Raw genomic sequence first — 576,716 nt, forward strand, 5'->3', positions numbered from 1 at the left:
AAACTTCAAAAAATAAATTAGTACTGGCATTGAGGCCAGTCCAAAATTTTCATGGTATTTCAGTCCTTCTCAGTCAGCTTTGAGTGCTTATATAAGACTGAAGTAATATATGTTTGGTGTGGGACTGGTTGGCAGGAGGATATGAATTTATATTTAGTTATCAAAGAACTCTGTCATCCCAGATTGATATAACCAATGACATCTTTCTTTCTTCCTTTTATGGCTATTCGTGTTTTTTACCACTTGAGTTTTTTTTCCGTGTTAGCAAAACGAAAAAGAATCAAAAGGCTCTTGATCTAAATCTTTTATTTGTACTGGACTGAAAAGGTATTGAGTTACTTTTATGACAATCAGTACCTGACAGATGTAACAATTCTTTCTAATGCCCTTTATGCAATGTTTCTTAATGTAAAAAATAGCAAAACAAAGGAAAGAAAATCTGGGGCTTTGGTTTACCTCCTTGTCTTCTTAAAGAAGGTGAAGAATTGAATTGTCACATGTGAACTGAGACTACATCCTGCAGCTACAGAATGTAAAGAGAATTTAAAGAAATCTTTAAAAAAAGTCTTACATAGTATTATCAATTCCTATATAAAATAATTTAATATTTTAAATACTTTTTAAATAATTTATCTGTATTTAAAACTAAGTTTTTAAAATTTTGTTTGGAACCTTTTTGACATTAACACTTAAATAATTTTCTTTAAAATATTAAAAATTCTTTTTAAATATTCAATACATTTCAATATAAAACCAGAAAAATTAATATACATTGTTCACACATAGTATTGTACATGACACCTGAGCTCTAGAGTGAGCTTTTGAATTTGTCAGGCAAGTCATAGCTTAGTTGTGATGAACCACTTCTTATTCTCTATCTGGACTCTTTAAGATTATAACAAATCTTTACCATCGATGTGTAGACTTTAATATTATATACACATACTGTATACAGTATTAATTTCCATCTCTATGCCCAGAATTGTAAATAAATATTGTTTTCACAGCATTTAGATCAAAATATTGTTTAGCGCATACACAAATATATTTAAGACACACACAAGTTGACAAGAACTATACCGATTTTGCTCAGCTCAGGTACAGGAAAATTTAACTTATAGGTGCCAAATAACATAATGGAGGAGTCACTCTTATACTTAAAATGTATAATAAACAAATTACCAAATCTTTACAGGTTGTGTCAACAGTAGGAAAAGGAGGGTTCCCTTGTCCCCTTGGTGCATTTTCATTGACCCTGCCAACGATCGAGGCAGTGTGGGCAGAATGCTGGTGTCTCACAGCCCCTTTGGCAGCACCCAGAGGTCTCTGACACTTTTACCAACTCACTGGGACAGACTCTGGCAGGACTTCACATCAGGCCAAACTCTCCAGTTTTTAAGGGTAGGCATGTCTGTCACAGAAAATGAAGTGTACTGTCAAATTGCAACTTGCTTTCTTCATCTTCCTGTATTTAGAAAGATGATTCCACAGATACTGTAAACAGATTTGGGTGGAAAGAGAGGGACTCTCATGCTTCCTCTACCACATACATCATGTACTATGAGTGCAATAGTTGTGTCCCACTGTGCAAGGCATTCCTCAGAAGTCTTCATTTTTCTTTGAAATGCTATTCTCCAAGAGGACCCCAAAACTTTACAGAGACTAAATGGAACACTCTACATAGCTATTTAGGGATACTTTAGCAGGAAAAAAATACCAATGCAAATCAACATTCTCATCAGGAAGCCTAGCCTGGAAAGATTACCCAGAAGAGGAGCACATGCCACATGATATGTGCAGTTATTCACAAATGAACAAATCTCACCTTTCAGAGTTTGCACTCATAGTTTCCCATTCATATGCAATCTATAAACTAGAAACTATTTGCAGGAATTGTTACATGGCTTATTCTTAATAGTTGTTCCTGAAAACATAACTTCTTCACAAGTAATTCTGACACATGGTTTCAGGATGAACTTACAAGAAGGTTTTGAATGTTTCACTTGCATCTTTAAAGTGTGAGATTCAAAATGCACCTGCAGGAAAACAGAATTCACAAATTTGAGAAATACCTTGCCTGCCTTTCACTCCTCCTACTCTATCTCAGGCACAAAGGAGCTTGTACAAGGTGTTCAGTCAGGTGAAGAGTGGTACCTGAGGTGACTCTGGGCTTGTTTTCCATGAAATTTGATTCTCCTGCCTTCACGGGAGCAGACTCTCTATTATTACCTAGGGAGAATAAGCATTACAGCCACTTTATTTTAACTGATCTTAGAGAGAAACTGAAGCTTTGAGTTTATTTCACAGTAAAAACATGGTACAACAACAGGCCTCTGTTTGTGTCTCTGAAGACCTCAGCCAAAAAATTTGGTTTCTGTAGGATAAAGGAAGCAACCAGTGCTAACCCTCTCCCACATCTTTTACCACTTATAGCACTGGGTAGGAATACAGGTGTGCCAGTGAGGAACTAATTCTCAGCTCTTTTGTACACACAGTTTCAGGTCCTGGTATTCTCAGCTCGGCCCTTTTCATTAAGACATCAAAGTGACATCAAAACTAAGCATATATTGACAAGATAATTTCAGGACCAAAAGTAACATAAAATGCTGAACTACTAGTTTTACCTTTGCAAAATCTGTCTAGATTTAGGAAAAATTATCCTTAAGTTTTAACCTTTCCTTGGATGTATCTGCAGTGTGTATATATAAATATATGTTTATACAGTTAATAGTTTATATCAGAAGCAGGAACCTTTATTATTCATTAGTACTCATCTGATGATAGACTGAGCAGAAAAGGTGCAGTTTTCTTGTAAAGACAATGTTAGGGTGACTCAACAGAAGGAGTTCTATAAAAGGCTAAGCATACAACAGATCAAACATTTAATTTTTAAATAAAAACCTTGATCTCAGAATGTAATGGTTTTTGTTGCTTTAGATTTTTCATTTATGCTTAAGCCTGTACAAGACGTTGAGTTACTTTTTCCACATTGGAATCCACTTAACAGTAAAGAGACAAGCACAGAGGTTGGGTTTTTATAAATAAGTGATGATGAAGGCATCTTAAATCAATTTTTTTTTTTTTTTGATAGTTAAAATGGTTATTAGTTGAAAGAATGCCTTTCTGGGGAGAAGGAAGGAGTAGTAAACACTGCAGCAATTACTGTGAAACCTGTCTTAGAATTCAAGCCAAATTTCTAGGTCAAATCCAGAAAGATATGGAAAGACAAGTTCTGTGGTGTGTCCTCTGAGCTTTCAGGTTTCTAGTGTCTCAGACAAATTCAAAATCCTGAAAGACATATATGTTGTATACAAAGTGCATGGAGGAAGTTACAGTGTGAGTGAGGAGCTGAAAAGCTACATAAGACATTTCTCCCTTTGCTCTGTTTGAGCAGCCATTTGGATTTAATCCTCTCCTAAACGTGTTTACCATCACTCAGTCAAACAGATAAGATGGATGTGCAGTCCTTTATAAGAAAGTCTGGAAGAAGTGCCATTTCTGGCATTGCCTACCTCTTCTTTTGGAACAGCCAGTTCAAACATGTGTAAGAGGTGGTGGTGCAATACCCTGTCATTCTGAAGGGACTTGCAGCCACTTGGCATTTTCCATAAAAGAGTCCTCAGAGGAGCTACACAGACACAGCCCAGAGAGAAACTCTTGGCTTCCCTTCTGAAATGGTGCCATTCTTCCAAAAGGAGCTCAGGACCAGAGAGCAGGGGGCAAAAGAAAGCGGACAATGAGAAGCATTATACTCAAAAACAAACAATCAAAAGACCCCACATTCTTATTTGCTACATACCAATCAGAGAAGCAGGTTTTAGTTAGGAGTTAAGCAAAATCTTTAGACACAGCCTCTACAAAGTTTGGTGCTGACATTAAAATACCAATTGTACAAATGATTGTGAAGACTGAAAAGGCCATCAAGCAGAGGCGATCCACTACCGAGGCTGCGAATTTCCATTCATTGCAAATGGCTTCCTCTTCATCCTGGTCTCTGAATCGGTTTGCAATGTACCTGACCTCTTCCAAAATCTTAGCCAAATCTGGGTCGCCTTCAGAGGGGTGGCCACTGTGCAGCAGGTTTTCTTCATCTGTTGGTGAGCAGGTCATCCTCCCACAGATCACGCCTGAATCAGTGGTGGGTGTGCAGTGAACCCCTTCCAGCCCCCTGAACCCAATGTAGAGCATGTTGCCATTACTGGATTGCTGTCCACTCACAGTGTTCATCTCCACACTGGACAGGCTGCAGCGACGCTGTTTATGTTGACAGGCCGGACGCACTTTCTCTTCCCCCGGTCTTTTCATCCTCAGAAACCAAGCACACCAGTTCAGAAGGATGATTCTTGTCTGAAAGGAAATGTTTGAGAATAAGCATCTCTTCACACAGCCACTGTCTCTGGTGCTGCTGGTATTCAGGCAGCTGCGGTGACTGGTCCATGGTCTCTGCTTAGCCTGCACCTCATTCTAGAAAATGGTGCTGGAGTTTTCCAGCTGATTAATTTACCAATTACTGGGGTTCTTTTCTTATTCTAGCAGTGACATTGATTGCCTCAGGCTATCAGTACTGGGACTCCCCCCTCCCCTGATGGGAGTGTTCACAGAGTTAATTCTTCCTGACACTTGAACAGTGACATGGCAGCTTTTTCCACCTTTACTAGAAACCATGGGTTAGACAAATCCAAACCAAACTCTTACTGAAGAAGAGTTGATTTTTAATAGTCTTAATTACACTGCTTTGGATGGTAGTTACAGTTCTTTTTCTCTTATTTGTGCTCTAATACTAAATTCATATCCATTACTGTTTGGGTGGGGCCGCTGAAACAGATTTTGGACTGGACTGGACCAACAACCTTTAAAATGTTACGGCTCTTTTCTCACATTGTGTTGACAACAGTTGGTTGCAGATTTTAGAAAAGAGATCTGGATACAACATAAAGAAAATATGGGAAAAATTACTTTGATTTATTAAAAAAATACTTAATGGCTCATTCCATCTTTTTTTTTTCAGAGTTCTAATGAAATATTATTGTATCATGTAATATGCAAATGTATAATTAATAATAGATTTGGTCCATTTATTCTGACTGTGGACTGTTACTCAGAGTAGATGTTATATCCATGCAAATATCCCAGCCAGAGACAGGTCTTGCACTCAGAACAAACCAGGGAATATCTCATTATCTCTTGTCCTCAGGGTGCTGCTGTATGCACATTCTTTGCAGCCAGTAAGGATAATGATAACTCATTGTTCTAGAGAGAAAAAAGAAGAAAGATCTTTCCATCTCCAGAAAGGCCTGATGCTGCCATGAGCTGGGTGAAGTCAAAGGAGGGGACATTTAGCTGATGACAGCAGCGAGTAGTAATCTAATACCAGCAAGATGTTCTCTGTAAAACCCACCCTTCAAAGAAGGACATTATTAAAAAAGTCTTACAGGCTTCGAAAAAAATACTTTAATTCTTTAGACTCTACAGATGCTCTTGAACAGAGATATAAAGATCAGGGTTTTCAGAGCAAATTCCACTTTAACAGCCATCTTTAAGAGATGCTTTTTAGGCTGTGGATGTTTCTGTTTGGGCAGCAGCTAAGTATGTAGCAGCTGCACAACTGCACCTCAAGAGAAGTGTATTTCATACATTTATCATCTCCATCAGCACCTTACTCTGTTCTTCTACCTGGTTCACTTCTAACATCTGGAGCTTGTTTGAAAATCACCTTCATTTATATATTTAGGTTTTAACAAAATCCTGAGTTGCATGTAGCTGTTTTGAAGGATATAAGAAGTTAGTGGGGGTATATCCATTCTCTCTTGCACACAAAATTTTTCTAAGAAACCAATTACATGGAACATATCTGGACACCTCATTTCTGGTGAAACTGCTTTTCCAAACAAAATGTCTGGGAAGGGTTTATAGGTTTTTAACAGTAAGAGATAATCATGGGCCACTGGATACTCTTTCACATCCCTGAGCTGGACATTTATGCAAAGGATAGTGAAGGAAAATCAAACCTTACCCATTTAGGCATTTTTCCTCCATCTGGATCATGATGGTGGTATTGCAGAACAATAACAGTGACAACAACAGAAAGACCGACAATAATCATAGTGCTGGCAAAATACTGAGCTGCAAAATAAAGAAATAATGACAGGAACATACTTTGGCTGATATAGCTTTAATAAGGAGTGTTTTAATATGCATTCATAACATTTAGTTCTTTTTCTAGTGCATTGCTACTCTAGGTACTTTTGAAAGATTTCTCAACAGCAGAAAGATCAGACACTATTTTGAGGGGATAGCCAGCATTTAGCTGTTGGTTTTGTGGAACTGAGCCTTTTCTAAGAAGCCTTGACACAGGCTGCCTTCTAACTTTCTTTCAGCATTATTATATAAACTGACTAGTACTTGTTTTGAAAAGTTTCTCTTTTTGTTTGAACTATTACAGTGGGAAGATTTAATTATGTTTAACTCACGTATTGCGATTTCCTAATTGGAATTAGGAATACAGAACAGTCTGGCCAATTGTGTCAAAACTGCAACAAATTCCTCCATGGAAAATTGATTCTCTTATGCTTTCCCCAAATACATTCTCTGTTTCACTGAGAGCAGAGGGCACCCATCAGAGCCTCTCATCAATTGACAATATTTTTCTAATTCAATTGCAGTCATCCATTGTACAGCTGGTGATCTGCCTTAATGCTGGCCTTTGTGCAAAGTCACTGCACCTTGTTTGCTAAAAAAATCCAAGTGACTAAAAGCTTACCAATTAAGGGCACAGAGTCAGAGGTTGCTGGCATGATTTCAGCCACAAGCAGCATGAAGACAGTGAGAGACAATAAAACTGTTATACCTGAAAAATGAAGTATGAAATCATATCAGTAGCTTGTAATTACAACAAGGAGAGAAACAAAATGAATCTGTCTGCAAGATGCAACCCCACTGTAACCTGCTCCAGCACGTTAGTGGTGCTCCTCTCCTTCCTTGAACTGCCTCAAGTCCAGGGTTGCAGTGCTTCAAACCAGTAACAATGCTGGCACAGACATGGATATTTTTACATCCTTGTGATGGTTCAACTTTTATCATCATTAGCTAATTAGCTGAGGCAAATCAAAGCAATTCTTGCACATTAGCTTTAGAAAAATGGTGTGAATCTGAGTATTTGAGCATGTGACACTTGATTAATTGTCGTGGATGCTACGGGTGGTGTAATACATAAATTTCTTCAAAAGCAGATTTGCTGCCTTGGACAGACTCTGGTATCCTTTGATATTAGTGTTGGGTTCTCCAGGGGATTGTGCCCAAGCAGTCTTGACTGTTGATTTTTGGAGTTCAACTTCTGTTGCTCAGTGATGTGTTCCCATCTTTCTGGAAAAAGACTTAACTCTTTTCTCAGAACTAACTAAAACAATAAAGAGTAATTATTGGGTGAGAAAGGATTAAGGAACAAAGAATTCATCTTAAGGAGGCTATTACTCCTCAATTAAACCATATTCTGAAGAAATGTCACTTTCTCTACCTTTAAACAACAGTGTTTACTTAGTAGAAGTCAGTTCATTTGAATTTTGTATGGGATAAAAGGTTTCTTTACATAGTTAAACTCCATCTTAAAGATCAATTAGTCAAAACCAAATTTGTTTCACAAACCATTGCTTAAGTTAAAAGTCACTATAAAAAGTAAAATAGGAGCAATTACAATTAATCTTTCTGACAAGGCACCATAGGCTCTTAATACGACTCAATATTAAAAGGAATTATTAAGAACAGTTCAGTATTAAAGTGTTCAAACATGTGTTTGTAAACTTAAGCTTTACCTAATGAATGTGAGATTCAGCAAATAAATGTCAAAAAATGAAAGCCTGCTTCTTAAGGAAGGTACTCAGGAATTGTTTGTGCCTCTGCTGGTTCAGCATCAAACACTAAAAATAACTTGTGAGCCAGAACAGGACACACAAACTATTCCTCTTGCCTAAGACTGTTTAAAAAGAAACTTTAAAAGGACAACTTCTTTTGGTTTAGTAATATTTACAATATCCTATGAATACTTTACCTAGTGAGATCTTTTCCCCCGAGTCTGCTGGAAGCAGGAAAACCAACAAGGCAAGTGCTGATATCAGGACACAAGGAATGAGGAGATTGAGCCCGTAATAAAGAGTCCTACGTCTCATGGTAACTGTGAAAGTTACATCTGGGTAGGGCTCTTTACAACATTCATAAAAGCTCTCAGTTCTCTTCCCAGGAACTCCTGTGCAGGAGAAAAGAGGAGGAAAACTAGAAATGAATGTGAATAAACTGTACATTATAAACTGTTAATTTTTTTAAAGGATAAATGTAGTTTTCCAAGTTTTTCTACAGGTAGAACTATTTAAGCTTTATTCTCACTTTTTCTCAGATGATAAAGGAAAATCAGATAAAAGATACTTACAGAACTCAAGCAGCAAATCTGTCTCTCTTTTTTTTTTTTTTTTTTAGTGTTGATTTGCTTCTGAGATCTGTTCTTAAGAGTTTCACATGCCACTGGCTCGGTCATTTATAATTTAATTTCCATCTTAATTTCCCAATCGTTACTCCATCCATTTCAGCACTGGAGACAAGGCTGCAAGTTCACAGTGTAAATAAGGAATTGAGAACTTACCTACTAAATCCCACTCTCCATTTGAAATATAGCCAGATATATCTGCTTCTTGCATTTGTAAGTCCAAGGACCAGCCTCCATAAGTCCAGGATCCAAACTTCAGGTTACATTTCTGAACATCAAATGGAAACCAGCGCACATCTATGTAGCATGAGCTCTTAAATATGCCTGGGTGAGATTTTAAACAAGAACACTTCATTTCAATGCTTGTTCCACACAATGTCATGTTCATTTTGTTCTACATTGTGACTTCTGTTTTTCATTTACAAAGCATATTTAACCTCAGTCCTGGCTTGACATGTAAAGAGCAAAAGTCAGTCATAGAGAAGGGAAATAACTGTACCATTAATGTATTAATGTTATTAATTATTTTTAAAGATACTCTTCCATTTTGGCACATAGTGGAAGAATATTCAGAGAAGAACTCAGATTTAGATACAGTATTTCAGGAAGAAATTAAGCAGAATATATAATCTTTCTATTTCTTTTACTGAATAAAGTAACAAATTCTGAAACATAAGAAACCTTGAAATATTTATTTGCTGTTTTATTAGATATATATGATCTTGATTTACTCAGGAAAGCTAGCTTCTTCTTTTTTCCTTGTTGAATGAGACCCTGTCCTTCAGCAGCTTTCAGAACGGAATTGAAATTCCCCTCCAAATGGAACATCTTAGGAGAGCATCTTAAATCAAGAAGGAAACCCCTGAAACCCTCTGGACATCTTAGGCAGAAAACCTAATTTGTCTGGAAAGTATTGGCTCTACTGCTGCAGTTTGCAAAATTCAGATGCTAGGAAGAGTTTCTTCTAATGATTACGCTAATTGAGTTGGAGAAGAGAAGCAGTGCTCCACTGCTATACATCCAGACCAAAAATTGTTTTGATGAAGCATTCATTGAATCATTTCAAATAGAAATGCATGCAAGATGTTACTAAGCATCTTAGTGTAAAGTTAACATATTAATAAAAGAAACACTAAAATAATGAAATAAAAATTTATTGAGGCATTACCATGGCTTTAATAAACAACATCTTTTTATAGTAAGAACTTCCAAACTTCTGAAATTGTGCATTATGACAGAATAATTTCCATAAGTGTAATAAAACATGTCTTGTATGATGATTTTCATGCAAAGGTGTTAACCATATAACCATAATGCATCTAGGCTTACACCTATCAGATGATGCTAGCTAAACAAATAAAATGTAAGAGAATTTATGGCAAATGTGAAACCACACCATATACAAGTAATCTGTCAAAATTTATGACATGCAAACAGCCTACCTGGTGGCAGGTATTGGCAATGTCCTGAAGAATTGACTAAAACATTAGTGTGAAAAGTAGCATCAAATCTTTCATCAGCACTAGAACAGGGGAAAAACAAAATGGGTTATTTGCTCTTTGACTGGCTGAAGAATGTCTGAGACAAATCTCTTCTCATAAAAGGACTGAGTTTTTTCCTGCCATCAGTTTTCTGTTGCCTCAGAGTAATTGGCCTGATACTTCTGCATTTGCTCCTGATTAAGAACTGTAAGGAAAGGTCAGCCATCTCACCTGCCCACTAGCTTCATTATAGTGCCTTGGCTCTATTGATTTCCTTTTGGAAAGTAAGCACTTTTTAAAAACTTCTCAAGCAACTGTACAGGGAAATCTGTTCTCCAGCTGTCTAGGTTAACAGCAGCTCATGAATACTGAGGAGATGGATACTCCAGTGTCTGTGTCTTCCTACCTCTTTGCATGGCTGAACATTATTACTACATGTCATACATGAGACCCTTTAATGCAGCTCCAGCCTTCATTATCTACCTCAGAACCCACAAAGTGTGTTCAGACAAGAAAAAAAAGCAGCCCTATTTGAGGTGTCAGTGTAGTGGTGTGGCCAGCACTGCCCTGGTGTGCTGCCCTTACAAGTCTCTAGAAAAAGAATCACCATGTCACTTGGAGAGTGCTCCAAATTATGAACTGGCATCTATTGCCAAGGAATATCTCAGTTCTGTCTGGCACTATGTCCCAGCAATTTACCAGGCATTTACATTTTAAGGACTTCTATATGGGAAACAAAACGAGACACAGGCTACTGTATTTGTGCTGTTGTACTCTCCAACCTGTCACCTTGTGGGGTGGGTTGGCACAGGAGGCAAATGCAGAGGCAGCTGTAGTGGGCAGGGCAGAGGAGTGACACAAGCCTCAGGGTGCAGAGGCTTGCAGCAATCTGGACTTTCCAAACCTGTGCATCTCCAGGTTGATTGGAACACTACAAGTCTCTGATGTCTCTTTACCCATTAGTGATTTAGTATCTCATAATTTTCTAATTGTCTTTTAAGGCATCATCAGAAAAACAGAGTAAAAATCTGAGATGGTCATAAAGTGAAATATTCATAGCTCTAGCAGAAAATCAAGTATATTAAAAAGTGTTTCTTAGCAGGAAAACCCTTATTGAAATATTCTTTCTTTGAAAAGAAGAATTTAATATTTGATCTATTCTAATGCAAATTTTGTCTCAGAAGCTAAAATAAAGCATCTGTTATTTTAGCCTTTTTTAATTTGCATTTTATTTTCCCCTTATGTATTTGAAGAACTTTGATTTTAAAAAGTATCTGGGTTGGCTTGTGAAATTTGCAGACAAGAAAAAGCTAAATCCAAATAATTACTTGCCCATCTGGAGTTGCACTTTTTCCTGTGGTGAGCGGAAGGCTCACAAGTATTGAAAATATTGCAAGTATTTAATTGGAACTTTGAAGAGAAGCAGAGAAGTCTCAGTACTGTGTATGTATGATGGCTGATTCTAGCACACTGAGGGGAAAAGGCAGCTGCCTTTTAAGGCCATTGGACAGTGTAAGCCACTCCTTCAGCTTCACAGCTCATGGCTGGATTCTCCCTGTTTGTGTTGCAGCTCCTCTTCCAGCTGGAGCTCTAATTACTCTCCCTCCACATCTTGGCTGCCTGTTTTTGTGATATTTGTAAGAAACTGGTGCTGCAAAAATCTCTACTGATTGCACTGCCAAATCTGGTAGAGGATACTGGGGAGAGGGGCAGCAAGATCACACACACATTCACACAGGCATGGATGGGTCTCATTTCCTTAAGAAACCAGACCTGAAGTCCTCCAACAAGGTTCTGTATTAGACAAATAATTGCTTTGACTTCAAATTAATAAGGGTTAGATGATGGAATTCAAATAAGCAGTCAAATTTAGGATGTAAAATTATCCATGACACACAAATCACTTGTTAAGTGGAAATTAATGACTCCTGGGTTAGGTTCTGCTCTCTTCCTCTGGAGTGGAGGGCAGTTAAACACCAGGGAGCTGATTCTAAGACCTTGCTGCTGTTCTTGGTAATTGGCAAAAATAGAATTTTCACAAGAACACAAATGATCAAGGAACCTTGACTTCATTGCCACATGACTTTGCCTTTCATGGGCACATTCTTAAAAAAATATCCAGTGGTAGTCAGATTCAAGTATGAAATTCTTTTATTCTGAAAAAGGAGTGTGTGTTTTTCTGTGCTGTGCTTCTGATCATTTTTTGAAATGCACTGCTTCTGTTGGGAATGCACTAAGTAGCTTGAAGAGACTGGGTTGAAATGCAATGTAATGATAGAAAACCATTTCTGGTACATTTCCTCTTCAGGAATACCACTTGAAAGCATATACAGATTACAGGACATTGAGATGACAAAGCTGTACCTAGCAGATAGAATCCCACTGGGGACCTAACCTCATGTTTATAAAACTGGAAAAATGAAACTGTTAAAATGAGATGTACTTTCCAGAACTTTTGTTATTCTGTGAAGTACTGAATACTATGTGGCCATTTGGAAAATAATTCCACCAGAAATGTGCACTTTTAATAAGTGTAATTTAAAGTGGAAGACAGTTGACATGACACTAACACAGTCAATTCTGGAATTTGTACAAAGGCCTAGATTTTTCTTCCTCAGAAAAACTACAGATGAACTGGCCCTGCTCTCTCCACAATAGACTGGATGTAAAATTTAATACAGCTGCCACAATTTCCCTGTACTAGGCTGCAGCAAGATGTGTAAGAACTCAAGACATAGTGAAACATGCATTCATTAAAATGGAAAGTGAATTTATAGTTCATTAATTTCTCTATAACTGCAGATGCATGTCCCTAGTGAAGCATAGAAATTGAAAGCATCTATCTCAAAATGGCATGTCACTAGAAGGAAGCATCATAATATTCCCAGTGTAATTTCATACAGGAATAAGAATTTATTTTAAATAGCTTTGCTGTCTGACTAAACACTGCATAAGATTTTAGGATTAAATATGTGTTTGTAACAGAGAAACTGTAGAATAATTATTTCATGACTGAGTCATAGTTAACAATCTGAAGATTTAAAAACTTGTATTAACCAGAAAAATGGTGGTTTCAGTTTTCCAGGTTATTGTGACCCTTCTCATTCTATAAACCACTCCAGCTACAGTTAGCATGCATATATTAATATCACTAATTTCTGAAATATTACTCTTTATTTTGGATATACTTAAATACTGAACCCTAAATCATCAGGCACATTGCAAGTCTCTCTCAGGTATGTGATATGTATGAGGAAGAACACTGTCATAACTCAGTATTTTGGAAATCACTAAATTGCTGTTATAGAGTACCAATTTTATGGTATTTGCTGTGTGTCATTCATCAGGACAATGGAAATGAAGGTGTCATTTGTCAGATTCTCCCAAGAACATTGTCATTTATGGAATCAAGGTAGCTAGGGATAACTGTTCAAGAAAACAAATTTGCATTGAAAACTACATTAAGATTAATGTTTCAAACAAAATCTGTCTCAGCTATCGAGCTATTCCATTTTGTGTACAGAGCATTTGAAGGGGTTTTTTTTGGCTGTTTGTGGACAGCTTGCCACACTTAAACCAGAGGTGAGTAATAACCTTGGCAGGCAGTTGCCCTGAGTGTGGTGAACTGCACTGCAGCTCCCCCAGATCACTCAGTGTCAGCTGTGCCCCTGGGCCAAGCACTTCCTCAATGCAGCCCCTAGAGAAGGACCCCAGTGCCTGGCAAATGCTGCCACTGGTGCACTTATCCCATTATTATTATCCCATTATTTCAGTGCAACAGCCCCTGAACATAAAGGAGCTCACCAAAAGGCAAACAGGAGCAGAACTGCAGCCTACATTGGGCACAGCTGTTCTCTAGGTCTTGTTGCAACAAAAAACAGCTCCTGAAGTGGGAAGGGGAATCAGGTTGATAAGCACAGCAGGGTGTGTTCTTATGAGACACATGGCAGAGAAGCAAAGGAAAGAACACCGTCAGGAAGACAAAAGGTTCATGTCATCTGCACAGGCAGCAAAACAATGTACCCTGGCTACCACAGAAGGGACAGTGCTCCATGTACAAAGCAGATGGAAGTTCTTTCCAGTACCTGGGCAACAGCACACAAGCCCACAACAACTGCAGCAAAAGGCAACTTGCTATAGAACAGGCAGCTCTCAGTGTTATATATTTGAACTAAATAAATTCCACAATGGGAATTACCATGTAACAGTACAGCCAAAGAATCTCTCAATGTCAGCCAAAGGTTCTGCAGTGGATTGATGGCAATCTGTCTGTCCCTGAAATAGGCCCAGCTCAGAACAGTTTGACAAGGAGAACAGCAAATATCCCAGCTATTTTTGTAGCAAGAGGGAAGAATAACACCAGAACTGGACATGGAAAAATGCAAAGATCCTTCCTAGCAATTACTTTTCCTGTTTGTAGTGAAACCCAAACTACACCCTGACAAGCAGATAAACATCAGATTTGAATTCACCAGTAACCATTTAGACAAAAAAATTTCTCAGAAAATTATCACCATCCATAGCATTAAACAGCATCTCATAAAAGCTACTCATTTAGAATGGTAGCAAGGACAATATTGTTATTCACAAAGTATTTGCAAATATGTCCTTCTGTTCTGTGAACAGGAGACTGGTAATTTTCCAGTATTCCAAACACTTAGCAAGTTTTGGAAAGTTATTTAAAAATCTAGGCATTTTGATGAGATGAATGTGTCATTTATGTTGCCTTATCTTTGTGTTTGGACAGGGTGCTAGAAAACTTAATGTAGACTCTCTTTCCCAGGAAAGCTTGGAGCAGTTGAGCTTTCAAGGGATATTTTCCAAGTCTATAATTCTATGATCTTCCCTCCATCCCCCCACACACACACAAAGAAAAGTGTGTCTACCTGTTATAGAGAAGAATATCGGGCTTCCAAATCAGTCCATCAGGAAAACGGACATTCTTCACTCCCGGGTATTCAGACACATTCCACTGTAGATAATGATCTGTCCAGTACTAAGCCATACACACAAAATATGTTAGTTCATCTCATCCACTGGCTTACTGTAGTTCTCTAGGGACTAGATGGGCTGAAACAATAGGTGTTCTCTTGTTTAGCTTTGGGGAGTGAAATGTTTGAAAAGAGGCCACCTAGAGCACAATGGAACTCATAAACCCCTCCTTTTCAATTCCCACTGCAGTGCATATAACAGCCTAGGACAGATTTGGGGTGCTTGTGTTTCGTTGTTCACACTGTCTCAGGTGCCAGTTTGGGATTGAACTGCTTTTATAATTCATACAGTAACTTCCATTTTCTTTATTTTCATAGACAACTTTGTTTTCTGTGGTTGGAAATTCTCATGTTGTAGTACCTTGCTAACAGCCATGGGGTAGAGCAGCCAGCCTTCACTGCTGACAGAAGGTGACTGTGATGGCACAAGGTTAATGCCAGCAGAAGGTCTTGGCAGCTCCTAGGGTGTGGCCTTGGGCAAACTCTGAGGCAGGTGCTCCATGGCACTGCTGGGTGCCACAAGTTTCCTCCCTGGCTGGCACTTCCTGCACTGGACGTGGCTGCCCTGGGGCTGCCTGTGTTCCCTTCAGCCCAGGCCTGGCTGCTGGCACAGGGAGGCTGGCACAGTCACACCAGCAGGGCTTTGATCTGAGCTCTGCACTGCTAAATCCCACACTGTGCCATTGAAACATATGGTGGTGCACAACCATAAACAAGAGCAGAGCCCCAGACTGAGCCAGCTGAGCACTGTGGCAGCAGCAAGCTGCTTACCTCCTGCACTCCAGGAAAACAGTAGCATGAGCTGCTGTATTTTCCTGAAATTGAGGTTGTATATCACTCCTTACTATGCAAATGACTTGTCATGATACTAGGGTGGTTTCTGTTGTGCACCAAGGGTATAAGGAATAAAGTTCAGTTCATTTTACAAAATTTACAAAATTTTCTCTTATGTCTATGGTTCATTATAATGCACTTCTCCGTGTCTCCATTATTATGTTATTTACATTAATTTCACTTGGCTGTAGGCATCACATAACTTACAGTGAGGATTTGTCCAGATTTCCCAAGCTGTTGCAATGCTAAATGTTAATTTCTTAAATGTAAACTTATAAATGGGTGAGTAAATGTACAACACTCACCCCTCCAGTCCAGTGGTCCTTGTCAAAATGTTTGTTAGACATTAAGATCAGGAAAATTAGCAGTGGGTATCATGGAGGTAAATGTTATTGGTCATTCCCATGGGGTATTCACATCAAACTGATCTATGTAATTCCTTGTGTTACTGTCACAGGCAAGTTTTGGTTTGATGCACCAAGTCCCCAGTTACCCTCACGCTGCAGGTATTCAAATCCATTCTTGTACCTTTACAACACCATAAATGACCATTTTGATGCATTCAGCACAACTAATAACATTCATCATCCAGCTTTATGTGAAGTGTTTACTATACTTAATCTTGGCCTGTGCTTCTATATTTATCTCATTCATTTTTTACAATGAGTTGGTAGCAAAACCAGACAAAAGATCTGAGTCATGCACTGTTTTTTCCTTTAGCTTTACAGATAATAGTTTTTTATGGAAATCTTCAGTTGTTTGGTTCTGTTCATAGTTTTTGTTTTCACAGTTCTCTAGTTAAGATACATGTGTTGCTCACAGCTTCTATAAGCTCAACAACTGCTTCTCCTTTTTCGAGAAGTTTTACACGCATTTTCCCAGTAAACTGTTTTACATGAACTTCCTGGTTGACAAATGTCACTGTAATTTTTTTACCACTTCATCTTTGTGTAATGTAGAAGTCCAGAGATGCCAGGACACGTCTGTTTTCCCCAAAGGCCAGCAGTGTAAGCAAATAAGCTGTGTGGGTTTAGGGCACTTGAAGCCGTGGCTCTCGTGGCTGTGGGTGACTTGTTCTCAGGAGCTGCCAGGGCAGGTCACTCACAGTTGTGGTGGCAGAGCCAGGACTGGCAGGCTGTGCTCACTGCCAGCTGAATGCATCCTGGATATCAACATATCCAATCATTTCCTATCCCAACTTACGTTAGGAGTTACCATGGCCACTACCCTGCAGCACAGGGTGATGCTGAGTGACGTAAAGACAGTCCAAGGGCAACAGAAAACTTAATATTCAAGCCTGTGTTAGAGATAACGTTAAGCAGATTTTACAGCTGCTCTGTTAGCCCTGTGTACAAAGTGCTCACCCATCCAGCAGGGCATCATCTGCTTCATTTTGCTTTAACTTTAGAGCTACCATTAAAGGAGCTGAAGCATCTTAAGGTATCGCTTTTAGTTTGGATTAAAATAGCAAAGAGCTCAAGGTGCTTTGGTTAGTACCAATCTGTGTGACTAAGCAAGGCTTCTGCTATAACTTAGATCAAGTTTTAGATTTTTGATGCTAAATAGTATTGCCATGGAGATAGTGGTCAGATGAAATAGTCTGCATATATAAATACTAGATTTATATTGCCCTTTCTCTCAAGTTATTTTTTGTATTTAAGTATTTTGGGGATAATTACATAAAATATATTTAATATACATTGCTGATTATACGTACATATATATCAAGGAATGCAGTGGAGAGGGATTTCAGGGAAAAACTTATTTCAGATCATTTAGAATAATAAAATTACATGTTTGTCTTAAGCATGCTTTGAATCTGCCTAAAACACCATTAATAGACAGTTAATACGCAAACACTTTTATTTGTTTGTGTACACAAGCCATGAGGAGTGGCTACATTTTTTGTAGCAACCAAGTGATCTGTTCATTGCAGTCTCAATGTGCTTCATATCCAATATGTACTAGGTGAATAAATCAAAAGAAGTACAGAATGTATAATATAATAAAAAATTTCCTAAGGGGAGGAAAAACACAAACTCAAAAAGGATAAGGACGCTGTGAGATAAAAGAGAAGGAAAATAAATTACAGCCTCTTGAGTATGAATTGTTCCCTTTTACTGGTAAGAAATCATAGCAACTATGGTCTTTGTAGCTAAAAGCCAAAAACATATTATATTTGACAGTTTTAATCTTGCTGTACAACAGGCCTGTAAAAAAGCATGAATTGAGTGCTTCTTCCATGTCAGATTTTCTTTGTAAATATATGGAATAGCCGTGCTATCCTTACAGGTCATCAGAATAGTCCTTCATTTGTTTCCCAAGGCCTACCCCAGTGCAAGCAAGGTGCTCTATCTAAAATGTTATAATAAAAGAAAACCTAATGCTTTAAACTGAATGAGCTGGTAAAAGAAACTGAAAGGTCTAAAGTTTCTGCAAAAGCGGTATGATTGTCTGGAATAACAGATTAACCCAAACAGTTCAGTTTCTGTAACACTGATGGGAATTCAACTAATGGCAAATTCTCATCCATGCTGTTATAGATGGAGAAAACTCCACATCACCCTCTCTTTGCAGAGCTAAAGACAAACTTAGAGTGCAAATCTTTGTGGATGCATTAGGACTCCACAGGAGTAGCATGCTAAGAAGCACCTTGTTAATTCTGAGTCATAAGGTAGCCTTTCAGAGAAAACATTTCAATTTCAAAGTACTCTCACAAAGCTCTTGAATTGTCTATTATCTGTTCCTTTTATTAAAAAGAGAGTAAAAATTGACTCCTGCCCAGTAATGCTGGCCATGAGTTAATGAGGACAAAGTTCTCTTTTGTATTATCTAGTGGGAGGAAAGAAAATCTGACATGGAATTAGGAGTCAACTCATATTTTCTTACAGACCTGAAAGTTTTTGAAAATTCAACTCCCTCACCAGATTAAACTCTTAAGACTGTAGGGGAAAAACAAACATACTTTGTATCAAAACTTACCATTTGTAGCCAAATATTTGTTGTTAATACTTGATTCTTTTCATCCTGGAGGGAAGGAGGAGAGGAAGAAAACAAACCACAGCTTATTACCATTAAATACATTTGACTATTATAAAATAGCCAGCTGTGCTAAAGTACCTTTCCAGGCAATGGGAATCACTGGCACTCACTGGAACAGAAGTTTTCACAGGTACTTTTTAATTTCAATTTCATATTACCAGTCAGTCAAACGGTTTCCTGGGGGTATCCTTCTGCCAGACTCTTCCCTGGGGCTCCTTCTTAAATAAAGAATCTCCAAAGGCAAGGCAGATTACAGTAGGGGCTGCCTGTATCACCTTTCTTAGGAGCAACCCTCTCACTGATTAACCTTATCCACCAGACAAATGCAGGCAGTAGAAAAAATAATGAGCAAAGTGTGGCTAAGCTCAGCTGAGGTGTGTTGAGGCTGTTCTGAGGAGCTTCTCAAGGCAACCACGTTCCATGTCAGTGGAACTATACCAAAACTGTTGCATCAGCTTTACCAGAAAACTGTTGCCAGGGCAGAATTTTATTACTCTCTGAAGGCCTTTCCCCTGGATTCCTGTGGCTGTTTGATGTAAGTTCAGGTGACACAGCAGGCATCTAAATGTTGAAGTTGTAGGCTTTAATTCGTTAGTGCTCAGACACAGGAAAATACTGGTGACCTTTTTCTGTGGAGGTACCATATCAGCATCCACCTGGGTTGTGTGAAGCTAATGGAATATACTACATATGCAATCAGTATTCCACATTTTCCAACTTGAGCACACAATCCCTGTACTGACATCAGTCAAAGCTCCATTTACAGTCTGAGAAAGTGTCAGGAAATTCTGTCACCTGTACAGCCTCAACTGCCAGAGTTGTTCATATGTCTAGACCTCATATGTCTACACCTCTGAACTTAAATCTGTCACTCTTGAACTTAAATGTCATTCCTAAATGCCAAAAAAATGACCAAAAATATTTAATCATATTTCGTACAATAAAACCCCCTTTTTAATAACACACTTTACTAAAGTTCAATATTTTTCCTCTTCTGCTCTTGTTTTGTGAACTACTAACCAAAAAGAACTCCTGAGACTTTTCATTGCAACCATTTTAGATCAGCACAATAGTAGGAAGTTATGCAGCATGTAAAATCAAATACTCTGCAAGAGACAGTGGCATTTTTAAAGCAAGAGAAACCTTTTGAGAAGCAGCATCTGTAAATGTATGACAGTGTTACTAGGCTGTGTATAACCACAACTAAATATACAACATACAAATAGAAAGATTTTAAATAAAGATGGCAATGTGCATGAATAAAGTCTACCTTCATGCACAGTCCTACCTTGCTTTAAAACAAAAAGTAAAATAAAAAAATAGAAATAATCACAGACCACAGCTAGTCATTCAGCACTTTTCTTCTCTATTTTATGCTTCATCACCTCCATGAATCTTTTACAAAACTATCTCAAGTGAACAACTCATTTAAATGGCGTCCTGGAGAAACAGGTCTCTAACCATTTGGTTTCAGAAATCCATTATTAAGCTCCACTGAATCTGTATGGTGAAGGCATTGCTGAGGATGTCAGCCAGGCAAAGCAGTAATTAACTTGCACTAGTAGCTGTTATTCTCTAGCTGCATAAACATTAATTTGGAACCTTTCTCAACAACCTGCTTAGTGTTAGAGCACTACAAAACTAGTTTGTATGGGATCTTTAATTCATGAATGGAGAAACAATCCTTAAGAGATCATTCATATCACCATGAACTAAAGTCTATTGAGAAGGGTTGCCAGTTCAGGGAGTGTAAAACCTACGTGTTTCTATTCCTCATAGACAATTTGCCATGAGATGGAAATACTGCCAGTGATAACTTATTGAACAAAGCTCAACAGCATTTTCTCAAAGCTCTGTGTGCTGTCCAGGTGAACATGACAAGGTCCTGTCAGGACATAATGCAGTGTCCTGGCTCAGCACCTGAGCAAGGCTGAGAGCCCCATTGCTGGGTGGTTTCTCTGCACAGCCATAACTGGCTCCTCAAAGGTGCAGAGCAATTCAGAACCCATTATGTTGTGGGAAGCCTGTTTCAGGACGATTAGCTGAATGCCATGCATTCCTGCATGGTTAAACCCTCAGTTAAACTCTCATTTTATTCCCAGTGTGATCTCTTTCTACACATGAATGGCCCCAGCTTCAAATTAGTGATGTTTCAAAAAGTCCTTTTCAGCAGCCAGAAAGAGATTGTACTGAAGATGAAGTGTTGCTGGTGCTTGAGCAGATGCTGTGCCACAGGGATCTGCTGGGAGGGCCTGAGCCCACAGCACAGGCATGGGAACTATTTTAGGAGTAGCAGGAAGGAACTCTACTATCAGTGCACATCACAGACCCAGGACAGAGAGCTGCCACTGAGCACTCAAAGTAGCAGAGCCGAGGGGGACAACAGACTTTTAAACCAGCTGTGCTGCTGGCAGCAGGATTCAGCTGCCTGCCACTGCCAGGCTCATGGCAGAGTCATTGCAGGTTGGCATGCAGGACACTCTGCAAGCATCTTTTGAAAGCCAAGAGTTATTCTGAAGTGTGATCTTTCAGTCAAACTTAGCTCAAAGAGCCTATTCTGAGAGCACTGACTCAGATGTGACTTGCACTGTGAAGACAAGCCCTAAATAAAGATGGCCCATGCTGTTTTCATGGTGTTTCTTTCTGTTATTTGAAGCATTTAGAGCCTAAAAGAGGGTTACGCACGGACTAAGTAATTTCCACTTGGATCACTATATTTAAGGTTCTATCAGTGTTTGCATCATAAATCCTACCATTGCTCCTCAGCTATAAAAACTTTACTGCCTGCTGAGTTTATAGCAGTGTTTTGAGGTTTTAATACTGTTTGTTGGAGCAAACAATTTCCAACATTTTAGTCATTATTGCATTGACTCATCCATCACTAGAGGAAAGGTTCTGATTTTAGAGTGTTTGTCACTCTCTGTGGCCCCAAGTGAAGCTGGTAAAAGGTGGGGCAGGGGACATCCTGCAGGGTTTCTCCCTGCTTAGGAGAGTTTTTTGGACACTGTTTTAAATGTTTCACAGCAAACTATATTAACACTCTTTTCAACAGAGTTGTGCAATACCTCCCCATAAAATGATGGATGGGCTTGAAGTGCTTCATAGAACTTCACCAATTTTGTAAACACACAACACTTTATGTGTTTTGAAAACAAAAACAAGGAATCATAGAACTTCACCAATTTTGTAAACACACAACATTTTATGTGTTTTGAAAACAAAAACAAGGAATCATAGAACTTCACCAATTTTGTAAACACACAACACTTTATGTGTTTTGAAAACAAAAACAAGGAAGCTCCTATTACAAACCCTTTCTGCTATAAAGGAGGAAAGAAAAATGGCTTCACAGTATAATCTGAGATGTTGGAGAATCTTCCCAATAGAGAATGAGACTAGATACTGCTTCATGTTGTTCAGATTGGTGTGGGTTTTCCTTCATACCAGCTGCTTTAAGTTCCTTGCTGTTCAGACAGTACTGGCCAAGTAGCCCTGCTGATGGAGAGGGAGGTCTCCTTGGCACAGTGGGGGGTGGGTGGAGGCTGCTTTGCTCATCCCTATCCTAACTGCAGTCAAGATCTGAAAGGATAAATGGCAAATTGCTACTGGACTGCATGTCACCTTATTTTGTGGCAGTGTGGTTATTGAAGGAAAAGTAGCTGACATCAGGAGACTTGAATGGTCCTTCATTCATTTTTGAAAGTAGAGGTAATAATTTCTGCAAGTCTTTGAAGGAAATTGCACTGTCTCCATTCTTCCAGTTCCCACTCCTGGTTTTGTCTGTTTTTCCATTTATACAATCCATGATCACCTTTGGAAATACACTTACCAGAGTCTCCAATTATCCTTCCCTTACCCTGTATTCATCAGAATATATAAAAGAAGAAATAGAAACTTGATAATGCTTTGTGAAAAGTGTTAGCCTACACATTATAAACTCTGTAATGACATCTGTAGACTTTCAAATGGATTTCAGCACTTGTAGCATCCACACTAGAAAAGCTACACAGCAGCTACAAGGGGGAAAAGAACTAAAATAAAACTGCATGCCTAGAGAGTGGCATGCACTGATATGCAGCATCTAGCAAGAAACACATATTTCCCAGGGACTAGCATAAGGTGATATCCTGACCAAAATCTATGAGCTGTAATTTCTGCATTTCAAATTTAGATTCTTTACTTTTTACGTGGTTGAATCTCACCTAAATGACAGAAAAAGTTATGGCTCTTTGAACTGGGATTCAATTACTTTGAACCTTAATAAAGACTTTGTAAGAACATTTTAAGGCATCACTTGTTACACCATAATACTATGCTCCTGATTGGTAACCTCTAGCAAAACTGAAGCTAATAATTGTCATCTGAAGTTAACAACACCCTGACAGCTGGTGAGAAACATGAAAGACACTTTCTTTACTGATTTTCACTTTTGTGTGCTTAAATGTCATGCTACTGAAACCAGCAGGTTAGTCAATTCATTAGCTCTTATTGTCTCAGCACTTGCTCATTAAACATTCTCAACATCTTCTGATCCACAATGTCAAATTACCTGGGCCTAATGACATTTCCCCCCCTCCCATCATTTAAAATCCTGTTATGTTTAATTTTTTGCTTCACACAGCTTGGGGTTTTCTTCCTGTTCCTTTTTAGGGTCATGCACTGAGCTCACTAAACTGTATCAGCTGAAAAAGCCTGAATTCCTACAGGATTAGTACTGAGGGGATGGGCTGGAGGGTAAGTTAAGCACTCATAAACTTGCCAGGTGACAAAAGATTGATGCTGTGTCCACACTTCAGGCAGCCATAATGGCAGGATGAATCCAAGATCCTCAAAAGTCATGGAGAGTAGTGAAAGGGCTGCACTTCCCATCCCTGCCCATGGTGCTGGTGCACAGCAGCTCCCTGTGGGGCCAACCTGCAGGAGAGGCCAGAGCAGTGTCTGCTGCAGCTTCACCCACCTGCAGCCCTGGGAGCACCATAGTGACCGCTCAGTCTTTCCACGCTAAGTCACCCTGGGGGTCTACTGCAAATATCCTCCCCATGTGCCAAGGTTAGAGCTAAACTTGTCTATTAAAGGTGCTCAGGGCTTCTTAGTCATGCAGGCAAAATTGAATTTTGCTCTCTTAGTGGTGAGACTAAAAATCAGTTACTTAAAAAAGCCATGCTGGTGCTTCTGCAGGGCCACTGAAATGAAGACTGCAGCTGCTGGCCAAGGACTGCCCCTCATCACCCATAGGTGTGGGCTGGAGTTGAGGCCAGTCTTGATCTGGAAGAATGCAGTAGAGGGAATTAAGGATTTTGGGGAGGTTTGTATAGGAATAAAAAGCCAAACAAAGAGTTGTCAATGTGAAGAGGGTTGTTCAAGCAATATAAAGATGAAGAATAAGTCAGTGTACGTGATTTGTGACATAAAAGATTGAAATTCCTGATGCCTCTTTCCCACCTGACTTCCTTTTCACCTTGAAAGGAATAGGCCTTCACTTCTCCAGTGGTTTGCCATAGACCTTTTATACAGTAAAATGGTTTTGACTCAGCTTGCAGCACGTATTTCCAATTATGCAGAAAATGCTGTGTAAACAGTTATTACCACTGCATAAATAATATTAATAATATTCCATGATCCAGCATGTGAGATTCAACATCAGGAACAGATGACAGAATGTTTTCTTAAAAATAGGTGGAAAACACAGAAGAATATTCAATAAAATGTCAGAAATTAAAACCATAAATTTTTACTGTTGCACCACAATTTTTGACACCTCAAACTTAAACACACATTTTTATTTGGTGTTTTGACTTTTGCCATACCAGTGATATTTTTGTATAAAAGCAGAGCTCAGGCGTTCATGACTTAATTTTGTAGTGGTACAGCCTCCTGCTGGGAAAGCCAGGCTCCTTCAAAACCACAGCAACTGTTGCAAACTCTTGTTCATCCAGAGTCTGAACAGCACAGTCAGGATGCTGTGCCAGTTCTGCATGGCCTGGCCTTGGGGTGTTCATGTAAAATGAGGGCCACTCCCTTTACATCAGCTGCTAATTTACCCCGATTCTGTTGGTACAAAGAGTCCCCTGGAAGCTTGTCTATTTTATTTTGTACTCAGCCCTAAGCAGTGATGTTACTGAAAGGTGAAGATGTTTAGGACATCACCCTCTTTCCCACATTCTTGCTAGGTAAATTTAGCCCCGAGGCACCTCCACAGCTAGGGTGATCCTTGCCTGACTCTTGCCACCCAACTCAGACTCTGCTCCTTCAGACCTTTAGGGATAATTGCAGCTGTGCTCAGGATTTAGTTAAGTACCTCCTGCAGCATTAAGATGAGTTTTATAGTGAAATCTCCAAAACTCAGCCTGAAAATATCTTCATTACTTGGTGAGCTTCTTGATCTTTGATTTAATTTTTTCTAGCTTTTTTTAAGCAAAGAATTAAACTATAAAGGCCAACCAAAATGTGAGTAGTTAATTAAAATGAAATTTGAAAACTTCTCTTCTACTGAGCTCTTAGGTTTATTAGATTTGTGATGGATGGCACACAAATGGCTCTTCATGCAATCTGCATTCTGGGTCTTTGCAATAAAGACTGGCTCAGGAGAATTGCTCCTGACTGGGAAAAGTGGAGTTTTGTTGATAGAGATAACACAGACTGGCACAGATTGCTGCCATTATCCATTTTGATTTTTTAGGAAAGATGACTTTGGACAGTAAATTTAATGCAGAACAAGGCAATAAATGGCTACTCTGGGGCTGAGATATTTAATTGTTATATATGGGTGTCCTGGTTTTGTAAACCTGAATACAACAGACAAGTATGCTTCTGCTTAGAGATAAAGTTCTGTGAAAGTTGAAAGGTTTCTGAAGTTAAAATGCTAAAAGAGTACTAGAGCATTCTGTGCTGCTGGGATAGGAGTAGATATTCATTTTTGGTGTTTTGAATATCTCTCTTTTTTTTCTTAAAAATAAGAAAAATACAATTTGAATTTTACCCTGGTTAAGGTTGAGTTTGGAGTATGAGATAAGGAGTCTGATTCTGGTTTCACCTAATTCAGGTGAAATCTGAGGGGGGTTGTTTGTTTTGCTTTATTTAATATTTGCTTTTTTAAAAAAAAATTAAAATTTTCAGACACTGTGTCTGAAAAAGGCCAGCATTTTCTCCACAACTCATCTTACATGCTTTTTTACAAAAAGCATTTGCTTTCTCCACAATTTCTTTATATTGCTTTAAAAGAAAGGCAGCTTACTCAGACCATACACAGGTCTCCCCAGACAGATGCAAATCCATGACAGCAAAAAGCTGCTGCATAAAAAGCATAAAAGAGTGACCTTAACTCTGAGCAGAGTATCTGTATGAGGAGCCTTCTCAGGATATAGGAAGGTCTTTGTGTTCCAGATATGCTCGATTAGGTCTGAGAGTTGTGCTGCCATTGGCTGCACCAGGGCTTTGTCCTGGCGATGGGCTGGAGAATTGGCTTTCACCGAGTTCCAGGAAAAAGAAGCTGAGATTTTAAATATACGTGAGAGCCTCCTGATGTACCATTTTTGTTACCATGGGGATGTAATTGTAACAGCAGTCTGTCTCTTTATTTTCAGTACATCATTGTTAACAAGAGATTGTATTTAGATATGAACGCATTCATCTTTGCAAAGACAAGCAGGGATAAGGCATATGAAATGAGCAGAGTACAGCATAACTAATCACATACATCAGCACATCTTGCGTGAAAAAAACATTTTGAAGAGCAAGTTGCATTTTTCAAGTTACCTTATGAATTTCTCTTTCTTGATTAATTGTAGGTTTCACTGAGTTCAATTTTTGAATATAGCATAGAGCTTAAAGTGCAGTTAAATTTCTTACAAGCGTGCAAAGTAATAACTGTCTTCTGTTGCTTTATTTACAAATAATTCTTGATTCAAGTGTATTTTGTAGCAGACTCCCGTTGAGAGGACTGAACCCTGAGTTAGTGTTAAATACTGGCTCTAGGTGCTGATTACCATTGCCTGTCTGACACAGATAGGTATCCCAGCTCTGAACACATGCTGGAATCTGGGAACTACCAACAGTACCACAAGATAAGAACAAACAGTAGAGCCCCCATAGCCCACCCATTACATGGTGTTAAAACCAGAGGGAATCAAAGCCTTTGAACTTCTTTTATTTTCCTAGAAGTTAGTTGCAAAACACTGAAATTGAAAGGTCAGGTCGTTACACTTAAATGTACAAGCAGACTGAAGTGGATGGAATTTCTTCAAGGAGAAGAAGAGAAAGTTATGAGAGAACAAGGAGCTGAACCCAAAGGTGTCTCTTCCTCTCCCTGTATGTGATCAGGGCACACAGCTCCAGCACCAGCCTGCTGCTGGTGTTCATCTATCCTACTTTTGTGAGTAACAGCAACAAAAATTTCCACACCTGACCAGAGCATATTTTCCATGATTTAGCATTAGCTGAAACCTTTGAGGAACACCAGAGCCACAGAGGCGTCTTACACAACCACAAGGAATAGCTATGTGCACTACAAATGGACATAGGTAAAGCCAACTTCAGAGGGTCAGATAGCAAAATGCTATTACTTATCCCAGACAGTCTCTCTAACTATACTACAGCCTACCTCCATCTTCCCAAGTATAGGAAAATTAAGCAAGGAGGAGTTGCTCTAAAATTCCTGTGATATATAACATTACCCATTACCTTGGATGTCTGGGTTCTCTCTTCAATCTAGGATACAGCACAGACATCACTATGGCAATTAAAATACTTCCTGGGGAAGGGCAGAGTACAAAACACATTGTTTATCCTTCTGAATGTCCCTGCAACTCTTGACACAAAAGTATTGCTAAGACACTTCAATAACTCAAGATGAATCATATTGCAGAAGTTCCAGTTATTCCTCTAATGGACACATTCAAGAGTCTTCTTTTAAGGGTCTTCATTTCCTGCTTTCCATGAAAATCCATACTGCCCCCACTTCTCTGATATGCCTGTAGAGAATCACTTACAAAGGCACTGAAAAACTGTGAGCTTAGCTGAGAGGAATACTTTGATGGAAATCAACCATATCTCTGTTTCTTCACAAATGCAACAAGCGTCATGACTGAAATGTCAGAACACCTACACGGTCCTTCAGGCTGCTTTTTCCACAGCACAAAAGAGCAAATTCTCCTCTGTGAAAAGATTATTTCTGTCTGTGGGGACAGAGATGGAGTGAGCACTCCAAAATCCATAAAAATGCTCATCTGAATTTCCTGAGCTCTGTCAGTGCTCATTACTTTTTCTCTCCTCATTCTTGCATTTAGTAGTTTTGGAGATGGTGGGTAAGAGGCCTCGTTCCTTCCTTCCTGCCTGCCTTCCTCTCGAACCCTAAACCAGCACACCTGTGTAGTTACTGAGAGTAATTAAGGGGATGCCAAGCACAGAAATGTGCAAACACTTCTGACTGAACGCAGAAAACAAGCCAATAAAAGTTCAAAGTAGCAGCCCTGTATAATTAACCATATGCGTGGGTCCCCCAAGTCTGCACATGGTTATTGATCATCTTCCCTTCAGGGGAGTTTTTATGAGGAGCACACAAAGAATGAGGAGACAGGATTATAAACCTGCAAATGTGGCTTCGCATCACTACCAGAAGATTTGGGAGAGATGAACTGGATGAATATCATATTCTTATCTTGCTGCTAATGAGCAGCAGCAGCATGGCTTCATGCCATGCTCTTGGTGCTTCACAGTTGGCTGTTGTTTAAGCCAAGGTTACCAGCCTTTCCTTTATACAAATCAAATTCTAGGTGCAGTAACAGGCATGAAAATGCAAGCACAAGTGAAGCTTAAATCTGAATAGACGTTTACTTCAGGCTGCTTCTGGTAATTCTTGGAAAATAAATATTTTAATTTTGAATAAAATAAAAATAAATTGGTTAACACCGTAAAGTAAATTATTTAAGTAATTTAAATTCTAAGTGAATTTTAAAAGATTTTTTTTCTAAATGAGTGCTTGTACAGATAGGCTCCCTGCTGCCTACACATTGTGAGCTCCTTCCTTCCTTCCTTCCTTCCTTCCTTCCTTCCTTCCTTCCTTCCTTCCTTCCTTCCTTCCTTCCTTCCTTCCTTCCTTCCTTCCTTCCTTCCTTCCTTCCTTCCTTCCTTCCTTCCTTCCTTCCTTCCTTCCTTCCTTCCTTCCTTCCTTCCTTCCTTCCCTTCCCTTCCCTTCCCTTCCCTTCCCTTCCCTTCCCTTCCCTTCCCTTCCCTTCCTTCCCTTCCTTCCCTTCCTTCCCTTCTTTCCCTTTCTCTTTTTTGTAACTCACAGATATATTTAGATCAGTTGAAATGTTTAGTAGTCTATTCAGGCTACTGAATATGGTGAAGAGTTCAGGAGAAACTGAAGAATTCACATCTGTATCAGCTAAATTTGAAGTAATTAACATTTGAATGTATTTATGTTAATATGCTGTTCAGAGATACACAATTGTTTGCTTCCAATCCATTGACAATACTTTTTTCAACTGCTGTCAGCAATATTGGATTTTTAAACGACTGGAAACTTTTGATAGCATGTGCTGTGCTGAGAGAAAAGCAGGCAGTGTATCCTCAGGGCTCTGAGAATGCAGCCCTGAGCAGAGCCAGAGAGCAGGGACAGAAATACCACCTTGCTTTAGCAGCACTTCCTGCCTTCCCTTGCCATCGTCCCCAAAACTGCTGCAGCACATTCCTGCCAACTTGTAGACCCACACAGATCACACTACAGGAGTGGGGCTGAGGCCGTGATGGTTACTTGGGAGCTGCCACATAATTCACCCAGCCCACAGCACCCTCCCACAGCATTTCCAAAAGCCTTCCCAGAAAAGAAATGTGTTCAGCAGGGGCAGCCACCTGCATCTGAACTCCCTTCTCGGGCATGTTGACACTGCAGTCAGAGGCAAATCAAACCCAGGAGGAGCCAAGGCAGGTCCCATCTCCCTGTGCCCAGAAGAAGAGGCTTTCCCAAGGAGCGGCAGGTTTATGGAGCATGTAATTGGTGTGTGTGAGCAGAAAGCAAACCACACACACAGGGCTCCTCCTCGGCTGGGACTGAGCCCGCAGCTCTCCCAGGAACGTGGCAACAGGGAAACAAACCATCCACCAGACACAGGACTGCAAATCCAGTTAGCACTTGTGCTCCAGGGAGCCAGATCCTTGGCCAGTGCACGTCAGTGCTGTTCCACTGGCCAAGTACTGCTCTTTCAATCTTCCCATACAAATAACTACAGACAGTAACAAGCTGCTCCATATTGGTCAAAATAAAACATGTGAATTTGTGTATCAAATAGTGACATCCTAATTGTTTAGTATTTGATCATGGCAGTCTTCTTAAAAAGGAGGAACAACTCTGAATATTACAAGGAGTATATTTATTTCAGTCTCAAACTTCTGTAATTAAAAGCTTTCTTTAAGACCAAGTATTATCCAGATCTGACTCCCATCTTGCACTGTAATTTTGTTTCATTAGCTGATTACTGAGGACTACTAATAATTACTGGATGATGTGACTTTGCAGATTCTGTTATTCTAGTAAAAGGCCCTGTGTAAAAGGCTTTATGTGCTGGTCCCTGTGCTCTGCAGCAGTGTCACAGAGGAATCTGTTTCCTAACACCTTATCCATGTTTTTCACAGGAGGGTTACAAGCCCTTTTCATCACAACCCACACAGAAGTAGATGTTTAGTCACTTTTTAAGTTAATGGGGCGTCCATACCAATGCAGTTAGAAAACAAAATATGAGGTACTGAGTTTTTATGATTCAAACTCATTATTTGTATCATGCAGAATAAGAAAAATGTCTGAGAAACTGCTTCACTTTACTCATCTTAGAAAGAAAACCCACACAAACAGAAAAACCCCAGCTGATTCATATTACAAAGAAGTTCCAAACATCTCTCCTGTGGAACCAGAAAGCAGAATAGAAGTTCTGATTTTCACATACAAAGAACATCTCTAATGTCCTCAAGTGAACTATTATCAGAAGGGTTTTTTATAGCTTTAGTAAGTCCTTTTTTCCTTCCTGCAAACTGTCTTTAATTAGTGTATATTCATTGCTTCCCATTCCATCCTACACATCGTCCTGTGTTTAAAATATCTTTGCAGATCTAACACTGTGTGAGGAGATTAGGTGAAATGCTGATGGAAGAGTTAAAAAATCCAGAAGATATTTAGAAGCATGGGAAAGATGGACAAATATGACAGAAATAAGGTTGTGGTATATATTTAGTATATTAATAGCTCACCACAGTAGGGTAGGGAGAGGTGTAGTCTGCTTATCAGAGTATTTTAGACTCTTGCCTGATCTGTTCTTCAGATTTCATGGAAAAATAGAATACTGTTTTCTGTTATAATCCAGTAACTTTCATGGTATTAAACTAACTAAAAATATCAGAAGGCATATCCCAGCACCTTTCCAGCTTTCTAAACTCTCAGGAATAAATTATGGTGGACTGGAAATGGCTGCAAGATAAAAGTGCAAACAGTTTCTCCCTTTAGCATGGTGGAAAAAAAGTTGAAGCAGCAAACTGAGAAAAAAATAAAGCTTTGAGAGATTTTTTCCAATGTACACAAATGAATGCTAAAATTAAAAGAATAATGCAGATTTGATGAGCTTCTGCCCCAGCCATTGTTTGCAAAGAGGCTGCTGAGGTCTGATAAACAGCTTAGGAACTTCATTAGCACCATTTTTCAATGAGCCTCTTGATTTGGTTGTTTTATTCATTTTTCCAGATTTAAATTTCTTTTTTTTTTTTCCCCTTTTTGGCGGGCAAGATGATTGTTTTTTAGTCTGTTTCTTTACAGAAACTGTTCTGCTTCTTTGAATGACAGCATAATTTATTTTTCAAAATTTCAAGATATTTGACATTTCTATCTTGCCCAGTGGGTCCAGGGTATTGGATTGCAACTACTGAATTGCTGATCTTTATGCAGAGGCTTTGCAAAGCCTTGCATGTAAGTCATTGTAGTCAGCTGGATCACTTCACTGTGTAAAACAAAACAAGGACAAAAGCCCTTGAATATATAAAACTAAGTCATGCAAGTAACCAAGGGCAATGTAGGATAAGCAAACTTTGACTAAGTTCACATAAATGTAAAAAAGTTTGCATGCTTTCATTTATCCTTTGGTCTGCACAAGTGAATTGAACAGCCTAAAGGAACAGGATTTCCCTTGAGATTCTGCTACTGTTCACTACATACAAACAACTATTCAGCGCTTTTCTTTCCCCTAACTAGAAATTTTTTAAAAAGGGAACAGGAAAAATGGGAAAATAAGCAAAAGCTGTTGTGTAGTAAATGATTTAATTAGCCAGCAAGTGTCTTTGGGAACCATGAAAGATTCCTCTCTAAATAGTGTTATGCAATTTAAGTGAGAATTTGAATATTCACGTACATAAGTAGCTTAATTCAGCTTTCTTAAATAAGTTATTAAATGTTGATTCTAAAAAAAATAACTAATTTATGATCAGAGTAGACCGAACTGGTCACACTCCTACCCACCAAAATGTTTGTCCGTGAGTCTTGTTGAAGTCACAAGCTATGATGGTATTGATCCCAAGTTTTGCAACTAGAATCAAAGCTAAAGCTCACTTGTGTTTCTTGAAATACATGACATGTTAAGTGAAGAATCAACACAGGTAGTTTTGTGAGCAGTTTAGGCTAATCTAAAATCAAAGTATTGGTCATGTAGAGAACTGACCCCTCAAAATATGATAAGGTGACTCTCACTCAGAGAGGCACCGGTGTGAGCCCAGAACCAAGAGAGATTTCTGCCAGTAGCAAAGGCTGAGATCAGCTTAGGACACTCCTAAAGTGCTGCCCCAAGTTCCACATAGAAAGCTGATAAAAATTCTAGATTCCAGCCAGAAAGCTGAAAAACTTAATATATTGAGAGTGAACCACTGACAGCTACTCTTAAGAACGAGTTCTGCCATGTGGGTTTACCAAGATTTCATTCTCTAGCTTTCTGCTATGTTATTCAGAAATATACACACCTTGTGTATATGGTCAAGAAATCTGGAATACTTCACCAAAAGTATATTTTTTATTATTATTATTTTCCTGAAGAAGAAAAGGTGTCTCATTTTTCTAGAACTGTTTTTTAATACTGCTCCCAAGTTGAAAAATAGGAAGTTATACTTAGATGTTAAGAAAATCTACCATGATGGTAGTTGAATACTGACTGCCCAGGAAGGTTGTGGAAACTCTTGCTGCCAAAGTGATCAGCACTTGATTGGACACAGTCCCGAGTAATATGATCCATTTATGACACCTTTGCAGTAGGGAGTGGACAAGATGACCTCTAGAGGCCCTGTCCAAACTAAAGTAAGATTGTGATTTTTCTACTCATTTAGATAGCAGTAAAAATTGTGTTTGATCACTCTGTACCTCAGTGTATTCCAGTTCCTCATGCTTGTGTCTCAGAGCAGTCATTTGCAGTATAAATGTGTGACCACTTAATTTCTAAGGTTTTGTCTTCTGACTTATGGGGATGAAACACCCTCTGATATGTTTCTTTTAATTGTATTAACTTACAGTTGATACAGATATGTCTATTGTAAAAATGCCAGGCTAGGCACAAACTTCCCCCCCTTAGGCTCACTGCATTTGTTTTTCTATGCCATTCACTATTCTGTATGAGATGTAGCAGAGTAGGAACAGCACTGCTTCTGTGTCTTTTCCTAGCATTCCCTCCAAACCAATAGGCAGGGGCTGATCTCTGATACTATTATTGGGATGGATGTTACAAGAGAAAACAACATTGTTAGAAAGTATTTACCTCCATAGAGTGTTTAAAAATGTGGTGGCGGTAATTTTTTCCAGTGTGGAAATTGTATCATATCATTATAGTTCAATAATCTGTTTCTCAAAAATGTATATGCTGGAAATTTTCCCAAGCCTAAGTTAGGTTAAGATTCCATGCCAGCACTGAAATACCAGACAAGCAAAAGTCAAAGACTGGTTTTATGTGCAGATTGAGGGGTGAGAAGTAAAGAAAAATAAATGTCTCTACATCCTATTCTTTATTTTTACTGCCATAGTACTGAAGCTATGACCATCCATTAGCCCCTCTTCCTCTCCTTCCACTAAGATATGCCTTAGTCTTTGTCTCTTAAGATTTTTCTTTTTGAAGTCCACTCTTTCAAACCTCTTACTTTCCATTTTGCATCCCATCTCTTCCATCTAAATTCCACCTCTTTTCCAAATTCTTTTGCTGTATCTCAGCCTACTAAGTACTCCCACTTCCTCTCTAAGCACTCCTTTGGTTTCCAAGCTCTCCTCTTCAGTCATGCATCCCCAAACTGCATTTTCTTCATGCGGCCACTGCTTTTCCTCCCCATTTAGAAACATTTTGTATAATTTACTATGCCAGCTTGTATTCTCATTAGACAATTAATTAACTCTATTTTCTAGTGAACTCCACTAAGCTGGGGCAATTGGCACTTACAGATCCCTCATTATGCACTGCTGATAGTAGCATGCATATTAATGTGCAATACCATTAAAAGAAAAACATATCTACAATGACGGGGTAGAAAATTTCTAGTTTTACTAGGACAGGTTAAAACCAGAAATACAAGGTAGGAAACATCCATTGTATTTAGAAATATTTCATATACCATCTCCCTTTTCCTGTCAGCAGAGTCAGAGTGGAATGGAAGAAACTTCACCTAAGGAACAGCAGCAACCAGGATCCAGCCTGGCTCAGTCTGTTCTGGCAGGGACTTGATGGATTGGCTCTGGAGAGGTCTAACTCCAATTAGACTCAGTGGCTATCAGCTGAGAAGCCATTAAAATGAATGTATAAACCACAGGAAAGTATGATGGTGACATGTTTTGTTTCTAGCTTGTTAAGCCAGTAATTGTTATTGCAAGTAGCTGTCATTCCCACCAGCATTTGCTTCTTGTTGACAATGAAGAAAACTCATTTGTTTTATAGCGTAAAGCTTAATTTACTTCATGGTTGGTTTCTTTCTTTGGCTGTTAATCCCAGGTCTTGGAGAATGAAATGCAGTGAGTTTTATGGCAAGCAGAGCTGTAACTAAACAGCCAGCACAAAAACGAAGGTTTCTGACTGACTGTGAAGGCTGATTCTTGAAAGGCACACAGGATCAAAAGCTACCTTTTAAATCATATTAGCCAAGACTGCCAGTCATTGACTACGCCCAGACTGGCTAGTGATCTGTGGATATTTGCTTTTCATTTTGTATGGGTTTAAATTAAATTTGACAACTCCAGAAGAAATTAACTCTGTATCTTGAACTTTAGGCATCTGATGGGACGATAATGGAATTTTGAGGTTAAGTACATTTTTAAGACTTTAACTTCCTTATTAGTTGTCATAGCTAGTTGAATGCAATAAAAACAAATACTGTAAACCCACTTATATGCTGAGTTCTATCCCTGTGCCACTGTGACAGAGCAAAGCTTAAATTAGTCATATTTGAACCCAAAAAGATCCTACAATGCATTGTACAAGTACAGCACAGGAGATACCAACCAGGTGTGGTTGTAAATACAGTAGCTATTTAAGCATATAGAATGTAGCAATCTTGTCTACATAGCAAAGGAAATAACATAGCTTGGATTTTGGCTGGGATTTCCTTTCCCCTCCATCTTCCAAAATAGGCAGCTCTTAAATGACCACCAGAAATCAAGAACTTTGGTTTTGCAAATCCCTCCCAGACTATACTGCTCGTTAGTTCTAAGGACAGTTAAGCATTTGAAAGGCAAAGTGTCCGTTTTGAGCTCCCCTTGAAATATTTTCTACTGCTAAACCTGTTGGGAATTTCTGACAAGAGATCTAAGAAAGAAGTAAGTCGTACTTCTTAAGTTTAGTTCTTTAAAGATGCAGATAAAATTTGGTATTGTGTCTTGAATTAGTTGTCCTTTTCAATTTCTTATAATCTTCCTTTGCTGTCTCAAATGTCCCTTCTAGGAAGGAAAAATCCACCCTTTAAACAGTTTCCTAGAAGGTTACAGACTTACCACATCCATAATCTGCATGAGGCTGAGAGTGAAATAGACAGTGAGTGGCTGGGAATCATTTGCAACTGGTCGCTCCAGGGGATTGTAATTTTTCAGCAGCTCCTTGTAAAGCTTCCTTTGAAACTCTCCTTGCAGGGACTCTTTGGGCACAGGAACAAAAAGATAAATAATAAGGATTCTACATCAGAAAAAGCTCAGGCATGCTTTTTCACTCCTATCAGATATTATGTGCCAATTATTACACCTGCTCCATTCCCAGAAAAAAAAGCCACTGTATTTCAAATAGTTCATTAGCTACTACAACAAAATCCTAATCACAAATGTTCATCCCTGCCTGTAAGGGGGATTACCTCTTTGATCATTTCTTGACTGGCCAGGAGTGATATATTCTAAATGCTAATGATGCTTTCTCAATGTATGCACCCTTCCAGCAGCAAGAAGTGATGGAGAGGAAAGAGTCCCTGTGATTTGACACCTGTCCTGGCATAGCTATAACCAGAAAAGCAGAACAGGGATACGGCTGAGAGCATCAGCAAGACAATGGAAGAAAAATGGCCACAGGTTAGACAACACTGCTCTCGGGCTGCCTCAGACAGAGAACTCTTTGAGGCAAGAGTTCTGCTTTGTTCTCAGTTCATGCAGTTATAAATGAAGTGGGTAGGGGGTTCCTGGCAGAGATGATAGGCACTACACTAATATACATGCCAACATTTGGGGATTTCGGTCCTTTTTACACTTCAAATCCAGGGAGGATGCTTATTCTGCCGTCTTTCTTTGGAGAGAAGGAGTAGGTCTACACGAATGGAGCAGAGCAGACCAGGGACAGAGACAATTTTCAAATGAAGAGGAATGTGCGACAGGGTAGAACAGGTGCTCTGGATGTGAGCCCTCCCTGTCCCACTCCAGACGGACTTCTCTTCCCAGTTTCCTAATCCTCAACTCCCCGCACAAAAAGCCGCAGCCTCTGTCTGCCCTGGGACAAGCACCGTTGACAGAGTTCGTTCCCCCATCCCCACCGTCCGTCCTTCTCCCGTGTCCCTTCCCGGCCGCTCCCAGCGCTGCCCGGGACGGGGCGAGCCCCGCCGCAGAGCGAGGCTGGGAGAGGGCAGAAGGTGACGGCCGGAGCCGGAGATCCGCCGTGCCGGGAGGACCCGGGGCCGCCGTCCCCGCCCGGCCCGCCCGCCCCCCGCGGTCCCGGCGCTGCCCCCGGGGCCGGCCCCACTCACCGCGCACGAGCCCCGCCGCCGCCAGCAGCCACAGCGCCAGCTCCTGGAGGCCCATCCCGGGAGAGCCGGCGCCGCCAGGGACGGGCACGCCAACAGCAGCGGCGGCTTCTCCCGCCGCCGAGCCCCGCCAGCCCCGAGCCGCGGATCGGGGCCGCTGGGAGCCGCCGGGAGCCGCTGGGAGCCGCCGGCGCCCCGGGCACCTCTGGCAGCTCGGCCCCTTCCTGCGCCCGCACCGGAGCTCACCCTACGGCGCCGCCGGCCCGGGCGGAGCGGAGCGGAGGGATGCTGACGGCCCGCCTCCCCGCCCTGCCTCTCGCCTGATGGATTTCCCTCCCTTCCCTAATCCTCGAGCGTCTCCGGGCCGGAGGGGAGGGAGCGGAGCCGCTCGCAGGCTGCTGCGGCAGCCGGAGCGATGCGGTGCGGCCGGGCGAGGGGGGCCCGGCATTATAGAGCCGGGAGCGGGGGCGGCCCCCTCCCCTGCCGGGCAGCCGCGCCCGCCCGCACCCGCTGCCCTCCCCGAGCCCCCGGCGGCACCGCGGGGAGCCCCGGCTGCTCGGGGCCGGGAGGGCAGCGGAGGGGAGCCCCGGCTGCTCGGGGCCGGGAGGGCAGCGGAGGGGAGCCCCGGCTGCTCGGGGCCGGGAGGGCAGCGGAGGGGAGCCCCGGCCGGCCCGGGGAGCACACCCTGCCCGCGCTGCCCCAAAAGCCAGAGGGCATCAACCACCCCCAAGCCCCCCACCGCTCCCCGGCCCTTCTCGGCACGGGGCATTCTCCTTCCCATCGGCAGCGGCTGCTGGTGTTGTGGGAGGCGTGAATTAGCCCGAAGAGCAGCAGAGTGCCCCGAGCAGGATCACCCCTGCCGGGGCCAGAGGGGCAGCGGAAGGGGAAGGCAGCCAGGGCACGGACCAGGGCAGGAGCAGTCCTTGCTGCCCTCAGCCAGAAGCTTGGCTTAGGTCACATCTAGTGGGGAGAGCAATGGCCACAATGATGTTGCACACATTGCTATTAAATCCCCCTCAGAGAGCTGGGGGCTCGGGTGCTGGATGTTTTTTCTAGATATGGGGAAAAAAGCCATGGCCGAGGGGCATTGTGTTCAGTGCTTGACAAACATGACAGTAAGATGGTGGCTGAGCTCCTGCCTGATACAGGTAAAATGCACCACAGTTGGAAAGCAGGCCTAGAAAATTCAATGTGTTTTGCTGATTGTTTGGTTCCCATCTGCAACTCTAAGCGCAATTTCGAGACCATGGATGGGTTATTTCTTTCAGTCCAAATCCCTGCCTTTCAAATCCAGTTGGTATATTAAATGAATGTCCTAGACAGCTGCACTTAAAAAAGAATGGCATTGAAGATGTTGTCATTTGCAAGGGGTAACTAAGTGCCTGTTTTTCAAATGACCATCACACAGCAGTTTATTTAGCCCATGTTAATACTCAGCTTTAAAAATCGAGGTTATCTGTATTGGCTTAAGCACTGACCTAATTTATGTAGCTACTGTTTAAGTATTTTCAAATGTTGAGCACAAAAGCAGATGCATCTTGGGGCAACCTGAGTAGTTCAGCAATTGGCTCATCGTGTGTTCCAGCTGTCACATACAGCAGGACCAAAACCTTCTGCTATTCAAATGAGCCAACATGCCAGACAGCTTTACCGAGGAGTGGTAGAAACCAGCAAGTGGTAAAGCTAACTCTCCAAAAGCCAAGTAATAGCTGGTTGTTTTTTGGGTTTTGGTTGGGTTTTTTTCCATGAGATACTGACCTTTTTGGACCAGCCAGCAGACAAGAGCGAGTTGCTAGGGGAGCTCTGTGTTATTTGCAGAAAAAACAAGTGCTATTATTCATTTGTACTTCCACCTTTCCCTGGCAGTGCTCTTAGTATCTGGATTTTTGCCTTGTCTCATTCTGGAAAGAAGGCTCATTTTCTTTCCCCCTTCTACTGTTATCCACTGCTGTTTTGGCACAGGTGCCCCAGATATTTTTGGGTGTTCAGTAAACAGCATGAATTGTTCAGGCAAGAAATTTGGAGAGGAAATCTACAGTTCATGGCTGACCTCTACTGTTGGCTCTTTTTTTTGCTTTACACTTTGCTTTGTTGACAGCTGCCTCACCTCTCTGTGATGAACACAGGGTCTCAAAAGGCAAACCCTTCAGGAGATGGTGCTGAAACCCCAAATTCCTGTAGTATAAGTAAGGAAATTATAATTTTTAACTATTTCTTTGATAAATCTTGATTTATGTTTTGTCTGCAGCAGTCTCATTTTCATCGGATGTTAGCAAATTGAATTTTATAGGCACTGAAGGAATTCTTTTGAAATTCTTTAATAGCAATCAGCACCTCAACTCCTGGATTAAACTGTGTTCAGTCAGATGCATTCTTACTAAAGGTTTTACCTTTCAAGTCAGAGAGTCTGCTGTGAATGCACACAACTGTCAGGAAAAGGTCTTATCTGCTTTCTGTAGACATCTTGGCTAATAAAAGTTAATTTCACAAACATAGATATTGTGTGATACTAGCAAAGAAAGGTTAGAAAACAGTATACTGAAGTCCTCTAAAAGCCTTTATTTATGGCACTGATTATCCCTGTAGATTTTGGTGTTTACAACTTAAAAGCAAGTGGTACAGCCTGTGGCCAGCAGAGGCTTTCTTTGCCTGCAGGGCCCACCCGAGACAATACCCACTCTTCTCTGAGCTTTGATTCTTCCCTCTCTGCTACCCAGCCAGGTGATTTGGAGGCAGCTGTTTCCCCTCCCTAGACAATAACTTCTTAGGCACATACACGGGGCATAATTAGAGACAGCCAATTGTGTGTCTGTCTGTTTGTGAATAACCAATTGCTCAAGGACACAACATTGTGCACATATCATGTCACATATATCAAGGTCAGGCAGAGAAAGTGTGCGTGGTAATAGTGTACATCTAGTACCGGTGTGCTGTCTATTTCTTCTTTATCTGATAAGCAAAGAAATATGTCAATGAACAAAAGGCTTCACTCAAGTGCTATTTCAGGTCTATTTTGAGTCTGAGAGAAGCACAGAGCTACTAGAGAAACAGCTACAGCATTCTGAATTAGTGTGTGTATAGAAGAGACCCTCATCATGACTGTAAGATGATTGTTTATACCCAAAGACTCTCCTCCCAGTTCAGTTCACAAGGCTAATCTCGTACGTTGGTCAGTGACAAGAGCCAGGGACTGAAGAACATTCAGAGTGACTCGTGCAGTCATTACAAGATACTGCATTTCCCCAGAATTGCAAGAAAGATCCTCTTTTTCTCTTTGAACAGATTTGCAGGTGAACAAAATCGTGCATCTTCATGATGTGACACTGTGACAGGAGATGACAAAATAGCTCTGAGAAGAGGCTGATAGTGAAGAAGTGACCATCTTGTACTGTATCCATCTACAGTGACTGCAGCCCTTTCTGACTCTGATCTAATTATTGTGCAACTGCAAGGACCTGAGGCTCCATATCAGGAAATAATCTGCTTTTCCTTCTTTTTTGAGAAATAGGTAAGATAGGCTAGGATTTTAAATGGTAGCTTACAGCACATGATAGATGCCCACATTTTCTTGAATGTTATTTAAACAATTGTTCTGTTGTTTAAAAATAACAAAGCTGCAGCCCTGCCACTTTGTAAAAAGTAATTTCAGAGAGTGTTTCTGAACACTGCTCAGATGTGAGGAACAAGAATTTGTCAAATTTGCCTAATGACTGCGTAACTAATGAGTAAGACCTGTGATCATTTCTGTAATGCAAACATTTTTCAAAATTCATACTTGTCTTTTATTACTGTTGGCATAAACTCACATTAACATGTGAGCAGCACCACTGTGTTCCTGTGAATGAAACATCTCAAATGCTGTAACTGCAGAGACTTCTCAGCATATCTACCCTACAGGTGCTTTTCTCTGCCCAAAGAAATAACACACATTGTCACTGACATCATGCTCAGCACGTTTGCACTTTGATTTCTGTAAAAGGAATTACTGTTCCTCTCATTTCAGCCTCTGTCAGGTCCTTTTGATGCATTTTGTAATTCCAGGGCTTGGCATTCATTTCTCACTGACATACAAGTCACTTTACAGAGTCACTTTACCATCTTTTTGTATGAATGTGAACAACAGAAAGTTGACAAAACTGCTTTTCTTCACCCTGGTTAATTTTAAACAACTACATAATTTAGGGTTCATGGAAGGTAATTAAAGTTGATGGGAAATCTGCATTTTAGGCCTACAGCTTTAACAGATCCTCATCTATAAGCATCTGAAGATCAACTTTACTTATCTTGTCCTAAAGCAACACACTAGAAATTTTTCTGTTCTGAAAAAATTACCATCTGCTGCAATTTAAATAACTAACATGAATTCCAGAAAAATGGTCATTTGGTCTGTAAAGACCATTCTAATAAGGCTTTTGACCATAAAGCTAAGCTCAAACCCTTTCAAAGAGAGAATGTTTTAGCAAAACTGAGAGAGAATTAATTTAAACTTTGGACTTATATTTGAGGCAAGGAACATGAGACAGTTTTGTCTTGCAAAGCCAAATTTCTACAGCCAAGATTTATAAAAGGAAAACCATTCAGAGTGCCCTTGTCTGCTAGAGAGTACTGAATTTCGGCCTTTAGAATCCTCATGGTTAAGTTTCAGTTCATCAAACACATACATTTTCAATATGACTTTGGGGAGAAAGAATATTTAAAATTTTGTCTTTAAATGCATGGATTATAAATTTACAACTGTATTTCTTACCTTGCATAAAACCAGCACTCCCTAATATTCCTTCCTAACTTCTGCAAAATCTCAATATCACTACTAAGGACAGTCCAGTCCTTGTACGTTTATTTTAACCAATCACTGGTGAAGCTGATGTTTTTCAAGCATGTACAACAACAAACATCATGTTTCATCTTTTATTTGAAATTAGATTTAGTGCTTTCTCTAATTGCCCCTCTGCACTGGCACAGCACACTGAGAGAAGCAGCAGGGCTACAAAGGGCTACAAAGGGCAAATGCCCCGGTGAGTCACTGGAGACAGGGAGAAATTCAGAGAGAGTCCAGAGAGGAATTCAGAGAGGAATTCATTGCTCGAAGCACCTGAGAGTGGCAGCCAGTCATGGCTCAGTGCAGAAGGCTCTCTCCAGCCAGCTGGTGACAGTCCTTCATGGAAACTGTTGGAAATGGGAGCATTCAGAGAATGGAAACAAAAATGAACAATTTTTGCTGTCAGAACACAGCATATTTGGAGGCTGTGGATCCTTTAGAGGCAGGCAGAGTTTCAAAATGAGATTCCTTACTGGACTCAAAGGAGCTCTGAAAGCAGCTGCTAGATTGTTTCATTGAGGAAGAGCTGTGGACCTCTGGGGGAGGAACTGAAACTACTTTAAATGTAGGGTTTGATGGAAAATTCACGACAAGCAATTCAAACCACTAGATAAGATCTATTTTATCTGGATCCATAAATACAGACTTCATTGATGTGTTTGTGGAGCACCGAGGATGGGCTGTGGCTTTGCCGTGCTCAGGAATGGGGCTGTGTTTTTCCACATGGGCAGCGCAGCGTGGAGCCGCCGTGCTCCGCCTGCCCAAACAGCAAATGTGAGCAGCACAAAGCGCCTGCTGCCTCCTGGCTTGCCGGAGTGGCCAAGTGTGGGAGTAGTGGATCCCTCTTCCAGCTGGGCTTCTGATGTTATTGTTTGTGACACAGTCAGTGGGACTTCTCCCTCCTCATCGCTGTTTCCAAGCCCAGCCGGTGCCCGCGTTCCATCAGCTGCAAGGCCGGTGAGTGGAGGTGGGTGTACCCAGCGCCAGGAGCGCGGCTCAGGGAGCGGTGACAAAGGGAAGTGACAAAGCTCAGCTCAAGCCCCCCGAGCCCAGCACTCCCCTAACACCAGCCCCTGCTGATCAGCCGGAGAGGGGGGCTCGATGTCAATGACTGTCGTGTAATCACGTATTTAAGGAGCACATAGGAAATACAGCCCTCGGTGGTCTGTGATTCATCTCCTCGGCACTGGAGAACCTGACAGAGTAAACGACCAAGCAAAGCCCCAGCAGTGATGTCTAAAGAACCATTTAATGAGCCAGCTGGGGGTGAGCAGCCACAATAGACACATGCACAGGGGGAAGACTTTGCAGTATTAGACCTGCCTTTGATTTTGGTGGTAGTTAGCTCTCAAAATAAAACTTCTCTTTTCCAATAACATCAAAAGGGTTTTTGTTAATCATGACTGAATGCAAATTGCTTTCAGTGCATTTTTTTTTGAACTAGATTTAAAAGACCATGGATAGTTCATACATTTATTATGGACAATTTTTTTCTAAAATGTTTTTTTATTATGACAGAGAAGATGAAAAAAGGGAGAATGGGGACAGAGAGGGAGGAAGCAACTGTCTGGGTTGTTTTCAATGCTTCTAATTAGGTAGGAGGATTTTTCAAGCTTGGATAAGCTTTCAGGTATTTGCTTAAACATTTGTTTTGCAGAAGAAATTCTAGGCCACTGATTAATTTAATGACTAATTAGGAGTTTAAAAATATGATAAAAATAAAGTTAAAATCTGACTTAAAATTTGCCTACTAATTAGACCAACATGTTTGGAATATCTTCTTATGTTCAGAGAGAATTTTGCCTCACACACCTCTAGGAGTGTATTTTTCTGCACATCTTGCTAATGCAGATGTAAGAAATTAAATCCTTAATTTTATAACTTGATTGGTCTAGAGTTTGATCTGTTTGCTATGCTATGGGAGCATGAGAAAAATTTTCACGGTTACCTGAGCCAGGCAAATATAAAAAGAAGCTTACAGCAGCTTTCTATTTTTGCATTTCAAGTTCATTTTTAACTGGAGATGTTTGTGTACCCAGATCCCTTTTAATGAAACCAAACTTTCAGAGATTTGTCTGGTTTTGCTCTCTACATAGAACATCTACTTACCTAAAACTGTGTTTCCACTTTCACTAATTTACATAAGTAAACCTTAATTTTTAATTGAAACTATTACTCCTATTAAATCTTTTGGGATGCCTAAATAAAAATTCCATGGGTCTCTTTAATGGCTGTAATTCAAGGCTATCTTTTTATCATGGTCAAAATTGTTCTTCTGGATTCCTGGGTAATGGTGAAGATAATGCAAAGTGGCAGGTCAGAGGCAACAATGACATTGCTCATGCCAGGCTGCAAGGATAGCCTGTAAGTAGCTGAGATGGCTTGAATGTTTGAGTAATAATTTAATTTATCTGTTTGTTGATGGGTTGTTTGTGGTACTGATTTTTATAATGCAAAAATGTCAATGTTTTCATGATGATGATCATAAGAAAATGTCAGTACATTTTTTTTAAAGCCCTGCAGTGATTTAGAGCCTATGTCATACTTTTTAAAGAGATTCTGATCGCCTGGGAGTTTCAATCTTAGGAGGACCCAATAAATTTAAATGCCTAAAAGTGAGTTGTCTAAGCAGGTAGCTGCATTTTATTTTCAGCAATAAAATAAAAAATAAATTGCCAAACTGTATTTGAAAATTTTACCCTACCATTGGTATTAATTTTAGTTTTTCAAGTTCAAATATTGTGTAACGGACACATTGAAACAGTTGATTTTGAAGTTGTGAATGTCCAAGTCCAGAAACAGCCACTTGGATGTGTTCCAAGGGCATTTCCCCAGCTTTCCCCGGCACAGGGAGCCCAGCTGAGCAGGCTGTGTGCAGGGCGGGCACAGGTGCTGCAGCTGCCCGGGGCTCTCCGGTGACACTGCCCAGGCGGTGATCCTGGTGTTCCCTGCACAGCAGCCTGGCAGGGACACGCTGCTGCTCCCGGCTGAGCTGCCGGGCTGCTGGCAGCCCGGGGAATGCTGCTGTGCCTCACACAGCTCCTGGGCTGCTCTAGGTGTGCTCCTGCCTTTTTACCCTGCTGGACAGTTGGTGTGCTTGATGCATTGTATTGCTAAACTGAACCCCAGATTCCAGTTTCATGGGAGCATTTTCCTACTTTTGAAGAGGAAGTGACAGCATTCCCTTAGGAGGAGGAGAACAGAGTTGTTCTGTGAATGTGGAAGTGCCCAGGTGATGAAGGGCAGGATGCTGACAGGTTTCCCACCTGAGAGAGACTGACTGGGTTTTAGGATTAAGAAGAGGAACAGAAGAGACAGACGTGCTATTTTGAGAGCATTGTCTCTCTTAATATATATATTCAATTTTTCCCCCTTTTTGAGTTGAACAGGTATCTGCTTAGCTAATATGGCTTATCTTTAGTGAAAGTATTAACTGCATTTGGGTTAAACTTCAGTGATGTTTGTTTTGTCAGGAAAGTAAGTAATCACAGAACTGCTGGTTTCGGGGTTGTTTTTTTTTTGTTTTGATCACATCTGGGAATTCATAGAGCATCTTATTGTTGGTGTTAGCACATATTCAGGTTAATAATTTAGGAAATGTACTCCTGTAATTCACAAACCAGTGAGGATTCTTGAGATATTTTCAATGCATCCAATTTCCTCCACAGGGACTGGATAGACCATGAAGAAAATTAGAATTTCCTTGTCAAAGGTGGGGCTGAGACACAAATCAAGTTGGAAGATGACGGCCAGGTAAGATTTGAATTTTTCTCTTTGAACATTTTGCTAGAGCCACCTGATTCTAGAGAGTCTTCCTTTAGGAAAATTCTATTAAATAGAAACAAAATAGGATTGAAATGAAGTTTGATAAAATATTTACCAGAGCTCTGCTTCTCAATCTCCTCTTCAGCACTTTAATGAGGAACTAACAAAAGGAACCCGAATTCATTCCAAGCTGTGGTACTAAACTGTGAGCTCCCCAGTTTCATTAAGGTGCCTGGTAGGTACAAGTGGGAAACTTGGAGCAGGCTCTGAGCAGTACATGGGTGGAGAGCCATCCAAGGCAGAGTGGTGAAGAAATACTGGGAATACATGCAGGACTCAAGCATGCTCTTCTCCCTCCATTTGTGCTAAAGGCATCCAAGCCCTGTCTATCTGGAGTGTCTTATAGAAATGGATTCAAAATTCACTAGGAAAAACGAGTATGATTGTTTAAATTGATGCTTGTGTTACTGGTGGAATTGAGTCTTAATAAGAAGGCATGTTTATGTGTATGGCATAAACTATCATTATTTAAGTATATGATCATGGAATCATGGAATATCCTGAGCTGGAGAGACCCACAAGGATCATCAAGTCCCGCTCCTGGCCTTGCACAGAACTACCCCAGGAGTCCTCATGGGTCTGAGAGCATTGTCCAAATGCTTCTGGAGCTCTGGCAGCCTTGGTGCTGTGACCACTTCCCTGGGGAGCCTCTTCCAGTGCCCAACCACCCTCTGGGTGAATGATGACATTGCAAAGGCGTTGCTATTTCTAACTGCAGATTATCCTATGTACAATCAGTTTCTGACTTTTCTGGATGAATTCTGTAAGGTTAAGCATCTGGGACAGAAGCATTCATTCCTCTTCCTGAATCCTTTTTTAAGACAGACCAAAGAGCCTGTTCTTTCTATGAGTAAAAAAATTATCACTGTCTTTAAAAAACATTCTTTTCTCCTGGGAGAAAGTTTTATTCATCACAAGTTGGTTTTATTTTTTTCCCCCTTATAATAGGGTGTTATTTATAAAAGTTCTTGAAGTGAATCACAGAATTCTGAACTTTGAAACTCTCTGCAAATAGCAATGAAACTTGCCTTAAGTGTAAATGAGCAGCGATTTAAATATTAACTATCAGTTGATATTTCACATTGCTTCCCACATACTCATTTATAAAACAGTCAAGCTGCAAGCTTTGTATAAATAGCATTTACTTACTGCTGTGGTTTAATTGAAAGTTTGATGTTTGAGGATGGTTAGGACTGGTGGTGACTGTTACACTTGCTGTGTCATCGCTGTGCTGTGTAGTCTTGAGAGATGACTAAAATGAATGGTGTGCCACTCCTCTAAGCTGAATTGTTATAATCCCTATCTAACAGGGATATTGTAAACCTGATAATTGTTTTATCATACAGCAAGGTTGTATTGGTGTGGTTACACAGGAGAGTGCAGCAAGAACATGTTTACACAGTTCTTCTGCTTATGGGAATTTGAAACCATCAGATTCCACAGTGGGTGAATTAAAGATAGTGGCTAACCAGACTCCATTAATAAACAAATTAAATTGCCTTGAGTAAAGGAAAAAAATAGAAAGAATGACCATTACTTGTCTGGAAAAATATTCTGCAGTATTTTTTTATAAGTACTAAACTGGGCCATTAATGTCTCTCGTACCTTTTTTTTTTTTTTTTTTTTTTTTTTTTTTTTTTAACCGTGTGCAGAGATAGGGATTTGACTGATTGTTACAAGAAACCTTAGGGGGAGTAATACATGTTCTGAGACTATGGGTTGTTGGCCAATAGTATAATTAAAATCAGAGTTACTGAAAGGTATCCAACAGCCCAGGTGAGCCAAATATTTAAAATATATTTTGTGCTTGTGAAAACCAGGTTCATCATGCACAAAGTGACAATTTGTTTACATGCAAAATGTAAGATATATTTTAGATGCCGCATGTAAATATGCATAGACATTTCAGTGTTACCCACTATATGCTTCTGTGAGCCAGAGTACAAAGAAGAGTTGAAGTTGTTAACCATTTGCAATTAGTCACAGTCATACACATTGCCAGAGAGCCAGACCCTCTGCCAGTGTTCCTTCAGGCCTCCCTTGTACTGCTCCCTTGTGCCTGCTCATGAAGCAAAAGGCTCTCAAGTGAGCACTCCTGGGCACTTTACTTATTTATCCTTCTACTTCTGAACAACAAAATATCTTCACACTGAAAATCTGCTGTTCTGTTCCTAAAGCCATAATATTCCCTTGAGCTTTCCAGATGCAAACACAGATTATTATCTCAGTGTGCAGGTGACTCCATTCCTGTCTCTGTGAGTTAAATCTTGCCTCAACTCCTCAGTTGTTCCCCTGTTGCTCAGTGAGGACTCTCTGGAGCCAATGACAGGGAGGAGGAGCTTCACAGACAACATTAAATGTATGAGGTCTTTTGGCCTCTGTCTGGGCTTTGCTCTTGTGTGTCAGACAGATTTTGTCTTATTTGTGGAGTTTCTCCTGCTTTAGTGCTTTACTGGGAAGCAAGCTGTAGTATGCAAGGGGAGGAGGAGTTTTTGCCCTGCTCTGATGTTTGCCATGTGGAGTTCCTGCCCATTTGTGTCAGGCAGTGCCAGCCTATCCCCAGAAGACTTCAAGGAGACTCACCCTTAACTGAATCTCTCTGTTTGCCCTGGTTAATGGATTTGTCTTAACAAGTGCTGTCCATAAGGTATAATCTTTTGACTTAGTGAAATAATTTGTATGACTTTCCCTGGGGCTTCCTACCTGCTGAAATCCTTTTCAGAGCTGTCAGTTCTTGCAGACATGCAGCTTGCCTGCCTGCCTTTGCCTGACAAGAATAGTGACATCAGGTGGCAGTGGGGCCTCAGGGACAGAGTAATGCTCAACTCCTTTGTTGCTTTTTACTCATTATATTTTTTTTAATTTAACATGGTGTGGAAGTTACTGCAGTCTGGGCAGCCTGATAAATGTAAATAATTGATTTACCACTAGGTAGTTTACTGAAATAAAGGGCACAGAGCTATAGACAATGGCCAAACTAGCCCAAAATCTATCAGGAGATTCAGGATCCCACCACTGTGCTCTCTCTTGTGATGTCAGTATTGGATTTTCCTTATCTCTCCTCCCTCTGGAAAATGGAGATATATTACTAAAATAAACACTGATAATATTATACTATTCATTTTTTTGTCTTGTTAGTCCACAATAACTGGAAACACAAAATGTTAAATAATGGTTAAGATTTTGCTGTTAATGAAAGATCTTCTCCAAATTAAATGATTCTATGATTCTAAGATACCAGGAAACCATACTAGAGACCAGCAGTCCCTTTTGTTTTAAAACATAAGACATTATACATCCAAAGAGGTAAGCAAGCAGTTTACACTGTGAGCTGCCACATTCATTTTAGGAAGATTAATCTCACAAAGGAAAGCATATGTGGAACTGGGTCACAGCACTTCACATATTCAAGCTTGTGTAAGATACAAAGTGATCAATCCCCGTAAGATCTTTGTAAAGTGAGCAAGGTCTATTATTTATAGTAGTAAACAGGCTGGCGTTTATCTTTTCAAAACATGGCAGTGGCATTAAGTATGTTTTAACTTTTGTTGTTTCCAGTTATTTGCATTTTAAAAGCTCTGCTTTGAATCATGATACCTTTCTTGAATTTAATGATTTATATAAGACAAGTTACTTGGAATGTACTGACATTACAATTCTCAAAGCTAGTGAAGAATGAGAGAGCGTGGACAACATGGAATTCAGTGTTCTTTATGCAGTATATGTACTCTAATATGCAATTATTGAACCTCTAAGTTATTCTTAGCAGAGATGGCAAGATTACAAAGGCCACCTGGCAGCGTGGGTACCTGCCTTGCTGTCCTGATACCATCAGGAAGTGGCAGCAGAACAATGAGACAGCACAGGCACTGAAATATGTCTTCATTTGCAGTCTGCCTCAACTTCAATCATGTAGAATGGGAGCCTGTTTACTGCACTGGCATTAGAAAATGAGCCTTAGCAGAAGCTGAAGTCAGGTTTAATGAGAGTAACTGTTTGGAGTATATGCAGCAGTGCATGATGTGTTTTATTTTAATTCCTTCCTACTAGAAACAAATCTTTCTCCTCTCTCACCAGCAATTCCTACTCACCCTCTCATACATTTCGGGTTTTTGTATTATGACAATTGCTACATGGTTTTCTTCTTAAACTTGATCCTGCTTCTCTGTACATCACTGAGCTCAAAGCATTATTTCGCTGATCTGTGCCAAAAAAGTCATGGTTCTCTCTCGTATTTTGCAATGTTTGAGGCCATTCCACTGTACTATTTATTGAGATAATCCTTGCATGGATTGAGAGCAGCTTTTTGTGCTGGGCCCAGAGCTTCATCTGGTAGTGAGTGTTGATGTTATCCTGTGCTCTTTCAGCCCAAGGCAGTCTCAGAGCAGGAGGCAATGCTGGAGGAGCCTCTTCTGCACATCTGCAGCAGTGTGAAAGGCACATTGCTCTTTGAGCTGTACATGATTAAAGATCTAGTGCTTTAGAACTGTCCCCGAGTTTTTTTCTAGGTTTGAGGGTTTGTTTGGGGTTTTTTAAAGGTTTGTGTTGACCAGAGTTCTGCTGACAGAACAGGCAGCAGAGAACTTTGGTCCCCCCTCAGCATTCTTCATGGATTCTCTAAAGGAGCATCACAATCAGTCTCAGAATATTTTACTTAATTAATCATCTGCCTTTATTGTGATTTTACAGAGTGACGTCTTTAGATTATTCTTGGTTTATTCTTCTTTTGTCAAAGTACACGGTAAATACTTCCAGCCCCATCCCAGTGGGATTGCAGCGTCTATGGATCACACCGGTAGAGACCCGTCCTTCACTTGCCAAGAGTAACAGTGACACCCTGTGGCAAATTGAGTAGAGGCCGTGCGCCCAATTTCCTGGATTTCTTTCAAATTTGCCTCTGAATTTCCTACACCGCGGGGAGTGTCACAGGAGGAATTCCTCCTCTGCACACAGGAGGGCTTCATCAGATTGTCATCCGTCTCTTATTAGACGTTTCTGTTATTGAAAGACATGTCTAATGAGCACTTTAATTCTCAGATACAGAGAACACTCTGCCCCAGATGGCCAGATGCTCGTGGAGGTGGAACACAAAACAGAAATTAAGAAAAGAAGAAAATTTTGTATTTCAGTTTAAATTGATGTTACAGGAATACACTGATCTTCATTATCATTCATACTGCTGTTCTCTAACATGGAAACTGTCTATTGAACTATATCAGATTGTAATGACAAAGATATCCACAATATAAAGGTATCCGCAACACAAAACTTACTACATAAACAACTGCATGTGGAAGTTAGGGTCATCCTTTGACCTTCTTACTTGCACCATTCCTTTGGTTTGTTTAATCAGTATAAACAGCACAATTGCTCTGTAATTACTGACATAATTCTGATCTCAGCCAAGTCCCTCACTGCACAGTACTATGGTTCTATTGTGTTATCACATGCTAATGTAAAAGCCATGTACCCCAGATAAACATTCTCCAATGAGTTTGACTTATGACACTCAGTATGTGCTACATAGCTGACTGAACAGTATGGTCTGCACACTGCAAGTGATTTGAGCCTCATGCAGGTGAAATAGCTGACAAAAGAAAGATTTTAAAACTTCATGAGAGCAAGTGGTGTGGTTTTGGTGGTTTTGTGGGTTTTGTGGTGGTGGTTTCTTTGGGTTGGGTGTTGCTGGTTTTTAGTAGGTTTTATATGGATGTAGGAAGGAGAAAAAAAATAAGAAATATTGAGCAAATATCCCTGTGAAGCTTCATTTGAATCATCTGTTATACATAGATTGCCCTAAAAGACTAATGAAAATGCAGGAAAGAATGTAATAAATGTTTTATGTTTTGTGTCCTTGCTGTGCTTGAAATTTAAGGCTATTATGTCTTGTCCCAGTTTAGGTGTCTGGGTGTCAAAGCAATCTTCTTTTAGCAGTGGAATAGACTGCATTAATCAATGGCTTATTCTTAAAAGATTGTTATAAGCAAGTTACAGAAGTGTCTGTGGGAAATATTTTAGGTAGAGTTGGATCTATTTCAAAGTGGAGAGGCGGATGGAGCAGATGACTTCCTAAGGCTCCTCCCAGCCCTTCCTTCAGTGAGTTTATGGTTGTGTCAGTGAACTTCATGATTTAAATAGTATTTTGTGCACATCTAGGATTATACTTTTCCAAGTTTCATTCTGTTGCTCGAGTGCCATCCACACAAACAATACCCCTTGTTCCTTTTGTGGGCTTGGCAGGCTTGCACTTGGTGCCCAAACTCGAGACTCACTGCATGAGTACTCGTGCTGAGAAAAGAAAGCACATTATATCCACCACCTTGGTGTCCCTGAAGGACTGGAACACAGGAATCTCATTGAACACCAGCATGGAAGGAAAAAAAAGGGGCAGCTCTGCTTTCAAACACTGCTGTTTCCTTCTATTTAGCTTTACAGCATCTCTGCGGGTCAGTTTTCAGAATCAGTTTCCGTTTGGCAAAATGAAGCTTCCATAGCTCAGTGTCTGCAGCACTGCCCTCGTGGCTTCACAGTTGTTCCCCTGAGGGGATGCTGTGTCTGAGGAGAGGATTTTGCCCTAACAAGTCAAGATTATCCGAGGATACTCCAGTCCTCCGAAGCGACTCTAAGTTCTCCCTTTAAGGACTCACTCATCACACAGGAGCACTCCCTGGCAGACAATGTCCATGGTTGACCCTGGGCCTTCCTCCACTTTGCTTTTTAGAGTTTGAAGACACTGCTTAGCAGTAGGTTGGTCTTATTTTATTTGGGCTTTTATTTATTTGCTTTAGCAGAAATTGAGGGGGAAAAAACCCCATTTTTAAGACAAAAAAAGTAAAATTGGATAGAGTTTCATGTGTTGTCATATCTGTTGTTATATGTGTATCAGTCACACAAGATTTTTACAAGAGAAACAATTTATTAAAGCCCTATATAAATTGTTTCTGATTCCTTCTATGCTTGTCACATCGTACCAGATTTTCTCAGGTACAGACTTCGAATTACAGAATTAAAAAACTATTCTGGTTTTGGTCTGCCTCTCTTCATTTCCTTCTTTGTAATTTTTTTTTTTTTTTTAAGTAAAATACCAACGATAACTTCTCTAATGCACATGGCTAAATATTTAAGAATAGATAAGAATACATACATGAAGTAAGATTGAATTTTGAAGACAATTCCTGAGAAATATCTACAAGCATTTAATTGTCTGTCTTTAGGGAACTGGGCTTTCCCCTTAGCCACTGTAAATATATTTCACAGGACATGGATGATAACAAAACTGCCTCGGTTATTCCTGGTTTGTATCAGAGAGCATTGGAAGCCAGAGCTGTAAATGCTTAATGTGTCTTTGAGACTTCAATGACTTTCAATTATAGAGGAAGTGAATATAAATGTAGGTGTTAATTCTGTAAAGATATATGCATTCATTTGATTTTTACACTCTACATTGACTTACTGAAGGTAATGATGGTAAGTTCTTGAAGCAGTTTTTTTAATTCTTTGTTTTATATATGGTGACTCCGTGGACCAAAATATCTTTTATGGAAGTTATATTTGCCACTGATTTTCCAACTAAAAATTTATTTTTTCCAATACAAGCTGAATGAAAGGTCCATTAAGGGCAATGTAGAGACATCCTATTAATTTATTTAGGTTAACAGTAATGTAAATTCTGTGAATTAATATTGATTCACAGAATAGTATATTAATTACTATTCATAGTATAAATTGATAGGATGCTGGATAAAGTCTTTTATTTTTCATGAGGGTTTAATCCTGCGTGGCTTACAAACATAAGGAGCAATATATCATGCTATGAATGAGGAAGTAAAAGTAACTTTTTTTTTCCTATCTAGATAATATGCCACATGGGTGCTGATATTCATTATTTAATCACTTCTGGGAATGGAAATTATTGTCTGGAAATAATGTGAATGCAATTAGCAATTTGAGTCTGCTAAATTATTAAAGTCTACTTAAATATGATGAATCAGGTTTTTTTACTTCATTGAAAATTTCTAAGGAGATCATAAACTGCATTTTATTTTACAGTCTCCAAACTGGGTTAGATTATAACCTTGTCTTTAGTTTTCAAACCTTTCTAAGTTTTTGTCAATATAATGAAGCCAGTCACAGGAACACATGCCCAGTAAAAAAATATTTTATATACATCTTTTACTTTGTTTCAACTCCCCTTGGTTATTAATTTTAGAAGGTTACAATACTTAAGACCACGTAAATTAAGTTTCTTATGTTGTTTATAAATCATATTAGTCTACAACTTCATTATGCAACACTACCTAGTTTTCACACATATTTGCACACCTAAACAAAGATTTTCTGATGGTGTTTAGATTTTGAAGATTGGTCTGTTTAGTGCCAATTCTGCCTTCCCAGGAAGGCAATAGTAGAGAAAGTCACTGTAAAAATATCCGTTGATTTCAACTAAGTAATTTGTATCAAGGTGGAGAACCCTGCCAAATTCATATAAAGCAAATGATAGCAACTTGTTGGTTTTTTTTTTCAAAGGTGGAGGGGTGCAGGTGCATATAAAAGCATAGAGCTGCCTGATCAAGCCTGCAAAACTAGAATGCCTTTAGCAAGCTAGGTGCCAGCTTCACCAATGGATTACTCCAGTTTTACACAGTGCTAAGTTTCCTGACAGCAGCTGGAGTAGTGCAGTGGCAAAGCAGCACCTCAGCTCCAAAGGCTCATTGCCAGTTATCCATCAACTTGAATTTACTGCTGTGAGCAAACACCTGTGCAGCAGCAGCAGCAGCAGCAGCAGCAGCAGCAGCAGCAGCAGCAGCAGCAGCATGTCATTTGGTACATGCAGGAAATTGGCATTACAGACTGGAACAACACTAGAGTCTGCCTAATTAGCCAGGTAAACACTAATGTCTCAGACAAAACCTTGCAGTCATGGTCCAGCCTCTCCCCATCTTGGAACCTCCTGCTTCATTTGCTGGATCTGCTTCTGTAGTTCATCTTTGTCCAGCTTCATTTTTGCTTCTAGAACTTGCCGTAGAGACCCAATGCTCTCATAGATAGCTGCAAACCCTAATTGCAGGTGAGAATTACATTAGTTCATCATGAGGAGCAAGAGTATCACATCATTGCTATCAGAATGCACTTCCATAACTCTCTGCCTTGCACTAGGAACACACCAAAAGGTCTGAAGGAGAATGGGGTGTAACTGTGTGCTGATGGCAGGAGTGCCTTGATGGCAGGCCAGCTATGGCTGTGCCTGCTCTGGAGAGAGCACTTCTAACCTGGTTGTCACCCCTTATTGCTCTGCTTTTCACACTTAATGAAAATCCTTCTTAATGCCACAGGTGTAGCCATTACATCTGCCCCAAAAGTATTTAAATTGCTTTGATATGAGCAAAGACATTTTGCATATTAGTATGAGTCACCACAATTCAGAATAAAGAATAAAGAACCATAAATAACTGTGGTCCTACCAGCGTTAACTTCAGCTTTCATTTCTTTTATGTCTTCATTTATCTCATTTTGAAGTTTGACAATGCGAATATTTATCTTTTCTTCAGTCTGTTTTGCTTCATGTGCTTCCATGGTTATCCTCTGCATTTCTTCTATTCTCTCAACTTTTTCTGCCATTTGGTTGAATTTCATCTCAATGCCTCTCTCATTCATTTCCTGCATGTGGAATAATGTGGCTTTTTAAAAATATTAAATAGATACTGATTAATCATCTTTTATCTGGAATTCAAAATGTAAGGAATTACAGTTTTTCATAAAATCATTTCAAGTTACTTGAGTAGTGTAGGTTAAAATAATGATCTATTTAGCAGTAACCAGATTCACTTAAAGATTCTCAGGTTGTAGGTATTACACTTGATATCGATGAAGAGACTTAGGCAAGTTCTGAGGCTACCTGAAAATCTCACTCAAATAACATCTCAATTACATAATCTTAATTATTAATAATGCTTTTGAGTGCTTCCCGAGAAGTATTACAGGACATTTGAACGAAACTTACAGTGCTTTCCTTAAAAGTTAGTGAGAGTTGGTCGATTTTTTGCACTAGTTCTTTTTCAGTCCTTCCGTGTTCCTGTTCCAACCAGCTCCGTGCGGACAAAATCTGATTGCTGAGCTCCTCAACAGCATCTTTTAATCTAGGAGGACAATAGAAATTAGCAGATACAAAAGAGAAGAACTGGTCATTCAACAATGACTTTTTTATGAACATATTCATAAAAACACAAAATGGCAATTTATTACATTCTTTGCACCTTATTAAGGTGAGCCTATGAATTTTAAGGCTATTAAGATGGATATGGTAACATTGGTCTAGAAAATAAAGGTGAAAGTTCACAGCGAATTTATATGAAACACATTACAAAATTTGAATCACAGTAGATGAAAATTCATTGTGACATTGAAAACAGAATATGGTCATTCATTCAGATTATAAAACTTTATGTCCATATGTATTACATCTGAGAAAAGATTTGGTAGCCGCTTACTCTGGTGACAATGCTGGTTCCTGTAGCTCCACTTAGAGCCTATACCCATCTCAACTTTACACCTACCAACTGTGCCAGTGAAACTGTTTTTTATCTCCAGTGAATATGTGAAACCTGGATTGCATGAGGACAGTGATAATCAGTAAGAAATGAGGATGTGGATGGCTTATACCAGGACTGCTACTGAGTGAAATGCCTGGAGAGAAGTTAACATCTGAATTGAATATAATGACCCCATGTAATGTCTGGTAGTACAGAATATCTTATCACTAATAATTTAGGCATTTCGGTTATATTCATGTTTGAAGGCAGTTTAAAGCAATAGCACTCTCTGAGTGCTGTGCCTTGCTTCCTCTTGCTTCAGCCGAATTTTGTCCCCTGCTCTGGACAGCCACCTCCAGCATTCACTGCTTTGGACAGTTCTTGCAGAAAGGCACCAAGCCACTCTGACAAAAACCCTTAATTGTGTCCTTTAATGTAAGTTCTGCCTGAATACTTAACTAGGAATTTAACAACTTAGAATTGCCTAAACACATTATGGGCAGAATTCTTCGTGAAAGCAAGTCCCTCTTGACCTCTTGACAGTCAGCTTTTGTAATATCTGTGGAGCAAACATATGTATTCATAGAGGTTCCTGCTTTTATGGGCCTGAAGATTACACCAGTCAGACTGGGAAAACTGAGGGCAAACTGGGAAAACTGAGGTCCTACTCCCAAGGTACACAGCAGCAGCAAGGCTTCCCAGGCAACTTACTTTGTGTCCAGGACTTGCAGCTGTTGGTTGCTCTCTTTGTAGGCAATCTTCAGCTTTGCTTCTTGTTGCATTATTGATTGCTCTACTCTGCTCAGCAGATGAGAAATCTGAAACAAAATTCAGAATTTACTATTTTTCAAAGCATTTCATCACAGTTTCATTTGGAACATTTTCACAACAGTAAAGGAGGTCTTACAGAGAGCTCACATTTGCTAACATTTCAAAAATTATTGAATTGTGTATTTTACTTTGTCATGAAAATATACTATCTCTCAATATGAAAAAACCAGCATTTTGAAAACTGTTTTTTGGGGCTTTTTTCTCCTTAAATAATGTGAATAGTTTCATCTTGAAAATCTCTGCCTGGTACCTCCTTGAAACAGGCTGAATTTGCATGATCCATACATCTCCAAGTTGCCACATAACCAGAATAAAGAAGTGCCAAAGCACTTCACCAGTACTGAGGGATAGGCTCCAACACTTTGTGTACAAGGGCCACTGCAGTGATAGAAGTGCTGGGTTTAACTGGGGAGAGGTCATTACTACAAGAGGATATTTGTCACCAAAAGAACCATCCCAAAGACTCTTCTGGTTCACTACAAGATCCATGACAACAGGTTCCTGGAATGCTAATGTACTACACTGAGGCTTCTGAGAAAGGCAAGTGGATTTTAGCCATTTACCTACCGCAAAATGAAGATGTAAAATACTTTTGTTGACCAAGAAAATGGGAAGGCCTTGAGATGTGACATTAAGGAAAAGGATTCTTCATATCTCCAAGTCTCTGCTTGTATCTAGTGCTCACTTCCATTCTCAAACCCAATGGAAGAGAAACCTGACAGACAGATTAATGGATTCACAGAACCCAAAGCCAGTTTTGTTTTGCACTCCTTCAAAAATTGTGTTCAAATACATGTAGTATCATCCTGGGAAGGCCAAAATATACAGGAAAGACACAGAGGCTTGCATTGCTGTAGTTTTGTTGAGCATGTGCCTTTAGGTACTAATCCCTTGTACACCATGCTGCAGGCAGAAACTAAGGACCTTTTTCAGTTAGAGCAGTAAGTAATGCCTCTAGGTACCACTGGTCAATGTCATAAGGACTGTGAGCTGATAGACCTCTCCATTTGCAAATCTATGACCTCCCAGGAGAATAATTAACAGTAATGGAGTCTGTGTGAATTAGGCTAGAACTCTTACCTGTACAGGGATTGCCTTGGTCTAAATACCATACCTGTATTTCTGCCTCTTTGATTTTAGATTCTAAGATCAGCTTGGAGGTGTGTTGGTCTTTACTTAGACTCTGAAGTCTTTCATACGTTATTTTATGCTCTGCAGACAGCCTGGCTAACCCAGCATCACACCTGTTTGAATAGATAAAAAACAAAGCACCAGCCAAATAGAATATAAGGTCCAGGCTTTTTAAATGATCCATTTCATACTGGCCATTTCTGTGGAATTCCTGGCTGGCTAGGGAAGCAATGTCTTTGAGACTGTAAGAATGTTTAATACATCCCATACTGTTCAGCATAGTGCTCCCAAATAGGCCTTGAGGTCAGCTAGTCTGATACACAAATTGCATTTTTCTTGGCAGTGACATGATACAGGTAGGCTGTGTTATCACACAGGGAAATCACATCAGAAATGCAAAGATGCAGAATTTCATTTCCGTGTCCTTTTGTCATACCCCAGAAAATATCTGATAAGGCGTGTATGAGTTCTCCTACATGATCAGTAACCTAAATAACTGAGGACCATTTTTTCGTTATTATACCTTTGCATTTTTATTTGTGAAATATATATTATAGCTGTATACAGCTAATATGAGTAGTCAACAATGTGGGGCAAATTTCATCGTTCTTAGTCTTTATTTAGGTAAATAAATAGATTGTCATTGAAAGAAATGGCAATTTTGTCTCAGAAAAGGCTATAAAATGAAGTCCTGGAACATAATAATTATTGTTTCCTTTCTTCACACTGGAACACTTCTTGATGCTGTAACATTTTCAGGATAAATATGCTATAGAGCATGTGTTCTTTCTACCAGATTTTAAAAATAATTTGATCAGGTGGATTTCATCTACAGTAATGCAGTAAGAACATTAACTGAGCTGTAAAAACATGAGTACTGTGATTTCAGGAGTAAGACCTCTGTGAAGTATGACTCATATATATATATTTTTTTTGCTAAGGGAAATATGTAATCATCAGTGTTACCAAATTTGATATAGGAAACTGATGAGGAACAGACAGCAGTTACAATTTGGGGGAGAAAAAGGCAGTAAAATGGAGCAAGCTGAGGCATGTTACGTCATTACCTAAACCAATGACATACTTTGTCATCTTTTCAGTCACCTTTCAATTTGAAAGCTCCCATTTCAACATGCATTTTTGTCCCCTCAGCTACAGGAAGTGCCATTAGTGACATGAAGGGAAAGTCACAGCTAAAATGACAAATGGAGCATCTGCTTATTATTATGGTACACTTTCAATATGAAAATAATCAGGAATGTAAAATAGCACATAGGCATTATAAAACTTGAGGAAATTAATTTCTAGTGTGGCAGTTCAGCATTGTGAGACCCATTAGTGGTATCTGCAGGAAGCCTGGCTAGGGTTTACATAGCAGTGAAAAGCTTGTAGGGCTCACAATCAGGCAGTTTCTTTAGAAAGATGAGAGAAGCCAGATCTCTCCATGTTGTTACAATCAGAGAGAATCAGAGGAATGGATGGAATCATCTTGCATCTCGTCACCAAAAGGTTGTGGGCTCCAAAAAATGGTTAGTTTTGTTTCTCTGAGGCATGGCAGAAAACATAAAAAGCAACAGCTTTGAAGCTGTGAAGCAAATGTAATCAGCAAGCACATGTAATTGTTTTTATAGTAAATTAGTGTTTTGGATTTAATCACAGAGCATCTCTCTTCTTCACGGAATTCAGTTATGTGGTCAAAGGGTTCATGTAGTTCCATGGTAACTGAAACATTAAAATTCTGACTGTGTGAATTTAATGTCCGCCTGGTAGGCATAGGTCAGATTATTTTGGTTTACCTTCTATATCTATTGTATGTACTCACAAACACATGATTGGTTTTGACCTGAAAGAAAATATTAGTGTTCAGCATGAAGGAAATCAAAAGACAGGTAGTTGCTCCATTCAGTATCACTGGGGCATAGGTAAAGTGAGAGCTGTGCCAGTACTCTACAGCTGGCTGCAATATGCATATGCTGTAATGGTATGGAGAGAGCTTTTAATGTTCCTGGTTTATTATAATGGGAGACGTTCCAATTAAAATGCCAGTGTTTCAGTGAAAAACAAGTGGCTGGAGAACACGTAGTGAAAAGCAAGTTGAAATGCTCAGTGGGGGCACTGGGCAAGAGCAGCAGAGCTGATGGATTGTGCTGGCCTGGGGCAGGGAGCCCAGAGCTGCCCTTGTGCCACCTCCCACACAGCAAGGGCCAGGGAGCAGCACATTTATTGTTCTTGGGGAGCTCGTCAGTGTGGTGCAGCCCAGATGCATCAGACTCACAATCTGTGCAGCAGGAAAATCTGCCTACGTGTAATGAGTCCAGGTTGTCTGAAATGAATCAGTTCTGTAATGTAGATAAAAAAGCCATGTATATATGCAAAGTAGGCCCAATCTGAACACACATGGTTGCCATTTCTCTGGATGTTTCAGCTCTCAGGAAGCTTTTATGAAGAGCTACTGCTATTGTTCCAGCCACGCTGCTGGATTTAAACTTTCCAGACAAACGCTCATTATCCACAAGTAATTATCTAAATAAATGATAAGGCACTAATGAATTTTATAATCTGTTATCACTAGAAAAAGAATTGGTAAATCTGTATGTTATAAAATTGACAACATAAGGGACAGGAGGCTGGAGAATTTGATCTACTGTCATCAATCTAATTTTCTGCTAAATGTGTTGCTGAATTTTATAGAGATAATATTTTTTCCTTAAAATAATAATAATGCTAATTTTTAGCAATAATTCAGGGCTGTGATAACACTTTACAAATTCATCAGTAAACTGTGCTTATTGAGAAAGGATCCAGAGACATGAGCTGTAATGTGTATTCTGTCATCTTCTGATAGCAATATTAGTTGATTCTGTGATGTGAGTGAGGTGTGTTGGAATCTCACTCCTGCAGGGCTGTGGGGACTGTGATTTGAAGTTGTGCTTCAGAACTGCATGTGCATGTAGGGATCCCTTGTTCCCATCATTAACAGCACCAGCCCTCAAGAAATAATGAGACAGTTGTTGGATGATATATTGACGTGTTACAGAACAGTTGGTGTTAGGAAATCAACACCCTCTCTCCAATATTGAACTTAATAGGATGTTTAGTATGCATGAAATTACTGGAACTGAAATTTGGCCAGAATCCTAAGATAGGCACTAAAGTTATTACATGACAAAGGGCTCAGGCTCAGGGATTTACTGTCTAAACTGATTCCCACTGTCCTTCTGCACAGCTGTCCAGCTGCCAGTCTGAGTAAACACTGTACTCAGAGCTACTGCAGCCTGAGCCTCTCAATGTACCTTCACTGTGGCTGAAAGGTGATGCACAGGAAGTTGGTAACTCACAGTAACTTGATCGTGTTTCTAATATTTCACTCTGAACTCATCTGGGAGCTAGCACCACTAGAGGTAAAAGTACTCTAAGTGAGCAAAGTGTATTTCATAGAGGGAACATTGGCTAAAGTAATCAGGAGGTGTTTATCTCAGGAAAGTCTCTGTATTGTGCCAAAGGCACAACAAACCACTGTCTTGACCATAATCTCCAGCTAGTTCTATAATCATTATTCACTGGAACACTGATTGCAAAGTAGAATATATTTGTAAATAAAGACAAATAGCCTTCTCTCATAGAAGCATAGGATGTAAAAGGGAAGGTGGCAGTTAAAAGGCAATAAACTGATTCTCTTACAGGAATGAACACAAATAACCTGCATTCGTCACACAGTCTGACATAAGGCACATAGGTATAATCTCATACAATTTGCAGATAAATTGCAATCCAGGCACAGCACAAGGGTGGTGCCCTAAGGAAATAAAGGAAGAAGCCTTGGCACAGGCTGTGCCTGTTCCCACCCTCCCACAGCGAGTACTTGGGCCAGGACAGGGCCCTGCAGTGACACCCACATCAGCATGAGTTTCTTCTCCTGAGTTCCCTGACCGAGGGCAAAGGCACCACATTTTGCCTCCCAAGGTGTCAGTAACAGTGCTGACCCACACAGAACCTCTCTCAGGATGTAGTATGATCTTAAAATATTTTTATAGAAAGAAGCAAGAGGACCTAAGCATGTACATTTTTGGGGAATTTCTCAGAAGATAGATATGTGTATGTGTATCTGTCTATAGGTTTTTCCATCAATTTTCTGATTGGAAAAAAAATAACTAGTTCATTTGTGTTTGCTAAAGGATAGTGCATAACTTACTAAATGTTTCATTCTTTTGGAAACCTCTCTAATGTATTTTCTACAAAATGGGCTATGAAAGTTACAGTAGAAGCTTCAGACAATTGAGTAATTCATGTGAAAACCTTAGTTAATGAAAATCCTTCTCTGATTATTTCTGTATGCTGTTGAAGGTTATCACTAAATCAGGTGACTTGCAGAAAAGGAAGCAAAATTACCTGTACAGTATGGACAACAGGTCAAATTCAGGACAAGTATAACTCCACCAAAGTTATTACCCAAGCAGCTGTAGGCCAGGTTATGTCCTTTTCCTGTAGCTGTACATTTCCTCTTTTTTTTTTTTCCTCTGTCTTTTGTGTTCAGCTTTACAGGCACTTATGCAAATGTTGCTGTGCTGGGGTTTGTAAATGTGTCATTGATGGCACAAGGGAAGTCTGTGTGGCCACAGAATTGTAACCTCTGTAAAACCTCTGTTATTGTACAGTTTTCTGTTCCTTATGTGTCATGTAGCCCATGTGGGATTTAATATGGCTAACCACTAACTGAATGTGTAGATTTTTACTTCTAAAATATATGCAAAAATGTGCAACTATTTTGTTCTTCACAAGTGCAGATTGTTCTGTGCTGCCTTTATAATTGTGCTAATTAACGTGTTTCAAAGACACATGAGTCTAACCAGTACTTTTAAAAAGCTGAATCAAAACCAAATTTGCAGGGAATTTGAAGTAATTTATTTAGAACTAATTTCAGGAATTTTAGGAATTAAGGGTGATGTTGTCAAATTTAATATGCAATACTGGAATGCAAAGTATTATTATTCATTTCCTTGAAAATGCAGAAAAAAATTATCCTTGGAATTTTGCCAAAGTTGAATTCAATCCATTATCATTAATACTTCAGGATTAAAACAAGATAAGATAGCCCCAAAACACAATCCCATGGGGACTTTTACCTTGCAACTCTTCCCCGAAGATCTCCTAGGCCAGAAAGCTGCCGCATTTCAAGACTCTTCAGGGTAGAATTTGTTCCATAGCTGAGATTGTCTCTGACACGTATCTGTTCCTGCAGCATCTACAGAGCATTCATATGCAAATAAAAACTCAGTATGGCACATTTAATGTACACTTGAAATGTCACTCATTATTTTTCAGTAATTCAGTCTCCTCAGATACCATTTTATTATTACTTTAGTCAAAGCTCTGTCTTGTAATGTACTAAACCAGATACCTTTTAGGTGTTCTATTATTTCTTCTTATTAGTGTCCAATCTGCTCGCAACTACTGAAATATATATAAAGTATAACTTGACAGTGAAATAGAGACTTAATTTTTTTTCTGCTTTCATTTTCCCCACCACACCCCTGTTGTTCAGCAGCAGAGGTCAGACATGAAGTCATGTGTCTGCCTACAATTAGGTCATAAAAATGAGCACTTGGGTTTGGTTACTTCGTGTCGTCAGTGAGTCGGAAGGGAAAGAAAGTTTATTATAGAGCCAAGGCATTTCCTAGTGTTTATACAGCACAGCCTTTGGACTGAAGTTGAGCTGGGTATTAGTGTCGCATTAATTCATTTTTCAAGATTTTCCAGTGCAGCTTTTGAAAGCAAGCTCATTGGAACCACAAAGGCTCCTGTGTTTATATGCTAATATCCTGTGCTATTTTCATAGCCACTGAAAGAATTATGTAATTTGCAAACACTTTTTCAAGTTGTAAAAACAATTTATAAGCTTACAGGATCTTTAGACCTTGTCTGACCTTTACTTATCCTGTGGCAAACTTTGTTAGGAAATTAGAAGCGAGGAATAGCTGAGATGGCGTTCGTGCTGTGCAACATTCTTGCCATACCTCGATGTCCCGATTGAGCTGCCGCACTATCGCCGTTATGTTTCGGATGTGTTCCTCCAGGAGTTGCCTTGCCAACCGGTCACCCCCCCCTTTGTTCTGCATTCTGTGCAGCGTGGAAACAATGTCCTCCTTAATGCGAAAAGCGTGTTCCACAAGGGCCGCCGTTGTTTTCTCATGGCTGAGGATTCTGTCCTCCAGCTGATCCACCAGGCTGGCGGATGCCAGCGGGACCGCAGTCAGTGCCTGGCTGTGCAGAGGGATGTTTCGGACCCGTCTGGAGGGGAACAATATCCACATCTTGTTAAGTTCTCAGACAAAACTCTGCAATGCCTTTGCACTGTGACACTATCTGAGTACTGGCAGTGCTGGGGAGAAGCCCCAAAATACTCCCTGAGAGAGCACCCAGTGCTACAAATAAGTGGGTGCTGTGTTGGCTACCGTGTGTCTTGTACAAATGCAGGTCAGACTTTTTTTGATACTCTTTAAGGAAGCTTACAAAAGCATTGGACCTTAAGGAAAGGACATTAGCATAATAAAAGTACAAATCAGAACTCTAATTTGATTAAGAATACAAATTCAAACCTTTCTACTGAGTTTCGAAAGTAATGTTATTTGTCTTTACAGGTTTCAGGCTTAATCAAAGCTGTAACAGTTCAAAGTAGGTATTGTAAATTAAATGAAAACAGATCAGGATTTAAAAGGAGTAGCTTGTGTCAATCCCTTTTCAGTCTCTATAGCTACCCTGTAATACCCTACAGAAACTTGTTCTCCCATGAACTGGACAGGAGCATATGTGAACATAGAAACTAAGGTGAGACCAAAATTATGACAAGCTTCTCATAGTCTTAGAAGTTACATTTCCCCCCCAAAATAGCATACATTTGGGTACCTTGAATAATTATCTAGATTTTTGAATAGTGCTCTGCATTGCATAGCTTCCATGGAAAGCAGTGGAGCTCATGGGTGCTGAAAGTAATAAAATGAGGCTGCTAATGCCTGCAACCTTTTCCTGCCACTATGTTCTGTAAAGAACAACAACATTTTCAGAAGCATAAGTGGAGGATGCAGGTTTAACGCCATTATGGAAGGGGAGATCTTTTTTCTAGGAACTCTCTTTTTTACTGTGTATTCTCATGTTGTTTCCTGTTAATGAGCCAAATTAGCAGTTCAGTTTGACCATGATGATATTGATTGCGATATATGAGGAGTCCAACAAAGGTCAGTTTTGGCTCTGTGTTTTCACAGCTCATTCCATGCTATTCAAACACTGGCTAAAGTGTTCTTGGACTTCTAGTCAGTGAGACTTAAGCTATTTAATTTCTTTGGGAAATGGCTAAGAAAAGCTGAGTAGGGACTTGTGATTTGGGCTATGATTTGAATGTCTATGGTATTTCACTTTGCTTTGCACACTAATGCCAAAGTCCCAGGTCACAGCATTATGGTATATAAGCAAGTATATATATGTATATAATTAAGTATATATCTATATAATTACTGTATATAAGTAAGTATATATGTATATAATTAAGAGATACATAATACTCTGCAATATGAAGATTTTTGTTTTTATACTCCAGACTGTACCTTTCAGAAGGGGCAAGAGTTGGGAAGATTGGGCTTCGGTGGGCCATTCTCTGGTCAATAGTTTATGTCTGTTGAAAAAGTACAAACTGAATTATTGAACAGTTTATATCTGGTATTGAAATGACTTAAAGCTTTTGCTTTCAGTGCACCTTTTAATAAAGTGTATATTGTGCTGACACCGGTGATCGTGGCTTTCAAATATTGCTAATGCAATAAATGTAAATTGAAACTAATGCAAAAGAATGAAGACTAAAATCTGCTAAAAAGCTTACTATAGTGAAAATTATACTCTTGAAAAGCCAAGGTTGACAGCCTTGAAACCAAAATCTGCTATTGACCCACAGAATTGGTTTGGCAGGGCAGAGGTAAACAAAGTTCTTGTCCCCAGTCTTCTACATCTCTGACATCATTAATCAATGAATAGTAAAGTAAGGTCTACAGGATGATCATAAACCTTAAGAAAATATTGACTGGAGAAACAAATACAAGTGTTTCATGACTGCAGATTACTGAGATGTTTTTCTCATAAAAGCACTGGCAGTCAGAAACCTAAATAAAATGCATGACACGAGCATAGTTTATCAAAATTGAGTCTTGTGTTAATTTGTCTTCAAATCTAAATGACCATACTTTATATTGTAAGTAAATTTTTCTGTGGTAAGGATATAAATTCTGGTTTTAATTTTTAGACAAGCCAGCCAGACTGTGACAGACATTGCAGCAGAGTCAATCTATTAAATAGCTTCAGAAAGATATTTTAGTGTCTTGCTGTGAGACCAGTACCTGGCTCAGCAGCTTTGTCCGCTGACAGAAATTAATGAGAAAGATATTAGCCTTAATCCGGTCCAACTAATCTCCCCTACATAAAACAAAGAAATATTTTTAAGTATAAAGAGAAGTAGTATGGCCTAAACCTCATCTCCTTGGGAACCTAAAATTCTCACTGAAAAATAAAGGCTGATGCATGAAAAGAAGTTTACGATTTCTGATGAAATCCTGTGCAATCTGAGAAAAATGGGGTTATGGAAATTCAATAGTGGAATATCGATAGTGAAGAAGCAATAGGGCTACCCTTTGAGATCTCAAAAAATGCAAAGCGTGTTTGTGCTTTAGAAATGTATGAAAGCACTGCCTGAAAGCAGAGAGCAAACATTGTCACAGTGTGTGTGTTCTATTTATAGCACGGTGCTTCAGAAACTACAAATTAGAGAAAAAAAAACAGTTTTAAGAGAAGCTGGGTTGCTGAGCAGCAGTGACACCAGCCAGGAATTCAGAAGGTCTGAACTGAATTCCTTGCTCAATCTCTGATCCTGTTGACTTTGGACAAGTTATTTCCATGAGTAATGACTCAGTTTCCCTATCTGTAAGAGACATAACCATACCTACCTCCTTGTTTAGGTTCTTACATGGCTGTAAGTAAAAAGCACAGTATAGGAGCCGGGGATCATTGTGGTGACTTCTGCATTCAAAGTCCTGCACAGACACTGAATGTCCAGTCCTGCAGTCTGTTCCTCACACTCGTCATGTCTCAGTTGTTGGATTTTTAAGGAATGCCAGCACTCTGCGAGGATCCCTCCTGGTCACACCACCAGGCACCCAGTTCTCAGTGAGCCTGACACCTCTGGCCCTTAACACATTTTAGCCATCTTGATGCATTGAAGCTTTTAAGCACAGTTTAGCTGTAAACACAGCAATTATCCCACTGATTTGGGAAGAGCTGTGTGTACTGCAGCAGCAAAGCACTGGATGCTACCTAGAAAAACAAAGAACAAATATTAAAGTCTGTACATCTAGAAGCACCTTAGTGAAATTTAGTGAAATACACCTTATAAAAAACAGCCAAACAGTGCTTTAGTCTCATGGCCTTTGGTACTCATTTATTATCAATTGGAAAACAATGTTTGCAGCAGACTAAGCATAGGTTTGCATGAGCCTTAACTCTTTCTGACAGCCTACCATAAGAAATGCAGCTAAATGCAAATATCTGGAGTAAGTGTGGACATGAAACAAAAATTACACAAATGAACTTCTCATTTATTTCTCTTTGCTCAGTACACAGCGAAGCATCTCATCATCAGATATCGGATTTCTTGATCTGATCCAACAGAAAGGATCTAAGACCTTGATTGGCAGGTGTATGTACAGGTGATGTGCAAAACTTTCCTGCAGTTTGGAGATATCTGCAATAAACAAATAGTTGTCAGAACTAATGACAAATTTCTTCTCTATGAGTGTAATACCTACTCAGACTAGTGAATAGAAACTCAGAGGAGTATAATTTCACATGGCTCTTTCAATGGCAGTAAATTGGGATCAAGTAAGATACCAGTTGAAATACTGGCTACAGGTGCTTAAATTTTTTTTAATGTTGTTTCCTGCTGGATACTGCTATAAGAAATTTAAGTCATGACATATTAACCCTGTAAATTTGGGTTGACTGATTTAAGTTACTGAATATTCCAAATATACTTGTCACATGGACAGGATAGAAGTTTTTTCCTGTTTGTAAACAATATGCCTGATTACCAAAAATAACAGTTCACTTGATACTTAGGCAGGTTTTGCATACAAATGTGGAGTGCTTCCTAAGCATTTCTTTAAATCACTGACATGAGATGTGTAAAAGCTTGGGAAAAAAATCATCCATGGAATGTGATGAAGAGACACTTCTAGCAATATGCAGTTCACTCCTTGCTGTTTGTGTGTGGCTTCCCTTCCCCACTTCTCAGACTGCCTTGCATGTTTATTTTGTGTGGGATCTCCATTTCTCCTGCTTTGAAGGATAATCATGTCTGTAGTGTTCAGTTTCCCATCTCCCATGATAACCTACAACTACTGCTGTAATGTCTGCGCACCTCGGAGTGTTTTTCACATTCATTCTCACAACATGCCTGTGAGGTAGGAAGCATTATTATTCCTGAAAATATAATTTCCTTCTGTTGCTGGTAGGGAAGTGAAGCACGGGGCGGACTATGTGACTTGCCACAAGTCACACGGGAACCAAAGCAGACTGAAATACCTGCCTAGGCAAACACTTTAATCGCTCTTTTCTTCTCAAAATAGAAACGCTTTGGTTGCTGCACAGGGAGCGTGTGACGGCACCACCCCGGCAGCCGCCAGATCCTTCCCATGTTACTCTGAAGTGCGCTGGGGCAACGCTCGGGAGTAAGAGAAGTCCCTGTGCTGCAGCTCATGGAAAGGGCCGGGCGAGCCCCCGGCAGCGCCAGGGAGCAGCGGAGCCGTGCGAGCCCCGTGCGCGCTGTGCCACGCGTGGACAGCCATGGGGCCGGGGGACTCCCGGCAGCGCGGGGACTCCGAGCCAGGCCGGGGCCCTCTGGAGAAATGGGTGCGCTCGGCCCCGGTGCCGGCCCGTGCCGAGCCGCCCCGAGAAGGGGGGATCGCGGCGGAGCCCCGCCGGCATCAGGCCGAGCGCCCTGCCCTGCCCCGCCCTGCCCCGCCCTGCCCCGCCCTGCCCTGCCCTGCCACGCCCTGCCACGCCCTGCCCTGCCCCGCCACGCCCTGCCCTGCCCTGCCCTGCCACGCCCTGCCACGCCCTGCCACGCCCTGACATGCCCCGCCACGCCCTGCCACGCCCTGCCACGCCCTGCCCTGCCCTGCCCTGCCCTGCCCCGCCCCGCCGGGGGTCCCAGTCCCGCGGTGCGGGGTCACCGCTGGGCGGGCGGGGGTAGCGGGGACACGGGGTGTGGGACAGCCGACAGGACCCCGCGGTGCAGACACCGCTCCACGGCCATGCAGCACGGGGGACAGAGCCGGGGCAGGCTCTGCGCTCACTCACCGGTGCTGGCTCCGGGCAGGGCAGGGCTGCCCGCCGCTCCCGCGCATCCCCGCCGCCGGCCGAGCCCCGCTCCGCTCCGGGCTCCGGGCGCGCCGCCGCCGCGGGAGCGGCCGTTCCCCAGCGCCGGGACCGCCGGTGCGCGCCCGGGGCTCCGTCCGCCCGCCCTCCCTCCCGGCCGGCTGCGCGGAGCGGATGGGATGGGATGGGACGGGATGAGATGGGAGCGGGGCGGCCGCCGCAGGCCGGGCTGCAGGAGCGGGAGCGGTTGCCAGGACGCCGTCACCATGGGAACGCGCTGCCGCCCTGGCGGGGGGAGCCCTGCGCATCGCCCCCTCCTCGCCGCTACCGCACGGCCGTGCCCGAGCCCGGGGGAGCGGGAGGGGCCCGCAAACAGCGGCGCTCCCCGCGGCTCGGGGGCCGAGCGGTGGGCACGGAGCGGGGGCCGAGCCCGCGCCTCCCCAGCAAACGCGGCCCCCGGACAGAAAGTTCCGTGTGACAAACAGCGGTGACTCCGAGTTTCTGGTGGTGCAAAGGAGCCCAGAGTGTGACTGAAAGCAGGGGTTTTCCAGAGGGTATAAAATATATCAAATCCTGTCAGAATACAACGTTATTAAAATAAATGACAAATATTAGTCTTGTTTATAAATTTTCCATGTTACGTTTTCAAACAAGAGCTAACATGCGGCTTCAGTAAAACTTCATATATCACAGCAAATAAGATCCATCTGCTTGCATAGCAGAGGCGTGTCAGCTCAGAGAAAGCATTACTGGAAAAACAAAGTCCACAGAGGAGGGTGTGTCTGCCTTCACTTTTGTTTCCTGCTTGTGTCATTCCTTGGACTTTGGTACAACCACCTTGGGTAAACAAAATGTAACTGAAATCCGAGAAGAACTTACTGCACCAGTTCACTCTGAAATAGCAGATTGTCTCTGATTTTAGTTAAAATCCATGTGACATCCCATACTGTTGTATAAGAAAACCATTGCAGGACTAGGGATCTGGTAGATGTGAAGGATAAAAGGATTATACCACGCACACTCTATTGTAAAAAGCAAGGTGGGGTCTGAATCCACACTGTGATTGACCTATTTATTTTAAAGTCATTCCCACATCAAAGGATTAGGCCAGAGAGAAAACATGCCACAGGTGCTTTGAAAACTATGAGAGTCATAAGACTGTAGGATAATTCAGCTTAGAATGGACCTCAGGAGATCCCTTGTCCAACCTCCTGCTCCAAGTGAGGTTATTGATGAGGCCAAATGCAGTGTTCAGAGTTTTACCCAGCCTACTCTTGAAAGCCTCCAAGGATGGAGACTGTCCAGCTTTGGTGGACAGCCTGTTCTCATGCTTGTTGGCTGCTGAGGAAAGAACATTTTCTTTATATCTAGTCTCTCTTGTTTACATTTGTATTGTTGTCTTCCCACTATGTGCCACTACAAAGAGTCCGAATTTGCCATCTTGATGACTTCATGAGAGATACTGGAGGGCCCTGCCAGGCCCCCAAAGTCTGCTTTCATCAGGCTGAGCAAATCCTCCATCCTCAGGGATCCAGCTCCCAACCAGCTCACTGATATACACAGCTGTATTCCCTGACCTGGCAAGTATCTAGACTAACTACATGTCCCTCTGTACTTTTTGTGCACCTGTCTGGTGGCTTTTCCTTGCTAAAGGACCGCTCAGATACCCAGTGTTTTCTTGAGTATGTATGTCTGCAGAGTAGGGCTTGAAAGCAAATTGTTAGTTAAAGCAAATCAATTGAAGTTATCTTAATTTAAAAACATAACATTTGTACCTCCTACTGCAGTCTTGAGAATAACATTAAAATGTACCTCCATGCTCAGCTCTCAGCCTGATTTCTCCCTCTGGCACTTCTCTGGCAACAGTGGAGGCCAAGAGATAGGGACAGGACATGTAAATTCTTTTCTGCCCTTACACTCTTTCCAAGGCATCCACACCACCAGGATCTGAGGTGAGTGGTCTTTGGTTTGACCATAGGGATGCTCTTTTCATCTTGTGTTATCAGAGACCTTTATTTTTTGTACTTGTATCACTTTCTTGATGTTTCTAACTAAAGCAGTACTAAATTGTATCTTATTACATCTTCAGTGAAATTCATACTGAACATGCAGATTTATTTTCTTAAAGGAAAATTCATATCAGACTCTTTTTATCAAGGCACAACATCAAGAACATTAATTTACTCTGGAGTCTTCAACTGTCTCACTCATTAATTGAGCCCCACTTAAATAATCACAGAATTACAAAACCGAGCAATTCAGGCTGGAAGTAGAAGCAATTTTGGCTTCTCAGAGGGAATATGGTCCAACTTCCTGCTCAGAGCAAGGCTAATTTTGATGTTGGATCAGGTTGACCATCATGGCATAAAGTTTTCATCCTAAAAGCTCGTGTAATGTTGCAAAAAATCCCCCTCTGAGGGAAAAAAAATTCCTTGTAATTTTGTTGTTGTGAACATACGAAGCTTAACTGAATTCAGTCACAGGAACACAGGAGGCAGAACTCCTCGGTTACCAAGTCTTTGTGGACTTCTTCCAGGTTTATAGCAGCCTTGCAAATAACAGCATTATTCATACGTTTTGGTTTGCAGTTGGAGAAAAATTCAACTCCATGAATTCTAAGTATCTCTAACATCTCAGACTCATCCTAATCAGATCCCGAGTGAAAGAGACACATGCTATTTTTCCTTTAAAACCCTCAAACCAAGCAGTGGATGTAACTTTGGTGGTGATTTTGTGGATGTAACTTTGGGCTGGTGACTTTGTTGCTGTATTTTTTATTCCAGTGGTACTTTGGATGGACATGTTGAACACTTTCAAGGCATGTTTTCTGAACAGGAATGCTGCTCTCATTTGAGACCAACAACAGAGAGGAAAGAAGACATTTTACTAGGCATAGAGAGTTAAAGAAAGTTACAATGACTATACTATTTTCCCACCTGTCCTAATCACTGAAGTGGTTTCAACACATTTTAAGTCATAAAATTCTGCCTTTGTTTTATACTTGCCTATTTGTTTCTCCCTTCCTATATTTCACAAGAAGAAATTGCTGAATCCATTTTTTATTTCCTGTAAGTAGAATTCTACATGCTCCAAGTGTAACTGAAGGCAGAGTGTAACCATCTGCATTTTAGAAGAAAATATTACAATTCACAAGTGTCTGTTTATTCTTTGGAAGGCAAATACAAGAAACTAAACTACACTGAATTTTTAAGGTTTTCTTAATCTAATATAATTTGTTTTTCTATTACACAAGTCCTTCATCTTTGTAAGAAATACCAGACCATGTGGTTTTCTAACAGAAAAGAATGATGTGTTGTTAAGGGTATTAAGCCTTATTTTAATAGCTTTCAGGCATTAGTTAAATTATTAATTAAATTATTCTGGTCAACAGAAGATAAATATGTGACTTACAAAATTTATTTCAATTGTAGTCTTTAAGTAAAAGAAAAGCACCAATGCCTTCTTTTCCCTTTGCTGTCATTTTTAGCCAGTTAGAAAGCAGTCAGAGCAGTGCTTATTTCATTCTTTCACAATTTCTATTTTTTTTTCTAGATTCACTGACTTCTCATAGGAGTTAGTTCTTTCTGAAGCCACAATGATGTTTTTAGAATAGAGAGCAAGGGAAAGCTTTATTCTGTGGCTTTTCCAGAGATAAAGACCTTGTTCTTTTTTCAGTCATTTAGTCTTTCCACAGTTTGGCACTGGGCTGATCTCTGTTTGGTGCTGGCACACGGTGTTGCTCAGCCAGTGGGTAGGTGGAAAGGCACGTGTGAGTTGCCAGCTGCACCATGTAGTCACTTCAGTGTGTGCTGAGCCTGGGCCAACCCCTGCAAGTCCCAAATGCAAAGCTAATAAACCTCCTGAGGCATGGAAGTGAAGCTCGTTCTTAAATATTTCCCCAAAGCTTAGCACTAGTGATCAATATCAGGAGAATCAAGCAGAGCAACTGTTTGCAGCTAGAAAATATCCTCAAAATAATCCTTGATGTTAGCACTTCTGTGCATGAGCTGTAGATGTTACTAACCAGACAGACTGTCAGACAATACATGAGCTGAAAAGAAATGATGGGAGCTCTTGATACAAGGAATTTTTTTAAAATCTTTTTTAAGTTAGGTCTTTGAAAGGTATCCTGTCCATACCAATGTTTTGATAGAAATGCCATCACTTCTAAGTTTTGTGCATCATTTAAAAGTACAGGGGTTCCTCTTTGCTAGAACTCCTCAATATGAAGATGTAGGTTCTCAGAGATGAATTGTACATTCTTGGCTGGAGGAGCCCAGGCATGCAGACCATTCAGGCACACCACCACTGACATTCAAGGGGAAATGCTTTCCCCTGCTGCTGAGCAAGGATGTTGAATAAGTATCATTCAGTTAATATAGGCAGCTTGGGAATTAGATGTTTATCATTAAAATAAGTAGAATGTTTAAAAGCATGAAAAGAGTTTATTGTGAATTAGACTGTGCTTGGTTCACCCAGTGCTTAGCAAAGGTTCATGCAGATGCACAGCACCAGTTCTCAGCTCCAGAAATTTTGTTCAAAGTCATCTTGTAGCCCATGTGGAGGAGATGGACCCAGTACCAAACATTCATTTCAGTGAACTCAGGACCAGTTTCTTGATTAGCTGGCCAGTGTGGATGCACTTTTAAACTATTCTTCCACAGCCTTGTTTCTCCTTATTCATAACTTGTTATAAAGATGTTTCTATGTATGTAAACACACATACATACAAATATACATCTTTAGAAAATTTACCTGTACATTAAACAGACTCATATCCAAAGCAAATAGAAAAACCTACAAAACCTGTATTGATTTTCTATCTTCTGTTGGCCCAATATACATACACTCTCTGGACTCTTGCAGGACTGTTCTCACTGCTTTTTATCAGTCTCATAATTTTATGTAACATTTCCATGTTCCAATGAAATACTAGGCAAATTATTTTTGTCCTATTTCCATAAAACTGCTGTACTCACCTTCTGTAGAGAATCAAAGTGTGAAACTTATCTCCTGTGAAATTCTGTGCACTATTAGCACTACCAGATATATTTTTGCTTCAATAGCTGCTGCAGGTCATATTTGCCACCCAGCTGTTTTCTCAATGAAAATATTCCCTATCTCTCCTATCAATGTCAGCCAACATCCAAGTAATCCCAAGCTTCATATGATCAGTGATTATACAGTGTAAGCCCAGTTGAGCTGAGAAGTCTTTTGTTTATTCTTCAAAACCAAGGATGAAACATGCCCAAAGGACTGCTGTGTTTCACCCAAACCACCAAAGTCTGTGGGACATGAGAGGGGGCAGGTAAATAGTTGAAGTTGTGTCTCATTTCTGTGTTGTGCACATCAGGGTGGTTTGGGTTTGTACCACTTGATCAGCCATGTGTTTGATGTCTGCACCCCACCACACCTGTCCTGCAGTCACTTCAGTGAGGACAAAGCCACAGCGCTGTCCTTCCTCTGCACCGGCAGATCTGGCTCAGAGACACCAGAGCAGTGTTCTCCAAAGAGCCAGAAGTGAATCCGCTTATGCCTAATCTCTAAATCAGTGTGGACATGAGTCTTTATTTTGTTCATAAAAACAATGAAAATCGAATACATATATTGTGTACAAACTACTCCCTATTTTTTCCAATAGCTGCACTTCTTTTTAGTCAGAAATAAACTAAACCCCAGTACAATCTATTGATAAAAGCCAGGATCTTTACCCATTAGGAATGGTTTTCAAAGTGGTTTGGAAGCAGTATCAACATATGACTCGGGGTCTGGCTGTTGTTATGACTGTTACATTATGCTGATCCATTTTATTTATATTCTGCCTTAGAAGCGGCGTTAGAAACCCCTTAGAGCCAAAGCAGGGTTTCAAGCCTGAGGTGAGTGTTAAGAGGACTAGAGTAGTCACTTGGGGCGGGTTTGGTCGCCCAGAAAGCGCAGTCCCCCGGAGTTGCACAGGTTGTGTTCTGGCCAGGAGCTGAGCAATGTGCAGGAGATGCCTGCGGGCACCCGGGCTGTTCCGCGCCGGTGAGATGCCTGCAGCACTTGTTTGAGCATCCGCCCGGTGACGAGGCGCATCCATCGTGCTCTCCCAGCCTTTCCAGGGATGAGCAGCACCGTGTAGTACCGGCTCTGTGGGGGGGCGGGGGGAGGGTAACACAGGCGGCACTGCGGGGGTCCGGCCGCCCCGCTGGCCGGAGGGCTGTCCGCTGTGCGGCGGAGGCTTGTCCCGGTGTCTGTCCCGGTGCCTGTCCCGGTGCCTGTCCCGGCGTCTGTCCCGGTGCCTGTCCCGGTGCCTGTCCCGGCGTCTGTCCGGTGCCTGTCCCGGTGCCTGTCCCGGCGTCTGTCTCGGGTGCTCCAGGGGCAGTGACCGCCCGGGCCTCGGGATTCCCTCCGGGAATGACGTCCCGGCCTGCGGCCATTGGCTGTGCCGCGGCGAGTTCTCCATGTACGGACACACGGCCCGGCCCGCCGGGACAGCCCCGGGACAGCCGGCCCGGCCCCGCCGGTCCCCTCCCGTCCCTTCCCGCGCCCCGGCCCGTCCCGGGCCCGCCCCGAGCTGCGCGCGCGGGAGGGCGGAGCCGCCCCTCTCCTCCCCTCCCCTCCCTCAGCCCGCCCGTCCTCCGTCCCGGGGCGCCGGCGTGTCTGGGCACAGCCGCGGGCAGCGCCGCGCCGAGGAGCCGCGATGGTGAGCGGGGAGCCGGGCAGGGGCCGAGCGGGGCCGGGCAGCCGTGGCGGGGCGGGAGCGCGGTGTCGCGTCCCCTCGCGCGGTGCCGGGAAGGGGCCGCGGCAGCTCCGTGTCCCGCTCCCGGCCGGGGAGGGCTCGTGTAACAGCGCCGGCCGTGGGGAGCCGGGCCGTGCCAGGCACTGGCCGGGGGCCGGCGGGCGCTGCGGAGCCGGGCCGGTGCCCTCAGTGCCGCCCCGAACCCGCCCGTCCCATGGCGGGGCCGGGCAGGGCCAGCCGCCTGTGGAGCGACCCGCCTCTGCCGCCCTCGGCTCCGGACGGGTTTGGGTGTCCCCGGGCAGGGGGAGTCCCCGGGCAGGGGGACACCACGGCGTAGTTCAACAACAGGTGACGCCTCTGGTGGAGAGGGCGCTGCCGGAGGGGTCTCGGCGGGCACAGCCGTGCCCGGTGCCCCCGCCGTGCCCGGTGCCGGGGTCGCTGGGGTCCCCTCCCCGGGGCCGGGGCACTCTGCTCTGCCGCACAGGCGGCTCCCGGCCCCGGGGGCTGGGGCACGGCCGCTGCCGGGGCTGTTGGTGTGACGAGGGGACGCGATGTCAGGAAAACACTCCAGTGCAGACCGAGGGAAAATTGAGGTTCGGCAGGTGAACCTGGCTTGTCTTTAGTAATTGCCTCCTGATGATGGATAATAGCTTTCATCCTGAAGTAATCCACATAACGATTATGTCTACCTGTTACACAAGAACTAAGAACAAGTGGTGAAAAATCCTAGGGGGTAATGAACTAGGCTAAAATCCATAACTTTTAAACAAGTAAGTTACTTGAAACTGTTCTAAAGCAGAGTACTAAAGATCTGAGTGTTGAGATACTTGAAAAACTTCTGCAGTATTTCTGATAAAGCTTAACTAAGCTTAAGGTTTAGAGACTGACCAGCCTAGTTCTTGTGTGTTGAGAGCTTCACTCCCAATACCTTTTCCAAGATGCCTTTCTTATTGCCATTGCCTCTGCTTTGACTTCCTGAGGCAAGTAAAGTTGTACCTGGTTACATCTATGTGGAGCACAAATCCTTGTTTTAAATAAAGCATTGCAGAAGTTAGGAAGCTAAAACTTCTCTTGAAGTCAGGGGTAATGATGCCAACCAGCTCTTATAAACCTGTTTTTGGTCAGGAGCTTTGAATAAGATAGGTGCTTGTGTTCCCTGGGGGTTGGTTGTTTTGCCAGGTGATTCAGATCAACTCGTCAGCTTTAATCTTTGGCCCTCCAGTGCCTGCTGTGTCACAGACACCTGTGGCACATATGGGCTCGTGGGCAGAGCCTGGGTCATTGCTTGGACTGCTGACAGGTTAAATGGGGTTGGAAGTCTTTGTTGCAGGTGCTTCAGATGTGTCTGCCCGGTATTACCTGTGATACTTTGAGATCAGTCTGTTAGTTGATTTGCTTTGGGCTCCATTCATTTATTTTTGATGAAAGGTTTTAATCAAAGGAGTTTTTGTAAATAGATATAACTAACTGGCAACATACTCTGTGATATTTACATTATCAAAATAAGAGAATTACTTTCTGCCACAAAATACACTTTTTAGGGGTGTATTCAGACAGTTATTCTCCACCTTTTAATTTGATACTGAAGTGATTTTTCACTGTGATCTCTCAAAATAATATGAATTGTACTTTTAGATTATTGGTAAGTAATTATTACAACAAAACCAGAAAATAATGTTTTTCAAAGTGTTGCTTTTTCAAATAATTATGCCCAAACACCATTGTTTGATAGTCATTAGAAGGTAGTATTTTGTAACTTAGTTGGCAGAAGGATTGCCTGGCAGGACTTACAATGACTACTGATGAACATGAATCATGCTACTAGTATCCTGAAACTTTATACTCATTCTCTGTGCTGTATAAAAAACCTTACATTATTCCCCTTATTTTTGTCTTAACAGTTTTGATGTTTGGAGGGTGAAAGAAGCTGAATGTTTCAAGTGCTTTTTGTTTTCTAAATCGAGTCTTTTCTGCCATATCTTCTTCACTGTAGATCTCAGAGTGATCCTTTCCTGTTCTGACAGGGTGCCCAGGGCAGGGTGCTGAGTTGCCACTGGCACCAGGTGCTGTTGGTGCCTCTGGGGCCATGGCATTGAGCAGATGCCACTGTCACTTTCCTGTCACTGGCCTGTCACTGGTGCCTTTGCCATGATGTGCTGCCCCACCCAGCTCAGCTGGCACACTGCAGCTCTCTGCCCTCAGCAATACATCTGCTCCTTTTTGCTGGTTTATTTTTAATCCAGATCAATATCTGTGTCAAGTTAACAGGGTGGTTTCAGGAGGAAATCTGCAAGCATGGGGTGGGTGAGCTGTTTCATGGCTGTGCATGGCAGTACAAGGTGGGAATGAGCAACAGCAGGGCAAAACTGTAGTAAAGCTGACAACTATAAGGAACATATGGCAGCTTAAAATTTTTCTCTTGAAATGCATCTATTTTGTTACCTCTGGGTTTCAGTGTTTTAAATTCAAAATGGAAAAGTCCTAACAGCTTAGCTGAAGCTTTTAAGTCTTCAAAAGCTGTGCATTATGTCAGTGCCAAGTAGTCCCACTCTAGTGAAGGACTATATCCATAATATGCAGGAAGCCTCATGGTGGAACTAAGCTGGAGCTTGCTCGAAAGAGCAGCATATGGTCAGCTGAACTTCTGCTGTTATACTGAGAGTTAGAACCTTCATGTCATGGGTGGTTCATGGAGATGCATTGGAGGATCTTGAATTGGGTAGAGAATCTGTGCCACGTTACAAAAATTATCTTGGACCTTTCATTTAAAGTAGCACTGTAATCTTCAGGGAAAGATTGTTCTCCTGAGTACTATCAGCTGGCTTTGACTCTCCTAAGGATAAAATTTTGAATGTCAATCAGCAAGCATTTTCTAAGGCATAAACTGCTACTATACTTAGGAAAAAGTCAACCACAAAATCAAATAAATGACCCGCCCCAACAACAACCCATCAGTGATCAATTTTGCCTGCTTTTGCATAAACTCTGTTCAAGAGTACTTCTGTTGAGGTTTTGTACCAATTTATTGGGCAAAGTGAGAAGGGAGAGCTCCCAAGAGAAAGCAGGATCAGCAGTATCTGGATTAGCTAACACGTTGTTGAGCAAGCCAGGGTTGTCTAATATACTTATGTTCAAAAACAATGTGTTTCTATGTTACCTTTAACCAGTATTTCAGTGCTAAGCAATTTTCTGTAACAGTGCAGTCAGTATGTGCATTTTATCTGGGTGTACTTGGTGTCTTCTTGGTTCCACCTCTTCAGTAAATATGGAAGGCTGATTTTTTAAAAAAGAACCTTTTTTATAGCAGTTTGACATCAGAAGAGGGCAGATATTTATAGCCCAGTCCATCAAAAAGCTGAGGATGTCTTAATTCCATGTAGTGCCTATGAAAGTCTGCAGAAATAAAAAACTGGGTTAGCCTTGCTGGCCTTTAGGATTCAGTCCTGAAGTAGTGAATATGTGATGGGAACTGGGACCTTACACTGTCCTAAGTCTCTCTTTTCTGCAGGGAAGTCACAATCAAGACAGTGATGCTTCTGTATTTGAAGGGTGCTTTTCTGTCTGGTGCTGCAGACAGCAGCCTCAGCTCAAAGCTTGCTTTCTGCCAGCTGTGGGATACTGGGGAGGGTAACAGCATGTGCTTTGCGTTATGTCTGGAGGTGCATTAATGGAAAATCTTCCAGCTATATGATGTTTCTTTCTGGCTGATATATAAAATATACTAAAACACAGTAATACTTGATGTGTTTTGTTTAGGCTTGCATTGTGTGCATGCTTGTTTTTGGTTTTAGTTTAGACCTCTAGGATTATGGATATACTGTGTATGTTAGAGCACTTTTTCAGAAGACACTGATGTGTGGAGAATGTTTCTCAAATGCAACTTTTGCAGCTGAAACCTGAACATGTGATTGTATATGTATGCACCTCTTAAGCAGTTTTCTCATCATCTCTTTTGCCTTCCAGATATGGGGTTTTTTTCCTGTTCTACATACATAACTTATGTATTATGGAGGAAATGGGGTGGCAGTGCTATTAGTAGTTTACCTAAAGTTTTTGCAGCCACTTTTTCTTAACTTAAAGGGATAACATTCACCAGTCTCACTGCCTTGTTCTTAAGGCATTGCTGCACATGTGGCATGGGTGTAGTTAAAACCAGTTTTGTCATGGTTAGCACATGGAGTGTTAAGCTTTTATGAGTTAGTACTTAGTACTGTTCCCATCTTAACATGGGAAGTATGTTACCTTGCTTGAAACACTAAGAAGTTGTACGTCTCTTTAGAGAACTGTTATTATCACCTTTTGTAATAATTTTAATTATTTTGACTTGATCAATACCGATATATTCTCTTCTTAGTTGTAGGAGCTAGTCTAAAAGTGTCATTGATCTAAATGGTCATGCACTGCTCTATCCAAGGTATGTTATAAAGAATAAAGGCTTTGTTACTCCTAATTTCAGCATAAGGAATTCCTGCATGTTTGGATTTGTATTCTAATATAGTATGCATGTATACATTAGTGATACTAATGTATAGAACATGTAAATAAACATCCTCAGAGTTGCAGAAGAATCCTTTATATTAATAAAGCCTAACTTACTTGCTGCATGTTGTGATGAGAAAGGGAGCAAAAAGATGGGTGGTTTTTCCTCCTGGGCTCCCAGCTCTTACTTTGCCAGGCTAACCCTGGGAGTGAGTTTCCTGTAGTTACCTGAAGAGTTCTGACACGGTTCTTTGTAGTTCTGCTGATGGAGACCAGCCTGGGTTTGGCCTGCAAGTTGTCAGGCTTTTGCTTACCCTTTGGTTCTGGTCATTGCCACAAGAAATGGCTTATAAATGACAAATTCACCTGCTTTCCTTTCCAGTTTCCTAAAGCGCTCTTGTGATGCAATCCTTCAGTCTGCTTTCTTTAGGAAGTTGCATTCCAGATCGAGGTGTTGTGTGGCTACTGAAAGGCATTAAGAGCTGTGTTAGAAAGGGATTTTGCATCTGGTTAACAAGGGGTTTGTTCTGGGAGTTAACCGTGCTAGACTAGAAGCAGTAAAATTGAATCAATTCTTGGAACTGGGAGGAGTGTGTTAGTATATGTGTGTGCTAGAAAAATAAGGATTTGGAAAATACTTCAGTTCCTTTGCAAGCACAGAAATCCAGGCATAGGCTTTGATAAGGAAGGGTTGGCTTGCATTACTGGTAGCTCTTTGAATTAAGCCAACTTTGTACTAACTAAACTCTGACCATGAGTATGAGCAGCAAAGTTTACCTCGGCACAGAAGGCTAATAAACCTTTCAGAGAAAATCATATAAAGGTTCTCTCACACATTTTCTCATCTGTTGAACACCATTCACTTCTTTACTACCTGTGGTCTGCCAAGTAGCTTTTCTGATTGATTCTGGTCGCTAGCAAATGACCAGTGTTGTTTTAAACTCTGATGGAAGTGGGTTTTTGTACTGCCTGTGTATGGGGAAGTATTCCAGGTGTATGGGATGCCTGCTGACTTTTGGAGCTGCTGTTAGTCAGAGGACTCTGGATAGCTGTAGTGTATTGATTGGCTTTTATTATTTCTACTATGGCTTTAAAAGTATTTGTAAATATCAGACATATGACAGGCAATAAGAATTTTTTCCCTTCAGGTGAGAACTGAGAGCTGTCTCTGAGGACTTGCTCAGACGTTCACCTCAGACTCAGCCTCCCGTGGCACTCCTGGGGCAGCTTGGGTGTGAGGAACTGTAATTTAGTCAGACCTTCCTGAGCTCAGTTCAGTCTTTCCCATCTCCTACTCCCTTCCCCACATTCCTGAGATGCCAATTACTGTCCTGCCCAGGAAGTATGGTTGTCACTCCTCTCCTGACTCATCCTCATCGTCTACCTTTCCTATCCTCCACCTACTGCTTTCCTCCCTCACTTCTTCAAAGCTGTGAATCCCCCCTGGGGTGCCAGGTGTGCAGTCAAGTCCTGGCAGTGCATGGGATCCGTTCTCTCTGCTTGACTGAGTCATTGCTATGATCAGAAAAGGTGTCTTGGTCTGCAGCTTTTCCACACCCTGAGCCTCACAGGTGTTTTCTGTCCCTTCTGTTAAGTGTGCTTCGTGTAAATAGCTTTGGGGTTTGATGGTGTCCTCTACACAAGCAAGTACATCTAAACCCCAGATTCTGTAATGTAAACAGCCTAGGAAGAAGGGTATGGTCAAGGTGTTTTTCCAAAGATATAGCAGCATTTAATTGATACAAAAATCAGTCATGAATTAGGTTCATAAACTATAAAATGTAATTAAAAAAATAGAATTTAATTTCCTTAGTTGAAACTGGAAATACTTTTTTAAACAAAGCAAACGTGAGAGCTGACAAGGAAAGCAGTGTTGGCAATTGGATCGTGAGTCAGAGCTATCAGAAGTGATGCATATTCAGAAACCTACTTAGAATGTGCTTTTAAAGTACAAAGGCTTATCTATTAACATAACTTAGTAATTGCGAACTTGAAAGTTAAAGTCAGATATTAGCAGACCTTGAGTGTGCTTTGTGATCAACACTGTCCTGGAAGTGTCAAAAGGATTTAAAATAGGTCTGGTGCTCTGCTGTCCTGTCATGTGTGTGATTTTTCAGCTGCCAGAAGTGTCTGGTGAAAGCCACTTCTGGCTTTCAGGGGATCGATGGAATGGCTTTGGGATGGAGTGATGATAGATGTTTTTCTTTAGACTTCTTGAAAAAAAGGGGACATAAATAGTTTATGCAAAAACATGTGCTTCTAGAAGCTATTTTCATGCTTTTTTTCAGCAATCTGAAGTCTAAATTAGAGGTTTTTGTTGGCATCCTTCAGAGGATTAGCAGTCTCGTAGTGACTTGCTGCACTTGTCCCTGTACAGGAAGTGTGGGGTTTTTTTCCTTGCCAGCTCAGAACCACTCACTGAATCACTGTCATCAGCTGAGCCTGAGTCTGTAACCACTTCTTGGTCAGCCTTGTCTAATTTAAGTCTTGAGGTCATATTCAAGTCTGAACAATGCAGCCTGATACCCTCTATAAAGCAAGCAAAATGTTTTCAACAGCTTTAAAGTCTTTCCTGCTTGTGTCTTATAAAATGTACTGCCTGATGTTTGATCTTGCACCCTAGGACAGTCTTCTGTTTTCAGTCTGACATTCCACAACATTTGTGAGGCTTTAAATTCTAGGCAGTTTACCAATGTGCACTGTTATCTTTTGCAGTGATTGATGTCTTTTCCTGTGCTTTGAGTTGGATATTGCTAATAGCAGCAATACAGAAAGATGGAAGTTGGAACCCCTTGTTAGTAATGTGTTTGCAGTGCCAAGCGGTAGTCAAGAGCTTGTCTCATCTTGTTTTGTTTTGCCTTTTTTTTTCCTGCCTCGAAGGATACAAGTCTGCACAAATGCCTAAGTGCTTCCAAATTTGCTTTTGCAATAACTTGCAGCCCTGTGTTAGTCCCAGCTTTGTAAAGAAGTGCACAGATGCAAATTGTGTTTGCTGCTGCCAACGCATTTGGAGTCCCTGGGGTTGTGAGCCCTGGACTCTGGTAGCTCATTTGGTGTGGAAGCTGCTGCTCTCAGGGGTTGTGGGATCATTCTTGAGGGGAAATGTTTACTTAGGTACTGTAAACATCTCTCAGTTGTTGTGCTCCTTCTGCCACACACTGGCATGGTCACCTCCTGGTCACTTGGGGTTTGGACTTACTGCAGGTGTTTTGAACCGGAAAAAGCTTCTTTTGCTGAGTGGAAGCTGTTCTTGAGGCACACTGAAGGAGAGCTTTCATTAAACCTAATCTTAAAAGCCCTTTCATGGGACTCAAAAGCAAGTGCATACTTCTAAGCCTTTGTTTCGTCTTTCAGTATTTGGGGAGCATTAGATTTGTCCATTTATTAATTCTGAAAGAGTTTGTTTTCCCGTTCTGATACCCACCTGTATTCAGTTCATACCTAAAGAAAGAGAAATGTGTATAAGCTGTCTACGTAGTCTGAATTAGTAGATAAATCTATGGTATCTTCTGGTAAGGCAAAAGAAACTTGGGTTTTGCATAATTATTTCTGCTGTCTGGCTAAATATAGATTGTTTTTGAAGGAATCAGTGACAGCATGCAATCAGCTAGGAAAAAATAATTAGTCATGGGAATCCATAGTTATGTTAGACCCTTGTGTCTTACTTAGTTCTATATTTTTGTTGACTCTTGATAGTGCCATTTTTATGAGAGCAGGTTAAATTAAATACACTGCTCCTGTCAGGAAACTTCTGATATCTTTCCTACTATAATTTGAATTCAGAATTTGGCTACAATGAAAGCTGATCTGTTACTAAACATGACTTTATTACATGTAGTCTCTGTACCATGAAATACCCCACTTTACATGTAAACTTGATTAGTTTCTGAATTGCCTGAATCCAAGAGAACAAATATTTGACTCGGCTAATTAAAATATAGTGCATCCACTAAGAACATAATTACTTCAGCTGGATTTATTTTCTCCACTTAAAAACTGTGCCTTATTCACAGTCATGTTTCCAGGACTCGCTGCTGAGTTGTTGGTAGTCTCCAAAGCCTTTTTCAGTGCTTCCCCTCAAGTATACGCTGGGAACTGCTATATTGGTTAGTAATTGCTAGATTCAGCAAACCAAAATTTCCTACAAAAACATTCTGGTCTTTGCAGGGGAAAAGCAAAAATAGCCTCTCAGAGTAGGGCAGTTTGGATGTGTTCAATTTTTGAGGGGATCCTGGCTGGCTTTTTGTATCCTGCAGGACTTGAGTAGACTGAAGTAAGGTGCCTTTTGGAATTGATTGGCCCTGGTAGAGGGGGAAGCATCAGCCTCCTGCTATGGAGGAGCAATGTAAACCTGCTGAGAAACCTATTGCAAAAGAGCAAAAACTGTTACTCTGTCCTGAGCTGTACCCAGACTGTCGGCCATTATTTGTTCCACTGTGGCTGTTGGCTTTGCAAAGTGTCTCTTCCTGCTCTTTCCTGGGGTAGCTGGGAGTTCGTAATCCCAGCTGTCTGCAGCCACCTTTGCTGGTGGCGCTGGCACACAGTGCTGCTGTGAGGGGGGATCTTCTCCCAGCCGAGGGTGGGGCTCAGCAGCCCCTTGGGCATTTGGTGGCCAGTATTGCCAATGGCTGAGGGCAGAGTCCTGGCAGGAGCAGGGCTTCAGAGCCCTGGCACGACCCAAGGCCCATGTTGGTCATTCTCCTTATAGGAAGAGGCTGCTAGCAAGTAGAGCTTAGAGTAGCTTCTACAGACTGCTGTTTGTTACGTTTTTTAAGAAGGATTAGACTTGACCCAGGGAAAAAAGAGGACTAGAATGTTTTGTAACAAATGGAGATAGTGTTATGGCTCTGTGTATGTCTGTGGAGGTCTGAGCTGAGATCTGGCCTTTAATGAGCAGAATCTTGAGCTCCATTTAAGCAGAGTTGGGAGTGGGGAGAATGACTTCATTTAGGAGAGGCTGCTGCTTTTGCTGTGCTTTAGTTGTTTTTTGTCTCAGCATTGAGTTGCAACCACAGAGTTCAAAGCATGAACTGTTTTCAGATGAGAAGGAAAGCAGGGAAAGGTCTTCAGCAGAGCAAGTCAGGTCAGAAGTGTACCTGCAAGTGAAAGAGGACTAGGCAGTACTGAGTATCCAGTGTCTGAAACTCCAGATAATGTTGAGTACCTCTTTCTAACAACTGAGCCTGGTTTCTTAAGCAGCTTAGATATTTGTCTATAATTGTCACTCTTGTCTCTCATCATTCTGTAATGTGCATTCTGCATAGCAATAAAGGACTAGATTCATTGTGTTGGAGAAAATAAGAATTTGCCCAATTTGATGCTTGCTCTAAATAACAAATCAGCATACATTCTGGTATGTGGTCAGCAAAACTTAGATTTGATAAAACCAAAATGGCCTCTGTTGTGGTTTTAAAAAGTATATACGATAAAGGAGGGGAATCTGTTCTGGCTTGAAGCTGCCTTCAAACACACAGAATGTGTTCTCTACAGCCTCCAGTGACTCTGATCTCAGTGTCAGGAATATGTAATGAAGTGTGTGAGGCTACAAACTGGATGAACTTCAGTAGCACAGAAAGAATGGATTATTTCACATAATTGCACGACTATTGGTAGTTAATTATTTCACAGTAATTAATTATTTAATTATTAATTATTTCACATAGATAGGACTATTGATAACTGGCAGTTCTAATGGTGGAAGGAATGCTTGGTTTGCCAGTTCCAGTGTCATAACCCAGCTGACTGCTCCAGGAGTCTCAGTGCTGTTCCCATGAGTACTATTTGTTAAAGCTTTTCTAGTGGTAATAGGAATTCTGATTCCAGGGTTCTTAATGCTTGAAATACCAGCACACCCAGTCCACAGAGACCTGATCTCAATATGCAGAATAAGTTCATGACCAGCAGTGGTTTCTTCCTGTCGTTGACTTTGTGTTTTTATTCTTGGACATTCTAGGAGCACTTGAGAGGAAGTGTGGCAGTGGCTGCTTATTCCCATATTTGGTATTGTTCTGGACAGAATGGACATCCCTCACTAAAGGAGAGGGCTGTTCCAGTGCTCCTGGACAATCTAACCTGCCTCCAACCATGGCTTAATCTTGCCAGAGTCACAGGGGTCCATTTCCTTCACAGTTGTGCATGGTGCAGTTTTCTGCCTGGAGTTACAGTGATGTTGGTGGGGTCCCTTCAGATAGGTGGGCCTGACTTCACAATACTAAAAGCTTTATTTCTGTGGTCACAAATCCTTGTGGAGCTTCTGTTGGTCTGTACATTAATGGTGTATTTTATATTATAAAGAGTTGGAATTAGTGAGTGTTAAAGAGTACTTTAGTGAAATGAGCACTCAAGTCTTTAACTGTGGAAAAAGAAACAGTATTCAGAACATCAGCTCACTTGCATCTCCAAACTTTCTCCTTGGTATTTTTCCTGACACTTTTACTGTAAAGGGCTTGTGTCTTCTGTACAGATTTAGGGGTAATGAGGAACCCCAAGCCTTTAATCTGCTTTCTTAAATAGTCATTATTAAAGCCATATAGGGAAAGAAGCAAATACAGTATATTTCAGAGAAGCATTGTAATCATTTGCAGTATAGGCACTACTTCCCACTGGAATAGCTGGCTACCATATCTGCTTCCATGCAATTCACCAGTAAAAAGACAAACTAAGGACTGCAGAAATTAATCTTTATTTTATTAGTCCTGAGATTGACCTTTTCTTGTTCTTAATTATTACAATCTGTACTTGAACTGAGACTAAATAAGTTCAGCTGCATGTGTCAGAAGGCCTAAAATTAATCCTTTATGGATACAGTCTTGACAGAACTAAAAAACTCCAGCTCTGAATAAGAAAGGAATGTCTGAAATCGATCCAGAAGAACAGAACATAATACAGAGTTTTAAATCCCTGTTTCAGTGCCACAGGATAAGTTTATAGACTTGAACAACTGGTCTTTTCCCAGAGCTGAGCATTTCTTTTGGAGAGAGGAATTTAAGAGCTGTTTATTCTGAAAAGAGGCTTAACGGTGTGAAAGCTGGCAAGTGCTGAAGCGAGTCTGTTTGGGCTGTGCTGAGAGTACAACCTGTACCCTTATGGTGTAGGCAGGTAACTTCATAAACCACTGAGGATGTTCTGAAGGTGGAAGTTCGTAATGGAGGAGTGTGTTGTTACCACAATTAATGAATTAGTCATGGAGAGCTATTTAGTCTGACACACCTCCAGAGTGTTCACCTACTGAAATCAGGTTCTCTTTTGTTCATTTCTTAATGATACAGCAGGCTGAGGTGTTTTTGCACCTGAGGCCATTAGGTGACTTTTTCACTTGACTTGTCCCATCTGTGGGTCTGTTCTGAGGCCAGAATACTTTTAAAATGAAGCAGTTAAAAGGCTTTACCCTGCAGCTCTGCGGGGTCTTCTCTGAGTGTGGCTGGAGTCCAGCCTGGGACTGGGAGGGGCAAAGTGAGCAAAACTGGTCCTGTCAGTTTGACTGTAACTCGCTTATTGTGGTTTGTACTGGGTCTCTGATACTCAAAAATGGGTAAATAGCTCTTAACTTAGGGGGGGGGAGACTTCAATCAAAAATACCAGTATTAACTTTTACTGTTCTAGAAACACTTCAGATGTTGGGGAGTTCTTCCTAGTCTGCACTTCAAAACGTGTAGGTGGAGAGTCAGTAATTGTGATGGTAACTCCCTGTGGTGAGGTAGCTGTGGTCATTCATTTTACATCTGAAGCATAGAATATACATTTTTATTTCAAAGTTATTTTGCCTGGTAACTATGCTGAGATCTTAAAGATAGAAGTCAAGGTTGTTATGGTGTTTGTTTTGGATTGGTTTTTTTCCCCAAAGCCTTCAAAAAAATTTTATCATCTTGCTCTTTACAGGTGTGGAGTAGTAGGTTAACTCTAAAATACTAATCCTGTTGCTGTTTGCTCATTGATAGTGCAGGTGTACAAACAGGAAAAGAAGAAAACAAAGGGGAAATTAATATCATCTGATTGCTAAAACAAAGAAGCTCAAATTTAGTAGCTAAAATTATGTTCAGGCTGGTAACAGGATACAGTGAACAATGACATTACATTCTGTAGCTAATTGTGTCCTTTTAGGGCTTGTTTTGGAATTTTACTTGACCAATTGAAGCTCATCAGGGGAGAGAAGCCAACCTCATTTAAATGAACCAACCTACTTTTTTTTTTTGCATCACACCTCAATGAGATGCCTAGGCTATTATTTTTTTCTTTGTATTTTTGAAGACTTTGGAATATATTCAAGAACTAAAACTAACTAGTTTTTGGGGTTTTTTAAGGTGGTGTTTTAAGTCAGGGCAGGTCAGGACACTGTATGTATTAGAAGTGGCAGATGGGAGGGTACTTTTCTGTTGTTCTATCCATTTGCTACTGCACTGTGGTAAAACATACAGTTTTGCCCCCTTATTCCTGTTCTGCCTTCCATTCTCTAGAGTGACAGTGTGGGAGAACCTCCTGAAGTACCAAAGCTGTGCAGAGCCTTTGTGATCACTCTGTGGGTGTTGTTTTGTTCTGGTGCCATTTTAATAAGGACAGAGTGGGGAATATATCTGAGGCATGTCCCTGACAGCTGCCATGGACTGTGTTGTGGAGCTCTCCTAGGAGCCTGAATTATCTATAGTGGGAGAGAGGGCTGCAATCCTCTGCTGGTTTTGGCAGATGAAACTACATCGTGCCCTCTGTGAGGGAAATGTGACTTGGGCCACGGTAGGCTGAGGGACAGAACTTTGTTGAACAGGGAAGAGAATAAGGGAAATAAATCTAAGAGGGAATGGTGCAATGGTCTGGGCTGGCAAGATGGTGGGAGCCTAGGCTGGTCCAGGCAAGCTGCTTCCAATTTCCATGTGAAGTTCTGCTCCTTCAGCTCTATCTTAGTAGGGTCTTTCCATCTGTTTATAAGCCTTTAATATTGCTGATGGAATTGGTTCAGTCTGACACCTTCTCTGATTCTAACCTCCTCTAGGAAATGTGTATTTGTCCTCCTACCCACAGATCAGCCATGCGGCCTTGAAATATTTGCCTGACTCTCAGTCTTAGCTCTCACCTTCTACAGTTGCCTTCCTCTTGCCTTCCCTTTTACATCTTTAACTCTCAGCAAGCCTTTGCAGAGGTCTGTTGTCTTCAGCTGCAAATGCCAAAGGACATGCTCCGCTTCATTGCAGACTTTCAGTGTGATTTGGGGGGTTTATCCTTTAAATGTTATCTGTAATGATGTAATGTGATGTCTAAGTTATGCTTTTACTAGTAGTTCTAAACAGGTTTAGGCTTGCTCAGGCAATGGTGTGTGTAAACATTGGATCATTTTTCTGGTCCTTTTTAAAGTGCAGATTTTCCTGGCAGTACATACAACTGGGAAACTTGCAATTAAATATGTTGTATAAAGGCAAAGAAGTTCTGTTTTGTACTTTGCAGTATGGTCATGGAGATGAAAATTCATGTACAGATGTACATTTGTAATTCATGAACATGATTCTGTGAATGTCATGTTGTTACTTAAATGCCTGGATATAAAATGTGTGACTTTAGCAGTAGATTACAAATAATTTTTTATCTTCGTAGTAGTCCTTACAGCTACTGCTGTTGAGTGCTGGACAGTTTTTCAAAGTGCAATAAAAGATACAAAAAAATTGGTACATTAGTACTAAATAGGCAGAACATCCCTGAGGATAGATCTCTAGTAGGAATCTGTGGAATAGCTGGTGTCAGGTATTGCCTGTATCCCACAGACCGCAAGTGTGTGTTAGAAGATACAGGAAAGCCTTTCTGTCATGCAAGCTGTCACCAAAGGATTTTAAAAGGCAGAGCGTTTTTGAACCTGCTGTCAACACTATCTGGAAGCAATACAACTTCTTTACAGCTGGACTCAACTTTTACTTGCAAAATGTTCCATGGCACCTTTTTTCACCACGAATAACCAAAACCTCTGACAGTTTATTTGCAAGGTTTTGTCCATTTTGATAGCTAGTTTTGCTAAACTGGCAATTACTGACTCATCCATGACTAAATTACTACTGTTGTTCTCTAGAAATCTGGGCTTTACCTGATGCTCTCCCATACAAGTGCTATGTAAATGAGCTCTTGCTAAACATTGAGATATGACAGGAGCAAATTGCAAAGCAAGATAGCTGCAGGCTGCCTCTTATTCCTCTTACTATGTTTCAGCAGGAAAAAAATGATTCTGGCAGTCAGACATTGCCAAAGGAGTTTGCAGAAGCACATCTGCATATCTAATAGTCTGATTCTTTAGTCTACAGATTTTAAGAGATGCTTTCCTTAACTGGATGAGACATGCTTAGCTGTATAACATAGTTGTTCAAATTAATGTTTTGTAAGGGAAAGAAGGAGGCACAGGCAGATGGCTGGGATGGTTGAAGATGATCACACACATGCCCAATGTGTGATGTATTTTTTCACTGTATGATACATAGAACTGTGCGTGTTTTGTAGAAAACAAACTTTTCTCACTTATGCTCGAGTTTATTTGAAGTATGGTAATTACTCTGGATGTATGTACAGACTGGAGAGTGAAAGGCTGGAGAACAGCACCATGGAAAAAGGGACCCGGGGTCCTGCCTGGTGGCAATTTGAACATGAGGGCAGCCACAAGGACCAGGTGTGTCCTGGGGGCATCAGGTGCCAGCCAAGCAAGGGTGGGATTGTCCTGCTCTGCTCTGCTTTGGGGCAGCCTCACCTCCAGTGCTGGTGGCAGTTTTGGGCACCACAATATGGAGCTGTTGGGGTGTCCAAAGCACAGCATGAGGATGGTGAGGGGAAGCCGTGAGAGGAGCAGCTGGGGGCACTTGGTCTGTTCAAGCTGGAGGACACCAAGGGGGCACCTCATTGCAGGTACAGCCTCCTCGTGATGGGTAGAGGAGGGACAGACACTGATCTCTGCTCTTTTCACCAGTGACAGGGCCCGAGGGAATGGCCTGATGTTGGGTCAGGGTGGTCTAGTTTGGACCTTAAGGAAACGTTCTTCACCCAGAGGGTGGTTGGGCAGTGGAACAGCCTCCCCAGGGCAGTAATCACAGCACCAGCCTGACAAAGTTCTAGGAGAGTTTGGTCAACACTCTCAGGCATGTGGTGGGACTCTTGAGGATGTCCTATACATGGAGTTGGACTTTGTGGATCCCTTCTAAGTCAGGATATTTTATGAATCTATGGCTTTAGGAGAGGTTTTGAGAATGGGAATGAAATTTCCAAACCTGTGTTGCTAAATTACCAATCTCAGAGCTTCAAATCTCACCTGATTTAGTGAAAGGGCTAAAGCATTCTGTGTCTTGTGCCTTTACTCCCTTTTTCAGCTTGTGCTTTAAGTCCTGCAGGGCACAGTGACCTCAGTGGCCCCACTTCACAACAGTGGTGCTGCACTGGCAGGATTGAAGCTGCAGGAGATGATGTGGCTGTGAACTGGGAGCTTTTGCCTAACTTCACTCCTGGTCTGCAACTGCCTCTGAATGCTTCACTAATGTGACTAAATGTGAGAAATGCAATCCAAAACCAAACAGTCTTCCAGCGAGTTAAACTGGAATGAAATTAATAAATATCTGAAATATTAGAATAAGAACTTACAGTACTGCATAGAAAAACTTAATAGGAAACTGGGAAGTGGGATTATTCATCTACCTATGGAAAGACCAAACTAGATGAGGCATTCCAGTGCCCATAGGCTTTGGGTTACGTTTCTGCATTTAAATGCAACAGGACTTACAGTAGGGGTTATTTTGTGCTGCTTGTAAACAATTTACAAATTTTATTAAATAACAGTTCCTGCTGCTGTGTTTTTATTTTGAAAAAATGTAAAGAGTAAACCCCGAGGTTTTCCTTAACATAGGTGATTCTGATAGCTTTCATTGAATGGGTTATTAATGAGGAATGAGTTTGAAATACTAAAAATTGTGCTCTCAATGGCCACATAGCAAAGACTTGCAAATTAGTTTAGCTGCTGGCAGCCTTCAAACCTTGCTTGTTAAAAAAAACAACTGTGTAAGGAGTTCCTCTGGTCTTGTTGGATTTGGACTTACTGGACTTAGTTTTGTTGATACTCTTTTGTCTGTGTTTGTGTAAAGTTATCTTGGAAGATATTTGAAGATCCAGCTCTATAAGGAGTGGAACAAATTGTCCATTTCAGTGGGACAGATTAGGTGGAATCTGTAACATTTCAGTTAGTCATCTGAAATGTGCAGACAAGGAGGGAAACATAAGATGGGTGGACTGTGTCCTTTTTTTTGAAAAATTTTCTTTTTAAAAAAGGACACTATCCTTAAAAACAGGCTGCCTCAAAATTGTCTTTCCGTGCAGTCTTGCAACTGATAGTTGGCCTAAAAACTTTTTGCAGAAGCCAACTGTTTTCTTCTCAACAAAACCTTACTAGGCATAAATAAAATTGGCAAGTTATTACAGATACCTGGATATTTCATGATTCTTTGTTCTTTTTGGATTGTATGTTCATAATTAGAAGAATTTTGCTTTTGAAAGCCTCAATAAGTTTCAGCATTTTAGGTGTTGAATAATTCATGATGAACTTTGTTTACACACTGTTTATGTCCCAGAGAACCTCAAGCAATTTATTTAAAAAAGACTTTACCACATTCCTTTATTCAGAATTATCCTCTGGTTAATTACATTTGGCAAGCTCTGAGCTGTGTTTATGTAAGGACTGGTACTCTGCCGAGCCTCAGTGAGGGATGCCTGAATCCCAGTCAGGACTGGGAGCTGCCTGTTACGGATGGTGCTCGGGAAGCCCTGAATTCCCGGTGCTGCAGAAGCCAAAGGCCAGCTGAGACAGGAATGAATGTGCTCACAGGTAAAAGGGACAGACCCGGGCAGCTGGGCAGTAGCAGAATAAGAGATTGATCTTGGGCAACTTGAAAATGGAACAAAACTCTTGGTCCTTTCCAGCAACTACAGTAAAAGCCCTGAAAATGTGTCTGCAGGTTTAGGGTTATCCAAATGGTAAGACAGCATGTTCAGCCCTTAGTCAGCACTGGGGAAGCCTGTAGAAAGTGTCAGTGTTTTTTAAGAAGTTGGTTTTGGTATTGCTTCTGGAATGCTCCCAACTTTTCTTGCTTTCCTCTGATTCTCATTCTAACTTAGGGGTGCCTCAGTGTTTCTAGGTCAGGTGTGAGGAAGGCAAAGGAACTAGTGTGGAAGGAAACTGAATTGGAGTGATTTGTCAGAGCTAATTAGAATTCTGCCCAGAGTTGTTATAAACAAGGCAGAGTTGAACTGCGGTGGGCACCTGTTCATGGAGGATGTGTGTGCACCTTGTGCCTCGCTCACAGCCACGGTGCTCAGCCAGGACACCCTGACCTGCTACAGCCTAAAGGCACAGCTAGAGGTACTGCATTTGGGTTGCTCTTTTAGCACACCACTTAAAATTGTATTTGTTAGGCAAGATGGAGTTAAAGGTAGCATTTATACAGTGGTTGAAAGATTTTAAGCTGCTCCCGTGGTCCTGATGGGGTCCTAAGGAGTATGTTGTATATCAAGCTGTCAGGTAAGCTTAGGAAAAAGCTACTTGAGCGCAAGTTCTTCATAAGCCAGAACTTTCTTTTTAAAGAAACAAAAATCTTGCATGTGACATGGAATGTAGAAAAAGGTAAAGCTGCTTTATGGGTCTCGCCAGTGTAATGAATTGCAGCAGCCAAAAGTTAAAGGATTTTGATAGTCTGAGCATCTGTTCATGTCCAGGTTGTTTGGGGTGGAGGGAAGGAGACACCTATTCACTGAACAATTGTCTTGTCTGAATCAGAATATTATGCTTAGATGAAAAAGTAATTCAGCTGGTTTTAGTTTATATTTTAATTCATATTATTTCAGGTTGTGTGGGTTTGAGTCAGAGGTCTGAAACTGAATGAGTTTAGAAGTTGAAAGCAAGGTACATCATAGGCATTTCAGTTTAGTGTGGGTTTGTGTCCAAGTGCTGCAAGCCACAGTCTTCAGCCACAGTTCAGCATCTGAGACTTCAATTGTTTTTCTCAATTACTCCAATTTTGAAACCTTGTGATTTAGCTTGAATTTCACCTGTTCTGGGTTTTCATTATGAAGTTTAGCATTTTGCTGAAGACATAGAAACGGGAAATTAAAGGGAAAAGAAAATGCAGCGTCACACTGCACCACTACAGAGGTTCTCTGAACTAAAACTAGAGTATTCACTGCAGTGGTCTGGAGCAGTTTTTCCTCAAAGCTGACACTTGGCTTTTTACTTGGTTTCCCCTCCAACAGAAATCATTGGAATCTTCTGCATATTTATGATGCTGATGCTGAAGTGGAAGGTTTAAAAGACATTTAAATTTTGTCTTTTGCATAATAGTGCCAAGTCAGTGATAAAGTTACAGGTTTTGTGAAACAGCTTCTTTGGCTGGCATCTGTGGTCAGAGCATAATTATGCCAATACAACATCTATGAGACTGAATCTAATGCATGTCCTGATAGCATCAGTTTCTCCTAGCAAATGGAGGAAGAAATTTGAAAGTAACTGTAATAAAAGCAAGTGAAGTAAACTGACATATTGATTAAATGACAATAAACCAGTTATTCAATACAACTGGAGTGTTACCTGCTGATTTTTTAATGTATTTCTTCTCCAGGCTGCCCTGGACTAAATACTCAAAGCTGCTTTATAAAATTAGTGAAATGATAAATATTAGCTTTATGAATAATATGCATATGGAAGATAATCTGGTTATGAGAATCTGTTGTGGGCATTGGACACTAAATGGGATGTGCTTGCCTTGGCATAATGTAATTATTGGTTAAAGTAAAAACAAAGCCCTGGGAAAGAATGAATGATGCTGTGCATGAGGTTTGCCTCCTGATAGAGGTGAATGTTCAGCTGAGAAAGTGGATTAGTGTCTGCTTGAGTCTTTGGCACAGTGTGTGAGATTTGTTGGTCTGATGTTTACTGCTTCTCCCAAGATTTTTGCCTCCTGTTGGCTTTTGATTAACTTTTTGGGAGTTGAAGTGAACTTGTAAGTTTGGTCCACTGGCAAGATGTGTAACTTATTCCTGGGGTGGAATGCTCAAACGAATTAGTGTTTGTATTTATGTAATAATTAACCAAGGAAACCTTTGTATCGGAATACACTGAAATAAATATTAAGGTCGGATTCTTTTAAAGTTAAATTAAAGGTTTAGTCAACATATCAAATAGCCTTATTTCCCACAGTGTCTGAAGTAAGATCTGATTTTTGCATGAGTATCAAAACATGACAGCTCATAAAAAGGACTCGTGTTGAGCCACATGTGTGTTACCACCCAGGTGCGGGCTCTGCTGTAGGTGAGTGAGCACCACTCCCTGAGCCTTTCCCTGCTGCTCCCAGTTAATGCTGCCAGAGGTAAACAGGAAGCTGCTGCAGTCCTGGAGCTTTTACTCCCTTTACTCAGCACTCTGTGAAATTAAAATAAACATAGAAAGCAATTTTTTTATCAGAACCTCCCCCAGAGTGGAGTTCCTCCTGACCCCCCAAAGACACTCCTCTAGCCACTGTCCCGTGAGAGGAGTTGGCAGCTCCAGTGCCATGGGGATATTGGTGTGTGGGGAGCACCCCTGAGTGAGCAGGGAAACCTTTCAGCTGGTCCTGCACGTCCCTCCTGCCCCTGGGCTGCATTCCCGGAGCTCTCCTTGTTCAGGGAGCCCCCCCAGCACAGGGACCTGTTCGGAAACACTGCCCTGAGCCCCACGGCTGAGCACAGCCCGAGAACACGTACCCAGCTCTCACCAGACATGAAAGCAGACGTTCTTGAAGCCAGCTACTGGGGAAAATCCTGTGTAAACCTAACAGTATGCATTGCAATTCTGCAAGCGGGTCTGCAGCTGATAAGCTCTTTATCACAGGCCCCACCCTGGGACACAGAGCGGTGATTGTCTTGTCCTGCCCCGTGTTCCCCGTTGAAACTATGCATACGGGAGGGAAGATCAAAGCAAATACCTCAAAAATAGGTGAACTTGAAACCGATGACCACACTACTGCCCAGGTTAAGAAAAGCAGTTGACTGAATGCCTTATTTGTGGTATCAGAACAGTTAAATGTTACAACTCTGCATTGCACTAATAAAGTTTGGTGTTGTCAGCACAAAGGTGATTTTTGGTACATGCTGTTGAAAAAACAGTCTTGGCCACCGTTTTCTGCTGTGTTGCAGCTTTTGCAGTTTCATCATGCCTGTTGCAATAGAGTGTTTTTCTTTAGCCTGAACTGCCGCAGGCATGTGACTACATGACAGTCTCCACTTAGAAAAAAAATATCTGTATTCCCTCTGCTTTGTCAAAAAGTTCAGAAAATGGCTTTTTTTTAAAAGGAAAAGAAATAATAATAGTTAAAAAAAAAAAAACAAAAGAGACTCGGCAGTACTTTTTCCAAATAATTTTAAATTTAGTTGTTATTCAGGGATGATTTGGCTAATGCTTATTTTAGGAATTAGTCTTTCAATTTTTGTGGAATTGCTGCATACTGTTACTCAACTAAATCAAACTGTTGGCATAAAAACATCTTGTTTGATTTTCTTGGTTAAAAGCAATATTAAAATAAGGTCTGTAGTCTGCCCAGTGTGTTGTATTCTTACAATCCATTAGTAATGGGTGTGGACAAGTATACCCAACAAAATATAGATGTTCAATAATTTTATTGAGAAGTTAACTAAAAATACAACTGAGTCTGAGTTTTTCTTTTGGCGTTATGGTATCTTTCTGCTTATAGTTAAGCACTGAATTGATTATGTAAACGTTTGTTATTGGGAATGAGACTTCTCAGTCGTTTGAAGGTGCTGGTGACATCAGTGGAAATGGATTTGGTAGATGCAGAGGGTGTAAATGATGTAGCTGGTATTGTTCAGCTGCAGTGAAGTGCTGTCTAAATGGTGGTTTAACAGAAGCTCTTTTATTCCCTGGAAATCCTACAAATTCTGCAGTGATTTTTCCACCTTTTAATACTCGCAAAATGTATTTATCCTTTCATCCTTCAGTGTTGTCTTGTTGAGTTATCAATTTAAATGCTAAGTAATTCAGAAATACTGCAATGCTCTTAATTTGTATTCTGCATAGATAAAAAAAAATAAGCAAAACCTGTACCTAAAGAATAAGGCTAAACCAATTATTTTTCTTTTTGGAATATTGCCTTGCCCTACTCTGTTTTCTGGTGGGAGAGCGCTGTGGCACAGGGAAGGGATACAGGAGAGTCTGGGCTGAGCAGGCATTAGGGTGCTGTTGCTGATACTGGTGAGCTGCGGCACGGACGGTCCTCAGCCTGGAACAGCCATCCCAGAACTGTCCCTGGAGACTCCGGGAGTGCCCAGGCGTTTCCCAGCCAAACCCTCTGGCACAGGGTTGGCAGCCCGGGGGATGCTGCCGGGGGCAGACTTTGGCCTTAAACTCTCGGGGTAATGTCCCGCAGTATCGGCCTGATGAGGAAACAAATGACTTCAGTTACCGTTAACAAAAGGGTCAGGAGAAAGGGAGCAGGAACGGCTGCAGCCCTGCAAAGAGCGCGGTGACTGAACAGAAAGGAATTCACTGCGGTGATTGTGGCCTGAGATTCCGAAAGCTGCGAGATGGGGCAGGGGAGTGAGTGTTGACATCAGCTAGAACCGGGCCTGGCTGGGATGGTATTTTTGTAATGTGCCAGGGCTTTTACTTGCTCCGAAATTTTCCACTGGCACTGGCACAGAGCAGGAGCCCCAGCATCCATCCACATGCTCCCTGCTCCGGGCGTGCTGCGGGGCTGGTCCCACGCGTGGAGCCTCTGAGTCACACTGCTCTGAGATTCCTCCCTCTGGAGAGCACATGGGCAACTCCCAGTGCACTTCAGTTTATTACTTAGTTTCAGGATGATCCAGGAAAAATATTTTCAGTCGTCTGCTATAGCAGAGGCAGTGTCATGTTGTCTGACTCTTCTGGTGGAGTTTTCAAATGACATTTTTCAATTAAAGACCATAATAATACTATGTATAAGGCACATGATTGCTTACACCCCTTTGAAACCTGTCTTTAATGAAGAAGAGTGGCACACACAAAATCTTTATAACACGTTAAGGATTGTCAGAGCCAAAATGAAAATGTTTGTTGTAATTTATCTCTTACATTTCTTAAATTGCGTGATAGGTATATACAGATGTAAAGTGCATATACAGTTCACAGATGAAGGGTTAGTGTGTATGAATGCTGCTCGGTGCACTGATTGCAGTATAGGGGGGATGGTGCTGTACATGCACACACATACATGGACTAAAAGTTGCTATCACAAGGCATCCAAGGCCTACAGTGATCCACCAGTCCCAGGAAATCGTGCTGCTCGTGCCACAAGGAACAAGTCAGGCTTAGAACACCTCTGGAGACTGTTCAATAAGTTAAATAAGACAATAAATGTCTAAGAGCAAGTCAGCCATATTAAGTTGTTAACATTATTGCATTTCCTTAGGAAAATTACTTCTTGGAACATCAGGACAAAGCCACCCGACGAGCTGTGGGATAAGGAAATAGGAGTTCACAATTCATTAACTGCTTCCCAGTATCTGCCTGCAGTCTCTGCAAATTGTTTCAAAATTATGGGCACCTTTGCACGATCTGCTTTTGAGCTCATTCCTGTCCTTATTTCAGTCTGTTGTGTAGCTGTGCCTTATTAAAAATAATCTTTCAAAACTTTCACTGAAAGTTAATACTAATGTAACAGATAAGCCTTGTGGTCAAATACTGAAGCAACTTCTATTTTGGCAATCTATTACTTATTTTAGAAGAATGCCAATGTCGTTAATGGCTCCTGAAGATGAGTACGATTTGTAAATCCTGTAGACTCCCATCCGTGTTCTCATAACTCCTGTTGTGTTGGAGCAGGCATTTGCTGTCCAGGTGAGCAGGCTCTGGTTGCAGTCTCGTCCCCTCCTCCCGGCCCTGGCTGCAGGGGGGTAGAGCCCGGCTGCTCCCTGGCTGCAGGGACGATGGTGGGGAGCTGCCCTGGGGCCGGGCCCTGCCGGGGCAGCAGCACCTGCACAGGAGCTGATGGGAGCAGCAATTGGAGCACTGGGCTCTCCCACAGCCTGCGGCCAGCTCCGGGTCAGTCCTGCAGGTCGTGTTGGGCTCAATCTACCCATCTCAGAGCAAACAGTGAGAACTCATGACTTTACTCCCCAGATTTTTTTTTTCTCAGTATTATATTTCTTTAGCTTTTTTTTTCTTTTCTTTCTTTTTAATATTAACCTAGTAGTAGTTTCCATTCCTTAATACATTTTTGCTATTTTTAGGTCTCTGTTTAAGATGCCTATCTTGCTGCTTAGATGCTCAGTATTTTTGCTTTGCTATTTCCTCAAATCTTTAAGCACTGCTTTTTGTCTCCCTTAATATTTTCTTCATGTCAAATTCAAATAAATGGCCTTTTATCTTTGTCCATCTTGCTGCTTCTGCTGTCTTCCTTTAATTTCCTTTCAGAAATATGGTCACATCATTGCAGCCAATAAGTATTTTTTCTAACATAAGATATACAAGAGCTATTTTGGAGCACATTTGTTCCCTATAGCTTCTCTGTTTTGATTATCGCAGTCAAGGACCAGAATCACATTAAGTATTTTTGCAATATTTTCTGGGAAAAGCAGACCCTTTCATTTTTTAGAAATATGTGAAAGATGCCTCTAAATGGATTAGAAAACTTTGCTAATTTTGACAGATGATATCATTGCAGAAAACCGTGGGTTTATTTTCTTGTTAGCTGGAAAAACTGATACAAATTATGTATGTATGGGACTGGTGATAGGCCTCTTTTGGCAGAAGAATTGATGTCAAGTCTAAAGTAAATGGCGTGCAGCTTTGTCAGTTTTGTGGCATCTTTGGCTAATGTGTGCATGTGTCTCATTTACTATTGTATTCATAATACTGAGCTGAGGAGATGAGTACATGGTCCAGAACTACAAGGATTTTGTGCAGTAGTACTGTGTCAGTTGAAAAGGGGAAGAAAAGGTCCTGCTTGTGATCATTTGACACTCCTACTCCCTTGTGGAGGCTGAGAATCCTTTCTGCACTGTGATGGGACATTGATGTTTGCCACCGAAAAAAGCTGTCAGAGATTCAGAGTGGCAGTTTTCCCTTTTGTGGAAATGAAGAATGATTATTGATGGTGTGTAGGTGGTTGTAGTTTAGTGAGAGTTCTGATGGACAAAGAGTATCAAGGTTCTCAGGCACTGAGTATACAGTCTCTTCTGATCACTTGTTTTCAGTGTTTTATTTTCAGATGTTCTATTTTTAAACACTTTGAAATACAAAAATATTTGCTTTTTTGTCCAGTTAAAAGAAAACCCATGTTGTGACACAGCATGACTCTATCTTTTTATAGCTACATCAAATATGTGTTGCTTAGGATAAAGTAAGAATATACAAACAATAATAAAAGCAAAAGTAAGAAAACAGCAGTTGCTACTGTAACACAAGGTGGAGGGCAGCAAAAAAGAAATTCTGTAAATGTCTTATCTTTATTTATTCATTCCATACAAAACAACGATCTGTTTTAACATATTGTACTGCCAGTACCAAAAGTGGTGCGGGAAGCATAGACAGTATTTAATACATAGAATATATTTTGCATCTCCCTTCTCGGTACTAATGTAGCAGTTGTGTTAATCTGTTAATGAGTGGGTGTTGAGGGACAGCGCAGAGCGAGAGCGGGAGGATTTTGCAGGTTGGGATGCTGGGGGTGCCGGGGGGGCCTGCCCCGGGCCAGCCCTGCCCTGCCCCGCCGGCTGCGGGCCCGGCTCACCGGGTCAGCCTGTGACTCGTAAATGTTATTCTTGTCAGTGCACAGCAGATCTGATTTTGAGCCTAAACCAGCAACCGAATGAATTATAACATCTGACAGCAGTGTGGTACACGCCTTTAATTGCAGCCTTGCCAGTGCTGCCTCCGCTCCCTGCGCAACGTCAGATGCCGGGGTTGGGAGCCCGGGGAGAGCCTGGGGGAGGCCTGGCAGCCAGGTTGTTCTGCTCTGCTGTTTCCACTTCTGCGGCTTTTAGCAGCCTGTGAGATGTGTTTTTGTTTTGGGGCTGCTTTTTTGTTTTGGTTTGTATTTTTCCTAATCTGCCGAGCTCATCTTTTTCCAGCTGCTCAGGCATTGTTAGTGCTGACACAAAGACTTTCATCTGCTTATTTATTGTACACTTAGACCACACCTTTAACCGAGAAAACCTGAGGGAAGCCAAGTATCCGTCTGCTGACACCTGAGCCGCACGGCTTGGCCCGGGGCTGCACCTCGGGCTCCTTGGCAGGTCTGACCGTGTCCCAGGAGACCTGCCTTGTGTCTGGAAAGGGCGGAGGGAGAAGTGTCTTATGTGCTGGATACCAGAGGGCAATTAGCAGCTGGGAGAATTAGCCTGAGTGCACCCTGCAAAGCAGGTTCTAGTGGACACCGGGTGACTAGCTCAGGTGTGAATGGTCTCCAGATTAGAGTGCTGCATTTTTTTCTCGATAATGGAATGCTCTGGCTAAAAAAAGACCTTAAATTCTCAAGAAACAGGCAATAAGAACAAATCATTAATGTAACTTTTAAGTATATAGCCTTGACTTTTGGGAAATACGCAGCCTGGAGTAAGATGAGTTACTTTTATAACTGCTATGATGTGAAGTACATGGTTATAGTAGCAGTTGGAAGTGACTGAATTTGTTAAATTCAGGTTAGACTCTGTAGTCATTGCTCATGCTTGGAAGGGCAGGAAGCTGGGAGTGGGTGGCGTCCTCTAGACAAAACACTCATATGTTGCCCGAATAAAGCGGTGGTAGCCACTACACCTGACTCTGACTGGTGTTACCTTCCTGGAGAAGGAGTGAGAGCAAAACTTGACCACGGCTGGTCAGGCACTGCTAAAGCTTGGGCTTATTTCTAGATCCCAGGGAGAAGTCTGACAATAATCTGATGGTGATAATGTGCTTCTCTGCACATTTGAATATAAAGCCGTGTTTTGAGAGGAAAAGGGTAATTCCAAACTGCTGCGAAACTGCCATTTAAATTGAGTTACAATTTTAATGTGATGGCACTACTTAGTGCCATGACTCTCAGCTGTCTTCTATGCCACTGTTTTACTGGGTGTTTAGGCTGCTGCCTTTTTGTTAAACCTCTCTGCGGGGTTTGCAGTGTCCGTGGCTCAGTTTTGGTGGCTGCTGTGGTTAGAGCAGGGCAGGAGCGCAGGGCAGAGCCGCTCTCAGGGGAGCTGGGCTGCCCTGGCACTGCCCTCATCTTCCCTGCTGGCTCCCAGTGCTTTTGGGGAAGAGCCCTTTGGCCTGGTGCTGTGTGTGCTTAATCACAGTCAGCAACAGTCAGTGACTTGCATAAAGCTGCTGTTTTGCAGACAGTGTGCACATTTTCCATGTATCCCATGGCTTTGCAAGCTTTGTGCTCATTGAGCTCACTGGGTCTGATGCCATGGCTTCCAAAGGGAAGCTTGATTGTTTTCCCAGTCTCGTTTCTTACACGTTTTCTGTGGCTTACTGCATTATCTGGTACTAAACCACATCCTGTATAGCTTTGTGAACGACCTAATTATCCATATTTATGTTGATACTGTATCTTTTTGTCTATCCTGCCAGTTCCTTTTTCCAAGTGTGATATCACAAATAGCTGATGAATATACTGAAGGAAATTATGCTTCTCCATTGGACTTCTGTTTTCTTCAAAAACCCAGGCTTCAACTAATATTTTCAGTCATATGTTTTATGACAATTTAAAAAATGATTCTTTGTTTTCTCGTGCTTTCTGATAACCACTTCCATTATACAGATAGAAAATTTACATGGTTCACACAAGCTAAGCTATTTATTGGAACTCATGTACACTTGTGGACGTTCAAGCAAATTGCTGAGATTGTGTTTTCAGACATTTTTATCTCTGCTGTACTATATTTGAAAGCACTCTTGATATAAGTTTGCAACTGATCTGCATCAGAGTAGCAATGACTGGAGGCTTAAGAGAAAACACACATAAAGCCTACAGCTTCTGTGCTGTCTGCAGTATCAGGGTTTTGAGGAAATTAACTCCAGGTAAAAATCCCAGTGGTCTTTATGTCAGTGGACATGAAGCCAAGCTGTAGGCCTGGTGTACCGCTTGGTGTTAGCACAGTTGTGTGGGTCATTTGCTCCTGCAGAGCTGTGTACACACCAAAGTTACCCCTCTGTAAGTTCCTGATGTCCCATTTCAAAATACCAATGCAGCTGAAGTGTTCAGAGTGCCTGAATTTTCTTCTTCAATCTGTAAAATGTTTGCAGAATAAAATCATGTATATACTTTATAATAATAAATTGCTTCTATTCTGGTGAATGTGACTTGATCCCAGATGAAGTACAACAGAGCATTGTAGTTAAATCACATTGTTACAAATTGTAGCATTCAAGAATAAGGGGAATTTGCAGAATTGGCGTTTTGTTGGCCGCATCTTCCTTGACAGCATACTGGATCACTTCTCAGTGTTAAATGTGGTAATTCCAGCATCACTAATTTCAGTAATTGTGTAAGCAAAAATTAAGTAGAAAACAGGAGATCAGAACCCCATTAACATTGACTACCAGGCTACAGAAAATAGGTTTGAGTTTGGAGAGAAGATTTATAGCTGAATTAATAGCCTTGATGTTGACTGGATTTAAATCTGTTTGTGGGTGTATCCATGGAACCAAACTACTGTTCAGATCAGCTGGAAGAAAAACAGATTTTGATTCAAGTACAGCATGAAATGTCACATGTTTTAGTAGCATCCTGAAATAGTAGTCTCTGATGTGGGGAGAGTATCTATTTAGATGTCACTGAAGCATGGTGACTAACAGATCAAAAGGGACTGTGAAGACATGCAGCCGACAAGCTGGGGTACATAATTTGCAGAACATCCCTGAATACTTAACTGCAGCAGGCTCACAGCTTCCCTCCCAGGAACAGCTTATGTGCAGCTTTGACTTAAAAGACTGAAAAGAATGAGGAATGCATTGTGGTGATGGTAATTATCCTCACTGCTAATAGTTACAATGTAGGAGTGTAATTTTTGCATCCTTAGCTTCCAATAGCTGCATCTCAGTTGGAATAATTGGAATGTTTTTCTACTAGATTTAAAAATGTCTGCCATCTGAGATCTGTTCTGTGTGTAGGTGGTCACAAAACCCCATGGAATTACCTTCTAGTTTTGGAGGGCAGTGCAGTTCTTTAACAGTGCGGAGCAAGTCAGCTGACACCATTTCTGTATGCTTTCACAGAATGCCTGCATCAAAGAACAGAATTCAGTAAAAGAAAAACATTTGGGAACTTGGAATTAGGATAATGGTTTTCAGTTATTTAGTGCTGATGAGAAATGTAGTAACCTTTGTGATGTTGATTGTGCTTTCCTGCAGGGCAGCAAAGGACACTACAGATACCACTGGCAGAGCCACAATGTCAAGCACAGCGGAGTGGACGATATGGTCCTGCTTTCCAAAATCACTGAGGATTCCATAGTGGAGAACCTGAAGAAACGATACATGGATGATTATATTTTTGTATCCTTTGTTGGTTTTGTGGGGCCTCAAGGCCTTACTGAGTCAATGTGACACTAATTTTATGTACGTATTCTCTTTAAGCAGATTACTCAAGGATGCTGAACATTTTATGTGGTGCTTCACCTGAGATAACAGAAAAACTCAGCTAATTATGAGGGTTGAAAATTGGATAGCAAAAATTATTTTAAGGTATTCTTTTTAGTATGTTGAAGATTGTACCTCCATATATTTATACATTCATGTGACCCCTGAACCCTCCTGAGGTAATGCTACTTCTAAGAGCAAGAATTAATAGATTTTAGGTGTGTGTACATTTATTGATGCATTGTCTTCCATACCTCCAAAATTATAATACTTTCAAAATAGCATTTCTTCTGTGACATAACCCCATTTACAACTTATTCCAAAATTGTTAGTACTGTGAATCATGGGATGATGGAAACAGATGAATATGTCAACATGTGTAGATCTTCAGTGTTTTCACTTGGATTTTTTTTATGATTAATGAAAATGAGAAAATTTAATACCTGAACATGCAACCTAACAGGAAGAATAGACGTCAGTACCCAAGACTTGCTTTTTTTAAAAAAAATCATATTAAAGCAATTCCTTAAGATAAGAATAGTCACTATTTTATTTTCAGCTTTTACAATGTAACATGAGCTGCAGTAATGAATTTGGTAAATTCTAGTCAGTGATTATATACTAGAAAATTATGCTGTTCCTTCTGCTTTAGCCAGGTTTTCATACTTCCTAGTTGTATCTGCAGAATAGTTTCCTTGAAGAGTTTAACATATTTTAGCAGAAAGAGGAGGAAATATAAGATCTCCTGGCTGTTTCCATATATTCAGATGGTAAAGAGCTATGTAGCAGCTCAATTTAGCAAGGGCTGATAGAGGAAAGTTCATGTTGCAGTTGTTTCCATCACGAACTGCAGAGGTTTCTAATACATGTGTGAACGTGGGTTTGGATCCTCTGTTCACTGAAGTACCACACTCTTACTAAAATTGCTTTATAGGAGCATGATGAAGTTTCACAGCATTTGCCAGACTACAGCACAGGGACAAGCTGTAGAATCCTTCCTGGTAGTAACAGGAGTGCTTTTGGCCCACAGAGTGCTGCGTGTTCCTTGCAGTGTGTGCACAGAGACTTCAGTGCTCTGTGCAGGAGAAAGAGTTCTGCTTTCTCTTTTTTTATGAAAATAGTGAGAGTAACATGGAGATGATCTTTCTGCTAAAGTTCGAATAAGGGTGTTTTCCAAGGGGTCTAGTGGTCACATTGAGGGGTCAGTCTTACCTCATGTAGGAAGGAGGGTTCCTTTTGCAGTTCTGTAAAGGCTTTTCATTCAAAGATGAAGATCATCTCTTGAATATTTGAATTGTTTGCGTGTCCACCAATGAACGTTTCTCAGTTCTACATTGTACAGAGATGACGGAATCATCCCAGAAAATGCTGCTATTGTTTACCAACAGAAAACTGTCATTTCAAGTGTTTATACTGACACAATGAGTAATTGATCTGTTATATCCAAGACCCAGATGTTGTCACTCTTTTTGAATTAAATTAAATACGTATGAAGAAAGCATTGCAAATTAATATTAGAGAAATGATGTTCATTGAGTTACAGTTCTTCTCTAACATGTTACCTTGCCTTGGCACCACAGTAGGAAATTGCTACATAGGACAAACCAGCAGGGTAGATTTGTTATTTCTCCTACTTTGTACAGAACGCTTAGATAGCAAGTTTGCCTGTGAACAATTCCAGGTTGTTAATAAAACCTGCAGTACAACATCTGGGACCCATAGGTGTGGGCTCATTGCTGACTCCCAGCTCAATGAAAAATGATACTGATACCTGTGAATTACTGTCAGGTAATGTGTGCACTGTAGCTGTAGTTCCAAAAGGTTTATGAAGTATTTAAAATACAGAGCATGTGCAGCTGAATGCAGAATGATGAAATACTGTATTAAAAGTATTGCAAAAAATCTAATAATGGCTTGAAATTGAGTGTCTTGGTACAGGGCAGCCTTCAGGAGAGAACTCTGAGGGACTGTTAATAGTTTCACTCATAAAATAACACCACAGACTGAATTACCCAATACCCCCAGCACCCCCAGTGCATACAGCTGAGTAATTGTCTAATTTAGCTCAGCAGTGGCCGTTTCCACCCAACTCTGCTTGCTCAGCACTGTCCTGTGAGATCAGAATGTGTCACTGCACTGTATTCTGCAAAGGTCAAACCAATATTTTCTAATACTGACAATATGACCTCTTCAGTTACAAAGGACTAAAACCAGTTCAGATGTGCCATTTCCTTTCTGTATTTTTATTCAAGGTGTGTCATGCTTTGGCCTTCAATACATGTTTCTGTACTTAGCTTGTCCTAAAATAAGATAATACAAAAATATTCCAATTGAATGGTATGTTTATATTCTTGTAAGCCTGCTAATTTAATTTTTATTAACAATCATTTTAAGCTGTGGTGGGTTTTACTATTATTTGAAGTATTATGTAATAGATGGAAAAGTTCTTTGTCACTAGTAGATGATACTCTATGAAACTGTTGTTACCTTAACTTCTTTGAATGCAGACATACATTGGCTCTGTATTAATCTCTGTGAATCCTTTCAAGCAAATGCCATATTTTGGTGAAAAGGAGATTGAAATGTACCAAGGAGCAGTAAGTAAAGCAGTCTAAAATATTGTGCAGTATTCAGGAACTTAGAAATATTGTTCTGCACAGTTTATAGCACTTGGAAGCATTTGTTTCTGGATTTGCTAGCATTGTGCTGGCCTGGGAGAACTTGGCAGATAATCATTGCCATAGACTGAGTCTTCAGACTGAACTCCCTGCAATGTAAGATCAATATTTTAAGAAAATACTTGTATTGATTAGGTCTAATCCATATTAGGTATCTCTCCTTGACATATCCCTGCTCCTGTAAAGGCAGTTTTTAAGCTGTCATATGCACAAAATGGCCATTAGTGGATTTGGTGACTCTGATTTCAGAACTCTAACTGGACAAGAACAATAAAGAAATGAGGTGCCAAAATTAGATGCCACTTTTGAAAATAGAGCTTAAAGAATGAGTCAGCACAAGAACATTAGGGACATAAAATTCAATTTCCTGCTTGAATTGGACATGCCCACTCAGGGAAGCTGTTGGGTTTGGATGGCCCAGGGGATGAAAATGGGACCCGAGGCACCAGGCTCTGAGTGGCGCTGGGCGAGAGCATTGTTAGCACATGAGCACTGGTGGAATAGGCTTACTTAAATTGTGTGAGTTTCCTTTGGACAAGTAATACATTTTCAGCAGAAGCCATTTTTAGAACAGGGTATTTCTAGGAGAAAATTATGGATTAGAGAAAGTTTACTAACAAAGTCTAGAGACTTTGGTTTGTTTTTATTGAATGTACCAAAGAATTCTTGGGGAAAATTCACTATAACATGCTATTCAGAATTATTTTTTCCAGAGAAATAACTCTTCCAATTTAAATACAAATTTATTTTGCTCTTTTTGCATTTTTTAATACTGTCTTGAAAAATTATTCTTTATTTCCCCTTCTAGGCACAGTATGAAAACCCACCACATATTTATGCTCTTGCAGACAGCATGTACAGAAACATGATTATTGACAGAGAAAATCAGTGTGTCATTATTAGGTAAGAAAAAGATTGGCAAAAAATATTTTATCTTCTTATGGTGTTTTAACCTGAAGAAGCAGAAAAGTTTATTATGTCATTAAAAATCTGTCCACGTTCATATTTTGGGATTTTCTGGGATAGCTAAGTATTTTCTGACTCTCCTTTTTGTTTTCCAGTAAAATCTTGATGATAGCTTAACCGCAAGAAGTCTCTTACTCACACAGCCAGCTTCTTGTCCAATACCAAAATTACAACAGCTTGAATGAGTACATGAGGGGGCTGGATTAACAGCTGTACAGCCAGAGACTGTTAAATCCAGCAATCCCACATGGACTGCATTTATCATGGCCTTTTGTTCCTTTTGGAATTTTACTTGCATTCACTCAGAGACAAAAGGCGAGAGATACTGGGAGATTAATCGTCTTCACTATTGATCCATTTTAATTAAGTGATAGAATTCACTGTAGAATTATTACTCAACTTTTTAATGACAGGCATTATTTAAGTGACAATCAAAGTGAATTTTGGGACCAGAGTTAGGCTTTGTTCTCATCTGTGGGTTTTGGGTTTTATAGGTGGTGTGTGATAAAAGAAATGTGTGGAGAGCAAGGACTGCAGGATCCTGCAGCTGGGACCCTCTGCCTTCCCTTGCGACAGGGCTGCTGGGGAGGTTCAGTGCAGAGCACCTGGAGCTGCCCTTGACCTCCCAGGGCTGTGCAGGGATTTTACACCTGGGAAGGCCAAGCAGATGCTAACAGTGTGCTGGGTCCAGGGAGGCCCTCCCTGCTCCTGGACCTCTGGGACACAGGAAACAAAAAGCCCAGAGCTCTCCTGCCTGTCACTGGGATGGCTGAGCTGTTCCCTGAGCTGAGTCTTTCTGGAAAACTGATGCCTTTTGCTGTGCTGAAGTTTACTAGGCACATGTAGTCAAATTGAGACCTGTTAGGAATGGGTAAAATTGGGATTTTGCTTTTGGCATAAAGCAACATCCCAGAGAGTGGGATGTTTCATGTGAAGCTAAATTTACAGTGAAAATCTTTGAGCTGTTGTGGATTGTGAATAAAACCCCTACTTTTTGATGCTGTGCTATGCCCCACCATGCAGTGCATGCAGAGAGTCACATTGTGAGAGAGCTGAGATGCAGATCTGAGATATGAACTTGGAGTTTTAATTTTACATGAGAATTCTTTTATTTGAACTCTGGATGATACTTGAATGCTTTTTGGAATGTACATTTCGTATGTGCAGAGTGAAACTTCTCTCAGTGTGTGCACAGCCTATTCAAAGTCTGCAGGTGTTAATTGAAATCTACTGCAAAACTCAAACAAGGAGGATCATGTTTGCAAGGGACATTTCAGAGAGTTTTTTTCCTTCATACACATTTATTTTTCCTTTGATACTTTTACTACAAACACTGTAGAAACTGTGGGCTAGACTTACAAGTAGTTTTCATTATGATTTTGGGTTTTTTGGGACACTGGTTCACAGCCAGGTGACAAAGGCTAAGTCTGGCCTCTGTTGCATATGGCGCCTCAGGAATGAAGACAGAAGGATGGGGAGGGGGCAGGTGCACACCTGCTGTGTCCTCCACTGTGTGTCTGTGTGCTTTGGGCACCTGTGGGATCTGCCTCCAAACCTGGGAGGGGACATGCATTCCACAGACGAGGTGTGTGTTTCAAGCAGGTGAAGGGGGCTCCCCAGTGTAGGCAGAACACCTTTTACCTGGACATTAATTCCAAATGTCTTTGGACATTGATAGGAAAACTCATCCTCTTCAAAAGTCAGTGAATGAACTGGGAAAGCAGATCCAAAAGAAAATGCAATTCTCTGAAAGTCTAGATAGATGGCAACCAAAAATAATCTCTTTTCATAGCATAATACTAATTTTAAAAGAAAAACTGTTACCAAACAACCTTTCCAAGGCCAGGGAAGGCTTTTTCATTAGCTGAGTAATTCCAGCATGTTTGCATATGTATTAAGAAAATTACATGTGCACAAGTCTAATCATAGCTGAGCTGCTTTGCATGGCTGCTGCAGAGTAAATAAACAATGAGGTTATTCATGGGCTGCCTCAGGGCTGGGCTGAGCCCAGGGGCAGGGTGTGCTTAGGTGGGAGCAGTGCCCCCAGGTCCTCCCTGCCTCTGTGTGCATGGGCCAAAGTGCAGAGCAAGTTCACCCACAGGGGTAACACGGCTACACTGGACTTTATTTCTCATTCAGGTGATGTTTTACTGAGGAATGACATTTAATTTAGACCTTTCTTGAACTAAGCTCGTCAGGCAATTAAAACAGTGTTGACATTTCCCCCCTATTTGGTATGGCAACCCTTCCAAACTATCAACAAGGAGTTGTTCAGTCAAGATTTTAATTACGAAGAATTGTCTCTTGTGGCTTTTAGTTCCTTTTGGGCAATCACTGTCATTTAATTGAGAGAGTGGAGGTTATGGTTAGTGTTTTTCTGTTATGTAGCAATAAATGCATTTCTTCAGAGTGTTGTTAAGGTTTTACCTTTCTATAAAGCTGAGAACTTTTTTTCACTGTGATTCTGTGATCCCTGCCAGGAGATGTTGCCATTGCTTTAAAGCAGTTTTTCTTGTTTGCAGTTTTAGATTACATTTGCCATTTGCGTGGCAACATTTGAGTCCAGGAAAGCAGTGTATGAAGACTGCATGTCTGAAAACACTATACATCTTCTCTACTACAAATAGGTGTTAATGAAAAGATCATTTCCACCCGAACTGCTTTTAGTGAACAGCTCATGTCTATCCTAAATCTATTAAGTTCAAAATTCAGTATGAGATTTCTAGTCAGCTTCTGTGTCTCAACTTTCCAGAAGACTCAAATGACTGATCATTCTAAAACGTCTGGGGAGAGCCTGACTGGAAATATGGCTGAATTTTAATAAGGAAGTGGTAGAAACACTGTAGTCTAACACTGTAAGAAAAGTTAGGTTAAAGCTCTGATTCAGAAGGGAAAAATATTTCACTGAAATCATGCTATTGAGGTTTCTCTGAACATAATTGCAGAAATTAAATTTTCTGTGTAAACAAACTAAAAAACTTCTCCAAACACAGCAGAGTATTTTACATACACGGTGTTCTTTACCAGCAGATGCAAGAGTTCTTTATAAATATTTGGTACTAAAATTTCTGCATTATCCTGGCGATGTAGATAAGCATCACTTGTATTGTTCTACAGCCATGGATACCATATTAAATGGCACTCAGAAAATTAATTTTAGAGAAAAGGATGATGCTGTGTATCGGATCTGGCTTCTCTAATTACTGATTGCTTCCTCTGGGAAGGAAGCAAGGAGCAAAACAATTCCCTTCTGTGTTTGTAGTCTTATTCTGATTTCAGCTAAGTATTAATTGATTTTGTGGAAGAAAATGTCATTTTTCTGAAGGGGCAAATAATGCTAGAAGAAACAATATATCTTTAAAGGCATTGTAATTTTTGTTAGTGATTGAGATTTTGTGCTAGTTTAAAAGTCTCTGAGAAAATTGTCAATACCACAATTCACTTTAAGCTATTGTAAGAATTTTTTCAAGCTCTAAAAACCTGCATCAAACCTACTTCAAACTACCAAGTTAGATGATTCTTACATGTTCTTAAAATAGTTTTAATAGCAGCAGAGCAGTAAGATTTATATGAAGCAGCTGCAGGAGAACCATTTGGCAGGAATGCCACAATTTCTCTGTTCCATTTGAATACCTGAGCTTTACTGGGGGCAGGATACCATCCCATCAGATAAAGCTACTTTGGTTCATAAATAATGCATCCTCTTGTTTTATTCAAGTTTAATTGGAGTAATTTGCTGGTCTTTGATCAATAAAAACCTAAAACTGAAAAACAGTGCGTGCATGCATAAATCTAAAGCACTCTGGAAGGCATTTTTTTGGCCAAATTAATTTACAAGAAAAGAGCATTTCTATTGAAACAGAGGCTAACAATAAAACAGAGCTTTATTGCTCCAGGTCAGTTCTCTGGCAGACACTGTGGAGTAAGAAATACACGCCACACTTAATTTGAGCAAGGAGGAGAAGAAAATGGATGCATTGAAGAAAATCTTACAGAAATGTGTTATATTTTTACTGTGTAATAAATAATACCTGATCAGATTCATTCAGTGTTTGGTCCTGGATCCTCCCCTGTACTCAGTTGAAAACTGCAGTTTGTAAGCTCAGAGTATGATTCAAGTTCACTTGGTTTGTCTGGTTTTACAACAGGAAGAACAAATCTACTGCCAGCAGATTTTGAAGAAATGTTATTTTAATTATTGAATACTTATGATTTGAACTTTTAAAAATAGTTTGCCATTCATGAAACTCTGTCCCTGTGAATGTGGTAGATACGCATAACACAGGCTTTTCTGATTGTTGGGAAAAGGTGACTCAGAATAATAATAATAATCATGGTCTGTGCTCCACAGATGGATGCTCAATAAGTACTTTTTCACTCTTTCAAGTTTTCAGCTTGATCTGTAAAACTGTAGTCAGGAGAAGACAAAAGCATGAAAACATTTCTGGGAAAATAATTAAAAAGAGCCTTGTGGTATTTCTGTATTGTTTGGAAGCTTTAAAGATGTAAAATTACATTTGCAGCTTGGCGGTTTGGGGAGTTTTTCCAGAATGAAACCTTTAAAAATGTGTCTGTTAGTCATGCTGATAAGGAGCTCTGAGTTGTTCATTCTCAGTGAGTCCCTTTCCTGTACAGGACATGCTGATGTTTCTTTGGCAGATGTAGCTAAAATTTGTGCAGGAAAAGATGTGCATTTGATCCATATCCAGGAACAAGTGGGCGCAGGATAGAAGAGTCAACAGCGTTCACTGAAATTACTCAGGAGTTTAAAGATAGCATGGATTTTCACAAAAGAGAAAACTATTTTAGCTCTTTTTGTGACATTGAACCAACATCTGTGTGTTGTTCTTTTTGCTTTGGTGTAGTTGTCCAGGTCAAGGGAAATGCATTAAGGTCAGAGCTTGCACCAAGGTTTACGAAGTCTGGAGGAATTCAGTTGAAATGAAGGGAAGAAGCTTTAAGGGATGAAGTGAAGGGAGGTTGGATTGTCTGGCATGCCAGTCTTCTTTGCCTCTTGAGAAACTTACTGATTGCAAGAAGGCAAAGCTGCTGGTGTTGTAAACACCATTCACCATTGAAGTGAAATATTATAAAGGAAGGAAGGAAGGAATTGTGAGAGCTAGTACGGGATATTAAGACTTCTTGTACCCTGTGTCGAGAGGCATAGGAACAGGAAGGTAGTTCTTCCGTCATTCAGGATGTGATTAATAATGCCTCATTATTTTATTCAGGAACACCTAAAACAAAAAACTACTAAAATGAAATGGGTATCTGGTATGGCATGCACAGCTCAGATTTTCAAATTAGTTTTTGTGTCAAGTCCTGAAATCCCCCTAAGTAGAGATGGGAATTGAGTCTTTAACACACAAATTCTCTTTTTAGCCTCTTGCTTTAAGTAGACATTTCTCAATGTACATACTTTTCTGACCTTGGTGTCTCACAGAGGTTCTGGTGCCCATGCAAGATGGTGAATTCAGAGTTCTGTACTCACAAATATGTCCCAGTATAGTGCTACCACACTAGATCACAGTCTGTATTGCCAGGTTACTCAGTCTGAATGTGGTGTATTTAATTAACGTACCTCACCTTGGTGGACAAGATGAACTTCAAAGTACCCCACTGCAAAGTTACTTAAAAACTAATATGTACATTTTTGTGTTTCTTTTTCTATAGTGGGGAAAGTGGTGCTGGAAAGACTGTAGCTGCTAAATATATCATGAGTTATGTCTCCAAAATTTCAGGAGGTGGTCCTAAAGTACAGGTGAGTAGATACACAGTAGTACTGAAGCATAAGCTTAGTCTAAAGATTCACTTGAGAGGTGCAATGACTAAGGGTGTTGGGGCACACACTGGCAGATAAGAGGCTGTTTTTACCTTGAGGATGAGCAGCCAGAAACACGTGGGGGTCAGAGCAGAGAGCCCTGGGCAGCTTTGCTCACCTGCAGGATGCTGTGTGGGAGCCAAGGCAGGGACAGGCACAAGGGCAGGATCAGCTCTGCTCCAGCTGCTGTAGTCCTTATCCTGAATTGCATCTGCAAAATGGGTGGGTTTTGTCTTTCTCTTTGTTTTGTTTTGTTTGTTGTTGTTTTTTTTCCCGTTAAGTGGTAAGAGGTACTTTAATTGTTCTAAACCAGATTAAGAATAACAATCAATCCTTTTAGTAGATGTGTGGTTTTTTCCTCCTGTGTTGGCATTTTATTAAAAATTGACCTGGCTTTTTGGATTCCTGTTGCTTCCTTTAAATTTTTAATTTGTATGTATGCATCAAAGAGGCACAGCAAAAGCATCTTATTTTATGAGGCTACCTAGGCAAAATTAGGGTGTGTGAAAGCTGCCTGAAGAATAAATAGTTTCTTTTGTTAATAATTATGCTGTTAATGTCTGTTCTATCTTAAAACTAAAGTTAATTGAGTGAAAGAGCCATAAAAATTCCTTTAATGACATTTCAGTGTCAGTCCTTCACTGACAGGCACTGGTAGGCAGTGGCTGCTTTTACCAGTCCATTCCTGTTGAGTGCTTACTGTAATTTTTACTTTATTGCAGTCTCTGATGTTGGGTGTTTTTTCTGCATAATTTTGTGCAACAGTGACACTGGAACCATTGTAGAGAATAACTCAGTAACCAAGAGAATGATCCAGAGAGAGTGCATTGTGTTATTTTTGCAGTAAATATAGTAATACTTTATAAGTAAATGTTTTGTTTTGTTTAAAAGAATCCAGCTTTTTGTGCAAAATTGAAAAATACTCTTAATAATTACAGAGTTAGGATTGATGAGGTTGGTAGGTTGCCTTGAGCACTTCCTTTGAAATAAAATTCCATCTTCTTTTCACAGCCCAGCATGCACTAGGTTTTTTCCAAAGCTGATGTCTTCTCCATGATTTGAGCTCCCAGGACTAGATAAAGAGACAATAGTAACACATGACTTTGCTTTCTTAAGACAACTGAGTACCATTATCAGTGATCCCAAAACAGATTGCTGAAGCAGTTGCAGATTCCTAAATTTCATGCTACTCTGACTTCGCTGGTTGTGGTTCCAGATCCCCCCCAAAAAATTAAATGCTCATATGTAAGTGTGGTTTAAAATGAAGATGATGGAAAAACCAGATCAATTTATCGGCTGTGTTGCTTGGCAGAACAATGCACAGAAGAATCAGGTTTTAGCCTCAGGAATTTTGTGTAATTCTGTAGGATTTTCCTCAAAAATAGGAACTGAAATGTCTGAAAGAAAAATAGTTGGATTCTGTTCCTTATATGATCAAGAGAATTTTTTACAAATGCGGGATTTCTTGCCTTTTTAATATATAATTTATATGACATGGGGTTGGTGGGTTTTGGTTTTGTTTTTGTGGTTTTTTGGGGGTTTTTTTTAGAAAATCTGTAAGCACTTTAAAAATATCTATTTCTGAATTTGCATTTCTTTTGTTTCCTAAAATCTTAGCATGTTAAAGATATTATTCTGCAATCCAACCCTTTACTGGAGGCCTTTGGGAATGCAAAAACTGTGCGGAACAACAACTCCAGCAGATTTGTAAGTCCCTGCACCTTCGAGATGACTTTACTCTTCCACCTTCTGTGCTATTACAGAGACAGGTTTCAGGGGTATAATATTAATTTACTGCAGGAGAGGTAAATCTGAATAAAGTATAAAGTGTATTTTGAACAATGGGAGACGTCAGAGGCTTCTGTTTCATTCTGTACAGGTTGTGCGTTTCTTCCTCTATGTGTACTGGGGACAGCTTTTGAAGTACCAAGGCTGCAGCCTTTACTAATATTATACAGGCAGTAGGCAGGAATTACCTTCAGTCTGTCATTCCAGAAGAGTCAGGATAATCCCATGAAATGACTGCTGACTAAATTGCACACCACAGTTCCATTTTAAAAAGTAACACACAGGCTTTAAAAGTTTGAGATGTGTACCTTGGCTAACATGAGTGTTAATGCAGTTAATGTCTCCCTGAAAGCAAGAGATCGTGGCTTTGCTTTGCTTCCAGGCAGAACAGTTTGCTGTTGTCAGTCTGTTGAACTGGCTTGCTGTGTAGGTGAGCCTTGTGGTTTCCTTTGTACTAAGCAAGAGTCTCAGCAGTAAGAGAAGCCACTGATCTCCTCTGTACGTTTGCATTTAAATGGGATATGTTAATGTCAAGCTGTATAAATGCAGAAAAGACGTGGTGGGTCAAGAGTCTGAGCTCAGGTTGTACCTTGAGGTATCTATAAAGATGAAATAACCTTGTAACCTTGCTTGGAATGCAATACAAATGCACAATTTTGAATTTACATTTACTAATCATTTAACAGCTTGAATTATTTCTTGCAGGGGAAATACTTTGAAATACAGTTTAGCCCAGGTGGAGAACCAGATGGAGGGAAAATCTCCAACTTCCTCCTGGAAAAATCTCGAGTTGTAATGAGGAATCCTGGAGAGAGGAGTTTTCACATTTTTTACCAGGTCAGAAATGTCTAAGTCGTTTTTGAGTTATGTAAAGTATTCTAGGACCTGTTTTCTCTTTTTGATTGAAAAGTTGTTCTGAAAGCAGTGAGATTTGAGTGCACACTGCAAAGGTAACCTGTCGCTGCTGGGATGCTCAATAGCATGGTGAGACACCATCTGCCATAGACCTGCCTGGCTGCCTGTCAGCTCCAGAACAGAATACTGCAGCATTTCAAAGCCTTGCTTGGAAATTCATTGTGAACTCCCATATGGAAAAGTCCAGAGGAATATAACAGAAAATTAGAACTTTACAGCAGATTCCTTTTTAAACTGGCCTACATATATATATATAGAGAGAGAGGCCAGTTTATATATATAATATATATATATATATACACACGTCTGTATTGGCCTGTACATCTGGTGAAAGAGAAATTTGATTCTCAGTTTATTTTTTTTGAGATAGTTATGACAATAGTCTTTGTTACATTGTCCAAGTATCCCTTTTTTTGTGTTTAAAAAAACTTTACTGGCCTTCACTGGTGTTTGATGGGCATGTTCCTCACCTGCTAGAGTGCTGCTGATCAAGCTCTACAAAACTAGGGCCAAGACAGAGCTTTGTAAGTGACTGTAGCCAGCTTCACATACAGTAGAAGTGCCATTGCCAGAAGGGAAAGCTGAGTTGGCGCTGGAATTGCTCCAGGAGATGTGTGCTCTTCTTTTCTGAGGTATATGTATAATTTGCCCTGTCCTCCTGCTTTTCCTGTGGCCCTGGAGAAGTTTTTTGACATAAGGGTTAAAGACCATGGGGTTTGAGCTCTGTTTTGAGGTTTGTTCCTCCCTGGTGCAGCCATGTCTGTGCACGACTGCATGATCATTGCCTGGGTCTGGAGAGTGTTCAGGGTGCTTGTCCTCACAGTGAGGGCCACAGGTGATGCTTTCTGAATGTGTCAACTCTGCCTGCCTTGCAGCAAGTGTGGAAAACATGTTGCTGCTGAGGATTTAGGGAACACATTGTGGATCAGAAAACCCACTTTGTCTTTTCTTAAAGGTTAAAGGTAATGGAAGGCATTCTAGGCAGTCACATTTTTAGCCATTTATTAGTTGTGAAGTTAGAACGAAACCACTTGTGAGAATGAGATTGAGAGGCTAGTCTTTTGGATTGAGCAATTACCAGAAGGTAGGAAGGATACATCCCTGGCACAGCACCAGCAATATCTCTCCCTGAGTAATTTCCCTGAGTAATTTCAGGCTCAGTCACCTGTTTCTGACCTGCTCACCTCTGCTGGAGACTCCTGGGTGATACCTAATTTGGGGGTTTTTATTCTGCAGCTAATTGAAGGGGCCTCCTCAGAACAAAAAAGCAGCCTTGGCATTACCAGTATGGACTACTATTACTATCTGAGTCTCTCTGGGTCCTACAAAGTCGATGACATCAATGACAAATCAGATTTCCAAGAAACACTGGTGAGTTCTTTACCATATGATTTGCGTAGTGGTGGATGTATGTTTATTTCACTGTTCATTTTTAGCAAAGACATTGGTCTGTTAATGTGAGAATGAGAAATTAATGTAGATATAACTTATTCTAGTTGTATTTTGCCCTGAGGAGGAGTTATGTTAACCCTGAAGACAGGCTTTGTAGAAAAGTGTTGTGATTTTCAGTTTGTTCTTTTTCGCAAGGGCGCAAATTTAATGAAATTTAACTTGTACAGATAATCCGTAGTATGAAAAATGTGAAAATGCAAACACAGTGAAGAACTTGCATTAGAATAAAATTATAAAAGAGTGCCCTGTTTTAGCTGAATTCCCAGTGCTGGGTGACCTTCCATGCTTATTTAAAACAGGACAGCTGAAAAGCTGGAGAAAGGGAGTGTGAAAACACAGATCAGGGATCTTTATCCAGCACTGCTGCCAGTTCATTGTGTGACCTGCCAACTGCTGGTGTCCTGTTCTTAGGAATTTACTATTTAAAGTAGGTGTATTAACACAGTTATGTATGTAGCACATTTAAAAGCCTAAAAAAATAATTGTTACTGTTGTATTGGAGTTTATTTGGTGTTTTAGGAAAACAGTTTGTTGAGAAGACATTCTGTAAATTGTCCTGTATTCTGAGCTCCAAAACCCAGGGGTGCTGCATTTCTAGTAAGTGGCTGAAATTCACAGCCTGAGCCAGACACTGGGCTGCTTTTTACAGTCATTCAATACAGCTTCACAATTCTTAGTCTTGGTGAGTAAACTGACCGTGTAGAAGGAATAAAATCATTGTCACTTAGGTTCATTGTTTCCCAGTTTGCAATGAAACTATTTATTTTTAGTGTGACACTTAAAAGCAGGTGTTTATTTTTTCCAGAACTTATTTTGTTATTACATCTTCTAAAAAGTGTAGATGCTTCTGTATTTAATTTAAAAAATACAGAAATGCTGAAGGAGGACATCTGGTACCCTTTGAAACTTCATTACAGCTTTAATGAAATTTGGTTGCTTTAGGAACCTGAAGTGCTTTGAATAACTCTGCTTTTTAACACCAAAATTTTAAAAGGACTTCTATGACAAGAGTCTTTGACTGATGCAAATTTGTTTGGTTTTCTTCCCAGCATGCAATGAGTGTGATTGGGATCTTTGCAGAGGAGCAGGCATTGGTGCTGCAGATAGTGGCAGGAATATTGCATTTGGGAAACATCAGCTTCAAAGAAGTTGGCAACTATGCAGGAGTGGAGAGCGAGGAGTGTAAGTACCTCTGGAAACTGTTAGAGGAGCAGCAGTGGGCTGCAGCCCAGATGGCAGAAGGTGAACTGCAATTTAGAGCTGCTTATCCAAACAGAGCATCGTTCCTTGGAGTCTAAGGCTGCCAGTTGAGTCTCTGCCAAAACCAGGTGCTGAGCCCCCTGTTTTGTCTTGTAAAAGGCCACTGACTTAACAGGGGTGTGATTTTGAATTTGAGAAATCCTGTTCCAAACTTTGAGTATGAAATAATAAGAAGGGCTTGAGCTCTGCTTCTTTCAGTGCATCAGCACACATTTATAAATCTCTGTTTATGATGTGATTTGTGTCGCCTCCCTGTCCTTTGAAAGGAGCTCCCAGCTGTGGGTGTCCCTGGGCCCAGGGTGTAGCTGGTGCCCAGGCACCCGTGCAGGTGTGTGCACCCGTACAGGTGTGTGCATCCATACTGTGTGTGCATCTATACAGGTGTGTGCATGTGCTTTGGAAACAGAGGTTCAGAGCTGAACTGAAATGCAGACTTTACATTCTACAGTTGGTTTTCCTGTCTCGAGTTCCTCCACTGATACCTCATTGTTAGCTACAGCTACTGAGTAACTATTTCTTTACAATTCCCTTTCCCACAGTGCCCTGTCCTTGCCTCCCTCAGCACTGTTCTGGATGTGCTCTGAATGTGCTCTGTTCTGTAGCAGCTGGGCCCACAGCAGCAAGGTGTTGGAATGTTAATAGACTTGGAGTTTTAAATGTTTTTGTTGTGATTTACACCCTGCATCTAATGTGGAATTATGCTACTTGGATAGTTTAAGGACAGAGTGGATAAGCACAACATACATAACAGTACCTTATACAGACCTGTGTGTTCTCTTAATTCTTGGTTCAGAATGGGTCTTATGTTTAGGAAAAATGCATTTGTTTAGTTTTAGATACTTTATCATAACTAACTTATCTTGTGTAGTCAGCTTCACACTCAACTGTACTAGCACTCTGCTGGTATTTGTTTTATGAAATTGGGAAATAAAAATTACTAATTTTTAACCTTCCTAGTCTCTCAAATTACGAAGTTAAGTGAACCCAAAGAAAAACATTTTGTGATGTTGTATTTATATGCCTTGCGCTTCAATTTAAATCACGGTGTTAAATCTTTTAATCAAATCAAAGCATTTAAAAGCCATACAAGATGGATACAGAGTGGGTTGCATCAAAATAACAAATGGCAAAGACATGAATTGAAAAATAGATCATTGGAGGTGAATGTGTTTCTGTGGTGAGCTGTGTCCACCATGTTTCTCCTGCTCTCTGGGATACAAATACATACATTGTGTATGAATAATACATGACAGAAATTAGAAAGTAGAATGAATATCAAACTTACACATAAAGATACTGATTTTAAAGAAGCCAAAGAAGAAATAGTCATGTCTAGCACAGTTTCTTCACATTATGAAGATGAAAGTTGGGCTCATATCTCTTCTCAATTAGTCCTGCCCCCAGTTTACTGTTCATCCTAACCAACTAAATAGTAAAGCATTTATAGCCTGCAGAGCCATGAAAGATAAAGCACAAGGAACAACCACTGGTCAGTCCTGCTTTGTATAGGTCTGAAATAATAAAAAATTGAAGAGTTTGGTCAATAGTGTTCTTGTTGTTATACAGCCAATTGCAGAAAACCATGAAAGCCATTCTTTGGGACACCAAAATCTCTACTCTCTTGCTCTGAGTCAGAATCAAATCTGTGCAGACCATTCTTGACAGCCCTTTAGATAAATACGTCTTTAAAACTGCCAGTGATTGCTATCTGCTCTAGTTTTTGATTATATTAATAGATAAAAAAAGTTCTTATTTGCTGGAAATCTTCCATGCTACAAATCATGGCAAATAATAGTACTTCTCTCTTGGAAGGAGAAAAGAATTTAAACTGTCCCTCTTTACACCAGCATTATATTGAAAGGGTTGTTTTTCACTTCCTAGAAGCCCAGGAAGTGAGCCCAGTCTTTTCAGCTTTCCTTCACAGAATGTGTTTAAAATTATTCCACTGAATGCTACTGATGACTCTTTGAGGATCATTTTTTCAGTTACATGCATATTCTTCTTTATAATAATTTCCAGACTGTAACTTTATGGTCCCTAACTAGGGAAAACAATCAGGCATCTTAAGAATGTGAAGTTATATCAAGTGCTGGCCAGCTACTCTTCCCTTACAGTAAATCATTAGCACTGGGAAGGGAGAGTTTCTGAGCTCTGCATGGTGCTCCTTGCCATTAGACTGTCTTCATAAATTCCTATCAGTAGTATTGGTTAAGCATTTTTCCTGGCATCTCAACAGTATATGTGAGCATATCTGGTCTATAGTTGCTTACATTCTTTCCCAAGTTAAAGCATATAATGATTGACCTTTTCCTGTGCTCCTCAGCCTGAGTTCTCTGAATTACCAGAGATGTTGCCAATGACTCGACTTTGTTTGTGTGGTTCCTGGTACTCCAGAGTAAATTTAATCAGTTTGCTGATGGTAATAAATCATATTTTAGAAAGCTGGTGGTTATTTCCAATTTTGAAAATACTTTTGGAATAATGTACTAAAGGGTTTAATGAAGTCATGCTGTGACATTACAGATGTGTAAAGTGCAAGGGGCTGCTGCCTTAGTGATTATTTTACATCTTCCTCACAGTAAAATAGGTCTGATACCAATGGAACATGGGGGAGACACTTAGAGTTAATGTAGTTTAGAGGAGGTGCAATACCAACTCCGTAAGTTTTCCTCAGGAGCTGTTTCTGTTTGCTTTCAAGACACTTCTGTTTTTTCACTCCCTAGGGTGTGTGAAACTGCACTAACATCTGCACCATGTGCTGAGAGTGCAAGGAATACCAGACCCAGATGTATTTTTGTGTTGTACTTTTAAACAAGGGAAAACAGAATTGGAAAGTACTTACAGAATAAGGGATTAAAAAAATAAAAGGCAAGGTAACTGAAAACTTTTTGCAGTGTCCTAACTTATAAGAAGAAAGGATATTAGGAAGCAGATAGCCTACTTTTTATTACATTTGAAATCTTTCATGTTTTTACAAAGAATTTTCAATGGTGTCAATTTTGTTTCATGTGTGAGCTCTACATTTTATTTATGTCTCCTCCAAGAGTGATTTGTTTGAACCACACAGTTCAAAACTATGTCCTGTGGCAGCTTACATGTTTGAAGGATTGAAGGTACAGAAATAACAGACTATTTTACTTCAAGGTGATTTATCTTAATTGAAATCCATGTAAATAAAGAGTTGGAAATGTCCTTGAGGAGCATAGGGAAATTATGAAGACATAAGTCACTCCTCTTTTCCTTTTTAAGCTGCACACTCCATGAATTTTCTTGTTATTTGAGATACAGTTTTTTTTTTCCTTTGTTCTGTATTTAGTCTGTAAGTCATAATCCAGCAGGCCTGATCTTTCTTGCAGTTTTAGCTTTCCCTGCTTTTCTCCTGGGAATTAACGAGGACCGCCTGAAGGAGAAACTGACCAGCAGACAGATGGAGAGCAAGTGGGGAGGCAAATCTGAGTCCATTAATGTCACACTGAATGTGGAACAAGCCTGCTACACCAGGGATGCACTGGCCAAGGCCCTTCATTCCCGTGTGTTTGATTACTTGGTGGATGTAAGTTGGATTTGCTTGATTCTGCTGAAGTAATAAAACAAGTTCAAGGGCACTGGGAATGTTCCTTGCAGGCCTGTTCTTGCCTGTCACTGCTTTGCCCAGGCCTGCCCAGTGCAGTGGGAGTGTGACCATGGATACCAAACACAGGGCACTGCCTCTGACACCAGCTGTGCCTGCAGGCTCCTGCAGTCACTGTCCCATGGGGGATCCTCATCTCCTTCCTGCTGGCATCTGGACTTCTCTGAGTGTGACTCCCCCCTTCACAGCAGAGCAGAATTAGTTGGTTGTGCTCCTCTGATCCCACTTCCCTGCAAGGAGCCCCTTCAGCTGGATTGGCAGTGGAGCCAGGGGCCAAATTCCATTCTCCATGCTGAGATGGTCTCCTGTTCAGAGTGAGACCCTGGGCTGGAGCTGGGAGCCCTGGATGGAGCCCTGGATGGAGCCCTGGGTGCTCCTGGTGCAGCAGGGATCTGCTCTGTGGGGGCAGTGCAGTGAGCCAGAGCTTCCCCCCTCACAACAGCCCTGTCATCCCACTGGACAGCCCTGACACACACAGTGAGGTGAAGAGACTCAGTGTGCCCTCAGCAGAATTCATCAAATAGCAGACTTAAAGCTATTCTTTTGCTGTTGGCTCCTTTTATTTAACTGAGCCTATTACAGTGAAGAGGAAAGATTTTTATAGATAGTAGATCCAAAGGCTCACTGACCTGGAAAACAGAATAACATACTGTTCATTTCCTAACTGTTAGTAACACTTTATTAAAAAGTGAAGGCAAAGTAACCTATTCTGTACATTTGTATTCAATTAGAATCTATTATTTTAAAAGAATTTTAATATATATATTTAAGAATATTGATATGTTTTAATTGTATAAATTACAGTTTATGTTTTGTTTCTGTTTTGTTAGTCTATTAATAAGGCTATGGAGAAGGACCACGAAGAATATAACATTGGTGTCCTTGATATTTATGGCTTTGAAATATTTCAGGTATGACAATGGAATACTTGGGGTTTGAGGATATCTGACCTAGGCGAGTTTTTTTGTAATTTAGAGGGGAGAAAATTTAAATCAGAAAAAAAAATCACAGATCCTATGGCCAGAATAAAAGCAAAAAAATCCCAACTCATCTTCCTGGCTATTGTGATCTTACTGGTAATGTCTCACTTAATAAACATGAGGTATTGAAGACACTTCAAAGAAATGAAGTCATTGATCTTAAAAGAAAGATCTGAGATTCCACAAAAGTCTATAAAGTCAGCAGCCCATCTGTCACTGACAGTGTTTCTTTGAAGCTTATTGCCACCATAAGAACTAAAAATTATTGTATATAAGGCAGGAGACTGATTTTTACATTGTTTCCTTTTCTACAGAAAAACGGTTTTGAACAGTTCTGCATCAACTTTGTAAATGAAAAACTGCAGCAGATTTTTATTGAACTGACACTGAAGGCAGAGCAGGTAACTGAACATTTATTACTTCAGAATTCACAAATGACCTATGCCTTTTTCAAGTGGTGGAAAAATCGAGGTTTCATCATCTGTTAACAGTAAGATCTACCTTGTTAAGCAAGACAAAGGGAAAGAAAACAACCTTTGTTGTTAGCTGACCCTAAAACTCTAAAGCACTCAGCTGCAGCATTTGTTGTGTGATGGGGTGGTGCAGCAGCCAGTCCACCCCACGGTGTGCTAATGCAGTCAGATGACTGTGCCCAGGCGTGCTGCAGAGGCTGACTCATGGGCAGGCATGGAAAGCTGCAGCCTGGCTCCATCCCTGGGCTTCCCTTGGGCATGACACGCATTTCCTTGGGGATACTTTCCTTCATTTCCTCCACACCTTTTTTATTTAAAAAATAAATATATACGTATGTATGTGAGAATGAAATAGATCAGAGAAATACAAAACTAACGGTGAAAGTGTTTGCAGTTCTCTGCTCACAGTCTTACTGCCAAATCTCACTTTTTTGTTTCTGCATGGGAAGGCAGACAGGATGCAGCTGAGACAGGAGCCCTGTGTGCAGCGTGAGCTCAGGGCTGGCACCAACTTTGGGACAGGGTTTCCAGGAATGCCCAAACACAATTACAATTGGCTTTGTGGGAAAGTAACCAGTCATGGTGGCACTGGGTACACAAGTGATCTGCAGAGTGTCTCCTGAGCCCTTCTATGTGCAACTGACTAGGTCAGTGTAACTCAAATTTAATAGAGATTTTCCCCAGTCTTTCTTTAGGTGTCTTTATAGATACAGCAGTTGCATACAGAAATAAAAAGCTGCATCTTCATTTCGTGTACATTTCTGAATGTGTTGTCTGGGGGATCTGATCCTCAATGTGCTTGTCACAATCTTAATTTTTAAAATAGATCAGGATGTGGATACTTAGGTGCACTGTCAAGAGACTGTAAAAGTCATTTTGTTACTATTTGCAAAGTGCTTTGACAATAAATGGAGTTGAAATCTTCCTGCTGTTGTCAGTAACCACGGAAGGGCTATGAATGATAAAGGAATGTGTGGGGAGAACAGAGTAGGATTCCGATTCATCTTTAAGGCAGCAGAGAGCTGGATTTAACCATCAGTAGGGTCATTTCTCCCACCTCCACTCAGTCATACATTTGGCAAGTCTTCCTGAACATGAGTGCTGCAGAGTTTGTGTCTGTGGAGTGTGTTGTAAATCTAGTGCTACATCTACAGTGCAAAGGAATGTTTGCATCTGTTTCTTTTTACTTAACAGGAAGAATATGTACAAGAAGGAATTAGATGGACACCAATAGAATACTTTAACAACAAAATAGTGTGTGACCTTATAGAGAACAAAGTGGTAAGTATTTAGAGCCAACAGGTGGAGAAAACAACAAGATTTTTTTTTCTCTTAAATATTTGGGCAACTGCTTTTTCTGTAAAGAAGGTTCATAGGAAAATGCAAATACTGCTGTTCAGTTACTGAGTCATACTAAATCTATATAAAAATCTTACATAAGATGTTTTATAGGAGCCCTAAGATATGTCATGTAAGATACCATCCAAAAAGAGAACTATACCATAGCATGACTGACATGTGACTAAAAAACAAAGTAATGGGTTGTATCCACCAAAATTTATCATGACCTTACTGACAATCTGTACATCAGATAATGCTCTTTGTGTCTCTGGGAGATGTAATTCAGTTTGGGGAAGCTACAGCACCACCTTTCCTTCGTGCTGCTGTTGCAAATCAAGCAGAAACAAATGAAGAGACAGTATTGTAGAAAAAAGAAATTTTGTGGCTTTGCTCCACAGACTGTTCTGTAGTCTCAAGTCTTTATGTTCTATTTTGGGGCGACAGCAAATGTTGTCTTCAGGTCAGAAGTAGGGTGTTCTTCAGATAGTTCTTCAGCCTCATGTAGGCCAGAACAGTTGCTGAAAAACTGGAGTGACTTGTGCTTAAATGCACATCAGATTTTGTCCATTTTCTGTCTGTATGAGGATACCTAGGAAGAGAATAAGATTTCCCTCCCAATCTCAGATATTTAGCTCTAAGTTTGTCAAACTACAGCATGTCCATTTAAATACTTTCCTCAGACATGGGTTTACTCTTTGGAGTAAGGAAAGAAACTTTAAACAAATGCTGAATGCTTTGATTTTTTTGTTAATGTGGTTTTTTTCAACAGTAATCACTGTTTCCTCCATTTCCTACTGTCATCCCATGAAGTGTCATCTCTCCTTTAAACCATTTGCATATTGCTGTAGAAGTTAATCTCAGACGATTGGAGGGAAATCCTTCCTGACTGGGCCTCTAGTGTTTTTGTAGCAAATACAATTTTCTGTTTGGGGGAAACAAGTCGCATCATAATTTTTCCCCCTCACTTGAGCTGCTGTTGTTGTTCCCCAACACATCAGAATCCCCCAGGGATTATGAGCATTTTGGATGACGTGTGTGCCACAATGCACGCCGTGGGAGAAGGGGCTGACCAGACACTGCTCCAGAAACTCCAGATGCAGATTGGGACTCATGAACATTTCAACAGCTGGAACCAGGGCTTTATCATCCATCATTATGCTGGAAAGGTAATGTGGAAAATCATCTCTGAATCCTCTGTAATGTATTTCTGAGGAAAGAGAACAGTAATGAGAGGAAGGGGGAAGGCCTGCAGAGGGCTGGCTTGGTTTTCCACAGGCAGATTCTCTCAGGAGACAGTGTCCCTTCACAGTGTAGGGAGCTTGGGACAGAAATGCCTTCACAAATGGCCTTTGCTGGAGAGAGGAGTCTGGGCCTTGCTGCTCCCAGAACCAGAACTTAAATGTAATAAATTAGTGTCCCATGACTTTTAATAATTGTAATCTCATTTGTTTATTACTGTAGCAGTAAAGAATTTAAAGAATCCAGATATAAAAATGATGTTTAGGTGATGACATACCAATAAAACTGGGAATATAATGTGCAGTTCTAGCTTGCTTGGTTTTATTTCTCAGAGTATTCATTGTTTTCTGCAGTTAGTAACAGTAAATCCTTACTACACAAAAATTTTTCTTAGTAAAATTCAGTATTAAATTCACTTATCATGTTCCATTCACTAGTTCCATGAGTTTTTTAGATTTGACTTTAAACTGAATTTATATTTAAGGATTAAACTCCTTTGTTTGTTGTGAAAAAGTTTAATAATACATGCCAGGATTTAGTGCTCATTGTAGTATCTTAAGTTTTACCAGACTAACCAAAAAGTACAGAACAGCAACTGATGATGGCAGAATTTAAATTGTCTTTAATTATTGGGTTCTCAACCTACCACAAACAATCCATTTCCACCCTGGCCCAGGTATCCTATGACATGGATGGATTCTGCGAGAGGAATCGGGACGTTCTTTTCACAGACCTGATTGAGCTCATGCAGAGCAGTGATTTGTACGTAAGCAAAACTTGTTCCAGCTCCGGAGCCGTGGTGGTTGGGAGGGGCACAGAGGGCCTGGCCTCCCTGCTCTGCACCTGCTGACCTCTGTAACCCTGCCAATAACCCAGCAGAGCAGCAAACTGCGTTACCCTGGCCTTCATTTCTGCAAATTGCACCAAGGGAGGCACTGCAGTGTCAGAATCAAATGCTGTAATGGCAGCCTTCGTTGTGGCCTCAAGCAAGGCCAGCAGTACACTGGCTACCCTCTCAGAACAGGCACTTTTTTGACAAACAAAGTGACATTTTTTTGTGATGCATTTTAATTAATTGATGCTTATTTTTTAAGAAGTGTGCATTTCTTCAAGTCTTCTAGATGTCTGGTGTCATGGCTTTCAATGCTCATTAAAATAGCAAGAGGTCTCTATGAGGAATGAGGCCCATGGGAAGTACTAATCTTAAAATAGATTTGATATAACTCAGGATTAAGAGTAATAGCTAATTATATTCTGCTCAACTATCAACTTCTACAGCATATTCCTTGACATGCCTACACTGAATTGCCTTTTTATGCCAACCCTATTTTATCAATTCTTTCCTAGGCCTTTTATAAAGGCTCTGTTTCCTGAAAATCTTCAAGTGGACAAGAAGGGCCGTCCTACCACTGCAGGCAGCAAAATCAAAGTATGTCTCCTTTTGCAGTGTTGGTGTGTGTGTATATGTAGTTGTGTGTTTGTGTATGAATAGCTAAATAAAAATTTTAAAGTATTTTCTTTTTTTTTCTCTTGATATTTTTAAAGATACATATTAGGACTATCTTCATGGCAAAAAGATGCATTGTTTCAGCATTGTTAGAGTTGTTCTGCCCAGCATCAGTGTTCATTAAATGTTGTATTCAGCTGCATCCTGTCACAGTGAACTGTCAAAACTAGCAATTGCATAATGAATGCACTTGCATCTGCATAATTAATGAGCCACCTCACTGCGGTGAACTGCAGAGAGCTGGTCTCTTTACAGTGCAGAAATCCTGATCCAACACCCACCCAGTCAACAGCAGCCTCTCTGCTGACCACAGGGTGCCTTGCCTGAAGCAGCAAGTGCTACAAGGCCAGAGTCTGTTTGGAGACTGATTGTAGAATACACATAGATTACACATGACTTTGCAAATCAGTATTTTACCAACCTCTTTTCTCACACTTCACCCTGGCAGGTTCAAGTGATGCGTTTGCTCCATATTGTTATATAGAAGTTAAGTGTATTATATAGCTGGAGATAATGGTGCCTTCTGTTTCCTGATAAGTTTATTATGAGGTGCATATTATCCCAGGACACTTTGGTTGTTGGAGAAAGACCAAAGGCGACAGTGTCTAGCCAATGGAATCATCAGCAGATGGTTGATAATTGTAGAATTCCCTCAGGATTTACTCTGTTCAGCTCAAATTCTGTTCCTTTGTTTCACAGAAACAAGCCAATGACCTTGTTGGCACCCTGATGAAGTGCACACCCCACTACATCCGCTGCATCAAACCCAATGAAACAAAGAAGTCTCGAGACTGGGAGGAGAGCAGGTATGAATGAGCAGAGTGTGAGGAGAAGCAGTGCTAATGGTCAGAAGAAGCCAGAAAAATTAATAATTTGTAAGTGTACAGCCTGCAAACAGAACTACATTCTCTGAACCATCAGAAATGAAACCTGGCATGACCTCTCCTAAACTTTGAAGTCAGTGGTGGTCACTTGGTCCAAGTCAGCACTTAGTGTGACTTGGCTTTTCTCCTGCCAGTTATGAATAACCAACATTTGCATGAGTAACACAACCAGTATATTAAAGACTCAGTTTTCCATGTAGAATGTGCACATGTATTTTAATAATACACCAAATGTATTATTATCACTTCTAACTTTGGCTTATGCTTTGGAAACAGCTTCTATTAAAAAGTTAAAAAGCCAGTAGGATATCTGTATCTGCTTTTATGTATCAAACCTGCCAAAAAGTGTCTATAACCAACAATGGAGAAGGTTCCTATTTTATCTTATGTTTAATTAGCCAACTCTTTAAAAAGAATTGACTGGAATGTTATATCAGGTAATTATATAGACATTACATAGATGTCTAAATGATCAGTTTAGTTTATCACATCTATTTTAAGTCGTCTTTAGCTACATGGTGCTTATGGCATCTTCCTCTTCTCTGGAAAAGGTGCTGCTCTTTTTGCACTGAGATAGGTGCTCAGTAGGATGTGCAGACTGTGTGGGGGCCTAATGTAGGTAGCATTCATTACCATGTACCAAGTACTTCTGAGAATAGTAAAATTGCTGATGAAGCAAGTGGTTATTTTTATCACGGCGAAACAGCTTGCAAAGTCTGATAAAAAGCATTCTTGGACAACCCCAGCAGAATTCCCTTCCTGCCTTTCCAGCAGACCAGCACAGTCACATGCAGATGGAGAGCACTTACAGAAGCTATTGGGACTGCACTTCAAAGTCTCAGTGAGGGCTTGGCAGTAGATGTAGACCCTCTTTACCTTTTCCACCCTGAAAATCCAACTGTGCAGCACTTAATTTTCTACTGACACAGGGGACCAAAGGAGGAAACCAAGTGATCGTGGGAAAAGTATTTATAAAACTTATAGTTAAAAATTGAGGAGCTTTTAAAATCAATCATTTGCATATTGGGAAACAGGCCTGTTATTGTGGAAGGTGTTGCTAGGAAACCAGTGAAACAAATCCAGTCCTGAGAAAAGGACAGCTTTCAGGAAACCCCTTTAGGAGCAAAAACGGGCAAGATTTCTTCTTGTTTTCCCATAATGAGGATGGTGTGTTATCAGTACCTGCTGTATTTGCCAAGTGAAATACAAAGGATTGTATACTATCAAGCTCAGACAGAATGAAAGTGCTGCTTACAATGGTAATCCTTCATCCCTGTTTAAAAATCCCAACATTCTCCCATTTCAATCTGTGATTGCCCATCATTGTACTAGGACTTCACTGGGGCACTTAGTGACAGCTCTGAGGAAGAAAATTTATATGCATGTGACAATTCAAAGTTAAGCTTAATATTGTTTCTCAATTTTACTGTGAAAAAGATCAGAGGGAAATAAAAAACATAACTGAGTTTGTGATACCTTGCTGATTGGTTGAATTTTAATTTGTTTTGCTTTGTTTTGTTTTATTTTCTTGTGTGGTCACATAATGCTGCATCATACACAGGCTGTCTTAGTCAGTGTAATGGGAATAGCAATTTGCTTATTAGAAGCAGGTTACTAGACCATGAAAATGTAACTGAAAAAGGAAAAAAACCTTTCACAAAGCTGGTCTTACTTCATGCTCACAGAAGCCATGGAACTCCACCTTTCTGCTGCTGTTGAGTAACTCCAGAATATTTAGCACTAAAACACAGACCTTGTGTAATATCCAAACCTTGTATAATACCTTAGTTAGTCCAGAAATTGGGGTATTCTTGAAATGTGTTTTTGTTCAGGTCCTGGCACAGCCACTTGGACTTGTATTCAAAACTGCTGCATTAGCTGAATTCCCAGACCCTGACCTGCTTGAGGTTCTGCCTGGAGGGAGATTTTCAGTGTGTCTTTTCTCAGAAAGGAAAGGAAAAAAACAGAAAAATGTCTCAAATTCTCTGGTGCTGGACACTGATACTGGCAGGACAGTAAGAAAATGGGAGTAGTACTGTTGCTCCAGTGCATTATTCCAGATGTGAACAGGAGGGAAAGCTATAAACAGGAAAATGTATTTTTGTCCACCAACTTTGTACTGTACCAGAATTCTTGGAGTGGGTACAAAATATACTTTATTTCTTGAACACAGGAAGATTAAAATGTGTAGTAGTCTTTATTTTAAGCTAAAAGAGCAGTATCACTCATCATTTAGTGAAATACCTCTCAAAAGTGGTCTTCAAAAACAAGAAATAATGAAGTGATTTTGTCATTTGTAGCAAGGGATTTCAAAAGATTTTTCCCTTCATACTGAGTCATTTGAAAAAAATGTCTGAACAAAAAAAAATCAATGGGCAGTACATTCTATATTCAAATTTAACTTTCCAAAATAGCTAAAAAAATAACATTGAATTAACTGGGAGTGTTTCAGGATTTGAAAAATCTTTGGTAAAATCAGAGAAATAGTAAGCAAAACAAAATTAGGTGGCTTCTTACAGGCTCACTTTTTAAAAATTATATGTAAACAGATGCTCTTTTATATGCTCTCTCTTAAACTTGCATAACTAAAATCTCAACTGTTATAATTCTGTCTGGAAGCTAAAGCTTTTATACTTTGCCCTATAGAAGAACAGCAACAGAGTGAAAAACTGAGATTGCTTCTTTCAACGCATGACTTAGATGAGAAAATAAGGAAAATGAAAATAAAATCAGCAACTGACATTCTTCAAATCAAATTACCAAACAATAAGTAGTAGACTAGCAGGATATGTAAGAAACACAAAAACATAAATGTACCACGGGTCTAGAAGGAGGAAAAAGTGCCAAAGCTTTTTTGTTTTGCTGTTTCTGTGCTTTGCATTTCATGGGCACATACTTGTTCCCTAGTTAGAACCTAATTGCTTGGTGTGAGGCAGCTCTGATGGTGTTGGGATAATGATGCTTCAGTTCCCATGTGCAGCAGAGTTCCTCCCCAGCCATTAACACTTTCTGTGGGACTGGTACCAGCTCAGCTTTTGTTTGTAATTTAAAATGTGCCATGGTGAGTCACCCATTGCTGGATTCAGCCAGTCTTGTGCCTGCCCTGGAATCCTTCCTTTGCAGCATGGTAGAATTAGGAGGAATTCTAGCTTTTCATCACTATGCTGATGTGGCTTTCTTCTTTCTGATTGTTTGTGTAGTGAAGGTTTGGCGACTGGGGTTTTTTCCCAGCCATCAGATTTGGTCTTTTCTCCATAACAATGAGGAAAAAAATGTTACTGTGTTGCTGTTTGAGCTATGTAAAGCATAGGAAAAACCTACAGTAAGAGAACACAAAACAATTTCCCAATCCCTTGGATACCAGCTGTGTAATTGTATAAGTAATAATTACTTGGCCTTTTATGGATTTTATTATTACCTAAGAAATTTATACACAAATTATTTTGGAGATGGGAAGTTAAACTAGGAAAAATGCTAAGGTTAACTTGCTTGCATGTATTTCAGTGCTGTAGTTTACCTGCCTGGAATATCTTTCCTATCATGCAGTATGCAAAGTAATGTGCAAAAATAGATTCATTTACCTGTGCGTGAATTTTAGCAATCAACAGTTAAACATGATTCAGCTGTTTAAGAATGCCTCAATCCACAAGTATGCTGAAATTAAATGGATTTTAAGCCTTGCGTTGTTTTTGTCCCCAGGGTAAAACATCAAGTAGAATACTTGGGTCTGAAAGAAAATATTCGAGTCAGAAGAGCTGGCTACGCCTACAGACGGGTCTTTAAGAAGTTTCTGCAGAGGTGGGTGACACTGGTTTAGAGGAATTGCTGTAAACAACAGTAGGGTTGTTTACATGATGAGGACAGAACCAAGAAGTTGCCGGTTTTGAAACCTTCTCATTTCCCACTTAGCCATTTCTCCACGTGGGCCTTCCTCAGTTATCTTGATTACACAGGGATTTCAAAGTGCTTTAAAGCCTGGCTTTGTGTTATTGGAAGTACTTCATCTTTTCTGTAAACTTGCCTAAGGCCTCAGTGCTTGTAGTGCTGTGAGAGGGTTCCTTAAAGTTACAAAGAGTTGAAGGAACCGCTGCAGTGCCTTTGAAATCTGAGTATCCAGCTGCAAGCCCTTGTCTAAAATGTTACTGCTCCAGCTCTCCCCACAGCAGACAGGTAAAGAAATCCACAGCTGCCATTCAGCCACTGCAGTGTACAAAGTAACCTCAGCTTACAGTGCTCCTTATCCTTCCACTGGTGTTCCAGCAGCTGGGAATGGGTACAAACCTCTGCAGCTGCTCCCTGAATGAATGAAAGCAAGTCAGAGCTCTGGAATCCTGTTCTCGGTGTCCTAGGACCAGCTGTTAACATGATTAACTACCTCCACTAGCTAATGAAATCCTCGTAAATAAGAGCAGTTTCAAGATTTATACAACATTCAACTTCTGTTTTGCAGAAACTGGAGACACTCAGCTAGTTAGTGCCCAAACAGGCTTTATGTGATAAATCAGCTTTTGTTGGAAGTCTTTGCATTAAATTTGAGAGTATCAAACAAAAACCCAATCCGTTTTTGCAAGGAGTGGAGTGTAGTTAATCAGCACAGAACAAAGCCATTAGTAATTCTTCATTATAATACCAAGAATATTATAATAATGTAGTAACAGTCAGACCTAAAATCTCTGAAAGTATGGACTTCATTTTCATTATGGAACAATTTTAAATTCCTTTTTCTTCATGACCTTCAAGCCCAGACATATAAACATGAATATGCTACAGGCTGTGTTACTTAGACTGTTGCTGAGACAAATAACAGATTTATACTGTGTTAAATCTATCCTGAACACAGATTGTGAGGGCTGGGCAGGCCCTGAGAGCTCTGCACAAAGGAAAGCTACGTGCTACTTCAGGATCCACAGGCAACTGAAACTCCTCTTAGGGAATTCATCTTTTTGTTTCAGATTAATTAGCTTTGTTAAATTTAACATTTTGTTATGAGTAAAACTCTTCCTGCACCCTTTCTGTTCACAGTCGTAGCATCCAGAACAAGCTCTGTTCTGACCCCCTGAGTCAGTGTGAGTAAAAGCGGGCTGAGGCATGGGATGGACAGGAAATGCATGCTTGTACACTTGTTTTCATTGGGCGTTCCTTGGCAGCTCCATGCAAGTGGAGATTGCTGGGCTGAATAGACTTTTATGTACAAAATTTACATTTGCATGCAAAAAGCCACAGTCACTGAAAAGGCCTGTGTGTTCCCGAGCATAACTAATCTGAAAGCTGAGCTCCCACTCCCTGTTTAGGCATCAGACCTAACTGCTTACTGGGAGTTTGTAATACCCATCTGGGGGGCAGTCATGATTTGAAATTGTTTCAGAAGCATGTTAAGAACACATTCAATACTCGTACTGAAATCATCTGCAAGATCAGTTTACACAAGCCTAATAAACCTGGGTTCATGGATAGTGACATGACTGGTTTCATGGGAAGCATGCACAAGGACACTGAAGTGCCATTGCTAAACAGCAGTGAACAGTGAGAGTTGTCACTCTGTCAGTTATCAAACTGAAATGCTTAAATAGTGCATGTTATGGAATGATCCGTTTGTTCTGTCCTGTGGACTTGTCACACCAGTAAAATGTATGAAGTTAATTTGATGAAAAAGGAGAATTTCAAATTTATTCTGCTTTGTACCCAAGAGCTCTACATATTTTAAAAGGTATTGAATCACATTTTCCCCCTTACAGCTCAGGACATATAGGAGACAATTTGTAGCATGCTGAAATGTCATGTCACAGTCTCTTGTGTGGAAGGGAGCAGCTTCAAACACCTTTATTCACCTCAGCTCCTTTACCTTCAGACTTGGTTAGACCCACCTACACAGCTGCACTGTTGGCAGTACATGATGAGCCTGTAAAAGAGGGTGGTAAATAAATGAGTTGGGAGTTACTTTAACTTACAGCTCCTTACTGGGGTGCATCTATTTATCCCATAATACTGATAAATCACATAAATATCTAAGTGACACATTATCTAAACACAGATTGTGTATAATACACTGCTGTATTTAAGGTGGTGTAAGAGCTACTTTATTAAACTGTCCAGGAGAGTACCTGAGCATTTGTTAACTGAAAGATTTGAACATGAGAACATCAGTGGTTTGAATCCTACTGAATCATTCACAAGTTAACTCTCTTCTAATGCACCTTCTGTTCAAAGGTATTTGGGTTTTGTGATACATTTCTTTTTAACTGTTTACTATTTCTGTTTGTGTGGTATTGTTACTTTAAATTGCATGACAGTGTTCCTGCTTTATTCCTTTAATGTATTTTCCAATGATTCCTTGTCTGATTTTTGAGAACATTTTATTAGGAGCTGCCTAAACCATCTTAGGAATTATAACAGACCGACCTCCATACTTAATCACTTTTTTCATGTGTTGAATAATTTTACTAATAAGCATGATTTAGTTTACTTAAGTATGCCTAAGGCATTAAAAGGAAATTGTCAAGAGTAAAGAATATAAGATTTTGGGGAGAAATTTGTCTCAATGTACTTAGCTGTTCTCCAGTGTTACCCACAGACATGCTGGGGCAGCAGCTTTAGCCCAGCAGTGCTCCTTTGCTGGGCAGTGGAAAGAGGCAGCTTTGTAACTCCAGCCTGGCAGTTCCAAAAGCCCAAGTGAAGGCTTGGAAATGTAGGCAGTTTAAAAGGGGCTGCAACATGGGCATCTCCTTCATTCTCAAGGCTTACAGAGGTCACCATGAGAGAGAAGGCTACATGCTTCTTTCTGTCAAAGCCAAGTTAGAGCAATTCCCTATTCCTGGGCCCTTTGTGGGGCAGTTCCCAGCATGCCTTCAAGGCAGCACCAACATCACTGTTGCTTCTTTCTTGCACCAGAGGCCAAGGCAGAGGCTTCCTGGGATAGAGCCAGCACTGGCTCCTTCCTAAATGCAGCCCAGCTGCTGAGCAGGTGGGTTAGGAGGGCAAGCTGGTCACCTGCTCAGAAACAGGAAAGACCTTTGTAAGAATAAGACAGAGTGAGAAGGCTTGAGTGAGAAACTGGATGTGTGTTTGGGAATCAGTTTAGAATACCAAGGATGCAAGTACTCAAATCTGGACCATAGGTCATTGCTGGTGAATGACTTTGCCCCAGACTTAAGCAGATTCCAGCAGAACTTCATGCAGTGAGCTGATGCAGTTACTAGACAGCAACTCAGCATCTGGAAATGGGAGACTCCAGGGCACTGTTGTCCTTCTCAGTTGTTTGGTCTCACTAAACAAGAAACATCTTAATACTGTGCATCTTGACACACAGCAGGCTCCAAGTCCTTCAGCCATTGTCAGCCTCCCCCAGGGTAGTGCTGGCCAAGAGTCAGTGGTGTGTGCTGCTGCTGCTGCTGCTGTTTGACCACTGGTTTTAATCTCTTCTGCTTGGTGGTTAAGGTATGCCATTCTGACCAAAGCAACCTGGCCCTCGTGGAAAGGAGAAGAGAAACAAGGAGTCCTCCACCTGCTTCAGTCAGTCAACATGGATCCTGACCAGTACCAGCTTGGCAAGTCCAAAGTCTTCATCAAAGCTCCAGAGTCTGTAAGTGTGCCAGAACACAATTCTTTAAATATCCATTGTCTGCTAAATTTAAAGTCCTGCCTACTCAAATTGAGCATGGTATGGTACCTGCTGAGGTGGGGGAAGTGGAAAACTCTTAAATAAGCTGAGCATGTCTATCATAGAGGCTGTATAGAGGGCACACTACATAAGGCCATTGCAGAGTTTTGGCACTTAATATAAAGAGAATTAAATGCATCAAGAAGAAGAAAAATGGGCTATGAAGATGCTTTGACATCAAGAACATTGGTCCTCTTGTAACAAGAACTACTGATGAAGGTAGAATAGTCCCTGGGGATGGTAAGGATATGTTACAGAGCACAGAGTAAATCAGTGTTCCAGAATGACTGCAACTTGAAATCCCAAAGAGAACATTAGGGAGGCATCACAAGGCTGATTTTATCCTGTGGCTACTAAATCATGCAAAATCTATTGGAAAAAAAGTTTTCTTACTTTGCTTTTCAGAAAAGTTGTTAAGGAAAATCTGTGCTCTACTCATCCTCATGTATTCCTGATGCATCAGAAGCAATGGGTATTGTTTGTGTAGCACATCTTGCAGCTGGGCATTGGTTTCTTGGAGCTTTGTCTGAAGTTACATGCTAAAATAAAAGCTGAGCACTTCTGTGGCTATCATTTGCTGTTCCAGGAACATATATTTTTCTCTGTAGAACAACAGTAATTCAGGCAATGATACTGCTGTGTCCAATCATGTGAGAAGGTATATGTTACAGGCAAAAAAAAAATGAGTCCCCAAGTCATAGTAGAAAATTTGTTGTTTCTGCCACAAAAAGAGTAAGATACTGTTCAGGAATAATGGGATTTACATTCCTACCTACATCTAAAAGACACGTTTATACACCACAGCATATAATGCTTGAGATGTTGATTATTACAGTACTTCAGGTGGCATACTGACAGCATCAATATTGTCACTGTAACCTGAATTGCACAAAGGCTTGGTCATGGCCCTGCTGCAGCTGAGGATGTTTTTGCATCAGGAGCTCTTGTGCCTGTGCTGAAACCCCAGCCAGTGCTTGTGTTCAGGAAGAGATTTTTAAAATTTTTAAATAAGTTTGCTGTAGATGGCGAATTGCCAACTATGAAATAAGGTGTTATGGGTGGCAGAAAGGTTTCATTATTTACATTTCCATTACACACCTGAATAAATAACTCTGTACAGGAGCAAGTGGGGTTCTGTAGAAATGGTTTGCACCAGATCGAGTTTCCTTTTTCAGATCAATATGAACATCAGTGTTTTTCTAGATTTGCATGGTTTAGAGCAGCAAAGTAAAAAAGAAAAAAATCCTGAAGCCCAGGTTTGTTTCTCCATGTACTTGTTTTTACTAATTTTATCTCTTGAAAGCTAGAAGAAAACTCCTGTGAATATTTAACACACAATGCAGGGAAATAATAAGCAACAGTCATGTCAGTGGACTGATTGAATGCTGCAATTTAGCCAAATGCTTGTGCTCCTGGTAAGACAAAAACCCATTTAAGTGAAGTATGTAAAAGGCTATAGTGAATATGCTGTATCCTACAATAATTATGAAGTTGTTCTAATGCATTGAATTGACATGTATTTTAATAGGACTCGGGAAATTCTCAAAAAAGGGGGTGCACCTTCCATTCCTGTTTAAAACAGTATTTTCTCTTGATTTCTGAAATTTTAGACCCAAAAATCTTACTATGTCATATTTGTGAATTATAAGGCCATAGTTACAAGTCCTGCAGCAGCTGACAACCTTCAGTGGTGAGAGAGAAGGGAGCCAGTGGACACAAGGGTGTGAAATTCAGCCAGGAAAGAAAGCTGCTTGTGAACAGTTCTGTTACACATTGCACAGATACCCACAAACACGGTAACATTCTGACAAGGGAAGTAGGAATTTTGGAGAATGTGTGGATGGAGGCTGAAGAAATGGGCAGTGGAGAACCTTGTGTTGCACCAGTAGAATATTTCAGGGAGAATCCATATTCCTCTTCCTTCATCATGGGGTATGGAGCTTAATGGGTAGACTGGTAAGAGCCACAGCCACTCAAGCATCAGAGGTTTCTTGCAGAAGAGCTACCTTAACATTCCAATCTCAGATCTCACATTTGTGGAAAAGGCACCAGCTTCCATCTAGAGTGAAATCCACTGGAGAGTTGTTGAAAATAGAATACAGCTTTTTCTTGAACTTTGCATGTAAAATGTTTGACTCACCCACTGTTTCCTTGTACAGCTGTTTCTGTTAGAAGAGATGAGAGAGAGGAAGTACGATGGCTATGCCAGGGCCATCCAGAAGGCCTGGAGGAAATACGCGGCCAGGAAAAAATACGTGCAGATGAGAGAAGAAGGTAGGTCAGAACTTCTGATGGCAGGGACTTCACACACACAGGGTTCCAGGAACAGAAGGGAGGGACACAGAGGGGAAGGAAATTTCTCCCTCTCTGTAGCAGAAGTTGCATTGCAGGTAAATGTCTCGGAGTGATTGCACTTTGTTGGACCCCTAAGGTTGATGCTCTGCATGCACAGATCTCTTGGACTGCCCAGTGTTTTTTCTCTCAAATCAAAGCCAGACTTAGTAGGACAGAGATAGCACAGATGCTGCAGGGGAGGCAGAAATGCAGGATTTGAATCATCTGTAGTTGATAAGATCAATCCATGGACTCTCCTGGGACTTAGTTGTTTGTGACCTGGGCTGTGTGAATGAACCTGCTGGGTTTGGAAGGGTTAATCTTTAATTTCTAGCAGTGAGTGAGAAGAAGTTCCAGAAGTGCACCCAATTAACCAGAACTACTGAGCTTGCCATCAGTATATTTCATTAGGAATGGATTAGGTGATGACATATATCTTTATCTAAAGGATTAGTAGCAATGCCTCACTGTTTTTCTATATTAGATACACTTTGGTTATCAGCTCCGAAGAAATTCTGTGTGAAACAGTTGGCTCTTTGAGAGCATGACTTTACAAAATTTAGTAGATACTGTTAATCAATGTTTGTGTTTTGTATTTAAGCATCAGATCTGTTGCTGAACAAGAAGGAGAGAAGACGGAACAGCATTAACAGGAACTTTGTGGGAGATTACATAGGCATGGAGGACCGCCCCGAGCTCCGCCAGTTTGTGGGCAAGCGGGAGAAGATCGATTTTGCAGACACTGTAACTAAATATGACAGACGGTTCAAGGTGGGTGGAACAGCAACATCCCCTAAAGATGAGTTGTGCTGCAAGTCAGAGTTGTCTGCACCATCCTGAGCAGGAACTCCCAGCTCAGGGTCACCCCATGCAGCACAGGGCTGTGTATTTTCAATATTGTGTTTCAGAGCGTGAAGCGAGATCTCGTCCTCACTCCCAAGTGCATTTACCTGATCGGGCGTGAGAAGGTAAAGCAGGGCCCAGAAAAGGGCCAGGTGAAGGAAGTCTTGAAGCGAAGGATGGAAGTGGAGAGAATTCTTTCTGTTTCTTTAAGGTCAGTACCTGGAATGTATTTTTTCCATTGACAGAGCAATTTGTGTAGGACAGGGAAAATAAGTTGATTGATGAAGTGGGAATTGAAAGCTTTTTTTTTGAATTTGCTTGCTTTGGGTTTCAGACTTGCTTCAGTAACCTTCGAATTTCCAATTTATCCCTAGTCACAAAATCTGCTATTATTGAAGAGAAGGATTGTAATTGTAATTTTGATAGCACATGTTTTTTTGCTAACAGTAATTACTGTAAAATTACTAAGTAGTATTCCTGTCTCTCAGAAGGGATTCTTTCAGCTATTCCATTATCAACTCCTGAAAAAAAACAAACCTGTTCTCAGAAAGCAAGCATGTTCTCTGTAATCAATGCTGCTTGGACTTCGTTATGTTTTTAAAAATTAACCATGAGTACTCTGCAAATGTCATTATAGTGCTGGCTGTATTTGCTGATGACATTTTAAACTCAATGGTGTATGCTCTCATTCCCTTGCAGCACCATGCAGGATGACATTTTCATTCTACATGAACAGGAATACGATAGTTTGCTCGAATCAGTCTTCAAAACAGAGTTTTTAAGCCTCTTATCAAAACGATACGAAGAGAAAACGCAAAGAAAACTACCTCTGAAATTTAGCAATACGTGAGTTATGGCTTTTTTTCAATGGGCTTCTAGGGATAAATGTTTGTTCTTGGCTGCCAAGGCAAATGAGTGACTGCAACTTGAGTTTATTTACAATAGGAAGTAGCACAGTGTATGGGCAAGGAGAGCAGACTTTGTGCTTGCCCTGTCAGAGTAACAGGTTAGGATTTACCGGGGCCAGTTGACACTTCCCACTGTGTGTGCATGGAGAGCTGCCTGTGTTCTCCTGACTGTGGCACCAGGGCAGGGCTCTGCACAGCCACTGCACAGCTCTGCTGGCTCCTGGCAGGAGCAGGAGCATCCTCTGCAGCATTTGAGCAGCACCAGCAGAGGCACTGGTGGCTCAGGGCTGATACATCTCCTACTTGCACCTTTGCACATTTTTGTTCAAAGCTCACTGTCCTCTCCAGGGCATCTTAAACTTCCTTTGAGAAGCCCTACCAGGAAAGTTAAAATGTCAGCTAAGAAGAATATTGTTTAAAAAAGCACGGAAAAAATATTTAATTAGGTGATTATGTCAGCTGAGTCACTCATGGAATGCAGATTCTTAGTCTAAGCTTTTAATTTGATATTTCTAAATTATCTGCTGCCAAGCAATACTACTTTGATTTGATGTAGCAGTTCTGGGGTTTTTTTCATTCGTGTGTTCACACACTTCTGTCAGACTTGAAGTGAAGCTGAAGAAGGAGAGCTGGGGGCCCTGGAGCAGTGCTGGTTCTCGACAAGTGCAGTTTATGCAAGGCCAAGGAGATGTAGCCATTCTCAAACCAAGTAATAAAGTGCTGCAGATCAGCATTGGACCAGGGCTACCAAAGAATTCCCGTAAGTACAAATTTCCTCTAGAAATTAGGGGATATAAAATCAGAATGGTTGACTTTCTCTGTCCGTGCTTGGCTCTAGCCTCACCATGTCCTTGATTAATTTCTCTGTAAAGACCCTAAGGAGTTCCTTGCTGCTCTACAGCTGTCAGTGTTCTGGGCCTTGCTTACTGTAGTTGCAAGATGGCTTTGCTTTATATCCTGAGGCTGAACTGGATCACAAAAGGGAGAGTATCCCAAAGTCATTCTTTTTGCACCTAATGCTTTATAACAGCCTGACAAAGCCTGCAGGCATCAGATTCCTTATTGCTGAAGATCAGCTCTTCCTGATCACAGAGCAAGGGGTCTGGCAGCCAGCAGGACCTACCAAATTAATGTAATTGTGAAGGTGTAACAATGAATGTTGCTGGTTTCTTCTAGGTCCTACTAGACGGAACCTTACCCAGGGCAGAGGATATTCCAGTAGGTCTCAAAATCAGACTTATCCTATGAGAGCTGCACCACCTCCTCCAGGTAAGTCCTGTTAGCTTGGGCAAAACAATTCCAAATGAAGGCCTTTGGTTTTCTCCTGTTGTCTGGCAATTTTTACCCATTAAAAAGAAATATAGTAACAGTAACTCTTTAAAAGATCCTGCCTGGAAAGCATCTGTTTGTAGGCATTTTATGAAGTGTCTTCCTGGATATTCCCCCAGAGCTGTCCTGCTTGACTTGTTCAGACACTTGGTATAAGCCACAGAATCCAAACCTGACCCTGTAGCCTTCTCCACTGTGAAGGGTCCAGGCTCTGTGCTTATCAAGCCACAGACAATGCTTTCCAGTGAAAATGCTTTCAGGGCCAGCACAGCACAGAATGCAATTCGTGTCTCATTGTCCTGCCCTGTCAGGCATGTTACAACTCCTGTGTGCCCCAGTGCTGGGACGGGGCAGCTGTGCCAGTGAACAGCACGGCTCTTTCTGCAGGAGACTGATGTCATCAGGGTGTTCCACTTCTGCCCTGGGCAGATAAGATTAACTTTGCTTGTGAACTCACAGGGGAGAACAATATTCCATTGACCCAACTTTTCCCAAGAGGTTTTTTTTTTTACTTACAATGCCAGAGTACTTTCTTTTTAACAAAGAGTGCTCTTTCAGTCAGCTGCTGTTTATTAAGAAGCACAATGCTAATGGTGGAAGTTAGGGGTGTGACCAGTCTCAGTCACCAAATTAAATAGACAATTCCAAATCCTCACAGCTGTATGAGTCAAACTAAGGACTGTGTGATCTGCCAGAACTAGTAGTGAAGTGGGAAATTACTGTAAGAACTGACCTGTCAGCAAACAGAGACAGTGAGTATTTGTACAGCATCAGTTAAAGCAAGGACAGTCTGGTTTATACTTTCAAAATCTCTTTGAGCAGTTTTATAGCTGGGAGGATTGTTACTGCTGAAGGTAAGTGCTATGTTGACCCTCAGGCACTGGGCTGTCACATTCAAAAGGTGACTAGAAGGCTTTCCTACAAACTTGTCTGTAGGTTACAGTAACATGGCTTGTTGTTTTTTGAATGTTAAACTGTCTTGGAAAGTAGCCACACATAGCTGGAAAATCAAAATTGCAGACAGGTGTGACAAAAGAATTCCAGTTAAAATGTCCAGATTTTCAAGTTTGAAGCCATGTCATGATTTGGGCAAATTTCTCCTTGAAAGTCCCGAACAATTATCTGGGTTCTGCTGTTTTCACATCTTGTTTTGAAATCAGTGGTGCAGTAGCTGAACAGAGTGTTCCATACGGTTCAGAATAACCCAAACCTGTATTGACATCACCATAATGTATGTGCCATGCTGGCTTGGATTGCAAAGTGGGGTTTACAAAGGAGTTTATGACCCTTAATTTCTTCCTCAGTACCCAGAGAACATCAGAAGCAAAGACCAACTGTTACAGGCAGTGGGGTTTTCCCAGGTGCTGTGATTATGAATTCTCTTCTGCACAGCTGTACTTTCTGCTAATGTTTAGCAGGAATAATTACAATGGCCGAAGAGAGGGTCACCCATATAACTGAGGAAAGTGATTTTTCATAGAAGCATAGCTCCTGTTTTGTTCCATAGGGGTTTTAGGAATGTAAAGCATGTAAGCTTGTGTTCTTTAGGCCCTGATAGCTCTTAAGGCTCTTTAGCTATTTGCAGTAGCTCTTTAGGCTACTGCAAGTAGCTCAGACATGGGTGAGTTTGCTTTAAATTCAAGTTAAAGGCATAATTCTTTATTTAAAAGCATATATCCATGTCAGTCCTAGAAAATTCAAACTCCTTTTAAACTATCCAAATAGCATCAAGGCATTATTTTTAAACAAAACAAGAAAAGAGCCCAAACACCCCCCCACCCCCGCATGCTTGTTAAAAAATAGACAAGTATTTATAGAAACTTAATAAAAACAGTCAAATTCCTTGAGTATGTGGTAGACTGAGTCTGAACTTCAAAATAAAAAGAAGAAATTCTGGGTAACTTTGGATTAACCCTTATGTGGATAAAATGTTGTGCAGTGTTTCAGAGAGTTGGTGGTACCATGTTAGCTAAACTGGAACTCAGCTGAGAGCTAATCATTGTGCTTGGAATACCCAGGGTACATCTGAGCAAGAGTCCATGAAGTTGGGACCCCAGAACAGATTGTCAGCAGACCAGAAACTGGATATAAATCAACATTTCAACATGATTTTGGGTTTGGGTTCCTTGATAGGTGGGGCTCTCTGACAGCTGAGTCTGACAGCTAAGCCATCAAAGGTTACCTTTACTGAGCTGGAGTTTGGACTGCATACACTCACACTTTATTTCCTTCTAGGTCAGCAGCAAAATGGAGTCATAAATCCCCCCGAGTCTGCAGCCCATCCCCAGATCCCAGGAAATCAATGGGCCAATCAGAAGAACCTGCTGTACACGAATATGACACGACCAGTTTTACCGCAGCAAATGTCAGGAGGATCAGGCAAGATTTCACAGCAACCACAAAGCTTGGATTTCTTGAAAGTACCTGACCAAGGAGCAGCTGGGTAAGATTTTGTTGACTCTGATAAAAAGATGTCCATTTTTGCAAAAAGTCTTACATACTCAAACTGTTCATGACTGATATACTCTGTGCATGAATCACCAGGTTGTGCTATTGAGCTGTACTCAAAGGTATCATCCATTCCATCAGATTCCAAAATATACTCCATCCTACATCCATAGGAGTAAAGGTAAAGCAGCTCTAGCTTAATTCCTTAAATTTGAATGTTGAAGGCCTCAAAAAAATTTAAGGGTTTTCAGTGACCCAACAGTTTCTACTTCAGTTCAGCCCTTACTCCACTCTCTTGTAGAACATTAGTGCAGCTAATGTCTTGAGTGTCACTTAATTGTCAAAGACTGCTGCCTATTCAGCAGTTCTAGGAAAAAAAAGAAAATTTAATTTAGAAGAAGCAGTTTGATGGAATCCCATGATCTGCATGAATAGGAGTTCTTGGAGCCAGCAAAAGTGTATTTATTTTTAACCGTATCAAGAGCAACTTTTTGTTCAAGCAGCCCTGTCTTGGGTGTCAATTAGCAGCCAAGCTCCTTAGCAGGTGTTGTGCACTAACTTACCCTGGTGGCCTAAGCATTCTTTTGCTGTGTGATCTAACAGGCTGCTTATTAAGTAGGTTAGTTACAATGTTAGTGAGCATTACACACCTCAGTTATCAAAGTTGACAGATTTTGAGAATTGAAAATACACAGGGTTCCTTGGGAGGAGCTTTCTAGTTCCTAAACATGGAGCCCTCAAAACAGGGTTAGGCATGTAGAGGTCTTTGCATTATACTTAGTCATGTTACCCCACTGTGCCAAGTGTCAGCCATGATATTTCAGGCATATTTAGAGCTTTTTATGTTTAAGATTAATCTCCAAATAAGGAAGAAATCAGAAAGAAGTGGCCACTGCTACTTATTTTACCATTTTCCATCCCATCAGCACATGTTAAGAGGCACATTTCCATCTTGTAATAACTTCCATGGATAGTGGTATTTGAAATGTTATTGTCACATGTCAGCTTCTTCCTAAACTCTTTTACTAACATTACTTTGTCTTGAGACTACAGTTCATGTAACAACAAAAAACACATTAGCCATAGGATAAAACCAAAACCAAACATGCCAGATGTTCTGCAGCAGTAACAAACTTAAGGAAAGTACTCTTAGGAAAGTGACATTCCCAAGGCTGTCTTCCTGGGCATTATGAGCTCCTTTGTTAATACACTGAAAAGAAACATAACTGTATTCACCAGTGGATTTCAGACACATTTCTGTGCCTGTTCCTTTTCAAAAGGAAGCTGAGAGCTAGAAGAGATGTGAATTTAGTATCTCAAAACCACAGCCATATAGAAGTAGATACAATTTTTAAGAGTAGAGTTAGGTTTATTTTTAGCAAAGCTGCCAAGAAGGATGCAGTGGTACCAACAATCCAGTACAAGACCAAGATTAAAATCAGCAGACTCCTTCCCCAGCAGTAAAACATCTCATTTAAGATACTGTAGTTCTACCGTAGCTGCACAAAAGCTGAGCTATTTTTCCAAGACTTGTGCTGAATTCCTTCATTTCCATACATAGGTCTAAGGTTTCACAGTGTCTCCTACCCTGAGATGCTGAAGAACAGGAGAAAAATCTCTCCCCTCATAGATACATTGAGAACTGAAGTGCTGTTATAATCCATATTTCAAATCTTATTTTCTGGTGCACTTCACTACAAAGTTAGAATTAGAGGTTTATTGACAAAACTAAGCCTAGGACTTCATGTAACTGTTTTACAGAACCCTGTTCTGTAAAAGCTGTGTTACGTTATCATGGCATTACATGACATGATCACAATTCATTCTCCTCCACATCATTACATTTTTAGTCATTCAGGACATATATTAATAATTTTAAATTGACATACTGAGTCTAATACCTGTTCTCTCTTCCAGCCTTTATTAGCTGATGAGCTGGCAAAATGCATTTCTTCCCTCTTTCCCCTTCCTAATCTCTGGAGTGGTCACAGCTGTGACAGTTTGTGCAGCATCTCCCCTGCTGCTTCAGAGTTGGCTGTAACAGAACAAGTCCATAGATGGCCCTGGAATCTGAGGCAACTTAAAAGAGATGCGAGTCTCTGTTACAGCTTAGTCACAAGAATGGTAAAGTAGCAAGCCTGTGAGCTAGAACTTTGTTTTTGATACTGAAAACTAAATCACTGGTGACGGGGGCAAGGGGAGAGACACAGCCTGAGCTGTGTAGACACAGAGATATGCATGTGCGTGTGCACATTTGCTTCCATTGCAGCCTGGACACTAAATGTGATCTAAGCATTTGAACTGCTGCTGGGAAGTACCTACTCCTCCATTTCCACAGGAAAGAAATGACACCTCTGTCCCTTTCACAGGGAAACCTCACACTGCCACATTTAATGGTTGTGACATTGAGGACAATCTGTTTTCCCCTGTTGTGTGCTGTTGTTTGAAATGATTTCCTCGGGAGGTGTTAGAGTGACTATCCGTGCCGTGTCCCCGCAGGGTGCGCAGGCAGACGTCGAGCCGCCCGCCCCCGGCCGGGGGCCGGCCCAAGCCGCAGCCCAAGCCCAAGCCGCAGGTGCCGCAGTGCCGCGCGCTCTACGCCTACGACGCGCAGGACACGGACGAGCTCAGCTTCAACGCCAACGACGTCATCGACATCCTCAAGGAAGGTACGGCACACGGGGCTGGGCTTTGAGCCTGGGGCCACCAGGGGTCAAGGACGGGCCTTTCTGCTTCACCTGCTCCTGGTTAGGGGTGCACATTTCCAGCACGGCTCAGGGGGCAGAGAAGCCTCCACCTCAGTCCAGCCTCTTCACTCGAGAGCATGTCAGAGACAGAGCAAAGAACTGTCACTGGTACTGCAGAGCTGTAAACTTAGTGAGACACTAATTCTGTCACTGGCTCTAGAGGAAAATTAGCCTAAACCATAGCTGCAGCACAAGAAGCAGAATGTAATTAACTAGTTCCAACTCTGGGTCTCCAAAGCACCCTAAAGGCAAAAGGATGTGGCCGGGGATGAATGCATTTCACAAATCCTGTCCCCTCATTTCTTCCCCAGAAGGCTCTCACTGAGTGGCATAGCTTTGCAAGGTTGCACCAAGTACAGAGAAAGGCTTCCAGAGCCTCACTCACCTTGCTGTCCTTGTTTACAGATCCTTCTGGCTGGTGGACGGGAAGACTACGAGGGAAACAGGGTCTGTTTCCCAACAATTATGTCACCAAGATTTAAAAGACTGTCAGAGAAATTGGTGTAAAGGTACCAGTGCTTGAAGATGTTCTCCCTTGCCTTCAGGACACTGTTCCTCCAAGGTCTGCCATTCTGAGCAGTATTTTCACCAGTAAATTGTGTATGAGCAGGAAGAGTTACCCACAGTACAGACTTTGATCTTTGTCTCAGCACCACACAGCAATGAACTGACCAATTATTTATTATATTTAAAACCTGGTTTAAACGCCTGGTAAGTGAAGAATGCTCAAACCTACCATCTTCCTGAAAGATGATTTACAGTCTGGAACCAGGGACTTTGGAAGGGGTGTGTTTAATAAGTGCCTTCAGCTGAATATCATAACCTTTTTAATTATCTACTGAAGATAATGTTAAATGCACATTTCCTCTAATGCAGATCATTCTGGGGAACATGTTAATAAGTATGCTGCTACATGTCAAAAAGATTTAGGCTCATTTGGGATATTACCATCTAAAAAACTACTGTGATGGTCTATTTAAGTAATTCTGTACAGAGATGTAATGGAACTGGTTTGTGTTTGCAGGTGTGTTTAGGGACTCCAACAGGCACTGTAAGAATTTAAACAGAAAATTACATAGTACTGTATGCTAAACAATGTTGCCTTCTTCAAGATTTATATAATAATATGGCTGGCCCATGATGGATTTATGTTTAATACTCTACCTGTTATAGAAGTGTCTTTATGCAGAGCTGTACATTTATAGAAATAGTTATATACTGTATATAAAAACTGGTTATGATAGAAACATGTATAAATGTATAATGCAGTAGTTTACTGTTCTTATGAAGTAGTACTGCTAGAATTTTTATGCCAGGTACTTACAGATATGCACTACTCCTTCTCCTTTTAAATAGCAAAAGCACAGGTGTTACTGCCCAAGTCTGATTGCCTCCCCCAGCAGAGTGGCTGTTGCTTGCCCTGCAGTTCTGAGAATTCCTGCTTTGCCTTTTGAACCTCCATAAAATAAAACACAGGAAGATCAACAGGTTTGTTCTCTTGTGCAGTTTGTTCTCACATATATAAACAGATCCCTTTACAACACTGGCTTCAGGATTTTACTCCACTGACTTCTAAAGAAAAAATCCCTTTTGTTTTTCCTATGTCCAGCTGAAGTGCTCTGCATTTAATTCTCATGCTAAGAGCAGCTAAAAAGCCTTGCATATGTTGGTATTAAAAAGTTGCATGATCTTTAAGATACAGCTAAAAATCTTGAATCCCTCCTGCCTAAACCACTGCCAAAGTCTATCTTAGGTACACAAATTCCATCTTCTATAGAAGCTGTTTCTGGGAGTCAGAAATGAGGACCTCAGTCCACGGGAGGAACAATATCCACACAAGGAATGAAGCACATTTTTCAGAATATTCACCATTTGCAGCAAATGCTAGGCTTACTTATCCCAGGGGAAAGAGAAATCTGCTTGAGGAGATAAACCCCAGTAACTTCACCATCCTTCCCCCAGGGGAGCACTGAGGTCTAGGTCAGTTCTACATCAGAGCCAGCACACTCATCAAGAGGAGATGCTGAGCAATCATAGAAAAAGCTGAGTGTGGAAGGCAGAGTACTGAGTTCAGTATAACCTAGAGACTATCAAAAGGTCTCATTTAACATTACTTATACAAGATTAATTTAACAAATAGACATCCATGAGGTATTGAGGCAGAAGAGTTGCATTACTTACATGCTTGTATTCCCTGAGCATACAGCTACTGACACTTAGATTGGAAACAAAGACAAAAGCAAGCAAAAGTGTCAAGTGACAAGAAGAACTGCCTTGTGCTGGGTTTGACTCTATAATCCCAGGTACAGAGGTTTATTAGAGAAGTGGGAGGGTGGGAAGATGTGGGCAAGTGAACAGGTAATGAAAAACCTAAAAGGCTTCTTTTCAGGAAGTGGAGAAGGTTCCAAGAGCTGAGCTGCTTTCAAAAGGTCTCATGGCTCCCAGTTTCACACCTGTATTCCCTGCACAGCTGTTAGCATTACAGGAGATGTCCAGTTTTTCTACCTTAGCTCCCTTTTCTTAAGCACACAGAGAAACACAAAGATTTACAAGGTTAATACCTGTTAAAAATAGCCTACATCCTTCCCCAAACTTGAAGGTGGCTAACTACAAAAAAAGAAATAAATTTCAATATACTTTCCTTGGAACAAGGCATTGAAGTAAAGTACATATTTAGTGTTCTTTAAGGTACAACAAGAACTATGCACTGTCTTCCTCCTCTTTATGTTACGAGTGAAAATAATAACTATAATGCAATATATAAAGCTTGGAGATTCTCTCTGGAAACAACCACAGAGAATAATCAAGCCCATTTAACTGCAAGTTGTAACCATCACCTACTCAAGTCAAATGTCCCACTTGGACATTAGATTGCAAACATGTAGGTTGTACCTTAAAGAGTCACACTCCCAGTATTTAAAAGAAAGGAGTTTTATTTTTAGATAGAAAGCGGTATTACAAAGCAAATCTAAAACGTCACCTTCTGCGTGAGTGGGAACTGTCTGAGGGAGGCTGGAATGCTATGTACAAAAGCAGGAGACAGACAAAGTGCACGCCCCACCAGGCCGTGCCTGCCCAGGGCTTCACAGGAGTGATGCAGCCAGATCCTTGATGATCTCACTGTTCAGCTGAGGGATGGTGCTGATGGTCAGTAGTTTGCTGCTTGCATACTTGTTCTTGATAGCCTGCAGAGTACAGAACAGAGATACAGAAGTTTCACACATACACTATTTATGCTTAGGCAGATCATTTTGGGTCAGTTTGCCTGCTTGGAAAACAAGCAAAGCAACAAGGCTGGCACTGAACCAGTTCACAAAGTAACAGGAGCATAATTTGTCTAAAAGGTTTTGCTGTTAACATTCATGCAAGAGCCTCTCACATGCTTGTCAGAACAGTGTATGCTTTAAGGTAATATACAGAGTATTTACCTAAGGAGCCACAATATGCAGCAAAGCTGTTTTTTAAAACATTAGACAAAGAATTTAAGTAGTTATACTTACAGTGTATTTTGTTAACTTCTCATTTACTTTGACTACATTCTTGGCCATATGTTTCATGGTCATCACAAGACCATCTTCTGCATAGCCAGTGTAGTACTGCTGCTTTGTACCCTGCAGGGAACAGAAACAAACTTGAGATTTGTGAAGAGGGAATTGCTGCTCCACAGTCACTTCAGGCACCAAACACCCTGAGCTGATTCACGGCTGAGCCTCCAGTGCTGGAAACAGTAGCTGTCAGTTGAAATGACAGATCCAGAGTAACCCGATGTGCAGAAATCTGAACACATCAATGTCAAGGACCATGCTTCTAGACGGAACAGAGGATAAAAAAGCAACTAGCAGCTGAATTGCAACTCACTACTGATGGTCCGTAACTTTATTATCCTACATGTACTGCAAGAATTATGAAAATCTACCTTTCCTTGCAGTGTAGCCTTAAGTAACTCAGTGCCTTCACAAGAAAAATCCTTTTGGTATCCCAACATTCACACAGGAAAGGATTTTTTTACTGGTACATTCCTTTTTCTACCTTCCACTATGCATCAGGCTGTCCAACCACCATCCCAGCACCAGCATTGTTACCAATGTAAACACAATTTTTAAAGTACTTTTTAACTGCTTCAATTCCATTGAGTGAAGAACAAGTTTGATTAAAATAGTCACCCATTTGTTATGTCCCAGAATCTTCTGAGACAGGCAGAGTGCAGCAGCTGCGATCTCTGAAGGCCGGTGGTGAACCATGTCATAGTCTATCAGGGTCAGCTCCATCAGGTATTTTGCTAGAGTGTGTTGCTTAGCATCAGCCTACAAGATTGAGAGCTTGTTAATCCACAGTTTCACTTCACTTTAGCATAATCACTCAGAATTGCTTACTGTGCTCAAGAACAAAACAAAAATAGCAGATACTACAGTTTAGGGAGCATCCTGTCTTACAGACATCCCTCTCAAAATCGAGACCAGCAGCCATCTGGAACTTAGACACAAAGTCAAGTGGGGGATTTTAACAGAAAACTGCAGCATCAGGCACTGCTGTGCCCAACTAGGGACAGCAATGCTCCCTCAGTAATGCAAACTAGGGGAGAGGAGGTGTAAAATGATTTAAAGGAGAACCTTATTTGAGTTACCCAGTGGTTTGCTGAGGTGATTGAAGCCCATCTCAAGAGTGGACAGTCATTTGAATATAACTACTGAGGTGGAGAAAAAAAAGGGTTGGGCCATAGAGAAAGCTTATCTTTTGATTCTTAAATAGCACAATATTTGCAACCAGAAGTTACAAAGAACTACAACACCGCTAGTGTTTAATTAGTAAAAGTACTCTGATCATTAGGATTAAAAAGATTAAAAGCAAGGGGCTCTTAGTTTAACAGTACAATTCCTGCCACTAAGGCTGAACACAGGTCTCAGTAAATAGATGTGAAATAGTACTGGCTGCCACAGTGACATTGTCACGTTACTCCACACGGTGGAGTTTCAGAGCTGAGCATTTCTTCATCCAGCATTTAAGCTGGAGGAGGTAAGATCACATGATCAGAAGCCATCCTGAGAGGCTTTACCAGTACAGGAAAGTGCTACACAATGAGGACAGGTACTCACCTCCCCAGCTTTTGATGCTCTTCTTAAGAAGTGAATTGGAAGAGGTCGCCCCAGGTCAAAGTTTAATTCTTTAAGAATAATCATCTCCATTTCTCTAATTTCACTACTGGTGTAAGCATTGTCGGTAATGTAAACAAAGTCTGCTATATCAGGAGACAAAATCTCTTCATATTTTGAAGCTACAAGCAGCGCTGTTACGCCCACCAGCTGAAGCTTCTTGCGAGGTACTGGATGACTCTGCAACACAGACATTTAAAATGCAGGCCCTGAAGTGTCAAACTCTAGACAGTCAGATTCATATTTATCAGTTTAGAATACCACCATGACAATGTTCATTACTGTAAATGAGGTTTTCACTCTAGTCCAAGGTGTCTGTAAAATGACAGGCTCAAAAAAGGCAGCAGCCTCAGTGTTAAGTTGCTGCACCATAACAGCTTTTATATACAGAACAGATTTTGTAGATCGTTAGGTTTTTAAAAATCCTGAACTCCTTTACAAGCACAGTTAACTGAATAATTAGTGTGCACAAACCTGCAGGAAGCGATCCATGATGGCCACACACATGTAGAGCGTCTCCTGCAGGAGGCGGAACCTCGAGTGCACCTGGACCAGCCAGTCCACCAGGATGGCGCGCATGCGGCCGTTGGTCACCCTGCCGTCCAGGTAGTGCGGCCGCACCGCCTGCTGCAGCTGTGGGGACACGGGGACAGTGGGGACACGGGGTCAGGGCCACACAGCCCCCCTGCCCCGCCAGGACAGCCCTGGGGAACCCTACCTCGAGCTCCCGCAGGTACAGGTAGATGTCCTTCACGTAGTCACTGCACAGCTGGGGGTTCTCCCAGTCCTCCGCGTCAATGTCCTCCACGTTGTTGAGCAGCACATCAGAGAAGGCTTGGCACAAATCCTCCTCTTGCATTGACACATCCATAGGGACAGGAGACAAAACCTAATGAACGGATCGTATCTGTTAACACATCTTACGGATCTACTGTTTAAGTTTCAACATTCCTTTGCTTCCATGTTCCACCAGTCACTAATGCAATTTCTTTCCATGGAAGCTGAAACTAAGCTTGGGCTCCAGTGCAGGAAGTTTTCACTGAGATACCACAAAGAGAATCCCAAGATCTTTTAGTAACTACCAGCTAAAGCAGAAACTTCATCCAACCGCTTATTCTGCCACTTGAACTGTCAGCCTTTAAGTACAACATGCATTAAACCAAAACCTCGGTTAGGAGGCTTTGCTTTTTCAGCAGAGGAATAAGATGCAGCCACAGATAAACTATTGTGAAGGTAGAGCTCAAAGTTGCAAATCAAATTTAAAACTGGAACAGTATCATCACTTCCTACCTTTGGAACATCAGCTTCTTTGTTTACTTGATTTACAGCAGCTGGAGCTTTAGGCAGTACAATTCCATTTGTCACCTTGCTAGGTCCTTTCACAGGCTTTGTGGATGCTTTGGAGCATTCTGTTTTCTGTCATGAAAACAATTATTATTAGTACAGAGCAGTAATCCAAATTCTCTCTGTATAGAGATTTTAAATGTTCTTTTACCTTTGATATGTGTGTTCCTCTTGTTGCAACTTTATTTCCTATTTCTTCTAAAGCAGCCCTTCTGCCAGTCACGTGAGGTTTTGCTTTACTTCTAAGGTCAGACACAGCATTCTCCATCCCTCTAGTGATCTAAAATGAAAAAATGCAAAATTTTGAGTCACAGACCAACAACTTTCCAATACCTGACTCCGTTACAGACTTACCCCCACTGTACCTGTGTGTACCTCTGATGCATTACTCAAACAGCTTTTACTTCCTAGCCAGTCACATCCGTTCAGAGGAACAAGTCTCCTCTCCAGGTTCAGAGCACTGTACTTGTGAACGGTATTGTAAAATTAAGCAAAGCACCCTATCTTACACTTTTTACCTTTTTAAGGTCAGAGTGCTCACCTGCCTATTTAACTCTATTATACTTACACTTTGTAACGCTAGCAGCGCCCCCCAGGGGATTCATAAAGCAAGTTTATCGTTACATATATGCCATATAAATTAAAAAGCTGTACTACACACGCAAAAATTATTTTTCTTTGTTATGCGCAGCAATGAGACAACGATGCTTCAGGATTTTCGTGGAGTTCAGTTTAAACCATCAAACAGACATTCACCACAGAGGAGAAGCTGCCGTAGTCCCTCCCTACACCTCCCCCTGTAGCAGCTTTAGTTTTCGCACTCCCGCATCCCCCCGTTCGCGGGGGAGCCGCGGGCGGCCAAGGCCAGGCCAGGCCGAGGCGGGAGCGGCGCCCGCGCTGCCCGTGCCGGGCCCCCTCCCACCGCTGGCCACAGCTCGGCCCGGCCGCCGCCCCCGCCCCATTCCGGGGGGCCCGGCCAGTGTGAGAGCCGAGAGCCGCCCCCGGCCCGCACCCCCGCCCCATTCCGGGGGGCCCGGCCTGTGTGAGGGCCCAGAGCCGCCCCGACCCGCGGCCCCCCCGCCCGCCCGAGGGGAAACACCGGCGGGGCCCCTCGGCCGCCCCTCTCTCGCCCCCCACCCCGGGGCTGCTCCTCTCCGCCTCCGGGCCGTGGCGGTACTCACAGGGGCACGGCGCGTCACGGGCAGCGCCATGGGCACGGACAGGACGGGGGGGCCGCTGCCGCCGCTTCGCACAAACCGCTCCGCTCCCAGACAAACCGTCGGCCGCTCCCTCACGCTGCCGCGGCTCCCTTTAAACCCTGGCCCGCGCTACTATTGGACAACTTCGTACGATGCACGCGTCCGATTGGTCCATCCGCGCAGGCCCCGCCCCAGCAGGAAACGGCCGTAGCCGCTTCCGGCGGGCGGTGCAGCGCCCCCCGCAGGGCCCGGGGGAGTTTAACCCCGAAGGCGCCGGAACGGCGGGAACGGGCGCTCCCCACGGGGCGGGCAATGAACGGTGCCCACGGGGAGGGGGTTACGGGCGCTCCCGGCTCGGGGGAGGCGGCCGAACCGGCAGGAGGAGGTTCAATAACAAGTCCCGAGATCCAGGAATTTCAACGCTTCCGCCGTTGCCTAAACCGACAGAAAAGTTTACTTAAATTTTTTCTCCCGTCTCTTACAACTCAATTATCCTGCTAAATGGAGTTATCTAACTTAAATTAACTCAGTAATTAAATTATGATCTTTCGCTATGAGAGTTTTTTCTTGGGGAATAACTGCAGTAATTAATACGTGTAAACGAAAACGTTTAGGGATCAAGATTTCAAGAGCAAAACAAGGGAAAGGGAAAAAAATTGCAAAAGAAACACACATTTTGAATGATACCAGTCTAACATTTTATTTATTGCATACAAAAGGATTTCTTTTGACAATGGAATTTTATATGAAAAGTAATTTGATGCATACTGTTGAGAATCTTATCTTCAAAGATGCTGCAGAAAACTTAAGGCAATGCATCTAAGCATATAAAGCACAGTAAGTGGTGGAAATTCTCAAAATGACAAGCCTATTCCTTCTCCTTCCTTAAACTATGGTTAAGTCACAACCTTCTGGAACAGAAGTAAGCTGCAGCTTTTTAGCCCCTGCAATAGCATTAAGATCAGAACACTGTGATTCCTGACAAATACCTAAGTGTTCAGCATCACATTACAATGTTATGCATACATTTAAAAGCAAGACAGTATCAGTAGCTATTATATAACAAATCAATTCAGGGATCACTAAAATACCTCTAAGTACCAGGCACTCAAATTAGACCCATAAAATATTTCCTTAAAAAGAAAAAAAAAATCCCCTAATCCTGTGCTTCTTTTGTCCAGTAAGGAAGCCAAAATAGAATCTATCACATACCCAGGGGCTCAGTTACTTCAGAGTCCCTGGGTTTTTTTGTCCTGTATCTCTCAAGTACCTTCTTGGAAACTCTTAGAAATTAGTATCATCAGTCTTCAAGCATTAGTGGTCAATTAATTTCTTTTCACTGGAAAACACAAAGTCTGTTCAGTCCTTCCAGTTACTTTTTATTCATAGCAAGGAATAAATTAATGTAGCTTCAGCTTGGCAGTCACTTTCAGTTTCCTACAGCCAAAATGTTCAAGAAGCTTTAGCATAAACCCAAGTCAGGTTTTGGAGCAGTCCAATCGTGTTGCCTCTCTCCCATACCCCCCATCACACAAGCACAAAGTGGTTTTAAGTTCAGTTTTAGCAATGCAATTAAGCTTGAAAAGGTCAGTTTATCTCACATGCTGGAATTAAATTTCTGTATAAAGCCTCAGTGCCAGAGGTGTGAAGTTTGTTGCCAGCAATAGACACTGTACTTGCAAATGCTACTATTAACAGGTAAAAAAAAATAAAAGGGAAGCAGCTTTAACCATACAGAAACAGGCATCAAATTAGATAAGGTAATATTTATAAATGGATTTTTTAGTGTAAACATAACAGTTTATCTTCTAGGTTTACTGTAAACCATTTTACACTTACTCTGATCATGAAAGACAAAGACAAGAGAAACTGAAGGTATTTATTATTCAATCCACTCACAAAGCAGGTGGCTTAATGCAAGCTAAATTGACATGTTCATATATGATCCCCAAGGAACATCCTTTCCAAAGTGACAGTAATACTGTCTCGATGTTTTTGCACATTTGCATTTTGCAATGTTGAGCACATTTAAATAAACTAAAATCTATTGGATGTGAAAGAATGTTGATGAGCAACTTGAATCCTGATATGAATTAAAACCTCCTTCAAAGGCAAAATGTTAGTACATTATAACTTAATTCTATATACTATATTATGCAGCAAATCTTAACTATAGAAAATATTTCAATCAGTGATGGACTGTTGGTAATTTATAAAGAGGGAATCTATGATCAAGGCAAAAACTAGGGAACCACATAATTTGTGTCTCAGTTTCTACAGGAATTTACAGGCTTTCAACTTACTAATGAAAAATAAAAACAAGAGACAAGTGGATTTAGCTAACTTTATTAACTTTAAATCTAATAAAAATCCCAAGACAAGCCTGGAATCCTTAGAAATTCTATGAAGTCATGTATATAAACCCAAACAAAAACCCTGCAGCTTTAAGTCCTTATTGAATGGTTTTATATTAAAAAAACACAAACCAACAAAACCCAAACAAATAAACAAAAAACACAGCCAAAAAAACCCCAAAAAAACCAACCCTCAATGTGCGCAGATACTTCAACTTAAGTTAGCAGAAGACCAAACAGATTCTAAGCTCTTTTTCCATGTCCCTAATAATTCTTTCAATCTGCAAGTATCTACAATCCAGCTAACTGAAATCAACATTTAGTGTTCACTAAGAGCTGTTTCACAGCAGCATATATTTAAGTTAGGGATTCAAATTTCTAGACATAGAAGAAAATGATAAATACAATCTGAACAGCAGTCTAAATGTTTAATATTGACATTCAAATATATCTGCATTGTGCTGAAATTTTAAAAACAAACACAAAAATCTGATCAGACAAAAACTCTGGTGATGAGTATGCTATATGTATCAGTCAAACTGAATATAATTAATATTCTGTTCCCAGTATTAAGGATGTTATTTGACTCATAACTGATCTTGTAAATATACAGCAGCCATTTTTTCCTAATTAAGGAATGTCTCAATACATAATATTATCCTTTTCTAGATGATCTTTATACATTTAAACTAAAATATATATGATCGATTAAATTAAGGAACTCAAGGTTAGTAATGAGTGAAATCATACTTTCAAAGCTTGATACTACATAAAACAAACCGAAAAACAGACCACACAATTCTACTTACTAAAGCAGCTAATCTCGCCTGCAAGTTTGGGGTCACAAAGCCCATAATATGTGCAAACAAATGCAATACAAGGGACCATGCAAAAATACAGTAATGAATTTAAAGAAAAAAATGTAAAACAAACAAACAAATTTATAAATACACTGAAACTCAACTGTCTTCTACATAAACTGTAGGTCTAGCATTAGTTGTACCATATAGCAGAGCCAGCACTCTGGGTTCAATGCTTCCAAATCTGCGCAGGTAAGTCATGCCATCTTTGGTTGACTGCAGTACCAGGAGGATGAGAGGGAGCAAGAGGGAGGACAAGAGTTCTGGAAAGCAGTGTCAACTTTCACTAGGCAGCTGAGCCTCAATGTCCACTCTGCAAATGGGGCACTTCTTGTTAGTAATCAACCACTGATCTACACATACTTGATGGAAAAGGTGCATACACGGAAGGCGCCTGTTGTCAGAACACAAAAACATCAGTGTTAATAAAGCATTTCCATATCAACAAACCCATTGGAAAAAACATAGTGTGGGCTTTGCTACTGAGCTGTTTTCCCACAGGTTTCACAGCCTTTCCAGCTGCACATGCATTCTATCTAATTTCAAAAAGAAATGGATATGGGCAATGAAGTCAAGCATCAAACGACTTCTGCTGTATTACACTGATTTAAACCTGCTGGAGTTTAAGCAGCACTACTTCAGGAACACTGACAGTCCTGCTTAATTCAGGACATCATCTTGGGCTCATGTTATAACACAGGCAGCCAAACTGTAGAAGACTCTGATAAAATAACCTACACTCTACCTAACAACAATACAGACTGAGCAATGCGTATTTTCAGCTGCACCTTGTTTTACTTTATTAGTTCAAGGACAGTAGTTACCTGTAACTGTTAACCTAAGCAGTACTGCAAAGTAGTGCACCAGATCCAAGAATGGTGTCAAAGCCAGAACATTAACATTATATTCTGTTATTCAGTGTTATTTACCTGACATCTTCACCTTCCTCCAATATAGACAAACAGATGGTGCACTTTTCCTCTGTGTCTTCCTCTGTTCCTTCCTCCCCATCTTGTTTGCAGTGCAGTTTCCTCTGTGAGAACCAATCAGTTGTTACCTTATTAGTAGAGATGACATTATTGACAAACTGAGTAAAATCTGTTTCTGATACATATTCAACACATATTTCTTTGAAAACATTTTGTAATATTTATTAAAATGTATTTGAGCCAAAATGAATCAAAAACCACCACTTGGGGAACAAAAGCCAGATATTTCAGATTTAATTTTTGTTAATTATAAAAGTCTACTGGACTATCAATTTCATAGTGCTGCAACCAGTCCTTTTACTTATTGTCTATTAAATATCTTAATTTCATCCATGTAGAGGCAAACAAAAAATCCTTTCAACCTAGTGTCTTGTCACTATTTATCAAGTATGAAAGAACAGTGCCATGTGGATGGGACTGTGTATTATCATAGACTGAACTCCAACTGAGAGACAACCTCAGTTGTCAAATCTTTGCAACCCAGTTCAAAACCTCCTGGTGTTCCTGTCTTCCCCATGTGTCCAAAGTAAAGGTTAAATTGATACATACCAAGCAAGTAAAGCACTGTGAACTGTTTACTGCAGACACAGAGCCTTAGTCTGTGAGCTACCACTGAAGTCTGTTGTTTGCTATTTCCAGCAGTTATTTTACTACTCACAAGGCTACTTGTAACTACGGGACAAGTTAATCATATCAAACCACTGCTGTTTATCACATCACAGTAGCTCTTTATCTAACAAACTAATTTTAAATTTTCCTTGTGAAACAAGTGGCATTGTAAGCTTTGTTTACAATCCTTGAAATTTTGAGATACAGAAAACATGCCCTCTCTGAAGCTAACATTTCTGCAGATTTAAGCTAACCTTTAAAATTATTACAAGTTCAAAAAAATATTACAGACAGGCCACAATTTGAGAAATCCTCACCTTTTTGTATTTATGTGGATATGTGCATCTTTCTATAGTTCCCTGTGTTGCTCCACGATTAACATTGCCTAGTCGTTCCTCCAAGTGAATCAGCTCCTAAAAGTCATGAAGGAATAAACAGTATAAAAACTATTATTTCAACTACACTGAGGAAGTATTAGGTTTTTTCTAACCCATTTTCATTTTTAGAATGACAAACTCTTATTTCCTGAGTTAATTAAATATAGGCAAAGCCAAAAAGAGTATGTTGTGTGGGAAAAGTGATGGGCTTCTGCAGAAAAACCCACACAACACTGTCTGATATTTTAAGTTCTAGGCAAATACTATTTTACTACTAAAAAATGAGTTTGTCAGCTAGAAATGGCTATCAGTATGTTCACATATACTTCTGTGTCTACTGAGGAAAAGGCAATTAAAATATGCTTTGTAAATATTTGCCTTCTAACAGTCATTAAGGCTTTGAAGAAAAAAAAAGTTGCTTAAGTTGAAATACAATGACTGATTTATTTTTCTCCAGCAATGAGTTTCTTAGAACCATGAGATATCACTGAAGAGGTTTTCAGTGGTCTAGGTCATTAACTCTCTGCATCTGATACCTTTTATGTTCTCCTGGTTTTTTTTTCCTTCACTCCATTTCAATTCCTGCTCTATACAACAGCACAGCGCTGGGAGTGTGCCAAGTTTCAGCCTCACTTGGAGGATCCTGGCACAATTACTCAAACACCACTGCCTTCTCCCAGAATGTCATGGGACTACTCAGTCCTACTGATGGCTGGTTGGCAGAGCAAGATGTACTGTCAGGTAATTGCCACCTAACCTGCATTGTCCACAGGGCACCTTCTCCTAACAAACTTTTCAATGTGCTTTTGTCCCACTCCACAATGGCGAGGGCATTCTGTAAGTAAAGGGTGTTTTCTTTATGATTCTTTTCTATCTATGTATAGAACTAGCTCTATCATATATCCCCCCATATTCCCTCATGACATGTTTTGACATATATCTACTTTTATTCTATTACAAACCTCAAAATTGCCCCTGAAAGGGCCTCTGAATGATGTTCCATCCAATCCCGATGAAATGTAACGGATGTGAGGGTAGCCCGCCATGTCTGGTACCTATTCAAACAGCAGATGTTAAGTTAAACCTATTCAGAACAGTTTCAGTATTTTACTGTTCACTTTGAAAAATTTAAATTCCTTTTGCTTTCATTGAATCACTTTTTATACTCCTCAGCCTGAGCACACAATTCCAACTGACAGCACAACACAAACACCACTCTGACACATCTAAACATAACCAGAAGCAAAACAGAAGTGAGGCTAGATCCTCTCCTGTGATCTCTCCACATCTGCATTACAATTCCCAAGTCCCAAAATCTCAATCTACATTATATAAACCACAAGTATCTACCTATTTTTGTAAACGGCTAACAGCTGTAACCTAACAGATACATATGAAGTTATGAAAAGGACTCACTATTCTCAAACACAAGCTTTTGATACCACAGAAGAAACAAGACTAAAAAACCCAATCTGGAAAAAGCAGCCAATACTCTTATCTGACTCAAAAGAACTGAACATCTTCAGACACACTTCAAATTTAGAGGCTGATAAAAATTAACACTCAAAAGTCACATCTAAAGTCACAGTTAACTCCACATACACTCTGCATTCAAGCATCCACTAAACCTCCTTGCACAGCAAGAGATATAAGCAGTGAACAAGAGACCAGTGTCCAGTGCTATATCCCACAGGCCCTTCAAGCACCAGCACGCTTCATAAAGCAAAACTGAAGGACAGTTAACATAGCAGGGACCACCTCCACTGCAGGGCTGCTGCATTCCTTTTTTACCCCAGCAAGATGAGTGAAAATGGTATTGACTTCTTGTCAGGAACATCCCAATAGCAAATTTTAATGAACAGGTAAAAAAACCCAAACTGATCAGCAGACTTGGTTTACTTAATCCCACAGCACACTGACAGAAAGACTGCAAGCAGCAATTCACTTGGAAATACTTGAGTACCATTTTCCCTTCTGTGCTATCAGCTGATAATGTCTCTGCTGCCGTATATGACGGCTCAACGCTCATCTCATGAGGCTGTCCACAAATCAGATATCCCAGGTACTATTCATGAAGTCACACATTCACATGTTGCTCTTCTTTCCATCAGACACTTCCAAATTTAACATACATAAAGGTGTAAAACTCAATGAATGCATTGTGGAAAAGCACAGATCTAGACAAAGCTACCCACATGAAATAAGAGACCAACAAGCTGCCTTTCTACAGTTTTCAATTCCAGTCTTTTAACTAAAAGCTGACAGGGATAGACAAGATTCCTGTGCCCTAAATAATTCTTTTCCAGAAAAGAAAGGCAGAATCTGATTATTTTAAAGCAGTTTACGTGGTGCCTGTTAAATGACAATGCAGTGCCAACATCCACCACAAATACAGCCACAATACTGGTCTTAAATGTTAACAAATCAATAATAGAAACCAAAGATGCATATTCATGTGCACATTGAAACACCTCATGTAAGTAATATTTGTGGGTATGATAGGTCTTACTGTTTGACAATATTAACTGTGGCTGTAAGTAAGGAAATTTGGGGGAGCAGATTAAAAATATGCTGATTTGTAAGAAGATTTATGATTCATTCTGCATTTTAGCGTGTAATTGTACTTCAGCTTCCAATTACAGCAAATGCAGTTAAAGAACTAGGTCATTCACTCACACTATGAACATACTTATTATGCCAGGTTTTCACTAGGCATAGATCTATCTGGCATAATTTGGAAAATTTTATTGTGTATTTTAACACTGGAAATCAATGGCCACCACTCAGAGGAAGGGAACTCCTGACAAAACTTAACCCAAGTCTCAGAAGTGGTATTCAATCCCTGCTTCTTATTGATCAGGATTTGAAATCAGTCTTTTGGAAAACAATCCATCTAATAGTGCAGATATTGCACCATTACAAGAGGTACAAAGTCACAGATGTATGGCTGTAATTCCATAATTACAGTTCCAATTGCCTCAGCAGTCAGTTTACCAACTGCAGAGACATGCACCTGGAGAGGTGTTCTATTTGGAACAAATTCTGCTACTGGAGACTAAGAAATCTACTGAATTTAATTTGAACAGTAAAAACCCAAAAATTGTTCAGAGCACCTACCACAACAAAAAAAAATTACTGAACTCAAGAGCACAGAAATCTTATGTGGGATAATATGTTTTCATGCTAATAAATGGGCCATCACATTATCCTGATGGGGATGGCATAACACCTCTGCAAAATTACCTGAACATACATAATGTACAGGCTCTTTTATAAAATACCCTGAGAGCACAGCTCACATTTCTGGTCAGGTAAAATGCTACTCTGAAAAAAACACCTCTAAGGACAAAAAAATAAAACAGTTCTTTTACACATGCAGAATAAGCAGTCTCCTAACACAGCAAAATTTTAAACTAAAGCACATTAGTGACTACAAGATGGAGAAAAGATTTGCAGAAGAGAACTATCAATAATACCCAAGTAAGAACAGTCTTACTAAAATCCCTTTGACAGTTACCACCAAACTTCAAATACAAAAAGATTTCAGCTCTTGAAGAGCTTCACCCACAAGCAGAAGTTAGTTCTCAGTAAGTTTTCAAATAGAATGTAAGAAAAAAGGAAAAGGTTAAAGCTAATGAAGAATATAAGGCAGTTAAAGGTAATGCCAGTCTGCACTAAGTGTTTGTATATATTCTTTTGGATACAGTCAAATCAAAATATAGACTGTAAAGCAATATATTCTGGACCTGCAAATTCCAGCACAAGTCTGCCAAGAACTGCAGAAGTATCATTTGTTTCTTGTTTTGCACTTTCTATTGATACTTTCCATGACCACAAAAATCTGCAGTAACTAAAATAATTCAAGGCTAAGTCTGAACCATTTACAACACAAACATTCTCAACACTTGGAAACATCTAACCTGCAGGGAAGGCTTTCTTTCTTGCTACTCTCTCCTTTAAATACCCTCTGTCTTTGCAGGATCTTTCTGCTTTTCAGTTGCCAGTCAGTGGAGAGATTCCTGCCCCTATCTTGTCCACCCCAGCCTCCATGGTGCACCTTAAGTATGATTTCATCTGCATTAGAACAAACCTCATTGGAAGCCTTTTCAGTTAATTAACTGCTCAGCTACTATCAATACACAAAAAGTAATAAAGCTCGTAATTTAATGTCTTAAGCCAAATACAAAGAGAAAAGCTGCAGTTTTCATAGAAAATCATTGGGTGAAGGAATCCAATGAAATATCATCTATTGCAGAGATAAAATCCAATGGTACCTGTGCCTTAGACACATGAAATGAGTGCTCCTCAATAGCTTTTATTCTACAAAAAAAAAAAAAAATGAACAGTAATTCATGCTTATATTAAGAAAAAAAAAAAAAAACTAGAGGCTTTTTCTTAAAGATGCAGTTCTATTTGATGCAGCTAATCAAGGCTATTTCAAACCTGAAGTTCATCTTGAACTACTCTTACTACATAAAATTACAGTCTTAAGTGTTCAGATTGTTGTTGGCTTTTGGGGCACAGAACAGCTGCATCTCAGAGCTTCAACACCTCTGTGACTACACTGAGCAATATTACTCTGACCAGCACACAACTACCATAATGTGCTGGGACCTACTGGGCTACATATCCAAATCCCTAAGGATTTTCACAACTAAGTGTAAAGATAGCCTCAAAATACTTTGAATCAATCCACAGGTAAAGGAACAAAACAGTTAGGCTCTGCAGTAGAAGAAAAAGGGGGCACAGCATATTGAAAGCTGGATGTGAAATACCTGAGAGAGATTAAGGTACCATAAAAAAACTTTATGTTTGGCTTGAGGCTTCTCTTCTTGTTTTGGGGGGGGAGGTTGGTTTGTTTGGGGTTTTGGCTTATTTTTAAATGTGATCCAAAGATCTCCCTCAGACTGAGAAGCTGCAGGTCCACAGATAAATTAAGGAGTCTTCTCAAGCCTTGCATCATCTCTAGAGATATTCATTACACCATACCAAGCAAACTACAAAGTCCAAATCATTTTCCCCACCACTCCTCATCCCTGAAATTCACATTCAGCAGGACATTATTCAAAAGGGCAGAAGGAGCTGGAGTCAGGAGTCTGGGACACCATACCCCATAATAAATTACAGAAATTGCCATCCTGCCCACCCTGATGTGGTAAACAGTGCTAGAACCCCAAGTCAAAAAGCCTTTCATTAACAGTGCCAAAGGAGCAGCCAAAGGAACCAAGAGCAAACAGAAATAGAAGTGGCACCTAACAATAAACACTGGTATCACAGAAGAACAGATAAAAAGCCTTTGTGTCCTGCATCCTTCTTGTCTGATGTTCCATTAGTTATGTTATGCACTGATCTTCACTTGAGTCTCCCTAAAAATGATCAGTTAGCAAAATGGCTATTTGTCCAGAAAGTATTTAATTCAACAGCTCTTTCCTCAGTACATACAAGGCCTTAAAACAGTAACAAACACAAAGTCTAAGCCATGGTCACAAAGTAATTACATTAAATCAAGAGGGAAGCAGCCTGACCCTTGCATACACAGATATGAAGAAAGCCCTTCCTAACTGCTTTTAATCTTGGACTCCTACTGAAACAACACTTAAACAGGTAGAAGTCTTTTCAACCAAACTAGTAGAAAAAGAGATTTTGTTTCCCCAACTCTATTTGGACTGTCAAAGCTGCTGAACACTGATTATCTTCCCCCACGTATCTTTATCATTTTGTCTCCCTGAGGATTAAAACTGCAGTCTGCATTCCAGCACTGAGTAGATAAAGATTTCGTCATCTAACTTAAGTCAGAAAGTGATACAGAGTACTAATGTCATTAAAGCCCAAATAATCCATCATGTCCTTTACAGTCTGGTAGTTTGAAAGGGTTTCAGTACTCCACATAAAAAAGGCACACTGCCAATTGTGCTGCAAGCCATTTCACACATTGGATTCAATACTAATGAAATTCTTAGTTGAGTGACTGCATCAGTTAATTTAAAAGACAACTCCCTCTCAAAAAAAAAAAAAAAGAGAATAGTTTATGATATCTGCATAAAAAAAGATGACTTATGAAATCTCTATTTAGTACCCTCTGTACTTGAAGAAAGCACTCCTTAGAACATTAACAACTTTGCAGAGGGGCTCTATTCACAGTTCAGGCTCTCTTCCCCCACGCCTTATTCCTAAAGTTACAAAGAAAAAAAGCATGTGACAGGTGCAAATAATCTGTTGCCTGAAACAGCACTTTTGTTTAAAATCCAGTCAAGTTTGTTAGATGAAAAACTTCACTGACTACCTGGTCTCTATTCAAAGTAAGTTTTGCTGACAGATCCGCTGTACTCACACACACACACGAACAAAACCTGTGACTTTCTTTATTTAGAGTCATCAAAAGGCATTTGTAATGCTTTGAACTCATTGTATATATAACTTCCAGCAGAGCTCCAACCTGTCTTCATGTTCTTCTAGTGTGTGAATACACTTCAGATTAGTCAGAGTCTACACAACTTCAAAGGCACAGAGCTGGATCTGATCACAGCAAGGTTCAAACCAGACCACAAACACTCGAGGAAGGGCTGCTTGGAGCACTCTGTTCATGATGGAACCTGCTGTCAGTGCAGTGTGTACAAAGCCCCAGAACACAACCTTCAGTTTCACTCAGCCACTCAGTAATTACTGTTGTAAGGATCAAATATCCCTACATAAACACTTGCACAAGTTTCTGTAGACTTAAAGATCCTTACTTCATCTGCCACTTTTACCAATTAGAAACTGCAGTTACCAAGCAGAAAGGCATAAATCCCTAAAATATTTTATCACACCTTTAGGAAATACTTCTGAACATTCCCCATCATAGCTTTCTTCTCTACTGCTAAAAAGATGAAGAAGAGTGGCATCCCAACTATTTGCTTATATAACATTTTAGCTGTAGGAATATCCCAATTAAAATTAAAATACAATTAAAAGTTTCTCATCACACTGTAATATAAGGATCATCTGAACTCTAAGTTTCTAGAAACTTCACAACAATAACTGAAGTAAATCCCACAGATAACTTACTAGCCCTGATGAAAATGAGCTAGAACAGGCACAGATTTAACTTGTTACCTCTTAACACAATTACAGTTCCCTGAACTATTAGGAGGGAATCTAAAGCAGCTGATGTTACCTGTAACAGTACAACACATGAAATAAATATGAGAGAGTAAAGCCATCTTTCATCCACTTGAAAAAGCAGACACCTAACTGAAGAATGCAGAAAAAACTTAATTTGAAGAGATGATGCACAGGAGAAGGTTATGCAGTAAGAATCTCATTGGCTACACTAAAATATCAAATTCTAAAGACTGCTTTAGAAAGTCTGTGCTAAGTGTGTGAGCAGCACCCACGAATGACCAGCCCTCACACATCAGGGAGGGACTCAAGGATCATCATATCTGGTGGTTAAAGAGTGAGGAACAGAGCAATGCAAGACCAGACTGGAGACAGTTACTACAGTTTGGTTGTAAATTTACAGTTCAAGCCCTAAATGTCAATTCAGGCTACTAACAGAGGAATTTTTAAAAGATGAGACTTGTAGGGTTTTTTAAATTATAATTTTAGCATTCATTTACAAATGAGTTGGCAAGTTTGATTAGATTAACTAGCTTTAAGAGAATTAAACATTATTGCTTGACCACACAGAAACACTAAATATACTCAAAGTAAATTTGTTTCTCAGTGAATTTTCATTAAACAAAATTAAGAGAAATTTTAACTAAACCCAAAAGTATTCTTTCAAAAATAATACCCTGTAACAAGAGTAAAGATACGTTGGTCTGTTTTGGTTTTCTACTGTAGATTAAAAAATGTTATGTAACAGAGGACTACCTTATCCTCACGCTTCCTGCAGATTATAACTCTTCATACTACAAAATAATATACTTTATCACACAGAATTAGGTTGATGAATAATAAATATTATTTGAAAACTATCAAATCTCTGGATGGAATTCTAGTTGTGTGTATACACACCTTAAAAAGAAAGTATCAGTGCTAATGCCCATGCATTGGGTGGGAACTTGGCACCTTTAACAGTCCAAAACTCAGTAAAGAATAACCTGAACTTTAAAAATCAGATGCAGAGGGTCAATGCATTGCAATGCAAGTAACAATTTAGTTCAAGTATATTTCACTTTACAGGAGCTGAAGTTAGAAATGTACATGTCCCTGTACTGTTTCCTCTACTACACCATGGGCCTGCTCAAGCTCTCTTGCTGGGAGTAACACACAGACAGACACAGTGAAATATTTCCAGTTAAGCACTTTGCAGCAATGTATACACATCTATTTTCCTGACAAACAAAATCAAAATGACCAATGATCATAATTTTCCATAAGTTATCTCCTTACCATGAGAGGAAGAGCCCCTATTTGCAAGTGATGCAGTCGAGGAGGTGCATGGTAGTGGGCCAAGTGAGGATGCAAGGGCCCTGGAGGGTAAGTAGCCGCAGTCACACCAGCTTCAATTCCTAGTTCCCTGTCACATGAAAGAAAGTGGCATTACAGTAAAGGAACAGCTTGCCTCCTAAGTACAATCCCACTGATTTGGAGAGCCTACAGCACAGTACAGCTACAACAACAGCTTTATGTAAAATATTTAACCACATTTAAACTTTGCTAAAAAATCCTTCTATCATAACTAAAAGTTATTTTTAAATAACTGCAAAGATTTAGTATGAAAAAAATGAGACAACTCCACATTTACTGTGCCCAGTAATATTATTCATGTGGAGTCTTCTCTGCAGCACACACTATGGGAACTGCAGCTGTCATGCATGCACCTCTTCAGTAATGGCTAAAAGTACTTTTTTTAAATAATAAATATATTGTGGAACATAAGTGCATGCTTCATAAGTGAGCCTGATGCAATTGTAAGTAAGTCCAAAGAAAGACAGAATATACTACTCTGTACTACAAGATCTTAAAAAGCACTAGAAATATATTTAAGATGCTGAGTACTCAAAGCAGTATTTCAAAGCCATATCAACATCTACAAACTTTAAACTAAAGGTACATGTAGCACCTTTTAAAACTACAGCCAGCATTATCAGCACTGTGATCAGCACATTATGGTCTCCTGTCCAGAGTCCCAAGAGCTCAAACAGTGTCAGATTACTCACCAGGCAGATCTCTCTGGAGCTTGTCGAGGATGGGAAGACATAGTCTGAGGCACGTGGATGTGATGCCCATGACCATAATTGGGATGCATTCTGTGAGGATGTGGAGGAGGCCGCTCATGAGCACGTCTAAACAACAAAGAACAGCCACAATTAATCTCACCTACTTTTTAGCATGAAGAAACCAACACCCATAACCAAGATGTTACAGACCAAGCCACTACAGTGCCTTTAAAATAAGAAACTTACCATGCAGTATTTTAATTTCTACTTTAGATATAAGTTACAAACTAATTTTAACACAGATTTCACATTCAAAACCAGCTTCAGCTACAGTGACCTGCCCTTCACTTGGCACCCACAACTACAGAGACTGAAAAAGTGTTTAATCCTGACCTCAAAGGACAGGTAGGAAAGGGAGGGCCACATGACACTCACGCTCAGATTCACTGTCATTCACAGCTCTGCTGCAGAGTATTTATAGTAAAACTATACAACCGAAAGTAATTAGGGGAAACTTAATACACTAATCAGAGGACATTTTCCTTGAAACATATTTGCATCATAGCTCAGGTAAATGGGGCACAGTTTTTATCCATGCCAGCTGGTACAGAACAACTATGGATTTGAAAAAAAAACTTAACTCCTGCTGACTGATTTCTGATACTTTCCCATTTTCCACTTTACCTACTTCACCACAGAAAGAAATGGATTAGGATCCTTCTTTTCATTGCTTTCAATGCAGAAAGGATGGTTTATTATTCAACCTAAAAACCTGGATTTCACCAAAAGCAGTATACCTTCTCCAGGTTCAGCACCACCTTAAACTACCTGACAAAGTAGACCAGACATCTTGCAAATTTGCATATCTAGAGAGGCAAAAATGTACTTAACAGCAAACTATTCTAATCACTGTAAAGTGACACTTGTCCAGAGAAATCTGTCAAGCTTGTATAAATTTTGTGAGAACTGTTCATTTTTTGCTGTGGTACAGACTAACACAGGAACAGACCTATCAGCAGAACTGATTTGTAGTCTCATCTCCCTTCAGTTTATCAAGTAACTATGGGGAAAAAATCTGGAAGAACACAATTTAATTTTTAAAAAAAGGCAGCAAAACAACTTCCATAGTTTTGTGAAACTTGAACATCATGTAGACTCATTTTCCCTAAACCAGGTCTTAATCTAAAAGAAACATCTTTAAAATTACAGAAATAATGTATAAATGTAAAACTCCAGGCTGTCCATCCCACAGTCTTTATGGGTGTGTAATTACCCAAAAAATTAACAGAAAGCCCATATGTTATACAGATGCAGTGCTTTGATACATGACAGTGAGAAGAGGACTCTAACCATTCTCTGCTTCCAATCCTGAAAAGGTACTATACTGTTAGACAGGAAGGATACCAGAATTTATGATGTATTGTCCAGGCTGTCCAGCTTGAAAAGGAATTCCTGCTTACTATCCAGAGTAATGGGCAGGAGAAACAAACTCCCCTTATCTTCCATGCCCCCTCTGTGCCTTACCTTGAGACACTACTGAGAGATGTGACAGAGCAGAGTCAGTCCTAACACCCACAGGACTCTGACGATTTGTAAAGACACTTCTTACCATGGTTTAACACTAACAGTTCCTTCCTAACCATGCAATTAACAGTTTGAGATTCACACGCAACATTTTACAAACCTGAGGGAAATGAATTATATGTTTAGATATTGCTCTGAGTACATTTGTGACATACGTTGGGTGTTGCATCATTCTTCTTCTCTGGACCTCCATCCTCTGGATCACTTCATGAGGATGTAGCCTCTGTGCTGGAGGTGCTGTTGCAGGGATGTGATGGGATATTGGCTGGTGTGTTGCAGGGAGATGCTGTGGTATTGGAGCAGCTGCATTGGCTAAGGGATGAGTTGGTGGTGGAGGTGGAACAGGATGAGAAGATGCATGAGAGGAGATTGAGGGATGAAAGGGATGAACCGGATGAGGGATAACATAATCCACTTGAGGTGGAGGTTGTGGCTGTGGAGGAGGGTTTCCATGAGAGTGAGGACATGCAGAAGCTTGATGGTGAAGAGGTCTGGTCAAGGAAGCATCTGCAATGAAAACATCAGGTGCTTTTAATTTGGTCAATTGCAGGTTCTGACTTAAATTTATTTTAAGACATATCTTCACACAGGTGTTTCAGTATTATTACACCAGTTTAAACAGTGGCAACATGGGAATATGTGTTTATGCAACTTTTAATAAAGTGATTTTAGCAATATACCTTACAAGAAACCTGTATTTTCTGCAGCCAAAAGCATTCTGTTTTCCAATACTGGCAAAAAGAAGAAAAAAAAAATAATCTGTGTGATACCAACTGGAAAAGGTACATAGAAAGATCTGGGTTGGAAGGGACTTCAAAGATCACCTTGTTCCAAGCCCCTGCCATGGACAGGGACACCTTCAACTAGACAAGGCTGCCCCAAGCCATGTCCAGCCTGGCCCTAAACACTTCCAGAGAAGGGGCAAACACAGCTTCTCCAGGCAAGCTGTGCCAGTGCCTCACCACCCTCACAGGGAAGAACTTCCTTAAACCCAATCTAAATCTACTCTCTTTCACTTAAAGCCACTCCCTCTTGTCCTATCACCACATGCCCTTGTCAAAGGTCCCTTTTCAGCTCTCTTAGAGCCCCTTTAGGCACTGGAAGGTGCTATAAGGTCTTCCCAGAGCCTTCTCTTTGCCAGGTTGAACAATTTCAACTCTGACTGTCCTTGGAGCAGAGGTTGCCCAGCCCTCTGAGCACCCTCACAGTCCTCCACAGACTCACTCTAACAAGCCTGTCCTTCTTGTGCTGAGGAGCCCAAACCTGAAGCACTATTCCAGCTGGGGTCTCGTGAGGGAGGAGTAGAAGGACAGAATCCCCTCCCAATATTACTTTACATTTGTTGTTTCATTTTTAAAAATGAAGGAACTCCTTCCAGGTTCACTATTTACAGAGACAATAAATTTTTTTAAAAAGTCAAAATCAAACAAATGATTCTGCTAAACTGATCTCACTGGGGGGATGGGACAAAAGACCAAGGAAAATGAAATAAAAAGCCAGTACTATAATACAAAGCAGATGAAAAATATTTTCATAGTAAATACAGTTTTAAGTCTCAATGTTATTATGGTCACTCATAAGAAAATATTTTAACTTTACCTTGGTCCTGTTCAAATCCCCTAACCATTTAAATTATTTAACGTGGGTTTTGCTAGGCCAGCTCTCAGCTCAATGGCAGCCGGCAAGACCTGCCTGGGCAGTGTGTGTGGCAGCAGTACTCCCAGGGAGAATGCATGTAGTGCCACCTGTACTCCCAGGGAGAATGCATGTAGTGCCACCTGTACTCCCAGGGAGAATGCATGTAGTGCCACCTGTACTCCCAGGGAGAATGCGTGTAGTGCCACCTGTACTCCCAGGGAGAACGCATGCACGGCAGCAGTACTCACAGGGAGAATGCATGTAGTGGCGGCAGGACGAGAGCGAGGCCTGTGGCGGAGGCTGGGGCTGTGGCTGGGCCACGATGCCCGAGCCGTAGCCGTCGATGGCCAGCGCCTGGCTGGGCCCCGCGCCCGCCTGGTGCCCGTAGAGCGCCGTGCGCGACGAGGAGCCGGGGCAGCACGGGTCGAATGCTGACGTGCCGTGGAAAGCGCCGCTGCCGTGGCTCCTGATGCCGCTGCTGCTCAGGTCTACTGGCAGTGCCTGCTGCAGAAACAAAATGGCTGTTCTCAAGCCACCCTTCAGACTTTGAAAGCAAAGTCACAATTCAAACATCAGATTTAAAAAAATAAAAAATAATTATCATCACAAGCAACTGGGATCCAAATTTTGAAGTTTTACCACTTGACTCTGGATTACTCTTTAAATGTGGTTTAACATTTCTTATTCCTAGATTCGTGAATCTGGTGAGAGACTAACTTCCTTACACTAGATTCTGCAAAAAACAAACAAAACCCTCACTGCCCCCCAGCCAAACTAAAAGCCTCAACAAAATCCCCTACAACAGATAAATAAGATTGATAGTTCTGCTATCTGCTATCAAGATACTGTAATTAAGCACAGTACTGTTCCCTCTTATGACTCTATTGTTTTACAGCTGTGACTTCATTACTGAAAAAGTCTTAAAAACCAATTCTTATAGAGGAGCAACTCTTTTATACTTTTTATATACAACACATTAGGCTTGGTATTTTTCTTCCCTCAAAAGCAGCTCAATGATTTGCATTGCAAAACTGCTATGATGGGCAGAATATTTCAAGGTAATTATGTTTGGTTTGCTGTGCAGTCACTCATCTTCAGCCACGAAGAGGTCAGCTTTCAACAATTACTTGAAGGATTATATCTTTCTGTAAAATTTCAGGGTTTTGTGTTCATACGTATTACAGCTCAATTTTTCCTTTTAGTTCCCTCCTATAATGCCTGATGCAGCGCAAGAGAGTAATTTATTATTCAGCATCCTTATCCTATTCTCTCCTATCTGGAACAACTTGAAATCCCAAGTCACAAGGTGTGATGGTGAGTCACAAGGATTAAACATGCCTGCTCGTGGTAACTGGTGCCAGAACTGCTGCTTGCTCCACACGGGGCGGGCACGGGAGGAGGCCTCTCCACAGGGCAGCTGGAGTCACTGAAGGAAGGGGACAGCGGGACTGCTGGGTGAGGGTTGTGGTGGTGATGGTGGTGATGCTGGAAGTGGTGGCCATGCTGCTGAAAGCAGCTTGTATGTGGGTGTCCCAATGCATGGTGAGTCTGTGAAGGTCCTCCACAAGGAGAGTGCTGGGGGCAGCACGATGGTAGCCTTGGCATGGCCGTAGGGCCAGATTCCAGTGTCGAATTAGATGCAGCTCTTCTTATTTCATCTTGAAGACAAAGTTAATATTGAAGTAAAAAAAATTAGTAGAGCTGATCACTGTAAAGCAGTGTCTTAAATAGAAACAAAACACCATGTACCTCACAATTTAATATTTAACCAATTGAAAACCAGATCTGGACTACAACAAAAACTAGATACAAAAAGTAAGACTTAGCTATACCTGTCAAATGAAGCAAAACTGAATGGTTCAGGTGGAAGTACTCATGGCAACCACAGAAGGACATGAACTGACACTTGCTTTATTCCACAAATTTAAGGCACATCATTGGTAGGGAAAGGAGAGATTGTTCCTCCTAATTGTGGTTAGTGTGCAGAGACCTCAAATTCCTGTGAGCTGTGGTCCACTCAGGGTAATTGTCCCTCACCACACTTGCAAACACAGCAGCTTTGTTTCAGTGATGCCATGAGTGTTCCCTGTATATACAGCTCTGTATAAATGTGCTCCCAGTGGGCTATCCACAGCAGGAGACATACTCAAGGAATCCAGATACATCCTTCACTGCCTTACAACACACATTGAAATAACACCTCTGTAACACACTGCAATGAGAGACTTAATTCCCAGTGAACTACATTCCACCTCCTCAAAAAGCAAGGATGTGGTTCGTTATGTACAACCATGTCATTCCAACAGGCATAAGCAGAAAGCTCCAGCAAATCTCCTGTATCTTTACGGAGAAATCAATGGTCTTTTTCAGATTCCTGTCTTTTCAGCTTACTACTGTTAGGATCAGTACTAAAAGTTCACATGGCATTTAATTTAGAGAAGGCTGATTAATTTCCTCTACTTCCTTCATACTGAGAGGCAACACAACAGCTCAAAGCTCTAATTCTGTACCTCCAGTTGAAGTGCCAGCAGTGCTGCCACTGGGGAGACTGGGAGCGGTCTCTGGTGCTGCAGAGGGCTGGCTGCTGGACACGTTTGGAGCTGCATCAGAGGCCTGCTCTGAGGTAGACGTACTGGAGCTGGTAGTGGAAGCAGAACTCACGACCTGCGGCTCCACTCGAGCTGATGTGGTTGGCACAACTGTCGGCTCTAGTGAAATAAAAAAGCTTTCATGTTCTTTAAGGTTTAAAAGCTGCTGAGGCTTTTTTATTGTTGCTCCTGCTCTTGATCTATTTTACAAGACATACTCAATTCTGGCCTGGCCAGAAGCTAAGAAAGTCAGAACACCTGACAGGCTTATGTGTGGAAAGAAAATTAAAATTATCTTCTTTTTCTCTCTCATGTTTCTTTAACCAACTCAAGTTTTAATAATTAAGATAAAAATCAATTCTCAACCAAATCTGACATTTAAGTTTTATTTACTGAATAAAAAACCACTATATAAAAGAGATTAAATTATTTTAGTACTTTATGATAAAAACACTTGCTAATATCCTCCATAAATCCACAGACAAACTACTCTATGATTAAGTATTACCCTTATAACTTTTTATTGCCTACAAAGAACATAAAAACTTTTAGATCATGCACCAAGAACAGCAAAACATCTAAACTAGCAGTACTACTTTATAAACTTTGACCATTCCAGATGCCTAGTACTAAAGGTTTTAGCAAGATAAGCTTGGTTTCTAGTCTCAACACATGCTAAAAGCAGATTATCAATATTTGAGACTTCTCTTAAAGGTACATACCTGTTCATGTTACATATTGCAAAGCTAACAGTGAGCAATATATCCTGGAAATCCAAACCACTTGATGAATCTTGTCCTTTACTAGATAATTGTAAACAAGTTAAAATTTAAAACTACACTTGGTGGCATAATTAGAATTTAGTTTGAAAAAGACTTTGACTATAAGTTTGAAATTTCTCTTAAGTAAAGAAAGGCAATGACATGACTAAGAATATAAGATACCATAAAAGGGAAGATTATCAGAAAAAGCTTTTTTTTAGTAAAATACCGTCTGCGTGGATATTGGGGGTAAAAAAAGCATCAAAAAACTTCAGATACATCCGTTACACAAAGTCTCAAAATAAAATATGAGTAGTTTAAGATTTCTCTTTATATCTAGTAGGAGTATCAGCAACTTAGTGAGCAAAAGAATAAATATATCTTCTCTTTGCAAGTCTTCCAACTCATCACATTAAAAAAAACATGACCTGATATCTACATTTAAATTCCTCTTACTTCTAATGTGGCCTTCCAATACACTAATTTTATTTTTTTAAAGGACAACATTTTGGGTGAAATATATTCATGTTTAAATTCAGAAAACAAGAGTGACTTTATAGTACACGTAGAGCTTACAATGAGGAGTGATGAGCCAGTGCTCAGGTCAGGGGCCATCCTGAGCTCCCTCAGGCTCCCCACCAGTCTGAGACTTTCACCACCAGCCCTACAGACACCTCTGATTCTTCCCTGCCTAAATCAGTGAAAAACAAGGGGCTTGGTCCATGGTGAACTACTAGCTAAGAGAAACTGAATTTCTTAACACACCGCCCAGACATGAACCCAGAAGATAAAAGTAGACAGGATCCTTATGCTCAAGAAAGAAGCCAAGCAAGTTTTAAGACCAGTATCTTTGATAAAACAAGTAAAGTTGGGATAAAATGCACAGCTGGGTTTTACAGTGTTAATTCAGAAGTCTGATCATTTTACACTAATTCATGTGTGAAATTTGATGCCTAAACCCAAAAATAGTACTCCTTAAATCCTGGAAGATTCATCTTAGGCATTTCCTTTCTAAGGCAGGAGAAAAAGCTAGTCTTTAACACACACATTACAGAAGTGTATTTTAAAAATAACTTGGTTTCTGAATACAAGATTAAATTCTGTAACATGGATTTTAAGAGTAAATTAAAGCAATAGAAACCTTTACTGCACCCCTTCAACAACAGAGTTGTTGGAATATTTCACAGTAAATCCATTAAAAAAATAACCTGTACATCAACTCATCCTCTACTTTAAAAGCCATTAACCAACCAAAACTATTCTCAAGCCTTTTTGACTCTCCATCCCACCCCAAAAACCATGACAACTTGAAGAATTAGATATTGCAAGATACTAAGCTTGCAATCCACTCAGGGACAGAGCCACAACAGGACAAAACTTCTGTACACATTACAAGTAACATGCACCCAAGGAATCCCCAAAACCACTACCATAAATGTGCAAAAACATACATGAGCTTCAGTTTTTCCTTCTCCCAATTTTTTGATAATTCAAAAGTTGCTCTTACAATTTTCAGCAGGAATAGACTTATTAAGTGCCAGCAGGTTTTAATATTAGGAACCAATGAAAGGTTACAGTTTCAGAAACGTAACACACTTCACTAGTTTAGGGTTGGGCTTTTTCTTTTTCTAAAAGTTATTTTTACTTCAAGGCCTGAAAGAACAGCCACTATTCCAAAGCATAGGCAATGATAGACTTTCCTTTTATAGTGCTGTATTGAAGTAAGTGCATATTTTTCAAGAAGTAGTTCCAACCTGTTCTGTAATTTCTGCCTGGTGAGTCAGCCCTCAGATACACACCCAAGGCAGCTTTGGAAGAAAAACTGTATCTTTGAGATCTCAAAGACCCGCTGAAAATGGCTAAACTTTAAATTTTGAAAGGAAGGGCACAAGAGGATTTTCTGACAGGCTTGGAAATCAGATATCCTCATAGAAGGGGACCCTGTATCTGTTGCAATTAACTCCAGTGCCCATCCCGCTCCTGAAGAGATTTCTCCGACAACTCAACTTACCATCTTCATCCACGGTGAGGTCCACGACTTCGGCGGCGTTCTGCCGCAGGGGCTGGATGACGGTGGAGACGCGGCTGCGGGATCGCGGCTCCGCCGGCCGCGCGCCGTGAGAACCGGAGCTCTGTCCCCAGTGCGACCTCGAGTGTCCCAGCGCAGAGCGAGACCTGCACAGAGCCCGACACCTTAGATACTGCCCTGCATTCTGCCATCGTTAACTTCTCCTCCTGTTTGAGGAGCTACTCGGAGCTTTTTTTATTATTAGAAAAGCATTTTGTTTCATTGAGATACCCCGTGATTCCACTTTCACCAAACACACAAACTATGGCAGCCTTTACCAGAGAACATAAGGACAAATGCCCAGCATGGAGAGTTTCAAGGTCTTTAAACCATGTCCCATGTACATGCTGCTAGCTTTAAAAAGAACAAAAATTCACTATAAAACCCTACAACCACGGCCAGGCAGCAATTTTAGCTGAAGTTGTTTTAGCTTTGTAAATAGTAATTGAAGCGTCTCCAGATCCTATACTACTCCTGTGCAGTCTGAAACAGCAGGTCTATAAATGATGAGAGAATTATTAAGACAATGAAAATTTGTAAACATTAAGAACTTTTGCACGTTAACTTGTGACAGAGTACTTTCATAATTTTATGCTTCAAATTTCCAGAATATCTTGACTATATAAAATCTCTGGACCTTTCCCTCTAATATTATTTTGCTCCTTCTCTTTGGAGAATAAACACAGCTTTTTGTGATACTTAAAACTAAAAAGCAATGTGGCTTGAGGAGGGGAGATCCTAAGCCTGTAACCACACCTAAGGAAAGGGATGGGTTTATCTATATATATTGTAACACATAGCACCCATTCTGTCCAGTTTAGCCATGCAAACCCTAACACTCAAGACAAGGATCTCTGGAGTGTCCATCCTCTTTGGAGCATACAGTCTTTAATTAAGGGAACAATATTCTTACAGTATTGTATTTACCATTTCACTCTCAAAAAACTTTGTCTCTCCAGTATTTACATAAATCAAGTGGCTCTCATTTTCCAATTTGGAAAAACAATGTACTCAGACTTCAGAAATTCAGAAGAGGAAAATGTGAAGAAAAGGGAATGACTTCACTAAAAACAAACAAAACCCATTGCACGAATCACCATGGAGCTACTGCTGTTTTGGCTGTAGCAGTGCAGAAGGTGAGGGGAAAAAAGAATATTTTTCAAATCTTAAGGTTATTACAGAAAACGTATCTTAGTGGTACTAGGAATATACAAAGCTGTTTATTTTTTAAAAGCATCTGGCTCTAGGTAGGTTTAAATTTGAAGTTTTCTTCAAGGAAGTCCACTTGAATAAATTTTGTAAAATCTGAAAATATGGAACAAAACTTCAAAGATTCTTGGAAGAACAGGAGAGCATGTACAGCAGCAGCAGCTTCAAAAAAGTAGGCTGCTTTCCTGAAAAATGCTCTGCTAATCCCTAGATAGTCAACTCAGCCTACACATGCTCTCTCTAGGATCTCACTGTGCAGCTTTGCTTCCCCAAATTCTGCACATCAATCACACTAATACAGGCACCTCAACAACTCCAGATTAGCTCAATTCTCAAGCTTTGGCAAAATTGTGCTTTGGGGTTTTTGTCCTTACTTTGTCTGGGGGTTTAGGATTGGGGTTTTTTTTATATTTTATTTTATTTATTTGGTTTTGCTTGGTTCGTTGTTTTAGTCTTTTTTAATCAGAAATGCATATTGTGCATTCTGGTTAGAATTCCAGAGACATTACCTTATGGACTTTTAATGACAAAACATTGTGAGAAACTTGACAACAAGCAAAACTTTATTAATACAAAGAGATGCAAATCTCACCTGTAGTTTTCACCAACTGTGACAATCTCCACTTCACTGTCTGTTGAGGTAACATTTATTTCTTCATTAGCAGTGACTTGGGGAGTGGAGGATGCTTCAATCACCACAACATCTTCATCAATGCTTCCTGATGGGGAAAACGGAAGAAGAAAGTTTCTATATTTCATTCAGCAACTGTCATTAAAAGAGACTATTTCTCATAGATTTAAAATATATGTAGGCAGAAAATTCCACAGTGTATGTCAAAACCTTGGGTGCAACTGTCAAATACATGACCTAATTATTAAAGGGAGCAATTCTGCTGTAAACGCTGAAGCAAGAGGAAGGAAGGAGACAGAAGACTGAGTGTGGGGTAGGTACGTAAGCTTGCATTACAAGCATTGAAAGCAATTACTGTCAATTTTATTATCTGTAACACCAACAAAATTCAGTCATTCAATATAAAAACAGAACAAACTTGCAAGCCAGCAAAGTAGTCATCATTTGTTATCACTAACAGCTTTTTTAAAAATGTTTTTATAGGTATCAGTCTCAAGGCTAAAATTGACAACAGAAGAATGATCCACCGACCAGTTTATATTTGTAACAAAATCCCTTGGTGTTTACAAACACTTTTGTATCTAGACTTTTTGTGGCATTCACAATCTGTATTAGACAGAGCAAGATAAAATAAAACTAAGAATGATAAAAAACAACAACCAAATCCCCAAAAGAGACAAGCTTTCTTAGGAGACAACTTCTACTTCAGGAAGAATGGTTACAGTTCCAGCCTAACAAGCAGACACACGAAATACTTCTCTAGAGCTGCAACACTGGCAGTGAGGAGTCTGAGCTATCTACAAGACTCAAACTGAGCTACGGATTATTCACTGAGCACAAAACAACTTCCTACAAAAACGAGCTGTATAGAAATCTCAAACTATCATTTTGGGTTTTGCAAATTGCTTCAAGGAGATGCTTGAAGAATGTGGTCTCATTCAAGTCCATCCTGTATGGACTGGATACTTTACCCAATTACATGTTGGGAAAAATTATCCATTTTTATTTTTAACAGTTTTTCTGCTTTGAAGAAAACCCAACTGCATTACCATTATCCAATAGCCTTTGTTTCTGACCATAATTATTCCAGAAAGATTGCTGGCTGAAGATGTAAAGAGTGATGCTTCCAAACACTGGTACTAAGAAAACTCAAGCAATTGGAAGTAGCATGGAACAAAATTAATTCTCAGAACCTGTATGAAAATTTTGGGAAAAACTAAAAATACTGCAAAGTCTAAAAAATAAAACAACATTCCAAAACTTAAAACACCAAAAGATGAATTACTTGGAGTGAAAGGCAGCAGCTAAAGCCATCATCACATTCAGAAGAATGTAAACACTCTGCCTATCAGGGGCAAACAAGCAACAGCTCCCCTACATTAAACTATCTCAGCTGCTGTCAGACAAAACTACCCGGCCAAGCAGCTGGGAAAGGACACTGAGAAAACCCACAGCTCCTCTCGATCCTCCAAACCTGCACTTCTCTAAAATATAATAAGCTTGAGAGCACTCCTCAGAGTCCACACAGGTCCTCAGGCTCAGTGTTTATTGAAATTTACAACAGATGCAAAAGTAGAAAGATTTAGGCTTAAATATGATTTTGTTACTTCACAAAACAAACAAGTTCTCCTTGAGGACAGACTCATCTGCCATGTAGATCTATACTGAAATTCACCCAGTGTGCCCCTCTACTGAAATTGTGACACAAGTTTGGCCCATGAAAACCAAAAGGAATTCTTACTGAATATCCACACAACTCAAACATCTTTCTCAATGTTTGCAAGCTCATTTTATTAAATTATTTTTTTAAGCACACCTTAGCTGAGAGGTGATTGTACCAACTACATAAATCAGACTGTAGAAAACTGGCACTGAATGAACCAGTTCTATGGAAAACAGTCAAAGTTGCTCCAAGTAGGATATAGCACAGACACAGTTCAGACACAAGCAATTTCCTACTGTCCATGCTTCTAAAAACCCCTTCCTAAGTCAAAAGCACAAACTGATGAAGCTTTCGTGCCATGAAGCACTTTCCTGTACAAGGAACCAATACTTTCTTCAAAATTAAGCAGAAAAACAGCTCCTCTGACCTATGTAAATATTTATTTTATACAGTCCTCCATGATAAGGTTTAATTCACTTTTTCCTTTTAGCACATACCAGTCACTGGCCAGTCATCTTCTGTCTGTAAAGAACTCCAAGCAAAATTTAAAGCATGAATACCTTACTCATCAATGCATCACCTAAATGGCTGAAGCTGCAAGAAGCCAGCTAAATCTGGATAATTACAGAGTTAACTATACTATTCCTGCAGTTCTTGAGGGTTATCTTGCTTCAAGGAGAAGAGTCACTGGACTGTTGACAGCAGAACAGTTACACAGGTCTAAGAGATGAATTTTGTTCTACTTTTAGAATAATACCTATGGCTACAAAACAAACAGAAAATCATCCTCCCGCAGGCACACATTATTTCTCTGTCATCTTATGACTCACAGAACACAGCAAGCAAATTATACTCTAGTTATTTGTGAGTAAATTAACCTTTGGGCCACCACTGAAAGACTCAGTTTGCATTTCAAGTGAGCTACTTAAAAATAAAACTTCTCTTGAAAATCACACAAGGATTTTACTAGTTTCCACAGAATTTGGGGTGCTTTTCTCCCTTCTCACATCTGCAAGTAATATTTCACAGGGTACACAAGGCACCAAATTTCAGTTTGCAAGTTTTTCATTTTCCATTCAGGCCTTTCAATAGCCATTAGTAATTAAGTTTTGTATGTGACTATTAATCAGAAATAATCAATAACTTCTTTACCTAAGTTTTTCCTCTCTCTTAAAAGTCTTTTTTATGATGGAAATCTAGTGCACAGCTGGTCTAGGGAAAGGGATAAAGTGCACATGCTTGAATCCAAATCTGAACATGTGTATAACTGTAATCCTCCCTTTAAAATAAAAACACATTCTCGTCCAGGCCTTACCTCACAAAGACAGTAAATCTGCTATAATAAAGTGCTTTATTAAGCAGAATAAATTTATTTTATTATAAAAGTTTTAACACTGGACTCTGAAGTCCAATACTTAGATCAGTAAATGACATATGTTTCCCTAGAAAGTTGTAATATTACTTCACAATAGAAATTGCTATGTGCCACTGATAGACCAACTTGCTGGGAAGCAAGCTTTAGAATTGAATACTTTAATAATCCAGAAGTTGTAAGCAAGAGACTAAGCTTTGCTCAGTATAACACGTATAATATACATAATTATACTACTATTTAACTCTAGAAGACCATTTAACTCTAGAAAACCATAACTCCAAGATCAATCAATCATCATCTCCGTAAGTACCCCACCAAAGGCATAAATAATACTGCTGTAATACCCAAATTTATGTTTGGCTGGCTGTTACCATTCTCAGAGGGTATCTTCACATCTGTTTTGCAATTAACATGGAGTTTAACCAGTCTGAATATTACATGTAAGATAATAAAAGATTTGTACAATACACAATTTCAAATGAGACAGTCTAATCACGTCTTAAGAGAAACCAGAAGAGATTTAAAATCAGCAGTCAAGTTGCAGTGACAGAGATGACTTATTTTGAGTTCCAAGCTTTCACTGGATCAGACCAAGAGCCCACTCCAGCACACGTGCTCTCTACCAGTTGCAGCAGGCAAAAAACCATGTAGTCAGAGCAGAAAATTCAGGCTAAAAACTTTAATTAAAGCTCTCACACCACCCAGCATTCACAGCAATGCCACAGACGTCAGAGCACACTTTCCTGTCCAGTCATTGCTCATGGACAGCTGTCAATAAGTGTTGAATCCCTTTCTGAATGTGGGACTATGTGCCCCTACAGCCACTTATGCTCATGAATTAAAGATAATGACTTGGATAGTAATTCAGCTTGAAATGAATACAATTACATCCTGCTAGTTTTAATGCGTACTGTCTCCTTTCCCTCTCAAATGTCTTGAATTAGGTATGGGTGGCAGCCCTGCTCTGAGCCCACTAACCCTGTTAGCATAACCCCACTGTATGAGGAGCATCCTCTGTGACAGAGCTGGTCACGGATTTGTTGGCTCTGCTCTCGTTCTCAGGCTCTGAAGGTCCTGTGACCCAAGCAGACAGACCAAACACATTTGTGCTTTCCCTCCCTAGATGTCTCAAGATTCCTGGGCGCCAGGACAATCACTCCCTTCCCCTGGTGGCCTTGAAGGTCCCAGGCAGGAGGCCAAGCAGGTGTTGTTGGTGGCGCTGCCACAGCGCAGGGGAGCCGGACAGCGTCCGGAGCACTGGCCAGAAAATCCAGCAGCTGCAAGCCCCAAGTGGGAACCTGGACCAGAACTGCAACACCCTCCCCTCACTGGTGACAAGGGACACCTCTGTCATCATCGGCTTCCTCTGAGGACTGAGTGAGTGACTCATGTTCTTTTATATGGTTTTTGAGTGTTACATTGATAAAGCAAACCACATGTTAAGATTTGACCTGATCTGCAGAAGGTCCAGCTGATTAGAAATTTTAACTTAGTGGTAGTATAAATTTGTATTATGCTACTTACAGATTGTATTACATCGACTCTACCTATAGAAATCCAGTGCCATTCTACTCATAAAATCCTGCTAAGAAAAGAGAGACTTAATTGTAACTAGGATTTAGTGCTGTCAACATTCCGACAAGAACCTGCCTGTTCCCTTAGGGTTGTGTGACAACAGTTTTTCGGTACCTGAGACTTACTTGGAATACACTTTCCAATAGCTGTGCATGATGGGAAAAATTTTCCAAAGCACACAAATTGCTTAGGAGTCTGCACCCTGGTGGAAAAGACAGTCAACCACAGTTTAGGAGATTTTGTCCAACTGTGAGCCATGCTAATTCAAATCTGTACCAACTGTCCTTAACCTCGCACTAAAATCAGTCCTATGGGCAATGCCACAACAAGCCAATTCTACAAATAGCATCTTTTCAGCACAGAAAGCTGCAGCAGGGCTGAAGTGAATTCCACACTAAATTCTATTACTGTAACTATTTAAAGCCCCGATTCACAGCAGATGGATATAGCAACACTGATTAACGTCCACTGCTCACAAAGCCAGGTGCTTCTTTCCTCACCACTTCTCAGCTCTTCTCTGGTAAGCAGCATGGTAAACAGGATACTTATACACTTCCTTATCCACTAATGCTATTGAGATAAAGGGTTGGAATTATGAGCTGCATCAGTTGGTGTGAGAAAAGGACTGCATGCTGCAGCTTGTAGGAGGGATTAAGTAAATGAAAAATAATCAACTCTAACAACAGGCAGCTCATTTCCACTTAATACCTGTTTATCTTAAACCTGTTAAAATAATCTGAACACGAAGCAGTATATGCTTAACATTTTCACCAGCTCATTGCTTGTAGAATATTGAATGTCTATATTCAATGGGTTTTTTTGTGAGACAGACAAAAAATGTTAGAGAATCTAGATTACAGTAGTTAATAAACACTGCCTTATTCTAAGCAGCTTCGAACAAAATTTGGAGCAGCTTCTCATCAGCATTACATTCCATGAAAAGAAAAAGTTGTCTAGCATTAGTTGTTCAAAAATATAAAATAACATGTCAGACCCCGAAGGAATCATAAGTTATTAGGTGAACAATTTATGACAATGCAAAACTCTACACACCTTGTTTTTTTCTAACAGCAATTTGCCGTTTTCCAGAGTTCTGCCTTATTGCCAAATCAGAATATGTAAGGTTAAAAATTTGTTCCAATTTAAGCTTTTGCTAGATTTCCCTCCACAGACTGCCTCCAAAGAATGGCCCCAATCCTTTAGATCCAAGATGAAAGCCAAACACCTGCAGAAGTAGAACTTTTGTGTCACAACATAAAGAGCAAAAGCTGAATTTTGCCACCTTTCACAGGCAAGGGTGGAGGATTATTTCTGCTGGTGTGTACACAGGGTTAGAGAAAGGTTTCTGCATTACCCAAACAAAACACCAAAACAAAATTCATGTTTCCCAGCAAAAATGCTGCTGCTTGCTGTCATTTCAACTGCAAGGCCAGTATTGCAATTGAAACCAAGTGATCAACACAGAAATTCGAATATCCACCCCTGTAAGGGTCATTAAACTGCACACAGCTGGTTTTACATTGGCCTTATGCCCCCACCTCCTGTCTCCCCTGAAGGAGCTTCAGCTGCCCATCCCAGCTGGATGAGAACAATGCCTTCTATGGCACACAGTTGGTAGAACAGTATCATCTAGGCCCAGGTGTCAGGATGTACTGTTCACACTCTCACACTCCAAAAGCACAACGTTTCATCAGATAAATAGCTAAAGCCTTAACAGAACAGGAGGAAAAACTCCATATAATGCTATTTGGGTTTTGGTAAAGGCTTTGTTAAACAACCAACCACACCTGCACATCTCCATTCATGTGATTTTTCCCAAGTTAGCCAAGTTAATTTTATTAATTTTAAGAACTTGCTAAATACTTGTTTGGTTAAAAAGGTCTGCTGCTTTAATTTCTTGGAACAGTCAGAAAGAAATGGTTTTCAGAACAGTCTAAACTAATTTAACTTACTAGTTCTCTAAATGCACTGTATCTTTAGTTAAACATCAACATCCCAACAGAAGTAGTATTTTCTGCAATATCCTTAATACAAATTGCTACTCGCTGGCCTACAAGACTAATCACATCACTTTGAAGCCTGCTTTTAAAAAAAAAATCAGTTATTTCCACATCTTTTTAAACTGTATTTTATTTTCCAATTATTATTATTATTCCCCTCTCCTAAGTCTGTCCTCTAGCACCTCTACATATATGTCCCAGGCCTCATATTCTTAGCAGAAGTTATTTGTCCTTCAGCACACTGTAAATTCAGCAGACATGTGCCAATGTAGAGCAAAGAAATTTTCCCTAACATTAACAAGCTCGTGTAGCATTACTATCAATACAAGCCTTTCCTCATATAGAACAGCCCATCATGCTTGCTCACTATACAGAGAAGTTGCATAGCTGTTTTTCCAGCTGGCCCCATTTCTGTCCTAATTAACTCAATAACCAGAAATGCCTTATATAACAGCACAAAGCTGCAAAAAATGTTAATCACATTTTTATCTTGCTAAAAATAAGACACTTTCACAGAGGATGTCTGCTCAACTTCCCATTATATCTGCAATGTAAACAAAATGCTAAAAAAAACTTTCCATCAATATATATTTCCACTGGAAAAACCCCCACAGTATTCACACACACCAAACCAGAATTGCTTTTCAGCTCCCTGCAAGTGCTGGTCCTGGAGTACAGACAGGGCAGGACACAATCCTTAAAGCAGACCTTCCTCTAGTTACAACTCATGTCAGTATTCTAATCTACAATTAATTGGTGCAGAACTAATCGATTTTTTCATCCATGACATGAAAATGAGCACTTTCATTAATTAAGTGTGCTTTTCAAGTAGTATAAAAATTAAGCCACTGGACTTTTCCACATCTGTGTGGGGAGAGTTGTTATTGATCCTACATCATTTTAGTTACAGAAAACTCCACCCTCTCTGAAAATGGTAAGAAACCATTACCTTAGAAACAAATATGTTAACACAGTAGTTTCACAAATTGGCTTTTCATATAAATGTATGCTTATCCCCACACATTTATTATTTACAAATCATATTCTTCAATATAGCTACACATGCATGTCAAATGTAACTTTTTTAGGCCTAATTAATTTCTATTCCCACAAATATGCATCAAGATAATTAAGGCTGTGCAATAATTGTTTGGTTTCATAGTTATATATGCCTAGTACTGCATAAGTAAGACTTTTGCATTACAAATTTTACTTCTTGTATTTAAACACCACAAATTATTTCATACTGCAATGAATAACAAGCAATAATTGTACCAACTAGATTTTGGTACTCTGGTTCTGTTCAAGCATAAACCCTGCCCTAACACGAGCATTCACACTTTTTTTTTTTAACCTGTCCTATATTTTGTATTTTCAGCCACATTTTCTTAGAGGAATGATCAGCACAGCCTGAGATATGGTTTCACTTATTAAAACATATTTGTCACTGGATAAAACACATGGTTGCACAGATTAACACCATGCTGTGCTCTATCTACTTCCCTGTGCTCTCTAAAAAGCTGAACTAAAACAGAATGCACAACTACTTTCACTTGGCAAATTTAACATGAAAGGAATCTGCCAATTAACAAAAAAACCACAACAAACCAGGAAAAACCACTCAAAACAAAACAAACCAAACAAAAACATCCCCCAAAAAGTCTTCCTCCAAGCACTCAAGAATTCAGACAAGACATATTAGGAAAATAACTGTGTAAGCCAACTGCCTTGCATTGAGTTTATCTGGGTAAAACATTTGGTATATATGCAATAGTTTTGTCTTATTATCTTGGTACTAAAGCTACCTTCAACTGACTCATATCAATGGACTTTTTTCCTCACATTCTTCTAAGTTGTCAAGTGCAGTTAAATATTAGCAGATATTTCTACACTCTGAAAATAGAATTATTACCACAATCAGTTCAAAGCTAAAATTTTAACACAATTCAATGTCTAAAAAAATAAAAATGGATCAACTCAGCAGCATATAACTAATCAGACTGAGCAACCTTCCACTATGTTCTTTAGAAACCATTAATTTTTACATTCAAGATTTTAGATTCGCTATAATTCTACTGTAAGATCTGAACATACTTCCTCCCATCAAGAACTTACGTTGCAATGTTCACAGTACTTGCAATAAGTCTATCTGTACTATTAAGTTCAACAAAAACTGCTCCAAAGAACTTATAGAACAGCCTATTGTACACAGTGAAAGATAACTAATACAGAATACCTCAGGAATTTAGTTTTACCTGAAGGAACAGCTGTGCTGTTCTGGTGGTTTTCACCAGGGGACACAAACAAGTCTTCCTCCCCTTCAGTAGATGAGCTGGAAGAAGATTCAGTACTGAGATCATTCTCACTGGAGCTGCTGGAGCTGGGGAGCAAAGCGTACTTCCTCCGAGCCAACACTTCCCGCTTTTTCCTCTGCATTAAAATTCGTTCTTTTTGGTTCTGCGTCCGCTGTGATGAGCTTGTTTTCACAACTCTCTTCCTATATGGCAGTCTTCTTAAAGAATTGTTGTGAAAACAGGGCCTTTTCATCAATAACCCAGGAACAGAGTCTGCCTCAGTCCGAGGCCACTTTTGTGACCTTGCACTGTGAGTTCTGCTTGGAGTATTCAACACAGCCTGAGGGTGTCTCACAGGAGCATCTTTTTCTTCATCAGATGTTACTGTGTCAGAGTCTCCAAAATGCAAGCTAGATGAAGGTGAAGAGATACAGTCACTAAAAGAAGAATCATTGTCTTCACTCTGTGTTTCTAGATGCTGTCTCAATCCCAAGATTCCTTTATTTTCTTTATCAGGACAGTTTTGAGTGTATGAAGGACCAGCCTGCTGGCTCTTGCGTTTTTTCCGCACCACGATACCTTTTTCTTGGTCTGTGTGGTTGCCATTCATGTCCTTTTGCTTTTGAGAATCACCACACAAGTGAGAGAACTCATTCCCTACTTTACTGGCAATCATCTCAACTTCTTCAGTGAAGTTTTTGTCTGCCCCAATAGGCTCAGGGTTCAAGAGGATCCCCTTCAGACTCTCCTGTCTCTTTGGTGCATCAGAAGGAACTTCACTCTTCATATCCGCTTTTAGAGTATAAACTATATTACATTCAGGAGTCCATTTAGACATGGAAAGATTTAAGAAAGGCCTAGAAAATAAAACAGATAAGCATCAAAAAAAGAAGCATTAGATTTTTCAAAAGCAAAGCTAAAGCTAGAGAAAATCCATTCACTGCTAGGATTAATTCCCCAGTAGGAATGACAAAACAACAGTAACCAAAATACAACTGTTTCAAAATATTAAAAATACTCCTTGACAATGTAATTTTTCATTAAGACAGAACTCTTATAATTTGCATTGAAGGGAAGTTCTTATGCTCAGTGAAAACACTATCACTTTCACTGGTCTATGGCACCTGCAAAACCAATGCTGTTTGCTTTACTGATACTTAAGCATGCCAGTTACAGGCTACTGCTTATAGAAGTTGCCTGAATTTTGGCTGAATAGGTCCCACAGCCATCAACTAAAATGCATGCTTATTAAATAAGGCCTGTATCTTGCCCTGCAGCAGAACACATGGACAGTAAATGTTTCAACACAATACAGGGGGTTGTATGGTGTAAATTAGGCTATAAAAGTCACTTACTTAGAATTCATCATTCTTTTCTGACATGAAAATGAATGAAACATGAGAGATTTTGAACCATTATTTTTTTGGGGCAAAGCAATAAAAATCCATTTATTACTTTGAGTCTCTCTTAAAAACCCCCACACATTAGCAGAACAGTGTACAAAGCTATTTTCAGTCCATGTACTTTTGACTCTTACCCTAGGACAGAAACTGAGTATATCACATCATATGCAGGCACTATTGGGCAGGTTCCCCTCCCTGCCAAAATATAAAGCTGCCAATGTATAACATTAGCCTCAAAAAAATACTTTTGTACTCTAAGACACAGACAACAGTAACCTCAGTAATAGATCCATGTTCAATCTGCCTCATCTGACATCTCTGCCTCTGGTTTGAATTCCCAAAAGGGAATGATGAAACAATTTGGTTCCCACTGTGATAACTACTGGAACTCTTCAGTGTAACTAATATCAGGGGGTTTTATGCCTCAGCTGAATAAGGCTATAGTAGATACGTGACAGCTTACAGCAAGTTGTGCTGAACTACCAAAAGGCTGCTTCACAAAACATGCGCAACAGTGCCCTAAGTGGAATAAGGCTGCCCAAGCAGCACAGCTGGGAATATGCATGAAGCCACAAAAAACACCTGAGTTACCTAGAAACAGCAACAACAGCCACCAGAGGCACCGTGACAGGCCTGAGAGGTTGGTCTGAAAGCCTCACAAAGTTCAACAAGGCTAAGTTCAAGGTCCTGCACCTGGGCTGGGGCAATCCCAGGCACAAACACAGGCTGGGCAGAGAGAGGAGCGAGAGCAGCTCTGGGAAGAACTTCAGAGGGTGTTAATGGATGAGAAGCATTACATGACCTGACACTGTGTTTGCAGCCTAGAACGTCAATCATATCCTGGACCGGCTCAGAGAAGTGCGGCCAGCAGGTCAAGGGAGGGGATTGTCCCTCTATTCCACCTGGACAAACACATCCAGATCTGCAGCTTCCAGCATAAGAATCTAAAGCTGCTGGAGCAAGACCACAGGAGGGCCATGAAGATGCTCCCAAGGGTGAATCATCTGTCCTATGAAGACAGACTGAGAGAACTGAGGTTGTTCAGTGTGGAGAGGAGAAGGCTCCAAGGAGACATTACTGCACCTTCCAGTGCCTAAAGGGGCTCCAAGAGAGTTTGAGCAGGACTTCTGACAGGGGCATGTAATGACATGACAAGGGAAAATGGCTTCAAACCAAAAGAGGGCAGACTTAGATTAGATGTGAGAAAGAAATTCTTCCCTGTGAGAGTGGTGAGACACTGGAACAGGCTGCCCAGAGAAACTGTGGATGCCCCATCCCTGGAAGAGTTCATGGAAAATCTGGGCTTTAAGCAACGTGGTCTAGTGGAAGGTGTCCTTGTCCATGGCAGGGAAGTTGGCAGTAGATGACTTCTAATGTTCCTTCCACACCATTCTATGATGATTCTATGATCTGTGACAGGTTAAGCAGCCCTGCCTACTCAGGTCTATAATCCTCTTCCTGAATCTCCCAACTCTTCAAAATGCTAATGCATCCTCCTTACATGCAGTGTTAATATTTAATGCCCTCACTTATTTTGTCATACAACATATCAATACAAGACTGAGGCTACAGAATAGATTTAAATAAGATTTTTTTAGACTGTTTCACAAACTGACGCTTTCAGGAGCAGCTGTGAGCTAGCTTTTCCTAAAAGAGCCTAAAGAATTACTTATTTCAGTTTGCAATGGGTATAAACTGATGCACCACCCCAGGCAGCCTGTGTTCTCTTCACAGCCACAAGCAACTAACAACTACTACACTCCACGTGATGTACCCTGGAATAAAAACTTTGCAAAAGGCATCTATGCTGCAGAACTGACACCTACAGAAGCTGTAAGTTGACAGGATCTTTCCGGAGATCAAGAACATTTTGGATCCCAGAACCTCAGCTGAAAAGCCCCATTTGAATGTTCTCACTGGAAATCCTACAAACACTTATAACAATTACTGTTAAATATGAGGCCTCCATCCTCTGTTAACTAAGTATTGCTGTTCTCTATTGGAGAATTACAGCTGATAGGCATGTCTCACATGCAAGTCAAAAGCTATATTCATGCGACTTGGAATAAACCTCCTCTTGCCAGTATACACAAGGGGTTCTCACTGCATCAAAGCACTACTTTTTTTACAGCATTAAGTTTTAGTGGAATGTACTATATAAGGCTATATTTTTCTTTAGGGCTGAAAAAAAAGTTGCAAAATTGGAAAAAAACCTTAGAATAAATATTGGGAGTGCAAAAAGCGGAGTTCTGCTGTCTACCCTTCTCAGCTCCAGCTCTTAGACAGTCCTCACCGTGCTCATCCAAACCCCCACACACTTGCACCATCTTTCTTTGAAAAGATTAAGACATCCACTTCATCCAATTTCTAATAAGGACAGGAATACAGCATTCAGATCTTCCACAAGCACACAGAGAACAAGCAGCACACCGTCCTTTTTCTGATCCTCCCAAGGTCACCTTTTAGCTGTTATTTATGCACCACTGTTTTACAGAAATGTAACAGTCTAGTCAGTCTCCACACCAGCCCAAAAGCAAGCCAGACCCTCCCACAACAACACTTCTGTATTTCATCATAAGTTTTTTTAGAAAATCCACAAAATATTTCAATTTTTGGGGAAAAACTTTTTATTCAGAAAACTTGAAGTGTCATAACTTGCCAGCATATACTACATGTCTAGCCCATACATGACTGTTTCCTATCCTTTTAACATGGTAACTTCAGAATCAAAGACAATTGACCCCTTAATTTATTTTTAAGAAATGAAAATCTGAACATTTTCTCATTACGAGAGCACAAGCAGGGGCTGATTTACAAAGGATTCTGTTCTACTCATGGGAGTGCTACCTCCCCTTTTTATTGTTAAACTAAAGCGGAGGAATCTCCATCAGTATGAAAATTCTTCACGCTGAATGTGATTATCTTTGCAAAAGCTCTGTTTATTTTAGTGCAGAGGCCACTGTGCTGAAATACAGATATAGCTATTTAAATTAGAGCAAAAAAATTAGCACAATGACATATACATTTTGAGAAACCTCAAACTACTGTGAAATGACCAAAACCTGAAATTTTCACACAGTGAAAACTGGTGCATATGAAACTTTACTGGCTTAGTTTGATTCCAACAGGCAGCCTATATACACTAGCCAGTTAATACAGATCCAAACATTTTGTACATTTTTACCCTTACAACCATGGAAATTCAACCAAGTAATGAAGAACTCTTCATTTTTGCTACAGAGGCTGAAGGACTGCTTACTCACAGGAGAGCTGCTGTCTTTCCACCACAAACTTACACAACAGCTTCAACAGGAACGGTTTTGAAGTGAATGACAGCAATCAACAATGAAAAATAATCCATTAATTTGCTATATAGAAATGCTATTGCAAACTTCCAAACAAAAAATGTGACCAAAAAGAGACAAAACCTGGACTAGATTACAATCTGTTTTAAGTATCTTCAGTGGTTAGCCATAAATACCCGTTTTTCTTCTGTACAGAAGACAAAATTTAAGAGGGACTACAAAAATTCTATGAAAATAATTAAGTCATTAGAATGAGATCATCTGCTGTTAAAACATTTAGAAGTTCCTACAATATCTACTTCTAATTAAAAGTAGTCTTCAGCAGCTTTTTCAAGCAGCAAGATGAAGTAAGTAAGCTCAATCAGCATTAGTGTTCCTCCTTCCTACTCAAAACATTTGCCTGTTGACTTAGTCCCCCATGTCTCCTCTCAAAGTTTTGATTTACTATCTTCTTTTAAGCCATTCTGACTCAATGAAGAGCTGTTAAGACAGCTACCTGAAAACTATAAATAGTTATTTTAAGTTCCCCTCTCAGGTGTATGACTATTTAGAATTATGAAGAGCACATGACTTTCATCCACTCTTTCTACCACTTAAAACCATTTATATTAATCATTCCAAGACATACAGCTGTGCAAGACAATTCATGCAAACTGGGAAGTCCCTGGAAATAGCTAAGTCAAAAAACAAGGTTAAAGAGATCTTTAGAGCAAGTTTATGATCACATATCAAACCAAAACACATCTGAGTTGCAAGATGGAACACAGGATTTCATCATTAATAATTAATTCCTTCATAAGCAATCAAAAAGTATGTGGCATTATAGCACCATAAAACAGTAAAATGCTTCATTACACAACATATAACTCAGTTTTTTGGTATAAACTTGGTTGATGAATACGTGTGACCTAACCTATCATTATCCAGAAAATGTATTTTCAGCCACATTCTGATATATAGTCAACTCCCTTCACCTCCTAGAAAAAAAAAAAAAATCTTGCATTTCTTGTCCCTTTATTCAGTTCTAACTCATTTTCTTTGCATATGGTCACTGAACTCCCAACTAACTTTTAAAACTAATTCCCTTCCCTGATATTCAGCTTGTATCAGCTTTTACTTTCAACACTCTTACTCTGACAAGCTAATACTTGTACTGTTAAATTCATGAGAAAACCTTTCTTTCCTCTCATTAAAAAGACCTATTGCTATCCTTTCAGCAAAGCTTTTCCATTAGATATATCAAGAAAGAGGAAAATGAAAAAGGTTATAAAATTCATACAAGGCCTTCAGCAAAGTGAGAAAGCCCAAGCACTGTTACTCTCCAATCTCAAGTACAGGCAGCAGAGCAAGACCCATTCCTGCACGACCCTGACACACGGGGGGCTGACAGAAGGCTTAGGAGCCACTTCAGAAGTTGGACCCCCAATCCCATGGAGATCAAAGCTCAGGGCTACCATCCCCTGCTGCTTCAACAAAATAAGGAACTCACTGAGCAGATCACAAAAAAATCCCACTCATTTTCCTGAAGGAGGAAGACCTGTCTTATTCATTTCATTTCTACCAAGCAGGGACAACCTGCATGCCTGTACAATGCAAAATGACAAGAAGAAAAACATCAAATATTCAGTTCCACTATCAGGAAAACAAGTGCAATCAGATTTCAAAATTTTATTGCATTCTTCTTCATTCAGTTGCTCTTCACTTTTTATCACTTCATTAGAAAAACAGGGTTCTTTTAAAGCTTGTTTTAACTACCAAATTTTAGCATCCTACATATTGCTCTTCTAATCTTTGATAGAAAATAAAGCAACTGATAAGTTAAAGATCTGTGGATTTTATAAAACAGCATCAATCAGAAAGTAATCTGAAATTCCATAGTGTTAGTATTGATAATATGTAGCTTTATTCACAGAACAATATGAAATGCCATTGCAAACCATTCCCAATTTCCTTTCTGTGCTTTAATGCAGACAGAGCGATGACTCCATTTTTGAATGACAAAATTACTCGACAATTCTCTGAGCAGAATATTCATGTTCTGCCCTATAGAAAGGTAGAGAATTTCAGAATAACATACATAGTATGAGTTACTAACTGCATGATAACCTTCTGGAAAAAGGTTCTTACTTACAGACTCCCAAAGGCAGCCCACTGCATCCAGCCCAGACGAAAGGTTTGTCTGTGCTTTGCAGAGGTGCTACAGCTACAGGAGCCACAGCAATGCAGGGAGGCTCATCCACTCCTTGCAGGCAATTCTAGGAACCACCACTGGCTTGGAAAGTCTACTCTTCAAGTGAAACAAGGTTATTTCAAGGTTAATAATAACAAGGTTATTTAGCAGTATCCTTATTAACTGTTGCAAAGCCATCTCAAAGTCAGACCACAGGAACTGTACCATCAAGTACTGTAATGAACTGGATCCAACACCCAGACTGGCAAACTCTCCTTAAATCAATCCCCTCAAAAATTCCTCTGGGACCTTCAAGGTTTGGTTCCTGACACTTAAGTCAATTCAGTTCATTCAGCGATTATCTTGAAACAGAAATGCCAGGGCACCTATAGGACAGCTACAGAATGCCTCTGTTGGGCCACGCTGCCATTCACCTCTGAGGCTGAACAGCACCGCACTCCTGGGGAGAGACCTGGAGTGTCTGTCTCACCTCTCCCAACAGAATCCAGCACAGGACAGACATGGACACAAGAGCTCTTCAGGACAGGATCTATGGCCTGGCTCCAGCTGGAGCAGACAAAACGCACAGAGCATGTGCAGCCGGAGGCACCTCCTGTCAGATGGTGAGCTCAGAGCAATGCTGCAGAGCCCTCCCGGCACGGGTGAGCTGCCCTGCAGTACCCTGAGTCAGTCCAAGGCCAGAAAGGCACCCAAGGAAACTCCAGCCTGGATCAAGCATCACCATGCACACACCTGCCTGGACAAGGACTCTGTCTGCCTTTGCACAATGGGTGCAAGCAGGTGGATTTGACAAATGTGGTGCTCACAAGCACATTCTTCAGTCTAGACATTTCTGTGCTCTGTCCTAGGCTTAAACCAGTTAGCTGCATTAACACTATGTAAATCATGGGTTTAAGATAGAAGCATTATGATTTGCCAATTGGGAATGTTTTGGCTTCAGTGAACTCCAAGACAAACATAAGAGCATTGAACTTGGGAATAAAAAGTCATAGTTTTACAAAATGATGACAAAATGCAATTTTTTTTAAATTGGAACTTAAGATCTTAACTAAGAATTTTGTTCCCTGAGAAGTTCTAAGTTACACAGCCATCAAAAATTATTTAAAATTTTGTTTCTTAGCCCCCCTGGTGTTTTTGAACTTTGAGGTATGTGTAATTCTTCTTGATGTAGTGTCATTTTGCAAACACTTCTCGATAAAGGTTTGAGCAGCAATGTGAAACACGATCTTTGCCACAGCTGCTAGTAAGAACCCTTCAAGTGAGAATTGTTAAATTAACCATTAGGACAGTTTTATGCTGTTCTTCAGGAAACCTCCGAGAAGTAGCTGATTTTACAGATCTAAACTGGGCAGATCTGCCAGTTTCAGGGGAAAGGACACTGCAGTAGCCTTCTCCTCTCTGCACCCAGCAGAGACAAAAGTAAACATTTTACCTAACAGCAGTCAAATATTAAGACTAAACTGTATTGGGGGGAAAAATGACAGAAGCAAATTGCCCTTACTGGCCTCTTGCTAGTAAAGCCATGAACCAGCCCTCTCAGATTTCACTTGGAAAACACTTAGTATAGAAGACATCACTTTAATTTAGATCAATTCCTTTCCCTAATAGCATAAACTATATAAAACAACAAAATAATCCTGTTTTATCACTACATCTGCAGTGGTTTGGCTGTTTGAATGTCAGCAAGGTTAAAAACATGTATATTGAGTAATATTGTATGGGGCAGATGTACAACTTAAGGAGAGAGTAATTACTCAAAGTTGTAGTCTCCTAAGCTTTGTCAATGTAGCTGCTTCCAAAGTTTACAGAGCTCATATAAGAAACACAACATGTATCCACAGGTGAAGTCTTTTAACTAGTTAAGTCCCTTCAAGGTTAAGTACAGATTGGTGTTTTTCTTGGTGGGCTCAGGTCAGGCCGAGCAGAGAACCCTAATGGGGCAGAAGGAAAGGAAGAGAAGAAAATGTTTCTTTCACCAACCCAAATTTTTGCTGACAACTCACTTAAAGGAGGTTGCACATCAGGAAACCTGTGAGGAACCTTTCATACAACATCTGCCATGGCAAATCCATCTTCCTGTTCTATCCTCATTGTCTACACGTGAATTAAATCATCCAGTTCCTCATCCCATCATCACTTCCCCCTCAATTTTTTCCTGATTTATTCAACTACTTGACATCACAGGCCCTATAATACATCAGCTATGAGGGAGGGCACTACCACCTCTATCTTCTCAAAAAAATGTCCTCACCATTAGAGGAAATATAAACAACAGAAATGAAAGTGTGTACATCTTAGGAAAAATAAGGTAGCAACTGCTGTCAGATAAATGTTACTGCACCACAGCCACCTCCAGTGAAAATCAACTGCTAGAACTGATCTGGTTATGTAGGTCAACAAAGTTACTAATTCAAAGATAAAGTGCGAGACACTGTCATGTTAAGATACACTCTTAATACACTTTTACAAAAGTCATTGCTTCATAAAAGACATATTTCTGCAAGGTCAGAATGTTCTCATCCATACTTTAAAAGGATGTGCAAGATATGCATGAATCCTGTGAGCTGTTGTTCACCTTCAAGCTCCCAATACCAGATACAACCTCAGCTGCAGCTGCCAGGGCTTCAACTATCAATAAAAAACACCAGATCTTTAAATATGTGAGACTTCAAGAGTTTTGAAACAAGCTTGGTGCTTTATACACTATTATTTAATTAAAGTGAAACATAAAATGTTCCTACAGCCTTTCCCACCTAATGAATTCCATAGGTGATTCCATACTGTGGATGAGTGCCCTGGACAGGTGACCAGATGGTCACTCTGTCAAATAAACCAAGATTATCTCTTTCCCTATCAATCCTTGCACATCAGCAAGAATCATCCTTTCACCAGAATTCTGTTCCCTCCCTACCCCAAGACGGTCCCTTTATCCAAAAAAGGCAAGTGCAAAATCACTTAAATTGCTCTGACAGCAAGAACTATGGATACGTGAACAAGAAGATGCATTTTCTGATTTTAAGAGTGGCAAAGCACCGTAACTATGTAAATATCAGTTTTTCCCAAAAAAGCTTTCTACTAAGTATCCAGCATTAATATATCGTCGGAATTTTCTACAAGTTACAACAAAGACAACGTAAGACCTTATTGTGCACCTGAAAATCCAGCTTTTCTTTAATAGTTTATAATACTGTAACAAAGACAGGCCTACACAATGAGCTGTCAATTCTTATCTTTTTGAGCAAATCTTTGTTTCTGAAATAACTTCATTAGAATCAAACTATTCTAATTACAGCAAACTCTTACCTCCTGCATTACGTCCTCTTCTAGAGAAGTACTTGGGTATCAGGAATTAAGGGTCTCGTTTTATCAGCTAAAGCAACCAGGCCTTGCTTATGATTTAATAAAATCACTTCAAGCCATGGAAGAACTTACTCAAAGAACATGAAAATTCCATGAGTGCACGCTCAGCCCTAATCACAGAAACACAGACACCTAAAAAGTACATACCCTCAACACCTGCCCATTGCAACAGTGACAAGCCCACGTACCCCTGAAGATCCCGGCCTACATCGCTGAATGAACGCTACTTCCTTGTTTATGAGACAAAAAACACCTGAAAATGGTGATTTTTTTTTTAACCTGGGTTAAGAGAACGCTAACTTCGCAAACAAAACAAATGACGTCATAACAAGCCCTATTACGCACAGAAATAGAAACTCATTTCCCTAAGGGGAAAATTTGTGACAAATTTGTGACAAAACCCCGGAGAGTGCCGCGGCTGCCCGCAGCGAAGACACCGCTTTGTGCGTCAACGAGGCGCTGAATAAAAAAGGAAAAATACATTCTGCGTGAAGTTCCCACCCGCCGCACAGCCCCGCCGGTCACGGCTGCCGTCAGGGCGGGGGAAGCGGGGCAGCCCCGGCCCGGCCCGGCCCGGCCCCACCCGGGTCCCGCCGCCCCCCGTACCTGAGACTGCGAGGCCGCGGGGGAAGGGGCGGGTGCCGCCGGCGCCCTGCGCAGGGCCGAGGGGTAGAAGCGGCCCCGGTGGGCGCCGCAGTGACCCCGCGGCGCTGCCCGGCGCGGCTGGAGAGGCCGCGGCGTCCTCAGGGTGCCGGTACGGGCGCTGCCCCCGGTGCGGTCCCGGAGCGGCCGCTGCGCCGGGCGGGCCCCGCTCTGTTGTGGCGCAGCCCCCGCCGCTCCCTGCCCAGCGCAGCGCGACACTCGGCGCTGCTTTACAGCCGCCCGCAAAGCGCACCGCGCCGGCGCGCGCCCCGCCCCCCGCCGCGCCCCCTGCCGGGCGGAGCCGCCACTGCGCGGGGTCCTGGGGACGGGACGGGTCAGGGCGGGGGCCTGAGGGGACGGGACCGGGTCAGGGCGGGGGCCTGAGGGGACGGGATGGGGTCAGGGCGGGGTCCTCAGGGTTGGGACCGGGTCAGGGCGGGCTCCGGAGGGGACCAGACGGGTCGGGACGGGTTAGGGCGGGCTGCTGAGGGGACAGGACGGGGTCAGGGCAGGGGTCTGAGGGGACCGGAGGAGTCGGGACGGGGTCAGAACGGGCTCCTGTGGGGACCAGACGGGTCAGGAAGGGCTCATGGGCGGGCGGCACGGCCCTGGCTGCCGTCGCTGCTGCTGCATTTACGCGGTTGTGTGTAAATGCCTAAAGCGGGGACGTCGGAGCTCGGAGCAGGCTCTGCTCGGTGGAGCGGAGTGATGGGACACAAGGCAACGGGCAGATGCACAGAAAGTTCCACCCGACCTGAGGAAGAACTTCACTGTGCAGTGAGCGAGCACTGGCTGGAACAGGCTGCCCGGGTTTCTGAGAATGGACGCGGTCCTGTGCCGTGTCCTGTGGGATGAGCCGGCTTGAGCAGGGAGGTCAGATCACTGTGGTGCCCTCCAACCTGACCCTTTCTGTGATGTCCCCTTCTAGGACTTGTCTAAAACATCCATTTTCTGCCCAGCGCTGTGTCTTCCCTTGACACCGCAGTGTCTCAGGGCTGCCTGTCCTGGGGCCACTGACAGGTGCAGCTGCGAAAGAAATGCCAACAAATCCCAACTCTCCATCCCAGCTCCTTAGAAATAGGAATTTATTTGCCTTTACTGCACAGTGCAGTCACTGACTGGGGGTGAGGTGAGTCTTCCCCCTTTACATTACCGATGTACACACAAACTGTAAGGACCCTGTCCCTTACAGTGGCTGTGTCTCACACAGACAGCACAGCAAACACCACAGCTTGGGGAAGGCTCTCACACAGCAGCAAACCTCAGTGTTTGCTGACTCTGCAACTGCCAAAGGCCAGGATATCTCTCTGCCAGAGATGACCTTTTGTCAATGTCAGGGTACACATTCCAGCTCTAGGTTAAAACACCGGATAGACAAGGGTCGTACACTGTCAGTGACCAACAGCTACATAAACCCGAGGCTTTGGAGCAGAAAGGTCTGGTCCACCAATAGCTGATCTTACAACACACTGCACTGCAGAGTCATCAGTACACAGCAGTTCCTACGTGTTTCAGAGGAGCTAAACAACCTGCATGCATCATTACAAAAGAAATGGTCACAGGGGAAAAATGTGTGTTGACACTATTAATTGCATGAGTTTCTGAATGGAACTTCCCTAAAGCTAAAGTGAATAAAACAACATGGAAGTTAGACTCTACTTCAGTATATGTCCAAAAGTGTACAAAATGCAAAAAGTGCTATAGCACATAAATGATATGGAAATAAAGACTTTTTTAGCTTTATGTGTGAAATGAGAACACAGGAAGAAGTGAGACCCACATGGGTGGGGAAAAAGAATCACAGGTTATTTCATGCAGTTCCATGAGGAAAGCAATAATTCATTTCAGTTTGCAATAAAGACAGTAACACAGGTTATCCAGCATTAACTTGCTACCTTTCTCTACATATTTCTTGTGGTGTTGGGTAGTTTTCTAAGTCATGTCACATCCAGCTAATTTCAGTAAACAAAGACACTGAGCCACAGACAAAATAACCAATGAAACTGGGGAGAATGAGAAGACAGCAACAGAGAGTGGGAAGGTCATATCATTCCATGGAGGTCACTAGTGGCTTGACTGTGTAAGCAATTTTAATATTTACCATTAAGCACTAAATCCAAAGCTGAAATACTTTACCTAAAAATCAGCCAGGGAAAAAACAATCAGGACAATATACGGGAAGAAGTGAATGACCCTGAGGACTAATAGAAGCAAAGAGAAAAAACATCAAATACAAAGAATGTGCACTTGAATGTTAACGACTAAAAGTTTTGGGTATTTGTCAGGTAAAAGGCAGTTGGATGTGAACTTCAATTACCAATGTAATTAAGTAAATGACCATCAGTCAACAACATGATGTAGACATGAAAAAGCAAACATGTCTGTATAGTAATTTAGTCTAAATAATTTTCAAAGTGCCATTGCAAAAATTATTCCTGATGTGGGCTTGCAACTACTTTATGCAGCTTTTTAAAAAATATGTATCCAAGGAAGATGAACTCTAATCTTAGTGGGACACTCAAGAAAACACAGTCTAGATAATATGAGAGGAAGCTAATAAAATTTGGCTGGATTACTTTAAGAAATGAGACAGAGGCGCAGTGTGAATAAGCTGAGCAGAGACTAATACCAATAAAAATCCACACCAACTAGTTACATTTTTAACTATTTATGTAATAACTGAACACTTGTGCCAAAGGAGACAGAAAGGCAGTTCTTGATAGAGAAAATGTACACAGTCACCAACTGTAAGAGATACAAAAGACAATTTCAAAAACAAAAACAGTGGCTAAGATTTTCAGTTCACAAATTAAAAAGCAAATGCAGTCGGTCTTGATTTTCTCCCAGTGCAAAGTCACAGCGGCCAAATGATCTGTAAATGTTCTAACTGTGTTCTGTAGACCTTTCTGTAACATAAAGGCAGAGTTTCTAGGATCTTTATTGGCTAAAATTTCCTAACAGCTAATTCAATATGGACCACTAGCTGACAAAAATCCAATAAGTTGTGGGCCAGCTGCCCTTAAACAAACTCTTGGTAAAAATCAGTTCGTCCATTATTGACTGGTTTGACCATTATTGACCTAATTTTTAAAGAAAAGTGATGTAGAAAATATTTCAGTGTCCAGAATTATTCACTATTTAAATAAAACCAACCTTCTATCTATGCCCTTTCATGTAAGTTATTTCTGCCATTATTTTAGTATGTTGCATAGACAGACAGTTGTCTTGAAGATAGATTATTGATTCCTTGGAACTAACCAAAACTTTCTCCTTCTCACCCTTCTTAGGTACAGAAAACCAAAAGATTAAATGGAATAATATTAAATCACTAATACAAATTTCAGAATGGCTTTCAGGCTGTGGTGTCATCCGTTCACACTGAACTCTTCAACTTCTTCTAACTACAGCTGAACAAAACCATTTATATGCACACCCCAGGGCCTGGCAGAACTAAAGACATGGAGAAAAAACGATCTTACCCAAGATCAAAACACACCAGCCAGCAGGAGATTGCACTTTACATTTTTGGCAAAAAGACAAAAAAATGTAACCCTCTTAGCCTGAGGTACCTTCAGCAGCTTGGCTTCCTGGCCGGACACAGCTCTGTGCAGGGCTGCTGGAGCCGTTTGCTGGCTCAGAATGAAAGCAAGGCTCAGCTTTTTCCAGAGGTGAGCACCAGCTTCTGGAACACAGGGCCACAGCCCCAGCGGGCTCGGGGCCAAGGGCCGGCCTGCACTCTCTGCTCTGAGCCCTGCCGGCTGCAGCCTGCGGGTGGCCAGGACAGGATGGAAGGGCCCAGCCCTAAAACTCTCTCCCTAGGGAGGAGTGTGGGTCTGTCACACACACTGCTCGGGGGAGCTGCCACCTGCAGCCAGGGGATTCATCAGCCCATCCTCCACATTCACATCAGGTGTGCTTGTGGAGATTTAACACGGACCACACATGAACGTGTATTTAAATGTTTGTATGAGCTAAATCAACTTACTAGTAATATTAATAAAATGTAAAGCCCCTTGTAATATGTTGTGAAGATGATACAGAAAACGAGATAATACAGAAACATTTCTGTGTTAGATCACAAAAACTTTGGGATTGATACTTGGATGATAAACAGTCACAGCTCCAGTCAGCCCAGATGAAGATCTTACCAGTGAAAATGGGAGAAATAGGGAAGAGATAAAAAATCCTAAAGATTTCTATTATGAAAAATTGCTACTAGGAAACAAGAAAAGAGTGATCATTTGCAGAAACAAAAATAAAATTTGATGGTTGTCTGTGCTATACATTTTCTGATGGAAGTTTTTGAATGTGATTGATCAAAGAGTTTTCAAAATAACATGCACCACTCAAGTAATTTATATTATTAAGATATACAGAAAAAACCAAATACCCTGCATTACAGTCTAATGTTGATATAGAAATGATCCACCAGTCACTCGTTTGATTTCATGTTGTACAGCCTGATAAGGCTCTGTAAGGTTAGAAACAGCACTTTCACAACACATGACTTCAGAAATCATGCAAATCCCCACTAAGGTCCCACAGTATCTTTCTGAGATTATCTGACAGCTTAAGTATTTAAGTTGCCATATAATTAAGAAGGTGTGGTGTATATAATTACTTGGAAATAGCTAGTTTGTTGACAGCATTTTTAATAGTTCTTTTTCTTATTCAAAAACAAATATGTCACCAAGCTCTTAGCAGAAAGATCATGAGATATTCCTATTTATTCTTTCAGTGTTTGTACAATAATGGGGCCAAATATATTTTTGTGCTTTAATGATGAACCAGTGGCTATTTTTAGAGCAGTAAGGTTTAAAACAAACAAAAGCATCCTGCATTTAATGATCTGACTTTACACTAAGAAATTCAATAGCCATTTCCTAGCATGTACCTATAGTTTCAGTGGTAAAATACAGGATAATATTTGCGTTTGATTTACAATTGGATTTATCTTCTTTTCCTTGCTGTTCTCTAGAAGAATTATAACAAGAGCAATTGAGAGATCAGAAATTCATTCCTACAACCTCCTCTGATTGTTCATCATGCAGTACATCAATAATACATCAAAAAGAAAACTATACACTCAGAGTCGAAAAAGCTATTTTTTATAGCAGTGATACATATTAAATTATCCGTGATTTTTTAATCTAAAGTGTATCTATTGTCAGTCATTTACTGAAATGTCTCAAAAGTGCAGTTAAAAATTGTAGCAACCAGGCAACCTCACATGAGAACTGGGGCAAGACTCAGTGTCTTTCAAAATAAAAAGGATTCTTCCTGTTAATTCAGCATCAGCCCAGCCTCACTCTTTTCAAAACAGTTAGACTGAAAAAGGAACTGAGTCACTGCATCACAAATTCCTGTAATAACCAGCTTTCATGTAGTCAGTCCCCAAAGTAGATCCAAAAATCTGTACTAGAAACTTGGATTTTGGAAGCAAACAAAAAAAGTTTGTTAAAGTTGTTATTAAGTAAAGTTAAGAGTGAAAACACAGACTGTAAAAGTCAATTTTTAAAGAAACAATATGTTAAGCAGAGAAGTACATACATCTTTGTAATAAAAAAGAGAAACGTGTTTCAAGTGAGACAGAGTTCTGTTTAACTGTAGAGACTGTATTTGGAGGTGACCTTCCAGCACCCCAAACCCCTCCCCTTTTCCTGAAGCAACATCTCTTTTTTTAGAAGGGGATATGGACAAATGGGTGGGGGTGTGAAGAGAAGGAAACTGGAACAGCCTGTTGATTCTAGTTGAATGCTCTAGCCAGGTTTCTTTACAAAAAAGAGGCAAGAACTACTTGTCTATGTTTAAAAACACTGAATAGCCCTTTATTTATATAGAGCCCAGACACACTAAAACTGCAGTTTTAATTAACTCAAGAATTCAGGTACCAACTGCATGAAGCCATTAAAGAGATGAGAAAAGTGGTGTTTGCTCCTGCATTGTGCTTCCGTGTCAGGTTGGGAACAGACTGGGCAGTGGAGCTGGAACTGGGATAATCTACACAGAAAAACCCCACAAGGGTATAAAGGCCAGGGGGAAATGTGACAAATCTAAGGACATTCACCCCTCCCAGTTCTCTCACAAAGTAGACAAAAAACAATTTACAGGAGCACAGGGCTGTACTTGTGTAAATCTAATATCTGAGCCAAACATTTCTCCTCTTTCTTAATCAAACCCTTCCACAAATTTCAGAACCTAACCTAGAAAGCAACATTTATTTTGAAAACTAGCAGATGTTTCAAGAAACTAGTAAAGGACTGAGTGTTTTTCTTTAGGAAAAAAAACCAAACAACACAACAATCAAACACACAGGAAATTAGAATTCAGTCAACTTGATTAAAATTCCTGGATAAATTAAAAAATATTTGTAGACACCTGAAAAATAACAAAATTATAAATAACAACCAATATATTTTGTTCATGACAGTCTATCAAACCAGCCTAGTTTTTTATGTCTGGTTCTACAGACATAAATAAATTGAGGATCTTCACTTCAGCAAGGCTTCCCTGTTTCACTGACATTTTCATAAGAAAGATATGGAAATTTGATCTGAAAATCCACCAGTTTGATGCAAAACTGGTTGTGCTTCAAGGATCGCTATTAACAGTTTAATATCAAAATGCACAAATACTAAATTTACATCAAACAAAATTTCTTGTACACTTCTATATAGTAATCTCTGTGCAAAAAGGCTTAGAGACCACACTTATAAACCTGGAGCTGACACCTGGCTGGGAGGTGCTGCAGAGAGGAGAAACGAGTAGTTTGAAGTCATTGCAACAGGGGGATGATGATTCTACAAACACAACTGCAAAGTTCTTCACTTAGCAAGAAATCACCTGCACAGAGAAGAGTAATTGTAATAAACTTGCAGAAAAGAAGCCAGTAGGCAGAGTGGATCACAAGCAGAACACATCAAGTTCATGAGGCTGGAAAAGGCATCCACTCTGCTGAGATGCATAATCAGAGTAGCAGCTGCCAGCAAGGTAACTTTGGGAAGACTGGGTGGGAGCTAGAGGGGTACAATAACAAAAAGTCGCGTGTTTCAGAACTGATTAAAAGAAATAATCCCTGCTTTTAATATAAAACCAACCCAAAAGAGAAAGACTGAACAAAAATATGGTAACAGTCTTAATTTGTGTGACAGGGTGCCACAAAAAGAAAGGGAACATTGTTCATATTCATTAGGAATAAATCAGCTAAACTGCAGCAAAAGGTATTTAATCTAGACATCCAAAAATGGAGAGTTAAGGGCTAGACTAGACTGCTTGAGGAATTGAGGAATGAGTGGAATCTGTTTTTAAGGCTTTAAGAACAGGTTATGCAAACATCCTTTGAGGTTGTTTTCATAATAGTTTATTGTGCATTGAGGCAGGAGGATGATTGAGAATCCAGGTAAGGTCCCTTCTGGCTCTTTTGGCTGCATTTTATTTGGGGAGGGGATGTGTTAAGTGTAAAGCTTTAACATGACCTCAACCAACAAGCACTGAGGTTCAGGTATGTCAAGAAATCCCTTACAACCAGTGCAAGTTATTTGTTATCCCTCTCATCTTCTTTCCAGAAATGAGACACACTAAACTTGCCTTCACTAATACTGGAACCCACACAGGGGGTTTTAGGTGCATTTGCACAACAGTTTACCAGAGTAAACCTGACAGTCCTGATTAAAATTTTGCTGCACTGCTGAATTCAAGGTTATGTGAAAATAAAATAGGTCTTTTTCCATACACTCACAAAAATGTTTCTGTAGTCTAAAGTTAAGCCAGCGTTCATCTATTAACCTCAAAGTCAATCCTATTATGTTTGATGTTAATACAAATGTTGTCACAAAAGACAGTGTAATCAAAAATATATATTCTCATTTAAGATTGTTCTTTTTACAAAAATCTTGGTATCAACTGCAATAGCAGCATACCATAGCTAGACATGCCTGCAGTTACCAGTCCAAAGTGTACTTTAAGACTTCTGTGCATGTCTACCTTTTAAATACATAGATTTTAGCCTTTGTCAACTGATAACGCCTTATTCAAAGTATTACTTCAGGTGATTTTGAAATGCACATCCAAGTGCACTTTGAAAAGAAAAAGAGAGAATGGTGTAACAAATCCCTTAGGATTCAGAACTTAATTTGCACAAAAGGTTGTTTAACAAAGATTTGTTAAATAAAACAAACATTCATTTTTAATTTTTTATCTATATGTAATTTCTGAACTAAAGAAACAGAAGAAGAGGACTGTTGTGACTTCAATTTATAGGTACTTAAATTCTGTCTCATTTGAAGATTTAGTAGAAGCTTAAAATCTGTTGTTAACAAAATAATTTCAAGCATTCCCTACAGAAAATGAATGAAATGGAACTAAGAGGTAACATCTTCCATTACCTGGTACAAATACAGCCTAATAAATCAAAAGAAGAGGTACTTTGGTAAAAATTTAAAACATTAGTATTGTGCTTCTGGAATACTTCCAGTAACAAACAGTTACACAAACAGATGAACTGTTCATTCCCTAAAGTCAGACAAGTCAGTGGTCAGAACGCACAGGGAGCACAGAAGTGGTGAGGCTGGAAAACACCCGTGAGCTGATCGAGTCCAGCCTGTGGCAGAGAGCAACAAACAACGTCAGCTGGACACGGCACCAAGTGCCTCCTCCGGTCTTTCCTTAAACACCTTCAAGGACAGTGACTTCACCACCGCCCTGGCCAGACGGTTCCGATTCTAATCACATTTTCTGCGAAAAAAAAAAAAAAAATCTTCCTAATGTCCAACCCAAACCTCCCCAGGTGCAGCTTGAGGCCGTGTCCTCCCGTCCTGTCGCTGTTCCTGGAGAGGAGACCGACCCGCACCCACCACCTCCTGTCAGGGAACTGTGGGCAGTGATAAGGTCACTCTGAGCCTCCCGTTCTCCGGGCTGAGCACCCCAGGCGCTCCTGTCAGGACAGGGTCCCCCGCCCGTTCCCCAGCCCCGCGCCCTCCCCATCCCCGGCTCTGTCCCCATCCCCGGCTCTCTCCCCATCCCCGGCTCTGTCCCCACCCCTCAGGCGGTTCCGGCTCGGGCGGGCCCCGGTCCCCGCACGCGCAGGGCGGGCCGCGGGCGGGGCGGGCGCTCCGGGCCAGGTGCACCGCTCCGCGCCTGCGCAGAGGCGCGCGCCGGCCGCGCTCCATCCGGGCACCGCGCTCATTGTGCGCGCGGCCGCCGCGCTCGCCCGCCCGCTCTAAGATGGCCGCCGCCGCCTCCGCTCCCGCCGCCGCCGCCGCGGGGGCGCCTGCGGCTCCGGCCGCGCCCGCCGCGCCGCCCGCCGAGAGCAAGCGGATCAGCGACCTGCGCGTCATCGACCTCAAGTCCGAGCTGAAGCGGCGCAACCTGGACATCACCGGGGTGAAGACGGTGCTCATCGCCCGGCTCAAGCAGGTGAGCGCCGGGCGCAGGCCCTGCCCTGCCCGGCCCGCCCCGGCGGCCGCTGTTCTGGCCCGGCTCCGGGGGCGGGGCCCGGCGGCTCTGCCGCTGTGCCGGTGCGGGGGGCGGGACCCGTCCCCGCCGTGCCGCCGGTGCCCGAGCGAGGGTCCGCCCCGCCGAGCCCCCTGCGCTGTGCGGCCCCTCGGGCCGGGCCGGGCCGGGCCGGGCGCGGTGTCCCGGCTGGCGGAGCTCTGCCCGTCCCGGCTGGCGGAGCCGGCGGGGCTCTCCCCGTCCCGTCCCGGCTGGCAGGGCTCTCCCGGGGCTCTGCCCGTCCCGGCCGGCGGGGCTCTCCCCGCGGCCTTGCAGCCCGGCCCGCCCGCCCCACGGGTGCCAGAGCCCGTCCGGCCAGCCCCGGAGCAGGTTGTTGCTGAGGGGTGTTTTTGCTTCCCACTATCCTGTTCCTGAGCTGCCCTTAATGCCATTATGGGTGTCGTTGTGGCTCTCTAATGTTACGTTTCCCAAGAGAAACGTGTGGATCCTTGATAACCTCTACTTCCAAAGTGTCCTTTTAACAGCTGAAACTATTAGCCTTTATCATTAGCGTTCCCTTGCTTTAACAGAAAGGTTAACACAAAGTGTTTTACCAGACATTGTTGAGATGCTTAAAGAACTGTTTGGCTTACCTGCTGAAGTCAAACTGTCCAGCTTTCCACTGAAAGCTATTAAAAACTGTATTTTTTTGTCTTATTTAGGCTATTGAAGAGGAAGGAGGTGATCCAGATAATATTGAAATAAGTGTTTCAGCTGACACACCCACCAAGAAACCAACTAAAGGCAAAGGTTAGAATCTGTCGATATACTTTATATTCTTACACAGTCTCTTTTTTTTGCATTTATCACCTTAAAGAAGGACTGTGGTCTGTAGTTTGGATGCAGTTGTGACTTTATAACTTCTGTCATGAAAGACATCCTTTGCCGTGTACATACATTCACTGTATGTAGATAGTGTTTGGGGATGCTGGAGCAATAAATAGTGAGAGATGTATAGATGGATGGAAGATGGCCGGGTTAGGAGGTGGTGGCTGTACTGCCCACAGCCCTGCAGAGCCGTGCTGTGTGTGCTGTGGGTGAGCTGGGGTTTGGTGTGTGCTGTGCTCAGAGATCCTGCACCTGCTGTGTTACAGGGCCAGGGTGGAGCAGGAGCTGCTGTGGGGCTCTCTGGGGTGTCCTGTCCAAAAGGTTCTGTGTAACAGCAGAGGTTCTCCAGCCCTGAGCAGGTGCTGGACTCTGCTGGTGATGAGGGCTCTGTGGTAGGGAGTCACTCCCTGCAGAGGGCTGTGTAGTGTGGGTGTATTAGCATGCTCTCTACTGAAGACAGGGTTTATAAACATGAATTTTCTGAATAGGCGTTGAAGCCTCGCAGTGAAATGTCTAATTAAGAGATTTTAGTGGTTTTGTTGTGAGAAATTAATATTTAAATTTTGTGCTGATCTGTTTGGGAATTATTTTTTTCAGATTTTTCAGCTCTGTTTTCTTTTGCCTGAGAATTTAAATACTGTTTTGTGAGTTTGGAGTCTGGTGGATTTTGGTTTGGGTTTGTGTTTTCAGTTGTTTTGGGAGCATTATCTATTAGTACTGGGAAAGGACCTGTCTGCTTTATGCACAGCATTCTTCACTGAACAGACACACTGAGAATGTTCACACGTGTGCTACAGGGACCTGTTTTGGACATGAGCAATCTTACACTGCTGTCTCTTGTCATGGGCTGAGTTTTGTGGTGAAAGTGATTATTCAGTCAGTCTGGTACTGTGAATGGTGAAGTTAGTAAGAAAATCTGTCTGCTTAGAAAGTTTGACTAACTTCTTTGCATTTTTCACACATTAGAGAAGTGAAAGGAAATAAACTTTCAAATGCGGTTTCATTATTTTTCTATGACATTGCTTTATTCCCTGCTTTAGAAAGGTGACTGCTGATTAAGATAACTGCATGGAAACTAAATAAGGAAACTCTTCCACAATTTTTCATACAGAGATCTAAATGTCTCCATGTTCTGCTGTGACAAACACTTCTCTTAATCCTCCTAGTCTCCAAACTAATATCATGATATGCATAATGTTCTCAGGCTGGCTCCTTGGCTAGTTTGGCTGCTGCAGAGCTGGTTTGCCAACCAGTGCTGCTGCTGCCTGGGGCAGGCCTTCAGCAGCTCTTCTTGCCACCTCTCCTGTGCACCAAATCCTGATGCATACACATGACATGTGCCTTCTTGGTAAACCTCAAAGGAAAGCACGGGTTTTGTGAAGTTCTTATCAGTTCACTTTGCAAGCTCAGGAGTTTTTCGTCATTAGTTTTTGGATTACAAAAGTCTGATGAGCAGATTTTGTGCCAAAAGTATGGGGAGTTTATGGAGGAACATGAAAAATTCACTTTTTAGTCTAGGGGAAATATTTTTTTATTGTATTGGTTTATTTATGACTGTATGAAATAATATATTGTTTGATTTTTAGCTACTCACTGTGAGGTGTTTTTTCCTCCTAACTGATTTTGCTGACAGATTGATCCAGGCGTTTTTGCTAATGCTTGTTTCCCCCCCACCCTACAGCTTCAGACTAATACTGATGGGTCTTTAATTATTTTACTGCTGGACAGCTATAAAATTAATGGCATTACTAGTTCTGTAGTATTTTTCCCTGTGCTATTATTGCTGTGCAAGGGAGGGTAGGAGTATAAGATACTCACTTACAAAGAAAATACATATTCAAGAAGGCCAGGGAGTGGAAGTGATGACTAAACCTCCTCATAGCAGCCAGAAGAGGAGGCCTGTGGGAGGGAAGGAAGAAGGTTGTCCTTCAAAAAAAATCACAAAATGTGTCAAGTGGCTGTAGGGTTTAGTTCTGAAAGTCTTCTGTAACCAGTTTAGCTGGAGCTCTTAAGGTCTGTGGAAAAAGTGTGGTGTCTGATTCTCTAGCACTGTCTGTTCCAAAAATCTGATCTGGAATATTGAGACAGGCCAAATTAGAGTGGGAATGGGCTGTGGGGGGAGGAATGATACATTTGTCTTTCTTAGCTTTTTTTGTGTGTATGTTTACAAAAAGAGAGAAGAATACTCAAAAGACTGAGTGGGACTTTATTTCATACAACTTAAAAAATACTTGTAGAAGGATTCTGTAATCCAGCAAGAATCCTTGATCAATCCTTGTGCAAAGTTAGTTGAAATTTAACACTTTTTCCAGATGCTACTTTAATGAAATATAGTTAGGATAAAGAACTCTAGAGCAGCTAATCAGAAGATTATACAGATATATAGGTAAGATCAGTTGGTTTTGCCAATTAAAATTTGAAAGGAACAAATGCCAAGTGCTCCTTTTTTAAGTGTCTCAGCTGTGCCTCTCCACCCTAGAATTTAGTAGCTATGGAAGAATTTCTCTTTTTGTGAAAAGATGGCAGTTTTTGGAAAAAGCTAATCTTTTCAAGCCTGACCATTTTGCCACCTAGTCTGGTATCTAGAGGAAGTTATCTTACTACTAGTATGAAATATTCTTCAGATGTTTCTGATATGAATGCTCCTTTGAAGGATCTGCAGTCAAAAAAGTTGTTGAATGTTGAAATACTAAAATCAGTAATTGAGAGTTGCTTTCCTGATGAGTTTTGGAATTAGCGTCAGTGAAGAACAGATATTAGGCTGATCATTTTTAACTTTGGAGGATTAATATGAGCAAAGATGTTTATTTGCTGCTCTACAAGTTTCTGAGGCCAGTTAGATACCTGTTAGTTTGTCTTAAGCACCAGTCTAGTTTGCAGCTGAATTTCCAGATTGACAATACTGTTTCTTGGATCAAAGGCTGACAACTGACAGTGGCTGGCTTGTACTATTGCCCAAATAATTTTAAATTATTTATTTAAACTGTTTAGTTACTTAAATATAAGAAGAAAACAAAGTAAACTAAGTTGTACACTTGGTTTTCACAGACCCTTCTTTCTAAAAACAATGAACAACTAAGAACTGTATCTTTTAGACACAGTAGAAGACTTATTTATTGTTGTATCTCATTATACCATTTCAGAATTAGAAAAGGATTGTTTATTTTTGTTAATATTGTGGTAAGTGATACTTTTCAAATTGCACTAGAGCTCTTAATGCTATAGAGTGTTTATTCCATTGTGAGGATTTACCTCCTCTTTACCTCTTATCCCGTGTTTTTGATGGATCTTTAGCATTAGGTGTGACAGAACCCTGTTGGGAGTTTCAGCAGGAATACCAGAAGAAATACAAACACTAATTCTTCCAGAATTTTCTGATGAGTGTGTCCCTCTGCTTCTGCCTGAGATGCAAATATCTAATTCAAGAGCTGTCCAGAATACACTCTTCTGTAATTCTGTAAATACTCATGTAGCCTGAATTTCTCACATGGAGGACCATGAACAGGTAGAATAAGCTTTTGTTACTGTGAGGCTTGTAAAGGAAATGAAAGCTAAACCTGCATAATGTAAAACCAACATTTTAAAGATGTTCTAATTCTTCTACTTACTTATAAGGAGAATATCTGGTCTCTATGTAATAGTCTGTTGCAATTTTATGGTGTGTAGCAATTGCCCGTTGCCAGAAAAGGGATTGAGCATGGCTTGTAGAGGAGTGCCATCACTCCAAGGTAAATGAGTGTTTGTCTTGTTAAACACCCAGGTGTGTGGTGAATGCTGCACACACACTGACACTTTCAACAGCCACTGCTTGGATAAACCTGTACAGAAATTCAGGTGTTGACCACCTGTGTGACTGGAGACCAGCTGTGCCTGTTGCCTGCAGAAGGTTCAGCTGTTCTGGCTCTGTTTGTTAACTCACCCTTGAATAAGTTCAGAGAAATACTCGTTTTCAGTAAGGTGTTTGTTGCAGTCTGATTTTAGCAAGGTGAATTTAAGAGCCAAGTGTGCCTTTAAATAGCCCACGATAAATGGATGTCAGTCAGACAACTATTGAATTTTTGTGGATGCTGGCTTTTTGGCAAGGTACTGTACCAACATCTGAAAACTGCCTGTATCAGAACCTTGAATTGCCACTCTTGAGCAATGTAACTCTAACCCAGAGCAAAGTAACCTGAAGCACAGAACTTGAGAGGGAGAGCCAACTTACACCACGTTCTGGCTTGAAGTTGAAAAGTGAAGGTCATTGTTCAGGTCTCCTTATGCCTTGGTGTAACCTTGGTATATAATACCTCTGGTCCTCAGAGTAAATGGGACTTGCTACAAAGACAACAGGCATAGTAATGAAGGAGTCATGAAATCATTCCTTAGTCTAGTAGCAAGTAAAAGACAAACAGTTTCATTACTGAATGCTGTAACTTGCTCTTGATGAGGATTAGGCATTAAAATGTAGTTCTCTAGCTGCTATTGCATAATGGTGGGGCTAACTTGAGGTAGCTTTGCTATTGGTTTGGTTTTCTTTTCTGTTCCCTATAAAGTCTCAGTTCTAGTCCACCAGCCATATCTCCTCAGGCAAAATAAATTATTTAAGTAGCTTTCATGATAGTCTATGCTAGAGAGTTGCTAAATGTGTTGAGTATCTGCCCTGTGTGCTTGCCTGTCTCTGTGGATGCTTAGCTGGATATGGGATGCAGGAAAAACCTGATCTTTCAGGTTTAACAAACAAACTGAAATGTGAGAGGGTTAAACAGAAAGCAGTGGAATGTGTATAGAAAATCCCTGCTGTTTCTCATTGCTTTTTATTTATGTTGAAGATACCTGGGATCTGTAGATTCTATCACAGAATGCTAAAAAGCTGGCTTCCCTTAGCATACCTGTGCAGGTGGCTTTTTTGCACCAAAATCTCACAAATCTGTTGCATTACAAGTATAAAACAGGACTTTCTGTGGATTTGGGAGTTTTTTGTTTGTTTGTTTTTAAGTGAAGTAAAATCAGTGACACTGACTTTAGATGTGAAAATTTAAATCTCATGTTTTGCAGTCACAGAAATAGCTTCTGCCTTGTGCCTTTTCCTGGAGATCAGTTTGTGCCTGTACTGAAAACAGCAATGTGCTTTTTTCTAGGAGTGTGATCAGAGTGCTGCCTTTCAGGGAAATGAGTAAAAGCAACTGGAATCCAGGCAAACCCCAAACAACAGTGTCTCCTCTTGCCCTGTAGTTGAGTGCTTTCCAGTTTTGAAGTGCATTTAAGAACTGCATATGAAAGACCACGGAAATTAATGGCTGAAGAAATTGAGTATTTCAACTAGCAGAGATGTCTATACTGCATTGAACTTTGGCTTACGGTTTTCTTTTATATTCCTTTGGAATAACTATAAATTGGTTTAGCCGTTCGTTAGAGGTTGAAGGGAAGAGGGAAGATGCAATGCCAAAAAATGCAGCATTAAGTGCTAGTTATGACTGCTATCTCATTTGCATTTGAATTGACACTAAGTTTCAATAGAAGATACAGTAAAGCCACTTCCTCACAGAGCTGCTTCTGTACCTTGTGCTGCTGCAAACTGTTGCATAGGCTAATCTTTGATAGACTGAATCAGAGACAGAACGTTCTTCAAAGGGTGTGTTTGTGTGGTGATGTTTCTGTCTAGTGTTCTGAGGTCTTGTTTTTCAGAAGAGTAAAGGAATGCCCTGGGATCCAAAGGGCGCTGTGTCTAGTCAACATCCCCACAGAGACATCTCTAATAGGGAAAAGTGTGCCTGTGCTGGAAGAATAGAATTCCTCAATGGAACAGGCACTTAATACAGTAAAGCAAATGTAGAGAGCAGAAGTGCTTCACCTACTCAGTTCTTCTGCCTCCATTGATCCTTTAGTGAAAAACTCTGAAAAAGATGGCTTGGAGAGGCTTGTAATTGCCATGCTTGTGGATATTCAAAGATGCAGCTAAATAAAGCCCTGAGATGTTCCATTGTCCTTAGAACTTCACTGTAATTTTCAGCAGGCGATCGGGTGGACTAGATGACTTTTAGAGGTTCATTCTAACCTAATTTCTCAGTGATGTTAGTTATCCTCTAAAGCAAGACCTTTCCAAAGTCATAATGTCTAGTTAACCTCAGTAATTCTAGAAATGTTTAGTTTCTAGTTCAATGTTCTCCTGAATTCCATTGTCACTCAAAATAGAACGATAGGTATTGAGGTCACTAACTTGTTTATTGAACAGCATTGATTGTTCATTCTCGCTCAGCTGACATTTTATCTCCTTATCTTAAAAATTACTGGTTTTAGAAGATTATATTATAGTGAATAATAAAGCTAAACTTAAACAAGTAGAGAATAATAAATATAAATCATACCATCATTTCAGGTAAAAAGCAGGAAGCTGATGAATTGACTGGTGATGCTTCAGTAGAAGAGGACTCTTTTGTCAAGGTAATAAAAGTATGTAAAAACTTTTCCCATTTTATATTTAAGGTCAGCGTTTGACTTCAGTTAATGAAAAAGCTTCCATTTTCTTTGTGGTAGTTTATGTGGAAATTTGAAGCATTGTTTTTACAGTGTGATGCCTAAGGGTGTAAAGCTGGGTGGGTTTTAAAACGTGATATGAATTTCATGATGCATGTAAGACACTGATCCAGCAGTGAAACACTGATGCTAGCAGTGATTTTTTTCAGAATAAAGCTAATACTTTTAGTTATACCAAGTATTTGTGTTCACACCAAAAGGAAAGTGAATTGGAAACTCAAGATGCAAGTGATCAAGATGCAAATGATGAATTGAAAGACTCGAAAGAATCTGTTGAAGATGAGAACTTGAATTCTAAAGGACTACCATCTGCAGAAAAGAAAAGATATCATGACGTGGAGCCAGTGGAGACAACAGAAGATGTGGAGAAGGATTCTGAAAGTCAGGTACTTGGCTATATTTTACATGAATTTTTATCAGCAAAATGTACATTTTTGTTAGCGTTTGTTACTAGGATGTCAGAATTAGTTTTTCAGTTTGCCTTGCTTATCTCTAAAAGATAGTTTTTTTCTTTTTATTCTACTTTACACTTTTCTTTGTATTTGCCTTGATTTGTATTTGAATAGTCCTGAAACAAATGTGGCACTGACTGATAAAATTCTACCAGAGTCCATACAGAGTTAGTTCATTTAGGTCCTTTCCCCTTTTACTGGCAGTGGCTTGTGCCTTTCAGTTCAGTGTTCAGATTCTTTACATCAGAACTGCTCACTGATGTTCACATTGTTGAGTGTGTATCCACTTAAATGTTTCTTGAGCTAACGGAATCTCTTGACCCTCTGAATATTTGAGTGTTTTATAAATAGTTTGCTTATCTAGTCCTTTTTCTATTTCTATAGGAAAATGAAGGTCCAGACATAGAAGATTACCCTTTTCCAACTGTCCATGTGAGTTCTAAATCCATTCTGTTAAGCTGATTTTCATGTCTGTTTAGTTGGAAAAGATCACTTTAGACTGGTTTTTCTGTTCCAGTGTGCATGTTAGAGTCAGATGTAAGACTATAAAGGTAAACAAGATGGGAAGCTTTCATTCAAATATTTAATTATGCAGATAATTGTGATACCAAGTAAGTTGACCTATTTGAAGACATAATTCATGTCTACAACTGGGGAGTGTTCAGTGCATAAACTTCACAAAGAATATATTTCACACTCCCTTAAAAACACATCAGAGGGCTATGCCAGCTGCTGTTGTAGTACCTACAGCTTGTACAGGAGTTTAGAACTTCTGTTTAATGTAGAAGTTTGTCCTCAGAGAATGTGGTGGGGGCAGAACTGGGTGTGGTTGTTCAGGTTGCTTTTTGATATTAATAGTAATATCTGGTATCTCTAAGTTCAGAAAATCATTCTGAGTTACATGGAACTGATGTCTGAAAAGTGACATCTCTTACAGCATCTCCTGCTCAGTAAAACTAATGAGAAATAAGTAAATACCTATTAAAATCAGAGTTTTGTTTTTAAGTATTTACTGGAGGGATGCTACCTAGTTTCTGACTTCTCTTTAGAGCTTTTAAAGCTAATGATGGACTGCTTGCATTTGTCTGAAAGTAGTAATCAGCAGCTTGACATCCATTCTGAAAGATTTGGTAAGACATGGAATAGTTTAGAAATGTCCCATTGAGTTAAGGGGGTAAGACAATATCTGCATGCCCCAACAAACTGAAACTGAAAGTGTTGCAGGTAAATGCTAAATTGTTTCATGAAGAAGTTTCATAAAATTTTTTAGTGATTTGACAAGGGAGGTGCACAAGTCTGGTTTCTGGATAATCTTTGGAAACAATTTTCATTTCAGTATTTGCCTTCATGCAATAGAAATTCTATGAAAAATACAAACTGTTCTGCTTAAAGTTTCAAAATAGGAGACATTTAGTGTTGACTTCCTTTTCTTGCAGGGCGGGGAAGATGAAGAAAATGAGAAAGGTATGTCTAAAGTTTAATAGAGTTCAGAGGTCTTACTCTGGTAGAGCAGGCTACTTTTTCTTGTAATATTCAATCTCTACTAATACTAGGCTTATCTCCAGCACTAAGTATCAGTTGTCTCCTCATTGAGCTCAGCACCTGGAATCACTGCAGTCAGTTTATTTCACTCCTAAGAGTTACTTTACTCTTAAGAGTTGATTACAGTACCTATCAGTTACTGTGGTGGATGTATAATACACTTGCAATACTATGATTCTTAATAAAAACCCATAGTATTCAAGGACTGATTGTAATACACGGTAAGTGTTGATGCCAAAGCCTCCAACTTGCACTGCAGTAACTGATGGTGAGTGAAATGCTGCACTCTCACACTGAAGTTGAGCACCCCACAAATGTATGGACCATCATATGCTTGGCTGACTGTCACTTAGAAATACCAGTTGTACATAGGATGGTAAAACAAGTGTTTGAAAACCTGTGGAGTGGCTACCATTTTTTAAGCTGTGCTCATTAGTGAAACTATAGAAGGAATGTCATGCATTTGGGCAAACAGACTTCCTGGACAGAAGTCATAAGGATTCTACAGAAGTCATAAGGATTCTACATTTTGTGGACTCGAAAGGACATGGAACACCATCACTTTACACAAGGTGGAATAAACACATTACTGAAGCTACAGGATAAAACTCCAGACTCCGTGTTTACGAGGGACCCCATGGCCGAAGTCTGTCATCTGTGCAAATCCAAGAATACAGCTGGAGATGTCGCTGTGGGACTGAGATGGAAAATCTCTCCAGTGGATGAAGACTGAGGACCATTTGTCTACGAACTCTGGATTAAGGCTCACCCATCCGATGCAGCAGCCTTGTACAACTCACTTGACTGCCAAGCAACTGCTTGGACAGGAAGGAGAACACCGTCGTGGAAGATTGGCTGGAATTCTCCAAGACTGTAATTCTTTTGGATTTGGGAAGGTTAGAAGTTCTGGAGCCAGGAAGATTCAAAGACAGATTAAATCAAACTGTGAACATCCAAAGCAACTATGTTCTTCTGGAATGCTAAATCCTAATCTGGAAAATGGATACTTCTTATGAAGAACGGGTCTCTCAAGGATGGAACCATATTCTCCCTCCTAATGTTTTGGTATTTGTCTCTAGAAAATGTGTTTTGCCATGAAGAATAAGTGATCCTGGGTAAAGGATTTATATTTGTGTTGATACACCTTGTGTTTTTTTCTAACCTTCCATCAGTGCTAATAACTGGCTTTGTATTTTCTAGGTCCTATTCTAGCTTATGCATATGAAATTGTTTAAACTTCTTGTTTTGCCATATTTATTCCTGTTAAATCCTCTTAGATAAAGCAGGTTCTGGTGATGGTACACAAGAAGTATCTAAACCTCTTCCTTCAGAAGAAAGCCTAGCTGAGGCTGATCACACGGCCCATGAAGAGATGGAAGCTAACCCCTCTGTGAAAGAAGCTGAGGATGATAACATATCGGTTACAATCCAGGCCGAAGATGCCATCACTCTGGATTTTGATGGTGATGACCTCCTAGAAACAGGTAAAAATGTGAAAATTACAGATTCTGAAGCAAGTAAGCCAAAGGATGTGCAGGATACCATTTCACAGAGCCTGGAGAAGGAAGGCAAGGACTATGAGATGACTGAGAACCATAAAGATGGTAAGAAGGAAGACTGCGTGAAGGGTGATCCCGTCAAGAAGGAAGCCAGAGAAGCTTCAAAGAAAGCAGAATCTGGAGACAAAGAAAAGGATACTTTGAAGAAAGGTCCCTCGTCTACTGGGGCCTCTGGTCAAGCAAAGAGGTTTGTTTTTCTATGTCAGTTCTTTACGATACTGAGTACCAGCATTCAATAAGATCACTCTACATTAAGGGGGTAGCAGCAAGAATCTTATAATTAGTATCCTATGCTCCTGCCTATAGGTTTTTTGACCGCCATAAGTTACTTTTTAAAATTCAAGATCTTCGTATAGACACTATGTCCTACTGATTGCATTGTCGAATTGTCAGCATTTATTTATTTTTTTCAAATTGACGATTTTTTTAAATGTCCTTGTGATGATGGTAATGAACAGCTATCAGTTCTAAGAACACAAAATGAAGTCAAGTCCCCGTCCTGAAATCTGGAGAAGATTGCCATATGTCCACTGAATAGAGTTGTCAGAAAATCTAGATCTTCAGGCATCTTGGGGAAAATCAGTGCAAGAATCCATAAGGGAATCATTTGTTCAAATATACAGTCTGGCCCTTTTTCATTTTTATTTTTTGAAATGTTAACTTGTCTGTTAGTGTTAGTAGTATAATATACAACACCAAATTCTGTAGTTTCAACTTTTTTCTGATTTTTTAAATTTGCTTCTCTAGCTCTACTAAGGAATCTAAAGAAAGCAAGACAACATCAAAGGATGATAAAGGTAACTATTACAAATTCGGGTAGTATTGCCTTGAACTAAATGCTTTCCTGATTGAGAAATTGCTTGCCATGTAATAAAATGATTGAACTCAGCCATCTGTAGTAAGTTATGCTAGAGGTACAGTAATCATTAGCTATATGTATGTGTCCTTGTATTTTGTTTCTCCTTATGCCAGGTTTGTCATAAGATCAAAAATACTTATTCTAAAGACTCGATAAAAATATATTCTTCTGTTTCAAAATACTTTTGGAAGCAAATTCCATTTAACATTTCCCAAGTCTTTGTTTTGATGAGAAGCTATAATTTTCAGATAAGCCTGCTGTAACTTACAGCAAAACAAGCAAAAAATAATTGCAAGGACTTAAATGTAATGCCAATGAAATTTTTTGTTGTTTGTAATTCTAGCTTATTTTTTAAATAACTGAACTCTCAACTCAAGTGCTATAGCTGAGATGCAAGCTTGCAATCTGTGGCTGTTTAATGTATTAAATTTGAACCTATTTTTCTGCCTTAGAGTTTCCATCTGTTTCCATTAAACCCTGTATTATGATTACAAATTTGAAGAGTGAGCCTCAAGAGCACATTAATGTCACCAGTTACACTGATGCTTCATGGTTGAGCAAATGTATTTGTGTGAGCTCATGTGTCTCCTTATTTTGCCTACACCCTTTCTGCCAAAAACCTTTGTTACAGAACCTCTAGCATGATACTAAAAGATGAATGAAACTATACCTGATAAATGTATTGAGAGGAAATTTTTGTGGCAGACATAATTAAGTCTTCTGTAGATGTCTTTTCATGCCAGTTACATGCTTACAATGAAACTGAGAGCAGATTTGCTGTGTCTTCACTTATGTAGCATATGTGATAACTGTAATAGTAACTGTTGTAAGGCTTTCTTAATATACACAGCCAAAGCCAGGACAGTGGCTCTTTATTGGTATTTATTAATGTGCTAAGGGTATCACAGAACCATAGAGTCATATGAGTTGGAAGGGACCTTAAAGATCATCTCATTCCAATGCCCTGCCATGGGCAGAGACACCTTCCACTATCCCAGGTTGCTCCAAGCCCTGTCCAGTCTGACCTTTAACACTTCCAGGGATGGAGCAGCCACAGCTTCTCTGGGCACCCTGTGTCAGGGCCCACAGGGAAAAATTTCTTCCTTATGTGTCTAAACTAATATCAAGATAACCTTAGTATTAAGTTATCTGAGATGTGTTGCCTTTTGCTCTTAGTTGATCTTGATGCATTGAAGAACCAAAACAGTGCTTTTTTTTCTCAAGATGGTTAAATTATCTTTTAAAACTCCACACGTCACCAGATTTTCCAGCTGTGTAGACAGAGATCTAGTTCTGGTCTTGCCTGTAGGACTGGCTACTTTTTAACATATTCCAAAACAGTTCATACATTTAGCAGTAAACAACAACAAGTTGAACTACATAACTGAAGACTAAAAGATAATGGGAATGAGATTACATGAATCTCTTGAGTTCTTATTGCTGTGTTGTTGCAAAAATACCTAATATATGGAGTGGGGGGAGTATTTAAGGCACATAATGTTTTCCAGCTTTTATGTAGTATTTTCTTTAGTATGTGGGAAATAATTCTGGTGGTTGTATCCAGTTCTACATCCAGTAGTATTTTTTAAAAACTGCTCTGGATGAAGCTGATACTTCAAGAAGTTGTGGGAATTGACCACATGATTCTGGAGGCTGGGATTATCCAAGTCTCCTGTATTTGCCTTTCTGCTGTCTCTGGTAACTTGAGCAGTGTACAGACATCATGACAATTACTCTGTGAAAAAAACCCACTATTTTTATGGATAGTAGCTAATGATAAGAGCCAGATGTTGAAGCTCAGTGTACATACCCAAATGAGGAGTGCCTTTAACGAAGACTTGTTTTATTTTTATGTCTCTGTCCTTTGGGTACAAGCTAGCCAAGCTGTTGGTCTCAATACATGGTGAAATTAATGAAATCTTATGGCATATGTTTGTTTTTTTTTTTCCCTATAGAAGTCTTTACAAGAAAGGTAACCAGATATACAATTACTTAGAGGTAACAGGCTAAGTTTCTCTTTTCAGCAACACTTTAGTATACTTTAGTTAAATATTCGTGGTACCTTTGTCTCCTTAATTTTTTGGCTGTTTTGTAAAACTTGTTTCAGGAAGCACGAGCAGTGTTAGTGGTAGCAGTGGAAGTTCAACTAGAAACCTGTGGGTTAGTGGACTGTCTTCCAACACAAAAGCTGCTGACTTGAAAAATCTCTTTGGCAAATATGGAAAGGTATTTCATGGGGTGTGATACCATGTGTGTGGTGTGTGTCTCTTCCCCCTCCTCTATTCAGTTACAGAGATTGAGTAGTACTTGATTTAAATAAAGGTTTGAGAGGAAATGTCTGACCAGTGCAATCTAAAACCCATATTGCAGCAGTAAGAGTGTATGCTTACAGGAAGAACCATATGTTTATTTTATAAGTTTTTCTTCCTGTGGAGGTAAGATAAGTACAAAAGAAATTTCACAAATACTTGAATACTCTGGTCAGGCCTGGCTTGTAAAATAATAATGGCTATATTCCTTTGTAGCAACTGCATTTAACCATGAGTGTAAGATAATGTACTAACTGATAAAATTGTAATACAAATAATGTTTATAGAACATCCTGCTTTGGGAGACTGTTTTTAAAACATGTTATGAAAGCTTATGAATGGGAAGAATTGGTAAAAAAACATGACATTTAATGTATGATGCTTTAGGGACTCTTTCAATGATTTAATGATTTATTTTTTTTTTTACAGTCTGCTTAAATTAAGTCTGTTTTCCCAATTTTGGTTAATTGAAACATACAAATTCCATAGAACAATGAGGAAATCTTGAAAGCTAAGCAGTCTTCTAAACCCAGGGTTCTCATTTTCCCAAAGGAGTTGCTGATAACTATGTGAATTTGTAGTGTTTGTGTAAGCCTGTGCAGGTATGGCATTATTGTATCTTGGGAACTAGTTAGAACCTGAGCACTGTTAATATCAAGTATGTGTATTGATTATGGCATATCTGATTTTTCTAATGAATTTAGTAGGTGGTTTTATATAATGTATTCACAGGTGTAGACACCTGAGAGTCTTATTTTGTTGAAACTTCCAGTTATTTGACTATTTTCACTGTAAAGCTGGTTGGAACTTATTTTTAGGTAGCTTCCCAGTTTTAAAACTGATAGGGAAATATTTAATGACTATACCATGGCAGTTTGCTAGAAGAATAAAATTATTGCCTTTAGAGCATGACTAGGTCAAACAGACTGGCTCCAGTGGCTACAGAAATTCTAGCAAGGAGGAGGAACACAAAGCTTAATACCTTCCCAGGAAGCAGATGTCAGAGCTGAATGTTAAAATAGCTTAACTGACTCACTTGCTAGATGGCTTTGAAGGATTGCCTCCCTTATTAAGTTACAATATAATACTGGTTATACCTTCCTTCCATTAATTGGCAGCTGCTGACTTCTATTGTGGTGGTTCATCTGTCAGAGATGAACCAGCAAATTCAGCTCTGTGGTGTTTGTGTGAATGAATTTTTGACAATAACTGAAAAGAGGCATTTAGCTAATGGGCATGAGGGAGGTGACTGGTCAAAACAGGATGCAAGCATTAATATGCCTTGATGTGCAAGTTGGGATAAAGTTCTCAAAGGACTTTGAGGACTTGAGAGTGTCAGTCAGTCTTTCTAGTGGGGTGGGAATTCTGTTGCTGCTGGGATGAATTTGTTTTGTTTTCTTAGATACTAGAGTAAAATTTGGAATACCATAGCTTCCTTAGTAGAAATGTCTCTCTCAGAACGTGAATTCTCCCTGTTTGCATAGGTACTTGGTGCAAAGGTGGTCACAAATGCACGAAGCCCAGGGGCAAAATGCTACGGCATAGTCACAATGTCCTCGAGTACAGAAGTGGCCAGGTGCATCGCACACCTGCACCGGACAGAGCTGCATGGACAGCAGATCTCTGTGGAGAAAGTAGGTTTCATAACATGAAGACTTCTCCCAAAATAGGCCATCTTTTACAAGAATCTGTATTAATCTCTTTGCTTTTGAAAAAATAAAAATAGGTGAAAGGTGATCCCTCCAAAAAAGAACTGAAGAAGGAAAGTGATGAGAAATCTAGTTCGGGTAGGAGCGTAGGAGATAAGAAGACGACATCAAGTGACAAAGCCAGCAAGTAAGAAATTTCACATCTTCCAAAATTGTGAAAATCCTCTAAGCTGAATGTCGTCCCTCATTGGATTTTTGTGTTCTTTTTCCTAATAAGAACTCCATCAACCAAAAAAGAAGAAAAGAAATCAGAGAAATCTGAAAAAAAAGAAAGTAAAGAAACCAAGAAAACAGAAGGTAAAGATGAGAAGAGTGATAATGGAACAAGTGGCCCTAATCAAGAATCCACTAAAAAAACAGAAGAAAAGAAAAGAATAAGTATGCCATACAGCCATATTTCCTCCTATTGAATCTGTGTGTCTGACTTGTCTTGGGGCCATGTTCTTGCTCTTACTGGAAACCAGACAATTAAACACCTGTTCTTTTTTAGCCTCCCATAACACTTCCATTACTTCCATACTTTATACTAATATTTAATTACAGGTGTGTGCTCATATACTTCTCGTACCAGTACCAGTTCACTTCAGAGATTTAGAAATTTCACTAAAGGGAGTTTCTAATAGGCAAATAGAGATAGTTGTGTGTGTGTTTTTTAAACCTTCTTTTATTTCTTTTTTTTTTTGTTTCCCCCCTTCACTAGGTGGTAAAAGCCCAGGTCAAGTTGTAGTTTTAGACCAAACAAAAGGAGACCAAGGCCACACTAGGACAGTTAGAAGGGGAAGGTTTGATAAAGTAAGTATCTATAGATTTGATGCAATCCTTACCTGATTTGATCCTACCTTGCAGTTGATATTTGCACTGGAGTGTCAATAAACTATCAGTAACTGTTAAGCTTAGATAGAAGCTTTGTATGCTTTGGGATTGCTAAGTCATTAATGATACGTGAACGTAGCATCCAGAAATCTCCCTAAATGAATGAGACTTCTGAAATAACCATTGTAATCTCTATCTATAGCCACAGATATTGAGGAACAAAGAGCGTATTATTCAAGATAAAGTGAAATTCAGGGAATACAGGGGTAGAAAAGATATCTTGCCTTTTGAAAAGATGAAGGAACAGAGATTGCGAGAACACATGGTTCGATTGGAAAGAATACGACGAGCTGTTGAACTGCGAAGGTAGTAATCCAACTTTTTGCTAAAGGCTATTTTATACATTATTGATCAGATACTATATTTAGAAATCTAATCAGAATACATTCTGTCAAGCCTTCTAACCAGATGTTAAAGTCTGGGACTCTACCTAACAGTATCTTTCTGTGAATTAACAAACTCCAAAATTTTTGTGTAATCTTTTAATAGCTATATATGTACACACACAGCTTAGATTTTGTTACAGTGGGGGGTGTATCTTATAAATGTTACTGCATGCCAGTCTTCTTTTTGGAAAGGTGAGAAGCAGATTAGGAGACAGGGCCAAAAGTAATATTTGGGATTTGTTCGTTTGTTTTTAAATAGAGACTGTTGTATATCTGAATGACAAATCAAGCATAATAAAATCTTGACCCTTTAAATAGAAGGACCAAATGGCTACACTGTTCTATTCTGCTGTTTCCATATGGCCAAAAGCTTGTGAAGAATAGTTAAATGAGCTGTGTTGTTAGCTGGGTTTCCCTAAACAAAGGGAAACAATTCCTAAACAAAGTAATTCCCAGCAAGCATTAAGCTTAAAGGATAAAATCCCTTTTGGGCTTCCTCTAGGCTATATTATGGGAGGTAAAAAGAAGAAAGCAAAATGAAGCTGTTCAGGAGCCTGCTAACCTGTGCAACTCAGAGTGATCATGATTGGCTGTCTTACTCTTAAGTAATTTTTTGTTAGCTTGAAAAGGACAAGAGCTAAAATAGCATTTATTTTTTAAATCCAATCATATTCTTGCCTACTGAATACTGTTGTTACTGTGTGCCACATGACAAATGAGAAATCTAAATTAAGAATAAAATACATCAAGAAATGATTCTTGAAATAACTTTTCCTATCAGTTGTCTGCTAATGGTTCTGTAGATAAGCTAAAACTACTTTGGCTATTTGGGGCTAAGAGGAGTATACTTCTGGTGCAAGGACTTCTGCAAAGAGCTTACTCTGAAGTAGTTTTTGAATGTCTGTGCCTAAGGTCATGTTAGTTTTGGATGACAAAATTTTTCAGATGATTTTTCTGCTACCTCTTTTTTTTTTCCTTCAGGCGAAGAGAAATTGCAGAGCGAGAGCGGCGCGAGCGAGAACGAGAGCGGATCCGGATAATGCACGAGCGAGAGGAGTGCCTGCAGAGGGAGAGGGAGCGGCTGGAAATTGAGAGGCAAAAGCTGGAGAGGGAGAGGATGGAACGGGAGCGTTTGGAGAGGGAGCGTGTTCGGATTGAACAGGTGGGCACAGTTGTGCTCTGCACTGTGCAGGAGCTTTTTGGAGGATGGCCCAGTTTGCCCTTGCAGGGAATTTTGCTTTTCACTCTTCTACTCGGTCCTTTTTTCTTTCATAAAACCCAGCCAAACATTACATAATTCCCAATGTGTAACAACGGGAATCTTCATCTTGTTTGCTTGGGAGTAATTTGATGTAAAATGCTTGCTACTGTAGCAGCTATACAAGTCAGTCTCCAAACATGAAGCACAACAGATCACTTTGTGTATACCACTCTTCCATAATTTAACTAGATTTTTCCTGTAGAATACCACTGCAGACTTCCAAGAAGTGTTTCTGGGCAATAAATACAGTAGTAATACAAGAAATTATCTGGAGATATTTCCATGTAACAGCCAATAGCATCTCCAGATCTGGTCTTCTTTTTTAGAGAAATATTCCCTTGTGCTCTTTAATCTTAGATGCTGCCCAAGGATGAATTTTATCAGATAACCTTTAGCAGAAAACTGTCAAGGAATAAGTCTGTATCCTTGCTAACTGTTCTCTGGGTATCTCTAGTACAGACCTGCTCTGTTTGTGGTTCTTTTCCTGGCAGGAACGTCGGAAAGAAGCGGAGCGAATCGCGCGGGAGAGGGAGGAGCTTCGGCGGCAGCAGCAGCAGCTCCGCTATGAACAGGAAAAGAGGAACTCCTTGAAACGTCCACGGGATGTAGATCACAGGTAAATCTCAAACTGTTTTTTTTTGCAGTAAATAATAAAAAGAAGCAGCTCCAAGCCTCGTATCAGACTTGAAAATGTATTTGTACCTGAAGCAGGTCTTCACAGAAGAACTGGATTTCTGGTATTTGTTTGGTTTGACATTAGTTTATAACAAACATGAAACACTCCTGATCTGTAGGAGGGAGCTTTCTCTGAAATTAGAGAAGCATCTCATGAATTAATTCTTATTGAGTGAAAAAAACCTAATTCAGAGCATTTGCTGAGAAAAGCTGCTCTGCCTTAATAGCTGAAACTTCTAGCTTCTGCTTTAAGAATTCATATTTCTGCTAAATGGATGGTTAGTTTTGGGTGTTGTCTTAAATGATTTTGTCCACCACTCTTTAAAGAGTCTGCCTTTGTCAGTGGCTTCACAAAGGTCAAATGAGCATTTCCTAAAATAGACCACTGACTCAACGATTTTCTGTGTATTAGGCCTTGATTTGGCTACATGTGACTGATGAGGGTTCCTTTGTTTTGGCTAAAGGAGAGGAGATGATCCCTACTGGAATGAGAGTAAGAAGATGGCTCTTGATACAGATGCACGTTTTGGCCATGGCTCAGATTACAGCCGCCAGCAGAACAGGTTCAATGACTTTGATCACAGAGAACGAGGCCGATATCCAGAAGGTTCTTCTGTTCCATCATCTTCTTTTGATAGGTAAGTTTAGATAATGGAACAGGTATTTTTCTACCAGCATCTCTGTGGAATTCACTCTTAACTGTTCAGAACTGAACATGGTGCTAAAGGCTTTACACAGTTCCGACATAATGGAATTGTAATACTGTCCTGACATGTCTTGTGCCTTCAGGACTGGCCACTTTTATCATGGATTCTAATCTGCTTTTCTCTGAGCACTTTAAATTAGCTACCTGATGGCCTTTTTTGTGAGACATTTCAAAAGGATTTTTGCAATTATTCCTTCCTCTTTCACATCTAGTCACAAGTTCCAGTGGATTACCCGTGTAATTTACTGTGCAGTACATGCTGGTTCCAGATGCAACTTCCTGGTTCCATTAAACATCTCCAGTAATCACTAGTAAAGCTAAGACCACATAATTGTAGCTTCTGGAATTCTGCTTTTAGGTTGCAGTGAACTAGAATTGTAAATACAATTCTGCCTTGAGAAATCTAGCATTCCCGGTTTCGTACTGGGCAAAAAGGCGGCCCCAGAGTTGCCTAAATTACACTGACCAAAATAGGAACAAATAAATGCATAAAGAAATGTTTAACTGGCTGTTGGAACTGAAGCTCAAAATTACAGTTGTAGAAATAAATACAATTTGGGGTGGGAAGGATATTTGATTTCTATTCCACATATATAGTAACAAAGAAGTAATACAAAGATGAGAAATATTTTATATCCTTATGTGCTTACACGTGCAGAGAAAGGTGAAAACAGGAAACAAGCAAATGACTCTTTCCTGCTTTAACAACTTAGGCGAGATCGTTTTGTAAATCAAGGTGAGGCAAAAAAGACTCGCCCAACAGCACGAAGAGAAGAGCCAGGGTTTGAGAGGTATCCCAAGAGCTTCAGTGAGTCCAGAAGAAATGAACCACCCCAGCCAAGGAGTGAACTGCGGGACACGGACAGGCGGGAGGTGCGAGGAGACAGGGACGAGAGGAGAACAGTGATCATCCACGACAGACCAGAAATACCGCACGGCCGACACCCCAGAGAAACCGGCTCCAACCCACCCCGGCAAACAAATTGGAAGAGTGAGGGAAGCATAAGCACAGACAAACGGGATGGCAGGTAAATGTGCTGACTTACCAGTGAAAATACTGATTCTTGTAGAATTTATCCATAGCAGCAATTCCTCAAGATTTAGTGTCTACAAAGAGAATAGACCCTCCTAAAGAGAAGTGTTGGAAGAAATACACAGGTTGTTAAATGCTAAATCTCATCTAGGAACTGGAAGCTGACTCCCAGCAATCTGTTCTTAATCATGAGTAGTAACACAGACTTAAGGAGGCTTTTTGTAGAATGCAGATGTAAACAAGTAGCATGTGAGCTTTAATTATTTAAAAAGCCACACAGATCTAAAAGAATGTTTCTAAGAAGTCAGCTGTAGGTTGCTAGGCACTACAGGAATCTCTGCTGTCTACATGTGCTGTGATTTGGTACCAGTTCAAGAATACTGAAACCCCAATTTTGATGGAAGCAATTTTTACAGAGGCGAGCGGCCGGATCGGTCGGGCAGGGACGTGTCGGGCCACGTCAGGGGGGCACCTCCCGGCAGCCGCAGCAGCGCCTCCGGATATGGAGGCCGGGAAGGAGAACGGGGCGTGATGGGAGAGAGAGGTGGAGGACAAGTGAGTCACCTTCTTGTGTGTTTGTGTGCCTGAAGGAGAGGCTGGAAAATGCAGACTCATGCTGGAAAAATGACCATATAGCATCATCAAAATGATTCACAAGCATTCTGCCTGTTTTCAACTTAGTTTTCTTTGTGTTAAAGGTTCTTTTTTAATAACCCAAGAAATTGCAGAAAAATTACCCTATTCTCTTTGTCTGGCATCTTTATGATCAGAATGGTACCTGAGAGAAAATGTGATTAAGCTTTTGAGAATTTGTTGTCACCTTTTCATGGTTTTAACCATACACTGCCTGCTACTTTCAGTGCAGTTTTCAATTGTAATTTGTAATGTGATCCTGAGCAGAAATCCTTCTGCAAGACTTGTCTTTAAAGACTACAGATAAACTCACTATGCTGGTAAATCCTGAAGCATTTAAAAAGTATTAAATGTTCTTCTTCCTGAGTTTTATGCCAGTGATAATGAGATCAGGGCAGAATTGGGAGTAAAGCGTGAGTTTGTGGAACTTCACTGCCTGTATACCCACACACTGTCACTGCAACTACGTTTCTGTTACCTAGAGTTGAAAGGAATATTGTAAACATGTGTGAGCAGCCTATGGACTGAAATCTTAAAAGGGGCTGGACTTGTGTTTATTCTATCAGCTGTAAGCTTACCTTTCTTGACAAACCTGTTTCCTGTAGATAAATCAGCCCCTTCTTTGTGAGAATGGCTGACTGTCCCTCTCTCCCCAGCACTACAACGAGGACAGACACGTCGTAGAACGGCACAGTCGTGAAACTGGACCAAGGAAAGAGTGGCATGGACCTAGTTCTCAAGGGAGTGGCTATCATGACACGAGGAGAATGGGAGATGGCCGTGGAGGAGGGGGCATGATGGCTCCACACACAAGGTACAGAAACCAGTCCTTCCTCTCCATTCCCCACTGAGCCCCTGCAAGCTTTGGTGTCCTTAGGAGGTGCAGCAGTGTGGGGAGCAGCAGGGGCAGTCCCCGTGGCTGCAGCCTGGCCAGCACAGGCTCCCTGGGGTGTTGCTGCTGGCAGTGTGGCCCGGCAGCACAGCAGTGAGGGGCTTGTGCAAAGTCTCTCTTCCTGCATGTTTTCAAGTCTCTTTTGAGACTTAAAGTTTAACAGTTGAGTGAGAGGAGATGTAAGAATGTTATTACCTGTGTACCAGTTTAGGTATGTATCGTAACACTTTTTTTAAAACTTCTGTTTCCAGTAACTCTTCACCCATTAATAGAGTTGTACAGATCACAGGCAATTCCATGCAGAGGGGAAGTGGCTCAGGATTTAAGCCATTTAAAGGTGGACCTCCACGAAGATTCTAAGATCTACACTTGTTTGGTTTCAAGATAACTTATTGAAATCTCTTGTAAACTTTCTCTGATTAAGAACAGGAAATCTTGTCTGGAAATCCTGGTTAAATTTTTTTAATTTAACATGATTATTTTCCTCTCAATTTTGGAGGCATTTTAATAGTTACGTTGTAATTTTGGATAGTTTTTGTGTATCTTTGATAAGCATTTTCCCTGAGGCACTAGAGCTATGTATAAAGAAATTGGAACCAAAATATTTGTTAATTCTGTATAAAAGAATAGTTTGCAGCTGTGTGCTAGTAGTTTGATTTGCCAACATTAGCTCTGTGGTGTCATGCTTTAAAGTTAGCAACTTCTCACAACATCCACAATAACCTCCATTTTGAAGGTTGTCCAGGCTATTATCTCTGCTTTCTAATTTGTAGAGAAATAAGATTTGTTCTTTCATTACTGGGTATTATGTAACCTATTTTTGCAGAAGGTACTGTTACATTGAGTGCATTTATGTGTATTCTTGCAAATGTATTCTTTTGAAATAAACCTTCATATTCTGTATAGCTTCTAGTAAGTCTTTAAAGCAGTTTTTGGGGAAGGAAGGCAGAATTAAACAGACATGCTGGTATGGTAAATCAAAGCATGGGTGCCATTAGATTCTAACTAAAACTTGTCTCCTTCGCTGTTACTGAACTGAAAACTTAGAAGCACATTTGCTCAGAGAAAATAGATTAGAACCAAAAATAGCAAAACACTCAAGCAAGGTCCAAAGAAATAACTTCAGTTTGCTCTTTGTGTTTGGCAAAGCTCTGTGGAAGTTTGAGACAGCTGGGGTTTTACACCAGACCACCACAAACTGTTCACTCTGCTTGGAGACTCCTGCGGTCACTCCCTGATGTGGCCTTGAGCAAAAGGCTGCATCTTGTTAAGCCTTTTGGTTTGGGTCAGCATGGAGGGGTCTGTGTTAAACCCTTCTGGACCAGGCCCAGACAGAAATGCCAGGCAGCCAGGCCAGGGCTCATTTATCACCCAGCCAGGGTAAAGGCTGCTGTTCAGCAAGGGAGAAAAGCAAATGAATCCCATTTGGAAAAGCTGGGTGGTGGGTGGTTACCCAAATGAATAGGGAACTCCTAGCAGAACAGAAGAGCTTAGGAAACAGTCCTTGAATAAGAGCTGGAAGTGTTTACTGATCCAGACTGCCTGTAAAAGGATTTAGGTTACATTTTTTAAGGCATGAGGCAGTAAGAAGACGCTGATTTCTGCTTGCTGTGTGGAAGAACTGCTCAGCACCTGCAGTGTTCCAGGGGAATTAAGAGCAGAGCAGAGAATGAGTTGGGCTACTTCTTCAAAACCAGTTTAGTTTTTCAGGAAAGATGGAGGAGAGAGAAACCTGCTGTGTAACAGCATTATCTCTAATTAGTCTTATATTGATATTCACATCTGACAAATATTTAGGTTTAAACAAAAGAAATGCACTGTCTCAGAAAGTGTGTCACTTACCTTAATATATTTAATACATCTTGTTCAATTCTTGAAAGAAAAAAATCTAAGAAGTTTAATTTGTTGAGTTTTACTGCAGGAGTTTTCAAGAGAAAGTACAAGTTCCCAGTGCATTTTCAAAAGTACTTGTGCATTTGGCTGCAGTCTGTGCTTTATCAGGTGTGACAACACACACAAAACAAATATCTGCTCCAAGATTATAGTGGCTAATGGATTGAATGTTTAGTCTTAAAAGACAAAGCTATAGGGAGGTACAAAAATAAAACTTGACATGTACTTGGTTCCCTGTAAAAGTCTAGATGTGCATTCCAACAGTTAAAGTTGAATCAAATTAAAAATGTGATTGTGCAGGTGTAGCCATTTCACTTAAAATACTAAAACTTGGATTATGGGGAGAAAACCTGATTGAGAACAAGTTGCTGAAACCTTTGAATTTATAAGAGCACCAGAAGTCTATCCTTTTCTTTTCCAGAGTGGGGTTTTTGTTGGGTTATTGTGTGTTGGGGTTTTTTAAGTCTATCATCCAACCTTTATTATTAGGAAAGAACTTAAATATCTAAATGAAATATTTATTTAAGTTTGCTCACTTAAATTTATTTACATACAATGAGTTTCAGAAGACTGTTAACCAAAATAAATCTCAGTTGGGTAAAGACTTTGAACTAGAGAGAGGCTGATAACAGGAGACACTATTTAAAAGGTTAACAGAATTTAACAGCTTTGTGGTACACAAACAAAAAGGGGTATTAAGAGATACAGAACTGGATTTCTCTGAAAATTATTTGTGTTCAAAATTATTTTAACAATTTACAAGGAAAATGTTATTTCCTTATAGTCTTTAAAAACACATTAATACAATATAAACAATTAAGGCTTTTAAAATGCAAAACATTCAGTAGTTGAACTTGTAGATGCCATTACAGTGTTGGATAATGGTGTAACATGAAGAAAAGTATTTAATTCACATACATTGGTACAAATGCTACTGCATGACTAGATTTATTGTGTCATGCACCTCTAAAATACAAGTTAAAAAAATTAACTTCTCCCCTCTCTTGGTAAATCCAGAGTCACTTTCATGAGCTTTATTTTGCATTTCCTTTTAAGACTAGATTTAGAGATCAGGTAAGCATGGGGTGACTAACAGACTCACAGCTAAACTGCTGATTTAACACAGGAATTGCACAATTCTTGTGGCATCTTGAAGACATTACTAATCTGGAAGTATTTTGGAACTTTTCTAAAATATGTCAGGGTTTTGTGTGTGTGGCTTTCTAAAAAAAATTTCATTGTAAAAAGACCCAGTCAAGGCAGTTAAGACAAACATTTGACTTAGCACTGGAAAACTTGGAGTGACTTCTGTAGGATTAATTTTTGTATGTCCCATCAGTCCTTTCTTCACTAAGCTTCCATGTATGTGTAAAAGGTGATTATTACAAGTGGTACAAATAAGAGCTATGCAGCTGGTGACCAGACAAAAAGAGAATTGAAAATTATGTTAAAAAAAAGCAAAACAACTTTGATAAGAACTTAATGTGCTGAAAGCTGTAATATAAACCAAAACTGTCATTTAACATTAAAGCTCTATCAGGTTATTGTGGGGAGACTGCTGACAGTATTTCTCACTCCCTTATAAAGAAACTGCTATAAGGAATTAACATAATACTGAGCAATAGATTTCTGTGGCACAGCACAAATACTTGATACTTCTATACTTCTAAGAATTGCTGGGAAAGTTGTGAGGCTCAGCCTGTAAACAGTGACTTCACACTGCAAAAACACAGGGAAAAAACATTCCCAGGTGCTATGACCTGTCCAGTACAATCTGATAGCAACCTGCATTAACTGGGGATGTTTTTGCAAGTACAAAGTGTGTATCTAAATCAAACCCTGCTTATTTCATCAATGTCTGGACTGTAACTCCCTGATCAGTCACATATGTTACACCACTGGTGATTTCAAGAGTTATCGAAATACAGGTGAAGAAACCCTTGCTACAATAGGTTTGTCCCTTGAAATAATTTTATCTGTGGTCACTTTTTTTAAGGGGTTCTCTAAAGTATGTAAGAAATCCAGAAATACAAGCATACTGCTGTAACCCGAGTATGTGGAATGCAAGCATGTAATTATTGTAACTATTGATGATAAAAAAGCAAAAGCTGGATTACAAATAGTTTAAAGTCCACAAGCAGGTTCCTTGGTTCACTGTGTCTATCTGCAGTGTCTTGAAGACACCATCTACTGCTACGCTTTTCCAGCAAAAGAAGGATTTTATTTCCACAGCAATATATTTCTCCTGTAGTTAGTAGATCAGTGGGAATATCTACCCATGGAATTGGCCAAAATCCCCATCCTGGTACCTCACAGAGAACCTGGTTTCAAACTCAGTGTGAAGGGCTTCACTAAAACTCAGTTGTAAACAAAACAGTAACTAAGATAAACCAGTTTCTAGCTCTGGTTAATCTGCAATAACAAAAGCCCTAAAATTGATAGACCTATTGCTGGCCTGATAACTAAATACTAAAAAGAAAATTGTCTGTTTTACAAGTTATTTTGGAGTTCCCCAAAACAAGAGATGAGCAAACCCAAGGATGTTCCCATTACTCAGCTGATTTAAGTTCTTGAAGTGATTTAAGACACACTGGTGTTGCTTCTAATTACAGTTCTGACCTTTTTCTTGGCCAGTAAGCAGGAACAAAAGCCATCACAAGGTTCCTGACAAAAATAAAAGTTATCCCAGCTTTTTTGGAAACACATTCAGAAGAAATCTTAAAATGCTAAAACTAAGGTGAAATTTTCAAAACTGCTTAGCATAAACTTAACTTTTCAAAGTTACAGCTGAAGTTTTAACTCAAAAAGCCCATCCAAATTTTCCTAAGGGCTTCAACAAGGAAGGAGAGCATGAACTTCAAGACAGACCAAGTATCCCATTATTTCATCCAGCTCTGTGGTGGAGAACTTCAGTTTGTCTCAGCTCAAGGCTTTGGCTCGTGAGACACTATTAGATCAATCCCCATGTTTCACAATAGGTATCACTTAGGGTGGATGGGACCTAAACTGAAATTGGGTCAGCACTAAAGGAAGTTCAAGAGAGTAATTTAAAAAAAATAATAAAACTTAAGCTGAGTTTGTGTTCCCTATCCATCCCCAAAATCTCTGTCCATTTGGCTGAGTGTCTGACTCTATCAAACACCCCCATTTTGCTGACTTTTGGCCCCAGGAGCACTGGCCCAGCCCCAGCCCCTGCTGCCCTGCGTGCACAGCTGGGCCAGGGGGGCAGCACGGGCAGTGCCCCAGCCCTGTGTGCACTGACCAGAGCAGCAGCTGCCCTTGATTGCAGCAGTGTTACACTGTTTGTAAGCACTGCTGAGACTGAGCTTGCAAAAGTGCTGAAACAACTTCTGAATTGTCCCCTAGGGTTTCCCTAAAATAGCATTATTATGTTGCACAATTTTCTATTCTGTAGAGTCAAACGTGGGATCTTGACTTTCTAATGATAATTAACTGAGTATTTAAAGGTTTTAACCTTGAAAAATAAGGAATTGCACATTTCAGCACATGAAGCTTCTCCATGAACAAAAGTAATCCTACAAACAAGAAAAGGAATGGGGAAGACAGATTTCAGCAAGTTCTCTAGAGAGAACTCTCCAGCAAAGAGAGCTCAGAGTGATAGGAGCTCACATTGACCAAAACTGAACACGAGGCAACTGACATTTAATAAGAATATTTGGGCAATCAGAGGATCAGCACAGGTAGTCCTGACTCTAAAGCACAGTGAGAGTGAAGAGCAGTGTGTCCAGGGACAGACACTGCCAACCTGCCAGGAAATGAACCTGCTGGGCATTACCTAGGTGAGAAAACGCGGCCACTGCACGCTGTGCCACAGCTATTTGTGTCCAAAATAACAGCAAAGTTAAGGACAAAGCCTTAAACAATCTCAAGAGGTAGGACAGGGACTTCTGTATTCCAGCCTCTCTTTCCTCCTTAGCATTTCCCTATGGCACTTCCCCCATCAAAGCAGATCACAGCCAAGCCTAAATCCATTGCTTTTGTCCTGGCCAAGCTGTGAACAAGAGGGAGGTGTACAGGAACACCAAACATCAGACAGACTCTGCCTAAATGATGTGGTTTGAGAAGGTGTCATTCACCTCTTCCCATCTTTCAGTCAACACTAAGAGTGTTGAGTGAAACACAAGCCACTAACTCTGGCTAGTTATGCTGGATAAAAAAGGATGAGCACTCATCAGGATGAAGTGCCATTTTCAGGCCTTGCACGTGACATTTCCTATCATATGCTGGACTGAAGGAACATTTTTTAGAGTTGGATTTTTCTTGCTATCAGGGTGTTCTTCATCATAGCACAGATGGAAAAAACAGGAGCAGTCTATGGCAAACAAACTACAGGTGGTTATTTTTGTTTTTCTGTAGTATGCTTTCTTATGGGGATTCTGCATCAATTAAAGTGCATTTCCTGAGTCACCTGTTTAATGCTGCAATCTCTAAAAATCTACTTTTATATAAAATAAGCTCTTAATTCAGTATGTTGTGTTGAAGGATGTAGTTTGTATAGATTTCTCTAATAAGCATCCTAATGCAAAGACCTGATCCAAGCAAAGACTTTGTCAAGACTTTGTTACAGAACCAGTGAAGCAGGAACAAAGAATGTTTCAGTTAAAAATATATCAGCTTTACCTTTCACTTGAGTACTTCCTGCTGAATTCACAAGAAAATTTCATTTCAAGAACTCAAAACTGCCTTTTATTACATACCGGAAAATGTTTTCAAGAGCTTGTGTTTACAAGTTTGAAGAAACATGACAATAATGTGAAATACCAAGTAAGAGCCTGCCTGGCAATCTGAGGTTCCCAGCAGAGCCTGTGCTTCCCTTGGAGCTTGTGTGCCTGTGAGCCACAAGATCAGCTCTGCAGAGACACTCTGAACACATTATTTCTTATAGGAACAACAGGGACAGCTACAAAATGTAGTTTTTGCATTGTGTTTAACTGAATTTTCAGGAATGCTAATTTTGTTCTCTGGTGTTACAACCCTTCTTTGGATCTGCTTTGTTGGGTTGCAGATTCCATGAGTGTGACAAGAAAACTGGTGAATTCGAGCATTTGCAAAGTGCCTTATAGAAAAACATCTCTATGGCAGTGCTCAGTTTTTTGCTAATCTTAAGAATACTTGTATGTAGCTTTATATGTCACAACTATAATGCAACAACAAAAATTCTATGATTTTGTTTTCTGTGCTAGCATTTATCTAGTGGAAAACTAGTTCTACTCTACTTTTCTGGACACTTTCATATATATATTATGTAGGAATTTGCAGCATGTGCATGCTAAATTGTATAAATATATTTAAAGTACAAATCTATACCCTTTTGCCAGAACATGAGCTGGAAAAAAAGAAAATAAAGAAAAAAAAAAAGGCAAATGAAGTAAACAGAAGTAGATATTGTCTTCCTGGTACTCCAAGACTATATTGTGCAATATTGTTTTCCAAGCTCACTTCATATAGATAAAAGCAATTCTTTTCAGGTTTTTTGATCCTCAGATACTGTCAGAGATACCAACTGTGACAAGTGCTTTTGGAATGGTTACTCCCAGTAGGGCATACATTAAGCTTCCAGATGAATTTCATTTTGGGTATTAGGAAGCTCAACTGCTTATAACTTCTGCCACTAACAAGTTCAACCCATGCAGCCCTAGATTTCAGGAATTCTTTACCTTTTTTCCAAAGCTTCAAGACCTGTAAAGAAAAAAGGATATTAACAGAGAACAGCATGCCTTCCATCTCAAATACCCTGAAACCCTTTACTCCTCTATTGAAAGCAACTGAATTATCTGGGAGCTGGAACTTCATGATGAGCACTACATTTAACTCTTCTTCCTGTGACCAAATGACCATAGTTCCTCTAACTACAGTATATCAAGTTTCAGGCACATAAGTCTAAAACTGGAAATGTCACATGAATTCTTCTAATACAAGCAAGTATCTTAGGCAAAGAGATAAACTCCATAGCCACAACAGCTACATTCCTTCCAAAAGGAGTTAAAGTGGCAATACTGTCACTGAAAATAATAACAAACACTTAGCTTGACATATTTATTTTTCAAGGTCAATAAATAAATGTAAATACACAAATTTGGAAAAATCTTAGTTACAGAATGTTTTTAAACAACATTCTGGCTTAAAGTCTCTGTTATTGACACTATTGGAATAGTTTCTCATCTACTTAAAGTAGCTAAGTCATTATGTTGGTGATCCTCCATCAGATTAATTTGTTTGAAGAAGTTAGGCTGCTGCAAAGGAAAAAAGACATCAACCTTTGCTTTGACATAAAAAATTATCTGAACTGCATACATTAAGTATTAAAATTACTTCTCTGGGCATGACTTTTCTAGAGAAGATATTTTTAAATTTACAGTTTATATATTAGAGACCTCCTACTGTTCATTACTTCATCATTATAAAAGGGAAATCGTAACAAAAGTGGAAAAAAATGAAAGAGGAAAAGGCATGGAAGAAAAGTGATACAAATTGGCCCTTGTTGGTAAGACATTCTTCCTTTAGCTCATTCTCATTCTAGGTTGGTAACAGATGTATGTGATGACTGGTTGCCATCAGTGCAGTGACTTTGCTTGAAATAATTGTGAAGTGGCTTTTTACTGGTGACTTGTGTTAGACACCCACTTTTCTAGACATTCTCCAAACACCTGGAAGCAGGAATGTCATATTCCACCTTAGCTTGCCCAGGTTATTCTGTGTGAACACTAAGGCTTAGAGCACAGATACAGAACTTGTCCAGGAGAAGCAGCCTTTTTCAAAAGTATCTACAAATTGCTAAATAGAAATTTTTATCAAAAGCAAGAAGGTAATTGTTATTGAGTTAATGGAAGTGGAGGAAGATTTGTGGTTCCCTCAAAATTCATCAAGTGTTCTGTTTCTGCATTCTATAAATACTACAAGACACAACATGTTTATTTGGTTCCCATAAATTAGAAAAATCTGGTTTCCAAAAATTCTAAATTAGTGATTTAAAAAACAAAATATTACACCTGACCACCTTTCAAACTATCTCAGAGAGCAGTTTCACTCCTCTCTCACCCCTTCAGAAGTGTGCTTTTTTTAAGAATACATGATTTATAAAACAAACAAAAAAGTGTGGTTTTAACTACAGTACACTTGCTTAAATACACAAGTGGACACGTTAACGTCATGTTGAAGTTCAAGGTACTTCTGGATAAAAGGCAGATAGTTAGTTATTTTAACTCTGCATTCTTATATAGAATAACGATTATTATAGACTTTAGTATCCTCTCATCATTCATCTATCATATGGAGAGGTCAATAAATAAAAGCTTATCTGGTCCAGTTTACCTACAAGAGAAAAAAATAATAAAAGGAAAAGAAGTTACCTATAAAATTACTTGTTTAAACCCTGATAATGTCTGAGTTGCCATACCCAGTTTGTAGTTGCAAGAAAAGCAAACGATATTCATCTTGCTTTTTAATAAATGCCCCATTTTTTTGATGACAATTTTTGTATGCTGCCTATCAGGTCACATATTCTTGGGGCAAGAAAGCTGGCCAGAAGATGCAGTGATAGCAGTAACAAGTATAAATCTGGGTTCAAAAAAAGAACATACCAGATCCAGAAGCAAAGAAATCTGGACACACTGAGGAGGCAGTGCCCAGCTGTTATTTGGGCTCTTGTGTCGTGGAGACTATACCCAGCCTAAGATATAGTTTCATACTATGGAATTAACACAGAACTCCATTGTGCTCGTGTACAGACTTCAGGAAAAAGCCTTACACAAAATGAATTACCTTTGTTTAGAGTAGAAGATAAAATAGCTTACTAACTGATGTAATGAGTAATGGATGTCACTATGACACAGGACTTGCCATGAGTTGTGTGTTCAGCTACAAGGTGCAGTATTTCTTATGACTAACTCAAAGCACAGCCACATCCAACTGTGATTTGGGATTCCCTCTTGAGCAGCACGCACTATGACTTTGAAGGAAGTCTGTCTGATTGTTACAAAGTCATCCATCCTCTCTTGGAACATGAACAAAATCCATGGGGTAATCAGGCACAGGCGGCATGTAACAGGTTTGTCTTCCTTTTTACTCCTTGTTTTTGCTTCTGAGGACATGCACTTGGCTCCAGGTGGAATCCCTTTTCTGTTACAAGAGAACACAGCTGTTCTTCTCCTTCTCCCTCTCCTTCTCTCGAGGCTCTTTGCGTTTGCGTTCGTTACTGGCCGATTGTCTTGCGCTGGCTGGAGAGGCAGCACCTTGTACCTGCTGTGTAGGGAAAACAACATGGGAATAAACCCAGCACCACTGCAGATACAGCCTGAACTGTCACTGTGTGGTCAGGTTCACAAACAGAGAGATTAAATATCATGCAAACCAGCAGAATTCAGGTAGGGGTTTTTGGTATACCTACTCTAGAACCTCCACAAAACTGCATATTTCTTGAAAATACAGTCAGCTGAAAATATATTTCAAGTTTCATGTGTCACTTCTGTTGTGTCCGCATATTCAGATTCAATAAAATATGGTTTCAAGCATATTCTGGCACTTCTGTGTTATTGTACTGGAATTTTTTCTTAGTTTCTCTTTTAAGTATATAATCCACATTTCACTATCTGCAGACTAAAGGTGCTGGTGTGGACAGTGTGATAATGGTAAGGCAGCAGCTTTTTGTGACTAAAAACTCATTAATAACTTGGCAAGGGGGTTGATATACAAAGGCAACATAAGTTTTGTTAATTCATCATCTATTCCCTCTGTTACCCATTCATAGCTGCAAATGAGCAGGCTCTTAATCCTGTTCAGCAGGTTCTTCAGTTCCTTCTGCCCTTGGCAGCCAGCAATAATGAATCTGTGGTTTAGATAGGTACTGCTATTAAAGCAACGAGCAGTGCAAGTAACAAAACTTACCTGTCAAAATTCTTGTTTCATGCTTAACAAATTTATCAGTTAATGGTTCTGAATTACTTCAGTTCAAAGATGCAGGCTTTATAGAAATTATTTCTTATGTATTTGTAAATAAAAGCAGTTCTGGAAGTCGTCAGTGGTTAAGAACTCTCTAAATCCAAACCACCAACTTCATATTGTCTTTGGCACAGAAGATTCAGTTAAATTGCACTTTTGCATAGACATGTGCACTAATCACATTTTCAGATGATTTTGAAATCAACTGCTTATGGGTATGGGATGGAAAGGTGTACTGGGATAAACTGGGAATTGCCTAATTTGGAACAACAGAATAGAGTCACATGAGATCACATGCTTATTCACCTAAAAACGTACAGCAACAAACTTCTGCAAGATAAAATAAAGACAAAGCTTTATCAAAAATTTTAGTAAAATGCTCTTCTGCAAGTAATGTAAAATACTAGTAATGCCATCTTTGGAACCTGATATATTAATTCATACCATCATTCCAAATTAAGCGGTATAAATGAAACCCTAATTTAGAAGGTTAAGCCTGCTTTAAAGTATTTAAATGTTTGTAGTTGCCATATCTACATGTATACTCCAACAATTGTAGCATATTCCTAAATATTCCTATATTCACCTCAGGCAGAAATCTGTACAAGCACCGATGTGTCTATGCAATTATTAATACTTTCTAAAAGTGATGATCATATTCTGTAGTAGTGTTTTCTTACCTGGACCTGAGCAGCTGCTTGTTCTTGTTCCTGATAGTACTGAGAAGCTCTCCTGTCCTCCTCTTCCTGGAGCTTCTTTGCTAGCTCTAGATCACTGATTCCTTCTGGGATCTGTTCCCAGTTAATATCTTGATTCTGCTGCTCTTGTTGTAGAGACAATGCCATCAGATAATCCTAAACAGTAAACTTGTTAATTAATGCTCTTTCACAGGAAAAAGAGTCAAGTCATATCAAGTGAATTTTTCAGCATGTGCAGCTACACAGTACCACCACTTTTCTCCTAGCCTTATCTTCAAATGGAGGTCAGGAATTTGTTTCAAAACCTGCCCATAACCTCAGCTGCAGAAAGACTGAGAACAGATACTTTACATGTCTGCTTTCACAATCCCTAAGCTGCAGTACAGAAAACACAAAAACTAATTAAAAATGTTTGCTTTCAGGTTTAAATTCTGTTACCTAGACAGCAGCAAATTCTCTCTCAGATTTTTATATTTATTAAGAAGCATCTTATTAATTTTCCCCCAATATTTAAAAAACATGAATGGTGATCACTATAAAATTGTTCAGAATGTAAGATTTCCAGGGAACTTTGTATTGCTCTGCACTTGTGCATTAACTGGTACCACTTAGCTCCACCTCAGACATGGTTTTTGCAACTCTGTGTCTCAATAGGAGTAACAAACAGCCACCATGACACACAATCTGCTGTCAGGTTTGTCCTACATTCAGCCAAGTGGGCAGCAAAAGGCAAAGCTCAGCTGTGACAATGAGCTGAAGGGAGTTTGTTATGTAGGAGGAAGTTCCTCAGTCCACTTCTGTTTCCATATTACAAAGCAGAGGTGACATTTTACCTGAGTGAGAACTTTACAGAAGTGGATTCTGAAAGATTAAAATCCCACTTTCCAAACTATCTAGATTTTCCTCCCACAAAACCCTATTAATTATTTCAAGTGGCACTTTTGGGAACCCCAGTCTAATTACCTAAAGGAGTTTTATAGTCCCACATATGCATGAGTATACACACATACAGATCTGTGGAATTACACATAAATATGACTAAAAATCAGTACTAGTTTAGAGTGGAAAAGCAGAAATCCAGTACCTGATCTATTTGATCCTGCTGCCCTCTGTAGACAGTTTCAGGGTCTGATGGAGGCCGCAGGTGGAATTCAGAGTCACAGAAATTCCCGTCACCATCCACATTGTGAAGGCTTTCCCACACCACCTTCTCCTCTGTAAGAAAGCCCTGGTCTGTCACCAGCAGGTAAAGCTGACCCTATACAGAAGAACAAGAAAAACTTGTAGAACTAAAAAAAAAATTACTTTTTACAATCTTAAGTAGCAGAAATGATACAAATGTTGCATTCCAATAAAACATTCATTAAGAGTTTTTAGCAAGTTTAATAATTAAATGAATCAGCAAACAGCATTAAACCACCGGATACTAGTATTCACTGCTAAATTAACAGCCACACAATTTCTGTATTCTATCTTGCAACTCTTCATTCTTAATGAAAGTTCATATTGACTAGAAATTAACATAAAACATTAATATATATATATATGAATGAATATACTAATATATATCCATCTACATACCTTAACAGCTATTTAGAAATACACCTAAGAAGAAGACTTAAAAACTGGCAACAAAAACTTTAAATTCTAAAGGCAAGTTATGGAAACAAAAGTGATCTTTCCAAACAATCCAAGAGGCATTACCTCAAAATGGCCACACCTCAGACTTCATGTTTCATAATGAGCTTTGACAGAATCTGAGGTCTGTGTTAATTGAAAGCTCTAAATTAAAGATTCTTGCTATGACTTATCACCAAAACTGCTTTTGTTGTTGGCATTTTAGTAATTTTACAGTTCTGTAAGACCAAATTTTTTGATTTCAAAGTCTGAAATTATAAAATGGGCTGGTCTGGAGTGAAGGAGACGATGTTAACAAGTGCAGATACCAAGGCACTGGAAGGATGAAATGTAAGCTCAGGCTGAAGGAGTGGGAGAGGAGCTGAAATCAAAGGGAAATAACTGAAGTAGGCCCCAGGTAAAAGGAGATGGTGCTTTATGTCTGAGGGACAGCAAAGGAGCCCAAAATACCCATTTAAATTTCCATTTATATCAACCCATTTATTTCATCCTGCCTTTTAAATCAAGTTTTTAGGATTATACTCCAAATCAAGAACGCTGTCACTGACCATATACAGCACATTAAGACTGAAGCCTCCATTAGTATTACTGAATGTACCAGATCAATACACGCAATACAAAACTTGTAGCACTGGTTTAGCTGTAAAAATCAAGGCAGTTTATTGTGACATCCACAAAAATTTGGTATTTGTATTCCAGCAGCACACAAAGGGTTCTCCAAGATCACTGTGCTAAAGCTGCACCAAAGCAAGAGGCAGATCCTGTTCTAATGATTTCTAAGGCTAAACAGGCAAGAAATGGAAACTCTGTTCATGCCCAACACATACAGAACGAGCTCCCTGAGTTCTCTGAAGTCATTAAATAACTAGGAGAGATGCTGAAATTCCAATCACATCTCGTCAATCCCACTCTGTTTACAGCCACCCCTCCTGGGGCTGGGAGGTCACTTGATGTAACAAAAATATTATCCGAAGACTCACGTGCAGCAATTATTCCAATATTACCTAATACCATAACATGGACATATACACAAGGCCAAAGAGAGCAGATAGAAAACCCAACCCAAACAGGTAACACTGCTGTGTGTTCAAGCTTGGGAATGGGAGTTAACCAGCAAAGGGGATTCACAGACATAAACACAAGTGTCAGCACCAAGTCTGATCACAGAACATGTTCTAAGAATCATCTGTCTCTTGGAAACCTGATTAAGAACTGAATGATACTCCTGACACTTAAGATTACCTGAAGAAAATAAAAGGAAGTAATTCTGCAACATTTCCAGTTTGCACAGAATACCTATTTCACAACATTTTGTGTAGAAGTCTTCAAAGCGATGTAAAAAAATCCCAGATATTTTAAGATAAAATGTATTTGAACTTCTACATTTTATTTTGAACAGTACATTGTCTGAAAACCTAAAAAAGGGGGTGATGTGTGTGCCTCTCAGGTTTTCCTCTATTATGCCCATACATTTTTAATTACAATCCATAAACTGTGTAGCTTGGTATTACTAAAATCATGAAAATATGACTTTTCCTATCTCCAAACTATTATAAGCTCAATTTTACCACACACAAATATTACAGCATATAATTGCCTTCATGGAAGTAGAATCTAGTGTCTAAGGATGGATTAAAGCTAACACTTGTTTGAAATAGAGAACTGTTTCAAATCTTTAATACAATTCATATTCTTACTTTGTAAGAATTTTTCAGTTGAACACTGATTGTAAAAATGTCATGTTAGAATAAGTAACAGAGAATAAATGTAACAGAGCTCCCTAATGAAAGGCAATAAACTGCATTACATATCACCACATTATATACCTGAACACCAGCACTGCAATTCCAATAACAACTGCAAACCCTAAAAACATTCTGCTTCACTTGAACAACGCTTAACAAACCAACAAACACAGGCTCCCCAGTACCTGATAAGAGACAGAGTTCCTGTTCACATTATTGGAATGAAAGAAAAATGGGAAACCACAGATCAGAGATCCGAAGTCATCTTTCTCTTATTTTTAACTAATTTCTCTGTTCCCTACATCATATTAGTGTAATTAAATTGAATCCCACAAAAAACCCAACCAGGACCCTGACAATATTGCTAATATTCACAGAGCCTTTGGCATTAATTTCATATATAAAATAAGAGGAGTTGGCTCTTTTGCTGTGAGCTGTAATGTGCTCTCACCATGGGTTCGTTCCTTCCATGTGCAACAAGAAAACAGAGGCTCTATCTACACACCGGCTTCGTGGGCACAGTTTTAATGCGGGGCACGTTCTGTTCCCAACGCTGAAGGCACGGCCACATCCAGAGGCACACCCAGACTGCAGCGGGGAGCGAGCCGAGAAAGGCCTTTTATCCTCTGACCTTCGCGCTGCCCCCGAGCCGGGGCTGCACCGAGCCGGGCCAGGAAACAGCCGCCCTTCCCCGGCACTTCCCACAGCCCGGCCGGGCTGCCTGCGAGGGACAGGGACAGGAACAGCGCCGGGGGACAGGGACAGACAGCCCCGAGGGACACGGACAGACAGCCCCGGGGGACAAGGGACAGACAGCCCCGGGGGACAAGGGACACGGACAGACAGCCCCGGGGGACAAGGGACAGGGACAGCCCCTGCCCGTGCCGTGCCGCTGGCCCCAGGGCAGAGCCCACCAGCGCTCCGAGCTCGGGCAACTCAGGTAACCACTGCGCGCAAAAATGGCTTTCAGATGCCCCTCACCGAGAACAGAATCGACGCTTCACAAAATATTTCTACCTACAGAAAAATCTGAACTGACCATTTCTAGAGTATTACCAGCTTATCTTTTAGATTTGTGTTTAAATGTGGGGCTTTTTAACAAGTACCCAGTCTCATGGGTTAACACTGCCCCCCAAAATACCAGCACATAATAGACAGCAAAAATATCTACTAGTAACTATAGTCAATAGGGAGTAAAACAATAAAAGAAAGTCTCAAGTCCATAACTACTGTAGACACAGTCCACTTTAACAAAGTTATGATTAATTATTTATCCTAAGAATCAGTATTTAGATATTGTAGACCAATGCCCAGATTTTATAGTTTCACATATAGAAACGTTGAAATAAAGCTGAGGATAAAGCAAGATTATTGTCCCGAACAGGGATGTCTCAGTCTTCTGGTTTGCACAAAAAAACCCTCTCTGACATGCACAGATATAGGCTACAGGGGATGGTACTAGACCTCCTTAACTTGGATAATTTCATCATCAGATTAAATAATTAAGATTAATGTTTCTAAACTACTTGTTCTAATGCCAATTACCAAGTTTCCAGCAATTCAGAAAACTGAAGAAGAAAACCAAACACTCATCCAATAGCTCCATACAGTAAAAACAAAACATTTTAAGCTTTATGTTTTGAATAGTATGTAAATATTCTCTTGGACTTCTGGATCAGATCCCTTTGTTTTTGTGAACGTTGATGAATGAGTGCTGTTTTAATTTTTCTCTAACAGTTAAAACATTCAGATATAGTAATATTAAAAGGATCTTTTAAAGAAAGTACATACTATTGAATTCAGAGTAACCCTCAGCATAAGAACTGTATACTTACTAAGAAACTGAAAAATAAACATGTTTTTAAGCAGTTGTATTCATTGCCTCTACAGTGCCAATCTTAAACGCCTAAGGAAAAAGTGCAATTATTGTTACAAAATACACTTTGTATTGGAATAAAAGTATCTGTTGAGTTCTGAAGCAGAAACACAACATTTATAACACAGAAAACACACATACTTAAAAATCCAAACAGGTGTTTTGATACTTTTCAGTAAAGAACACAGGTTCTATTACAAACAAGTCTGTGGGAAAAACGTTCCAACTGAACTAAGATCTTCTTACCAAACTGATCCCCTCTTTACAGTCCTGTTTTTCCTTGATCTAGGGAATTATCATTTGATGTATTTATTATCTGCATAATGAAAAGCAAAGGCAAAAAAATAAAATCACATTTTTAACTGCTGAAAATTATTACTGTATAATCACATGAGCCTAGACTATTAATATGCAATTAAAGGGACAGGAAGTAGAAAAAATGATTACTTGGGCAAATGGACAAGGAATGGAAATCCAAGTCCTTTTACTAAAATATTAGCCTTAAAAACTCACACTGCACTTAAAAAATATCCCCAGTGTATAAGTCCTTGTATCAGCTGTAAATTAAAGCTGCCAAATAAAAGTTGAAGCATTAGCTTAATTAGAATAATAATCACTAATTACTCAAGCTGTGTTTCTAAAAATACACCAATTTTATTACATGGACATTATTATTAAATGTGTAATTCGGTTTTGGTTAACTTTATAGCTGCTTTATTTATACATTCCCATGTATTGGTTTGGAGGGGAAAGAGGGAAAAGCAGTATTAGAGAAAGACAAAAAATAATTGCATCATTCTTGTCCTAGAAGTTCTACACCTCCATTTTCCCTGGCATACGTTATGTCTTGAGTTTCCCCAATGGATGGGCTTTTCTCCATAGTCCAGCTACTGCTGACTACTGCTCAAACTGTGAGGAAAAACTCCATCTGCAGAGCAAGCACTAAACCCAGGAGATGTAGTTGGAGTGAAGCAGTTGGAAAAAAATCTCAACTCTGTAGCAACAATGCATTTGGCATTCGTATGAGTATCCTTGAGGTCCAAAAATTTCTGGATAGCTGCTCTTGGCTAGAAGCCCAAATTAAGTCTATTTCTGACTTGATACAAAAGGCCCCCTAGATGTATAGCTACTGCAAACAGCTGGATAGGTTAGAAGAAGGCAAAAGAGTTACTGCTGCCCTTTAAAAATAAATTTAAAAGTTATTTTCTATCTTTATTAAAAAGTTTCTTGGTATCTCAAATTCTGTCATGTACCACTCAGCAAAAATCCAAATCAAAATTAATACTGTTTACAAGCAATAACTTCAGGAACTAAAACATATAAATAACATGGAAATTAAACACTAACTACAAGGGAGGTCCCTATAATGACTGTGAAAAACAAGAATAATGGCCTCTATTTCCAAACTTAGCATTTCAGAATTCTAAGAATTCTCAAAAAGCACAAGATTAAAACTATTGTGATTTAGCAGCAGCAAACCTTAAATATACAAACAACATTCTTTTTCAAATATTTTAACTTTTTATTTCTTAGGACTTGTATTTAGTTCTTACAGGTAAAACTCAAGACACAGATTCTTAGTCATTGCCTTAACCTGTTCTGTATTCTTAATATTGGCTAAGGATATTTAACTCATTGAAGTGTTGCATTTTATTTCTATACGGAAAAAGGATCTCAGCTGAGAAGTACATGTTTACAAGTATGAAGCTGATGAAGCACAAACACACTCCAGATTCTGGCCTTTAATCTAAATACTGGGCTGGAAAAGACTAGAAAGAGCATATTGTTTTACAAAACTAGTGTGTATTTATAATCCACAGGTGAAAGTGATACTCTTTGACTCTAATACAAATAATGTTTTAGATTTTAAAGGCTTTAATAATAGCACAAAACCACATTATTTCCAGGAGGATGTATGTGCTTTATCAGGAATAGCCTTTAAACAAGGTAAAAGAGGTATGCTGCACCTCTAGATACCATTTGTACCCAGAAAGTACAGGTGTACTTTTACTATTTTCTTTTTTAAAACCACACTATGCTGAGGTTGGGGTTTATTCTTTCCTCCCTGCTTCACAATGAAAGCATAAAACAGTGCACAGGATTGCTTCACGAGCTACCACCAGCTAATCTAAGAACTAAATTTAGAAAAGCAGAGAGTGGAAAAATCATACTCAAAATTGTGATATTTAAATGAGGTGCATCAGGAACTGTAATATTTGACCACATAGAAATATATTTAATAGCTTTTGGTTATTTAAATGGAAGAAGAGAGGAGAAAGAGCCTTTTACTTATGCTACTGCTTTAAGAGAGTGGCATTGGTATGCACAGATTTAAAACACATCTCAGATTACTCTAATCAGAAGACCAAATGTGTTACCTGCTTGTAGTTAATCATTATTTATGAGGACTGCTCAGACCTTTAGCTTAGCTTAGGAGCAGTTACTCAAAATGCCAAAAATTAGCTTTGACAGTCAAGATTAACTAACAGAGGGAGGAAAAAAGGACTAATAGTGACAAATGAAAGTGTAATTCACATGAGGTACATGACATTATCATATAATGCCAAAACCAGTGGTTTCTTAACTTTTTTGCATGATACACACCTCTTCTTTTTTCCTTTTATTTACATTTTCCCTAAGTAAAAGTGTACATGAAATTAAAGTCTTATTAAGTAACAGATAACCAAAATATAATTTTTAGAGCTCTATACAAGGGTAAAAACTCATACTCTACCATCCCAGCAAAAATAAAGTTGTTTTAGCATGAAGATACTCCATAAATGAATGTAAACTTGCCAAGCCAGATTCTCCATTCCATAGAGGAAGGAGTCCCAGAAGCACTAACCAAGCTGACACTTGCTTTTTGTATTCTGCAATACTTCTTTCACAGTTGCCACCATTTTGCTTCCCCAGATACAGATGAAAAATAATTTTTAAAAATCTCTTCCCTAACAAAAGGAACCAATATTGTAGCTCATCTCAACTTCTCCAAGCATTTGGCATTTTGTACATGGACCTATTCATCTACTGTAATGCAAATGTAATGCAAACTTTTAGATCCTCAGAAACAAGAAATTAATTAAATTAATCTTACTATGCCAACCACAAACAGCAAGAAAATTTAAGCCATGTAAGAAACGTACATAACTATACATAACCACAAAAAGTTAACACAGGGAGTAAACTGAACATAAAGGGAAAGGCTACAAGAAGACTTAAAGTAGTAATGAATCCCAGTGTCTAAATCACTGCAATCAATAATTCCTAAGTAACATTTGCTGCAGACCTTACATTCACTGTAAGCCATATTTACATATAACAACCTGGAATTTAATCTTATTTCAAGACAGTGAAAAACCACGACTGGCTTTGAAATGAGCACACAAAACACAATAAAGACAAAAATGTTGGATGTACCTTGTATTTGGTCATGGTGCTAAAATGGTTGTTCCTGAAGAACACACAAAGTTCTCCCTCCTGGACAGCTGAAGTCAACTCACACAGTCCATGGTATGTCAATTGTGTTGCTGTGTTATTTAGGAACTGCTCAGCTACAAACCCTACAAAAGCAGCACATACTGTTACATGTGGCTATTACACACTTGCTAATACAAGACCTGGTAACAGTAGTAGTATTTTTTTCTATCTCCCCCTACATCCCCATATTGCCACAAGCCTTGGGGAACACATTCAGAGAGGGGACAAAGCTTCAAAGTTCTGAAGCCACAGCATTATAAACAAACCTTCTCAAGTTCAGAAATGCCATATCCACTTCTAATATTACTCATATTTTTCATTGTTGTAATGGAGTATATAATTAATATTCTAATTATAGGAGATAATACATAGCTAAGTTGAAATCTGAATGCTGCCACAATAGAGGAAATTCTTGCCAGCTTTTGAAAAAGTGTATTGAATAGATCAAGGGAATGCATCAGAGAAGCTGAGAAGACAGGCACAGTGCTGTGTGCTTGCCTGGGGAAAGCAGCTCAGCACACAGAATGCAGCTCTTCCCACTTGTATCTCTACTCAGCATGACCCACATGGAAAATATGTAACTCAGATTTGGCAGAGCACATACTTTGATAAAATACAGAAAAACATTACCTACCTTCGCTAACCAGTTCACTGTTTTCTGACTGTTTACAAGAAATGATCTTCTCCACCAGCTGATTGTAACTGCAGTTACCAACTGCTTTTACTATGTCAGCAACCTGCAGCAGGAAGGAACAACATGGAGAATTTACCTTTGAGAAGAACAGAACACAACTGCACACCAGTGGCAATTATTAGTAAGACACTAAGAATTCAATAAAGAGAGGATATTATTCCCTTAAAAAACCTAGGCCAAAACATTTTAAGCCCAGAGTGTTACACATTTTGCTATCTCAGATCCTATTTTGAATCTTTCAGTTAACCCTTAGCATCAAAAGCTAAGACACATGGAGAACATGGCATGAGCTGGATCAGCTGGGCCAGGGTAAGAGCACAGCAACTCTCACCAACAAGGCATGAAAAGAAAAACTCTTAGGCACTATTATTCCAGGAAAACTCACCAGTTTCCCCCTAAGTAAACAATACCACTTTATTAAATAATATAGTTAAAATAAATTACATGTTTGGTAAAAATGCAGTTCTCTCCAACCAGTTCCACTATTCTCATTTCTCAATAGCAGTGACTAATAAATCAGAATTAAAAAAAGGAGGAAAGTAACTTTGTATTCCTTCCAAATGTTTTCTAACAAGCTTTCAAAAATGATGACTGGGACACCATATCTGGGGCAACTTGCTACTTCCCTCAGAAAAACAGTTCTCCTTTACAGAGTCATAGAAGGCTTTTAAAGTAGTTTGACTACAGACCCAGGCTCTGCAAAGCTCCTGCACTAAAAAACACATAGTCTGTATTCACTTCTCAATTTTTCTGACTAGATTTAAAAATTCCATTAGCAATATTTCATTATTGACTTGTTAAAATTTGGAAATACCTCCTCTCCCACCATCAGCATCCAGAACAACTTTTTTTTTTTTTTTTTTTTTTTTTTAAATAATTGAAACAGAATAAGTTACCTGAGGGTCCACTAACCATCCATGGTACAAGGGGATATCAAGAAGATCAAACACTATGCATTCAGGTGTGTATTCAAATACTCTGACACCTGTGAATTTCACATTGACATCCAGACCCGTCTGCAACTTATGCAGAATTGCCATTGCATCACTCATATTCTGACAACAGAAAGGAAAAAAAGAACAGATGACTCAATAGGGCTTTGTATACTTGGTGGTTACTCTCATAACTCTTCATCATTTAGTACTCATAAACTCAACACTTCAAAATAATAATAAAAAAAATAATTAAAAGGGTAAATTACCTAAACAAATGTTTCAATGCATATTCACATTACACATTGTGCTAGAATATATATGAAATGCATGAATCTCCTTCCAATCAACTCTACCTGATCGTTTCTTCTTTTATACCCACAAACTAGTTTTAAGCAGTTGTGATTGCTTTTAGGTCTATTTCCCAAAGCCATAAGCCAGATGTTTGCAAGAAAACTGAATTACAAGGGAATCTTCAAGGGACTTTTCTTGAGGTTTCCTCTCCCCTTTTAAGCCTTCCCTTACAAGTCAGGCTGAAGCACATAATGAATGAACAATAAGACCTGCACAGACTCACTTGCCAACTCTACTTTCAGGGTTCAGTACTAAGAATCTTAACTGTTCACCACTCTTTTTCTTTAATAAAAAAAAATTTGCTATCTTATTTTGGGCATACCTTTAAATGGCCTGTAGATTCTACTGTAGAAACAAATCATGAAAGTAGCACTTATTATAGTAGTGAGCCCAATGGAATCCTAAGGGGAATTATCAAGTTATGAAGTTCCATTCGCAGAAAGGAAAGATGAGCCAAAGAAAATGTGCTTTGAGAGACAGTTATCTTGAATCAACAGATTAAAAAAAAAATCCTGATATGCAGGAAAAAGAATTTTCCACTAAGTGAGAAAAGCCCACAAAGAGTATGGTCAGAATGTCTGCGCAAAATATTTGGGGAAACTGAGGCACTTTTTTTGTTTGTTTGGGGGTTTTGCAACATTCTGTTGTTTAAGAGGAATTCAGGCTTACGTCAATGGGAAAAAACCACGACAAAGACCAGAAATACAGATTGGACAGGAGATGGAGACAGCAAAGATTCACAGACTGAAACCACTGATGGTTAAAGACAGCTGCTTCTGTTGTCTTCTGATCAGAATCTGCACTTGAGCATGGCTGCTATAAATGAGAGTTTTAATGCCTGTAGCCCTTTAACTGCCCTTTAACTGTTCTGTCAAGTTTCCATGACCAGGAAAGGAACAGCTCCCACTAGGTTAGTACATTTTGCTTCATCTTACCGACAACTTTGTTGTGTCACAAGGTTTAGAATTTAGCAAGAATTTGAAGTAGTTCTCAAGACCAATTTCAACTTTTAAGTTTTTATCATCTTAAAAGCAAAGCAAACCAAACCACCCTAAGAAGTGCATGTCATTAGTAGGGATCACACATCAAACATAAAAACCTGTCCGAGATGTTTTGAAAGAAATTTTGCCAAAATCTTACTCTGCTGAATGAATAAGGAGTCCAGAGTAAGTCAGCTTTAGCTGTCCACAAATTCAGATCATACATCTACAGACAATCGCTGCATTGACTTTTTAATGTTTACTTTGCAAACAAAGCAAGATTACATCAAACGGACCAGAAAACCACAGAAGTTTCTCACTACAATTGCAACATTGTCACTTCTACTTTAGCTATTTCCACACCTTCCAAACCACTTAGAACATTTCTACAACAGGAGGCTTCTTTGAAATTACACAGTTAAAAACTTAAGGTATGTGACATTTATGTAACAAATCCATATATTTGAGCATAAGAAAGCTATAGAGGTTGTACTTTCACCAGGCATAATAGTTTTCATCACCCTCCTGTGAGTTGATTATAGCTATAACCTTCTACAGCACAGAATTGTGTGGGCAAAAAATAGCCAATTTTGTTATTACAAAAGTAATTCCTATAATCTGATACAAATCAATCTCAAGTTACTCGATTTGGTTTTCAACATTGAAGGAGAACAGGAAAAAATGACTTAAGAATAAACAGAACTACCTTGAAACCTTACACCTATTAAAAAATTTGAATTCACTTTTCACTGAGTAACCAAAAAACCAGCTATGACTACGGACAAAACTTGGAAAATACATACTAAATCAATAATTTTTAAAACTAATGGCATTATCTTTAGTATGGAAAGACTTCTGTGATGACATATGAATAGCAGCCAGTGCAAATAATATTGCCTTCCATACCATGGCATCAACCTCTTTTTGCCCACCACAATTAAGAACACAGATCTCTCTTACTCAGTTTACATCCTCAGAGAAGGTCTGGCAGGCACCACAGAACAGAACAACTGAAGGACATGTAACAGGAGACTTCAAAAAGCAACCTCCCTGTTATATACATTTATCAGTACCTTTGTGTTACAGTTCCTCAATAAAACCCATTTTACTTCATTACGCTCCTAACAAGTGAAAAAAACCCCAGCATGTCTTGTGTTAATAGATACTGAGTTTTTCTTCACTAATAGCACATATATAAAGTTATTACTCTACTTCAAGCCCAGAAAAAACCAAACTACAAACAATGCTCTGTATGCTTCTAGTCTTTAACAAGGTGAGAAACGCTATGTGAGAAACATAGTTTTAGTTTCCTCAGACATAAGAAACTGTGTTTTAGGAGCAGCTCCTTACCTGCTCATAATTAAGTCGCTGAATTTCAGATATCTCTTTAGGTTTTGCATCAAGAATGTAGTCTCCTAAAAGAAAGCAAAAACGAAATTCAATTTATTCCACAGTCAAAGCTTCAACATTTCTATGGAAATTTCTGACTGAAGCTGACTGATAATAAATACCATGACTAGAGTTTTCTACTGAATTAATGAGAACACATTGTTTTATAACCTGAATTGTAATTATAGAATAAAATATGAATATAAAACCCAGTAAGATCATATTAAGAAATAAAATTCAAATGGCCAACACTGTTACTACAGCAACATTTCATAATCTCTTGGGGCATCATACCAATCTCTTCATTATTCAAAAACTGACCTCCCTCTGTGCCTCAGCTTAAAAATATGAAAAGGTCAAACTGTTCACAGTAAAGTATGTCATTCTGTACACAATTTAAAAAGGCAACCACTTATCCTGATTGATACCACAAATGTTTTGCCATGTTTTATACACCAGTAATTCTATAAAACTTGTTGTGCTGGTTTTGACTGGAGTATAGTTAAGTCTCTCCACAGTGCTGGTGGGGCTGTGCTTTGGATCTGTGCTGGACGCAGGGCTGATAACACAGAGATGTTTTTGTTATTGCTCAGCAGGGCTCACACAGAGCCAAGGCCCTTCCTGCTTTTCACAGGGCTGTGCTGGTGAGGGCTGGGGGTGCACAGGAGGCTGGGAGGAGGCACGGCCAAGACAGGTGACCCCACTGACCACAGGGATGTTCCAGACCACAGGACATCATGCCCAGTATATGAAGGGGGGGAAGAAGGAGGAAGGGGAACGCTGGGAGTGATGGTGTTTTTCTTCCCAAGTCACCACGTGTGACAGGGTGCTGCTCTCCTGGCGATGGCTGAACACTTGCCTGCCCGTGGGAAGCAGTGAATTAATTCCCTGTTTTGCTCTGCTTTCCCTCTATTGAGTCTTCAACTCAACCCACAGGTTTTCTGGCTTTTACCCTCCCCATTCTCTACCTGATCTCACTGGTAGGGGAGTGAGCAAGGGGCTGCCTGGGCTTAAACCACAACACTTGTACTCCACCTTCGTCTACAACACAAAGGTAATAAATTAGTTAATAGTTAATCAACACACTGAGGTTCAAGATTTATAACATTTTTAGAGACTAGTATCCACTTTCCAGATTTTACTTCAATGTTTTTGTACTTATTCCTTTGCTCCATTACTAAAAATATCATTATAGGTTTCCTAATCTATAGTCTTTTAACTTGAAAGTAGTTGAAGGCTGTTTTGTTGGTTTTGGCAGGTTTTTTTAAGCTGTAGAAGAACTGTAACTGCTAATTCTGTTGAGTGAACAGGAACCTAAATAATTTGAACATAATTTTATTATTCAATTTAGTAAGATAATACCAGAAGCTAAAATACACCTTCAGGAAAGAATACACATCTAGACAAGTGGAATTATGTAGTGACTTCAGACAGTGTTGTGTCATCAATGCAATTAGAAGAAATGTTTAGACACAGGGTGCAAGATTTCTTTTTTTTTTGGGAAAATTATGTAGTTAACTTTTTTCTTCAACCAGAAGAGTCAGCAACTTGCCTCTGAAAAAAACAAGCTATGTTCTTTACAAGAAAAAGAAAGAAAATATAGTAAGGGCTTTCTTCTCCTGCTTAAGAAAAATGAAACCTAATCTATTAAGTTCAAGCATTTTATATTAGTCAGGCTACAAGGGAAGGAAAAGTGATACATACAGCTTAAGTATATCACAACTGCATTTTTAACACCTTGATCACCAGGGGTATTAAAGTTCCAGCCCTGTCAGATACAAAGAGCTGTAGTTTTGCTGAACGCTGAATGTGATACCAGAGTAGTGCCTGCAAATAAGACCCAAATCACTGTGAGGACTACATTAATTTTTCTTGTTATTTTAATTGGGCCATAGTTCCAAAGATTAGAGTTACTACAGACAATTAAAGACAGAGCTGACTTACTACATTCTGTCAGCTATAATAAAACAACACTGTAAGAGACATGAGTAATTTTAAATCTGTCAATGTGTTGGTGCAGTAAGCCACACCAACAGCATCAACTAGGCCAATCACTTTGGAAAGCAGTGCATAAAACTTCCAAAAACAGTTAAGGAAAAGCATGAGTAACTGAATACTGTAAGTATTTTTCTTGAATCAAATAAAAAGCTGAATAAAATAGTAAATAAATGAAACAGTTCTATGCACTACAAAGTACAACATACAAGTGAAAGCAATTTATTGCAATTACTAACCTAAGTATTCCATCAGCTGCTCAGCAGTTATGATTTCCATCATTGGTGGCAGTTTAATCTGTCAAAGGAAAAGTATATTCTCTTTAAACAGCAAAATACTACAATTTAAAAAGCATGGTATTTCTAGACAGAAGACTTCTGATTATATTTCCCTCACCAGTTTATAAGGCCATTAGCATAATGGACCACTATTAAATAGCAGCCACAAGAAAAGATTAAAAAGGCATTTTGGTTTTTGGAGAACCCACATGCACACAGCACTTCCTCTCCCCTGCATGTCTCTGCATAGTGTGTCCTTCTCCCTCCAAAACATTTCTCCAGCTTCACAGGAGCTCACACCACTCTCTGCAGTGACTCAACTACAAGCACTCAGAATTAACAGACTGGGAACTGTTATAAAAATTTCATCTTCCTCAAGTCTTTGACTCCCTACCTTCATTAAAATTCTTAACTGAGTATTAGCTCAAAAAGTTCCTGTGTACAGACAAAGTCTGTAAAGGATCTAATGTCATAGCTGGTGGGACAGGGAAGCCAAAGACTTGTGCAGGTACAAGGAAATGACCTCCCAGCCTCTCATCCCATGTTCACATTCCAAGGATTTGGTTTTACTTCACAAAGAGCAGACCAGACACACAGAACTCTGTGGTGAAGGTTCCATTCCCCTCTTCCCTGAGCTATTCTCACCATCATCACCTGCTAAATCAAACCACCTTGGCAGAGCTAAAAGCTTCCTGCAGTCTCATCTCTTCCAGCATCCTGGGTAAATGTTTTGGATGAACACTTCAATTTACTGCACAAAGAAATGCAACAGCCAAAGCACAAACACATACTAAGACATGCTTCTGGCAATTTGAAGAAATATCACAGGAGGATACAGACTTTAAAAATAGTGCACTCAATTTTTCTCTGCATAAATGTGAATTTTATTTTTCTAGAGTTTGGGGTTGGTTTGGCTGGGGGGGTTGATTTTTAAGCTCTTTTCAGTTTCTGATTTTCTCATCCTATCACCCACCAACATCTTGCCATTCGAAGTCTAGAAAAGGTATTTATTATATTGGGAATTTTTTAAATCAAGTTCCTCAATACTGATCACTGCTCTTCTTGACACATATAGAAAGACATGATGTTAACTCATGTTTGAGATTTAATCACCTATTTTTCTGGTTGTGGAGAAGGAAGAAGTAGAAAAACCAGGAAATGGAGGAGCAGCATACATAAAGCCTTTGATGCAGCACCCCAAACTCAAATATACAGGATAGTAACACACTACTTTGTTCACATGGTGATGGAGAGGGTTTTCAGTATGAAAACTGAGCTATTTTAATAACTTTGCAGGGAAAATGAGGTGTGATTGGTAAGACAGATACATCTGTCTTATCAATTTTAATTATATTTGACAAAAGGTAAATGTGTTAAATATATGAATTCACAAGAAGTTTCATTAAATTTGGAAGAAGAAGGAGACTCAAGTTAATATGGTTTTGTTATTTATACTCTAAGAAATATGTCCCTACTTGGGTTAGAGTTGACATATGCCACACACAGATGAACCCAGAGATGGTGGGCATATAAAGCTGGTAGTACTGGGATCTGGGAAAGGAATTAAAGAAGGAAAATCAGGCGTGTATGCATAGGCACATGGTTTTTTGAAAATATTAAATGAATGACAACTGACTGCAACTTACAGAACATAACTCTTCCCAAAATTAATGCTCAATAGGCTAAATGCTTTCATACTCTTTGATCCTGTTCACAATATTCATACTGAGTATTCACACAAATATAGTTTATTGAGCCAGGTAAACAATAGGACTAGAAGTTCAAAAAGCTGCTTCTTAAACTTTCAGCTGGGACTGGTAGCATTCAAGTCTTAGCAAACACTGTCTGTGCACAGCCCTGAGCTGGGGCTCACCCACCTGAGGCACAGAACAGCATCACCCCACCAGCCCTGCCTCAAGTGCTACAGCACAGATGTGCCAGTACTACATGAAGGAAAATTAGCACTGCTCCTTCAACTGTTAACTGGGCTCCTGTGAGGATTCTTCCAGGACTGAAGTTGGCTCTTTTTATTATTTATTTAAACCATTTGTATCAGCTCAGCCAGCACTGCTTGGGGGTTTCTGCTCTGCACCACATCTGGAACCTCCAGAAGCATGTTTACCTGACAAACACCAACACTAAAGCACAATTACATGACCTACCTATATTTGAGCTCTCTGCACAAACAGCACAACATATTATTTATATCACTGGTTAACAAATGGAACTTTCCCTCACAACTGTAAAGCTAACCATTTATTTTTTTACTGCAAAACAGCAAAGTGGTTCTAGGATCTCTCAAAGCTGGATATTTTAGCAAGCTACTTCTCAAAATTAATTGCTTAATTAAATGCTAAGCAAAATTAATTGGTTACTTCATGGCATAATTTTAGGGCTGGTAGGTGTGGACCCTTGATCACACCTTTAAAGTGGGCTAATGGGGTTCCAACACAGTTCTAAGTACTTCTGAACAGAGCTGACATTTCCCAGATATCCAGAGCTTCACTGCAAGCACTTAAGTGGCAGGAAATGTACAGTGAAGAGGAAATGGGAGAGAAAAATACCTTAGAACTTAAGGGAGAGCATCACACAGAATCAGTCATTATCCAGAAAAATCAACAGAAGGAAACAACGTAAGCAACAGGAGTAGAAGGTGCTGTTGTCCATAACAATCTATTATTTTGAGGGGCACATTTTCTCAATAGGTTTCAATGTTGAGTTGCTAGATCTACCTTAATTCCACATTTTAGGAAAAATGCATTTCCTCAACTCCCACCCATTTCCTGTACCCCTTTACTTCAGTTTCCTGGCCTTTTGCCCTGATGGCTCTTTCTAACGCTAGCTACATTTTATTTCCTACACTCAGTAGTCCTTCTCACACAACCACAGCATGACATACAGTTAAGGCATATTTTAATTAAAAGACAAGAGTGGTAAACAAATTTTCAAGTGGAATAGATTGTCTAATAAAACTTACACAGTTTCTATGAGTTAGACTACAAACACCAAACTACCTAATATTAATTCTCCACCCTATTCTTCCACACTACAGAAAGGCTTAAAAAATAAAGTGATACAGTTATCCTCATGCACAGCGGATAACACTTCTGAAAATACTATGAATATCCAAAGGGTCCAAAAATTTTTCTAATGGCTTATATAATAAGTCTTATATAAGACTTATAGTCTAAAAACATGTTTATCTCAAACATGCAATTCCTCTGAACATGGTGTTCCAGAGAGGTGAGGGTAGCTCCAAGTAGCTTTGAAAAAAACCAATTAATATTCTTTGCAAATAAGTGCTCCTGGCCTGGCAGGAACAGCTTCTCGAACCTTCCCAGGAGCGGCTGACAGCGTGTGCTGCCCCTCCACGTCCCCAGGCAGGCGCCTCGGTGCCCCGGGGGCGGGCAGAGCTCCAGGCTGCGACCAGCGGGCCCAGCCCGTCACAGGTGCCGGAGGAAGGGAGGCTGCCAGGCCCGCCGAGCAATCTGTGCCAACCGCGGCCATACGGGCGGGAGGAACAGGAACAGGGACAGGGACAGCACAGCTCGTGTGAGAGGCCGGTGCCAGCCCCCGGAGCGGCCACCGCCACTGCAGCCCCGGGTAAACGGAGATCTGCAGGAGCCTGCCGTGCTCAGCTCCTCTGCAAAAGGCCATTTGTATGGAAACCTAACACTGAGAATGTCTCACTAGAATTTTTTACTCCACCTCTTCTCTGCACATCAGTTTGGATACATCTTAGCAAGGAAGCGATTATATAACATTTTACTTACGTAATTATTATGATACCTAAATAGGTAATCCATAGCGCCCTAAAAGTTACTAAACTTTTAGTACAACTAGGTGTGTAGGGAACATAGCTCTTTCCATTTGTTGAGAGGATTATGACACAAAAAAACTTTCAAAGACATTCTCAAATATGCTGACTGACATTGTTCTCCTACATAAGGACAAGATATTCCATATGCACTCACTTCTCAAGGCAATATTAAAATATTATTTGTATTTAAGTTGTATAATGTTTTCCCTTTGCTTCTTATATGTTTCAAAATCTTCCCTGGACATTTCAGATATGTCCTTTCTGTGTAACATGTTAAGGTTAAGAGTTCTTCAGCTACAAAACATCACATCCTACCGAAGGAGCACAGAGCAGAACCACACGGCACCTCACCAAGCTTTCAGCATCTGATGATTGCCACATTCCCCCCGCCCCAAACTGCCAGAAGTTATCAGAAAGCGCTGCATGAACTACACCTAACAAAGATCACAAAAGGCACTTAGAAAAGCCAACTTTGCATTGCTAAACTTAACCACATAGTGAGCCACAGGCCTGAGCAAAAACTGAGCAATCTCCAGATTAAAATAAACTGAAAAACAGTGTGCTACACTGCATCAGAGGGTACAACTCATGCTTGTACATACATTTAAAAATGCTTCTTTCCATCTCTACTTCTGCTTCATTTCCATCACATAAGTCGAAGTGGTTACAACACTGTTTTGCACAACAGCTGTTCTGCACAACAGCTACTTTTCCAAGTTGGTATCACAGTGCTTTTGTTTTTCTTCTTAGAACAACATTTTTGTAACGCTCCTGTGGCAGAACTCCTTGGCTCTCCCTCCTACAGGCTAAACTGCAAGTTACACTTAGACAGGCAGACTGCAAAAACACTTCAAAAGAAAAGCAATTTCATAATTTTAATATTTAAAATACAGCTTCTGCAATCTGCCACCTCAAAGTTCTACGTATCCTTTGAAAGTAGTGGATAAAAGAGAGGGAGCAGTTTTATCACAAGCTTTAACACAAGTTCCAAAACCTGGTATTTTCAAAATGGAATTTGAACAGTCACAGTGGGTGCTACTATTTCAGAATTTCCAAAACCCCCACTGCCAAACCAGTACTGCAATTAAGTTGGCTGAGACCAGATCTATCCACAGGATGACCACAACTCTCAACCCTGGAAAGATGATGGCTGATACAGGGAATAGAACCCAAAGTATAACTGTTTAACTTCTTATTCCCTGCTGTGATTCTCTTTTCCCTCTTCACCTCTTTCTTACGTCCTTTTTTCCCCATTACGTGTAGCTTCTTTTCACCTAATATGTACTGTGGTATTCTCACTGTACTTTGATCTATTTTCATCTTTCAGTCTGCCTTCTGTTCCCAAATTATAATTACTGGACCCAATCTAGTGCTCATCTTGGTTCAGGAAGAGTGAGAAGGTGGATGTCCATCCTCAGCCTCCACACATAGCAAGCTACTGCCAGTGATGTACAGATGAGCTGCCAGCCCAACCACTGTCAGCCAATGTGGTTCTCAACTATGAACTGGGGAAAAGAAAGGCCAATTTGTAAAGGCAGTAATTAGGAAAATCAATTACAAGCTACTACTATATACAACCAACTAACATGAAAATCCTCAAGCCTATAAATAATAACTCGTGATGACAGTTTCACCAGTTAAGCTGCTTGTCTGCAACTCATGTAAATTCTGCTGAGGTTTTACACAGACAGAAGTATAGAAAACTTCCTGTAATCTGAGCAATAAGAAACAGTGGGGCATTCCCAAGGGGTATTTTGGTTTTTGCCTATTTATAAAACTGATTATTACCTTAATTCTCACTAATGTAATGTTTGATCCCAGCAGAATGTCAGTTAAAATTCTGACTGGAGAGCAGCAGCAGAGGGAAAAGGAAGAATGTTAAAGAACAAAACCTCCAAAAACTTGAATTGAAACAACAGGACCAGTGCTGTCCCATTTATATCTTTTATTATATCAAAGATTAAAAAGGAAGATCCTGTAACTAGTCATTTCTTTTAAAATGCCACCACACAAAATAAGGAATGGTAGGTTTTTCAAGTCACCCCCAGATTCTAAAGAAGGAGCACAGAAAGCAAGTGATCAAGACTAAAGCCTGTGACAACATTCACACCCTCTCGAGGATAGCAGAACCTACATAAGGCAATACCTTGAAGTCACACACAACTTCCCTCTACTGCTCTTCCTGATGCTTAAGTAGCAACATCACTGTACCCAGAGTTCCTCCTGATGTCTGAGCTATTCTGCTGAGAAAAACGTGTAGAAACTGTAACTCCACCAACAGCATTGATCTTCTGCAGTTCTAAATCTTCTGCACCTAAACAAATTTCTTCTCATAACATATTTCCATTTTGACCTTTTCCTAAGTCACCTGTCACACTGCTAACAACCTCTTCCTCTTACAACACCAAATTTCCTCCCCTTGCTACTACAACATAAAAGCTATTCCTGTAAAGCTTTCCTATTTCAGGACTCCATTCTATCAGCTCTTCAGTCTTCTGGGGCTGAACTGCCAGCATTTCCTGAGATGTGCCCCTCATCCTTGTTTTGCAATGCCCACAACCATACAGCTTCCCTCCAGCAGATGCTCCTTTCACATAGGCACGTTAATAACTGCATTTTGACTTAGACTTTAATTACTTAAAAGATTGGAAAAAATATTTTAAGACTACAGGAAGCCCACATCTACAATGGCTATGGAACATCAGAACTTCCAGGTCTCAAACCTGTAGTTGAGCACTCCCAATTTATTCACTAATTTAAATACAATCTATACTGCATAACTGTATGAATGTGTCCCCATTACTCAGGCAGTTGTTTGTACAAAACCAAATTTTGTACAATTCTGCATTCTGTACAACTCTATTATTATATGAACAATACTTTATTATATGAAACTAACCTATTTTCCAAAAATATCACCTATGTGCTCAGTGCTATAAACAGTAATCTCTACTTACTAGAAACCTGTATACATCTGGAAAGTATTACATATTACATTTTGTTCAGGTTAGTAAATATCATCTAGATAATTTCATTTCTGTTTTAAGACAACAGCGAAGTAAGTCAATATAAGACAGCAGCATCTCAGTAGTATACTGGCAGCATACTGCACGGCAGTGTTTATTTTCCAAGTTCTATATGTGAGACGTGTGCTTAACAGCAGAAATAAGCCTGGGTATTTCTTGAAAGAAACACGGAACGGTTTGGGTTGAAAGAGACCTGCAAGATCATCAAGTTCCAACCGCTCTACCGTGGGCAGGAACAGAACACCTTTTACAAGAGCACGTTGCCCAGAGCCCCAACCAACCCGGCCGCGGGCCCTGGCGGGGATGGGGCACCTGCAGGTTCCCCGGGCAACCCGTACCAGGGCCTCATCGCCCTCACGGGGAAGACTCTTTTCCCTGTATCTAAACTTGCCCTCTGCTAGTTTAAAGCCATTCCCCCTTGTCCTATCGCCACATGCCCTTGTCAGAAGTTGCTCTCCAGCGTTCCCGATAACGCCCTTGTGACAAACAGCACGAAGTTCCCGCGGTGCCCTCACGCCGAGGAGCCGCCGCCCGCCCGGGCCCGCCATGGCGCCCGCCCGCCCGCCGGTACCTTCCAGGCCAGGAGCAGCACGTTCATGATGGCCAGCAACGGGCAGGGGCCGTTCTCGTTCTGCGTGATGACGGGCGTGTTCTCCTCCTTCCAGCGGACCCACTTGATGTGATAGACCGACTGGCCCGGGAAGCGCTCCTTGGAAGCGGAGAGGAGCTGGGCGCCCGCCGCCGGCCTGTCCCCCTCGGGCTCCGGGGCCGGGCCCCCCGAGGAGGCCCCCGCCACCACCGCCTCGTCGGCGTCGCTGTTGAGCTCGGAGCTGCTCGGGCAGCAGGAGTGCAGGTTGGAGAAGGACTCCAGCGAGTCCAGGCTGCGGGACTCCTCCCCCGGCGGGCTGGGAGCGCCGCTGCTGGCGGAGCCGGCTCCCGCGGGACCGCTCTCCGGGGCGGGCGCCGCTCCGGGACCCTCCGGCCCCGCCAGCCCCGCGCCCTCCGCCGCCTCAGCGCCCTCCGCGGCCCGGCAGGGGGACGCGGTCCGCGGGGCCGCGGCGGGAGCGGGGGCCGGCGGAGGGGAAGGGCTGCGCCGTCCGCCGCCCTCCTCGGCCTCCCTGCAGCCGCCCTCGCCCGCCGCCGCCTCTCCCGGGCGGAGCCGGCCGGCAGCGCCCCCGCCGCCCGTCTGCAGCGAGCCCGGGGGCGGCGGGGGCTGCGCCAGGCTCTCCATGCCCGGCCCGGCCGCTCCGCTCTCTATCGGCACCGCAGCGGCTGCGCCTCCGCCCGCAGCGCCCGCGACGCCATCACAGCGCCGGCCCCGGCCCGGCCCCGCCCCGCGGGAGCGTGCGGGGGGAGGGGGGGGGAGCGGCCGCGGGTCACGGCGGGACCGGCCCGGCCCGGCCCGGGGGGGGAGAGACCGGGAAGGGAAACAGGGGGGCCCGGCTCGCCCCAGGGCCATCGGCGCCTGTCCGTGCGCGTTCTCAGACAGCCGTGCTTGAAACAATACGGCTGTGGTGTGAGTAGAATAGATAACTTCAACAATTTGGTTGAATAGAGTAATTGAAAGAGAGGAATTTAGGTTACGTATTAGGAAGAAATTCTTTGCTGTGAGGGGGTGTGGCACGGGCACAGAAGCTGCAGGTGCCCCATCCCTGGAGGCGGCCAGGTCCGGGCTGGGTGAGGCCCTGAGCAGCCCGGTCTGGGGGGAGCCGTTCCTCCCCATGGCAGGGCTGGAGCTGAATGTTCCTTTAGATCCAATCCCACCCCTCAACATTCTGTGATTCCGTAAGAATTAATGTGGGTGTGTTATTCAGACTTTACCGCGATGAGCCTCTCCTCTCCCCACAGAAATCTTAAGCTTTTAATCACAAATCTTAAATAGTCTTGGGGTGATAAGGACTTATCCTCTCATTTCATTCTCAGCAGTTAATTTGAACTCTGTAAACACTTGCATCAACTTCTGCAGCCTTACCCGAGGTACATTCACTGCATTCTATGTGCATTTCCATAACAATTTTTCTCACCTGTATCTGTGTTCAGAGGGAAGTTGTTTTTTATTCTGACGTGGCAATAAATATAAAAACCTGACAGTAAACTGAGAAACCTGGCACAAACCCTAAAAAATAAATCTTTGAGATGGCCCAGTGGATGGAAGAATTAGCATGACAGACAAGAGAGGAAACGTTTTGTTCTCACATCTGTATTTCCACGGGAGGATTTTCCTGTACCCTTGAATTGTGGAGGTTGTTCAAGAGAGTCCCAGAATGACAAGTCCGTGTTCACTGGGGACACTGCAACACTTCACAACATGCAGAGAGCATCGGGAGAAGTCGGTGACTAAAATAAAACTCTGAAACTAAGTAAATTAGTTCGTGCAAGGAAAAAAACGTGTATCTGGTAAGGGGATGAAGGAAACTAGAGTAAAACGCTGACAATCAATGACTGTTCTGCACGGAAAAGCCGTGTACCGGGCCGGGGGACACAGCACCGTGGGTGTGTTGTTACTCGGGTGCGCTGAAGGCTCCGGGGCTCCGGCCCGGGGCGCGCCGGAAGCGGCGGGCGAGGCCCCGCCCCTCGCTCAGCCCCGCCCCCGGGCGTGTCCAGATGACCCCGCCCCTTCCTGCGGGCCCCGCCCCCTGCGCGCGGGGCGGGGCGCTCTGGGCGTGTCCCGCGGCCCCGCCCCCCGGCGGCGTCTGTCGCGCGCGCGGGCGGAGGGAGCGGCGGCGCGCGGAGCGGAGGGAGCGGGGCAGCGCCGCCGGGAGAGCCGCCGATCCCGGCCCAGCCGCGGCCGTTCCGTGGGCGGGAACAGTCCTCCCGAGCGGCGGGGGACAAAGCGGAGGGAGGCGCCCGGCTCGCCCCTCCCCATCCCGCCCGGCGCCGGTCTGGGGCGGATGTGCTGTGGGTAGGCGGCGGCGACGGCGGGGCCTGCGCCCGGCGGAGATGGATCTGGCGGGGACGATAATCCTGCTGTGCTCCTGCGCGGCGGGCGCTGGAGGTGAGGAGCCGCCCGGCCTCGCGGGGCCCTGCTTTGGGGCCGTCTCCCTTCCTCCCTCCCTCTTTCTTCTCTGTCTCTCCCGTCTCCGGCGCTCGGGGCCGGGGGCGGCGGGCCCCGCTCTCCGGGGCGCCAGGGCCGCGGCTGGGCCGCCCGCCGGGCTCCCCGTTCCGCCCGCCGCCTCAGCCCGCCCGGGCCTCTCCCCGCCGCCCGGGGCCGGCCTGGCGCCCCCGCCCCTGCCCCGGGACTTTCCCGGCGAGGACCGGGTCAGCTGCTCTCGCTCCCCTTCCCCCTCAGGTCCCGCTCGGCCGTGTTTGTTTTCCCCCCCCGGCCCCGCTGCCGCCCCTCGGGACTTCCCGCCCGGTCCCGCTGGCCGCTGCCCGGCTCCTTCCCTCGCCCCCGCCGCCGCTTCCCTCTCCCGACACCAGGAAGGACGGGCAGGTGGAAAGTTCAGCTTAAGGAAATAAAAGACGAGCTCGGGCTCTCCCGCAGCGTGGCCGTGGCTCCAGGAGGGTCTCCCCTCTCCCAGGCCGGGCAGGACTCCCCTGTGCTCCCGGGGCCGTGTAACTGTCCCGGCTCCCGTTAGGAGCGGGTTGTTCTCGGCGTTGGGGACTGGGCACTTTCCCCACGGCGCTCAGTAATGTTTAATTGGCCAAGTCCTGGCAGGGAAAATAGTTTCGACTTTGTACAGAAGAAGGGTTTCGGGAAGGGTGGACTTGGGAGGGTGTTTCTAGAGAACTGTGGGTGGAACAGCTGATAAAGATTTATTTCCTCTATTTCATTTGGCACCTCTCCGAATATCTGGGCTCTGCCTCTGTGCGCATCAGTATGTCGGTTTATTAACAAAGAAGCTGGCGCTAAAAGCTGGTCTTGCACACATCCTCGAAAAGTAACATCCAACTATGGGAAACTTCAGCAGGTTGTACTTGTGAGATAAAAAGCAGGGTGATTTGCCTGGTCAGAAGCCATCCCGTTATTTATATGATTAGGCGTGGGATACACAAAAGAATTTAGGTTTTTCTTCATAAATTCGTGTAAGCTATCGAGATATTTCAGACTTAATGGTTGGCATGCTTTCAAGGCCTCTTTGTTTTCTGAAGTAAGTGGTGCTGGCGCAGATCTAACTCAAAATAGTTCATTAACCAGTTGTGAGGGTTGTTTTCACTGTTTAATTCCAGGCAGGCAGTTGTGCCTTAAAAAATCGTAGTAAACATGTAAAGTGCATTCTTCCAGCTGTATAGAAGAAAGTTCATGAAATGTATTTCAGAAATTCCTGTTAGTTTTTTTCTTTGAGAGGAGAATGGGCACCTTCAAAATTTCTGGGCACTGGGAAGCACACCTCACTAGCAGGTGGCAGAAGTGCATGTCTTTGGTGTGTAGCAGTGCAGGTAAATCTTTAAAAAAAAGATTAATAATGCTGTATAGAAATCTAGTGATAATGCAAATACACATCTTTAAAATATCCAGTAGAACTTTTATGGTAAAAGTCTGAATTATGGAAGATTTCCCAGAGTTGTGTGTTAAACTAAAAATGGCCTTTTAAGTTTAGAAAGGTCTATTTTACCCGTGTTCACACTTGTAGAGTTTCTTATATACAGTAAATGTTTATTGAAAAATAGAGTTCTTCATTTGTATATTTTTCCTTCTAGGCAGGCCTGAATATCTGGGTGGAAAGGGCAAGTTCATGATTCTTAAAGAAGAAGTTACTGTGAGAGTAGTGCAAACTGGAAAGAACTGAAAAGAACCCAACAATTTACGTTTCATTTATGTGCAGTGCATCTGGCCTCATTAATTTTACACAGATCTTGAAGCTAAGTTACATTTATCTGTAAAATTGTCTGGTTTTAAGCCACAGAGGTATTAAATAGTAATAATTTTGGAAATTTCATTAATCTGCACTTGAAAAAAATTAGGGGTTTGTATGTTGGGTCTAAGATTGGATTTTTATGGGATACCTGAGTTTGAACTCTTTCAGAATTAGCAAGGCTTTGTGCCTGTGTACTGTGCAGGCACTCTTCATACTCTGTTGTAATAGTCTTTAGATATAAAGGTATAGATTAACAGAACCAGCTGTAACATTGGCTCACAGCTGAGTATGAATCATAAAATCAACTTCTAAAAAATGGTGCAGCATAATTTGGATGGCTTATTTGAGAAGGTTTAGTGAAATCTCTTTGTTTTGTTTAAACATTTATTTTCCCTTGTAGTTTATATTGTTCTTAAAATCATGTGAGGGGAGTGCAATCAAAAGCAATCAGTAGTGCTGCTGCACTGGTGAAATGTGCTGCAGTGTCTGTCTTGGGCTGCTTTGTTGGTTTTGGTAGGTTATGTCTGTGTGGTTAAAGCAGACACATTATCAGAAGTTTGGCCAAATAGCCCCAGAAACATTCTTGATGAGGTATTAGATCACTTCTAGTGTTCTCTTCTTCTTTCTTTGCTTCCACTGCATAACTATTACCTTCATAAAACCAGTGGTCCAGCAGATCAGTTTGAATACTCTTTAAATAGTATAAGAAGGAAAAGCCACACAATTTATTTTGTTCCCTTTCTGTTAGTAATTAGGGAAAGCAAGAATTTAGCTTCTGGTATGTGAAGTCTGCTTCACATAAGGTATATGTACCTTGACTTTTAAGAGTTCTTTTTTTTAAAAGTGAATCTCAGTGTTTTCCCCAACACCCCTGGAATTGCTTGGCTTAAGAGATCTATTCCCTCACTGGTGCTGTCATGAATTTTGATGTGTGTGAAGTGGTACTTAAGTTGGGTAATATTATTGGCAGCTTTTTGTAGCACGCTTTGTTGCACGTGATGAAGATGCAGGCAGGTATATTAATCAGTACTTAATTATCCATAAATAATGATGTTCATAGAGGAATGGAAATAACTAACTTAACCTCTTCTTCTACCTAAGGGTCGTTAAAAAAAAAAAAAAAGGGGGGAAGGGCAATAGCAAACACGAAGGAGAACTGTTGAGGCCTCTGATAAGCTTGGATTAAACAAGAGTGACCATGCTTTGGCTCGCTTGATCAAATGCTGAATATCATTGTGAATCTATGATAGTTTGTTGTCACTGGTACAACGTGCTGTTTTTTTGGCTAGGGCTTCCAAGTTGTATCTTATTGTCTTGTGCTGCTGGGTATTGAGCTGCCTGTTTCCCAGTGACATGGGAGAAATTCTGCTTTTTTTCTGGACACATGGGGGAGTTGTGGGAAGGCATTTATGAGCTATCAGCAGCTGAGTGATTTAGTTGTGTTCTTACTATAAATTGAGAAGAACAGTAGCCTTCATAAATATGGCAGCACTCAGCCTCCAGCATTTATTTGGAGTTTAAAATAAAAACATTATGGTTGATTCAGTGTCTAGTCAAGACAGCTGTCAGATGGTTGCTTCAGAAATGCTTATGGTAATTAAAAATAAATAAAATCAGGTGTTTAGGTGGTTGCTTTGAAATACTGTTGCCCAAAAGCCTCAGACTGCAGTTTGTTTATACTTTTAAAAGATCCAAAGGTTCGTTTTTGCAGTGTGGCAAAGCCAGTGTATTGAGTTACTGCTGTCTGGTGGTCCTGCCCTGGGCCTGCACTCCCACCTCTCCTCTGGCATGAGAAGTCAATCCAAAGAAAAAAAAAACTGATCAGTTCCTGCCAGATGCGTAACTAGAGTCGCTTTATTGAGCAAACCCAGGCCTGATGGGGAAGAAGAACTGGGACTTTGACAGGGTGGAGAGGAAGAGGGTCAATAAAAAGCAGACATCTGCTTGCACTGGTGTTGCCATACTGTCTGACCGTGCCCTGAATTGAGGCCTCAGTGAAGGGAAATGATCCTGACTTGACTTCTTGATTACATGTTTTTCTTTCACCAAAAACTCACTTGACCAGAAGAGAGAGAATATTTTTTCAGCTGAACCTAGTGCCAGTGCAAGGGAAGAATGGAAACAGAAGAGATGTAAAAGGGAGAGCGGGGCCTGCCCTTCTGCTGGCAGTTTTGAAGCAACAGCCTGAATAAATTCTTCAGAGAAGTCCAAGTCAGGAGGTATATGGTAGAATTTCTGGCTTGCTAAATCTGTATGCAGTGTACATTCTTCAATGTCCCATGTAAAGGGAGCTTTTTCGTAAGATAGATAAACTCTGTGTTGAAAACAACTTGAAGCAAATGTTGCTTTGATTATCTTAATTAAAATTATAATAATAATTCTCCACAAGATGTTTATCACATACTGGCATTTTAAATCTGCAAATTAGTGATGGTGCTTGTAGTAATAAGACTTGTCTGGTGAGTTAACTTGGCTTCTGAGCAATTTCTGATACTCTGTCAAGTCGTATTCTGTGCTTTTTTCCACCCCACTAACAAACTTGAGTTGTGCTTGAACTATCTGCATTTGTCATGCAAGTCTTAATTGAAGTGTTTTAATTCAAACTTCATGTTTTAGAACGGTGCATGCTTGATTTATCCTCTTACAGGAAGTTAAATGTTATTCTCTTTTACAATGATGTGTATAAAATTAATAGATATTTATATTTACATGGGTAAGCTTTCAGTTCTGTTTATTACTAGTCATTTTTTTGTGCATGGAGCTAGCTTCCATAAAAATTTCCTCCAGAATCTTCACAGACACTGAGATTAGTCTGACCAGCCTGTAATTCTCCAGGCCCTCTCCTTGAAGACGAGGATGACATTTGTCAGGAGCTCTCAGAAGGGTGATAGAAGCCTTGAAATGGGTATCAGGCACTCCTGGATGCATCCCATCTGATCCCATGGCGTTCTGTATATCCGGGTGGCTGAAGTGTTTCCTTGCTCATTTCATCTGCTGCGGGTGCTGCTTCTCTCCTGCAGACTGGGCAGGGCTTGTCTGAGGGGAGAAGCTCGTCATGGTTTTCTCTGGGGAGATAACCAACCAGGGAATCATTTAGCACATACCACCAAACAACTGTTACATGTGTTTGCTCGCCTTGTGCTAGGAAGCTTACAGCTAAAATCACATGGATGATCCAATTTAGCCTCTGCATAAGGCTGGATAGAAGGTGAGAGTACATGCCTCAGACTCCTTACCTGTCCAGTGGGATTTGTTTGTTCACAACAACAGCAACTGTAGATACTTCACAGCTCTCCGGGGATCCTGAAGAGTTGTATATCCGCATACACAAAACATCTTTCACAGGGACTGGCACACTGAGACATTTGCCTAAATGCTTTGCCTGATTCTGTTTAAAGTAAGCCCTTGGGAGTAAAGCTTCATTCCTGCAGGGAATTTGTCATAGGAAATGCCACATCTAGTTTAGCAAGTCTTTAGAAGACTATACTGTCAAGTTCAAAAGCCATCCCCTTGTCACTCTCTGGTGTCTGCATCCTGAAAGGTTTCTGTCTCCTAGCTTAGTGTTCAGGTGAAGTGTAATGTTTTATTCCACCAGATTGCCTGGAAAGGCATCACACTGTCTTTGTTTTGTTGATGGCAACATGACACATGGAATTTGTAGAGCAGTTCCCATAAACTACTCTATTTACATGTTCATGGTTCGATGTTTCTTACTTTGGGCTTCCTTAACTGAAAAGATCTTTGTCATACAATATTTGTTTAAAAACCCAACCCCCTAGTTTGTCATTTACAGAAAATAACAGCAGTAGTTTGTAACAGAGGTTGGGGTCTGGTATGTGCTATCATAATGATTTCGTGGAGTGTGCCACTTCCAGATTCTGTGATAGACTTCTTCTTTTCGATGCAGTCTTCTAATTACAGAAACTGGAGCCAGCAGTTCTACCTGCCTCATGTACCTCAGTGAAGTTTTCTTTCCAGTTTAATGAACTTTTGCCTCAGAATCCTCTGTAGATTCTTGTGTTACCAAGCTTGAGCTACTTATTAAGATACCTTTGTGGAGAAGATAATCCCTTTTGGTAGGTATCTGGTTTGATTAGAGGGAGAGTGTGATCAGAGTGCAGACTTTGAACGCTGTAATAATGTTGATGTTATAGAGGCTTCTGGAAGTGAAACTGTTCATTTTGAAGCCTGACGTCCCTTCTTGGAGAAGCCATAATGCTCTAGGTGGTATGCAGCTGCTCTGCTTAAACAAGAAGAGAGCAGCAGGAGTGTTTGTGTTAAGTCTTTGCCATGAGAGTACTTAAAACATAAGGAGTTATTTAAGTTTTGGAGAAAAGGAAAAGAAATTGTTGTTTCCCTGTCTAATCATGCCAAGTGTATTATTTTTTTTTTTGTCAAGAAGAAAGATCTTTGCTTAAAACTCTCTCCGCTTTTCCTTAGCAGAAAGAACAGCTATAAAACTTCTAATGTCAGTAGTTTTTTGCTGTCTTGTCACAGTAGTTAGCACTTAAAAACTATTCTTTGTGACTCGGTTAAATGCTGTCTCTCATCTTTTCACGTGGTCATGAGACCTGGATCGAGTTCCAAGTGTTATTGGGTCTTCAGTAAGTTGTCACACTTCAAAACTTTTTTTCTGGGTGCCTGAAGCTGTTCAAAGCCTTATCTTGCAATACTGAGAAGAAAAATGGTCTGTAAGAATTTAAGGAGTGCATTATTAAAAGCTTCCTACCATAGAAAATTTAAAGATGATTCTGAAGCACAGAAGTTTACACATTCTGCAGTGTACTTACTCTCTAGTTTTGATCAAGTTCTTAAAGTGAGTTATTAATATTGTATTCTAGATTCCAGGTTCATTTAACAATTAAAAAAAATAAGTTTTAGCCTACATCAGTTAATTTTGAAACTTGTTTCCTTTAATGTTGACACTCCTGGGTCATACACCTGGAATAGGAAAGCATGTATCTGTAGTCAGACACATGTACATTGTGCATGGTCTCAGGTCAGTCTGGCTGGGTTTATAGAAGTTCTTGGGTTATAGGAGTTGTTATAGTTCATTTTGGAGGGATTGTGTTGGAAATGATGAGAGAAACAGCTGACACAGACAACATCCTGCATCCTCAAAACTGCCGCTAGTTACTGAGACTTTGTAATGGTCCTGTGTCTTACTGGGATTAGAATTAATGTAGACTTCCTTGAACCACACATTTTAAAGATGCCTAAGAGGCTTTCCTTTCTGGAAAGCTGAATGAGAATGGAGATATATTTTGAGACTGAGAGGAAATTAGAATGAAGTTTTGTTATTGGACTGTATTTGCAGTTACCAATGAAGAGTCAACATTTGCAGAAGCTTACAGTACTGTGAGGAAATTTGAATGTGATTTCTCTGCAGTATAGCATTAATTGAATTTTAAACAGATACAGCAATATTATCTTATGCACATGGCTGCTAAATGCAAGCAATGCATTTGCAAGTATTAGTTTACTTGGTCCTCTTTTTAGATATCTGAAGAAAAATACCACATGTAGTCCCTGAGAACTCACATTTAGGTTGGCTTGAAGTTAAATTGATTATGAGATACTAATTTTTCTTCTTGCATAATTCAGAGTTCTTCTGGTTTTCTCCACAAGTTTTACTTTGGGGTCTTTTTGGTGATTGGAGTCTCTTCCTTCATCAGGATAGGAGGGTCAAAATCTTCATCATTTTCTGCCATGAACTCACATTAACATGAGTCATAAATATTACCCTGGAAGGAATTCTGCAAAATAGACTGAAATGAATCCACGTCTCTGGAGATACATTTTAATAAAACTTTTCCATGTGGTAGAACATTCCATGTGATCCAAAATGTGTTGCTAGGTGGCATGATTTGCTCTTAATTTCCCTGGATATTTCACATGTAGAATACAAACATTCTGAGCAGATATTGTGGTGTCAAGACTGCAGAGTGGAGTTGGAAGCACAATTTCAGGGAACCTGAAGAAAGATATTCAGCTGTTGCACTTCTTATTTTGAATCAGGAGTGCCTTTCTGAAACATCTCTCAAGCATTCCTGTTGACAGTGATATTGTTTGCATTGTGGGGTAGTTTTGGAGTAAATGAACTATATTTGTTTTGATTGAAATTCAAGGGGAGGATGCTTTCCAAGGTCCATGTGATGCACTTATAGCTGCAGATAGTGTGTCGTGTCTGTGGGATGGAGTAGAATGAATCTGATTGTACAAAGGAGAAAAAGATAAGTTAAAATGGATATAATGTGGAATTTGGGTCCTTGTTACCAACTGCTTTGCATCACAGGTCTGCCATGCCTGGCAGTATGGTTATAACCTTACTTATCTCTGTTTTTCAGGCCAGTATGGAAATCCTCTAAACAAGTACATTAGACACTATGAAGGACTGTCCTACGATGTGGATTTGTTACACCAAAAACACCAGCGTGCCAAAAGAGCAGTAACACATGAAGAGCAGTTCCTGCGCCTAGATTTTCATGCCCATGGAAGGTTAGTGAGATTTTAAAAGGTGTTTGCTCTAAATATTTTATTCATGTGTGTTTTAATTGTAGTGAGATGTAAAGGATGAAATACAACCACCAGAATAACATCAGCTAGAATATACTACATTGCACTGTTTGCAGTTTCTGTGAAGTATTTTCTGTCATGTCCAGTTTAGGTATGAAATTGTTACTTGCAAGCGCTTCTTTAAACATCTGATGGTAACTGTTAATATACCTTAAAGCTTAAATAATGGAATCATACTCAGAACAGAATGGTAGTTGATTCTGAGTTTATAATGTAGTTTTGTGTTCCATATAGGTTTGTTTGGTTTTTTCTTTGTAGTTTTTTGTTTTCTTTTTTCTAAGAATTGTGCCGAAGTGCCTCAGGAGATTTAATTGAGAAAAAGTAACATTTCAAATTGCATTTGAAGCAACAAAATAGGCCAAAAAATGTTCCAGTTTGTGTGTACTGGTGTTACTTGATTTTTTTTGTGCTATTGTGAAATTAAGAAATTATTTGACATGGGTAAAGATGATTACTGCTACAAGACATGCTTTGCCTTGCATTTAACATATAAGATCCAGTACAAAAGTTAGATATTCAGTGTGACCAACAGAAGTATGATTTATAGGTTTTCACTTAGGAATTTATAGGTTTTCATCTTAGGAAGATCTCATTGCAATTTAGAATTGCCTGCTTTTTGTATAACCCAGGAGAAGAAAGTTAAACGGGAAGAAAGTTAAAATATTTCTGTCTGTATCTTAGTTCCTAATACTCTCTCCTTTGCAGCACCAATCTCTTAATATATTTCAGGAATGTGTAATGCCCTTGTTTTTCTTGTTATTTCAATTACAATTTAGCTATTTAGAACTTGATAAGTAATTGTTAGTCATATGTAGAAACAAAAGAAGTTTAACAAAAAAAAGTAAACCCACATCTCCTGAATCTGTTTGGAATATTGTTTTATGAGTTAAATGTTTTGTTTTTGTGCCAGCTTGTCATTTCTTCGGGGAATGAAATGTTGTTCCTGGAGGTTTATGATGTAATGAATGAATTTCAGTGCATACTCCCAGAAGGTCAGCATTAGGGTTGTATTTCTAAATGCCTTAGAACTACAACACAAATCCTGAATTTGAAGTCCTGTCCTTAAAGCCATGTTTTCAAGTGTGATTTTAGTCCAAGGAATTTCATTGTTTAAAGAAGAGTCATACTGCTGCTGTCTCTGTAACTTCACTGGCAGTCTCTAGTTTTTCCTATTAAATTGTTCTAATAAACAAGACTGCAGAGTAGAATCCTTCAGAGGTTTCTGGCAGTGTAAACCTCTCTACTTTTAAATCTCCAGCCAGGTTGTAAGACAGTGAAGTTATGTTTGAGTCTAATGCTGCCACTTCTAAGCTGCAGGCTGGAGGATAATTTAGGCTCACTGAAGTGTGCACTGCTGCAGAGAGAAACAGGCCCAACCACATTCCCAGCATCATCCTTGTGCTAGCACTGCTGGTGTTAAAGCCATGCAAGGAATAGCATCTAGGAATTAATCTGTCTAAAAATTATTTGGTAAAAAAATCAGTGTGACTTGAAGGAGTGATAGAAGAAGGATGAGACCTTTCTTTCTGGGTGCAGGCCACATATCAGGCCACTTGAGCAGGTTCATCTTGTCATTGATAAAGATCCCATAATAATCTTCTGTAAGGGAGAGCTGCTAGCTTAGCCTTTGAGTTCTCTTTGTGGTGTGAGGATAAACCTATCCTCATCCTGTAAAAATGGTAGTTGCACCTAGGAAAATGTGATCTAAAAAAAATTTCCTCTCACTTCACAGGGGAAGACCAGACTTCAGTCCATCAGGTTTATAAATATTTTGATAGCAGCTACTGTTACTCATGAAGAAAATTTCGGTGTTTATGTGTGGAATTGATCCTAAATCCCTATGGTCTGAGGCACAAATCCATCATTAACTGAGGAGACTGGAAACTGACTGTAAGGTCTAACCAGTCCATAATTCAGGATTTTGGTAGTTTCCTGTGGCACATCTAATGCTTCCTGCCAAAGAGAGGGTGGTCAACAGGATGTAAATTTAGTCCAAAGTTCCTGTTAATCAATTTGGATGTGTTCTTACAAAATATTTTCATTTTGCCTTAAATATGAAGGAAGGATCAACTGAGTTGGGTTTTGCTTCATGTAGTCCTGTTTATTTGTTTTGAAGGTGTGTAGCAGTTTGAGAAGCTGTATAAATAGGATTGGCTTTTGTAGTTGCAGCTGGTTTATTGTGAATAACTAAGTGATTTATGTCATCACTGAGAAGGACAAAAGTAAAGCCTTTCTATCAAGTATTTGAGTTATTTTGTGTGAAGGTAGGAAATAAAGCTTTTGCAAAACACTTGAACTATTTAGATACTATTTAAAGTGCTGTGGCATTTAAATACCTGATGGTGAAACTTAAAGGCATTCAGTCAACATGAGAGTTGAGATTCTGAAAACTTACACCTGATCTTTTCTGAATGGCCTTTTACCAAATGGTCCATTAGGCTTTGTCCAGGTGTAGTGGTTTTTTGGCACACGGCTGTCCAGCTTCCATCCCCTTAACGTAATAATTCCAGTGAACAGCTTCTGCTTGTGAGGACTGAAATGACAGTCTTGTATTTTGAATTGGATTCCGATTAAAATGGCTGCATTTTGTAGCCAGGAAACAATGGAAAAGCTGTCCTAATATTTACTGTTGTTCTCTGCTGGCAGCAGCAAGGGAAGCTGGGCCAGTGGTTCCCAGGCTGTGTCTCTGTGACCAGTTGGAACTTCTAAACTTAATCTTTCGTGTGTGCCAAAGGAAGCACCTGCTGCTCACGTGGCCAGGCAAGATGGGAAAGTGATTTGGCTGCTTATTTTTCAGTGAGGTTAATCGGTTCTTCTGCTCAGTGTAGAGGCAAATTTGCTGTAAGAAGGAAGAGTGCAGAACTAAGCAGCAGTGGTGAGAGGGAGGAGGCAGCAGCAGCCTTTTCTGTGGCAGTGCTGACATATACCAGATAAACATTCATCAAACTTACAGTTTCATTGTCCAGAAAACGGCTGGCAGCTACCAGTATTTTAGGATTGTGGAAGTAGCATCTGTTCTTTTCAGTAGGCTGTTTGGATTTAAGAACTGTATCTCATAGTAGCCTTCTGTTGAAAAAGGAAAAAATAAAACCACAATTGAAATATTACGTATTTATACCAAATTAAAGGGACCATTTAACTATGGGCAAATAGTTTAATAATGAAATAGATACTGAAATGATGGCATTAAACCCAAAGCTACCTTTTTCCCACCAGACTCAGTAATTCCACAAATGAATCACTGAGAAACCTTGTCTGTTTAGCCTTCTTCTGAAAGTTGGATGCCACACAATGTACTGCTCAGCATAGAAATTTTTCAAAATCTCTGTTATTTGGTAATGTTAATACAACTTGTTATGGTAAATGCAACGAGCTAGACTGAACCAGCCACACTATTCAATGCTGAAATACTAACTTAGGACAATTAAAATTGCTGAAACTAAGCTACAAATCCCTATTAATTCTTTTTAATAGTAAACAGTGTATTAGATTAATTGGTATTATTGCTTCCCCAGTCATGCAGAATGTGCTTATTTCTATAACGCTTCAACTTGGTAGGAATATAAAGGTTTGAAATGCTCCTGATTGTGTATCAGAGCTCTTCCACCTGCCATTTCATATGGAGTGTTCTAGTGTGAGTTAATTTAAGGTGCCCTTTGAGTCCGGAGAGGGTTCACACAAAGTTAATGAGTGCACAGAGTTAATACCAGGAACTTGGTCAATATAAAACAGTTTGTGAACCCACCCCACAGCCCCCCAAAAGGCAAAACATGAAAAAGTATGTCTGTATATTGTTTAACTCTATTTTCAATTAACTTTTTATTTAATACATAACTAGTAACTTATGCTTTCTAATTCTTTGCTTGATCCTGTTAATTGTCCATCCACACCCACTTTCACTCCTAGATTAGTTGATGACTCTTGCTTGGGAAAGGTGCCCACACAACTTGAGTGAAAGTTGAATTTTCAAGTGGTACTTGAACACATGATAACACCTGCTTAATTACCAAATTAAAGATACATTGGTAATTTCTTGCAGATGTTTTACAGTTTGGCCACATTTTTCTGTAGATTTTACCTAAAATTTTATTTTTTGAGAAATACTGTAAGTTGTTTAGACATGTTTGTAGGAATGTATGGTCTGTACATGGTCATTATAGGAAAACTGTGGACCACAAAATTTCAGTTCTTAATTAAGTCTTAGGGTGATTTTTTTAAATTCTTGATTTTGTAGTAATCTGTAATCCTTCATATTTCCCTCATTATTCAGAGCTGCTAAATGTGTTTAAACAAGATAATTGTTGGCCATATTTGAGTAAGTTATGAAAACAAAGGAGGATGCCTGCAGAGAAATAATACTCGATAAGCTGAATTTTAAAAGTGGTGTTGTGCGTATTGTGCCATGCTGAGATGGACTGAAGCAACTGAGCTAGTTACTCTTGCATTGATCAGGATTTTATATTGTCAACTTAAGGTTTTTATTACACTAGATGTTCTTTTTATGGCATTTAATTAAAATACTTTTTACATTGTGCACACAGCACAGTGCTCAATTCATGGAATGGGTCTGTCTTCTATGTTCTATGAGCCTGTCAGAACAAAAAGCAGATTCAGTATTACTGGACTAATCTGAAAATATATGTTGTGTCTCTCAGTTCCATGTGCACTTAAACATACCCTAAACAGCTCAACTTCTTAAATAGTCTGGTTTAGTGGTCATCAAATAGAACCTACTGGTTGGCTTTGTGAGACTTAGGAGAATTATTGTCATGAATTTTACTAAGTGAATTTTTTGCAAGATTCACTTACGGCAACTCATTTTAGGCTGTCCTGCATTTGAAAAGGAAAAAAAAAATTGATGTCTTTGGTTCTTACTGTAGTATTTTTAGTATTATTCACTGCTCTGTGGCAATTCTTCAATCATTACCTATCTATTGTACCTTTTAAGTTATGTACCTTGACAGATAACTTGTCAGACAAGACATCTGTGAATCAGGTGTCACTTCCTACTCCTGTTTTGTCAAAAAAAACCCAACACCAAATCCACCCTATGCTGGTACTTGTAGGTAAAGCAGTTTTATCTTGCAAAGAATTGGCAAGCAGGGTCCTAAGTTCTTACACATCTTTTAACTGAAATGAAGCAAGAAAATTCTGTGGGCTGAATGTCTTGCATTTTTTGAGTTTAGATACAATGAGCTGGATTATGTGTAGCCCTCAGGAAAAAAGGCATTTGATGTTTGACTTGGGTTTTTCTGGAAGATACCTAGTACCAGTGTTGGACTGGTGGGACAGCCCAGCCAAGGTACAGCATTTCCACTGTAGTGCTGAAACTGGTGTTAATGGTTTACAGCTCTGCTCCTTGGCCAGCAAACTTCTGTAGACATAGCCATGCTCTGAGAAAGTCATGTTCTTACAGTGGAAAGCAGTATATTTGAGTGAATGTACCTAAGCTATGTGCTCATATTATCAGCTAATGGGTTTATCTTGTGTCTTTCCTTGTTGAACTAAGAAAGTTTCTTTCCTAACTACTTTCATAGTTAGAATTAATGTAATCACTTTGCTCATGCTTTTATTCTAGTACACCTTTACCTGTTTTCTGTTTTTTGGTATCTTGTTGTTGTTAGAACATGGCATTGCATATAAATAGTCAGCTTTATGTAGATACAAATGGGAATGTTATTTTCACTAAACAGGAAACCAGGTAGTCAACTCTGTACTGAACTTCCCAAGGAAGCTTTACTGAAGGGGAAGAAATTTTTTTCCTTTTACTGAAAGGGAAAAAAATGTCAACCTTGGGTAAAGGCTGTTCTGCCTTTAAAATCTGTACACTGTCCTTTTCAGGACAGAGAGATACTTTCTTAGAGTGTAAATTAGCCAACATACAGCTTCTTGTAATCCTACTTGGATGGTTTCTGTTATCTGAGCTGCCTTGTGTTTGCAGCTATGTGTATCAAGAGTAATCAGTGGCAAATGCTTTGGAATGAAGGCTGCATCCTCATTGTGGTGTTCTAGAATACCAAGTTCAGCAAGTCAGACTTCTGAAGGTCAGGAAAGACATCTGAGTAACCACAAGCCTTATCCTAGAGGTGTTAATGGAAAACAGACATCAGTTGCAAGCATTCTAGCTGGGATGGCTGAGTGTTGAAATACTGTCGAGGTTGGGATTTGCATAAATACTTACTAGGGGATGATTCTATGTGCATCTAAGTGGATCAAAGAGAGAGTGATAAACCTGGAGACCCTATCGTGTGCCGCTTCAAAGATAAGTTTTCTTTAATGTAAGTAGCAGGGCTGTGGGAATTATCAGTTAAGTGATAAATTATGTTGTGTGGGTTTAATAGCAAGTTAAAAGAATAAAAAAAAAATCTTTAAGTGTGATGGTTCTGTATAATTGTGGCTGGTATAAATCCAGTATTAGATTGTTAAGTTGCCTTCTGTTTACTGTAGTTCAGAGCTGGAATGAGTCTGACAGTCTTGTGGGAACTGAGTAATTGTGGGATGCCTCATGGAAGCAGTTAGAAAGTCAAGCTCAAGTTAATATCCCCATCCATTTATAGACCCCCCCCATTTCCATTTTTCCAAGAAGAGAGTCTTTGGGTTCTTATGTAGGAAAAGTAAGGATAAAAGACTTGCAACTCAAGCAGAACAGTGTTTTCTAGATGCTGACTAGTGAGGAGGCTGATGGAGCCACGGCTGCGAGGATTTTTCTGGTTCCTACTGGGAGGAAAAGACTGTGAACCTAAAAATGGACTCTCCTTGTACTGAAGTCATATTACATACTGCTGCCAACTCATCTCCTTCAGTTTCCTTTCCCCAGCCACTTCTTTCGGCTGTGGAGCTCCATCTTTCAGCTCTTTCAGCTCCATCTCTTTTTTTCCCTTTCTCCTCTCTCCACAATCCCCTCTGGTCACTTAATGATTCTGTGAGCCTGTCACCAGTTACAGCAATTTGGCTGAGGAAAGGCAGAGAAGGGAAAGTACCAAGTGCCCTTTTTGTATGCCACATAACAGCTTTTTCTGCCAGTTTTGTGAAAGTCTGCAGACTTGGTACCAGTGACCCAATATATTGGACATTGCATTGTGGTGAAATCACTGATCTTAGAAAATAACTCATATTAAAAAGAAATGGAATAATAGATTAGGCATTAACTCTTGCATGTAAGCCTTTATATACCCTTTACTAAATGTCATTATATATAAATATGGCTTGCTTTTTTTATTCTTTCAAGTACTTGCTCTGATTAGAGTGTAGGATCAACATAACTTGAGCCCATGGGAAAGTATTGGGTCTTAACTAAGTGTGATGCTCTCAACTGTAATTTTTAATTATGACTGAATTGCTGTGTTACTTGCAAATTGGACATAGTCTCCCTGAGGTAAGCTAAAGAGAAATAAAAATCTACCTCTTTATAGCCTTTCAGGTACTGCCATTCATATATAAGATGTAGTTTATTACCAAAGCAGATTATGCGATTTTATGTGTGTGTATAGATGTGAAAGTTTTACCAGAATTCTGTCTGCAACCATATAGGAACTAAGTAGTGTTCTCTTTACCATATCAGTTCTCAGATCTGTGGAAGACAGAAGCAGTAACACATAAGCAAGGTCAAAACTTGGTCTTAATTGATTTAATTCTATTCTAGAGATCACTACTGCTGGGAATTGTCTTCTGTGACATAGAATGTGTGTAAATAAAAGAGGCATTTTTCTGAAATCAGTTAATCTTCTGCCTGGTGTGTAGCTAGGCTAAGGAATATCTTAATTTGCACTGAGAACTCTGTGCTTGCTGTAGAAATTGTAATTGCCAAAGGCTTATTTGAAGCTTCCTGTTTCTTCCATTGTGGCTAGTTTAGAAACCATATTCACTAATGAAAACGAGAGATTTATTTAAGTTCCTTGGAGTCTCCTATCCTTAGAAGAGTCTTGAAGTTACTGGATTTAAGCCAGGGTAGAATTTATGTTTGAAGTTTGGTGATGTGCTGAAGTTGTTAATTATTGGAAGTAGAGATGAATAGATGTTTCTTTACTCCTCCACCCTCCTCAGCCCCTTTCCTCCCCACAGTCCCAAGTTGTCTCTTCCCTCCTTTGGTGGGGGAGAAGTAAAGGAATATTTGTCAATTTTTTGTTATTAAGAAGGTGAATAGTCCAGACAGATAATCCTGTTCTCATGAAGCATGTTTGAATTATTAAGAAAAGACCTGTTTAAAAATAGCTGACAGATAAGGTTTTCTAATAGTTTAACTAAGTTAAAAAATAAAATACAGAATTGTTAGTATGAAGCACAGCTGAGGGTTTTTTTTGTATTTAAAATAGTGCAAAAAGAGCTAGTTTTATTAAAAGATAGGTAATTGGCAACATGGGTTAGAATCTGTAGTGTTTATTATGTAGCAATGTGGAAAGCCAAGGAGAGGGTGAGAATTAAAGGAGAATAAATGGAGGCTTCCTAGATTTTAAGCTGGTGAAACTTTCAATTTGCTGCATATAACTTCTAACAGTCCATTTTGAAGTGACATACAGGTAATGTTGATGGAAGGGTATCCCACAGAAGGAACAACCATTCCCAGCTTCATTAACCTCCACTGATCCCCTGTTTCCCCCAGAAGTGAGTCCTGGAGTGTTGGATGTGTAGGCAGAGCTCAAGGCTGGCCCTAAAGCCTGGTCACTTGGCCACCAAGGGTAGCCCATTATTGCACCACAAGTGTCCTGCTGGTTTGTAACGGTGAGAGCAGCACCTGAGGATACCCTGGGCGGCTTCACAAATCAGGCCTAGGGCTCATCCAGCCGTGGTGGTCTCAGGGTTACAGTAAATCACCAGCTTTCAGCTGAGATCAGGTCCTGGGTTTTTTCCCCTCACTCTGCTGGTATAGATGGGAGTTAGCACATCAGAAGTCCTGCATTCTCTTGCCCTGTGTACTTCAAAGCCATACAGAATTGCTGATGCAGTTGAGTGTTAAAGACAACTTCTTCTGTTTTATTTGAAACATACATGAATGCAGCCAGAAAAATGTAATTTTAAAGCAGTGGTGAATGCACTTCTGAAAGAAAAGTGCTATATAGAGTGAGGGTTTTTCACCTCACTATTTTTCATGAGGAAAGATAAGAAGTCTTCTATCAAATACTAGAGAAGGGAGGAGAGATTCTAATGAGTCCAGGATCTCTTGCCATTTAACTTCACTTCAAATGCACTGAGAGTCTGATTCATTCTCAAGTGGGAAGACTCAGTCACAGGGAAAGCTCAAATTAAAATGGAGCTCAAATCTATATAATACCCTGAGCAGTGTATTGCATCCAAAGGGAGTATAACTTTTTCAGGTGCCTGAATGAAGTTTGTCATATTCTCATTAGTGTTGGCCTTAATTTATTTCTACCTATTCGTTGTTAACTTCTGCCCAGGAGAGCCACATGAAGTGCCTTCGAGTCTCCACACTGCCCATCACCCCACCCTCAAAAAATTTGTTGGGTAATCTTGTAGCATTCAGTCCTACCATGTGTCTCTGGGTTGCTTATTCATGTTATTTCCTCTTTCTCATGAACCTCTGTAACCCAACCTCATGTAACTCTGTAACTATTCTGGCAGAGGTAGTAAAAAGACGAACTTTAAGAACAATAATTCTTATTTCTTGTTGGTCAGTATCCGGGTGCACAGTGAACTGTTCCTTCCTTTGTAACAGGAGGATCTTCCTCATAAAATACATCTGTACTGGAGCTGTGGTAGGAGCACTGCTGGGCTTGGCACAAAGCCTGAGTCTCAGGGAACTGCTGAAGTTTAACCTTCCCCATCTACCAGCCACATCTCAGAGTTTCATATCCTTGTAGTAGATACCTATGACACTCTGCCAGAGGAGAGTACTTGCTTTGAAGCTTTATTAACACTGTGGCAGTAATAATAAATATAGTTTGATTGTGAAATGCTGTTTGCATTACTGAGTAGTCAACATGAGTCACTACAGCCCTTCCCAGGTTTTAAGTGTGGGCATGGCTTTTTTTTTGATCTTGAAGTTTGCATCTTAATGTTTCAAAATACTTATAACTATGATGTCATATTTAATGTGCAGGTGGAGACTGAAGATACATATTGTGTATGCTTCAGCTCATTAGTAAAAAGTAACTAGATTCAATCAGCTGTACACTATGGCTCCTAATTGCCTGGATTATTTTGTTGGCAGCCTACTTGGATAGTAACTTTCACTGTGAAGGTCAGCTCTGCTGGTCACAGTTTTTAGGTGATGACTCTAAGCCAGATGTACTCAACTTATCGGTTACTTTTTGTGTAACAAATTGGTGACATAACTATAATATTCCTTCAATTTCATCACTGCATAGAAAGAAAAATACAGGAAGAAAATCAAAACTGAAATTGGAATGGCCGAAGTTTCAACAACTTCATGATCTGTATTTGCACAGATGTTTATACAAAATTTAAGAGAATACCAAATGAAGTTCTGAAGCAAACTAATGGTTGTCACAGGCATGAATTCATGTAATGTCAGATATTTTAAAACACTTGAGTTGTGTTGCTTGCTTGAATGAAGCTCCTGTTGTCATACAAGCAAGCTGTTTCATACAAAGACTGGCAGTAGGATTTGCATTAAAGTACGTAGTGTTGCAACTGAACCCAATCATTTAATGAATAGAGCTGTTTATGTAGTTGTTCATGTAACTCTAACAGTTTCAATATTTTTATTAGCTCTTGTTGCCTATCTTATTTTTTGAGTTTCAGTTGAAGCACTGATTAACTCACCTACATTTCATTTACGTTATTTGGATTTTAAGTGTTACGAATGAAAGAAAAATAAGTAAAAGCTGTTTTTATCTGTTCTGCTTCAAAGTGCTGTGAAGTAAAATAGTTGCATTTTTCCTAAGGTACTTGAGTGTCTTCTGAAGGACTGGGAACAAGTGTATAGTCCAAGTCAGCATTTTAGAATTATGTGTTTAAGTCTAATGTGTTTTCTGGCTTAAATCTTGTAAATTCAGCTACTTATATAAAAAACATCTAAAGAATCTTGCTTAAAAAATGCTCCTAGGCTCTGGTCTAATTCTTGTACAGTAAAACATTTTCCACAGATAAATTTTTAAAGGTCTGCAAATTGTTTGCACAAAAATGTCATTTTGAAGTACTTTATTTAGAGCTCTTGTAGCTGAAGCTCAAAGCCAATTTACTGTCTTGTTTTATTCATTTTAGACAATTCAACCTTCGGATGAAGAGAGATACATCTCTTTTTAGCGATGACTTTAAAGTAGAAATATCGAACCAAGTAATTGATTATGATACCTCCCATATTTACACTGGACACATTTATGGTAAGTATAGCACTTTAAAATGTATCAAAGTGCAGCAATTTTAAACAGAAACTTTCTAATAGTACGTGGAGAAAATTAATATCTGTATGATTAGATTATTTCTAAACTTTAATAATGCATCTAACACATTTAAACTCCCATCTGCTTTTATATATGGGTCACACTTAAATGAGTATTTTATCTAATACTTTTCATACCCATAAAACTTGAATTTCAAATCTGTTTATAAACATACTCTTCATAGAAGTTTGATGCATTCTAAAAAAAGAGAAAAGTTGTATGCATTGAAGAAAAAAGAAGTCAGGTGCCATTTTTACTTTAAAGGTTTAAAAGGAATATAGAGTTACCATCATTAAGGGTCATATACCTGATTTTAGTAAATACAAAAGATAAAATAGATTAAAAATGAGGAAGAATTACAGAATTAAAAGTGAGTGGAAAGAAGAAACGGATTAAGATTTACTCTGCCCCTATTTATACTGTTTGTTTGGTTTTCCTGAAGGTCTTTTAAGCCATGTTCTGCAATATTGAAGTGAACATTTTCAACTTCGAAAAGTAATAAACCAACTTTGAAAAGTAATCAACACAGGGCTTCATATGCATCTAGGCAGATCAATTTACCAGCTATTTTGAGTAGGTCAAAAGGCTTTTTGATAGTGTGATTCTGAACTTTCCTCAATTGAGTAGTATATGAACATTCTTTTAGCAGAGTAATCTTTCATCCTTTTTATGGGAAAGGCTGTTGGGATGCTCATGTTGTAGCAGTCAGTAATTAAACTTTGACAGTTGTACTTTCCTTATTGTGACTGTTACAAATACAAATTCACTCTATGCTGGGTTTAAACCTAGCTACAGTTTTAAGAGCATTATGTTTGAAGAAAAATGGATGTCTTGAATATGAGGAAGTCTTTGTTTGAAATCTTTCAAAGTTCTTTGTATGCTCTGATCTTATTATTTATAATTTCTTATAGTGTGAGCAGATGTATAAGGACAGGAGTTGACTATAGAATTACATGTACCAGCTTTAAAATAGAAGTGAATTCTTCATTATATGCATTTTTAAACATTTCATTTATGCACCTGATTGGGCAGCTGCTGAACTTAGTGACTGTGATTTTGCTGTAACTGTTTGTCTTACTGATGGATAATCTTTAGTCTTAAAAAGAATTTTTGAAGAGTATAAAAAAACTAATACACTTTGTCCCTTAACAGGTGAGCAGGGAAGTTTTACTCATGGGTCTGTTATTGATGGAAAATTTGAAGGATTCATCCAAACTCACAGTGGGACCTTTTATATTGAGCCAGCAGAGAGATACATAAAGGACAGAAACCTTCCATTCCACTCTGTCATTTATCATGAAGATGATATCAGTGAGTACTTCCATTTTGTGCTACAGATGAAATATTTTTTTATTAAATGTCAAAACCTGTATGCCATTTGTAAGCATCAAGTGAGACTTTGGCTTATGTATGACACTGTGAATTGTGCTGTCCTCAAGTGATTCATATACAGTTATGGTGTGAGAGAGATTTATGGCAAGCCAAAGTCAGTCTTTATAATGCCATTTTAAGAAATCCTTAGCAGTCAGGCTGAAGTGTGCAAGCAGTACATTTCCTACCCAGTGGATACATATTTATTTGAAAAATACATTCTTAAAATGATCTATACTGATTCCTCTTCCATGAGATCTGGAAAATCAAAGATAATAAAAGTTCAAGTCACTGAATGATTACCTGTATCCCATGAAGGTGACATTTGTGTGGAATAAAAGCCTCCCCTGCATGTGCCTCTCACATGTGCCTTCAGAGAGCTCTTAAGAAGAGGTGGTGGCACCCAGTATGTCCCATTTTACACAATGGCTGATGGAGGTGTGCAGAGAATAGTGCTTAAATTTGACAGGTATAGCCCCAGAAATCTAGCTTCAGTTGCAAACACTCAGAAGGATGAAAAAGTACCATGAAATACTTCTACATCTTCAGAACTGCTGCGCCAGACTTCTGCACTTTACATGCCAATTTATGTGTGATCAGTCTTCAGATGTAATTCAAATCTCTTTTGTTTGGTGCTTAAGTTATACTGAACCTCAGAAGTACTGCAGTAAAGTTGTGATTCCAAGTTTGAATCTTTCAGGGATCAAGGAGATATCAAAAGTAGATGTTAAGACTAACTTTTGGTTATTGAAGCTAACAAAATTTCTTTTCCAGCTAACTTCAGGATGTCAGTCTTGCTTAAAAATCAATTAAAACCATAACTTCATTTAAAAAACATGTCCCATCAGGCCGCTGTGCAAACCTAAGAAGACTTGAGTTTGAAATCTTATTTGGAATTGGATGAGGAGGCTTGGATTAGATCACTAGAAATTACTTGAACCACTCTGACAATGATAAATGTATAAATCATTTTCAAAGTATGTCATAATGAGACTGCATTGTGAAAAGAAGTGTCAAAGAATAGGAAGATAGATGAGAAAAAATTCTAACTGTGATTTGGCTTTGTATATTATAATTTTCTCAGTGCTGTAAGCCAATGAAAAAAAACAGGGTTATTGCATATTGCTCTCCTTGATTACTTCTCTTGTGTGAATGCAGTGAAGAGAAGTCATCTTTCCCCACTAAAAACTCAGCAAATTTGGGTGGGTTTTTTGTATTTTACTTTCAGTGGCAATATGTGCTGTCTCTGAGTATATTAAAATTGCTATGAGCTAGCAAATATGTTTGTCCTTCCTGTTATCTCTTTCTGTAAATATGATTACTAACCCAAAAGCAAATAGAATTTCCATAATTTTAAAGAGCTTGTGAATGAAAGCATTTACTGGATTTGTGAACAGTATTTGGTTTCTGACTAAGTGTATATTTTCCTGGTGCTTACAAGACCCATATTTAAGAATAATTTTATGGCATAGCATTCCATATTTTTGATTCTTAAAGAGAAGCTGCAGCATGAGCTTCATTTTCATCTCTGCAGAGCATTGCTGGTCAGTTCAGCAGGGGGGAGGTCAGTTCAGAAGGGAGAAGGCAGTTTCCCCTGTTAGCTGCAGTTGGAGTATTACTGGCTTTGCTGCTCTAGCAGGAGAGTAGTGGGGGAAAGTAATAAAAAAGTTACAAAAGTCTGGTGTGGAATTGTAAGATAGATCTTCCATAACGTTTCTGGGAATAATTCACACATACTTCTGAGTTTTGTGTTGCATCTTATAGGTCTCACTGAACAGTTCAGTTCACTGCTGGATAGTGGGAATGTTGGACTTCCACTTGTGGGACTTGGTGTAAATAAGTAACTGTCAGCTTCATAACGGATTTTATTAACTAACCCTGTTGTTGAAAAGAGGAGGAAGAGGAAAGTAGGAGACATAAGGCAGTGATGTGCCCAGTTTTCAAAGGCTGAGAAGCAAGAAGATTGTCTCATGTCCCAGTTCCTTATGCTGTAAATAGTGAGTGACTAAAAATACTCTTCACTGTTATTGAATACTGACAGAAATAGAACTGTGCCTTAAAGAAGCAGATAAATTGATTTTATGAAACTTACTATTGCTGTTTTGTAGGGGTGATCTCTGTTGGAAGAGTAAATGGATCGCTTTGGGAAGTGGAAAAAGTAATGTTGAAATTGGTTCTTACTAATGTCTTATTAAATGAATGGGAGCAGGGTATGTTGGGGTGTTTTTAATTATTCAGGTATTGGTATGTTGGCTTACATCTTTTTTTTTCCTCTTCAATCTAGTGCATCAAAACCATCAGTTAGAAACAAAATGAGATTATCAGAGGGGATGGTGTAAATCTATTCCAGTGAGCCACATTAAAGCAGCAGTACACTATGGCTTCCAAATGGCCAAGTGAGTGAACATTGCTGCTTGCTCAGCAGGGTTGAAAATAGCTCATCCTGAAGCAAAGTCTAAGCAGCACTATTTAAAAACACATCACTCCTGTTGGCTGCTGCCAGTGCAGTCTGATGTGCCTGTGTTCTGGTTGTATAGTGGAACTTCAGTCATTTGGTCCATAGATGCCTCTAGGATTTCTGTTGTCTGAACTATGTGGGGTATACAACAGCTTCTGTGTCTTTCTGAAGGGTGCTTTTGAACCTAAATGATTTTTGTCTTTCATGAGGCCTATTTTTGCATTGAACTGCAGCTCCAAAAAAACCCCAACAACTCCAGAAAGCTAAGGTTTGTAGTAGATTTGTTGTTGATTTGTTGTTACTGCTCTAACCTAAAGCCAGCTCTCATGAAAGAGAGTTGAACCACTACTATCTTATGTAGGACAAAAGCAGCAAAAATTATGACATTTCTAACTTGGGAGAGACTGAGGTAAAAAGTCATCTTTGCTTTAATTTGGGTATTTTTTTGGTTATCCATGTTTCAGCCTTTTGAAACAATATGCTTTTTAGTGCTTTTCAGAAACCACAATGCAACATATGATTAGCATCTCAATGAGTTCTTTTTCAGTAGTTAAACAAAAGTTGTTTTGTAAATGGGGATTATATTGTCAACTTTATAAGGCAGCTTTTGTCTCTTACAGTGGATCTGGTGACCAGTGGAAGGCAGCCTTCTATTCATGACTTGAAACACAAGTTGAATGATTTTAAACCAGTCTTGATCAAACTGTTTTATAATTTAGGGTTAGAAAGATGCAAATTGCTGTTTACATGAAGATATTTAGGAAACGTTTCTTTAAGGATGAGGATATATTTATTTAAATCATTTTTGCTTCAAGTGTATCTGAGTTCATACTGTAAAATACAGAATCAGTATTTCTTCAGATCAACAGTATGCAGGAAATCCTGTTCAGACCTTCTGGAAAATGAACATGGTCACTTAATTGTCTGTATGATCTTGGAAGGGCCATACAACTAAGAACGTGAAAAGTGAGTGGTTTGTAATTTTGCAAAGCCCTCTCTGCTGAAGAGACTGACCATTGCAAACTGTGTTATTAATGAGAACCTGGTTTCTGTTTCATCACATTGTGATGACAGTTGTCATGGGAGCACAGCATCACAGAGTGCTGCAAATTAAATCTGTAATAAGGATTTTTTTTTCTTGTATCTGCTTACATTTCAGTTTTATTCTGACATTATTGCTTTTGCTAGTATTGGGCAAGTCTCTATGGCTGTTAAAGAATTGAGTTTTCATCCTTTGTAATGGAAGCTTGATGTTATCCTTGCCCAAGATGCCTAAATTCAGTAATTATTAAATTAACCTAAATGCTTAACAGATCATACTGTTTACTGATAATCAGAAGAAGAAAACTCAAATATTCAGGAATGTCTTTGTGGAAGGTAGTAGTGCATCTTCTTAAAAGGAAAATAAAAAATCTTATTTTGAGTGTCTGGAGTTATATATCATTAAAAATCATCTGCTGTCTAGTTAGAATAACACATTGTAGTCAGAAGGTATGAAATGACAAGATTTTTGCAGGTGGTTTTTAGATTTATGGTTATTTTATTTTACTCTTTATTATTTTTTTAACATTCTGCCACGATGTACAAAACCTGGAAGTGGACGGTACTGGAAAAGAAAAAGTTGAGGGTTTTTTTGACTAATGATTTTTTTCTATTTAGAAGATTGAACCTGTTATTAACATCTACTGTAGCTCTGTTGGAAAATAGTCTTCTGTTTTCTCCTCAACTCTGCATTCAGTGTAAGCAATCATTTCATGGTGAAAGCAGGTTTTTTTCCTTTTCACTTCTCAGGGTTGTGGTAGGGATAGGCTAAGAAGCTCTTGATCCCCAAGAGCTGGCAGAAAGCTGCACAGAAAGCTGGCACATCTCAGGGCATTGAAAAGCTTCACAAGGTCATGGGTGAGACTTCTGTCTTGTGGGTCAAAGCTGGCCAAGTCATCTGGCACCATGTAGTTCTTGCTTAGCTTCAGATATCTAAAAATGGAACCTGCTGCAGGGGATGATGGAAATAGGAGGTCTCAAAAGATGATGAGGGAATGGTGCCTTTGTGGTTTGGGGGCAGTTCAGCATTCAGCAAATAAAAACTTCATATGCAACTTTCCTTGTAAGTTAGAAATTATTCCAAAGTGAACTATCCTGTTTTACCTGTCTCCTGTGATAAGCAAGGTGGTTTCAAATCTGTCTCTGGGAGATTTGTCTTTTCCAGCACACGCAAAGCCTTGGCAATTGCTGTTGCAGTCTGTTTTGTGTTCATTTTTTTTTGTAATTTTAACTGTCATGGCTTTAAAGTGTTTTTTACTAGATTATTACTTTTGAAGTGAGAAATATTTGAATTGCAGGCAATCAGTATAAAAAAATGCGTTGAGGGATTTCCTAACATCTTCAGGAAACAAGATAGAGAGAAAAGACAGATTATTTTGTGTAATACACTGAGAGCATTTATTTCCAGTACTGTTCTGTCAGTTGTAGTAATGCTTCAGAGTGGGGCTCCTGCAGGAGTTGCTGTCAGGGTTCTGTGGTTTTCTGCAGGGACCTGTGTGGGGGAAAGGCAGGATGGGCCATTGCTCCTGCCCCTGGGTAACCTGCTCTTGTTGCAGAGAAACAGTCAGTGCTGTGAAGTCAGGTCATAGATAATGAAAATTTGCATTAGACTAAATACAGTAGAATTTTTTATACTATAGTGGGAGGAAAAAAGGAGAAGGGAAGGATCATTTCTACAATCCTTTGCTCGTAACTCCAATCTGTTGGAGTGATATGAAACAGGATCCCAAAAAGTAGAAGGTGACTCCAAGAGAGTGGTGCTTTGTTTTTAATATTGGCTGTAGCCAAGTCAGTGTTTCACTACCATGCTGGAGGAAATTGGGTGAAGTGACTTGCAGTAAAAGCATATTTTTCTCTTTTTCTCTCCATTCTTCTGGGAGGAATGTGATGAGACAGCATTTCAAAAATGGTATTTGTGTGGTGGTAGAAATTGAAATGAGGGAAACCAATATGTAGGAAGTTATGAAATAAACTTACAAGGTAATCTGTATATTGAAATAGTTTGGCAATATCATGCAGTATGACTGTAAGAAACAGGCATAAGAGTCAAAGATAACTAAAGGCAGCTGTCAGATGAAACCATAGCAGAGCCCATAGTCCAAAGGGAGCACATCTGCTGTGCTCCAGCTCCTGCCAAGCCTTGACTCCAGAGCCCAGATTAGAGCTAGTCCAAATTCACCTGTAATGCATATAATGTGAGCATCAGGTCCTTGGTGCCTAGGCTTTACAATTCTGCTCTTTCTGTTCAGTTTACTCTGTGAATTGAGATCTCCACTCTAAAAAATAAACATCTCCTCACCGAACAAAAATAAAAAGACAAATGACCCAACCAACAACTCCCAAAACACAACAAACCTTGGTAAAGTCTGTACATTTCTGACAAAAGTGGCACTCTCTTGAGATGGTGCTAAAACTGTGGTTTGCCCCACAGAAAGTGACTTGTTAAGTATTCAGATCTGTGGCTACCATAATCTGTATTCCATTATTTCTTACTTGGGCGCCAATTTGTGATGGGATTGTATCTGCAAACAAAGGGAAAAATATTGAGTATTTCTCGTCTCCAGAGGAAGCTTCTGCAAATGCAGTTTACAAATCTGCAGCAGGTACTGACAGTAAAAGCTAAGCGTGTCTGCAATGACATCTGCACTGGCAACTATTGCAAGAGTTGCCCTTGTTAAACAGGTGATCCTGGGATATTCTCACTAGTTTGGAGCTCCAGCATGTTTAACTAACGTGTAGCAGTTAACTAAACTATGGCTCCAATCCATTAGCATTTCCCATCTTATGTGTTGGTAGCTAATGTGAAAACTTAAAAAAAAAAAGTGGAAGATTAATAAAATAATAAAATCCTCTAAGAATGTTAGCAAGGTGTCTTAGTTTGTTTACCAAGTAGCATAAAAATCCTTGCTCTTACCCAAGCAGTCTTCAGTATACTTGATATCTAATAACTTTCCATTGTGATTTCCATTGTCATTTTTTGAAGGATGCTTTTAGTTGTAGCGAGTGGGTGCAGATGTGTAAATAAAAGCTCTTGTTCTTATGCTAGGCACTGCTCATCATATTTTCTTGTGCTGCCTGTGAAAATAATGTTAAGAAGCAAATGTCAGCTTTGTTCTGTTTGTAAAGCTAAGAATGTCTTAGTAGAAATGTTTAATGAAAAAAAGCTGCATAGACCTTGACTCTCCTAAAGTTTCCCTCAAACCACATGCACAGTATTGGACACCAACTGAATAAGTTGCACTGATGCAGCCATAGTTTGGACTTGTACTTGGAATTTGAAAACTCAACCTGGCCTTCCTCTTTTTAGAATATCCACATAAATATGGACCACAAGGAGGTTGTGCAGATCATTCAGTATTTGAAAGAATGCAGAAGTACCAGATGACTGGTATAGAAGAACCAACAACAGAGGTACAACAAAGGCTTATGGATTATGTTGATTGGTACTTAGTGTGATAACTTCTTCTTTCTTGTATGTTGTCTCTTTTACTTTGGGCGAGCTATCATCCCTCCACTTTGGGAGATACTTAAATTATTGCTGGAGATTTCTCTTTCATGCTCTTTTTCTAAATTCTTTTTCTCATTACTTCTGTAGCCCAGCTGTGCTACTTACAGTCTTAATGAATCCTACATGATCTCAATTTTTTCAACGGTTAGACTTTTAGATGGATGTGGAAATCAAGCTTGAAATGAGGAATGTACTTTTTTGCAATTGAGAAGGAAGAGTTTCAAGATCTTGATCTCCAAGTATTACAGAGTAATAACTTCTAGATTTTCAAATTATGTTAGTATAACACACTTGAGATATCTGAGTGTTTTCTGTGGAAAATTAAGTGGTGTTGGTGGGAGGGTCTTCCTAAAAACCCTGTAAGCGTGTGGGGGTTACAGATTGGCTGCTGTGAGAGGTAAGTGTCCTGTGGAAGGAACCTCTGTGCCTGGGTGGAGTCCCACGGTGGGTTTGCATTCAACTTTGCACCACACATCTTAATGTGGTTTTTTTCCAACAGCAAGTTACTGAGTTTTTAGACGTAGCTGTGTTCCGAGCTGTTCCAAGTCTTGGCATATTTTTGTAGTGTCAGCTAAATATATACCCAGAAAACTATGCAATATGGCTTGTTAAATAGCATCAGCAACTTAGTTTATTTATGTTGTGACTCCAGGAATTGTCAACATTAATGTGCTTTTCAGCATTGGTAACAATAACATGCTTTCCCAAAAATTTGCTTGTAAACCTTTATGGAGAGAGAGGCCCATGAACCAGTGAGGAGTGTAATGCCAGTGTGCTACCAGATACCACTTGGACTAACCAGTGCTCCTTTAACTTCTTCTTCAGTGCCCCATTTGTTCATGCTGAAGTGCTTAAACATTTCTGTTTGTAGAGGTAGCCAACCGACGGAATTACAATTTGAAATAACTGGTGTTAGGAAGTTAAGTCCCACCAATGCTGATTTTTTTCCTAACCTACCGTTTACTTATCTTAGAAAAGGATTATAAAAAAGAAAAATTCCAAAGATCACATGAATTTAAAAAAAAACCCTATGTAACGTTGACTGCCTTTTGTAATATAAAATGAAGTGCAGAGAGAGCTTTTGCTAAGATTACATTCAAAGTATTTGAAAACTGAGCATAATGTACTTAGTTCAAGATTCATCAAACTTTGTAAGTTAAAGAAAAAGAATGAAAATCTGTCTGTATTAATGGAATATGTTTAGAACCATTGTTATTTTTAGGTAATCTAGCGTGGAACTACAAAATTAATGTATTTCTTTCCTGTGCATATGTAGAAGCCTGTGGAAGAGCCTAAGAAGGATGATCCCCAGCTTTTGAGAAAAAAGCGTGCCACTCAGGCTGAAAAAAACACCTGCCAGCTGTATATCCAGACTGATCATTTGTTCTACAAGCATTATGGAACCAGAGAAGCTGTGATTGCACAGGTATTTCCAATCCCTTTGCTTTAAATTACTTACTTTTACTTTATGTAGTCCTGGTGAATTTCATTTAAGTTATCTGCGTGTATTTTTGCTTCTTTACTTTATAATGCCTTTTTTCATTTGTTAAAGTGGTCTTGACATAATTGAAGCAGGATTTTTTATTTTGCTAAAAGGATGCTGTTTCTGTGACAAAAGTCCTGGGTACTTGTGCCTCCTTTAATGGCAGCTGTGGTGTGTTAACACCTCTGAGCAGGACTTGCAGTCTGACTGTTCTCAGTTCTTACTCAGAAAAATAATATTTCCTGAAGAGTTCTGTCCTGTTTGACAGCCTGCCAAGTCTCTGTTTTAACACTTGTATAGGCTTTCCTTTGAAATTCTAGCTCAGAACACTGTGAGCTAACGATGCTGAGATCTATTCCTGTAGTATCTGATACAGTGGATGGTTAAAAAAGCAGTGGCAGCTAAAGGCAGAAGCTTTTCATTTGTCAATATACTATTAACTGGGAAAAGGGTCAATATGATAGTGGTTTTGCTGATAATTTGCTAAAAATATAGCTAGCATGTTAACATACTTCTCATAAAGTCTGAAGTTTCACTGCCACTTGCAGATCTGAATTCTACTATTTATCACACTATCCATAGGCAGTTCAAGTAGCATTTTTCAAAGCCGAGAAGTCACCTTCAAAATCAGCTTTTTAGTGAATTAGCATTTCTGCATGCTAGAAAAGGTAAATGATAAGTTTTTTTCACGTCTTCTATTAGAAATGAAAGAATAATTCTTAACAAGTAAACATTTTTTCTCCAAGAAAGAAATTTAGTTCTTTGAATATGATTTCCACTACAGTGGTATCTTATCAAAGCAGTGAGTAAAGGAATATCACAAACAGCTATCTGAAAGTTGATAGAATTATGTGTTAAAAAAAAAAATCAAATGGCAAAATCCTTTGGTGGTATCTGGCATGGCGGTGATGCAGGTACTGGTAGTGATTTATTTCCATTATCTGCCATCATTTAATTCAGAAGGTCTATTAAGAGTTCCTACTGCACAATATCATATATTGTAGGCCTTGCAGCTATTGCTTAAGATAAGCTACAGTGCAGTGCATAAATCTCTGAACTGTAAATACTTTTGTTTTCAACAGATTTCCAGCCATGTGAAAGCAATTGACACCATTTACCAGTCAACAGATTTTTCAGGGATCCGTAACATCAGCTTCATGGTGAAACGAATCAGAGTGAGTTGTGCAGGAAATGCTTTCAGCTTCACTGCTGCTCTGAGGCTGTATTCTTCAAATGTCTTGTTCACTTGTACCCATTTATTGTTTTATAACAGTCTTTAGCACAAGTGTCTCTGCAGGAAATGATGCCCTAAACCATTTATTTAGTTTGGTTTTAGTGATTATTGTCAAAAGCCCTCTATTTCTGTTATTAAGCTGTGGTCAGTTTTTCTATAGGAATCAGCTTTGTTTCAGCACTGTTGTTGTGTGGTGAAGAGACTATTGCTATTCCCCAATTAGTTTAATATTTAATAGAGAATGGCTATCCAGGTTGGGACGTCCTTGCAAAAGTGATAATTTAGGAGGATAAATACAAATTTTTGAGTACTGATGGAAAAGAAATAGAAGGGAATAAGCAAATGGGGATTTACTACATAAATGCAATTGTTCATTTACTGTAGTGCTTTGTTTTCCAAATACTGGGGTGGTAATTTACAATCAAGGTTTTAAATTTTAGACATCTTTAACCGTGTAACATAGGAAGGTACTGACAACAGTGAACTTCTTAGCTGGCATGTGCAAGTGGAAATGAGTCCTCTCTTACAGTTTGTTTCAATTTACTTTTAGATTAACACAACCGTAGATGAGAAGGACTCTTCCAATCCCTTTAGATTTCCTAACATTGGTGTGGAAAAGTTTCTGGAACTGAACTCGGAACAGAATCATGATGATTATTGCTTGGCCTATGTGTTTACAGACCGTGATTTTGATGATGGAGTCCTTGGTCTGGCTTGGGTTGGAGCCCCTTCAGGTAATTCTAGACAAGCCTTCAGTGCTGTGAGATAAAGTACTGTAGGTAGGCACTAGGAGAAAGGTAGAAACTATCTTTTAAACTGACAGCAATCTCCTAGCTTTTCACCATTCTGGTTGGGTATGGTTTAATTTTATTTTTAGTATACTGTGCCATTTCAATTAATCTTTCTGTATTTCTGCTGAGCAGGATATGAATAATAAAGAAAACCATATTTATTTTGTTATAAAAAGGTGATATTACTTGGATTGCTTTTTATTTACGGTAGATGTGAGCGGCCAGTAAAGTGACAGATGAAAAAAGTATTTCTGCTCTATATAAACAGAACTTAAAACTATGAGGACTACACAGCAGGACCTTTAGGTTCTCTAGATAGTACTGAAAGAATTTTTTTTTTTAAATCAGTGAGATCTTGTTCTGGGAGATAACAGAATAATTACTGCATGACTCTTCTTGAACTGATTCTCATTAGTTGTGTATTTTGGGCCTGAAGTATGTCCTTTGATGTAAAAAAATCTCAATTAGTGAGACTTTGCAAGAGACAGAATACCTTAATGAGAACATTATTGAGAGCTTTAACGTAATTGAGCAATGGTGGAAGAAACATGAAACTGTTCATAAAGGGGTATAAGATCAATAAACCCATGACTGCAGTTGATATGCTGTGTCCACCTGTGTGGACTAACCTTAGTGAGTGTGGAAGAACCATAGGAAAAATTCACCCAGATGATGAACAGAAATGAGAAATTGGGTCTGTGATAACTGTTATACACTGTGCAAACACAGGATGAATTGGAATGTGCAGTCCATAAACACTGCTGTCAGAACTGAATTTAATTGAGAAATACTATGATCTTTGAGATTCTCATCCTTAACACACATACTGATATAGATTAAATGGGATATGTCACTAAATTAAAATTTTACTTGAGAAAGGAAGGCTTCTTTAGAGTGGTTTTTAGACATCCTTTACATTAGCAATAGAATAGCTGAATTTTAGAACATTAATAATACTTCAGTAGAAACTCAAGCTACGGAGAAATTTGGTGAAAATAAAGTAAAAAATTTGGGAATTTTCCAAACAGGAAGTGTGATGCACTTGACTTCCAGCCTTCTAAACATGGGTCTCATTAACCAACACATCAAAAGCATTTTCGCCTTTAGTTTGTACTTTTTCTGTCAATGATAAGTAGGTAACATTAGGCATTTTATATAAAAGCTCTTGCTGTGAGAGAGGATCTCTGAATTTACTGTGTATTTTTTTACTCAGTGAAATCCAGATAAGATGTAGATTGAGGCCACTTCTGTTTCACATTGCACCCTGCTAGTCTTGTGCTACAGGTATGATGGAATAAGGGCTCATCCATGCAGTGAATGCCCAAAATAGCTCTCAAAAGCTATTCTAAACCAGCTGACTTCATGTGTGAATGTATCCAATCAGTGTGGAGAGCATTTGTGTGAATAAATCTAATCTACTTTCAAGGTTGTGATGATATTAATTATAGAGAACTCTTAGTCTCTAAACCTGCAGAGGCAAACTGTTTGTTGCTCTGGATGTCAGTATACAAGTAATACAACTCTTTTTTCCTAAATGTGTGACTGCTGTACTTTTGTCTGAATGCAGGGAGCTCTGGTGGAATATGTGAAAAAAGCAAATTGTATTCAGATGGTAAGAAGAAGTCTCTGAACACTGGAATCATCACTGTCCAGAACTATGGCTCTCATGTGCCCCCCAAGGTTTCTCACATTACTTTTGCACATGAGGTTGGGCATAACTTTGGTTCCCCTGTAAGTATCACTGGTGATCTGTTCACTCCCTCTCAGCCATTTCATAGGGTGTGATTTACAAATGGAGGTTTTACTTGTTATAAACAAGGAAAGCAGAATCCTGACTTCATGAGCAAATGTGCACATTCATTGTATAAAAACAATGTGGATGGCAACTGAGCCCTTTTATGAGTATTTGACAGCACTGGTGCAACAGTGCATTTTGCAAATTGTTTATTTATATTAGTTCAATCCCTTACAAAGGTACTTTAGTATTGTTCCCTAAATACTCCCCTGTCTTTATGAAGAGTAAGGTCACATGCATCTTGTTGAATGTATTGTACTTTATTCTGGAGAGGAGGAAGAAGCACTGCAAAATTGATTAAGATGACACTTTATTCAGCAAGGGGCTCACATGTTCAATGTTAGATGTTTTATGCTTACAAGTTTATATATGAAAACAGCAGAGGGAATTAGGATACCAAGAAGAATGTTTTCAAGCAGAACTGTTTCAGACATTTAGGGATGCAACTTGTTTGTGGCAAGCTTGAAAGCATGGGGCTTTTTGTTTTGCCAGTGTGTAATGCATTTTGTTCCTCATGCTGGATATTGTAGATGTAGTCACTGCCTGACAGACTCTTGCTCTGTTTTGAAGTTCTCTTTGTACCTCCCTCAAAGCAAACAAGAATGGACTGTGGCTTCTATTAACTCCTCCTGCTTTTATTCCACAGAATACTCATTACCCTTTCGTGATCATAAAGCCACTCCTTTTAGGAGATGGCAGCTTTTCCAAGTCAATATTCATCCTGGGACATGGACTTGGGGTAAATTACCAAGAATGCTAATAAGATAAAACTCAAGAAATTAGATACTTGCTACTGTTGTTTTGGGGGAAACAAAAACAACAATAGAACAAAGAGAGCCTGAAATCAAACCTTGAGTTTACATATAGTTTTTGTATTGCAAAGAACCTGAGAGTGTAAGATGGTGATTTTTTTTTTTTTTTAAATTCTGTGTTAAGGCTACCAAATCCAGGTTACTTTTGCACCTGCCATGGTTGAGTTATTTAAAAAATATTTGTTTTGCAGCATGATTCTGGAATGGAGTGCACTCCTGGAGAGTCCAAGAACTTGGGACAGAAGGAAAATGGCAATTATATCATGTATGCAAGAGCTACATCTGGGGACAAACTTAACAACAATAAGTTCTCCATCTGTAGCATTCGAAATATCAGCCAAGTTCTTGAGAAAAAGAGAAATAATTGTTTTGTTGGTATGTATTTAATCCTCCTGAGACCAGAATAGCTAAGATATTATTATAATGCTTAATTAAAAAAAAAATAATTTATTTTTATCTTAATTTTTAAAATTTACTGAAAGATTCTGCAAGTAAAGAATTGAATTTGAGGTCTCCAGTCCTGTGTCAGGTTCTGGGCTGGCCAGCACAGAAACAGCAGGACATACTGGAGTGAGTCCAGCCAAGGGCCACAAGGATTATTAAGGGACTGGAGCATTCTGACATAATTGGAGAGTCCAAGAGAGCCTGTTCAGAGTGGAGCAGAGATGGCTGGGGGAGGCTCTTCTGTGTCTCTGTAAATGCCTGGTGGGAGTGAGTAAACAAACAAGGTCAGACTGGTTTCAGTCATGCTCATTGTGAAAGGACTAGAGGTGAGGAGCACATATTAAACTGCGGAGAATCCTACTTAGACATGAAAAAGAATTTTGCATGAGTTTTTATTTCAGGAGTCTGATGTGTGAGCTCTCACAAACTTTGTGAGCTCACGCTCACATGGGTTTGCACATCTACTCAATAGGCTTGGATTTTGGAGTAGTTCACCCCAGTGCCATCAGCCTTTGCCTCAAGCTCCTCTGACTGGAAAAGGAGTGCAGGAAAGGATGCAGCTCCCTGGGAGACTGAGCAGAAAGCTTGTTCTTACACTCCCACTCCTAGCAGCCAAAACCTTTTACTCGGTGGCTTAAAATTCTATGAATTGTGGGGATGACTAAGCTGGGTGTCAAACAGTACTTCAAGTTGACTTGAGCCCTAGTCTAAAGTCCAGCTTTAACCAGGCTCTTTCAGTCGTGATTAGCTGGATGCTTGTTATGGTTTATAAGTATTTGCATATTCTTTGTACTGCTTTGTACATAAATATACTGGCATTTTTCAGAGTCTGGGCAGCCCATCTGTGGTAATGGACTGGTTGAACAAGGAGAACAGTGTGATTGTGGATACAGTGACCAGTGTAAAGATGACTGCTGTTATGATGCAAACCAACCAGAAGATAAAAAATGCAAGTTAAGGCCAGGCAAAAAATGCAGGTATTGTTCACATGTGTTACACTACGTTTTAATTTTGGGCATTTAGTGGGAACTTTAACGGGGATTTTGGAATCTGGATCTGCTTACCTGCATTTTTATGAAAGTACTGATTTTGTTTAAAATGCTTTATACAATGAGTGAGAAGTACATAAGCATAATTATGCTATGGTAAACATTATTTTCAAGTCACATTTTGATTAGCACAAATCAGAAACTTGTTGAGTGCCTGAGTAGGTTTCAGGGTGAATAGTTTGTTTGGGATGATTCATGCTTTTTCTTGGCATCCACAATTTGTGTTTGTTTGCAGCCCCAGCCAAGGCCCGTGCTGCACTGCCCAGTGTGATTTCAAATCCAGGACAGACAAGTGTCGCAATGACTCTGACTGTGCTAAGGAAGGGATGTGTAATGGTGTCAGTGCTCTCTGCCCAATATCTGAACCCAAAGAAAACTTCACAGTGTGCAACAGGAACACCCAAGTCTGCATAAAGGGGGTATGATTTTTACACTCTTATGTAACTGCTAATATTGTTTATTGCAGGGCACTGTATTGTGAATTGATATGGTTTCTGTACTTACTGCACAGTAAGCTCAGTCTCTTTTTTCTGTATAGATGTTTGATTTATTGGTGTCAGTCAAAATAACAGTGAAAGTACACTAAGGATTAAGAAGTAGATAACGAATCCCAAGGTAGCTGAACTGTCTGAGAAAGTTACATTTAAAGTTTTTTGTAAAAATCAGGATTATGAAAGTGTTTTATTTTCTAGTGCTACCTTTTCACTTCAGTCTTGGTCAATAATTCTGTTGCTTTAGAAAACTAGATATACTGCCAATAGAGGATGAATTTAGTTTATTGGCAACACACAGTTTCTCCAAACGTGTGCATATAGCACTGATGTGGAAGCATATGGAATTAAAATTATTCTGAACTGCCATTAGTTTCCCGTGTTAAAGGGAATATGGCAGTTGCTATGAAATATTGATGGGAAGTCTCCTATAAATTGATCTCTGTTTACTTGGAAGCAAACACAAGCAAAAATCATCCTCCTAAAGACCAGTAACTTGTGTTACTGTAAGTTTGTTTTCCACAGTCCAGGATTTTAATCAAGTAGTGCTTGTAATATTTTTCAGCTAATTTACAGCCATCTTAAGGATAGAGGAATGGTCTTTGTATAGTTACTGATCTTAAAACAAAATTATAAATACACTGAACTTGGAGTTTGAAGGATCCCCACACAGTGAAATTAAATACAGAATCTTTTCTGCCATTAATTTTTATTATTTTCCAGGAGAAATATTTGTGTATACATGCATTAGATTTATTTTTCTAACCATGGTTTTGAATAGTCATGTTTCAGTGTGAACTGTGGTGCTGTGGTGTTTTGTAGGGTACTCTCAGATTATAAAAGAAGATACTGTGTCAAAAAATAAAATAGGGCAAATCACCTTTTAAAAAACTAGAAAATACGCCAAAATATTGACGTTAAATAACTGCGATAATTTTTTGTTTATAAGCTTTGGGAAAAAAATTGAAGCAGTTGCTTTTATTGATAAGCATCTTTAGACCTATGATTATGCTTTCAGATATTAATTTTTAATATCTTTCCTAATGTCAGTGTGCTTAAAAGTGGAATTGATTTTTGTGCTGCTGTGTTTTTGTCTCCTACAGCAATGTGCTGGTTCTATCTGTGAGAAGCACGGCTTGGAGGAGTGTACATGTGCTAGCTCAGATGGCAAGGATGATAGAGAACTGTGCCATGTCTGCTGCATGAGAAAAAGTAAGATTTATCTGAATCATAAGTGTAAATAGAGCAGGAGGGGTCTGAGGAACCTGCTCATGGTGTTTGTACTTGAGTTTTTGTTAGCTTTGAGAGTATTTTGTTCAATCGTGGTTTCAGACAGACATTGCATTGTACTGTGTGGGAAATAACATATTCTGCATTTTTACAGAGTCATAGAAAAGCATTTTGAACATATAAACAATGGGGTGGGCATTCTTGCGTGGATGTTTTATTACAACAATGGTTTGATTAATTTGTATTCACTTTTCAGTGGACCCATCTACTTGTGCAAGCACAGGCTCGAACCGATGGCAGGAATACTTTCATCTTGAAACCATTACTTTGCAACCTGGATCTCCCTGTAATGATTTCAAAGGCTACTGTGATGTGTTTATGAGGTGTCGACTGGTAGATGCTGATGGCCCTCTAGCTAGATTAAAGAAAGCAATTTTTAATCCAGAACTGTATGAAAATATTGCTGAATGGATTGTGGTAAGTATATTTTTATATTACAAGTCTAATATGAAATGTTCTTGGTAATCAAGATTCACTGTTGATAAGTGTTGATATGCAGAGTGCTTCAGCATTCTTCAAAGTATAATTAGCCCTTGTTTCACTAGATAAGCACCCAGTGTGCAACAAATAAAGTTTGCTAGATTGAAGGGAATGGAAACAAATAAATAGGGTCTTTTAATACCTCTATTCATTCACATTTTCAATTTACTCTTCTTTCATGTTTTGACTCTTCATATTTGAATGCTCTGACTTCTTTTAAGGAACTAAGTATTTTGATCTTTAGCATTCATCATTTTTATTGTGCTAGATGACACTTTAATAATAACAATATACTGGAAGAGGAGCTAGAGTGAAACACTCTTGGCAATTTTGTGTAAGCTGTTGATTGTTTTAGGGTTATACAGCTCTGCTGGAGTGTATATTCTGTAAAGTACCCCTCTGATTCTAGAATGGAAATATTGGGGCTTTTCTGTGGAAGAACTCTGGGGACATTTCTTTCAAATGTTACATCACATATTCTTGGTGGTGTTTCAGAAAGATTTTTGATGACTTCTAAAATGCAGTGAAAAGCCATAGTCAGTGTCCTCTGTGCATATATGCCAGCTCCCACACAATCTTTTTGTTATTGTTGTGCTTTTGTTTTTTAGGCTTATTGGTGGGCAGTGTTGCTGATGGGAATTGCATTGATCATGTTAATGGCTGGCTTCATTAAGATATGCAGTGTTCATACTCCAAGCAGTAATCCAAAGTTGCCTCCTCATAAACCACTTCCAGGTGAGTACTCCAGCTAATTATAGAGAAACAATTTCTCTTCAGTTGTTTTGTTCTGAAGAGAAATTTCAGGTGTTTCAACCTGCAGTTCTTGGTCTGGCACTGTGAAACTACAAATGGAATTGATGCCAGTGAAACAATTCACGGAAATCTAATTCCTGTCTTATTTTCCTGTAACACAATATGGATATCAAAAGAAAGCTTTGAAGACTTTTTCCATCATCAGAGTTCCTTTTATTTCCTATTCCATGCTACATTTGGTAAGAATTGGCCTGTTTAGGGAAGTACTGTTGAGATACTGAATGTATTCTGTACATCCTCCATGCACTTACTCATCCAGTTAAAACTTTGCAGGTCTGAATCCAAAGCCTTCCAGAAAAATAGTTGTACTTAATTTGCATGACCAGGGCAACTCTTCTGGAAATAACCTGAGTTTTTAAAATGGATTTTAATAGTGGTTGCTTTTCTTTGAAACAGGCACTTTAAAAAGGAGGAGACCACCACAAACCACTCAGCCCCCACAGCGGCAAAGGCCCCGAGAGAGTTACCAGATGGGACATATGAGACGCTGACTGCAGCTTTTTGCCTTGGTTCTTCCTAGTGCCTACAATGGGAAAACTCACTCCAAAGAAAACCTAATAAGTCATTGCCCCAGTCTAACTCTCAAAAATTGAAGAGGAAAAAAAAAAAGCATGATATGCCCTCAAAACAAGTGGAAGTGATTAATTTTTAATGAGAGAATCTTCCAGCTCAAAAAGAAGAGTGTTTTTCTTGAGTATTTTTAATTTAGTGGCACGAAGTTCTAGCATATCATGATTCTTTCCCCCTTCTGTGCTCTTCATTGCTGCATTTTCTTCACTTGCAGGCAAATATGGCTGTAGTAAAACTTTTACTCAAGAATTGAGAAAAAGATATATTTTTCAACTGCCAGACAAGGCTAGGAAGCTAGACCACCTCAGCATTGGAGACATTACCTGTCAATGTATATACATTGTTATATGCAGACATGTATTTCTAACGTACACCCGTACTCGTGTGCAATTGTAAACAAGAGAATTGCAATATGGATGTTTCTTTGTATTATAAAACTTTTCCGCTATTAATGAAGAAATTACTGTTTAATTGACATACTCAGGATAACAGAGGATGATGGTGTGTAGTGGTCAAGGGTCCTGTGATGCTTTACACAGCAGTTTTGAATCCAATCACACTTTTTTTATCGTTATCAAAGTTGTTTCAAGCACTCATTTCATCTTTATCCAACAGCTGCTAAGACACAGCATACGAGCCTGGATGGTCTTAGAGAGATTTAACAGGTCTTCTGCAAACTTTGCAAATGTCAGAATGTTTCAAAAATGTTTTATTGTAAGTGTCTTCCTTGTAGCTCAGCATAAATATTTTTAATTTGTCTGATTATTCAGTGAAATAATGAATAGTTAGATCAAATATTTCCATGCTTTATTAGAAAATTCTGCCTGTTATTCAACTTGTTTTAAAAATTGCAACCACTTTATTTGGGCTGTTCAGATATTCTTACAGTTTGGTAATCAAGTTCATGTTCTGAGGGATATGGAAAGAAAGAAAAGCTGTAGTTTCCAGTTTTCTTTTTAATTTATCAGGTGTTTGGATAACTTTTCAGCATGATACTGTTGATTGATAACCACTAAAGTAGAGTGATTTGCCTGGCTACTGAGGCAGAGTTAAAACTGTAGTTAGGACTACCAATTTTCCCACATTTATACCAGTAGTGAAGTTCAACAGCACAATGTCCCATTCCAGAGTTTTTATTATGAATGTAAATAATTGGCATTTTTGAAGATTAAATAAAAGATGTCTTAAGGTGCTTACTGCTATGCAGGAGATGAAAGGGGGCATTACAAAATGTTTAAGCTTGTGATGTATTTATTGCTTGTTTTCCAAAAGCACCAAGCTAATTAGAGATGCAAATGGCTATAATTTTCCTGGCTTTGCTTAGGAGAAAATTTACTAAGGGTTGGACAGGCTTCCTTTGTTTGTTTTTTTTGGTTTTGTTTTGTTTTTTAAGAGTATAAGGTTTACACAATCATTCTCATAATGTGACGCAAGCCAGCAAGGCCAAAAATGTTACAGAATATAATGGGATCTCTTCCTTGTAAACTTGTACAGTATGTGGTAACTTTTTCAAAATACAGCTTTTGTACATGGTTTAGAGACAAATTTTGTACATGAAACCCCAAGTCCAATAGACTATATAAATAATTCTAAATGATCTTAACTAGTTAGAAGTGTACGTAGTCGCTTTTAAGTCATTTTAAATACATTTGTTTTAAGACTGTGCAAAGATTGGAAGTGGGTTTGCATTTCTAAAATGGTGACTTTTATTCAGCAAGAGTTCTTAGTAACTTCTTGAGTGTGGTAGACTTTGGAACATGTAAATTTTTTGCCTGTAATGTTATCCTGTGGTAGGATTTTGGCAGACAAATGCTGCCCTATTTTATTTTGAGTCTAAGTTAAATGTTTTTTTGAAAACAGAAATGTGCACTGAACTCTCCACTGCAAGTCAAGATGTGGTAAAGCCGAAAGGAAGTTCAAGACAATGAAACAGAAATACTACTGTCGATTTCATGTCCACTGTGTTTTATACAGTCTCTTTTTTGTTCACTTTGGAAATTTTTACTAAAAAATGCAAAAAATAAAGTATTGTGCAAAGATATGTAAGGTTTTTTGAAACTTGAAATGCATTAATAAATAGACTTGATGAAATCATCTTCTGAAGATCCATTTACTTGTTGAGCCCTGAAAGCAAAGAGGAATACACAGACTCCTCTTTGCTTGATTTTTGGCTTTTACTGTCAAGCCAAAATGTAGTTATACTATCTCTGTCAAAGTGCCCCTCTGAACTTTAACATCCTGCAATTATATATAAGAATAAATGTGTTTGTGTAACCTGTTTAGGGAAAGCCATGAAATTAATTTTAAATTACTTAACATGATCACAGGAATAAAACTTTTCTTACCTTTCAAATTAAAACTAGTTGCTGGTGGGATGTTCAAGCCTGGCATCAGCTGATGGATACCTTTGGAAATATATTTGGAGAGGAATGTTGGAATTAATATGCAATACTCTGAATACACAATTGATGGTTGAGACTTACAGAAGGAGCAAATGTGTTTTTTGCAAGGTGTTTTAAAACTGCTAAGCTGGGTCTGTGGGTTTTTATGTGTGTTGCATGGTTGATTTAAGTGATAAGACTGCTTTTAAAAGCCAGGTCCTGCCAGTGAGTCTCCCATTCTTACGGCTGTTTGTTGAGAGTGGCCTGCTTGGACATCTGTTTCCCGAAGTGAGCAGGGTGGACTTTGATGTTATCAAAGCATACTCAGAGTTCCTTCCTCACAATGCTCCCCCCACCACCCCCAAGACTTTTTATAGAAGTGCCTTCTCCCTGTAGCTAAATGGCACTGTCTGTGCAAAGGGCATTAAAAGAAAATCCCTTGGAGCAGAGCCCTTCTGCAAATCCTCATAGAGGTGGTGGTGGTGGCTGTGTTTAAATCTGTGTAGGAACACAAACCAGAGGGATGGAATAATGCCTAAGCAGCTTAAATACAAGTTTCAAGTATATTTTAAAATATAAATAAAACAAATCAATACATAATTTTTCAAGCTAATATTTAGCATAATCTTATTTGTACCTATTAATTTATTAAGCTTGCATTTTTTACTGTTTTAGTTATTAAATATATACATTTACCTTGTGTAGAAGCATATACAGTGTAGTCAGAATGGTGTGAGCATGACAAGGGCATCAAAGTCTTCATAAGCAGTGAAACTTTATACCACACCATACCATTGATGTAATTTGGTTTTTAATTAGTGTTCCGATATTTCTTTCAGGAAAAAAAAAAAACACAAAAAGGAAAGAAGAGGTTTTTATTTCTGCATATTGGAGGTTCATTATTACAGAGATGTGGTAAAAAGGACAGCAGCCATCCTGTCACTCTGAGCTGTGCCTGCTCTGACAGCAGTGAGCCCCTGGTGGCTTCCAGGGTCTCAGATCAGCTGTATGGAGTGAGACAGGAGAAATTCAATGAGCACAGAGTAAGGCACCACTATAGGCACTTGAAATTGTAGGTATGACTTCAGGTTTATGTTCAGGCATAGTGAGACTGAATATATTACAGCTTGGGCTTTATTCTACTTTTATATCAGAAATTAGTGTAATGGGTGTCGAAACAGGGACAGAATTTGTTTGGGTATAAGATTTGTGAAAAATGGCTTCAGAAGAAGTATTTTCATATCTGCAAGAGTTCAAGTACTGAATGTTCTTTTAGTTTTCCTCTTGACTTTTTAAAACCTGTGAAATTGTCTTAGCTGAGGATATACCAGCTTCTCTTAGTTGAGAACTGGAGAATGTTTTCTCAGGAAAAAAGCAGTGAAAGTCATCAAACTGCTGTTATTCCCATTTCTTGAGTTTCAGCACAATGTAGATACCTCTGACTCTTCTTCCACCTGCCTTTCCTGAAGCAATGCCTGTTTCTCCTGAAGTTTAAACTCCTTTATCAGCCTTCTTGCCAAGTAAGTGATAGTAATTTGCAATAAATGCCAGTTTTGATGTCTGAAATATTTCTATGAGTGTAGTTTCTGTACTGGAGGAGTACAGCCCAATTCGTTTTAGCCTTTATCTCTTGCTATGTCATCCTTCAACATCTGAAAAAAGCTCTTTTTGAGGAGTAGGGGTAGGATTTTGTTCAGGAACCTTACACAATTCATAGCTTAGAAACAATGTAGAGAGATGCCTAATTTGAGTTAGCCACATGTACTTCTCTTTCTGTTTACTCTCATTTTCCATTGTGCTTTGGAAAACTAAAATGGCCACACTGTCATTTGTTCCTGCCTGTCATCCTGCAGGACATGGTCCATTGTAACTTCATGCTCCTAAAAATGCTGTCACTGGGTCTGCAGTAATTGAATCTCTCTATAAGTGGATTATAGCTACTGCAAATGAAAAAAATCAACCAACCAAAGGGCCTTGGTGCTCACCTAACTCTCAGATACATAGGATGAAATTTCCTTCTGTGAATGCTCCTTATTTGACTCAGCTATTGTACTTAAGCAATTGATTCTTACACAAACACAGAACATATTACAGAGCTCTCATAAAATAAACATGTTGCAAAATTTAAATATTTGAGATAGCAACCTGAAGCATGAAATAATCACCAAAGTTATAATTTTTGACACAGAAGGTGGAAATACTTTGGTGTTTAAAAAACAGTTAGCTTCATTGAACAAAATCTTTCAAATCTTTGTGTTCAGTGAGGAACTAAGGATTCTTTTGCATGGACTTTGTATTTAAATAGATAAATATTTATCTAATCAAGATGATACTCCTAGGAGCCATTTTAAATATTGGAACAGCTTCTGGAATGTACACCTCAGGATGGACAACAATTCTTATTTGAGATCTAAGTATCCTTCAGTTCCTGTTGTCATTTGTGAGCCTTTCTGATTCTGAACTGAGTATTCCTGTTCATTTAAAGGGATGGTGGTCATTGAAAACAGCTTGAAAACAAAGTTAATATTCTGAATGGTTGGCAGAGATGCCTGCATTCACATCTGATCACTGCTCATGGCTTGCACAATCTCCTCAGCTTGTTCATTTGTCAGGCTATCTAAATACATCCCACTTTATTCCTGAAAACGTCTGGATATTTTGATTCAAAATTCACTTCAATATCTTGGTGTTAAAGACTATGCTTTGCTTCAGGTCTTAGCACTTTCTTGCACATTTTTTTTTTACCACTTAGAGAACATTTAACACAAATTACATTCAAAATTCAGAATTCAAGAAACCTTAATTTTTAATGATCTTGTGCTTAGCATTAAAGTGACACATGAATACATATACATTGATTATTGTTTCAGTATGCACAAACCATAGAATAAAAACAATCTGAGATAATAATGTTCCTTTTTGTTGTTTATATTCTGACATAGGAAACAAGGGAACTGCATGTTTGACCTTACAAAGTTTGTTTCTATGCTCTGAAGCTGTTTGAATGTTTAATAATTTTCATTTATTCTGCCAGTTTCAAGTAAAGCCAAAATCTGGTATACAGAGATTTAGAATCTAAAAATCTCTGACCTTACCTGAATGCATGAAAATTATTTAAATGCAAAATTTAATTGAACTTAGTTGTGCTGGAATTTTGTGTAGTATACTAAGCATCATTCAAATAATTAAATTGCTAGTAATTGAAATCAGTTCTCTAATTAGTTAAATAGCAAAGCCTTTTCAAAGAGATCAAAGTTTATTATAGAATTTTTAGATTACTAATATTGGGGTTTTCATATGGTTATTACAGCTCAAGCATTTTATATTTCTATATATATTTGGCAGTATTTTCTTTTATGAACTGTTTAACTCTCCCTTCATTAGGAAATAGTTCATCAGAGTTTTAACTGATAGTCCTAGTATTAATGTTTCAAAGTATTTACTGGGAAACAAGGTTTCTTTTCTCCTTAAATCCAACAAAATTAATTTTTTCACAGGCTTATGGCAATGATTTTGTCAAATAATGTTTTTATTTCTGGTGAGCAGATTTTTTTTCAGATTTTAAACAGTTGAAAATTGACAGTTGCCTTGATGAAGCTGCTCACTGATCATTTTCAGAGTATGCTCCTAGATGAACAAAGAGCATATTTCAGCTTACTGTCAGATGATGAAAACTAAATATCTTAATGTATTTTTTTTACCATCTCTGAAACTGCTAGGATATTTGATGCAGCTGTGAATTTTTAAAACACTTTACTAGATGTATCATATTTTGATTATTGTGGCAAGGAGTTGTCTTTCTGTGTTCTTGCTCATTTTCTGTTTTGTCTCTGGAAGCGATCTTCACACCTCACAAATGTCTTCACTTGGGATGGATGAAGGTGAATGTTGTCAATGCTTTGGGGGCAAAATGTGTATCTGGAAAGAAAAGAGAGCATGTCAGCATAATGTTGGTTAGAAAGCATAATGTTAGAATCTCCCATTCTTTAGCCAGTTCTTTGACAGTTCTTTAATCCTGTCTTTGACAGGAAGGTGTCTTTCTGTTTTTATGGGCTTGTGAGGAAAGAGCTGTATCTGCCTGCCAGACCATAGGTACAGAGGAAGAGAGGAGCAGGCAGCTCCTGGGAAATGAGTGCACGGTGCCTGTGTCTCCCTGGTGTCACTGTGCACGTTCTCCACATCACACCCTCACAGCCACTTGGGCTTTACTGTCACTGGGGCATTGCCATTGTTCCAACTCCTACTGTTACCACCACAGTGGCCCTATTTGGGCTGCTGGAATACTGGTATTTAGCTGGGAGGTTGCTAAAATCAGCTATGTAGGATTCTAACATCAGCAACTGCCTATGCTACAGAAATGTTGGAATTTGGTATTTTATTCCTCTTAATGGTCTGTTAATTGCTTTTTAAGTTTATGCTGTTACATCTCAAGTCTTTGCCATTAGATATTCTAACAAAGGAACTTTCATCATGTGTACAAAGATCACGAACGTCTAGAGGTAGAGATATCCTGAGATAAAATATTGTCAACTGTTTAAATGTTTAAAAAAGAGAAGTCAAAATACATTTTGTGTTTACTACCTTTTTTTAATTATTGAATTTCCAAAATTGCTCATTCTGCAATACACAATGTTTGGTCTTCTGAGGAAGGCAGAAACCTGCAGAATTTTTTTCTTTGAAGAAAATACTTTTCCTTGAGTGTCCTTTGTTTCTCCTTTTAGAACCACCTAATAATCTTTCTTTCCCCCCCTAAACATTGATGCAGCATTTCAGTGATAAGTGAGTGTCACTGCCCAGATTGCAAAGAACAAAACCCAGCACATAATCAGTGTCCACTAAAAGCTTGGCACAAACTGCTTCCACTTGCAGCAAAAAAAACTTCCAAGGACCATTAGATACCAGCATTATTTTTTGTCAGTATAAGTGCCCCCCTCACTTAATCATTTCCTAGATAAGGAAAGTACTACATCAGCAGTATTTGGCTTGTGCCAGGTTACTGGCACAGCTGCATTGAATAAAAGCTTCCCAGTTAGGAAAATTACTTCTCACCTTTTATCTCAAGGTGCAGGAACCTGTACTTAAACAGAACTCCCGAGTTTGCAATGTATGCTTTACTTTAATTTGCTTTGCCAGCTGGATCAGTACTGATTTTGGTGATATTAGAGAAACTCTTTTTATTTTAATGGCAGGAGCACATGCCAAGTGTCAGGTTAGGAAAACACCTCCAAAATACATTTTTAGAATGATTCAGCCTAGGAGAATATGATCCTTCCTCTGTCCCCCAGCACACAGAGATTGTCTTATGAAATGTCTCTTTAAATTGTCTAATTTGTTTTTTGTGTCAATATTAAGGAGATGCAGCTCTGCCAATAAGTTGTTCCACAGGAAGTCTGCTCCCGTTGTGGTGGTAAGGGAATGTACCAAGGAAAAATTGCCTTCTAAGACTGAGCCTCAGTTACAAGGTAAGGCATGCTTTTCTCATTAACCTTAATTAAACTGCTCAGTTAAAATTTCTCAAAGGATTAAAGCAGTGAGAATAATTATAAGGGTTTTTTATTCTGTCTTCTGGCTGAAATTTCTCTGTATGAGTAGGCAGTTTCCAATGTGGTGTTAGCATTACTGTATGTAGAGAACAAGGCTGCTCAGACTTGGTGATCCAGTTTCAAAGCAATAAAGGGAAAGAAGAACACCAAAAATAATCAAAGGACTGTTTAGTACATGATCCTTCTAATGAGTATTTTAAAGAATGGCGATACTGAGTTTCTCTAGGAAGTAGGTATTAAAGGTAAAATAATTAAGATTTGGCATATTTTTTGTAAGTAGTAATCTGAATATTTCATTATGTTAATGTTGGAGTCATTATCTTGCATAGTATCTTGTTTCATTGAAATTTCCTATGGTCCTTATGGAGTGAGGTAATTACATTCATTGGTGTGACTGCTGGGGCTCAGATGCTCATATTTGAACTGGGATAACCTGTGTGCCAAACACCTGTGGTGTCACTGAGTGCTCTCATTACACTTACTTTTGCTGTGTTTCCCCAGCTTTCACTCTTATTGCCTTCACTATAAGTCCTGGTCGACGAGTGCCTTTTGTCCATGGCATTATGGTTTGAAATGTGTCCCAGATATTTTCCCAAACTGGAGCTCCTTCCCATTTCAACTTGATCATTATGAGGTCACCGATATCCTTGTCCAGGGTGATGAGAAAGGAGTAGGTTTCATTCCCAGTAATACTTTCAACTCTACAGAAAACAAGGTGAGAATAATGTTGTCTTAATTATTATGAATTAAAGTGAAAAAATAGGATTATTTCCCCTGCAAACTAGAAAAAGAACTGTTTCCTTCTCCAGGACAAAACATTAATGTCTTGAGAATGTTCTTCCTCCAGGTGCAAAAAAGTAATGAGACATGACAACATGCTAGGAAAGAAGCAGAAGTGACAGAAGCTTGAACAGCTGATGAAGCAGTAGTGGTTTCTGACAGCAAATAAAAGGTGTCCCATAATAACATCTAGGTTACAACTTCTGCCTGCTTGAGCAAATACTGGCCCACACTCTTGCCTTTGCTTTCACTAATACAGATAGTGTCCATTGTGATAAATATCCAAAATTCTTTCTCTTAATTACAGCTGATTTTTTCATTTGTGTTTTAATGATTACATCTCCCTGTCTTAGCCATGGGATGGACCAAAAATAAATGTGCAGAAAATTTTCCAAAATTTTCCAAATTTCCAAAATTTTTTGTTTTCTAACAATTTTTTTTCTGCACAAACTGTATCATCATTGTAAGAACTTGTGACTTTCAGGGAGTATGAGTGAAGAGAGTACAATTTCCAGTTCATGTTCACTTAGCTGTACTAAACCATTTCATTCACAGCATGATTATCGATGTGATATGATATTACAAATTGGCATCTTTTGTCACACGCACAATTACATGTGATACAATACTCACAGTGGGATAGGCAGGTTTTTAGCATCCTCCTTAGTCCCTGCCAGAGACATGGTGAAAGCTGGGTCTATCCGCTTGCCTTGGATTTCATTGATGATGTGGATCTTGAACTGATAGTGATACACTGTAGGAAGGAAGAATTTGCAAAAAGTGGCAAAATGCATGGTCAAAGAATCAATAGACAATCAATAGAAATTTTGCCAAATTTCTTAGGCAAAAGAATTTTGCCTTTCAGAGCAGAAAGCTGATGGTTATTCCATTTTATTTTTCAAACTAATTTGTTGAAATTAAAATGTCATTTTTTTCTGGTTGTTGCTGTGCTGTGTAATCTGTTGGCGTTTGAGGCCCTGTTGCTTTATTTAAAGGATGGAGAAAAAGGTAATCAGTGTTCAGTTTCCTTTTGGGATAAAGTATTCTTCATGGGAAATATTTCAGCTTTTCTGAAGTTTAATTGTCAGAATTTCTGGCAAGCCCTCTATTTAGTGACCAGGCAAATCCTTGTGACTGGGCATGACTAGAGATACATGATACAGATCAAAGACCTTATGCAACATGGTCAGGCTGTTTCTCTGATCAACTGGAAAATTGCTCTGCAAAACAGATGACTCACAAACTTTCCTTGACTGCATAATGATACGTTGTGCTTAACACACATCTGTTAAGAATGTCATTAATGCTTCAAGGTCTAGGGAGCTTCTAGAACACTGTTTAGAAAAGTATGAACTGAGTACTGTCAGCATGAAAAATGCCTAAGAAGTCATCAGTTTGATATATTATAAATTATGAAAAAGAAAACCCCAATAACATACATTTATGCATGTGCCTACAGATACTGTCAGCTACATTTGAATATCTAGAACTCTTCTATCTGGTTTTTCTTCCAGCAATCTTCTAGACAAAACTGATAGATTTAGATATGAAGGAATATTATTGCCTGCTAGTTTTTGAGTAGAGCCTCTTCACCCACTTCAGTCTTCACTATATCTGAGAATGGTTCCCCATACTCCTAATGCAATCATCTTTTTCTGCATATGCACAGATAGAGATTTTTTTTTTCCAGTTCAGAGTGTTCCTTATGGAAAGTATTTAATGGAATGGTTGTATCCCTGTATCCTTTTGTTGTTTTATAGTTGTCATATGTAAGTAAACAATTTATTTCCTTTTGAAAATGTCCCTCACTAGAAAACAAAATGGCTGATTCTGTGCCCCAATGAGGACAAAGGCAGAGATGGTTGTTTACAGATCACTTTTATAACTAATGTGTCTTTCTCTGGGTTTTCTCTCTGTGTAAAAATTGATTTTTCAATACATGATTAGAAACAGCCTAAGGTTTTGCTGTGATTATGGTGCTTACTTTAAGGAAAAATCATATAAAAACTCAGGGTCCCATCACAGCTTTATTATAAATGTTAACTTCTGTGTAACAAACTGGGGGTTTTATTTGAACTGGACTGATGTAGGCTCCAGAATCTAATGTCATTAACTTGAAAATTAAATGTTAGATTTTGTGAAGACACAGAGGATTATTAAGTGTAATGTTCAGCTTCTCAAATTTCTTTTGTTTGTGCTTCTCACATGATCTTCAAACGTTTTTTAAAAAAAGCATTACAAAGATGACTTTGTAAGCACCTTCCCACAGTTGCTGCTTTGTTTGGGAACTTTTGTGACAGGAGATCATTGTCCAGGTTACTTTTATCCACACATGGGCCAAGGATGGTTTTTTATGCAAAACCAGTTCTAAGCATAAAAATGCAACATGTTTAATTGAAATCAAAGCCAACGGGACAGAGATATTTTACCCCAAGCTGTAACTATCTCCACATCCAGAGGGAACACAGCAGAGTGATCCCATCTCGGTGCCCGGCTGTGGAGCAGCAGGCAGCACATCCCCTCATTCCCTGACCCTGATGGGGACCTGGCTCTGGGCTGGGGCAAGGTAACGTCAGGAGCTGCACACAGCCTCTGGAGTTTTAAAATCTACCCCAAGTGTCTTCCTGAGCCATTTTAAACAGTGTTAAGAAGAAATTCAGCAGGTTCAGCTGCTCTGAGTATCATTCAGGGCTGTGCAGATCCCTCTGGAATCATCACTGAATATTTCACAGCTGTGCTAGTGGAAGACTTCCAAAATGATTTTTTAAAGTACCTGAATTTTTGTTGGGTTCTGTTTTGGGGGTTTTTGTTTGTTTGGGGTGTTTGTTAGTCTATGCTAATACAGCTGAGTAAGCGGACACTGTGGGGAGACAAGTTGTATAATGCAAACAGCCTTTTGAAGGCTTTCCCCTCCCGCCGTCAGTGCCGTGCCGGGGGGCGGGAACACGCGGGGCGCTCCCCAGCCCAGGGCCCGGGGGCACAGCCCTCACAGGAGCGGGGCTCTGGGCTGGTACAGCCGGTGCGGGACTGCAGGGGCCGGGGCTTGGCCGTGCCGGGGCTGCCGTGGCCGGGGCCGGGGCCGTGGCTGGAGCTGTGCCTGGCCCCTCAGCCCGAGGGGAGCCTCCTCCGTGTGTGTGCGGCCCGAGCCCGAGCCCTGCCCGCCGCCCGCGCCGCCGCTCCCCACACGCCTGACGGTGAAGGAAGGAGGGGGTGTGAGGAGCAGAGCTGGGCGCCAGCAGCCCCTGCACTGACAGCCCCATGGAAGTGTTCTGTCCCACATCGTCCTGCTTGTTCTCACTTTAAAATGCATTTTAAACCTTTTCAGTGGCGAGGGAACGTCTGCTCGGCAGCAGCAGTGGGCCCTGGCTGCTGAGGGCAGTGGAGAATGGTGGGAAGGCCCTGCGCCCCCTGTCAGGCCGTGGCCCCTTTATTATCTGATCATACAGCCGAAAAAATCCACACTGACTAGATAAAGTAATGTAGCAGAGCTAAAGCCAGAGTGCCAGTCTTAATTTTAGTGCTACAGTTCAGCCTTGTAAAAGTCCATGCTATTCTGTTGTCTGTCCATTGTTTGAAAAGTAGTAATTTATATGTCATTTCATAGTCTAATTACAGATAAAAATTGGGCAAACGCAGAACAGGATGTTTTAGAGGCCTCCCAGAGTAATTATGCTGCTTTTTTTGGCTTGGCTGTATGCCTGCATATGTTCCAACAAACCTGCAGAGTCCAGTTGTAGCAAAGCCCTGCAGATCAGGACCCCGGGCATCTGCCAGCCCTTGGCTGCACAGCTCCTGGGGCAGTGCAGTGTGCTTTGTCCCACAGAAATGTGAGAGCCAGGACCTTGATGAAAGGGCAGCAAGATGGCCTACTGGGATTCTCAGTTATCTCAGCAAATTGATTATTCTCACAGATTTTATGAGCTTTAATGAATCAATAAATAGGATCACAGAACTTAGGCTCAGTCTTCCACTTTGTGATCAATGTAAAAAGTATTCCCACAAACCTTTGAAGGGCATGTGCGCTCTTGTTTTCAGAAAGAGTCGTCTGCTTTTGGGCAGCCTTTCCTCCCTGATGTTGTAGCCCAGGGTGTTACACCGGTTCTTCTTACAGCTGAGGCACAGTCCTTTGTTGAAAGTGTTGATATCATTGCACCAGTAAGCTGTGCTCTGCTTGTCCTTGTGCAGCAGAGAGTCGATGAACAAATGAACTGACCTCTCATGGGCACATTTCACAGTTTGAGTGATGCCTGAAAGAATGCAACAACAAAATTTTACAAGCCTTTGTTTGTTTTTATTATTTCAACCATAGCCAACTATAAACTATGAACATATGTTACGGTTTCCCCCCACACATCCCTACCCTTTGCATCATGGTTTTGCCTCAGAAATCATACATTGTAACAATTTTATTTTTAGGATCATTCAAAAATAGAATGGCAGAACTTCCATGATAATAAACTTAAGTAATTTTCTGTTTAAACTTCTCTTGCCTGACTGTATCAGACTGTAAATGTGAACCTTGATTTAATTTTTCTGGCTGTTTTTGTCAATAGAAAATACAGCCTGAGTTGATGTGCAGTCTTTCAGATCATGCCACATTAAAGACAGCAGTCTCATTCTAAATTGCTGAACGCTCTTGGATTTTGGATGCTTAGGCAGCAATACCATATTTTGTCCCTGTTACACTGACAGACTCTTATGTTGAATTGAATTTTTCTTGCAGTTACTATTTGGAAAAAAGAGCAAAATTTTTATTAAGTGCAATAAAAATATTAAATTGGTCTGCTCTTATGAGAAGTATCTTTTTGTTCTCTAAGTGCCATCAAATGACAAAAATTATTTTGTGCAAATAGGATGTATCACAATGGACTGTTTTATATCTCCATTGATAAGCTTCAAGCTGATGCTTGGGTTCATGTTTGTCACAATTTATCTTCGAACAAGTGAGGCCTGGATTTAGGCATTGTGTGATGAGAGTTGAGAAATACTTCTACAATGCTATGTGCTGGGTGAGCAGGGCTCTTTGGGGATTTTCAGTAAACGCTTGTGGTTGTCACTGCACATCAGGACCTTTCTCAGTTTCTCTATACGTTTATGTTTAGGTACATTGGAAGTGAGCTTCTGTAGATAAAAGCTGGCCTGGAACACTGGCAGTCAGGTCCTAGAGAGAGCATCACCTGTGCTGCTGAAGGACATGGAGATGGGAGAAGGTGAACTAAGGAGGTGAGTAGTACATACCTGTGTTTTATTTGATTTGAAATAATTAATGGCACACTAGACAAATCTGGCTTAATTAGGATAAATTTTCTCATCTCCCCTACTGCTGAGACAAATACCATTAAATTATTCAGAGGTGCTTGACAGCAGGATGCTCATGGCCTCATTTTCAGGAGTGCTAGGCAGGCAGCTCAGTTCCTTACTGGAGTCAGTAAAACCAATATGAACTCAAGGCATGTAAAACTCAGACAACTGATCTCTAAACAAGAAAATACCTTGCATATAATGGGTGATAATAACAATACTTAGATGCTGTTTAAGACCACAATTCTGTAGTTTCCCAGAGAGACTCAGTACAGCTGCCCCACTGCCTCCCACTCTGTGCCATTGGTTCTTACCAGTGATCCCAAACTTTGCAATGTGGTTGTACACATGCAGGATGTGACAGCCAGGCTGGAAGGTGCCTCCGTTGGGATAAAAGTCAAAATGAGCCACAGGCTGCTTGATGCCGACACTAAGGCCCATGTGCTGTTTAGTGAAGGTATGAATTGCATCTACAAAGTTTGCATCATCTGGAGATAAACGGTCTGTTGGTGACATTCCTTCAAACAAGGGGCCAGCAGGGTCAAGGCCTGCAATAAATACAAATAATCCCATTGTCATATACTGTAAAAAGACTGTTCTGCTGCTGTGAGTCTGTGATAAATGCCTGAAAACAGGCAGCACCTGGTACTTCACAAGGTCTTTCTCTGATGGAAACAATAATAACGCTTGTCCCACAGAGGGTACATGGTTACACCTAAAGCAAACACAGGCACTGTGACAAACACTAACTGGGGCCTGCACAAGGACACAGGCCCAGAGACAGACGTGTTTGTTAGAGACAAACTGTGCTTGCTGCCAGTGTCACCAGAGGGACCTTTACGTAATTTTGTCCTTTCAAACTCTAGAGGTTGTTTCAGAGGTCCTTTGGAAGACACCAGTCCCACAGCAAGGTTGACTTTTAGCCCACATTTGGGACCTGAAACATTATAAAGCTTCACTTATTGCTTAAAAGCCCTATATGTCTGCCAGACTTTGTTTATAATTCTTCACCTTAAAAAATCTTCAAGATGGATTATTACACTATTCAGAGAAATAATACTCTACTTAGGGAGTCTTGCTGATTTTTGTTTTTTGGACTTTTTTGCATGGTGCTCTTGATTAGAAATTGATTTAGGAAGAGAACTTTGTACTTAGTTTAAAGCTGCATTCAGCTTTGAGGACAAGCTTCTAAATTTGATATTCTTCAGTTGGTACTGTGGAATAATATAGTTGCATAGATATAACCAGACAAGACTAGTAACACAGGCAACAAGTAGCAAAGTCCTCCAAAGGCATACATTTCTTATTAGCTTTATTAACTTTTATCACTATCAATTTTTGGAGCTTATTTTTACAAGTCTGAAAAACTTTTGCTGGAGAATGCCTATAGCTGTTGGAGTAAATAAGTTTTTTTCCTTATCCATTTTGAGGTGTTATGTTCTAATAAGGTTTGAACAAGCAGTTCTGGGGAACTGAAGTCCTCCAGTGCGTACATTAGTGTAATACCATGACACATTTTGTAAAATCAGCCTCTTGGCATGCAGGCACTGCCACAAGAACTGATTGTGTAAGACTGTGGTATGTGGCAATGAATCCAAGATCAGAATTGTGACTTCAAAGTACAGCCATGTGTATTTGCCTCACTCCTAAGTCTGATTAAAGTAAAATGTCTTCTCTGATAAATTAAATGTAGCTGATGTGGGTCTTGTGTAAAATGCACTTCTGTTTTCATTTTATTTAGGTTTTTTAAGCTGTCACTGTGCATTAGATGAGGAACTGTATGCAGTGTATCAGTAATGTTATAAATGTATTTTCATTACACTCATAATTAGTACAGTTACAAATCATTACAGAAGGTTCAGAATGTCACTAGTGTCACTAGTCTCTAGTCAATCAAGTGTTAGGGTTAACTTTGTTTACTTTAAGCATCTACTAGGGATACTCTAATGATAAGCTTCTTGTAAAATGTAATCCAGAACTATCATTTTCGCCATGGGAAAACTGTTTTGAATTCACTGTATGGGCACTGTCCCACATTTGAAAGCTTAAGAACAGTCAGACAATTTCCTTAATATATTTTTAAATTACTCACTAACAATGAACACTTGAATGACTTTGGGTCAAGACTGTGGCCAAAGATCCCAGGTTAGTGGCTAACATTTAGTTTAAGATGTTACTGGGAATGGATAAGAGATAAATTTAAGCAACATGCAGTTTGAGGCTTTGGTATATGATTTCTAGTCCCCATCCTTGTGTATTCTGGATGTCATAATTTGGACTTAGCTAGGAAAGATCAAAGATAGAAATGCTATGAGACCTAATTTTCAAAAATGTTTTCATAAAGTTTTCTAAATCTAATTTTTAAACCAATGAGATGAAACTTCTAAACTGTGCTGAATATGGCTATTCAACAGCTAATTGTAGATATGACATTAATATGTCAAATATCTTCATAACTTGATTCAGTTGACTGTTATTTTTCTTAAAGGTATAAGTCTTTTACCTGTAATTCTTCCAATCTTTTTTGTACCACTGATAAAACTTCCAGCAAATCCTGAAACATGAGCTCCTAGGCTGTACCCAATTAGATGAGCATTGCTTCTGGAAAATTGAACGGATTCCTGGAAGATAGTGGCAACTTGATTTAGATGAAGAAATGTGAAAAGTAAACAGTGAAATATCTATTACAAGCTGAGAATACTGTGAATTATAATACAAGAAATTTATATGTCGATGGTGGTCGAATGAGGTGCATGAATCATTCAGTACATTTCTATTGGCTGAGTGTTATTCCTTGCTTCTTTTTCATGCAGCAGGAAAATGCCACACATCTGGGCACTAAATGGATCTCTAAGCCATTATTTTATCCTAATCTTTGGGAAACTGCAGCAAAAATAAGACACAGTGTCGGGATTGAATTCTGCATTAAAAGCAGAAATTGAGCACAGATAACATAAACTCATTTTCCTGTACTAATGTCTTGCAAATGATGATGTCTGCCTGTTTTCTACATGTGAACAAGGTCAGCTGCCTACACACATGCTTATGGAGAAGTCAAAGTAGCAGGAAACTATCTCACCTCTAAAGATATACAAAAAAACTTTTCATAAACAAGACCACTTGCTTTTTCCTCTTGCATGATGAAAGTTTTACAAAGTCATACGAAAGTTTATGGAAAAAATGTGCACTTCATTAAAGAAATGTGAGTGACTGAAATGAAAGCATTAGCAAGCATAGTATTTCAGAAAGGTTGTGGAAGTATAAGAACAAGTAAATCCATCTTTTCCAGAGCAACATGTGTTGTTGTGGGAGCTCTGACCTCCAGCCACTCCAGGAACTGAGCGATCTCCTGTCCCGTGGTGCGCGTGTTCCACACGGCGATGGGGTAGTGCTGGTGAGCCAGCGTGAGCCAGTCTGCAATCACCACGTTCATTTCGTTACGCTGAGACTTCAGAGCTGCTGCCATTTTCCAGATCCAGCTCTCTAATATCCCATCCACCTGTTAGAATTGGGAAAAAAACCCCAAACAATAAGAAAACCGTTGTTATGGGAGAGCAATCTCTGCCAAATATTTGTTGTGGAAAACATGAATAAACAAAACCCATAGTATGAAGAGGGAGGGGTTAATGCTGATAACTAGATTTTAGGGGCTTCAGCCTGCTTCGGTGCTGAGAATCTTTAGGTTTTGGTGGGCCAAAAAAAAAATTAGAATCAATATAATAAGAGTATAATAGTGTATGTTTTATGATAGGAACACTTATAAGTGAAAATTATGTCCCCAAATACTTTAACTCATCTGGAGGTAATTGGTAGTACTGGTGAAAAAGACAGATGGAAATGCCCAGGAAATGTGTGATTTTATTTAAGCAGCTATCCCTGTAAATATAAGCTAAAAAAATCAGAGAAGGGAAGCTGGAGAATTGCAGACCAGCAGACATTTGTCATCTCTAGCCATTCCATTTTGAGAGCTGCTTGTTTTAAGTAATTCTTCTTTGAATACCTGGTTACAATTTTCTTGCATCAAAGCATGTTTCTGATTTGATGGCCTAGAATTATTATTTAATCTATCAGATTTAATTGTTATTGTAGTTGTATGTATTTCTTCAATTGATAAAATAGCCTTATCTCTTCTAGTGTATTAGAATTTGGGATTCTCAGGTCTGGGTTTCTACACACACTCCTCTAAGAGTCCAACACCTCTGCAAATTAAGTTAAAGTAAATGATGAACTTCAGTGGCAGCAGCTTCAGGCCCATGGTTTGGGGAGAATGTAAGTTTGAACAAATTTTTCTTTGTAAGGCTAGACTTTTATTTATTAAGGGAGTTAAATGTATCTCTCTTATTTGTTAAGGGAGTTATGGGCATCATGGGGGGTGTTCAAAATTCCTCTATATATTTGCAGATGTGCAAGAATGATCCATTGTGTCACCTTATGTGATTCTATTGGTTCTGTGAGAATTCAAGGATCTGTCAAAGTTACTTAGTTTCTTCTCCTGCCTTTTCTTTTATTTCTTTTCCAACTGAGAAGCTGATGAGAAGTCACTCTTAGTATTGGTATGCTTTTGAAAAAGTTTTTTTTGGTGAATTGTTTTTTTTACAGTTTAACTGGGAGCTATTCAGTGATAATTCATTGATGTTGAAGGCTTTGCTTTCAACTGAAGGAACTTGTGGAGAAGTTATCTTTAAAGGTGTATCTGTGAGAATGATGTGGGGATATTGTGGGCACTTTTCAAGAAGTCTATAAATATCTGCCAGTGAACATATCAGAGAAATGAGACTGGTATTCAGCTCTCCAGGACATAGCACATTAATTCAGCTACTTGTTCAAGCTCTGTTGCCTTTAAACCAGGGCGGCATTTATTCCTTGGCATGGGAGTCCCATGTGAAACATTCCTCGTAGACTGTTCCTTCAGAATCTGTCGGGAATATCCACTTCTTATTTTTTCTAGCCATGATAGCTACCAGTGAAATCTATCATCTTTGTATCACAACCTTACTTCTGAAATTGCTTCTGTAGCATAATGAGAAGAAAAGTATGTCAAATCTGATGTAATATGAATTAAAAATAAAATGTGAGTTCATACCGACCAGCCATGGACTATCATCACCAGAGGAAGAGAGGCATTGAAACTGCATTTGTCAAGAGTCTCCAACTGATTAACAAAAATCTGGCAGCTGCCCTCAGCTGTATCTGTGTAGAGTCGAAATTTGGTTTCTATATTTTGCGGATCTTTCTTTGTTGTAGTGTGTTCACTCTGTGATCCCAGTGCCTCTGAAATGAAATTTGTGACAACAGTCATAATAGGAAGGAATTGAAAACCTGAAGAAGTTACTAGTGCAGCACAGTTTGTAAAACATTAAAGGAGTAGGCTTGGAACTCTTCCTATGTCTGATTGTTTCTTGTTCCAGCTAGGCCTAAGCTGTACATTTTGAGTGAAAAAAGTGATCTCTTTCAAAGTCTGAGATGGTCCAGATGTCCCTCTGAGTCCTTCTATGTGAACAGTCACAGTTACACAGCAATAGTGATCTGATTGCTATGGGCCTTTATAAATGCAAAAGGATTGGAAGATCACAGTACAGGTGTTATGGCTTGACCATGGAGTGCATCCACAGACAGGAACATTCAGAGGCTCTTAACTCTGCAGAGCATTTCTACTAATGTGCATTTGCTAGTAATTGCTGAGCAAGCATCATTACACTAAAATAATCATTTTATTCAGGGTTATAACTGCTAAGAGACCTGCGTGACTGCTTAAAACTATTAGACCACATCATAGGGTTTGGGGTTTTTTTTTCCTCTGAAAAGGCAAGATGAAATGTTTTTCTTTTAGTTGTAATATTTTTGACGATTTTGTTTTTAGATAAAATAGCTTGGTGCATTTACAACAGCATTTTCAGAAATGCCTTTTAAGTAAGAAAGTGGGAACAGTGTGAACTGTGGTCTTAAGACATCATGAGCTTAGAAGGAGAAAACATAACATACAGAGCAATTGCAGAAAAACAGAGTAAAATAAAGCAGAAGCTTACAAAAATCACCTTGTGACATGCAAGCCTTTCTAGTGAGACTTCAGAATATTTATTTAGCTGAAAAAGCTCCATATAATAAATATTATTTAAGCTAGAAAAAATGGGGTGTAGTAGAAGAGAAGATGTGATGAACTAGATAAGAAAGAGGTTACAGTTTGTAGTATTGGAGAGGGAACATTTAGATTGGGGAGATTTTACTAATGGAGCTCCTTGGGGACAGTTTTTTGGCTAATCGTGTTTTAATATTTCCATTAAAGAAGCAGAAGGAAAGGTACAAGACTGACAAAACATGGGATGCCCTTGCTAATACTGAGAAGACCAAACCATTAAGCGTTAAGAGCTAGATGACAATTTTGAAAATACAGCAAGAGAAACTGGTAGAAATCTCCTACTATGAAGTGCAGGGTCATACAGTTGATAGGAATTTCTCTATAAATGGGACTCATAAATTGGAAGTGACACAAAGATAAAAAAACTTGACTGAAGTAATCAATAACAGAAGTCCAAAGTGACCACAAGTCACTGCTACCATTTGACTGTGAGAAAGGAAAATATAAATCTAAGATGCATTAAGGTAGATGGTTCTGGTAGGAAGAGAGGATATCGGTTGTAAGTAAAGTAAGTAAATCCAGAACAGTGTGCATAGCTCCTGTTGCCAGGTGCATCTGTGAGAAAGATGTGGAGATATTGTGGGCACTTTTCAAGAAGTTTGTAAATAATTGGCAGTGAATACATCAGAGAAATGATCCTGGTAGTTTCATTTCAAATTAAATTGGTGGTTCAGGTGCTACCAATTCCATCAATTCCATCCACAACAGCTGCTCACCAGCACCACTGAAATGGTCAGGGAGGAGGCTTTTGTTTTAATTAGACCCAACAAGTAATGAAATATCACTGGCGGTGAATATCAAATATTTTATTCAATGAGAAGGTTAAATTATCAGTGTTGTAACAGCACTGGAATTAGTTAAATTTTAGTGTGGTGGGGGTTTTTTTTGGGTTTTTTGTTTGTTCACTTGTTTGTTTGCTTGTTTGTTTGGTTTTTGGTACATCAAAACTCTTATGTCTGTAGATGTTTTTAGAAAATACTTAAAATCATAGACTATGCCTTTCTGTATTGTACCTGCAAATCTGTCCTGGGCTTCTGTGATGTTGTCTTGATGGGATTTTAGTAGTTTACAAGGAACTTGTGAGTCATTTACAGGGGAGTCTATCCTTCAAACAGGTGTTGTGGCATGAAAGTCCCTTGTTTAAATATCTGCAGTAGTAGCATCTTGTCATTCACAATGCAAAGAACCCCAGTGTGGAAGTGTGCTGGGTTTAAGTCAGACTGTGTTTTTACCACATTAGTTCTGTTACAAACATTATTCCAGGTTTAATTTCAGTGTAGTGATAAGACATGATAAAACAGCATATTTAATTTGTTTATGTGTGTAGCAGTTCTGGCAAGAAAACTCCTAAACTGACCTGAACTGGATGTGCACTGTTTTCTATTTGTTGCTAATTATTGTTCATTATGTTTCATAGCTGGGAAACGTTATTGAAGAAATTTATTCAGCCTTGTACAGAGTTGGAATTTAAAAAGCTTCAAATTTACAGAAGGTTCAGTTGATGAAATTTGTAGCTTCAGTGTCTCACATTTTCCTTTCAGGACACTTTTAACTGTCACAGGACTAAGTCTGATTGCTTCTCTCTTACAACGTCCACTTTAAAGAGTTTCTGTTGGATTTTTTTTTCTCTTGCAAAGGACTTAGTTTCTGAAGAAAGTAATATCAGGAAAGGGTGAATCTACATAAAGAACTGAAAATTAGAAAGAACTTTAATGATGTTGATATTCTTATCATCTGGTTTATTCAGCCTTTGGAGAGTAGTATCTACACGAAAATAAACATTGTGTTTTATTTTTAGCACAAAAAGAAAAACAAACCAAAAAAAAAAAAAAAAAGTAGCTTGTGCCTGTTCCATTGTACACATCCTTTCTTTGTTTAATGCCTTGTTTTCATTTTCTTTTTGCTCTCTCAGTGTTTGTGCAATGCAAAGGCTCTTTGTCACTCTGTACTGTTTGTACATAGTACAGAAAACAAGTCTGATAAAAAGCTGTTTTCTTTAGACACTGGCTGGAAAGTGCTGCAGTGCTTTAATGGCTGAGCATTGTTTTGCTGGTAAATCTGGGAGAGGGGATTAAAAATACTGCTTGAACTTCTTCTTGGCTGTCAAAAGTTAAAAGTTCCGATAGATCGGATGTGTTATTCAACAAGGAACTGCTTGAATCTGTTAATCTACGAAATGACTTGGAGAAGGAAATTGTGTCTGAAGAGCCTGGCTGCCACAACAGACTCTTGCTGAAAATGTCTTTCCAGTGACTCCATGACATGGCCGCAGGGAACTGGGAACTTTCATAGGTCAGTTTGCAAAAACAACACAATTCAACTGCTAAAGATTTTTTTCATGGTAATTACAGTTAAGCATGCAGAAATCTCTCTGGGCCTCCAAAGAGTTTTGCTTTGAAAAAATACCAGCTGAGCGGGTTGCTGACTTAATTTCCTTTTTCTCAGAGGATCCTACTCTGACATGAATTCTTTCAGCAAAGGCAATGCAGTGTGGCCACGCTGATCTATGTGCTTCCATAAATTACCTTCCCACAGAGCAGCTCAGTAATCACGGGCAAGAAAAGCTATTGTGAGTTCTTGGCACCCCGGAGGAGGTTCAGCCCTTTACCTTTACTTTGTATCAATGATGTTTCTGTGAAGTGCAGCAAAGACTGAAGGCTGGGTTTATAAGCACCACTTCATTGCAACATAGCATATTCTTGAAAAATGTTTTGGAGTTAGTTTTGGGCAGACAAACCAGAGCATTTTTAGATTTGACCTGAGATAATAATGTTTTCTTATTGAAAAGTAAAATGAAGAGAGATTCCCAGTTGAACAAAATAAGCAGGTTAATTCAGGAGACTGACTTTGATTGAATCACCCCAAAAGATAAGAAGGTGTTCCTAAATATAGAATTTTGGAGTCCCTTCTGAAATTTCCAAATGAGGAAGCACTGCTTTAAACTTGTTCATGGAAACTCGACAAAGGTCTAGATGCTGTCCAGGGTTTGAAGCTATAAACACCTATGCTTTTCTGGGGGAGAGATCCACAATCTAAATATATTTATGTATCATGTCTGATTAGGTATAAAAATACAGCTACAAAATATCTGCTTCATAGCACAAAAATTGCCTAAACATGTGGAGTAATGAGGATGAAGTATAATAGAACTATCTAATGTTAAGAGCAGAATTTAGTATTTGCTAAGTCATACACTTTAAATTCATCTTACAGTACAGCATAAAAAATTTGAGTAAAATTGGCATTTCCAAGTAAGGAAAGTAGCTTTTCTGCTTAAGAAAAATAATGTTCAGCATCCTTTTCCTGTCATGGAACTTGAAGAGGATATTTCAGTGGCTCTAAGCTAATCCTTAGACAATTGAAAAATTAATTAAGTAAATCTGAACAGAAGTTTGAAATTTGGGCTGTTGGTGTGTTAACGACACATAAAAATCAGACACATCAGCATGTGAACACACACCCTATTGCCACGTCCTGACTGCCTTGTGACCCCAGCAGCAGCTGCCCTTCGTGGTCATGAGTGGATTTGTCTGAGCCCTGATAAACCTCCTGCATCTTTTGGGTGGCTTTTCCTGCTCACAGGGAAATATTTCCAAGAGTACTTATGTATTGTAATCATATTTTAGTGTCACCAGTATCCAACATACTGCAGAAGCAAATGGCACAACAATTCCCCAGAACCAGAGAATTCTGTTGTGAAATTGAGGAAAGGCAGTGATGTGTTAATGATTTTTGTTTGTGCCATGGAAAGTGGAATGTATCACAGATCCTCATTTCCAATAGCATGATTTTTTTTATTACTTAAAAGGAGAGCAGTGTTCAAGTCTCTCAATTTGACAAATACTTCTGTAGGGCTTTTCTTTTTAGTTTATTTTTATTGTTCCTGTCACTTCAAGGTTTTTGAATGTCATAAACTAATTTATAAAATTAGTTTTTATAAAATAATTTCATTTCATGTAGTTCTTAGAGAAGAACTCTAAACATGTAATTTTATTTTTGGGGCAGGACAGGGAGAGGGGATTTTTTGATTGCTCCAGAGTCCCAGGCATGATAAAACAGTCAGAACTAAGGTCTGTTGTTCTTAAATTTTTTCATATCTGCATGTAGTTCCCTTGTGTTTTCACTCTCCTTAACTTGCTCACTTTGCCAAACGAAAAGTAGGCATCACTTAGCAAAGAATTAATGAAAAAAAGCAAGAAAGCAAGATAAAGCTATGACAATTGGATTAAACATTAGCAGGTATGTTTAGAAAAAGACATTTTGGAAAAAAGCTTCCCTTTCTCTTCAAGATTAAATGAATTGTGAGATTAGATATTATTGGATATTAGATTAATAATTAGATTCTCTATCTCAAAGTATTCTGAGCTGTCATTTCTTGTTTCTCTTGTCCTGTGTGGATGCAGGCATGCCAAAGGTGAGTTAAACTCACCATGAGTGTAGTTTGTACCCAAACAGTCACAGAGGGAGAGTAGAGATGATTACCTAACTGTTGTTAGCCCTCTGATAACACACTTTTAACCCTCTCTTGGGAAATCCGAGAGGAGAGCACATAAAATTGTGCCTTTCATACTGAATGTCTTCTCTGTGTGTGTCCTGGCTTTCAAACATCCAGACAGCGCTATGGGACGTGGCATTAATGACTTGAAACTGGGGAAGGGTGTGTCTGGAAAGAGGCCAATCCAAAATTCCCTGGAGCTGGTACTGAGGTTTGTTAGTGAGGCAGCGGCACCTTCAGTGGAAGGTGTGTGAGATGCCTGGTCAGAAATCAGCTCTGTGCCTCTCAGGGACAATTCTGCCTGGCTGTGGTTCTTCACCATTAGAATGCAGAGGATACCTTCTTGTTTTCTTTAAAAATGAGACTCATCCAATGTCTACCAGAAGCCAAATTTCGAAATCTTTACTAAAAGATGATTAACACTGGCAAATCTCTATTTTCTGATGTCTAAATCCTGCTGATCTTTCACAAAATCTTTATTATCAGGCAATAATCTCATGTTTTGAAGCATAGTGGTCTGAGAAAATCTGTAAAAACTCATCCCACTATTGAAAAAAGGAAGGATTGTTCTGTTCTGCTCTCCCTGGAACTCCCAGGTCTGTGTTCTATATTTACCTGGACTGTTTGCAGGAGGGGTGAGGAATGTGGAAATTTGTTTGCAGATGTGTTTATCAGCTACCTTGTTAGAACTGTCAGCAGAGATCCATACCCCGAGCACTTTCTGGTTACTTTTATTCAGAATTAATTTCTGGTAGCATGGAATTGGAGAAAGATAATTTGATGTTTTGTTTAGTAATAGAAGAATCATGTTTTTAAAAGGATTGTTAAAATGTTAATAGAGAGTTTAGACCTAGATGATATTTTTCCCTCTTTTTTAAAAAATTAGAAAGCTTCCTAAAGAAATAACACCCACCCTCCAAACTGTTAACTGCTTTTGTCTTTTTCCATGAAAACTTCATGGAAGAATGCTGATTCTCAAAACTTGCTATCTATTTGATTGCCTGATTAAATGAGATCAATAAATTTCTATCCTTCATTGTGACATAATTTGTAAATATAATTTAAACCTCCACTAAAAACATGAGTTAAATACAATAACCAATAAATTTGTGAGATTTTTGTTGCAAGAAACAGGGAAACCAGTGCTCAATGAAAGCAGCAGGGCCCCTTGAGAGCTCAGGTGCTGTCCCTGAGCAGGAAAATGCATCCAAATCACTCTCCTCTCTTGAAAGTGTACAGGAGGAGGCACCAGCCACACAACTCACATTGTTTGTGGTGTGACAGATACACTGTCCTCTTATATGTCTCATCTAAAGCCAAATATTCTAAATGTGAACATTTATGTGCTATTTGTATAATGCAGAATTCCTAAATTGAAGTTAGTGCACCAATGCCTTAATCAGACCTATCGTGAATTTTCTTAACCAAAATCCTGGATGATGAAATGATTCTCCTTGAGACATGTAGTTAATCTGTGGAATTCCTCCCTGGGTGTGATGTGGAAATGAAGCATTTATATAAAGCTGCCTGGAAACTGGCAGTGCCTGAGAGAAATTCAGTGAGAATTACTGGGCACATAAACAGCTCTGCTTAGTCGGGAGATCTGGGAGCTGGGAATGGCTGTTGACCTGGGGGAAGTGCTGTGTGTACAAACTCTCCCTGCTGAGTGTGCACCTACTTTTGGCAGCCATTCTTGAGGGTTGAACTGGGAGGGCCTGGGTTTCATCACAACAGCCACTCTTATGTTTGATGTGGAGCTCTACCTGCATTACTTTTGACTTACATTTCGACTGATTCTTAAAACAAACAACTTGTGAAAAAAAACAGCTTTTGGAAGCTGTGTCCATTAAAAACTTTTTATTCCTTTTCACATCTGAATTATCAGTGTTAATACTGGCTGTTTAGAATTATTAATTATCTGGAAATAGTTGTTAATTTTAAGTAATTAAAAACTAATGCTGAAATCAGAATTGACCAACAGCATATTTAGGCTAATTTATGTTGAAATCCTTGAAGTTTTAATTTGCAATTTTGTTGCTGTAAAGTTTTGGCTTTTTTTCTAGTTTGGGCAGGAAAATGTTCCTGGGATATGAAAATATTATCCTGCTCAGCTCTTAAAAAATCAAGTCAGCTTTTACCGTGAAAGAGATGGACAAGAGGTAAACAGGAAATCTAGATCAAAGGATTCAAAACTGTTCATGTATTTGCTTATAACATCATCATTTAGGACATTGTTTTTCTCAGTTCAATTCCCCAGGGACGAGGAGAAAACCTCCATTACTTATGTGCATATTCCTTGGAACAATTTCCTGTATGCTGATACTCTCATGACAGGTGTAAATTTTGATTTTAATAAAATAGACTGTCTTATAATAGGTAAGACATTTTTTGAGTTGTATTTTAGAGTAACTGTGCTGGAAGTGGGAGTTAATTTTCTTCCTGTGGCCTTATTTTTTTTTTGTTGTGATCCTGTAGTGAAATCAGTTTTCTGGTGCCAACTTGCTGTGTCAGAAATTCAGCATGACTTCTGGATCACAGCATTCCATATTATAAGGAGAAGTTAAATATATGCACCAAGAACATGTGTTTAAAGTTCAGAAAAATGCAAAACAAAACCAGAAGAATGAGAAGAGAGAAACATCAGCATCTTCAGAATATTAGCACGGGAAGGCATTGGTGAGTAAAACTCACTTGCTGGGCCGTGGGACAATCCTCCAGGGCAGACTGCTGGATAATAGATTTATTCCCTGGAAGGCAGAGCCAGGCTGGGGGTGGTGGGGGTTACAATAGTCATATATACAACCAGCCTTGTCTGCACAAACTTAGTGAATTGGGGGTTTATCTACTTGTTTATTTTTTGTTTATGAATTTTTGGTAGTGGCTGTTCCACCAAATTCCCCTTGTGAATATTTATGCTTGGCAGTCTTCTGATATTCAGAAAGACAAATGACTGTCTCAGTTTGCAGAAAGGCAGTGGGGAAAACGAGAGGTCAGCAGGGCCTGGAAGACGATTGAGTGTTGTAGTGGAAAGGAGGTAGAGAGAAAGGGAAAGTGGATACTCAAACCTTGTTAAGTGGGGGAATCTGCCTGGGCTGAGTATCATTAAATCTCAGGCTACCAAAGTGGCCTTTGTTCCGTTCAGGGAATAGGACTAAGCATGCAAAAGTCTCAGTGGTGACTTGGCATCTAGTCGCTTAAAAATTTTCTACTTCCAGGAAAACTGTGTCTTAGAGGAAATGTTGGGAGAATTTTAAAGGATATGTTCTTGGGAGCTCTGTTTTACTTTAATCTGCCTCTCCTCCCTTTCTTCTTATCTCCTTTTCTCTCGTCCCTCCAGTAAGTTCCTGTTTTCTTCCATTATGTCCTTTGATTTTTTAAATAATTACTTTTTTAAAATACAGAACTGTTTCGTTTTACTGTTTTTGTCTGAAAGCCTTAGTTAAGCCAAAATAACTGAGGGGAAATCCTGTTTTTGCAGCAGATAAAAACTTTTTGCTTTGACAATCACTAGGTGTGTTCATCTAAGCAAGAGTTTGATGGTTCCACTGATATGCTTTTAAAAGGCTTTGATCATTTTAAGTATATCCTGAATTTCTCCAAACTGATCTTTTACAGTAGATGCCTGTAGATATTTCTTCTAAAACCTCTGCAGTGCACATTGTTTACAAAAGTTATTTCCATGCAATTCTGTCTAGAAATTAGACTTTTTATCAAATACTGAATGAATTTGTTTTAAAATTCAACACTTTAATAGGAAGAAGAATTTATAGGAAGAAGAACTTACTAGGGATGTATTTTAAGTACATTCTGTGTACAGAACTAGTCTTAGAACTTTTATTAATACTGTCATGCAAATTTTGTTACAATTTTCCTTGTATAGATGAACAGAGCCCAGAGTATAACAGTTGCCATCACTTGAGCCATAGTTCACAAAGAATTTCTCAAGTACATTTGTTTAGTACTCGAGTACAATCTCTTTTAATAAAGGGGCCTTGCGACGATGTCCTACAATGATTTGTCTGTGTAAATTTGGGGTGAGCCATTATTAAAGTTGGCAAAATTGTTGCTGAGCTCTGTAGGCCTTTCCAGAAGTCCTGTGAAAACTATTACAGAAGATACCATTTTGTGGAATACTTGATACTATCTGCATAGTACAGTGCAAAATGGTACTAAAAGTATTTACAGCACAGAAAACTTTAATAGGAGTTTTATCCCTTGTACCTCTAACACCAAACACCTTTGCACATCGTGATTCCAGTCATAGTGAAAATACGTACAAAATGATAAAAACTGCTTTTTAAAAGTCATGATGCTAAGGTCCAGTGAGTTGGATGGCTAGACATGTGATTTGTGTCTCACTCAAAGCCTTAAATCTCAATTTCAAGCGAAATAAAGCTGCCTCTTGGCAGCAGTGCAAGGGCACACGGTACTGCAGTTTTAATCTGTTACTGCAGTGATGGGGAGAATTTAGTTTCTGGGCCTTTGGCAGTATTTGAGGTTTGGGTGCAGAATTCCAGATTTGAGATGGGCAGAGAAAAAAAAACAAACTTGTTTTGTTTCCTGGTAACTTTAAAATTTGTAGGTTTTTAAGGAGTTCTGAGACAAAAACTGTGGAAACCAGAAGCAGTAAATAAGTATTAGAAGGCAGCAAAGTAGTGCTATTAATAGTATAATGGTGTGTTAGAGTATAATTGGGTTCATAATTGTCCATTATAGCTATGTAATTTATATAATTATCTTACATAGTGTTGTGTAAAGTGCATACACATGGAAACATGTATATTTAAAAATATATACATGGTTGTTAGAGGCTATTTATAAATACTACAATGCTTATATGCACTTAATAATGCATGTGACATTCCCCTCCTTATTTCAGCATTTAATGTGAATGAAACATTACTTTGGGCATTTGTCTTAAAAGATTCAAGTGTTTAATATTCAGAGACCATATACAAAAATTACGCAATTTCTAAATCTTTGCTGTGCATCTGTGCATTGCTGAACAGTTTTACCAGGCCCAGAGCATTGTTCTTAATGCACATGAAGGACGTGAACTGAACAGCTGCAGTAGGTTGGATAACCTTCAAAATGATTCAAGGCATAAGTCAACCACTGATTTTCAAGATAAATTTAATTTTTTTTCTAGACCGTTCAGTATTGATAGCTCTCTGACCAGGTTTTTAGGGGGTCTCTGGTCAGATCTGTTATTTCATTTCCTATAGTCCTAGGTTATTTGAATTTTTCAACAGTATGTCACATTGAAGAAAAATTTTTAACATTCCTTTTCAGTTGGATTATTTTTTTATTTATATGGGTTTTTTAGCAGTTGTAGACTGACATGAACCAAACTGGGAAGATTTAAGTTGCTTTCCATATTTTGAACACAAAGAAATTGGTGAACAAAATCACTCTGTTCCAAAGTGAACAACAGTATGATTGTCAATGGATTTGATTTTTAGGGTATCTGAAAGCACACATAACTAACCTATTGTGCTAAACCTATTGCCACACAATTGGGAAAATCAATGTATGATCTGCAAGTATTATTTGGAAATTTGGAATTCTTGTTCCAAAAAGTGTCTCCCAATAACTTGCACTGAGTAGGAGTGGACAGCAGAATGAACTGACAGTCAGACAGACAAAGGGTTCTGCAGGGGTAGAACAACTCAGGGATGCTTCTGTTCATGCTGGTTTTGGTCTGTGAACAGGAAATGTCAGTCTCCCAGTCAGTCAAACCCTTTTTGTGAACATGTTCCTGATGCTAAATACTATAGTTCAAGCAAAAATACATTTTCTCCCTGCATTTGCATTGTTTTCCTATTTGGGCTGGGGTTTTATTTTATAACTGGTTTCCATAGCTGGAAATACAGACTGTCTTATTTCATCAGCTGCCCTTGCTCATTCTTTTTAGACTTGGCACCTTCACAAGTTTATGAATTTCAGAAGAGAAATCATTCCCTGGAGTTTCTTTGATCTCTGCTTGTGATGTCTTGTTGATGAGAAATTTATCATAAACTAGCTGAACTATGAATGAGCTGTTGAAATTTTTCACACATTAGATTTGCTGGTGGATGTTTGATGAAGCAGCCTCGTGTTCTGTCACCAGGAGTTGTTCAACGGAATCCAAGGGGGCAGCACCATGAAAGTGTGCTAAGGCCACATCTGCTTTGCTTTGCAAAGCAAAATGGATCTGCTTTAGTGGAAAAACATCTACAAGCATGGGCAATATTAAATTTTACTAGAAGCTTGTGGTGTTTATAAGTTTGAAGTATCAAACCTTTCCAAAAGGAGTGTCAGTTTTGCTAAGAGAGGCCTCATCTTCTAGGAGTAGGGATTTTGATTGTGATATTTGCTGGGATTAAAAGAGAAGAATACTCCATAAACCTAAAGGGGAGGGTGGAATCATTAAACAATGGATGTGTTAAATCTGACAGTCTGGAAAACGCAAGCAAATTCAAGAATTCAGTTGCCAGATGCTGCAAGGGGAGATGTTCAGAACTGATCTCACAACAACAGGGGTCACAAAAAGCCTGCAATTTTCTCTTTGAAGAGATTAATTTAAAATATTGTGAGCAATGTGAAGAAGAAATAGATGTGTTTATGCTACCTGGTTCTTCCTAAATGTTAATTTTTAGATCAAGTCTACCTATATTCTACTTATGCTATAAGATATTAATTTAACAAGACTTTCTGGCCTCATATAAGTAATCCATATAGCATACACATTAGTACAGGAGAGTAATTTCCCCATAATCTAATAGCTGAGAATTACTTGCATTGTAGTTATACCTAGAGGCCTGTTCAGGGTAGGAGCCCCATTGTGGCAAATACTGCCAACCATCCAAGATTAGGGGATCAGGTTTTTGTTCCCCTGAGAATGAAAATGATTTAGTAGAATTTTTTATGAATTTGACTTGTGTCCTTTTCATGTCTTTAAATTTTGCTTCTGGGGTCTTTAGGTATGTGTCCCTCTAATTCAGGTTTATATTCTTAACTGTTTAAGTTTATAATCTTACATCTTTAAGATAATCTTATGTGTTCAATTGACGTATTAGAGATAACTTTAAAAAGGGATGTAAGGCTGGATGTACCAGACCCCAGTGGGAGCAGGCAGACATGACTGAGTGGAGGCATTCAGAAGGAGACACTTATTCCTCAGGGTGCTGAGTGCTGTGGGCACTGCAGCTTTCCAGAGGGTGAGAATTCCTGCTAGGCTTTGCTGTGTGGGGGTGCTGTTCTGCCTCTTGTAGGGTGTTGTGACACCAAACCTTGCCAGGCTGTTCCCTGCCAGACTTTGTTCTGTGGGCACATGAGACTCATGAAGATTTTGGTGGTGAGGGAGGAACCCCAGGGCCCAAGGCAGAGCCCAGGCCTGGTCCGGGAAACTGTACATCGGTGGGGGTGATAACAGAAAATTCAGACGACCCAATTCTCCATAGCTGAGCAGCTCAGCCATGATTCTTGCTCTCATTTGATTCAGTTCACTCAGCCAGCATGTGAAAATGAATTTTTCTTTCTACTGGGTTAGTTTGCTGTTGGCTTAGCAAGCTAAAAAGACTCGTGCAGAAACTGCATAAGTCAGCATAAGGAATAAAGAGATCACAGAACTGATCAGGCAAACTCTTCCAAAACCTCCACGTGTGAAAATCAAATGGAAGCAGGGTGCATCTAAAGACTTAAGCAAAAGGTTTGTCACCCAAAAGCAGTGGTTGTAGAAAAATTTACATTTTAATTTACTCAAGATTGTTCTGTGAAAAATATCACAGCCCACTTAAACCTTTTCTTATTTTTCTATTAGCATAAGAAAAGGTATCTTTGAGAGTACTTGGAAAGCTGATTTTATAATCCCTATATTCATTTGCCTAGCACAGAGTATGTAGCCTCAGAAGTTAAAAATTCTCCAAATAGTTACAGACCAATTGTGTTTGGGCAACAATGTGAAACTTCTATGAATTGGCTGAGAAAACCTAATGAGATATTCTTCCTCTGTAGTGCTTGAGAGCACAGCGGAGCCAAAAAGCCTCGTGAATGCAGTGTGGGGGAAAGGAGCAGCTTGTTATCAATCCAGAAGCGGCCATCTCACATGCACAAGCCCAGAACAGAGATCAGTGGCTCGGCTGAACAGCCTGATAGCCAGTTTTGCTGCTTGGTGAACAGCTGCCCGTGCCGAACACAGCAAACCTACAAAAAGCACCAAGACAATGACAGAGGGGCAGATTTTTCCAGCCCTTCTCTGTGCAAAGTATGGATGTGATGCCTAAGGGCATCAAGTAGCTGCACTGGGGCCCCCAGAAAGAAGGGACAAGGATGAACTGTGGGCTTGTTCCTGTAATTCTCTGGGAAGGGACACTCCACAGGGTGCAGCAACAGCTGGGTGCCACTGTAGAGCAAAGTAGTGGAATTCTGGTTCTCTGGGAATAGGGGGAGACAGCAATAACTGGGGAAACCTGAGTACACAAATATGAGGATTACCTTTCTGCATTGTTCTCTTAACTACTCAGGTTTGTCAAAAGCTGCTTTACCATATTGTGCATAGGTGGTGCACATAACACCATAGCTCATGCTTCTGACTTTGGTTGGCATGTTTTATCTAGAATCTGTCATATTTTGTAGGGCAAAGAAAGTGGAACTGCTATTCATATGCAAAGAATTAAAGACACAAAATGGGAGGGAATCTTGTGTAAAACAGTACTTAGAGGCTTTTCCAGAAGGCTTCTTTTTTTCACTGTATGTAAATTCACTTTGCAGTTTAAAAACATTTTTTTCCTAAAAAACCTTTTGTAACAATAGAAACAAAACTATTTAGATGCAGAGTTTCCTTTGTATATAAGAACATAAATGTGCTTTAGACTGCATTCGGATCATATTACAGTAGTGGACTGGCATCCTTGTCTGCATCCATCTGTACCAGCAAAGAGGTTACCACCTCCAGCTTTTTGTCACCTCCCACCTGCCAGAAATTACCACCTTTACTGTTCTGTTGCCAGTGCTCCAATGTTGCCCATTTGCTGTGGGGAAAATCGGCTGGGTTACCTCACATCACCCCGTTTTAACTGTTTAAACTGGTCTCATTTGTATTGCTTGAAAGAAATTTGGGCATGTTTATGTGAACTGATCTCCTACAGGAGTTGGATAAAAGTGGTAGCTGTCAGGAAATGATAAAAGTGGGTGGAGTGCTACAGGCAGTGGTCCTTGACTGACCAAGGATGTTTGTTCATGGCCTGAGACACATACATGCAATCATTTGCTAACTTTTGGAAAACTGCCTTACTGATATTGATTCTTCATGCCTTGCACTTTTAAAATGGAGATCAGGTATATTGGCTTGGGTGTGATGCTCAGTTCTACTGTGGACATTAGAATTTTTTCACTCTTTTCCTATTGTATAAATATAAAAAAATTAGCTATAAATAGACAGAACTCATGCATTTTATTGTCATCTTCTAGCAAGCAGTTTTCAAAGCATTTTTCTAATTTCTGTGCCCAGAAATAATTTCTAATTGTTCACTTTTATTAAAGTGTAGAAAGCTCTCTAATTATCCCAAGGCTTTCTTTCATCTCTAAGCCATCATTTCATTCATCTCTAGTGACCAACCTGGTAGTACAGTCAGAAGATAAACAGTACAGATAAACAGAATTATTTGCCTCTTCATGTCATGCCTGGAACACCAAGTAGGTGAATTTATCAGCCTTGTTATTTGGCACTACATTTGAGTTCAACCTAGAATTCTCAGAGCTAAGTTTTTACATAAAAACAAAGCTGTAATAGTCATAGTTTATGTGGCTAAGTCACAGAAGGTGATAATGTATTATACACTGCCAGAACATTTTGTTTTCCATGTCTCCTTTCTCCAGTTTGTTGCATAATTTCCTTTTCCCTCTGGTCCATCCCTTCAAAGCTGAGATAATATCCAGTATTAGATATCAGTAATATCTGATGCGTATCAGATCCTAATTTTTAAAAACACATTGTGTTTAATATTTGCTTTAGAAAATGTAGCCTCCTATTGCATTGTGCTGTTTTATCTGGACTGAGAAAATCCCCATGCCCAGACAGACAATTCAAAATTTCCCTGTCATACAGCAAAGCAACCAAATATAGCACAGTGACATGTGTTTTCCCAAAAGAGGTGCTGCGTGTAATGCTGCACATGGGACATCATCCTGTCATCAGAGCAAGTTCTAGAGCTGGAGACTCTCCAGTCTCCCTGAATGTCTTCATTACTTGATACTGAAAAAACCAGACCAAGTCCATCATCACCTCTGCTAACTTGGTCAGTAGAAGTCTGCATGATGCAAGAAGTGATCTCAGAGTGGATACTGCTTTTTAGGCTGGAATAATGTGAATGGTTCAGTGCCAGCTGTCAGCACTGCCTTTGTCCACTGCAGAGTCAGCTCCAGCCAAGTTTGTTCTCATTCATGTCTGCATCTTGGCTGAAGAATGACATTTCTGGTAAAAAAATAGGAAATAAGAAGAGCATTACCAGCATACTAATGAACCCCAAAGTCCCTTGCAGCCACTGGTAGGCCAGTGAATCCTGCTGAATGAACCCCACAGCACTGTGACAAGGGGGCATGTGCCACAGTCCTCACCATCCAGTTCTCAGGCTCTCCTGGGAGGCCTCTGTTGAAAAAGTCAGGAAAAAATCTACAGGAAAAGCCATTTATTCCAACAAGGCAATGGTTTTCTTGGGCTTGCCAAAGGCTCAGAAGTGTAACAAAATCAGCATGGACAGTCGGACACAAAATTTTTAGTTAAAATGTGCAACAACTGCGTTCTGGCTTTACTGACAGGGAATAATGATAGCAGGAATATTCTGTGTCAATGCACTGTTCTTGGGCTCTTTGTATGGCCACAAGGAGAGGGATAATGTGCATCCATACTGATATCTGGGACAATGTGGGAATTAATGATAGCAGGGAGATAAAGGTCTGTGCATCCACATTCCCTGGCACAGCACGTCAGAGTCTTGCTCCTGAGATTTTCCTCTCAAAGATGCACATCATGCATCTCAGTTGTAATAACTCTAACTATTTTCTTTCTATTCTGTAACAAGAAAAGAAGTGAGCACAGGGTGATTTTTAGCTAGGCATTTATGGATGTTGTTTTGTTCTCTTTAAAAGCTAACATAGTACGTTTAATTTAAGAAAATCTCTTGTTCAAGATCAATAAAATATAAAATGTTAAAAAAAAGGAAAGAATGTTGCTAGCAATATTTTTTTTAACTGCTTGATCAGACACTTAAAAAATTATTTCTGGCAGAAAAAGAAAGGATATACTTGAACCTAATTTGTCACAGAAGTAGTTCTTACTAGACTGAAACTACTGGGCAATAGATTTGGAAGATACTGAGGGAGATCTTGGTCAGTGAGTCCTTTTGTATTGAGTGAGCATGTGAGTTTGGCTGTGTGACACAGCAGACATGAGATCTGCTCATGGTTAAGTTTGCTGCTGTCTTTTCTTTTTTCCAAGTATTAACTTGCCTCTGGTCTGGAAATTAAAAAAATCCCATCTTTGTCCTAATAGAGTTTCTGATAGCTATAGCTATGGTAAACAGATTGATAAAATATTCGAATTGTTAGATTTATATAATTACTGATTTTCTATGAATTTTATGTAAATATTTCTCAATAGCAATTGAGAAATTATGTTTATTTTCTTGTGAATGAAAATAGATAATAGATAATCCATATGCAACTGTGTTGATATCTGGTGTTATTATTGCTTCTCAGGCCCTGTGTCTGTCAGCTGGAGATACATCACACATTTTCCATAGGGGCTGGCTCAGTTGTTAGAAATGAAAGTGAAGCTCTTTGTTTCCTTTCTTATTTATTTTGTTTTGCAGCAGTGCCATGGGTTTTGTTCAGATTTATGGGAGAATGCTTAGACTAAACAACTGCCACTGCAAGCAGCAAGAGTCACACTCTATTCAGTTCATTTTGAATTAGGACCATCTATTCCCCCTCTACAGTGATTTTAATAACTCCCATATTTTTCTGCTATAGACTCACATAAAGGGCATGTTATTTTTTAAAAGATAAATGCATGTTCTTCTACCTGGACCTGACAAATCTATTAGCCAAACCTTCCATTAACAGAAGAAAGAGCTTCCTTTATTTTATACAGGTTCTTTCCTAACCTTTAAGGTAATTAGGTGTAATTATGCTTCTATGTAATGATGGGACTGATATTCTAAGTGTTCTGAATTTTAACTTTAAGCAGCACTTACTCTAATTTCTGTGGTGCAGACCTGAGGCAGTGCTCTGGGTTGTAGCCACCTTTGGGGTTACATTTGAAGTACGGGGAGAATTATTCCTTAAAATGAGTGTTCATTTTGTCCTAAGCATAGTTCTTAGACTCAGCTTAATTGCATCTTTTATTAGCAGCTTTACAATTTACCTCATCCTGGACAAAGGCTTTTTGGGAATGGAAATAGGGATTTTTTTTTTGTCTTTTTATCAACAAATCTAATACTCTTGCCCTGGTATAAGATTATTTTTGAGGACAGGCTCTGCTCCACACGCATTTTGTAGCTGCAGTCCTGTCTGAACAGAGCTCTTCAGGACAAGTAGAATAATTGGGTAACATAAAAGGTTTGCAGTTGTTTGTACAACCTCTGTCACAGTGGTTCATTTTATAAAACCTTCCTGAGAGATCCTTAGCCACCCTTGTCAGCTGAACTTTGCTAGGCTGCCATACTTAACTGACTTGTAGTTTTCACATCAAAATATTTTTATGTGTATTTCCTGGTATATCAGACTGGGCTTCAGAACATGCTGGAAGCATCCCAGAAATCACAAGAGAGGTCACAAGGGCAGGGCAGTATTTCTCACAGTGCTCCAGAATGTTTGCAGTTCCAACTAGAATTGAGGGAAATGAAGTAACAATAAATTTGTCAAAAATCAGTGACTTTTAAATTTAGTTTTAAATGTTCTTTATCTAGAGTCTATCTAGTGATTTGCAGAATGATCTGTTTCCTTCACATGTGCAGAATAATTCATTTATTCCCAATAGAGTTGTCTGAGCTCAGCTTCTCCTGGCAAATTTAGATAATAAAATGTTATTTATCTGAAATATATGTGGAAGAGAAAAGAAATATAATTTAATATTTCCCTTCAAATTCTAGATGGAATTAAATTATTCCTTCTTATAAGAGGATAAGTGGACAATAGAAGGACTATGAACACGCCATAAGAAAATGAAATTCTAGTCCACATTCACTTATCTCTTTTGTCCCTGACATAAAGTTGAGAGAAACAATCCTTGTATTGGGTCAGAGGTTCCCAGCTGAGTTCTGATCACCCATTTATATTTCTGCTATCCTGAAGTCCAGGTGGAAACAGTATAGTCTATAGTTGGTCCATCATCTTTTAAAGGCACATTATTATCTACTATAATAAAGAAGAGTGCACAGAGCAGTCCCTGCTTGGTCTGGAATGAAGCTGAATGGGGAAAACTATGTAAAAATCTTCATAGATTCCTCATTCTTTTTCTCAAATAGGTTATTAATAAAACCCAACAACTGAGTCATAATCTTGCTACAGTTCTGTTTGGACTATTTATTCCTCTGGACACAAAGCATGTTCCTTGGTGTGTCTGTGGTGCAAAGTCATCCCACAGGGCTGTGATGGTCTAGGGCTAAGTGTGGGAGAGCAGCAGCCACCAGCTTCTACTGATTCCTTTATTCAGTCAGAGAGCTGCTGTGTTCTGTTGAGCGTGGTTTGGCAGTAAAACACACAAAGCTTCCTGCAGCATTTCAGCCCAGGGTAGAGAGCTGCTACCTGGCACTGGAGCGTCCTAAACCTCCCAGGCAACAGATTAGAGTTGAGTCAGCCTTCTTCATCTTGTCCTTGGCTCTGCAGGACAGGGATGTGTCAGCAAACAGGGACTTTGGCCAGCGTGCAGGGAGCAGACCCGGACAGTGGGGCACATTTTGCATTTCCCATGGATGTGGTGTAGGTGTGCAAACACTGATTCCATTCCAGCAGCAGTCCTGGGCCACCTCCTTTCTTCCCACCCCTGTGAGCCTTGTGACTTTACTGCTGCTGTGCTTTGCTCTGTGCAGCTGGGAAAGATAACTCTGTCTGGAGGCAGAAATTAAAAGTCAGTGTAGCTTTGAGATATGTGTAAGAGCCTTTATGAGTTTAAATCCTGCTGCTACTGTATTAGTTTGGGACTAGACATGCCCAGGGCATGTTCTCTGAACATCATTAATTTGAACAAGAGGCTGTAGTGGTTGTGCATGTGATACTAAAAGTGAGTATTTAAGAATGATGTTTCTGACTCACAGACCTGTCAGATAAAAGCAGTATTCAGAGAGGACACGATAGCTGACCTTTTGCCAGCTTGACTAGAAAGTTAACTTTCAGTAGGACTGTGCAGACTGTGCTGAAAAGGAAGGCAGAGTATCTTGTGGAGAAAGAAATATGAAGTCTGGAGACAGAGACGAGCTTTAAGTGACTTATGGGATCTCTGATAAAGCTATTTCTCAGCAAATAAGGAGTTTGTTTGGAGGATTCTCTATTTGTATTGTTCAGTTTGTCTTTTAATCTAACTGCAACTTCTAAAAATTGTGGATAAAATGTATTAGTACACAGAGCAGTTTGACACACAACTGAGGCCCATAGTCTGTGGTAGAGGGGAAAACAGCACCTTGGCCAAAAAGAGAAAGAGAGCTGGAATCTGAGTCAATGTTATTGCAAAATGAGAGAATAAACATCTCTTCAAATACCAGACCTTATGGAGGATGCCTAAAATTTGCCTAGGTGGCTGGACCTTCCTCTAAAAGCTGCCTTGCAACAGATTCATTAAAGCAGACAAGCATCATAGAGTCACAGAAAAGGCTGAGTTGAAAGGGACCCATCAGGATCGTTGAGTCCAATTTCTGGCCCTGCACAAGACCTCCAAGAATGCCACATGTCCCTGAGAGCATTGTCCAAATGCTTCTTGACGCTTCAAAGAATGCTCCAAATGCTTCAGACAGGCTTTGTATAATTTTTTTTTTCCCCGCTATGGAGGCAAACCATTCTCTTTATAACAGCTTCTGATGTTTCAGACAGCCATTATGACAAGATGAATTACTTCTCTGTGTTTAATTATCAAGTTTTTAATTTGAATTTATCTGGAGATTGGTTGAGTAGAGTCTACAAAATTGTCAGGCAAAGGGATCTTCTAAAAATAAAATGTTGTTAGCAAGATACTCAGTGTGCATAAGATGAAGGAATTTATAAATAGATTTGGGAAGGATTGAGCTCATTATAAAATGAATTGAAGATAGATTTTTAGGGATATGGCCATGTTTCAAAGTTATTTTAAAGGAGCTGAAATCTCCACTGTGGAGACTTTGTCTTATTCTTTCTCTGGTACCAGGTATTCTCCAGCCCCACAATGAAAGGCAGTGATAGGAGAGAGCCTGTGTGGCAGGAAGCAGGCACAGAGCTGTCTGCAGCAGCAATCAAGGGATCTCATTATTAATGAGCTTTTATCTCCTCCCATATCCTTTGTGTTGTAGGTTGTTTTGGTTTTTTTATAAAATCAGAAGTGTCATAAGTAGCCTCCCTGGAAAGAAAGGTGCTTCCATCAGTGGGGGTGGCTCCCAGGCACAGGAGAGTTTTGCAATGGGAGCCGTGCCTGGTGTAGGAACAAGGAGTAGCAAAGAGACTGAGTCAGTGTGAAACCATTGAGTTTTGTGAGAGCTCTGCTTCTGAGCTAATGCTACATTTACTCAAACAAAAATTTACCATCAAGGAGATGGAGAGGATTCTTTATAAAAATTTTTCCAGACATACCACCAAGGGAAAGAAAAAAGGAAACAAGCTGTACAAATTATTGTTAGGAAAAAAAAAAGTTTTTTCTGTTAATGATTGTGTTTCTCACAAAATCTCACAGTGCTATGTAATTGTATTGTATCCAATTACTTGCTGCTTGTTATATGTTTCAGCCACAGTGTAAAATTTGTTTAGACATTATAAAAAGCATTTAAAAAAAGAACAAAATTATGTCAATTTGACATATGCTTTTAAAAATGGAAGTCCTGCTCAGCCTGGCTGTTAGCCATTCATCTTAGCAATGAGACCTTTTAACGTTGCTTTTGAATGAAAATATATCTGGAAATAAAGTTATTATCTGAATTTAATTGCATTATTTCCATTTCCATTCCCAGACCCATGATTTACTAATTTCTCATAATTGGAAAGATAAGCCTTATTCTTATGTTCTCAAGCCAATTCTATGATAAGAGAAAGTGCCTGGGCAAACATTTGTCTGTGTCATGAGAGGAGAACTGAGACATTTTGCTTAAATGGAAGTACAAGGGAGATGCAGCTACAAAAGGTTTTTGTTCGGCACCAGGATGAGTGAACACACCAGGAGTGCACTTTGAAACAACCCCCTGATCTCCCCATGCTTTGGTTTGTATGGGGGAGTGATCTGGGCCCACAAATCAGGCTCTTTACAGCCTAATCCACACCAAAGCCTGTTCTTTCAGAGTGTAGCTGATGTGCTCCAGCCTCCCATGGATCCTCATCCCCAGAATGGGAGCAGAACCAGTCCAGAGTAATTCCCAGCACTGCCCTGCCCCAGAGGCCTCTGTGGGCTCACTTGGTGTTTAGCACCAAATGTCTCACTGCTCACACCTGCTCTTATTGCACTGTAGGACATCTTGCAGTGACATGATCTAAATGTGATGAATGATGTAATTATAATCTACAGCAAGATTAATAACTGCCAGTGAAGAAGAAATACTAGGTAGAGCAAATACAAAATATTTTAAAGAAATAATAGATTAAATAAAACATACTTCTGCTGTCTTTCTTATGCACCATATTCTTTTAGTATTTAAATTTATGTTCTCTTCGAAGCTGAGGAAGGCCATGGATTAAAAATTAAATTCTTTGTTCTGTTTTCATATTTGGTCACAATACTGCATTGGAGTGTGCAACAAAGCAGAAAGAAAATGTGTTTTTATTAATTGAATATTGGGGCCTCTTTTTGCCTATCATATTCAGGGAACTTATTTTGAGTCTCAAGTGAGATATTTAATAAAAATTAAATTTTGTTTTAAGTTTTAAACCCAGTGAAGAAGTAAAAGAACAAGAAGGAAATAAATCTCTTTAATTGCTTTCAAATTCCCTTGTTGGCATGTCATTTTCTTTTACTTTCATTCATATTTTGCTACTTTATTGCAAGCAGCACTGACAGCCTGCCCTTACTTATTTTTTATTTGCAGTTCTATTTGAGAACATGAATATTTTATCTGACTGCTTCACAAAGCAAGAAACTTCTCAGGGAATTGCATCATTTAAGAACTTGGTTGGGATGTTAAGAGCATAGCTTGATTTCAGGGGCCTGATCTTCATGTAATAATATATTTAAGAATTGTCCTTCTCCTTTCTGACTCACTGGTCACAACTGGAGATCGTGGGAATGCCTATATTTTAAAAAACACCTAAACATTGATAGAAATTGTGAAGTCGCTGAAGTTTGGATTACCGTGATTTTTATGGAATGGGGCAAACTGCCAAAAATCATTGGGCTTGAGCACATCCAGAAAACCAGAGTGGTCACATAAGAATCATGAAATGTAGACTTTTATGTAAAATTTTATTTGCTGCTCCTGAACGTTTTTCTCCTGACTGTGGAAAGCTACCTTGTTAAGAAAAGATCGTTGTAATTTATTAAGCAATTTGTATAATTTCCTAATTTTTTATAACTCCTAATAGGGAAACTGAATGTAATCAGAGAGAAACATTATTTTTGGTTTGAAAAGTAAGGAATTGGAACATTTGGTTTTAGTAATAGTGGCAACTGCAAACAATTCTTGCCCTTTAGAATCCTGCTTACCATCTTGTTCCATGATGAGTGGATAATGATCAGTGTCATTTCTTTGTGTGGTGGCTCATATATAACTGATGCACAATAGATTACAGTATGTGTCAACACTGATGAAAACAGAAAATCAATTTTTCTAGCAGAAAATGTCACCAAGAATAGCCAAGATTATATTCTTCTGATATAGGAGAGAGATTTTAAAGCATTATTTTAAACATGGCTACCTCAGCATTGTTTTCTTCAATTTTGCATAGGTGATAAAGAAGTCAAGCTGGTTATATTTCTTGAAATTAGAGATTAAGTATGAAAAGTCAAGTCTGGAGTTCTTTAAATGTTTGTTTTCTATGTACTTTATAATCCCCTGGTTTTTACTGTTGCTTTTACTATGCTGACCCTCCCAGTTCAGCAAGAGATGTACTGGCTGCCCGGAAATGTCAGGCCAACACCAAAGTGTGCCAAAGCAGGTTCTTACAGGGTCAGATTCCTCCTCTGAGATAACAGCTGTTGTACTAAAGTATATTTAATGACTTAAACATTTGAACTGGTATATGGTAAAAGATATGGGAAAAGTTCACAGATACAACAGCAACACATGGCTCTCAATTTAGTGAAAGTGATTTAAAGTGAATAGTCCTTATTAAGTGAAATTGTGAGCAAGACACCAATGCTCATACACAACTTAGCTGAGTTTGATTGCTTATAAATACGCATTGTACATTTGAATGTTTTCATTTTAAAGTTCTTCAGTGAGCAGGGTGGTACACCTGCCTTCTAGTCCTGAGATACCAGAATCAGGATCCCTCATGTCACAACAACTAACAGAGATTTTTGTTTTCAGTTCTCTAATTTTGCACATATTTTTTTGTTGAAACAGGCTGGAAACTATATACAATGTCTCCTAAAATAAGCACTGCCCTCATTCTTTGGATGTATCCAGGTCCTGTTTGTTTGGTAAACAGAATCTCTACATGGATATCCAAGGCACCTGAGGACCCCAGGATACTATCAGTGCTCACCAACCTTTACTTGACTTTGTAACCTTATAAATGGTTTTTCAATGAGCCAACTGGGTTAGAATCATCACAATGAATTAGAAAATTATTGTCTTTTCCTCTCTGAGAGTTAACTATGAATTAGTAGTGCTTGTGTCTGTAGAGAGGTTTGTCTCTATGAGGGAAAGTGGTTCTGATACATTTGACATCAATTTCTGTCACAGTGTTTAAAAGGCTTGATTTTACTTCAGATGTCCAGAGATTTAGTTCCAGAATTCCCATTATCCTAATTAGTTCAGCAAAATGAAACTACTCAATGCACTTCCAGGCAATTATTTCACCCTTCAGGTGCTGGCATGATACTAAAAGAAATAGCTCATGTCATTTATGCATTCCCAGACATACACCTTGTTAGCTGTGCCCTGGAGTCAGGAAATCAAGTGTCTAAATAATGAAAATGATACAAATGTGCATTGTTGAAAATGATGAAAAAAAGACTGAGACACTGTTGTCAGCATCATGTCTCAGTTTCAGGAAGGGGATGAGACAAATAAAAAAGTGGTGACCTTGATTCATTTTCATAATGGTACTATCACTGAGCGAGTACAGGCTAGAATTTTGATGCTATTTGTATATTAGTTTTAGAGGAAATGCATTGCTATCTTCAGTGTGACAAAAAAAATTATTCAAGAATGGCACGAGGAGGCTAAAAAGAAGGATTCCAGTCATGACTCTGAATACTCTCATAGTATCTAGAGGCTCAGGGGATTTTTGGTGTCTAATTGAAAGCAGAGGTAGTAATACTGATCATGGTAATATTGTGTCCACTGATGTTACTAGTGCTTCAGAATTGTGGAGTTGTTTGTTAAAATATTGAGTTTGACTTAAAGGATGGTATAAAAACCAAAAGAGCTGGCTGACCATTGCAGCCACAAAGCTGGTGGTGTGTCATGGCATGTGGAAGGGACTGATGCATATCCTAGGACATTATTCCCAGCTCTGTGAGCTGACATCTGGCTGCATGGAAATGTGGGAGAGTGCATTGCCAAGTGGAGCTGGTGGGGAAGCTGCAGCCTCTGTGACAGACACAAACTTGAACACAGCTCAGAGTGACACAGGCAGCCCCCAGTTTGGGTGACATTGTCAGTTTTCAGCTGGTGGGTTACATGTCCAGCTACTGGGACCTGTCACTTGTCTGTCTGCACTGAGCTGGGCCTTGGATTTTTTTAAAGCGGTGTTTGTTCTGTCTTTCTCACTCTCTGCTTTTCACTTTGAAAAGAATGGTAGTTGGAGTCTTGCCTATTGTCTTTTAAAGCTTCCAGTTGTTTCCAACTTCTTGCCATAGAGGATAGTGATTGTTTTTGGAGGTGAATCCTTTAGGTGCTGGGTTCCCACACAGGAAGTTCTATAAGAAATATTTACTAGTTTTATTTTGGATGATATGTTATTCTTTTGACTCCTGCTACAATTTTGGTTACTCTTTGTAGAAAATTTATCTCTAAAGGTCATATTGGCAGTTATCTCATAGACCCAAAATAGCTGATTTTAACACATTTCTTTCTCCCCTCTTTGAAATAAATTCTGCAACTGTTCTGAAGCAGTGCTTTTGACTAATGAGAGCTATTGCCAGGCTTCCCTGTTATGACACTTTGTTAAAAATGTGCCTAACATACAGAAGTGATGGCTCACTGGGCTTTCATCACTTCTTAGCCACTGTCACAGTTAGGATCAGTGTTTTATTTGGAGCTCAGTGATTCAGTTCAGATCTCTTTCATTCTCAAGGGAGGCTGCTCACAAGGGCAAAAATTCAGTTTTCATATAGACTTGTCTTCAAAGTCCTACATAGGACACTACCTTAAAAGGACAGCACTGTAACTGAGTTGGGTATGAATTGTCTGTAACCTGGTAGAAAGGTAAAATATAGCTCCACTATATTAAGTAAGAGCAGATGTCTTCCTTTTCTGACTAAGAGTCTGTTTAGACATTTGCAGAATTCCTGTGTTTTGGAACAGTTTCATCATATCTCTCCTGTAGATCATTTGGTACATGGATCAGATACAATTTTCTCAAAAGCCTATTCACATGCAATAGAGCAGTGTCGTGGTTTTCTAAAGAGGAGCAAGTTCTCTGATTCTTTCAAAGATGTGAGCAAATTCTGCACCATATTGGGTGCCCTTTGGCTGCAGGTGAAGAATACAACAGCTTGTGGGAGTGCTAATTAGTACTAATAATAACTTCAATGACCTGCCTTGGCTTTAAAATGCCTGACAGAAATTGCTCTGTCCTTGAAGGACAGAGATTTTGTTTCTGTGTATGTCTGATTAGGGACGCTCATGCCTACATGTTCCTGTGTTTAGTGATCACACATGATTGCCAAGAGAGTGCTTGTGTGTGAATAAAAAAGAAGTGGGTGGTGTTGGGAAATCAAGAGGGAAAAAAGGCAAAGAGACCTCCCAAAAATACTACACCAGAAGTCTGTTATTAAAGGGATTTCTCTTGTAGTCTAAATTACTTTGTTAAAACTAGAAATAGTAATAGGAAAGCATTAGATTAGGAATCGGGTTATTCAAAACTGAACCATGTCTCTCTAATTCTGGTACTTTTTCTGTGGTTACTCTGCTGAAATATGTATGGGGGGGTCTGAGGAAAATGAAAGCAGTAATTTGAAAAAGTACACAAAAAGCTCCAAAGTGTGAAATTTTCATTTCATCTGGATAATAGGTTGCTGATGGTGCAGAAAACAATTGTATTTTCAAGGCTATTGCCCTAGACCTTTCTAATATAAATTTTAGTAATGCTAGCCAGAAAAATGAATTACTTTATAAGCTGGAGTGATAAATTAGGGGGTTTTCTGACTTCTCTTTCTTTTGCTAAAGTGATTTTTGAAAATCAGTCAACTTTGAGGACAGGAAAGGGTCTTTAAAATACTAATAGGGGCTTAGTTGGATGATGGAAATACTGATAAAGTAGCAGATTTATTTATTTATTTATTTATTTATTTATTTATTATATTGAGGATAAAAACTTAAAGTTAAAAAAAATGTTACTCAGTGTTTAGCTCCTAACCAGACATTTGGCTTCAGTGCTACCCAAGCAACTCTGAGCAGCCTTTTTCCCCATCTTGCTGCCACCCACTCACTCCTGACCTCCTGCAGTCCCATCATTGCCCCAGCAGAACTGGTCTCCTAACTGCAGAGTGAACAAGATCAGGGAGCTTATTCAGCTAAAAAGTAGGATGACCAAGAAAAATAGGATTGTTTTTCAACTGGATCAGTTTCCAAACTGATTGGCTACAAGAGGAATTGTAGAATAACTTTATGACTCCAGGGAACTGTCTGCCACAGGGGAGAGCCCTCTGAAGCAACAGTGGCCAGAGGGAAGGGGCTGCTTAAGTTGTTAATGTCACCAAGTGGGTCATGAACTACAATCCTTCCCTTTACAGTAAGATGTCTGCCATCGCTGGACACTGGTGAAGTACAAAGCACAAAAAGTCAAGTTTTTGAGGCCTTGCTTTTCCCCCAGAGCTACAAAGGTGCAGAATGTCTTTATTCTCATTTTAGTTATTGTTAAAGAGAGCAAAGAATATCCATATTCGATTGCCTTATTACAGTCAGTTAAGCTTACTGAGGAACACAGTTGTGTATTGAGGGACTAACTTGCTGCACAGCAAGAGGGAAAGTATTGGTTTCCTGCATTTTCCACCTATCCACAACATCCCAGAGAGTGCCATCAGTGTGGAAATACCCAAGGCAGTTTGAGCTCATAGAAGGTCCATGGGGAAACTACTACATTTTAATGAAATGAAGGGATGTCTGAAACAAGCAGTGTTCCATCTGGAATTTCTAGGGATCCAGAGTGTTCTGTAGTACAACAGTTAAGTTGTATGGCTGTGTTGACTTTGAAAAACAGAAACACAGGTAGCCAGTAGCTGAATTGTGACTTAAAGCAGATTACAGAGCACCTGTAAAAGATCCTTCAATCACTTGTTATAGACACAAGGTTCATTTGTTTGGGTTGCTCTGGACTTGGTCCAGAATGTCTGAAAGGGAGGTCAGGAGCAATGAAGTGCTGGGTTTGCAGGGTGCAAAGTGCTGCTCTGATGCCTGTGCTGTGAGAAATCCTTCTCAGCTCAGACTACCTGGCCCTGAGCAGATGTCTGAGAATTTGGTTCCCTTCTGCACATCAGGATTATCATATTCAAAGTATCCAAAGTGATTTTTTTCTAGAGCCAGTTTAAGAACTAGCATTGATACTTCATAGATTGAAAATAACTAATAATTTAAATATTTTTGGTAGGCCCATAAATATCAGCTCTTTGATGGTATTCAGGGGAGTAACATTTTATTGAAATGAATAGCAAGAACATTTTTAATGAATATATGCAATCTTCATAACCTAGAATAGAAAGATGGAAAGGGGCATAGGATCATAAGAGAAATCCTAATCCAATCCATAGTAAATCCTATGAATTTAGTAAAATTCCAGAGATGGGTTTGGGAGAAGGGATGGGCAGAAATTCCTCTTGGATGGAATAGTACATCATATTCCTGGTTTTATTTTTATTCTCCAAGAGTGTAAATGGTAGTTGTGCTAATTTCTGTTACCTAAAATTCCAGATAGAACACAATGTATTCAGCAGCCCTCCCCATTGCCACTTCCTGTGATCTATGATATAGGGAGACTAAAATAGTAAGCAGCACAAGTGTCTCCTCTGGGAGCTGGATCAAAGACTGTAAGTTTGCTCCAGTTCCAAATCTCCATTGCATTCTTTAGGGTGACACTGACACTGCCAAGCCAGAAGGTGCTGAGGGACACATTACTTGGCTGAAGTTTCTTACAAAAGTTGCAGTTCCTTTGAATTAACATATTAAAGTAAAAGATCACATTGTGGTCAGAGTGTGTGAGAAGAGACTAAGGCTATTTAATGGCATACAAAAGGATCATGCTGAACTCCTCTCTCCAGGAAACGTGTGGAGATTCCTCTTGGGGTGGAAGTAGAGTTCTGATAGAAAGGGAAGGCACATTCAGTTTTTGGAAAGAGTGAATCCTGAAGGCATCTGTGCCCTCACAGTGCTGTCCTGGTGTAGAATGGAGGCTAAAGCATAGTAAGCACAATCATATGCTTAGCACTCTTTCTCTGTGTATTTCACTGCATTTGAAATGCTGTTGCCTTCTTGACTAGAGGAATGCTTTCAGGGTTTTTCTCTGCTTGTGCCCCAGAGAGCAGTAAGTACAGGTCAGCTGGAACAGGGGGAATTGTCTTTGTGGTGAAGGCAGTGCAGGCCCAGCTGCTCTCACTGTTCCATTGCAGAGCACTGCAGTCAGCCATGGAGCCTGGGGATAATGAGGCACTCACTGTCCAGTTGGAGTAGAGATGGCTGAATTGCATTGTGGTGGTCAATGAAAACCAGGAGAGTAACTTCAGTACTGCTCACTGAAATGTTTTGTGTGGGAACCTTTTCAGAGCTCTATTGGAATTTCTGATAAAACACCTCATTAGTACCTCAGCTTTCATGACTGTTTGATGTCATCTACTAAGAAAACAATGATTTATGATGTTCCTTACAAAAAAACTGTTCCCAATTAAAAGAACAAGCTCTACTTTCTATTCCTGGGTAAGCAGAAGGTAAGTGTGATAGATAGAGACCACAGTAAATTTTCAGATGATGTGCCAGCTGGCTTTCTGTGTAGTTTCTAGTGCTGCAGAGATCCACTCACTAATGCTTTATGCTTGGAGCTGCATTTTTTTATATTTGTGTATTCTCCACTCCCTTCTTTCTTTCTTTTAGGTCTAAACTCTAATTCTACAGTCCACTCTTCTTCTCATTTCTATACTGACAGAAGAGCAGGGCAGAGCATTAACCATTACCTAGTCACAGTTCCCTCCATTTGTTCTGTTTCTTGAAAATATACAAAAACTGCTTTGGAGTTACTTTCAAGTGTTCAGAGAAGACTCCATTTGTCTCCTGGTTGCAGTTGGTCCTTAACTTGAAAAGCAGATTTAGGGAATCCTGCACAGATATAGTCTGTGAAAGTCTTGTTCTTGAGGGTGAACCTCTGCTCTGGGTCATGCTTCATCCAGCTTACTCTCATTTGCATAAACTCATTAAATGCAATTAGGGCTGTCAGGTTTCCTTATAGTTGAGCTAAGCACTGTGGTGTAGGTGGCAATTTATATATTGCCATAGACAAGCTATTTTAGTCAGAATCAGTTATGAAATTGTTCAGATATTTGAAAGGTCATTAAGGTGCTGGCTCTAGTGACTCACAGAAGAGTGATATTGAAGCATTAATAGGGACTTGAGTCTGGGATGAGACATTAAAAAGGAGTTCAAGTAGATACTAAGGACTTGATTCAATACCTCTAGAAGGTTTTGGGGCATTTTTACATAATTTAATTCAGTAAGAAAAATGAATAGAGATGTATTTGGCACAATAAACTGGAGGTTAAGTAATTTCCACGTGTCTTAAGATCACTGCCAATTCATATTGTTATTTCTTCCTCACGGTTCAGGCACTGAAAGCAACATTATACTTCAGTAAATAGTAATCAGTCTCAGAAATGCAGTAGCCTTCATGTCTTTCTGAAAATACTGATAAGGGTTTTAAATAGTATTCAGCATTCTTACAAATAATCAAACTTTTCTAACAATTTTTTTGAAGATTGTAAGCTCTCTGGTGAAATCATTACCTGAGATAATACCATTCAAAATACTTTTTCTGGTGAATAAAAATTGCCCAAACATTTCCTTCTCAAAAAGAAAATCAGAGCTTCTTCCATATCCCTTCCCTTCCTAGTATCAAAGTATCAAACCCTAAAAAGCAAACCTTGAAGGCATTTGTACTGTCATCCTAAGTCAAAAGTACTAGTGATATAAATATGAAAACTAGCAGTACTATTTCACCACAACACCCCCAAAAAACCCAACAAAAACCCAAAAAAACCCAAAATACAAAAAAAACCTCCAAAAAACCAAAACAAAAATCCAAAACAAAAAACAAAAACAAACAAACAAAAAACCCACAAAAAAACCCAAAAACAAAACAAAACAAAACAAAACCCAACCCCCCCCCCAAAAACCCACAAAAAACCCCCTAAAAACAAACAAACAAACAAACAAAAAAAGCAAAACAAAACAAAAAACAAACGGAGGAAATAAAGCAAACCAAAATACGACCCTCTTCAGTATGAGTATAATTTTCTAACATCTTTTTTTCTGTCAGAGAGTCCACATAATTTAATTATTTGTATTTTTATAACTCATAGAATTCCAGTCAAAGGTAAGTTCTGGACGAGTTTTAGTCTCCAGACATGATGATTACCTGGGCAGTATATTAATTATGCAGTGATTTGCCTGGTAAATAAATTAGATTGTATTTTGATTGTGTGTATATATATATATATATATATATATATTAGTACAACTAAGGAACACACATACACACCACTGCCACTGCAGTTTGCCATAATCTCTAATTTGAGTGACTTTTGGAAATGCACATTGGCAAACATGGGGTTAAACTTTAATTGATGTCCTCCAACATCCCTTGTGACCCATTGCTGCTGAAAGGGAGAAGAGTAGTGCTTGAAAAAGTAAATTCTTCACTCCTACACTACAGAATACTCTGAGCCTGAGATGCATAAAGTAGAGCACAAGTGATCTAATATAGACAAGATTTTAAAATGAAAAACTTCCTCTCAGCGGTGTTTCTATGTAATGGTTTACAATGTTAGCATTAAGATACGGGAGAACATGCCAGTGTAGCAGAATTTTAGGGCAGTTTGTCAACTCCAGACACAAAGCAAAATCAAACATATGTGTATGTTTTTATTTTTGTCCTTGGACCTGCTCTGCCATAATCTCCTCCATGGTTCAATGCCCCTCTCTGTAAGCAATGTACAAATTTAGAAAATGCTTTTCAGATCAAATGTTTCAAAACAGCAGAAGTTCAAAGGTTTGTCTCATGAAATTTGGGTTTTCACATTGGACATGTTGGTTTAATTCCAGAGAGCATTATGTGTATAAACACCTTGTTTCCTTGTATTCAGTATTTCTACATCTCTTTTTTGTTATTTGTTGCACTTGGAGCAACACCAGGAATTCTGGAGGCCAAATAGAAGCCCAGATATAAACAGTATTATTGATAAAAGATTCAAAAGATTTTACTGGACTGGGCAAGCAAACCAGAGAATTTCTGTGATTTTAGCCAACAACTCCTGTTTGTGCAACCATCTTGTTTCAGAAGCATTTCGGCACCAGCAAAAGCTTTTGTTGGCTGATTATAATGGTTATGTGGAAGAGTGTGCAGTCCTATGCAGTTAATGCTTTCTGAGAATATTAGCAATTGTAACAAATTTTTAAATATTGAAAGAAACAAATAAGAAAGTTATCATAGTAATATAACTTTAAAACCAGTATATTGTTCTAGAAGAAAGGCTACAGAGTGTGAAAGAGGTCATTTTAACTTGGAGCATAGACATTAAACAGGTTTTTTTTTGCAAGAGTCATAATTCACATTTGGCCTGTGGCCAAAGCAGTGAACTTTATCACCCAGTCTTGGCATGTGCAGATAGATGGTCTCTTCTGTCTCTTTTGCCAGTTATTGCTCATGTTGCCAGGAAATCTTAATCATGCTGCTTGGAAGTGGCTGCTGGCCCATCCACCTGCTGCCAAGCTATTCCACTGTACAAGGAGTCCGACTCAGCTTCAGCAAACAGGCTCTTAGCTCCATCTAACATAGGAAAAAAGGTCACTGTGCTAAGGCCACCCAAGGGCACCATATGGTGGTAGGACTTACATCATCACTATTGCACTGCTGTTGATGCAACCCTATTAATAACCCTGAAGATTCACATGGACTTGGCATAACTAGGTTTTCTAAAAGGAAATGTGTATTATAAACTTAGAGTGAACCACTAAATAAGAAGAAAAGTAGAATGTTCTCTTTAATAATGAGTCATAGAATGGTTAGGCTTGGAAGGGAGCTTAAAGATTGCCTAGTTCCAACCCCCCTGCCATGGTCAGGGATGGCCCTCATAGGTCAGGCTGCTCTGGGCCCCATCCAAACTTCAACTCCTCCAGGGATCAGGCATCCTCAAGTAGGCAACCTCTTCCAGTGCCTCACCACCCTCTGAGTAAAGAATTTATTCCTACTATCTAATGTAAAAGTACCCTCTTTCAGTTTGAAACCACTGCCCCGTGTCCTGCCACTGTCTGCCCAGATAAAAAGCTCCTCTTCCTCCATTTTACAAGCCCTGGTAAGATACTGAAAGGCTGCAATGGAGTCTCCCTGGAGACTAAACAACCTGGAATCTCCAGGCTTAAACAACCCCAACCTCTCTCAGCCTGTCTTCATAGGAGAGGTGCTCCAGCCCTCTGACCACCTTTGTGTTCCCTGGACCCAATCTATCAGGTCCACACCTTCCCTGTGCTGAGGATCCCAGAGCTTGATTCAGTATGTTTTTATTGATACTTCTTTTCCATTGAAATTATGTGTTTGTATTTAAAACTAGTTCTAGCCTTCTCTAGTTTGAGGAAAAGGAAAACAATCAGTTAAGCAGTTCAATTGCAGTGCCACATTACCAAGAACTGTTCTGTATGTTCAGGTTTTTCTAGTGTCATATGCAAGCACAATTCAGACAGCAATAGTTAGAAAAATGTAATGCTCAAGTCATGAATTGCAATCCACTGGTAAATTTTAGTCCTCATTAAGATGTTCAGTCACTTGCTTAAGTAGAAATATTGAAAGTTGTTTCATGCATGGATAGTTCCTTTGTCAATTGGGTTCCTGTTATTGTCTCTTTTCATGGGAAAAGCAAAGGGTCTTCTGTTAGTTAAACTATGATTATATTTTGCATCCTGTAGTGAAAATTTATGTCTGAAATTATATTCATAGATTTTTCCAGATGACAAAAGGAAAAATAACTGGTTTAGATCATAGAAATTTTGGTAGAATTCTAAGACTCTTGGGAGCCATGCAAATCTTAAACACAGCCAGTCAGAAAATGGCAGCAAATAGTTTTGCAGAACTTTTCTTGATAATATAACATAGATCATTAGTGTAACTGGTATCTGAACTTTCAATACAAACATAACAGCTACTCAGATCCTGGTATAATCCATTCCTATGGCTTGTGTATAATAATGCTAAGGTGATGATAGCACTGCAGTACTTAAAACACAGCAGAATTGGATGACAGCTAAGACGTTACCTTCTCTTTTGGGCAAAAAAAGTGCAGCTCAACTGCCAGCTGTGAGACTGTCAAGTAAGAAGTGCTAGCTCAACAGCATGCATTTTCATGTTAACTGCTGTATATGTCTGCTCTGCACAAGGAAGTGGAATAATGGAAAATATTCCTACCTACTTTTATGTTTACAGGACAAGAATCAAAATAAATAAGAGCTTACATTGAAATATTTTTCACATGCTTGCAGAAAGAATCATCTTGGCTCAGTTTCAGGGATATTATTTTTAGGTGCTTATTTCTCGTTCTGGGATTCTGCTTTTAGATAATGAACCTTTGCCAAAAATGCCAAACTTCTTCTGCTATATAAATGCATAAGAAAACCATGGCATTTCAAAAACCCTGTGTGGTTTTTTAAGAATAACCCTGTGTGCATTTTAAATTTGGTGTTGTCTTTGCTTGGTAATGCACTCCATCCTATTCTACATAATTAAGTATAAAATAAGAACCTACAATACATATTTTTGTACATAACTTGATCAAAAATATTTTTGTACACTCATTTAAATTGATTTACCTACTCCAGTCTAATTCTTGCAAGTTCTGATTTTGTAATGTGATTTCTTTTACTGTGTAGGTGGGTACAATGATACAGGAAAAAAATTGAAGCAGTTGTTTTATTTTCTGGATACAAACGAATGAGTAGGACTTTTACACAGTGATTGTTCTTTTAGAGAATGGCTCTCTCATAGGTAATTGCTTGTGCTAGAATTATGTAGCAGACATTCATCCCTGAGGAGGTTTTGCACTCCTGATAGTTGTGCTGTTCTATGCTGCAGTTTGTGCTAAAACAAGAACAAGAGAGCTCCAAGGTAGAAGGATATCCAGGTAAAATAGATACAATGCTCACAGAAAGCTGTCTCCACTTGACAGCATTGAAAGGCCTCTTATGCAGAGCTAAAAGCTTTGCTCCCTTCCTTAGTGTGAGGTAATGCCTGACTGTCATTTGCATCTACAATTGTGGCAAACTAATCTGCCTCACTGAGAAGTGAAATGAGGAAAAAGACTCCCCGAGGTTATCAGGTGCAGCCAACACACACAGAACAAGCAGAGCTTTGCTGACAAGTCAAATGGTTACAGAAATAAGGCAAGGTTTTGAGAATGGGGAATTACATTATCTTGTAGCCAAGGTTGGTGCAGCTGAGGTTGGATTGGAGAAGGATACCAAGGGAGTGAAAGATGCAGAAATACATGTTAATGTAAATGGACAGTTGGAATTGGACTGATTTAAAAGTGACAAGAGATGATGGTCTTAGTTTAACATAATGGAATACCAGGTCTTTAGCCTTCTAACTACCCCTGTAGCAGATCTAGTTAGGCTGTGGGGAGCCTCTGGAAGAAAATATGGTAGATTTTTTTGCATTTTTAGAAATAAACCTTCTCTGCTTCTGATATCAGTCTCTTGCCTCAACATACTATGGGCTGGGCATATCTGCTAGTGCTAATATGACATGTGACCTGTTGTTTGTGGCCCACAAGTAAGGTTTTAATCTGCAGAAGCAATGAGCAAACAAGTGAAGTCCGTGATACAGGAGTCCTAGGTCATGAGGGGAAAGGGGGATGGAGAGAGTGAAGTGACTGACCTTGCTGTAAACAGTGCCACAGGTTGTGGGTGTAGGAGAATGTGAGCTGCACAAGGCAGGACCTGTGGCTGTGGGAGAACAGGGGGGACAGTGACCTCCCCTCTGCCTTGTGTATCTCTAGGGAACTAAACTTTGACCACACAGCGGAATCTGAATAAATCTGAGCAAAGAGGATGGGAGAAGCCTCAAACTAAAGTTAGTGCTCTTATTTTAGGTTCTCTTAAAAATACAGAATTGGTCAACATTCCTAAATAGCTTTCTAAGGTTCAGTGACTGGGAAGGATGTGCAGGCTGTCTGGTAAACCAGGCCAAGTTATAGCATTAGTTGAAGTTTCTTACAGTGTTTTAATTCAGGTTTTTTATGTTGTCCAAAGATAAACCCAAGGGGAAATTTAATGTGCAGAATAAAGAAAGGTGGTCCTGCCTCCTATAGATTGAAATCACTATGCCCATTGCATATAAAGCATTTTTGTAGCAGACTGTTAATATATATTAACAAAAATACAAACCACAGCTGCTGTAAGGGGCCATACTTCTGTGAATGTGCATATCTTGCTTTATTTCCAGCCAAGGAGAAAACTACATTTATCCCCTCCAGATTTCGAGTATTAGAAATGCAGTTAGATAAGAAGGGAAACTAATGCTTGCTTTGACTACATCAATAATGACTTCAAACATGGCATTATCATTGTCCATCACATCTGAGAGGTTTTAAGAAATGCAGTTGTTTGATGTCTTGTCTTACTCAACAGTCACGCAGATACTGACATAACATGCAGTGTCACAAATGCATAGGAAATGCTTGTAAAACTGTGCATACAGACCCTTCGCTGTACTGCTCAACAAAACCTGCTGCAGATGTTTCTCTTTCACTCAAAAATATTCAACCACTTGAGATGAAAGGCAGTCTGCATTAGGCAACTCAGAAAATGAAAGCTTAAACACTGTCAGATAGCTGGAAATTTTGATTCATAGTAGGAGACTAAATCTGTAGCACAGAATAATTCCAGCCCAAGAAGATTATAACATTATCAATTCAGTGGATATTTTCAAATTAATACATTTAAAAATTAGCTTCATCAGAAGTTATGTTAAAGGTCAGATTACCTTAATTCTGTAGTCTCAACATGTATGGGTTCTCCCTGGGAAATACTTGTGGTAATTTTGAACAACTACATTTTCCGATAAATACAGACAGGTATAAATGCCATATTTTCGGGAACATAACACCCAAACCCAACATCCTGATGACCAGACTATACTACTAAATCAGTAGCCAATACTATTAAATTTTTATAGCATAAACATTTTTTAAAAGTTCATGATCAGTATTTATATTTGATAGTATATTACCTTCTTCCTTTTCTTCATATGTGTTTGCTGAGATGACGATACAAGAAAGCAATAAAAATGAAAGAAGTTGCAAACTTTTCATTTTTTCTTTCTTTGAATGAGAGCTCTGCTAAATTCTGCCAAGAGATGGGAAAAGGAAAGAATTAGCAATGCTTTGCAAGAAATTCTTTGCCCATTAATCATTAACCTTGATTTCTTCTGTCCCCTGCTCCAGTTTTTCCTTTTATGGAAGGGAAATTGGAATTTGCCTCTTTCCAACCTCTTCATTTTTATTTTATGCCACTTGTGGCAGAAATAATTTGGAGCTGGATCCTCTTACCTTGCTCAACAGTGCTCAGCTCTGAACACAGACTTGAGGGCATTTGTTCTACAAGATACTGCTAAAGGCCAGGGAAACCAGCTTGGATTCAGCTGGTCAACAGCTCAGTCTGAACACATTGCAAAATAAGGCAAGAGCTGAAGGTTAATCTAAATATTTCATTAACATAGACAAATCCTAGCAAGGCAATCATCAAATTTTTATATATATTAAACACTTTCTTATTTCAGTGGTTCAGTCAGCACCAGATTTTGGATAATCACAAAGCCTTTCCTTTCAAATTAAGTGAATGATTTTTAACATATAAGACATTTACTAATAGAACACAATTAACATCTCTCTCCACTTCCAATGAAAGAATCATAAGAAACTGTAGGTACTAATTGTAGAAGTAATTTCAGAGGAAGGATTTCTACTAAAATAATATAGTTTATACTGGAAATCAGAGCAAGATTTTAATTACAGCACCCTGTGTACATATGCAACATGACCAGGTACATATTGCCAAGCATGAGAGGACAAAAATTACTCTTGGATAGGCAGCAGGGATCACACCCAGCTGGATCTCCCACATGGGCAGGACACTCTGCTGGCCTCTATTGTGGTACCATCAGTCTGCAGCATCACAGCTTTGCCACACCAGTCAGTGGTGGTGAGAAAGCTTGCTTGATGCATTGCTCAGGTGTATGAGAGTATGAGAGAGGAGTCCATGAAGCTGCTGGTGCTCATGAAGACAGGAAAAAAGTGCAAATCACTTTCTTTCCCTGCTCATTCCAAGCAGCTGTGAGTCCAGGATACAGCAGACAGCTGGAAAACCCTCAAGCAATCTCTAAGGTCATACTAGTCACCACAGCTGGCAGTAATCTTGGCACACTGACATCTGAAGCACTGTCAAGACTGATTGATTAGTGTGTGTGTGTGTGTGTGTGTGTGTGTGTGTGTGTGTGTGTGTGTGTGAGTGAGAAAGTATACTGCCAAAGAGGAAATACTGAAAAGGAGGTGATAGGACCAAATTACTCTTGATAAATGAAAAATACTGATCACAGCAGTATTTTTTCTGAGCAAGAAAAGGAGACAGAAGATAGAACTTGGACAAGAATTCAGTCTTTGATGCTGGACAGGAAATGCTGTATTTTAGTGAAGTAAGACTGGTGGAAATTACTAGTGTGATTTAGCACAGCTTTGCAGTGAGCTTAGAATAATGTTGGCTGAAGATTATGTGAAGATGGCAGATCTGACTGACAGGTTGAATGGTGACACTAGGCACAGTAATCAAGAAAATAGAGAGCATTTAGAGGAGAAAGATTGCAAGCTTCACTTTCTGCGGACAGTAATTGTTCTGGAACAAGGTGGTAGATCTGTCAGGGACAGAACTGGCTGTTGGAACTTTGTGAAGAGATTGCCTGAAAATAAAGTCTATAGGGATCAATGTTTGGATTTACTTCTCCCTATGGAACCCATGTAGGAAGCCAGGATGACATTATGAGCATTTAATGAAGGATGCTTAAAGTGGTAAAAGGGAAGCTGGGAAAAAAGGTGGAGAAACCTGCCTTCCTTTGGCAGGTTGTATTTCATTTGGCATTTCTGCATCAGTTATTGCTGATATTTATTTGTCTTTCCAGTATTTGCAGAATGTCAGCAATAATGATGAGAACACTAAGCAGTGTTGTGGGAATAGCTGTACAGCATTTGAATGAAAGGTTTCACAGTGCATGTTGAGGATGAGTTTATGTAGCACTAAATTGCCTGCTATGGCACATTAGTCTGCAGAGAGCAGATGTGATTGTGTTCCAGAGGAAGGAGCTGCTCCCAATGGCCTCCACAGCATTGTCACACAATGTGTTTTCAGAGTGTGGGTTTGGGTTTTCCTTTCTTCTCCATTTGATTTACATGAGTAATTCCAATTACCTTTATTATCTGCTCATAAAGAAAAGAATGGGTCTTCTGCAAATGTAATAACCATTAGAGGTAGGAAACTCCTGGTAAATAATTTTCCTGTGAATCCAAATATTGAAATTATAACCTTTGCCATTTTCAACATATTTATCTGGGCACTTGATACCTACTTTGCTTGATACACTCTTAGATGGATTAATTGCCATTTGTATTGTTATTGCATATATAATATTCTATCAATAAATAACCTAAATTATTTTAGGAATTAGTTACCCTAATGCAAAAAGCATAACAAGAAAGAGTCTTTAGCACATTATGAGAATAGAAAAAGTGGAGCCAGGTATTTACCAGAAGCAACTGTGCAATAGCTAGTCAGAGTTACTGGCAGTGTGTTGCATCACTTACTAAAATGGCTTTTTTTTCAGCCACATTTGAATCTCCATAAGGTGTAGTGAGTGGGAGCTGCAATATTCCAGGTGAAAATCACTGCAGAAAAAAGAGAATCCTCTGGGAAAATGAGAGTGCTCTGGGTCCTCATATTATTCCACTGTTTGATCATAAGAATGGTGCCTGAGTGAAACTCGATACCCCTGAGACACCTCAGTGTTTTGCCAGAGCCCTACAGACTGTAAGGCTGCTCTGCTGCAGTCCTGAACCACAAACCGCTGCCAGTCCTGGCACTGACAAAATGTACAACACAGGTACTAGGAAATCAGGGAACAGACATCTCAGGGACTGGAAGGAAGGCTGGGAGGCTGATGTAGGAAAATGACACCTGGAATATGCAAGCTACACTGTGTCCTGATGTTACTTTCAAGCGTGAGTGGAAAGTTTATTCTTTAGAATTGGATATGTTTATTACTCATGGTCTGTAAAAGGAAAGTAGATAATTTGGTATTTGCAAAGATCTTGATTCTTTAAAAATGTCTGAAATTGAGCTGTTTAAATTTAAGGTTTAAATATGGGTATGGTTAAATATGTTAATCTAAAAATTTAAAGGATCCATTAAAAAAACCCCAACCCTGTAGATATGATCTCTCTTCTCCATAACACCCAACATTTGCAATTACTTCATTTTCTGCATTGAAATCACTCATAGCTACTGTAGTGATCTGGATTCCAAATTTAGAAATAGATATTCCAAACTGCTCTCTCTAAAACAGACAGAACACGTTTTGTGTTGTATGGAGGCTACTGCTTTGCCAACTTTACATGAAATGGAATCTTTTCTTAAACAGACAGTGGCCAACCCCAAATTTGTAGCTTATGTTGATGTGTTTGTATCTCGTTTGCATATACTGTAAGGGGGCTTGATAACCTTCTCTCTTCTGCTGAGCTGCTCCTTGTACAACATATACCCAGGAGGTAGACTCTCAATCACAACCCCCATCTGCTTCCTGGCTAATGTTCCAGTTACAGTTAGACCTCTTGCACATATTCACATCTAAAATAAAATTGATGGTTTCTCTATTGGGAAGCAGCGTGTGACTAATGATGCATTGTACCATGCAAGTTTTTGTTTGAATGTATCTTTCTAATCAAGTTAAAGAAAGGAACAAGGAGCAGAAATTTGTCAGGCATACAGTCCTGCTTTTTTTCCTGAAACCACACTGTTCATCAAGATGCTTTTCAATCACCTGAAGACCAGTTATATTGTAGTACAAGATGTTCTTTCAGGTTTAGAAGAGATTTTATGGGCCAGAACTTCAGCTAGCATAAATTGGCTTCTGTGCAGCTCTAATGATTTTCACCAGCTGAGGATCCGCCCTGTGTTCCTATAATAACCCTAGCATCTGAAAAAAGATTCATGTGATGGTTATGCTAATACATCTGAGGTTATAGAGTAAGAAAATTTTTATGTGGTTGAATTTTTAATGCACTTTTTAAATCCAAAATTTATTCTGCCTGCTTTATCTTTTCTAGAATTTTTTAATATCAAATAACTCTGAAGAGACATTTTTAGATGGACTTTTGTGTGTAGATTCATGGTCTATGTCAAACATACAGCAGCTGCACATGAGTCTGAAGCCTCCTTTACAGCAATAGCTATTGAGACATCAGAATTTTCAGTATTAAATTCAAAACTAAATAATTGATCAGCAAACTTTGTTTTCTGATATGAAAGAAAACCACTAATTTGCATGGGCATAGTGTTGTGAAATATGAATTTCTCCTGCAAGATGTATTTCCTGCTCCGTAGCCCCTGATAAGATAGTCTTCTTCCATGACTCATCACCCAGAATATTATCTGACTTTCCTTGGAAGCACATTTGGGACTAGGAATGGCATTCTTGCAATTCATTGGTTTCCCACAAGTTTAGCAGATTTTGTATATTTGTGTATTTCAACAATTTCTGAAATTGTTGCTGCACTGAGTAATTCTTATTATAAACAGCTGTAAACAAAGGAGAGAACCCAAATACAATTGCCAAGTATAAACATAATTGTATAATAAGTGGATCATCTGCTTCTACTTCAAACTTTAAAAAGGCATTTTTTTGTTTACTTTGATGTTCATGGACTGCTTTTCATAACAATTCATTACTTAATTGCCTTAGAAGAATGCTGTTTCTTCTGGGTCTGTCCTTCTCATGCGTACATCATGTTCATGTGGGGTATGTCTCTGAAAGCTTGACAAATCAGAAAAGCACGGAACTGATGAAACAAATAAAAGGGGAGAACAAATCCCAGTACATCTGGACTGCCCATGTTCTTCCATTATGCGTAGAATATTGGGTGTTTGCATATTACTCCTGCCTTAAAACAGGTTAGGAGCTGGCCTACTCCCTGCCTCCTGTTACAGTTCAGTTCTTCAGCAGACAGAACTACATTTCTGCATGATTGTGCATTACTGGCAGGGGTAGTGCAGCTGCAGACCTTTTATCCTCCTGCATTCTGTCTTATTTTGGATATTCACTGTTGTCTGTCAGTGTCCTATTTCAGGGATGACCTGTAAAAATTTGCATTGAATTTTTTTTTGTTGTTAAAGCAGCTTTTACACAGAGCTGTAACATGTAGGAAACATTCCCCAAATCAGCACTGGGGTGTCAATAGATGTAACTGTGAAGAGCAGATGTGCTTTTGGAAACCTCAGTGTGCCTGCTGAGGGCATTTCCCTTTATTGGTGTGTGTAAGAAACAGCCAAACACATGCAGCAAAGCTCATTGGAAGACTGAGATCCAGCCCAGCCTCCTTCCCCCCCGAGGGTTGAGCTTTATGGTTTTAAGCAAAACCAACACAAGAGCTGTGCCTTTTGAAGCTGCCTTACTTGTTCACCTCCCTCACATCAAACAGAAGCATATCTGAAACAGATGAATACAGAGGAAAACCGAAAGTGCTCTCTCCCTTGCTTTCAAACTACTGTATTTAGGAGGGAGAATTTGTAACAACAAATAGAAAGCAGACTTTTTCAGATATTGATTGATGGCTCTTAGGGATAAAGAAGGCAGCAAGAACAAGACAACCAGGGCTTCCTGTAGGTAACTTCTTTTGAAGAGGATACACACAAGGGCACTTAGACAAAAGGCAAAGAACCATGCCAAAGTAAAGAAACTTGAAAGACACTAAACATTCAAAGGCTGATTGATGATGTGTCTTAGAACCTAACATGCTCACAGGAGCAAAACTTGGATCTCTGTGGAGCTGATGTCATTAAAATTGACTCTTCATGAAAAGAGAAGAACAAACAGACAAGAAAGCCAAAGGAGAAGAATAGGATGAATACATACAGAGTAGATGAGGGGGCAGTAGACTGTTTGAGGTGGTTAATTGTCAACCCTAAATGTTTTGTTTGCTCCAGGACCTGACACAGCTCTTGCTAGTCCTAGCAGAACTTAGATACTGGGATGGGATCTGATGTATTGTGGCAGTTCCTACATTACTAAAAGGTTAGAGGAGATTATAAGAGAGAAAATTGGCTTAGTTGAGAGATGAAGAAGCCTTAAGTACTTTAAGCATCAGTTAGGATAAACATGCATTTAAAATCTTCTCCAACCTTTCTAAAAATCTGGTCTGAAAAACTGTCTGAAAATGCCAGAGATTGGTAAAAGAATTGTTGACTTTGTTCACAAAAATAGAAATAAATGTAGCCTACTAGAAAGAACTGAAATAGTTGTTTCTCTGTTAGTTCTGGAACTGCAAATCTTTGATGTCTGGATAAAATATAGGACAATTGATTAAATACTTTGGTATTCCAAAATCTGTAGTCATTGAAATGATTCAGAGTAACAAATCAGTCAGTATTAGGTTTGAAGTGACTGTGACCATGAGTTCAGACAATTTCTTGGTTGTGTCCTGTAACTACTGATGTTCCACAACTGAAATAGGAGGAGCTACTAAACACTGTATTTAGCACAGATGTTTCCTGTTACAACAAATTAGTAAAATTTCAGTGCCTTTAACACCCACCCTCCATCTGTGGTATTCATTTACTGCATAGTGGAATAGGCCAAAAAAGCAGGCATATAATTAAAAAGAAACCCTATCAGGGTGTTTTCTCTAGCTCCACTTCCTTCTTTTTTCCTAGCTGTATTCCTTCATTTGTGTGTGGAAACATTTCCTGGGTAGCAACATGGATAAGACAAAGCTAGTTCTCCATCTGGGAGTCACGCCTGTTGCAGCCAAGTGCACTGCAAACAAGCCCTTGAGCAAATGCTGCATCCATAAGTGCTAATTGAGAAAGGTTGATTATGTCAGTTGGGTAAGAATAATACTCTTTGCCAAATGACCAGTTTGTGCTTGTGGCTTTTAAGTAGCTGTGGTTCACCAAAGTGCTTGAGAAGTGCCTTTAGTTTGAAGAGGAAGCTGAGTGAAGGGCTGGAGGCAGGCAGTGCTGAGGGACTGGATGAGCACTGTGGGAGTAACAAAGTCAATAACCCAGAGAGTTGCCACAGATCCTCTCAAATAAAATGATGGTAAAGCTCATCTTTGAGTAACTTGCTTGGGAGATAAAAGAGAAAAAGGAAGCAAGCATTAAAGTGACTCAGACCATAGCTGCATTGCAAAAACATTTACAATTTACGGTGTATATGCCAACTTCTCAAGTTTCTTCAATGTATGTTTAGTCCAGGTTGAATGTTCCAAAACCTTAACATGTGGTGTGTTATTTGTTGAATAACCTGCAGGACAGAGCACAGGTGTCAGACTTGTGACTTTTCAAGTCAGCCTCTAGGTTAGTGGTGACTGGGCAATAGGTGAGGAGTCTAAAATGTATTTACTAGGGAGAAGAGCAGTGCCATTGTAAAGGTCTCATCCATGGCATGCAGACCTTGCTAAGTCCACAGTGCCTGTGGCACACGGACCTGTGGCTCCTTATCTGTGTGTGTTCCTTCACTTTACACTGGGGCCTGAAATCGAGGCAGCCACTACTGACCTACACTGCCCTCACACCACCCACAGGAAGAGCACAGAGGCAGCTGGCCTTTCCATGGAGATTTAATAGCTCCATATCCTACTCTGTATTCCTTGCTTTTCTGTGTTCTAATTATAGCTTCAAAATTATTACTAATTTCTTTTTATTTTCCAAATTCCATTTGGCATCTTACACTGAAATTTTCTGCAGAGAATTCAAACTATTGGATAGAAATCTTTCTTGTCACATTCCCCCCCAGATGGTCCAATCTGCTCTGCAGTTCATGCCTGACAGCTAGTTAATCTGGCAGTGCAGAAACACACATTTGAAAATGCAGGTTTTGGCATCAGCCTCAGGCAAGCACCTCAACTATGGTCTGTACCCTGAAATTGAGAAATTCAGTCTCTGTTCTCCTTAAAGGTGTCAAGAATGTGTTTTCCAGGTATAAGGTATACTGTAGAAGATAACTCTGAAATCAAGATGTAACTAGGAATGTTCATGTTGTTGCAATAGACCACCAGTGTTTTCATACTTACACCACTGGCTTAGGGCAATTTCCTAGAGGTGACTGAGAACAGCAAACCCATTCCTAGGAGGTCTGAATTTGTTACTCATGGGCTCTCATCCCCTCTAGAAAAGAAGAGAAGGAAGTAAAAAATTGAAAAATGTTGTGGAGGGTTTTGTGTTAGTGGCACATTATAGAAATACACATTTTATTATAAATACAGTAATTTCCCATTGATACAGAAAATACTACAAATATGCACTTTTGCTCAGGACCGTGAATCTTAGGTCGGAAACATATTTAGAAATCAATTTGTGACTAAAAATTTATGATTTTTTCCTTCATTTACTACAAGACCATTTTAATCCTCTTAATTTTTTTAGATAAAGTTATTGTGTTTCTGGACACTACACGTTGTGTTGAAAAAAATGAGTCTTCCAATCTGTTTGTTCCAGATTAGAGATTCTACAAAAGTTATTTCAGTTTTTATTAATGCAAAAGATATAAAGCTTATTTTTCCATTTGCTCTGAAATGACAGTCTGCAAATGGCAGCAAACAAATTTTCAAAATTCTACCTCTGTTTTTGCCTGTCCATTCTGTATGGTATTTGTCAACAGATAATGCAAAAATTCATATAAGTCATTTACTCAAACTTTAAGGCTGAGTAGTACATTTAATATCACATTTTCCATTCCTTTTTGATGCAGAAATAAGAAATCAAGAAATGACGATGAGATTATATTTTTATAGGTCATATATAATGTCAATTCTGAAATGGGTGCAGAAGTTTTCCATAATTCTTTTTAGCAAAAAAAAGTCTGCTTAAAAGCTTTTACAGCTCTCCCTAGGGATCCCACTCGGATGATGATAATTTTTGTTATGAATTAATCTCAGAAAATTTCACAGTAGTAAAAATTGTGAACATTTAAAGAAATAATGCAACTTTAAGAACAGTTCTGAAATATTTCAACTAGCATAACCTAAGCACTGGCTTTCAAAAAAGAGCTGTATATTCCTGATTTTAATTGTCTTCTGATTCATCTCCTCTGAAAAGAATCAATTTCAAATGAAGGAGAGGTTCCCCAGGTGGTTTTTACAAGAATCACTCATTAAGAGGAGCTTTAAGGTAATGCATAAGCATAGATCATAGAATCATAATACAGTCTGGGTTGGAAGGGCCCCTAAAGATCATCTCATTCCACCCCCTGCCATGGGCAGAGACACCTTCCAGCAGGCCAGGCTGCTCAGAGCCCCATCCAACCTGGCCTTGAGCACTTCCAGGGATGGGGCAGCCACAGCTTCTCTGCGCAGCCTGTGCCAGTGCCAAACCACCCTCATGGCAAAGAATTTCTCCCTAATGTCTAATTTAAATCCACCCTCTTTCAGTCTGAAGCCATTCCCCCTTGTCCTACCACTCCACGCCCTTGTCCCTGCAAAGTGCTTCTCCAGCTCTTTATGAGCCCCTTTAGGCACTGGAAGGTTGTAAGGTCCCCCTGAAACAACTTCTTCTCCAGGCTGAACAGCCCAGCTCTCCCACCTGCCCTCATAGCAGGGGTGCTCCAGCCCTCTGATCCTACTTGGACCATCCTGTGGACTTGCTCCAGCAGGTCCATGTCCTTGTTATGCTGGGAGCCCCAGAGCCTGGATGCAGCATTCCAGGTCTCTCACAAGAGCAGAGTAGAGAGGGAGAGTCCCCTCCCTTGATCTGCTGGTCCAACTACTTTTGGTACAGTCCAGGATATGATTATCTTTCTGAGCTGCAAACATACACTGCTGGCTCATGTCCAGCCTCTCATCCACCGACACCCCCAAGTCCTTCTCCCCAGAGCTGCTCTCACTCCTCTCTCTGCCCAGCCTGTGTTTGTGCCTGGGATTGCCCCAGCCCAGGTGCAGGACCTTCCACTTGGCCTTGTGGAACTTTGTGAGGGTCATTCAGACCAACCTCTCAGGCCTGTCAGGGTCCCTCTCGATGCCAGTCCTTCCCTCCATTTTTTTCTATTTAGACTTAGGCAGGTTGGGCTAAGTCAAAGAACTGGTGTATTTTCCAGATTATTTTTGCTTTAGCTATAGGCTGTTGATATTCTTTTTTCCTTTCTCAAGGCTTTGTTTAATGCATTGTAATACCTGTTCCCTCTGTGAAGAACAAAATACATAATCAAATTAAGTTCTTACATGGAATTACAAGGAAAGTGTATAATTTTTCAGATTTGATACAAGGGATATCTGGGCTGTATCACTGGCAAATCACTTCAGCTGTAGTCCTTAGAGAGCCATTAGTGCTGCTGTAGAGCATGTCACATATAGCCAGTCTTCATCAGAAATTATGACAGCCCAAGGAAGGCAGGTTTTGACATACCATATTTTGGTTGTATTATATTTTGAGCCACGTATCCCTGTATTTTGCTGACAGATTGTCAGGGAAGTGATTAGTCTGGATTACATGGTGATGATTTCATTTTATAAAACAAAAAAAAGAAGCGAAAAGGAATTGCTTTTGGCAGAAGATGATCCCATTACTTAGAAGAAAAAATAATTTAATGTTAAATGCTTATAAAAATGAACACAACAGAATATGAAAACAAATAATAGATAATATCTAGTTAATAACTCTGAATTGAAGATTTAGACAATATTTTCTCTTCATTCAGTGCTAAATCAAAGCCATGTAAGCAGTGTTACATTGAACACTTGGCTTCATAGAAATATCTACTTGTAATGAACTACAGGGCCCAGCTACTACAGATGTGACAATAGCTAGGATTGTATAATGTTGGCAGTATCCTAATGTGTAAAATATCTGTGTACAGCATAATTTCTGGAAGGAACTGCTTCCCTGCAAGGCTGCTTATTTTCACTGAGGCCTTTGAACAGGTGTAGTGATGTTCTGTTAAGGAAGTTGGTTTGGGATTTTGTCCAGGGAAATTGGGTGCATTGAGACTAGTGGGTGCAGAGAAGGAACCGCCCTGAAAACCTGACTTTTAAAGAGTTGACCCTGTGTCCCAAGGACTGAAGCCAATATGCAGCTAGAGAATTGTGCTGAAATACCACAGGTGCAGCAGTGCTCCAGTGCTCATTCCTCCTGGGAAGGCAGCTCACAGCACAGCTGGTCCCTGACTGCACCTCAGGACTGCAGAGCTCTGGTCACCTTCTTTCCAAGCAGCAGCAAAATGCCATTATATTTGTCTTCTGCAACAGGCTGATTTATGAGGAGAAAAACTTTCAGTCCCAGAAGAAAGTAAATAAAATTTCTTAAAAATGTGGGCTGCCAAAAGAGGAACTACTACAATACATATAAGCCATAAATCTGTTAAAAGTGCACATGCTGCAGCGGTTAGTATGGTGCCTTCTGGGAAATAGGTTTAATTTTTTTCCTTTTCTTTCAAGACTTGTGCTGTTTTGACTGACAGAAGCTCAGGTCTATGGGAAATTGAACATTTGAGAAGTGAATATGTTCTTTTCCCTGGCCAGGCACTCTTGGTGACCTGGAGGAACACTGATCCTCCTCCCTCAATGATGACAAATCAGATGGGCTTTAAAAGTATTCCCAATTAATATTTTTATTGCAGACCTACTAGGGAGTTGTTATGGTGTGCTTTCTAGATTATGGTGTTATAACATTCTTTAGTAAAGGCAACATAAACATCACATTTTTTAACTTCAACTGCTAACTTGAAACCAAAAAGCTTCCTTTGAGTACAGTTCTTGGACTTTGTTCAGTCAACCTTTGAAGAAAGAGAATGTGCCTTTTGTATAAATCAGGACCAGACTTAAACACATGGGGCAATTTGTTCACTGCATTTGAAGTTGAAATTTGACATAACAAAGGATATTACAAGAAACTGCAGTGAAGTTTAAAAAGATCAGTACTGAGCTAAAGTTTATCGCCAGTACTGTTCTTGCAGATCAAGGCTATGCTAATGTGGTCTAGGGTTACTTTAATATTTTGCAGCCTCTCATTCCCTCAGCGCATGTTTTAAGTATGTATATCACTCACTTTTATAATAAAATAACTTGATAAAACCTTCTGCTTTGTGTTGGTCTCCTGAGGTAAAAAGTCACAGATCTGTTAAGTCTCACATTGTTTGTTCCAGCTCCATTATGTTTGATGAAAAATATATATATCTTGGTAATATAACATACAGTACTTCCTCAGTAACTGGATTCCTGTAAGGAAGGACATTTTTCACCTGAATTATGAAATTGTATCCTAGTTATTTCTCTAGTCTTCTTTGTAAGACACATACAGGAGACTGACAATGTTAACTACTATTGCACAGCATGATGGAAAACTTTGAAAAGGACTTTTGTCTTTAGGGATGGATGAGTGCAATCTTTACAGTGTTCCCGAAAGATATACTGTGCAGCTTTTTATTCTCTGTGCAGGAAGAGGTGTGTGTATGTTCTAAATAAAATTATGGGTCAGAGTGTAAATGTTAGGTTGTGTGAAGTCCATGACTGAAAGCAGACTATCAATTATGTCAGTGGGAGGTTACTGCCAAGATCAAAAGCAGATTATAGGCCTGGCTAAGGCTGCCCTCACACAGCTTTGCTGGTGCATCAATGCTGATGTACTCCCCTAGTAAAGAGCATGGCACTCCTGTGGATGCAGCATATTCTGGTTTGCAGTGAGTGAAAGATGCTCCCTGGAAGGGAAATGCTGTTCATATAACTGTCTCTCTGCACTCAGCTTTTCTGATGCAAATAGCCATGTGTTAGTTTTGTCCATGTTCATGTCTGGAGCACTCACAGCTCTGATCCATGATCAGCTGGTCTTCAGCAGATGAACCAAGTGGGATGAGCTAAGACCTTACCCTGCACCATGGTGAAGGGATTGACTAATAATAAAATTCTCTGTGTAACATGGGACAGGGATAGAAACAACCTGAGACAACCACTTGTAATTCGAGGGCATTCAAATTCCCAGTGAGTCATCAAGTTAAAATTAAAAAGGGCACTTTTCTTTCCAATCTTTGTTTTGGTAAGGAAGCAGAAGAAGCAGAAAAATCAACTCCTAGAAGAGACCTAATTTGGTCTAAAACCATTAGATGGAAAGTTCTTGATTTTCTTCATGGATATAAGACAAAATTATTAGTTTTAAAAAGCAAGGCTTTTCAATGTACAAACTATACTAAAATTACTCCAGTTTCTTCACTTTGGCCTTACTAAATCATGGGGTTTATAACTAAGGGATTGCAAAGAATTGAATGTAATAATATTGAGACATGATGAATGCAGAATCTTTGTTACACAAAGAAGTAGAAAGTATTGATCAAAAAAATGCTCTGAGACAAACCAATTAGAGACCCACTGACAGCAAAATGGCCTGTTCATCCATCTTTCAAATGAAATTTAAAACCTAGGTCCACATTCTTTGTGGCCATTTTAAACTCCTGAGCATGAAGTCTGAATGCTGTTAATTTTGGTCTCCTGGCCAAACTCCAAACTGAATAATTATTCTGCTTCTTTCCTAAATTACAGCAGCAGCTTCATTAGGGACAAATGCATTCATAGTTTGCTGACCTAAACTGCTCTTATGTTGCTATGCACTATTAACTGTTGCTGCATTTCCAGGCTGGCTGCATTTCCATGATTGAATGACCTGTGGACAAAGCATGTGTATCTTTAGCTTGTTTAAAAGGCCGTGGGGCAAAAGATGCTGTATATATAAATTCTGTCAAAGAAATAATTTTAGGCCCAGAACATGCAGGTGCTAAAGTGTGTTCACTGAACAGGGGGAACTACTGGCACTCAGTGATGTAGCTGGGTGAAAGACAGAGATTATCTGGGGACAGAGAGTGTTTGCTTATGGGTTGGAAAGCTTGTGGCCACTGATTATCATGAAAAAGGCAGCTTCATTGAGAAGAGTTGCAAAATTCTAGAACAAAATGGGAAGCAAAAGGTGAGTGGAGATTTACTAAAAACAGAGGCTCAGTGCTTTCTGGATATGTGTTTCTGGATAATGAGGTCAGCTAGCAAGATGCATGTTGGTTTTCTTCCAGAAGTAAAAGTTACAAAATTGTTGGGAAGTCCAATGAAATATTCCAGACATTCTATGTGTGGTTTCTTAATGCTCTGTATTTAGTTCTAATTATGTTATAGCTACTTTTAAAAAGTCTACACTGTCTGAAAGATGAGAGAAATAGTGTAAGATATGAGCAGGAGGTTTTACAGTCTTTATCTTTCTACTGTGCTGTTTAGCTGCAGCATCACCCTTGCTTTCCAGTGATCCCTGTTGTACAGCACCTGAATTAGTTGCCTAAAGTGGCTTTAACTAACAATTTAGTGAGAGATGCTCAACTGCACAGCTGTTCCTAAAAAAGCCCAGAATAGTCTAAACACAAACAGCTAACTGAAAATGTTGTTTATGGGAAACTGTTGCAGCTGTGGGAGAGCCACATGGCAAGAAAGCCCTCTAATCCACAGACTGGTTAGGGTGGCAGAAAGGAACAGATCTGAACACCAAGGTCTTGGCTTTCATTAACCTTTGTCTCTGTACTGTGAAGTAGAAACACTGTCTGATCCTTTCATATAGCCTGGAATCAGACTATACTGCAGGGCTGGGCAATTTTCTTTCTGTAGATGAGTTCAACAAGTACAAAGCAGAACTGTGCTCCCATTCTCCTAAGTGTAAGCAGGTTCTTTTACTACGTAGCAGATTCAAATTCAGGAAAAATCACAAATTTACTTCCAGCACAAAAGCTATTACTAAAAGATACTTTTATTTTCTTAGAAGTCAGAACTATGGAATAAAAGTGCTGTATTTGGTGTGCTCTGTACAGTGTGCTATATTCTGGTGTTCATGGTAAACTTGAGTATGACTATTCATTATCACTTAGTTGTTGTGTGACTGTTACCAGAACTCTAAATCCCTACACTTATTCTTTCCTAACTCTGAAACAATTTTACCAGAAGTGTTCAGTTCATTAATTGTTAACTGAAATTATTGTGGTCATGCTTCAATATTTTACTAAGGTTTATTCTTAGAGCTGTTAGGATGTATTAGTGCTCTTTCTTTTTTATTTTCTCTCTTATGGACTGTACTAAAAGTACAGTATTCTTTACAAATAGGAAAGTATCTATTCCCTCCAGAATTTTAACATTTGTCTTCAAGGAAAAGAACAAAACCCAGTTACTGTCACGCACATCACCAATCAAAGCAACTGCTGACCATTGTGGATGGTCCCCTAATCTCTCTCAAATGAAGAAAAAGTGCATTTAGAGAAACTGAAGCATCTTTGAACAGTCTGCTATGAGTCAAATGGGTTTGTTTTGCAACAGATTTTATTTGCTATGAATAATTTGATGCGCTTTATTTAATTGGCAGACACAACAATAACCACTCATATCACATTTCCCATAGGCTCCAAATCATGTTTGAGCCCTTTTGCACAGTTAAATGGTAACTAGTTTTCTTCTTTCAACATCTGCTTTAGTCAACCTTGCCAAGTATCTATTCATTGCTGTTATAACAAGATGTTAAATATTTGAAATTACAGAACAGCTTTACAATTGTGCCTGAACATATTTTAACTGTCTCATTTTGGATTTTGTAACTTTGTATATAATTTGCAGAATTTTAGGAGAAAACACAGAAATCTATTAAAAGAAAAAGGGAAACACAGTGAGTAGATCATTAAGAGTTTCAGCAGAATTACAGATTCTCACTTAGATTTCAGTAGAATATAGACATCTAAAGCACTTAGGAAAAACAGCATTTTAAAAAATCTAAACGGAAACAATCCACAGCTTTCTTCTGCCGTGCAATAATAGTCCAGTGCACCCATGTTAATTATACTGGAAAACCTAGTAAAACCCAACTAAAATGTACATGTCTGCGTGTCATTGTTCTGATGTGGTGGATAATGGAAACCAACACTGCAATATTTGAGTCACAGGATGAGTCAGTTCTTTTTGACTTGAAGGACCAGCACTGGATATTAAGAATAACAGTAGATTTCTAAACTTCTCATCCAACCAATTAGTCTTTTCGCTAATATTCTCAGGCATAAGCAAGAAGAGATCTTATATTAATTCTAAGCCTTCATTCTAACCCCTCTGAACGAAAGCAGCTCAGTAAAAGACTTCAGTCTGAACAGAATTCGGACCACAGTGTACTTCTCATTGTATACAAAAAACATGTGCTTACCCAACTTGGCCTTACTTGATGATAGGTCCCAGTTTGGCATAAACTATTTTATAAAATGAAAATCGAAAATAGATGTTAATGAAGATTCCCTCCTTAGAAACAGTGGATAGGTTATATCTCAAGCCAAGAATTCTCAGTTTTATACCCTCTTCCACAGAAGGCACAGCACTGTCACATATTTGAATGGCTGTTTTTTCAAAATTGGCATGTTCTTCAAAACATTGCTAAATAAGTTCATTGTGTACCACATTCTTGTGCCAAAATATACAAAATGCTCTATATCAGTCACATATGTAGTTAGGCATCCAGGACAGGACTCAGAATTGGCTTTTTTTAACTGTAAATAACAAGCCTGTATTATGACCTAAATGCTATTCTCTCTGTGAGACAACCATAACATTTATTTACCCAAACTCAGCAGAATGGCTTCCCTCAAATTATAGCAAACTATCAGAGACAGAAGAGAAAGACAGAGAAGGTTTAGGCCCAGATCATGGGCATTTTTAAATCAAAGGCTGATCTGTCATTCCCTAAGAGAAACCAGTATTTTGCCTGTAATGAGCAGTTACTCTGAAGCTGGCTTTGTGGCTGAATGGAAGAATAAGGAATTGTGTATGAAGGAGATGAGATTTCCTGCTATGACCAAGGATACATAAGCTGGTGTGTAAAAAACAAATGTGCAAAATAGTCTTTTACGTGCTGCATCTTGTACTAGAACACAGGTCCATGTAATTTGATATGGATTTTGAAGGAAATAGGATTCAGAACAAAGTCCTAATATGGGATTTAATTGATCAGATACACAGTAAAATACAAAACCACTGTTCAAGAAAAAGGTTTGTGTGACACCCAGAAGCAGTTACTGGGCTTGTTATCTTACCATTAGTTGTGACTGAGAATATGATAAGTTTATTTTGCAGGATTTCATTAAGGAATACCCTGAAAAGCAGAATTTTGTGGGAGGAAATAATCCTAGGTTTCAGACTGAAAGGTTTTACCTCATTAGTTTTCTTGCTTTCTTCAAGGATACAGTGTCACAGCTGTGGCTGGTGTGAGTGATGCAAGGGATGTAATGCAGTGTTTGTGGAAATAGAAGGAAGATGTTACTATGCCTTAGTAATAATTGCACAGCAGTAGAAAGAGCATGCAATGGATAAAAATCCATCTTTGGACAGGAGAGTGGGATTATTAAAAAATTGCGTGTTCCTTAAGGATATGAAGGTGAGCTCTTGTTTATCACTGTATCTAACTACACAGGATTGCAATATCAATTTTCACACAGTAATAGCAATATCAATTTTCAAAAAACAATTTCAAATGGAACCAAAACTGAAGGCAAAGAAATTGCAGAATAATACGACTATGGCCTAGGAGAGTTATATTATTTAAGATTATGGAGGAGCTAAAGGATCAGTCAAGCACAATGCAGACAAACTTAATAATCTCAAGTTTACATAAGTACATATTGCATGTGTTAAGAACATATTCACAGTAAAACTGAGTGAGAGGATTTTAAGAATTCTGACTGCTTTCATCTTGAAAAAAATCACTTGAGCATCTGTGTCAGTGAGTTAGAGAACTGAACCCTGCAGAGGGTTTGAGGGGGAAAGAAGCTTAGCTAAGAGTTTCTGAAGAATGTCTTTCCTAGCCTAGTGAAATAATACGAAAATTATCTTGTCAAAAGTCAAGGACAGTGATCTTGTTTGCCTTCCTGGGAGAATATATGTTTTGGATTAGATGAAGGAATCCAAGAGTGTTTAGGAACAGTTTTGGAGACTCTGCTTCAGTATAAAATGCTCACCTGCAGGCCTGACTTTCCACATCTCTTACATTTCCCCTGTTTTAGGAGCCCAATCTTTGTATGTTTGTAGAGCAGAGTGTACTGAAGTCTCAACCTCTGGGACACTTCAGACCCACAGCTCTAGGAAAGAGAATATTCACAGCAGTGGTGAAGGAAATAAAGGTGGGAGAAAATGCAGTGATAAGAAGAGGCTGAGCAGAAATGTTGAACTTTCCTCTGTAGTTTGTGGGGTAATTGCAGGCCACTCCACTTTGTAGACACAGATCTACCTCTCCAGATTTCATGAAGAGGCAGGAATTTCATTTAGAATTTCATTTGCATCCCTGGATTTTACTCCCCCCCTACACTGCCCTCGTGTGGTCTTAGTTCCAGCACAGAAAATTTGCTGGAAGTAGAAAAGAATTACACTTGAGGTTTTGGAGAAGCGTGAAGCAGTCACATGATAATTTGGACCTGATTCAGGATGTTTTAACCAATCCTACTGTTCTGGGCTAAAATCACATGGTGCAGATGTGAATCTGTTGTAATTTCATTAGAACAGTAGTTCTTAATCTGATTGTCAGCCCCTGTGCTCTAAGAGCACTATGATCTAAGTGCCAGTTTCTTACCTTTTTATTCTCTGAGTTTATGTCTCCTGATTGCTGTTGTGTGGCTTACGTGACATAAGTGAGTGGTTTCACACCTGTGCACAAGAGATAGTTGGTTATATAATGAAAACTAGTATTTCCAACCAAATGGCGTAATTAGCACTATCAGATGTCTGGAAGAGAGAGGGGAAGGCTTTGGGGATAGTGGCACTGCACCACTTTCTCTCAGACAACTCCTGCACTCAGATCACCACTTAAGGAAGTTAAAACTTTCCCTAACTTTAGAATGTGCTTTAGAATGTGTTTCACTGATCCCTAGAAGAGATTTGTCTCTAATGCATGAGTCCTTTAACAGCTCTGAATTGTCTGGAAGCATAAAGGAAATGTGGCAGAAGGTGACTGTTCATGGTATCAGTGCCATCCCAGGGCAATCCTGTGCTCCCCCTCACCGCAGCAGTGTCTGAGCAAGGTCTGACTGGAGCCTGCTGGAGCCTGGTTGTGGCTCTTTGCAGGATTGCAGGCTGGTTTCCTCTCTTAAAGAGACAGCATTGTCTGGCTCTCAGTCCCCTCTTCTTTCCGCCTTGTGCTCTTGGCTGGGTTGCACCCAAGTGCTGCTGAAGTAAGATCCATCTTTTCCAGGGGTCGAGGGCTCACACTGCCTGTGGTATAGACAAATGTAACTCTAATAGCAGCATTGTGCTGTCTCATGCTGAATTGTGGCCTAAATACTTCCACACCAGTGATCTGCTGGGCAGAGTTTTAGCTGCTGCCTTAACTAATACTAAAATGCAGCATGGAGAGGGCACTGAGCCAGAGCTCTGCATTCTCCTCCTGGCTTGGCCACGCTCATGCTCCTTCTGATGTGCTGCCTGTCACATAGGAATGGTAATACTGAAATTCTCTTGTGAAGTGCTTATATAGCTACAACCACTAGGTAAGAATTAGTTATTATTACTGTAGACTTTGGGAGCCAAATTTTGACCTTTCATTGCACTCATATGTCATCAAATTGCCATAAGCCTGTCTGAAGAAATAATTTAACCAGCAGGCTATAGTAGAGCAAGGGCTGCAAAAAAATGCTCACATCACAGATCCAATTGAAGGCTGTTGTCCTGCTATCAAAATAGAACAGGAGAGAAGATATCTAAACAACAGCAGGTCATAGCAACCATTTCCCACAATCCCTTCTAGGAGAGGTGAACTGATGGAAGTTCATTTGTGTGTGATATGAAGAAAAATCTCAAGAAAAAATACAGATAAAAGAAACAAGAGTTGTGAAACTGAGTATGATGAGGCCTGTTTGCCATGTGACTTTGGCTGTCTCTTCGAATCCTTTTCGGCTTGTTAGTGACTGCTCCTTTCCTTCAGGCACTCTTCTGTTTAGGCAAACACAAATAGCAACTATGTACTTTTGTCTAAGATAGACTACTAGGAAAGCAGAAAGAACAAAAGTAACTTTTCCATGAGAAACCACAGTCTTATCTTGAACAGGCTGTAGGACTCAGAGAACAAAGCAGCTAATGCCTCTTGTACCAGGCAGAGTTCCTACAGCTTTACAAGAGGGAGAAAGTGTGGGGACATTTTGGTAACCCACCCCATGCTTTGACTTCCACATTTAGGAAAAAGGTGCTGGCAGAATATATCAGAGCAATACTCTTAGAAATTAGTAACAGCATGTGGAAAAAAATCAGTTTCAGTTGTGGATCATGATTTCTCAAGAGTGCATCCATTACACAATAAAATATTACCCAACATATCTTGGTGGGTCTAATTAATCACTGAGGAAATATTTTAACAGTCACAAAAAATGAAGGTACAATTATTTGAATATGATCTGATAATGACTGGTTTGTGGAAAGAAGGTTAGATATTGGCAACTCTTTCCAGAGAGGATTCCAACTGGAAAAATATGATTTGCAAATAGCCATGATCTGTACATTCCAATTGTACCAGAAAAGAAAGCATCCAAAATATATGGCTGGTAAACAGAGATTTTACTGCTCTTCTAATTATTTCCCCTTAATTTTCTTCAAATTTCACATTATGACCAGTGCTCCTCATTGTCAGCCCCAGGCCCTTTTCCTGCTAGCACTCTTAGGTGTTCCTTATAGGTTACCACAGGTTCTTCTAGCATCCTTGATTATCTATCATCACAGTGATTATCAATAAATAGGAAAGTGGATTAGCAATGGTTAATGGTTAACTGGACACAGAAGCACATGAAGAGTGCAGGTAGCAGGATAATTTTCCTGCTGGGGGAATCTCTGTGGAGTGACACCTGAGATTTTGCAGCTAAACTATCCAGTGAATTGTAGAAGGTACATTTCATTCATTAGCTGTGGAAATAATCTGGTGGTAAAAAGATGAAGAATCTGCTGTGCATTTTGGTGTTGCCTAGAATTTGGAGATATTTGTGGGTTGGGTTTTTTTTTTACATTATAGTTTCTTAGGTGATACACATAAATGTGTATGTACCTTTACTCTTTAGAGATGGACATTTTTTTGTTTCCCTCCTCCTTCCCACTAGCCACTCTCAGTGAAAATGATCAATTCTAATGTAAGAACACAACTACCATGCATTAATTTTAGATGGCACCACTGTGCCACATTGTGCTAAAGCCTGTCTTCATTGTATCTGAACACTTCTTTGCTTTAAGACCCTTAACAGCAAAGCTTTTGACTAAATCCACAACTAAGCTCTGTTTAACACTCAGCAATCTGTTCTCCATTATCCAGTTGGACTATTCCTTTGGGCTGTGTTTGGATGTTTCATTGCAACTTTTTGGACCTAAACTAGACATCAGAGTGGAAAGTAGACTTTGAGAAGGAAGAAGGAGCAAAGAAAGATTACTACTTTTATTCATAACAGAGGCATTTTTGTGTGTCCTCAGAAGGGAAAGGGAGCAAATTTAAATCCAGCTGTTCAAGGTGAAGCATTTCATGCTCTTTCAAATTTGGATCATATTTCAGTGTATTTCTAAGGCAGTCCACCCCCCACTTTTAACAGAGCAGCAAATCACTGCATCACATTCTGACTGTGCGGGTGTGAAGCTTTTCTGATGCTTTGTCCCAGTCCTACAACAAATCAACAAGGCAGGTCACAAACCCACCTTTAGCTGCAGCCCAGTCATGGTGCCTTCTCCTATCCCCCAAAGCAGACCCTGTTGTGAGGTAGAGCTTTGTGCTCCCAGCATGGGCTTGCACTGACTTGTTTTCCACCAGTGAGATGATGAACTTGCAGGAAAGAAAATGTCCCAGTACATTTTACCATTTGGACATGGGTCAAATTTGCCTTGATTTCCCTGGTGTGAGTCAGAAATGGCTCAGTTACATCCTTGTAAATTGGATAAGCCTTACTGGCCTCTGTGGAATGACTGAATTTGGCCCATTGCTTTACTACTGTGCTATTAAAACAATCTTCTGGCTGCAAGGAATAATATTAAAAAAAATAAGTTTACATATGTTTGGATGTGCTCTGGATAGCAGTGTAACAAGACAGAATATCAGACTTAATCATGTTTTGTGCCACAGTGCTGACAACATGTGTGGCAGCACTGCAGAAAAAAGCAGCCTCCTCATTATTCTCGGTGTGTTTTGGAGCACACCATGGCATCTGGGCAAGGAGACACTCAGAACCATGTCAGGGCTGGAAAAAAACTTGTCTGAAATGAGGTTTGAAGATGAATAAAAATTATTTCCTTGTTTTAGCTTGAAGAAATGTTGTTGGGTTTTTTTTTCAAAAAAGCAGAAAGATAATTTGAAAATACTTGCATTTAATGTGAACAGTTCCATGTATCTTCAATTAACACATAAAATACATCAAAATTGATGATGAATTTTGTGTCTCCTTGGTCCTGTTTTCATTATACATACATCTGAAGTGGAACCAATGCCATTTATGAATAATTTAATTAAAATAATGACAAGTATTTTTGTATCATGGAAAATTGTAAACATTAATTGAATAAGGCTGAGAATCACAAAATGCAATCTTAATTACTAGAAACTAGAATAATCAGCTGAACTGAGGCAAACAGGACAACAAACTTTTACAAAGGAGTTTAGGGTGGAACTAACATCTTAGAAGAGTTAGCATAGTCAGCACTTTGAAGTGCAAAATATTTTGGAATAAACCATTAAAGCAACATAGGATCTCATCATTCTGCATGTCTTTTGAATATTCTACAGCCCTCAGAGCTTCTTCCCATATTTTATGTTCCTGTTGTCTACCAGCCCCAGGGCTTAGCAGTAAATCTCCAAGCCAGGCCTTCACAGTGGTGGCTGGGCAGTCATCAGGTGAAAATATGGAACAGATGCTGCCCCAGGATCATTGCAGGCATTTCTGTCCTGTTATCCCTCTCCTAGCTGGAACTATCAAGGTCTGCTTCACAGTGAATAAAGATTCCTGCATCTTGCACTCTCCTGGGAGGAGCTTCTCTGGCTTGCCACACAGAAACCTTTTTCAGGTTTACCAACTGTCTGTCCCCTGCTTTAAGATGGGGGCATTTTTTTTCAGTTTCTTCTCTGCTCAGGTTTTTACCCCTGACCCTGATGTGTTTAAAGAAAAAACAAACAAACAAACAACTTTTTGTACTGTCAGGGTAAGCAAAGAAGGTGTTAGAGCCTCCTCTTCTAAGATGGACTCAGTTTTCCCTTGACTGTTATTTCCAGTTTGATTTCAGCTTTCTTTAGTATTGGTACCAAAATTGTGCAAAGCTTTCTGTCTGGCTGTAGAGTGGAATGCTTTTCAAACTGGGTCACCCTCTGCAAGGGTGAACTTCTACTCCAAGTTCAAAGCCAAAAGCATCAGAACGTTCAGAGTCATCACCCTGAGGATAAAATACACAGAGCTTTTAAACCATAAACGCCGTCCATCACAGCACCTCTGTTACTACAGCAAGCCAAAATGACAGTGTCTGCTTTGCAAGTGACACTGCCTTTTTCTCTCAGTGTGTTCCTTTCTTGGCTTTTCAGTCTCCGGTGCCTCATTTCTGACTCATCGTATGAACTGAGCCAAAGGACAGGAACAGAGAGCTCGGGCTTCATGTTTTCCTTCCACATACACTGGGAGATAAGAGTTTCCCAGTTCTCTGAGTCTGTAAATTGCAGCAAACCTATGAAACAAGCAAAAATGTGAATTGGGGAGACTAAAATTCTGATCCCAAATTACAAACGTGATAGACAATTTTTGACTACACTCTTTGAAGAAATGGGGTGCTTTAATCATAATTTTTAAAGAGTTTGGAGTTTTGAATACAGAATAATCATTAAATTACATAAAATATTCGCCAGCATCACAATTTTTTATTTGAAACGGTTTGAAATGAGAACGAAATGAAGAGGTTGTTTGATAAAAGCAATAAAACTCACAGACCAACCAAAACAAAAAAATCTTGGTGAGGTGCCACCTTGTGCCTGCGGAGAGACATGGCCGGACCTGTGCGCGGGGCGGGGCCGGGCAGATGCCGTAGAATTTGGCAGGGAAAAAAAACCCAAACGGGAACAGGGCCTTAAAAAATCTCTGCTGTTAGCTGGCACCTGTCTCTCACAGCAGTGCATCCCTGAAAGGGAAGACAAGTATTGTTAAAGCAGTGTAACCTAGCCTTTCTCCCTCCGAAGTGGCGCATTCGAAGCCTCCGAGGGGGCAGTTGTGGTTTCACGGGTGTCCCCCGTGCCCGGATTTAAGGCGGTGTTTCAGCGCTGCCACGGCGGGGCTGTGCAGCCTTTCCGCTGGCTCAGCACAACGGGACATCCCTGCCCTGCCTTCCCCAGGCCCCGCAGCGAGCAGGAGTGGCTGTGGCTGCACAGAGCTGTCTCTGCTGGCACAGGGAGTGTCCCCAAGGGCACGATAGGGGTGAGCTGGAGGAGCAGCACATCTGGGCACTCCGGGGCACAGCCACTGATCAGCTGTTCCGACATTCACCTGCAGCCATTGTGCTGCTTCTCTCGTCAGTGCACAGAGCAGTGGGATGCTGCCGGCAATGGGAATGCTTCCCGTCTTTGTAGTCTGCTGAAGAACATTTTTCTTCTAGGTTTATTAAAAGTTATTTTTTATGTTTTTGTTTTTAAGACGTTAGCACGAATTTTGCTGCTCTTGGTGTTTTCCGTGTGTATCAAAGTTTCCCTTTTTATTTTGTGATTTGTATTTTCTTGAAAATTAAGGGGTTTTAATGCAGTTCCAGCGTCAGGGAATACAAGGGGAGTAGAATTTGATTACATGAAGTGCTGAATTAGTACAAATTTCAGCAATATCTGAAATGTCTGTATTCCTTAGTTTGAATATATAGGATCTTTATTAGATTTTATTTAATTCTATATATATTCATCACCTCAGAGTCACTTCAGCAGTAACAACTTACTATTACTAAATCATATTTGCCAGGAGCACTGATGTTTGCATGCTGCCAAGAGCAGAAGATGGATACACTGGGGCTGTTAAACAACTAAAAATATGACTATTACTTACTGAATTTGCTGTTCATGTATAGCATAACTGTATTTTTCTTGAAGATAGTTTCCATAAGAAAACATGTTTTTTTCCCTAGAAAGCAAAGTATCATTGAACAACCTTGCATACTAAGGATTACATAAAAATGTCTGTGCTTTACATCATACATCTCTTATTTTAAAAAAGTATTATTCCCATTGTGAGTTTCAATGTTAGTCAGTAAGTTTTAAGGACAGAAAAGAGTGCTGTACTTTGATATAGACAGAGAGCTGATTTCCTGATAGTACTGATGAGCTTGTGTTTGTGCAGAATTGATCAGTAAATAAATTCAGACTTTGGCTCAGTTTGAAGTGGTTTATGCAACTGTGAATCCATGGCATTTTAGAGGTAAGAATGTAGGAATCAGAAAAACACCCACTTTGCAGAAATGAGAATCCAAATTGTGTGGACTTCTCTTTGCAAGTGTGAGTCCAAGAGAGATGCTGGTTTTCCACATCCCCATCCTTTTCCAGCTCCTCTTTCCCTCTGTCTGATACTCATCCATTGTCAGATTATAACTGGAAACAAAGGCTTCATGCCAAATCTAAGCAAATGCCCCAAGCCCTGTTCTTCAAGAAGTCTGGGTCAGGATTTTAATTCTTGGCTGTGGCCCATGGTTTGATGTGCTAGGGGGCAAAGTGACTCATTCACTTTTACCCACTGCAATGAATGCAGAGCAAGGGAATCAGTTTGTTAAGACTACCTACAGAATATGCCATGGTGGTGGCCAGAGAATAATCTAAGGCTGGAAAACACAGACAAATCGCTTTCTAGTTTACCATAAGTCTTTTAAATATTGCTATAAAGCAGAAATCCATTGACTACTGTGTTAAGGACTCAAAGCACACTGGCAAATTGCCTGATAGGGCACGTAAGGACATCTCACAATCTAGACTTCACAATCCATCCTAAACAAGAGGGAGCAGCAATTTCTTGCATTCTGTCATTTGGCAAATATGCATTTCTCAGATGTAACAGTACTGAGTATTTTATTGAAACTTTCAGACATCAGCCTGCACTCTCCATATGTTCAGGGTTTTACAAGCTGTTTCCATGACAAACTGAGATTGATTCTGGAGCCATATAGTTAATTGGTTAAATCCATTTTATTTACCAAAAAATGTAGGCAAAACACTGTTCTCTTAATACAGTAGACAGATTCTTTTTTATGTTTCCAAACCTTCTTTTCCAAAATCTATTCTGTTTATAAAGCTTTCTCTGGTGAAGATGGTTCCTTCACTAACTTTTTGTTGTTGTTTGTTGTTTCTGGTTTTCTTTCTTGATTACATTTCATTCATTAGGACAACAAGATTTTTTTTTTTTTTTTTTTGCCATATAGTACTTCTAAATCCAACCTTTTAAAATGCCTGTTCATTTCTGCTGTCTTCTGTAAGAATGAAACTCCTAGGTAGTCTGTATCTTGCATGAGATACTAATCATGGGTCAATAGAAAGAATAATGTCCACTGTCTGTATCATTAATGCACATGCTGGAAAGTTGCTATAATCAGGAGAATGTGTTCCCGTTTTTTGTTATTTGGTGAGTTTTTTCTTTTTTCCCTCAGGATAAGTAAGACAGAAAAAACCCCAAAACTTATCCTTCCACTGACCAAGTGGTAAACTAGAATATGTTTCATGAAGGGATAAGTATCATCCAGGAGTTTAATGAAGGGAAAAGCTGTTTGTTCAGGAAAGGACCAGGACACAATCTGCCCCAGCTGCAGTTACTCTTCAGAAGTGGAAATTGCTCCCTGTATTATTTACATTGTCACATCTTCATAGATCCACTAAAAAATTATATTTTAGATGTGCAGATAAAGTCCACACATTTTAAATGATGTTAAAGGATGCTGAGAGTCAACATTCGAGTTGTTCCCTAAAGTTTTGGTGGCATCAGCTCACTTACATGACAGCAGAGGCAGTGGCAGAGATGAGTGGAGGGGCTCGTGGGGTTGGCCCAGGCTCACTGCACTTTGGCCAAGGTAACATGCAGCTCTCTCTCCTAAGCAGCAGCAGTGCTGCATCACAGCACTTTTAAAAGCACATCACAGCCTGCTCTTTAGCAACTGCTGGGAGACAGGGACAGCAGGTACAGCAAATTATCATAACTTTAAAGAACAGCATTATGTGTGAAAAGCCATCTTGTTTCCCAGTCCAAAAAAGAAAGAAATGAGAGTTTCTTAATTGCTGAATATTTCTTATGAGGCAAATCCAAACATAAATCACCTCATTACTGATCACAGTGGTGTAATTGCTATTGTGAAGGAGTTAATTTTGGATTCTTTAAAATTGAAATCATCTACCCTCTTTGGCTTTCCAGGGCCTTATAACCAGCAGACACTGAAGTGAATTTCAGGGAGGTAATTTTTCACTCGTGCTGTTTTTTGTGAAGCCCAGATCAAAGCCTTCTCTGGAAAGTGGAGTCGGCCAAAGCCACAGTGCCAACTAAGGTCTTTTCTCAACTTCTTGTTACAAAGTCTGCTTTGAACACTTTTTTACCTCATCTTTTCAGCATGTGAGGAACTGGAACAGGTTTTTCAGAGAAGCTGAGGATTCTCCATCCCTGGAAGTGTTCAAAAGCAGGCTGGATGGAGCTCTGAGCAAGCTGGTCTAGTGGAAGGTGCCCCCTTGGGGGTTGGAACTAGGAGATCTTTGAGGCCCCTTCCAACCCAACCATTTTATGATTCTATGAAAAACAGAGAATTATTTCCCATTCTGGTGAGCAGTGTTGTCTCTTGGAGACTACCTCTGAGGAATGTCTCCATGAGTTTTGGAGCTGTAGCTCTGCCCTGCAAAATTTGAAAAAAATAAGTAGCCTGGTGTGTTTAGTTTTTAAATCAGTACCTGATGCTCTGATAATCTAGGTTTTGCATAGGATAATCTTTTTTTCATTAATTAATGATGAACTGTAGTATCTAACTGGCTATTAAAAATCCATTAATTGAAGTAAAATGGTTACACGTTTGTCTTAAAATTCAGGGGAAAAAGGAATGTATTTTTTGGCAGAATTTTAAATAATTAATTCTGCAGAAGAAAAAAGGGAAGACAGAGAGTATAGTCATTCCTTTAAACTAACTTCTGGAAAGCTCTTTGCATCACCATTCAGCTGATTGGAACTGTGTGGGAAGAAAGTTATGTGCTGATATGTGTGCAGTTTTATTGAAGTAAAGGCAGCAACCTCATAGACCACTGTAGCTCATATTATTTCCCAAAGCCTACAGAAACCCCTCCATCTTCCATCCACTGTGTGTGTTACAGAACAAACAGGGAAAGCAAACAAAAAGTGCCTTTGACTGTTCAAATCCTGGCAGAACTTGTTTGCAATAGATGGCCAGCTCCATGTCTCCCAGGGACAAATAAGGAGCACCCAGTTCTTCACAGATCTGCCTCTGGCTGCACTGATAATCTACACAAGGCCACACTATATGAGATTTTCTTGCTCTGTCTTTCTAATTGAAATGGAAAAAAAATTGTAATGAATATGAATGTTTCTATGGATTTCAATGGTCTTTAAATTAGGAGCTTGTTGTGTAATCAAATTCAGTGAGGATGAGAGGACACATGGTGAACAGAATGGTTTTGTCTATAGCACAAAAACTGAATTATATGTAAAAAAAGAAAATCTGATTGACAGTTATGTAAGACTATTTTATGATGTTTGTTTATGACTTGGGAAAGGAGGAGAATTTGGCAAGGGAATGTTTTGTCCTAAATCCTGGCAAGCATATTCATATGCCAGAAATGCTGTTTTGTCTACTTTTCATTTTTCTGAATTTTGTAGACAGCAAAAAATACTCATATGTGTTTGTGGACATCTATTCTGTTGTGACAATGTAGATTCATCACACAAATATGAAGTCAGAGGATTACAAATTAGGTATTGTAGCTATTTCACATGTATATATTGGAAAGTTAAAAGAATTCTCAGTATGCATTCTGAAAAGAAAAAGACACAATTCAGTAGAAATGCTGCCTTGATTTTCCATTCACTTATGTGAGTTTTGCATTAGTGCAACCTTAATGCTTTCATTGGGCTTACTCCTGATTTATCACATTGCAAATGAAAACAGCATCAGGTCTATAAGCTTTTGGAGATTTTCACTGATTTTTGGTAGGTTGCTGACCTAGTTGCAGAGCCATAATCTTAGGAGAATACTAATAAAATGATAATTTTCAAAACTGCCTCAGTTCCTTGAAGACATTTTGCATAACTTACTTGGCACCTTGGCTAGTTGGTGCTGTGGGTTACAGTCTGCCGTAGACTAATACAAATGCTCTGTAAAGAGGTGGACATTAGGTTTTATTAGAAATTTGAAATTGTATTTACTTAATTTTCTTAACTGCCTTTGCAAATACATCAAGAGCCTCCTGATAATAAGACTAAGCCATACCATGGTTTTCTAGATGGCCATAAGCAGAAGCTGAATTGAAGCCATTTAATCTCTTCTAGAGCACCTGTAGCAAAGCTCAGTGAGAATGACTCCTAAGCCAGATCTATATAAACAATTTTAAACACCTTCCCATACACTGTATGAACAGCTGCCCCCAAGAATATAGCATCAAAGTTACCAGAACAGCTGTTTTTTTTTTTTTTTTTTTTTTTTTTTTTTTTTTTTTTTTTTTTTAAATTTATTTTTTATTTTTTATTTTTATTTTTTTTTAAACCATCATACATATATTACATTTTTGGTTCATGTTCTTAAGACATGGAAGAGAAAGTCTAAATTCATATTATAATAAGGGTTGAAAGAAACAACAGGTCAACAGGTCCTTCACAAACAGTGCAAAACTTCATTAGAACATTTATACTTCACATCTTAACAGAATTTGGGGGACATGAGATGTAGGTTAAATAATTCACAGAGTCTGAGGTCTAAAGCAGCTGACAGGTATCCTTTGAAGACGGTTTTAGTGCATAACACATCTCAACTAACCAGGCTCAGGAATTTTATGGAGTCCTGCCTTCTGCTTCACCATTTGAGTTGCAAGAGCATTTGCAGTGTATTTCATACTGATGGACAGTGAATAATTCTGTCTTCTGCTGTAGATTTCTGTCTCTAGTAGTAATTTTGTAGTGAGGAATGTCCAACCTTTAGCATCCAACATACAGCAGTGAAAATTATATGCACAAGTATTTCAACAGCTTGTGTAGCAGCTGGCAAATTATGTGTAGGAAGGTTTGTTCTCTTGTCTGTGTATGTGCTAAATACTTACTGGTCCCCACCTTTTAAATATGAAATACTAAATAATGAAATTTAAAGAAATAGAAGCTCTTAGGAAAAATGTACTTTGGTGTAATATATGCCTCATATTTCATTATGCAATGAGGATACACCTCAAATGTCAAGACAGCACTTAAAAATCATTCTTCACTTCCACACAAAATATCAGCTTGGACTCCATGTGAATCCAAGGGCATTCAAACATATTTTGAAAAACATTAGCTGGCCAGCTTTCTATAAATAGCAAAGGAACTGAGTAACATATCAATAGTAAAAAAACCTCCTATGCAATATTTGTATTAATCAACTTTAAACTTCAGCAAGTATAAGAATCCTGTAGAGGAACGTCTAACAATTATTTTCTACCACATGGAGAGGAATTGTGAAAATAGGTTATAGTGCATGGTCTAAATATTTTAGTACTGGTAGATAAGTAATGTAGCAAACAGAAGAAAGTACAACTCAAGAAGCCATATCTTTTTTATGATTTATGAGTTTATGATTAAATAAGTTTTTAATCAAAGTAAAGCCTCATACATTTCCAGAGGGGAAAAGAAACAGTGTGCCTGCATCACAACTCTGTAGTGGATTATAACTGGAAAATTCTGAAGTTAACATTTCAGGATTTCTTGTGTTAAAAATTTAAAGCAATTCATAATTTTATAGAGAATACAGAATTTCTAATAAGGTTATTTTACAAAACCTTGAATGCAGAAATTATTCAATGAGAGTGTTTTCTAATCCCCAAAATGTGCCTGTGTGAGTTACACCATATAGGTGTGCCTGTTTCAAACTGTTTCCTGCTGTTCCTGAATACTCATTTGGATTTCCTGGACTGACTTTGGACACGACTTGCCCCTTGCCTTTTTCTGGCAGTGTCTGGGCTATTGATGGAACAGCTACTGTCCCAGCTCTGCTCTGCTGGCCCCAAGGACCTGCCATGGGGCCCAGTCCTGTCTGCACTGTGGTTGTTCACAGCTTCCTTCACTAAGCATGCCTTCTCTTACTGCTGACGGGAGATTCTTAGAAAAGACTTTGGGAATTTCTAGAAAGCTGCAAAAAAATAATCAGAAACGGGAAGAGAAATACTAGAAAGCATCAGGAACATCCCCAGAAAATAGCATGTGAATTCCTAGAACACTGTGAAAATTGTGTAGGAAAAATTCCCAGAAAACAGACAGGACATTCCTAGAAAGCATCAGGATTTCAAAAATGTAAGGGAAGCCCTAGAAAGTAGTGGCAAAATTCCTAGGAAGCAGTGAATGAATTGTTAGAAAGCAGAAGGTGAGTTCTGAGAAAGCATCAGGAATATGGATAAAATGGACTGGTGGAGTTACCAGAAAGCACTAGGAGAAATCAAGAGAGTTCATCCAGTGTTAAGAGTTTTGCAGAAAGCTGCAGGAAAAGTGCCAGAAAATACCAGCATTGTTTAAAGATCCATTTATCCTTATAAATCTTCAGAAAATATATTTATACCTTCAAGCATCATACCTTGTTTGTTTTGAAAACTTGATGCTTCCTTCTGGCTTTAAACAGTCTTCCTTTTTATTGTCTTACTGCAAATGTTTTCTCTTTCATCATGAGGAATTGAAGTTTCACAGTCAACAGCTTCTGGTTTTAGATGAAGGAGAAGAAATTGAACTTCAAGAAAAAAATAACCTTGCTGTCATCTCAATCTCCTTAATAAATAAAGAACAGGGAAGAAGGAAAAAATATGGGCTCTCAGCAGACTCAGTGAGAGTTTTCCATGAGAAGTTACTGGTTCTTAGTGAATCACATGAATCTATTAAAATATACTCCCCTCTTTCAGTGTGTAATACCCTGGCTTGCATGCAAAGTACATGACTAGTCTGTTTTGAAATGATTTAGGAGGATGCCAAAAGAGTAGTCATGTATAGATACATCTGAAGGGGAAGATGAATCTCCAAAGTAGTGCCTGCCAAGACCTGAATATTTGTATCTATTTCTGTGAAAGTTCATCCCAGCCTTTGCTCTCCAAACTCCTGTTGGCTGAATTGTTTTTCCCTTTGTTCCTGGGGGACAGCATGACCCAGCAGATTGGGCTCCCTACCCCATCTCTGCCAGGCCCTGCTCTTGCTTGTGCTCTTCCAAGCATGAGTTCCTCTGGCTCAGTTTACCCCTATGTCTGCTTTCCCTTTCACCCAGAACTCCCCAACCACCATGGAACACTGGGAGATTTGGGAGCCAAAGGCACTGAGTACCAGGGGAGAAGCTAAATAGGAGGATACCACTTTCAGGGAGAAATCCATTTCAATAGATTTTGTGTTTGACTAAGCTCTCCTATGTGTAACATGCCACTCAACTAGCAGAATTGCTTAAAAACCTCGAGATTCTCTGAGACCACCAAAAAGTTGGTTTCAAAACATCATTAAGTTTCCCTTTCGTAGGCCCTGGTGATGAGAGCAAGGGAGGAGGTTTGGCTGCAGGACTCCTGTGGCAGTTTGCAGATGCTGATTTGCAGAAAAATAAGCTTTCATGGCACTGAGATCTATTTGCACAGAAGGGCTTTTAGTCTGTGATACTGGTTTTGAAATCCTTGCAGGGCTGAGACCTTCCACATGCTGGAGTATGTAATTATTCAGCCTTCAGTTGCTTAATCAAGAATTATAAATAGTAGCAACAAGTAACAAGATTTGTACTTTGTGATGGGAACTGAAAAGTTACCTCAGGATAGCCCAGCTCCCAGCTGGGGCAAAAGGCTGGTGTGGGCAGAGTGCCTTGGCCAATTAACTGCAGGAACAGGTGAGGCTCATGAGCTCCAGCTGAAGCCTTGTTAATAAGTCTGTGTAACTCCTGAGACCCAAGTGAGTATCTTCAGCCAGGCATGCAAGGAGTGTGGTATTCTCTGGAGAACTGCAGCTTTTTTTAGACAGCAAATCCTGCTCAGCTGCCTGAGGATACAGGTATGTGCATTCAGGCAAAGGCTTTAGCACTTCCAATTTTAAGAATGTTTGCTCCAAGTTTTCTTCCCTCTCTTTTGGCTGTAGTTGCATCTTGTTTCCTTTTCCTTTTAGCAAGTATGGCTGGTCAGGCTGGAAAAGCAGAGAGGAGGTCTCCTGATTTCATTAAACAACTGCCAAGTCTGATGGGGGTATCTGCTTTTCGTGTCCTGGGTTTGTAGGGCCTCCCAGGTCTTTCAAAATACATGAGAGATTTTGAACTTTTTCTTCAGCAGCAGTCATAGTTTTAGAGATCCCTCTAGATCCTGTGGATTTTAGGACACCTGTTTCCTTTTTGTGGCTTGCCTTCTGGAATATGGGCGCCTAAACATTGAAGAGACATCTCTATTTTCTTCTCAGCCTTGCTCTTGGTTAATGGGTGAGCCATTTAAAAAGTGTCCACATTACTTCATTTTTAGTCACAGCTTGGGGTAAACTTTTCATTTCATGCAGAGCAGTACTTGATTTGTGGCCTCGACTTTTAAAAAATTCAGGAGTAAACAATAGGCTAGTCTTTAGAAATCAATTCAAACTAGGAAATGAGATATAAATTTGTATCACTTATATTCCAAAACTGAGTTGACTTGATCTTTGGAATTGAACTCAAAAATACCTGAAAATTATAATCAATTCATAATCCTGAAAGTACTGGTTGGTTGAGTATTTTCCCTAATGAGAGTGAATGTGGTATTTGAAAGTGTCTTGGAGGAGGTCAAATCTGGTTTACATATATAAGAGGGGTTAAGTAAACTGTGTCAAGATTTTCTGCAACATGTTTCACTGAGACTAAAACATGTCATCATGTCTTTATGGGCTAATGTTTATAAAAGGTACAAATTACTTTCAAGTGAGGGCTATCTGCTGAAGGTTAGCTGTTAAAAATGTTTCCCTCTCTGTTTATAGTTTTCTTAATCTGGGTTGTCAATGGAAATGCCACCTACTACTTTAAATATTGCACATTTCCAAGGAGTTTGATTGAAGCACACTGTTCTGATGCATTCTTTCCTGCTGGCAGCAATGTTGGCTATTACCATGAAAAAAACCAGATTAAATATTGATTCCATAATTTTAATTGCCAAGATTATAAGCATGCCATTGCTGAAGTATGCAAGTAATTCATGTCAGTCTAGATCAAAACCATCTAGTACTCTTTTTGAGGAATTGAACAGGACAATGTCTTGGTTTTTTGTGGAGCTGTCTAGTGAATCAAAGAAATATAATTCTGGATGAAGACCCAGTTTTAAGTTACCTTTAGTAGAGCCTATAATTTTGGCCTAGCTATCATTTAAACAGTCATGCTACCATATACTTCATTCATGCCAGCAGCCTGCTTTATACCTGCTGCTTTGTATTTGGTCTATTCTAAGTGTGAGTATGCAGAAAAACATCACTCAGGGTTTGAAGGAGAGTGCTTTTCAAGAACAAATCTTGAGGAAAACAGTTGTGTGTAGGTTTCCATAACTTGGCTACCAAATTCAAAATGTCTTTGCCCGTTAGAAATCCTTATCACAGCTCAGTCTATTGGCTGTCTCCACCATTTTGTAGAGGACTTTTACAGTATTCTGGATATGTAAATCATTTTAAGGGGCCATTCTGTTTTCCATGGACAAACCTTGCCTCTCTAATTTTTTTGGCCCTTCAACACTGCAATAGGAAAAAGTAGTTATCCCTTAGGAAAATCTCAGATATTGACTAAGGAGTAAGCCATTAGATCAGGTCATTGCTAACCTGGGATATTCTGATGTGCTCTTTCATTAATGAGCTTTTGCTTTGCTGTCAAGATTTTATTAAGGTTCCCAGGAGGACAAAACAACCGATTAGTTTAACACAGAGTTCCCCAGCTCACTATGGAGCGTTTAGCTCACATTCCAGTGTGGGTCACTTTGCCACATTCTGGCTCCTTCCCTGCAGCTCCATTAGTTGGCAGCTGGTGGTATAGTGGAGGCAGCCTCTTCCCCCATAGCCTCTTGCATGGAGGAAAACAGTTACCTTTGTATCTTTAAAATACTTCAAAACTGGTGGCGCTTCTTTATTTAAGCACAATAACCTAAAAATAGAACTATAGCTGGAATGTAAGCTATTCAACATGAATTAATGTGTTTGTTAAAAGTCTAGGGATTTTTGATGCTCTTGTGAGATACATATGACCTTTTCATGATGCTCCCTAGAGGTACTAGTCATCCTGTCCCAAAGCAGCATGAAGTTTTTCAGGCATACACAAACAATGTAATTAGGGCACTTTGAGCCTGGTAATGGGATATGAACATTGTAGTCCTGCTCAGATGGCCTTTCCAAGTATACCACAGTTTTCAAATATTGTGACTGTTGGCTCAATTAGTGCAAGGGTCTTATATCTCTGGATAATAACTAATTCTTGTGCTTTCAGTGTAAAATGTAAAGAATTTTCTTCTTTTAGTAAGCATATGCTTCGTGCTTCTCCAGGTGACAAGGGACTGAACTGTGTGCCTGGAGCATGGTGATCTCAGTTTACTGGAAATCCATCCAGTCACCAATACCTTCATGCTCAGCATTAGTTACAAACTGTGTTATATTAACATTCTCAGAGAGATCAGGGGACTGCGCAAATGCTGCAGATTAATGTATCTCCCCTACAACAGAGGGCTGGAGGTTTATGATGGGGTAGCACAGGAAAGCTGTGGTCATTATCATCCGAGTACTATGGGGCCTCATAATTGTGCTTAGCATCACAAAAAACATGTAGCAAAAACATGTCATCACTCAGTCCTTACATCCTAATTCTTGTCCTCACCACTTGGGCACAGAGGACCTGAGTGGCCCACGAGTGGCATTTCCTATGTGCATTGCATTTGCTCACTCCATTTCACACTTATTCTGCAGAAGCCACACCTCTGTGAAAACACAGTAGACCTTGTTCTTACAAATTTCTTTAAGAGCTGTTAAGATTTTCAAAATGTCCTAATTAAGACATTTAATAAGCAAGCAGCCAGATGAATACATAGTCCATGTATTCAAAACTGAGACAGATAAACAAAATGTTCAGGATTAATGTGATCTTGCCATACTCATCACACAATGCATATTTTATGTCAAAATAATGTTTCTCTAGCATTTATAGTGCTGTGTCAGTCTTGAAAAAATAATACAATAAGTAATGAAGATAAACAATATCCTGTCAAAATGAAACTTAAAACAGGCTTTGCTTAAAAAGTCTACTAGTGAGTATGGGGCTATTATTAATACTTAAAAGTGCTGTGGCTTTTGATACATAACTGACAAAATAACCTAGATGGTGCTGCAGTGTTGATACTCTGAAAAAAAGTGTTCTTTAAAGGGCTGCCTTTCACCAGGAACTTCTCTTTGATGGGGAAAATGCTTATGGCAACAGCCCTGACAACTTTTATTCACCTCTTCTGTATGTGTGCAATACCTGTTGGCCAGAGATGCTCAGCAGAGAAGTTACATGCCTGAGCTATCTCCTTATGCTTAAATACTACAATAGATTTCTTTTTCAATCGAAGCTTTCTTCTGGCCCTTATAACAGCTGGACACCTTTAGTCAGCACTGAAGCCCTCCTAAGGTAGGCTGGTGGTCCTCTTCCTCCATAACAATGAAGCTGAGGTAGCACTAGAGCCTTTGTGCTAGACACTGCTTTTGATAAAGCTGCCCTACAGAATAGAGGATTCTTCTGACAGTGAAAAACTTCCCAAAGTCTGTAGGAGGAAGGTTCGTGGGATGAAGACCTCCAGAGCTGACTCGGCTGCAATTTTTTCAGGAGTCTGGTGTGTAACACTTTGCTATCCCACAGCCCAAAACACCACATGCCTGTGGGGAGTGTCACTGTGTATACTAGGGCAGAGGAGAGAGATGGTCATGAAGGAAGATGTTTATTATAAGACCACACAGGAAAGGACCTCCTTTGTGTTTATTTAAAAATAAATATTGAAGAGTTGGAACAGAGGAGAGCATAGTCAGGAGCATCAGTGAAAATGATGACAGTAGCAAAGTTCATAGCCAGAGACTGGGATGTTAAAAATCTAATAAGAAAAATAAGTTTGAAAGTAAAACTAGCTAGTTATTTTTGAGTCTGATTATCTCAGTCATAGTAACATTAAGACACCATCAGAGAGGCTCAGGTCATAGTTCTTTTACAACTTTTCACTCTTCTAAGCTGTACAAAGCTGCTATTTGGGCATGAAGTTAAGTTTCTGCATGTGAAGAGATCTTCTGACGCTCCCTGTTCTCCCTGGATAGCTATACCCTGAAGTTCAGTTAATATCATTTAGGAATATGTTTGCCTCTGGTTTTCTAATTGCTAATGAAATGACCTGACTGAAGCCAGATGTACAAAGAACTCTGTTAAGCTTAAACACTTTCTGTCCCAAATCTGGAAGGCAAGCTGATTGTTAGTGATTTATGCATCATATCCTGTAATACAGTGTTTCTCAGGGCCAATCTTGTACAACAAATAAAATCCATCAATACCTGAACTGTGTCTCTTGTTCTAGGATTTCCCTAGCAGGAAATCCAAGTTCTGAGTACTGTAGATCTGTCCTAGTGAGATAATTATTGTTCTGCCAGGTTGCTGTAAGCAACACATCTGATCAAAGGCAAGGGAAAAGAGTGTAATTGCCATTTGAATTGTTGGAAATCCAGTTTACTAGCAGTATATGTTTTGAAATGGCATGGAACCACATGTATTTTGAAATCTGCCTTAAAATTGATTTTGTTTTCGTGTAAATGGAATATTTTTTGTGGGGTCTGATGCTCAGTAGATGTGAAAGACTTATGCAAGGGGCTCAAAGAGAACCAGAGGCCTGCTGCAAGTTGTATCAGAAAAGTAGGTAAAAAAACTTGGAAGAAGAAAAGGTTATAGGTCCACTTTCAGGTGTGGTAAATATTTTAGGTAGATTTTAGTTGTTTTAAAATATATGGTTGACTTTCAGTGTTGAAATTCAAAGAACCACCTGTGATAGCAAATGGGGCTTAAAATTACTTCCATTTTAAGGAAGGATTTTGTCTTTTTGTGTCAGTACAGATTGAAATGTGTGTGTTCGTATCCATATTTTGGTCAGCCATCATATATTTTCTTGGATTAGAAGCCTCTGAGGTGCTAAAGATATTTGCATATATGTTACATTTGCAAATGGCCTGTGACTTTGAAGCATTCATAGCTGTGAAAACAATGTGGTTCTGAATCAAAGTTTTTCTGTTCTGCTTTCCTCCTCCAAGACTTGCTGGAGGAACCTTTGCACTTGCTTTATCCCCTGAGATCCCATGGAAATCTGGCAGCTGGATTCAAGTCTCTTTTTATTTGTGTTTCTGATAGCTGTTCTACAGTGCAAGGATCTTCAGAAACATGTTGATTCTATAACCTGAAAAACGTGTACCCTCTGGGGAGTACAGGTGTATGAGATGAAATTCTCTCTGCACTGAAGGCAAACAGACTTCCTGCTTTAGGTGGCAGAATGGTTCTGTAGCAGAAGTCTCCTGCAGTGTGTAGCCATCAGTTGCTAATGTCTTGAACATCTGAGATAGAAATGAAGATTAAACAGTTTTTTACTTTATATTGTGTGGCTTTAATGGAAAGGTCCATACTGCCTCTTTTAAACAGTTGCAGCACAGTTCACAGGACTGGAAATTGAGTAAGTTACTACTGTGCTTTCTCTTTTCTCTACTGAGATTTCCATTCTTCCTCCCCATGTCCCAACCTTGATTTTTCCCCCCCCCTTGTTTCAATAATGTAAAGGGGTTCAAATAATCAAATTTTGTTTCTCTGCTATGGAAACACCACCACCACAATTGTTTGCTTTGTAACTCTCTTTAAAAGGCATTAACAAAACACCTGCCTCTTTAATTTAGCAATGTTTGTTGCCAAGCATGTGATGCTGCTTGGGCTTCATGTTTGTTGTCTGATGCCTCGGTCATGCTACAGAAAGTGTTTCATCTGTTCAGTTCTGGCTGAGATTGTTCATTTCCTTCTATTCAGATGCTGACTTTTCAAGTCTTAACATATTGTTTACTTTTACTGCTTTTTCATTCACAGCCGTGTTTATAATGGGAAGGCAGGCAAGGTTTCCTGAGAAGAGTTGTGCAGGGAAACAAGTACTGTTATTTCTGAGGGTGTGGAAAGTATTCTTCACCTATTAGACTATTATGTGCCTAATGTTGAGGAAATAATAGTATTGATGCACCCAAACTGGTCCTTTTAATGGTACTGAGAATGTCAGAATTTGCACCCAAGACATACATGTGTGTCTGATAGATGGTCACAAATCATTGCTGATGTAAGCTGCTGGCTAATATTTGATTCAAATATACAAAGGAACTCCATGGTAAAAATATTTACCTACTACTTTCTCCTCTGGGACTATGCTATTAGATTGTGCAAACAAGCAAAGGCACTAATGCTCACAGAACAACAATTAAAACTATTTGTTTAACAAGTTGTAAGTGCAAAATAGAAGACAAAAATCCAAAGTACTAACTGATGGATGATGCATTTTTTTCCCTGGATAATTGTAGGATCATCCATGGATGGCAGGGACAAGGAACTCTGCTGACCTGAGATATTCCAAAAGATGTGGTTTTTATTGCAAGGGCTGTGAGTAAAAAGGGCCTTGCCTTCAGCCACCAGCCTCGGCTGAAGGAAGTCCCAAAGAGAGAGGGAGAAAGAACAAGAGGGTAAGAGAGCCAGAGAAAAGGAGAGCAGGGGTAAGAGCTAAGAGAGAGAGAGAGAGGTCCTTGTTACAATACATTCTATCTCCTTTTGTGATGAATATTCTAATTTACAGTGACCAACCAGTACAAGACACAAAATCCTATAGAATCTACATACAGCCTATAAGAACTACTACATTACCATACTGTTATATTCTAAACTCTAAAAGCTACTCTTTAGACTTTTCTCTTTTGCTACATTGACCTTTGGATCCCTTTGCCAGCAGAAAGGTATTGTTCAATCAAAAGGGATTCTCCTTCAGCTGGCCAGGCTATTGTTTTCAGGTTATATAGTAACTAAGACTTGGTATCCTACAACTCAAAGTAAACTTCCATTTCTATTTTGATTATAGGTTTCATATTTTCAAAATCTTTTGCTAAGCAATTGTACTTATAAGATTTCCCTGATTCATCTTCCCCAACAAATAATCCTGCACTATTTTTAATAGTGGTTTGAAAAAGAAGGCTCTTAAAATTGTGCATGTTTTAGAGAAGCAGTCTCTTATGCAATAACAATAGTACTAAGCAGAAAAAGAGCAGCTGTTACTGGAAGTTAATTAATTGTTGTATTTTCCAGTACAAGGTTGTTTGGTGGGAACAGACGGGAGAAAAAATGCAAGCAACTGCCAAAAAAACAAGCATGTGAGGTGAAACTTGAACTTGCTCTCATGAGAACTTTCTAAGATTCATAAGTAACTGAGGAAAGTACACTGTATTAAATCTCTGGAGATATATTGTGCTGTATGGAGACAGAGCACAGCACAGTGCTGGCAGAAGAAGGAAAGGAGAACAGAAAGTCACAAAGACTGATAGGAGCGTAAAGCTCATCAGGATGGATAGAAGATAAAATGCCTGCTGCCACTTCATATGCTTTTGTTGGGTTTGTTTGGGGTCTTTTTGTTTTGTTTTTCTTTTGTGGCTCTCAGAGTAAATTTGAAGCACCTATCCTTTCCCTTACTCCCACAGCACAGGTTTTCCTGTGCCTTTTTTTATCATGAAACAAGCAAATCTGTAGAGGAGAAGATGGATAAATTAGCCAGGGGCATTTTGTAAGCCCTGCCGGCCAAATCTGATGTGATACATGTATGCCTAAAAGCAATCTCTGAAGAGAGACTTCAGCAAAACATCCCACCTGGGCGCTGGCTATTGTTAAAGCAGTGGGAAAGCTGTGGCAGGAAGTGTCCCTGAGCAGGCTGCAGGCAGGAAAGAGAGAAGAGCCAGGGCAGGAGGCCCTGCATGTATTGGTGCCTCTTGGCCTGGCACTGCCCACTGCTCTGCTCTGGCACTGCTGCTGAGCCACAGAGTCTGTCACAGGGGCTGTGCTCTGGGAATCCAGCTTGTTAGTCCATCTGTTCTTCCAGCACAAGGCTGTAAAACATTGTTGGTCATAACAGGCAGCTATTTATTTCCTAAATCCTTAGGTGCCAGAGGGGAGATTTCTTTTACATAAATAAAAATAGCACTGGAGTGCATTTATTAGGAATTGACTGTATTTATTTTGAACCACAATATTTGAGTATCCAGATCCACAGACAAAACTCCAAGAAAGTACAATGTCTGCCGTACTCTGAGCTCGTTTCTTTGATCACTTATCCTTGCCTGCATTGCCACCCATTGTGAATAATTTCACTGACTTCAATAAAACAACATGCAGTAGCCAACTTTTAGCTCAGTGCCATTTGCAGCTTTCCAAGTTACTCCAGTACTAAGTTTAGCCCTAAAGAACAAACACGTTACTCCCAAAAAGAACAAACCCAAAATGAAAGTTGAGCAATGCCCTGAAATTAATTTCTTTCAACATTAAAATTAAGACTGATTACTATTAACTCATTAATCAGAACATCTTTCAGCTAGAAAAACTTGTTGCCAACTGTTATTGTTATTAATTTAACATAAGTGTGAGTACTGAATATCAGTTGATATTAGGAAATTGCATAGTTCATGCAAAGTCAAAATACTTTTTTGTTTTTTATAAAACATCCAATGTCTGTAAAAGTTTATGGAATGAGGTGATTGTTATTGTTCCCGTTATGTTATGGAGATACTGGTCATGGCTTTGTAGTAAAGATTCAGCTGAGGTTTGTCCTGAAAACAGGAATTCATTCCTTGAAATCTAAATTGTCAGTCAGAGACAGGTCTATAACACCTTGTTACTGAATGAAATTCTGGCTTTTGTGAATCCAGGATGGATTGTGATATTAATACCATATGTCCCCAAAGAATGTTAAAAATATTGAATGTTTAATTAAAATTTAAATTCTTTAAGCAAGCACAGAATTGACAACAATTTGAGAGCATATTTCAGACATTGTTATGCTGTCACACTGGTGTGTCACTGCTTAAGATTTTCATGCTAATAACTTCAGACAAGTAAATGTCACTCATACAGAAGTTCTGTGCATAGGCATGGTATAAGTAGGAGAAACAAGATTTTACGTTTTATAGACAGAACATGTTGTGATCAAAACGATTTTGAGAAAATGAACAACTTTATATACCTTGGCCAATGCACAGGCATACAGCGAGTGTGGGCTAGTCCCTGAGTAGGCTGTATAAATAAACTGTCCTTTTCTCATTCCTGACCTGTATTCTCCTTTTTCTCATGTTTTCCATGGTGGATTGAAGAAGCACTATAGTGATGCATATGGAGCCTACTGGCTATGCAAAATTCTAACACAAGTGATAACCTGCCCAACCATTTTGGACAAAATTGGCTACTTCTGGTTAATTAGCTATTTATTTTTATTTTCTGCTAAGATATTTCGTATTAGATGTTGATGTCAGTGGAAGAGTAAGTGCTTTGCTGACCTGAGGGCAGCCCTCAGGCTGTTTCTACCTCTGTGCTCCCTCTCCAGACACAGAAGGTTGGCAGCCACCTGGGAGTGCTCCTGCCCCAGGGATCACCAAGGCGTGAGAGACAGTGCTCACTGGAAGGAGTAAAACAAAGGATCAGCCTGCAACTGCATTTACACGCCATCTTGCTTGTTGCGCAGTTTATCAATATGCAGGACAGAGGATCTAGCTTGTCTCTGCCGCCAACAAAAGGTCTAAAATTAGGACTAACTTTCACATTTTACTTTTGATTCTTCTCTGCTCAGACTGAGAACTGTTTCTATAGTTTCTCCCTTCTTGTTCCTGAGACTCTCAAGCCAGCGATACAAGGATGCAGTCAAATGTACGTGGATATAGCAGGATTTAACCCACAACAGAGACACACTGAATGAAATGAGCCTTTTGCAAAGGGCTGCTATGTCTCTGGGCATCCTGAGTTCATTACAGTTATGTAAGTTTTCTTAAAAACATAATTAAAATTGGAATTATACTCCCCCAAGTATACTGCAATATCTGACTTGGAGCTGCAGCAAGCAGAGCTTTGCTTGACCTGCAATTTCTGTCCCTTTGCTGCCATGAATTTGGCATGGCATCCCAGGGAGTGTGATCAAAACAAGCAGTGACAAAGGCCTGATCAGTCCAAATGCTGAGGCAGGTTCTGACCATGTTATTTTGTAAACAACTTCTGCAGATACTGCATGGAAGTGCACAGACTATTAGTGGCAACACAAAGGACTCATTTCAGGAGTAAAATCAGGAACGTAGTGTGGAATTTCAGAGAGCAGAGTTATAGGAATCCATAGGAAAGAGGACCCTGAAATGAGTGAATTGAACTGGTGCTCTGAAGTTTAGCCATGAAAGTAGCTCTGGAGCATTGCTGAATTGGATGTCTGTTTATTCATGATCACCACCACCAACCATGGATAGATGTATACATACTAGAAATAAACTTTAACTGAATACATTCTGTTCACAACGATTAAGCAGAAATAATTTCATTTTCAGGGCTGGATATTTAGAAAGGGATATGTGTCCAACCATTTCTTTTTAGTGAGAGAGAACCCACACATCAGACTCTGATGTGGATCTGGCCTTCCTTGGGGAATTCAGATCTAGTACTAGCTCTGAGACCAGTTTCTAATTTTAATTGCTGCTACCACATTAAAAATTGCTCCCACAATGCAGATGAAATCCACCTATGTAAATCAGCAGCAGCAGGACTCTTTAGAGCTTATACAGACATAGGCTTTGTGCTGACCTCTGCACAGCATCAGCCTCTTGCTGGGCCATCTCCACAGGAATGAAATGTATCCCGAAAGCACAGCGGAAGAGATTCAGATTAGTGTTCTACATAAGGCTTTTAATACTGGGTAGCATAAAGGTCAAGTAAATAGTCTAAAAATAACTAAGCATTAATGCTGTGAAGACCCTGTGCAGAAGTTACCCTTTGTCTCTTTGGTGCTGATCTTGCAACAAACAGTTTTTACCTTTTGTGATCATATTGTGAGTCACAAACCTACTCACTGAGGAGGTGATTTCTTCCTGGTCACTAGTGGCTTCATAAAATTTAGTAAAGTTATTTTAAGCTGTTTCAATTGACATTTAGCCAATTTGGGTATCGTTTTAAATGTTTAGGCAAGCCATTCTTAGGAAGTGAGTGATGCTCTTGCACATTAATTCAGCACTGAACCCATTAACTAGCCCTCCATGCAGTTTGTTTCAATATCTCAACTATTTTCAGTTAATTAGGAACCATAATTAAGATCATATGAGTTGTGTTAACAGGTCAGTGCATCATCTCACTACAATTGCATCTAGGAGATAACCTGATCTAAAAGCCATGTGAAAAGAACATTTTAGCCTTCCCATAGTCAAGATACCAGTTTTGAATGTCATCAGTCCAATGTTCTATGGAAAGACTTCAGTTTTGAACTTCTATACAAAGTTCCTGCTTTGAAAAGTAAATTTCTAATTGAGGCATATGGGTTTCATACAGTGGTCCAAACAACCATTTGCATAAAAACTGCACAACAAAATGACAGAAAATTCTTCACTTTTTATGCCATATTGGTCAATTCATATTTAGCATGTGCGTCATTTTCTTCTTCTGGCTGAGGATCAGAGTGATGCATTTCAATAAAAATAATATAGATCATTGCTCCAAGTACAGCTCCCAGCATAGGTGCAACTATAGGAACCCACCACCAATTATTACCAGCCCTGTAAAAGACGAAAAGAACAAGAATTAGTGTTATTTGTTACTCCAGTGAGCACCTTTCAGTGTATTAGTCACTGAACAGATCCAGGGGTGTGCCACTTGTTGTAGTGTAGATCTTTCTCTTTTGTCTCCCATTTCTGTAGATGGGTGACACCCTCCTGCCCTACCCGGGCTACTTCTCATAGAAATGCTAAATGACAAGCATCAAACATGTTGGTCTGTGTGCTGTGCTTGCATTTTAGAAAATAAGGCCTTTTTTCTGCGTGTCTGTTTGGGGACAGAGGATGATTTCTCCCTTGTGAAAAGCGCCTTTCACTGACTTGCAGTGAAATGAACAGGGACGTATTTATTGCCGAGCAATCTTGACTTGTGCTGTCCCCAGATGCTTGTGAAAAGTTTTTCAGGATGTTGCAAAAGTGGCTTATTTTATTTGCTTGGAAACTCGCAAGTTCACACCTGCAATAGTGTATGTCATCTTCCTCTTGACAAACATAATAAATTAAACTGGATTTTGAGTATATTTACCTTAAGCAATGTAATAAACCACAGTGACTGTAATGTTGATTATCTTTGACTAGAGTGATTAAGACTCAGATTTCATGTAGTATCTTATCTCTGCATTAAAATGTGGGGTCTTTCAACAAGAGGCAAATGAACTTTGAAGTTTTATACCTAAACCCTAAATCTTAAACTTAGAATTTTTGTATTCACTAAGAAAGTCTAGCATGCTGATTCCACTGAAATGTTTGCATTTACACAACTACTAGGATTTAATTTTAAATATGTAGATTTACAGGCATATTTAAAGTAAGAAGTCCACCATTGAACTGTATAAAACAATAAATAACAACCTCTTTAGGCAGGAATACTGGGCTGGTAAAATAGCTCTGCTTTTCCTAGAGGTCCATATTCAGACAGTAAAAACTGAGTATGCATTTCAGAGCACAGTGTCTCTTAACTGTACCGATGCATTAAGGTGTTTTGATAACATTCTGTATTAATTGAATATGTGAGTCTCCAGTGAAAATCCAGCTACCTCAATTTCATACATACTGAAAATGGCGATGTTTTTTCTCACAGAAATACAAAGGGACAAATTAATCTATGAGAGAAGCCTTACAGGAAGCTTCAGGGAAACTTTTAAACTGTCAGAAGAATTATTCAGTACTCAGTTGCATAGATTTATGGAGGCATGAACTTGTGTTTGTCACAATGCAAGAATAGAACTGGGAGAATGTTGATGTCCTATTGATTGTACTATTACTGCTTGTTCAGAAATGCCTTGGATGTGTATGTTTTACCTTTGGAATTATTTCTGTTTTGCCCTGAGGATAAAAAATACCTTCTGATGTTGTTTTACTGAATTTATAAATCTGTTTTGTTTTGAATCATGGATGGTTGCTGAGCACTTGAATTTCTGGAACAAACACGGACTAAAGTTTTCTTGAATTAATCAGCTGAACAAAAGCTGTATCAAGTACTTGCATGTGTTCTTCTGTGTGATGTGTTTATACACGGGTGTGTAACAAGGGTGTTTCTTGGCAGGGTTCTCTCAGCTTGTTCCATGAACTGGCCTTGTCAGCTCCTGCATGACCTTCCCCAAATGAAGGTATTTGCAGCAGCTGCTGTCAGCTGTGTGCTGGATACCCTGTGCTGAGATGCTGGCTGTAAAGCCTTTGGAGAGGCTGCTGCCAACCCTGCAATGGAATCAGGACCCAGCCGAGGGGGAGTTTCCGTGACCCTGAGTGCTCCGTCATTGGCACAGGAGCGAGAACCGCCTGTGACAAGCAGAGATCACCCAAGGCCCCGCCGTGCCCTCGGCCCCGGCTGTGCCCCAGGGCTCAGCTCCACTCCCAGCCCAGGGAGCTGCCAGCCCCGCCTGGCCATCGCCAGGTGCTCGGGGCGGGCCTGGCCAGGACTGGGCTCACTGCGGAAATTCCCAGCAAACTCCGGTGTCTAAACTACAGGGACTGGGAACTCGTGCCCATTTAAACTTGCAGATACACCCTTCACTCGCCAGCTCTGCGGGAGATACCGCTGGTCCTGAGGTAATCCGGGCTGCAGGGCTGCCCTCCGGGAAGAATGCTAAATACTTCCGAGGCCGCTTTGGCACCCGAATGCCGGTGCGGACAGGAGATGCGCCTCCTGACCTTTCCCGAAGTGCAGTTTCGTTCAGCGCTGCCGCCTTGTCCCCGGTGCCGGCGGCCACGAGGTGTCAGCGTTACCGCGCCGAGCGGAGGGCTGAGGATGCCTTATCCCGGGTACCTTCCAATGCTGGCACGAAATACTGCTCTGGGGAGCCCTACCTCTCTCTTTCGTATTGCTCTTTCATGCTTGGTTTGCTTGTCAAAACCTAACCTGATGTTTGGACTCAAAGCTCTGCCTGTTTTCTCACTACAGACAATACTTTTCTCCCCAAATTTTCTTAAGCTTATCAGAATATTAAGCGTGTGTTTAGAAAAGGACTCCTGGTTTTCTGATGGGAACCTTTAACTAAAACCAAACCATTTTCATGGGCTAGGGAGACCACACCACAGCTTGCTGTTTCTGGCTTGGTTTTTGGGAAAATGTACCTTCAGATGTCTTTGTGCAAAATGTAGTAACAGCAGCATTTAGAAAAACCCTGCTCAAATGCATTCCTGTCATCTGGACAATTCCAGGGTCCAGCAGAAGGGCTTCCCTCCAGTCTAGTTCCCTGCCTGAGAGTGCGATAAAACCAGCACTTAAAATGCCTGCAAGCACAAAGAAAGGTAGAGGGGATTCTCTGCTGTGAGGTAATTATCTCAACGTTTAGAGCATTTGCTTGGGAACGGTGTGTAAAGTCTTGCTATTATGTATCTGGTCTATTCCAAAGTGAGCCTTTCCCGGTGGTCCTCTGCCGTTCTGTAGACAAGGGCTGAACATTCACTGACATGGACTCAATTGTCTTGGGAGATGCTTCCATTCTCCCCGCAAGGAACGTTCAGAGTCTCCTGAGTATTTCCTACTTCTCAGTTTGTACAGCACTCATATCTCTGTGGAAGTTTCATGCTCAGGTCCCAGTTCCTGGACATGCCTTAATAGAGAGCTTAAGCACCTGTCTCAAGGTTGTGAATTCCATTTAAATGAAGATGATATATGCAAGGTTTATTTGTCAACGTGCTGAACCACATTAAGTTGGTCAGGCACAGCAAAGCATCAGGCATTTTAGGATCCTAACTACAATCATTCGGGCTTTTCCTGTGGCTCCTCCAGCTACCTAACAAGGCTCAGGTTCTTCCTAAGTCTCACCTGGATCTGTGTGGTAAATAAATAAGACCATATTCCTGTTGTATCATTCCCTTGGGCTTGTTAATAGCTACTTTTTAACTGAAGGCAGGGAGGAAGACTTCTTCCTCAACTTTTTACCTTCCTTATATTGTTGTAAGTTTATCCTGGCAAAGATCAGAGATCTTGTATCTTATTTTTTATGTTCACATTTTAAAATTTCTTAGCAAGGTCTTTCCAGTGGGACTGTGTTCCCTCTCTTATGTAAAACCTTAAACTACACTGGGAAAGAGTTCATATTGGTATAGATGTAGCGGGTTTTTGTAGTTTTTTAAATGTAAATGAGTATGACCATACTCTTAGAGAGAAGGGGAGTTCACAGGTTTTCTGTGACTAGATCACAATACAATCAGGCTACCAAACTTTTGGTAATGTAACAGTAAACTTCATAATACATTACTGATTATAGAATGACACCATGGCTAATACCACAGTCAACAACTACTTGCAATTACACAGGTGTGAGAGAGGAGAATCCTGAGTGTGGGATGTCATTCTGTGTGTCCTTGTTCTTTAAAAAAGTAAAGTCCCATGATACAGTGATAAGAGGTACCGGGGAGGAAGAGTTTGGAGGTAACTGGACCAATGAGCTGATCTCCCAGCAGCAGCTCACCAGAGCTGGGCTACATCCAGCCTTGGCTGTGGCCTGTGCTGTGGCTGTGTGCCTGGTTCAGCTATGCCATGCCTGGCTTTTTTTTGTATGAGCAAAGCTTTGCTATTGCTTTCCTCAAATAAAGTACATGATTTGTGTAAATAGAAATCATACTGAATAAATAGAGACTATTTGTGTGTCTTTTATTTCTTGCTAAAATAAAATCTCTTACTAACCAGAGCTCTCCAGTGGCCTACAGCCCTACTGGGGATTCCTACTTGTAAATAACTGGGAAAACAAACAATACAAAAATAAATCAAAAGGTCTGCTTCCTGATGACAGATTACTCTTACTTAGATACCCCAGAGTGCCTCTTACCCTGGATACATGTAAGATGTGGATTTGATGTGTAACTAATTAGCTGTGCATTGAGCCAGGCAAGAGTGTGTGTGTGCACACAGGGAGATCTGAGAGGGCTCTGAAATGTGGGAAAGTGAAGGGAGCTTTTCATTCACTCCTTTGCTCCCAGCCACGAAGTCAGGCTTTTAGATTGTTGTATATTTCTGCAACAACTCAGAAGTAATCATAGGCTAAATCAATCTGATATGTCTCTGTTTTTTACAGCACCCAATAAATATTTCCACCTAATTCTCTCCTGGTTTTTGGTATTTTTTTTTTCCTGAAAGGTGCAGGACACAAGAAGAAAGCAGTCATATTTTCAGTGACCTCTAAGAAGCTCTAATATTTTGGGAAAGGTCTTGTTGAAACAATGATTGATACTAGAGATTATGCGTGTTTGATTTACCCTAGGAGCAGGAAATCCTTTTTAAAGCCCAGTTCCTAGAGGATATCTGGCTTAAAGCGCATGAATAGCTGCTTCTGGTATGCAAAGAATTACCTGTATGTATATAAAGTATGACTTGGTACCATGTTGAATCAGGATCTTACTTTCCTAGAAACAATTTTAGCCGGGAGCATTTGACTTCATCTCCAGCATACTTACGTGAATACTTCCATCCCCCATCCTGCAATGGCTGTGAAGAGCCTTGGGCCAAGATCCCTGGCTGGGTTCATGGCACAGCCACTGTTCATTCCCAAGGAGCAAGTAAGAACAATTATAAGAAGTCCTATTGCAATTGGCTCCAGGCCCTTGGGTACGCTGTTATTTTTGGTGTCAAAAATAGCAAATATAGCCAGAAGAAGAACAGCTGTTGACATCACCTGGCCAAGGCAAAGAAAAGAATATTGAATAAACATGTGTAGATTCTTTCCAATAATGAAAAGAGGGGCTATGGCAGCTCTGTGGATTGGAGTGGCTTAGAGCTGGTATTTAGTTTTATCCCACTATACAGAATAGCAAAATTTGGAACTCAGTGCCTTTCTACTTCACAATAATGAGAAGTTTTGATAGCTGTGCTGAAAGACAAAGACAAGAAGTGTGCCGAGGACATTTGGAAAAAAAAAACTGTAACAACAAGGTGGGAAAAGAACAGAGGATTTAAAAGGCATCTCCTGTGTGAGGTCTAATGCTGTTCTTCCACATTTTTTTCCTGTCAGTTTTACACTTTTATTCACTCAGTTTTTGGTAGTTCTGCTGCTATAACAATGCAATCAATTCCATTGATGTAGAAGTGTTTTATGTGACTGTAGTTTATGCTGATAAATTAGACTAGATATGCATCTCTTTATCCAGGTATTGCATAAGATCAGAAGAAAAAGGGAAATGTGCAAAGTCAAAACTGGGCAGCTAAAATTAGGAAGTACCCAAATTAGGGTTGCACGTATAACTCTACCATGAACTCTGTACTGCATATGCTAATTGAGATGATGAAGGAAAATTTCTTGGAATTACTTCAATGCAAGTACAGATCTGCTTAAATCAAATACTTTGTCAATGTTGATTTTGCTAATAATTAACTTGATGGGAAAACAGACAAAAACTTCAGCGATGTCAAAATGTTCAGTTTCTATACTGATTTGAAGAAGCTTGAGTGGTTTAAAAATTATTTGTTTTTCATCTGCTTTTAAGTTTGTTTTGAAACATGCATGGGTAAAAAAATACCCTGGGGGAAAATCTGTTGACTGATCCAAAGATCAGAACTGTCGTCTTACAAAACTTCAGAATAATGTTTAGATTTTTTTTTAAGCCAGATTGCACAATCTTTTACATAACGAATTTCTGTGTTTAGGCCATCCCTTGTTTTTCATACCTTACTTATGCAGTGTTTATTTCATGTATTGCTGAAGAAGTTGATTAGAAGTATATAAAATACATGAAATACGTGAAACCTTTTTTTTTTTTTTCTGTTGCATAAGTGGAATTAAAGGACACAGTTTAGAAATGAAGTTGAGGATTTTTCAGATTTAGTAATTTGAAAAATAAATACTACAAATCTATCTGCCAAAAGAAGGTTAGAGAGGAGGCTTGTGGAAGCAGAAAACTCAGTTGTTCAGGGTATGTTAAACTGTCTGTTTAAGCATTATTTAAGGAATAATAGTTCCACAAAATGGGCTGGATTTTGATGTAAATGGACATGACTCTGCTGCAATTTATGGAGAAACATTGATTTATGCTGAGCAAAACCTCTTATGTATATTGCTTTAAAGACATTTTGAGTGCAACACTTAAGATGATGTATGAGAAAAGAAAAACTTGAAATTATTTTGCTTGTAAAATATTACTAAAATGTAGCCCCCTGCAAACAGCAATGCCTTCTCATTGTATTGTACTAGGGGACATCTGGCTGAAATGGTGAGATTTGGCACGCTTTTTAGGTCTACGTGGTTTTTTACTGCTTGGCATTACAGGTTTTTTAATGTTTAATTTGTAGAATTAAGACAGCAAGTGCACTTACCTGATCTGCAAATCCATTTATGAGGGACAGATAAGGAGACGGATATGTTGCAAAGATTTGTGCTGTTGCATTAGGTCCTGTGACTTCAAGTTTCCCATCGCTAAACTCCATAAAGGCATCTGTAGAAAAAAGCCAGTAACTGTGTGCACGTCTCCATAAACTTTTCTAGGTTTTCTAGGACTAGAATATGTGTGATAGGTCTGTGCACTTCAGATTCTCAACTGAAACTGATCTCTAAGGTCCCTTCCAACCCACACCATTTGGTGATTCTCTGATGTTTTTTTCTGGGAGCACCATTATTGGATTTGAGGTGATGTACTCCTCATCCCCTCCTGTCTCATCTCCCCTCCTGTGTTTTGAAGTACTCATTTTATGTACCACAGCTTTCCAAATGGGGCTGGTTTTCCTCTGCCCATAGCTCCAAACTCAGTGCCAAGGAGCATCTTCTGATTCTGAATACAGATGTGTTATTCTGCAAGAGGTGCTACATTTGTCATGATGACCCAAGGAATGCACAGCATCCTGATTGTGCAGGTGTGGATTCCTAGCCCCCAGGAATTACTGCTACTCCATTTGACAATTGTGCATTTTTAGAAATAGGAAGATACTAAGATGGTGTACTCAAATTGTCATAGACTACATTATTTTGTTAGTGGATCTGGTGATGAGATGATATTTGTGTGAATAAGGAAATAGCTCCCCATCTCCCATGGAAGTCATGGTGAGGATGATAAGCTCCTCCTGCAGCTAGCAGACAAATTTATTTCTCCTTGTTTCTGTTTTTGTAGCTTTGCTTAAAGCTACAACAGGACTGCAGAGAATTTTAGTTCTTTACTTTTATCAGGCTCTCATTTGAAGTGTCAGATAAGTCTTTGGCATTTAACTATTACGGGGTGGGGGGGAAAGGGATGATCTCCTATGTCTGTTTTTCTACCAGTGACTTTCCAGTTGACCTCGAAGAGTACCTGACAGTCCTGCAAGGTGCAGGAAGTAAAACCTACAGAAGAGGTTTGGAAATTAATTAGAGCAAGAGGAGGACTTGAGCAGAGATAGGGATATGAGAAAATCCTGAATACGAGGAAGATGTCCCTAACCTAGACCTAAGCTTCCTACTTTGGCTCCCTACCCTACTGCTGCCCTTGTGGCAGAATACAGTGACTCCCCTGTCAAGCCCATGTACCTGTTGACACACTGCTGCATCCTAGCCACAGCCCTCATTCTTGCTGTCAGACTTGAGGACTTAAACTCAGATAGAAATCCTGGTCCAGAATTCCAGTTTCCAAATTCTAACACTAACCTTAAAAAAAGTAAACGTCTCTTCCCTCCCCCTCCCCTCTTCTCTCCCCCCTCCACCACCTCCCTCCCAAAAAAAAAAACCAAAAACCCAAACCAACAAACAAACATAAAAAATACACCAAGCCCAAACCAGTCATCATGGTTCCTAAAGATTTTCCTCTTTGGGATTACTGTAGGTACTGACCACTGAGCTGACATACAGGAGGCATTTCAATTTTTGTTCTTCCTCTGCTGCACCTAGACCCAGCACAGTCTGCAGACATAATGCCCACAGGAAAAAGATGTTGGAGGAGATGGGCTGGGCCAGTAGAAGCAGAGTTTAGGAGTGGAGGGTTGAAGCAACTGATTCAACTGAGTGGATTCAGTCAGACAGTTCCCGTTTTTTTTTCCTTTTGTGGCACGCTGTATAAAAAAACCTCAGTGCCTCAAAGATAGGGGTAATTTTTTTCTTTTTCCCTGTCAGATATGTGGCCCCTTTATCACTGTACCTGGAGTTCATTGCCTTGGAGAGTCACCTCTCAAGGGTGGTCTGAGGTTTGGTCAGGAGGGACTTGATCTCATATCCTGTACCCTCAATGAACGATGTTGGTGATTCTTGCCTACAGGCACTTGTAGCAGGTCTTTAATGTTTCTAATTTGCTTGGAAGATGGATAGCCCTATATCCTGGCTATTAAGTAATTTAAAATCCTTACTGCGAAATACATGATCTCAGAGTATCTGATTTCCCATGAATAATTTTTCTAAATATCAGGACATTTCCTGGAGTATTAAGTGTTTCAGTAAATTTGTAGGGTACCTGAAATGTTCAAGCCATTGTTTTTCCCTTCAAACTCTTTTTGCTCCTTCCTTTCTTCTTTTATAGCTTTAGCTTCATTCCTGCCATTAGCCCTGTGTGAACGAGTCCTATGCCTGCCTGACATTCATTGAAAAATTGGGGCCTTAGAGACTGCCTGACCTCTAGTTTGTCCTGTGAACATGTCTAAGGTGTACTCACCGTAATAAATCCCAAAGACAGCCGCTGCTCCAACGAATGCTCCCAGGAGTTGTGCTAATATGTAAATTGGCAATTTGGTCCATTTTAATCTTCCAGTCACGCACATGGCTAATGAAACAGCTGGGTTTATGTGACCACCTGAAAAATAAATCACAAATTAAGTCATATGGATGACTCAGATACATGGGAATAGGTGAAGGATTTGTAAAAATGTGGGCACTTTTGAACACCAGAGCAGTACATGCTTTTCTAGATGTTATTTTGCAGTTAAATGCTGTCTGCAATTAAACTGAAACAAGCTGGATGAAATCAGAGGAGGGAGAGTGAAAACCACTAAGATCCATCTTTATTCTTGATGCTTGTGGACTGTGCTCTTTATCAAATTGCTGTCCTGCAGTATGTAACTTATAGACAAGTTTTCAAGAAAAATAGTGAACCTGCCCCATTGGTTGTGATGGGAGGGTCCCTTATTCTGCACATATTCTCTCTCCTTGAGGCCTTTGGCTTTTTATTTTTAGGGGAGAACTGGGGCAGAAGAACATTCCTTTAGTCTCCCAAGCACGTATTGTGATTAGGGTCTGTTACTGACGTAAGCATGTATCTTGAGACAGTTCTGGAGTGCCCTGGATTTAAGTCATGTTTGTCTCCCTGTCTTCAGCCTGGGGTTACTTAGAAACTCAGTTTTCATGGAGACAAAATCAAATAATGTTAGGGCTGTCCATTTTCATGTTGACTGTTGGTGAGCTATGCCTAGATAAGATCTGGGGCCAGCAGTGCACAGTCCTTCACCATATTTTTATCTAGTTCTTGTGCCTTCCAGAAAGGTCCATGATAAGGAAACTGATAAATAGCTGTTCTGAAACAAAGTTCAGTTTTCTGTGAAACTTCCTTCCTTTTTATTCAAGAGTAGCTGCACCTGAACTCATGCATGAAAAAATTTCATTAACTTTGTAATCCTTCACGACAATTTAAGTTTCTAGAATACATTTATTATGTCATATGGTCTCTTCCGTCAACATCTTTTGTCAACAAAAAAGGTGTTGTATGCTCTTGGAAAATTTCATACTTAAGAAATACAAATTGCCAAATAAATAAACAGATACTTCTTTGTAATAAATACTGAATAATAAAACCCCCAAAATTGCAAGGATGTAGGATCCTTTGCCTATCTTCCAGATAAGGTCTCATTTCAGTCTGTATGAATATTGAAAAAAAAAATGGCCTTTGTATTTGGTAAAATAACTGAAAGAGCACGTCCCGTATCTGTCAAAGGTTAGTGATGGAGAAAGGGCCTCTATGTACAGTTTCCATGTTTGTTTGCACTTCAGGTCAGTGAGTCATTATCTTATGAAATCCAGGCACCTTTGATACATAATGAACTGACAAACACAGATAACAAGCTGGATAAACCCTTCTTTGTATCATTTCCAAAATGCTGACCTAGTAATGCCAGTCTTGAATTAAAACCTGAATTCCTCACTGTTTCAAATTCTTCAGCACAGAGCAAATAGATAGATGGCACCTAACTTAAGAGCCCTTCATATGAATTTTGATTGATTGTTGTCTTGTCTTTTTTTCCTTACTCTGGCTGGAATTAATAATTTTCCTTTCTTTCAACACCTGATTTTGTTCCCCACCTGTATATAGTACAGGGTGACTATGATGGCCAGGACAGGTCATAATAATATTACAGAAGGCTGGTTAACATCAAATATGGAAAGAGAAAGTCTAATTGAAGGCTTTCATGCTGACATAGGGGAGTTACAAGATTCTTGGTTCCTGTGCCACTGGTTAAAAAAAAAAAGTTCACTTTGGGCAGCATGTTCCTCATTCTTTTGTAGCCGCAGTGATCACAGTCATGGGTTTGAAATGCTAGGTTGGATAAAATAGTGGGAAATTATCTAGATATTGAGGAAAATTAAAAAGGGAAATTTTTCTAAATAAAAAGCTCAAATTCACCAAATATACAGACTATATACTTTGTTACCATGATTTTAGAATTACATAAATAACTGATGAAAAATATTTTAGCAGTACTTAAACAAGAGACTATGGCCCAAAACCCACAGAAACTGCTAACAAATTTTACATAGAAACTTGTATTCTGAAGTGTCCACTAGTAATCATGTCTTGGATAATAACAGCCTGTTGAAATATCTGTTCCTATTTTTTCACAGAGAAAATGCACTGCATGCAGAATCCTTTGTCATGGGAAAAACACAGGAAGCACAATACTGCAACATCTGCAACTGCTCTGCCCTGCTGGGATTGAACTCTAATTTCCTACATAATGATGGAGATGAATATCCTTTAAAGGTGCAAATGTAGGACAGGTCTTCACAGGTTTGTTTTCATGATACTGTATTAGAAGTGTTTAGCTGCCTACATGTAAACCAAGAGCTGTAGTTAAAAGTTGTTGAGATAATAGGAATGTGCTGTTGAATTAATTTTTTGTGATATTAAGGAACAGTTCTAGTCTGTGTCAATGACAGTGACAAGACTGCCTGTTTTGTAGAACCTGGAGCACTTTCTAATGTGAAACTTTCTAATGGAAACCTTCTGCATGGTGCCTCTGGAAAAGAATTTGTAAAGAGAAGAGAAATGACCACAGTAATTTCTGTTACAGCAACTATTTCTAATGTCCTAATTATACTTAAAGAAATTTGTTCAGACCAACTTAACCCTCTTTATGAAGGGTAAGAAAAGCCTCTATGAGACCTGAAGTACAAGGGCACCGTTTGCTTTAAAGGCCAATATAAACTCTGCATACAACACAAAGTATTGTGTATTTTCATGCATATCATTGTTGTTACAGCCCATCATTTTCTATTTTAAAGGAATACTTGAAATGTTAAAAGCAGTTATGCTAATGTTTCTGATCTTAGTTTGGCCAATTTGAATGGTGGAACTAGGAGACAAGGCAGCATCCAGTATGGCACTTGTGGACACTGGTTAGTTAGCCCAGCTAACTTAGCCCCAGAACAAAAGAGATGCCTGACCAATACATGTTGAGAAAGTGTTACAGCAGAAATAAAGGGGAAAGGACAGCACTGACTGTGTCATTAAATGTATCTCTGGTACCAAATCTTTCTGCTGTTTCTGCTTTCTATGATTTGCTGCTTCTGTGAATCATCAGACAGGAGCAGACTTGCTATTCCCTGTCATAGGATGTGAAGAAATAAATTGCACTCTGTAAGGTGAATCCGGTTCATTATACCCATTAGTGGGTCATTCTGCTTTCTTGTAGCTGGCCACCATTTTATCTGGTGACTGTTGAATTGCTCTCCATGGTTATTTCTTTAAACACAGTGCCTGTTCTGCCCAGGATCATCTCTATTAACAGAATTTTCAAAGCGACACCAAGCAGATTTCTGGTTTGCACAGAACACTTTCCATAAAAGCCAGAGGTCTGCCAAGGTTTCTTCACACTGCAGTTGAGATCAGAATTTGGTGGGACATTTTGTCAAACACAAAGAATAAAAGGAAATAAGAACACACAACATTTACTAGCAAAACTCCAGTGCAGACACTGCTGTAATGGTGCTTGCTGTTGCTAAATTCATGATTCTTTATGCCATGTAGTGAAAGCGCTTTTTAACAAGGGAGCCCTAACACTGTAGCAATAAATGCTATGTAAGAAAAAAGTCACTTACCAGAAATGCCCCCTGACACGTAGACTGCTATGGTGACTGCCATGGCAAATCCCACCGACACCGTCATGGGCCCTCCATGCTCCCCCCGGCTGAGCACAGCCTGGCCCACACACCCACAGCCAAGAACCTGCATTTGCAAAGAGAAGGGTAAAATCACCACTGTGTCTGTCAAATGTTATTGGTTGTGACTTCTGCTGTCCTGGTATAGCTGCAAATGCTGTTGAATGCTGAGACATTGCTACAATTTGTCATGTGTGCCATTGTTGCCTTTGCTGCAATGCACATTTGCTTTTTATTTTCCTCGTCTCTGTCACGAGGAAGAATGTCTGCTAATGAGGACCTCTCTCCACACAGAAAACTGTTCTCAGGCACGATGCTGATCAGAACTTGGAACCGGAACAAGATCACACAGCCTCTACAACAAAACTTTGCATCTGAAAGTGAAATTAATTCTATGTGGTAAGTTTTCAGTTCCAGACTGATGTTATAAGTGATGAAAAATTTACTGTAAAATTATGAAAGATAGTTCAAAAAGCTTTTAATGTTTAGTGCTGGAGCTCTGGATTGAGACAAGTTTCTGGCATTTGCAGTGTGTCTTATTGTTATGCTGACTTTATATCACATACTGCTGTAGCAAAATATTTCACTGGCTCTGCAGCTTGAACAATTAACTGAAGTGGAGATATCTAAATAATTCACATTGAAGAATTCTAAATGGATTTAAACTAGCTTTGGATTTTTGTTGGTTCTCAGAATAAAGTTCAGTAACACATTTAAATATTTGCTTAAGATGATGTTTATTCAATTCTAAAGCCTCTGTTTACCTTCAAACATATGTTTAGATCCTATTAAAGATGATAGGAAAGATATTCAAGGGGACAAAAACCTTTTAGTTTGTGATAGACTAGCTGATCCATTTCTGTGTCTTTGAAAATCCGCTTTTTAAATATATACCTATGTGCTCTGCTGAACAAGAAGCCAATACTCTATGGAAGCTCTCAAATAGTTTCTATAGTCTGGAAACTTTTGCTTCTCTGCAGCTGTAAGTGATGTGAATCATACCATTTCTGGATTCTGACTAGATTTATCTTGAGCAACCTTAATTGCTTATTTTCAGTTGCAAGGCAATTGAGTTCAGAAACTGCAGAGTAATGCAAAAATCTCTCTTGCCTTAGAAATGGACTGTACCAAAATGATTTGGTGATTGAGGTTTAACAAGCAAGTCCTGCTAGAATAGATGCAATTTAAACAGGCAAAATCATACTTTTGTTTCCATTATTTCCCCAAGGGTTTTAGCTAATACAAAATGTGACAGAAAAAGCTCTCAATAAAATTACACTCTTAACCAGCTTTTTAATGCAGACGGCTTTTCTAAGTGCCCCGAGACCTTGTCATACACCCAGGTGCAGCTCTTGCCTTGAGGTCATAATCATGTAAGCAAACAAAACACTGACTGGTGCCGGAGTGTTGCAGCTCTGGTTACGTAAGGGTGGGGTGGTGTTAGATAGCCACAGTTTATTGGACTGTATAATTAAAAGCTCCAGGACACAGTGCAAGCTGCAGTCAGCTGCTGTGCCACAGACAACGCACGCGTTCGCCGTGCTGTCACCTAGCAATGCACGTGGGAAGCACAAATGCACATGCAGATAGCAAACCCAAGTAAGACAAAGTGGAGTTGTTCACAGCTGAAATTACATTTTTTTTTTAAGACTTCGTATGAGACGATTCATAATGTGTTTATATGTTTAATATGGAAAGAATGGGTATGCTGGAATTCGTAAGAATCTAGAGGAGGTGGAATTAGCATACTCTAGTCATCACCTTCCAGATTTCTCAAAGAAACAGCACTAAGCAAGATTTTGTGAAAGATATGGCTGAGATGAGGAGCAAGCTCAGCAGGCTGCTCTTGGGCCCCTGCACACACTGGGATGCAGGTTGAATTCAGGCAACCAGCTCAATCTACAAGTATAGTGTGCACTTGTGTTCTGAAGTGGCACAGGCAAAGTTTTGCAGATTCAAAAAAAAAAAAAAGGCCGTTCTTTTGGAAACATTACCTCTTCCTGTAAGGATGATGCAAAAAGAGAGCAGAGGTAGAGGAGATGGTCATAGAAAAGAATAGGCGATAGCAGCATCTGTGTATATCAACTACAAATTCACAAGAGAAGGGAAGGAAATAATGGATGGAGGCTGTGGCCTCCCTTTCTTTATTACCAGAACTGAGAAGAGTCATACAGAAACAGCTGTGTAGTCCTCTTGCATTGTAGATCCTGCTCTGCATATCTTAGGGAAATAGACAACTACAGATGCTCCATTTCTGTGCTAACCAGTGTCTCCTACAGAGAAGCCATGTGAGCCAGCTGGAACACAGCTGCACTCAGGAGACTGCTCATGTACAAGGAGTAAACACTACTGCAGTCAGTGTGTGCCCATCCAGGGATGGCAAAACTGGGAACTGAGCCTGCAGATCTGAGCTGTGTCACTGAAATAATTTCTCCATTTGCTGACCTTTTAAGAAGGAGAGAAAAAAGTTGCCTCATACCTACTGTAGCTAGGCTAGTGCAACTGGAAACTATCACCTAATCATGTAATTACACAAACAGCAATTTAATACCTTGTAAGCCTTTGCTTGACTGAGTTAAGACCAAATAGATCATTGAGTTGTAATTAAATATTCTAAGATTTTAGGCCAAGCTCAGCCATCAGTTGCACCCACAAAACTCATTGATTGAAGCACATGGAGTTAATGAGAGTTTAATTTACAGTAGAATATAGCCAGATCCCTTTATCTTATCTTGTCTATCTTACATTGCTAAGTTTTCCTCTTAGCGGTTGTCTATAGCCTGTTCTGCTTAAAATTACTGGAGTACTTTCAGCACTGACTTTTTTTTTCATAAAGTCATTAGATTACTGTCCTAAAGAACATGCTTGGGTGTGGAATAGCTGTCTGAACCTTCTCTGCCAAAAAAACTTCCTTCATGGCCCATTAGATCCTTCTCTTTGTCTTGAATTACAAGGTTTATGTTAGGAAAGGAAAACAACTGGACTTCAATGAGTGTAAGGTCCTATTACTACCTGGGAGCTTGCAGGACTGTGTCCCACTCATCAGAGAGACTAAAGATTATCTTGCCTCCATCTTACTATTTTCAGGATTTTTCAAAATGCTTGTAATAGCATTTTTGGTGTAAATAGGATTTCTGCAAGATCTGAAACCACAATTTTAGGGAATCTGTTTTTCTACACGGCCAGTAAAATTTTAGACATCTTAAGGAATGCTTATATAAAAAAAAACCCCTTCTTGTCACACAGTCCTAGAAGTGGTATGCATTTATAGCCAGACCCTCTGACTGTCACATTAAAGAAGCAGCCAAGCTTTTTAGCAGTGTGGAGGCAATGAGCTGGGCCATGTTGGACTCTGTTCATCCCCAGCTCCAGCTGTGATGAGACACACACCTGCAGTGAATTCCACAGGTGTCCCTGCAGGCAGAGTGTGGCCTCAGTGGCTGCAGAGCTGATGATGCTGTGCACGAGTACAGGAAATCAATGTGATATAAGGAATACAGTCAATCAGCAGGTGAAAAAAAAAAAAGGAAAAAAAAAGTATTTAATCATAAACGGCTCACTTTCAATCATGAAATGCTAGAAATACAGTGGCTGCATTTGCCCTTCCTTGCAGGTAGGAATCTGTGCCCATGAAAACTTTACAGTGTTCTTCATGATGTACTGTAATCTTGTGCAGTTCCCCTACCCAACATTAATATTTCCAAATAGGATTAGCTACTTATAAAAGTAGTAAATAAGCTTTTCAGTTTGAGGTGTGTTAAATTGGTGGTGTCTTCCTAAGGGAGTGTATTTTAGAACTCGCTTTCATTTCCACCCCCTTGATTTACAAAGAAAGTCTGCAAGTCTGCTTAAGAATTTACCTACTGAATTTCATAACAAGATGTTTTATAATGTTAGAAACTTTTTCCACACATAGATGTATTTTTGCTCTGTAATCCATAGGATCTTAGTTCAGACAGGTTTCCTAAGCATTCTTTCAACAGGGACAGTAATGCTAAAAGCAACAAAAACAGAGACATGTTAAATCTTCTAAAATTCAGGGCATTTGCTCTGCAAGAATTAAAGTTACAGGAAAACTCTTCCAGGAAACACCAGTCCTCATCCAATTTAGTGTTTAATATTTGGTATATTTTGTTAAATCAGAGAGTACTTAAGCTTTTAAAGGTGAGAAAAAAATACAGCTTACCAGTCAAGTAATTTCTGAATACTTTAAAAGAACACAGCTTTTATTTTATCATTAATGAAATGTTTTGGTGGGCTGAGGAGGATTTCTGTACATTATGATTTAATCAAGCTTAGAGCAATAAAAAGTCACTATGTCTGTTCTGTTGATATTCTGGGAAACAACCAATATCCTCTTGGGTTCAGATGAGGTTTAATTTTTTTTTTTGGACTTGCTGTCTAATAAAGAAGGGCTGAAAAAATCTCCAAACCCTTATCATTTTGTTAATTAGATAGTATAGACATAAGCCTTAAAATTGTCATTTTGAAACCATTTTCTAGTGACAGAAAGCATTACTACTTGGAGACATAATTGTAAATTTAATAAAACTTTGGCTGATTTGTGTATATGAAGCTTTTAAAACATATAGATATCATGTTCAAATTGCTTTGTGAAAAAAAAAAGTGAAAATATTGAGGAACATGCTATGCTGTGTTATATAAACTGATGCTTTTAAATTTTATTATTGCTTTTGTATATGCAATAGGAGACAAATAAAAGTTTGAAATCACCTAGAGAGAATGCAAAAGTCTGCATTTTCTCATTTTTATTATGATTAATATTGCATGCTTCATCCTGAAATGCTAAATGCTTTTCTTTCCTGAATTATAGAGGGCAACTGGTTTGAGTCAGTTGCTTCAGTGAAGACTGTTTTTATTTTTTTACTAACTAACTTTCGGAAATTCAAGGAAGGAAATGAAATGTGATATTCAGACACAAACTTTCAGGAGTGAAACATTGCCTGTTGTATCAGGGCTAGAAAGAAAAGACCATGCAGAGGAACAAAATCTTATCCTTGAAGAGAAAAATAACCTATTCAGGTGCTGCTTCCCTCCCTCCTCACTCATTTTTTCTTGAGCTATGATGCTTTGCTTCCTACCCCAACTGAAAAGCTTTAACTCTTTCTAAACTCCTAAAATATGTTTAGTCCCTGCACCAACTCTCAGGAAATTGTGTCATTGGGAAAGTGTGCAAGAGTGGGCATTGCAGACTCTGAGAAAGGTTTTCTGTCCTCTCCCTGGAGTATAAGGGTACATGTACCTTTTCTTTTACTCCTTCCTTTGGCTGCAGAAACAGGGGGGCTGGATCTTTGCTGTGCCCTCGCAGTTAGAGGTACATGGTTAGGAGTAATTAAAGCCTAAGCTGCTTGCTGTTGAAAAAAAGCAAGCTGAATGGTTCTAATAGTAAAGAAACCTGTAAGGAATGGGTTAGAGGAACTGACTCATGTTTGCCTTTAAACCAGACCATGGATTGGAGAGCTCCCTAGAATTCACTGTCAACCAGAATGGTTTATTGAACCGTGGAGTTTGCAAAGATATAAACTCACTCTATAGCACAAACTACATTTATTGTCTTTTATTCTGTTCTCCAACTGTTTATGACAGCTTTAAAAAGTTATTACTTTTATTACCTTTCTTTTATTTGGTGAAACTTTTGAAAAAACACCTTGTAAAGTTGTGTCTGTAAAACATAAATTCAAGTTTTGCACTCACAGTTGAATGTTGGAAAGATGCAAATCTTCTGTAAGTCTCAGGTGGAGGTGCCTACACTTCAGTCCTACAGATGTAAAATTTCTGGGGAAAAGGGCATCCACAGGTTTTGGGAAAAAAGGTTTTGGGAAATTAAGTTCAACTTACTGAAACCTCTTGGTTAAACAGTGAGTAGTGAGTGGTGAGTTACGTACTGGGCCTGATGTTGCAGAAGTGGTAATTTTCTTTAAAGCTTTCATTGTAATACAACATCTGAATCACCTAGAAGTTTGAAATTTCATATACTAGAAAACCTAAATTTGGATGGAAAATAAAAGATTCCTGTGATTTTTCAGAATTACTTGCTGCCATAAATATTTTGGGGTAAAAGAACAATTAGCTAACCTTCCTTTCAAATTTTTCACACTGCTAAATATTCAGCTGAAGTAAAGAATTACTTTTTAAACAGAAGGGCTGTCTAGAAAAAAACCTGATTCTGATACTAAGTTTTTAAAAACAGCACCAGTATGCAGGAACACCTCCTTAACCTCAGTACAAATAAGGGTCTTTGTTACCACTTTGTCTTCTGTTTGCAATGCTGATTTAATATCGTTTCAAAAAGAAGAGTTTGTATATCTTCACCCGAATCATTAGCAAAATTTAATGCCATCAACGTATATGCAACTATATAACATTAGATTTATGAGTGGCATCTATTATTTATTGGTTGTACTATATTGTTGCTGGTGGAGACACAAATGTAGGGATCTCTGACATAAGAGCTGCTTTTCAAAGTGCAAACACAGCTAAGGCTCATGGTATTTGTAGCATTATGTAATATTTTAAAAGCTGAGTGACAGATCAAAATACCAATTATAAATAAATTTTAGTACCCTCTTATCTATTTTTGACAAACTTAAGTTCACTATAAGCTGATTATACAAGATTCTTTACTCCATGAAATTAATTGCTGATGGCAAACAAGGCAGCTGTTAGAAAATGCTGATGTTTTATTTTTTGCCTTAGACAAAACTTGCTGTAATTTCATCCTGTATTAAAAAAGTCTCCCTTTCAGAAAAATTTAGAACTTGGAATTTATCTTTGTTTAAAATTTCTAAGTTGCAGTTGCATGTTAAATTCTAAATACTTATTTAAGGGACCAAAGGATCAAAAGCTGTTTGCTTTCATGTAATAACATCATGTACGGAGAATTCTATTGCATGTTTAGAAGGGCTGTATGTTACCCTACAGTATTGTAATTAACATGCACTGGAATGTAGGACCACAAAAAGTAGATATAAAGAAGTTGTTTAAATTTTAATCTTATGGACTGAGCAAATCCATGTAATGCCAATCTTAAAGATTTTTCTGATGAGAGGCAACTCTGTAACAGAGCAGGAGTGATAACTTGCATAATGAGGAGCTCAGAATATGAAAACAAGACTAAAACATTTTGATGATAAATAGGTTTCCTCATTAGCTGGACTGTTTCAGGGCTGTCATGTATGCAGTTCATGCTTGTGCCCTGTATCCTCTAAGCACACACAAACATTTGCTTCAATGGGAGTGGCAAGAGGCTCCCCACCTCCAGTTGGAGACCAGGCTTATAGGAATATGCACATGGGAATATATATATGTATATATTGGGAGCATATATACTCCCCACTTGTATTTATATGCTAAATGGAAGCCTGTGTTTTGTCTCAGTAAGGAAGTATATGCTGCTCTGGCCTCGGGAGATCCTGGCTCCTGTGCAGCTCCTTTCTGGGAAACTCTGTTCAGTAAGATGCTCTTGAGAGTGAAAATGAAATACAAACTATGTTAGGTGAGCAGTAGCTGTTAAAGGAAGCCACATGGCCTATTTGGCATCTCTTTTTGGAACTGTTTCAATTAAGATATACTTAATGGCATAAGAGTAAATCCCGTTTTGGTTGAGAGCAATGCAGTCAAGTTCCAAAGAGGAAATATGGAGAGAAGCATGATTAAAAGCAGAGAGGTAGTTGGATAGGTGAGTTCCAGCCAGACCCACTAAAAAGCCACATAAACCATCTATCTGATGCAGCATGGCTTCCTGATTCTTTCGTGCTGGCATGCAGGTGTTGTTTCCCAGATTAACTCACAGAAATCCCAAGAGGAAATGTACTGAACCAGGAAACATGATGGAGGACAGAAAGATCCCTAGAAAGTTCTTCCTCAAGGGAGACCTTGGGGACAGTCCCAGCTGCAGAAGGCCGAGACTGGGAAATGTGTGTTGTGTGCTGGCTTTCAGCCACCATGGGCAGGTGTTCTTCCACCTCAGGATGCTTCCAGGCTCCTGCAGTTTTGTGTTTCTTACTGAATTTGGGTGCTTTGCTAAGCAGAGAGCATGGCTCACATGGGCTGTGCCTGTATTATCAAGTTGTATAATGTAACACCCGAGAACTGGACTGTGGATCTCTCAAGAGGGATTACTTATTTGGAGCATCTCCAGTCTGATCCACTGGGCAGAGCATTAATGGTCAGCACATTTCCTGTGATTCTGGAGCTCACCTTCTACTTTATCTTCACCTGGAAAGAATTTCATCTACGTGCTCTGAGTCCATGCTGCAAGGCAAACTGCAGCTTGTTGAGTAGGGCTGACCAGGAGATATTATCCAAACTGTGTGCCCAGGCCCTTTCTCAAGGCTTGCATCAAATCTGTCTGACATTGCAGGCTACACCCTTCAACACTGAGGTGAAGGCTGGGTTTTTGCCTGATGAGTGATTCCACTTTCTAGATTTCCTGTTTGGAAAATAATGTTGCAAGGCTGGGAGTTACCAAAGATGGTCTTTTAGGCTCCTATTAGTATGTGGCCTGTGATGTCATTCTCCAGAAAAACTAGAAATAGGTGATTTGGAGGAAGAGAATTTCACCCGGCTAACTCCCAGTGGTGGGTGCCAGATTTAGGTGTGGTCAGTTAGCATTGGCTTTGAGACAGAGCCTGTGGGTAATAGAAATGCTGGCTCAGCCTTGCTCCCTGGCACAGGTGTTCTCCACAGTTTCTAAACCCCATCACAGCAACCAGAAATGGCTTTTAGCAAAGACATGAATCAGCTGTGCTGTAAACTGTGAACTCTCGATTTGTAACAGCTTTACCACATAGTTCTTACGCTATCCTATGACTATAACTTCTTTTGCGTCTGTTTTTCAAGGATTTCTGTCCTCTGACTTACCAGGGTGCCCCTATCATTAGCTCACGTTTAAATTAAGGGTTTAATATTTATCTGTACTTTAAGCACTTGCTAGCTGACAAAGCTTAAAAGCAACAGCAATAAATAGAATCACAAAATCACAGAACAAACTAGATTGGAAAAGACCTTTGAGATCATCAAGTCCAACCTATCACCTAACAACACCTCAACAACTAAACCATGGCACTTAGTGCCATGTCCAATCTTTTTTTAAACACCTCCAGGGATGGTGACTCCAGCACCTCCTTGGGCAGGTGATTGCAGTGCCCAATCAGTCTTTCAGTAAGAATTTTTTTCCTGGTGTGTAACCTAAATTTCCCCTGTGCAGCTTAAGATAACAGCAGAAAAGGCAGTTTCTTCACAATAAACACTTGGTACTGGTGCTAACTTGTGCAATCTAAACACAAGGTGATGTATCCAAGCGCTGAGAAAGCTGCAGTTTAATCCAGGTGAGACTCTTCCTGTTTTAAACCAAGGCTGAAACTAGAAAGGGTAAGAGAAATGAGAAACTCAGATTGTCAACAATTTCGTAGCCTCATTTTCTACTACACTCTTATGGTGAATATACTAGAAAATGGGATCTGGGTTTGCATTTCCTTTCTAGCCTTGTGCAGCAGGACATTAAATAATAGCATTTGCAGTCCAATCTGCACTTTAATATGTTTTCTTCTCTTGCTTAATTTTATTAATGGAAAGAGGAGGAGGATCTTGTGGCGAGGACAGAGTACTGGAAGTCAGGTGATGTGGGTTATATTCAGAGTTCTGCCACAGGCTTCCTGTGCAGGCTGCTGTAATCAGGTTTGCTAATATACAAAATGAAGATAATGACATTTCCCCTCCTTACCAGGGTGTTGTGACACTTAATTCATTAATGTTTGTAAAGTGCTCTGTGCTCCTTGCTTCTAAATGTGCTTCTTACTGTAATAATGTCTTATGGATGGTATTAAATTTGAGAATAATGTTATTTTAGTGCCGGCACACTTCAGTTGGCTGAACTGTAGTAAAAACCATAATTTCCAGTATTTTATGAGCTACTGGAATTTTTAGATGACTTACTTGAAATTTAGCTGATATAGTTATGGTTATAAAACCTATGTCAGTACTGTGCCTGCTTTTTTTTTTTTTTTTTTTTTTTGCCTTTTTCACTATGATGAAATATTTAGCAATAAGCAAGACTGTTGTCCAGACTAAAAGGAGAAAGGAAGAAAGAAAGAGATTGGCATAAATAGTCTAACTGCTTGACTTGCAGCTCTGCTACACAGCCTGCTCTCTCCCCTGGTGAGTCACAGTCCCAGTGCAAAATGGACAGAAAAACTGACCAAGAAATTAGGTTAAAAAAAAGAAAATCTGGGGTTATAGAATGGGAAGTTTAGGTATTTATCTAAGTTGTAGCAGTACTATAGGACCAAGAATATATGTATAATTTATGTAGTACAGTTAAAAACAAAACAAAACCAAATGGTAACTTACAAAATCTCCAAAAGTTTGGCAATGCAACTCCCAGTAAATTCACTACAAATCAAAAGTTAAATTTCTATATTGCACAGGAAAACAACTAAAATTTTCTAAACATGCAGTACAATATGTTTGTTAATGTAAACAGAATTTGTGCATAAAATGAATTATTGAGCTTTTAAAAAACAGGAGAGTATTAACAGCATTCATTGTGCATATCTGGATTGTTCAGAATGTGCTCCTTCACTGAAATTCCACTCCTAGCTGAAGTCTAATGCCAATCAGACAGTTGTAAAATACATAAAACTATCTGGTTTTTATAGGCAGTGATAATTACATGGCGTGAAGAAAGGAATCAGAAACTTACCGTCGTAGGAGCAATTCATTCAAGCTGTGCATGGTCAGGCTGTAACCTCGCTGCTGGCACAGTACAAGAAAAATGTACATGTCCCCTTACAAGCACTGTCCAACATTAGATTAGTAGGAAGAAAGGAAAGCAGCTGACACTTACTATCAGTACAAAAGTTCCCAGGAACTCTGAGAGGGCTTCTTTAACCAGGCTGTTCTTCAAGGAAAATTTCTCCTTTAAACTCCTTTTGCTTTTCCGGCTCATTTTGGCTTCCTCTATTGCTCTGGTGCCCTAGTTACAAATACACACAAAATTTGTTCTGTGTTCGTCCCTGCTTCAGCTGAACTTTGACACTTTTACTTAAACATTGAAATATGAGATTTCATCTTGTACAGCCAGTGAAATCATCTGACTGCAGGCATTGACAGAACCAACTCAACATGCCCTAACAATTCATTGTGGGTTTGTCATCCTATGCCTTCTCTGAGTGCACTTCTATTTATACTGGTTAGATAATACCAGTAAATTCACAATCAGATTTCTTATTTTTTCTTACAGAATGGATTAATTATTACCTTGCCTATGTTACTTTTCTTTTTTTTGGTTCTGTGGGATCTTTATTATTATTATTATTATTATTATTTTTTTTTTTTTATTTTTTTTTAATTTTTTATTTTTTAAATCCTGGTAAGAATGAATAAAATGTTGTTTCTATCATCCTGGTCAAAAAGAAAGGCAAAAAGATAAACCACAAAGTAAAGAACCAAAATATAGTTGCAAATTTCTCTCTGACCTAGATTGGGATTTAAACCATGCTACTACTGGCTGTCAAAGAATTTTTCAAGGGGAGGTTGTAAAGAGAATGAATGCTTGGGAGAATACTGTGCTGTACCGTGCACAAAACCCTTAACTTCTGAGACATTTCAGTGGCTAATGAGGAATCTTACCTTGGTGGTGTGTGTGAATTTGCATTTTCACTCACAGTACTCTTTTTGGACTAAATGCCTTGCTCTTTAGTGAACTTCCCTATTTACAAAAGAGCAACGAGGCAGAATAAATTAGGAACATTTAATGAAATCTGCTTCAGTCCAGTGGCTCCCTAAAAGGCAGAACAGGGAAGTGAAGCACTGAGTGACTATATATTTCCTATACGCTTAGCTTAAAAATGTATAGGTGCTAAAATATGGAGCATTATAATATTATTTTCCATTGTCTTAAGACTTGAAGTTGCCAAATATCTCAAAAAACTGCGCCTCCTAGAGAAAAATGTTACACCTTTATTTCTTCAGTATCTTGAACAGTTTTATCAGATGTGATACAGACCTGATGCTGTTTGGTTGATTTACAAGTATTTTCTGCCATTGGACTTGACACCAGAACTTCAGTTCAGTTCTGGTATATTATTTGGGCATATATTGTAGCTGTTCAGTGCAGCTGAGGTTTGTATCTGCCCTAAATAGGGCAAAGCCTTACAGGGTTAGGGAAATGTGCCACTTCTGTTACCCCATCAGTGTTCTTCCTAGCCTCCAGCTAGGACCTGATGTGTGTTCCCTGCAGCAGTCATCACCTTACCACCACCAGCTTCATCCCTTAACCACCCAGTTCTCCTCCCTCCTCACCCAATTTTAATCCTTATCTGCTTCTCTGTGTCCTTTTACTCACCTTTCTCTACCTCTGCATCCAGACGCCACTGTGCCCGTCGGTGGGTCGGGAAACGCCGGCCTGTGGAGCACCACGGAGCTGATGGAGCAGCAGATGGCAGCATCTGTGCCGGTGCTGCCTGAGCCGGGGCACCTGTGCAGAGGCGGTGTCACTGCCGCAGGACAGCCCAGGTCCTGCTCTGCAGGTCCTGCCTGTGGCACAGGCAGCTGGGCCCGCCTCTGGGGAGCCCCTGAAAACAGCCTGTGTATGGAGCTTGAAAACCTTTACCCCACACCACTGAGAAACAAACATATTATTCAGGACCTTAATTATCGCAGCATGCTAGAGTATATGTTTGTTGTGGCTGTAAGAGGAGTCTTTCAGAGTGATGCATACATTAGAACTGAGGGAGAATGCTTGGGAGGACATTCATTACAGCAGGAATGAGATAAACCACTTCCTCTGTTTCAGGAAAATGATAAATTAACAAACACGTTTATGAAAGCAATTTTTAGTTGTATGTCCGTAGCAATTCTCTCTCTTATGCAGATGCAAGTCTTTCTCACAAAGTAGTATGTAGATACCTCTTAGTTTGGTCTCATAGCAGGTATGAAGACATTAATGCTATTTTTTCAACTAATAGTGGGGTAGTAACATGTCAGAATCATATCAACTTCTTTATATGAATTTTTCTGTCTTTGCAGGGTGGAGAACTGGCACAAATACATGTATTTCTCATTTGCTTTTATCAGATTTTCTTCAATACTTTATAAAAATCATATTATTTAACTCCATTAATAAGAACTTGGTGCTAAGTTAGACGTTCTCCTCAGCTCCATAACAAGATTCAAGCAGGTATTCTAAGAAAGTATTGGAGAACAGAGTACACGGGGGATGACTGCTCCCTTGATAAATCCTTCCAGGTTTTGACATGTGGCAATTTAAAGGTACTGCCACACTTTTCAAAGCGAAAAGGGGGCAGCTCAGAATATTTAAATTACATTTCTCCTTTTCTTATATGTAGAAGGAAATTATAAGACATTTACCAAATCTAACAAATATCTATGTAGCATTTAAGAAGAAGTTAAAGTGTAAAGATAAACACCATGAAGGCTTTGATTTTAATTACTATTTATTTGATTAATCCTGTTTTACTGCCTTTTAGTTGTATGCAATGGAACATCTGGTTGAAAAAGGGAAAGAAAATGCACTGTGCTTACTGTTTTCTACTGCTCCCTCACCTGAGCCCTGCTCCCAGAGTCAGAATGATAAGGATACTAGCAGTGCCACCCATAAATATTGAAACTGTGTCATCTGAGGGAAGAAAATGAAGACATCTTCCAAAAATGGAAGTTATATAAGTAAGTAAGGAGCATACATATTCAATGTAGAACCACAAGAAAGCTCACCAAAAAGATTTTAAGGTTTTGCCAAAAATGTGAAAGTAACAGTCTAAATGTTTTCAAATTCCACAACCAGAGGAGTCCTGTGAGACTGTAAGTAAAGCTATGGAGGATGGAAGCACAGAAGAAGCATTCAACGTGGCTGTGTCTGCAGCTGAAAGAATTATTTGCCTTGCTGGATTTGGTGGGATGAGTGTGAGCAACTGTTCTAAAATAAATTATCATCAGGAAACACTTCAAGAGAAATTGATAAATTAGCTAGTACCTAATTGCTGGAGCTGTGCAGTATTTCCACCAAAGGATTAAAATGCTCAGCTTCTCAAGTGCTAGTGCCGCTACGTTGGTTTTTTGCTGATCCTGATCCCAATGTCAGCAGAACAGAACATAGGAAATATACCAGTGATCTGCTGGTGCTTCAAGAGAGTCTTTCAAAGGTGGTCATAGGAACTACAAAACTGTCAGTGTGACTTCTGTTCCAGGAAAATTAGATGAACTGCTGTAAATAGTAAAATCAGTAGACACACAGATAAAGCTGATGCTCTGTAGAAGAATCAAATGGATTCTGTTAAGGGAGGTTATGCCTCACAAATCTACTGGCATCCTTTAGAGACATCAAAAAGCACATTGATATTGTTTTCATGGTTCAGTGTGGGATCAGTGTAACCTTAGATTGCAAGTCTAAGACTCTTGGGACCCTTACCCCCAAGGCAGTCTGGACTGAACTATTTCTTCTCTTCACCTGGATTCAAGCAGAGCAGGAATTCACATGATGTATATAACCTAACCATTTTTATAGTAATCTTCACTCCTATAGAAATAGCAAAGTAGAGAATAATGCACATAGCTCCCACAGTTTAAGTCCCATGGGTAACAATATATAGTGTACTGAATTTTTAATAGCACATTATTCAGAGTATCACATAAATTGTTATTACTGATGTAATAAAACCTAAACCAACACAGCTGGAGAGACCAAGGTTGTAAATACACCATATATTTTTTGTATTGTAATAATATGGGCCAAATCATTTTAAAGACTGCTGATTTTAGTTGAATTAGACTAACTCTAAATGCATACCTCTAATTCAGGTCCCTGGTCAAATGCCTTTGCCTAATTTATATCTCAATTTTCTTACAGAAAATGCTACATGGTACATAAGAGGCATTCTCTGTTTTACAGATTAGTCCTTCTGCTGGGGAAGTCGAAGAAAAAATTCAGGTGAGGAAGATCTGAACACACTGTAATTTGGCATTCTAAGTGCTTTAGTACATAAACCCTCTATTTATTTAATTCTTGTATTTTCTGATCACCTCTCTGTCTCTGCTGTAGTCCCTGGTGAAAAAGTGCTCAAGGTGAGAAATATTTGCAATGTGCAGCTCAGGTTTAGCTAAGCCCACCTTGGAGGAGGGGCAGGGCACACAAGGGGACCCCTTGAGAATTTGTTCTTTCTTTGTGATCTCAGTGTTCAGCTAAAACGTTTCTGTCTGTATCATGAATATGAGATCAAACCCTTACCACATAAGTATACTTCAAGCTTTTTGCTCATCATCTTTAAGGCCTGACATATATATGTTTGCTGTTGTTGACACGGATTTCAGGGAGAACTAAACTGGACTTTTTCTAAAGCATGACCCAGGATTTTGCTTTGTTCTTGACTGGCTGGGCACACCATTAAGCCTCGGTGCATAACTAATGTTACTACACACATATAAGTTATGTATAGATGTATAGTAAATTTCAAAGCTCGTTGTATGTGTAACAGAGGCCCTGCCTGAGAGCTTGTGAGCCAGTTTAATCTCTCAACAGCTGTGCTGGCACAGAGGGGCACAGATAACATTCCACTGCAGAGGGCCCCGACAGGGCTGTCAGTGCTGGCACCACATGGAAGTGTCAGGGCAATGCTGGACAGATGCTTACGTGCACCACTGTTATCAGCTGCACTGGCCTCTGCTGCCTTCTCAGCTCTAGGAGGAGCTTATCTGCTAGGTTATGGTATGGGCAAGTCTTACTTTCTGAATGCATCCAGAGAAAGACTGTTTCAGTATAAGAAGAATTTTGCTTTTAAGGCATAGATCAAAATAGTGCAGACAAATGCTTTGTTTTAGCCAATTCCCTGCTCTTTTTTTCTGCATATTCCCTTTTCTCAAACCGCTTCGCTATTAAAAACAAAAGACATCTTGCTAAATATATAAATGCAGCATGAAGAAAACCTCAAAGTATATCCAGTGGACTTTGCAGGGATCTATGTTTTCTTAACCTGAATGGGATACATTATCAAAACCTTTCATCATTCTACAGGCCACAAGTTCCTTACAGCAGCCCTGAGACTTATTAAGGCTACTTGTAGGGTTGTGAAGAGGAGGAGATCTGAGCCTACCTAGCTGACAAAAGGAATGTAACATGAAAGCCAAAGATAATGACAGATTTGACTCTACTGACACACAAAAGCAAAGTTGTGTGTTTGGCAAATAGATGGAGCTAACTAGGACAGTTGATTCATGGCTCTAAAACCCAATTTCCACTGGGAAAGTGACAGTGTTTCCTGTATCTGACTCACCAATCCACTTACTTTCACCTGTCTTCCACTCTACTTGGCGCTCTAAAGAAGCCATCCAGCCACAATCTGACCCTCTGTTGGAGAAGAATATTCTGTAAGAGCTTCTGCTCCCAGTGCTTTGGCCCCTCTCTCCCACAACAAGAGCATTTGTTTGGCCTCCATGTTCCACTCATCCCTCATCCTTTAGTAAGTGAGTTGTCAGTCTGCCTGGTTTTCATTCTTTTAATTCCCTTTCATTCAGAATTATTCCCATTTGATTGTTTAAATCCTCTGTCTTTCCAGATACAAGTTTTGCTTCTGGGATTCCTTTTATGTGTTAAATATTTAGAATATAGATAATACATTTATCTCAGGCTCCTGTATAAGGATATTAGATTGCCAGGCCCAATTCCTTTGAAACTCCACAATCAAGATCTTTTAATAAAAATAAAAAAAAGGTATTCTGAGGTTCATAGCTGACCCTTTATAGGGTGTACTTGGGAGCAGACCCAGCAGCAATTTTTTGTAACTTCTGCATGGTATCAATGTTCATTAAGGTAATGAAGCTATTAATTGAATATGTAAGTTCAGGTAATTAAATACAAGACTTATTTCTTTAGTTTAAAGGGTAATAATAAAAAATTTAAACTTGCAAACTAGATCACACATTTAGTGATGATGAATGTGAGCTGGAAAGTGCAATATTCCAATATGAATTAGTTAATTGCATCCATTCATTAGGTGATATACATTAGCAGAAGGTCAATCCATTTGAGGCTAGATGTGTTTTACAAATAATAAATTTCAACAGGTAAATTGAAGAGAAATTCAAAACAGAAAGTTTTTTTATATATTTAAATTCAGAATAAAATCTCTACACCTAAGAACACGTTCCCTACAAGTTCACAGTTACCAGCACATGCTCTTTGCAGCACTGCAGAGGTCACTCGGGCCAGTGAGGGACAGGTGACATTTCAGCTGCTGACTTAAACTAAAATGCTAATTTTTGAAACTGACCCAGTTATAAAGTCAAACATTGAGCTTTTTCAAGCATTTTCTGCTTTATCACTCTCACTGAATTATTTGAAGCTTGCTTAAATCCTTAAATTTGCATTTCAATTTTGGACTAAATTTACCATAAATTTACCAAAAAAATTTACCAACAACTGGTAAATTTACCAGTTGTATCTGGATCCCTGTTGCTTGAACAAATTATTCTGCCCTTTAGGCTTCTTCCTTTTGCAGATTTTGTAAATTTACCAACTGTTAATTTGCCAGCATTTAACAATACTGCTGGGTATAAAGTGGCCGACATCTCAGGTAAGAAAGGTGGTCTGTTTGATTCATTTTACTAAAAATGATCCATTTGACTACTTTTTATTTAAAAAAGTGTTAAATCAAGTTTTCTTCATTAGGCATTTTTGAATATTCAGTTATAATATTGTTGTTCTTGATATCAGCATTTTTTTCTGGTGTTAAAGGTAGTGTAGAAATAAGGAAAGTAAAAGCAGATTTTATTCTGTTTATTTATAACTTAAAGTATTTCCAGACTCAAACAATTATTAATAATATTTATAATATTAAAACAATTTATTCACAGAGATACATTAAAATTTTTTGAAATGGTATTTTAGAGGATCCTCCCAGTATTGTGGGTGTTGCTTCACAGATCATATTGCTTAGGTGTATAACAATACCTTTTTACTTTCTGTGTATAATACAGCTTTGTCTGGAGCAAGGACTGCTCCCGTCCTGCACACAGCTCAAGGGCCATAATTCTTAAAGAGATTCCAACCAGTGAGCCTTTTGCAATGGTCAGGCATAGAGACATTTAGAGAATTGATTCAATTAACCTAGAGGAAAAAAGTGCTATAATGTGTGATTTATGTTTGCAGATAAATTAAAATACAAGTATCTCCTGAAGAGCATTTGCTGCCCTCATGGTCGGTAATGAAAATAGCAGGCAATTAAAATAGAACACCTGAGGTTGAAGCTTTAATATATGTATCAGAAAATGAAGTTCAGATTTCCTAAGTGGAAGTCTGAGCTGAAAAATAACTTAGGGGAAGTTTTTATTCGATCTTTACTTTTCTTCCGAAAGTAATTTATAAAGCACACAAGAAATAGGAAGAGACATTTACTGAAGCAGGAGGCAGAGGGTACAGAGGAGTGGGATCTCTCAATCAATACTGAATTTGTATGAGGAACCAGGAATATCCTTGCTAAATGGTAGTGGAACAGCTGAGAGAAGAAGTTATATAAAAAAGAACTTATGGGTCATATTGAAATAATTTTGGGGTAGATTTTGCAGTTGATCTTAAAAGGAATCATTGGAAGTGTCTGATAAAGTGATGTGACTCAGTTCCTTCCTGCGTGTGACTGTGTGTGTGTGTTCTGGAGCTCACTCAGGAGCATAAGAAATGTTCATGGATTAGAAGTAGCAAGAACGAAAAGCTCTTGCTTGGAGTGTTGTTGGAGTTGCTGCATCCATTGCCCATTTCAGGGGTGTATCTATATGTGCTTTAGCACAGCTTATCTGCCCAAAAGACATTTAGAGATAAAAAGACTTTCATCTCATCCTCTCGTTTTATGACTTCCTTCAGACAACAGGTACACAGCAGCATAGAACAGAAAAATACCAGTACTCTGACTGAGAAACCCAGGAATGCTTTAATTACATCTGCCTTGTCTTCAACATTGTAAATTTGTGTTTTGCACCGTCTGGCTACCACAGGTGCTGTTCCCATTACATGGTGTTTGTATAAGCCAGGTCTATATCCTTCTCTATAAATAATACCAGCTGCTGGGGGTGGGTGGAGAAATTGAGGCTTCTAAATGTAACAAAGGTATATCTTCAAATTATGCATTCAGATTGCTCCAAATATAAAAAACAAAACCCTCCAGGAATGAGTTTGATGTTGGCTGTATACTAGCCTGAATTCTAACACTGTAGCAAGAAACAGTCACTTGGTTGTTCTTCATGTTATTGACAATCATTTCATCACAAAGTGTGAAGACTTTGTCATTGCAATCTGAAACAGAACATATTTGTTTCCTGATTTGCTGTCTAAGTAAAAGTTTAATTAAAACCCATTCATGTGAGAGAAAATAGCCAGTCTGACTTAATTGACAGTTGATATAGTTTTGCAAATTTACAAAAAAACCAAACCAAAACAAAACAAAACAAAAACCAAAACCCAAACCAGAAATTACAGCACTGCAATAAGTGGTTTTCTGTTGTATGGAGGTGTTTAGGGACCACTAGACTGAACCTTGAGTATTGTTTCTGTTTATTTTCTTTTTTTGGATTCACTTTTTCTTTCACAAATTAATTTCCTTCAGTATTCATTGTTTTCACTGAGTTATTATCCTAATGACCAAGGCAATCCCTTCCACAGTAAATTATATATTAAATATTAAACATTCACTTTCATGATTTGAAGCCATGACTCCGTTTGCTGTCATAAAGTAGCCAGTGTGGTGCTACAGCCTGGAAGAAGCTCCCCAGGCTGGGTCCATCAGTGTCCCCAAAATGTCTAAAACTTCACTCCTCACTCTGCTTGGCAGAGCTGCTCTAGTCCTTGGTGAGAGCCCACTTTGGCCTGGGCACCAAGGGCTGAGGCATCGGTGTCTTCCCAGGTGCTGGAAGAGGAATTCCAGTCAGTCCCTCGCTGTCTGGAAGAGCAGCAGGACATGTGTTCCCCATCTGGGGAACCCTCCGAGGATGGCTGTGCACCAGGAGCCTGTGGAATGGTGAGTGCAGTCCCATTCTCTATCTGGGAATGCCAACAAGCTCTTGGTCGGAAGGTCTCTGTGGGCTTTTGCAAACTGAATTGCTTTTAGATGTTAGAGGAATGTGGTTAGTACAGCAAGAAGTTGATGAAGGTCACTTAAGCAGCTCCAGATTATGTGGGTTTGAGCTGCATCTCCACACACACACACTGGAATCCCTTCTCATCAAAATCTCCTGAATTTTATTGATCTAATAATGAAACTGTCATACAGCTTCCTCATTCCTGAAACTTGTTTAAATGCATTCTTTTTTCGAAGGAGCACATCCCCACTCTGATTTATTTTAAAATGGCTTTTAGAAGGTGTCATACTTGTGATGAAGTGTTAGGTCTGTGTTGCCAGTGTGCCATTAAAAATTGAATTTCTGACGTTTAAATGTCTCACTCATCCCAAGTGTCACAGTTTGACAGCTCTGCATGTCACATTACAGCAGAATATTATGAATCCATTTCCTCTGTCAGGTCAAAAAAAAAAAAAAAAAAAAAAAAAAAAAAAGACTGAAAATAAGAGAATGCAAAATCCGCAGTCTTCTTCATTAGTGAGACGGAAATTTACAGAAATATGCATGTTAACCCTGAAATGACTTAATTGGCACTCTGTACCTAGTGCTGCCTGTCTGTGCCCAGACAATCTTTGTCCCATGCTCCTGTACAAACACTAAGAGAATGCTGGGACAATCTTCTCAATTGTCTGTGAACTTGTCAAACATGGAATGAGGAATATAAAGGGCATCAACAAACAAATACTGTAACAAAATCAAAACATGGCCAGATCCCATTGTTTATTCTTGACTATGTCAATGAAAAGGTCATGTGGAGTATTTCTTGTTGCTTTGTTTTGCCAGCTTTAGACAGCTGTAGCTTTGGTGTCCTTTCTTTGTTCATCTGTCTGGTACTTGATAACTTCAAACATGACTCTCATCGGGCTCAAGTCACTGGGAGTGTTTACATCAGTAAGCAGAGCTTCACAGATTTTGCCTAAAGTAATAAAAATGGCTTGGGCTTTCTATGTTTTCTGCCTAGAGAGTGTGACCCGGGAGAGTGTAGGGCTTTGACAATAGATTTCTGATGCCTGTCAGCTCGTGGATCTGGCTCCATTTGGCCGCTGCCTTCCCAGGACCCTGCTGTACGGCATTGCCCGGCCTTTTCTCTGGCACGACGTGGCCTCCCGCGAAGAAGGGCCCCCCAGAATATTAGCTGGCATCAGGTGGCTGTTGCTTGAGTAAGTTATTCTGCCCTTGGAGCATCTTTCTTTCGCAAAGAACTTTGTGGAAAGCGCGGCGGGGCCTGGCCGGGCCGTGAGGGCCGCTCCCCGCGCTCTGTGGCGCTGTGGCGGCCGGCAGGGGGCAGCAGGCGGCCGGCGATGGCGCCGTGGCGGGGCAGGTGGGGCCGGCGCGGGGCCGCTCGGCACCGGGGCACGGCGGGGCGGCAGCGCCCAGGGCCGGGACACCGCCGCCAGAGGAACAGAGGGGCGGCCCGGGGGGCAGCGGCCGCGCTGCGGGCACGGCTGCCGGGGCCGCTCGGGGAGCGCCCGGGGGCGGGAGCGGAGCGGGGCAGGGCGGGCGCGCAGCCGCCAGGTGAGGCGCGGAGCCCCGGCCGGCGGGGCGGGCAGCCCGGGACAGCAGCGGGCGGCGGGGGCCGGGCGGGGAGCGGGAATGACCACGCTGCCGCTCGGGCTGAGCTCTGTCCGTGCCCTCTCCGCTCCTCGGCTCGGGTCCCGCGAGGGGCCGCCCGCCCTGCCCCGTCGGCTCCGCGCCCGAGCTGCCGGGCAGCGCCGCTGGCGGGGCACCGTGCCCGCTCACCCCGGCCCGACAGAGCTCCCCCAGTGCAGCCCGGGCTCTCCCGTTACGCCGCTACCCCGCGGCGGCCGGGGCTCCCAGCCTGTGTGGAGCGGGGGCTCCTCGCGGGATGCCCCGGGCGGGGCCGGAGCCGGGACTGGCCTCTCCCGCCCGGAGAGCCGGGGGGAACACGACGGGCCCGGTGACCCCGCTCCCCGCCGCCGTTCCCCGGTGCCGCTCCTCGGGCGGCGGGCAGCGAGCAGCGCCCGGGAGCTCCGCGCTCCCACCGGGGGCCGGGAATCCCCGGGTCGGGTCGGGACCGGCCGGGCCGGAGCGCGGGGCCGGGGGGCCGGGAGGCTGCGCCGCAGTGAGCGGGGCTGTGCCGCTCTCGCCCTAGGTAGGATGGACCTGCCCCCCTGCCTCTGCCCCCATGTCCAATAAGAAGAGACCCGGCTTGACACCTGCCTATATACAGAGGAGGAGAGCAACATCTTCAGCGCTGGGCTTTGGAGGGGGGGGACCAACCCAAAACACAACACAGCAGCAGGGCAGAGCGGGGGGCTCGGTGGTATTATAAACCCCCCCCGCCAAGACTATGACTTCCAGTAAAATTGAGATGCCAGGGGAGGTGAAGGCAGATCCTGCAGCTCTGATGGCATCTCTGCATCTGCTGCCTTCTCCCACTCTCAACCTTGAAATCAAATACACCAAGGTAAGTTGTGTTCGTTTGTTCTGGCAGAGAAATTCATGGTTGTCTCTCCAAAGGAGGGATTTTGCTTAAAATCAGTTTCATTCTGCCCTACCCAACCTGAGTGTAGAGATTAAAAAAACCAAAAAACCCCCAAAACTGCTAAAAGACTGCCTTGAATCTGTAGTAAAAGAAAAATATTTTTAACCCTGTAATCATCTGAAAAACCACAGGATAATAGCAAATTAGATCTGCTGGGACTGGCTTTGCCACTTCTCTTTAAATTTACTGTTTTCTACAGAGCTGCTGGGGTTTATTTTCAGTGCAAAATCAGTAGTTCGCGGGTATGTTTTGGTTGCTTTTGATGTACTTCAGAGGACGTTACTATACATACCTGTGTGTCTCAATCAGAAAATAAAAACGTTTTCTTTCTTGAATTACCCTGTGTGCCCAAGGGACTCTTTTACATTTCCTGGAGGACTCTTAATACGACCAGGTTGTTACAGCGCTGGAACAGGTCTCTACGAACTTCCGTGATTCTTGAATACACCCTTGAACAATATTGCGAGAGGGGATGTTTTTCCTACAGACCTTTAAGAGTGATTTTCATAAAGAGAGGGTTAAGAACAAACCCACTGGGTCAATGTAGAAAAATCTGCTGGGTTTCTGTGGTGTCTTATAAGACTAAATTGGTTTTGTTGATTAAAATGGGCTTTAAGAACAGTCATTTGTTTGTAAATGCACTTTACATTTTAAAATTCGTTTATGTACTTTTGATCTTTGCATCTTCAGTATCTTTAAGGAATGTTTTAATTTCTGTTGGAGAGGTTTCAGATCTATTATATAAACAGATTACAATGTGTCAGACTTTGTTTCTAATTACCAAGTAACTTAATAGGAAAATAAGCACATCAGCACTGGAAAAAGGTGATAACATTTTTATCTACTGGAAATACAACCTCAGGAGCTTTAATGCTGATAGGAGACTGATTTTGGCCGATGTAGTGTAATTTTTTCCTCCGTATCATCACTTTAAAAGCTTTTCATCTTTTCTCTTTTTTTTAGTGAGTGCCAAAACTAATTTGTCTTCTAATTTGTTACAGCAATTCCTTGTTCTAGAAGAATGTTTCAGAGGAAAGTCAACTATTTTAAATTTTGTTACATTTTAATGCAAACTGCAATATACAAATCTAAAAATGCGTATGGTTTCTTGCTCATAATTTCTTTTTAAATAGTTAAATAAGTAAGGAATGCAGTTATTGGATGCTGTGTAGTGCTACACCTCGGGAGCAATCATACTGTGCAAAGAGTATTTGGCATGAATTTTGTTCATTGCTGGTTTCAGTGTGAACTGTGCTTCAGGAGGATTTGGTGGGAAATATTTGAGAGTAGTATCACAGCCAGTTTGCATCATAAATGTACTTGCATTTCTCTGTTCTAAAACTGGAGAATTGTTTCTAAAAATCTTTGAAAAATACAGCAGTCAGCAGCAATCACAGCTTTCTTTCTGTGAGAAGGTACAGTGACCTTTAATAAATCAATACATAATGCCATCCTCTCAGATCTACAATGTTACACATTTTATGCTAATAGAACAATTAAAAGAAAGTTATTTCATTTCAATATTAAGCCAAAAACAACGGCAACATGTTTCTTCTAAGCTTGGGTTTGAGATATCAGGTAACTGGTTGCTTTTGAGAAAATTTTGGTTTAGGACAGGTATCAAATGTTTCACTTGGCATATCCTCTGTCTCTGTTTTTCTGTCTGTCTCGCTCTTTCCTCCTTTTTTTCTTTCTCTGCAGGAAATTCAAGTGATTTATAGATAATTGAAGTCTTCAGCTTGGAGTTTTGTCTTGGGCAGGACTTTTATCCAGGATCCACTTTCCCACCTATTACAAAGAAAAACAATCAAAAATGAAATAATGGACTGTAACTTGATTCTTTCTTTTGGGGGAGTGGTCATTTCATGTCCTAAATGACAAACAACTTCCATAAACAATAAATAACATTAGACTAAAGCACTTTGGCAAGGAAAAAAAGAAAACAACAACCCCAGACCTTGTAAAATCAGACATCTGTAAGCATTCCTAACAGTCTCTCCCCTGCTTGTTAGCTGGGAATTTTAAATACACAACCAGGACACAGAATTCTTGAACTCTGTATTACAGGTGTCTATGAATGTAAAAGCATTATGCATCTGGGAGTTAATTCTTTTTGAAAAATAGAAGTATCTGTGAACATTTAAACTTAGTGAAAAAAATTTAAATGTATTTTGCCAGTTAAATTCTATTTCTGCAATTCTAATCCTTCCAGCTACACAGATGAAACAAATATCACCTGTGTAATTCTAATTTATTCAATTATTTAGCAGAATTATTGAAACTTGTGAAATATTGCTCTGGGAAGTTTATAGAAATAAGCAGAAAACTGTATGTAGAGTCCTTCCCATCCATACACCTGACAGAGCACCCAGAGGCAATGTGGGTTTGAATAGGTCAGAAAAAAATATGATTTAGTGATGAAAATTACCCCGTGCCATGGTTTATGTAAGATGTGCAGCAGTACCTATTGGGACTTTAGTATTGGAAGTCAGCCTATGTTGCTTTAAAAAAACAGTCATTAGAAATATTTTTCCCAGGTTTTTAATACCTTGGCACGGTCTGTGAAAAATAAAGTGTTGTCAATGTGTGTAATAAGAACTGGTGAGCAGGATGCGAACCAGACATGCAGGTGAGTGCTCAAGAACACAGGGTTAAGTTTGCGTGGCTGGCAAGCACTAGAACTGCTACATTCAGGATTATCTCTCTTTTCACTGTGATGGCTCCTTAACTCTTTACCTTTCAACATTAGCATTTGGGGAGGGATTGCATCTGCAGAATAGGGCATCTTGGAGTTTTGCATGGAATTAGGTTGTTCCACAGCCCTGTGGCACAGCAAGCCCTCCTCAGGCTTGTCAGGAGCGTGCTGGCAGTACTGTGCTCCATATGTAAGGGGGCATGTAGGTAGGAAGGGGATCCAGCCCTCCCCCTGGAAATAAGTCACGCTTCTACAAAAGTCAACTTTGTGTCAGAAACTCTCCCAGAACAGGCTGTTCCAGAAATATCAGATGTGTGAGAGAAGCAGTAGCATGATGTCTGCTAAGGCATGTCATTAACATGTTTAGTATAGGGAGCACAGCACAGAGAACCTGACAGCTTCTGAGGGTGGTCAGAGAGTTCACACTGTTACATTGATGCCTCTCTCTTTTAAGCTTTTATGCAATTCCATTGTCCCTCCTGAGACTGTCTCCAAATATCTGACAGTAGATATGGAATCAACCCAGTGGACTGAGCCCTTTGCAGCATTTCCCTCCTGCTGTCTCCGTTTGAGGAGCTAAAGGTGTTTCTGAAGGATGTGCCTGTCCTTCCTTTGTTATTGCATAATCACATCTGCTTTACAAAATATTTTCTTTGTGGTTTTAATAAGTCATGTTGACTCTTTTAAGGACAGCCTGGTATAGAATGATCACTGTGTCAGGTAGCTGAGTGAATAAATGTTCTCAGTTTGCATCATGTTGAGCACACTAATCCAGATGGATGTTTTAAGTTTTGTTTCTTTCTTGCCAACTGATTTAAGTCTGAGCAAGAGCTGAACAACTTTAGCATAAGGAAAAGCTGAAGAATTATGATTTTGAGAGCTTTTTAAAAAGAGGTGCCCTAAAGGGATGAAGTTACAGTGCAGTGGCAGTGAGGAGGTACATGATACATTTCTCTATTAACAGCCTATAATTTAGGTGACAACCATATCTTCTTTGTCTGTGTAAGAGGGTTTGCCTCTACCCTTACACCACAGGCTAAAATCTGTCCAGTTTCTACACACAGGCCAGGTAAACTACCCAGCACTGCAATAGAAAGCTATATACAGGAGTTTGTATGAAGTGTAGGGAAACTGCTTCTGGATAGACAAAAGCTAACAAATACATCTCATTGTCATATGATAAACATCTGGGTTTGAAGTATTTTATTGCTAGGTTTCAGTATATTCATTCCCATTGTGCTTCCTTGACATTGCCCTTTCCATTAAAATTTCCAGCACATGTTTTCCAGATAAAATTCTAGACTGACGTTATGATAGGAGGCAGGAAATCTATTTTATTTAGATTAATATGCAGAATCTTTGTTATTTTTTTAACAGAAGACAAACTTTGGCAAAACTCAGGTAAGTGAGGAATACGTGTACTTCCCCATCTGTCTTTTCCTGTGTGAGCTACTTTAGTGTCTTTTGAAGTCAGATCCACGGAGTGATGCCTGAAAAAAAACAGCTTGGCTTTTGGGTCACCTGGGTGAACACAGTTCTTTTACAAAAGATGGGGCACAGAAAATTAGAGATGTTTGTATGAAGAATAGACAAATAGAACAGCTTCTTTACCCGTTTGTGGAACACTTCAGCATCTGATGCTGACACTAGGGATGCTCCTCTGTATCATCACATATGATGTTTCAGTGTATATACCATATGCAGATTTATGTTGTTTAAATCTGTAGTTTGAATTCTCTTCCAGTGTATTCACACTTTGTGTTTAGTATTACAATCCATCAACTCAGATAATGATCAGAAAATATTTATGCACTCCCTTCCAATTAGTAGCCCAAATATGGGATTATTCTTTCCTCCCAAACCTTTACGGTCTTCTGCACAAACCCAATTTACCCAAGTTTTGCATGAGGGAACAAGAAACAAGCATAGCCTTACATGTATCCAGCCCCTGCCTTTGCTTATTCCAGTGCAGCCACAACAACCATGAGCCTTAAAAACACAGAAAGCATGAGGCTGAACTGGCCCCAACTAGAGAACTGTGGCAGAGTGCTGTGTTACTGAGGGGTAACACCGGCAGCAGTGGCCTTTAACTATGCTGAATCTGCAGGGAGAGGCTGGATCTTTAGGGAAAATGCACCCTGGTTTAATGCATCAAGCTGTACAATGATATATTGCTGACTCTGTCCAGTTGGAAGGGTCAGATGATGCACTGAAAGACTTTCTTGTTGCTTTTCTTATTGGAAAAAATGTTTAATACTTCAAGTATTCAAATGCAAAAGATCCATGTATTTATTTGTATAGCAAAACCAGAAGGCTAATAATGATCAGAGCCCTTGCCTGAGTTGAAAGGCAGACAAATTCATACCCCTGCTCTGAAGCAAACAGAGCAGAAACTTGAATATGAATCCCTAATTTATGATAGGGAATAGGTCCAAAATTTACCAACTTTGGCTGTCTTTGGGAAGAATTTCACGTTATCTGCCATTGGATATTTAATTTCTAAGTATTTATGGGGTCTCAGACATCAGCTTGATAGTCCAGTAGGCAGAACACTAATGAAGGAAAAGTAGGTTTCAGGTCTTTGCAAGAATAATCATGCTGTTAGGCAGAACAAGGAATAACATGCACTCTCACACTCTTACTCTTTCATTCTGACAAAAAAAAAAAAAAAAAAAAAAAAAAAAAAAAAAAAAAAAAAAAAAAAAAAAATTCCTGCATTAATTCTCTGTTTCATTTTGTCCCACAGAAGTTGGCCAGTTCTGGTGCATTTCCATACTACATTTCTATCTTGTAGATCTGCACTTCCTGATAACTCCCACTGTCCAAAAATTCTTGATTCGGCTTGTCCATCTCCCTGTCCATGCAAAAGTGTTCCCAGCAAATCTTAATGGGCTCTGCCAGTTTGAAGTTACTCACTGCCATAAACTGCCTGGCAGGACCACACCATGGAACCACTGGATCCAGTTGTCTCTTCTTTGCAAGGCACATGAACACTTTCCTTCAGTGAGCATTGCAAATGGACATTGCAAATCAGTGGGCACAGATCAGCATCCAGAAGTTGTCTGAACCCTTCCTTCCAAGAGGCTTGGCTTTGTATTTCTTGCCTTCGGCAAATTTCATCTCCCTTGTGTTGCCCCAATGTCATTTAACTTCAGCCCCAATAATATTTTCTACAATACTCTGATTAGCCTGAACATTTTTATCTACAAACTTTGTACCTTACTATTAATGATCTGCAAAGGCAGGTGAGCCAAGATATTGATTGCCAGTCACAGTAATGAAGGGGCACCTTGCTATTAACCTCTTTCCAGGGAGAATTATCCGTTTATTTCCAGTCTTTATCTTATCTCTTAACCACTTTTTAATCCATGGCAGGACTTTATCTTTCACCATATGGTTACTAACTTTCCTTAATAGCCTCTTGCTAAGGACTTTATCATCAAAAGCCTTTTTAAAGTCTAAATAAATTGTATCCACTGTTTCATCTCGGCTCCTCATTTGACTAACTATCTTCCAAGAAATCTTACACATTTACAGAGATAAATGACAAAAGATGAGTTCAGTGGTCCATATCATAAATTCTTTGTCAGATCTTGCATGAAGTCATATTTCTTCTTTTACAGTTTTGCAGCCATCTTTTATAAGGCTGGACTGTAACATTTATTTATTTTTTGAGAATTCTTTCATTCTCCCCAATTCTAAAAAAACCCTGACAGCTTTTTGTCTGTTTGGGTTTTTTTAGGAGTAGAACTTATTCCCTGAAACAAGTAACCAATATATCAAATCAAGTTCAGCTGAAAGAAAAGACAGACAAAAAATGCAATTAAACAAAGACAAGACTTATGAGGAAGCTATGTAAATTTAATATAAGCACAGATGTATAGAGGTTTAAAAATCTTTAGAAAGCTGCAGTTCTATGCAGTTGTCTAGTGAGGAATCCTCAGACAAGGGTTGGCATCCCTACTTACAGTAAGTGCATGAATAACTGTGTGAAGATTTACTATCAAGTATTATGCAGAGAACGATGAAGTCTAAACATTGATTGCCATCCAAGGGCTCAGTCATTCATTTGTGTTTTGCAAAGGAATTCCTGTTCAAACTGCATATTCCTATCTGCTTTTCTCCAAAACACAAGTTCCCTATTTCAGAATTTTGTCCAAAACCATCTTCCTATTCATCAGTCTTTTCTGTAAATAGCAATCTACCTTTGTGACATGAATACAACACATCAGTGCTAAGTCACACGGTGAGCTAAGGTTTAGGAGCACTTCATTACTGAAAGTGTGATATGTGAAGCCACATCAAAGTGTTGCTGCAATAGTTTCCCAAATGACAAAAGAAAAAAAGAATGTAATCCTTGATTATTTGGAGTCAGTGCCTTTCATAGAGAGCCTAGTGAACTATATTTTTATCAATGACATGAAACATAATGCATTCCAGCTTTGTTGGACTGAAGTGGGAAAATACTGCAGAGAACCATCCACATCACATTCTGTGACCCAAGTGAAAATGTTTAAGGTCAGCTTAATCTCAGTTGGCCTCAGCTGGAGACTAAAACATGGGGACCATACTGATTACTAGAAGTATATAGACCTTAATCTGTGAGGGATTCGTAGGTAATGAAGACTTTGAATTGAACTCAGAATCTAAGGGGATGCTGTGGGACAGCTGTGAGGGGCCTACAGCAGGTGGTGTGGTTACACAAAGGATATGTTTGCTAATTTCCATGTGGATTTATAGTATGCCCTAATTTAAAATAAGTGAGTTACAAAAAAAATCCATTTGGAAAGTCACAAAAATACTGGAAACGTTGCATGGTAAAACAGTCTGCAGCCTCTTTGCTGAACTTGGAAAGAGGATGCCAGGGAGACACTGTCCTCTTACCATGCTCTGGTCCCGTGGCAATGATTACACTAAATCCCTTGGGTTTTACTTACAAACTATCAGAAAGTGCCTTTCCAGACAGAAGTTCCAAACACATGTATTTACACAGGTAAGGTCTCATCTCTAAAGTCTCTGAAGAGATTGAGTTCTTTCCAAAGCAGAGCTATTTACCATTTTGGGTAAATATAGGTATTTTTAGACTGTCTTATGAAGGCTGATCTTATCCTCTTGTGAACAGATCAGCATGCCTTAAATTTGGCCCCAGGTGACTAGAGCTGGTTAGAATGTCAGGTGTACATTTAATCTGAAATAGATCTTCTCTAATCTGGAAGATCCTTCCAGATCTGTGCTGTGGCATTGTTTTCCCATGCTTCAGTGGGAAAAACACCACTTAATGCATCATCATCATCCTTCTCCTCATCACCCCCACCATCATCCTGGTACACTCTCAGTGGCTTTCCTGATGCCTTTTGAAAATTGAAAGAACTGATGCAGTAGATTTCAGGATGTATGTATTAGCATTCAGGATTTCTTTTTATTTCAGGAACTTTATTTCAACTCCTTGCAGCACAATTGGGAGTGAAGCACTGGGCCTGTCCTGGACATGGCCCTTAAATGATTTTTGGCATAGTGCTGGTGTTAAATTTTTAATAAAGATGATTCCCCAGAACAAGTATTTTACCGTCATTTTCTAGTCTTGCAACTAGTGGCTCCACTTTTCTAATTTTTGAGCGGAAATATAATCTGCTCTGAGATAGCCAAATAAAGATCTCCCCAAAATGAGCAGCTGCCTCTAGAAGTATCTTCAGTCTCCCTTCCATAGCCAGGTTGTTTTCAGAATCCAGTGACTCCCACAGCCCGTATCTGCTTATTTATTTAATTTAGGCTTTTCTTGGCTGTTTTATTTGTGTTACCTTTAGGCAGTAATTTTCTTCAGAATATTTAGTATGTTTAGTAGCAATTTTTATTTTTTGTGTTTGCAGTCTTTGTGTTTTCCAAGCCTACTTTTCCTCTTATATCTTCCTTCTTTGCCACCCCGTTTATTTTCTTACTTGTGCTTCCCATTTTTAGCCTCAGGAGTGCAAATCTTCTTTGACTCTTTCACATTCTTAAGCCTCCATGCTGATTCTATGGATTTTAATTTCCGAGCTTCAAGCAGGGAGTTTCTAAGTTACTTCCTCTTCTAAAAAAATCTGCTTCTTGAAGTTTAGTATCCCAGAGAGTATGGCTTCTTCATGTGTTTCTCTCCTGCAATGAAGCTGGAACTATTTACATGGTAACCATTTCTCAGGGGTTCAGACACAATTTTTAGTCCTTGACAGGACTATGTCAAATGTTGTTTACATTAGGATACAGAAAACCCTGTTCTCTACACACTATTTCAGTGCAGCTTTCACTGAACTAATGCAGGGTTATTTTGGCACCAGCTTTACTGCCTTCTTACTCTTTTTCCTCTTCAGTACCACTTCAATATCACTTCAGTTGCTCTTATTTGGAAGTCAGTCCCTCACTCCTGTTATTATCCTTCATGATCTACACTGCTTCTATATCCGTGGGTCCGCATTTTGTGTTATTTCTCTCCTCCAAGCAGTGCCCACGCAAAGTGTTGCACACAGAGCTGCTCCCCCCTCTGCAGCCCGACTTGTCCTCCCTACACAGCTTACACGTAAAAAGTGTGGTATGCCTCTGATAATTCTCATCCCCTTGTGCTCAAAAAACTCTGTTTTTTTCCTCTCTGTGATACAGTCCAGATCACCCATTTTCACACTCAGCTTTCTTAGGCTGGTTTATAGGCACTTGCGCTTTTATTTCCCAATGATACGATGACCTAGATGAGGATTGTGATCTAGTTAGTTAAAAAACCCTGTAAAGTCTTTTCAGCTCAATCGCAAAAGCACTTCCCATGACACTGCACCTCACTTTTATTTACCACTCTGCTAGTGTAAAATGTCCTTAAAATAGAATTTAATTTTAACCTGGGTTTAATACTTCTTTATATTGTCAAATTGATTTGAGAAGGCATTTATGTAACTGACAGGTGGATACATAGATTTATTTTTTTTTAAGGAACCACTTCATTTTGTTGTCTGAAACATATTTGGAGTATATTTTAAACATTCTTTGCAGCCAGACATAAAAGCACTGTCCTGATTCCACTGGATATTTTCAAAGCTTACCATAACATATGCATTTTACATTTGCTTTTGTTTCATTTCAGCTGTAACAGAAATAGTTTATTCTTGAGTTGTTCAAAACTAGCAAGAAATTACCACCTACCTTCCAAATTGGGGGACTTTTTGCTTTTTTCCCCAGTTGCTTCAGTTGTGACACACTGTTGCAGCAGTCCTGTACTAGAACGGCCTGCATGGACCTTGAGAAACCAGCACGGTTGTTTTTCAGGACATATGGCTAAGCCTTTACCCCTTTTCCATCAGTGCCTGACATTTTGGTGGTCTTCCTCTTTTTGTCCTTATCACACTTGCTTTACCACAGCTCCTTAACGGCCTCTTCTCTTTTGTGATGTTTATTGGATGCTGTTTTCCTAAGAGGTGAAAATCAAGCTCTGCTTTTTTTCACTATTCATTTGAAATAGTGATATAAGACTAACACTAAATGTGCTATAGCTATGCTGATGATGGCCTAGGAGTCTTGGTGGTCCAACCCTTTGATAGTGATTTTTAAATCCATTTGTTACATTACTAAAGATGTTTTTAGCTGGCATCACTCAACTGCAAGTGTTAATATTCTACTCCATCACATCTTTCAGAAGGCATTAATTGATTCAGCCTCACTGTAAAACTGTGACAAGGTTCCTTCACAGATGGGGGAGTTTAAATTTGTGGGAGTGTAACTATGACTAACTCAGACAGTAGGTCAGTGTCAGAGCCAGGATCTCTTGCTAAACCAGCCAGACTATAAGAAGATCAAGCCTCTATTTTTGTACATGGTATTCTGGGAAATGGCAAATGAGATGAATTTTGGAGCCGGTGTTTACCTGTGGATGCATGTCTGCATGTCATTAATTGCACACTTTTCTGTGTGCTCACTATACATGCACACACAGTATAGATGAAAAGACCTCTTTCTTTGTGCACTTTGCTCTCTTTGTGTGTCACTTCATCCGAAGTTGTCTCCGTTGTTGTTCCTCTGAGTGTTGTCAGGGAGGCAGTGCCCTCCTTGCTGCAGGATCTGCATAATGAGTTCAGATGAAGCTGGAGCTGGTGATATTGTTCCCCTCTGTGCTTCTCTTTAAGAGGAGGAATATTCCATCGCTGCAAAGCAGTGACTGTACTGGAACTCCAGTTCTGGTATTGCTTCTATTTGTGTCTCAAAAGTTTTGTTTTAGTAAGGCACTCCAGCATGGAGGGAGAAGGAAAGTCCTCCTATTTAGATGCCAAGCAGGAGCCCAGTGCGGAACACACCCACTGATAGGTGCAGCACAGCTCTTCCTCCCATCAGCCAAGACAATTGCTTTTAATGTCTGGATTCTGCGTGCAACATAAATGTGTTCATGGTCTTGCTCTCTGTCTCAGTTCATTTCTTTCCTTGAGGGAGCAACAGGGCAAATCCTTTGATAACTTGTTTCCTGGTTAGAAGCCTTTACCTGCTTTCCCAGAGTGGTTCCCTGTGACTGGGAACCTTCATAGTTAGCTCTTCCAGCTGTTTGCCTAAATGGTCTTTAGGGAGACTAAAAGCAGTGAACCAGGAATAGCAACATCTGACTTCAGCCAGGTCCCATGGGAATTTAGTTATTACTCACTGGATTGGATTGGCAACAATACCTTATACCAGGTACCTGCCAAAGGCTGCATGCCATGAACCTTCACAAACAGCTGCCACTGATGTTCTCCTTTGCAGAAGTGGGGCACTGGGTGATGTTTGCTGTAATTAATACTGGGCTCCATACCTTTACATACCAATAGTACTTGCAATGTTTGAATGAAAAATTTCTCAGATTAAAGTCTTGATAGTGATTTTAGCCATTTAGTGATCACGTGTCATTGTGTTCACTACAAGCATAAATCTTATCTTGCAGACAGCAGGGAAACTAATGAGGTTTGCCCATATTCTGACATTGTTACAAGGGGTTCAAGCAGAGAAAAATGGAGTTTGGTTAAAAAGGGGAAGAGAAACACGAATTTTAAAGGAAATGGCGAGAGGGGATCTCAGAACTGTATATATGACTATTCAAGTTTTTTAAGGAAGGCTCTTTATTGACAAGACTTGCAGTGCACTTTGTTCATTTAAGAAAAGCTTGGTATGACCAGGTTTTGGGTTTGCCCTAGTCCACCTTTTTTAATACTGCATGTTTTGCAAAAGTTTAGGGTCATGTTTTTAATTTATATACTTGAACTCATTAGTCTGTTTCTATTTAAAGTTAAATAGAAAAGCTCATTTTTCATGCCAGCCTTTATCTCTATATAGAATAGCTTGCCATATACAAAAATGTTACATTCTATCAAACATTGGCATTATTTTGGTATATCCTCAGGCTGAGATATCCTCAATCTATTGGATTGAGAGTGTAATTGACTTTTGCAACAACACTCCACATCCAATTTTAGCCTTAGCACCACAGTGTACTTTGAGGTGTAAATCTGTCAGGTATCCAAGCACAGCAGGTAACTTTGACAGTTTAAACCCAGTTCTCCCCAATCAGCCTTATGAATAATAAAAAGCAGAATGGCCTATTCCAGCTTTCTACATGTAAAGGCAATGACTTAGTCAACAGAAAGGACTGAAGGAGAAATCAGAACTGAACTCTGAGGAAAGGGAGTCTAACAGTTTCTTCTCTCCAGAAGAATATTCCAAAGTAAATAAACTAGTATTTTCCAAGACTTCTTATTGAAAAGAATTCCAGCCTGAGCGATTTCATTGCAGCATTGAATGAGAGGTGTTGGATTCCTTTACATCTTCTTGAAGAGCAAAAAGAATTTATAAATCAGACTTCTGGGAATTGTTATCTCACAGCTTCTTCTAACAAACACAACAATTTGTTTTAAAGGCTTTCACCAAAGATGTCATAAGTGGTAATCCCCATGTTGTAAGTGGGTACTTAATGTGATTTAACTTAATGCTGATGATGCAAAGCTATTCTCCCCCAAAGCCCATTAAGAACATCCAATTTTCTGGTAGACTAACACTCCTGCTTACTATCGTAGAGATAAGTGACTGTTTAACCAGGACAGTAAAGAATACTTTCAAACCAAGGCTGCAAAACTGAGTGGCCACAAAACTGTTCTTTGTGAAAGTTCAGACTTTGAATGTAAATGTCACAAGCTGATTTTTTATTTTTAGAAGTAGTTTGAACTTCTGTATGTGCAGACATGTATATACAGGCACTTTGCATCATCCTAATGGGTGTACTGTGAATATCATTATTTATGGTATCAGCAGGCACGGTCTAGTAAGAAAAAGGCCAGTGCAAGCTATTTGTGTAAATTAGGTAAAGAAATTAATAAATAATGAGTTTTATTTCATGTCTCTCTAAAGTGTAGATAATTCTAACAGTTTATCCAAGCTAATGCTTCTCACACCACATGCTTTATGTGGATTCTGTACATGCAGAACAGCACAAAAGGAAATGTCTCTGGCATCATTATCAAAACATGCTAACAGTAATATTTGAAAAACCTCAGGATGCCAAGTAGAAGTGAAGGCAAACTTTTCAGGAGCTTAAGGCTGCTCACTTGGGTCTAATATAGACTTAGCACTTTGCAGGTCAGTGGCTCTGCTATTTGTCTCTGACCTAACAGATCTGGAGTTCTTCACATCAAAACCAAGTCTTGCTGAGCTGAGATCAAACGTGTTAAGGTAAGGATCTTGCCAGTGATTTATCGTGCCAGGGAGGGTGATCAGGCCATAAGGGGCCACTGCAAATGAAGCTGACATTCCAGCAATTTCTCATGTGTAGTTATAAGGTAATTTTCTCACGCAGAGCTTTTAAGTCAAAATAAATTTGCTCATTGTATTTTTCTCTGTTGTCTATAATGTCTGAAATCCTAGGAGGAATATTTATTTATGCAGCACAGCTAATTTCTAAGTAAGAACTTGTTCCTGGTGATGAACATTTAAAATGGCAGTTACCTACAAGGGAGATTAAATTCTTCCAAATGGCAGAGCATGTTTCCCATGTACAGATAAACAGCTCATACTGTTTTCTGTCACACATAAGGAGCACACAAAACTTGCAATGCACAAACAGTGCAAAACACAGGAGAACTACACTGAGTAATATGAGTCTTGTTTGTACAAACCCCTCCTCAATCCCACCATTTCAGTGCTTGTGGAAGGGTTTTCAGGATCAAGTTCTTAATAGCCACAACTTCATTAAAGCCCAGTGACAGCCCAGTAATAGATTATGTAAACAAATACTCCTCCTCCCCACTCTCAATTTAGTGGATTTTTAAAATCTTTCATAATTTCACTTTTTAAGGTGCAGTAAGTGACATCAAGGATCATATTCCATAAAAAACACTGCCATCGTTACCCAACTCATCCAGTTGCAATTAGTGAAAATGGAAAGCACAGTTAGTTTTTTAGTCATCGAGGTTTCACAAGCAATATTTTCTGAAGCAGTTAAAGAGAGCAAACGTTCTTCTCCAGCAACTAAAGAGTCCTGCCGATGAAAGGATAAGTAAAGCTTGGGAGCTTAGTTTCTTAGGAATATGTGAAATATTACCTGAGCTATGTTATTGCTCCTGTATTGTCCTACTAACAGCAGACAAATTCTTCATTAACTGAAAAAAGTAAAAATTATTTTGAGGAAATCCTTTATGTGCTGCAACGAAAGTTTCTTCCCACAGGTTTAATAAGGCAGCCAAAAGAGAGCAAAATGTTTGTGGTGGGTATAGTTCAAAGACAATACAATCTGAAGTTTCTTCTCTTTAGATTAATTTTCTTGAACAACCAGGCGCAAAATAATCCCTTTAATGAGACTGAATTGAAATAACGGATGCTGTATCAGCATGTGGCACAGTGAGAAACTAAAATAGAAAAGGGTATCATCGCAGTTTGGCAGCCTGGGTTTTGTGCAGGAAATACTTGGGGGGAGGAGGAAAGTAAGCACGCTACTGCATGTTGTTAAGACTTATTTAATCTTCTTAACTAATTACTCACACTTCCTAATTCAAAATCATACAAACAAAAATGTTTAGATAAGCCGGGAGTTTTTTCAAATGGGTACCCCCTACAGCTTAGAAAACAAACATGACAGGTTTCCCCTGTCTGATGTGCTGCCATTTGCAGAAGAACAGACCCAACTCCCAGAAAGACAGAAGACTAATTAAGACAGGAAGACAGGCAGGTCAAACATTTGGTGTGAGGGATGTGGGACATAGGGAAGAAAAAAATCATGTTACATTCCACTTTCACAGCAGACTGACGGGAGGCTTCAAGCCCTTTCTCTGATTCCATTTGCTGCTCACAGTCCCTGGATTCCTCTGGTTTCTCCTCCCATCACACCCTTTCCTAGCATACCATTCCCTAAACCTCTTCCTTCTGTGACTTTGCTCAGTGGGGGACTTGCCCTATCTTCCTTTAAGCACCTGAACAACATCCAGGTGAGCAGAACAGGGCAGCAGCCCCTGCAGACTGGTCCTGCTTTGCCCTCCCCTCCCACCTCTCTGGGACTGAAAAGAGACCGAGCTCCTGCCACCACTAGGGCTAGATCATGGGAATCCTCCTCCAGCTCATGTCACCCACACTGAAGCCTGACTTAATTTACACAGGCTGAAATGTCACTGAACTTGGATGTATTCACCTCTTTCAAACACTTGGCTTCTGATCCAAAGTCCACTGGTATGAAGCACTGGCTTTAATTTTGGTAGAGTTGACTCAGGCCTTGCTACTTGGGATTTACACCTGGAGAAGGCAAACCCCCTGGTCTTCTCATCAGACACCCACCCTCAGCACAGGACTGGGCATGCACAAACAAAATTGTGCCAGAGCTGGCTGCACTGACAGTGAAACCAGAGCAGCCCCACTCACTTCTTGGGCTTTTTATTTCCGATTCCACTCTTTTGATCCTCCTGCTGTACTGTTTGTAAAGGTTTAAAATTCTCCAGCCTTCTCAGTACACTCACAAGTTTGCACTCTAGATTTCTTGAATGCAATTTCAAGCTTGATTTTATGAAGGAAAGACCTATTTATGGTACACCACATCCAAAAGCCATGACATTATCCATCAGGCTCTGAGATCCAAATGAGTGTTTAAAAAAGAACAAGCATGTCACAGCACACAGAGCTTTAGAACAGAGCTCTTTTTCTTTTTCAATTTTTTTTCTTTTTTTTTTTTTCCCCTTTCTTTTTTAATTTTTACAGTGTGGGGGGTGTGAGTAAGGAGAGAGAAGGACAACCCAGCAGCCAAAGAAGAAGAAGAAAAATCAACATATTCTGGTTTTGTTTGGCCTTTCAGACCTCACAGGCTCTAGAGCATGTGTCAAATTTCCAGTGAAACAGCTTTGTTTCCCAGTACAAACATCCCTCTGGAGGCTGTTGCCACTGATTCCTTTTCCTCAACTGGGGCCTGATTCAGCTCCCACTGAAACCAGCTGGATTTTCCCTTTTGTTCTTCTCTGGACCTTTTGGACCTCTTGTAGCTGAAAACCAGCTATGCCCACGGGAGCTTGCTTGCCTGAATTAAATTTGGTGCAAAGTTGTTCTTGTACAGTTCACTGTTGCTCTCATACAATTGCAGTTCCTCCACAGCTGTAAGGCATCTCACTAAAGAACCCAAATCTGGGTAACTTCTGAGGATGATTCTGCTCTGGGGTAATGAATGACATGAGAACCACCTGGGCTGGGGTGCTGGGCCAGCCACGCTGCCTTGGCTCCTGCAGGGATACCCCCTGAAAGCATCACAGCTGCTGGCACTGCCCAGAGAGGCTCATTCATGGCTCTGAAGCAGGATTCTGCACTGATAGTGCTTGGGGAGGTTGGCCTTGAAGCCCATTACCCACCCTTTGTGAACTGCCAGGAAGAAGCTGTGACTCTTGCTGGTTACCTGAACAACTCTCTTAAAAATAAATGGCACTGCTGATCCATTGTCGGTCATTCAGCCAGCAGACTGCTGGCATTGGCTTTTGCTTTCCCTAGTGCCTTCTTATAAACGGTTTTTGCTGATTCCATAACCAGCTGTTGGTTTCCAGTCACTCCCAGGAGTGCCTCACAACACACTCTAGAATGTGAGAGATTTGCTGTATCAAGACAGCCATAAAAGTGAAGGAAAACAAGGCCTGTGAAAATAAACAAACTGCACCTCTGATTGGCAATCCCACCTAGTTCATTCCCTTACATTCGTACTAATCATTAGGACTCTTGCAATGTTTCCCAAGGAGAGGAAATGAAGTTGTTGAGATGGGAAAGGATATGAAATTTCCTGACCAGACTGAGGCACAGGTGCCCGGTATCTGGGATGTTATGCAGTATTTACCAAGGGAAATGCTGCTGCTGGATTTTTTGCATGCCTCTAAAATTGTTGTTCGTCCCCCCTCAAAAGAGAAGTGCCATTATGTACTTCCTAAGGCCTCCAGCTCTGAGAAGATGCTGAGGGCCAAGCAGCTGTGATTCTCTTATAAAGTACTTTGGCATCTGATGCCCCCTCCCCCATCCCAGCAGATTTAGTGTCAAAAGCTCTCTAAGGAAAAAGCCACATATGAAAAAAAGATCTTTGATGGAATGAAACTATAACCAGCTACTAAATCAATTGAGTTAGGAAATTCCCATTCCTTCCTCCATTCATCCAGAACCAAATCTCCTGTGGGAAGCCATTATTATATTTGGATGTTAAAATCCTCTTCCTGTACCAAAAAACATTTCTGGAGCTACAACAGCACAAAAACCTTGTTTATTAAATCCATGGGAAAATAATTCCACCTCCAAAGAGCTGAATGCTGGGCCACTGTCTGTCCACTGCCTGAAGTTCCTAGTTAAACAGCTGGGGAGCCTGAAGAAAATGTCTCATGACATCATCACTAAGCAATATCGAATTAAGAATGTAGATCATCATTTCACTCACACATCATTTGAGAACATTTTCAAGAAAGGAAATGAAAAGTTACATTGTTGCCACCTGTGTTGATTACTCTTATGAATTAAGAGAGCCCAAAATCTTTTCTTCCCTATACGTTTTAAAGAAAGACAATACAAAAAAGAGAGGCAGTGAGCATGCAGGAATCCCCAGTGAATGTAAAAATCAGTTCCATTTCCCAAATCCAGGGCTAGCCCCTGGCTCAACAGCAGAGGGAATTTGAAGTGCTATGAAACTAAATTTCTTTCAGCTAAGAGCTGCAAAGGAGGCATTAGTTCTGTGTTTTAATTAATTATACACTCACAAAGATAATTGTTTAGTACTTCCTTGCTGGTAAATAGTGATGAAAACACAAAATACATTTTCTCCCTAGTCTAAATTTTGCTATTGCTGCACTGCAGATCAGAATGTCCAGCCTGGGTTTGTTCACATCCCTTTTTTGAATACTTATCAATCCAATTACCTTCATGGTTTAAAATGAACATTAAGTTGCTAATTATTACTAAGCCAGCTGGGATGGATGGCTACTGAAACAAGAGATTGTAGTTGTTTATTTGCAAAGCTAAATTTGCTTTGTGTTATGCTAAAAACATTTACTCTTGGCTTGATTTCAAAACTGATGAGCATCCAAAATGCTCTTGAACTCAGTGTGTAATGCTTGTGAAATGCAGGTCTTGTGCAAAATGCAATGTATGATTTTCTTCCAACGACATGTCAGCAGTTTCAAAGTAACTTGGAATTTTTACATGGTAACTTTGGAGTTTACTTTTCCTTTGTATACTTTTCGGTAGGATGAGGTATCTCCAAGGCTCTGAACAGTCACTTGACTTGTAGGATGGGTCAGATTGTTTTCTTGATCAGCCCTGTGGAACTCTGTCAACAGAAGTTATATATAATTAGCCACAGGCAGGATTTGAACCTAGTGAAGACGTGGTGGGACCATTATCTTGCAAAGTTCTAGCGAAAGATCTCTGAGAACATGTGTGTATGAGCAAGAGATTGTTGTTTGCACCAGGAGGGATATGACTGTTCTCTTTAGGAAAATCCATGCCCTCTCCATTTTTCATTAAGAAAGGAACAGAAATTGCCCAGAGGCCTGTGTGATGAGATATCATGAGAACGGTGACACTCCAAGGGGCATCATGTTCACAGGGGCAACTGGGAGCTTCCACCCAGGCCTGTCCCATTGCACTGTTTGGAACAGCCCCTCCCACCCCCCTCAACCTCACACTCCAGCACCTGCACCCCAGTCCCTGCTGCCCTGCTGGCCCCTTTGGCATCACTGGGGAAAAAACATGTTTGGTTTCCTCCTTCCCTTTATCCCATTGCACAGCCACAGCAGCCAGACTGCTCCTTACAGAGGCCTTGGCTGCTTTGCCAGTTGGGTTTGTTCTTGGCTAAATCGCTGCACAGACAGGGACAACTTAGGACAGCAGCAAAGTTGGTCTTTTTTCTTCTTGCTCTGACATTACTGCCATTACTACCTCTACTGAGAGTAAATGGCAAACAAAATGTTTGTGTATTCCAAGATTTTTCAAGTGCTCCCTTCTTCCCTTTGCCTTTTGGCACAATGCTATTGATAGCACCCAACAGGCCAGATCATTTAACTACCACAATACCACATAGCAAATGCATGACACACTATAGACTTTTTCTTCTCCCCACTGCATATCACAAAAGGTAACACTAGGACTCAAACAAAAACAAATTACCTCAGTAACTCCTGGAAAACTCAAGTGGTTAATCAGTTACCTTTTATTTACATATATATGCTTAATGCTGAATTAAGTTGTAAAAACCAAAGGCTGATTTATAGCCTCAGTCAGCCTTAATTAACATTGATTCCAGGGGAATAGTAAATGTGAATAGCCTTCACAATTGAGGTTGAACAATGAACTCACTGGGTGTTGTCCAATTTGTAGCATGATTTACATGGAAGCAAGCCCTTCTTTTTCTAGGGTTACCCCTTTTTTATCTGGTGTTTAGGATGGGTTATATATAATCCATAGATAGGAACATTTGCTGTCAAATATTCTCCTTGATTTAGAGTTAGCCTTTACCATGGTCACTATAAATAAGGGAGAAAAAAACCCAATTTGAGGCTTTGCAGGGATTCCTTTTTCTTGCCATGTGTCATCGCTTCTCCATTTCATGGCATTTTTACGAAGTGGCCATAATGAAAGTCAGATTAAATGTACAGGATATATACGTTTAATCAACAGCCATTGGAGTCAGTAGTGCTGGAAGAGTTATAAAAGCCCCTGTGAATGCAAATTTATTGCAAAAGAATCTGTGTCTCGGTGGTAGGAATATCTGCTGAATGGTACTACCTGACACAGAACACCTAAAACTTTCAAAAGTGAATTATTTAAGTGTAAGGCTTTGCTTGTAAAGCCGCCAGCTGCTGGATTTCAAGACTTGAAACTGTTCCAAAACATGGGACTAGGTACTTTATTTGTGCACTAGAGTAAATACTCTGATTTTACTGCCAATTTAAATGTGCTCAGTTTACAGTAATGAGCTTGTATAGGCAATACCTTGTTTATAGAAAGTGGAACAGGAAGAAACTAACATTAACCATTAACAGTAGCAATTTCTCTTGCTTTCAGCTCTAACTTTATGCCAAATAGATCCTTCCCATGTCCTATCTGAAATATTTACTATTACTGTTCTTTTTCTAAATCAGTGAGATAAACGGAGCATTCAATAAAATCATACAGCTTTTCCTTCCAGTCAGCTTGAAATGCAGCACTCTTTTGTAATTCCAAGGCACTATTTCTCATTCCTATGGTGAAACATATTTCAAGAACAAATACATGTTCTGTGTACTAGCAAACCTGATGATAGCTGTTAATCACAGAAGAATGGAGTTAACATTTTTTAATCTATTTTAAAAAGAACAGACCACTTCTCTAAAGGAAGTCTACTGAATTGTGGCTGCCACGATTTCTCAGGTTCTTGTACCCAACTAAACTGCTTTATTCTTTCAGTGCAGCTCACACGAGAAGCCCATGTGTTTATGTACATCCTGTCACCTTAAACAAACATGCTTACATCTTCTCTGGCCATCTGCTCTTGAAGCTGGAAGCTTTTCTCCCTTCCCCTCCCTTCTCGGCACCCCCCGACACACTCACTGGGGGCAGAGTTAACTCTGAGAAAACTCAGTGGAAAGCATGAAGTAAATTCCTTCTTCCACACAGGTCACAGATTTAAGTGTTTCTTTGCCTCACTTACAGTCTAAAAGTGACAATGATACACCAGAGGATTTTGGCTTATGGTGTTGGTCACTAGAGATTGTATTGATGATTCTTTCACTGTCTCATTTGGGGTTAGCTCCATAGTGTCCTAACAGGGACCAGCACTTGGGTGTGCAGGAAGGCACCTGCACAGTCTGAGGAGCTCACAGTCCAAGGACACAAACGGGTTCAGGATAAATAGGGCATGCAAGGAAAGCAGTGGTAGTGGTGTGGTAGGTCCTGAGTTCACCAGCCTCTGAAAACCTAAACAGAGGGGGCAAAGGGGAGTAAAGAAAGGACAAACTCTGGAATGGATGGAGGGGCACACAACAAAGAGGCTTAAGTTTGAGGCATAGGGAGGATGAGGAAACACAACAGAAACACATCCATAATAGCAAAAGGACATGGAATTGTTGGTTTCTGTGTACAGTTCTATTGCCAGGTCTTTTCCAGGCAGGCACAGGTTCCTCCCACACAAGGCCACAGTGAGCCAGACATGAGTGAGCTCTGGAGCAGGAGCTGTGACACTGCAGTTACTGTGGCACTGAGCCTGAGCTAATAAGCCCTGCTGAGAGGAACAGAACTTCCATTTGGCTTGGAGAATAGGTTTGAGCACACTCATGTCTGGTAACTGAAAAGTCTACAGATGTATTTTTGCCTTCATGTGTAAAAAGATGGGCCAGTTTCTCTCACCTGTGTATCTCTGATTGGAAGTGAGATTCCTCAAGCTTTCAAAGGGTCCCTGTCTTTATTAACAGCCCTCTATGCAAAAAAACAAAACAAAACACCCCCCAACAAACAAACAAACAAACCAACAACAACAACAACAACAACAAAACCAGGTGGTGAACATCCCTTCTCTCTGCATGTGAACTCCTGCTTTCAGTGGTGTCAAGGGTAAATTTCTTGTGTATTTCAATGAGGCCAGGACATCCTCTTATACATCTAAAGCTGTATTTAATGGAATCCAATAAAAGTACATTGATATCTGGACTCCAAGGAACCCAAATGTTGCCTGGACTTCTTGAAAACACTTTACTCTTAAAAAGATTAAGACTGAATACCTGGAAAACTTCTCGCTCAGTCATTTTCATGTAGTGACTTCTTTATACTTGCTAATAAATAATTGCATCCTGTTCTTAATTCAGCAGAATTCAACTGACATGTATGCAGCTACCAGTAAAAATCTACTTTAAACTCTTTTGTCATTACCTTTCTCGAGACAGCTGTTGTCAGCACTATTACCATTTAAATTTGTTTTGCCCCTGACAATTAAAATGATACCAACACTGAGAGAATGTAACAATTTCCATTGTTCCTAGCAGATAAGCAAGTTAATTTTGTGCTGCAAGCCGTCACTGTAGCCATAATTAACTGACTGTGTATTGAAGAACTGTGATGTTTGAGATTATTCAGCCTTGACTGGGATGTATCAGTGACTAAATGTTTACTTACTGAACTGAGTGATTACTCCAAATCCTTGTCTTGTCTCCAGCAGTTTCAAGGCTTTTTCTCTGATACAGGTATTTCTTTTTTTAGTTTATTTGTTACAGTTTTTGAACCAAATTTGAACACGAACCAATGTTTAGACTTTGATGTTGCTTCTATTATGACACTGCTATAGAATACAGAAAGACATCAGGGGCTGACCTCGGCCTGAACTCTTGAAAACTGTAATTTTCACTTGCAAAAATAGATTTCAGTTGTTTTGTATTAGAATCTGCAGCTTTTCTCATGAGTTTGTTGTTATATACATTACTGTTTGCTCATGCAGGAGACCTGATGACTTTTCTTCCTTTTCTAGATTTTCATCAATAATGAGTGGCAAAATTCTGAAAGTGGAAGAATATTCCCAGTATATAATCCAGCAACAGGAGAACAAATCTGTGACATTCAGGAAGCTGACAAGGTAATGTATCCCATGAATGGCTATATGTTTAATGTATAAATTAAATGTGTAACAGGTAATAGAAATATATAAATAGATCAAAGCAACCAGTCCAGAATAGCACTGTTGGATAGTTCATTAATTGTGGTTCAAAAACCCATCATGTGTCTAAGGTTGTATAACAGCAAATTCCATAAGCCTGCTTGTGTTATTTACCTGTGCCTTCAATTTCCTTCTTCCCAGGTTGATACAGACAAGGCAGTGAGGGCAGCACGGCTGGCTTTTTCCCTTGGTTCCGTTTGGAGGAGAATGGATGCCTCAGAAAGAGGCCATCTTTTGGATAAGTTAGCAGACTTGGTTGAAAGGGACAGAGCAATTCTTGCTGTAAGTAGCACATAAAAATCAGTTAACAGTTTTACATTCTGAGAGCCAATTCGTTCATGAATGGGTTGATATGAATTGTATGTGAAAAGCACACGCAGCTTTCTGGCTGAAATGTCTCTGTCCACTTACACTATCTGTGATGCAAAACCCATAAAAGCCAACAAGAGGCTTCCAGTGAGCCCAGATGAGCTTTAAATTGGACATCACACAAAAGCAGAGGTGTGCACCTAACTAAGATAACTCTTCTAGAATAAGAAATGGCAGGTAGGGTGGTTTGTGTGCAGGCAGGAAGGGCAGGGCAGGTGTGGTGCTCAGGGACACTCAGCGGGGGACACTCAGTCCGGGTGCGGCTCCGTGTGGCTCTGGGATGAAGCCATGGAACGGTGGCATTGTTAATGTTGTTTTCCGCATGTCAAGTGCTTTGAACTAAGCCCGTGAACATCTTAATTCCAGCTTTGTCAACACTTAAATCATCTTACCGCCGGCGGTTACTGTAAAATCGCCATGGGGAGAAGGAAGTGCACAGCAAATCAAGTTTACTCTGCCTGTCATTTAATTTTTATTTCTGGAGCCAAGTTCTTTACTGAGTTGCACTGCAGGCAGTGCCATTAATTGCTCTTGGGGATATAAGTCAGTGCAGAATTAGGCCTCCATTCTTCTCTATAGAAACTCATTTGATGGTTGGTGTGTTACACACGGGCGTCCTTTACCCATTCTTAATGATTTCTATTAGACAGCTATTCAGAATGAGTTAAGCTACTCAACATCTTAGGATATTTTATTGGATTTTTTTGGCTAAATGATCTTAGGAACCCCTAAGAGGACAGCTTATAAGATACTTTTAAAAATAGGAATATTAACTAAAAAATAAAGACATTAGCTTGTTAATTTATGAGCTTCCCTAGAGGAAAGTTTGTTTATTTGATGGCAATAAATAAACTGGCTGTACAGTATAGATATCTCAAACCTCAGCAGGAGTCTTGGCAACCATATAGAGAAATTTTTATATTCACATCAATTATATAAAGAGGGATGTGTCCATTCTTCTCTTTATGGATTCAGATCATTAATACAGGGTTACAAGGAGCCCCTTCTCAGCTGTTATCATTAACATAACAGAACCCAGTTTGACAGGCATTTTTATCTTGGCTCTTGATTAAAGCGATTCAGCATTTATAGATCTGGACCAAACACAGTGGCTATTAGGTTCAAAGTACACAAAGGCACATGTACATGCATGTGGATACACACATAAACCCACAAGACAGACGGACAGACAAACACACATAAACACACACATATGTTCTTAAAATCACAGCCATTCCAGAATACTGCAGAAGAAAACAGTTTGGGTTTTTCAAGGAAGATAGTTTTTGTTCACATTTGCAAAAAGAAGTAACAAAGGGGATCAGATAATTGTTCTGAACCTTCTGGATTAAAATTGCACCAAGGTGCAACTGATCAGTCTTCATTAAACTTTTTGTCATGGTTCAAGAGCTGTTAAGATGGCAAATACTTAGGTACAATAGTCCAAAACTGTTACTATACTTATATCTCTTAACTTTTTCTTGTCCTGCAGACTATGGAATCACTGAACAGTGGCAAACCATTCTTGCAAGCTTTCTATGTAGATCTCCAGGGAGTCATAAAAACCCTGAGGTATTATGCTGGTTGGGCAGACAAAATCCACGGAATGACCATTCCTGTAGGTAAGGGGAATTAAAGCACAGCTATGCACCTAAACTTTCCTATGGCCAGACTAAAGCTTAGTAGCTCACAGCTTTGTGGAAGGCAGAGAAGCCTGGGTTGCTTGGGTTGCACCTACAGTGTGTATTGTGTTGCTAAAGCAGATGTTGGCAAGTCAGCAAGGGCAGGACTAGGTGCCCTGCTCTTGTTCTGCCCCACATTCACATGTGAGGAGGGCTTGGTTTCTTTTGCATGCATCCATTTGAGAAGGAGATAGCTCAATACCTACATTTCAATATTGATACACGTATAAAAGTGGATGAGGTATAAGCCTGAAAAATACCTTGGAATGCATGAAAATAGTGTTGGGTGCCTGTTTATGAAACAGCATCATCATGTATAGAACTTGTTTTGTATATGTCTTCTTACTTGGACTAATATTGAATCTAACTTAATTGACACTTTGAGAACATTCTTAATGTTACTATAGAGAACTATATAGATATATTTTGTTATAGATGCTTCTTCAAATCATTCAGTGGAATGAGTTTTATATTGTATATACGAGATAAACCTTCATGCATGTTAGGAAATTATTATGTTCTTATTTTTTTCCTAAAGAGATTCAAAAAAATCTTTACCATTATTTTTATTTAACAAGTCTCTTCTTCCTGTCCCTCCCTCCCAGCTGTTTAACAAATACAGGCTGCACTGTCTGATGCAAACATATTCATTTGCAGTCTGGACTAGATGTACCAAGTGCTATAATTACACAACATGGCAAAATAGCAGAAAATGATTTTATGTAGGTGCAGTCATTAGGATAAGTGTACTCATCTTTCACCTGCATAAAATAAATCTCTGGAAAAACATTAAAGAAAATGAACATTCATTATGTGGATTCATTTGGCTTCACGGTGCACATTGTTCATTGCACATGCATGTTTATTCCACTTTACCCAGTAAGGCCAGGAGGGCACATTCAGGGGTAAATGCCTGTTGCTGTTGCCCAGCTATTTCCCTGGTGTTTCACTGTGTGACAGGATCTGCAGTGCACTCACTTGCCTCTCTATAGCAAACTACCCAAGTGAGGCAAGCACATAAATTGAAAATGTGCCTCCAAAATGTTCAGAAGGGAAATGTCTTGTAACTCTTCTTGCAGTGTTACTCATCTTGGTGTTGCACCTTATTAAAATTGCAGTGTGTACTGATCTTCACTACCTTATTTTCACCAAAGAAATGACAATAATAATATTTTAGGTGTAGACATTCCTGCAAGGACTCAAAAGTTTTCCACAGTCATTTAGGTTGAGATTCGTAAATCCCAGTTTTGCTGCTTGCACTTCACATTTAATCATACGAAAGTGCAGACCACACCATAAATTCATGTATTCAGCAAATTTCCTGTTCCCTAATCTCTTTCTCCCTGGTCAGTGAATGCCTCCTTCTCACTCTTTAGCCCCACAGGTACACAGAAATTAGGTCAGCCACCAAAAGGCACTGCCAGATTAAGGAGAATAAATATTCTCTGCTTATTCTTGGTTTCAAGTACCTTATAGGATAAAACTTGATTTTTTTTTCAGTAAGACAGGCTATGCTGGGTGAAAGGAAGGCACATTTTCAGCACGCCTTTCTCAGTGCAAACTTTGTGTTAACACAGCTTTCACTAGTGTAGAATCATAAGTCCATTCACAGATCTTCAGGAGATCAATTAGTTCTTCATTTAACACTTCTCTTTATTCCTCTACTTTCACACCATAAATTCGTCATTCTCATGAAGCTATTTTAAGGCAAAGCCAGTGTTAAACAGCAGTGCTTTTTACATTCACTTACCATCAGCTCACCAAAGATAAACAAGACAACAAAACAAAAAAAAACCACAAACAAACAAAAAAAACCCCAAAAAACCAAAAAAACCCAAAAAAACCCCAAAAACAACCAAAACCAAAAAACCACCAAAAAAACAAACCCACTATTAAATCTTGTCTTTCTATTCAGTGTGCTAATAAATCTGAAACCTCACAATCTTCTGTTGTTCCTGTTTTTGTTGAAGTTTTATTTTCCTATAAAATAAAAATAGGCAATTGATAGACAAGTAGAAGAAGAAGTGTGTTTTACAGTCACATTCCTTTTGGTCCCAGAGCTACAAAACCTTCAGACTGCCCTTTGCTTGCTCCCATGCGTAAAGCCTTGATGATTTAAATTAAAACAGAATGAGGCTAGGCCAGAAACTGTTAAACTAATAAACTGAATGCAAGGAGAAATATATCTTTAAAGCAATATATGATATGATATAGTTTAAAGAACCAATTCACCTCTCCTTACCCACTTGTTTGCTATGTCCTGCTATATGAGGCATGGGACTGTATTATGGTTGTTACACAAATAAAATATTCATGCTGGAGACTCCTGATGGAAATTTGAGCAAACACATCTGTGGAAGATATTGCTGTCCCAAAGTGAGATCCCTGGATAAATGGGACTTGCTTTCTGATTAAAAAATGAAAGTCTTTGGGCCAGGTGCTAAGCAGCTGCAAATTGATCTTGCTCTATTAATATCAGTGAGGACTGAAGAATGTCAGTTTACTTCAGCTGAATATATTAAAAAAACCCTTTTAACACAAAATTTTAGATTGGATGTGGGATCAGTGTCAGGTCCTTCTCAGGCAATGTTCTTCTGGTGGCCAGCTAGTAAAGGATAAGGGTAACAATCATCAGCCACAGCGTCTTAGAACAAGGATCATTAACACGACTTAAAACTCTCAAACATTTAAAAAGTCTCCTGTATAATTTCTAAGCCCAAGGGACCTTTCTATGCTCACTGTTTAAAATATCAGAATTAGGCTAATTTAATTCTTAAGCTATTTTGTCATGCTAACAGCTTGTCCTGCATTATGGACAGGGTGGCTCTTAGATCCACCTTTGGCCTGTCCAGAGACATCCAAGGCTTCTGAATAACTTCAAGTCACATATGTTCCCAAAGATATTGTTAGAAAGCAACCTCAAAAATCCCAGCTTGACAGAAAATCTGTGGATGATGAACTTTGGAAGTAGGTGTCAAAAAGGGCAGCTGTCTAGAGTGTAGTGGGAGACAGCAGGGAGAGCAGCTCTGCATGGGAGGCACTGCTCTGCGGAAAGAACGTTCTGCCTACGCTGGGCAGAATTAACCACCATTTGTCTGCCTTGGCAAGAGGTTCAGGTTATCTATAACTCTGTGTGATGAAGCACGCAGACATGTGGCAGTGATTATGCAGTGACAATCTAAAGTCAGACAGTGCTAATGTAACTGTGTTACTGTTATGTTGCCACCATCCTTCTGGCTGAAAACCCACCTCTCACAGTACTACCGAGTACAAGCTGGTATTTTTAGCTGACTCCTCTGTGTATCTCTTGAGCACTTAGACAGTTTTGCTTGTATGTACTTCTCTGTATTTTGAATTTTACTTTGCTTCTGTTGGATCTGATGTATCTTCCTATGGTCAGGGAACCACTGCTAGCATCTGTGAAAGATAACCTGGAAAACCAAACTGATCATCTCAGTTTGTGACACAAATATTCTCATCTCCACTGGGGAGTTGTCAAACATCTGGAGATCAAAACATTACGACATTTTGTCAATGCAGTGCAAACCAAGTGATAAACTATTTTTTTCTGCCTTTTCCTGAATCTCTTTTTTCTCTTTCCCTCCATCCTTTATTTTCTCCATTCTGTCCCTTGTCTTGGTTGCAGACTATTGTTACCTTTCTCATAATTATTCTGTATCTGGCCCCCAGCTGACATATTAGCTACTCTAGCTCAGGTTTCTACAGAGCAAATCCTGTAAAGTAGATGGATAGAAATAAGCAGACCTGACAGTAAGTTATTTCTAATCAAATTCAAGTTGAAGTCTTTTCTTAAACCCAAGAAACTTTAAGGATTAACCTGTTTATTGTTACCAGATAAATCTTAGAGGATATTGCAGCAGGTTCTTAAAACATACTCTCCATTGTGAAGTCAGGCCCTTCCCCAATATTGCACAAGAGCAGCTGCAGCTCTGGACTGAACAGGGGGAGAGGCCAGGGCAGCCACTTCCCAGCCCAGCCTGGGAGGGAAAGCACATACCCTGTGTCAGACAGAACAATGGGAGCAAAAGCCCTGTAATCTCTCCTCCTCCTCCTCTTACTCCCTTCCGCTGTCTAACCTTTTCTTATCCTGGTAAATCATCTCCTGCCATTAAGCCTAGGTAACCTCATCATTCTTACATACTTAGCTGAAATTATTTTCCCAAGTTAAGAGATTTGAGTTTTTCTAGATGACCAAGCACCACAGGCCAAGGGGCACATTCAGCTCATGCCTTTAGCATAGCCCTTCCCTCAGCTGTAGCCTGTCTGAAAAACATCTGACTTAAATTCAGAGAGTTTGAGTCTGGGCTAGTTTATACAGCTAGGAGACTCAATCGAGTACAAAGTTTCGGTAAATGTGCTTTGCACAGATGCAGGCTGAGCACAGTAACAAAGCTCCTGGTTAGACAGTACCTTAACTGATCCTTTAACTGCTCCCCACACAGCAGGTCCCTTTGTGGCTCTTCGTTAACTGGGAAGAAACCTGCATGTGTAACTTTATCATGTGCTCCCAGACCACAGGAAGTACACGATGCTCAGTGACACAAGTCACAAACTTTCCCTCTTCATTCCACATCCAGAGATTGTGGTACATCATTCCATCATTTCACACTGCCTGTGTCCTCAATGGCAGATGAGTCAGATGAATGTTACTCTATTACCCCCCACTGCGTTGTAGATACATCCTTATATTGCTGTGTTCCACTCATGCCTTTCAGGCAATTGCCTTTGTGACTCTTCATTTCTCTCACCCTTAAATCAGCTAAGGCCAGTAAGTGCTTCCATGCTACTGTAATTTTATGTGCAGTACAGCTCTTTGCCAAGGAATAAAGCAGGTTACTTTCTGATGGGAAGCCTGCTTCCTTTGTTGTATAGAAAGAACAATTAGGTTGCTCCTGAACCTAGGTTTCCCATGCTGGCTCACAAAAAAATACTTCCATGACTTCTTTATTTCTTTTACTGCCATCAAAGGCTGATCCTTAGAGTTTTTTCCCCTCCCTCTATTTTAATTTTTTTTTTTGTTCTGCCAAGTCAAACTGCACTTGAGAGTAAGCATGCTCATCTGTTTCAGATGGAGATTATTTTACGTTTACAAGACATGAACCCATCGGAGTGTGTGGACAGATCATCCCTGTGAGTATCTCTACTAGTGCTTTCTATTTATTTTCATTTGAACCAGCTCTCTTTAAAGACACATAAAACATGGTCTTCAGCTATGTGTGTTTTCCATTACGAAAAAAGCTGAGCTCATATTGTTGACATATCTTTAACAGCCTCCCTGCAAATGCTTATTTGAACATGCTAATAGGGTTTAGGCTCTGTTATTAGGAGTTAAGTTCTCAAGTCATAGAATTCACATGATTAAAACAAGCAAAGCAAAACACAGTGTTAATATGCTGTCAGTGGTTATGGATGTTCGCACAACTTATGGAAAATTGATGCTTTGCTGTGGTAGTCTCTTTATTTATTTAGTTTTTACTGTGATTTATCAGGCTCCTCAGTTCCTGGGAGAATGTGATGTATTTTAATTCCATTCTTTCCTGCTATTTCTTTTACAAGGCTGGACGAGAAAAGGAAACTCCAGGAGACATATCATTACAATTAACATTGTGTAGCTAATAGAAGACATAAAATGTTTGTTTTATTTGTTGGGAGAGAGAAACACATAATTTCTTCAAATCCAATACTCCCACTACACCCCAATAGACACCCTCATAATAAAATCTTGCTGAACACTGCCTGGGAATTGCACTGGGAGGATAACTTTTTCAGAAGAGCCAGTTAACCAGCTTTGGCAGAAATTTCAATGGGAGGCTCACATATAGCTATTAAAATATTGCATGGAAGCTTTTTTGTTTGACAAAACACTGGGGGACTAATCAGGCCATTCTCTGAAATTTTTGTTGATGTTGATTTTTATTTTGTTCACATTACCACAAAGCCACTAAACAGAAACACGGAGCAATTCCATTACAAGGGGAGCAGCCAGAAAAGATTACTTTAACAATGTTAAGCCCTTTTTCCCTATTTATATTTGTTGTTATTTCATGTCTTTGTTAAGGGGTGGCTTTTGTGTTTGGCACTCGGCAGAAACCCAGAGAAACATGCAATGACTCAGAGAGTCTGTGGCTACAGCCATCCTGCAAACACCTACACACTCTCCTAACTTGGTCCTTATGAATGAAAGATTCCACAGCTCTATCCCCGTTCCTCAGCCAGGCACACGGATAAGCTTTTGCTAAATGACAACCCCAACATCCAACCCCAGCATTGCTGGACATCTCTTATGCTTGTTTCACTGAGCTTAACTTGCAGTTCTGCTGAAGAAGCTTGGCCACAGGCTGAGGATCATGCCAAAAGCAGGATTTGTTTAGTTTAGATGTGTAAACCTTTGTTCAGGGTACCCAGCCATCCACCATACATGTTCGTTTTTCCCTCAGGTGTGTCTCCAAAGCCTGAAGTTGGCTGTCATATCCATCTATTCTAACAGCACTGCTGATCTGTTCTGTATTTCCTCCATGCTACCAGTCCCACAGGACAGCCCAGGCTGCTGGTGTGCTTTGCCATTGCCTGAGCAAATACATTATTCAAAAATAAAATTAAACAGCAAGTCTAACACTGAACTCCTCATCCTCTTTCACATCCCGGCTTCCATCAAAACGTGCTCTTTGGCAGTGCTGTAGCATAAACAGGGCTATATAGTGCCCTATAAAACTGCTGTGAGCTCTCCCTGCAATGCCATTAGACGTGCAGGCTGTTAGCACACTGCTGGCCCGACAGCTCCCCTCCCAGGTTTATGTACTGGAGATGGAATTAAAACATCACTTTGTCTCCGGAGTTTATAAACAACAGAGAGAGTAAAAAATTGGGTGTTCGGTGAAGGAAAGACAGTTGTGTATTTTTTCAAGCTAGCCAGGGGCTAGAGAGATGTCTGAGAGTGGCAGCTGATATGCATCAGGCAGCAGCACGTTCTGGCCAGTGGCTGACTCTGTGACTGATATTTTCTATTCTCCTAAAAGAGACTGTTGTATGCATTTGTAAAAGTGCTTGTGCAAACACAGTTATTTTATTACTCTGACATTTTCACTAAAATCAGCAGGACTATCCACTTAACCTGCTAGGATCAGGCCTTGGTGCAAAAGGCTTGTTACTTTTATCTTTATCCAAGCATGTTTGTGCATCAAACTAATATAATTCACTACATCATCTACTGCAGTTCAGTGAAGTTATAATGAATGACAATACAAAATTTTATAGCAGCAAAGAGTTTATCAACTTGTTTTTTTACTGTCCTTTTAACATCTTTCATGTAGATTTCTCAGTAAGAAGTCTTCAAGAAAATTAAATGCTTTGATTAAATATTGACATTTATGGACTTTTTATTGCAATTCCATCAATTAAGGATTATTTAACTTTGAGTAGAAATTTTATATCTTAAGGTGTATTCAAGGATATGAAATTTACATCCAAAACTGCTTCAACATGAACAAACAGTTCTTTCCAAATGTATCAGGAGCAAGACCTATTTTCATGGGAGAATAAAAAGTGCCAATAGCAAAACAGTAAATGAAATAAAAAGTTGTGACTAAAAAAATTAACAGATAACAGAATTTTATATTTTATGGAGATTGCAGGTAGGGGTTGTATTTCTTTGAACAGGAGAGAAAGAACTAAGAAGTCACTGTTGTTGCTTTCTTAATGGCAGTAATTTAAAAGGAAAGTCCTTGCTTTGTGCTGGGAAAGATTTATGTTGAGGATCAGCCTGAGAAATAAGTGAGGTATCAGCTTGACATCTTGAAAACAAAACACCACAGCAATATTTTTCCATCTATCAACTTTTTTTTCCTACAGTGGAACTTCCCCCTGCTGATGTTTGCATGGAAGATTGCTCCAGCTCTGTGCTGTGGCAATACAGTAGTTATTAAACCAGCAGAACAAACACCACTCAGTGCTCTCTATATGGGTGCCCTCATCAAGGAGGTAAGAATAATTGAGGGGAGGGATGTCTGTCTCTCCTTCTGGGAAGAGAACTACCAGCACATGCCTGCTTTAACTTGCTGTAACAGTTCTCATAAGTCATGCTTACCTTCATTCATTCCTATTTTGACAGGCTGGCTTTCCACCAGGAGTTGTCAATATTTTGCCAGGATTTGGTCCAATTGTTGGTGCAGCCATAGCCTCTCATGTTGGCATTGATAAAATTGCTTTCACTGGATCCACTGAGGTAAGAAGATTCACACATTACTGTAAAATGTGAATAAATACTTCAGTCTTTTTGCTACATTTCTTACTGTCACTGAGTAAAAGAGCTACATCTAAATAACAGTGGTCTGTGCTTCCCAGCTAAACTCATGTACCACAGGACTTCCCAAGCACAAACGGCTCCTTTCCTCCAGCCCCTGCTGTGCTCGGCACCTCAGCACAGGAGATATGCCTGGAAAAATATTACTGGGATTTCCTGTGGGCTTATGAGGATGTGAATCACATGCAAGTAGGCAGAACATCCCGTGTATATCATAGCACACATAAGTGCTGCTTTAACATCCATAATTTGTGTGTCCTGCTGAACTTGGAGAAAAGGGAGAGGAAGGGAGCAAATTGTGCAAATATACTGCAGCTTTGATGCTGCATTCTAGTATATTGAGGATGAGGAGGAGCCCTAAAAAGAAGGAATGCAGGGAGAAAAGGAGATTTTCCAAGGTGTTGGTTCCCAAAATGATGGAAAGAAGCTGGCCAGAGGATAAAGGGAGTCAGTTGTCTCCTGGATGCCAAAATGTCTTGCTATGAGTCTATGCTGCAGATGTTAGAGAGGAGGCTCACTCTGAAGATGAAGGCTGCAATCTACAGTGAGACTAACCCCCAAAACTCTCATCACGTCTTACTCTCAAATATGTGCCAAGCTGGCTGTTATCAGGGTTGGGGTGGGGATGACAGAGGTACTCCAGACTGAAGTCACAGGAGAAGGGTCCTTATCTCATCGTCTGAAGGCAGACAGAAAGGAATCTCTGTGGGAGTTTCAGGGCTGGTTATATTTAGAGAGTGCTAAACCCAGCCCTTTTCAATTCAAAATCTGACAAACTATTGTATGGAGGGAGCTAAACCCCAGGGATCCAGTCTCTCTTTGATATGTCTGACTCCCACTCGCGGCAGTGGAAGGCTTTATGCATCCCAGGGATACTGCTCTTCACAGTGAGGCAATTTGTTTTTTGATTTGCATCAATAAATTCACTGGCCATGCAGCCCTGCTAGATATGTGTGGGTATCTCCCTGGTGGGCCCAAGAATTGCAGAGACCAGCTCAACTATTTAGAATAAATTATTCTGGTGGAATTATTTTGGAATTGAGTTTGCAAGTCACACACAAACCTAAATTAGCAGTAAAATGTAGCTGCAGTTGTATGCCTAATTTGCACACACAGGTGTTTTACAATTACAAAATGCCTGTATATAATTTTTTTAATGACAGCTTCAGATTCTAATACGCACAGGTTACATTCTAAGTCAATGGCTGTATTAGATTTCAGATTATTCTATGGAATTACTCTAGTCATTACATCTCCTGTATCCAATTAAGATTAGCATCCTGGAATACTGAAAATTTTAATATGAGCTGATTACCCCCCATAAATTAAGTTGAAACAATTGTTTTCATAAAGATATGTGGTCTCTGTTTAAGATAAATATTCTATTATACAGGATGTTGCACTGTTTGGAAGAGGAAAAATACAGATGGGTTAGGTTTCAAAGTTGTCTCTTGTAGCCAAAATAAATTTTTATTGTAGTTCCAGACAGCTTTAGTTTTAATAGGCGTTTAAACTCAAAAGCTGTGGGTTTTATACTAACTCAGTTCCTACCTTTAAAAGCCTTACTAATAGGAAGTGAAAAGCATTACAGAGATGAAAAAGCAATTCTCTAAGAACCTAAAGTAAGAACAGATGGATCGTTTTAATGCAGAGTTAGTGTAAACTATTCCATATTGTTTCTGATTTCCTGTAACACTGAATTTTTGTAACAGCAAGTCAACATTGTAACATTTTAAACACCATGTTCTGATATGAGTCGGACTATAGTCTCTGACTCCTCCAAAGCAGATTTCAATTTCTAGTGAAATAATAATGGAAGTATTTTTTTCTCTCTAGTACTTGTCTGAAGCATATCAACTGTACACTCCAATAGTCATTTGGTGTATCAACACCATGTCTAAACTCCATTCCTCCAGTCCATCCATGTGCTAGTTAAGGCAGTTCATGATGGGCAAGTTAATGATAAAATCTATCAGTATAAATGCAGAGATCTTCAATTTGAGATTCTGAAGCACAGGTTTTTCTCAAGTTTTCACCATGAGGTTGTTTTATAAAAGTTTTTTACCTTTAAAGTATACTTAGCTAATGAAAACTCCCCATTTGCCTGTAAAAATCACAAAAATGGGCTATTATTATCTTTTTCCTGCAGTATTCTTGAAAGGCAGAAAACAGGCTGTTCCTCCAACCAAAAAAAAGAAAAAAGTTCACGTGTTCCAATATTTGTAGAACCCAATCCATAGAAATAGGAGCCAAAAGGCCAAGTTCACAACCTTAACTCAATAAAGCCTGACACAGCCACACCACAGAGCCCTCCAGCCTCGCACCTTATCTTGCAACAGGCCCAGCACCTGATGCTCACAGAAGAACAGAGCATGTGTGGAGTGATCCTTTCCTTGCTGCAGCCTCACAGCTTCTGACAATCAATGACTTACACACTTCTAAGCCCAGAGGTGCACGTGGACATTTGTATTCCATGTGCCAATGGCTTTGTCACCCCTGCCTTAGTCCAGTACCTCTTGACACTCCTGATGACTGGGAGGCCTCAGGGCCCTGCCCATGCAATGGCAACACAGAAATAACTTTTAACTTCTGTGTCTGATTTCTAGTTTAAAGCTATCAGTGTGTACTCTCCTCTCTGGGTTTTAGATTCCCAGGTGCTCTAATTTTTTTTTTTAAATAATGCTATTTACTTTTCACACACACCCCCCCCATAAAATAATATGTGAAAAAGCATGAAGAGCTCTTTTTCTCTGGAGCCATTACTGTCTGACTTCACTTCTCTCCATCCTTCCTGCTGCTCCTCCTTCTATGGGTTAGTTTGCACACATTAAAAGAATAGTCTGCCAACTCTTTCACCCCTCAGCCTATCTGCTTCTTATGAAACACCCTCCCATGGATCATCTTCCTCTCACAATCCCCTAGTACAGGGATCTCAAACTCTTCCCTCCACACCTCACTTGGAAGGGGAAGGGTTCTGCAAACACCTGGCAGGCAATGGATTTCACTCTGACAACTGTCACACTGAAAGAAATAAAATCATACTGAGTATGAAAACACACCTAAAATACTGTGCCTCCTTAGATTTCAGCAGCTTTCTTGGCTTCTCTGCTTGCTTCAGTTCACTCTTCAGCAGCCTGTTTGGTACAGGCATTTTAACCAAAGTGTTTATTTTTACTGTGTTGGTTTTAGTGAACCAGGGCTAATCCATGATCCTCCTTAATTACAGCAATCTTCTCTCAGGCTTCACTGACACATTTTTTCCTCATCTTTCACGATCAGATGAAATTTAAACTGCCATAACCAAACTTTCTTCCAGCCAATATGACCATGTTAACAGTTGCTCCTATCCTTTTCCTACCTTTCCTTGAAAGTCCGTAATCAACTTACATATCTCATTACATCTTACTGAATTTCTCCCTGGTCCTTCTGGTCCCGAACTGCAGGGTGAAACTCCCACTCACTGGGAGCATGGGAGAGGTACTGTAAAGCTCAGCTGTGTCCCACTATCCCTGTTGTTTGCTGTACATGCCTTTTCCTTCTGCACTGCCCCTCTCTGCCTCAGTAATATACAATTTCTGAGTTTAAGAACAGGCCCAAACTCTGGGTGTCTGGCATTCCCATGTGTCTGCTGTTAGGCTGCAGTGCTCAGAAGTATGGGAGATGTTCTATAAGTCTCTCCCTCAATGAAATAACAGTGGATTTTATGTATTTCCAGGACAAATGCTGATGAGGGGACAATTTTTACACATACCATAAATGCAGAGTTTCTTCATATTACTTTCTTATTCTCTGAAAGAACTTTTGCTATGCAAAAAAGGTGAGAGGCCTTCAAATATCAGAGAAAAGCAGCCATCAGAAGCAGGTTTACTCTTAATTTGCCTTTATTTCCATTTAAGTCTGTGAGCTCAGTTAAGACTTTGCAAATACAGCCATTTTCCTGCTGTGAGCTGTCTGCCCAAGTTGCTACCTGTGTGCTCCATCTGAGCTGCAACTGGTTTGGGGATGGTGTACCCATAAGTTCCTGGAACACAGGGAATAGCTGAGGGCAGCATGTTCTGGGTTTAAAATTAGATATGATTATGGAGGGTGAGAAGTTATAATTTTTTTTAAAATGCAGATTTAAAGCCCTGCCTGGGATAAAAATTGTATTTTGACTGTTGCAAAGGTTTAATGAGTTCTAATAACTTCTGTTTAAAAGCAAATGTGTAACCTCCAAATCAGACTGCCTTACAACTCCCTCCAGTTGTTAAATGCTCTCAAGATGAGAAATAAAGATAGCACACAAAACATTTGAAGTTCTGGCCAACAAGAAATGTATCCTAAGTGGCTGGTTTCCACTTTGTTCAAACTACGACCCATTAAAATGCAGACAGATTTAAGATAGGATTCAGGTCTGCGTTCAGGCAGTTCTGTAGAGTAACCCAAATAAATATCCAACAAATTGGTTTGGATGCCTGTGTAAACAAAAGGTCTATAAACAACTGCAATAAACCCCAGCAAAAGAGTCTGCATTTTGCTTGGCAGAATGTTTTCTTTATGCACTTAGATTAACAAACCATGATCTCATCATTAGTCAACAAGATACTAGAGAGACCATCAAAGCAAACTACGGGAGAGTTGAGATTGATTCATGCCAAACAAATGTTTGTAGCTAACAGCTGTATTACCACTGATTCTAATTTACTCAGCAGGATTCTCCTTTCATTTCCAAAGTGAGATGAATGTCCCAATGCATGATGTAGACAGAATGTCTTCCTACTGCACAGGCAATGAGTTGTGTGAGCTCTCCTGGATCTCACAATCTCTTGCTGATTTTAGGTTTCATGAAGAATTGCAACCTGGTGCTTTCTACTTTAGCAATAAGAATCTTAAACATGATCTGACCTCTTCTGAGAAGTCTGTGAGATTATGGTGCTACACATATGCCCTGTGTAAGGATTTAGGGAGGGTACATTAGCATTCATTCCTGTTCCTGTAGAACCTTTTGGATCCTATCTTGGACAGCTTGTGCCTCCTGAATGAGAAGAAGTTGTTTCCCTTTTTCTTCCTTTATGTTTTTGGTAGCATTTAGGAAGCTGTCCCTGGGCAACTATTGTGCCTCTTTGCCTACAAAAGATGCATGTCAAAAGAATCACCTTCTTAAACCCAGTACAAAAAGGATGGTGTATCAGTCCTATCAACATTAGCAGGAGTTTAGTCACAGACTTCCATGGGGCCGGGATTTAACCTATGGAACAAATGAGCCATTTATAGCTTAGGATTCTCTCCAGGAATTTGTGTTTGGGATTGCCTTTTCACTTGTGCTGCACTATTCAGTATGCTCTTTTCTGGGCTGCTCCTCACACGGTCAAATAAAGCTCTCTTCTTTGTGCCAGTATTTCAAATTCGCTTGTCCTTGCAGGAGGCACACCCTGAACCTGCCAGGAGGCTCTAAAATGCTTGTCAGAAAGATTTTGCATATAATCTGGAATTCATAAAAAATAAGGCAGACTGAGTGAGCAGCAGCATGGGTTTGAGGGTTTTGCCAAAACAATGACATCCAGTGTCTCAATAGCCGGAGAGAGAAAACTGTACTTCCAGAAAACATTGAAAATTTCTGTCTGGCCATACCATCTCCCCAAAACTTAATCAATCTCTTGTAACTTAAACCACTTACTGTTCTTCAGATATTCTCTCAATATCCCAAGAAAGGTGTAAAGTGTATTATTTAAAACCCCTAACTAACTGATGATGTATATCTCCTCTGTCAAATTTTGCACTGTTCATGGAATCTTTTAATCCATACATCTCCCTGTGCCATTCTTCCCTTCACTGTCTTGTCCATGGCAGTGTCAAGAAACGGACCTGCTGTTCAGCTAGACCACAGTTCCTCTATATTCGTGTGTTCCCTGATGACTTACTGTTTATCTGTGAGCAAAGGAAGGTTCAGAGCAAAGGAGAACCCAGACACTCCGAATGACAGCTGAAGAGGAAGTACCACAAACCTTGGAGGTTTGCTTTTGACTCACGAGACTTTGAGTGCTCTAACAGTAACAGGCAAACCCACCTGTACCCTTTAGAAATACAGATTTCTGTCTGAAAACAGAAAATTAAGAGAACATGAAAGACAACTAACGTTTTTTAATTTCTGCTCCAAGTATTTAAAATGTGACTGCTTAAGCCTCCTCTTGAAAGAGACATTAAATTTCCATGTAGACAAGGCATAAATAAACATCAAATGTTTTAGATCATGATACATTCTCACTGCCCAATGGCTCACCATTGACAGTGCAGAAACAGACCCTTCCAGGACTATCCTTCAAAAAGCTTTGTCGCTCAGGAGTGCCTCAAACTACTTTTTTAATCTTTGTTGTTGTTTGTCTGCATAACAAATTGTTTTCTTTGAGATGGACCAAATTACATCTGTCTCACCCTCCATGCAGCTTACAAGGTTATGGTACTTCACAAGCTATCCGGGGATACTCCTGATATCAATCTTGAAGCCTATTCAAAACAAGGATGGGGAGTCAGGGCTTTCTCTGCCAACATTCCTGCTGAATAATCACACAGCTCCATTATCTGTGGGGGAGTCCTCTCTTCCAGCGTTCCCTCTCCGGGCTGTGCTGCCTATTGGGAGCTCAGGGATAGAGCCGAGAGACACCGCGGGAAGCGTGTCCTGAAAGCCCATGCAGATTGCAACACTATCACTTATCCCTTTCATGCTGTCTCTCTCCATAAAGAGAGGGTCGGTCACAAAAGGCCGCCTTTGTCACTAAATAACCACGGTGCTGGTGCCTTCCCTAAGAGTTTTCTCAACTTGTAAGTGCACAGGGCGCAACGAGAGCACAGTGAACAAAAATGCTGACAGCATGAGCCCCACCATCCTGATGTCTACACTGGTCTCTAACAGGAAAGACACAGTGAAGCCTTCTATTAAGTTTTTACTTGGAAACTTGACAACAACTTCCCTGTATTAAAAATACCTCAGACTACACTTTTCCAAATTAACACCACCGTCTCAAAGCCCTTTGGACTGGAATATTTGCCATATACACTATACTTGGACTTGCATACTTGTCAATCATTTGTTTGCAAGGAATCCTTTCAAAATCTTTACTCACATGTAAAAAAGTGTTTTGACATTAAAGTAGAATGGAAGGCAGAGAGATGAGGGCTGGACACTGCCCTTGGCTGGACACTTGCTCTGCCTTTCTTGGTCTGTCCTGCTCTTTGTGAGTTTTTAAGGGGAAATTGCTGGTTACTGTTCTTTGAGAGAGGGAGGTTCAAGGCAGTGAGGGTGTGAATGGCATTGGCTGGCACGGGCTATAAACACAGAACTCTGGTTTCCAGTGTACATTTTCAGCACAGTTTGAGAGGCTGGAATTTCCAGATGACGTGCTCGATGTATGTGGTGGGGGTGAAAGGCAGAAAGGATCCTTTTTTTTCAGGTTCACTTCTGGCTGTCAGTCAAACATAGCAATAAAATCAGCTCCAATTAAGGGGATATGCAAGGAATTTCATGATAATGTCAACACTCCATTCCATCAATATGGGGTAAAGAAAAAAGCTTTTTCTTTTTTTTTTTTTTAAAGAAAAAACCTCAGTCACACTCAACTGTGGTATCACCAGATAAACAGTTAATCACAAAGGTACATGAAGTGGTTCACAATTCCTTCATTATCCTGTGAGGGTTTTCCTTTTTTTTTTTTTTTTTTTTTTTTTTTTTTTTTTTTTTTTTTTTTTTCTTTTTCTTTTTCTTTTTCTTTCTTTGGGGGCCCTGGTTTCTGTTTCATTTGCTTTCTGATTACTCCAGTGCTGACTTAACTTTCTCTAGCAGACTGCCTTCAATTTTCTAAGAGGTTCAGCTTCTCATCCATTAACCCTTTGCTGCAGGGAATCTCACTCACAAAACCTTAGAAATAGAAAACAGAGAGATCAGAGTACTACATGGAGAAAAAAGCCCAACTCAGACTCACTCCCATCTCACTTCACCTCTAACTTTCTGTGTGACATTAAAACATGTCCCAACTAAAATAAAGTACTTACCAAGTTCTTGGGCTTCTCAATATTCAATAGGTACTTTTAATCCCGTGTTTTACCACGTAGGAGCCTAAATCTACCTGTGATTACTTCCTTAGCTGCAAAATGGTCACAGTTACACTGCAACTGTACAAAAGCTGATCTATTTTGGAGTTGTTGATCAGGGAGAGAAGAATTTCCAGGGAGCACAGCTGCGCCTCCAACTGTACTGATGTAGAAGCATGTCAAATCTGTAGCTGTCAGATTGTTACTCCATTTAATCTACTCTCATGTTCATTGGTGAGATCTGCAATTTGTGGCTGCTCCAGCTGACCCCACAATCTACAAAGACATTTCAGAGGTGATTTTGACCTCCTCAACTCATATTAAGATTATCTGTGATGCAGCTGTGGGTCAGGTCTGAGATGGTGCTTTTGTAACTTCTTGCCTACTTGGTATTCTGCTCTGTGCTGTTAATCCTGCAGAGGAGGAGGATGATTTCGTCAGAATTTGATGTATTAAGCCTTGTGAGTTATTAAGCCTTGTAAGTCAGTGGTTTGGATGGAAATAATTGTAGTTACATCCATTTCAGATTTCTAATTCAGCCCTCCTAAAATGCCCTAAAAGAAAGCCCCAAGCCATTTTAGCATAGCTGCATAGAGGTGAAGGTACACAAACTTAGGGCTGTGCCTTATCCCTTCGCAATTTCTAGGGGGAAAAAGAAACAAAAAAAAGGAAAGCTGTCCACTACTGATGAGAATATGTTTGGATGAAGAACCTACTGGATTATTTAAAACTCTGCTCTACTGATAGCCAACCCTGGCTGTTAAAATGAGCTGTGTGACTACATTCCCTGTAAAATGTGTTTCCATTTCCTTTCAGGTTGGGAAGCTGATCCAAGAAGCAGCTGGAAGGAGTAATTTGAAGAGAGTTACACTGGAGCTGGGTGGGAAAAGCCCAAACATTATTTTCGCAGATGCTGATTGTAAGTCAGCACTTCCATATTTTTGCTAAAAACATGATTGCATGATGTCTTTTTCCTTTTTGTTTTTAACTAATTTTAGGGCACATCTTTCCTATAAAGTGAAGTGAAGCAATACAGCTGTATCTAATGGCACTTTTCAATTTTACAGAAGCAACCTAAGGTGTGCTGTTTTTTATAAAATACAACTTCTGAACCCACAGATTCATAGACAACAAGAGAGAAGAAAAAATATTATAACCAAGCATGTAGACATGGTGGTTTTCACAGTTAGTCCCACACACTTTTGCAGCAAGGTGATTTAGTGCTTTAAATCTGGAAACTGTGATTTTTTTTGGTTCAAAGCAATTATAAAAAGGGAGAACATTTATGTACACTTGACTTGCTAATCTAGTCAGTGCAGTATTCCTTTGTTAAGTATCTGTGAAGGGAGATTATTCCATTTTTAAATTTTTCCCAACTAAAGAATTGTGTATTGAAATATCTTCACTGCCACTGTCAGCAGGGAGCTGAAAATTTTCGCGGATGAATGATGTTGTGCAGCTGAGATTTTTGGCACCTGAGAAGGCACAGGACAGCTGTTTAGGATAGGATATAAACACAAACTGGAAATTTCTGCTTAAATGATCAGCAATGAAATAGTTACAATGTTGATATCTAAATTGTCAGCAGGAGGTTTTGAAGTTAACACCCCGTTAAGATGAATGAGATGGTTCACACCTTGCTCTGAGTTCGTTTCAGGCTGGGTGCAGGCACATAGCACTCAATGCCCTTTCTGAGAACTTTGCAACCCCAATAAATAAACACATAAGAATTTGGTCTTCTCATTTAAAAGGGGGAAGTGAATAGAATGATTTTGAATAGCATGAATTACAAGAGATGACTACAATCCTTTATCCATTTTCAAAACTTATTGATATCTGAAAAACTAGGAAAAGCTTGACAACTTCCAGCAGCTTTTCTACATAGAAATGCTTTACCAAGTAAAGGACTGAAAATTCAACCACAGTCATCCTCGTAAGCTAAAAAAGCTCTTGTCAGCTGGAGCCAGACACAGATATTCCAGCTTTCTACCCCAGTTACTCATCTCCACCTCCCACCAGCTATCACCACACCTCAAATGTCCCTCACCTGCTAATTCAGACTTGAACATCTAAACATTTCTAGTAGAATGATATGTGCCAGGGGCAGGTCTGTGTTATAGCCTTCCATGGGGGAAGGACAACTGCTCTCTGGTCTTCCCACAATTACAATCTCCAGCACTTGGCCTAAGATTTAAACTTCAACGCTCTGATTATTTAAGAACAGCAATTGGCTCACCATTCCAAAGGAGTTGTTTGTTCTGCTTGAGGAGCACTATTGCCAAAAGTTAGCAGAAAGCATGATAAAGCTGTTGAAGGCTTAGTGCACGAAAAAACCATAGAAGAATGGTTAGAGCCCCTCATGGTGAAAAACTATTAACAATAGAGGGAGAAACATTAGTTAATCACAGCTATCCACTTGTGCTTTCAATCTCCATGGAGCTGCCAGGGGAAATTTGAATGTGGTCCAGGGAACACCCCACATAATTTTTCTAAAGACCACACTGAGGGCACAAAAAGAAATTTCTGTTGGACAGAGTTGTCTAATGTGTGCTGAAAGTAAAGCTTTGTTTAGTCCAGAAAAGATTGTACTTTAAGCAATGTTCCAAAGTGCTACAGCTGGTAACAGAGGTATTACAGTGCTGTAGGGCATCACTGTTTAGGGATGAATTCATTATTCTTGTCTAGTCAGTTATTACACTCAAAGTAAGAATGTGGCCTTGAATGTCTAAATATGACCAGATCCTCTCTCCTGCTTGGACAGAATGTGTTAATTGTACCTCCAAGGAAGTTAGAGTAGAAATTGAGGGTTGATTGTTCTGTAATAGACCTACAATTTTAAAGGCTTACCCAGTCATCTGCATGGGCCAAAAGGAAATTTCTATGTTGCAGAAAAAGAATCTGGCTTTCTGGGAAGGATGGGTCTTGCCATTATCTAAGTCAGAATCTCCCATGAATTTGGTTTGCTGTCATTCTCACACATGAAGCATTAAACCCGGTGCCAATTCGGGATCACAGACAAATTTTCCTCTCCTATAGTGACCCAGTCAGATGTATTTATGTGGGACACATCCTGCTTCTGAGGTTCCCTTAAGGGTTTTAGTTCGTAAATGACATGTTGCTGGACACTGGTGAAGTTGTTCTTGCATATCTTACTCCTATTGACTGCTAAAGCACCATCTTAACTTTTCCAGTAGGAATCATCCTTATTTCTGACCAGACCCAACTATGGGATGTCTTGATTTAGTTTTATTTAACCAAATCCTACTGCTGAAGCTTTGGGAATGTGGCAGTGTGTGAAACACCCAGCACTGGTGCAAAGGCAGATTTGCCCAGGGTGCTCCAGTGCAACATGTGCTGTGTCTTGGTTTCAGTGGACTATGCTGTAGAACAAGCTCACCAAGGAGTCTTCTTCAATCAAGGGCAATGCTGCACTGCAGGCTCACGGATTTATGTGGAAGAATCAATCTATGAAGAGTTTGTTAGAAGAAGTGTAGAACGTGCAAAGAGGAGAGTTGTGGGGAGTCCTTTTGACCCAACTACAGAACAAGGTCCACAGGTAAAGGGGGAGGGCTTTGGCTCTACAGCCCAGGAGGTGCCTGGAAGTATTTAAACTCCACTAAGACAGAGGTCATTAGTGCACACTCACTCAAGGTCCAGTGTAGCTGGCACAATACATGCTTTCAAGATTAAAATTCTAAAGGAGTAAATAAGGTGTGCAGCTGTGGGATGTTTTTTGTTAACTAAAAAAAAATCAGTTGAAATATCAATGTTTGCCTCCCAGTTTTAAGAGCAAGATTTGAATCTTCAGCCCCCAAAATACAGCTGTAAACTGTGAGAAGGTCTTAAAAGTTTCTGAGAGCACATAACTGTCAAGGTCTGTCTAACAACCATAACTGTGCTTGGAGATCCAGGAATTCTAAGCAGAAGATGGGCATAATCAGAAACAAGTCTGTAGAAAATGTTTCTGCTACTAATAACCAGCTGGGCTTATAACATTTTCAGGAAGTTAATCTGGGACCAAAACTAATGAGCTGTTTTTATGTGTCTTGTAAACTAGATGGCTTAGCAAGAGTGTGGGTTAAGCCACAAGCATAAGGTGACACATTTTGGGAAGTCTGAGCCCAAAGTTACAGTCAGCACCTGCTTGTAGATCTTTGGCATCTGCAGCTCAAAGAGCAGTGATGGAAGCACGAACCAACTCACTAGAACATGACGTGTCTAAAAGAATCTGTTTGGACTTGGTTGTTAAGTACATGGTCTGCACATCAAACAGCTTTTCCTCTCTTTCAGATTGATAAGAAACAATACAACAAGATCCTGGAACTGATTCAAAGTGGCATCACTGAAGGAGCAAAACTTGAATGTGGGGGAAAGGGGCTGGGAAGAAAGGGGTTCTTCATCGAACCTACAGTGTTTTCCAATGTAACAGATGACATGCGGATTGCCAAGGAGGAGGTATTCACATATGTGGGCAAGATCCTTTTAAAATGTCCTAAATATTACTTTTTTTCCTCTTGTTTAATTCCTAAGACAAAACCTTCAGGGTGAAAATTACAACCATATTAAAAAAACCCAAAAATTTCCAAGCAAGTGACATCAGCTTGGTAAGAAAGCTCAATTTTTGTCACTGACTGTAAGGTTTCAGATATCAAAGAGGAGATATGGGTAGAATGGACAAGTTCCCTTGAGGCACCTGGTTTAGAAAATTCATGCAGTTTTACAGACAGATAGCACTAAATTTTGCGGTGGGAAATTTTAAAGAGTATAATAGGAGAGAGAAGATAATTAAGAAAGCAGAATAAAACAAGAATAAAATGCCTCTGAGGGGGGTAGTTTATTAATTATTAATATTTGTTGCAGATTTTTGGGCCCGTTCAAGAAATACTGAGATTTAAAACCATGGATGAAGTTATAGAGAGAGCCAACAATTCTGATTTTGGGCTGGTAGCTGCTGTCTTTACAAATGACATAAACAAGGCTCTGACAGTCTCTTCAGCAATGCAGGCTGGGACAGTCTGGTAAGCAGAAGTTATCCCACTCCCACTCTACTCACGATCATCATTTCACTTCGGTTTTGCACCCTTTGTTAAGAATATTTATGCAGCCCATCCTAGTGGTGGATCACAGCAGTGGGGAGGTGCTGTGGCTGCTCCCTGCTGGGGAATGCTGCTGGAGCTGGGAAGCACCTTGCTTCCCAGGAGCACAGCAGCCACTGCTGAGCAGCTTTACTGAAAACAAACAGGATAAACGATCTTTTCTGGGGAGCACAAGAATGCTGGGAGGTTTTACTAAAGGCACAAAGGACTGTATACTTTTCACAACATTAAGGAACTGAGGAGACACCTCGTCTCCAGTTTTTAGGCATAGGGAATGCCAACTCTAGAGTTTAGTAGCTTGCAATTTAGTATGTCAAACTTGAGTAAACTAAAGATCTGCAAGAAACTGGGGAGAAAAAGGGCAAACTCAACTCTAACAGCTCCTTGTTATAAACTGGCATTGAGGTTTGGCATCAGATTAACAGTTCATTACTGAAGATGTGTCCAAGGGTATGGTGTTCTCCCCTGGCCCTCACAGGTCAAATCCAATTCTCCTTAGGAGTAAAAATCAGACTTGCTTTTGTAGCATAAATCTCTCATTTATTTTCAATATGAAATAAGTTTATTGTTACTAAGAGGTATGGAGTGTCTTTAGCTCCACAAGTTTCATCCTCTGAGTTATCCAAAGGTCTCTCTGGCACTGCAGCTGGACTTAATGCCTCTTCCTGTTACAGGATAAATTGCTACAATGCCTTAAATGCCCAAAGTCCTTTTGGAGGATTCAAAATGTCTGGCAATGGGAGAGAGATGTAAGTATTACATTGCTGTTTTCTAAATTGTTTTCAGCTCTACAACTTAATAAACATTAGTGAATGCTTCCATACAAATTAAGATCCAGAAATATTCCTGGAGAATAACCTGAGAATCAGGACATAATATAAGGTGACCTTTAATCATCATTTCCAGTTCTAAATGCAATTGATTTGCATGGTAAGACAACCTTCTTGTTCTTGTTGTTGTTGTTAACATTGCAAACTAGCTTATTGGAATTCTCTTCTTATCCTGAAAGGAACTGGAATTTTCTGAACTTGTAATCTGTGTTTTCTAGAAAGTTTTTTTAGCCATATTAAGCATCACTTTTCAGAAAGACTTTCTCTTTGGTTCTGCTGAGTGCTTGTTGACTGGTTTGGTGTACTTGTTTCAGAGTTGTTTTGCCATGTATTGTGCCTCTCTTGGTAGTTTTTCTTTCCTTTCTTCAGTTTTCACTACATTTATTAATATAGGTGTATTTGAATTTTATAAAAATGTTATCAGCTTGCAGATTTTTAAACCATGAAATCAGGCAAAGAGAAGGAAACAAACATGTTTACATCCCTTTGAAGAAAAACACTTGCCATTATAAAGCTTTCTGTCTTTCTTATTCCATTTAGCACTAAGTGCCCAATATTTTGAAATGGAGCTCCACACTCAAATATTGTCCCATGTACCTAATTTAAAGTCTTACCAGTTTCTCATTCTCATTACAATCACAAGGAAGTTTAGCAATTGCATCAGCCCCAGATTGGTTACATACCAAGGATTCAATTAATTTCTGTGCAGGAGGTATGTGTACCAGATATGTCTCACCTACGTTTTCAAAATAGCTTATGGCTAATGGCAAACTGAGCAGTAAAACTAAAGTAAGGTCAAACTCTTTAAAACTTTAAATATGCTGAAGTATACAATTTGATCTATAAAATAAGCTCTATGTAGTCTGAAGTATTTTCCCTCGTTAGGGAGTACTTTGAATAAGACATTCATACTATTCACATTCATGAGTTATGAGGTGATCTCACACTGGCATAAATATGTCAGGTCATCTAACTCTTATCATTGTGAAAATATTCTAAAACTACTAAGCTCGATAGAGCACATGAGTAACTTGACACCCAGGGGTGACCCCACTGACTCCAGGGAGGTTCAACTGTGCAAGCAAAATATTCACATATCAATGTTGCAGAGTTCTTGAAAGGGGGGAAATCCAGGCAGCACCCCAGCTCTCATGGAAAAATCTGTGGTAATTGCACACTTGATTCCCACTACAGCTTTGAAAGTATTCATCATAAACAATAAATGTTTGGAATGGCAATAACCTCCATCTTACAAAGATGCCTGAAAACCTACCTATGAGTAATTATTCTACTCCTTTCAGAACCTCTTTGATCAGATATCACCTTCTAATTCACCTCCTCCACCCTGCATTAATACCTGCATACTTTTTATTAAAATGCCAGTTTCCTAGATTCTTTTTTTAAGGGATACATTTTATAGCATAAATAATGTTGAGTTGGGCAGTTAAAGAAAAAAAAAAAGAAAAAGTGTCTATAAGTAAGTGTGTCATTGCTAAGGTGACACTGTTATAGCCAGATCATAACCAGGCCACTGTGCTGCCTGTGCCAGAACTGCATTTTCCAGCACTTGTTTTGGTCCTGCATTTAAATTCACAGGTTTTCATCACACATGGGCAAAAAATCAACACAAAGTTGAGAACTGTCATAGTCACTTTACACTCCCACAAAATGTAGCAGGGTATGTGTATCCCAGTAGAGAAGCAGAACTCATGTACACAATACAGGTGATTTCTGATTGCATTTACTACTTACAATATTCTTGTATCCTTGAAGAGGTCTAGAGGACACAGGTTTGGGATTTTTTTCATTCATTTTTCTTTAAAGCTTCTTATCACTACCTGGGAGATGTAAAATTTAACTCCTGTAACTAAAAATAGTGTGGTTCACCCCAGATAGCCACATGTGCCCATTTTATAGTAGAGCTCCACAAAAATTCTGGCCTCTGTCCAAATGTCTTCAAGGGAAGGAAGTGCCATTCTACTTCAGAACTCTCCTTTAATGTCATAGGAATTGTTATTGTCTGGATAGCTCTGAGATACAGCAATGTACACCTGCATTCCAAAAAACAAGTGCAAGCAGGAGAATGGCTTGGAGTTGTAATTCCCTTATTTTTTTTTCCTCCTGGACTAAGGGAGGGAAGTAATATTTATTCTTAAAAAGCATTTTGCTCCCCTTCCCTCACACCTACACAACCAAGGGACAGCATCATGCAGATTTGATGCACGGGCTCCTTCCTTTTCACAGACACGACCTTTGTTCTCACTCTGACTCCAAACTGCAATCCCAGAAGACCCAGAGTGGCCACAGAATAGATGGTTTTGCTCCCTGTATTAGGCTGTGGGGACAATCGAGCCCTTTAACTGAGCACACACTGACTCTTCTGCTCTGAATGTCTGGCATAACTCATCTTCCTATTCAGCAAGTGCAGCTTTTCGACTTTGAAAAATATTTGCCTTAGAATTCATCACAATTGTCCTTTTCCAAACTATTAGCCAGAAAACAAACATGTAAAGCCCTGAAGCTATGAGCTGAAGAAACAGACAATAAATGTCTTTAATTTCGTTGGGCAGACCAAGATGAGAGATCAAGTGGCATTTGGAATGCACATGAAGTCACTCACTGCTGTCACCTGAATTATCTATTGCCTTGCAAAAATGTAACCAATGGATGTCTGGAGCTGCAAAGCAGCCCAGCTGAATCCAGAAACACCTCCTAGCATTAGTTATTGTGCTCCAGGCAGCTCCTTGTGACATCTTCCACTGAGTCCTAAAGGAATGCTTCTCATAAATAAGTTTTTGGTCATTCTTTGGAGACAAATCCACCACTTTCTACTGAAAGCTGGAGGTGGTGTGGTCCAGATCAACGAGAACCTTTCACATGTAAAGAAGCCTTCACTAATATTTGCTTGCAGGTACTTTAAGATTTACTCTGGTAAATCTTAAAACTGCCTACAGAATCATCAGTCTGCTGTATCCCTTAAATCCTAACCTCTAAATCACATATAAGACTTACCAAGCCAACAGGCACATCAGCTTTCAGAACTGCAGATGAAGGGACATGGGCTGGTAAATACTGATATTTCTGCTCAAATGAATTAGCTTTCCAAGGAAGGTTACAGGAGTTTCACCCCAATGTTATATTTTCTTTAAGATCTGCAGTGTAGAAGTAAATACAAAATGGGTTATGCAACACTGGGGGCCTGCAGAGGGGTATAATTGCTTTAAACAATTCAGGCCTCTTACTCCATTCTGAATCACTTATTAGAAGGAGGTTCTGAGGAATTCCTCTGAAATATTCTTTATGGTTCAGTTGGCATTAGGTCCTCCACAGGAGAATCCAGAGGGGAGGCAGCATCAAATAGTAAACATGCTAACATCATACCCATGCCAGCATGTTCTACTTTTTAATATAAGTAATAGAGCAATACTGGATGTGTCTTAGGGGTGGGGATAAAAATTCAACCATGAAACAATTGTCTGTAAGAGCTCCTGCAAAAAAAATCCTCCTTAAGTTAATATGGAAAGGATGTTCTATTTCCAGATGTGGACTGTACCTGTTTTGAGGTGGGGACAGTGTTTGCTTTACAAACACAGTATTCTGGAAGTCATAACTTCACTAATGACATAAAGAGGCTTCTCCATTAGTCAAAATAAGCACAGGAAAATGAAAATTCCTGTACTTCAAAGAAGACCAGTGCAAGTCCCATGAAGCCATGCAACATCCACTCTAAACCTCAGCAGAGGGGCCAAAGAGATGAGCCAGGCTGCAGCTGACTAAAACAAAATGTTAACAGCATTCAGAAACATCCATTTTTTAAGCATAATCTATCCAAAGCAGAACGTGTCCCCCTCAGAGTCATGTGTCAGATGTCTGGGACATAGTAGGTGCCTGGTCTCTAGCAGTGTGGAGGTTCTTATCTAAGGTCCTGTGGCTGCACAAAATGAGGAATTCTACAGGGAATCCTAGAAGGGAATCTGAGCAAGCTGAACCCTCTTCCACATTATGTACAAATGGTGATTTCTAGGGAGTTTTGCTAGGAAGAAAACATCAGCAGGTTAGGAGTCAAGTTCATCTTTATCCACAGTTGTGAGCAGTTAAATTCTCATTGTGCTCAGTGTGGACCTTCCCTCTCTTTAGTGCAATACAAACAGTAATTTCACTGGCCAGTGGGGTAGGTCTTGGTGTTTGGACATTTTCAAGTTCTAGAAAGGATAGAGGGTATCAATTCACTCACAAAAGCTCCATCAACAGACAGTGAGTATTTCTGTGTTTAATGTTCTGTATCTCCTTGCCAATTTCTGAAGCCATCCATTGTTCTTCTGACTTAAACTGAACTGCAATTTTGGGTTATATCTTAACTTTATCAAGAAATCACTTTGTAGATTTTTGCTCGATAAACGATACCTGGTATAAACTGATGCTGCAATTTTTTCCTTAGGGGTGAATGTGGATTGAGAGAATATTCTGAAGTTAAAACTGTGACAATAAAGATCCCTCAGAAGAACTCCTAAAATGACAAAGGACCGTGTTGTGCAGAAGAGCACATGATGCCACCTTCTCTATTCCTTATGGAGACCAGCACTCAGGAATAAAAAGTGTTACACAATATATATTTAAGAAATTAAGTTGCAACATATATACTGGGCACATAACTGCGTAGGTAATGCAAACCAACTCTGCATGTTTTCATAAAACTCTCCTGAGAATCGTTACATCTTTATAAAACAAATCATAACGAGATAAAATTGCTACTGGGCATCATTTAATAACGGTTCCAGCTATAAAACTGTTAAATGCAAATGCATGCACACACACATTTATCTCTTCCTTAAATAAACAAAGTAAGTCTCACTGCTTTCAGGCTGCCTTCTCAAACAGACCTGCCTTGTACTGACACTGTAGTTTCAATTAGGGCTCTACAAGCCAGATTTTACCCAAAACATTAGCAATGAACAACACAAACAAGTGTCGTTGATGTTCTTAAAAAATAAAAGATTCTGAATGGTAATGGCCCCAAACCTGGTATAATGGCAACTTTCCAATTAGCATGCCCACAGAAAGAGGTCAGGCTGGGGAGGGAATCAATCTGCTGCATGGCCAGTGAAAGCCAAAGATTTTTCAGTGGGATTTGGCTTTCATGGCTCACAGCAATTTGGATTTCAAAGCTTATTTTCATAATTACTTTATGTCTTGCTATAAGCAAAAAGTCCTCCTTCATTTACAGGAACTTGAAGGGATTTACCTGCCTGCTAAAAGAGCAAGGCCAGACAGGGTGGGTGGGTGTTAACGAGAACAGGAACAGATTCCAAGGCTTCACAGAATATTTTAGCTTTCACTGCTTGTCTAGTTTTGTTGTTGTTGTTACTGTTGTTGCTTTCACCTTTTTTTTTCTTTTTTAAAACAAATATATGCACGCACAGGCTCCATTTATTTGTCTGCTATTAAACTGCCTGTGATTACACTGGGAATCATTAAGTACTTGTTACAGCTTTTACTAAATGATGTCTTGCCATCCTCACCATGCTTGTGCACCTCAGGTGATGTTACTGGCTGGTACTGAGCTTTCAATTATTTGGGTTTTTTTGGTCCAGGACAAAAAATATGAGCAAGCTCTTTCAGAACTGAGGTGTTTAAAGCCTGTCACATTATTACCTGCTGCCTACAGAATCTCTTCAAATCTATCACTGACAAACTAAACACTTTTTTCTTTTTTTAGCTGCAGAGCTCATCAATTCCCCATTTTTTAAAAGAGGTTTCATTTTATGTTTTAACTTAGAATTAAGAAAATCTATTTTAGAAGTACAGTAAATCATACACATTGTAGCTGCATGATCTGGGGTGTAAGGACAGAATTACAGCCTCAGGTGTAAGTTTTCCTAGCTGTGGAGTCTATGCTATGAACTGTTGACAACTCCAGCCCTGATCAGAAACTAATTTCTGCATGTTCTTAACTTCCTTTAGTCTCTGAGGAATTCCTCTTAGATCTGAAGTTGTATGTGTCCTTCAGCATACTGCTGGATCAGGACAAGAGTCTCCAGCACTTTGTAGTGTGGAGGCCCTCAATATTTTGTAACTCATGTCAAACTGTATATGTGTTTTTAAGCAATACATCTACCTGTTGTTACTCAGAACTGATAGGACATTCACAGACATGGAGATAAATCAAAGTATTCCTGAGCTGTTAAATTCAAATGCCATATACCTCTACTGTAGTGTATGTCAGAGTGAAGAAAAACAAAATACAGCAAGTAAGAGGTTAGTTATCTTTTAAACTGCAATATAAAATGTGAAAAAGGAGATTTTACTTCTTTTCTCCTATTTACTTAAAAAAGAAACTTCCTGTGCTTACAGCATTTACACCATGTACTCTTTTGTATTCTTTTCATGTATTTTGTATGTCTGTGCTTTATTCCCAATACATTCAGGTAAATAATATAGAGTTGCCATTTTTTTCAACCCTGTCACTGCAGCTCCATTTGATGTACACGGATTTGTGAAATCCTTTTTTAGATGTACCATCTGCATGGATCCAACAAAACATTTTTCCAGTCCCTGCAGCTTTTTGTTACAGTTTTTAATCATGTATATAGTTATATGTTATTAAAAAAGTAAAAGGATATTTTCTATGAAGTTTTTCCATTAAAAAGGTTTAGAGAAAGACTTTAGACTGTGAGACTCCTTTATTATTGACAGAGCTATAAAAATATTAAAAAAAATATTTTCTTAGCAAAAGATCTGCTCTCACAGTAGCTTTATTTTCATTTGCAAAAGTGAATGAAGTAAAAGGCCAATTACATTTTCTGGAATATTATTGCAGCTGTATGAAAACACTTGTGAATTGCAGATCTAGGTCATAGTCAAAGTTCATCCTCACCCTTATGGTCATAAAGTTTAGCTATTGGGGCAGGTCTGAAGTCATCAAAACCAGTGGGATACCCTTGCAAACTGCTGCATCGCAGCTTGATTTTTGGATAATGTTTTAAAAAATCACGATGACTTTTCTTTCTCTAGTAGATGTTTCACAGAGATCATTAAATTAACACTCAGACCTTTTATGGAGAAATAGTCTACTTAACTTTGATTTCAAAATACTAAAATGAGACAAGGACAGACTGAATTCACATGGCCAGGTACTATACAACTCTTCCTCAGGCAATGCCTTTATTCCAGATTTTCATTGCCAGGAGCTACATTCCTTTTTGATATGGTGCCTATTTAGGTAAAGTAACTCCTCAGTTAATACGGCCAAGCTACTCCATTGTATGGCAAGCAATGGTCCATCCTCAGTGTCACAGAATAATACTGCTGGTTTAATCAACACTTGAGAGGCAATAACATGAAGTAACTTGACTAGAATAAATGGGATCAAAGAGACTACTACTCAATAATAGGAAGGAAATTGGATTCTTAGGAAGGAGCACTGTTCTTGAAAGTTTGGAATATCAGGTATATATTAGACAGAGTATCAGTTCTATTTAACTAGTGGCATGGACAACTCTGTCGTGAGACTTGGCATGGACAATTAGCATTTTCCATATTCCCCATCTCTGACCCACTTGTCACCTGTCTCAGCACTCCAAGCAGGCACACAGGCACAAGCAATGGAGACCTTTTATGAAAGCAAAACAAAGGAAGGAAGGTTGTTCTGGAAGCCACTGGAAAAATGGAGTGTCTTCTAGTGAAATGAGGAAAGTTTAGTCCATAGCAAACAAACACTCCATAGAGCTCCAGCCAGTAAAAGTGAATGCATCAATAAAGGTGTACAGGTGTAGTAAAGGGAGAGTTTGGAACTAATTGTGCATCTCTTCTAGAAAAGGATGTGAAGAAGAGCAAGAAGTTTCAATTCTGTGGCCTTCAGACAAAGTAGTGGATATTGATACTACTTGGATAGCATTCACCCATTTATTGGTACTCTGTTACAGAGAATGCTCTTTCTCTTTCTTACCACAGAGCCCGGGATGAAAAATCTTGCCTTGCATATGCAGTGACACTGTGTGTCACAGTACCCTGTTATTTCTCAGTTCTGTCCTGGAAAAAAACAACCATAATAACACTGAATTCAGGGCACCAGCTGAGCTAGAGAGGAAGTCAAAGACAAGCAATACACTGTACTTTTTACTTATGACTCTGCATGGTTACACACAGAGCTCTGGAGAGCTACGTTTACCACCTTACATTTGCATCCATACGTCTCCATTTACTGCATGCTAAGTCCATCAACACAGGAAGTTATTTTTCTCATAACAACTTCATACCACAATGACTGATATTCACAGTGCTGTATCTATCAGGAAGCAGGAAAAGCCTCTGTGGCTATTAGATGCCATCAGCATTCCCAACCCATTCAAGCAGATTTCTCTCAGCACATTAGACTACAGCTGCATAAAACGCATCTTCCTCCCTTGTCCTCATTAAACACACAGTCTATAATTCTTTCTGTATCTTCACTGTATCTTTTGTGTCTGCTGACAGTGCACAGGTATCAGGGAACTGTGTGTGGCTCACCCAGAAAGCTCAGGAACTCCTGAAGCAAGTGTGGGACTTAAGCATGAAGTCAGGCCATTTATAAGGATAGATTAGTCTAAAGTGAGAATGGTGGTATAACTTCACATGACTAAAGCGTGGCAAGAATGTGTTACTACTAAGGCTTGAGGCTTGGGGTCCCACTTCCCTCTTCCACCCAGCACAGTGTGGAGTGCTGGGATGCTGGTTTCAATTAGCACTTTCCTAATTTTTCTCAGAGGACCGGAACTGACACACTGGAATTCAAGGTTAACACAAGTAACAGATGATTACAGCTGGCTGCAGCACAAGTTCAGGCATTTCAGTGGTGCAGAGCAGGTTAAGTATTTTGTGCAGCCACAGCTGCTGCACTGGGTAGTGCTCAGCACCAATGCGTGGTTGTCTGTGCCTTAGGCCTAGAGGATGCACACACACATAGGACTGGGAATCTGTCCCAAAGACAGTGAGGAGAGGCACAAGGCTGATTTGCCTCTTCATACAACTGGGGTAAGTCACCACAACTCTTGCATAATGTCCCACCTAAGTCCCTTAACTTACTCTTAGAGAGGGAGAAAAAGCACATCTGCATATCCCTGGTTCCTAAGAATGGCTGATTCTGAAACAGATCTACCAGCTGAGTTTACATCCTGAACCCTCACTAAAAGCCAGCACAGGTATTCTAGAGCTCAGTTGCATCATAAAGACCACAACTATTTTTTTCTTAAATATCATCAATTTAAATCCACTCAAGCCAGTGCTGAAGAGAGACTCCACCTACAATCGACTGCTTCTTTATGGTAAGCATTTGCACTGTTACTTTTCATGGGTTATTAGGATGAGTTCCATCAAATAACAGAGGCTGGTTTGTACTGTGCACAGCAAATGTATTTTTGGCTGTGCCTGCAGTGGCAGGAAACACTCTAGGGAACACTTTTTTCACCTGATTTCATGTGAAATTTATAAACACATTATGGAGGGCCTTTGCCATCATCCATAACACCTTAAAGTCACCAGTGCCCAGGAAGGCTGGGACATCTGCTGGGACAATCTGCCTTAAGGATCAACTGAGTCTACATTACTGATATGTTCCCCAGTGCACTACTGTAACCATTCCTTCTAACTGTAATTTAATCCTAGCATTTAACATTAAATCCTGCAATTCCAGGATGCTTTCAAGGTGTTTTTAACTGCCTGGAGTCTCTTGATGAGACACACTACATAAACCTGAATTATGCAACCACCACAGCAACAGACTGTAAGAAAAGCTCCAGCTGCAAGGGTTGCCAAGGAGGCTGTGCACACAGCAGGCTGGAGTAACCCAAAAGGGTGCTTGTGAAATGTTTGTGCTGCTGGCAGGCAGCACATTGCCAGGACAGATCACACATCATGCATTTGCACATCAAATGAAGCTGCACTGGTCTGAGAGCATGGGAAAGGCCTGTCTTGAACGGCATGTGTCCTACTTCCTAAACATGTATATTTTACACTTTACACTTGGTTATTGGCCAGATTGAAAGTACCGCAAGTTCCCCAAAGCTTGTCGTTTTGCCTTTGAAGTAGAACTGTTTGGATAATGTTTCCTTTGGCAATTTATCTATGTAACAAAGCAGGAACTTAACTGCATTGGTCTCTCAACAATCCTCCACTAGCTTTTGTCGAAGTCTTCATACTCTTGTGTGTATGCACTCTCATAGAATTTGATCATTTTTTGTGACCTTCCTTAGCCACTCTTCTCCTCACTTATGGTTCTGCATGGCGAGGCTGGTGCTCATATTAACTCACTTAATTCTGGGAGTTTTCCCTGGTCTATGTATGCCTGGCTGAGTTCCCTTTTCCTAGAATAGCATAATTAGCAAGATGTTTGTGCACACCTTGCTCCTGCTCCAAACAAAAAAGAAAATGTGTTTCTACTGCTTGCCCTTGCAAAAGAGCTCATGGTCCACCACTTTTCTCTCCATACTCTAACCATACCACAAGACAGGACACAAAACAGGATCTCCTGAGAAGTTTCTGCTGTTTTCTGCTTTCTGTTGGTCCAAAACCTCTCCCAGTGTCTTTGGCACTTGACATCTGATCTCAAAGCACAGTGAGTGCCTGGCAAGAGAGGCATCTTTTTAGCTTTTGATTTTGAACATCACAAACACTCAGGTTTCTGGGAAGGATGCTGAATGGAAAAGCACTCTTTGCTCCCACCAAGAAACTGCAGATAAGGAATTTTGGCTAAACCACTGCCCACTATAAATACCTAATGGCATCTCACAGCTTGTTCATTCACCAGAGAAGATTGTGGCTCTTGCTCAGAGCTGGCTGGTGAGATGCCCTATCCCAGGCTGTACAACTATGGGGACTAAGCAGACAGACTTTATTCAAATCAGGTATTCCAAGGAGTCCAGAAAAGTCACCAAATACTCCTCAGCCTTATTCCTCCAGCATCACGTGCATACATAGTCTATTTTAAATACAACCTGTCTGTGAAATCAAGGAGAAAAACATATTGTTACCAAAGAAATGGGCATTATCAGAGCTACCAGTCTGAGTAGCTCCCCCACCACAGCACTGCATTGTCCCAGGGTTGCCTTACCACAGGGGTGCCAGGTCTGGTGTGAGGGAGGAGGCTGCTGAGAGCACCATGCCCCTTCTATCCTGGCATGAAACTAAACTGGAGCAAGACCCTTTCTTGGAAATCTCTCCCATGTTTCTCCATGCATACTGCACACCTTAAGCCAGAGGAAGCCATTGTTACACTGCTCCTGGACACTGCTAAATTGTCCAGGTCTCCAATACATAGAGAACCACCTACCCCCATAATGAGACTGCAGCAAACCCAGAGCAATTCCTCCTCTATCTTTGTTGCAGCCCAGTCTCTCCAGCAGTCTTCCCCTTGCAGCATTTGCCTCCCAAGGACAAACACATTTCTGGGGAAAAATGCCCAGGAAATACCACCCATAAAATAGACTCTTACAGGAGTTTCCTTAGGGAATATCTGACACTCCACAAGTCCCATTAGATTCCCTTTTGTGAACCTTTCTGATGACACTATTTCAGATCACTCTAGTGGAGAATGATAGTAGGCTCCAGTTGCACAAAGCCTTTCAAAAAGACACAGAAAGATGCGCATATCTCCTGCATCTGTAGCAACTTCATAGTCAAGTCTCTGAGACAAATGTTTTAAGTTAATTTCATAATCCATTATAGAGACATTCCATTATAAAAACAACTATGACAAAAATCACTGCAGAAACTGTTTCTCAGTATTCAAAATCACCTTATAGCTCTTTTCTACGAAAATACCAAGCCTGTTTCAGTGAACTGCATGTGTATTATAGAAGGGTTGCTGCAATGCTCTGCTAAAAGACAGGATTGCTGGTTGCTTTCTATTGTAAAAACACATAGAGCATCCTGAACTCTTTCTCAGGGTTTTGGCAAAGAGGCTCTTTCAACTAACTGTGTTCTTAGGTAGAACAGCAACAAATGACTTGATGATTTGTTTTTACAATGTCCTCTCTGGGAAGACTAATTACCAGCTAACCTTCTAGCATGCAGTTTAAAACATGAAAAAAGTGGGGCCCCATTCCTTTTCAGGAAAAATTCATACTACAGACTACAGAATCTCTCTGAGTGAGGGCATTTTGCTGAAAGTTTCTAAAAGCTCTAGGATTATGGGCTGGCCAAGAGATTTCATGATGCTTTTAGAATTTTGCTGATAGAACGAAAAATTTTAGAATGAAAAATTGAGTGGAAAAAATCCCACGCTTTCCTCAGTTTTTCTATTTGTCTCTTTGGGGTAGTTATACAGTCACCAAACCAAAGCCACTCTAAATGCTGTTCCAATGCCGTTGAAGAGCTGTTTTGCTGACAAAACACAGAAGAACAAAGGTAAATTTCATGCATTAGTTGTGGAAGTTGTGTTCAGCAGCAAGAACCATGTTGCACAGAGCATCGTGTTGAGCCACCAGCAGATTCTGTCTGAAAAAGGAAATCAAACTGATGGGCTTCTTCCAATTTGTCTTTGTTTCACACAGTTTCAGGACAAGCCACTTTTCTTCCTTATTATTCTTCTTATTGGACTTCTATCTCCCTTCTTAATTCCTCTTCCTCTTGGAGTAAATGGTGCTTCTCCAAAGGTTTGGGCTGAGGCAAAGCCCTGAATATGCATTCAGTCTCTGCTGGTATTTTCCAGCTGTGCAATTGAACACTGGGAAGGCCAGGCAGTAGCTTCTCATTGGACTGTGTTCCTGGGTGATTCAGAGTGCAGAACCAAGGCAGCAAACATCTCTGAGTTTTCTGGCTCAGGCACAGCAGCCAGGGTTTGGTAAGTTATCAGTCACATCAGAACAGGTCTATCTTAACCATCCTCTCCATTCCAACACACCTGTTCCCCAATTGCAGTTATCAAGCTTTACAGCAAATAATTTTGTAATCTCCTTTTACTGGGCAACTAAGCAGCAACAAACATAGTGTATGTTCAGAACTCATTGTTCCAACATATTTTATAACCTTTAAGATAAAAGTAAACTTGCTAGATTTTTAAATCTTTCCCTGCTTTGAATGTTATTAAAGCTCTGGAAGACGTCCTCGATTACTTTATCTTGAGTTGCAAACCATTGCAAGCACAGGCTAATTAGGATCTGAGCAACTGTAGATGCTGCTGAGCAGAGAGAAAAATTGATAAACCAGGACAAAAATTACAGATGGGAATAGGGAGTGGGAGGCTTAAATGGTTTTTCACTTCCTCTTTTCCCCACATCCTTAGCACACCTCATAGAGTCTCATGCCCCCCTCCCAGTCATGCACTTGATCTCCTGCACAGCTCCTCCTCTACAACTGTCCTTTAAGTAGTATTATTTTAGAAATTCAAATAAAAAGGTTCCTCTGCATATAAGACATCTAGTTACATAAACCTCATACAATATTCAGAATTTCCAGAATCCATATAAAATCCAAACCCATGCATTTGCTTCAGCTGCTTATTTATGTCACGGGTTTTTAAGGAGTTCAGACCTGGAAAGAAACTTGTCCTCTCCTCTTCATGAGACTGTAGATATCATCACTTCCTATGGAATACATTTACAACACAAACAGGCTTTGGATGATCTACAAACCGAAGTTACAAGAACTGTGGGAGTTCCAGTTACAAGGTAAGCATCCATTTTGAAACTGTTCTAATAAAATCAAGTTATTTCAGCTGCAATGGCCTGCAGGGACAACAATATTTGCTTTCTTTTGCAACATCTTTGTCATCTTTGCTCCTTCATGGCACAAAAAAAGGAGAAGTTGCTAATTAATCACCTGATTATTTGTAGGCACTTGATCAAAACCACACCCTCACTGTCCTCTACAAACATCCTAGATTTGGTGTAGGCCTTGAAGGTTTTAAAAGTAAAATGAAAATCTTTGGAAAAAAAAAATCATTTTATAGACAAGAAGGTGATTGAGAAAAAAAATGGAGTAGCTCATCCCAAGATTGCAGAGGACAATTTGCTGCAAAGGCTAGGACTAAGCATGGATCTTCTGGGTCCAAGAGTGACCTGCTTGGTACTGGCTTGTTACTTCTACTATTACAAAGGAAAAATTAATACATGCAAACACATACATAGAGATGAGACTCTCGAAGTGGAATTCAATTTATCTAAAGATCTGTAGAAGTAGAATGTACACTTCTGACAAACTAAGCTGTGGAAAGCCCTTGAAATTCTTTGGAACTAATGATCTTTCAAGGCCTTATGTAGTGGAGTCTGATTTTCCTTGTGACACATAGCCACAGTAGCCACTCACTTCTACAAATTTAGACTCAGAGCAGCATCTCTCAGCTAATAAATACTAACATAAGTTTTCACCACAGCTTGACCATAGACAAATGAGCTTTTCAGCACTTGTAAAAGTCTCCTGCAGTTCTGGTGTGTTGTTTCCTGTTTCTCCACAGCCAAGTGGCAAGCTCCATCTTGGTTACACCTGTGATTTGTTTGTTTGCTTATTTTTATTTTTTTATTTATTTCAATCTCCTGCATTCCTTTTCTCACTCCATTCCCACAATTGCTCCCCACAACAGGTGAGTTTGGAGAGGACCTAAGCACTGTTCATCCCTGATGAGTTCACTGGGAACTGACTGTGTTCAGCACCTATAAAAACCTAAGATATACAGGTATTTGGGTATCTGTGAGGCATTAACTAAAGGAAGCAATTAGGGATCAGTTTGGGCTGATTGTGCTTAACACCAATTAATTGCAGCCTGACTAAAAATCTTTGAAAAGCTGAGTCTGGAGATGGAACCCTACCTGAGATTCCTAACTGAGGTCCAGCCAGCACAGGCCAGCAGTTGGAGATCAGACACACAGAGCAGGTATCAGCACCTCCAGATATTTAGAGCAAGATTCATCTTGTCCAGGTTCCTAATTTGGGAATCTTATTTTAATCTTACCCTGATTAATTCAAATCACAGTCAATGCTGTATGTTTTTAACTCACAGCTATTGATGGCTGATGGCAAAGCTCCATAACTATGTATGCAATGTACTGGGTCACCCTCAGGGAATCCTGATTAGAGCTTCTGACTAACTGTTGTGAAATCCTGAGGACCGAAAACACCAAGATGCCAATAAACAACTTCACTGTAACACAGGTACATTAATGCCTTGAGAATGTTAAAAAAAAAAAAAATTAAAAAGAAAGTGCATGCTTTTAAGAAAAAAAAAAAAAAACCCACTATAATTTTAGAAAAACTTATATAGAGAAAAACCACATAAAGAGAAACCAGTAGAAGTTTGTTCTGAGTTCTTGACAATCACCATCCTAAATGTTAAAGATTTTGTAAAGTAAACAGATAGTTCATGTTGATATGCTTTTTCTTAAACTCTTGCCACTTAATTATTTTGGTTCCTTATGTACCTAAATGTTTACATAGCATTATTTATGCAGGCCTGTACATTATTTCCCTCTACTCATTTATTACTAGTCTCGGTCCTCTTTTTTGCTGTCTAATACTGAACAAACAGCATACAGTCACAGTAGCTCCTTGCCCATAGCTCCTGGTATTTTCTTTTCACAGTACAATTCCCTCCTAGAAGATACCAAGCACTACAAACAATTTATTTGCCTTTGCAACTACAATAATATGCTCAAGCCAGTGCAAACAAGTGATGCAATGCAAGCTGTTCTTCCCAAGGGTGGAGAGCACTCCCCAACCAGACTCTCAACTTGTTTCTTCCCAAGGAGAATAACTTGTGAGGTCACTTTTGAACCCTTACTTCCCATGGGGTGGCCACAGTCCACTCAGCAGAGCTAAGGGAAAAGAAAATTCACCTTTGATCTATCCTTGCTCATATACAGTGTGTGTGAACTAGCAAACAGCAATACATAACATGAGTTAATTGCAGCTTCACTTGCAAAGATTGAAAGATTCTCCTAAATAACCTGAAAGAGCCATGACTATTAACAAATTCCAGTGACTTTATTCAGAAGCTCAAATGAGATGGAAACATCTAAACCCGGAATAAATTCCAAATGCACAAACCTCAATTATATTCTTAATGTTTCTCTAACAGTTGCTGGTGATTTCCATACAAATCTATCATTCAAAAAAATGTTTTAACTAAATGAAAAACAACACAATTTAAATAGACATGTTCATACTGTTTAAAGCACTGTGGAAATAGATAACACTAAAATATATTATTCAGTGTAACAAAGGAATTGATGGGATTAGTAATATAACAATTCCTTAGTTATTAGTCAGGCTGCTTTATATGACCATTGTTTGATCACTTAAAATCTACATTTGTTATTCTGATGAATATAAATGGCATTTTTTGTTATGATTTTACTCTTTAAGCAGCCAAAATATGTATCTCTGAATTGGCCCCCAACTGGCATTTGGACTTTTGGCAGTTTTTCAAATATATAACTAGAGATTAACAGAAAAACATATAAAAGAAGACATAAATTCAGATGCCTTAAGAAATGTTTGGACTTTTGCAAAATTTTGAACATCTCTGAACTCTCACCAAGGCTTAATACCCAAGTACACCTGTTGTCCTGTTCATTCCCCTGCTTCATTCCCATTCAGAATGTTCTTCATAGGGCAGTGCACCAGAAAATTTTTTCTGGTCATGACAGTCTCAGTTCAGCTGACTCTACTTGGAAACCTATTCTTGTGGCAGCCCAACTCATCCTCCACACCAAAGAATAGTGATAAGCAACCAGACTTCTTAAAGGGCAGACCAATTTTTCAATTTTTTCAGACATTACTAGCCCATAACATAGAAAAGAAACACTTCAATATCAGCCCTTTACAATTCAATCAATATTCTTATCTAACAAGCTAAAGAACCTCAAAAAACTTACCATCTTTTACCAGAAATATGTACACATATATCTAAGAAACTAAAAAATATAACCCAGAACCTATCACTGCACATGGGAATGGACATGGGAACACACACAACAGATGCTTGTTACTCTGTACTATCAGGAGGTTCTCAGACTGTGCATGGGTGGGGCAGTCTCTCATACCACCTACCAAACACTGCTGCTGTGATTTTCTAGCTTCTTACAAGCAGATAAACAGCTTCTGGAGTGTTACAAAGGGCCATGCTTGGGCCAGTTTGGACTGGACTGGACTGAAACTGTGCATCTACTACATGCAATAAATAAAAGTTTTCTTGCACAAGGTAATATGACCTATTCAAAATGTTGTCTTCATGCCCATAGCGTTCCATAGCATCTAAAAGAATCATGAACCAAAGGTTTGACCTTCCAGTAGGTAACATCTGTTGTCCCAGTGATGTGTTCCTCAACAAATATGTGCATAACACTAAAGACAACATGTGACATGGGTAAAGAAAAACAAAGCAAAACAAAACAAACATGGGAGGGAGAAAAGACAAGAAAAGACATCACATTTTTCTGAGCAGGGCAGAACAAATGTTTGACTGAGAAGTTTCAGGTCCGGCTGGGAGAAGGCCAAGACTAATTTAACCTTTGGTCAAATGGTTGGGAGTTAGCTAGTTTCCTTTTTCCTCTTACATCACTCCCAGAGATTTCGACAAAAATAATATGGCCCTGATTACATGACATTACAGGCTCTCATAATGCACTGGGGAGGATAGTGTTGAAACCCCTTAGAGACAAATTAATCCCAGCAAAGCAACAGCTGTAAGATTGCTATAAAGGGGGAAAACAACTACAATGTTTGCATTATGTATTTACATTATTTTAATATAACTTATTCAGGGGATTAGATTATTGGACTTTTTAATAGGTCTAACAGCTTTGTATCATCATGAAAATATCAGCTGTCAGGTTGCACATAGTTGCCATTAAGGCATTTAACCACTCAGTACATTCATTTAAAAAGCAGACCCAGATATAAGATGATTTCTTGTGCTTTCAGAAATCATATGCAGTCAGAGAACACGTGTTCTACCGTGGTTTTTTGGACATGCTGGAACGATCACCACTGCTGTCACTCCTAGAGCCCCAGAGCCCCTAGAGCTCCTGTGCCTCCTGGAGCCCCAGCCAGTGCTCAGGTGTCAGGCACCTGCTCAGCCCGCCCACCCCGGGACGCTGCTGCAGCCGGGGCACTTCCAAATCAAGAATTCCCCAGCTGAAGCACACACGAACCTCCTGTCCTGCTCTCCGGTTACTCTATACACCGCCCCCCCGCCCCCCCTTTCTTGTACTCTTAAATGTGTTAGCAAACACGTGCTGTTCTCACCTGCTATAAAACCACTCTGGTTGTAGCCCACACACTTATTTTGGAAGAAGACAAACTGACCTAAAGGCAGATTCCAGCTCTCTCTCTGTAGCCAGCCCACACACCCTGTAGGGGCATCCGTGGACGGCAGGGAGAAGGAACTCTGCAGACCTGAGATACTCTAGAAACACGTGGGTTTATTGCAAGGGTCGTAGGTAAAGAGGGCCTGCTTTCAGTTATCAGCCTCGGCTGAAGCAAAGCCTCAAAGAGAAAGGGAGAGAGAGGGTATGAGGTAAGGGAGGTAAAAAAGCTAAGAGGTAAGAGGGGTAAGAGAGAGGTAAGAGCGAGGTAAGAGTGGTAAGAGAGCGAGGACCTTGTTACAATACATTATATCTCCTTTTGTGTTGAATATTCTGATCTAGAGTGACCAACTGGCACGAGATACAAAACCTACAAACTTTGCATGCAGCCTATGAGAACTACTATATTACTATATTACCTTATATTCTAAACTCTAAAGACTACTTTTCTTATCTACTTTTTCTCTGATGGGTGGAGGTGGAGGGGGGCTACATTCTTGGGTTTTGTTTTCTGTCCTTCAACCTAACTCCAGCTAATCACTGTCTTCTTGCTTGACATGAGCACATCTCAAAGCTGGCCTTCATTTCTATTTCACTCACAGGTTTTACATCTCCAGTATTTCTTACTAGGCAATCATATCTGCAAGCCCTTCTTGTGCCATCTTTCCCAACAACACCCCTCCCAGGTTTTGGGGCTGCCACTGACATGCTGTGGGACAAAGATCAGCCACCTGCACCCAGCCTGGCAGAATCTCTGTCACAGAAGCCACCCCCGGCTGCATGTGCTCCAGGCCAACTAATGGGCCTGGAAAGCTGCAAAGTGGTTGTTTCAGGTGGGCCAGACTGCAAAGGGTGTGCTGACCCCTCGCTGTGTCCCTCCTCGTTCACACCTCCTGCCCCCACAGCACTGCCCCACACCACGGCACTCCGGGCAGGGCTGATGCTCCAGCACAGGCAGGACACAGGACAGGCCACAGGCAGGTTCACCTGGGCCAGGTCTGGACACAGCACATGAAGAGAAGCACTGCAAAGCCAAGCTGGCTGGGAGATGTCCCCGGCCACAAGGCTGGGATATGGCTGGGCAGCGCCCCTCATCCCCAGGCCCACAGGGGTTCGCGCTGGGCACTGAGGGCTTCTCATTCACACCCTCAACTGCACCACGAGCCCTCAGCCAGCCTTGAGCCCTCACGGTGCCAGCACAAACCCCACTGTAGCCCTGCCCTCCTCTCCCGGCCTGCGCAGCAGCTCTGCCCAAGCAGCTGAACCGTGCCCTTATGGGAAAGACTTCAACGAAATCCAGTGCTTTTTTGAGATAGAGCAGCCAAAACTACCTCCCTCGGTTTATAGCAGCCGGTGGAAAGCTGTGCAGTAAGCGAGAAGTGCAGAGACCTCTGCATGTGTTATGAGGAGAAAGGAAGATGATTTTTTTCCAAACTGAGAAAATATGCTCATATGGAACAGTATTTTTAGGTGTTTTGTGTTGCTACTTTGAGAACAGGTTTTATCTTCCCTTACTTAGTTTGGATTGCACGTCTGCCTTCCAGTTTGGAGGAGTAAGGAGAGTTGGTCATGGTAACTGTGAAATATGACACTACATGCATTTTTAAGAACTGGTTTTATATATGGTAAGGTTAATTTCATCTGACTAAATTGTGACTGCAGTTTGTTAGTGCTTTGTTTAATAAATTGCAGCTAATAATGTAATGAGTATAACAACTAGTTCATAACACCACAGATATTGCTGTGAAACTTAGCGCATATTGCAACTTAATCTTATGAAAAGCATAAAACAGTTTCATGAAAATCACTTTTGAATAAACACCATTTTTTATTTAAAATTGAGGTTTTTATCAGGTGAGACAAGATATGACTAAATATGCTGTTATGTTTACCCATATATACTTCATGGAAACATATGGATCTCATGGCAGATTTTAGGAATATATTACCAGACCTGTACCTTGATAAAAGCTGTATTACTGTATTGTATGTAATCCACAGGGGTTTAAATATGTAAAAATCCACAAGGGCTTAAAAAACATACTGTCTTACAGAAATTTTAACATAATAAAATAAAATGTGGAAACTTGAGAAGAAGTAATTAATAAAAGCAGTGAAAGCTTGCACACTGTGTTAAAAGCTCAACACTACCCTCAAACTTAAAAGCTGTGAAGGCATATGCCTCTGGTGTGCAGGCTGCACTTCAGGCTGGGGCTGGGCTGCTGCCCATCTGAGGGATGCTAAGGTGGGTCAGAGACCAGAGTTTTCACTGATAGCTCGGGCAGGTTGCTAAACCCTGCAGCTGAAAGACTGTTACTTACTGCAGTATAATTCCTATTCTGTTCACAAAGTCACAGCACTGGTCTACTGTGAAATCAGAAAGATGGAGGGGCTTCCAGGCCACAAACACTGTCAGGTGTGTAGTGAACATGCAGCTGCCTGCTGTGCCTTGCTGAGAACAGGGCTCCAGCAGCCAGCTCCACTCAGGGACCACTGCTGTGGCCTGGCTGGCAAGGCCTTTCTGTATTTCACAAGGGCAGAAAGGCCTGTTGGGGTGACATGTTTACAGGAGGTCTTACAGATAAGAAATTACCTGTGTCCTTGTGGAGAGCAGAGCTGACCTTCTTAGGAGATGCAAAGTCTGTCTCAAAGACGAGGGTCTCCACTGCTATGCAAGGCATGCTTTGATGTTATTCCTCTGAATGATCTTTCAAGATCTACTGAATTGGAAAGGCATCTCTGCATAAGGTGGAAGTAACAATCAGATCTATTAAATAGCAAGGTAACACAGCACTTTCCTTGGAATGTAATTGTTCTGCATACACACAAAAGATATACAAGTCTGCTGGGAAATGAACAAGGCCTTTCAAGGATCATTCCAAACCTGGACAACACGAACCTTGTTAACTGTATACACTTTCATGTATTTTCTACAGAAAGTTTACACTCTGAGGTGTAGAGCCTGTGCCAGAGAAAAAAAAGGGGAGGGGAGAGTGGGGCAACAAATATAAATATGAGCAATCTATGCCTTTGCAGAGTTATTTTTCAGTCCTACATTATATAAGAACTACAATCTCAAGCAGGGACTAAGTGCACTAAGTAAATGAGAAAAAGCCTATTTAAGTTTAGTCCAAGGTGCAATGACTACAGCTTTTTTTGACCTGCAATTTACTCTACAACCTTGTCACTGTGAAAGGCCTGATCCTGGCTATCCTCCACCATCTAAAGAGATAAGTGCCATTTGATCACCTTTGCTCTAGCATTGCAAGTAAAGAGGCTGAATGTCTAAGAAAAGGAATAAGATAAAGAAACCTAGGATGGTAGCAAGCAGACTACTAAAATAACCTGCAGCATAACAAACAGTCTACATGAATGTCAACCCATATTAAAAGTGCTTTGAAAATTCACTGTTTTCAAACAGAACACTAGAATATGCAACACTGTTCACCCATTAGCATGCAAAAGTAATTACTTGAAAAAAAACAGGGATGAGTAATCCATGGCAGTTATGGCCAAGAAAACTCAGCACATGGATGAATACCTTGGAGGAGGTATTCTAGTAGCCTAGTGTGTGGCTGAGAGTTCAGGGTTGCAAAGGTTGAAAAGAGGTATCCATGGAAAGTAGCAGCTTGTTCAACCACACAAGGAATGACCATACTACCCATCAGCCAGCCCATCTGGAAACCAACAGGAAATGGGAAGTGCTGCTTTGCCAGAAGAAAGTTACTGCCATTAGCTCTGATCCCCTTGCATACTTCACCTCTAACTGTAGAATACCCACTTTGGACAGCAAAATAATAAACTGCCCACTCATAAAATGCTGCTTACCCCAGTAGTATAACACATTGTTAAGCCAGTTCCATGACCCAGTTAAGTAGTTTTAGTAAAATTGCTTCTTAAAAATATTGGGACTATATATTTCTAGTAATTACATGATGAAAATTTTAGGACTTTTTAGAGGATAGTCTAGTAAGGGCAAATTAATCAACATAGTGTATTTAGAGGGGTGATGAGATTAGAGTTTGTGGCACTGCTATATTTCAGCCTTATTAATGATTACAGTATGGAAAAAAAATCCTTTTCCAGGACTGACTAGTTACAGTGTGTTGGGTGAAAGAAAAGGGAGATAGCTGAGGTTGCTGTCCTGAGTTTCTGCATTAAAAACCTTTGTATGATCCAGCTTTTTATAGACTATTATAACATATTAAAAATAACAGTTTTAGAAATGAGTATGCAATCTCACTGTGTATAAATGCAGACATGTGCATACATGTATAGAATTGAAATATATATTTTTCCTTAACTTCTTAATATGAGAGCCATGCTGGTAGGCAGACTTCTCAAATATCTTCCATTTCATGGTACACTTTTATGGTGGGAAGTTATTGACATCAGAAAGGAAGAATAATGAAACTGAGGTCACAGAGTTATTTACACTGGCGAGTGGATCTCACAGCATTCCTGTATGATTCGATTGTTTTGATGACCCTCTTTTTGGGATCCTGTCACACATTACATCTGATATTTGGATCTTGGTAACTTGAAAGGGACACTGAGAGGTCTTTTTGGTTTCTGTTACCAGTGTGTTAACACAAGGTTAAAAAGTCTGTCCCTGTTTAAGCCAGTGGCATAATTCCCAATGACTTCAGGAAGTTTCCAAACTCCCTGTCCCAAAGTACTAACAAGCCAAACAGAAGGAGCCATAGAGATACCAAGCAGAGCAAGGGACTCCTAAGAACACCCAGGGAACATCCAGAGAAATCCGATTAAATTATTGAGGAGGGAAGGGAGAAAAAATGTCAGCAGTATGCAAGTGCCTTTAAAAGGCAAGCTTTACTTTAATTTTTACTGTCAAAAGGGAAATGTGGGAATTATTGCCTTAAAGGCTTTTGTTTAGAGTTAGGAATTGACAAATCACTGCTGCAAAAAACAATAAAAGAAATAGAGCTCAAAAAGCCATATTTAAATCATAAGCAGAAATCTCACAAATAAAAGCAGAAATCTCCCCAGAGTTGAGAAGAGCCTTCCTTTTGTTTTCAGACCACTACTGTAAAGCTGTTAACCTCCACAGATACTGTACCACAGTCTGCTCAGCAGGAATTAAAAACCCAGGCCACAGTGATTGAAAAAACCAGAGTATTGACACATTAGCAACAAGGATGTGTATGTATGGCTGTGAATAACACAGCTCTGATGCTGGTGCAGAAGCCTAGGGCTTCATTACATTTAATTACTTCCGGCTTTAAATCAAGGCCTGCTTCAAAATGAGGGTGGCTGCTATTAAACTAAATTGCTTTCCCCTCAAGCTTGTATGGAAAAGTACAGTACCAAGGGAAGACAGCTTCTATTAAAAGATGTATGGTAAAGGTGCTGCTGCCAGCCTAGAGATGGTTTGTCACTGGGAGCAGCTCATAAATGAAGCTTTATATGGTACCTGTCTTCGATATTTTATAAGGGAGAAGTGTTTGTATTTGGTTCAGTTCCTTTCTGCCTGATTATTTTTGCAGCTCCTTGTGCTGTTCTGAACTGCTACATGACAACTGTTCCTAATACAGAAGTCACACATCAGCCCACTGATCCTTCTTCCTGTGGGCTTCCCCTCTCCAGGGTGGAAATAGGGAGTGCCAGTACAACACTCAGCAACACAAGACTTCCCAGAAACAGAGTGCTCTGAGATGCAGGCAGGTTTGGATGACCGTGTGTTTGAGCATGTATTTCAAACATAAACACATTATGTGATAGAAGAAACCTTCTCCCACAAAGGTCACAACACTTACATCCTGGACCTACCCAGATGACAGGCCCAATGAATACTGGTTAAAAAAGCCGGTACAAAACAAACCACCAGCAACAGCCCTTGAAAATAATCTGCTGTGGATATACCAGATACCTAGCAGACAAGCTGAAATTAAAATGAGAGATGGATTACTCAAATCAAACCAAATACAAATTTAATGAGAATTTGCCCAAATCTTCTGACAGATTTTTTTTAATCCCTGTTGTGTTTTGGCTCTCACTCATATTCAGCATCTGCTCTCTATCCTTGATCACTATCTGAATATTTGTTCCATGCACTTAATTTCTTTCTCTTTCATTTTACAGCCTGCCTGGTTCATTTGTTCATTCTTTGATTTGCCCTCACATTTTCTCAGCTTTTAATCTCTTTCTGCTTTTTTCCCCCCTGTCTCCTGGCTTTATTGTCTCTCTCTCTCTTTTTTTTTGCCTAGCCTATACAGCCCTAAATTTCTCTTCCCTATTTCCCTGTTGCTTTCCTGTCACCATTTGTTTTCTATCACCCTGCTTTTCTGCTGGTTGATGTTGGAAATATTTCAGGAATTTGTAATTCTCAGTGCCATGAGAACCGTTATCTTTGCATTTTCACTGGTGAAAGTGCTCTCAGCATGGTGAAGATGATGAGGATGATGACGGAGTGGGCCTGGGACAGAGAGGCTTCAGATGGACTCTTCCCCGAGCCCACTTTGCCTCCAAAGTGGTACGCTCCAGTGTGGAATGTGCGAGAGGAAGCCGGGTCCGTGGGGAGTGCGCAGGCTGGGGGCAGGGAATGTGTACTGAGAAACCTCAAATTCCACACAACAGAAATGAGTACAGGAGAAACTGAAATAAAAGAGAGAAGCAAGATGAGGGACCAGCTGGAGAAGGGTTGTGGGGGAAGTGCAGGAAAAATAATACACCCACGACAACCACACCCTAGCCTTCAAGTTTTTCTTTCATGCAGGTGCAGATGAGCAGCAGTACCAGCCCTTGCTAATATTCACTTGCTCTGAGTAGTAATACTAAGAAAATCTCAGACCCCAATTTACCCATTATTTATTTCCCTGAGCAGGGTCAGGGGTCACCTTTAAAATAACAACTGCAAACAAAAGGCAATTACATGGAATAAAAAATGGTCAGTGACTGAAAAAGCTAGCCAGTGCACAGAGTGTGGTGACTTGTCACTGGAATATGACAATAGGCCAACTCAAAGTCACCACAGAGAGAAAAATAAATAAACGGATAAGTGACTGTATTCTAATACCTAGAGATGTCTCAGGAAAGGACCATCAAAGGTTAACCAACCTGCTTTGTTATTGTTTCTGCTGCGCCTGCTATTGTTATTTGTATTCTGGTATCACCAAGAGACCTCAACCAAGATCAAGGCCGTTGCTTTAGATACAAGATAAATATGCACAGGAAGAGAAAGTTCCTGTTTTAAAAACCTAAAGCTTAATGGATGAGATGAGCAAGTTAGGAAAAACAGAGATAATGAGAAGTGAAATGACTCAAACTGAGTCACAGCAGATCAGTCTGAGAGCTCTATCCTATGTTTTAGAGTTGCAAGGAGCTGAATAGGAAGAAATTTGGAATATAGTGTATACTATTATGATTGTTGTTTAGAAATGTAAGAACTGCACAGGCTCTTCCTTCCTTAGTGATGGAAGTCTCCTATGTATGTGGAGATAAAAGTTAGTTTGTGTTTGCTGTTTGCTCACTTGGTCCTTCACATGCCCACCATAATGTCTTGCCATGATAACCATACATGGTAGTCACTACTAGTCACTACCATTTACAGGTCATGTGCATGGTGATAAAGATATGTTCAACTAATATAAAATATCTTTGTCTTGTCCAGCTCTCTTCCTTCTTCCCTTCAGTTTCAGTGCTGTTAAGCTCTCATAGTTTCAAGAGCTGCCAGAATTGTCATGCTGTTACAGAACAGGTGACCTCAATCAGTAGCAGAACTTAAGAGCTCCTTGGACTCTGTGGTCATCTCTGCTTCAAGTTCATATTCTCCAAATACTACTGCAAAGAGTTTGCTAAAATGTCCTCCTCTGCATTTTAGCTCTAGCTGAAATCCAGATATTAAAGCTAGTAGCTGATAAATGGAAGCCACATCTCCACAATGCATTGTGCGAAATAGGAGCAGCACAGCATAATGCTCAAAACCGGGGTTTCAAAATCTTCTGAAACATTTTGCTACAACCTGCTAATGTAAGATAGTGCAGAGATGTCCCTAAATATGAATTGGCAGTTACTGCAGCATTGATTTGACTCCTGTCTTCAAAGTGTAATCCAAAGTAGCATGTTTATCAAAAGCTGTTGAATTGCAGACATACTAGGATGGGGCTCTTAAAAGAAGTACTGCCTATCATTCGCCATCATCCATGTGTTTCAGAACCTCAGACTTTAAAAAATGTAGAATAAACCGAGGACTAGTCCTGTGACAGCAGCTACTCCCAAGACTTCAGGATGGATGGAGAGTGGCCGTTAATATTGCAAGACACTCATACAATAATGAACCATAAAGTTTGTTCACACTGGGTCAACAGGACACAGTGGTTACCATGCTTGAGAGATGCCTGTGCATTAAACTCACAAGTGTTGAAAAGACTTTCAGCATGGATCACTACTATCAAAAAAAAAGATTCTCTTCTGAATAATAGAGAAGAGTAAGAAGGTTAATGTCTGTAGGGATACCTTTCCCTACTAAAAACACTTCCCTTCCAAGATCAGAGAGAAGAACCTCTGAGCTGACCAGCTGCCAGTGCCAGTCACAGCATCTTCCAAGCACCACGGAAGCTCCAAGAAGACCCATGACTATGGAAGAGAACACATTAGTCTTTTGTCCTCATGATTTCCCCTGAAATCCTATTAACTGGTTAGCAATGACTGGCAGTTACTGCAGCATTGATTTGACTCCTGTCTTCAAAGTGTAAACCAAAGTAGCATGTTTATCAAAAGCTGTTGAATGGTTTAAGATGGTGAACTGGAAATGAAACTATAAATTACAAAACATTGACATGGGTAATGAGGAAAATTTTCCAAAATCCTGTGAGAAACAAGTGAGGGGAGGTACTTCCATGAAGTGGGCCTCTCTCAGAATGGCAATATTCCCCAGGATTTATTTCAAAACTGTTTGGGTCCAGCATATAAAGATCCAAACCCAAGAATAGTCAGCAGCGATCAGCTGAGAAAACAATTAGGACAAAAGAGTAGATTAAACACTGTGGCCTATTTAAAGCACTTAGAGGTGGTCCTTTATTCTCAGTAGTCCTCAGGCATGTCAGCATAAAATCCCTAAAAGAGAATGATTAAATTCAAAGTACTCAATAAGGAAGTTCCATTCCAAATACTTTATTTGTGATTATTAAGCATTGGTAGTCTCAGGACACAAAAGATAGAGGGGGAAAGTTGGGAAAAGACTCAGATATGAATCAAAATATGCCTGACCATAAAAATACTTCATCATTACTTTCTAAGCTTTTGAAAAAATGTTGAAGATATCAGACTGGAACTGCTACCTCATATGGTGTTCAAAATATGGTATAGTTAAGCAGATGTGGCCACACCAGACTAGTAAAAACTTACAGAAAATTATCTGTGGTTTCTTGTGGCTCACAAACTGAAGAGGAGTCAGCCATGTCATGCTGTTGCAACAAAATGCAAACATAAGAGGACAGAAACAGAAGCACAAGCAGGAAGACAGAGTACAGTTGTAAGTTGGAGATGGTGAAGTTAAAATAATGAGGCTGACCAAGCATTCTGACAGCATGTTCGCTAAAAGATCCAATGAGCTGGAGGTATGCAACCTTATGAAAATACTCTAGAAAGTGATGGGGTGTAGGCAGGTTTGGGTTCACAAAGGTTCACAACCTCTGAACATGTAAAAGGCCATATAGAAATGACAGGAAGAGTCTGACCTCCATAAATTTAAACTGTGGCAGTGAAAGTTCAGATTAAGCATTAGGGAAAGCATTTTTAATGTTAAATATTATACTGGATTAGATCACTAGAAAAGCTATGGTGTCTTCATCACTGGACTCCTTTAAGAATAGTTAAACACTTATTTGGGATGACTGACATAAACTGCATCACTTCTTGGGACAAGGAGAGAGACTGGATGTTTGCTCAGCATAATGGTTTTTCACATTTTTCATTGCAATTGGTTGCCTGGAATAGAAGTCACTTCTCTGGACAGGGAAACATCACCAGACTTCTGGTAATGCTCATAATTCAAATGCCCCAGTTGTCAGACATTCATGTTAGAGAATGGGTTTGGCAGAGTGAAAAAGGGAAGCTATCAACATGTCTTGAATGGTAATCTGGAGTCTAAGAAACAGAAAATCAATTCAGCTGTGAAGGACAGAATGCATTTGGGAGTGTCCTCAAATCACTTCCCATATTGAGAAATCACAGCTGTAATTTTCTGTGCAACTGACACAATTTTCTGATACTGAGGCCACTTTCACATTACCTCAGGTACTCTCTCTTTTCATGCTGTCTAATACAAAATTATGCTTGATTTTTCCTGTGGAGAAGAGAGTAAAGGCTCACTCTAGAAGGTTTACGGGCAAAAACAAGAAAAAGAGGTTGACATTTTAAACCAACGCTCTTGATTTCTTCTTGTGTTATCTTCCTTGTTCAACACGTCAATTAGTTTGATCTTTTGAACAGAAATACAGTCAGACCTGTGCATATTACATTTCAGAAAAGTTTTTGGCGGGTGTTTTTTTTTTTTTTTTTTTTTTTTTTTTTGAAACATCTGTTTGGAAGTGTTAAGGTTCTGCTGAAAAACCTCACACAGATGTGGGCAGCATGCCATATTCTGAACAACAATAGAATCTCCAAGCATCCTCCCAGGACATGCTTAAATAAAATTCCCAAAGAAGAATGAAATCCAAGTTTTTTAACCCAAAATTTCTTCTGCTAAGCTGCACATGATGCCATATCTGTGCACTTGCAAGGAAGACCAAGTCAGCTGCCATTTTCTGGTAGTGCCATATATTGCAATATTGCATTGAGTTCCATTTACACAATCCCACAGTATGTTTTCCACTATCTACTATACCCTAGCACATTAGTCAAAGGAGAAGAAAATAGGGGAGAAAGCCCCGTGGAACTCAGAGCAATGAAGGGGTTTTTTTTTAATTCTTCCCTTTTGCTATTACTGTGTCCTGTATGTGCTAAATATCTCGCAGGATTCTCCAGCCAAACTTAGTACTGTCAATTCACCCATGCTTTTCAACACTTCTCAACAATTCTCATTCTGTTGCTTCTTTTGAATTTCATTTTGTTTTCTCTTTTACTCTCCTGCTTTCTTTACTTTCCCCCTCTATTTTTCACAGTCCCTCTCACCCCTGCAGGAAAGAAAGAAAAAAAAAAAAAAGAAAAAAAAGAAAGGAATGAAATGAACTGCATTTTAACAATCAGAATAACAGTGAAACAATGCTCTTGAGATCCCATCTGTTGCCAACACATCTCCCAAGACAGCAAATGATGGGCATTCCTTGCTAAATAAAGAGAATTTCCCACACCCATTAAAGATCTACACAGCAAAGACTGTTGCTTAAGTATTTACTTTTTATGGCATACAAGAAAACTACCTGGAATTGTAAATACCAATGACATATTGTTCACATCTCTACCAAACATGTGGTCAGTGGCCATATGGATAACTTCTGGGTGTGAAATGTCCTTTCTCTTTTTTACAGTGCTGCAATATCTTTGTGCCAGAAGCTTTTTTAAAAGTTTAATTGCATAATTCTACCTCCGGTGCATGAAGTTAAGTTCTATTTACAAACAAAACTCACATCCTTTCCTACCCCAAAAATTGACCAAAGCAAATTGACTCAGTTCCTACATCCTACCTAATAAAGAGCCTGCCTTTATTTGTTTTTTTAATTCATTAAAGCTTTCCCTGATTACGATTTCACAAATCTTGATCCAACACAGAAACATTCATGCACAGCATTTATATAATCCATCTAATTCACAAGGAATAGCAATTATTTATGATTGCCCTGGATTTATAAAGCGGACTTATCAAAAACAACAACGCTGGTTCGACACTTCTCAAAGTTAGACAGTTTACTAAGGCCTTAAATGGGAGCATAGTAAAGCTACAGATGAGCATGTTTAAAGTGTCATTTCTCATTAACTTGATAATGAACTTCTTCATTAAAAAAGGAAAGTGACAGACTCTTTAAGAGATATTGTGTGAGTTCTTCAGAATTTTCTTGGGAGTTGCCTTGACATCCCTACTGTTTCAGCTTTAGGTCTGCACTCTAAAGAAATGCGATTTCCATATGGTTAAGCAAATGTTTCTCACCAGCATATCTCCAAACCCAAGTTATTTTGTATCTCCTTTTTCATTAGAGTTGTATCCCAGATGGTGCTTCACAACAATAGGTGTTACTGTGAAAATACTGAGGCTTCAGAAATGTAAAACCACTAGAGAAAATCTGAGGCAAGGATAGGAAAAAAGTGCTGCAAATTAATATCACTTTATTTGCATCAGTGCTGAAAGACTTTTTTAAAATGGGTGGAAATCCATGATCCAGAGAAATGAAGGAAAAGGCAAATATGGAAGAGTGTAAGAGCAGGTAATGAGCCTCTATTAGTTGAAGAGATGAAAGGAGACAAAGATGAACTCAAGCAATTTTAAAATCAAGCAATGCTATTTTGGAAGCAGCCTGTGAGTTGAGTGGGGAACCATTTGAGTTGTTTGAGGACATGGATGGTTTGGTTATGATCTCTTGCATATGAAAGGACATAGACAGCACTGCTCTGTATAAGCTAGAACCTGGAGGGGGGCAGCATGGAATGCCACAAAGAAAGAAACTGCTTTAGGAAAGGTGGAGAGACAAAATCAGCCACAAAGAGGATTATGGCTAAAGCAAATCCCAAGCCTGACATACATGTTTGGTGCTTTAGAGGTGTGATTGATGTGGTGAGCAGGAATTATTCAGTGTTCAAGCAGAAGGCCGAATTTCAAGGTAAGGGAAGTAATCAAAAGATCTGAGCAGAGAAGGGAGACAGATGATATGGAGTCATGTTAAGGAAGTCGCCCTGCTTTTGCAAGACATTTAGCAGAAGAAATTAGCTAAAAGCTATTTAGTGAAGTCTCTGAACAGATTTACAGCTGAACCTGATAAGGATGAAAATAATGACAGTGTAAGACACAGTTCATAGGCAAGGATATAATCTTTTGCTATATTTAAATGAAGTAGACATTATTGATGAAATTGAAAAATAAAGTCTTTCAAATAGAGAATTTCCTCTTCTCATTCCATACAAATAGAACACAAACCATGTTTTGCAATAACTAAAGTTAAGATATCTGAGAAAATAGTGGAAAAGACAGAGGCCTAAATTACATAAAGGTACATACCTCAGCAAAAAGCACTGCTTTACACACAGAATAGAAGGGAAGATAGCTGTCTGGATAATGTACATAAAACCTTGGAAGGAGGAGGACAGCTGAAACAGTTCAGAGGGGTGAATATATTTGAAAGCAGAATATATGCTGCCATTATCTTCCATACAACAAAATCCTTTGTTGAAAAATATGGATGATAAAAAGATCTGTGCCAAACTATAATGTATTTCTCTAGCTGAGTACAAATATCTCTGAAAACTCAAGGTTTGATCCTTGTACCTGGAAAATGCTATTTCAAAAAATGTTCTCTCTCTGCAGTGATTCAACATCACAGACAGAATATTGCTGAATTGATCATCTGCTGTGATGAACTATTTTGGAAATACAGTCTTTCAAGAAGTAATATAAAACCTAGCTTCTGCCTACACATAATATGCTGGGTTTAGTAATCCATTACTCAGCAAGTGCACAAACTGCTTGTGTCTCCTCTGTGTGTTAAAATAACCATAGCCAGAAGTAAAAAGTCTGTTTCCTCATACAAGGAGGAAACAGGGAAAACGTGTCAGGAGGAAATGGTCACACCTGTTTAGCAATGCCTGACTGATAAAATGGTGTGAACACATTTGTAAATGACCTAAAATGCCTCAAGGATTACACATTGTGGTTACATTTATGCTTCCTTGTCTATTCCGGCAAAGTAACAGTCTCTCACATTTCTAAAATACTGCCATAAAGATGCAGGAAGCACATGCATCAGGTACAGCTTCATATTCTTTCCCACTTGGAATTTGTTAAATCACTTTTGAGTTTCCCCTTCTCCATTCTGTGTCCCCTTTCACTTATTCATCTTGAGGTCTGTTTCCTTATCTGGCCATGGCTGTGGAACAGATTTATACCACACTGCACATGCAAACACTCACTCCCATGTTCAAATCAAGGACAGTGGCATTTTCCTACAGTTTGTTGGGTGGGAAGAGTAGGAATATATTCTATAAACAATCCTGAAGGATTATAAATAGTGTCTGCTTCTGTCTGTATGACAGATCTCAAGTCAGCAAGAACCAGTTAGCCTTATGCTTTCCATCTCTTCTCTCTCTGTGAGATAAAGAAATCCACAACTAATTTGCTACTTGAAAGAGGAAAGGATGTAAGGAGCACAATCCTCTCCCAGATGATCAGGGATGAATTCACAGCTTTTACTCTTTAGCATCATTAATACACCTCAATTATATTTGATGATGATGAAGATATAATTACTATAAAGATCCATTATGTTTTATTGATGTTAATTGTATGTTGATTATAAATGGGACAGGATGTATTTACACGAGCTTCAATATTCAAGGAAGGTTGTGAAATCAGAGTCCAATCCTGCACCAAGAATAAAACCTGCACCTTCTATAATTGTAATAGTATCCAGATGTTCCTCTGTAACATGAATGCAGGTGGTGAAAGCAGTAAACTGGTATGGAGCAGATGTGCTCTTAGCACAGGTGGGACTTGCTCCCAGTGCTACAGTGAATTTTGCACTCACTGATGTAACAAAAGAAGATTCCAGAAGATAGAGATGCAACGTAAAAAATGAATCCATTTTGGTGGTGCACCTTGATTGTTGATATTTAGAAAATCTAGCAAGCAGAGCAAACTGGGATTTTTTTAAAACTGAAACAACAAAAATCCAAAGTGGCCAGCAATGGAGCACGTTCTGATACAGAAACCCTGGAGGGTGTAGTACTCCACGCTTTGTGGGATGTGCATAATGTGCATCAGTTGCAGAGATTGTTTCTGCCTCATACCACCACATATATAATCACAATTACCATGTTTTGGCTACCTATTATTCACCTGACACTTGAGAATTAGGCTCTTCTTTACTGTTCTATTGTTGTAGATATGGAAAGACTGATTTGACTTTGTCAGCAAGCTGGGCCAACCAGCCTCATTCCAATTAACTTTTCAGATTGCATCTAAATAAATCTAACAAGCCTTCACTGTCATGTAGAACAGACTTTCTGAAATTTTACATAAAGGCTGAATGCTATTTGCACTTCTCTGTCATTATATAACACCTGCTCCCAAAATACATGCACCATTTAGGCCCTCTCTGTGCTAGGTGTCAAACCAATCTGTACCAGTCTAAACAAGGATAATATGTGCCCCAAAAGTATGTACATTGAAAGACAGTCCACTGGATATGAAGAGACAACATGCACTTGGAAACTGAGAACATAATATCACCTGGATAGGATTACAATGACCATGTTCTCTGTAGACATATAAGCAAGGGAAAATACTAGAGAGGGTGTAGAAGGGATAGAATGAGACATTATTGTGGATGTTTTGTTAGGGTGTGCTTGCCAAGTGTAGAAGGCACCATTGGATTATATTCAACAGGCTATGCTATTAAGGATCTAGATACCAGAGACAGAATCCTCTGGATACAGAAAAGCTAGGCTGCAACAGACTGTGAAAATGAAATCTGAGATGGACAGATGTCCTGGATTACCTGAAGGATAGGAAAGAAGCCCCACAGCAGCACTCTGAATGGATCTAACGGTGCAAGATTACGGGTGACAGAAACAGAGGGAAGAAACCACCACATAGTAACTTAGGACAATATGCCAGCACAGTGTCCTTGGCCTGCAAAATACCCTCAATAAACTTCAATTGCTCCGTCACCAATGAAGAGATTTATGTTGGGTTAGTTTTCATTATCTCTATGTCATTATTTATGCTCCATGTTCAGGAACACCATCCAAAATAGGTGGTTTAGAGACAAATAATAAAGAGCCTGGTTCCTATCCCAGGGAGTTTGCAGTCTAGACAAAAACATCTCTGCTATTCCTAATCATATCAAGCTGAATCTGGCCATTCACATTTGGAGCCCAGATGAGAATAAGATTTCTAAGGCATGCCCCATGACTACTTCCCCTCTGTGAGTTGAGTAATCAAGTTATAAACTATACCATGATGGGCTGGGCAATTAAACATTCTCTAGCTCATCTGAAGAGATTGCTATGGCAACAATTTCTATACCAGCTCTATTGTTGGTCCCATTTCTTCTACCTTCTTCTTTATTTAGTAACAGTCATTCTTTATCTTATACAAGGTGGTTATCCTGATAGCAGCAGACATAGATAGTGTAAGAATGCTGCTATATAAGGAAAATAATGTGGCTATGATATGTCTGGATCAAAGAGATAAAAATATACCTAAATTGTGATAATAATTCCTTGTATGAACAAGAAGCTTTATGATGGTACGTTGTAAATGTTAACAGTGAGACAGCACAATACTTCCTTAAGCAACCTCCAAGCAAGTACTTTAGGGGACAATGACAGGATAGCAAGTGTTCTTCCGGACTGCAGTGTGTAATTGTTTTGACATTGATAGGACCTAATAGCTTGATGGCTGCAAGATATCTTTCAGTGGCTGCAAGATATCTTTCAGTGGACTGTGGCCACATCTCAGTTAGTTTTAAATTAGCCAATAGGAATACCTATCACTGGTCAAAAGTAACCTGCTTTAAGACTTCCAGACTTGGTCCATTTATTAGGATCCATCCCATTCAGAGATGAAAGAAACCATCTGGGGAAGAAGCACAGTTATTGTGGAACTACCGCACAGCAACACCGCAAAATAACATCAAAAGGTCTAACGATGAATAGTGCATGTATTTGAAACACCCTGTTGCACAAAATAGGCTGATTATAAACTTAAATAGAAATAACTCCCTTAACAGTTTGGACAAAGTAATTCTGTAAAGGGGATATATGCTGACATTACTTCTTATCCAAGGGAGGAAGAGAAAAAATAGTTGTATTTTGAAGTTTGAAATATCACCATTTTTACATTTTTTACTGCACTCACCTCTACCATAAGCACAAAGCACATTTAATGGAATTAAAGTATTTATGTATTTCTATAATACCTCAACTTATTGAGGCAAATAAATATCACAGATTAAATGTATTGATCATTAACTATTCCTATGATTTCCACCTTTCCCTATGACCAGCAGAAGTCAGCTCACAAGAGAAAGGTCTATCCCAATGTGTAAGCTGGGAAGGGAAGTTTAAATCCCATTATGGGACAAAACTGACAGCTGTAAAGCCTTGGGTGTTTTCTTTCTCTTTTCTGCTTTTGAGTTAAGAGAAAGGTCAGATTAAAAAAGAGTTTGGAGTCTCAGAAAAGTGGGACAAACAGCTATGAAAAGGCAAAAATTGCTTTCCTTTGAGATCTGTGGATAGATAGAACTGTGCAAAACTATCATGATGGAAAGGAGAAGAGGAAATAACTCTTACCTATTCTAAGCATCAAGAAATTCATCCTACCAAAAGAATCAGCCCCTGAAAAAGGACATATTCTGCATAGGTATCTTCATAGGTAAGTTTAGTTGATATAGTGTGGGTGTGATAAAGCCCACTAAAGATAAAGAAAATGATACTCAAGATGTAACTCATCTCTGTGTAAGAGCAGGCAGATTTGTGACAGGAGTGAACCAGCAACAGCAATACACTGATTTGCAAGAACCTAAACATCACTGATGCATCATAAAAATACAGGATGGCTGAATCTCGAATGATTCTACTAACTACAGCTGTTTACAATACTTGAAAAGTCACAGAAATTCTAGCCCAGAAAATCAGTTTCCAGTAGCATGAGTACCTAGGTCCTCTCCATGTGAAAGACTGCAGCTAATAACTCTGGACATGCTTTGGTGTTCTCACCTATAAGATAGCCAAAGAAAGCAGAATTGTGTGAAGATCTTGGGATAGAAGTTGTCAACAACTTAATAAAGACATAAATGGTTCCAACATGGGTTTGGTTTGACTTGGAACAATTGTTACAATGCAAAACATGAAACATTTTGCTTCAAGAATGCTGGAGTCAGACTTATTTTACATGTTATAATCACATCATACATATAAAACAGCCTTTCACTGGAGTTCTGTTTCCATCATGGCTAGATGTGACCTCTGTTGCAATGCAAGATATTTACAGCATTAATTAATTAATTACAGCATTTTTCACCCTTGTTACTGCATTGACATTGACTGCCTGTCTAAAATAAGCACTAAAAACAGAACGTATCCACACTGACTCTGTTTTTCTTATCCAGATAAATTAAAATTATCTAAAGGATATGAATCTTGCAGGAATTTTATGAACTTGAGTATCCCCCCATTTCACAATTACATTTCATAATTATTTCAGTTATGTTTACATTTTACAGCCAAAGCTTAAGGTACTTCTACCAAGAATGATGCTTCTGTGTCATTGCACCTGTTGTGAATTTGCTTTTATTTTGGGGGGAATAGGGAAGGCTTTTAATGCTTCATGCCAACAATACAGATGAAATCTTGGAGAAATGTAGGGAAGACACTAAGAAAAAGCCTGGTAAAAGTGGAGAATACTTAAAGGGATGCAGTTTGGTTGCATGTGCTTCCTCCAATTGTTCCATCTCTGTCTCTTTAGTGTTGCCAACTATCCCTCTCCTTATTATTTATATTTCACGTGGGTTTTTTTTCAGTTACAGCTGCTGTTCCTCCCTATCAAAGGTATATTAATAAAAGAGAAATGCCAAATCCCTGCTGTCTTCTGACTGATGAGTATTTTTCAGAATATAAACAGCTGGAGTTTTAAAACTCTGTGTTCTGCAATATACATGGCTGGGAGATGAGGGAATGAGAGGGAAACCACAATTAATTTACTGTTAAGTTTTGATACATAGAAGAACCTAGGGAAACAATTTAAATAGTCTTAATTGTGGCATGTAAAGAGCCATGTGCATTTATTGCTGAGTAAAGGTCACAGTGTCAAATAGCACCACATTACCACATTGTTCAATATTCTAAGTATGGCTGACACACTAAGCAACACTTCTCAGTATGTATTTAAGCAATTTATACCAGGGATATGGTATACATTTGACCAAAAAAGAATTACCATCAATTCTGAGGACTCTTTATAGCAACTTTTGAAATAGTAACTTTTTCTCACAAGTTATTTACATCAAATTGAAATGTAATTGAGATTTTAAGTTTTTCTCAGCAGAACTCAAATAGTGAAAAAGTAAAATCATTAATAATCAAATTCTTTCCTTACTGTAATATAAATGAGGTTTCAGTCTAAGCAAGTGAATGTTTTTGTATAGACTCCATTATGCTATTTGATGTTTGTACCATTTGATGCAACTATAATTTTCACAAAAGGAAGGATCATAGTGTTAACATGAATACCAATGCTAATAACCAATGTAGAGAAATGTTAGTGGGTATGAAAGACAGAGCAGGATTTCTGCTCTGTGAGAAATGCTTGTCCCAGCCAATCTTGCCTTACCAAGAGACTGAACATTCCCTTGGGGCCTTTTTCTGTTAGTGCTCCCAAGATGTTGTGTTTGCTCATCTTCCCTTCTCATACTCTTTGTAGGGCATGAACTGCAGATTATCACTCTCTGCTATCAGCTGTCCTCATGCAAACGGCACCTTATCCCACCCCAAGCCTTCAAGAAGAAGATGGATGCACAGGATCACCAGAAGTGGGGAAAAGGGGACAGAATCTACTTCCCACTTCTACCATCTCCTGTTGCCAGAACATGGAGCTGTGATCTCTTGGGCAGAGACACAATGCTGAGCATCACCAGTCCAGGGCCTCACAGAGCACAGCACCTGGCAGGGCACAACACAGATACTGCAGAATCAACACCAAGTAACACTTCTCTTTGGTTCTGCTTCCATCAGGAAACACTACATTACCCTGTGGGTCAGTCTCAGCCATTATTTCTGCACTAGGATCCAAAATACAAGGTTAACAATTTGCTGTTCAGAGAAACGTTTTACAGGAAAGTACCAGTGGCATAGAATACAAAGCTGCCAAAGTGTTAAACTGTCTCTAAGATGTCAAGCTGAAATGTTTAGTATGTTTACATTGCCATTGTCTGTGTTTTCAACCAGTATAATGAAGTTTCTGCTTTTTATGAGAAAAAAAAAGTTACAATGTCCCTCCCAAAATAATGTTTTAATTTGCTTTGAAAAATAAAAACATTGGTGTGTTCCATTCAGTAGTTTACTTTAAAGCATTTCCCGTTTCATATCACAATGTTAGGGGAAAAAATGCTTATTGAAAAGTCCTGCATGGGACAAGGCTCCTTTCCCATGTTCTTCAGTTCTCAGAGCCCAATGAACTCTTTAACAATGCCTTCCAAGCTCTTTCTATTTCTTGATTTCAGTATTTCCTACAACATATAATAATCCTTTTATTATGACAGAACTGACTGTACACAACTCGGTTCCTTCCTAATAAATGTCACCTCTCCTGTCATACAGTCTCAGCTTCTAATTTTTCCCTGGTGTTTACCACATGTTCTACCAGCTACCAACTGTCCACTGTCAAAACTGAAAAGCCATTGCTACAGGCTAGAGACCTTCCATGGCAGTTTTCTCAGAGACAGATATTGCCCCTAGCAAAAGAAGTTAAAGTACAACAAAATCTCGCACAACACACTACACAAATGATCTCCCATTTCACATACATCTTTTATTAAAACACAAACCCTAGCACAGTCCAACTGACTTCTACTTCACAACCCTACTTCTGGACAGGTCTCAAGTAGTTCTTTTCCCTTCCTAGCTAATAATTGTGAAGAAAAGGTATTGTTTTCTTTTTGATTTTAGATAGAAGCTGCTGACTTCATCCTTTTCCTATAAACTTGAAGTAAATAGAAGTGAGAGTCGGCATATCTAATTCTGCTATAACTAAAATTTTACTCCACTTGTTACCCATCTGATATCTTACAACACTAAGAACTAAATGTGGTGGTGGTTTTTTCCATTTCTTGCTTGCTTAGTAGGTAAACACTGATTTTTCATCAAAATAGGCCATATAGAAATCTATTTTAAAAGTAAACCCCAATTCCAGAGAGTACCTTTGCTTCTGTTCAACAAGACCCTTTCTAGAATGAAGGCTAAAATTTATCAGCATAACTGAAGCTCTAATACACTTATCCAAAGGATTCTTTCATTTTCTGCTATGTACAGAAAATGCTTTAGAGTTTTTATATGAAGAACTTCAGCATACTTAGTAGAACCAGAAACAGTGTATCCCAGAAATTTCTGTAGAGAGTACATTTGCTGTAATACAAGTGATAAAACTACTACCAACAGCCAAGTTTCCTTCCAACTTTTCATTTCTGAGTAATTTCTGCAATGAAGACAGAAGTGTAATAGACATGAAGGAATGTGGCAATCCATTTGTTTTATTTCTATGAAATTATTGCTGATTGCAGGTTTGGAGGATGTGTGGGTGAAGTTTGCTGATTTATTTCAGTTTGGTCAGGAATGCTTTTTTAAAACACCTTTAACCTTTTTCTTCCAAACAGTTAATTTGGGTCACTACTTTTGCACTGAAGCTTTGATTGTTAGAGGAAATACTTCTGCATACTTTTGCTCTGCTGTAAGAGAGGCAATATATTTTGGGCCATATGCCAACAGATTTTAACCACAAACTTAGGGAAAGGAGACAGATTAGGTTGTGGTGGTCTCATAATCAGGGTTTCTCAGCACTCTTTTCTTGCTAAGAGCAAGTATTCCCCAATAAAGTGGTTCTGTGACATACAGATGGCATATCCATAGAAATAGGGCAAACTAAACCCACTCAGCTGCATTCCTCTAGCCTCTGATAAGCATTTTATAGTAATTTTGTCACAGAACTTCTTTAAAGTGTCCAGCCAATAATATCCTTTAAGATCTTCAGTGAATTCTCAACTACTTTTCAGCATGCAAGAATCTTATTCAATAAAGGAAGGTATCAAACAAAGACCATCAGTTTTATGATGCTGAGGAAAAGCCCAATTTCTATTCAAACATTTACAGACACTGTTCCTTTTAAAAGCTGGTGGTCAAGTAAAACAAGAGAAAGATCTATTTGGTCATGGCATCTATTAGCCTACAATTGTGCGTTTGCCTCCAGTAGCAAACTTTCTAATTGTTCAGGCAATCCAGACAGATCAAATGGATGATTCATCAGCTTGCAAGGAAGGCTATTCAACCATTTAATAATTCTCCCTGATACTTTCCTCATACTACTGGTTAAAGTCTTCCCTTTCTTAAAGCCTTCCTTTTCTGTGAAAGTCAGTGATTGTGTGCTTTTACACTGTGTGTTCTTTTATTCCACCTTTACTCCTGAGCAGCTGCTGGTGCCAGAGCAGGATTAGTCGGTGTGGTGACTCTCCCAAATAGCATCTGGTCCAGATCTGAGAGCTGTGAATGCCCTGGTCAAGAAAATGTACTAACATGGTGGGTGTCTCAGGGAGTTGAAAATGAAGGGTGAGCTGTGCACCCCAGAGGTGGGAACTCCAGAGGTTTTAAAATATACAGCAGATAAACCATATGCAGAGTTTTTGTAATAGAGCGGCTGGGGAGAGACATTCTTCTCCTATGTTGACACTATGACAGAAACATTGACTGTCAAACCTTGACTGCTTCATATTCCATCTTTACTTGAAACACAAACATGCAAGTGAAAACACACTGTCACACTGCTGCAGTCAAGTGCAAAGCAAATTATTTTTTGGGCAATGCAATAGCCTACAGATGGAATGTGAACCCACAAAACCATTGATGCATCACCACATGAAGGGAATTTTGGCATCTGCTGACTTCCATTTTATATCCTAAGAACTGAAATTTCTAATAGGCATTCTGGTTTTTCCAGCAGGGGGGTTTAAAAATATTTCAGGTTTAAAGAGACTTGGGTTTGTAATTTTTAATTGCTTAGAGGATCGCAATGGAATGCACAGAAGCAGATCAAAGGCTTTAATATTAAAATGAAACCTGGGTTCATGTCCATGTTTTCCAAATCCATGGTAGTACAATGCTGGGCCAAAATTAAGCCTGAAACTGATTTTCAGAACAGGAATCCAGGGAAAGTACTCTTTTTTCCTCAGATCTCCTAATCTATTCAGTACCTCTGCCATGTAGAAGCCTTGTTATAAAAGGAACGAGTCTCATTAGGCTGCAGAAAGACTTCTTTCTCCTGAGGAACAATGATGAACACCTATATGAGACAGTAACTTCAACTTTTGTTTAACATGCCCATAACAAAAGCATGCAGGACTGACTGAGAAGGCAGCTTGTGGCAGGGGGAGGCAGGGGGGAAATGCAGAGCTAGCAAGACAAATAACTTAAATCAGCTTCCCACCTTAAAAAATCCATCGGGTCACAATCGAAGTTTCTATGTGAAAAGCAGCCCTGTGAAGCTGCCACATGAAAAAGGATGGTTGGAGAGCTTTGTCCTGCAAATTAAGTAATTTTCTACCTAATTCATAATCACAAGGGTTACTTCAGGAGCAGAAGAAAAGCAATGACAGTTTATTGTCCCAGGTATGAAGTTCTGACAGTTACTTCACTTCTCTTCCTTTAATAACTCCCATTTACACACCCTCATTTGATGATACAAATATATATAATACAGATGGGCATAGATGTAACTCAAGTGGTCTCAAACTAATGAACACAGTAAATTAAGAGCATAGTCTCCTCAAGAGCTACTACCATCACTAATGTATTTAGGTAGGCTTTAAGTATATGGAACTCAACTGAACACACTGGATCCCACAGGAAAAGGAAAACTCAGAGATCATCTTCCAATAGGATTAGACAAACTGCTTCACATTTAAATATTTCCATCTTGCCCTTGTTTACCTATCCTGGAAGTCCTGCATAGATTCTCTTCAGGAGAGGACACATGATGGAGAGACATCTCACCAAGGATTAATGCGGTATTGTTGGTCAGCTTTAAAGAGGTAGGAGATAAATCAGATTAGCAAGCCTTGCTTTATACTGAGCAAAGGATTTGTCACTCTTAAGAGGCAACAGAACGGTATGGACAGATAAAACCGATAGAAGGGAGAACAAGCTGACTCTTGCTTGATTTCTATTGAAATCAAACCAAGAACTTTCCACAAGGCGCTGGAAAATTCTCCTCAGGACTCTTGGCTGTCACGTAAAAAGACAAAGGATCCTTTCTTCTAAAAAGGAGAAAGCAAAAAGTATATATTAAATGGTCATTTTGCACCACAAGTTGCAGCAAAAGTTGGTCCCAGACAGCTGGAACCAGTAGCCTTCAACCTGTTCCCAAATGATGCAGAGAAGGGCAAGAAAGTGCAGAATTCCACCTAAACAAAATGAAAAATAACTATGAAAAGCTGTAAAAACTATTTTTGACATGATACTGAATGAAGAATAAAAAAAATCCAGGAGAAATTCAGTGTAAGTGCAAGGCAATGCAGAAAAATTTAACCCAACCTTAATTACACATGTTAATCAATAGCATCCATAATAGTTATTGCCTCTCAGTCACAGTTTTCAAAACCTTTTCATATCAAATCCTCAATAAGAATTAAAAGAAATGGATTGGTTATCAGGAACAAAAGTGAGAGTAAAAGAAGGATCAATCATACCTCAGAAAGTATTATATCTGCAGCCTAAATGGACAACCTTGAGAATGATTATTAGTTACACAGATTAGGGTAAAAATGTGCATCAACTTATTCTTATGAATATAACAGAGTATGACAGAGAAAGACATAACTGGTCTGTAATAATGGAATTTATCCATTAAAAATGGATAAGTTTTTGGCAAATTAGCAAACTAGCAAAATAGCTGGCAAAATAGCAGCTCTGACTGTTCCACCACTTTCCTTTTAGGCACAACACTGTAGCTTGTGATAAACACAGTCCCTGCAAAGTTTAGAGTAACACTTTTACCCCAAATGAGAGCTACTGCAAAAACTTCTAAGTTATTAAGCCACTCAGAACTAGTATTATGAAAAAAAAAATTGGTAGAACTACTGTATTCATTCTACTGAGTTCTAAAACAGGATAATTCCTATAATAATTTCAATGCAAAAATGAAAAACAATTTCTCTAGCCATTCTTGTCTGCTTATATTACTGAACAGTGGTAGGGATATTTGAAAGTGTCAGTGGGGATGTGCTTTTTCTGCAGTCATCACTATTTTGTATCTCCTACCCCTCAAGCAAAGATATAAATATATTTTCAGTTTCTTGTTCCTTCCATTCCTTCCACAGATAATTTTTCCCTTGACAAAGCTTTGCTATGGACAAATGGTGCCTTTCCAGACCTCCTCAGAACATCAGTCTAAGTGAGTGTATTTTGCTATCAGTGTTTAGCATATTGATTAACTTGTTTTTAGATAAAAGCTGTGAAGGAGAAGATGCTACTTTCCTCTGTTCCTCAGCAGGGATCTCAGCAGTTTCTCATCACCTCCAGACTACATGCTGAATAGGGGTGTGGGGCCAAGTTGTCTGCAAACAGCAACAGCTGTGTTTGGTGTAGCCGGCAACCCAAGCACATGTCATCTCAGCCCTGCCCTCCAGGTATGCTATTTACTTTAAGTGGGATAAACATCAGAAAAAAAGAAGCTTGTGGGAGAAGGTCTATACAACACAGTAGGAAATCTTACTGTATTCCTTCACCGCTCTTCAGCTATCCTGTGAACTTGATACTAGTAATATTCCACCTAGATTATCCACCAAAAAAACATACAAAACCTACAAGGAGAAATGAGGTTTGACTTGTCATTCTTTGGTATGTGTGTAGGTTTTCAAGAGCTCTTTTTAGAGAAATGCATAAATTTTACTCCTACCCTATTCTAAAAGCTCTTCAGAAAGAAATGGGAAATTCAGGATTCAGAATTATTCATAATATCAGTCATGAATAGCATTTTCTAGTTTCATTTCTCATTTTGGTAATAGACACGGCCCTGCTTTCCAGTCTTTACCAGAATTACAGTTCTGGAAACTGTTCTTCGGCATGAAGCACTTACAATCTTTTTCAAGCATTTCTGACATAAAACCTGATTTATTTTTTTTTTTTTCCCTATGGAAAGGCTCTCTACACTGTTACTCACATAAATCTTTGCAACAGTTTTGCAGAGTCATTTATTAACTTGGTGTGAGGTCAAAAAGCACACAGGTATTCACATAGCCACTGCTGGACTTCAAGATCACTCTGGATTCCTCCCCATCCTGTCCCAACCAAGCCATTGTGTGCCTTACAGCAGCAGTGTGGGACTGCAGGCTGCAGAAACTTGCCAAGAGGAGCTCGCATCAAACCAGTCTGGCACATCAGCAGGGAAACCATGAGAAGCCAGCCAGCAGCTCTGTGCTAGCCAGGGGCCCAGAGCATTGCACAAGCTGTCTCAGACTGGGCTGGAATTTTCATAGAGCTTCAGTTCACGCTATTGGCTATGACAGATTGTATCTTCTTGGGGGAAGACTGCAATGACAGGGGAAGATATACCAAAGAATGAATTGCAGAAACTGCTGCTGATCACTGCATTGTAAAAGCTCTCCTGCTGGCACTACAGCTACTATTGCTCACAGCTGGGAGTGAAGTGTTTCCGAACCCAGCTCTCCAGCCCTTCCCTGACACACTGAGATATGGCACTGCACATTCTAATTGAATTATAAGAAGTAACACAACTAAGCCAATCTTAGTTGCTTCTCCCAGTTCAGAGTTGGTGTTCATTTCATAATAGGATGCAGAAGCACAAAGAATTCTCTTTAAAGCTATGGTGGAGCTGAGCACCACTTTCAGTGAAACTCAGGTTCTGTGGGAACAATGCCATGAAGTACAGGATGCCAATATCACCTAACACTTTCATTTCTTCTCATGAAATAAGTTACTTTTAAAATGACGTTAGAATAATGAAGAATACTTTCAATTGCAGCATTGACAACTTCTCTTCAGCATCATGCTGCTTTTCAGTTAACATCTTTAGAAGAAATGCTGGCATAGTCATGTTCTCGACAGGCACATGAAAGAACATCATCAGAGACTCAGAAGTTCACTAGCAAAACACATGGCTCAGACACTGACCATTTGCTTGCAGGCATATGTAACATTTGTTTAAATTCCCATGCTATTGAGATGATTAACAAATAGCTTATTCACCCTGGGTTTTTTCCCATGTCCTACTAGCTCAGGTAATAAATAATCCTTTTAAAATGTTGGAAAAAATTCCCCAAATGTAAAGAAATCTGTTGAATCCCAGTAATTGGAGACTACTAATTTGCAAGGCATCACATCTAAACAGGACAAGTTGTATTGAGTACAGTTACTTAAAAGGTATAGGCCCAGCCATTTTGGAAACTAGCTCACATTTTTTCTTCAGCTCTTTACATCAGGTTTCATAATGAAAACTTTTAAAAATTGACTCCATGTTGACAGTCCTGAATGTAGTCAAGCAACAGAGGAGCACACAAAGAAAATGTCATCCAACCACACATTAGTAAAAGTTAAAACCAAATGTACTTGGTCTTCTCCTGGCTTTCTCATCCATTTTATCCATGTTAACCATGTTAAATACTCATGTACAATTTTTTCTCTTTGCCATTTCATATTCGTAAGTATTTTTGCGCTGTAGAAATGCAATCTACTAGAGATTCTTCCTCATTTGTCTATCAAAATACTAGCTCCATGATGTAGCAGAAATCTATTATCATTACAATTTTAACAAAAAAAGAAACCCATGAAAACTGCAGCTGGCATCTGCAATCCAACCTGCTACAGGCAAAACAGCAGTGTTTATCTACTCTCTATTTCAATTTTGCCTGTACACCTGCACCTGCATGAATTCTATACATACATATATACTAAGTGCTTTTTATGAAACTCGTGTTTTTCTTTTGCATTCCCTGTATGATCCTATCCAGATCATTCTGTCCCCCAGAATACCTCAATGCTATTAATGAGACTGCATCAGAATATTTGTGCTACAAGAAGGTTTTACAGCTATCAGTACTTGTGGAAAGTGTGTTGTCTTGGGATCTGTCCGAGATCTGCTAAGCCACAATAGCTTTTAATCAAAAATATCATGAGAAGGGAAAGACCTTCAAATCAATCAAATTGTTGTTTTCCTTTGTAATTTATGTGGCCTCTAAGTGGAAGGTATGGATCAACTTCAGGTATTTCAAATATACTGAGAAGCAACATCAATAAAACTCCAGTAGGAGGAGTTCATGTTTTAATCAAAACCTATCTTCAGGTCAAGTTTTCAACCACAATCACAAAACCAAATCAGATTCTTAGGAAATGTGCATTATGTATTTTCTAAAAAGTAGGACCCTTCAAGATACTTTGAAATAATCACTCAAGATCTGAAGCACAGACAGCCGTAATAATTTCTGGAAGGCCTTACTGTGAGTTTTCCCATCTGATGTAGAATGGTAGGAGAATATAGAATAACCTGACACTCATTCTAGTCCCATGGAGCTTGAAAAGGTTTTAAAGGGCATATATAAAGACCAGTTAAAAAAATGACTGAAAAAGACCCATAAAAAATACTTCAAACAGATTTCAAACTTTTCAATGTCAAAGAAAAGAGTTAATTTCTTTTTAATAATTAATTTAAAATTTGTATCAAAAATTATTCTGACATTTGGGGTTTTTACTCCTATTTCCTTTCTCTTCTCACTTTGGAAGAGAAAAGAAGGGAGGAAAAAATATAGAAAATGCTTTTTCTTGCTGGTATTGTTCTAAAATGCAGAGAAAATACCTACATGGAATTCTCTGAACAAGAGAGCAAGAGAGGTGTGTATACACACAGCTGTCCTAACAGTTCTACTCTGAATGTCCAGCTATCTGAGGATGGAAAATCTCTAGCCAAAACACTTGTACTTTATATTGGCTATGCAGATACTTATCCCATGTGATGAATGTATTTATTCATCTCTTGACTGAATCATAACCTTATACCTCACTAGTACAAATTGAAGATCTGCCTGGGTTTATTTTATTTCATTAGCATGCAATTAGAGGATGGGTATGGTACTTTGTGAAGACAACAGTTTATGTAATTTACTTTCTGAAGCATGAAACTCCGTAGTACGCACATGCAATCTTAATATTGCTTGAGAAATTCTTATTCCCAAAGTAACTTATACTGATATCTCACTTTCTGTTAGAATTAGGAAGTAAATAAAGACAATTGTGGCTCTATACAACTTATGATCATGGGCATTGCTATGTCACTGCCAAAAGAAATTGTATGTTGAGTAATACTTAAACATTACAATCCCTTCACTAAAGTGCTCCTTATAACACTTAAAGCATTTGAATTGTCCCAGCAGCACTACTTGATCTGTCATGAGGTTTTTTGTCTAGGAGTAACTCTGCATTATATTTTTTTAATGTGCCACAGTAAAACTGTTCTCTTAGGCTTATTTTGTTCATCAGTAATTTGGACCTTATCTTTCAAAATCTTCCTTATACAATTATACAAATAATTCATAGAATTCTTCCTTACAGAATTATACAAAACAGAAGAGATTCTCACCAGAGAGACACTTGTCAATAGGGAATACTTGTGAGTAAAATACCTCAACTCTTTTATTAAAGTCACCCAATTGAACACTTGATAGCTCAAGCACATCCACATTTCTTGTTTGAAAAAGTAATCTGAAAGCCAAAGGCACCACTTTCACAACACTAACAGATTCTATCATTAGACAGGTCTGGTTGTGAAGAAGAAACTGCAGAAATCAGCTCATGCCTTGCTGTCTAAGCCATTTGTTTTGTTAACTACCTGTCAATGTTGCAAAGTGATAATCTGGCTGAGGTACATAGATTCACAGCTTTCTTGAATAAACACTGTACTTCCCCACCCTGAACTTCTAAAGACAGAGTTCAAAAGAGAAAGCCAAGTTCATTTTCATATGCTGAAACAGGCAGAAACTAACAACTCTTAGTTAGGCAGAATGGGGCTTATTCCTTACTTGTCAATATATTTGAGCAACTAAAAATATGAACTGATGTGTCTTTTGGTCCATAATACTAAATCTGAAACTCCGCATTAAAACAGGTGTTATGACTTTAAGCAGGATGTGGAAACAAATTTCACCACTACAATTTATATTTTCTGAAGTGTTATTCAAAAAGGGAAGGTATATCTACATACTAAAGAGCTAAGTTATTACAATGGAGAACACAAAAGATAAACCCAGTGTTTTACTGAGCCTTTGATAGATATTCTTATTTTATGCACTACTGTAGCACACTAAGTCAAACAGCAAAGACTTCCCCTACTTACTGGGTCTTGAGAAAGCAACAGCATAACACCCTTGCATCTCCAAACCTGAGCCCAGAGGTAATGATCGTTGTATCAAGCCTTCCAGCAGCCAAACGACAGACCCCTGGGAAACACGATAATTTATAAGTGCTTGCTTTTGTAAGCAGGCACAGTTTATCTGATATGTTTGCCCAGGAACTAACACAAATTACTCCCAAAGTACTTTTCTGAGGTGTACGTACTATCTGCTGGAACACTGCAGCCAGCAAGAAATATCTTACAACCCCATCAAAGTAGATATTATTTTGAATGTTTCTGTTAACTGTGGTGAACAAGGCAACACTCCTGGAATGAAGTGATACCCTTTATCAGATGGAATGATACAGCTGAGGACAGACAAGATTTCAAGCATGAAGGTCAATATATCGATGTGCTATCTGACTGCCTCACTGATATTTTTCCACAGAGTGCTAGTGGAACTAAACATCCCTTTTAGCTACAGAAAAAATGGCTCAAAAATTTTTCTATTTTACCAAAAAGAAGTGTCAAAAGCAAATATTTGAAACAAGATTAAGTTTTAACTTCTTGGTAAAGTGTGTGTCATTTAGGTTCCTTGTCTCTCAGATGTGCTGCAGTTCTGGTATTTCCCCATGCTTTCTATGTGATTAACCACTCTTTTCTCACTTCTCCATTCATTTTTTTCCCCACAAATCTTCACTGACCTGTGTGGCAACTTCTTAGCATGAGTACTATTCCTCATGTAGCCCCTTAAGGAAGCAGAACTGTAGGCAATAACATTGCTTGCTGCTCCCAGCAAGGCAAAGCAACTGCAGAAATGCAGTTTTCGGAATAAGAATGCTATTCTTTACTCAAATGGCCTCGAAAGACATTTTGTATCTGATCTCACAGACATGATGAACAGGATGAGAGTTCAAGGGTGCAAGAAGTCAACACGAGTGCTATTACTCCAGTGCCAAGAGATACAGAAGTCAGCAGTCTTGTTCTGGCTGCAGCTGATTCAAGTGAAGAGGTTACTGGTACCAGCTGCTTCACAGCTTATCCAGGATCACAGCACCACTACTTGCTTCTTAATCTAGTCCAATTAAATGACTAGGTTAGATTAAACTCTTTAACAATATATGCATAATTGTTTTCTCAGACAGCCTACAGAGCACACAGTTATTGTTGCAGATCTCCAGAGAGTGGGAAAAGAAACAGAAGAGAGCCCTTGGGCAGTAACCTGCTCACCCTGCTAAGCTTCAACCCGAAGACAATGTGTGACTTTATTGTATCTTCATATTATGGTTCCCTAGACAGAACTGAGCATTGTTTCCTTTATCCATAGAAACAATGGCATGCATAACTCCCCACGAAAAAGTTATTTGCAGAAGTTGCTTGACAGTATTGTATTTATCTGATGGAGTTGGGGGTAGCAATTAAATCCTGGAAACTACAGAAAAGCACAATGGCTGCATGCAATGTACATAATGAAGAAAGTAGATATGACAGACAAGGTCCAGTTGTAGTAGGTACCAAAAGACACCAGAGGGATTGTAATGGAGATTCTCCAGAGAGAACTGAGCTGGGATGAGTCTGGCAACAGCTAGTAATTCCTTAAGAGAAGAACCTCATGCAAGTCCACAAAGCTGGTAGGTTCTCAGGAAAGATGCACTTCTTGTAATAAGAGGGTTCACCACAATAAATGTTTGGTTGATGCCACCAACATCTGATTTCTGGACTAGAGGGAAGATGTTGAGAGAGAAGGAAGACTATTTGTAGATTAAACAGTCTCTTGTTCAAAGAAATGTGGGAAAAAAGAAACTGAAAATCCTAAACACATAAATAAAGCTGAGGAAGAATGCAGGGAGCAGTTTTCAGTGCAAAAGTTCAAGTACTAAAGATCCTGTATCATTAGTACTGTATCAGTGATATCATCCATCCACATGCCAAGGGATGACAGCATCTGGTCTAGAAAGGGGCAGTGCTGTCATTCTGCCAAAGTATTTGTTTTTGCAGTTATAACTAGGAGTTTAAAGAGATCCTAGATTAGGTTCCTCTGTACAGTCAATACTGTAAGGTAAAACCCAAAAGACTACCTGCTGGGCAATGCAGGACAGGTCTGTTTGAGAGAGCTCATACAGCACAAGAACTTTTATTGAATCATCCTGGCCAGCATCACCTGTAGCAGTCCAGAATAAAAGATGCTCTGGAGGAAAGGTCTCTACTCCAGTCTGCTTCCAGCTGATTAAAGAATCCATCATGACTGCTTTGAGCCTTTTTTTTTTTTTTTCTGTCCTCATTAGTTATTTCCCTTGAAAAGTAACAAATACTTTTTCTCTCCTTTTAAATTAAGAACAAAATAAAACAGCATATGCAAGTTAGAAATAAATTCTGACTTATTCTGTGACTGTAACTATACAAACTCTCTGCGGGATATTTAGTTACACAATAGCCTCAATCAACAAAAAATAACTTAGAGGCATTACATCATCTGATCAGACCCAGAGGCAAGAGCATTGTTACCTAACAGCTTCAGACAGCTGATTAACCACTTTTTGTAGGGTGTCAATTACACCGCACCCTGCTTGTTGAGAACTATGCTGTTGACAGTACAACACAGAAAGAGAAAAGCAAACTGCCCCCCACATACACACCCCATGTACACACACTAATGTTACTGCCAGAATGATGTTTGTCATGAACTCAGCTACAAGTACTTAGAAAGCTTCAGTAAATAAATAAAATAAACAGGTACAGCCACATAATGTCATATCTGAGCTTGTTACAAGATGGTATAAAGAAAGTTTTGATTTCTTTATGTTATGTCATGTTTTCAGGGAGAGGGGTATAGAAGGAGTAAATGAAAACCTTTAAGAAGTCACTCATTCACCCTTGACAATGCCAGTCTGAGATTCAAGATCCCACTGTGGAAAAGGGTCTTTTCTTAAAAAAAATAAAACCCAACACAAAACTTGTTTTATTCAATTTCCTTCACATTCTTGCTGCTCATTTTTATGATACATTTCATCATTATATACATTATGGGTGCTAAGGAAAATAAAGTGATCCTTTCAGTTTGACATGGAATGGATAACACATACTTTCCTTATAACCTCTCCTTTCCATTTGCCTGCTGGAAATTGTTTTTCATTGTTCGTAAATCCAAGGCATGTTTACACTGGAATACAGGAAAAGCTAAAGCAGAATGCTGGTGTGTAAGCCATAGTGGCTTTTTTTTGGCTTTTGCTGTGAAGTGATAAATGATTCTTGGTCCCCCATGGGTTAGAGGGCACCAAACTTCAAATAACTACAACATCCGATAACAAAGTTTTTCTCCATCATTTGCAATCAAAACACCAAGAACACAGCCCTCTGGACCTCTCATCCTTCATGTTCAATTGTAAATCCTGATTAAATAGCTTGCAGGTGTCAGGATTAGAGTATATTCATTGGGAGCCTAAACACAGCACCAGCTGGGTTCCTCATTTGCCAGTTGTAGTTGCTTCTTTGTTTTGAAACTGTTGACAGTACAACTAAAAATATTCCTTTGGGTAGAGACGGCATTAAATAACAAGCAGGATGAGTAAGAGAACAGCTGTAGATATTTTTCTGTGTTTAACATACCTGCCTTGTTGATTTATAGTAAGCCCTCCATATAATGTACATTCTGTGTAATCCAAAACATTTAACCTTTCGAGCTGGGGCTGTGATAAAGCTATCAAACACAGGAAAGGCTCTTGACAAGTCCTGTATTACCAGCCTTTTACTCAAAGAAAAAGTGAAATATCATTTCACCTCCCTTTTAGTATACAACAACAAACATTATTATGCTTTATCAGTTGCTACCAACTAAACTGTATGCCAGACATCCACATAAACATCAGTGTGGAGATGGGAGAAGAAAACATGTAACTTAGGTATGTTCTCAAAATCTTCCTCTGGTGACGGTCCAGTTGGTTTGAGCATGGCTTTCTTGAAGGGAAGCTCAGCTCAAGAAACAGAACCAAGTGAGTGAGTGCTTCAAGAACAGAGAGGCCATTTTCAGCATCAGTCCTTTGCACAAAAGCAAGCAGCATCTGCCAGCATTCAAGACCATCAGTTCAAATAAATCCCTTTTATTATGATTTTATAGTGCATGCGTACTCCACCAACCAATATTGTTGTTTTAAGCTCTAACACTGGGGTTGGAGCTCATTTCTATCATTAAAGAATTTGTATTGTTTTTTGCTTATTTTGTCCAAAGCTGCATTCACTTTGGAATTAAGTTCTGGCTACTTAAAAATCCCTGAAGTTTTCAAATACTTATTCACTTTGACTTCCTGTCCCAAACTCTTGAGTAAAACATTACTATGTTTTAATCCCAAAGGCCACTTCTTTTCAATGGGCAGTGAACCAAGTCATACAGCATAGATGTAAAGGGAGACACATATGTGTATGAAAGACATTATTACTTTCCCTATAAAAGAACAGAGGGAAAAATCTGAAAAATTTAACAGTCTTTATTACATGGCACTGAAGCAAAAAAACCCCAAAATTTTTGAGGATTTCAGATAATCAGTCCAAGATAAGCTTAAACAAAATATTGACTACTTTACACATCTGCATTTATGGGGGGGGGGGGGGGGGGGGGGGGGAGGATCATGAGTAGACATGGGCCAAATGGTCCCAAAGCAATTTGCACAGTAGTGAGGCACTCACCTCACTCATGACTAATTGAACTCACTTTTCCCAACATCAGGTCTCAGGAGAAATTCAAAGCACACTATAGCATTTAATACTGAGATTTTAACAAGTTAGCTTGAAATGCTGCTAGAGATTTAAAGGCAAGTTCTTTCCAGTAAATAATATAATGAGAAAACATCAGCACTTAAGAGGATGCCACAGGGTTAATGCCAGGTTTTAAAAGACTTCAGAATGGATTTTACCCAGTTCACATGTCAGGAGGCACAGCACGGAATCAATTTACAGCAGGAGCCAAAGATCACAAATTTTAGGGGAGCCTGGGGACTGATTCCCCCAATCAGTGCCGTGGGGTGCACAGATGAAAGAGCAAACTTGTTTTTTTTCTTTAATGGTGACAGCGTATTCTGAAATTACGCACAGCAGGCAGGAGAAACCTGCATAGATTTCAAAAGATACTGCAGGTTTGTGTGCTGAAGCACACATTTAAGGTCCTAGTTAATGTGCTAGCCTTTCACCTCTGGAGGCCTGAGCTCAGATTTATCTGAGGTAAAATGAAGAAGAATTTGGGACTTCTATCTTCTTAACCCTTATTGGCCTTTCATCCACACCACACAAGTACAAACCAGTTACCAAATAATGGATCAAACTCTACTTACTTTTATTACTCTTAAGTCAATCTCAAGCAATTCTCCTAAACACTAATAATAGCACAGCTCAGGATTTCCACCAATTTAAACTGGAGTGAAAAGCCAAATTCTGTTCCCATTTATGTCAGTGAAAACCTGCACCTGTACCAGTATTCAGGGAATCCATGCAAAGAAATTAAGCATAAGATATGAGAGAACAAGACCCCACCAAGACTGGAAAGCAGCTTTTTTCACTCCAGAATATTTGCTCAGAGCCTGCTTGAAAGATGTTCTGTTCTCTATATTTGGCTTTTGCTAATGCTGTTCTAGATACTCTATTAAAAAAACCAAATCCTCTTTACTGCTTTAAAGTCTTCATTGTCTCCAGATTGGCAGAAAGAGCTATGAATTATTGTTTTTTTAAAAATATTGAAATAGCTTTGTTTAAGCTGACTGGGGGGAAAGGGAAAATCAGAATTTCCTCTGCAACCACTATGTTTTAAGTCCCTCTGAAGTTTAAGCAATATATGTAGCGTTAAGTCTAAAAATACCTCAACAATATTCTTTCCACCTTGGCTGTAGAAATATTTTGTAGGAAAATATGATAATCACAGTTTCCGTTACACATCAGGGATGTTCCTCTTTTCCATGAAGGATGTTAAAATAAATTCTGTTGATAATGATCTTAGGAGGCCCTCAGCAGGTTGAGAGAACGTTGTTAGAATCACTTTTATAACCACCAAGCCAAAAAACTTGCTGTATACACTCACTGGATTCTTCCTCCTTCTCCTTTCTCCAAGTTCATACAGTAATCATGGTTCTAAAGGAGCCTAGCACACACAGCTGTTTCAGTACTGCTAGCTGACAAGTCTGACACGAACATTCAAGTCTGAAGTTTGGCATTTGTTTGTGTTGCACGAGTTAAACGATGTTTTGTCTGTACTTAGGTGACAAACTGGTTTCAGAAACAGGTTTAACATGACGATACCAAGAACAATGAAAAGGGCCACTTCTGTCATACACACATTATCAGAGCTCACAGAAAAAAAAGTCAAACCAGAATAATTGGACAATGGAAAGGAGTCAGTTATGCCCAATCACTTGTGCTAGTAAGAAAGGTGTGATACAATCCCATGCAAGGAAATGTAACTGCAAAATATGACACATTACAATCTGACACAGTAGACAAGCCTCTAATACAAAGAAATGTGTAGAAACAAGTATACTAAAGGGCTGAACACAAAATGACAAATTGCACCTTTGTGCTGGGAGAGGCAGTCATAAAGATTTATTTTGCTAAAATTCTTTCTCGCTCTGGCTCATTTTCATCATTATAGAAAAACACAGAAAAGTCTGTATTAGTTCCTCTGAGATCTTCAAGTTTTTTCTGACCAGAACAGGTGAGTGGAGCAAGGAAAACAGTGCAAATTTCCAGAGCTACAGCTTAGAAGGTTACAACCTGAGCCACACTGCATGGCAAATGGGCTGGTCAGAACATATGGAAAACAGGTCTAGGGATGACCAACCAAATACCTTGAATGTGATTCCCAGTGATCAGATACAGTATATGCTCATTCATTCCCACAAAGCTCAAGTGATGTGAGGTGCTACTTTGTAAGCAGAGTGAAATTACTTGAAGCTTTTCTTCTATACAGTTTCATGCATATACATAAAGAAATGCATTTCCCTGCATGGCAATATCCTCGTTTTGTTGTAATCCAATAACTGAGGATAGAAATTATGTGAAAATTATGAGTAAATCCCAAAGGTGTTTTAACTTTTCTTTTTGACATAGATTAAGTGTATTACATACACTTGCCTTGAAAGACAAGTTATCTGACCAGTTCTAAATGAACTGCATGTATACACTATATATATATATATATGCAAATTGTGTGTGTATATGTGTAAAGAGATATAAATTTTAAAATCTTGCATGTTTTATAGGCAGTTGGTTAAACATTATTTACTGATTAGAAGTTTAAATTACATAATTAAAATACTGTCAATGTCATGAAAGCCATTTCAGGCAGGTTAAGTATCTTGGACAGTCTTATGTCCAGAGTCATCTGGATTTTTGTTTGTTAAAAATAACTTGGAATACATTTTGATCTATCTATAGAGATTAGAACAGTGGTGTTCCAAGACAATTCATTAAGTAAATAAATTTGAGATTGAGGCATACAGATTGAAATGATTACAACTATCTTGAAAACATAGTTCAGAGTTTTGTCTTAAATGGGCAAATTATGCCCAACCAATACAGGTAATTATTTTCTGAATGAGTTACTGATTTATGTTCTACAAATTCTGCTGCAGTACTTCTAAATGGTTCCTAAAAAGATGGATGGACTACTGCAAAGTAGTCCTAGTCATAAAAAACAACCTTTCTATACAATCTCAAATATTTAAACCAGCAAGAGCTAATGGAATGATGCTTCACAGAACTTTATGCCTCATCTACTATTATGTATTTTCATCAAATATGATTGTTAATTTTACTGTAAGTAATAAAAAAGCTCTTTCATATAGTATAATTTAAAATGACCATATTTTTCAGCAAATGAAATGACATGTTGTCAATGAAATTTAAGCAACCTCAGGAGTACCATAGAGTTTTGACTAAATAATGATCAGATGAAAAATTAGTTGGTTAAGTCTAACCAAGGATGTCCACACATTAGAGTTCAGTCTGCACAGAAATGCTACATAAACATATACTTCTTTACTTCTTTAGGGTTTTGTTTTGGGGTGGTTTTTTTTTTTTTTTTTTTTTTTTTTTTTTTTTTTTTTTTTTGCAAAGTGAGTGTTTTTCATTTAGAGATTATATCATGAACAGATGTAGGATAATGTTAATAGTCCCTTCTGGAAACATTAATCACAAGGTTTTACTTATTATTTGGTGTCAGCATTTAAAAGTTAAAGCATTTCCAGAACTGTCACCATTGAAATATTCCTTTTGCTTAAAGCTAAATTACAAAACAGTAATTTATTTTACAGTCCTAGCATCTTTTTTAAAACATATATGAGGGAAAATGGCAGGCAATGCCTTGTTCTCAGGGCAACAGTGTAGACTGACAGTAGTAAGTCTGTTTCTACTTTAGGAAGAGGACTGAAAACTAAGTTCTACCAACTTTTTAAATGTTTGAGCAATTTTAAGCCTCCACAAAAGAGATTTTGGTTGTCAGCATGACACTAGTATGATGTTTTCAGAAGTGAACTTTCCATTCCCAGCTCACTGAGCAAATATTAACCAGAACCAAAATAAAAGCAGGCTAAGGCCTTTTTACCAAAGAGATTTTAACCTCTCTTCCATACGTATTCTCCCAAGTAAAACAATGTACAGGTGAAGTAAACTGCTACTACTTCAAAGTATTTGTCAATGTATCCACAGAAATTTTCCACTAGCTATATTCAAAACACTTAAGAAAGCAATCAAAACAAGTCCATGTCCTATACCGCCAGGAAAAGATCCTACTGGTTACTTCAATGTCCTGGAACTCAAGAACTCTGCAGCATCTTCCAGTTCAAGGTTTGCTGTGTATCCACCGTGGACAGGGGCAGCAAAGAGCTTACATGCACTTTTGTATTTGGGCTATTGGGGGTAAAAAAAAGTAAAAATGCAAGTCTGTCCTTAAAGCATGAGTGAAATTTAATCAAACACAGCAGCACAGTCTCAACATCCCCCAAATCATCCTCCATTCACATTTGACCAAGGTAGAAGTTAATTGCTTCACATGAGATTTACCTGAGGCTTTAAAGTAAGCAGATAAAAGACTATTCCCTTCTTTAAGCAGTGCTATATATAACATCTTTCATCGCCTCTTCCCTTTCAGCATGGATGAACATCAAACAAACTCCTTCTGAAGATGCTCATCTCTCTCCACTAGCTCTAAAACTGAATGAGATTCAACTAAGGACCAAGTTTTTAAAGTGTCCTAGGGATATGAAATTAATCCTAAAGATCATTCAAGTATTCTCACATCTTTACTTCTGAAATTTCAATCTTAATCCTCCTCTATCTAACTGCCCTAACCAGTGCATTAGATCTTGTCTGGTATCTCTGGAGACCAACAGCAAAGGGCTAAAGTAAAGATAAAAGTGCTTTGGCCTCAATGTTTACTAAAAAAGACCACATCATGCAGCCAGTACTGAAAAGTGGCTTAAACCTGCTCCCTGGCAAACTGATTCTCTAGTTTCCACAGTATTATTTTCAAAAATGTCCATGCCAAAATGCAAGCACGTGCACTAAGGATTATTTCGACACATGCTATCCATCATTTGGATTTACTCATTTTCCAAAATAAACTGTTTTGTCAGTTTTTCTGGGCATGTGAATTTTTGAGTAAAGGCAAAGCATAATGTTACAAGACACATTCATGTGCTGACCTTCCACAAAACCAAAATTTGCAGTAAAACTAGGGTGGTGGGAAGCGCTGCATTTTCACTTGGCCACAAGACCAACACACAAAGATTTGAAAAGAGAAGGTAAATGGCTGTAGCCAGTGGCCTAATTCTGCTTCCTCACATGAACTATCTGATTGAGGATGTAGCATCAACAAAAGTTACTTGCACAAAAAGAAAAGTTTATATAAGTATATACTTTCAGAAAATTTATCTGCATGTGACATGCAGATAAACAGGCCTCTGTCAGTAATAGTAACTGCAATAACTGTAACTACAATAAGTACTGGTTATTTCCAGAGGCTCTACGTTCCTTTAGTTTGTTGTGCGTATTTCTGTCGTACACAGTCACTGAACCAAGTTTTGTGTATTCCCCCTTATTCCTATAATCACAGTTTAACCCCTACTTTTACAAAACATAACTTATTTCCCATCCTCAGGGTACTTACACATGCTCAGTTTATTGAAAGATCAAATTCTTCCTTACTTGACAAGATTTTTTTTTTTAAAAAACGTTTTATATTTCCAGTTAAATACTATGCTGGATTTGACTGTATTTAGAAACTAAAATTCCAACCTTTATATACAACAACCCAACATCTATGAGACTCTGTGAAACCTAGCCAGGAAAAGACAAGTCACCAACACAAGTCAACTAAAGCAGCTGCAGCTTCACTACCAGACAGCAGAACAATGTTAGCTACAATTCCTCATTTCTCTTGGGTCTCCCTTCTGGAAAAGGTTTATACCACTGCACACTTCTTCAAGTGAATTTATATAGGATCAGTTTGGAAGCATTCTGGTTTGACCAAACCACGGCTCATATTCTCACACAAAAGCTTTTCAGCACTCATGCATGTGGTCTCATAAATTGACCTGTATTTGAAAGAGCTCACAAAACAGTCACAGTGAGTGAACAGCCTTGAAATAAGAATCTTACAGTCCTTGTGGCACAGTCTGGAGCTGCACTCATCCTCTCCTAGGAACCACTGTGGCTGCATGACCTGAGATGTGCAGGGCCAATACTACTGGATATTTTCACTAATTCCATGCCTTCTTGCAGCTTCCAGCTTCAATTATTTTGGAAGCAGTAAAGGAATACTTCGCCTCCCTGACTCACTTCTTGTGACAGCCCCGTATAAAAATCCACATATTCAAAAATCCAGACATCATAAAATAAGACATTTTTCATCTCCCTGAAGCACTGCTCCTATCTTAAGGAATACCCACTAAAAGCACTTCTGTAAGGGGGAATATCTGTTTATCTTCTGTAAGTATCTGCATAGAAAAATACTGAAACAATCCTTAAACTGTAAACCAACCTTTGGAGCAGAAAGAACTTATTTCTGGAAGGGCACAGAACTTCCCACCCACACAGCCCCAGAGTGTGCCCATCGAGGACCTCTGACTTTGTACCTATTGTATTACATGAGGCAGGGGTGGGGGTTGGTGTTTGCAGTCTGCAGTTTCTGGCAGAATCCCCAAAGTAATTTTCAATTAAAAGGTTAAATGCTGGTACTTGTCAAGTGTGAAGACATACAGTGCTATAACAATACAAAATAGCTTCCTTACAATTAAATTAATTTCATCAGGTATTTAAATAGGGGTTGCAAATATTATGCCTTTGGGTAACTTGAAGAAATACCTAAATGAAGTGCAATCATTTTTTGTCATGGCTGTGTCTCGGTACAAGAATGCAAGCCTGGCTTTCAAATCCTTTGAACTGAGTGATTCAAATACATGTAGGTCCAACAAACATTTGTATATTTTTTGATTCCATTAATACACTATTTTTGTTAAATTAGCCATGTTGTTAAGAAAATTACATTTTTTAGTTTCACTGTTAGTCTGTTATTTCCCTCTAAATATTTAAGCTTATGATAAATGAAAAAACAGTAATGCTTCCAGAAAATCACAAAAAAAAAAAAAAAAAAAAAAAAAAAAAAAAGACTGACTAAAAAGAGGCAGTACTAAATAAATTACACCCTCCTAGCTTAACCTCCCACTAATCAAATTGTTAAATAGTATAACTATTTCTCTTTTATAGGTCCATAGAAATAGAACACACCTGACACAAGAAAAACATAGTAAGTGACAGGTGACTTCTGGGAACTGAAGGCTCACTCTTTGCCACCACAAACTCAAGGCAAGACTTCCCTAAGCTTCAAGACATATGACTGAGCCTCTAATTCTTACATCTAATTTGATTAAGGACTGAGACTTATAAAAAATATGAAAGCAAACTTAGCCAGAATTTCAGAGAAGTCTGGACCACTAGCTATGGCTCTGACCTGGATTCAGAGGATGAACTAAGAATTTCCCAAGTTTCCCTAGTTCTAATACCTTTGCAAGCACTTCTACATGTTTCCTTTTTCTCAGGTGTAAAGGGATAATAATCATGCTCACCCTAATTTGAAATGTTAGACATCTGTTGAAAACAATTCACAACTACTTTTAATTTAATTAATTTTCAAATCTGTTAAGTAAAATAATATTTTCTAATGGTGCTCCTGATACATTAGGAGCCCAGTGCAAAGATCCTGGGCCAAGATCACTGTCTGAAGTATTGCAGGATTTTAAAAAATGTATGTGATTAAAGCTTTGACTCAGCAAAGTCTTACAATTTAACTCTTACAAATCTTACAAATTACATTAATAATGGGATTATCATTGTACTTAAAATTATTCATATACGCAACTTACGTGTTTAAGTGCAGAAGTTCATCTTGGCTACAAGAAACATACTACACACAAAAACAATGCAAGAATAAATCTTAATTTTCCTGTGCAGATGTAGGTGACACCCTCACCCCCCAGCCTTGTAACTTGTCCTCCATTCATCAGCTGGTGTGTTTATTTTTGCTATATGTGATGTGACTAGCAGAACTTAGGCAATGAAAACTTCTTAATCAATTGAAGATCTTTTGAAGAAAAAAGAGGACCTACTTCACTTTTCAGAATGCAAGGTCAAGAGTTATATACACACATTTAGAGTCCAGTTTCATTTAGGTAAGTTTACAACTAAGAAAAGGAAACATTTCCTCATATAACTTGTGAGTGAGAGTTACTGATACAAATAACGTTTTGGCAGTAACAGAAAGAGAACTAGATAAACATATTACCATTAATAATCTATGTCCTTATGCAGATTATAGCTCTGTATCAGATCACACAGCCCACATGAGTAAATCAGAGAGAACTTAATTCCAGCTGCTGCACTGCTGGAATTCCAGCACTACTCTTAGCCCAGAACAAAGCATTGCAGAAATGTGTCTGTATGCACTTGCCTACCATCACAGCATCAAGGTTTTCAACCACTAGACATCTGGACAGACCTATATTCTGTATTTCAGTACATAGAACATAAAATCAGAAATATCAGTTGTGCTTCCAGCCTCACCCTGTAAGACAGGGGTGCAGTAAAGACTAACAGTAGCTTGGAGTGAAACATACACATTGTTACAGAGTAAGAGAGGTGGAAAGGTAGCAGAGAATTTTTTTTTTAAGCTTTAGCTCAATTCACCTCAATTCTATCAACTCAGCAAAGGATATTATCTTACATTTATTGCAGAATGAAGAGGCAAGACTGAAGAGTCCTACCTCTGAACAACACTTCCCTTGGGACACAGCCTTCTCAAAACCTCAGAGCTCTCTGTAGTCCTGGGAAATGCCCTGGGGAACCATGGGATATGTGGTCTTGACTTCAAAGTGCTATCAGCATTTATTAGTGGTGGAAATGAGAAATGAGTTATTCCTACACACTAAAGAATGAATAGAAAAATATGGAGAAAGGAAAACCCACTTTTTTTGTTCTGTATTTGTTACTTATTTCTTTATTTCCCTTCAATTTTTCTCTATAGAGGCAAAATATTATTTGTTTTCCATTTTTCAGGCTTGGCTAGAGAAATATAATTGGTTTACCTATGGCTTTGAAGACAAGGAACTCATGGAAGAAGGAAAGAATGAAGCACATGTCAGCAGAGGAGATGATACCCGAAACCTGAAGGAGATAGGGCAGAGAAGCTGCCCGCATGAGTTCATCAGTGCAAGGCACAGCTGTAGACCAAACACTGCTTTGTCTTTAAAGTAATGAAAGGAAACAATTACAACTATAAGCAGCTTTTTCCATTCTGCCTCTATTACCTTCTATCTATGCCCAAGATTACTTTTTCCTTTTCTTAAGCAAAACTAAAAATCACAGCTAGGTTTGCTTCTCCCTTCCACCGGAACATCTTGCATCCCCCACTGCCCTCACTACACAGCCACAGTGCCTCTGCTTCCTTCTAGCCTCAAACTTCCTTCCAGGATGATGACCCTGTGTCAGCCATGGGCATGTCCTTCAGCACTTGCCCAGGGAGGGCACTCTCTACATCGCTGCAATCGGTTTAGCAGCCAGAGGTGGAATACGACATCAGTCAAACAGAAAGGTACCTGTGTTCCTCACAGACTACCACGTCACTGCAGTGACATGTACCTCTCATGTGTCTGTCACTCCACGGTAACTACTCCTGCAGGTGCTCCTACACACCACTAACTGCCTGACTTAACTTGGCCTTCACTTCTCTATCTGTAGCTGCATCATGCAGCTCCTCTTACAGCAGAGCCTGAGGAGTGACAAAGGCAATTAACTCAGCATACATTACAGACCGTGGGTTCCCTTTGATTTGTACTTAATTTTTTTACCCAGCTGTTCTTAAGCATGTGAAGAACACCAGCAATTGCCAAACTGAGGATAAAGCTATGTTTCCTTATATTGTTTTGTAAGACCATTCCAAAATAAGAAAGAACACCAATGTCCAGAGAAAAGGCTAGGAAAAGAAGAAAGTAAATATGCAAAAATGAGGAAAAGTGGAAAAATATGAACTGTTATGATCCCTAGGCATTGGGAGTTTGGATCTGATGAGAAAGAGAGGGAGAGGGGGAGAGAGAAAGAGAAGCTGAACCTTACAAAAAACCCGACCAGTTTAGCAATGGACATTTGCAAATTTGCAAGATTTAACAAGATCAAAAAGAAGATGGGGTGGGGGGGAACCAAACTACCCCCAAAAGGGAAGAACTCAGTAAGGCTGTCTTTTGAGCTTAGTCAGATAACTCAGAATGCTACAGATCAGATTTAGAGCTTTTGGATTAAAATAGTTTTATTGGAGTTAAGAGCAGAGTCAGCTTCTTAGCTGAGAAGGAAATTTTCAACCAGGAAATTTGTAATTGCAACCTTCAGTACCAGTCACGAGGAGGAGCTGGGAATATTTTGATTTTATTTAAATTGCACAGGAAGTCAGTAGAAGGAAGGGCTGACTACTCCACATGGGTGAAACCAGTGGGATGCATCAGCCCTAACATAGCCATGGCCATGTTTTGTTCTAAGTCAGCAACACAGAAGCCACAGGTAATGATGAGGTCACATTCAAAATTGCTACAATCTTTATCACCTTTTCATGTCATAGGATTATTGCACTAGAAAAGTAATTTTATGAGCTAGCTTGCAGTTGCTTTATCAAGCCATGACAAATAATCCATCATTTCCATGTTTCATATAGATGGCTGCAGCTTTCTCATTAAGATACAATCAACCTGTGTTCATTTAAATACAAGTTTTAAAGTTATAGCCAGTTTTATCAAACCCTCCCTCTATTTCCACATTTATAGATTCCACTCACCTATTTCATCAGGTTCAGATAATTTAGTTCCATATCCAGTCAAACTTGATTCTTTCTGAGAAGCCTAAGCAACTCTATATTTAGCTCTCTGGTTTTATTTTGTCAGCACCTATGCAACTTACTTTTAATCCTTCTACTGCACTGTCCATTTCCCCAGAGAACTGAAATTCAGTGATTTTACCATTACCTTTAAGCACCAAAGAAAAGATGCTATTAAGCCCAAGAGAGGATGAAATACAGCCTTAGGGAAATCAGAAATAACAGATTTTAACTCAGTATGAGAAATTGGATTCTGGTCTTTGCACCTTGAAAAATAAATAGTAGAAACAGAGGATACATAGAGAGAGCAGATAATAGTTTGCAACAGTTGACTTATAAGAAGAGACCAAAAAGTCTAGGATTTATCAATCTGGACAGAAGATCAAAGGGGAATACAATCAGGATTCCCAAAATTATTGAAGAATTGTGAAAAATGAATGCAGACATTCTATTCACAAAAGGCCTGCAATTTTCAGGCCATTAGGAGGCACCAAATGAATGTGTAATACAAAACAGATAAAGTACTTATTGAGCAATACAATTCCTGACCTTGCCACCACAGGAGATGGTATGGTCAGAGTGTAGGTTCAGAAAGGGATTACACAAATTCACGGACAATAGGTCTGTAAGTGGATAATATCCAACAATCACTGGTAGTCTGTACACCAATATCCAAACATAACAACTGCAGGTACAGGGGACTGTAAGAACACACCACAGCAAATGTCTTGGCTCCTGTGCACTCCCTACACAGTGTCTCCCGTGCAAGGGCCTGAAGCCACAGAGCTCCTGTGATCTCTTTACTTAGATGACCTTAACAAAGAGTCATTTGATGTAACTATTCACTAAGGAAATGTCATATAACCTATATGCCAAAAACTTCAAGATAGCTGCACGCAGGTCAGATTATTTGTGAAACATGCAGTCAGATTAAGATGGTAGAGATGTGTGAAAATGTCAGAATGCATTAACCTGCATTCCATACACAGTAGAAGTGCATAAAGTTTATCCCAGTGTTTATGCATTTAATTTGGAAGATCTAATCAACAGTGGTACTCATTTATCTGAGCTACACTGCACTGGTACATGCACAGAGAGTTTTTCACAATTCAAGAATTGTCCCAGATGCAGAAGTCGTTGAAAATAAGTGCTTAGTGTGGAAAAGCATTACTGTGTCAAAGCAAGATGTAAACTTTGAGACTGAGGGTTGGGTTCTATGATTTTTTTTTTTTGAGTCATAAACATTGAGAAAACCATCACCATCCTTATGGTGAGTAATGAGCCTAGCAAGTTCTCTGCACAAAGCCCTTCTTTCAAGAGAGGTTCTCCTAAAAACACAAGGAGCATAACATCTAAAGTACTGCATCTCTAACTTTTCAAGATACATTACAAACACAGCTGCACAAACATTAGTGCATGAAAAAGAATTTTACCCAATTAGCATACAAATAATCATTTAAAAGCATCTTTGGTGTAATTTTTTGTTTCAATCAGAACTTAAATTTCAGTTGCAACTACTCAGATACCTATTTTATGGCAATCCACTTTTCAAAGTTTGCATCTACTTTACTTTCATTGAAAAAGATGTTTCTAAAGTGCAACATCTGGCTAAAAGAAGAGCAGTTTTAGCATTCCTGGGCTTTAAAAACCTTACATATACAAACCTATGGTGACATACACATCAAGAGAAAAAAGAGGTAAGGCGAGAAATTGTCATGGGCTTAATCCTGCCAGGGGGACAATTGTTTCTCTTCTGAAATAGAAGTATTACAGCAGCTTTTAGAAGATTTCAAGGGTACAACTTGATCAGAGAACATAAAACACTGATTGACATCCACATGAATTTCCATGCAGCGTATTTATTTTCATGCACTGCTGCATTCTATTGTTATGAATGGGAAATACTCACGAAAGATTCTTCTTTGAATACTATGTCATTCTGATTAGACCATGAATATGCTGACAAGTTCATCAACAAGATTTTGTCTGTGTATAAGTTAAGAGAGTTCTTTTCATGCACAGAAAATTATTCTGGTTTCATGATATCTTCTGTCCATGGGTACTCAGAGATAGAAGCAGAGAAGGGCCTTTAACAAAGGTATTTTTAAGCAAGTTATAAACACAAGTTAAACTGGGAAGGTGAAATATTTTCTTTATTGGAATGTAGAAAACTCTCTTGTCCATCCAAATGAATTAAGTGGAATAAGTATGCCATTTGTATTATTAATTGGTGCAAAAATGAGTGTTCTAGAAAGATAAATTATGACCATGAAATTTGAAATACATGATGGCACTGTAAAGCAGCTTCTAGCTCTGCACACTGATTTGCTAGTCTTTCAGCAGGATAATGACAGATGACCTTTAATGCAGCTTTAATGCCTTCACTTGCAAAACTGTGATGATTGGTAAATTTTGTGGCTTTCCAGAAACAGTAGTTTTCCCCACAGCATGAAGATTCAACCTACTACAGTGAAAATACATCAAGGCATCACCAATTTAATCACAATCAAAAATAAAATCGGATGCAATTTCTACACACTCCTTACAAAAGTGCCATTCAAGCACTAATCAAATAAGAATAACTTAGGAGCAAGAAAAAAAAAAGAAGCTTCTCCATAAGACTTTTGGGTCATGCCATCAGGCTGAGCCACAGGAAAGTGAACTACTCCTCTAATAAATGGAAGGCGCCCCATAGTAGCACCTGTTAGTGGTTCTTATTCCATGTCACTCTTTGTTCCAGAATCTGGATCTTCTGTTACTTAGAAACCTAAACTGCAGCTCATATTTCCTCAAGAACAGCTTATATCAATTTGTTTGTCTTCAATTGTTGTCTTTTAAATAGCATGGCTTTTCTGATATTTTCTCCCATGGATATAAATCACAGCTCAAATTTCATTTTGCTAGGCTAAATAAACCTAGCAAACCCAACCATTGCCAATTTAGTTTCTTCTTACAGAAAAGATTATCATTCCCATGATCCCAGTAACTCTTCTATGGACTTGTTGAATCTTGATTTCCCCTTTTTTCAACAAGGAAAATTGGAGTTATACATGGTATTCAGATACAGCTTCATCATGCCTTGTCAGGCAAAAACACTGATCTCAGCTGGGAAGATCTTGTCAATCTCAAACTCCATTTGCCCTTTGTGCCTGAAACACGGCTGGCTACCCAGCTGCCCAGTGAACCCCTGATACTTAGGTACATCCCTTCTTCCACTGTTTTCAAACCATGAGCTCCAGTTTATATCAGAGTTTGTCAGTGATCCCAAACTGCACGATCTTGCACTTCATTCCATTAACTTTCAGCCTGTTCCTATTAGTCCAAACTTTGAGGTCATTCATGTCTTTCTGTAAGTAATCCCTGCCCGTTCTGCATTAGCAACAGGTACCAACTGGATATCATCAATAAATTTCCTCAACATCATCTTTTTATGCCAAAGTCACTAATAAAAATGTAAAATATATCCAGCACCCTGACTGATCACCACAGAGCTTTGTAACTTGCCTGCCCAGTAAATCCCCTCTCAACAGCACCCACTCTCCCCTTTGAGGCACTTCCTTACCCACAGTGTCTGTACAAATCCCCACCTCCTGCAGCCTAACACTGGGAGTTCCCTGATGATCCTGACCAAATGTTTTGCTGCAAAATATCTAGAACAGAAATTCTTTTTCTAGATACATTATTGTTTTAAATATCGCTTTACTAGGCTGTGATCTAACTTTGGCAAGCACATCTCACATGTCACTTTTTTAAATCTCAATCTATAATTACATTTTGTCTTGAACACTTGTTCTTAAGCCTTGAAAGCACATTATATCCAGTCATGTCTTTTCTGCCAATGGAGTGGAAGACAGATTGTATTACACAGAGATTGGTACTTTTTAGCTCTAGATAATTTGTTTGATTGAAATCTTTCTAGAGATGACAGATGTGAAAAAGCTCCTAGGTAGTGGAAAAAAATAAAAAAACAATTTAATTGAAATGAGATAACTTGGAAGGAAATATGGTTTAACAGGGAATGAGTAACTATTATCTTTCAGAATAAAAGAATAAAGTAGGAGTACCATGGGAAATGAAACAAACAAAAGAATGTGGAACTCAAAAGTGAGAATGTCTTGTGAAAGGGATTTGATCAGTTTGTGAAAGCAATGTTCCACAATAACCCAGCACAAGGTATTCTTAGGCTGCCAGTTTCCAAAATTTGACAGGGTCTGTGCCTAATCTTATAAGAAGTGGCCACTGTTGGTACTTCATTAAATGAGTTTCTGCTCTGACACTGGGATTTTCACTGCAAAACATGATTGGGTGAAATACCTAATACAGCATTTAATGATCTTCAACTATATCACCCATGACACTGAACAGAACTCAGGCCCGTTCATCAATACATAGCTAATATCCCTTAGAAATTAATGGAGCATATTTCCATATTCCATTCATCCACACACAGAAGTCCAAGACTGTATAATCTTATTCTATCATGCCTCTCAACAATTTACTCAGCTCTCTGCTGAAGTGAACATGGTCCCATGTTCCCCTTACACAGCTCAAAAAGTATTTAATCCCTTTAACTTATATATTATTTGAAATTATATAATAACAAAACATAACTAACTAGTCCTATATTGAAAATCACAAATGTAATTTTACAGGGAACACTCAAGTGAAGCACCTCGTGTTTAACACAAACTCCACGAGACAATATACCTGTAAGATCCACACAATCCAGAGAGTTCAGTCTCAGCCAAAAATGTTTTCTGGTGAAGCATAAGACAAAGTCACAGCTCTCAGAATGAGCCCGTGGGTGGAAGAGAGATGAGGCCTGAATGATTTTTTTCCCAAAATCAAGAAATTGTTTTGGCTTCTTCTTTGCTGAGGTAATTTTGTGTCTGCATAGATAATAATAAATAAATACATTGTAATCACTGTGGATTTATGAGGCAACTAAAGTTATTTGGGCTTTTGCAGAAAGCAAGGCTGGGAAAATAAGCTGGCAATTTTTTGATGTGTCACATTCCCAACTAAAACAAGCTTAAATATAATTTTCCTTATTCAGCTATACTTGGGGAGAAAAAAAGCACCAACCACAGCTGGCATTTAACCCATAGTCTGTGGGTAGCTCTATTATGTGCTCACTTTGCAGGTTTCAGACAGAGCACTCACAGGCTGGCTACAACCCTGGCAAAGCAAATCCTACACCCTTGACAATCAATTCTCTTCTTGCTTACTTTTCTGGCTTAAATTAATGTTCTAAATCGTACACCAATAGCAACACTCTGCTGATTTTGTGTCATACTTATGAACACAATGCAATCATCAGAGAGTTTTTCCAGATGAGGCACCTCAGAAATAACTCTCACATTTTATTTTATTTTTTTTTCCTGAAGAGAAAGGTTCTTGATGTGGCATCTTAATTTGGGTATCTATTAACTGGTGTACCAAACTGTCCCTACATCCAAGATCCCAGCTGCTTTCTCTACAGATATAAAAAAACTTCTTTGGAGCTTCTATAGAAAAAGCTAAACCTCAAAATATTAGGAAATAATATAATTATATTTCCTTAGATGGACCTTATAAGGTCAATTCACCCTGGCACATCCCCTTAAGAATGCTGTGTTTTGCTGAAGTGATTTTCAAACTCTTAATTTAAGTGTTGTTTTTTCCTCAGCAAGGCTTTTCCTACCACAAGAACATATTACTAAAAGGTACTAATGCTGTGAATTTAGACCTAAGGCCCCACTTATCTACAGCTTTGGCTATAAAATAACATAGGGACCTGTTTTAGGGCCCCTACCAACATACTATACAAAAAATATGTACCTCAGGATTCATGCCATTTTATTGCCAGCTTTTTGTCATTTCATCTGCACATTTATTTAGGTAGACTTACTTAAGTGACATAGATACAGTATGTTCCTTTTCTATTTTTAAGTCTTCCAAAGGACTCTAGATCTCATCCTTGTACCTAAGCCTTGCAGAGGTAGAGACACAAGGGAAAGAGACACAAGGAACTCCAGCCATTTCCATTATGAATGCATAGATTTTAAGTGGTCAATAATTTAAATTTTACCTTCCCCCAAACACAACTGACTGAAAACAGCCAGACCTTTCATATACAGTGAAAATAAATTTTTGGTAGGAAGAACTCGACAAATGGAGGGAACAAAATAAAAACTTCTGTAACAATATTGGCAGCCTACACATTCAAAGCTGACAAAAAGGCATTCTTAAGAGAGAAAAAAATCTTTTGTCTTCTGTAGGGATAGTAATACGTATCTAAGGATAGCCAGGAAGAGGGCCTCAAAATGAATCCTTATTTGTTTGCTGAACACAGCATTTCCCTGTTACTAATGTTACAGTCAGAGATACCAGTTTACTTAACAGACTTTAAATTATCTGAGTAATATAACTGAACATCAATTATGACACCTACCACTTGAGGCCCACATGGGCGTGAGGATGTGGACCTTAATGTCTAAAGACCAAACAAGATAGGAGTCCTTCCTCCATGTACTGCCTGTGTGCACTGAAGCAGTCCATGTGACAGCACAAGCAAAGGAATGTGACAGAACATACAAATAAAAAGAATGAACAGCATGAGACCACTGCCAGTCATAGCATTTCTACATTCTGTATTTCATTTCCATGGGTTAGGTAGTGTGTCACTACCAGGAGCCCAGCCAGATTTAGTGAACATGGGTTGCCTTTATTGCCCATGCTTGCTGGGCAGAAACTGCAGAGCACTTAAAAATGCCTATTTGCCCAACCATGAGATTTTGCAAGGTTTTATGAGTCAGGAACAATACATTGCACAACAAGGACTACACTGTGAAGTTCCCTAAAGTCCACAGCAAAATTCCCATTGACTCAAGCAGAGCCAGGACTTCCTATCAATTCCCCAGAGGTCAGCTGAGTTCTCAGTGCTGAGAACTGTGAGCTGTGTGCATTGCAGAGAGCAAGTATCACCAACCTTTCAGCTTGCACTCGCGCTTCTTGTGATGGTTTTTGCATGTGGTGGTTTCAGCTTTGTATGCTTTAGAGATCAAGAAACTACCACAGATTCTGGGTTTGTTTTATTTATTTCATGCAATAACAAAGCATGGTTACTTTCTGTTTCCAACCAAAAGTGCTGCAAGAGGTGGAAATTAGATAAAACTTCATCATTACGCTGGTTTTCCACCACCTAGCTCTTTTTAATTACCGCTTTATTGCGGATCAGTTACTAAAACTTCCCTGCTTCAAAACAGGCTTCAAACCTTGTCTCTTTAGCTTCAGTTACACATTATCCACAGAGCTTAAACTATTCTTGCCTTTCTAATACATGTATAGAATCCAAAGACAAACTTGGATTTGGATGAATTGTTGTCCCCATGGTGACAGTAGTTGACCATGGAAAGACACTGCAGGTCTTTGACAGTGCTGCTCCTGACAGCTCCCACCATCACAACCTCTCCCCCTTCAGAGCCTCCACAGCCACGTGACAGAGGAGATTAAGATAATTTTCATAAACAGAGAGAGCCTGAGCTATGGGAAATCTTGCAAGTTTGGTTTGCTCAGGTTCTTGTGAATTTTTCCTGCAATTTGTCTTCTATGTGCGCTTTTGCAACTCCTAAATTTCACTTTGAGTTTCAGGTTCAAACAAGAATGTTAAAAGTTCAAATTGAAACACATTGGAAACCATCAGGTTTCACTTGCAAAACTGTAAGTGTGCTTCAACATTTCAAAGATGCAGATTAGGGAATTCATGTGAAAATTGCAACCGACAGTTTTACAGCTGAATGAAAGTAGGCAAGTTTTGTATGGTTCTGTAAGAAACATTCCTCATAGCAGTTCTCCAGGTTTTACTCTTACTGTACGTGCAGAAATGGGTCCTTTACACTCACCTAAGATGTCACAATTCTCTAATATGCCAGATGAATTTTTCTTTCAACTGCTACTTAAAATCTCTCCTTACTCTCTCTGGAGCTGAACCAGCCCCAAGACCTTTGGGCAATGTGCTTTTATAATAATTCCCCCAAAATCTCTTTCCTTGTTTTAGAACTGAGGGGTTCCTTGCTCATGGTTATGCACCATCTGTCATTATCTACAAGGACTAAAATGCCACAGATGGCCCTTGGCTGTCAGCTCTGCCCCTCTGAGCAGGGTGTTACAGGATGTCTCATTCAGCATTTGCAGTCACAGGAGAGGGGAGATTCTTTCGTTCAGAGCAGGGAATAGCCTCCACAGCTGCAGAGCACAGGAGGCCTAGGGAACTTCCTAAGACCAGCAGCTGTGGAAGCAAATTTTGGCTGGATTGGTCCATTATTGCTGATGCACATAAGGCCTCAAAAATCAGTGTCAGGAAATTGTGCACACACAGAAAGGTCTTATTTTTCATATTAGGTATGCAATTGTGTAATAGTTAAACCTTGCTTTGATGTTACATTCAGCATTGTTAGTATTAATAAAAAATTATACTAGCTCTTCCAGTCAAGTCATATTTAAATGAAAACTCAGTCCTGCCACCACTTCCCTTTTCATCTAACCCAGTCCACCAGTGTAGCAATCATGACTTGAAAAAGTTGTCACAAGTATGATGTTAAACTAAAACAGCATCTCTTTTTTTCATACTGCAGTACATATGAAGTTAGGAACATTCAGTTTTTACTCAGTAACTTTAACACCAGTTATTTACAATCCCAAAATACTCAGCAGTATCACTGTGTGCCCAATCCTTTTGCAAAAGTTCATTTCTTAGAAGTTTCCTAGGAGACCTACATGAAGACAATGAAAACTAACCCAGTGTTCGGCACTACACTTTATTTAGTACTTCTGGCTCTGTCATTATGCACAACCCTGAAGATGGGGAGATTTCCTGTCACTCTGCTGCCAAATTGCTTGAGCCTTTGTGTAAACTCTGAACTAACTCATATTATTTTTGCACCTTGATTTCAATCTCTGTAACAGAGAGACAACTCTTGCTTAACTTTGCACAGGTGTGTGTTTAGCTCATGACTCTGATATTCTCAGATGCAAATTCACAACATAATTAACAATTATGCTAATGTTTGTAATTATAGTAACCTCAGCAAAGGCTAGGAAGACATTTTTTTGCACAACATTCATGCATTCACTAGACACGATTTTTCTGTTTTCTTTCAGTTTCAGTCTCAGGTGGAGTGGCAAAGACTGCCCCTCCAAATCTAATGTTCCGCAAAGCAGCAGCAGCAGCTTCAGCATTCTCTACTTCATGCCCTGCAGAGCAAGCCAAAACCTAAAAACCAGACTTGCTCAACAGCTGAACAACAGAGGCAGAAACAGATCCATTCAGCAAGGAGAGCCAAAGGAGTCAGAGAGAGAGCCAAAGCCACCAGCTTCCTCCTGCAGGCTATGCAAGTAAGAACGAGCCCCAGAACAATGGAGAGAGCAGAACAGCATTACACTGGGGTCATTTGGTTAAGTTCCCAAACTGCTGCTAACAAATGCCTTGAGGGAAAATTTGCTGTGCATTGCTGCTGCCTCATCACCCTGGAGCCATGTACCCTATGTTCAGTTTGGCAAACTGCTTCATCTACCCAGGCTGAGATCCAAACATCAATGGGCCCATGTGGGGGGCCCAAACTCCACTGGCTCCCCTCTGTTTGGATCCATCCCTGGAATTAGTAATTATTCCTTTGGCAGTGCTGGCCTGCCGAGAGCATCTCCCAGCCCACTCCAGTGAGGTCATGAAAAAAGTGCAGTTACAAAAAGGTTTGATACAGAATGGATCAACTGACAAGCAGAAAATTATCAAAGTCCACTTGATAAGGCCAGGAACGGAGGATAGTGAGGTGTGAGAGGTCACTAAAGGAAAGAACACCAAGAGGAACAGATCATGGGAATGGACAGAGAGTTTTGGGAACAAATATAAAGGGAATAGTATGACAAAGTAGCCCCCAACCTACAGATTGAAGGCAATGCACAGTAAAGTTGCATGTGACACAGGAAATGAAAAGGTTCTGAAGATGGAAAACAAATTACAATGTTGCTAGGAGTGTGATAATTGCAAATTGTCAACACAATAACACAGGTTGGGAAGCACTGCTCTATCTCCCTGTACTGAGTTAAAATCACTCCACCTGATTCCCCTCCAGGTTTGGGGGGGCTGGGGAGGGCTGCAGGGCGGAGTGGAAATAAGCATCTCTGGTTAGAGAAGTTTGGCTCTGGAGTTGGCCAGTTCTAGCTGACTACAGCATCTGTAGGCACACCCTGCAGTCAAGATAAAACAGTCACAGCCTATTTTCCTACAGACAAGCAATTGCCACACAAAATGTCCCCAGCACTGCTTGTGGCTGAATTGGCCTCTAATTCTTAATGCTGCTCATTTTGGTGCTCTTGCAAATAAGACGGTGACAGACGTGGGAAAGTGGCCAATGCTGCTTTCTGGGCTGATCTTGTCTCAGAGTATGATCTTAACTTCCGAAAGTACAACTCTGCCACATTTGACAAGTATACCACAAAAAAACCTTAAAGATTCCTGCTGGAGATCAGATGAAGGAAAAGACCCCTCCTGTGAGAAACAGAAGATAATGAAATTTCTTCATTTCTAACCAAATAAACACTGGATTGTTTATGTTCTTGTCCCCATTTCATGTACATGGCGATTTAGAAATATTTCTGTTTATTTTATAATATGCAGCAAAATGTATGTTCCTTACACACTGAAATAAACAACCCTTTTCTCTCCCTGCCATACACACACAAAATTCTACACACAAGAAACTTTCTTCCACATCCTTCCTTTGTGGTTGTGAACTCCTCTGGGGTCGACAACTCCCAACAGATCCAACAGAGCACTTGCCATTGCTTTCAGTCAGAATATGATTGCACCCTTTTCTTATAGCAGGCAGAGAGTTAATTGAAGAGAGTTGAAGATGTATTGTAGGAGACAGGAGTAAATCAAATTATATGAAAACATTCCCACGGTTTTGATTTACTTCACAGAAAGAAGCAAAATATTAGACATCTTATATTTCTTCTCCTTTGCCTGGAGGGCAAATGTGAGGTAAATGTTCAGAAAATTCTAAAAATGTAGCAATAAGCCCCTTCTAAGTTCTCTATGAAAAAAAATGCATTACTGAGAATACAATATTATTCTAAGATGCTAAACAGAAGTCTCTAAACCCATTTCAGAGGACAATAGTTTCCACTGGTTTTAGATGGGATATTCCTTTGAATCCTTTGAATCTGAAATTGTGAACTAATAAAAATTGTAAACAGAAGGGCTCTCAAAGCGGTGAACTGGGCAAGTCTGTAGTGCTGCTGACATCTACTGAGAGAAAGTCAAACTGCACATCTTTGCAAAGTGGTGTGCCTCCCTTGGCCCTTATTTGTTGTTTGCTCTTCTAGTTTTCAGAGGCATTTCATGCCTGTTTTCATATTTACTAATTATCTTGTATCAATGCTCGCTTCGTTTAAGGTCAGTCAGTAAACTCTGATACAAGGCAGTTACATAATAGGAAATAAAAGGGGCCCTCAGGAGATGGCTGTATCCCTTATATAAATGCTGCAGACTTATTCTCATTGTTGCAAATCTGGAGGCTCAGATTGACACACAGTGTCAATCAGGATGCACTTCTAGTTCATATTGACTGCACATAAAGCCCTCAGATTGGGGCAGCAGAAGCCAAAATCCACATAGTACAAAACACCAGATTTAAGAAACTGCTCTAAAAGTAATATTGAAAACATAGGATCATTTTTTCCTATAGGAAGTGAATCATTTAGCTAAACTATGGCAGGAATAAAAATATCACCACTATGAGAACTGTACTCAAAAAACAAGTCAGAAATACTTTCTGATGTGTGTGTCTGTTGTCACAGTGACATATGGCAGTGACACTATTCAGGCAATTCAAGAAAATTTTTTGCTGGTATCTTGTGCTTTTATAAAGCGTATTCTTTCCCTATGCTGAACAAAGAAGAATTCATAGCCATTCATAGAGCCACAGAACAATAACCATTACTTACAGGTCTCATGTCCGGGGATTTGCTTCTACAACAGGAAAGGTATGTCTATCTCAGTTTGGGTAACAGCAGCCTGGGGGTTGTGGGGGAAGAAACAACATAAAATTCTAATAAAGTTGGAGTGACTCAAGGGTGATAATGATTGAGGGCATGTGTTCCGCCACTACTGGGGCAATTTTCTCACCAGTGATGTTATATTGAACATTACAGGATCATAAATAAAGACTAATTTGGCAAATAAATATTTGTAACACAGAGCAACATGATAAAGAAGTATAATTAATTTTATTTCTACAAGAGAAACCTTCACAGTCAAAATTAAATATCACATTACAAGATTTAATCTAAGTTGTTATGAAATGCCCCATGACCTTGACAGGGCCAGGATTTCAATGTCTGCAAGAGCTTTTCACAGTTGTTTTCTGCAGATTCTGAAACAGATATAAACATGAGACCTTTGGCTTATGTATCTGTTGTACAAAATATCTCCATCGGTAACTTTTGGTCACACGGGACTATATTGCAACTTTCTTAGGTGAGTAGGTCCAATGGACAAAGCTGATATACACTCAGCTCCCATTTAGGTTCTGCTCTGAAAATCACACAAAGGTTAAAAAACTGCACCACAGGGTTGGAAATCCTGTCCTGACTGTTCTCTCACTGAAGGATCTATGCCTCAGTTTTCACCTCGAATTTTTCTTCATACCTAAAGCTTGGCTTCTACATACATTCTGACATGCTGCATGGGAGGACCATACAGTTCAGCACTTACCAGCAAGATTCATGCAGTCATCACTAGTGTCTGATCCAGAATACATTCCTGTTGCTCACACTGGCCTCCTCAGAAAAAGTAGCTGTGGCTTTGTCTTACTTTCTAGAGTAGGAAAAGGTGGGTTATACCGCTTCTGCACCAAAGTAATGCTTTGAAGAGCAACTGGAACCTGATCTTCCTCTTCAACATGTCAGATAGGTTTGAACCCATGTTCTCCCTCTCCCTGAGGTTTGCTAGACTGGGTAGCAGCTCTCCCTGAGGACATCAGCCTACGCCAGTACAGAACAGTTTGTGGGTCCCTGGCTAATGAATTTTTCTGAGACATTCAACAAACAGACTTGAAGGGAACCCTCTGCAATAAGAGGATTTAATCCCAACTGAATTCTACAGGCACCTAATCATTTGATGGTGTGATTTCAGAGGAATGACAGTCACTGAGCTTCTGGAAAGAAATACCCAGGAACCTTATTTCCTGTCAGATTGCTAATCCAGAGTACCTGGTGGTACTTCCTTACTGTTTCTCTTTTTGCTTTCTGGTGTGACCTGCACTTTACGTGGATCTTTCAGAGGGGGATTCTCACATATTTTATAAGAAGGCTCTTAACTCATAGCTGTGCCTTTCACTCTGTTCTCAGAATTCTAAAAACTGCACAGCACAGTGCTCAACACTGTTACATCTGAGTCCCAGAGAACCCTTAATCAAATGCCATTTATACACTCATATCAATGCACTTACAATGGGCATTCAGGGGGGTTAAGGATCTAGTGAAGCAAAATCCCATGGCCCAGTACTTGGATGGAGTTCTAACACACTGTTATGTTTAAAATACACAGATCAGAAATAAAGATGAGGGAGCAGACATATTTGAACAACTGTTCCTGAACAGAAATAATTTCCTTATTCTATTATAAATCTATTTCTAATTACCTAAAAAGAATGTTGAAACACATGACTTTCCAGAAAAAACTTGGTTCCAAAGATGAGTCTCTGAAAAGGCTCATTCTGGCTTGCACTCATCGAAAACCAAGGCACTCAATATCAACATTTTGGCAATTCTAATAACAAAGACTGCCAAAAATATGTTGTCTATCAAACATACATGGAAGAAAGATGTTGGAATATTAAGAACAGATGTCACAGATATCTTTGCAGATACTCATGCTCCCCAAGTACTCAGCACGGCAATATGTACAAAACCTCATTGAAAGATTAAATTAATGCATCTTGTTCAAATGCTTCCAAGTGTCATATATGCATATAAACTTACTTATGTATGTAAACTCACAAAATATGTAGCTTTAAAGATGTTAGAAAGGAAGATTGTGTCATAATTTGATAATGGCCTTGTATCTTAAAACTTGAGCTTTAACAGTTCAATAATGAAATAAAGACAACTTTAATAGGATGTTATTTAAATCATTTTGTTGTGTGTGTGCAAGGTTTTCCAGTTACTGAATATTCATTTATTTATGTTTTAATTATTATTCTGACAAATAAAGTTCACAAAAAAAATCCTTTTAGAAAAAATCCAAACAACTTAATGAAAGGAATCTTTATATAAGAATAGCTTGTTGTTTAATATTAAAAGGCCACTCAGAAAACCAAAATATGTTAAGAGTTCATTTGAGCAGGCACAGAACATGCTTTCTTCCTCTGCTGTATTTATTTTCAGTATTAACAATTCTAAACAGTAAAAGTTAAGCAAATTTCCAAACAGAAAATCATGGAAATTAGCTGCTTTATTTATTTATTTATTTGTAAATATAGAAAGCGTTGGATTTTTTATAACTGACAGAATTAAGAAAATATTTTACCTTTAGGGCTGATGTTCCAGATTTCAGGCACAGAAACTCACCTTATACAACTGAAGCTGAGATTTTCATGTATGATTGTTTCAGGTGATAGCGCTAAAGAAAAACAAAAGTTAAACAAAACTGTCCCCAAACCTTACTGAATATTTTGAAATTCACAATAAAGTAATGGGCAGTGACACCATTGCGTTTCTAATGGGATGACATTTTCAGTAACAGCCAGGAAATCAGAAAACAGCAGTTTGAACTAATGATTCTGACATTTGAATTTTCCTACTGATATCAGAATTTCAGTGAGAAGTGGATCATGGCTCTCTAAAATAGAGATAGGCATCCATGTGAGCACACAGAGCCAAACCAGACTTGTCTTTATTTTAAGTTTAAACCTGTTTCCATGCTAAACTCAACTGAAGATTTTGTGAGGTAAAAGACCTGCTATTTGATGTTAAAACGCCTGTACCGAAGCCAGAAATGTCACGCTGTGGATGATACGAGAGTAATGTAATAATGCCATAGTAAGACAACACACTCCTAAAATGTAATAGTAGCAACGACACTGGCATTTTCTGTCCTTCAAAATGTTTTAAAACGGGGCTCGTTTCTTTTTGTCGTACATTGCTGACAGGACAGTAGCAACACAGCGCCGACAGTACAACAACAACGCTTTCCCGGCCAAGGGCGGCCCGGCGGGCGCCGCTCCCAGGAAACACCGGTGTCTGTGCACGGCCTCGGGCACGTGTGAGGCCTTCGTGGAACACGGGCACGTTTAACCCTCTTTTCGAGAATACACATCCACAGCCTCCGCCGAACCAGGCTCTAAAACGCCATTTCTTTTTTTTTCTTTTTTAAATCACCCCCTTACAATTAACAGATGTGAAGGCAAACTTGGCATGTACAGATGGCTTAATTTTTTTTCTCCCCTTTGAATAACCTGGTTATATCCAGTTTCCGCAGCAATTGTAAGAGTGTTTACATTGCAGGGTTGATTTTTTTTTTTTTTTTTTTTTTTTTTTTTTTTTTTTTTTTTTTTTTTTTTTCATTTCCCTCTTTTAATAATAGAAAGCAGACGCGGCGGGCCGGTGCCCTCGGGAGGCCGCGCAGAGGAGGGCGCTGCCGGCTCCGCGCGGCCGCTCGGGCGCGTTGCGCGGGGTTATTTATTTTACTCATCTCCGCAGAGCCCCAGGGCCCCATTCCGCCCTCCCTGGCTGCGCTCCAGGCCCAGGCTGTCAGCCAGGGAGAGTACAATACCTCCAGGCTATGGCCCATTTAAAGTTTTTCCTCAGCTCTCGGCGAGCCTCTCGCGGCTCAAGGGAGGCCGCGCCGTCGCCTCCCGCCTGGAGCGGTCCCGGGGCGGCCGCTCCGGTTCCCCTGGTCACCCCGGCCTGTGCCGCCCCTCACAGACACGATCCCCGGGCCGTGCCGCCCCTCACAGACACGATCCCCGGGCCGTGCCGCCCCTCACAGACACGATCCCCGGGCCGTGCCGCCCCGGTTACCCCGGGCCGTGCCGCCCCTCACAGACACGATCCCCGGGCCGTGCCGCCCCGGTTACCCCGGGCCGTGCCGCCCCTCACAGACACGATCCCCGGGCTGTGCCGCCCCGGTTACCCCGGCCTGAGCCGCCCCTCACAGACACGATCCCCGGGCTGCGGGGCTCTCCACAGCCAGGCCGGCCTGCGGCTTGACTGGCGTGGCGCAACTCCCGCTTTGTGTGTTTCCCCTCTTCTGAAGCTCTGTAAGGAGGTCTGATGTTTAATTAAAGTATCATGAAAAAACTAGATATTTATTGCATTATTATAGCAGCTTGGCTGAACAGCATAAATCCACAGATAATTGTGTTAGAGCTGGAGTTAAGCCGTTAGGCAGAAGCTGCGAACAGGCCAGCCGTATTCCTCAGGCAAAGGGAACAGAAATAGGATCAGGCAAGGTTGGATATACCTGTAATGTCAATAAAAATATCAAAAGGTACTTTCAAATCCTCTTACAATCCAAACTTTATCATGGTTGGTTACTCCACTGACATGAGGTTGCTCTACCTAGCACAACACTGGTCATTAGGAGAGCTGCCTTAACCCAGGGAGAGCTTGGTGCTGAGATGCCATTGCTTCCACCGCCCTGTCAAGCCAAGGCAGGATGCTGAGGTGCTACCTGGTGTCACACTAGTGCTTCATGGAATTACACCAGGAGTGCATTCATTATAGAAAACACTAGTTACAATTTTCAAACCCTAAGACATTTCCCAAACAAGGCTATTTTTGTGGGGAGTAAAAAAAAAAATTGGCTTCTCTCTACCTTAGGTTTTAACATTACTATGGCAGCCTTGAAACATTGGCACAACAACAAAAGCCACGAAATGCCTTGTATGGCGCAGCTCTGCTGTGGGGAACAGGGTGGCCACAGAGGGGACATCCAGTCTTCAGACAGAAGCACAAATTGGGACTTTACTGAGGACATGGCTCAATCAGACATCACCTGGATTTAAGCACCTGGTCTTAACCAGGTGAAACAAATAGCAAGACTGATTCAGACTAATTGCATGAGTTTCAGTTGCTCCAGCTGTTTTGAAAAAACACTCTTCCCCTGGCAGGCTGTGTGCCAGATCGAATATTGTCTTTACACAGCTGGCAAAGAATCATAAAGGCAGCATAACCATCACTATGTGTCTGCTCCAGCTAAATAGAAAACAGGAGTAAGTTGTGTATCCACATAGTATCCTGCTTTAACTAGTACTGTTGGGTGATCCTGCACTATACAGCACCAGCATTAAAAACAGTAAACCATAACCTGGGAAAAACATTTCCTGCTGCGGTGGCAGGCTGTAAGTGGGTCTCCTGGTTCTCCATGTGCTAGACAAGGCTCCGTGGTCCTTGATCAAAGCCCATGTACAATGTATTTAAATGCTATTTGATTCAGGGCAGCCCTATGACATATAGCACTCCTACAAACATCCTCTTACATTACTACCACAGATACCCATCTCACTGCACTGTCCAGGCTACAAAGTATGGATTTCATATCAAGTTCTGTGATAAAGTGTAATCTGACACTCATGTCTCCTCTACTCCACCAGTAAAGCTATTTACTTAGACATCAATTTAGCAGGGAACATAAGTATAGGCTAGGTTTGAGTGTCACACTGTCCTTCCTTACACATCTGGAAAAGGTGTGCTGGGTTTTCATCCTAATCCATACATCACTGATTCTTAGAGCCTCCAGATATTTTAGAGCTATGCTTTCTTACACACTAAAGAACAGAAAAGAGTACACCAAGTCCTCTGGAGCACTGCCCTCCAAAGCTGTGGCAGAGAGTTATGGACCATATACACAAGTTAGACAGATGTGACACAGACTGAAATACACACTGCTGCTCTCTCCAGACCTATGAAACTTTATCTCTCATCTCCCTGTTTTTAAAAGATAGGAGAAGTGCTGTTTGGGTGACTCTCCCACAGACCCATTCCACTAGTAAAAGCACAGTCTGATCTCTGTGGAGAGGAGAGGGAGCACCTATTCTAGGAAGAAGTGTGTGATACTTCATAAGACAGGCATAATGGATGAAATATTACATGGTACTTTGCCAACAACCTTTATGCTAAAAGCCAAATGCAATTGATAACCTTGATAACCTTGAGAACTGCTTGCAAGATAGAGAACAGAGCTATTCTCAACATCTGTCTAATATACCTGATCTGTACTCTTTTCTGCAGGAGGATTCTGATAACCTAATAACAATATATGCTCTTTGCTGGGGTGCTTTTGGTTGTGGGGTTTGGTTGTGGTTTTCTGATTGTTTGTTCACTTTAAACAAAGTGCTATTTATAAATAGAGTGAGAACTTTACCATCTAATGAAATATTTACTTAACATTTTTTTTCTACATCTTGCTTTCTTTTCATTTTTCAGTTTTCTCTGCATTTGAATATAAGTATGTGGCATATGAGCACAAAAGTCAGCTTGTAATGTATGTACTACCTAGAAGTTTGTTATCTTTGGGTCTCTAGAGAACTTAATAATCATTTAGGAAATAAAAATACCAAAATAGATAAATGAGTTGAAAATTATAGGCTTTTACTTAATGGCTGTTGAGACACTTGACATATGTACATTTAAAATTTTATTTCCTCTCTACTGTGTGGTAGTTTGAGTCAAACTAAGGGTCAGGACAAAGCACAAAAAGAATGCATAAGGAGAATTTTCATCTGTTACAAATGATTTGAAGCTAATTTTACTACTGTTTTTAATCAGCATTTTTTCTTCTTGGGAAACAGTAATGTTGGAATGGGGCAGAGCTGATAAGCAAAGCATTTACCCATACTGCCCCATCCTTTCAGCAAGATCAGAGAACAAAACTGCAGGAGGAAATCAGAACTGTCAATGTATTTCAGATTCAAGATCTGATGAGCAACTTCCCTTAACTTGCATGAGGGAATAAAACCACACCCTCGTGTTTTAACCATGAATACAACTGGAAAGAGTGGCTACCCTGTAACAGAGGGGGAAGGCTGCAGTCATGGCATGAGCAGCACACAGAGAACAACATCCCCACATCCCCATTATCCATTTAACTCTTCAGTGCAGAGCTGTTCTCTGCAGTCACTGCTCCATGGGCACCTGCAGTGAGAGCTGAACACTTTCCCATGGGGGATCATTCAACAGATAATTCCTCTGTTACAAGAGCTGCTTAATATTCACAGCCTACATTCTCCCCTTAGATTTATCCATTCTGCTTTATTTTCTGTCTTTCCTCAAGTGCACCTCTCTGAGTAATAAACCTCTAAATTATTTGTCTTCCTCCTCTGTGTTCCTAGAACAATGAATAAATTGCACTGTCTGAACTATAACACTACAAATTTCCGGTGCATAATTTTAGCAATAAAGAATTAGGTATTCTAATAAATACAAGGATAAAACTAAGGAAAATTAATTACTAAGCTACAGATCAATGAGCAAGAGGTGAAACCACCAAAGAGATGCTCTTATTAGATTATCAAACTCAAGGCTGATTTATAGCTTTCACTGTGCTTCCTTATCCATCACTTTTATAGTATGTAGAAAGGGTTACAAAGCACAAATTGCCTTGTTTTAATTAACAGTGAAGTTTTGGATAGCATGGCTACCCTGATCTGAGTCTAGGTTACTTTTTTTGTTTTAAAAATGTGAAAGCAGAAAACATACTCTATTAATCTGAGAGAGCTGTGACAGAACTGAATACAATACACTTGTCACCCTACAAC

The 576,716-nt window shown here is 39.7% G+C and overlaps 11 protein-coding genes and 1 long non-coding RNA gene across 25 annotated transcripts; 4 read left to right on the top strand and 8 right to left on the bottom strand.

Annotated features, from left to right (window-relative positions):
* Window positions 1–308: 308 nt before the first annotated feature.
* On the bottom strand, window positions 309–37,086 carry CHRFAM7A (CHRNA7 (exons 5-10) and FAM7A (exons A-E) fusion; the record flags this gene model as incomplete). Of its 2 annotated transcripts, XM_083870572.1 has the most annotated exons (10): window positions 309–4,347; window positions 6,014–6,123; window positions 6,761–6,847; window positions 8,045–8,239; window positions 8,630–8,797; window positions 9,916–9,995; window positions 14,841–14,950; window positions 18,762–18,806; window positions 35,806–35,945; window positions 37,032–37,086. In XM_083870572.1, 10 exons carry the CDS (start codon window positions 37,084–37,086, stop codon window positions 3,829–3,831), a joined length of 1,509 nt encoding a protein of 502 aa, XP_083726698.1. In that variant the 3' UTR covers window positions 309–3,828. The 2 variants fall into 2 exon arrangements, with proteins under 2 accessions (XP_083726698.1, XP_083726699.1); XM_083870573.1 differs by lacking the exons at window positions 35,806–35,945; window positions 37,032–37,086 and adding an exon at window positions 18,900–18,917.
* A 13,685-nt stretch (window positions 37,087–50,771) lies between these two features.
* Window positions 50,772–69,609, bottom strand: FAM81A (family with sequence similarity 81 member A). 2 transcript variants are annotated; one of them, XM_083871405.1, is made up of 10 exons: window positions 69,558–69,609; window positions 67,148–67,514; window positions 65,762–65,829; window positions 64,178–64,451; window positions 63,287–63,405; window positions 58,147–58,276; window positions 56,913–57,019; window positions 55,673–55,808; window positions 55,134–55,329; window positions 50,772–54,729 (listed from the first exon to the last, which is right to left on the bottom strand). In XM_083871405.1, exons 3-10 carry the CDS (start codon window positions 65,806–65,808, stop codon window positions 54,590–54,592), a joined length of 1,149 nt encoding a protein of 382 aa, XP_083727531.1. In that variant the 5' UTR covers window positions 65,809–65,829; window positions 67,148–67,514; window positions 69,558–69,609; the 3' UTR covers window positions 50,772–54,589. The 2 variants fall into 2 exon arrangements, with proteins under 2 accessions (XP_083727531.1, XP_083727532.1); XM_083871406.1 differs by lacking the exon at window positions 69,558–69,609 and adding an exon at window positions 67,779–67,859 and having other exon boundaries at window positions 67,148–67,510.
* A 6,582-nt stretch (window positions 69,610–76,191) lies between these two features.
* MYO1E (myosin IE) lies at window positions 76,192–150,049 on the top strand. 3 transcript variants are annotated; one of them, XM_083871137.1, is made up of 28 exons: window positions 76,192–76,260; window positions 105,134–105,277; window positions 107,869–107,958; window positions 108,848–108,942; window positions 114,679–114,766; window positions 116,444–116,533; window positions 117,320–117,451; window positions 118,766–118,900; window positions 120,031–120,163; window positions 123,598–123,794; window positions 124,703–124,783; window positions 125,167–125,253; window positions 126,520–126,606; window positions 127,665–127,832; window positions 128,582–128,667; window positions 129,253–129,334; window positions 130,112–130,218; window positions 133,996–134,094; window positions 137,731–137,875; window positions 140,113–140,227; window positions 140,889–141,058; window positions 141,196–141,341; window positions 141,830–141,976; window positions 142,641–142,798; window positions 143,215–143,307; window positions 145,603–145,810; window positions 148,315–148,484; window positions 148,968–150,049. In XM_083871137.1, the coding sequence occupies exons 1-28, from the start codon at window positions 76,258–76,260 to the stop codon at window positions 149,042–149,044; spliced, it is 3,333 nt and encodes a 1,110-aa protein (XP_083727263.1). In that variant the 5' UTR covers window positions 76,192–76,257; the 3' UTR covers window positions 149,045–150,049. The 3 variants fall into 3 exon arrangements, with proteins under 3 accessions (XP_083727263.1, XP_083727262.1, XP_083727261.1); XM_083871136.1 differs by lacking the exon at window positions 76,192–76,260 and adding an exon at window positions 78,197–78,236; XM_083871135.1 differs by lacking the exon at window positions 76,192–76,260 and adding an exon at window positions 93,482–93,601.
* Window positions 150,050–150,671: 622 nt separating this feature from the next.
* On the bottom strand, window positions 150,672–156,407 carry CCNB2 (cyclin B2). The gene is made up of 9 exons (XM_083871113.1): window positions 156,238–156,407; window positions 155,208–155,336; window positions 155,003–155,128; window positions 154,431–154,601; window positions 154,187–154,345; window positions 153,656–153,892; window positions 152,726–152,866; window positions 152,063–152,173; window positions 150,672–151,747 (listed from the first exon to the last, which is right to left on the bottom strand). Exons 1-9 carry the CDS (start codon window positions 156,265–156,267, stop codon window positions 151,646–151,648), a joined length of 1,206 nt encoding a protein of 401 aa, XP_083727239.1. The 5' UTR covers window positions 156,268–156,407; the 3' UTR covers window positions 150,672–151,645.
* A 598-nt stretch (window positions 156,408–157,005) lies between these two features.
* Window positions 157,006–200,919, bottom strand: RNF111 (ring finger protein 111). Of its 2 annotated transcripts, none has more exons than XM_083871346.1 (14): window positions 200,845–200,919; window positions 189,941–190,836; window positions 181,034–181,160; window positions 179,176–179,339; window positions 176,326–176,523; window positions 175,154–175,473; window positions 174,064–174,319; window positions 172,333–172,684; window positions 170,594–170,719; window positions 169,824–169,950; window positions 162,407–162,499; window positions 161,385–161,480; window positions 160,399–160,502; window positions 157,006–159,863 (listed from the first exon to the last, which is right to left on the bottom strand). In XM_083871346.1, the coding sequence occupies exons 2-14, from the start codon at window positions 190,815–190,817 to the stop codon at window positions 159,746–159,748; spliced, it is 2,958 nt and encodes a 985-aa protein (XP_083727472.1). In that variant the 5' UTR covers window positions 190,818–190,836; window positions 200,845–200,919; the 3' UTR covers window positions 157,006–159,745. The 2 variants fall into 2 exon arrangements, with proteins under 2 accessions (XP_083727472.1, XP_083727471.1); XM_083871345.1 differs by having other exon boundaries at window positions 160,399–160,526.
* Window positions 200,920–203,544: 2,625 nt separating this feature from the next.
* Window positions 203,545–209,885, bottom strand: LOC310914871. The gene is made up of 3 exons (XR_014591115.1): window positions 209,368–209,885; window positions 208,864–208,955; window positions 203,545–203,625 (listed from the first exon to the last, which is right to left on the bottom strand). It is a non-coding gene; the product is annotated as an uncharacterized lncRNA (long non-coding RNA).
* Window positions 209,886–210,102: 217 nt separating this feature from the next.
* Window positions 210,103–233,505, top strand: SLTM (SAFB like transcription modulator; the record flags this gene model as incomplete). 6 transcript variants are annotated; one of them, XM_083871339.1, is made up of 21 exons in its annotated part: window positions 210,103–210,294; window positions 211,032–211,119; window positions 217,556–217,629; window positions 217,914–218,099; window positions 218,550–218,597; window positions 219,602–219,629; window positions 220,985–221,453; window positions 222,014–222,063; window positions 224,233–224,351; window positions 225,919–226,068; window positions 226,161–226,270; window positions 226,361–226,521; window positions 226,844–226,935; window positions 227,159–227,322; window positions 228,384–228,564; window positions 229,155–229,279; window positions 229,803–229,976; window positions 230,758–231,072; window positions 231,482–231,632; window positions 232,367–232,524; window positions 232,854–233,505. In XM_083871339.1, the coding sequence occupies 21 exons, from the start codon at window positions 210,103–210,105 to the stop codon at window positions 232,960–232,962; spliced, it is 3,144 nt and encodes a 1,047-aa protein (XP_083727465.1). In that variant the 3' UTR covers window positions 232,963–233,505. The 6 variants fall into 6 exon arrangements, with proteins under 6 accessions (XP_083727465.1, XP_083727467.1, XP_083727469.1 ...); XM_083871341.1 differs by having other exon boundaries at window positions 231,494–231,632; XM_083871343.1 differs by having other exon boundaries at window positions 226,361–226,440.
* A 1,494-nt stretch (window positions 233,506–234,999) lies between these two features.
* MINDY2 (MINDY lysine 48 deubiquitinase 2) lies at window positions 235,000–267,601 on the bottom strand. Its single transcript, XM_083870701.1, has 9 exons — window positions 266,927–267,601; window positions 259,471–259,528; window positions 257,198–257,262; window positions 254,478–254,636; window positions 253,522–253,624; window positions 252,828–252,970; window positions 245,236–245,409; window positions 244,134–244,307; window positions 235,000–242,757 (listed from the first exon to the last, which is right to left on the bottom strand). Exons 1-9 carry the CDS (start codon window positions 267,584–267,586, stop codon window positions 242,638–242,640), a joined length of 1,656 nt encoding a protein of 551 aa, XP_083726827.1. The 5' UTR covers window positions 267,587–267,601; the 3' UTR covers window positions 235,000–242,637.
* Window positions 267,602–269,219: 1,618 nt separating this feature from the next.
* Window positions 269,220–311,003, top strand: ADAM10 (ADAM metallopeptidase domain 10). 2 transcript variants are annotated; one of them, XM_083871083.1, is made up of 16 exons: window positions 269,220–269,350; window positions 277,502–277,652; window positions 288,912–289,030; window positions 290,243–290,401; window positions 297,268–297,371; window positions 298,745–298,894; window positions 300,034–300,126; window positions 300,736–300,919; window positions 302,544–302,707; window positions 303,775–303,958; window positions 304,854–305,004; window positions 305,312–305,495; window positions 306,671–306,779; window positions 307,054–307,274; window positions 307,946–308,072; window positions 308,547–311,003. In XM_083871083.1, exons 1-16 carry the CDS (start codon window positions 269,296–269,298, stop codon window positions 308,639–308,641), a joined length of 2,250 nt encoding a protein of 749 aa, XP_083727209.1. In that variant the 5' UTR covers window positions 269,220–269,295; the 3' UTR covers window positions 308,642–311,003. The 2 variants fall into 2 exon arrangements, with proteins under 2 accessions (XP_083727209.1, XP_083727210.1); XM_083871084.1 differs by lacking the exons at window positions 269,220–269,350; window positions 277,502–277,652 and adding an exon at window positions 283,894–284,008 and having other exon boundaries at window positions 308,547–311,001.
* Window positions 311,004–313,889: 2,886 nt separating this feature from the next.
* On the bottom strand, window positions 313,890–365,792 carry LIPC (lipase C, hepatic type). The gene is made up of 10 exons (XM_083871242.1): window positions 365,683–365,792; window positions 365,364–365,479; window positions 327,809–327,996; window positions 326,045–326,224; window positions 325,229–325,346; window positions 323,040–323,273; window positions 321,429–321,671; window positions 318,058–318,178; window positions 317,127–317,345; window positions 313,890–315,019 (listed from the first exon to the last, which is right to left on the bottom strand). The coding sequence occupies exons 2-10, from the start codon at window positions 365,443–365,445 to the stop codon at window positions 314,914–314,916; spliced, it is 1,491 nt and encodes a 496-aa protein (XP_083727368.1). The 5' UTR covers window positions 365,446–365,479; window positions 365,683–365,792; the 3' UTR covers window positions 313,890–314,913.
* Window positions 365,793–406,807: 41,015 nt separating this feature from the next.
* AQP9 (aquaporin 9) lies at window positions 406,808–435,630 on the bottom strand. Of its 3 annotated transcripts, none has more exons than XM_083871243.1 (7): window positions 435,510–435,630; window positions 434,010–434,138; window positions 423,083–423,209; window positions 419,430–419,567; window positions 417,139–417,257; window positions 415,287–415,504; window positions 406,808–410,387 (listed from the first exon to the last, which is right to left on the bottom strand). In XM_083871243.1, exons 2-7 carry the CDS (start codon window positions 434,109–434,111, stop codon window positions 410,225–410,227), a joined length of 867 nt encoding a protein of 288 aa, XP_083727369.1. In that variant the 5' UTR covers window positions 434,112–434,138; window positions 435,510–435,630; the 3' UTR covers window positions 406,808–410,224. The 3 variants fall into 3 exon arrangements, with proteins under 3 accessions (XP_083727369.1, XP_083727371.1, XP_083727370.1); XM_083871245.1 differs by lacking the exon at window positions 435,510–435,630 and adding an exon at window positions 433,866–433,918 and having other exon boundaries at window positions 434,010–434,059; XM_083871244.1 differs by lacking the exon at window positions 435,510–435,630 and having other exon boundaries at window positions 434,010–434,798.
* Window positions 435,631–445,486: 9,856 nt separating this feature from the next.
* On the top strand, window positions 445,487–499,594 carry ALDH1A2 (aldehyde dehydrogenase 1 family member A2). Its single transcript, XM_083871034.1, has 13 exons — window positions 445,487–445,709; window positions 468,437–468,541; window positions 468,764–468,904; window positions 470,484–470,613; window positions 475,763–475,824; window positions 478,543–478,671; window positions 478,802–478,915; window positions 487,874–487,976; window positions 490,429–490,613; window positions 491,348–491,512; window positions 491,918–492,075; window positions 492,828–492,902; window positions 497,422–499,594. The coding sequence occupies exons 1-13, from the start codon at window positions 445,593–445,595 to the stop codon at window positions 497,492–497,494; spliced, it is 1,557 nt and encodes a 518-aa protein (XP_083727160.1). The 5' UTR covers window positions 445,487–445,592; the 3' UTR covers window positions 497,495–499,594.
* The last annotated feature ends 77,122 nt before the right edge of the window (window positions 499,595–576,716 follow it).

The sequence above is a fragment of the Zosterops lateralis genome (assembly GCF_965231275.1).
Source record: "Zosterops lateralis genome assembly, chromosome: 13".
NCBI classification, from domain to species: Eukaryota; Metazoa; Chordata; class Aves; order Passeriformes; family Zosteropidae; genus Zosterops; species Zosterops lateralis.

Coding starts and splice junctions, on each gene's coding strand:
- AQP9 (XM_083871243.1), bottom strand. CDS start 434,111: ATGAGCCGGAAAAGCAAAAGGAGTTTAAAGGAGAAATTTTCCTTGAAG. Junction 423,210..434,009: donor TGGGAACTTTTGTACTGATA/GTAAGTGTCAGC, acceptor TTGCAAATGCAG/GTTCTTGGCTGTGGGTGTGT. Junction 415,505..417,138: donor TAAATGGATTTGCAGATCAG/GTAAGTGCACTT, acceptor TGCCTTGGCCAG/GTGATGTCAACAGCTGTTCT.
- FAM81A (XM_083871405.1), bottom strand. CDS start 65,808: ATGGCCCACCGAAGCCCAATCTTCCCAACTCTTGCCCCTTCTGAAAG. Junction 58,277..63,286: donor CTTCGGGGAAGAGTTGCAAG/GTAAAAGTCCCC, acceptor CTATTCAAACAG/GTGTGATGCTGGGTTAGCCA. Junction 57,020..58,146: donor TCAAAGAGGCAGAAATACAG/GTATGGTATTTA, acceptor ATTTTGTTTCAG/ATTTCTCATCTGCTGAGCAG.
- MINDY2 (XM_083870701.1), bottom strand. CDS start 267,586: ATGGAGAGCCTGGCGCAGCCCCCGCCGCCCCCGGGCTCGCTGCAGACG. Junction 254,637..257,197: donor AGCGACTTAATTATGAGCAG/GTAAGGAGCTGC, acceptor TTCTGTTGTCAG/AATATGAGTGATGCAATGGC. Junction 245,410..252,827: donor GCACCATGACCAAATACAAG/GTACATCCAACA, acceptor TCTTCTGTATAG/GGTCAGCTTTACCTGCTGGT.
- CCNB2 (XM_083871113.1), bottom strand. CDS start 156,267: ATGGCGCTGCCCGTGACGCGCCGTGCCCCT. Junction 153,893..154,186: donor TCATGGATCGCTTCCTGCAG/GTTTGTGCACAC, acceptor TCTGTGTTGCAG/AGTCATCCAGTACCTCGCAA. Junction 152,174..152,725: donor TTCTGGGACATAACAAATGG/GTGACTATTTTA, acceptor TGTTCCCTGCAG/GGTACAAAGCAGCAGTACTA.
- LIPC (XM_083871242.1), bottom strand. CDS start 365,445: ATGAAAAGTTTGCAACTTCTTTCATTTTTATTGCTTTCTTGTATCGTC. Junction 327,997..365,363: donor ATATGAAGAAAAGGAAGAAG/GTAATATACTAT, acceptor ATTTCATTTCAG/AGGCACTGGGATCACAGAGT. Junction 318,179..321,428: donor AGCGCACATGCCCTTCAAAG/GTTTGTGGGAAT, acceptor TCCTTCCTACAG/TGTATCACTATCAGTTCAAG.
- RNF111 (XM_083871345.1), bottom strand. CDS start 190,817: ATGTCTAAATGGACTCCTGAATGTAATATAGTTTATACTCTAAAAGCG. Junction 179,340..181,033: donor ACAGTTGGTGAAAACTACAG/GTGAGATTTGCA, acceptor GGCTCTGTGCAG/GTCTCGCTCTGCGCTGGGAC. Junction 174,320..175,153: donor GCACCAGTTACCACGAGCAG/GCATGTTTAATC, acceptor TTGTTTCTGCAG/CAGGCACTGCCAGTAGACCT.
- ALDH1A2 (XM_083871034.1), top strand. CDS start 445,593: ATGACTTCCAGTAAAATTGAGATGCCAGGGGAGGTGAAGGCAGATCCT. Junction 468,542..468,763: donor ACATTCAGGAAGCTGACAAG/GTAATGTATCCC, acceptor CCTTCTTCCCAG/GTTGATACAGACAAGGCAGT. Junction 491,513..491,917: donor TGCGGATTGCCAAGGAGGAG/GTATTCACATAT, acceptor TATTTGTTGCAG/ATTTTTGGGCCCGTTCAAGA.
- MYO1E (XM_083871135.1), top strand. Junction 126,607..127,664: donor ACCTTATAGAGAACAAAGTG/GTAAGTATTTAG, acceptor CCAACACATCAG/AATCCCCCAGGGATTATGAG. Junction 148,485..148,967: donor CATCGACATCCTCAAGGAAG/GTACGGCACACG, acceptor CCTTGTTTACAG/ATCCTTCTGGCTGGTGGACG.
- ADAM10 (XM_083871083.1), top strand. CDS start 269,296: ATGGATCTGGCGGGGACGATAATCCTGCTGTGCTCCTGCGCGGCGGGC. Junction 277,653..288,911: donor GATTTTCATGCCCATGGAAG/GTTAGTGAGATT, acceptor TATTCATTTTAG/ACAATTCAACCTTCGGATGA. Junction 306,780..307,053: donor TGTCTGCTGCATGAGAAAAA/GTAAGATTTATC, acceptor TTCACTTTTCAG/TGGACCCATCTACTTGTGCA.